General features: G+C 38.8%; 21 protein-coding genes, 2 long non-coding RNA genes, 3 other non-coding genes and 2 pseudogenes across 37 annotated transcripts; 17 read left to right on the top strand and 11 right to left on the bottom strand.

Moving 5' to 3' along the window:
- The first annotated feature begins 13,294 nt into the window (after window positions 1-13,294).
- LOC141352821 (uncharacterized) lies at window positions 13,295-15,359 on the top strand (annotated as a pseudogene).
- A 15,426-nt stretch (window positions 15,360-30,785) lies between these two features.
- On the bottom strand, window positions 30,786-32,523 carry LOC129445808 (uncharacterized; annotated as a pseudogene).
- A 4,459-nt stretch (window positions 32,524-36,982) lies between these two features.
- Window positions 36,983-38,569, top strand: LOC141352819 (uncharacterized). Its single transcript, XM_073858827.1, has 3 exons — window positions 36,983-37,990; window positions 38,123-38,273; window positions 38,392-38,569. Exons 1-3 carry the CDS (start codon window positions 37,636-37,638, stop codon window positions 38,567-38,569), a joined length of 684 nt encoding a protein of 227 aa, XP_073714928.1. The 5' UTR covers window positions 36,983-37,635.
- Window positions 38,515-41,213, top strand: LOC129439566 (uncharacterized). Of its 2 annotated transcripts, none has more exons than XM_073859837.1 (6): window positions 38,515-39,485; window positions 39,567-39,711; window positions 39,807-40,038; window positions 40,149-40,274; window positions 40,373-40,447; window positions 40,524-41,213. In XM_073859837.1, exons 4-6 carry the CDS (start codon window positions 40,188-40,190, stop codon window positions 40,896-40,898), a joined length of 537 nt encoding a protein of 178 aa, XP_073715938.1. In that variant the 5' UTR covers window positions 38,515-39,485; window positions 39,567-39,711; window positions 39,807-40,038; window positions 40,149-40,187; the 3' UTR covers window positions 40,899-41,213. Both variants share the same exon structure in this region; 1 of them encodes a protein (XP_073715938.1).
- A 22,425-nt stretch (window positions 41,214-63,638) lies between these two features.
- On the bottom strand, window positions 63,639-66,580 carry LOC129453106 (zinc finger protein 862-like). The gene is made up of 5 exons (XM_073859641.1): window positions 66,388-66,580; window positions 64,320-64,656; window positions 64,080-64,199; window positions 63,858-64,007; window positions 63,639-63,764 (listed from the first exon to the last, which is right to left on the bottom strand). Exons 1-5 carry the CDS (start codon window positions 66,495-66,497, stop codon window positions 63,723-63,725), a joined length of 759 nt encoding a protein of 252 aa, XP_073715742.1. The 5' UTR covers window positions 66,498-66,580; the 3' UTR covers window positions 63,639-63,722.
- Window positions 66,581-84,480: 17,900 nt separating this feature from the next.
- LOC141353329 (uncharacterized) lies at window positions 84,481-85,996 on the top strand. Of its 2 annotated transcripts, XR_012360375.1 has the most exons (3): window positions 84,513-84,782; window positions 84,851-84,954; window positions 85,023-85,996. It is a non-coding gene; the product is annotated as an uncharacterized lncRNA (long non-coding RNA). The 2 variants fall into 2 exon arrangements; XR_012360374.1 differs by having other exon boundaries at window positions 84,481-84,782; window positions 84,851-85,996.
- Window positions 85,997-89,713: 3,717 nt separating this feature from the next.
- Window positions 89,714-91,459, bottom strand: LOC141353330 (uncharacterized). Its single transcript, XR_012360376.1, has 3 exons — window positions 90,062-91,459; window positions 89,910-89,969; window positions 89,714-89,827 (listed from the first exon to the last, which is right to left on the bottom strand). It is a non-coding gene; the product is annotated as an uncharacterized lncRNA (long non-coding RNA).
- A 34,143-nt stretch (window positions 91,460-125,602) lies between these two features.
- Window positions 125,603-126,106, bottom strand: LOC141352818 (snaclec 7-like). Its single transcript, XM_073858826.1, has one exon. It carries the CDS (start codon window positions 126,104-126,106, stop codon window positions 125,603-125,605), a length of 504 nt encoding a protein of 167 aa, XP_073714927.1.
- A 4,177-nt stretch (window positions 126,107-130,283) lies between these two features.
- LOC129438267 (snaclec 5-like) lies at window positions 130,284-130,655 on the bottom strand. Its single transcript, XM_073858825.1, has one exon. The coding sequence runs from the start codon at window positions 130,653-130,655 to the stop codon at window positions 130,284-130,286; it is 372 nt and encodes a 123-aa protein (XP_073714926.1).
- Window positions 130,656-135,940: 5,285 nt separating this feature from the next.
- Window positions 135,941-137,637, bottom strand: LOC141353283 (lymphocyte antigen 75-like). The gene has a single exon (XM_073859747.1). It carries the CDS (start codon window positions 137,598-137,600, stop codon window positions 136,839-136,841), a length of 762 nt encoding a protein of 253 aa, XP_073715848.1. The 5' UTR covers window positions 137,601-137,637; the 3' UTR covers window positions 135,941-136,838.
- A 24,994-nt stretch (window positions 137,638-162,631) lies between these two features.
- On the bottom strand, window positions 162,632-163,997 carry LOC129438274 (putative C-type lectin domain family 20 member A). The gene has a single exon (XM_055196948.2). It carries the CDS (start codon window positions 163,952-163,954, stop codon window positions 163,202-163,204), a length of 753 nt encoding a protein of 250 aa, XP_055052923.2. The 5' UTR covers window positions 163,955-163,997; the 3' UTR covers window positions 162,632-163,201.
- A 2,475-nt stretch (window positions 163,998-166,472) lies between these two features.
- LOC129438282 (lymphocyte antigen 75-like) lies at window positions 166,473-167,651 on the bottom strand. The gene has a single exon (XM_055196962.2). It carries the CDS (start codon window positions 167,594-167,596, stop codon window positions 166,844-166,846), a length of 753 nt encoding a protein of 250 aa, XP_055052937.2. The 5' UTR covers window positions 167,597-167,651; the 3' UTR covers window positions 166,473-166,843.
- A 12,955-nt stretch (window positions 167,652-180,606) lies between these two features.
- Window positions 180,607-385,679, bottom strand: focad (focadhesin). 2 transcript variants are annotated; one of them, XM_055196326.2, is made up of 45 exons: window positions 385,540-385,679; window positions 382,655-382,723; window positions 250,156-250,227; window positions 249,978-250,052; window positions 246,797-246,951; window positions 243,376-243,474; window positions 239,598-239,699; window positions 239,221-239,446; window positions 236,841-237,047; window positions 233,616-233,703; window positions 231,754-231,944; window positions 231,274-231,534; window positions 230,085-230,189; window positions 222,609-222,710; window positions 219,623-219,753; window positions 218,507-218,633; window positions 216,690-216,824; window positions 216,495-216,545; window positions 215,799-215,882; window positions 215,580-215,721; window positions 213,736-213,924; window positions 213,501-213,622; window positions 213,198-213,290; window positions 211,694-211,782; window positions 207,847-207,888; window positions 207,446-207,554; window positions 207,094-207,210; window positions 206,550-206,788; window positions 205,523-205,612; window positions 201,523-201,670; window positions 201,312-201,431; window positions 201,074-201,196; window positions 200,815-200,892; window positions 195,519-195,590; window positions 195,323-195,425; window positions 195,133-195,213; window positions 194,425-194,553; window positions 193,823-193,938; window positions 193,168-193,428; window positions 189,563-189,652; window positions 189,047-189,224; window positions 188,785-188,882; window positions 188,319-188,570; window positions 181,243-181,318; window positions 180,607-181,057 (listed from the first exon to the last, which is right to left on the bottom strand). In XM_055196326.2, exons 3-45 carry the CDS (start codon window positions 250,210-250,212, stop codon window positions 180,984-180,986), a joined length of 5,427 nt encoding a protein of 1,808 aa, XP_055052301.2. In that variant the 5' UTR covers window positions 250,213-250,227; window positions 382,655-382,723; window positions 385,540-385,679; the 3' UTR covers window positions 180,607-180,983. The 2 variants fall into 2 exon arrangements, with proteins under 2 accessions (XP_055052301.2, XP_055052294.2); XM_055196319.2 differs by lacking the exons at window positions 382,655-382,723; window positions 385,540-385,679 and adding an exon at window positions 252,263-252,401.
- On the top strand, window positions 253,062-319,894 carry mllt3 (MLLT3 super elongation complex subunit). The gene is made up of 13 exons (XM_055196722.2): window positions 253,062-253,265; window positions 253,697-253,877; window positions 287,903-287,985; window positions 288,103-288,246; window positions 289,237-289,275; window positions 291,153-291,281; window positions 294,125-294,697; window positions 307,359-307,419; window positions 310,765-310,903; window positions 311,040-311,136; window positions 311,418-311,480; window positions 313,214-313,285; window positions 318,467-319,894. Exons 1-13 carry the CDS (start codon window positions 253,254-253,256, stop codon window positions 318,596-318,598), a joined length of 1,725 nt encoding a protein of 574 aa, XP_055052697.2. The 5' UTR covers window positions 253,062-253,253; the 3' UTR covers window positions 318,599-319,894.
- Window positions 337,284-347,288, top strand: c21h4orf54 (chromosome 21 C4orf54 homolog). Its single transcript, XM_055196338.2, has 2 exons — window positions 337,284-342,304; window positions 345,329-347,288. Exon 1 carries the CDS (start codon window positions 337,681-337,683, stop codon window positions 342,277-342,279), a length of 4,599 nt encoding a protein of 1,532 aa, XP_055052313.2. The 5' UTR covers window positions 337,284-337,680; the 3' UTR covers window positions 342,280-342,304; window positions 345,329-347,288.
- On the bottom strand, window positions 349,209-349,280 carry trnae-cuc (transfer RNA glutamic acid (anticodon CUC)). The gene has a single exon. It is a non-coding gene; the product is annotated as a tRNA-Glu (tRNA).
- Window positions 349,561-349,632, top strand: trnae-cuc (transfer RNA glutamic acid (anticodon CUC)). Its single transcript has one exon. It is a non-coding gene; the product is annotated as a tRNA-Glu (tRNA).
- Window positions 353,149-359,728, top strand: trmt10a (tRNA methyltransferase 10A). Of its 2 annotated transcripts, none has more exons than XM_055196869.2 (8): window positions 353,149-353,306; window positions 354,676-354,858; window positions 355,572-355,734; window positions 355,921-355,992; window positions 356,082-356,156; window positions 356,492-356,641; window positions 358,792-358,897; window positions 359,014-359,728. In XM_055196869.2, the coding sequence occupies exons 2-8, from the start codon at window positions 354,701-354,703 to the stop codon at window positions 359,277-359,279; spliced, it is 990 nt and encodes a 329-aa protein (XP_055052844.2). In that variant the 5' UTR covers window positions 353,149-353,306; window positions 354,676-354,700; the 3' UTR covers window positions 359,280-359,728. The 2 variants fall into 2 exon arrangements, with proteins under 2 accessions (XP_055052844.2, XP_073715937.1); XM_073859836.1 differs by having other exon boundaries at window positions 353,205-353,306; window positions 354,593-354,858.
- Window positions 363,988-387,003, top strand: nectin4a (nectin cell adhesion molecule 4a). Of its 2 annotated transcripts, none has more exons than XM_073859835.1 (11): window positions 363,988-365,118; window positions 370,942-371,145; window positions 374,441-374,608; window positions 375,294-375,572; window positions 376,469-376,586; window positions 379,426-379,577; window positions 379,971-380,118; window positions 380,226-380,301; window positions 382,485-382,533; window positions 382,655-382,836; window positions 385,553-387,003. In XM_073859835.1, exons 1-11 carry the CDS (start codon window positions 364,896-364,898, stop codon window positions 385,994-385,996), a joined length of 2,043 nt encoding a protein of 680 aa, XP_073715936.1. In that variant the 5' UTR covers window positions 363,988-364,895; the 3' UTR covers window positions 385,997-387,003. The 2 variants fall into 2 exon arrangements, with proteins under 2 accessions (XP_073715936.1, XP_073715935.1); XM_073859834.1 differs by having other exon boundaries at window positions 364,071-365,118; window positions 370,939-371,145.
- Window positions 387,004-387,370: 367 nt separating this feature from the next.
- On the top strand, window positions 387,371-419,454 carry coro1b (coronin, actin binding protein, 1B). The gene is made up of 11 exons (XM_055196748.2): window positions 387,371-387,667; window positions 391,372-391,577; window positions 392,242-392,364; window positions 394,472-394,601; window positions 395,138-395,319; window positions 395,474-395,593; window positions 399,256-399,360; window positions 400,196-400,341; window positions 407,958-408,015; window positions 417,083-417,373; window positions 417,478-419,454. Exons 2-11 carry the CDS (start codon window positions 391,374-391,376, stop codon window positions 417,598-417,600), a joined length of 1,482 nt encoding a protein of 493 aa, XP_055052723.1. The 5' UTR covers window positions 387,371-387,667; window positions 391,372-391,373; the 3' UTR covers window positions 417,601-419,454.
- Window positions 419,455-420,118: 664 nt separating this feature from the next.
- On the top strand, window positions 420,119-423,886 carry LOC129438301 (uncharacterized). The gene is made up of 2 exons (XM_055196996.2): window positions 420,119-420,274; window positions 423,018-423,886. The coding sequence occupies exon 2, from the start codon at window positions 423,020-423,022 to the stop codon at window positions 423,626-423,628; it is 609 nt and encodes a 202-aa protein (XP_055052971.1). The 5' UTR covers window positions 420,119-420,274; window positions 423,018-423,019; the 3' UTR covers window positions 423,629-423,886.
- Window positions 423,887-424,272: 386 nt separating this feature from the next.
- Window positions 424,273-424,344, top strand: trnaa-cgc (transfer RNA alanine (anticodon CGC)). Its single transcript has one exon. It is a non-coding gene; the product is annotated as a tRNA-Ala (tRNA).
- A 252-nt stretch (window positions 424,345-424,596) lies between these two features.
- Window positions 424,597-448,838, top strand: dtx4a (deltex 4, E3 ubiquitin ligase a). 2 transcript variants are annotated; one of them, XM_055196567.2, is made up of 10 exons: window positions 424,597-424,949; window positions 425,423-425,555; window positions 425,595-425,640; window positions 426,925-427,903; window positions 445,029-445,090; window positions 445,181-445,342; window positions 445,430-445,491; window positions 445,591-445,911; window positions 446,041-446,130; window positions 447,011-448,838. In XM_055196567.2, the coding sequence occupies exons 2-10, from the start codon at window positions 425,430-425,432 to the stop codon at window positions 447,236-447,238; spliced, it is 2,076 nt and encodes a 691-aa protein (XP_055052542.1). In that variant the 5' UTR covers window positions 424,597-424,949; window positions 425,423-425,429; the 3' UTR covers window positions 447,239-448,838. The 2 variants fall into 2 exon arrangements, with proteins under 2 accessions (XP_055052542.1, XP_055052533.1); XM_055196558.2 differs by having other exon boundaries at window positions 424,598-424,949; window positions 425,423-425,640.
- Window positions 448,839-450,167: 1,329 nt separating this feature from the next.
- msantd1 (Myb/SANT-like DNA-binding domain containing 1) lies at window positions 450,168-453,023 on the top strand. 3 transcript variants are annotated; one of them, XM_073859833.1, is made up of 3 exons: window positions 450,168-450,800; window positions 451,372-451,640; window positions 451,723-453,023. In XM_073859833.1, exons 1-3 carry the CDS (start codon window positions 450,543-450,545, stop codon window positions 452,015-452,017), a joined length of 822 nt encoding a protein of 273 aa, XP_073715934.1. In that variant the 5' UTR covers window positions 450,168-450,542; the 3' UTR covers window positions 452,018-453,023. The 3 variants fall into 3 exon arrangements, with proteins under 3 accessions (XP_073715934.1, XP_055052895.2, XP_055052904.2); XM_055196920.2 differs by having other exon boundaries at window positions 450,197-450,802; window positions 451,368-451,640; XM_055196929.2 differs by having other exon boundaries at window positions 450,203-450,796; window positions 451,368-451,640.
- Window positions 453,024-453,269: 246 nt separating this feature from the next.
- Window positions 453,270-498,477, top strand: rgs12a (regulator of G protein signaling 12a). 4 transcript variants are annotated; one of them, XM_055196359.2, is made up of 18 exons: window positions 453,274-453,625; window positions 454,972-456,848; window positions 460,112-460,213; window positions 482,998-483,016; window positions 485,757-485,926; window positions 486,096-486,188; window positions 486,940-487,083; window positions 487,215-487,397; window positions 487,626-487,770; window positions 487,902-487,990; window positions 489,495-489,698; window positions 489,810-489,883; window positions 490,135-490,261; window positions 491,973-492,063; window positions 493,045-493,103; window positions 493,358-493,469; window positions 495,504-495,968; window positions 498,104-498,477. In XM_055196359.2, the coding sequence occupies exons 2-18, from the start codon at window positions 455,064-455,066 to the stop codon at window positions 498,382-498,384; spliced, it is 4,143 nt and encodes a 1,380-aa protein (XP_055052334.2). In that variant the 5' UTR covers window positions 453,274-453,625; window positions 454,972-455,063; the 3' UTR covers window positions 498,385-498,477. The 4 variants fall into 4 exon arrangements, with proteins under 4 accessions (XP_055052352.2, XP_055052334.2, XP_055052343.2 ...); XM_055196368.2 differs by having other exon boundaries at window positions 453,275-453,625; window positions 489,492-489,698; window positions 495,504-495,991; window positions 498,104-498,243; XM_055196350.2 differs by having other exon boundaries at window positions 453,276-453,625; window positions 489,492-489,698.
- Window positions 498,478-500,086: 1,609 nt separating this feature from the next.
- Window positions 500,087-502,786, top strand: znf16l (zinc finger protein 16 like). The gene is made up of 3 exons (XM_055196735.2): window positions 500,087-500,902; window positions 501,035-501,226; window positions 501,716-502,786. The coding sequence occupies exons 1-3, from the start codon at window positions 500,206-500,208 to the stop codon at window positions 502,426-502,428; spliced, it is 1,602 nt and encodes a 533-aa protein (XP_055052710.2). The 5' UTR covers window positions 500,087-500,205; the 3' UTR covers window positions 502,429-502,786.
- Window positions 502,787-514,375: 11,589 nt separating this feature from the next.
- Window positions 514,376-523,340, top strand: sstr1b (somatostatin receptor 1b). Its single transcript, XM_055196859.2, has 2 exons — window positions 514,376-514,614; window positions 520,329-523,340. The coding sequence occupies exon 2, from the start codon at window positions 520,998-521,000 to the stop codon at window positions 522,111-522,113; it is 1,116 nt and encodes a 371-aa protein (XP_055052834.2). The 5' UTR covers window positions 514,376-514,614; window positions 520,329-520,997; the 3' UTR covers window positions 522,114-523,340.
- Window positions 523,341-573,127: 49,787 nt separating this feature from the next.
- cd248a (CD248 molecule, endosialin a) lies at window positions 573,128-576,450 on the bottom strand. Its single transcript, XM_055196549.2, has one exon. The coding sequence runs from the start codon at window positions 576,226-576,228 to the stop codon at window positions 574,060-574,062; it is 2,169 nt and encodes a 722-aa protein (XP_055052524.2). The 5' UTR covers window positions 576,229-576,450; the 3' UTR covers window positions 573,128-574,059.
- Window positions 576,451-576,716: the final 266 nt, after the last annotated feature.

Here is a 576,716-nt window from a genome sequence, read left to right as displayed (position 1 = left end):
GCTCCCAATTCGTCGGTCACGACGTGACGTCGTAGTGACCGACTGAAAGGGAACAGGGGATTACTATCAGGATTACAATGGTTTTATTTAAAACTAAACAAATACATTTTTTTTTTGCATAATAACACTTATTTTCAAGCGCTGCTTGACTGTAGTTACTTTTTCTGTTGCCACCCTCATGACTCACGTAAGCCACCTGCTGGTGCATGCGCAAATAACACAGGTTTCTCCTCAGAATTGCAACTGGTTGAGATGACGCTGTCCGCGGGGAAAATCACTTTTATTTAATATAAATATTTCGCAGCTGTTTTGTTTTCAAAGAAGAAAACAAACCACTGGTTGTGCAGTGCAAAGTATGACTTCCAGCTACATAAACAGTTTCTTTATCAAAGTACTCGACAGCCTAAAGAAGCATTTGCAGTATTGCAGGTAATTCTAGCACGAAAATCATGTTAGCTAAAATCGTGTAAAATTGTTAGTGCTTAAAATTTTATGTTTTTTATGATTGCAGTCAGTGCTTTAAGTGGCCCAAAAGAAGTGCCGGTACTCTATTTTTTTTTTTTTTTTTTTGCTGACTGGACTTCTATATTGAAGGGGTTTTATATTCAGCAGTCAACAGACAAGCTTGTAAAAAATAATAAATCCTTATATAAGTTTGTGGATTTGCTTGAGCTAAAAATAGCTATTGAACATACATACATAAAATGTGCAAAAGGTAGATAAGTAACATTATAAGTAACATTTTCAGCATGGTCAAATGCTAAAACTAGTTGTTCAGATAGAAAGAGCTTAAAAACAAAAACTTTAAAATGACACCAAGACCATGTCTATGGGTTCAAGAATAACAAAATACTGGCCATTTAAAACTAGAAAGTCATCATTTTATTTTTTCCCATTGTTTTCCATTTTGCGGGTGGTAAAACTACTGTGCACGTCGTTCAAATTCATTGAATTTTCGTTGGGCAGTGTCCCAAACCAAAAAGGGCACCAAAGGGGGTGGTACTATTAGTTATATTACTAGCATCAACTTAGACAAGTGATTATAATGGGAAATATAATAACAAGAATTAAAGTGTGACAAAAAATATTCAATATGATTTACCTGCTGGCTTGATGGATCTTTGAATCCATGTTTGCAATGTTGAACTGCCTTTAGAAGCAGCCTCCCTTGCCGTTTTCTGTCTTTGTTTTGGGAAGGCATTTGTGTTTTTTTCTATTTTTGCCTACAAAGTGTGCCAACAACAGCAAATTTAGTGTTTATATTTACTTAGATCTGATCGGGAACATTAAATCCATTAGACAAGCGATAATAGTAAGAATGTGGATATTTTGTTGTTGTTTGCTTGCTAAGTTGTTAGCAATTTTACATTTTACAAATACATAAACAAACTTCCAAATGAGTAATTCTGCGGTTTAACAGCTGATATAATGTAATAAATCTACCTGTTAATGCATCGAACTTCAGAAACTGTCGTCCAGGCAGAGAGTGCACACAGAGATGCTGCGGAGCGGGCGGGAAAACACGAAGTGGATTAGCGGAATCAGTGGATCTTTAGCGATCTTTAGGATCTTTTTATAGATCACAACCTTTGCGTGCGAAATTACAGAAGATAAAATACGGGAGATTTAAGGGAAAATACTAATACAGGAGGACGGCGGGAAAGAAGGGTAAAATACGCGACTTTCCCGGCCAAAACGGGATACTTGACGGGTATGAGTCACACCTCTCCACACCACGTTGAGGCTGACGGACAGCAAAGGCGACGCATGCGCTTTTAACTTGTAAACTCAAGGGTGTATGGGTAATGTAGTCTCTGCTCTCGGTGGGACGAATTAGGAAGTGTACATTGTGAAGAGCGCTCTGAAAAGCGGCAGCGCAGCCAAAGGATTAAAACCTCTGATTTAAACAGATGTGCAAATGAGCGTTCCCATACGCTAAAAGCACGTTCTGGGCTCAGGGAGAGGTGGTGGTACGCTCAAGAGCTATTTTTAGAAGTGGCGGTACTGAGTACCGGCGCGTTCCGGCCCACTTAAAGCACTGATTGCAGTTGTAAGTTTAGTGGCTCCAGAAGCTGTACAAATTAGCATCCGAGTAACGTTAGTCTAATCACAATGTCTATTCTCAATTTCTTCTTTTATATTTTTTATAAAATGTTAACTGTTTAACATAAATGACTGTTACCACCGCCAACGTCCCATGTCAAATTAAGAAAGATCACAGCTTCAGTCAACATGTTTATTAAAATAAACTAATGCTACCTGTAGATTGTGTAGACTTTGGTAGTACCTTTTAAATGTTGTGTATAAATTAATCTAAAAGTTACATGCTGAGAGCATTGGTTAATATTATTATCTCATTTTTGACTACGCTCCCTGACGAAAATTAACCATGGTTTACAGTTAAAACCAAAAAACCATGGTTACTGTAGTAAAACCATGGTTACCACATAATAACCATGGTTTTGAAAAACCATAGTTACACTCAGTGACTCAGGGCCGCATTAACACTGCAAGGGGCCCCTGGGCTTTACCTCTTGTGGGGACCTTCATCCACCGGAATTTCAGCATACATTGACAAAATCTTATTATAAAACGGCTGATTCTGGTTCTTCATTCTGATTGGTTGAAACGCGTTCTAAGCCGTGATAAAATACACCGGTAAACCCACGGTTCAGACCACATCACAAGTATCACTGCGGCACTGTTGCTGCGTACTGATTTATGAAAATAAACACCACAGTCTTTAATCATTTTTTTATTTTTCTACCTTTGCACAATTATGGCGATATCCAGATAAATGGCAATAAATATTGTTGAGTCATTTAAAGAGAATAAAGAAAAAACGTTCTCTGAGTTGTTTTTGTCTTATTGATATTTCCGCTATTATCCACTAGATGGCAATCTTACCCAACTTAAACACTGATGCATCCACTCGACACAACAGCGTTGAATCTGATCTCTTACAAAAGTCCTTCACAAACATGGAATTATCTCCGCTTTTAGCTGAAAATTTGAGAGGTGATAAGAGAACAAATGAATGTAGGATGAAACGATTTTTTTGTTGTTGTTGGAAAGCGGATGGACTGTTCTTTCATTTTATATTTTATGTTTATTTAAAGATGATAATTTTTCTGTAAGGCATTAAACTAAAACTGGGTGGCAACTTAAAAAAAAACGCTGATGGGGAAAGTGTTAATGCTTCAAAGCATATTTGATCATCACTTCAACAGCTGCACGATATAAATGTTAATGTATATTTTAGATGAACGTTGATATATATAAATAAACACCACAGTCTTTAATCATATTTTCATTGTGTCTTTGCTGCGTCTGTGTTGGTTGGGAACTGCGCTCTGTTTCAGTCACACTTGATTCTGAGGAACTACTTTGTTTGGCGGAAGAGCAATATTTGTACTAATATAATTACAACTTATTTGTGTTTTATTTTGTGAAACCCTGCTATGTATATGATGTAACCTTTTTTTAAACGCTTAGTGATTATTGCTTTAATAGTGCAAGTTGACAGCCTTTTCTTTTTCTGGAATAAATTCAGTAACAAAATATTAAAACCATAAGTAATCAGAATGCTTGCAATATACACAAATATCATGGTCATAGCTAGGGTGTCAGAATCCTGCCAGATCCTTGTTTGTATTTAGATCTAGTCAGCATGGCAGGGTTTGACAGTACAATGTTTCATGTGGGAGATGCATGGTTTTTTCTATTGATTTATTCTGACCACGCATTTCCCGGGTCTCGTCACTTTTTCCCCGATCCCTTACTTGTAATTAGTTCCAGGTGTATGTCATTTACTTTATCCCTATTTAAGAGTCCTTGTGTGTGTTGTTCAGTACGGGTTCGTCTGTTGTTCCCTGTTGGTCAAGCCAGTCGTTGTCTTCAGTTTGTTCCAGTTCCAGTTAAGTTAAGTTAAGTGTAGTGTGTTTTGGTTAATGTTTAGTATTTTGGTTTATATGTTATGTTTAGTGTTTTTTGTATCCGTGTCTGCGTTTGGGTTCTCTCCGTTCCAAATTCCTGACAGTACGAACCCGTCAGAACTGAACTCGGACCAATATGGATTTTACCCAATATGGATTTTACCCAGTCCATCCAGCGAGCCACCCAGGCCCATTTATTGTTTGGTCTCCAACAGAAGGGGGCCGACATCAAGACGTTCGCGTTTGAATTCCTCCAAGCAGTGGGGGGTTCCGGTTTTAACGAGGCAGAACTAAAGACAGTGTTCAATAGCTGCCTCGACGAACCCCTCAACCTCAGTGAGATGAGGTTGCTGAGACCCCTGAGCTTTCCGGACATGGTCAACTTTTTGATGAATCGACCTGAGCCCAGGGTCTTCTGCGCCTCGCTCGAGGAGAAAAAGGAAGAGGAGGGGACTGATGCCACAGCCGGCGCAGCCACTGCCGCCAGCGCACCCAGAGCCGCCGCCAGAGCCGCCGCCAGAGCAGCCCCCAGAGCAGCCCCCAGAGCCGCCGCCAGAGCCGCCGCCAGAGCCGCCGCCAGAGCCGCCGCCAGAGCCGCCTCCAGAGCCGCCGCCAGAGCAGCCGCCAGAGCAGCCGCCAGCGCACCCAGAGCAGCCGCCAGCGCACCCAGAGCCGCCAGAGCAACCATAGTTACACTCAGTGACTTAGGGCCGCATTAACACTGCAAGAGCAGCCGCCAGAGCCGCCGCCAGAGCAGCCGCCAGAGCAGCCGCCAAAGCAGCCGCCAGCGCACCCAGAGCAGCCGCCAGAGTAGCCGCCAGCGCACCCAGAGCCGCCAGAGTAGCCGCCAGCGCACCCAGAGCCGCCAGAGTGTAACCATAGTTACACTCAGTGACTCAGGGCCGCATTAACACTGCAAGGGGCCCCTGGGCTTTACCTCTTGTGGGGACCTTCATCCACCGGAATTCCGTTTTTAACGAGGCAGAACTAAAGACAGTGTTCAATGGCTGCCTTGACGAACCCCTCAACCTCAGTGAGATGAGGTTGCTGAGACCCCTGGGCTTTCTGGACATGGTCAACTTTTTGATGAATCGACCTGAGCCCAGGGTCTCAGCCAAAGCCGCTGACCCAGCCCCTTTGCCTCCTGTCCCGAGGGGTCCCATCATGGGATCAATAAGGCTGGGGAGGTCCTCGTCTGAGTTTGCTGCTCCCACCACCGTGCTCCCCTCTCCTGAGCAGCCGCCAGAGCAGCCGCCAGCACACCCAGAGCCGCCAGAGCAGCCGCCAGCGCACCCAGAGCCGCCAGAGCAGCCACCCACGCACCCAGAGCCGTCTGCGCAACCCACGCAGCCACAGCCGTCTGCGCAACCCACGCAACCACAGCCGTCTGCGCCACACACGCAGCCACCCAATCCCATCCAGTCTGGACCACCACCTTTTTTGAACTTTGTTGTTCCCCCCACCCCCCCTCCCTTGTTTATTGTTTTTGTTATCCCACCCCAACCCATTTGTTATCTTTTCTTGTCTGCCTATGTTGTTATTTGTTATGTTGTCTTAGTCCTTGTCTGTTTGTCTGTCTCTCGTGTCTCGTGTTTAGTGTTCCCCCTGAAGGCGTCTAGTATCCGCTCCTGAAGGGGAGGGCTACTGTCAGAATCCTGCCAGATCCTTGTTTGTATTTAGATCTAGTCAGCATGACAGGGTTCTGACAGTACAATGTTTCATGTGGGAGATGCGTGGTTTTTGTATTGATTTATTCTGACCACGCATTTCCCGGGTCTCATCACTTTTTCCCCGATCCCTTACTTGTAATTAGTTCTAAGTGCATGTCATTTACTTTCTCCCTATTTAACACTCTGGGGTCGACTGTGGCGCAAACTCTTTATTTTTCAATCACTCCGCAAAGAGACTTAGATAACTTTGCTGATTTTGGACATACAGATATGATTTATACATCATTTAAAATGGTAAAGTGTCTAGTTTTTTTTCTGTCCACTCCCAATAAAAACAGAATGTTGTGCTTTTCGCAAAATTAAGAAAATAAACATGATGCACGTTTTGTTCTCTCTCCCTCAGTGAAGTCATTTCAGAAACGCGTCAGAAAATTAACTGTAACTTCACGAATACATGTCATAGAAACAAAAGATAAATGTCTACATAATGCTTGGAATGTCAGATTATAAATGATGTAAGTGAGATCGAAAACAAATATTGTCATTCGGTGTAAACTGTATGAGAAGTAGGAGAGGGGCCGTCTCTCTAATGTTACCTGATTATCTGTAATGAGATGAGATCGCCTCACCCCCGCGCCATTGAAGTGAATGAGCAGAGACATCCATATGCATAACTCGTGCCTCCTGCAGTCAATGGATACGCAACCCACAACCCAGTCTCTCCATTCCTTGTTGTTTCATCCGATTGCACCAAAACATGACATCTAAATCCTTATTTACTTGCATATGTGTGTCAATATCTCCAGACGCGTTTCTTTGTTCTTCCGTCAAACATTTCACGCGAGGGTTCCGCACATACACAAACACACGAGTCAGGAAACTCGACGTGCTTTTTGGTATTCTTATAAAATACGTGATTGCAAACAGTACAATCCTTATTTGCGTATGTGTGTCACTATCTCCAGACGCAAGTGTTTTCTTTGTCTTCCGTCAAACAGTTCACGCGATGGGAAACGCACATACACAAACACACGAGTCAGGAAATCGACACGGTTTTTGGTATTCTTATAAAATACGCGATTGCAAACAGTACAATCCTTATTTAGTTGTGTCTAAGCGTATATCTCCGCACAGCACATTTATTAAACACAGGATCACTCGCATGTGCACACATACTGCTTTCATGATCAACACATGAGGTAATGGTGGCGGCTGTAAACAAATATTGATAAGTTTATCACGCTTGTCCCTTGTTGTGTTTCTACTATAATGATTACAAAAACACAAATAAGAGTCCAAACAATGATAGGCAGTTGTTCTTTTGAGCTTTTTACTGCACAAAAGTAAATCTCTCGCTAGCCAACCAAACACAAACCCTGTGTTCACTTTACGATGGCCAAACAGTACCTTTACCATGATTAGGCTACTATGGTTTTTAAAAGGTAACTTATACTTGTGAAATTAATATTATATCAATAGAAATATATTATATATTATATATATAATATATAATGTGTGTGTGTGAGCTGTCAATCACTGATTATTCAGGAGCTTTCCCGCCTCCACGCATACAGCCTTTCCCAAGCAAAAGTGTCTTAGAAATTGTAAATCAATATCTTGCATTATGTGAATGAGTAGGCCGAATGATTTTCACATCATTTTGAAGAAAAAACTCTAGACTACTAGATCCTGTTTTGAAAAGTCTTGGGAAAACATGTTTAGAATTAGTTTTGTGGACTTATCTGTCACGGAGCCTCACGGAGCCTCTCCAAAGGTGCGTCCTAGGTTCGAGTCTCTGTAGGGACAGGGCAGTTGGTCACAATTCAAGTGGTCATATATGCCCTTTCATTGTTCTACATTACTTTCATGGTAAGCTTCTTGCTATCAATTTCTCTTTTATCTTAACAAAGCAAGTAGCTTGATCCTTTCATGATATTTTAAAGTTTTCTTTGCAGTTGTTTTGGTCTCCTAGAAGTGTGTGGTCAGCTTTCCATGCATTTTGTGTGACTTAATTCATTTTAATCATCTACAATTTAAAAACTTTTTTTGTTTTGTCCTAATATAAAAGCATGTTTGGTAAGTGTTCTTGTCACAGGGTGACTATTGAAGGGCGGAACCAAAAGTGGCAGGGATTGGTTCCGCCTGAAGATGGTTTCCTGCCAGACCTCCTTTTACAAACACCCTTACTTCCTGGTCTCCCTGACAACCCAAATTAGGGATTCACGAGCAACAGGTGTGGCAAGTTAATTTGGCAGTGTGTAATTAGAAGAGGTAATGAAGATGGCCAATATAAATAGACCTGTGAAACATAAAGAGAGGAGAGTTGATTTTGGAAAAGCTCCGCTCCGCCAAGGGCGGATTAAACGTTGACCCGGGGATTGCTATAGCGAGCGGAAAGAAGACGGCCGAAGGAGCCGAAAAGGAGTGGAGGCCGTTTATGTAAGGAGCACTAAGTTGAGTTTCAGACCGCGGTGGCAGTGTGTAGTGGTGTAGTGTGGCTGTGTGGAGTGTTGATCCAGTCGGATTACTGCTTAAAGAGCAAGAAGTAAGTGTTTTGGATACCAAGACGAAAATAGAGAAGAAACAGTGACTGATACGGAGACGGAAGAATTCGACTCACCTGTCTGTAGATGTGTATACACTCCCGTTGGATGCTAGCGAGTGGGTGTAGGGCTATCCAGGAGGAAAACCAGCTAGCGGGAGAGCTAGAGTGACGGAGAGAGAGAGAGGAAGCGCGATCATCCACTGTGAGTAAACGAACCATCATACGGAGGTACAGATTTATCAATACCTAAATACTTAACGTGCAGTGTGAGCCTTAAAATCTTGGAAAGTAGCGGCCCCATCGCGAAGTCGAGTGGTGGGTGAGCCGGGAGTATAGCATCAGCAGAGAAAGGGTTCATTGAAACAGCTATATTTTCCCACCTTGGGCCATCATCTTGGAAACGCCCTACAGACTTCCCGGCCAACTCCCGACAACTTAACCTGACCTTGTTGTTCACTAAAGTGTGCTGTGGGTGAGTTTGGACTTTTAGAGTGAGTGTATTCACATGATTGTATTGCAGTGGAGTGCTGTGTGTCCGTTGTCAGGAGCCTTTAAAGGTTAAAGTCTGCCATACCAGATCGAGGAAGGAGCCTTGCGGCGGATGAAGCGCCTAGCTAACACAGGCTGTTCTGCGACCCAGTGAGGAGATCAGGAGACGTTGCAGGGTCCCCCAAAGCGACGCAACGTGTAGTCTGGTGGTGACGGTAGAACGGGTGTAAGAAGTCTGGGCCTGACGTGAGTACCATTGGGTGTTGGTATATACATATAGGTGAAGTTACCATATTGTGGAAAGTCTGGTCATTACAAAACTTATCTGTCACGGAGCCTCTCCAAAGGTGCGCCCCTGTCCAAAGCTCCGATTGTCCACATCCAGGAGGGAGAGGGCAGCGTTCGGCTTGGCAGTGACGGCATCGAACCCCCTGGGCATAACCAGCGCCTGGGAAGGGAAGCAACGTACCAACTACCCACCTGAGCACTACGAATCAGTGCCTGTAAAATACCCACCGCAGCTATCGTTGTCAGCCACCTGTAAGAGAAAGATCACAGTAACATTGAAAGTGTGATTTTGTGTCCACAGCCCTGAGCCCTCTAAGAGAGGAGATCACGAGCCAGCTTACCTGTAAAATACCCACCACAGCTATTGTTGTCAGCCACCTGTAAGAAGAGAGAGAGAGAAAGATCACAGTAACATTTAAAGTGTGATCTTGTGTCCATAAACTCGAACCCTCGGAGCGAGGAGGTCACGAGTCAGCTACCAGCCAACTACTCCCCAGGAGCTACTGACGCCAGTCACCTGTAAGAACCAAAGAGAAATTAACCCATTCTGTGTTGCAGTCTCGTGAAGTTCTGCCTCCAGGATACGGAGGGTGCCACGGATAGAGGAGACCCCCCAAAAGGCTATGTCCCCCTCTCCCTCTCTTAACCCTGTTTGGAGGCCAGAAGAGGCCGTTATTTTAAGTTCCCCTTTCCCCTCCCCTATTTACCATTTTAAATAATTTAAAGTTTATTTTAAATTTACTCTTACCTTGTGTGTTTGGTCATTGGGGTGGCTTTGGGAACCTCCTCGAGGTGGAAACTAGGAAGGGGCGTGACCCTTTAGATATCTCGGGTCCGCTCCGACCTGTGACATTCTCATAGTGTTTTCAACAACCTATTTGTTTGACAAGTTAAGCGGAAGCTTCTAGCAGCATAATTTCCAGGAAGCATTGATGGATCACATGGAGACCAATGTCTTGTTCAAGACCAGAGCAGCTAGGTAAATCCCTTGTTCAGTTCAAGGCCAGCTGGGTTGACTTTGTAAATCACGGCTGATGAGGTGTTCAGTTCAGTGCTGATTGTATTGGTCTTGTAAATCACTCCTGTTAAAAAGTACTTAAGTGTTCTTTAAGATGATGGGGCTTATAAAGTAATATAATTATCTGTCCTTCTCTACAGGCTCCTTGCTATTAAAAAGCAGTAATGTTACTTATGCTCTTAACAAGCATCCAGTTTGTTTCTCTTTTAAGTTTATACCTGTCTGTTCAGTTGCTGTGGTCTCCTAATGCATTGGTATAATTCTCTCTTCAGCACAGAGACCACAAAAACAGCACAGTCTGGATTAGCATCCTCCTAACTGAACCAATGACCAGCCTGCTTGTATTGACCATTACCAAGATGCCAGTTTCACACAGGGAGCTTTAACAACCTTGTTACTGAACAAAGTAACAACCAGCTATATCCTTGGTTCAATTCTCAGCTAGTGCAATGTTTCAGTAAAACACAGATTATAGAATGGCTGTGGAAGCTATCTGTGTGATAAACCACATTTGGGCTGATTCTACAAGCATCGACTCTATGTTTGTGCTTTGCCCGCCAGCAAGTCCTCTGTGGCACAGTGGTAGAGTCTTTGACTTCCATTCGGAAGATCCTAGGTTTGAATCTCTGTAGGGACAGGGTGGTTGGTCACAATGCAAGTGGTCATATATGCCCTTTGATTGTTCTACATTACTTTCATGGTAAGCTTCTTGCAATCAATTTCTCTTTTATCTTAACAAAGCAAGTAGCTTGATCCTTTCATGATATTTTAAAGTTTTCTTTGCAGCTGTTTTGGTCTCCTAGAACTGTGTGGTGAGCTTTCCATGCATTTTGTGTGACTTAATTCATTTTAAATCATCTACAATTAAATTTTTTTTTGTTTTGTCCTAATATAAAAGCATGTTTGGTAAGTGTTCTAATAGTGTTTTCAACAACCTATTGGTTTGACAAGTTAAGGGGAAGCTTCTAGCAGCATAATTTCCAGGAAGCATTGATGGATCACATGGAGACCAATGTCTTGATCAAGACCAGATATTACTTTTGGTTTATTCAACACTCACTTGTTAACAAACAAAGGACCTCTAATCTACAATCTCCTGAATGATAACAAGTTTGATTTCCTCTGTTTGACTGAAACATGGTAGCAACCTCATGACTTCTCGCAGTTAAATTAAACGGTTCCTCCGGGTTTTGTTTACACCTGTCAACCCCGTACCTCTGGCCGAGGTGGAGGGCTTGCGATACTTTGTAATGAGAAGTGGAAAGTCTCTCCCATAACTATGCCTCTGTATGAATCATTTGAATCCACTTTTTTAAAAATTAATGGACCCGTTCCCACTATTATAGCTAATGTCTATCGTCCACCCAGGAGCAATTCAAATTTTTTAAACGATTTTTCTGTATTTTTAACACTGCATTGTTCTGCATCTCAACATGTTATTATATTGGGCGATTTTAATATACACATAGATAATGTGAATGACACTCTTACCAGAGATTTCATATCATGCCTTGACAGTTTTGGAATACAACAATTTGTTGATTTTCCGACCCACTGTAAAGGCCACACTCTCGACCTTATCTGCTGTTCTGGTGTAACCCCTTCTAACTGTCTCGCATTGGACTTGCCCATATCAGATCACAAGTTAATATCATTCAGTGTTAACTTAATGGTAGAAAAAAACAATATGGGTCGTTCCATCTCTTTTCGGAACGTCAAGAACATCGACTTAATAGCGCTTTTTAATGAGCTTGACAATTCTATCATGAGAGATGTATTTTGTACTCCAGATGACTTAGTTTCCTACTATAACGAGGGACTACATAATGTGTTTGATAAGCTTGCACCTCTAAAAACTCGGACTGTATATTTCTCTCATTCTGCACCTTGGTTTACACCTGAACTGAGAGAACTAAAAACTAAAGGACGTCGCCTGGAACGTCTATGCATTAAAACTGGTCTTACTGTTCATAAAGAGATGTATGCAGATCACATGCTATCCTACAAGAATGCTCTCTTGACAGCTAAATCTAATTATTATTCTGTTATAATTAGATCAGATGAAGGGAACACTAGATCTCTGTTTACAACAGTAAATAATATCCTACGGCCTCCTGATAGCCTTCCTTCCCACCTATACTCTAATGACTTATGTAATAAATTTATGACTTTTTTATAACTAAAATTGACAATATCCATCAACAATTGGCTCCCCAAAATAGCCTGGTATGCGATCTCCCGTTTCTGCTAAACCATGATTCACCTCTCTCTTTATTTTGTAGCTTTGAACTCCCGACTGTCGAAGAAATATCACGTTTCATGCGACAATCTAAGTCTTCCACTTGTCAGTTAGACCCACTCCCTACTCACTTAGTTAAAGCCTGCTTAGCCACTCTATCTGGTATAGTAACTGATATTATTCATTTTTCTTTGACTTCTGGGGTTGTTCCTTCATCTTTTAAAGTCGTTGTTATAACTCCAAGACTTAAGAAACCGGGTGCTGATCCTAATAATTTTTCAAATTTTTGCCCAATCTCCAATCTACCTTTCCTCTCAAAAGTCTTGGAAAGGGTTGTTGCATCTCAGGTTCACGCCCATCTCTAAAAGAATAGTCTGTTCGAAAAATTCCAGTCTGGTTTTCGACCACTGCATAGTACAGAGACCGCCATGGTAAAAGTCGTTAATGATCTACTGATAGCAGTTGATTCTGGACTGATGCCACATCTTGTTTCAATGAACTTGCAGCATATTGAGGCAGGGACTTTCTTTTAATTTGTACTAACAGATCACAAATTAAATAGTGCGTATTTGCGTACTAACAATGTTGGAAATTTGTTACATAGTTATCTAATTTACTGCAACATAAGGGAGTTCTTGTTCAACATCGGTAAGATAAATAATGTGTGTTGTTAGCAGTGATGAAACACTCAAGATTTCTCAAGGTTTAAGATTTCAATACTTTACTCGCGAATTGTTTGATAAGTTTTGTTTGCGCCCACCCTTAAAGCGCGATTCACATTTTAAGGCTTCAGACAGCTTGTTAGTACACGCAAATGGTAACTTGGTCTTTTTTCTTGCACATGAGTTGACATTAAAAACAAATTTCTCAAAATGCTCTGATGAAAGTTTTTTACACATGAAATTCGATTTTATTGTTTAATACTGTTGTCTGAGGTCTACTTATGATGTTCGCGTGTTTTTTACATTGAAAAACATCAAAAGCAATAAGTAGTAGGCTATTTTGTAACATGGATTAGTGGCTCTTTAAAGAAATGGTTAGTTTGAAGGGGCGGGCCGCATTGAAGACCTGGACATAAACGGCCACTGCTATAATTGGATTATGTTGATTATGGGAACTCAGGCCCTTGGAGGAGAAATTAATGAAAATGGCGAGCTTTTCACAGACTTTTGTGCTTTTAATGACCTAGTTATTGGTGGCAGTGTATTCCAGCATAAAGACATCCACAAAGAACCTGGATCTCACCAGACGGAAACACCAAAAACCAGATAGACTACATCACAATCTCTAGGAAATGGAGAAGAAGCCTACAAGACACAAGATCCCAACGAGGGGCAGATGTAGCCTCAGACCATCACTTGGTGATTGGAACTATCAAAGTCAAGCTACGAGCCTTCAGAGACATAGCCAATCGACCTCACATCAAGTTTAACACCCAGTGGCTGAAAGAGAAAGACTACAGAGACACCTTTTCAGCCTCTCTGAGAAACAGATTTGAAGCCTTGAATTTTGGAAGAACACTGGAGCTCCCTAAGAGACACATTGACAGACACGTGCCAAGAAGTGCTGGGCAAAAGAGAATGGACAAACAAGGAATGGCTCTCTAATGACACATGGCAACTGATAAAGAGCAGAAAAGACATCAAACAACAGATCAACAGCAACAAGAACGAAGAGGAAAAGAAAGTTCTTTGAGATATATTTACCCAAATAAACAAGAAAGTTAAGAATAGTGCCAGAAAAGAGGCTCTTTTATGATGCACTAGCAACGGAGGCAGAACAGGCAGCAGAAAGAGGGACCTCAGTACTCTGTATAAGGTCACTAAGACTCTCTCAACTAAGAAGACAAATGTGGGTAGGAAGAGTATCAGCAGACTGGAAAAAAGGACACATGGTAAAACTTTCCAAAAAGGAGATCTAGGATCCTGCAAGAACTGGCGCGGCATCATGCTACTTTCAGTACCGAGCAAAGTACTGACCCGCATTATTCTTGACCGGCTGAAAGACGCAGTGGAAGAAAAACTTAGGCCAGAACAAGCCGGCTTCAGGAAAGACCAGTCATGTACAGATCAGATAGCAACACTCAGAATCATTATCGAACAATCCTTGTAGTGGCAGTCACCATTGTACCTTAACTTCATTGACTTTTGTCAAGCGTTTGATAGTGTGGACAGGGAAACCATCTGGCAGCTCCTCCACCATTATGGAATCCCTCAAAGTTTCATCACCCTGATCCAGCAACTTTATGAAGGCGCTACATGCCAAATTATCCATAACGGCAAATTGACAGAGGAATTTGAGGAAAAGGAGTCCGGCAAGGATGCATGCTCTCCCCAATGATCTTTCTGTTAGTGGTCGACTGGGTGATGCATCAGACAACTAAAACAGAAAAAACCAGAAATCCAGTGGTCCCAACTCAATTTCTTGAAGACTTGGACTTTGCAGACGACTTGTGCCTAATGTCCCAGAAATGCCAACATATGCAACAGAAAACCGATAATCTAGCTCACAAAGCATCCAAGACTGGACTGCAGATCAATTTAGAGAAGACTGTTATCATGACCCTGTTAAAAAAGCAGCAAAAGCCAATCACCCTTGGAGACAGCGAGCTGAAAGAAGTCACTTATTTCACCTACCTGGGCAGCATCGTATCTGCAAGAGGTGGTTCTGACGAGGACATCAAAGCCAGAATTGGGAAAGCTAGATACGCCTTTATTACCTTGAGACCAGTCTGGAGGTCAACAGCCCTATCTGTCTGTAACAAATTACGAATTTTCAACAGCAATGTTAAATCTGTCCTCCTATATGGCTCAGAGACCTGGAGAGTCACCAACACCCTAACCAACAAACTCCAAGTATTCGTCAACTGCTGCCTTCACAACATACTGAAGATCAGGTGGACAGACAAACTAAAAAAACACTGATTTGTGGCAGCGGACAAACCAAGATCCCATCAAGCAGCAGACTGCCAGGCGTAAATGGCGATGGATAGTGGAATCTTTGCAGGCTTAGGTGGAATCTTGGTCGCCCTAAGACCACCTGGAGATGATCCTGCGAAGAGGAAATGAAGAAGTGCAACCTGTCGTGGGGTGAACTGAAAAAGGCTGTCCAGAATAGACTGCGTTGGAGAGCTGTTGTTGAGGCCCTTTGTTCCACGGGGAATCCAAGGAGATAATGAAAAAAAAATGATGCTATGATTGGATAGCTTCATTCCCCATCATTACATGTGGGGAAATGTTTTAAAAACAGTAATGTGTAAAAATAGCAGCTGAACACATATATGTTTGAGCCACAAAAGGTTCTGGGTGCTAAAGATGATGCACAAAAATGACAATACATATGGTAAAGTAGAAACAAAACTTTAAACTTGATGTGACTAAATTACCGTATACAACACAGTTAGCGCGCATCAGAATCTAAACTGATAAGTCCTTATCACTAACTTTGCCTATTTCTATTGTGCTTGTGAGGTTGCTCTTACATACACATAACGTTACATACTACAGTTATATGATAAAAAGTTGGACCTTTCAAACGCAACTTGCCTAAATTACCGTATACAACACAGTAAGCGGGCATCAGAATCTAAATTGCCGCTGGTAAGTCCTTCGTTTTCACTAACTTTGTATATTTCTATCATTATATTACAGTTGTATTTTTAAGTGTTGTACCTTTATTAATCGTTTAATGTTTTTAGTAAATTAAAACAGTCCTACATGTTACAACAGGACAAACATTTTTACAATAGGACATATCAAGCGATCTCTTCTAACAAAGCAATAGTGAAACGCAGTAACCTAAATAAAGTCAAATGTTTTACTTTTACTGTGTGTACTGCTGTGTCATTTTTGTTAGATCCAATATTAGTGGTGATTTTAATTAAAGTCTCTCTGCAAATCCAGCATTGACTTGTGGCTTCTTTACAAATTAATCTGCGATACACAAAGTAAACACTCCCCACACGAGCTGGGACTTCTTTAAAAACAAACTTTAACCACGGATTCCTAATGTTATGTTCCAAGCCTCAGAGTTAAGGTTATCCAGCGTCTGTGTTCTTCCAAGATGTTCTTCCACAACCGAACACTCCGTTTCCATGGGTACTCATAACAGATCACCGGGTTAAAATAAAACTCTCTCAGGAGAAATGTATTTAAAAATCATTTTGGTTACATTTGGCAATCTTTAAAGACATGTTTACTGATTGTTGAGACACTGCATACAAAAGTGGTCATTGTATTTCATTGTAAGCAACCGTTGCATTTCAAGGTAAGAATGAAACTACAATGATTGCATGTCTTAAAAGAAATAAATCTTAATTTTTTTATGTATTTTAACGAAAATGTGAGAACCTCGATGACGATGTGGTCGAGCAACGCGACTTGAACCGAAAACATGTTCGGGACGTGTCCGGCGGAACTGGCATGAATGGCCACCCTACTCTTGAGGGAAGCATTATAGTTAATTATAATTTATGGGTTGAATACTCCACTAGGGGAAAACTTGAGGAGTAGTATAAAATACCAGATTATTGTCTTTTCTGGTTGTATTTCTGCTATTTTTTCTCTCTGTTTCCACGTTTTTCTGCTGTTATTGCTTCACAAGCACTGGTCTGATTGTTCTCACCTGCTACTAATTTTCATCCTGGCAACTTCAGTGACAGTTGACTAAGGCTACATTTCCACGTACATGGTTATTTTGAAAAACAGAGACATTTACCTTCGTTCACATCCCTCGTTTACACTTAAAGGTATATTTCACCTCTGAAACCGATTCTTTCTCAAAAATCCGGCCACAGTGGATATTTTGAAAACCTTCGTTTGCACGCTTGCATGTATACTGAGACAAACTGATGTTTAGGCGGACAAAGTCACAGTATGCGCCAGAGATCGCACCTACATCAAAAATGCGACCTATGTTTACATGTTACTGCTACTCTGAAACACTTCCATGATCACATTTATGTTCGTGCACACTCATTTCGTGTGTTTGTATTTGCAAATATAGCTGCTCCATTATGTCGAAGTCAGCAGTTTTACGCGTATTCGACTTCATGCGGCGCTGCAAGAACCGACTGGCAGATGATGTCAACGTACAGCGAGAGCAAGTTGAGAAATCACATGTAGAGGTCTAATTTCGAATCGCTTTCGTGGTACTTTGACATCATCGGACACTTACTGCAACAACTCCTCTCTCCAACACGAAGAACCAGTCCGCGTCACCACCAGGGCCGCCGGTGATTGGCTAACGTGGGCTCTTGACGGCAGATATGCACGGGTACGTGAAAATTAACACTTTTCTGAAAACTGACATGTGTGCACGATATTATTTTTGAAACTGGAGAGGTTGAAATGTCCATTTATGAAAATAGCCGCCTATGTGTAGGCCTAATTTTTGGAAAAGGCCAGGGGGAAATGGCTTGCATCTGCATTTTCAGCAAAATACCACGCCATTGCATGGTTTCATTCAGTCTGACATAGCCACAAGACTAGAGGCACGTCCTATAAACAAAGCTTAGTATAGTTCTGGACATCCGAAACTAAAAGAGGGACTGCAGAGGTCAGAGAGAGAAAAATGTGCTGACAATTACAAAATATTTTTTAAAGAAAGGTAACTTAACGTTATATATAATTTATTAACAGAGCTTCCTTTAACGCAATGTTAGCGTCAGTTATAGCCAACTGCTAACAGTACATTATGGTCAATTCAATAGGTTACTTTTATCACTGCTAAAGATGAGAAGGATATAATTTTTGTCCAAGATATAGATCTTGAATTTGTAGTCACTTGCCAGCATTCTCCTGTCAGCACATATTGCTAGTGGACTTATACACATGTGAGACTGTCAAAACCAGACTAAAGTCTCAAATCTAAGTGTGAGATTTGTGAGAAGTGTGAGCATCGCAGTTTGATTTCAAACATCTATATAAGGGGTATAAATATAAAAAACAATGCATGAAGTGAACATCAAACAATATTTTCCATAAAAATCTACCTATTAAAGTTGTGTCCTTTCTATCAACTCCGTCAGATTTTTTTTATAAAGCTATTTAAATCAGGAAATTCAGGTCAGCTATATCCTCGAGGACCCCTTTTCATCTCCCTGCCTGTGGTGAATGCAGCACTACCACACATTCTCTGTTATGTTTACATTTTTTATATATTTTAGACAAACAATGTCAATATTCCTATGGTCACAGCTGCACCATGTCAACACCATCTTTCTGTTAAGATACTTTTTTTAAACCACAGTGGATTGAATTTAAGCATTTTAGTGAGGTTATTGGGACAGCTAGAAACTGAGGAAAAAGTACCTAGCTGCAGTGTACAATAAATGTTTTGGAGGGAAAATACATGCCCTTATGTCAACTCCGTCAGACGTCAAATCCGTCAGGTTCTATGTCTGACGGAGTTGACCTGTAAGCTGATGGAGTTAACAAATCCACCAATAACCTTTTAATGTGCGATTATAATATTATTTGTGAATATAGTGAAGGATTAAACCGTTATTTCAGGGTTTTATTTACACATAAATGCACATATAGCATGCATTACATTGTTTAACCATATGCATCTGACTTGTAAAGAATGGGCAGGCAGTGGTCTGCTTGTTATTGTGTAACATGTAACTTTATAGTTTTGAGTACAGTGAACTCATTGTCATGTTTAAGAAACCAGTCTGAGATGATTTGCGCTTTATGACATGGCACGTTATCCTGCTGGAAGTAGCCATCAGAGGATGGGCACACTGTGGTCATAAAGGGATGAACATGGTCAGAAACAATACACGATGCTCAGTTGGTACTAATGGGCCCAAAGTGTGCCAAGAAAATATCCCCCACACCATTATACCACCACCAGCAGCCTGAACCGTTGATACAAGGCAGGATGGATTCATGCTTTCATGTTGTTGACGCCAAATTCTGACTCTACCATCTGAATGTTGCAGCAGAAATCAAGACTCATCAGACCAGGCAACGTTTTTCCAATCTTCTATTGTCCAATTTTGGTGAGCTTGTGTGAGTTTTAGCCTTAGTTTCCTCTTTTTAGCTGTCAGGAGTGGCACCCGGTGTGGTCTTCTGCTGCTGTAGCCCATCCACCTCAAGGTTCGACGTGTTGTGCATTCAGAGATGCTCACTCTTCTGCATAACTCGGTTGTAGCAAGTGGTTATTTGAGTTACTGTTTCCTTTCTATCAGCTCGAACCAGGCTGGGCATTCTTTTCTGACCTTTGGCATCAACAAAGCATTTGCTCCCACAAAACTGCCACTCACTGGATATTTTCTCTTTTTTGGACCATTCTCTGTAAACCCTTGACATGGTTGTGTGTGAAATTCCCAGTAGATCAGCAGTTTCTGAAATACTCAGACCAGCCCGTCTGGCACCAACAACCATGCCACATTCAAAGTCACTTAAATTACCTTTCTTCCCCATTCTGACGCTCGATTAGAACTGCAGCAGATCGTCTTGACCATGTCTACATGCCTAAATGCATTGCGTTGCTGCCATGTGATTGGTGGCCGGTGATTGTGTATATATATATATATGTATATATATATGATGCAGGGCAATCATACATCCAACACACCCAAACACACATATGTGAAATGAAAACAGAGGCGGAGGAGGGCCCCTGGTTTCCCTTATTGTTCTTTTTTTGATAGTAGGAAACGGTGTATGTGCAATATCTTTATTATAGTTTGCTTTACAGTAAGTTTAATTCTCTAATAACAATGAGTTGTCACGGTAGGAAAATCCATTGTTTTCCTCTGTGTCATGTTTGTGTGGGTGTGTTGTTCACTTACCCCTGCCATGTGCTCGTTAGAGCAATCCCATTCACCTGTGTGTTGATTGTCTCGCTCCAGCTGTTCATCATTACATCATCTCCATATATACTCACCTGACTTTCTGTTCCCTGCCAGATTCTTATGTTTGCTCAGTCCCCGTGTTGCTTGGTTGTTTCGTGTGCTTTGGATTACATGTTTCAGTTGGATGTTTATTGTCGTCGTCGTCTTCGTGTGGATGTTCCGTGTCAGCCTGGATTTCACCAATGCTCACCACTCCACCAACGTCGCACTCAAAACATCAACTTCCACCGTAGTCATCGTCACCATTGCCCACCACAACACCGGACTGGATTACTTCCGCATTGACTCTGAATACTCTCTCTTTGTTTACATTTAATAAACATTGTTTATATTTCACCGGCATTTGCTTCCGCTTCATACGTATCATTACAGAAGAATCTGGCCAACATGGAAGCAGCAGGTGGTCAACCAATCTCCGCGTTGGAGGAGTTTCTCCTGCGATCTCTGGCTCGTATGGATCATCAGGATTTGGTCATCGAAGATATGCGGAAGGCCGTCCAGGCAATGGTGGCGAAAGTTTCCGAGCTCTCTCAGCGATCTCAGGACATCACGCCTCCCACTGCGCCACCCATGCCGCCCGCACCATCTTCACCTCCAGGGGGTAGCTTCATCCCGGAACCGAGACTTCCCATTCCGGAGAAGTACTCTGGTGAGCCCAACTATTGCCGTACTTTTCTCTCTCATTGTTCCTTACATTTCGCCCAACAGCCCCGGTCATTCCTTCTCGAGGAAACGAAGGTGGCATTCACACTCTCACTACTGACAGGCAAGGCTGCCCTCTGGGGGACATCGGTATGGGAGAACAAAGACAGCTGCTGTTCCTCGTTCGCCTCGCTTGCTGAAGAGATGAAGAGGGTGTTCGCTGATTCTCTTCCTCCTCATCGTCCCTATGACTGTGCGATAGATTTACTGCCAGGTTCGTTTCCGCCTAAGGGCAAGTTATACTCTCTGTCCGTTCCGGAGATGGAGGCCATGGAGAAATATATTTCTGATTCTCTGGCAACGGGGTTTATTCGCCCTTCCTCTTCTCCAGCGGGGGCGGGGTTCTTTTTTGTGGGGAAGAAGGACGAATCCTTGCGACCTTGTATTGACTACCGAGGGTTGAACAACATCACGGTAAAGAATACCTATCCTTTACCGTTGATGTCTTCAGCCTTCGAGAGGTTGCAGGGAGCGTCCGTCTTCACTAAATTGGACTTACGTAATGCATATCATTTGGTTCGCATCAGGAAGGGGGATGAATGGAAGACTGCGTTTAACACCCCTCGTGGCCATTTTGAGTATTGCGTGATGCCTTTCAGTCTCACGAACTCGCCGGCAGTCTTCCAAGCACTCGTTAATGACGTGTTGCGAGACATGGTAGATCAGTTCATATATGTTTACCTGGATGACATATTGATTTTTTCTTCGTCTCTCCAGGAACATTTGCAACACGTACGACGAGTGCTTCTGCGGTTGCTAGAGAATGGGCTTTTTGTCAAGGCGGAGAAATGCGTTTTTCATGCACAGTCTGTTTCTTTTTTAGGACACATCATTTCGACTGAAGGTGTTCGCATGGATCCTGAGAAAGTTAAGGCTGTGGTAGATTGGCCATCCCCAGAGTCTCGCAAGGCCCTGCAGAGATTTCTGGGGTTCGCCAATTTTTACCGGCGTTTCATTCGCAATTTCAGCCAACTAGCCACACCTCTGACCGCTTTGACCTCCCCTGGTTTGACGTTCAGGTGGTCAGACGCAGCTGAGGCTGCGTTTGCCAAACTGAAAAGCTGCTTTGTTTCAGCTCCCATTCTCGTTACCCCTGATCGTTCACGTCAATTCATAGTGGAGGTCGACGCGTCAGAGGTGGGGGTAGGAGCAGTGTTGTCCCAGCGCGCATCCTCAGACGGAAAGGTTCATCCTTGCGCGTGTTATTCTCATCGTTTATCTCCTGCGGAAGTTAACTATGACATTGGCAATCGAGAGTTGTTGGCGGTCAAGCTAGCACTGGAAGAATGGCGTCACTGGCTTGAAGGGTCGGGTGTACCTTTCATTGTATGGACGGACCATAAGAATCTCGAATACATTAGAACCGCCAAAAGACTTAACTCCAGGCAGGCTCGATGGGCATTGTTTTTCGGTCGTTTCGATTTTACACTTTCTTACCGGCCGGGTTCCAAAAACATCAAACACGATGCTTTATCCCGTCTTTTTGAGCGTTCCGATCGTACTGCTACTCCCGAGCCCATTTTACCGGAGAAAATCATTATCTCCGCGCTCAGATGGGAGGTCGAATCGAAGGTTTTGACAGCCTTAGAAGGGGTAACGCCCCCGGCTCGCTGCCCACCGAACCGTTTATTTGTGCCGGAAGGGTTACGGTCAGACGTCCTCCAGTGGGGTCATGGTTCCAGTGTTGCTTGTCACCCAGGGGTTAGTAGAACTAGGTTTCTAGTCAAGCAACGATTTTGGTGGCCTGGTATGGCTCGTGACGTCCACGACTTCGTCTTGGCTTGTTCGGTTTGTGCCGTTGGTAAGACTTCCAATCGTCCTCCAGATGGGTTACTTTTACTGCTGTCTGTCCCTTCGAGACCCTGGTCCCACATATCGCTAGATTTCATTACCGCCCTCCCACTCTCTAAGGGTAATACGGTGATTTTGACCGTAGTGGACCGGTTCTCGAAGGCGACTCATTTCATTCTCTTGCCCAAAGTACCATCAGCCAAGGAAACAGCGGTAGCTGTCATTGACCACGTCTTCCGTATACATGGCCTCCCGACAGACGTGGTCTCTGACAGGGGTCCCCAGTTTGTGTCCAAATTTTGGCGAGAGTTCTGCAAATTGCTAGGGGCGACTGTTAGCCTTTCGTCCGGGTTTCATCCACAGAGCAACGGTCAAACCGAGCGAGCCAATCAGGACGTCGAAAGGGTGTTGCGATGTCTGGTTTCCAAGAATCCTTCGTCCTGGTGTCAGCAACTCTCAATTGTGGAGTACGCACACAATTCTCTGCCGGTGTCATCTACGGGCATGTCTCCATTTAAGTGTAGTTTAGGGTACCAACCACCTAATTTTGTCAGTACTGAATCCGAGGTGTCGGTCCCCTCCGCAAACGCACTAGTCCAGAGGTGTCACCGCACCTGGACCAGAGCTCGCAGAGCTCTGCTCCAGGCAAGGTCGCGCACCAAGGCTAAGGCCGATCGCCACCGGTCGAAGCCTCCCCGATACGTCGTCGGTCAAAGAGTGTGGCTTTCAACCCAGAATATTCCGATGCGTTCCGTCTCGAATAAACTTGCTCCCAAATTTATTGGCCCGTTTTCTGTTACCAAGATCATTAATCCGGTAACAGTGCGTCTTAGCCTTCCTCCTGCGTACAGGAGGGTTCACCCCGTCTTTCACGTTTCCAAAATTAAACCGGTGATTTTTTTCCCGTCTTAATCCGCCTGCCCCGGTTCCCCCTCCGCCTCGTATCGTTAATGGGGAGACCACATATTCGGTTAACCGTATTCTGGACTCCAGACGGAGGGGACGCGGATTTCAGTACTTGGTGGATTGGGAAGGTTACGGTCCGGAGGAGAGAAGGTGGGTTCCTGCTCGGGACATACTGGATCACCGCCTTATTGATGATTTCAATCAACAGGTAAAGCAGGCTGGGAACGCCGAGGGGCGTTCCTAGGGGAGGGGGTACTGTCACGGTAGGAAAATCCATTGTTTTCCTCCGTGTCATGTTTGTGTGGGTGTGTTGTTCACTTACCCCTGCCATGTGCTCGTTAGAGCAATCCCATTCACCTGTGTGTTGATTGTCTCGCTCCAGCTGTTCATCATTCCATATATACTCACCTGACTTTCTGTTCCCTGCCAGATTCTTATGTTTGCTCAGTCCCCGTGTTGCTTGGTTGTTTCGTGTGCTTTGGATTACGTGTTTCAGTTGGATGTTTATTGTCGTCGTCGTCTTCGTGTGGATGTTCCGTGTCAGCCTGGATTTCACCACTGCTCACCACTCCACCAACGTCGCACTCAAAACATCAACTTCCACCGTAGTCATCGTCACCGTTGCCCACCACAACACCGGACTGGATTACTTCCGCATTGACTCTGAATACTCTCTCTTTGTTTACATTTAATAAACATTGTTTATATTTCACCGGCATTTGCTTCCGCTTCATACGTATCATTACATGAGTAGTTTTAGTAGTAGTGTTTGAAGAGCACATCTGTTCAATAATCAGCAATGCACACATATTTTTTGTCAACACCATCAGTTTTTTGTCAACACCGTCAGATCTTCCAACAGCGTTGGATGTATTTTTTTGTCAATCTTTTGGGGGAAAATATATTCTTTCTTCAGTTTATGTTGTTTTTGTAATAAAGGACCATCTGATCTACCATCTCTTATGTTTTATTTACTTAAGGAAATTGTTTTTACAATATTGAAGTTAAAATCAATGTTTGAAAATGCTAATATTTAGAAATCTGAGTTTTCAGAATAGTGTGGAATCACAACCTAAGTTTATATATTGTATTTTTTTACATATCAGAGTAACTAAACACTATTACAATATACTTGAGAACATTAGATTCTGGTTGGATTGAAAGAATTTAAATTTTATACTTTTTAGTGTGTCTGATGGAGTTGACACAAATCCAGTTCTGAAGGGAAACATGTTTATTTTTTTAAAATGTGTTTTTATTTAGAACCTGTTCCTTTACATGGTTAAATAAGACCTTTCTCTGCAGAAACATATAACTTTAATTGATAGTGTATTTTAAAAAACAGTTTTTTAAAACCTGTTTTGTCCAGACTCTCAAGAATCAGTGATACAGTATATATATAATAAAATCAGCAAAATGATAAATCGGTCATGTTAGCATTTTACAATCCTAAATGTAATCTTCTGTCACCTTAAGTAACTTTCAGTTGCCATGTATTTTGAGATGTCAGGATCTGTGTGTTTGTCAGTTTGCTCTCAGATTTAATGCGAGATTCATCATGCATAACTGCTGCTAAAGTAAATAAGGCGAAGGGGTGCTGTCCAGCGTTTCAAGAGTTTTAAACTGCTACCTCTACAGCTGAAGGGCTTCACTGTTTTGACAAATGGCAATAAAAACATTTAGTGTGTCTGCTAGTATTGTTATACGGTATGTTCCTGTCTGAATTAGCACAGTGTATAGTAGTGGATTTTTGTTTCTGCATTACCAGTACAGCATTAAATGACTTGATCGGTACTCACTAAATTTGGCAATCTTATGAACCGATCTTTCTGTTTACTTTTGTTTTCATAGGGCTCCTGAATTTGGCTGCAATTAGAGACTTTTTTACGCAGTGCAAGCATTTTTACAACCTGCGTTGCTCATGTGCATTTTCTATGAGGACGTGCTCTGGTCCTAACAGTTAAACGCGTCTTCACATCCCCATCAAACAGCGTATACAACACATATCTCATATCTCAAAGTTTATTATTTGCATAAGTTTTAAAGATTTGACAGTTTAGCTTTCATTTTCCTCACAGCTGCTCTGTCTGCATACACCCAATGCGCACACACACAGCTGCCTGTCATCAGTGCACATGTACAGAGCGATCTCTCCCACGCCTTAAAGCTACAGTAACCTAATTAATCTCTCAATAAAATCCCTCTCTGCTCTTGACTAAGGAACTGTTATACTTCATACGAATGCATGTATATTTAATTCATACTGTAAAGACTGTGAAGTGTTTTATTTTTGTTACTTTTAACAGACATAATCCTTTTTAAAGGCATATTAAATTTCTCTTTGCAGAATAAATATTTGTTGTGCTAATTTATTTGATTCTCTATTAAAACAATAATAAACCTAATTACAGCAAGTAATATAAAGGCAACGTCTGTGCTATCATTTTTTTCAGTGAAGAGCTTGCATATCAGCTTGAAGAATCAGTATTGGCATTGGTATTGGCAGATCAAGAAAACAACAAATCGGTATCGGCTGCAAAAATCCTGATCGGAGCATCCCTAACTGAACTTTTTAAATATGTGACCCCGCCTGTGAAAACCAGGCCAAAGTCCAAAAATCTAATTCTGAGAAAATGAACATCAAAGTTCAGTTTCACACACTGTAAAAAAATCTTTGCGGCCTTAAATTATTTTGTTTAATCAACAAATCACAAGTAATTTTAACCTATATTATTTATCTTGACTAGAGATTAGTTGTTATAACTTATAAAATATAGTTTATAAATTATATTATGTAGGATTATGTTATTTAGAAAACAGTAAATTGCAAAAAAAAGACTTTAGCTAGGTTTCAGGAAGGGTCACATGTGCGACACAATTAAGGAAACTGCAAAGACAACATGTTTGTTTCATGTTAAATTACACTGTAAAACAGAAAAAATGCTAATAAATCAGAGGCAAATCAGAAGATGCAAATAAATATTGTTTAACCTTCAAGTTAACTGAAGGGGAAAAAAAAACATTTTGATTTCCATGGAAATGGAAAAATGGAAAAAGCAGGTTAAGTCCGTTCAAGCATGTAAAAACAGGATTTGGTTATTCCTAAAAACATGTCACTAAGGAGATCCATTTACATGTACGTTTAGGCATTTAGATATAGCTTTTATCCAAAGCATCTTGTATGAGTAAAACATTACTAATTCATCTTAAGAGACATTATATAAGTGCTATTGTTACAACTGTTACAGACATACATATAAAAAGGAAAAGGAGAACAAAGTACAGTGTAAATTAATTTCAGATTCAATTTTAAACCTATAAAAACATTTTATTTTTTAATTGGTAGTTTACTCTTCATTTATTCTGCATGTCATATTAATTACATGTAGCCATGTGGACACCACATTTGCTTATATAGTTCAGGTTATTTTGAACCACAACCCCATAACTGTAGATAAACATTTTGTATATTAGTTATTTCAGCCCTGATTAAACACACCTGAGCAAGCTAATCAAGGTCTTCAGGAATATAAGACATTAATTATTAATCATGGCAGTGTTTAGGAGAACATATAATAGGTACATTTGATCAAATAAGTATGCTAAATATATTTTATTAATTGCGCAAAACTGTCACAGTAAAAAGCTTTAGTGTGCAGATGGTTATTTTGGGAATTATGCCCTTGACCGGGCCTTTTAAGCACATCCCGGGTGCAAAATTGATGCACCTAAATCATCATATAGGCTAAGTTTATGGGCTTCCTGGGTGCAGAATTGATGCACTTGAAGCACCCTCTCCTGGGAATTCTCGCTCCACAATGGAAAGTTCATAACTGTTAAAACACAAAGGGAATAGATGCATCATGTGCTCAACACATAGTGAATTTAATCCATCCAACGGCTCCATCCAATATTTTAAAATGTGCGTTTGTTCCTTCACATGAAACTATCGAGTTTATTAAGAAGACTTTGCATATAGTGCATAAAAAAGTTTATGGTGCTTTTATAATACTTTGTCCTTTTAATAGCTTGTCCATAAAAACCATGGGTAACTCACAAAATCGGAATTGGATCTGTCCTGTTAGTCCGATATCCGATCCAGCCAAAAGCTCGGATCAGCCCGATACCGACAAAATATAATTACTACCCAATCAATCTAAAGTAGGGATGCACCAATCCGATATTCTGGATTGGTGCATCCCTTCTTTGGATTGACTGGGTCCCTACAATGTAGGTAGATAATGTGATAATGTTTTTATCAATTTCCAACTGGCAGAGAGTAGTTCTATATTGTACTACATTCAATTATTGTAACTATATACAGACTAAAGCCCGACCAATTTACCGCAGATATGCAGCCGATATAAAAGTTTCTGACAGAACACATTAAATGCTTTTGAAAGATGTAAGTACTTGTTTGTACAGCAGAGTGCACCCTATTGGTTGCCAATGGTGACCCAGGTCACTCACTGTAGTGACACCAGCCAATCCCCAACCCCTTTCATTTCAGTCAGTGGGTCTCTCAGTTCAAGTGGCGGCAGTCACGCAGTGTCTCTTCACAACATTTTTACAACTGGTATTAAGACGCGCTTTGGTCGATTGTATTATAAGTGGACAAGAGAGACGCATTCCCGTTTACATTTGTTGCTTTTAATCCGTCTCTTTTGTCGACTTGCAAGTTATTTAAACGCAAGAGGGAGAAATGACACGAGATGGAGAAATGACACGTTTAAACTACGCGCAGTTGTGCACTTATATACCAGTATAAGATAACAGCTGCTTGTGTTGTTAGTGAACATGCTCATTTCAGAGCAATTGATTTAATAAGTTCGCGCAACTTTACCCCAAGGGCGTAGGCAGAAATTGTATTTTGGGCGAGCCGGGGCAAAAGTGAGTGGGCCTATAGTTTATCCTAGAATAAAATGACTTAAATAATAATTAAACTTTAGAGTAGAAAAAACTAATAGACAAACTGCAAAAACAGTGACATCTTTACTTTGGAATTTTCGGCGAAGCCAATAATAAAACACTGTCTAAACATGTTCATCCAACACAGAGCTCAATATAGGTTGGACAAACCAGGCCAGCATAGACAATAAACTGTCGTATTCAGGCAAGTCAACAGTGCAAAAACAGTTAACTTGAAATAAAGTAGGCTAAAAGTAACAGGAAATTGAAATAATGAAAACTCTCAGCAGAGCACGGTTTGAAATAAACAACAACGCACTGCCTAATTTATATTAAATCAACCATTTTGATTAAACTTGCCTGGGCGGGCCAGGGAGTTATGTGGACGGGCCAGTGCCGCCCTGGCCCAATACTGGCTACGCCTTTGCTTTACACCCTGGCTAAATAAAAGAAGCGGAGAGAAGACGCTTTCGTTTTATAAAAGTCTTAAGTTTGCGCCGAACACTGTGGCTTTGTGTTATAAAAACGTTGTGCACTACATTAAACATTAGCCTACATCACTATGTTATATATAGTGTATATATTACTTACTCACTTATGCCTTCCACCCCTACTGGGGCATAGGCCATCTACAAGGGATTTCCAAGAGTCTCTGTCCTGTGCTCTCTTCTCCAATTGGTTCCAGGGCTTTTTAAATATCTTAAGTTCTCTTTCCAGTTCTCGGCACCACGTGTTCCTTGGTCTGCATCTTTTCCGCCTGATCTGTGGGTTCCATGCTAGGGCTTGTCTGGTGATGTTGTCTCAATTGTTAGATTTTCTTGAATTTGGCTGCTCAGTCTTTCATGGCTCGCCAACGTATTAGAATGTATCTAATAAGTAAAGTAATAAGCAGGACCAAGTGCATGTGGGGAAAAGAGATTTAATGAAGGTTCTTATGTAGCATAGTTCTTCAGGAGCGATGTTGTCGTGTCAACCTTCTACATTCTTAACCCAAAGATCTGCCTGTGTGAGCAGACCTTTATACATCTTACACAAACAATACAATGGCACCCCATGGAGACTTTGATCTCTGAGGTGACAATCAAACCCACAGAGAACCTACGAGAATGTGACCTAATAATGACCTGAGGGGTAACTGTATGGGCCATTTGGATAGTTGATAACATCAGGTCACAGTTGTAATGTAATCAGGCTAATAATAAAGTTAATAACATCAGGGCACAGTTGCAACGTAACACATCAGACATTGATTACACATAAAGAAATATACACAAAATCCTTCAATCCCCCATTTGATCATATTTGATCACACAAAAAATAAAATAAAAGATTTTGTCAATCATACACATTCAGTATGCAGGTTCTTGCTTGTGATCACTGAAAAAGGTTTCAATGTAAAAATGGATGCATTTCTTTGTGAAAATGCATGAGTCCTTTTTAAACTTTCATTTAAAAGTTGTAATCATGTGGACTTGAAGTTGTAATCATGTGGACTTGACAGATGTGGTTGCGTTTTGGTCCTTGCGGGTTATAGCACGTTGTGGGGATGTGGAAATGGAAAATGTGGATGTGCTCTGTGGATCTTCCCAGGTTTCTGCTTGGTGAAGCTGTCAAGCATAGGAGGTCTTTGCTTATTCTCAGGAACACCGGAACACCTGCAATCACACACACAAGAGAAAAGGGGAACGTATCTTGCCAAAGAAAACAGATTATTCACAAACAACTTCTACCTGAAACTATCCCTATTTAATTTTGGCAGGACACTACAGTGTTTACCAGTGGTGGTATGTGTACCTCTTCATCCTCAGACGACATGCTAGAGCCTAAAAACTCTAGTCCCGCAATGTATGGACTCTAATAAACACTACTGCCATCTATCCCTCATCTCTAGGCAGACTAATCAACTCGCAATGGCACGCATTTAGAACTTGCTCTTCAGGATCCTGTACTGCCAGGCTGAGGTGTTCAGGGTCGTTCAGGACTTGGCTGTCATTCATATGAGCTTTAAGCATGTCTTTTGTTCTGAGTATGGGCCTTCCTGTGACATTTTTTAAAGGGCTTAATCCAGGTTTCTTATGGGCATAATTGCTGTCTTGCTTATCATCCCTCTGTTTTGCTGAACCTATCATCAACAACATTTATTCTCTGGAGACATCATCTTCAACGTGCTTAATGTCTAAAGTCAAGTGCCTTTCTTGTTTGAGATTCCTAAATGCCACTTGTGCACCCCTCTCCTTCACGGCCCGATTAACAGCATCATCTGCTAGGGCATCACCTTCTGTTGTTGAGTTATCACTGTATGCTTCTGCTTCAAAAACTCCATCAGGTCTTGGATGAAATGCCACTAGCTGGTGCTGTAGAGAGGGGTCTTTAGTTTCCTTGCCACTCAACAGCATTTAGTAGAGTCTGTTTTTGTTCTACTGTCAGCTGCTAAAATCTTCTATCCAGGTGTTCCTCATCAACATTTTTGTCTCTTAATTTCAGGCTGCAATCTCGAATCCAGTGTCCTTCCTTGTTGCAATACCTGCATCTTCCATGTTTGGTGTTTGCACTTGTGTGTTTGTGATGTTCCACTCTCTTGTTGCTCTTCACAGATTTTGTTTGTAAGGCTCTCAGCTGGACATCTTGTGTTCTTTCAATCTTTGTTGACCATTCAACCAGCTGATTAAAAGCAACCCCAATGCTGTCCCAGTCATCATAACAAATTTTCAGAACTTTAGAGATCTCTGGTTTCCGTGCATTTACAAATGCAGTTTTTAAAGGCATACCCGTGTCCTTGTTAAAATCCTCACTGTCATACCATTTTGTCACAGTGCGAGTTCGTCTCTCTCCATTCTCCTCATACTCCTCCTCATTGTCAACTTCAATTTCAGTCCTTCTGTTTTTGACAATAACAGGAGCGAGTCTGACCATAGATCTGCTCTTTGGGACATAGGTGTGAATAGTTGATTTAGCCTCTCTATCTAAATCACCGTTTTCACAGTGATCATGTGGTATCTCTCTCAGCAGAGCCATTCGTTGTTGATTTTCAGTAACTTGTTGTTCAGTTACTTGCTTGTTGCAGCTGCTAGTTTCTTTAGTTGATGTCCTTGTTATAAAACAGTTTTTTGATTCAATTTGTCTTGAAATCAAATTTAGCAACATCTCATTCTGGTTTAACAGTTTCTCTTTGTCTTTTTTTCATTTTGCAGTCGTTCAGATAATCCTCGAACCTTAGCCTTCTCAGCTTCAATTTCACATTGTAGTTTGTCCATCTCACACTTCTGCAGGTGCTGTTGAATTTGTATGAGCAAAATCACAGACAATCCATCATTCCTGGTGTTTGTCCTTAACCGCAGTATCTTTCCATAAGCCCTTTTGATGTCTGGCAAAGCCCACTGTCCACTCTCTTAGTGCTTGATACTGTATTTCCTACAGATGTCATCATGGCATGTCCTTATCTCCAGTCTTTTGTCCAAATATGCATTCAGATTTTCCATCATCTGATCAATGGTTACATTTGGAGGTTCTGTTCCATGCCGTTCTGTAGTGGGTCTCAGGTTAGATCCACAACCATTGTTTTTCATAGTAGACTCAGCCATGGCCAGTACAGGAGAAGTGCCCTCAGAGGTGTGAAAACAAAACAAAAGGTGTTAGATCTGTTAAAGGTGCTTATTCAGACTGACCATTTGGAGTATACAGACAAACACAGTCAAACATACATTAAATGTACTCTTAATAACAATAATTAGTTTGTGCTATCTTATTGTTTAGTTCTCAATACTACAATTAAGAAAGCAAGAGAACCATAATAAAATGTGTCTACTGTTTGCACACCAATAAACATTAGACGTCACAGTTTAAAATCTCAAATTCTTTCTGAATCCTACTTCAGAATGCTCAATTACAGTTCTTAGTTTTCTATTTGTCACTCAGAACTTTCCATATCTTTCAATGGAAGGCAAATTGACTTAAAGTTCCATAACTTTGGTTCTAGACCATCTTTTTCTAACCTTGTTAGAATCTAACCAAATAGTGGCTACTGATTAGCACCCAGTCAAGAATCCTAAAATCTTGCAGCAATATCAGTCCCAAACTACTTGTGTGACTTCTACAGTTTCTGGATGAATGGACTAAATTGTTCTTTAACAATTTCTACAGACATTTAGAAAAAGGACCAAGCTTCTACTTCTACAATCTCTAGATGAACGGACTAAATTGTTTCTTAACAATTCTTACAGACATTAAGAGAAAGTACCAAGCTTTTACTTTTACAATCTCTAAATGAACGGACTAAATTGTTACTAAACAATTCCTACAGACATTTAGAGAAAGGACCAAGTCTGAAATGATTAACAATGCTACACTATGAACATTGGTCTGCTTAATTTCTTATGTAGTTCTTTAAGAGAGCTGATAAGTTTCACTCACCAAATGAAGATTTTTTAGACAAAGTCATCAAGAAGGTTGCTTCCAAAAACATAGTCCACAAACATAGACATTTGTCTTCAGTAAACTTCAGAAACTAGAATGTTCGAAATTCTTCAGTTCTCTTCTTGTTGCAGTTATGAGTGCTCTTCTTATCTGTCTCTCCTGGCTGGCTCGCCAAATTGTTAGATTTTCTTAAATTTGGCTCCTCAGTCTTTCATGGCTCGCCAACGTATTAGGATGTATCTAATACGTAAAATAATAAGCAGGACCACGTGCATGTGGGGAAAAGAGATTTAATGAAGGTTCTTATGTAGCATAGTTCTTCAGGAGCGATGTTGTCGTGTCAACCTTCTACATTCTTAACCCAAAGATCTGCCTGTGTGAGCAGACCTTTATACATCTTACACAAACAATACAATGGCACCCCATGGAGACTTTGATCTTTGAGGTGACAATCAAACCCACAGAGAACCTACCAGAATGTGACCTAATAATGACCTGAGGGGTAACTGTATGGGCCATTTGGATAGTTGATAACATCAGGTCACAGTTGTAATGTAATCAGGCTAATAATAAAGTTGATAACATCAGGGCACAGTTGCAACGTAACACATCAGACATTGATTACACATAAAGAAATATACACAAAATCATTCAGTTGGCTTACGTAAGGTGACAAGAAATGATCAACCACCACCAGGGGTTAAATTGGGATTTGTTATGTGGGGGGCTCTGCGGGGAGGGTACTTTGAGGGGTAACATGTTTAATACTGATGACAGCAAAGTCACTGGTGTGTTTCAATGACATTCTGGACCTCTGATAGGATTTGATAAGTTTCAACTTTAAATCTTAGCCAGAGGTTGACCCCAAATATTTTATAAAGAGCATCTGAATTTTAAATGATGCAAATCTATGAGTTTGACACCCTATATCCATTTGTTGCACATGTCATTATGCACAATTGATCAAACTTTAAATGAAGTAAAAAGAATCAACCTCCTTGAATAATTCTATATGCATAAGATAGGCTACCCAAAAAGACTCAATTAACAAGAAAAGGTACAACACACAGTACTGTATCATCAACATGTCTTAGAAATTAGCAATAGAGATTCCCTATGCTGGTCAGCTGCTAAAACAATCATATAGTAAGGTTTGATTTGTGTAATCAAAATACATAAATGTATTAAACTATACAATGAGTTATATGCAGTGTTATCCAGTAAACATACTGTAATTAGATGAGTGACATACATACTTTAGTCCTTAACACGTTTCTAGTCTTCTATAAAGTTTCCTCGACGTGGGCACCATTATTACACACGCAAAAGCGCAGTGGGTACACTGGCAAGAGCAGAGTGAGACCTTCAGCCTATGTGCCGGAGCTTAGCCCCGGACGGCCCCGGCCCAATTTAAACCCTGACCACCACTAAAATAAGGGGAATTACTTCTGGACATCCATTTTGGCGACTTCCATGTAAGGGGACCCTCTGTGTATGTAGATAAAACGTCTCATTCTAAGGCGGGTGTAGGCAAGTTCGGTCCTACAGAGCCGCAGTCCTGCAGAGTTTAGTTCCATCCCTAATCAAACACACCTGAACAAGCTAATCAATGTCTTTAGGATTTAGACATCAGGTTACATTATCAGTGCTTAGGCTAAAATACGCAGGACTGCGGCTCTCTAGGACCGAACTTGCCTACCCCTGTTCTAAGGCAATAAACACGTAACGGTTCATTATGAAAGGTCTTTATACACCACTGATAGTATAGTTTTGAATATTATTTTGCATTTATGTCAAGAGATCCTTCTAAAAATAACACTCTACCTTTAATTTGTAACAAACAGGAGATAAAAAATTTCCAAACGGCTCTCCGCTCGTTTCAGCACTTGGACAGCGTCACAAGTTTTTTTTAAAATTACTTAAAAATGTTTCTCATCTCACCATATCCACAGGAACAGAGTCATCATATACGATAAATCTGTGAGGTAGCATTAAAAAAAACATTTAAAAACAGATGCATTTGTTTAAAGCAAAGCATTTATTTACTTACCAGGCTACAGGTGAAGCAGCTCTGCGCCTTCTAACGTCTCATAATTAGTCCTCATTTATGTTCAAGAGACTCAATAATAATCTTTTACATTCAATCCTTTAATCTTTCATATTTAAAAACTTTTTGTGCTGCTGCGCATTCATGTGTGTGATAAGCAAACCCGCGTTGTCGTCCCGTTTATAGGCGCATATTACTAATGCGCTTTTTAAATAACAAAAAACATATTGCGCCATTGACTTTAGACTTTAGACCAGGTTTTTGTTGGTCAATGGCGTGGTCTATTTTAGTTGCCTCAAAATAGCAACGCGCCAACAAATATCCTCATCTGATGTAGAAATTTCATCCAGAAGAAACTGGCATCTTAAAAATGATCTGCAGCAGACGGACTCCGTTTCTGTGTCCGTAGGCAAAAAGCGAGAGCACAGGCACCACCGCCTCCTGTTCCTCCATCTGCCTCGGCTGCTCTTCCCTGTGTTGTGGCTCATAAACATAGCCACGAACATCCGATTCGAGCATTATGTTTTCGAAATCACCCTCTTCCTTATCATATTGATTACCTTCTGCCATTGTTGTAAAACATCAAGCTTGGTTCCACAGCTTCTGTTAGCTTAGCTTCCAAAAAGATGGCGGCTGTATTGTTTATTTTAGTTTATTTTGGTTAATTTTCGTAAGTCCCACCCACTGACTGTAATAGGTCTGTAGCATTTGTGGGTCCCACCCATAGCTAGGGTTGGGTACCGAAACCCGGTGCCAGTATGGCATCGGTGCCTATATGGGCGGTACCTACCGGACCGAATCAGAACGCAGATTTCGGTGTCTCATTTCAGTGCCTCTGAAATGCCTGAACGGTCAACTGAAATAGTTTGCTCTCCGTGGCGCAGAAATCATAATCACACCAGCACCGCACATGATCGCTAGTTAAATTATGTACTTATTATTAATACTGCCTTCATATTGTGTAAATCAGGGGTCTCAAACTCAAACTGGCTTGGGGCCATTTCTAAGACATAAATTTCATCGGGGGGCCGCAGTGCTATTTTAACGTTCAAAGTACAATATTTCTGTAAATGTCATGTTTAATTTCTATTATTTAATCTATAATAATACTTGAAAATATATAAGCAGTGGTTTTATCTTTTTAATATACATTACTTTATAAAAGTAAGTAAATCTTTTCTTGACCTTATCTTAACTAAGACCTATTATAACCTTGCACTAAACTAACAAATTAAATTTCTGTATACATTTATAAACTATTATAAAAAATTACCACCAGTAAGTGTTTCTGTTTTGATTTATTTTGGATTGTTTTTTCAGTCATAGTATTGACTTCACTATGTTCTTTGTTATTTCAGTTTTAATAAATGTTCTATTATATGTGGAAAAATATGAATAAGTGAAAGTGATCCTAAAACTTTTGAATGGGTAGTCCATGTTATATAAGCTAGTTGGACAGGAAAAAAATAATACTGCTCTATGTGTAATTGAATAGTAAGCTACATAATAACATATTATACTTTATTATATATAGCAGTATACATACTTTTATCTTCTGTACATTTCTCCACATCTTTTCTCTTTTCTTAACCTGGGCACTTTGATGGCTCTTTTCTTATCTGTAGTTTAAAATGTGTTGCATTACATCTACCGCTCTGCCTCTCTATGCGGTGTCTCCATTAGATGTTGTGACTTGTTGATGTGAACTAACCCCACCGCAGCTCGATCTTCTCTGAGTAACAGCTGAGTATCCACCCGGAAGTAACAAATCTTCTCTGGACAAACACTACAAAGTCCCGACCAGATTACCTGATCGCATGGTTACAATGATATGATTGACGCGAGGTTCAGTTGAGGAATTAAAATCCGATCACGCATTCCGTTATCCTCGACATACGGAGCGCGTGGTTCATGGCTGCGTAGCAACGGGTGACGCGACCCGAGCACTTTGGAAAGTAAATGCTTTGACTCGTTTTAACGCGTTGTTAGACGCGACATGTGAACGAACACTAGAACGTTTAAATCAAACGAATATAAAACAAAGTGAATGAAACATTTTCTGCGGGCCAGATTATGTTATATTTCTGAAAGGTGACGCGGGCCGCAGAGAGGGGGAGGGCGGGCCGCAAATGGCCCGCGGGCCGGGAGTTTGAGACCATTGGTGTAAATAATTATAATAAACACAAATTGTTATTATTAGGCTATATTATTGGCTATTGTGAAAATAATTTCCTCACTTATATAAATTCACGCGAAAGTCGGAAAGCTTTGATAGTACAAAGGACGGGGTTAATAATAAAGATTTCATTTGTTTTCCTAATTTAATTTAGATTTTATATTGTTGTAGTTTTATTAAAAATAATAATAAATAGCTGTCAGGGACAGGGTACTGTGTGTTGTCGTGCTGTGACAACCATAAGCCAGTAATTTTGTTTTGAAAAATAAAAAAAATCTTTAGAAGGCGGATACAATGTTATTATCAGTCTATCCATTTTGCTAAACTTTGTGTTTAATATAAGAGTAATAATTTACCTAATTTATTGTTGGTTTGTTTCAATTTTAAAATAATACATTTTTTAAATAATATAAGCATTTATATTTGTGGAAAATTACATCTGATTTTGAACGTCTTTGTCAAATATATTTTCTTTTAAAATGTGCAGTGTGTTTAAGAAGTTTAAAGGGTAAAAAAAATTTTCACCTGCACTGCTGCACATCCCTAATAAATAACACAAATCCAACACATCTTTGTATGAACGTAAGTGTCCATTTTATTATTTTTTTGACTTAAAAGCACAATTCGGAAAATAACATCCGTAAATGCGCTATCACGCTCTGACGCATCCGACAGCATCCGAAAGCAGTTGTTTACCTTATGTACCTAAAATATCTAAAGCAAAGCGTTCCAAAGTGTGGCTTTATTACACAAAAAAGTATTCAGAAACCGCAACGTGCAATAAATGTCTCTCAAAAACCGCTTGTAAAAGAGGAAACACGTCGAACTTAATGAAACATTTAAGAACGCATGGAATAAACCTGAAAGCGGAGGAATGCACCGTTTTTGACTGCCTTCAGACGTCAGCTGACAGTTTGGAAGTCCCTGGCCCCAGTCAGCCCCACCCTAGTAATGTGGGGACAATTGATTGTGACAACGATGACAGTAGCCTTTCTGCAGGTTAGTAGGCTAATGTGACATTGATTTGCAAAATGCTAAGCTAAAGTTTACAAATGATCAAACGATTTGATTTTTAAAATATTTAACATGAATTATATTGTATAATTTCTATAATTATTTATGTCTCTATAGCTAGTACTAGTAGTATGGTGGTGACCCCATTCACCTTGGCAAAAAAGGCTATTTTACCAAAGGAGAAGGTGGAGGAGTTTCACAGGGCTGTGACCAAATTTGTGGTCAAGGGACTGCATTCTTTTTCCACTGTGGAATCTCCATGGTTTAGGTAAACATATATAATTTTTATAAAATATAAATACATAAAATTCATTAAAAATGATGTGGAAAAGATGTCTTAATGTTAAAAACTGTGCTATTAAATTTGTCACCAATTTTTTTTTCAGAGAGATGGTCACTGCCCTTAATCCTCGCTACCGACCCCCATCCAGGGATGAACTGTCCAACACTCTAATTCCTGCATGGTATAATGTTGAGAAACAAAATGTTATTCAGGAGTTAGCACAAGTCAGTAAAGGGCGATTTATAGTCGTGCGTAGGTCCTACGCCGTAGCTACGGCGTAGGCTATCCGTAGCCTGTGCGTAGCTCTGCGTAGCCTGACGCGCACCTCACAAATTTTCTAACAGCGCGTCGGCTCTACGCGGACCGTAAGCGCTGTGATTGGTCCACCAGAACCCCTCCCGTCAGGTAAAAAAACTGCGTCATAGGTATTTCCGTTTGAGACGGTGAAAACAAAGATGAGCCAAGTTGAGGAGTGATTTAACTCAAACTGAAACATAAGTCGCTGTTTATTTACTTCCATCATTGCTGGTCTTCTCAAATTATACACAACAAGTTGCTATTTCTTCTTCGTTTGTGGGTTTACTTGCTTAGCTTCTTCTTCTGTGATGACTTCTGCTGCTACTGTGGTTACACGCGTGATTACTGCCAACAAGCGGTTTCGCGTGTGTTTGCACGTCGACGCGGACGGCGACGCACAAGTATAAATGAAAACCGACGCGGAACCTACGCCGTCGATGCTACGCCGTAGGACCTACGCACGACTATAACGAGCCCTTAAGGCTGCAATAACATGTGATGGTTGGACCAGTGTGGCACAGGATCACTATTTAACAGTTACTGTGCACTACACCAGCAATGGCCAAATTAAGCAGAAAGTGCTAAACACCAAAGCTGTGTATGAGTCACAGACAGGTCTCATTGTGGCAGAAGAAATAAAAAGCATTCTAGAGGAATTCCAGATAAACAACAAAGTTGTAGCTGCCACAGTAGACAACGCCAGCAATATGGATGTTGCACTTAAAAACATGAAGCTTTTAAAGGTGGGGTGCTTTGCCCATACCCTCAACCTGGCAGCACAGAAAGTGTATAGTATCAGCACCATTACAAGGTGGTGTGCGAAACTTCGAGCTGTAGTGGTGTGGCTGAAGAGATCCTCCATGACGAAGACTGTCATGCGGGAGAAACAGCAGCTTCTGAGTAAGCAGCCTTATCATTTTAAGGTGTTTGTTTCAAACATTTACAGTAGATTGTAATTCAAAATGTGCATTGGTCTTTCAGATTTGCCAGAACACAATATGATTCTAGATGTCAGAACACGCTGGAACTCCCTTTTCCTGATGGTGGAGAGATTTCTGGAGCAGTACCCAGCCATCCAGGCAGCATCACTTGATCCACGACTGAGGAAGCCAATGGAGAAAGACAAGTAATACACAAAAAGATCATCTGTGAAAGTGAAACAATAAGGAACAACATTAGTTAATATTTTATTGTTATCTTCATATCTTCTTTTTCCCCCAGACTTGAAAGGCTTACAGATGAAGACTTCCAAAAAGCTGAGGATTTTATTAAAGTAATGAAGCTGTTGTACACCTCAACCCTCTGTGTTTCCAGTGAAAAGTCCCCCACATGTGGCCAGATTCTTCCAATACTTACTAAACTGAAGGCACATTTCACTGTGGCTGAAGAGGACACACTGTTTACCAGTGCTTTGAAAGCAAAGGTCTGGGAAGATTTGGAAAAATGATATCAGGTATTTTTCTTTTCCATTTAGAGCTTATGCTTGAAAAGGAGGCAAACCAGAAACAACATAATTATAACAGTTAAGTTAACACTATAGTTTGTAATGGTTTTTTTTTTCAGGATGAAGACATTCAGAACTTTCTTCAGGAGGCTACTTTGATGGATCCTCGCTTCAAAGGCAAACTTGAATGTGCTGCTGATGCTGCCTGGGGCCGCCTGGAGAAAGCAGCAGTTTGCAATTTAAATGTGAGTTTTATACTAAGCCTTGTTTCCCATGTTACAGTTTCTATGAAAGTACTACTTTTTATATGCAACACTTTTTATGTGCAACATTTTTTCTACAGGTACAAATGGAGAGCCTTCAGAACATTGATGAAGAAGGATCAGATGACCCAGATGAAAAGAAAGCTGAGGAACATGTAAGTTCATAGTCTTGGAATAGCCTTTTTTAAAATAAATGAATTTTTTAACATACCACTTTTATGTTTTTTTCAGTCTCCATCTCACAAGAAGCGGGCCAAGAAGTCAGCCCTAGAAGAGTTGTTTGAGGATGAAGACCAAGAGCTACTTCAGGCAATGACCACTAAAAAAGGTGCCCTCTCCAAAGCTGAACCGGTCCAGAAAGAGATTGAGATCTACAGAGGTCTGTCCTCAAATCCATCTGGACAAGACCCTGTAGCCTGGTGGTGGGGGAAGCGGGACAGCCTCCCCATACTGTCTGCACTATCTAACACATACCTGTGTGTACAGGCCTCATCTACACCATCTGAGAGGGTTTTCTCCTGTGCAGGACATGCAATAAGTCAGGAGAGGTGCCGTATTTTGCCAGAGAAAGCAAATATGGTCATATTTCTTCAAAAGAATTGCTGAATATTGGCGTTACTGTTATTATTAGTTCTACAGCTGTTATTTAGTGTTATGTGGTGTTAGCGTTAAATTATTGCTAAGGCTTTTGGTAAATTTGTTATGTTAAGTTGTTGCGTTTTGTAATTACTTACATTTGTATATTTGTGTGCTTTTAATATATTTTTTAATTTAAAGAAATTGTATTCTTCAATAAAAAGCAGTTCTTTCATCCACAGGTGTTTTGTGACCTTTTTTTCGCTCTTCAAAGTACCGCTTTAGGCACCGTTTAGGCACCGGAACCGTTTTAAAAGTATCGATTTGGCACCGGTACCGCAAAAAAACCAAACAATACCCATCCCTACCCATAGCCCCCACTGGAAAAATGAGGATGGAATGTTTGAAATTCCTAAAATCTCCATCTAAAACCGTCTCTAAACACACTCCATAACCACAATACCTCTCAATTGTTAATTTGCCCATTACCAAGCCAGATCTATTAAGCTTCAAATTTATGTGCTTCACCAAGAAGAGATCTATCTGCTTTTTCTGGAGAATTTGATGGCGGTAAGGTATTACATTGGAATGACAAATGCGTCCATTCCTGTTTTCCTTAGTTACCGGTTTCCAAAAAAATCATTGTTCACAGCTGCAAGGAGCCAGGATCTTCACTTAGCTGGACCTCAACAGTGCCTATTACCTGATTTCGGATATGTGAGGGGAACAAATGGAAAATAGCTTTTGTGAGCCCTACCGGACACTTAAAATATTGCCTTATAGTCTAGTCAACGCCTGCTCCATATTCCAGAATTTCATGCATTATGTCTGAGACTTTCTTTACATTTTGTCCTCATCTACTTAGACGATATCCTACTCTAACAACCTACAAGAACATCAACAGCACATTGTGGAGGTCCTGAAGAAACTAAGAAGTTTCCATCCGTTCCTCCCGGTGGAAAAATTACAATTCCATCAACTAGAGAAAAGTTGTCACTGTTACTGCAGCCCGTCCATCTGGGATCGAACGCCCAGCATCGGGGAGAGTACAGTAGTCAAGTTAAGATCACGCTAACCTGTCTCTTAACTGTGACTGTAGGGGCCTCCAGGACGAGTTGTGAAGACAGTGGGTCTGTGGATGGAGAGACGTCACTACAGCATTCTGTGGAACGAGGGAAACAGAGTAGCAAGTTATTTTCACAACGAAACTAATGGTAATACCTACCTGGCTATACCACTTGTATTCGCAGGGCCTTGGGCCACAAGACATTCACCCCCAGTCCACGGGGAAGGAGATACGGACGTAGTGTCCGGTAGATCGCAGGAGGGACACAAGGACGCCCCACTTGGAACCACGGAGCAAACCCCTTGACAGAGCTCAGGTAGTTGCTTTTTGCCTTCAATCGACTGATTGTGTGTTTCCTTTCTGCCTCCATGTGAAGAGGAGTGCGCCACGCGTTCAACACAAAACAAGGCAGAGGACTGAGACCCCTAGGCGAGTATACATACTGACCATCGGACAAAGGAGCTCTGTCCCCTTTTTCCCCTCTCTGTGGGTGTCCCTACCCCTGGCACTTGGCCCTCTCCTCCCCTGCAAGAAAAGAAAATAAGAAGACATTATTTTAAATTCCCCTTTCCCCTTCCCAACCATATTTTAAATAATTTAAATAAAGTTTGTTTTAATTTTACTTATCTGAGGGGCGTTAGTGGCCCACTCTGGCTGGTAACATAAAACTCTGAACCAAAAACATAATGTTAGCAATTTTAGCAGTGAGCAAGCCAAAGACGACAGTGACAAAGATGGCAACAGTTCCGATGGTGTTTAATTGGAATAAATCATTTGGAGAAATCCAACTCCAATTGATCATCTTGTAACAGGCTTGATCATCAAAGTATATTGTTTGCAAACTTTGTCTTCCTTTAAAAAACAGCCCGTGAGAGAAATCAAAATGATGTGACTAAAATAATTGTAATGTCTTTATTTTTCATGAATGTATGGTGTCTTATGCTGCTGTGACTGTAACATTGTGGGCTTGGTATTGGCTGATTAAGAGGTTGACTATTTTAGGTTGAAATCATTGCAGCATGCAAGTCAACACTTAAGAATGAGTCTTAAACTTTACTGAAACTGGCTTTTATCTTTTTTATAAAAGTCTCCTATTTTCAGACTGGTCCTATTTTTACTAAGAATTTTTTAACACTTAAAGGGCCATTTCATCGATAGGAACATTAATCTTTGTTGAAAGTGGGTCACTTTTAAACATGATGTTATATTGTGTTACACACAATAACACTCTGGCCTGGTGTGTAGCAAAGTCTTATTCAAACAGTAACGTGCGGTTTCAGATCCGCAGTATAAATGTCTTTCCAAGTATTAAAAAAGGGTATGCATATTAAATGTTTATTTAGTTTGACCAATTTTCTTTTTGTCTATTGTTTACTGTTATTACATCTGTGTAATATCAGCCTCATTGCTTTCACATAGACATATAAAACTCCGCTCAGTTATGCTATTGTGTACATAAATGCCACGTTAGTATAACAAAGAAAATAGAAACACTCACTATACAGTCAGACGTCCGTTTATCCCTGCATCTTGCACACAAATGCGTCCCCTGCACAATATCTCCACAGACGCGCTGCCTCAACTCTGTGCTCGTAAACCGAAATACGTCTGTGAAATAAACATGTCCAAACGCGCGCAAAGTTGCTCTCTTGCCTGGAAACATTCACCAAACAAACGTCTATATCCTTATCTGATGCAGAAATGTTATAAAGAAGGCACACAGCGAGAGTAGAGGCACTATAAGTCCGGGCTTCTCTACGCAGCAGAGGCCGATGGTTGCGGCGTCCTTCCCGGCCTCCTCTACTCAGCCGAAGCCCAGGCTCCGGCCTACTCCTCGGGCTTCTGTTCCTCCATCTGCCTGAGCTCTTTGCTGTATTGTGGCTCATAAAGGTGCAATGAACAGCAGATTATAGCATCAAGCTTGCGAAATCACCCTCTTCTATATCATATTGATTAACTTCCGCTGTTATTGTAACACGAAGTCTGGCTCGCTCCACAACGTCTGTTTAGCTTAGCTTAGCATAAAGATGACAGCTGATCTGTTTTTTCGTCTGTGTTCGTATATTTTCGTAAGTCCCACCCACTGATCTGTAATAGGTCGTTAGCGTGAGTGGGTCCCACCCATAGGCCCCACCTTGGAAAAAATTAGTGTCTGTAGTCTTTCACTCCCGACAAAGATACAGGACTTCCTTCTTTCAATGACGCAAAATGACGATTTTTACATCATTGAAAGAAGGAAGTGCCTCACTGAAATAAGTATTTCTCCCGTCTCAGGAGAAACTGAGGGAATGATGCACAACCATTTAACAACATGACTGGGGTTTTAACGAAACAAAGCTTAATGCAAATGGGTGAAGTTTCCCTTTAAGTCATAGCTTAAGACTATTCTTAAGAGCATTTCTGAGAAGGTTTACTGTACATACGGGCCCAGGTCTCTGGTGTGAGGGTTTGCGAAATCCAAGTAAACATCCCCATTTGAATTTTACATAAGTTAAATACAGACAAAAAAATGAGAATTTCTTCGGCAGTTACAAACATTCACTCGTCCAAATATGTCCAGAACATGTGCTAGTGCAACTGTAAACAAATATGTACAGGATTTCTTCGAGTGCAAATGTATGCAAATACTGTATGAACAGAATATGTTTGAGTGCAAATGTTAACAAGTACAGTATGTACAGAATATGAGCAAGAGTACAGGTATACCAAATTTCTTCCAGAGGGTTGCGGAGATATATAAATATACAGTGCATTCAGAAAGTATTCAGACCCCTTCACTTTTTTCAATTTTGCTACGCCGCAACCGGATACTACAATCATTTATATTCTTGCATAATCATCTCACTACAGTGAGATGTAAGCTAAAGATGACCAGATGATTTTTATTATGTCCTGATATGTCAAACCTTTAGTTAAAAAAATAACTGAGAGAATTATTTATGGGTGAACTTTTCCACTATACCTGGAATGACTGCCCGCAAGTGTGTATTTCTTTTGTTGTGGTATTCTTAAGCTACTCAGTCAATTATGTTCCTCAGTCTCTCTTCTAACCAGTGTCTGGTCTCTGATTTCAACTTTGGGGCATTCCATATTTCCAAGAGATATTGGCTGAATCCGAAACCGCATCCTGCCGTACTATATAGTAGGCAAAAAGCAGTATGCGAATGAATAGTATGTCCGAAATCTCAGTATACGTAAAAGGGTAGGCGAGAATTATCGGGATTTTGGACTATTTCTCACGAGATTCAGAGGCACGTGTACTTAAGTATCGTCCGAAACCGCCTACTTACTGAAAATGTAGTAGGGGAAACAACACGTGAACAGAGTAGTAAGTCCGAATCCTCAGTATACATAAAATCAGTAGGCGAGAAATCCCCGGATGCCCTACTGTGTCCACCCAGATTCTGAAGCGTGCATCGGATGGACACTTCTATCCTAGTTTTCCCATGATGCCACAGGAAAGCAAAGCAATCGACTGGAGATCAGCCAATCGGATGATTTCAATACGTTACACAGGGCTGTTCCTCAGCACCCAGACTTCACGCACAGACCCAGGATATACCAGAAAGTGATCAGCTGATTCATGAAAATAAAACTGCAGAATTGTCACAGCTGTGTTGAGATGGCAGTAAATATGTGATGTTTTTTTTTTAGGAAAATACATTTGAATAAAGTTTTGTTTCATATGGTATTCACTTCTATACGTTTTCATTTAATGTGATGGTTTTATTCACTCATTTTTTATTCATGTTTCCTGTTGTTTTAAGTAAATACAAGATATTGCTTCAATAAAATGTATATAATCACATTGCCTGCATTGTCTAGTTTGTATTTAAGCACAGCTGTCATCTGACAATATATATTAAATTACAATCTGCTTGTTTTTCTTATTTTTATCCACTACAAAATTATGTAATATATCTGTAACACTGACAGAGACCGCATTAGAGTTGTCAAGTTACTGATGCAATCAGGTGTTAGTGCACCTGTCCCTCATACAAACGCATATGTTTCATGCCTGTTATTAGGTTTGTTCAAGTTTATGCACTGCTGTAAGAACCAACAGGTGAGTGACATCAAAGTACCGTGAGAGCGATTCCAGAAATCACACGGAGAAGTCTGATTTCGAGTTGCTCTCGCGGTATTGTGATGTCAATGTCCTGTCGATTCTTGTGGTTCCGCATGAACTCGAACAAGTCTAGTACGTCATATGTCACATGATAACGTCAACATGGCGAATGCTGTCCATACTTAATGTGAACATAGGTACTGTCTTAGCGCACGTTAAGTAGTTACCCAGTGATATTCAGTACCTACACAGTAAGTATGCGATTTCGGATTCAGCCATTGAATTTAATGTTGGGAAAGACAGATATCTTTAAAATCATGTTCTAAAATTAAAATTAAACCACATACAATTAAACCCGACATCAAATGTTCCATAAACATTGTTTGCACTACAAAACACCTTAATCAAGGTCGTTTCAGCTACTAGGTTGACAAGTGCCTTATGTGACCCTATATAGAATCCCTCTCCCAGAAAATCATCAGTAGAAAGAATAAAGTGGCGCAGGGATGACTTGTTTTTGTAAGGCAACTCTGAATTTACCAGGGCACTGGTCCCCTAACATAAAAGCCCATTCAATTTTTCTCATAGACTTTGGCATTATTAAAAACAATGTTTTGTCCAACAGGACATAAGCACAGATGAACACAACTTTTATGAATTTTGAAGTCTAAATGCATTTACTAGGAATAAAAGCTAACTTTAGGCTATAAACAAACTCCACCACAGTCGCTCGACTTCGTCATCACCACCAGGCTTCCAACAACCCTTTCAAACTTTATTAAACACATTTAAAAACCTGTTCCCTGATAAGTAAATACTCAGTGTGAGTAAATCTTTATTGGAAATTGTGCCCATGTTGCCTTGTTTTGAGATTTTTTTGACATTTGCGTTGGTCGCCCGCATACGTCATCAAGGTTTAATATTTCAGGTTTAATTTCAGAAAAGCAACCGTTACATTTCAAGGTAAGAATGAAACTACAATGATTGTATGTCTTAAAATAAATAAATCTTAATTTTCTAATGTATTTTAACTGAAATGTGAGAACCTCGATGACGTATGCGGTCAAGCAACGCGACTTCCGGAGAATGAACCCGAAAACATGTTCGGGACGTGTCCGGCGGAACTGGCATGAATGGCCACCCTAATTTAAAATGTTTAGCCCCAGTCAAAAAGGATGTTGACTTCGGGACAATGAAACTGAAGGTTCCCTCGCATTATCCAACATCAGCTTTAAAACATCACAACAGTATATGCCAGTCATCACCTTTTCTTAGGCTGGAAAGAAGTCTGTCTGTCTTTTCCTCACCATCAGGAGGAGCGGTGTAAAGAAACAGCACACATTTTATTATTTGCTGTGTATTTGATCTAATACACAGCATATATCCCTAATGCCTTCACTAATCTCCACTAAAACAGACTATTCCAGCCAAAACAAATTTAAAGAAGACCAGATGTGTTTTGCCTGGCAAATGAGTGAAGAAAGGTTGAAATGACCTCTTGTGTTTCTATTGCATCCTAATTTGTTCAACGCATACTATACCTCCGGTTAAAAGTTCACTTCACACACTCGAAATTCTAAAAAACATACAACCATATAGGTTGTTTGTCACGTCCCTCATATATGTCCCATAGGAGCGTTTACTAAATTAGCACCCAAGCAGGCTATGCTGCAGAAACTTTGGCCGTAATGCTTTGTGGGGTTTAATATGCATAGTTATTGAATATTCCCATAGCTCAGTTGGTAGAGCCTTGTGTTTGCAGCGCAAGGTTTTTACAGGTTTGATCCCAGGAAACACACAGATGTCACAGGTCGAGAAGCGGACCGCCCCTGTCGCGGGTCACGTTCCTCCTATTTCCACCCCAAGGAGGTCCCAAAACACCCCAATGACCAGACAGACAAAGAAATACAATTTAACAAATTTGATTAAATATTAAAAGAACAGATAGGGGGGATGAAATACTTTAAAAAAGTCTAAGTCCTTGGGCCTTCATAGCAAGGGGGGGGCACTAGGTGCTCGGGCTCTTGGCTCCGGGTGTACGGTGAGTATACAGAAGAGCAACTGGGTCTTTATGTGGGCATATAGGTAAGTATACTTACTTTGGGCACACTGGTGAGGGAAAATAAAGGATCAGGAGTCACAAGCGGGCAAGTATATAAAAAAGCGGTCGTCCCACAGCACCAGTACACGTTCTTCCTCCACAGGATTCCTCTCCCGGCCTAGGGGGTGATCACTGACAACCTGACACAGCACAACACTGCAGACTCCAAGTTTACACACAGCAAAGGAAAGGACTCACCCACGGCACTCCACACACTCACAGTGGATAAAGGTCAGTACCAGGTAGGGCCAGGGATTAGCTCCTGGACGTTTGAGGCACAGATGCACCGGACGGCCAGATGAAACGTCACAGCCACGACAAAGGCAACAGACTTCTTCCTCAGCTGTTTCCGGCTCACCCACCAATCTCCTTACGGTGGTGCCTCCTGCACACTGGTCACAACTCACAATAGGTATATGAATATTCCACACTTTCAAAGTCGACTTTTGACACAATGAATATTTCTGTGTACTCACACTCTGGTTAACACTGCATCTTTCCACTTCTTTTCCAGATATCCGACAACAGACACGGCTGGCAGCACAATCTCTTCACTGCAATCCTAGCAAATCTTTGATATGTGTCCGCTTCCCACAACACGATGCATATAAACACAATGCTCCAATAAAGATTATCGGTATACTCAGCCCGTGTGTGTGTCTCTTTTTGCCCAAACTCCACAGTTCACTATACACTCGTCTCTTACAACCATCTCTTCCACTCCGTTGCACCCACAGTAACTACTAGAATAAAACCGCTCTTCCTTTAGTCTCCTTCAGCCCCATACTCTTTCCGCTCGCTTCTGTGCGGTCGCTAGATCAACGGGGCCTTCCGACTCTTCAGAAGGCATGCATTCTGTCCGCCTTTGGCAGAAATAAGTTCGCCCAGAAATCGATCGCCCTCCTGTGTTTCTAATGCTCCATTTATATGTCTCCTCCTCACTGAATGGCCCAATCAACAATCGCCACCCTCAACACTGCACCTGTTTCCAATACACACTGATTTGTTGCTCTGAGTTCCCGGAAGTAGGAGGTGTTTGCGAATCATGGTCCGGGCGGAACTAATCTTCCTCACTTTAGGTTCCGCCCTTTCACAGTCACTCCGTGACACAAGCCGTTTCTCAATATGCGTTCTTGTCTGTACTTGCGTTCTTGTGGACTTGTGAAACGTCATCAGTCGCGGCCCAAGTACTGTTCCAATTCAAAGTTCGCATTAAGCCAAGTTCACATAAAATCCCTGGATGTGTTCTTGATCCACCCATTTTATCGAGGATGCATCAGAGGAGACTTGTGTGGACTTATGACAGCGAAGTTTCCCAGAATGCATTTCGCGTCAGGAGTTCGTTCTTCCGAGTCTGAACTTGCAAGTTCGAACTACAAAGGACACAAGTCCGAGTTTGGCGTACTCGGTATTGAGAAACGGCTACAGATATACAGGATACTTTAAATACATCATTAGTTGCTTATCCGATGCACCTGCTAAATGCATAAATGTAAAAGCAAATTGGGTATTTTTTATCATTTTTCTGTCTTTTAGGCATCTATATGCCAATAAATAGAAAGTGTTGGAGGGATGGTGCAGGAATGATGGATATGATCTAGTCACTGTATTACTTATTTTATCCTCCCTACAGCTAAGTGAAGATGGCAGTGTGCCTTCTATGCTAAAAGTACTTTATTGCAGCACTTAATCTACACTCAGCATGCTTGATGCATTCGGAGCAGTTAAACTAATAACTTCGGTTGTTATTTTATTTACAAGCATATTTTCTAAAACAAACGGGATAAAATAAATAAGGATTATTAAAAAAAAAACATGTTTTTTGTCCCATCTTGTATTTACCCAGTGAGGCTTTTTATGTGAGCTGTGAGGTCCTATGATTGTTCACATTATGTATAACAAAAATAAAATATTTTAGGAACAGTAATTTAAAAGGCAAATAAGACATGCAAAAAGTCTTCCAACCTTTGGTTTAAAACAAACTGAGGGGTGAAACAAATTTCAAATTTGCATAATGGATGAGTAGATTTAAACGTCTCCAAAACAGACCTATTTAATGTAACCTTTTTCTCAACTTTCGTCTCTAATATATCTAAGCTGTCCCATTAAGTATCTGTAAGACTGACAATGTGCTTTATATAATTTCTTTATGAAAAGAACTCTCCAGCAGATATAAATATGAGGGCTAGGAAAAATCTGTCATCAAACAGTATGCCAGTTTTTTTCTTTTATTTAGTTTTGGTATAATTCAGCACTGCTAATAATGTGGGCTCATTTATGCTAAATTGTTTATTTCTTGTAAATTGTGTTGGATTAAATGTCTGCCAAATTTTATGATTTCCCTGAAAGTCAATGTCTAAGCACTAGGTATGCTCCGTTTTTTTTTACAGCTGATAACAAGTGCCAATTTCTTGTAGTCATGATAGGCCGATACATATGCCCGATATTGATCCTTCAAGCTAATAAGCAAGCTCTGTAAATGTTCTAATTTTTTCTAGATAAAGTAATATCACAGACGTTGCCTTTGTTATATAACGTGCAGTAATTAGGTAGCTTATTGTTTCTATAGAGAATCAAATATATAAGCACAACAAATATTCCTTTTACAAAGGGCAATTTAATATGTCCTTTAAAAGTAATTACACTTTTTCATAGTCTTCACTGTATAAATTAAATATACACACATTTGTATAAAGTACAACAGTTATTCGGTCAAGAGCAGAGAGTCATTTTATTGAGAGATGAATTAGGTTACGTAGCGACCCCTGTCTCAACCGGCTCCTTCTGTTGCTTCCTCCCCTGCCACTGTCTCCATGTCCTCCCTTGACTCTCTCCCCTACCCTGTGAGTCCTGGCTCGCCCCCATCTGCTCCCTTGTCTACCCCTACCACGCCCTGGAACCCTACCTTGCCTCCTTTTGCACCCCTTACCCAGTCTGCATCCCCAACCAAGCCTGTTCCCTCCAAGATCCCCACCAAGCCTGCCCGGACTCCTCGTCCCAAGCCCTCCACTATCCCTGAACCCAAGACCCCTTGCCCACCCAGCTCCACCCTACCTGGACTTCCTCACATGAACTCTGTTTTGCCTCCGCCCCCCTCCCTTGTTTGTTGTTTTTATTATGTCATTTATGTTTTCTTGGTGTCTGTCCATCTGTCAGTCTGTCTTGTCCCGTGTCTAGTGTTCCCCTGGGGAGCGTCTGGAAGCCGCTCCTTTAGGGAGGGATTCTGTCATTGTTCTGCCATCTTGTCCTTTGTTTAATCTGGTCTTGTGGCAGAATCATGACAGACCCATGTTTTGTGTGGGTTCACGTGGTCTTAGTATTGGTTTACTGGACCACGTGTTCCCTGTGTCTTGTCTCTTTTACCCCGCTCCCTTGTCATCCTCCTCATTATTGTTTGATTCTTATCACCTGCTCCCCTCTTGATTTGTTACCCTATTTAATCCTCTTGTATTCATTGTCCTGTGCTTGTGCATTGTTCCAAATACCTGTGAGTACGCTGTCTCAGTAAGTCTAGTCTAGTAGTGTTTATTGTCAAGTTCATTGTGTAGTGTTACCCTGTTTAGTGTTAAGTGTAATTATAGTCTAGTCTTGTTTAGTGTTCAATTCCTCTGTTTTAGTATCTTGTTTATATTATTTTGCCCCCTCGTGGGTTTTGTTTTCTGTTTTGTTCATAATAAAAGTCTTTAGTGTTCATCCCTCTGTCTGCACTTGGGTTCCTCATACATCCACATAACATGTAATTCATCACTGCTAATAATGTTGGCCCATTTATGATAAATTGTTTATCTATTGTAAATTGTGCAGGTAGCACATGAGCAACGGGTTGTAAAAATGCCCGCACTGTGTAAAAATGTTTTCCATGCAGCCGCATTCAGGAACACCATGATGTCAAAAGTACAAAAAGATTGGTAAATGTAGCAAGTACCGATTGAGTCATTTAATGCAGTTATCGACCAATTCCGATCTCCGGCCGATTGATCGGGGCATCCCTTTTAAGCACATTTTATGTGGCAGATGTTATAATCAAAATGCATTCAAGTTATATATACAGTATCAATATGTGTGTTGCCTGTGTATTGATTCCATAACCTTTGCACTGCTGATGCAATACTCTAAATAAACTATATTGCCAAACATTTTGGGACTCCTGCCTTTATATGCACATGAACCTGAATGACATCCCATTATTAAATCATATGGTTTAATATGGAGTAAGCTTCATCTCTTCTCGGAAGACTTTCTACACGGTTAGAAATGTGTTTATGAGAATTTTTGAACATTCTTCTAAAGCAGGGGTCCCCAACCTTTTTTACACGGCGGACCGGTTCCAGCTTTAAAAAAAATCCGCGGACCGGGGGGTGAGGTTGAGGGGGGGGGGGTGTTGGTCGCTGAGTTGCTGTTCAAACAAAGTGCTGAAATGTATAACGTTTTAAACGGAAAAAACACAACCTTGCATTAGGAAAATGAATAATTGCTTTATTTATAGTATATTTTCTATAGATGTGTAAAACCATATTTTGGCGGATTGTTTTTTTACTTTCATTGTTTCACTAGTTTACCTGTCCATTTAGTCTTAATAATTAATGGTAAATGAACTTGGCTTGCTGTTCTCGGAGGCAGCTGGAATCTTGGTCGGGCTCGAGCCCCAAGTCCAAGTAACAGAACAAAAAAAATGCAGTGAAGGAGGAGAGATGCCAGAAGAATTGCGGCTGGGCGCAGAGGCTCACGTTTACCATATGATTTTAATGATGATTGACAGTTTAGGTTCCTTTTCAAACCTACGTTAAAAGCACAGCCGTTAAAATATGATTAATAGTTTATTATGATCATGGTGCCACGATCGCTGGATAATTCTGAAGTTGTTTTAAAGAAGAATAAAATAATTACTTTTCAGTCATTTGCGATGCCCATGTCACACAGTTGAACGTCTCCGCGTATTTACATGATTTGCGAGGTACATTTGCAAATTATTCATAAAGTTATAACTCTGCAATTCTTTGATCAATTGTGTTTTAGAAGTACTGTATGCTCAAAACTCTTATGACAGCAATGTGATCGCTGATGCGCTGGTAGAGAGAGAGAGACCAAGAAAAAGAGAGAGCGCGACTCTGTACAACAGTGGAAATGATCGATGTTATTTGAAGTCGGCTCTTAAAGTACAAAATACCCGATTAAGCCATTACGTGGCTATTATAAAAAAAAATTCCGGGACGTTCTTGCGACCCGGTGGCAACTTGTCCACGACCCGGTACTGGGTCGCGACCCGGTGGTTGGGGACCTCTGTTCTAAAGGCACATTTGTAAGATCAGACACTGATGTTGAACTAGATGGCCTCGCTCGTAGTCTCCACTCTAATTCATCCCATAGATGTTCTATTGGGTTGAGGTCAGGACTCTGTGCAGGCCAGTCAAGTTCCTCCACACCATACTCGCTCATCCTTGCTTTGTGCACTGGTCCACAGTTATGTTGGAGCAGGAAGGGGCAATCCCCAAACTGTTTCCAATAAGTTGGGAGAATGAAATTGTCCAAAATGTCTTGGTATGAGAAAGCATTAAGAGTTCCTTTCACTGTGTCACACCTGGAAAGAGAACAGGCAGTCAGATGGTAAGTATAACACAATTTATTGAAACACAGAGATGTGGAGCATATATGGTAAATGGTATTCTATAGTTCTTCAGAGGTAAACTTAGGTTGGTAAGTAAATGAGTCTCTTTGTTTCAGATGGCTGATGAAGATACCATGATTGATCGAGGAAGAGGGGAGATGGACAGATGACAACGGGGAATCACAGGTAAGTTCCAGAGGTAAGTGGTTATGGAGAGTCTGTGTCATAATAGACGAGACCAGATGGAGAATGTTAGGATGAGAGCTGTTTATAAAGGGTAGGGATGATGAGGAACAGTTGGAGGTGATTAGTACTCTGGTGAGTAAGAACGAGTGGGCGGAGTGTGTGAGGTGGATGTTGATGGAGATGCAGTCCTGACAGTGTTAGATTGAGGAAGTACATTTTGGGCATATTCGGCCCAGGGGAGATAGCGGCTCCAGCTGTCTTGGTACTGATGGCAATAGGTACGTAGGTATCTTCCTATTTCTTGGATCTTACGCTCAGCCTGGCTGTTGGTTTGCGGGTGATATCTTGAGGACAGACTCACAGTTACACCAAGAAGTTTGAAGAAGGCTCTCCATACCTTCGATATAAACTGTGGCCCTCGATCTGACACAATGTCCTCAGGAATACCAAAATTACAAAATACATACTGCGGTTTCAAAGGCGGTAGGGAGTTTAGGTAGAGGAATGAGTTTGCATCCTTTGGACAAACGATGCACCACAACTAAAATGCAGGTTTAATTTGGAGATTTGGGTAGGTCAGTGATGAAATCAATGCCTAAATGGGACCAGGGTCGTTGAGGTATGGGAAGTGGTACTAATTTACCTATGTATAGCCTTCTGGGGGTGTTGTTGATGGCGCAGACTGAGCATCCTCTGACGTACAGAGAAACTTCCTGGGTAAGTTTTGGCCACCAGTACTTATTACTGAGGAGCGAGAGGGTCCGCCTGCTACCTGGATGTCCAGAGCCCGGAGCACAGTGAGCAGAACTCAGAAGTTTGGTGAGGAGGTGTTCAGACACGAAGATGAGACCATCCGGGGTCCCCGGCGGAGCAGGATGGATTAAGTTCTCCTGGTTGATCTGCTTGTCGAGATCCCAGATGATGGGGCTGATGAACACGGCTGGAGGGAGAATGGTTTCAGGAAGATGATCTTCAGAGGGTGCTTTATGAATACATGAAAGAGTATCGGCTTTGATCAGAGCCGGATTAAATAAATGGACTACACTAGGCAGGCTGCATTTTTTGGGCCCCCCATCAAGGTTATTTATGAATTGAAATCTGAAACTTACCAAAGTTACTAATAAAAGTTAATTCACATTTTACACAGCCTAGTCTTTGGTTACAAATTGGTTGTTTGTATGCAAAATTAAGTCATGTGTTGTATATTAACCAGTCTATCAGATGTATTATTTATACGTCATTACACATTCATATTTTTACAAATCGATGCTTTTGGTCAGTCCCCACGTGGGTCTGTTACTTTTACAATCTATTAACCAATCTATTAACCACAACAAAATCCTCGTCGAACATCACGTCCACGGAGGTAAATGTCCTCAAAAACACTGGTTATTTATGATTAAGTTATATGAATTATATAATAACAGTTTTTATATTATGTATAACAGTTTTATCTCAAAGTAATAGTGCTAAAGTCTAATGTATCGTTTCTGAGGCTGCTAGATTTTTCTTTACGCTATTCACGTTTGTGAAGTGAATTTAAAGCACAGATTGCTTGCAGTTGACTTAGTTAGCCACTATGCATTGGTTTTGTTATCATGTTTGGTGAGATATCTAACGTGATTTTCGTGGGGCTTAAAGAAAAAAAATCTTGACCCCGCTAGTTCTGCCATTGCAGTCATTAATTATTATGCAAGGAACTGTTTTTTTTGCCTCTGCCTTATTTAACGTAGGGAAATGATCGTTTGTCTTTTATTTATTTATTTTTTGCAGCAACCATGTCTGTGTCCTTAAAGGAACTCTGTCAGGTACAGAGTGTAACGATGAACTTGAAAATCAACCATTCTGATGACAGAAGCCTCGTCTCTTGTCACAAGGCTCAACGTGACCGCAGAATTTGATGAACACTGCTGGCAGCAGCGACGTCTTTGTCAGTACCATTCTTATCAATGAGACCATAAGCTCGTATCTCCCTGCTCCCAAGTCTTAAAGCTCGTATCTCCAATAAAATATGACTTTGGGAAAATGTTGTGTTAATGTTGGTACAAAACAGTATATGATAGCAATATAAGGCATAATAACAACTTCAACGATACAATGTTTAATAACTTAAAAAATACGGCGTTTTTTTAATTTCCTGAAAAATAATGGTTTTTGAGATACGAGGATTCCGCCCGACAGCGACGGAATTGTAGATGGGACATTTGTAAAATTTTTTCCCCCTCTGTCTGGGCCCCATCCCGCCAATTGGGCCCTAGGCACGTGCCTAGTTTGCCTTTGCGTTAATCCGGCTCTGGCTTTGATATTCTTACTGCCAGGCCGGTAGGTATTCAGGAAGTCAAAGCGGGTGAGGAAAAGAGCCCAACGAGCCTGCTTAGTGTTTAATGCATGTTTGAGCTGCTTTGGGGGCTTGCAAAATCGCTAGCCCGACATCCTGGGGCAATTGTGCCTTGCAGTCGGGCTATCTTGACTTAGAAGCTGAATATATTCTGACATAGTGAACATTAAACCCATGGGACTGAACGTCTAGCTGTTTCCTCTGAAGTTGTCTTTACTGTACCATATATGGGGCTCGACGTCGTCTTAATGTCCTTGCTGCTAGTGCCTGCATAAAAAATGCTGCTTTTCTTTTTCTGTTCACAGCATTGAGTTTGGCAATTACAAGCTGCACTGCTAATAAATTAATAACTTGCCCCATCGTGACTACATGCAGTCTGGTCTCCATTTTCCAAGCATGCCTTGTTTTGTTTGCTGTTGGCTACTATAGTTACCAATACCACCGTCATTCACTCGAACAACTTGATGGAAACACACCTAACTCGCATTTGTTTGTTTTTCTTTTTTTGCGAATTTTTAAAAGATTCAAAATTTCCTGCAACGTCGTCCTGTCAGTCATTACTATTTTCATGTAAAAAATGAAATCTTCTGCAGCAAATTTTAAAGTGATATAGATTACATGTGCAGTGAAGAGAATTACGAAAAAGGTTACAGTATGTGACTGCTTGCAGAACTCACTCTTAAAGCGACTGTAGCCCCTTTTTTTCTGTTTGAAAAAATTATCCAATCTGTAACTGGAAAAAACATTGTATGATCCAAACTCTGAGTTTTATGACCCACTAAACCGCTATTAAATGGTGAGTATATTCAGTGTGTAGATGAGCCGAAACAGTTGGCTTGCATGGAAATCCAGATTTTTTGTTTGTGAAAAAAACAACAGCATCAAAAACAACATCAAGAATAGCAGAGCAAACATTGTGGTCAGTTTCCCTAAAGGCTTTGTATTGGCAAAATTTGGGCCGTAGTAAAAACTAATTGAGGAACCCTGTGCTATGTCAACAATGCCAACTAAATGGTTTTAATAATATTATTTAATGAGGACTAATGGGATCTCCCAAAACATTTTAGTCTGTATATTAAGAAATTGTATGTTTATGTAACTTGATGCTTATGTAGATTGTACTTTAAATTAAAATTTCACTTACTTTGATCTTCATTTAGTGTAGGAAATTATAGCACAGAAATTCATGACTTTCACAGAAAAACACACCAAACTGCATTTTTGACATGCATTTTTATTATTGTGGGGAGAAATATGATATGGTGAACAGGGTCATTATGTATTCCAAAACAAATCTAAATGATATTATTTACAACAAAACATCATTAATAATATACAGAGCTCATGCCCCTTTGACAACGTATTAACAACTATTTAAATGTTTCATAATTTCTTATTTTTACACCAAGCATAATTATTCAAAATATCAATGCACAAGAAAACGAATTCCTCTCATGCTGATAATTTTAAGATGTTTAAATAATAATTTACACATGAAATGTTTACATTACATTAGATACAGAAATTTTTATGCAGTGTCCGTACAGTCCTGGAAAACCTGGAAAAATAATGGAATTTTAAAATCAAACTTTCTAGGTCTGAAAAAGAAAGTTATGGAAAGTCATGAAATTTGTCCAAAGAATACATGTAAAATATAAAATATGTTAATTTTAATCAGGCGATCTTGTCATGAATGACGAGGAAATGCTTGCTCAGGGCTCCCAAAGCAAAATGCCTCTCTGCACCCAGAAATACAGACAATCCCAAATTAAGTTACAAATAACTTTCACAACATGTAATAATACATTACAGTTATTCTTTAATTTGTCAATTTTTAGGTTAAAAAGAAAAGTACCACAACTACACAGATAAAAACATGAATTAGAAACACAAGTTTTTATTATGCACTTCTACTAAAATAAGATTTGTTTTGTATTAAATAATTAATATTAAATAATAATAATTTTCTGTAGAAATGTTTAAAGAAGTATTAATTTTTACTTTCCTTTAAAAAGGTTTCATAATGTACTAATAAGCTTTTATTAAAGTAACCTAGTAACTATCTGCTAAATTGTAAGGAAAAGCTAATGTTTTTAACACAAAACAAGCCAGACAGAGGAAATGAAGCATGCTGTTGCAGGTGTAACCAACAAGCAAAAAACAAATATAGACTGTTTTTGATACAACCAAATGACCACATAGATTTGCTGATCACAGGGGTCCACATATTAGACTGCACGTTACTGCTGATCAGTCTACTGTAACAGCCTACTCAAAATTGTATTCATTATAAGGACTTTTATCAGCACATAGAAAGTTGAGTCTTTCCTCACAGTTTTTGGGAGTCCAGAGTTTTGTGTCTTTCTTCACAGTTCCACAGTACTGATTCACAGCAGGGCACACATTATCATCCAGAGACCAGGCTTTATATTTAATATCCTCGCCATTTAGCCAGAACCAGTGGCCAGCTAAAAAGCGCAGACCATGCCACACATCATCTGTCTGAGCTGCTGTATTTGAAAACATTGCCTTTTTCATCATTTTATCAGTGTAGAGACTGGCCAGATCAGCGTAGTTTTCCCTGCAATAATCAAGGCCCTCTTCCCATGTCTTATTTTGCTGGATTAGGACCAGATCATAGACCTCCATGCAATAAAATGTATTCTGCCAGGTGCAGTCTGCATCAAATAATGTAGCTTGATCTTTAAAGACACCGCCACATTTTTGATCAAAACTGTTTGGTTCTCCAGGGCCCCATCGATCAATTACTGCCTCCACTTTGTTTGGCCACCTCCACATGGTTAGGTTTTTATCATCTCTATGAAGTCCAATCCAGTAATATTGACTAACGGATGGATTTTGAGAGAGCGTTTGTATGTCATCATCCGTAAAGATGGACAGGTCGTCATAGTTATCTCTGCAGTACTTCCTTGCATCTTTCCATTGCATATTCTGGTTCACATAATAGTGTTTTCTGAAGAGAGCAGAGTTCAGTTCAAAGAGATTAAAAAATAGGAGCACAGCAACTGAAGTCTTCATTTTGATATTGGTCTCACAAAGCAGCTTTCCTCTAAGCTCAGCAGTAATTCCTCAACTGAATATGGGAATGGTTTTCCACATATATTTGACTTTTTACCACACCCTCTTACAAATGACTGACCAATAAAATCTAGGCAGGAACTGACAGTGTGTTACTGTAGACTCTGTCTGTCTAAATAATGAGATGGCATAAAAAAAGTTCAACAAATGTGGTTAAAACTTCTTAACCCGCACCGGACCGGTGGGCGAGCCCTAGGGGCGTATCTATAGCCTTTTCACACAGACATTCCGGAAAATACACAGAAAATGCATCCTGGATTTTTCCGGGATCGCGGAAGGAGCATCTTTAGAAGAGTAGGAGATCATACGCAAGAACTTCTTCTGAATTTTAGAGATTTTGAGAAAAGTAGCACCCCAGACAATATTGCAAAAATTCATAAATGGGAAAAATCTGCAGCAAAGCGTTAGATGCGCAGATGAGTGGATTGAAGGTAAAACAATTCTTAGTATATTTAACATTTTAGAGGATCTTGTACATACTAGATCAACATGTTTGGACCAATTTAAACCTTTGTCAATCAGAACACCTAGAAATGTTTTTGAAGCCACTTGAGTAATTGGAACTCCATCAATTTCTACACCAGCATGTTCTTTAGGGTATAATTTATTAATGTTGTGAAATATCATAAAATAAATTTTTTTGACATTGAGCTTTAGCTTATTAGTACGAAACCAATTTGATAATATACTAGTCAACATTTGAAGTGGATCAAAATGGTTTATCAAAGTTGTCCTAAGACAAGAATAGGTATTAGTGATTGGTTTTATGTAAACTTTTATTACAGGTTTTGATCCACTTCAAATGTTGACTAGTGTATTTTTAACTCGTCATTAACATGTTGGATCAAAGTGACAAAATCCTCATGTAGTGCAATAAGATTAAAGTCATCTGCAAATAGTATTGGTAGGAAATGATCACAACAAAGAAATAAATAATGAATATAAATTAAAAACAATAAAGGATAGAGCCCTGAGGAACCCCAAGTGAAATTTTAGAAGTTTTAGATAAAAAACCATTGACAGAAACAAATTGTTCTCTGTTAATAAGGTAATTACAGAACCAAACTAAGGCAGTACCCTCCACTCCATATCTATTAAGCTTAGAAATCAAAATATCATGTGAAACAGTGTCAAAAGCCTTACTTAAATCAAGAAAAACTCAGAGAGCAAATTTTTTATTATTAAAGGCATCAGATCTCACAAATTTCCGTGAAATAGTCACGCATTATTTTGCTCAGTTTTGCGTGATATTGTCACGTATTTCCACCATATTATGTGCCCCTGACATGACTTTCTTTTCCGTGACAGTTTCACGTATTGGTTACTCAACTGTTTTTCCTATTTTTAAACAATTGTTGCTTCGGTTTGGGGTTAGATTTGCTGTTTGCGTTAGGATGTCACTTAATGTATTGGTTTATAAAAATCTTATCCTTTTTAAACCATCGTCGCCTGACGTTAGGGTTAGAGTTGCGTTTGGGTAAGGATGTCATTTCATGTAACAGAAAGTTGTTCTAAGAATGGATATGGGACGATAATTGGTAAGCACCTTTGTATCACCTGATTTAAAAATAGGAATAACTTTTGCAATTTTGAGAGCTTGGGGAATAATTCCAGATTAAAATGAGAAATTACATAACTATGAGGTTGAATAATATGATTGATAGTCTCCTTAATGCTGGGTACACACCAGAAGATTTTTTTTACATCTTATAAGATTTTAAAAATGTGATGGACCACAAACTTGAGGATAAAAAATCCTAGATTTATCCGTTTTACTTCTATAGTGTATGATGTGCCATTATGTGTTAAAGACAGCACACCACACACAAACAGATTTTTAATCAGAGTCTCGACTGTGAACACAGGAAATCCCACAAAATCTCGCAAGACTTCAAAACAAGCATGGCGGACGATATGCAGGAAGACATTTCAATGATAGTGCTTGGAATAATTTTTACAAGACACGTTGTATAAACATTCGTGCTGTTGCCACAAATCAACAAGCTGATCCTCCATCTCTACTGTCCACATCAACTTCACTTTGGCCGTTTCTCAATCCGAAGGCTGTAGCCTGCTGAGGTCGCATATGCAGGCTGCATACGTCATGAAACCTGGTTTATTCAAGTTAACTGAGCATTACATTCACAAGTCATAAGTTTATTAAAACAATATACGATGAACAACGAATAATAGCCAATTTTATATATTCTGAAATAAGACAGTCTTGATGACGTATATACAGCCTGGAAATGCGACCTACGGATTGAGAAGCGGCCTTTGTGCTGCACCATGACTGCTTCCGTCTTCCCTCATCTCGCTTTCTGATTGGATATGGTTTCGTTTCACGTGATAATCTCAATAGCGTGCTCGCGTTTGTCCTCGGGATTCCCCACACACATCAAGATTTCTGATCGTAAATATTCAACATGTTGAATATTTACGATTCGCGATCGGCACTGCTCCGACGTTCTTCCGAGCAGGTTCGGACACTCTTAACACACCTCACATGAAGGGACAATCTGATAAGATAATCTATGAAACTTTTGCGATACTCGTGACATAGCTATTATTGTCGGAAGGGGGGAAATCGGCCCAAAATCAGCCCGATTATCTTTTGGTGTGTACCCGGCTTAAGGAGGATACTCTTAATACCATCGTGGCCAGGGGCTGAGTTTTTTCAAAGAAAAAATTATATATCGGACCTCCTGCGTAGTTGGGTGATCAAAATTAGGGAGGGGAGAGTACCGCCCATTTATTAACCTACATGGATCAATATCAGTTTTATGGATATTGTTTGCAAAATCAGAAACAATTTTGGTAAATAAATTATTGAAGCCATCAGTTATATCAATAGGGTCTGATAGACACCTATCATAATCCCTCATCTCTGTGGGTGCAGAAACAGCTTTCCTATTACGACTCAGAATCTGACTTATAATGTTCCAGGTTTAATGTTATTTAAAGACTCGATAAAACTGGTCAGCATAAAACATTTTTTTTAGTCGCCTTAATTAAGCTTGTAAATTGATTTCTCTATCTTTTGTATGTTTCTAGACAGGGAACTACACTAACTTTTTCCACTTGTGGCACTTGCGCTACTAACTTTTTCAGTTACTTGCGCAAAACATGATTAGGTCGCACAAATTAGTTATATTAAGCCGCTCTGGATATTAATGAACAATAATGAAGCTGTATTGCATACATATGTGCTTTTTATTGTCCTTGCCATCTTTTTGTAACCACATGCCTTCTTGTTTTCTTTAACATTGATAGATTTACTGCAATAGAACATACAGTACACAATAACAAGCAAAATTAATTTATTTTAGATTTCAACATGCTATGGTTTGGACAGATGGACAGACTCCTGAACTCTTAAGGAAAAATTAAATAAATAAATCCATAAAATAATATAATAATACATTGTCAGCAGCTATTGACTTTTTAATAAGATGCAAAAAGATACAAAAACCAATCCATGTCCACTTCACAGGACATCCCCCTCACATGCCAAAATCGATTGGCCATTGTGTATAGTTGGGCATCCTTGCCCTTTGCCCCTGTGAGAGCCAGTTCTGCACACTCTCTCTGGCATCAAACTTAATCAGTTCAGGCCCCTCTACACTGATTCTGATAAGGTCTTCTACAGTGTCTGAGTAAAGATTTGCTCTTATGTATGATTACATTTATTTCTGTGTAGAGAAACCTCTCTCACAGGCAGCAGCAGAAATAGGCAGTACCAGCATGATCTGGAACAGGTGTAGACTGTTCTAAAAACACACACAATATATAGATTAAATGTGTTTATGTGTGTGTTTATAAACTGCTAAAAACAAAACCACTTGCCTTATAATCTGAGCAGTATGGCTCAGTAGTTAGCATCACCTCCCAGAGTCCAAGGTCCAAGGTAGCTCTTGTCCTTAAAAGATGTGTATATCATCATCTTCATAGCTTGAAATTCTTCCTTGAAATTCTCATAGCTTGAAATTTTGGCCAGTTCTGGATTGCACCCATTCCTGGGATTTTTAATATACATTTAATATAGTCATATTGTGTTATATTATGTTAACTTGAAAACAGTCTGATGGGGGCGGGTGTGGAACATATACACCTTCTTAGGACTGTGGAGAAGTGCTCCAAGACTCCAAAACTTTATATCCTTCATACCGTGGTCCCAGAGCCTACGTTTGTCATCTGGCCAGGCATGGTGGTTGAAGGCATTAAAGGACTGCACTGCTGTGGTTGTTTGTGTTCTTCTCTATCAGCACAAATGAAAGAAAAATTAGCAATATTACAAACAATGTACCCAGCAGGCTACTGAATCTGTTTCTCAGGTGTTTCACAGTGGACTCACATGTCCTTTCGATTGCCCGCTGCAGTTTGGGGGCAGCTAGGCTGATAGATCAGCCTCCCCTTTTGAAAGGTTGACTTCCTGGATTAAAATAAAATATGAAATAGTAGAACATTCTGTATATTTTACAGTTTATTTCTAATATTAAAATCCAGATAACCTAAATATATTTACTTGAAACTTGAACTCCTGTCTTTCATTGTCCTGATTCTGGTGGTGCTGCTCTTGCATGGCAGCATAGAAGGTGCTTAGTTTTCCACCAGGTTTGGGTTGGGCTGCAAAGGCCTCTATGGTGACTAAAAGATTTTCAATCCCACTGACAGCCTGTGACCCAATCATTTGTTTAGCATATATGTTTATTAATGATTTATAATATGTATTTCACCCAACCCTTACTTGAGGTAGGATGATATCATTTCTCTGCAAAAGTAGGCTGAACTGACTAATATAACAGAAAAGGTCTGCCAGGAAATTGCAGAATGCCACAAAAGTCCCGTCCTCCATAGCAAGTTTTATCTGCAATGTAACATAAACACACAGATCAACCACATTATTAATCATTCCTGCCTATGTAAAAAATAATCATTCTGAAATTATAAAATACTAAAACACTTAACACCATGTTAAAAGTATTACCTTTTTGGCTCTTCCAGCAATTTCCACATTGGCTGTGACACCTGCCAGGTGGTCTATATGCAAATAAACAGCAGTAAACTGTCCTGGGCTTTGGAGACCGTGGTCTTTTCCTTGTTTCTGGAATTTTGCCAGAGACCTGGACACATTGGGCAGCCACCTAGTCCCCTTCACTCCACTTGGAGCATTCACATTCACCCCCATATCCGTTCCCAGCTCCCTGAGTTCCCTCATATATTTGGGGCTTAAATGGTATGTTTTCCAGACCAACTTTAGCAGGTCATACATCTGACCTATCATTGGGATCTCCCACTGTACAGCTAGCAACCCCAGCTCCAATCTGTAGACAGAATATTACATAATATCAGAATACTTTTGAACTTACTTTCGCTATGCCAGTTACAACATCTGTGCATATTACAGTGATATGCTATACTGTAGCGATACAATCTATGATTATGATAATAATAAACGAATGGTAATAATAGAAAAAAAACAAGCAATAATACATGACTAACCTTGATTAAAAAAAGAAAATTTGTAATTACTGTAACAGCACCAAAAATATAAAATTTTAAATTTGGCTCTCCTTAAGATGTCATAAGCAGTGTTGGGAACGTTACTTGAAAAAAGTAATTAGTTATAGTTACTCACTACTTGTTCCAAAAAGTAACTGAGTATAGTAACTGAATTACTCTATAATAAAAGTAACTCGTTACCAGGGAAAGTAACTATTTGCGTTACCGTTAAAAAAAGTTGCTATATGTCAAAGAATTTATATTCTTTTAGCAGTTTTAACAAGTCAGTTGAAATGAGTACAACAGACAGGTGCTCTGTAGTCGTATTCTTAATTAAATAAATCAAACTCCCAATGTCAGACAACTGGTCTGGAGATATCAGTATTTTTGGCCACTAGCTTTGTAGATGCGTGTGTCGTTGTGAGATGCTTCATTAAATTAAAGTTGCTTACAACGGATGTCGACAAAGTCTTCGCTCCCGGACATAATGTCCACATTACATGCACGTTCTTGCCTTTGACCACAATGAATTTGAAGTAGTGCTTATATCTCCACCTTGAAAATGCCAACTTTTCATCGGATTGCTTCTCCTGACTCTCTTCAGCTGCCGCAAATCTCTGTTTAGCTGTTGTGTGTGGGGGTAAATTTCAAATGCAGTTTGTGCGCCCTTGAAGGGCACTTCGTGAGGGTGATGTAAAATCCAAATAAACTCCTTATTATAATAATACCACCCCTTAATCTGCACTTTCCAACCACTGCACTGACATTAAGTGCAGAGAGAAAGAGAGAGAAAAAAAATAACTGTGTTTGCACTTCATCCGCTCATTTGCATTTTAAAGGACACACCCAAAACAGCACTTTTTGCACACACCTACAAAGTGGCAATTTTAACATGCTATAATAAATGATCAACATGATCTCACAAAGTTCCGTGGGATAGTCACGGAATTTTGTGCTCATTTTTCCGTGGCATTCTCACGGATCTCCGCATTTTTCCGTGGCCCTGCTACGGACTGTCTTTTTCCGTGGCATTCTCACGGATTGGTTACTCAACTGCTTTTTCCTATTTTCAAACCATTTTCGCTTCGGTTTAGGGTTAGATTTGGTGTTTGCGTTAGTATGTCACTTTAACTATTGGTTTCTAAACTTTAAACAATTGTCGCCTGGCGTTGGGGTTAGAGTTGGGTTTGGGTAGGGATGTCATTTCATGTAAATCTAACCCTAAACCAAAGTGAAAATGGTAAGAAAATAGGACAGAACAGTTGAGTAACCAATCCGTGAGAATGCCACGGAAAAAGACAGTCCGTAGCAGGGCCACGGAAAAATGCGGAGATCCGTGAGAATGCCACGGAAAAATGAGCACAAAATTCCGTGACTATGCCACGGAAATTCGTGAGATCAGGTTGTAAATTTTCTATATGGTACTTTGAGCTAAAACTTCATATATGTGCTCTGGGGACACCAAAGATTTATTTGATATCTTAAAACTTTTTTGTGACATGTCCCCAGAATTTAATAATCATTTTGTAAAACACAATTGTACAATAGCGTACCTGTGAGGCATACAGTGATACGGTATGATAAATATACCAGCATCTGCTTGTAGGAGGGCTATCACTCCCCCTTTGTGGCCCAGGTTAACAGCAGCACCGTCTGCCCCCATATATACTCTCTTGTCAAGCCAGTCCACACACTGTGGCCCAAGACCAGTAAATGCTGCTTTGGTTGCAGCATAAATACCTAAGATAAAAATGTAGTGTTTTTACTGCTTTTTAGAATTGTAAAGTTCAATTTTTCATTTTTATTTATATAGCATACAAAGTAGGCATACATAAATCAATGTATATGAGTAATGAACATTACCATTACCTTTTGCATGGGCATGTTGAACCTCAATGTGGCCAATGAGGATATTGGAAGGTCTTCCCTTTTCAATGACTCAAGCATAAACAATTTCATACTCTTTAGTGGAGACGTCGGTGTCGCTGTCTATCATGTCACTGTCTATCATGAACGACAAGTACTGGGTCGAAGAAATTTTGGCACAGGTCTTTTGCTTGAGAGTGTCTGAGATTACTTCAATAAATTGTGATTTGTGGTTAGCATATGTTGGATTAACAGCCACTCCGTTCTTCTTTAAAAGAATAATTTGCGATTTAAATTTGGCAAAAGGCTCTTTGGCTATATTATAAGCTACATTGAACTTAATTATCAATTCAGATTCCTCACTTGCTCGGTTTGCTAAATCTTGACGCCGAAATGCAGGGGGGGGTGCTGCTGCGTCACGGGATATGTACCGGTCTCTATATTTTGCGTTCTTCAGACTGTCATTGTGAAGCTTCAATGATTCGTGTTTAAATTGTTTTGACGCAGTTACAAATTTGGACAGTCCTGCAATTGAAGGACCGCAGAATTTACAGTACACACAGTGCATTGCTCCGTCTTGGTACCTTAACCACTGGTATTCTTCGAGCCACTGGTGGCGAAATTTTGGTTGCAGTGTAGTTCCCTGCTAGATTATGAGGAGTACCTGATATCTGCTTCAGTCCAGTTTGCTGACATTTCTTGTCATGAATGTTGTATTGCATGTTAATCCCTTATTTTTTGCCATGACATGCGCGTCCCTTATTACGGCACGCGCGTCATTGTTTATGCGTCTCATTTGTCATTTCCTGATAACTGCTTCAATCTAGTTTGCGACATTTCTCGTCGTGAATGTTGATATGCATCTAAATCTCTCGTTTTAAAGAGCTGAACTATAACTTTTGTTGTGATGACGCGCGAGTCATGTACTTTGTTTTACATCAAATATTCAATCATACACTTGCATTATTTCAAACCCTCAAGATTCATGTTCTATGTATTGGTTCTATGTATTGGTTGTAATGGAATATGTATTGGTTCTAATGGAATATGGCCCAAAACACACTACAGTGTAGTGGTTTTAATGGTAAAAGCTAATGGTTCCTATTGCTATTTTAATGGAAACCATTAGAATTTTCTGTAATGGTTTTATTGTTTTTTCCAGCAGGGAATATGGATGTCAGTACTCACATTTCTTACGGTTCTGATGATTTCTGACAAATCCAAAAATTCTTCAGTGTACATTGCAACGTAATGGTCCACTCTTCAAAATGCATCTCACATTTTAATCCAAAACAACAAAAAATAGCGGAAAATCATGCAAGGTCCTCCATTGTTTACATGGGCGTTACGGTCAGAATGATCGATGATGTTTTTTGCTGTTAAATATCGATTCTTATAATTGAAAATGTATCTTTTCCTGCTTTTAGCTGGTTTTGCTGGTGTAGCAAGCTGGTCTAGCTGTGTTTTGGTCCATTTTTAAGCTGTTCTAGCTGGACTTAGATGGTCAGACTGAAAGACCAGCCGACCCAGCAGCTTGGCCAGCTGTGCCAGGCTGGGAGGACCATCTTAAACCAGCTACTGTCACCTTAAACCAACTAGGCAAGGCAAGGCAAGTTTATTTGTATAGCACATTTCATACACAGAGGTCATTCAAAGTGCTTTACACAGAAATGAGAAAACAATATATAAAAAAGAAAAAGAAAATGTAAAAATAAGATTTACACGATAAGATCACAATAAAGACAAAGATACATGAGAATTTAAAATAACAATGAAAGAAAATAAATGTGATTTTAATAAAACAGTTTAAAATGTTAAAAAGAATAAAACAGGAGTAAACGTGACTTGAGTTAAAAGTGCAGTCAGTGTGAAGCAGCACAGTGCTCATTCAGTAAATGCAGAGTTAAACAGATTTGTTTTTAATCTAGATTTAAAAGTGTTTACTGTTGAAGCACATCTGATCTCTTCTGGAAGTGGATTCCAGCTACAGGTGGCATAAAAGCTAAATGCTGACGCACCTTGTTTTGAGTGAACCCTTGATATTTCTAACTGACCTGATCCTAATGATCTGAGGAATCTGTTAGGTTTATATTCAGTTAGCATATCTGTCATGTATTTGGGTCCTAAGCCATGAAGTGATTTCTAAACGAGTAACAATTCTTTAAAGTCTATTCTAAATGTAACAGGAAGCCAGTGTAAGGACCTGAGGACTGGAGTGATGTGCTCAGATTTTTTGGTTCTGGTCAGAATTCTGGCAGCAGCGTTCTGTATGAGCTGCAGCTGTCTAATGTTCTTTTTGGGGATCCCCGTAAGAAGTCCATTGCAGTAATCCACCCTGCTGGTGATGAAAGCATGAACAAGTTTCTCTAAGTCCTGTCTTGAGACAAAACATCTAATTCTGGCAATATTTCTGAGATGGTAGTAAGCTGATTTGCTTATCGCTTTCACGTGACTACTGAAATTAAGGTCAGACTCTAAAATTACACCAAGATTTCTGACTTTATTTTGTGTCTTTAGACCCCTAGAGTCAAGGTATGTGTTAACTTTGAGAGTTTCATCTTTATTTCCAAATACAATGACTTCAGTTTTGTCTTTGTTTAACTGGAGGAAGTTTTGACGCATCCAACAGTTAATTTCATCAATGCATTTACATAGAGAGTCAATGGGGCTGTAGTCATTGGGTGACAGGGCTAAGTATATCTGGGTGTCATCTGCATAGCTGTGGTAAGCAATTTGGTTCTTTTTCATTATTTGACCAAGTGGGAGCATATACAAATTAAACAGAAGCGGTGCAAGAATTGAACCCTGTGGGACTCCACCTGTCATGGATGTCCACTCAGATTTATTGTTACCTATGTTCACATAGTAACCTCTTCCTTGTAGGTATGTTTTAAACCATTTGAGGACCATCCCAGAGAGCCCTACCCAGTTTTCCAGTCTATGTAGGAGTATGGTGTGATCTACTGTGTCAAAGGCAGCACTAAGATCTAGTAGCACCAGCACTGATATTTTACCTGAATCAGAGTTTAAGCGAATATCATTTATTATCTTTATGAGCACTGTCTCTGTGCTGTGATGCTGACGGAAACCAGATTGAAAGTTGTCCAGATAGCCATTTGAGTTTAAGAATTTGTTCAGCTGATTGAAAACAACCTTTTCAACGATCTTGCTTATAAACGGAAGATTTGAGATAGGTCTGTAGTTGCTAAGTATGGTTTTGTCTAGGTTACTCTTTTTTAGGAGAGGCTTAACAACTGCTGTTCCCTTTCAGTCGGTCACTACGACGTCACGTCGTGACCGACGAATTGGGAACTCGCTTAGAGAGACCAATCTGCTTCGTATACTACTAAAACGCCAATGAACTTGGCATTGAGATATTTGCATAATGCTGGCGCCGCCCCGCCAGGTGCGTATATAAGGCGCACGTGCAAATAGGGAAATCAGCTTTTTCGCTTCGAAAGCCGGCTTTATCTGACTGAGAAGCTACTATCTGCTCTTCTGGGAACGGTTGCTGAAGTTGATTGACAAGCAGTACTAACACAGCGGACGCTCGCAGTATTCCACTGCTCTGCATATTTTTTGTTTTGAGTTTAGTGTGTGCGTTGCCTTTCCCTGTGCGCATCATCAACTGAGCACCAAAAGAGTGATTTCCCTAAAAGAGTGATACGTGAGAGCTCTGTGTCTTTTTAAAGACAGTCACTCTCTCGTATATTCGGAGATCAGCGTCCTTTTCAGGATTGCTTTTCGTCCGTGCGATCTTGGATGTGAGAGGTATAAGGGTTCCAGTTACGGTCACGAGCGCTGTCTTCATGCTTGGGCATCAAGCACTCTGGGGCTGCGCTCGTGGAGAGTTTTTGTTCCCTCTGTGAGAGCATAACCCTCTTGGATTGCGGAGACGACTGACGTTTCTACGGGAATGCTGTCCGCGTCTTTGCAGTGCTGACACCGCCATGGTGCGACTGTCAAGCGCTCGCATGACGCTCTTCGCATCACTACGCTGAGGAGGACGGAGGGTGCGTCCTCCACCTACCGGCCTTTCATCCTCAGCCGGTTGAGGTTCCGGTGGAGACGGCAGAGTCGTGTTCTACGATGTCTGCCGAATCCATTGGACCTCCTTCTGGTCCCGTTCACTTCTGCAGCATCAGAGGGGTGTCCAATTTTCCTCCGAAGTGGAGTCGTTCCGGAGATGGCGGCCGTGCCCGCTCGAGCGGCGGTAACGGTAGAGTTGGAGGGGTTAACCCCTCTCCGCCCGAACCGTACCGCCCACGTGATTGGTATTTCGGAGCTGCTCGGGCCTCTCGGTCCTCTGCTCCTGTGCCTTTCTTCCCGACGGCACGAAGAGCTGACGTGGTTTGCGGCCATCCGGCCGTTCAGCTTCAGCTTTCACCCCTCACCTCCCTCACCAATGGAGCTGCTAAGGGCAGGGACCCTTCAGTGGAGCGGGGGGTTGCGATGCAGCTGCGTTCCTGGAGGGACCACCCAACCCTTCCCTCCCGTGTTTGTAGATAGTCGTCCGGTTACGGGCCCTGTCCGTCAGGCATGCGGAGAGGCGGCTTCAGCCCTGCACGCAATAACGTTGCTACGGGTTCACCAAGGATTTACGAGGGAGGCCGCGACCTTCAGTCGTGCGATGTTCACGACAGTGGTTCAAGATCGCCACCTTTGGCTGTGTCTGGCTGACGGACGCAGGCGAGAACAACGTCTTGAATGCTCCTGTCTCACAGACCGGCCTCTTCGGCGAGGCCGTGGAGTCGTACAGCTCCGCTGCGCAGACTGAGGCGATCTCTGTGGTCATGCCCCGGCGAAGGAGAGCTGCCCTTGGTAAAAACCACCACGCCGGTTCCTCAGTCTGCCTCTCGCCGTCGGCGTCCTGCGGCGACCACCTCCGTTCCCCTCTTCGGACCCCATCTCGGCAGCGCGGGGGAACCGGTCGTCAGCAGCTCGCCCCGCCGCTTCACGTGAGATCGGGAGTTTAAGTGGCCAGTAAGCGGGCGACCTGGATTGGCAGAGGATCACTCTTCAGGAGACGGTGATTCGCTCCTTCCCCCGATAGAGGGTCGGGTGGAAAATTCTTGGTTTGCATATGTTCCACCGGCTGTTTAGCCGGTGCCCACTAACCACACACAGAGTGCATTCCTCTTCCCTCTTCAGGTCTCCAGAGGATCGAGAGAGCCGTGAGCGGGCACACACCAGCTCACCCTACCTCTCCTCTATCGCCAGCGGGTGTTCTGAGGAGTCCGAGCCCTCCACTCAGGAGACCGGACCACCAGCAAACCCGTCGGAGTCTGCGTCCTCAGCTGAGGAGACTGGACGACCGTTTCCCTCAGCGGGCTCAGGTCAGTATCACACACACACATACTGTAGATGCTTATGCTGTCAGGGCAGACGCACCGGCAGTCCCGCCTGTCCCGCCTCGCTGCCCCACCGCGGGTACACCGGTAGTGTCGTTAATTCTCCTCGTACGGTGCCTGGGTGCTTGGCTTCAGTTCCCAGCCCGTTTCGTTGGGTTTTACGCACGATCCGCCTCGGTTACGAAATACAATTACCGGCACAACCCCGAAATTCTCGGGCTTTCGTTTCACTATAGTGAAAGTATCCGATGCACATGTACTGCGTGCATAAGTCGATGTCCTGCTGGCGAAGGATTATCGAGCCGGTCCCTCTTACCGAGATGATGATATGATGATAGGGTTTTCCAGCCTTTATCTCATAGTACCCGAAATACGCGGTGGGTTACGATCGATTTGATTTACGCCCGGCTCTACGGAGGTGGTCTTTTTGGATGATAACGCCGAGGCTCGTATTTCAATATTCAGATCGGTTGCAGCTTTAGACCTGTAAGACGTGTACTTTTGTGTCCATCTCCCCTCGCCTTAGACCGTTTTTTCGCTCTGCGTCGTGGGGTGGGCATATTAATATTAAGTACACCATTCAAGCTGTCTCTTTCTCTCCGTGTCTCCATGAAAGTGTTAGTCACGGCATTAAAATATCAGAGAGAGAGCGTTGTTCGCATTCTGCTTTATTTACGTTGACTTATAATAGCCCGTTCTTGGCAGACGTGCGCGAACACAGAGAGTTAATGCTTCGGCATCTCGCTCGTTTAAGTCATCAGGTCGACTGGGAAAGAGCAACTTTGCCCCGTGCAGAGGATCCTTTTTCTCAGTATGGAATTAGACTCGATCAACTAATTGGCGTGTTTTACAAGAGCGCGCAACTCAGTTTTACAACCCAACGCGCAACTCAGTTCTGACTTGCCTCGGTTTAATTCGAGGGAAGTACGCGGTCCCTCTGATACAATTTCAGAAGCTCCTGGACATATGACAGCATGCTGCAGCCGTGACACTGTTCGAGCTGCGTCATATGAGACCGCTTCAGCGTTGGCTTTACGATCGAGTCTCGAGGAGAGCGTGGCGCACCGGCATACATTGTGTAAACACTACACCTGCGTGTCATTTAAATTTCCCCGTAGTAGACCCAGCATTTCTGATAGCAAGATATGCCTCTGAGGGGTCTCCTGGCATTCTGTAGCATGCGATGCCCTAAGCACGGGATGTTCAGCCACGTATGACGGGCCTGCAGTCTGGGGTGTGCATAGCACCCCAACTGCCGCGAGCGGTGCGCTGTATATCTGGGACTTGTACGCTCCGCTATGGAGATGCGAGGGAAGGATGTATTTGTCGACACCGATAACTTTGCGACTGTTGCGTTATTTACCGTTAAGGCGGTTTTGCGCTCTCGTCACCTGTCGCATCTCGCTCGTCATCTCCTCCTTTGGAGTCAGAAGCATCTGAGGTCCCTTCGTGCCATTTACATCCCGGGATCGCTCAATACAGCGGTACGCGCTTCCGAGCTGCGCCCCCGGCGAATGGCGACTCCACCCCCAGACGGTCCAGCTAATTTGGAAGAAGTTCGGTTGTGCGTAGATAGATCTGTTTGCGTCGCCGGACGATACCCACTGTCGCCTATTGTATTCACTAACCGAGGGCAGCCTCGGCGTGGATGCGTTGGCACACAGCTGACCGCGGGGGGTGCGTAAATACGCATTCCTTCCAGTGAGCTTTATTGCGCAGACACTGTGCAAAGTCAGGCAGGACGAGGAGAGCCTTTTATTAATCGTCCGTACTGGACGACCAAGAATTGGTTTTCATAGTTAATGCTCCTCGCGACAGCCCTCCCTGGCGGATTCCCCTGAGGAAGGACTTTCTTTCTTAGGAAGGGGCACATTTGGCACTCGCGCCCCGACCTGTGGATATCCATGTACGGTCGTTGAGCGCGCGCAAGGTTTAGGTGATTTATCGCAAGCGGTATCTAACACCATCGACGCGGTTCGAGCACCGTCCACAGGACGGGCTTACGCGCTTAATGAAACCTTTTCGTCACCCGGTGCTCTTCGCAACGCGAGGACCCAGAGAATGCCCTTTAACATTATGCTTTTATATCTTTAACATGGGTTAGATGGTAGGCTGTCCCTCCGCCATTAAAATTGATATCGCTGCTATTTCTGCTCATCACTCACTTATCTACGGCAGATCAGTTGGCCAGCATGATTTAATTATTACATTTTAAAGAGGCGCTCGCAGGCTAAACCCCTCGCGCCCTCCCTCTTTTTTCCTGAGACCTGTCCATGGTGTTGAAGCCTTCAGGTCTCCGATTTAGCCTTTGCAGTTTGCGAGTCTGAAGTTTTTATCAATGAAAACTCTGACCCTGCTAGCATTGGCCTCCATGAAGAGAGTAGGATATTTACATGCATTCTCTGTTGACGATTCGTGCCTTTAGTTTGGTCCTGCTGTCTCACTGAAGACCCAGACCAGGCTACGTGCCCAAAGTTCCCACCACTCCCTTCAGAGATAAGGTGGTGAGCTTGCAAGCGTTGCCTTTGGAGCAGGCAAACCCAACCGAGGCTTTGTTGTGCCCCGTACGCGCACTGCGATTCTACGTGGTCCGCACGCAAAGCTTCAGGACCTCAGACCAGCTCTTTGTTTGTTATGGTGGCCAGCAGAAAGGGAAAGCTGTCACTAAGCAGAGGATGTCTCATTGGATAGTTGATACTATCGCCCTGGTTTATAATTTGCAGGGCATTCCTTGCCCCTTAATTTGAGAGCGCACTCCACTCGGAGTGTTGCCTCATCTTGGGCATTAGCTTGTGGTTCCTCGCTAACAGACATCTGTAGAGCTGCTGGTTGGGCGACACCTAATACGTTCATTAGATTCTACAATGTTCGTATCGAGCCTGTATCCTCTCGTGTTCTGTCCTCACCAGGGAGGACACGGAGAGCAGACTCGCAAGTCGGCTTGCAGCCTCCGACTGAGGCTCCAAATTGAGTTTCAGTATGGAAGGCTAACAGAGCAAAAATGCGTAATGGTTTGATTTGCTCTCTCCACTGCCTTGACAGCCTTTGTTGCGGAGCATTGGCTGTCAGCCTTTCACTAGCTGTATTCTTACGAACCTACGTGTTTGGCCAGGGCCCCACATTGTGTCCCAACGGGTTCCTTTGTGAGTATTATTCCGTGGGGTTAATCCTACCAGCCCACGTTTCCCTTAGCAGAGCACTGCTTTGCTTACACAGCCCCGGCTGTCATTTATACCTCAACTACGGTTGACTTTTGCCCACCAATAGCCCTTAACGGGGCGGTGGCTTCCGCAGCGTCCCTATACCGCTCAGATAGGGCGCTTCCCAGTCGCTGGCACTACTGTGGGTTAAAGGAACATCTAGTGCCCGGCCTTCTGCCTTAAAACCTAATTCTCCTTATCCTTAAGTGGAACCGGAGGGCTTTACGCAGACACTGGAAGAGGTCAGCCCCTAGTGGCGTTTTGGTAGGGATTCCCAATTCGTCGGTCACGACGTGACGTCGTAGTGACCGACTGAAAGGGAACGTCTCGGTTACGGATGTAACCCTCGTTCCCTGAAGGAGGGAACGGAGACGTCACGTCCCGTCGCCACAGGTGCTGCCACCTGCTGTTTAGGCCGGTCACCTTCCGGCTTTCTCAGCGAACAGAAGCTGATTTCCCTATTTGCACGTGCGCCTTATATACGCACCTGGCGGGGCGGCGCCAGCATTATGCAAATATCTCAATGCCAAGTTCATTGGCGTTTTAGTAGTATACGAAGCAGATTGGTCTCTCTAAGCGAGTTCCCAATTCGTCGGTCACGACGTGACGTCTCCGTTCCCTCCTTCAGGGAACGAGGGTTACATCCGTAACCGAGACGTTTTTAATGACTCTGGAAAAGTGCCTGTGATCAGAGAGGTGTTTACTATTTTTAAGAGGTCAGTTTCTAAGCAGTTAAGTACCTTTTTGAGAAAAGATGTGGGGAGAGTGTCAAGGCTGCAAGTTGATGCTTTAAGATGTTGTACTGTTTCTTCCAAGGTTTTTATATCAATTATGTCAAATTCTGAGAGAATGGCTAATTTCTGAGGTTGTTGCAATGATATCTGACTGACCACAGTACAATTTGAGGTCGTATTGATTGCCATTCTGATATTACTGATCTTCTCAGAGAAAAAGGTTGCAAACTCATTGCATTTGTTGTCAGAGAGCATTTCACTATGAACTTGATTTGGGGGGGTTGTTAGTCTCTCTACAGTAGCAAAAAGAGTGCGAGTGTGGTTTATGTTGTTATTTATAATATTGGAGAAGAAGGTCTGTCTAGCTGTGCCTAGTTCTACATTGAAAGCACGAAGACTGTCCTTATAGATGCTATAATGTACTTCAAGTTTTGTTTTCCGCCACATACGTTCAGCTTTTCTGCATGTTCTTTTCATGCGCTGTACTGCTGTTGTGTTTCTCCAGGGTGCTTTACGTCTGCCTGTGATCACCCTGACCTTTACTGGAGCTATACCATCAATAGCATCTTTAACTTTTATGTTAAAGTTTTCAAGGAGAACATCAACAGAGTCTGCCGATATGTTTGGCAACATTGATATTGCATTTATAAATACCTCACTGGTGTTCTCATTTATGAACCTTTTTTTGACATTTTGACAGATCTAGCATCAGTGGCAGGACAGATCAATAAATCAAAGTAAACACAGAAATGGTCAGATAGCGCTTCATCCTTGATTACAGTGGATGAAATGTTTAGACCCTTGCTAATGAGCAGATCAAGAGTGTGTCCCCGATTGTGTGTAGGACCTTGCACGTGCTGGGTCAGATCAAAAGTGTTTAAAACATTTAAAAGTTCAATCGCAGTATTGTTTACTGAATTGTCTATATGAAACTTGAAATCTCCGGCAATAACAAAATAATCAAATTCAGAGGAAATTGTTGATAAAAGTTCTGTGAATTCATCAACAAATGCTGAGGTGTATTTGGGAGGTCTATAAATATTTGTAAACAGAATGTGTGGTGTAACTTTTAGAGAAATACACAAATATTCAAAAGACTGGTAATACCCAAGTAACACTTGCTTGCATTGAAAGGCATCTTTGAATAAAGCAGCTATTCCTCCACCCCTTCTAACAGCTCTACAGACATTTATAAGGGTAAAGTTGGGTGGGGCTGATTCATTGAGGACTGTAGCACTGCAGCTGTCATCTAACCAAGTTTCATTTAGAAACATAAAGTCCAGGTTGTTAGTGGTGATAAGATCATTAACTAAAAAGGATTTGTTCTTTAGTGAACGGATGTTCAGAAGTGCTAACTTAACAGTAACTGGTTTTGGAACTGTATCAATCTCAGAATGACGTATAATAGGCAGTAGATTAGATAGAATTGCTGTGCGGCTGGAGACGGCCTTCATCTTTCTATCACATATCAGGACAGAGATAGGGAAAGCTAAAGGGACATCGGGCACCCGCTTCTTGTAAAAACATTTATGATTGTTACTGCTGACGTAGCGGGGACCCAACACATATCAGTTACCAGTGCTGTTTGCAGATGAGGGCTGGTGTGGTCCCTGACGTTGAGGCAGAGGTCGAGTGCTCTCTCAGATGGAGGGTGAGGGCGGGCTGGGCCCGAAGGCTTTGGTGGTTGAGGAGCCCGCCGTTTCTTGGTTGATATTTGGGGACTCGCAGCAATAGAGTGTGAGTGCTTTGTTCCAGCAGATACCAGTTTCTCCATTTTCTCTGAAAAGCCCAGAAGTGGTGATGTTTGAGAGAGGGAGAGAGAGTGTGACGACATCAGCTGTGATTCTGGTGTTCCTGAAGGCTGGGAGGGAGTGTTGTCATTCCTTCTCTGATCGTGGTTATCCACAGAAACACCCTTTGGTGTTGATTCACAATCCAGCTGTAGCGAGGTCTGTGGGCAGGGCTCAGCCTGAGCTGTGTCTGTGAACAGTAGTTGTTGTGACTGCAGAGTTTTATCCTTGTCATCTGAATGTCCATCCAGGTGCTGGTGTAAAATCCTGTGGTCATTTCGGCTGTTCAGTAGTGGACTGGCACACTCAGCTGATGGATGATGCATGGAGAAAAATATATTGTCTTTAAGCAACCTAGCACCTAGTTTGTTTGGGTGGATACCATCTGTGTTAAAAAGTTGCCTTTGACTCCAGAAGATATTGAAATTGTCAATGTAATTCAGTCCTCTCATGGTGCAGGTTTTTTGCAGCCATGAATTTAAGCTTAGTAGACGAGAAAACATATTTGTTCCTCGGGCTGGAAGAGGTCCACTGATGAAAGATTGAACTTTCAGTCTTGTAAGTGTTTCAAAAAGTTCATTGAAATCCCCCTTAAGGAGCTCAGACTGCTCTTTCCGAATATCATTCTTTCCCACATGTATGACAATCCGACTGACAGACTTATGTTTCATCAGAATGTTGCAAAGTTCCTTGTTAACATCAGAAACCGTTGCCCGAGGAAAACAGTATGTACGTGTGGCATGACGAGGGGGTGAAAGTTTAGCTTCGTGGCGAAAGAAAGATTTTGTATAAAATTCCGACTACGCCACCCTGAGACTTACACCCAGGGAAATATTCCTTACACCCAGAAAGGCGGTAAGGCACACAGGTTTGTTCCTCTTAAAAGTGAAGGGAGCAGAAAACGTGGGTATAGTACAAAAAATATAATTTTTATTACCCAATATTCTTTGTTCATGTCAATGAGCTAGGTGTAAAATAGACAGAAGACAACATTATTCAAAACAAATCTGTCTCACTGCAGCAAAATACATAAAACAAATGACATAAAACATCACAATCACAAAGTTACACAAAAATACAAAACAATTTAAGGTTTAATGGTCCTCACTGCTACAATGCAGTGCGTGGAAAGGAAGACAAATAATAAACTAATTAAAACAATACACAAACCTACAGAGCTGAGGTTACCCACCCGAGGGATCACTGGCACAAGTTGTCCAAAAGCACACTTTCGCACACCACACCGTGAACTCAATGTACACACACTTATACACTTCAAATGTGTAACACGGGAACCGTTGAGCGGTACCACCACAAGATCCCTCACCCGTGGGGACCCCAGCTCCTGAAAGGATATTAAGCAAAATAAATATTCAAAACAATAATATACAAATTTTACAATAGAAACAAAAAAACAAAAAAAAGAAAACTGGCAGCTGAAGCTACACGAAAGTCATGGCGCAAACACCAAAGTCCATACGCCGGCTCCAATGCGCTAATCCTCCACTTCAAGATAATACACTCAAGTTCAGAAACCAGACAGTGGACAGTCCGGTTTACAGCGGTGACAATAATGTAATGTTACAGCGGTGCGATAAAGCAGCACGAGACTCAAATATGCAGCAACCAGAGGAAACCACGTAGAAAAAAGGGAGACCCCTAAAATAAACAAACATAATATTAAAAATCTATACATCATACACTAACATTACAGCTACGTGCTGGACACTTACCGCACAGTGGCATCACCCCAGACACATTAACGTCTTTTACAGCACTGTTTAACCTACAACAGGTCAACCACAGCCAACTGAGGGTGCACAGTCATTTAAGCCACCAACAGCACTTGGGCACGAGTACGCTGGACAAACACGCTAAAACCAACACAAACGAAGTTTTAAATAACATACAGATTAAAACTACGAACAGCACATTAACAATTCTCACCTGTCGCTATTGCTGCAGACACCCGGGGGAAACACAGGACATGACGCATTCCGAGCAGCAGCCAATCAGTGCTTAAAAAGGGACTGCCCCTTCCTGATAGGTGACAGTAGCTGTCAATCACAGCTCACCTAATCCTGCTACATACGGGTAGCCTTGCTTTCAAAGTTTCTGATAATATTGTCACCCACTATCAGCGTGTTTGGCTCGGCTGCTGTCTGAGCGGAGCGCCGCTGCCTATATGATGTTGAGCGTCTGTTTGCCTTGTAAGCTACTGGCTGATGTGATCTGTGTCCATTAACATTTGGGGATTCTTCACCCAAACTCATTAGTGCTTCAAATCTATTTTCAAGCCGTACAGGGGGTGGTAGAATACCAATATTGGCTACTCGAGTTGTACCCATATCTGGGGTAGATGATGCTAATGCAGCAATTTGTGACACTCGTGACAGTCTAATGTCTTGAGCACTTTTGGGTCTCGCACCCTGTTTATGCCATCGGTTTGTGTCCTCAATTACTTTAGGTTTCTCTGAGCTCACTATGACCTGTTTAAAAGCATTAGGTTCACCAGCTTTATGTTGAGAAGGACCACGATGAAGCTCCGCTGTATGTTCTGGCAGGGTCGGCAGCGCCACAAGTAACTTTGTTTCGAGAACTGCAATCTTTTGTAAAAGTCTGTGGCAATTTGAGCACCAGGTGGATTTAGATCCAGAAGAAGGCATTCTTTCTTCTTTTCTTATGTTTGATTGTGGGCAGCTGTGTTGTCCTGTTTTAGGATTGTCAACTCCCGGCAATAGCAGACTGGTAGACCGCTATGACAAATTCCCCAAGTTGTTGAATGTTCCAAATATCAATATAGTTCCAGGAATTTGTAGTTTTAGTGTGAGTGCCCAATTGTTTAGTTTGAGCACTGTGCTGAACTGCTGGTAGTTGAATCAAAAGATAAAAGCGAAAAAGCAAAAGCGCAAAGCACAGAGCGCAAGTAAAAGCATCCGAACAGTAGCGAAGCTACCAGTTTATGCTGGTCTTAGCTGGATTTTTCAGTAGGGTATCCTGCCCTATTTTTCTGTTTTGTCCAATCAGATAAGGTTTGAGAACTTAATTAAAATGTCCTGGAAGTGCACATTGGGTAGGCGATGCAGCCAGCCATTGCCTATCCAGCAAAGATTTGATTGATGAGGGTAGTAACCACTCAAAAAACGATTACAAGGATTCAACTTACGCCAATAAAGTGTACTTCTGCGCAAATCTGCAGAAGCACATGCAGAGATATGCGTGCGCCCCTCCAAACGTTTTGTTTTGGTAGCATAGCGGGCCGGCTAGCCTCTCACAGAGCCACTGAGAAACCTCTCCAGAGGTTAGATATAATCTCCATTGTGGATCATCGACTGCAGATTACTTTTTTGTGTTGAGAGTGTTTTGGAGAAGGCTATGCTAATCTTCAGGCTGGACTACTGGAAAGCTCTCCTTGCTGGCCTTCCTGCACAGGGTATCAAACCACTTCTATTGCATTCCTACACCCCATCCAAAACATTACGTTCAGCAAAGGAGCAGCACCTTGTCTTACCTTCACAAAAGGGTTTTTGCAATTTTCCTTCACATGGGTGGATTGGCCATCTGGCAATTCTGGCAAGACAATTTTTTAAATATGGGCCGGTGAAATTTTTATATATATACCCGATCAGAGGTTAAGCGGATATTGGGGTGAAATGGTCATCTGGGGTCCAGTTCGCTGTTATGCACGCAAGTTATAGAGAAATAATAATAACAATTACAATACTGTGTTTTTCCTTTGGACCCACTTGTAACTTGTTGCTGTCACTGCTGCCTCCTTCAAAACACAGTCGCTTATGATGTTTTTCCATTGCATAGTACCCCAGGGTTTAGTTTAGTTTAGTTTGGGTCGGGTCAGCTCACCTCACTTTGGCTTGGTTAGCTTTTCCATCGAGTTTAGTAACACTTTGCCGTGGGAGGGATTATAGGCATGTCGTTATATTTGCGCTGCCTGCTGCTGTGTCATACAAGTGAGAGCTTTGTTGGAATGCTAAACATCCCCATACATTCATTTATGTCTCAGTCCGCCACAAAATCAAAATTGACCACCAATAAGATGTTTGCATATTGTGTTTATCACTAACTCTGTATCACATGTTTCTGTAGAAACACCGGTGGCGTCATCAGTTGACGTGCTCTGCTTGAGCCTCATTTAAGTTGCATACACATATAATGTGCACGTGCGTTGCGAATGTGCCGCTACAAACAAGTCTGCAAGTCTGGAAAAAGTGGTATGGTGTTCCTGGTTCTCAACCTGTGGATGTTTTTCATCGCTAAAAGGGAGTTTGGGAACTTAGCAGAGCACAGAAGACAACATGTTTGCTGGAGACAGCGCAAGCTAGCAGCACTAAGGTAAAGCTAATCTTTACATTATAGCGATGACGCTGTTAGTGACGATTCTCTCAGACCAATCAGTGATCTACGTTGTTTTCACGTCACGTTTAGTATCAGCTCGGATCGCTTGGAACCCCAACCGAGGTGGAACTAAAAAAAGTATCGGGTACTACTGCACCCAATGGAAAAGCTCTCAAGAGTAAGCTGACCCGACCCAAACTAAACCAAACCAAACCGTGGGGTACTATGCAATGGAAAAGCGCCATTTTAGTGCAGCGGCCTAACATCACACATCAGTGTCAAAATGTTTACAAATGAAAATTAAAGAAGGGAGGAGTTTCCTTCACAGAAGCCTCCATGAACGACTCCCAGCCAATCGAATTACACAGCCAAGCAAGAATTTTAATTAAGAATTTTTTGCCGTTTTCGTTTTTTCATTTAAAAATTAAATTTAGATTATTTGCCATGTATGCTATTGTTGCAGTATCTGTTAGTCAAGCAAAAAGAAACAAAATATGTTTATAGCATACAGTATAAGATAAAGTATGAATGTGTGTATCCTGTGGATTAAATTAGAATGGAATAACGAGAGGGCTGAACTGCTATCACAAGTAATGATATAACATTTAGGGCAAAATTTGTGTTAATACGATTTTATAAATTTTAATAAAGCTACTTGAGAAAGAGATTTTGTGAGTTTGTTTTATTTTTTCCCTTTTGTTTAGACTAAATAGTTTTGGTTTTGGACCGTATATTCAAAAACAGTGTTTAGATAAATATACCTGCGTTTCCTTCTCATGTTAACAAAGTCTGTTCACACCTTTGACTTGTCTGGTAAAGTTAGCTTTCAGTAAATTGATTTGTTCTTGATAATGATTTATAAAACTTAAAATGAGAGATATTTACCCTCAGATCTGACAAAAAAAATCAGAGAGTCAAAGCCTCAAGTTTAACCTTGATTTATGTCATGGTTAGTAAGATGTTATTGGCAGATAGTTCCAATGCGTTAATAAATTTGATTTCCTAAAAAGTATAAGTAGGATTTATATTGGGCCACTTTGCTGTGGTGTGTTGCGAGTAGGGTGTGGTGGGCCGGTGTGGGTGAGAAAGTTCAGAGCCACTTTTTGGTTCCAGTCTGCCCCTGCTACTCACTGCTTCCTATCCGATCAGCAATCTCTTGCTTCATTTAAAAAACAACTAAAAACTCACATTTTCAAAAAAAAAAAAAATACTTGACAAAATGTAACAAATACAAATTTATAATGACTGCATACACACCTCTCTTCTTGAAATATCTAGTTAAAATAACTAACTCTCTTTCTTTCTAAACAGGTATTGTTTCGGAATTGTGAAAACTTGGAATAAGCACTTCTTGTATTGTTGACTTCCTATGACAAATCGCTTGATTGTTTCCTTATCTTTGTAAGTCGCTTTGGATAAAAGTGTCTGCTAAATGCCTAAATGTAAATAGCTAATTGTCTCATTTAATCTGAAACAATGTCTTTCATGGCAGTATTGTTAAATTTCACTTAAAAACACAGTTCCAAAAACTCCTGTGGCTGGGTAGTAAGTAGGGTGGCCATTCGTGCCAGTTCCGCCGGACACGTCCCGAACATGTTTTTGGGTTCGTTCTCGGGAAGTCGTGTTGGTCGACCACATACGTCATCAAGGTTTAATATTTCGGGTTTAATTTCAGAAAAGCAACCATTACATTTCAAGGTAAGAATAAAATTACAATGATTGTATGTTTTAAAAGAAATAAATCTTAATTTTCTAATGTATTTTAACTGAAATGTGATGACGTATGCGGTCGAGCAACGCGACTTCCAGAGAACGAACCCGAAAACATGTTCGGGACGTTTCCGGCGGAACTGGCACGAATGGCCACCCTAGTAGTTAGATCCTCCCCTGTAGTGAGTGACATTAGAATATTGTTATCCTATGAGCAGGTAATGGATGTCGGTATAAAGGGCTGCTTTGTGCTGGTCAAATGTGTTTCATTGTCATGTGTTTGCCCTCTTTCCGTTGCTGGCGTTCAATAGAGGTGTTTTGTTGTTAGCGTTGTGGCTAATCTTATCACTGCTCATGTGGGCTTCGCTCCTATTTGGGAGAAAAGAATTTAAGCAGTTAGATCATGTTATGTTATGTTAACATTAGCGTTCTGTGTGATTTGTAGCAGTATGTGAATCAAAAGGGTAATGTGTGCGATCTGTGTTTTGTCAGACTGCCTACTCTCAGGTATGTAAGATATACTACATAGCTATAGATTTTAGTGGTTTGTGGGGGTAAGCTATGTTTATATCTTAGCTACAGTACTTTCTCACATCTGTATCAGCTCTGTTTTGGTGTGGCGTGCAGCTACATTGTTTTGTACGTACTGGCTAGTATCATCCCTTTGTCTTTATAATGTGTGGTCTCTATGCCATCTCTGTTCGTTTGGTCTGGCGAGAGAATTACCTGGAGAATGCTGTGAGTGTTTTTTTATAAGTATTACTGTGGCATGTAGAGATCAGGAGGTCATTATTGGGTATTAGTTTATTCATTGGTTGGGGCCGATAGAGGGGGTTGGATTACGCATATATAAACAGCATACGTGTGTGTGGCCCAGACGAGCGTCATTTCCCGGTATCCCGTTTCGCTTCCGGCATATGGACTGAGGGCTGTTGTTATCTTGGGTATGTGAAACTATTACCGCTATGTGCATCTCTTTAAAACATGGATTATACATTTCGGTTTTCTGCAGCTGTGCAGGACGATTGCTGCAATTGTAAACATCTCCGTGGCTGCAGATATCGTGGCTTTGACTTCACGGCGGCGTGTCTCATCTGTTTATGCGATCATATTCAGGTAACGTTGTGTTCTAATGGCGTGTTGACTGCCTTGCATTTCATTAGTAACTTATGCCTTTATCATAGTCAATACGATGCTGCGTATGGGCGGATGACGACTGTATACGCCAAGTTATTCTCCTCGTGTATCCTGAGCTCCACCAGCTGAGTGATTAAACTGAAACTAAAACTTTGCATTGCCACTATGGAGTATTATCTTCACCTCCACTGATTCCCGGGTCCCTGTGCCTGTTATTCGGTATGTCTCACTCATGTGGGTTTATTACAGAAATGTATTGTGACGACTGATTAACATGATTAGTTTTCCCCATGTTATAGAGTGATAGGGGTATGCAGTGACGTCACCGCTGTCTTGTTCCGGGTTGAATATTCGCGTTCGTGAACGTGAATCCCCTTTTGATACGTTTGTGAATCCGCTAATGCGGTGGGAGTGCTTTTGCACTTATATGGTCCAGTTATGTTTTCAGTTGATTTATTTGTTGTTTTGGGTTAATTTTTGTATTTTTGCCAGCCTACTGGCGTGAACATATGTTTTCTTTCTGTTTGTTTCAGTGACAATTGGTTTTGTTTCTTTATTCTTTAATTCAATTTAATTTGGTTAATTTTGTTATTGTGTGTTTGACAGGCATTAAGTGTCAGCTGTGTTGCCTGCCTGAACTTTGTAAATCCTTCTTGTTTCTGTTTGAGTGTGTGTGTGTGTGGGTGTTTGTGTGTGTGTGCTGTGATATTTTGTTTTACAGGAGCTGCAGACCTTTGATGAAGAGCAGGGCTAAATAAAGTCTTCCTTTAGGTGGTGATGGTGTTTCCTCACGGAGTGCTGTGATTTGCCGTGTGCACTGGGGCTTTTGGAGTGGTGTGAGTTTGCAGTGTACGTAGAGTAAAGGCCTGTACGGCCGGTCATTTAGCCGAGGCTGCAGCTCCTTGTGTCGTCCTTCTGGACCATTTGTGTGATTGTGGTCCCAGTTTATGCATCTTGTGAATGCATTTTAAATTTCTTCTGACTTTGCAAATACAATAAATATTCTATTTTTATACCAGTACCTCTGTCTCCATTGCCTATTTGCCACAGAGTGGGGAACTTGTGCATAATGTTTTCAATCAATTCCTTGGGTGAGATTCCCAGGGTGGCGTAGTCAGGTATTATTAACCCTTTGGGTAATTAACTTATTCAAATTTATTTAATTCATATCTTCCCTCTGCCATTTGGCCACAAACTGGCGTAGTCGGAAGGATTGTCATGGGTTGGGGTGAGTTGGATAATACTTTACTTTGTATGTTGAAAATGTTTAGTATGTATAGAGTAGTGTTTTGTTTCTCCTAAAGGCAAAGCAGCAGTGTGTGTCCAGTTGGATAAATCCCAGCGATGGGCTCCCTCTTACTACGTCAGGTGGTGAGTTGTTAGAGAAATGGTGAAGGGAGTTAATTGTGTGTGTTTGTTTCAGCTGGGGTCCCGTAGTGTTTGGAACCAGCTGAGTACGGTAGAGTCCAGGAGAAGTTCCTGAGGCTGAGGTAAAACGTTAGGGATTATTTTAAGGTGGTGTTAGTGCTTGAGTGATGACGATAGGCTGAAGCTAGGGCATTGCTGAAGCAGTATTTGCTTGGGGTTTCAGTTTATGTGAGGGTAAGAACATATTAGCTATACTCTCCGTGTTACTTTCGGCCGGTGGGATCCCGCAGAGTGTGCGGTGGAACCATTTGGTTGATCTTGGAGCAGTATTTAGCCTACCTGTGATTTTTAATGTCAGGGTAGGAATGTATTAGTTGTACTTCCCTTGTCATCTTTGGCCAATGGGGTCCCGCAGAGTGTGCGGTGGAACCATTTGGTTGATTTTAGCAGTATTTAGCCCACCTGTGATTTTAACAATGGACATGGTGTGAGTCATACTCCCCGTGTCACGTTTTGGCGGATAGGGTCCCACAGAATGTGTGTGTGGTGGAACTGTCTGACCGATTTTAAAGCTGTATGTATTTGTGATTTTTCATATAGGATGTGGTGTGAGTCAAACTCCCCGCATCAAACTGTGGCTGATGGGGTCCCGCGGAGTGTGTGTGGCGGAGCCATCTAGCAGATTTTAAAGTTTACCTGTGATCGTAATATGACGTGGCGCGAGCCATACTCCCCTGCATCGTATCAGCCGATGGGGTCCCACAGTGTGTGTGGTGGAACCAGTCGGTATATTTTAAAAGTGTAGATGTTCTGCAAATAAGTCGTTGTCATGGTAGTGAGTGCTGCAGGTCGGCGCCCTACCTTATATTACCTTTTGGGTAAGTACGGGTTTTGACAAACCTGGCCCTTAAGGTGATCAGTGTGTTGTGAACATTTATTGCGGATGTATGGGCGAGGTTATGAGTCTAGCTTTTCCTGATGTCCTGTGTAATATCTGAGCTCTGATGAGGTAATCGTCGGGGCGACGATTCATAAGCTGGGGGTGAATGTGGTGGTGTGTAGCCTCACCTATTGGTTTGTTTCTGTTAAATCTGTGGACCAATCGGAGCATGTTATGATTTCGTGGTTGCTCATTGGTTGGTGCTACACAAATCTACAAGCCAATCGGAGCCGGGTTTGTAGGATATAAGAATCCTAGTGGTGTAGCGCCTGGAAACGTTGTCATTTACGTCATGCCCTGAATGGAAGCGCTCTTGTGAATGAGCGGAGGGCGGCTGCGCGTCATTCATTACCCTTGGCTTTGCGTGTTGTGAACGAGCGGTAAGTGATTTGGTGGTATGTAAATCATCAGTTAACTTTAAATCACTTATAATGGCATCTATTATCAGCTTTTAGCTGGTTCCCAGATGGCTGTATGTTGCAGTATTCGCAGCAGCTACAGGTGGGTTATTTTGGCGTTGGGGAAACCTAATGCGGTTAAAGGGAGATTAATTGTTTGTGTGTTTAGTTTGCTGCACAGGCAAACTGGTAATACCTCGTTTGATTGACCGGGCATGACGGTTTCATTAACCCCTTGGTATGTATTGTTGTTTTACTTGTTAAAATTATTTTCTTGTATTAAATTGTATTTTTGTTTGGCAGATAAATGTAAGTTTCGTTTCGGATGAGACTACATTGCTGCTTTGCCTGGAGTTTGTTTCTTTTGTGTGTGTGGGGATTCGTCTAGTGGCACATCCTCACCCTTTATTGGACTGCATCCCTTCAGGGGCTCGGGCTGGGAGGCGTATAATCTGGATTCAGCCCTGCCTACAACGTTTATTGGCATGCAGGAGTGGTTGTCGGTGTGACGTAAAAATGGTGCCCATCTGTCTTCTTCATCTGGTTACAGTTTTACAGCTTACAAATTCTGCCATGTAAAAACTTTTTAAGTTCTTATTTACTAAAAAAAGCGCAAATAAAATAACACAGGTACAACAGCTGATTTTCATAATGACCAATGCAATCTACTAAGAGAAGCACAAATTAGTTCATGGTCACAAATTAACAGATCTGATGCTGCTACAGGTGCGGGTGATCTACTAACGCCTGATGCGCTTGAGTTCAGCACCATGGACATCGCAGCTGAAAATTCAGGGTGTTAAATCCCAGCTAACAAAGCCATAGTACACTGAAAAGAACTGGAGGCATTTCAAAATAAACTGTTATGTGTTAAAAAAAATCATCTGCCTTGTACGACATGCTCCTTGACCTCTGCCATGTCTCCTCTTATCAGTAACAGTTGGAGCCATTTCAAGCACAAAATGATTTAAGACATGCTTTTTTCGGCATTAAATTCTGTAAGGAGCAATTACCAGTAATATCACACATGCAAACATAAGTAAATCACGTTGCATGAATCATTTAAATAATCTCCTCCCAGAAATGTTGCGTCTGAAATGGAAACTCCTAGAAATGCATATGCAATAACTTCACTCACAAAAATAACTAGACCACACCATTTTTAAGGTGCTAATTATCCACTGCATGTATTTAATAAATCCTGGCAGTCGTTATTTAACGCCAAAATGATGGTTTGCGCAAGCTATTAGTAAATCTGGCCCTTAATGGGTTTCAATAATGTTGATCCTTTTAATGGCGTAATAAGTGAAAATTTCACTTACTGTGTGACACTTGCATTACACTTGCATTAAGCCACATCACTGTGTGACACTTGCATTACATGTGAACGGTCCCTACGCTAATATGATTTTTTTTTGTCTTTCCCGATTTCGTCCTCGACCCCGAGGACAATGGGACAAACAGACCCAGTTCCGATAGATTTGAAAGTCGGCACACCTCTGATCTACTGGTCGTCCTTTAACGTGATGCCCAGCTGATGCCTGACCAACGATCACCGACAGAACCAGCTTAATCTCCGCTTAATCTCCTTATCCGTTTATATGTGTGTATGTCACAGGGTGACTTTTATAGGGCGGAACCAAAAATGGCGAAACTTGGTTCCGCCCGAAGATGGTTTCCGCCCGGAACAAATTTTAACACGGGCCAATACTTCCTGGTTCTCCATGGAAACAAACAAAGCCAAATTCGCTACAGGTGCAACGAATTAGAGAAACAAAGTGTGATTGGAGGCTGTGGGAGGTGGACGCACTTAAATAGCTCTGTGGGAACACAAAGCAAGAAGGGCGATTGACACGAGAGGCAATCGGCACGGGGAAAGCTCCTTTGCCAAAGGCAGAGAAATGACACGCACCTTTTGAAGAGCCGTGGCTCTGTTGATCCGGGCTGCGCTGGGAAGCGCGCGGAAAGAGGACAGAGCCACAGGAGGTGAAAGAAAGGCACGATGTGGATAAATTAAAGGAGCACCCCAAATGCTGGTTGTTGACGTTGTATTGCAGTGTGGTGTATACTCATCAGGTGCGTTGCTGGTAGCGGTCCGGCTCTCTTTCCCAGGCTGAAGCAGTGTAGTTGGAGAGATGTTGTGAACCTTAAAGGTTGGAAACCGAACGGATGAAATCGGAAGCGCAGCCATAACGTAGGCAGAAAACGGAGTATTTGTGAGTACAGACCTGCAAGTGGTTTCGTGTAAACGCTGGAGAGACGCCCTGCTTGGCAGGATTGATGTTGGCCTGTTGTGTGGATCGGAAACAAAGGACAGTGACATTTATCGTCCCCGGTGCCTGTGAGTATAACATTTGGTGAAGACTTTTTGAACACTAACCTGCATTTTCAGTGAATACCCTCCAGGAGATGGAGGGCGGCCCTAACCCTGAGATAGCGTGGTTGGTGAGCCGAGGAAACATCCGACGGAATCTAAACGCAGCGACAAGACCTTCAGCTAGACCGAATATTTCCATCAACCTTCTGACCTGGGCAGCATGTAAAGAGACGGGCGTCCTTTATGTACACTTGAGCGTGGTGTGTGAGTCTTTGTGTCGTGGAAACTTACACTTTTGACGTGGTGCTGTGTACTGCTGTGTACTGCTGTGTATTGCTGTGTGTCTTGTCAGACAAACCCCCGCCTCCGTACACTCTGTCAAAGGAAGACGAAGAGGTTGCCGGTTTAGCAGAGAATATCTGAATTTATGCTGTGAATACGCTTTAAGTCTACATAGTGAAGCGGTGTTACGGAAACGAGTTCCCGTCCAGACGTGCGGGTATTTTTGGAGAAACGGCGGTGAAGGACCGAATGATCAGTGGATGTGTGAGTACAATTAAAGGTCACTATTGTTGATGCGTTGATCTACCCAATACTTACTGTTGCAGAGAGTGAGGTGTAGGCACTCCGCCGTCCCGGGTCTCTACAAAGGGGCGCCCCTGCTCGGGATACGATCGCCGAGACGGCAGACAGAGAAGGGCAGCGCTCGGCCTGGTGAGACGACGTGACGTGTCCACCCCCCCTGTGACCAACGAGCTCGTCGTGAGGGTTGCCCCCGACGTCGCCAGAAATCTACCTATAGATCTGACCTATTGAGAGGGAAACCACGATTAGTAAGTCCGCCGTACTAACCTTATTGCAACTTAAATAACCCCCAAGTTTGTGACTTACCGAAACAGGAGGGCGACGCACCCAGCTGCTGCCTGTGGAGAGAGAGAGAAAGAGAGTGAATACCAGAGAAACTAACGTTGTGAACCTCATACTTACCGTAGGCTGTAACCAGCGAAGAGGTGAGAAGGTCAAGTGAACTAACTGTGTCTTGTGTCCCAGCTGCTGCCTGTGGAGAGAGAGAGAGAAGAGAGTGAATACCAGAGAAACGAACGTTGTGAACCTCATACTTACCGTAGGCTGTAACCAGCAAAGAGGTGAGAAAGTCAAGTGAACTAACTGTGTCTTGTGTCCCAGCTGCTGCCTGTGGAGAGAGAGAGAAAGAGAGTGCATACCCGAGGAACGAACGTTGTGAACCTCATACTTACCGTAGGCTGTAACCAGCGAGGAGGTAAGAAAGTCAAGTGAACTAACTGTGTCTTGTGTCCCAGCTGCTGCCTGTGGAGAGAGAAAGAGAGTGAATACCAGAGAAACGAACGTTGTGAACCTCATACTTACCGTAGGCTGAACCAGCGAAGAGGTGAGAAGGTCAAGTGAAATAACTGTGCCTTGTGTCCCAGCTGCTGTCTGTGGAGAAAGGCAAGGCAAGGCAAGGCAAGGCAAGTTTATTTGTATACCACATTTCATACACAGAGGTCATTCAAAGTGCTTTACATAGAAATCAGAAAATAATATAAAAGGGAAAAAGAAAATATGTAAAAATAATAGAAACACAATAAAATCACAATAAAAACACTTTAAAATGTTAAAAAGAATAAAACAGAAATAAAAGTGACTTGAGTTAAAAGTGCAGTCAGTGTGAAGCAGCACAGTGCTCATTCAGTAAATGCAAAGTTAAACAGATGTGTTTTTAATCTAGATTTAAAAGTGTTTACTGTTGAAGCACATCTGATCTCTTCTGGAAGCTGATTCCAGCTAGAGGTGGCATAATAACTAAATGCTGACGCACCATGTTTTGAGTGAACCCTTGGTGTTTCTAACTGACCTGATCCTAATGATCTGAGTAATCTTTTAGGTTTATATACAGTTAGCATATCTGTCATGTATTTGGGTCCTAAGCCATGAAGTGATTTATAAATGAGTAACAATACTTTAAAATCTATTCTAAATGTAACAGGAAGCCAGTGTAAGGACCTGAGGACTGGAGTAATGTGCTCAGATTTTTTGGTTCTGGTCAGAATTCTGGCAGCAGTGTTTTGTATGAGCTGCAGCTGTCTAATGGTCTTTTTGGGGATCCCCGTAAGAAGTCCATTGCAGTAATCCACCCTGCTGGTGATGAAAGCATGAACAAGTTTCTCTAAGTCCCGTCTTGATACAAAACATCTAATTCTGGCAATATTTCTGAGATGGTAGTAAGCTGATTTGCTTATCGCTTTCACGTGACTACTGAAATTAAGGTCAGACTCTAAAATTACACCAAGATTTCTGACTTTATTTTGTGTCTTTAGACCCCTAGAGTCAAGGTATGTGTTAACTTTGAGAGTTTCATCTTTATTTCCAAATACAATGACTTCAGTTTTGTCTTTGTTTAACTGGAGGAAGTTTTCACGCATCCAACAGTTAATTTCATCAATGCATTTACATAGAGAGTCAATGGGGCTGTAGTCATTGGGTGACAGGGCTAAGTATATCTGGGTGTCATCTGCATAGCTGTGGTAAGCAATTTGGTTCTTTTTCATTATTTGACCAACTGGGTGCATATACAAATTAAACAGAAGCGGTGCAAGAATTGAACCCTGTGGGACTCCACATGTCATGGATGTCCACTCAGATTTATGGTTACCTATGTTCACATAGTAACCTCTTCCTTCTAGGTATGATTTAAACCATTTGAGGACCATCCCAGAGAGCCCTACCCAGTTTTCCAGTCTATGTAAGAGTATGGTGTGATCTACTGTGTCAAAGGCAGCACTAAGATCTAGTAGCACCAGCACTGATATTTTACCTGAATCAGAGTTTAAGCGAATATCATTTATTATCTTTATGAGCACTGTCTCTGTGCTGTGATGCTGACGGAAACCAGATTGAAAATTGTCCAGATAGCCATTTGAGTTTAAGAATTTGTTCAGCTGATTAAAAACCACCTTTTCAATGATCTTGCCTATAAACGGAAGATTTGAGATTGGTCTGTAGTTGCTAAGTATGGTTTTGTCTAGGTTACTCTTTTTTAGAAGAGGCTTAACAACTGCTGTTTTTAATGACTCTGGAAAGGTGCCTGTGATCAGAGAGGTATTTACTATTTTTAAGAGGTCAGTTTCTAAGCAGTTAAGTACCTTTTTGAGAAAAGATGTGGGGAGTGTGTCAAGGCTGCTAGTTGATGCTTTAAGATGTTGTACTGTTTCTTCCAAGGTTTTTATATCAATTATGTCAAATTCTGAGAGAATGGCTAATTTCTGAGGTTGTTGTAATGATATCTGACTGATCACAGTACAATATGAGGCCGTATTGATCGCCATTCTGATATTACTGATCTTCTCAGAGAAAAAGGTTGCAAACTCATTGCATTTGTTGTCAGAGAGCATTTCACTAGGAACTTGATTTGGGGGGTTTGTTAGTCTCTCTACAGTAGCAAAAAGGGTGCGAGTGTTGTTTATGTTTTTGTTTATAATGTTTGAAAAGAAGGTCTGTCTAGCTGTGCCTAGTCCTACATTGAAAGCACGAAGACTGTCCTTATAGATGCTATAATGTACTTCAAGTTTTGTTTTCCGCCACATACGTTCAGCTTTTCTGCATGTTCTTTTCATGTGCTGTACTGCTGTTGTGTTTCTCCAGGGTGCTTTACGTCTGCCAGTGATCACCTTGACCTTTACTGGAGCTATACCATCAATGGCATCTTTAACTTTTATGTTAAAGTTTTCAAGGAGAACATCAACAGAGTCTGCCGATATGTTTGGCAACATTGATATAGCATTCATAAATACCTCACTGGTGTTCTCATTTATGAACCTTTTTTTGACATAGACAGATCTAGCATCAGTGGCAGGACAGATCAATAAATCAAAGTAAACACAGAAATGGTCAGATAGGGCTTCATCCTTGATTACAGTGGATGAAATGTTTAGACCCTTGCTAATGAGCAGATCAAGAGTGTGTCCCCGATTGTGTGTAGGACCTTGCACGTGCTGGGTCAGATCAAAGGTGTTTAAAACATTTAACAGTTCAATTGCAGCATTGTTTTCTGCATTGTCTATATGAATATTAAAATCTCCAGCAATAACAAAATAATCAAATTCAGAGGAAATTGTTGATAAAAGTTCTGTGAATTCATCAACAAATGCTGAGGTGTATTTGGGATGTCTATAAATAATTGTAAACAGAATGCGTGGTGTACCTTTTAAAGAAATACACAAATATTCAAAAGACTGGTAATCACCAAGTAACACTTGCTTGCATTGAAAGGCATCTTTAAATAAAGCAGCTATTCCTCCACCTCTTCTAATAGCTCTACAGACATTTATAAAGGTAAAGTTGTGTGGGGCTGATTCATTGAGGACTGTAGCACTGCAGCTGTCATCTAACCAAGTTTCATTTAGAAACATAAAGTCCAGGTTGTTAGTGGTGATAAGATCATTAACTAAAAAGGATTTGTTCTTTAGTGAACGGATGTTCAGAAGTGCTAACTTAACAGTAACTGGTTTTGGCACTGTATCAATCTCAGAATGACGTATAATAGGCAGTAGATTAGATAGAATTGCTGTGCGGCTGGAGACGCCTTCATCTTTCTATCACATGTCAGGACAGAGATAGGGAAAGCTAAAGGGACATCGGGCACCCGCTTGTTCTTAAAATATTTATGATTGTTACTGCTGACGTAGCGGGAACCCAACACACATCAGTTACCAGTGCTGTTTGCAGATGAGGGCTGGTGTGATCCCTGACGTTGAGGCAGAGGTCGGAGTGCTCTCTCAGATGGAGGGGGAGGGCAGGCTGGGCCCGAAGGCTTTGGTGGTTGAGGAGCCCGCCGTTTCTTGGTTGATATTTGGGGACTCGCAGCAATAGAGTGGGAGAGCTTTGTTCCAGCAGATACCAGTTTCTCCATTTTCTCTGAAAAGCCCAGAAGTGGTGATGTTGGAGAGAGGGAGAGAGAGTGTGACGACATCAGCTGTGATTCTGGTGTTCCTCAGTGGCGAACCGTGAGTACTTCAGCTGGGCCTTCAAAATATGCAATGAAGTGCAAATGCCTCTCCATGCGCAATTACGCATGGCGCAATAAATGAAAGGCACAATTTTAATGGATAGGTTCTACTTACTACACCGCCTTAATTCTTAAAAACAGGAAAACGGAGACAAGTGAGCATGGGGGAAAAAAACACCAAAATAAATTGAGAGTAGTTTGTTTTTCATAAATTTAAAAATTCAGAATATAATGCTAGGCTATTCGTATTTCGATAAATCATACAGTGAACGTGTACAAATTCTGAGCACGCAAAGTTAAATTACAGAATAGGCATCGTTTGCCTTTAAATGCAGTTTTAAAGTTTAAAATTACTTTAATCTAACTGATAAACACAAATACAGACTCTGCTGCTCTGTAAATTTGCATTTAACAAGCCTAAATTGTGTTCTTTAATTGTTTTTTGTAAATATATATTTAGCTGTAGGATAGCTTGTTAATCTTTTTTTCATAAGGGGAAATATAGCACCCTGCGTTCTCAGTGCTCCTCCTTATGGCTTATAACTGTTATAATATAACCAGGGCTCGCAAAATCCCTAGCCCGAGCCCCGGTGAATGTTTTTGCATTCTCTGAGATTTAGTTAGGTAATTATATTGTATGTAATTCGGCGTCACCTGTCAGTCATTACTATCCTTAAGTGAAACTGTCAGGAAGTGAAAGTATAATTAAACCCATTATTTTTCTCGTGTTCACGTCTGATGTGCGCAGCGCAGCTGCACGCGCTTCTCTCGGCTGTGCTCTTCACTAGTACCCGCTTAAGTAATTTAGTTTTTACCTCAGCCCTATTAAGCTAACCACAACATCAATCACGTTTTCCGCCATTTACCTCAACCACTCTCACCGCAGAGATCCGGGCCATTAGACGGTCTATGATTAGGACGACTTCTTCTTTGGTGTTTTACGGCAGCTCGCATCCAGTTTGTTGCATGATTAGGACTTCATGAAGGCTTACAATGTTTTGTTTTTTACCCGCCCACTTGAAATCAAAGCGTGATTGGTCGATTTGCCCGTCACTCTCCACACCAAAACACATAGCTTGGCCTTCCTTGGGATTCTTGAAGTCCTAACCAATGAATGAGCCAGCTTACCGGGCCTTAATAGAGACAGACGATTCTGATTGGATATGAACCTGACAGTAAGCTTAACGTTAGAACGTAGATGAGAGAAAATATATTACATTTATTGTATTAAATTAAATTAAATAGAAATTAAAAAATGTAAAAACATATTTTTATTGAATACTTTATTATTTATTAGTATTATTACAATTATTAAAAATATTTTTATTAATTTTTTTAGGCCTTCTCTGAAGGCGTAGAAGGCCCGGAAGGTTCCCCACTGGTGTTCCTGAAGGCTGGGAGGGAGTGTTATCATTCCTCTGGTTATTATCAACAGAAACGTCCTTGGGTGTTGATTCACAATCCAGCTGTAGTGAGGTCTGTGGGCAGGGCTCAGCCTGAGCTGTGTCTGTGAACAGTAGTTGTGACTGCAGAGTTTTATCCTTGTCTTCTGAATGTCCATCCAGGTGCTGGTGTAAAATCCTGTGGTCATTTCCGCTGTTCAGTAGTGGACTGGCACACTCAGATGATGGATGATGCATGGAGAAAAAGATATTGTCTTTAAGCAATCTAGCACCCAGTTTGTTTGGGTGGATACCATCTGTGTTAAAAAGTTGCCTTTGGCTCCAGAAGATATTGAAATTGTCAATGTAATTCAGTCCTCTCATGGTGCAGGTTTTTTGCAGCCATGAATTTAAACTTAGTAGCCGAGAAAACATATTTGTTCCCCGGGCTGGGAGAGGTCCACTGATGAAAGATTTAACTTTCAGTCTTGCAAGTGTTTCAAAAAGTTCATTGAAATCCACCTTAAGGAGCTCAGACTGCTCTTTCCGAATATCATTCTTTCCCACATGTATGACAATCCGACTGACAGACTTATGTTAACATAAAATTAGAAAACAATACGTTTACAGATGAACCTCGAATGTTAAAATTCAGCCTTCTTAACATTAGATCGCTTACCAGTAAAGAACCTATTGTCAATGAAATAATTACTGACCAAAACTTAGATGCACTCTCTTTAACAGAAACCTGGCTAAAAGCAGACGATTACATTAGTTTAAACGAATCCACCCCACAAGACTACTATTATAAACATGAACCGCGTTTAAAGGGGAGAGGGGGTGGTGTAGCTACAATATACAAAAATTAATGAATACAATAAATCCAAACTAAAATTTAATTCATTTGAAATAATGCTATTAAATATGGAAATAACTGATCGTAACCATAAACAGCTCTCTTTTGTCCTTGCTACAATCTATAGACCTCCGGGCCATCATGTAGATTTTCTTAAAGAAATATCAAATTTCCTGTCTGACCTCGTAGTCACTGTAGATAAAGCTCTTATCGTTGGTGACTTTAATATACATGTTGATAACCCAACAGATACATTAGGATTAGCATTTATGGATATTCTAAATTCTCTCAATATTAGACAAAACGTGACAGGGCCCACGCATACTCATAGGCACACATTAGACTTAATTCTGTCACTCGGGCTCAATATTAATGAAATCGAGATATTACCTCAGAGCGATGCAGTTTCAGACCATTACCTTGTCTCATACACGGTACTTCTAGATATGATCACTCGATCCACAATACGCTACCGACTAGCCAGAACAATAATTTCCACCACTAAAGATAACTTTATTAGCACTCTTCCAGAACTGTCCCAAATGAAACATGTAGCAGATAACCCTGAAGATCTAGATATTTTAATAGAAACCCTGAACAGTATTTGTTCTAACACATTGGATGCCGTAGCTCCAATTCGAAAAAAGAGAATCAAAGAAAAAACGCCAGCTCCATGGTATGATCATCACACAGCAGCACTCAAAAAGGCAACTAGGAAAATGGAAAGAAATTATAGAAGCACAAAGTTAGAGGTATGGCGTGCAGCATGGAAAGAGAGTGTTAAACACTACAGACAGGCTATAAAAATCGCCAGATCTACGTATCTCAGCAATCTTATTAAAGAAAATCATAATAACCCTCGCTTCCTCTTTAGCACAGTTGCGAAACTGACTAGAAATAAAGAACAAACAGAACCCACTAATAAACTCCCACACAATAGTAACGACTTCATGAACTTCTTTACTAAGAAAATTATGATTATTAGGGAAAACATTGTAGGTACCCAAGCAGCCACCACTCTACCCAGTAATACATTTAACGCTTGCCTACCATACGAACATCTTGAGTCATTTAAACCTACTACAATAGAAGAGCTATCTAAATTAGTAGCGTCATCCAAATCATCGTCCTGTATATTGGACCCTGTTCCCACAAAATTACTCAAAGAGGTATTCCCTATAGTGTCTAACCCAGTATTAAACGTCTTTAACTCATCATTAGAATTAGGCTACGTTCCATCAGCTTTCAAACTAGCAGTTATTAGACCGCTCATTAAAAAACCAAACCTTGACCAGGGAGATCTAAATAACTTTAGACCAATCTCAAATCTCCCTTTTCTTTCCAAAATTTTAGAAAAGGTAGTGGCAAGCCAGCTACGCACATTCTTAGCAAATAATAGTACGTATGAAAAGTTCCAATCAGGATTCAGGCCCCACCATAGCACAGAGACAGCGCTGCTTAGAGTTACAAATGACCTTCTCCTAACATCCGACCGTGGTGAAATATCACTCCTTATATTATTAGACCTTAGTGCAGCCTTTGACACAATAGATCACACAATCTTACTTAATAGGCTAGAAAACTATGTTGGCATCAGTGGTCAGGCGCTAGCTTGGTTCAGATCGTATCTAACCAATCGCTATCACTTTGTTTATGTAAATGAGGAGGAGTCACATCACTCCCTGGTTAAATACGGCGTACCGCAGGGATCAGTTTTAGGTCCTATCCTGTTCTCGTTATATATGTTACCTCTGGGAGATATTATCAGAAATCATAACATACAGTTTCACTGCTATGCAGATGACACACAGCTTTACATCTCCTCACATCCTAGCGAAACACACAATTTTTCTAAGCTATCAGACCGCATCAGTGATATAAGTGACTGGATGGCACATAACTTTCTTATGCTAAACTCCAATAAGACAGAGATACTTGTTATTGAACCGAATCGCTACAAATATAATTTGACAGATTACAAGTTGCCCATAAATGGCTGCACTGTGGTGCCAACCTCCACGGTTAAGAATTTAGGTGTGATGTTCGACAGCAGTTTATCCTTCGACAGCCATATCTCCAATGTCTGCCGCACAGCATTCTTCCACCTTAGAAATATCTCAAAAATACGCCATATGTTGTCTGCATCAGATGCAGAGAAGCTTATCCACGCTTTTATGACCTCTAGAATAGACTATTGTAACTCGTTACTCGGAGGATGCCATGCAAAACAGGTCAACAAGCTTCAGCTAGTTCAAAACGCTTCTGCAAGAGTTCTTACTCGAACTAAGAAGTATGACCGCATAAGCCCAATTCTGGCATCTTTACACTGGCTACCAGTTAAATATCGTATACAATTTAAAATATTACTAATCACCTACAAAGCCTTAAATGGCCTAGCACCCTCATATCTTAGAGAATTATTATCAGAATACAATCCATCACGTGCATTGCGGTCACAAAATTCTGGCCTCTTAATTATCCCTAAAATATCAAAAGTGTCTAAAGGTGGCAGATCCTTTTCCTACTTAGCCCCTAAGCTATGGAATGATTTACCAACCGACGTCCGAAAATCAGAGACAGTAGATAACTTTAAATCTAGACTTAAAACTTTTCTCTTTAACAAGGCTTTCAAATAGTTGTTTTAACAATGGTACTCTTCTCCTAATAGCTAGCTTGTACAACCTAATAAATAAATAAATTAATTAATGAATAAATTAAAACCTTTTTTTTTCGTCAACACTTCAAAGCATGGTAAATCTCATTAATACTCTTTAGTAATATGCTGAAACTTTGAATTGGTTTTCGACTGAGTCTTAACTGCCAAATATGGCCGGCTTGCAATTTTGGCCTTTTCCCACGACCTTAAAATAGTATGTCATACAGAACCGTTTGCCACTGTACGTTAGCATTAACGACGGCAGTGGGGCCTCTGGCCTTAGTCAAATGAGTTCTGTTTCCGTTTCTAAAATCATTAACTATATGTAATACACTTAACCAGCAATAGTTAGCCTGTCCGGAACCGAGCTGACTAAAACCACATTACTGTGTGACACTTGTTTTCTATGTGAACGGCCCCTACGCTAATAAGATTTTGTGTCTCTCTCCCTGTCTCGTCCTTGATCCCGAGGACGAGACAAACAGATCCAGTTCCGGTACATGTGAAAGTCGGCACACAACTGATCTACTAGCTGTTCTTCAACGTGATGTCCAGCTGATGCCTGACCAAAGACCACCGGCAGAACCCGCTTAATCTCCGCTTAATCTCCGCTCAATCTCCTTCCGTTTCAATGTGTATATATTAGGGCTGTCAATAGATTAAAAAAATTAATCTAGATTAATCGCATGATTTCATGAGTTAACTGCGATTAATCGCAAATTAATCGCACATTTTTATCCATTCTAAATTTACCCTAATTTAACACTTTTCAGGTTTTTAATATTCTAATCATATATACATATATAGATGCTTTATGCAAATGTATGTTAACAACAGCCTGTTTACATTTTAACAGAATCACCAGCCATTGTTTTGTATATGAATTTTCCTTTCAGAAGATTTTTCTTTCTCCATTTTTGTTTGCTGCTGCATCATTTGTGACCTGTGCTGGCAAGTTGAGTCGGAATTAGCAAATTTTTAAAAAATAGTTGTTCATATTTTGACATTCTCTATTAAAACATAGAACAATGCATGATTTGTTGAAATACAACAAAATATGACAGAACTACACGTGTTTGAAGTTGAAAGAGTCAAATTACCACAAACATTTTCATATTACCACATCAATACCTTAAAATCACTGGTAAAACTAATAGATTTAGCACACACAAAGCAAAAACATCATCAATGTATGTTCAACTTTTTTTCCTTTTGTTTGATTGACATTGAGACAGACTGCTTAAAATCTAAGTGATCTAATATAATGTTACACATCAGATAGTTTTACCCAACAGTTAACCAAACATTTACTTAAAAACATTACAGATTATAGAGCCTACCTGCGTGAATTCTTATCAAAACAGATATTTGTAAAACTGTAATTTTGTGTAGATGTCTATATATCCGGGTCGCGCACTCGCGCGTCTGTGTGCACGCGCTTCAGATATCAGTCAGTCAGCGTGAGGGGATCGCTTTTGAGTCTTGTCGCTCTTAATAACTCTTTAACATTAATCAGGTACCGAACTTTATCTCTCTTAATGACTCTTTTAACATCAAGCAAGTCCTGCAGTCTATTTTCTAAGTCATGCATAAAAGCGAAACCAAAATGAATTGAGACGCATCTTTGTATTAGATTAAGTATTAGGAGGACGGTAACGTTACACCTCTCAGACGTATAAATAAAGATCATATCAGATGTCCAACGAGCATTTAGAGCATTGGATTTGGTAGACAATTTGCTTAATGTTCTTATTTCTATGAAAACCTTTTACTCATTTAGAGAGAGTCACATTTGTCTGCGTCTCTGTTCATTCAACTATGGGCTGGACCAAGGGTCAAACAGAAATTGCGCGTTGCGTTAATCTCCGTTAATAAAATTAGTGGCGTTAAAATGAATTTGCGTTAACGCGTTATTAACGCGTTAATTTTGACAGCCCTAGTATTTATATATATATATACCTCCCAAGGGTTTTTTCCTCCTATGACTTTTTTTACTTCCCCGGCTAAAATTCCGGGGTTTTTTTCTCCTAGGGGGTTTTTCAACCCGGGGAGGCAGCCTTTTTGGGCTTAACTTCTATACGTTACATTAGTAATACGTTTGTTTATAATGTTGATTTATAGCCGTAGCAAATTTAACTGCTTGTGCTATCGTTTATTATGTTGTGCTATCTGTCGTTTTTCTGTGCTTTTCACTGCATCTATTATGTAAAGCTGCTTTGATACAATTACCAAATTGTGAAAAGCGCTATATAAATAAAATTGAATTGAATTGAATTGAATGTTTCATCAGAATGTTGCCAAGTTCCTTGTTAACATCAGAAACCGTTGCACGAGGAAAACAGTATGTACGGGTAGCCTTGCTTTCAAAGTTTCTGATAATATTGTCACCCACTATCAGTGTGCTTGGCTCGGCTGCTGTCTGAGCGGAGCGCCGCTGCCTGTATGATATTGAGTGTCTGTTAGCTCTGTAAGCTACTGACTGATGTGATCTGTGTCCATTAACATTTGGGGATTCTTCACCCAAACTCATTAGTGCTTCAAATATATTTTCAAGCCATACAGGGGGTGGTAGAATACCAATATTGGCTACTCGAGTTGTACCCATATCTGGGGTAGATGATGCTAATGCAGCAATTTGTGAGACTCGTGACAGTCTAATGTCTTGAGCACTTTTGGGTCTCGCACCCTGTTTATGCCATCGGTTTGTGTCCTCAATTACTTTAGGTTTCTCTGAGCTCACTATGACCTGTTTAAAAGCATTAAGTTCACAGGACTCACCAGCTTTATGTTGAGAAGGACCACGATGAAGCTCCGCTGTATGTTCTGGCAGGGTCGGCAGTGCCACAAGTAACTTTGTTTCGAGAACCGCAATCTTTTGTAAAAGTCTGTGGCAGTTTGAGCAGCAGGTGGATTGAGATCCAAAAGAAGGCATTTTTTCTTCTTTTCTTCTGTTTGAGTGTGGGCAGCTGTGTTGTCCTGTTTTAGGATTGTCAGCTGCCGGCAATAGCAGACTGGTAGACTGCTATGATAGAAACCCCAAGTTGTTGAATATTCCAAATATCAATATAGTTCCAGGAATTTGTAGTTTTAGTTTGAGAGCCCAATTGTTTAGTTTGAGCACTGTGCTGAACTGCTGTTAGCTGAATCAGAAGATAAAAGCGAAAAAGCAAAAGCGCAAAGCACAGAGCGCAAGTAAAAGCGTCCGAACAGTAGCAAAGCAGGAAGTAAGGTCTCAGAGAGAAAGAGAGTGAATATCAGAGGAACGTGAAGGCACGTGGGGCGAAGACCCCCTGCTGAACAGAGAAAGGTACGCAAACAGCGAAAAGTCCATTCAACAATCTCACTAATATTTACTCTGCCTCCAGGAAGGAAGAAGGAGGGCGCCACGGATAGCAGGGACCAGGCGTTGGAGCCTGACGTTCAAACCCCCCCAACCCCCCCCCCCCGTTGCCCCTTGTCCCTGCCTGCCCGTGGCAGCAGTCTCCCTGGAGGGAGGAGTCAGAGACTATTTAGTTTTAATTACCCTTTCCCCATTTCCCCACCCTTTTAAATATTTAATAAATAAAGATTTGTTTTAATATGTACCTGCTCTTGTTGTTGTCTGGTCATTGGGTTGGCTTTGGGGACCTCCTCGAGGTGGAAGTTAAAAAGGGGCGTGGCTTAGCCTACTAACAGCCAGCCCCTTGGGCGTATATCTCCATATATCTCCCAAGGGTTTTTCCCTCCTAGGACTTTTTTTATTTCCTCGGCTAAACAGCCCAGGGTTTTTTTCTCCTAGGGGTTTTTTTACCCTGGGGAGGCAGCCTTCTTGGGCTTAACTTAGCTTCCTCTTCTAGACGTTACATTAGTAATATGCTCGCTTATAATGTTGAGTCATAGCCACAGCAAATTTGACTGCTTATGCTATCGTGTATTATGTTGTGCTATCTGTCGTTTTTCTGTGCTTTTACTGCTTCTATTAATGTAAAGCTGCTTTGAAACAATTAAGTATTGTGAAAAGCGCTATATAAATAATAATTGAATTGAACTTTGGTGTTTATTTAGTGAAGGAAACTATAACACAGAAATTCGTGACTTTCACAGAAATACACACCAAAACTGCAGTTTTTATTATAATTGTGGATCATGCATTATATAATATATTTTACTATTTTACTAAGTCTATAGGTCCAAGCACAACATTTGAGGTATTTGCCTATATTTGCAATATTTGCAGATACAAATTTATAAATGTTATTACATTACAGTATTCATTACATTGTGTTTTCCAATAATGCACTGATTATTTACAAGAACAAAATTAGGTTACATTCTAGCATTAAAGGGACACAACTGGTTACTGACAACATAAGCGTTACAATTATTCAAATGCCTTACTAAACATACACAAGTACATTTTAACTTAAAAAAACTTCATAAACGAAAATGTGTGTTATGATTTGCAAGAGGGAACCCAAGTGCAGACAGAGGGATAAACACTAAAGACTCTTATTTATAATATAAACAGAAAACAAAACCCACGAGGGGGCAAAACAACATAAGAGATATTAAATGAACACTCAACAAGACTATAACTACACTTAACACTAGACCGGGTGACACTAAACAATAAACTTGACTTCACACTAAATATACAAAGACCTAGACTAGACTTGACAAAACAGCTTTACTCACAGGTATGGACAACAATGCACAAGCACAGGACAATGAATACAAGAGGATTAAATAGGGGAACAAATCAAGAGGGGAACAGGTGATATAAATCAAACAATAATGGGATAATTAATGAAGAAACAAGGGGGTGGGGTCAAGAGACGAGACTGAAGCTGTGTCCCAATTCAGGGGCTGCGACCTTATAAGCATGCGACCTTAAATATGAGCACTCGGTCTTTCAAGGTGGCAGCCTCAGAAATCCGCGAAGAGAACTGAAATGAGACGGTCTAACCTTGGGATGACCCATAATTGGCGTCACCTGCTGCGCCTGTTAGCAGGACATAGCGGAAACGTTTCTGACTTATTAAAATAAATATGAAATCAGAAAAATATTAATTTAGTTGATAAAATATGACACGTTGATGTAGATTAAAATATTCAACAGTATATTACATTTAATTAATCAACCTTAGAAATATATGCATCATAAAAATAATAATATTAACACAAAACATAACTTATAATACTAAAACAGTGACAAACTTTTTTTATAAATACACACTTTTATTTAATGAAGGTTTTAATTGTTTATTTTAGAATATCCAGCCGCCGTTGCAGGCGCGCAATGAATCTTGGGATATCCTCGGCTGTTAAGGATCCATTCGTTCTATCCTTAACATCGCGGAGAAATGAGGACGCATTTTGAGGCTTCATTCTAAGCATCCTTCGAATTGGGACGGCCTTACCAGCCTCAAGTCGCGCTGCTGTGACGCAATCGGTCTTAAAATACGTCCTTACAAGGTCGCAGCCCCTGAATTGGGACACAGCTTGAGACTGAGAGCACATGGCTGGGAATAAACAAAGCCAGTGCTCTCACACAAAACATGGGTCTGTCATGGTTCTGCCACAAGACTAGATAAAACAAAGGACAAGATGGCAGAACCATGACAATGTGTACTCTTCCCAAGTAGACTTTTACCCATACACCATGCTTGCACTGTAGCCAAGTGGTGACAGACCAAAAATACAGACAATGCCAGACTCTACAAATAGCTTTCACCACATGTAACATATTACAGTTATTCTTAAAATTGTCAAAGTTTGTGTTCATTAAAAGTACCACAACTACACAGATAAAATGTGAATGAGAAGTCACTAAAAGTTTAAACTTTAAAGTCATTTTTCTCAGTTCTACACTTACCAAATTAAGGTCTTTTGCCTTTGTAGGGCAGAATTGACTGCATAGATTTGCAGATAACAGGGATTATTAGATTGCAGTCTACTGCTGGTCACTCCAGCGTATCAAGCTATTGTAAATGTTATACATCATAAGAACTTTTATCAGCACAGACAAAGTTGAGTCTTTCCTCACAGTTTTTGGGAGTCCAGAGTTTTGTGTCTTTCTTCACAGTTCCACAGTACTGATTCACAGCAGGGCACACATTATCATCCAGAGACCAGGCTTTATATTTAATATCCTCGCCATTTAGCCAGAACCAGTGGCCAGCTAAAAAGCGCAGACCATGCCACACGTCATCTGTCTGAGCTGCTGTATTTGAAAACATTGCCTTGTTCATCATTTTATCAGTGTAGAGACTGGCAAGATCAGCGTAGTTTTCCCTGCAATAATCAAGGCCCTCTTCCCATGTTTTATTTTGCTGGATTAGGACCAGATCATAGACATCCATGCAATAAAATGTAATCTGCCAGTCACATTTTTCATCAAATAATGTGGTTTGATCTTTAAAGACACCACCACATTTTTCATCTAAACTGTTTGGTTCTCCAGGGCCCCATCGATCTATTACTGCCTCCACTTTGTCAGGCCACCTCCACATGGTTAGGTTTTTAGCATCTCTATGAACTCCAATCCAATAATATTGACTAACATCTGGATTTTGAGAGAGCGTTTGTATGTCATCATCCGTAAAGATGGACAGGTCGTCATAGTTATCTCTACAGTACTTCCTTGCATCTTCCCATTTCTTATTCTGGTTCACATAATAGTGTTTTCTAAAGATAGAAGAGTTCAGTTCAAAGAGACTCAAAAATAGGAGCACAGCAACTGAAGTCTTCATTTTGATATTGGTCTCACAAAGCAGCTTTTCTGTATAAGCTCAGCGGTAATTCTTTAACTGAATATGGGAATGGTTTTCCACATATATTAGACTTTTTACCGCACCCTCTTGACTGACCAGTAAAATATAGGCAGGAACTGACAGTGTGTTATTGTAGACTGTTGACTCTAATACACATTTATCATGTTGTGGACAATAGCTCTATTTGTTTGAATAATGAGATGACGTAAACAAGGGTAAAAAAATTTGGTTAAAAAAGGAGTAAAAATTGAAATATAGGAAATGCCTCTAAAAACGTGTAATTGTTCATTTCTTTAGTTTTGTTACACAGATCTAAAAAATATTAAGCATTGTGTACATTTTTTTTTCTGACTATTGCCTTATGTCAGGTGTCACCAATCCTGGTTCTTGAGGGTCAGTCCATGTGTCTCAATCAGCTCCCTTGTTCAGTAGTCAGGGCACTGATCAGGGAGTCAGCCATTTTAAGGGCTGTCTCAATTGCAAAATCCGTTCAGTGCACTGGAACGTTCGTTCCCTAAAAATTCCCACAATGCAATGCAAAAATCAGTGAGCATCGATGGTAAAATGTAATTATATTCCTCCAATTTTCTGTACAGATATGTAAGAGAATAATGACAGCATTTTTCACAGTGTACTGTTTTTAAAATTAAGTCAGAGAGATGTTGGTTATGCCGGTTGTTGATGAGTACAACTGTGAATACCCATACAGAAATGTAATATATGTCAATATATGTAAGTTACATATATAATATCAGTGCCCAATGTATGTCTGCTGCATATATTAAATATGCAAAATTCATATATGTAAAATACATGGACATATATGGAAAATATATTTCAAAATATTGCAAAAATGGCCGTTTTCATATAAGTGCCATATATTTTCACATATATGGACATACATGTGAAATATATGTAAGACACATATATGTATACATGCATATATGTACTTATTTCCATAGTACATACTTTCACTTATATTAGGGATACAAATATGCTTCAAATATGATGACACCATGTACTTTCACTTATATTAGGGATACAAATATGCTTCTTATATGATGCCACCATGTACTTTCACTTATATTAGTGGCACAACTATGTTTTTTTATACAGCCTACACATATATTTGTACTCATTCTACAGAACACACAATTCCAAGTCTTTTCAAATACAAACTTTACTGCATTTTTTCAGCACAGACTTGACAAGTACAAACAAGTACAAACTTTTCAAGTAAAAACTTTAACTTCATTTAACATCAACTTCAGACTTTATTTTCTTTTTAAAGCCTTTTCAAAGCGCTCACTTTTTTCCCTCAGTATTACATTTTCAAACTTCTGGGCACATTTAAAACATTCCCAAACTCACTCGCTGGGGAAAAACACACTCATTTTTAGTTAACATTTTTCCTGGACATTGTCAGTCTTAGCTCTGCCATCTTCCCATTCAGGTCTCTTCCAATCTGGCCAGCCAAAACGAGTACTTTGACATAACTGCATCTGAGAAGGTACATTTTAAAGAAAAAGTTTTAGGTATTAAGCAGACAAAACACTGGTGGATAAACTTATCACAAAGATAAAAAAACTTGATTGCAGTTTCTTCTAGTGCAAGTCAGTAAAATTAAGTGACAAAGTAAGTGAATAGGCAAGTAAGGCCACACTTAGTACAAGCATGGCAGCCAGTTTTGCACCAATTAAATTTGCAGGCGAGATAGGGTCATAGTACCAAACACCACCCTCCTCCACCACCTCTCATCAAAACTATTTTTTTACGCAGAATGTGAATTTGAACACATACATTGAAAATTCTTGAATGCACTAACTGCAGCCCCATGAATGATTGTCCATTTGTTGGCAGATACCTCCACGGGTGTGGTTCGAAAGCAGGCACTAAGCCGAAAGGGGTGGTGGTAGCACAGCAGTTAAGGAACCTGGCTAGTATGCTAGCCCAGAATTTGTGAGTTTGAATCCTGGTCACCACCGTTGTGCCCTTGAGCAAGGCACTTAACCCCAAGTTGAACTTTGTAAGTGTACAAACAGTTTAATAAGAAGTAGGGCTGTCACTTTTTATTCGATATTCAAATATGCATTCAAACATGACGTGAAATATCCACTATAAATAAACCATCCGTTTTTTTAAAAATGCCATGTGTAGCGCATTTTTTACAGTCTAACATCTCGTAATAGGGAGGAAGCTGAGAATGAGACCGACGGCAACTGTGCGCAAGAGAGGGAAGATGTGGCTCCGGCTTCTGCAGACTTTTTTTGCTTTTCCTGTGGAAATTTTTTGGATAATTCTGATTTTGATAATATTTAATGATTTTAAATATTTAAAAAATACATAAGAGAATTTAAGCCGTAAATATTACCAAATTGCATCTAGAATAATTACTTTTTAAAGGCTTACAATGAAAATTAAAACACCAAACCAAACAAGTGCTCTGAATTAAATTGGACCAACACGAACCAGATAGATAGAATTATAGTTTGCATATAAAATTACATATATTATTGTTTATAGTGTTATAGCAGAATAAAAAGCTTGTGTTAAAAGGACATTCCACTTTTTTTGAAAATATGCTAATGTTTCAGCTCCCCTGAGTTAAACATTTGATTCTTACCGAGAAAATATACTCTCAAACTGGCATAATAATCAGTGACTTTGCTGATGTAACATGGCTGCAGCAGGCGTAGTGATATTACACACTGCCCGAAAATGTCCCCTTGGTTACCTTCAATGGCAGGGGACTATTTTCGGGCAGTGCGAATTATCACTACGCCTGCTGCAGCCATGTTACATCAGCAAAGTCACTGATTATTACGCCAGTTTGAGAGTATAGGTCTAACCATATCTGCAAATAAAATAGCAACTTTTAATTTCCGTCGGTCTTAGGACACAATGTAATTACAGAAGAGTCAAGTTTTAAATAGGAAAAATATTGAAACAGATCACGACCCACAGTTCGGCTCGCATGCGATTTGCGGATTAATATGCAAATTTAAATAGGGTGAAAGTTGATCATTTGCACATGTTTCAAAGGCTTGCAAATGTAAACACTTAAGTGATTTTAAACAATTTAACCGCAAAAAGGCGCTAAAATAAAAAAAATTCTGTACACACAGACGCACATGAATTTGAAAGTGTCCGGCCCAACTCCAATCAAACATGATTATCCCTACGCCCTTCAAAGATCAGAACTCTTGATGTATAAAATACATTTGGCGAATAAAGCACTGAAAAAGCACTGAAAAAACATGTGGAGCGACTGTTTATGCAGCATCTTCTTCCCGAAGCGCCGTTTGGAATTCGTCCTCTGTCCTAACCGGTTCAGGAACGTCAACTTTAGGGTTGAACCAAAAACCGGAAACTACCGTTTCTGTTCGGAACGAACCAATTGGGAAAAAATTCAGGTTCAAAGCCATGATGTAAACTTTATATTAAACAACAACAGCATTTGTCTTGTAAACTGATTTAAAATAATCACGTGCTGACTGTCGCATGTCACATAGACGAGTGAAGTAAGATCTGCTTAACTCAGCGGTAAGTTTTATTTCTCAAATATCAATGGTTTGTGTTCTCTATCATTAAAAACGGTCAAGCAAACAGCACGCGCAGGGTTAATGCATATGCACGTGCGCATACATAGGCTACGTATGTGTGCTTGTTGTCAGTGACGATTACTTTTCAGAAACACGCTCAAGCGCGGGATATGTGTGCTTGATTTTTCTCAAAAGTGACAGCCCTAATAAGAAGATCCTTTATAAAGACATTACGCGTATATAGACAGGAGCCATCTTAGAAAACAGTCTCGATAAGTCGAGCAACGAATGTCGTGCTATATACATTTGACACCCCTATAATCCCTCCCACTCTGAAGTGTTGCTGAACTCAATGGAAAAGCTAACCACGCCAAAGTAAAGTGAGCTGACTCGACCTTACCTGTAGGGTACAATGCAATGGAAAAGCGCCAAAACCCCTTTAACCATAAAACAGGGTTAAAATGACGTGCTGTCTCTAACTACAATATAAAAACGTAAGATTTACATTACCTTAACATCTTCACTCTAAAGAGTCGCTCAGCTTCTTCTAACTCAGTCAAGTCTTTTAGAGAGAGTGATAGAGGTAATGTGATTAGTAGCTACTGAATACACTACAGTTTATACATTTAGTACATTACTTAATGACTTGCCATTTACCTTTCATTATGTACCGTGACTGGATAATCCATCCATTCTCTGACCTTTAATAAAAAAATACAAAGATAAACTTAATAATTAACACCTGTCACCGGTATCAACTGGCAGAAATTCACTCTTACCATACAGCATATGCGAAAAAGCTCAGGAAATCACTCTGATGGGCCTACTAGGGCTGGGCGGTGTGACGGTGTATTCCGTTACCTCGGAATAAAATGTCAGACGTAACAGATTTTTCTATTCCGTCTATTCCGCCGAATGCAAATATGTGAACATGGCTAACTCTGCCCTCCCACATGTTAAAACAGACTTCATGATCATCACATCATAGCATCTGTCATATTTATAATATCTAGAGCTTCGTCTCTCATATAGGATAGGTAGGCTATTCATCCTGTCTGTAGGTTTTTGCATATATACCTGTTCATTTTACATATTGCCTATTTTTAATGTAATGTATGCATAAATACAAAATACAATGAAGGCATACTATAGCTTCAATAGTCTACTAAATTAAAAAAAATTATCAAGACTTAATCTGTTGTTATCTTCTGGGCATTTTCACTTTAACATTATTAACTTTAAATTCCTCATAATTTAAAAACTGCGGTGGACATTTAGTTAAAAGCTAGAGTGAGTTGCAAATTTCTGTACATTTTTATAATAAAAAAACAATATAAACTGAAAAATATTTATACCGTGAATATACCGTTCCGTGAAATAAAATGACTCATTCCGTGGAATAGATTTTTGGTCATTCCGCCCACCCCTAGGGCCTACAAAAAGAGAATAAAAGGGAAAAACACTGCGATTAGGCAAGGTTTAAGCCAAACATTAGTTGTAATTTTGGTGAGGTAGTATTGACTCCAGCCATGTCAAGCGATAAGTGCTTGGCCTTGCAATGTCTGCTTAAACACAAACATAACCCTCTCACTAAAATAAAAGTATAACTCTTACATAAATATAAGGAATGTCAAAATGCATTAGATATGAACCTTTTAAATATATGAACTAAAGCACACCACCTGTTGCCAGAAAGCTGTTTTTATCTATCCGTGTGTCTCAATCAGCTCCCTTGTTCAGTAGTCAGGGCACTGATCAGGGAGTCAGCCATTTTAAGGGCTGTCTCAATCTCAAAATCCGTTTAGTGCTCTGGAACGTTCGTTCCCTAAAAATTCCAACAATGAAACGCAAAAACCAGTAAGCATCAATGGTCCCTATGTTCCCTTACCGGAAATCACATGACCTTTTCTGAAGCTCGCCAACCGAACATCACGATCCAACTCAATAAACTTTATGAAATGTTACAGAACTTTTATAAAAGACAAACAGTTGTTTAGTTGTAAATATAAACACACATTGCTACACAGTAAGTGACCACAATCTACTCAATATTTAAAATAATAATATTGATTTAAAATTGTAAATATATTTATTACATTTAAAATGTAATTGCCTCCAATTTTAGGCACAGATATGTAAGAGAATAATGACAGCATTTTTCATAATGTACTGTTTTTAAAATTAAGTCAGAGAGATGTTGGTTTTGCCGGTTGTTGATGAGTAACAGCTGTGAGTGATTACAACGCGCTTAAGCAGCCACGTGACAGAAAAATAAGTGAACAGTGTCCCAATGTGAAGTGAGCTAGGGTCCTTACCAGTGCACACATTATACTGATTCACGACCTCGGGAGCTAGGGAACGAATTGAGACACACGGTATATAATTTACATTCAGATGTAACAGTTACACTACCAATGTCTGTAGGCCTACACGTTATTTTTCTAGAACAGTAATGACTAATTAGGCTTTAAACAAACTAGACAGCAAGAAACGTATGCAAAATATATTAAATATTTTAAACTTACTTCTAAAACCCCGCTGTGCTGTTATCATCTTCTCACTTCTGTCAGATTTTCCCGGTCATTTTTGTTCTTCTGCGCTTTTGGTTTGAGTGGCGGTTGGCAACTGAAGGGTCATTAGCGCCTCCTACTGGACTGGGTGTAGCGCATTCAATAGGCAGTGGATGAAATTTTTATTATATGCTATGTTCTTTTGACTATTTATTATTAATTAAGCAATACATTTAACACGATTTAATAATAATAATAATAATAATAATATGTAAATTCGCTAAACAAACACTATACTAAAAGATATAAAAGCAACATTAAGTTATTTATTTATTTATTAACTTTACAAATCCCTGCACAAATCAAATAAAAAACTAAACTAAATTAAAATAATAAAATAAAAATTAATAATGTAATTGATTTGTGATTATTAATAATAATCAGTATCAACTTATCACTGTTTGTTAATATACACAGACTTAGTTGGCAGTTTTCTGATGATGGTAAACTAGATAAAATAGCCGTTGATTCCCCATAATGATCATACATTTCAAATCTTCTTGAACACTCACTTACATATTTAAAGATTATCTGACCAGATATTTTTACTTGCTGTATAAAAGCAAAAACTTGTCTGATGGTGATCCTGGGGGGGGGGGTCTTTAGGTCACAAAACTAACAGGACTTCATAGTATTTTTAATACAATAATGCAGTGTTTTCTTTGTCATTTTTGACAAATACATCCACAAAGTACCATAACCATATGCCACAGCTTTAAAAATGCATCAGTATCACATGCATGTATGTTTACATACATTTATTAAATATGTGGAAAACAAATATGTATGTCACATATTTATAATTAATGTTGTCCATATATGCGAGAAACCAATACTATACTGTAATATATGCAGATATATGGTATCATATATTGATGACCCCAAATATTTTTTTCACATGTTTGGACATATAAATGTTCATATATGTTGCAGGCATATATTGTGTTCTCAGATAAGTCAAATATATGTATAGATATGTGGAAAACAAATATGTATGTCACATATTTATAATTAATGTTGTCCATATATGTGAGAAACCAATACTATACTGTAATATATGCAGATATATGGTATCATATCTTGATGACCCCAAATATTTTTTTCACATGTTTGGACATATAAATGTTCATATATGTTGCAGGCATATATTGTGTTCTCAGATAAGTCAAATATATGAAGAGATATGTGGAAAACAAATATGTATGTCACATATTTATAATTAATGTTACCCATATATGTGAGAAACCAATACTATACTGTAATATATGCAGATATATGGTATCATATATTGATGAAACCAAATATTTTTTTCACATGTTTGGACATATAAATGTACATATATGTTGCAGGCATATATTGTGTTCTCAGATAAGTCAAATATATGTATAGATATATGTCATACTATGTAAAATATAAGTACATATATGGCCATATATTACATTTTTGTATGGGTAATCACAACGCGCTTAAGCAGCCACGTGACAGAAAAATAAGTGAACATTGTCCCAATGTGAAGTGAGCTAGGGTCCTTACCAGTGCCCGAACCTGTGTACACGATATACTGATTCACGACCTCGGGAGCTAGGGAACGAATTGAGACACATGGAGTGTCTCTGCAGAGTTTAGCTCCAACCCTAATTAAACACACCTGAAGCAGCTAATTAATGTGTTTCAGGTGTGTTTGATTTGGGTTGGAGCTAAATTCTGCAGAGACACTTGCCCTCCAGGACCAGGACTGGTGACTCCTGCCTTATATGTAATTAAAATAAATAATTGTCCTCTGGTATACACTACAATTTAAAAACCTATACCTGATGTTAGCAGTGTCCAGTGGCGGATGCAGAACGTGACATATTGGTGGGCATGTATTAAGTCGAGGTGGGCCTGAATGGGTGTCACTTTTGAATAAGAAACTATAACAAGTCTATAAAATTCGTCAAAACTTCACGAATTACAAGCGTATTGGTGAGAACATTCATTTAAACAGCATACACACACACCCAAACTTGACTACACATCACATTTCCGACATTATTGATACTTTAATTGTAATAAAACATGACATTAATTAAGCCTTTTTAGTAAAAAAGTTATTGAGCTGTCATATAGCATACAAAAAAAGAACCTGCACACAGTGACAAGAAATATAAATGAACACAAAAAAACTATTACTTTTTAAATAGCCTATTAAAGTGTTTATTACAAATAAATTAGACTACTAAATGCTTAAAATGAAGCTTCTAACATCATATTCTCTTCATGAAAATCACAAAAAATTTATTTTCGTTCTCACATATTTAAGTTAACTTACTAAATAAAGAAAGAAAAAAGGAATTGCTAGAATAATGTTAGACTCTGAGGTTAAACGAAATGACAAATAAATAAACATTTAATACACTTTTTATGTTAACAGATCCTACCACTGCATTTTAGTCGCCTATACTACAATCAAAAGCTTTTAACATTCTCCTCATATGTATCAAATCGATCGGAAATCACTCAAATATATATTCCTTCTCTTAATTTACTAAATGAAGAAAGAGAAAAATGACACGCTAAAACAATCTTAGTCCCTGAAAACGAAATTACTGTTATTTCTTTAAATGACTTAAGTTCCCTTTCAATACGGTTCACTTCGCATTGCGTCAGTTAGCTGACGCTATGGGGGAAACTCCTGTTTACTCCGTGACTGAAGCCTATTGGTTAACGTCTGTACAAAGTACAGACCAATGACGTTTGAACCCGCGTGCGGGAAGTACACGTCCTTATATAAGCGCGGTTCAAGCGTCAGGAGCTCATTAATTTCTCCTTCAGCGCGAACCTCTCGCTGCTCCGAAGAAGAAGAAGCCTTACCTCGCCGTCGACAAAAGCCCTGCAGCGGAGTCCAGGCCTAGCGTCTTCCCTGCCCTTTCCGGCTGAGAACCGAAGACAGCAGAATCCAGGTCTAGCGTCTTCCCCTGCCGCTTTCCGGCCGAGAACCGAAGATAGCCTTCGCTTGCCGTGGTACGAGCCCTGTGCAGCGGACACATGCCTGACGAGGTCTCCCCTGCGGCCGCCCGGTAAGATCAATATTTTTAATATAAAGCTGTAAGCTAAAAGAGCAGGCGCTGTTGTAATAGCGTCCAGCACAGCGGCTTGAGTGAGCCTCCCTGCTATGAATTTCCCCGAGCGCGTCACCGGTCTGGCACCTCCCACGCCGGGACCGCGCTTATATGCTTCGGTTGTCTTATCCATGTTTCGTGCTCCCCCTGCTGTTCCTCTCTCCCCGGGATGAACACACGGGAGCCATGAGACTAGATGGATGCATAGACCTGCACACACGGACTAACCCCCCCTGTGTTCTGTCACATCGCAACCGTTCATGCTTACAGAGTCCCTTCGCTCCTCTCACATTCAGTGGCGAGATCTCTGACACATATGAATCCCCCGAGTGCATCGGGTGATACCGTTTATATGACGCATGGCTGTTCTGTCTGTGTTGCTGCTCCCCTCTGCCGTTCCTCTCTTGTTGAGATGAACAAGCGGGGGAACCGTAAAACTAGAAAGATGCATACGACAAGCAAACACGGGCGGATCTGCCCCTGTTTCCTGTCATAGCACAGCCACTCGTGCTCCACGCTCGCGGAGTCCCTCGCTCCTTTCCCCGCAGTGGTGAGGTCTCTTAACGGCGTAGTTAGCAAGCAGTCTTATGGCTCGCTGCCTCTAAATGCAGCTGTCTAGTGTTCAAAGATTACAGAGCTTCATGCCCCTCCCCTCCTGGAGGGGCGCGATCTCATTCGTCTGCTCGATAGGGCGGATTCGCCGCTATTGGAGCATCAAGAACACTCATTATAAGAGCTAACCGGCTCACTATTCGTCTATACAGAGCTTCATGCCCCTCCCCCCTGGAGTGGCGCGATCTCATTCGTCTGCTCGATAAGGCGGACACGCCTCTATCTGAGCGCTAAAACACTTATTATAGAGCTTAACCGGCCTGAGTCTATCTCACTTCGGAAAGCTCACTACTAGTCTGCCCGGTCATTTCTCTCTGGTTTAGACGGAATCAGAGGCAGAACGAATTTGTTTTACATACTGAGGCCCGAATACCTCCCTTTATTCAGTCCCGTCCTATATAGGTGCGCTGAATATTGGTACATTCTTATATACCCGGTTTTTCTGCCCTTTTTAATAAACGGCAAAACCGCAGACTTCCTCTCTGCGATGGGTTCAGTCTGACATTAAACCACCTAGACATACTGCTCTGCTCCGTGAGCCGTTCGGGTCACCGTCACTACTGAGGCTCGTGCACCTGAACGGCCGAGCTCTGGTCTTCGCAGCACAGCTGCGTCGACATAGAACTGTCTGAAGAGGGGTTAAGTCGCGCCTCGGCTGGACTGCCCTGAAATGTTTTCTGTGTGCTGTTTATCCAAAACATACTGTGTAATACTGTTGATTATGCGACCTCACTATAGTGGCGAACGGTATTGAATTCCTCTAAAAAGAGTAATTTCCGTGCTTACTATACTGTGTATTGACACCCCACGGTTGTACGGTGTCTCTAAACACTTTCTCGCCTTACTGACAAGCAATCGGTAATACGCACACACGGCCGCTGTCCATAATTCTATCGACGCTTGCCGAAAAAACCCCGGTTTGGCCATATACTGTGTATTGACACCCCACGGCTGTACGGTGTCTCTAACACTTTTCTGCCAAATTCGCTCGCAGCCCACCTCAGTTTCTCCGCTACGATGCTGACGGCGCAAACGAGCACGGTCTTACGGCTGTCATTCTCTCTTCCTAGAGAGACGCAGCCTCAGACTTTTGCATGGCTCCAAGCATTTGAATCGCGCCCTCTCCGGACGGCTACTCAAAGGCTTACAGCCAAGCGGTTTATGACGTTTTTCGGCCATACAGCTGATTTATATCAGCGGATCCGAAGACGCTCACACCTCCGCTCTGCTCCAATACTCAGAGATATTAAGGGTAATATCAACCTGAAGTGAGCTTGCTACCCGCCACAATAAGTTTCAAAACTCAAAGCGCGCGCACAGACAGACGCGCGGCATCTAGTTTAAGACGGGCTCACGTACCCCTCTAACGAGCCTCAGAAAACTGAATATCGTGGCATTCTGTTCATAAGTCCACTTCAGTTTGACTAAGCAAAGGTCCCGCCCCGAGCTGACGGCCGGGAAGCTCATGCTTAAGTTACACACAGCTGCATGAAGTGCTACCATTACGAGATCGCCAGCATCTGCTGTGGGTTGAACACGCTTTACGACGGCAATCAGCCTTCGGCGCGTGGAACGCCCGTTTGTCTCATATCAATCACCTTGTACTGTACATACGGTCCATTAAGGGGATGATTTTAGCACTGCAGCACTCTCGACCATGTTATTGTGATAATGCGGTCGGGCAAACTACGGTGGTTTCATTATTTACCGAACCAGACTGAGATCTCGCCCCCTGTACAAGCTGGCGAGTCATCTCCTCTATAAACTCATTGCATCGCTTTATAAGCTATGTTCAATCAGAGTGATACGCATCTCGTGCTTAACTACCAAGATGCAGACATATTAACCCGTTACGATGGGCGTGCAGAGATTGCATCCGTGGGACACGACCTACATTACGTGCCTTATAACACGTTGACACGAGCTGCTAGGACCCCTTTCGCGAGGCGTCCTTATGCAAAGTCTGATCTATTCTGTCTAGTGACAGCGAGAGTCTTCCCCCCGCGAATTGTAGGTGGAACAGTTTTCTCCTCACTACAGAGGCTCGTGCACGGCGGCTTTCTCCCCCTGCGTATATATATATGTGGCGGTGATAACAGCGAACCACGCTTTTATGATCGACAATCCACTTTATTCATAAGTCTGTCATTTCTCAGATGCGGACGGTGCCCGAGGCGCAGCGCTCTGGAACTGTCCAAGGTCCTGTATGACAGATACGTCTGACGTACATCAGACGATCAGCTGTTCATCGGCGTCACAGATCACTCACTAGCGCACCTGTCAATACAGGTTATTTATGGATCGTTGACGTTATCACCTCCCGTGACAATGAAGTCTACTCCATGTATGGATTAGATCCTCGGGCATGGTCTTAGAAGTTTCTCATTTGACATTTGTGACACGGCCGGCTGGTCCCCGCCGTCCACGTTGTCAGTTTACAGCTTCGACATCCCTGCTTCGCGCACTAGTGAGGTTTGTTGCATTAAAGGTGCGCCGCGTAAGCTCACCTGTATGCACGATATGGGTTTTAATTATATGCGTCCACCGTGCGCTTAGAGAAGCTCACATATGCACGCTATACCATTTCGGTATACACTAAAGATGCGCTCGGAAAAGCTCATCTGTATACACGGCTGTGACACATACATACATTGTTGTTCATCTGTGTACGTTCACGGTGCGTTGAGTGCCCACCGTACGTTCATCAATCATATCTGTACACATTCACGGCGCGTTCTGTGCATTGATTTATCTATACGCATTCACGGTGCACTGAAGGGTTCACCCGTGTGCGCACAACTTATTATCAGAACACATGACGGTGCGCTTGAGAATCTTGCCGGCCTGTGCATTATAACACTCTGATTCATCTATATGCATTCACGATGTATTCAAGTGTTCACCTGTGCCCGTGCAATTTATAGTCAATACACATTTACGGCGCGCTTGGACAGCTCACCGATCTGTGCACTATAATACTACCTATATGCATCCCGATGGGCTCGAGGGCGCACCTGGGTTCACACTATTGTGGTATCTGTATAATCCCACGCTACGAACCGTTCTGCCGCATATTATAGTCAGATCGGCTGTTCGTGAGCTTCGCAGATCACTCACTATGTATGTCTGTTGCTTACAGTGGTTATTTAGATGGATCGTTGAAACCATCGCACTGGCTCACGCCCCTCTATGAGCTATGTCCTATATAGAGCCCACTCTGTGAGAGTTTGGCTTTTCATGGACTTGGTCTACAGGGGTATCTATTTGATATCTGCTACACGGCCGGCTGGTCTTCGCCGTCTAAGTTGTCAGATTGTACAGCTTAGACGTCCCTGCCCTACGAGCGCAGGTTCTCTCGGCTCAATCATGCACGCTCATGCGTTTTATGTGTACACCACGGTGCGCTCAGCGAGCTCACCAACGTGACTCTGAATTTACTTATCTCGCACACCCGCGGCGCGCTCGGTATCTCGCCGTCTTGTGCTATGTTATGTGCCCCCGGTGCGTTTAAAACCCCACCGTGTGCGCGTCAACATTTTATATGGTGCTTACACATTGCTTAAAGTGAATATGCCGGGTATAGGGCCACACGCAGTGTCTCTCCGGTAAGGCACTTCTGTACGTTGTGTATGCGAAGTGAACCGTATTGAAAGGGAACGCTTAGGTTACTCACGTAACCCCGGTTCCCTGAAATAACGGGAACGAAGCATTGCGTCACTTGCCATGCTACAAACGTCTACGCAGCGAGTGTATTCGGCTGCGCGCTTCAGTCGAATAATAATGAGCTCCGGACGCTTGAACCGCGCTTATATAAGGACGTGTATTTCCCGCGCGCGGGTTCAAACGTCATTGGTCTGTACTTTGTACAGACGTTAACCAATAGGCTTCAGTCACGGAGTAAACAGGAGTTTCCCCCATAGCGTCAGCTAACTGACGCAATGCTTCGTTCCCGTTATTTCAGGGAACCGGGGTTACGTGAGTAACCTAAGCGTTCTCACAAGAGCAAGCGGGTAGCCTACACGTGAAGAGCGGAGCCGAGGAGCGTGCATCAGGGGCGTGTCTAGAGGGGGGGCATGGGATGGCACCCCCCCCCCCCCCCCGGAATATGATTGGCTGCCCCTGATGCCCCCCCTCCAATCTCATTGGGCCAGCTAGATTTACTGTACTAGAGAGCTGTCAATCACTGTTTGATTTGAGACTCGCGCGAAGACGAAACGAGCACAGTAGTTGCGCGTTTTTACAACAGGAGGAAAGAGACACCACGACACCCACTGCACCATTGGACCAGTTGTCAATCACTGTTTGATTTGAGACTCGTGCGAACGCGAAGAAGGATGGCGCCCCACCACAGACTCAACACTGGTACAAGTCAACACAAATCAAATTGATTTTCCATGATTACCATTTACATTTTATTTGACTATTTAAAACGGCTTTGTTTGCTTTTGCAAGCGCTCAGCAGCGCCTCTCTCTCACGTGCACGCTTTCTCACTGCTGCGTGCAGAACCTCGACAGTGCCTCTCTTATGACACTGAGTGAAGGAGTTAAAAGTTGGCGGTGTTTTCCACCTGGGTTCCTCCGTTGTCTTTTCACGTAACAGTTAACAGTCAACAGATGTTACTGACAGAGAAGACGGTTGATCGAGTATCATTGTCACAAGTCGGGGCTGGCCACTAGTGTAACACAAGCCACGCCCCTTCTTAATTTCCACCTCGAGGAGGTCCCCAAAGCCAACCCAATGACCAGACAACACAAGTGCACGTAAGTATAAAAAAATAGAATTTTATTTAATTTATTTAAAATAGAGATGGGAAATGGGGAAGGGGAAAGATTTAAAACTAAAGATTCTTGTTCTGCTCTCCAGGTGGGCCGTGATTGGAAAAGGACAAGGGGGGGAGACGGGGCTAGAGGTCCGGGGTCCAAGGCTCTGTGGGGGTGTGCGGCTCGGGCTCCTCCGCCTTGCTTTATGATCCCGTGGCGCCCTCCTTTTCCTCCTGGAGGCAGAATAAAATAACAAAGATAAGTGCTGGGTCAATTTCTTCTTTCACTAACGTACCCTTGCCTGAACGGCACGGTGGCTCCCCGGTACGTGGTGCTGGGGGTGATCTCGTAAGTGTTTCTCCAATAACGTGTATGGTTCTTCTCTCCGCAGGCTGCTAGCTGAGACCCAGAGGATCGATCTTTGGACCACTGATGACAACTCTCGCCTTTCCAGCTGGGGGCGTCGTACGGTAAGTATGGTTCAGGTAAAGCTTCCTAGTTCTTTTTCTTCTCCTTTACAGGCGGTCGTTTCTCTGGTAAGTGTTCAGGTTTCTCTCTCCACAGACTGCTGGCTGGGACACAGAAGAACGGTTATTCAAACTGCTTATGACTCGCTCACCTCTCCAGCTTGGGACAGCGTACAGTAAGTACGGTACAGGTAAGGTTTTCCTCGTTCACTTTCTCTCTTCACAGGCTGCTGGCTGGGACACAGAACGACAGTTATTCCCACTGCTAAGGACTCGCTCACCTCTCCAGCTTGGGACAGCGTACAGTAAGTACGATACAGGTAAGGTTTCCTTGTTTACTTTCTCTCCTCACAGGCTGCGGGCTGGGACACAGAAAGACAGTGATTCACACTGCTGATGACTCGCTCACCTCGCCAGCTTGGGATAGCGTACAGTAATTACCGTACAGGTAAGGTTTTCCTCCGCCTTCCTTCTCCCTCAGTAGATTTTCTGTACATATACACAAGCAAGCGTTAATTTTAGGTTCTACTCACACAGTCTCGAGCAGTCGAACTCTTCACCACCCTCCACAGAACAACCCAGATCCAAAAGATGGCCGCCGACTATCACCACGGTAAGTATTCACATCCAGGGGCTCGCCCACAGCATATGCCAGATAGTAGGAGAACTGGTACCCGCAGCCTTTCGTTTTCCCACGGCGGGGTTGGGGGAGGCGGGGTTTTTCTGACAAATTACACACACAGCAACACACTGCACCACTCCAAAGTGTATTTCCACAACAAACACAGACTCACCCACAGCACTCAAAGTGAACACTTAGGACGCCCCGTCTTCCTCCACTTCACCAGAGTCCGTTAGGCGATTGTTAACGCGCTATACGCGATCTACAATTAAACTATCATTTAAACACACATTTAAAATTAAAAGCGCTCATAAACACAATCAGATGAGAAGAGCAACCCTGCATGAGACACACTGAAATCACCTCGTATCAGCTCTTCAATGTAAATTGTATCAGACAATGTCGCATTTAAATCAGGATTTTAGCAGTAGTTAAAGTAACAGCTGGTTGGATTAAACACGAGGTATTATTGGGTCGTGTTTAGTCACTATTTTAAACTCTTTCTGTATGTCTGACAGAACAGATAATATGTGAAAAATAGCATTCAGTTGTGGTAAAATACAATATAATAAACAATGAAAGTCAGATCAGACAGAGTAGAAAAACTAATTTTTAAGTAGGCTAATATTTTCCCAAAATCCTGATATGTCAGATCGTTAACTAATACCAGCTACACGCAATGTAGATAGCCTACTTAAAGGAATAGTTCACTTAATTTAAATGGTCTTGTTTCAAACCTGTATGAGTTTCTTTCTTCTGCTGAACACAAAAAAGAAAAGAGTTAAGAATGTCGGTAACCAAAATCAGTTGACGAATCCTATTGACTTTATATGTAGGAACAAAATAACATGCAGTCAATGGGGTTCATCAACTTTCTGGCTACTAAGATTCTTCAAAATATTTGATTTTGTGTTCAGCAGAAGAAAAACTCATACAGGTTTGAAATGACTTTAGGATGAGTACATTATGACAATTCATTTAAAGTGAACTATTCTGGAACAGAACTGTGTTGTCTAATCCATGCAAAATACAAAAAATTAATACCATGTATTTTAGAGCACGTGGCATTGAACAAGATTTTGGAAACCATGCTTAATATTTTCTAAACCAGTATTTATTTTCATTTGAATTTTTGAATGGCCCCCCCTGACTGGTTCTTGGTCCCCCCTGTGCCTTCCCCATTTATAAAATCCTGGAATGGCCCCTGGCGTGCATGACGTGAACACGAAAGGAATAATGTGTTTAATTATGCTTTCACTTAATTTCCTGACAGTTTCACTTGTTAGCGAGGATAGTACTGACAAGATGACGTCGAATTACATACAATATAATTACCTAACTAAATCTGAGAGAATGCAAACACATTACAATATTTTTTCCTCCGCCCGAAGGGCAAGGCGCAGATACATTTTTGGCAGCCCAACAGGAATTCGCAATAGCCCCGGGACGTCAGGCAAGCGATTTTGCGAGCCCTGCATAGGTTTGTTTTGTAGAAAGATCATGGCTGAAAGCTGCTCGGGAATATTTTTCTCATTAGAACTATACTGTAACGCAACATTCAAACTGCTTTATAATAGTTTTTAAATAGTTATCAGGCTTACTTATAATTTTACTGTTTTTAACATAACATGCTATAGATAAAATACACCACATAAAGTAGTATCCATGTTTAACTATACAGAGTAGTATTTTTTTTATTTCTGATTGGGGGCCCATAGCTCCGTGCCTGGCAGTATCACATTGAGCAAGCCAAAGCTGACGTCGGCAAGGAACCACAACTCTAAAGTGGAGTTAAAGTGGGGAAAAAATCTTGGGAGAAACTAGACTTAACCAGCAGTGCCAGTTCTCCTTTAGATCTATCCAGTAGGTGGCAGAAATGCAACATTAAATGGTTGGCCAAGACGATTTAAATGAACATGACAATTTACAAGTAGCTGCAATTAAATTGTAAAAAGATATTTACTATGTGATATGTGGATCTGTAGAAATATATAAATAGTATTATATTAGTGAACAGAGTAAAAATCTTACTTAAAAAATAGTGGCAGACCATCTCCTTTTTGTATTTTTTTTAAGAAAAAAAAGAAAGCAAATCTCTCACCCATTGTTATAAAATATATCTGCTGCTGTTAAATGGGCAGTTCCAAACATTGCTCGGAAGAACTGCATAATTTGATTAAAAAGTTGATTTGAGAGGGTTTTATTTTGAAGTTAAGGATGCACATCTAAAGAAGACGTCTGATTGAAGCTAAGCTGTTTGCCATTGTTAAAAAAAGACGTGTGCAGAATCAGAATGACATCAACCTGCCCAAAGAAAAATTGCATCATATTTTGTGGAGCGAAGAGATCGACAGTACATCAGGCGACCTCCGGGTATCAAATTCAAGCCACAGTACACTGTACAGATCAAGCATGGTGGTGCAAAAATCATGGTATGGGGATATTTTTCAACGGTGTTTGGCCTACTTATCGTTTACAAGGTGAGATAGATCAGTTTGAATACATCAGAATACTTGAACAGATTATGTTGCCCTTTGCCAAAGAAGAAATGCCCCTAAAATGGGTGCTTTAACAAGACAACAACCCCAAGCGCACAAGCAAGAGGGAAAATCTTGGTTTCAGACAAAAAGGATTGAGGTTATGGAGTGGCCAGCTCAGTATCTTGATATAAGATATTAAAACGTGTTTTAATAGAAATACAAAAAGGTATAAAGTGGTTAAAGGAAGTCAAAGGGAAATTTATCCATACATGCATATACAAGTACCAACGTTTGCATGTGTGTGCAAACACCTGCTAAGTGCCCATTTTAGCATGCATGCATTGCTGTTTAGTGGGGCCAGTCAGGACAAATTTACATGAAACACAGTGACATCAGAATATGGTTACAAAATGTGATGAATTGTTATATCATGCTCATTCTTTATTTTGTCAGATTATTTGCAAATTATGTAAATGCACATAGAATAAAGCCCATAGAATAAAGTAAATGGAAAGAAACAGAAATCAATTAAGAATTGATGAATTTACATTAAAAAGCACTTTCACTTCTAAAATAAACTTATACGTATACCATAATAACATGCAAATGGGTTCATAGCAAAGTTTATAGTGCAAAGGAAACCACTGAACAAAAATTGAATTAAAAAGTCATATAAGCTTGCACACTCCACTTAAAATGATGATTAAACTACTCTAAAATAGATAAATTCCTATGAAAGCAGAACAATCAGTTAATGATCATGTTTGCCAGTTTGCAGATTCATTCAACACAAAGAAAGTTGAGTCTCTCCTCACAGTTTTTGAGTTCCCAAACCTTTATGTCTCTTTTCACAGCTCCACAGTGCTGTCCCGTGACAGGGCACTGGAAATCTGCATCCACAGACCAGGCTTTATATTGAAGATCCTCTCCTTTTACCCAGAACCACTGGCCAGCTAGAAAGCGCAGACCGGTCCACACATCATCTGTCTGAGCCGCTGTGGTAATAACCATTGCCTTGTCCATAATTTTATCAGTGTAGAGACTGGCCAGATCAGCGTAGTTTTCCCTGCAGTAATCGAGGGCCTCTTCAAATGTCTTATTTTGCTGGATTAGAACCAGATCATAGACCTCCATACAATAAAATGCAATCTGCCAGTCGCATACTGAGTCAAATAATGTAGATTGATCTTTAAAGACACCACCACATTTTTCATTGGAACTGTTTGGCTCTCCAGTGCCCCATCGATCGATTACTGCCTCCACATTGTCCGGCCACCTCCACATGGTTAGGTTTTTATCATCTCTGTGAAGTCCAATCCAATAATAACGACCAGTAATGTTAGGATTTTTAGAGAGCGTTTGTATGTCATCATCGGTAAAGATAGACAGGTCGTCATAATTATCTCTGCAGTACTTTCTTGCGTCATCCCATTTCATATTTTGGTTCACATAATAGTGTTTTCTGACGAGAGCAGAGTTCAGTTCAAAGAGACTCAAAAATAAGAGAACTGCAGCTGAAGGCTTCATTTTGATATTGTTGATACCACAATGTAGCATTCTGTAATGTCAACAATAATGTCTTAACTGAAATTGGGAAAGGTTTTTTTTACATTTATTTGACTCTTTACCACACCCTTTATTTTCAAAGTCACATGAATAGACCAGTAGGAAACAGGGAGGAACCCACAGTGTATCGGATATGGGCATTACATTAACAAATATTTTCTGGCTAGGAATTCAAATTAAAGTCAAACAAATACTATAGACGTGAATGGGGCTCACAAACGATTACAAACATTCCTCAAAATTAGTGCTGTGTTCAAAATATCCATACGACGATATATTGTCATGAACGCCTGATGATGCCAGCATCGATACAGCACATTCCGTATCGATTCGAATGCACTTTTTAAAGTAGCGTGACGAATCGCTGTTGATTCGTCATCCATATGGAATGGACGCATGTCTCTCTCTCTCTCTCTCTCTCTCTCTCTCTCTCTCTCACACACACACACACACACACACACACACACACACACACACACACACGTGCGTGTGAATTTAAAAACCTAAACTACTGAAAAGAGCTTTATTAGCCACTCTCTTATAAAACAGTACTAACACATTTAAGAAGACACACGACAAAGAGCTGCATGTAAAAAGTCTACGTCTAGAGAAGAGATACAGAGCTACTTCAAACTATAGCTGTCACATTAAAAATCTGATTTCTATTAAGTAGTATTAAGCTTGACTGTATGTTATTCATAGATATTGTAAGTAATAATTGACGACGGGCCATTGAATTATAAGAAAATAATGCACACCAAGCGGAGTGCCGTTACACCGCAGGTGTGCATTATTTTCAAATAATTCAAAGGACCGGAGTCAATTATTCCGCTTATACCACGGTTACCACAAACATTGCTCTGGTGCCTATTTTTAAGACATTTGAAAAATTAGGTGTGCGGTTTACAGAAAAATAATCAACACCCATAGAACATTTCTCAGCCAATCAGAATGCAGCATTCAACAGACCCGTGGTATAAAGAATAATTAAATACAAATATAATGCCTACAGCAAGGCACTATCTTTGTAAAACTGCTTTGAAAAAAACATAAGTTAAGTAGACTACTAACTTTATTTTAAGTATTTCTACGAGTTACCCCAAAAGCTAACAAATGAATGGCAAAAACTGTTACAACACTGCTTATTCAATGTACAATAAACAGAGAATAATTATAACAATGTTACGAAATTCTGAACAAAAATGTAATTCAAAATAGTCTTTTATTGTGATGCGCATCGTATCGTGGCCTTGTATTGGGATACGTATTGTATCAGGAAATTGTTGGCGATACACAGCCCTACTCAAAATATCTTCCTTCGCATTCATCAAAACAAATAAATTTATACAGGTTTGCAATCACATGAGTTCAGTAAATGATGACATTTAAATTTTTAGGTGAATTATGTCTTTATGATTATTATCTCTATACAGTATGATGTAGTGTTGGAAACTTTATTATGCATCTCCTCTTATTATATATAACATAAAATCAATAATTAAAATATTATGTGAATTAAAATTTTGTAACCATATTAACAACAAACAAAAAAGGAGATATGGAGATATCTGAAAACTGTGTACTGTTAAAGCATAGCCAAAAGACCAAATTGTGGTTTAGTTATGCTTTTTTACTACTTTAACCAATAGTTGTAAACTTATGAAAATCATTTTAGCTTGGTTTTATGAAATCAAGTGAAATTGGGAAAGGTTATACAAATATACAAATATACTCTTAACAATAAAAAACTCATTTAAAACCTAACAGCAAATTAAGAAAACAAATAATAGTTATTGTTGCAAGTAGTACACAAAGGAAATCTGCCCTAAATATGAACCTATAAACTTCTGAAACTATATAGCTTTTTTGTTTTTAAATGGTATGCTTTCCCGATGAGATGAAAGAGTTGAATGTTATTTGCTTGGATATTACTGTAGCGATTTGTTGTGATGAAAGACAGATGTTTACAGGTAGGAAAGGATTATGACTTATTTTGACAGAGAAAATTGAGTCTCCTCCCACAGTCTTCAGGTTTCCAGGCCATCTCTTGTCTATGATAAACTCCACAGCGTTGATTCATAGCAGGACATTGGAGCTCTTGCCCCACAGACCAGTGCTTATATTGAAGTTCCTCTCCATTTACCCAAAGCCAATTGCCTGATAAAAAACGCAGACCCATCCACAGTTCGTCTGTCTGGGCATCTGTGCTGTTAATCTCTGCCGCTTCCATTCTAACGTCTGATTTCAGAATAGCCAGATCAAGGTAGTTTTGTCTGCAGTAGTCCAGAGCCTCTTCCCATGTGCTTTCCTGTTTCACCAGGACCAGCTCATAGTCCTCCATACAAAAAAAAGGTATACTCCAGTCGCAATTGTCGTCATACACTCGTAAATACTGTGCTTTGACATAACCACATCTTTCAAAATCAGTTGCTGGTTCTGAATAGTACCAGTCATGAATTGTGGCCCTTCCACCTGCAGACCACTTCCAAATGTGTAGGGTTGTATCTGATTGAAGTCCAATCCAATATCTAAACACATAGTTCGATTTAGAAATATTAGAGAGTTCCTGTAGAGTTGAACCGCTGGCAGTGGACAGGTCATCATAGTTGGTTCTGCAGTACGTCTGTGCATCTTTCCAGGTCTTAATGGTACTTACAAAATAGTGTCTTCTAAAACCAGAGTTCAGTCCAAAGAGACTCAGAAAAAGAAGCACACCAGCTGTAGTCTTCATTTTGATATTGCTGATAGCACAATGCAAAGTTTCTCTTATCTCAGCAGTAATTCCTTATCTGAAGAAAGCTAGTAGTTACCTGTTAACATCGCTGATTCTTTACCACACCTTTTCTAAAACGTCACATGAACAGACCAATAAAAAAACAGGGAAAAACTGACAGTGCATCAGGTTATATAGTCATTACATTAACAAATGTTTACGTGTTTATTTTATGCCAAAGTCAAGTGCGTAAAAACGTTGTCAAAACACATAATGACATATGTAAAAAAAAAAAATTCTATTTATTATTACATTTTCCAAAGTATAATATTTTAGTGTATTCAAAAATAACATTTAAATATTATGTTTTTTAAGTGTCATTTTTGGATGTTTAATAAAGAAACTTTAACATGCACAAAAACTTTCTGTTAAACAAAAAGTTGTCTAAAAGAAGCATTAAAAATTAGAAATTAATAGAAAGTTATATGGCTTAAAATGTTCTTTTGAGAAGCAAAAATGCTTCCTATATAACATTACTGTCAAGAACCGTTAAAGAATCTTAATTTTTAAGAGTGCACAACTTTGCTTTATCTCTACTATAAAAGCTAAATTCAAGTAAATTAGGACACTGTTCGACAATCATTTCAATGTGAGTCTTTATTTTGCATTGATTTTTCTTTAACTTTTATATTTATTATTTGTATGTTTTCCAGTGTCCACACCATTGGACGTCCAGATTATACAATTATGCATGTATATAGTTATTAACTATATTAGTTTAAATCAATTACAAATTTGGTCTCATACCAAATATTTTCATATAAATACATTAGTAGTAGTTTAATTATATGATTCGAGAAATGAATGGTTGATTTTTATTTAAATATTAGAAGCAGAAAAATTGCTTCAGTGCATGACTTAAACATCTAACAATTAATCTGTTAACAATGAACACAGTGCTATATCATTTGAAACTTAACAACAAAAACAATTAAAGTATTGCCGCAAGGAGTAAAGATACAGTACAAGGAAAGTCCCCTAAATTTAAACTACAAACTTCTGACAACTGCTTAAGTTTTATTTTTACTTTTTTGTATGTTACTAAACAGTTCAAAGAGTGGTCATTAATTAGCATTAGTTGGATATATGGCAGTAGTGATTTGTTGTGATGATAGACAGATATTAAGGAAAGGAGTATCCCTTCTTGACACAGAGAAAGTTAAGCTTCTTCACACAGTCTTCAGGTTTCCAGGCCATCTCTTGTCTATGATAAACTCCACAGCGCTGATTCATGGCAGGACACTGGAGCTCTTGCCCCACAGACCAGGCCTTATATTCAAGTTTTTCTCCATTTACCCAAAACCAACGTCCTGATAAAAAACGCAGACCAGTCCACAGTTCGTCTGTCTTTGCATATGTGCTAGCAATCTTTGCCTCTGCCATCACAACATCTACATATAGAATAGCCAGATCAATGTAGTGCAGTCTGCAGTAGTCCAGAGCCTCTTCCCATGTGCTTTCCTGTTTAACCAGGATCAACTCATAGTCCTCCATACAAAAAAATGGTATACTCCAAGAGCAGTTACTTTCATACACTTTAGAATCTATTGTATAGACATAACCACACATTTCATAATAAATTCTTGGTTCACCATAGCCCCAATCATTAATTATTGCCTGTCCACCTGCAGACCACTTCCAAATGTGTAGGGTTGTATCTGATTGAAGTCCAATCCAATAAAAATAGTTGTTGTAGAATTGAGAAATATAGGAGAATATCTGTAGATATGAACCGCTGACAGTGGACAGGTCATCATAGTAGTTTCTGCAGTACGTTTGTGCATCTTTCCAGGTCTTTCTGTCACCCAAATAATAGTGTCTTCTATAACCAGAGTTCATTCTAAAGAGACTCATAAAAAGGAGCACACAAGCTGTAGTCTTCATTTTAAAATTGATAATAATACCACAATGCAAAGTTTCTCTTATCTCGGCAGTAATTCCTTATCTGAAGATGAAAAAGGATTTACACTGTTCGACATCACTGAATTTTTACCACACCCTTTCTCAAACGTCACATGAATAGACAAATAAAAAAACAGGAAAGAACTGACAGTGCATCAGGTTATATGGTCATTACATTAACAAATTTTTCCTAGTTTATGTACTCAAGGCAAAGTCAGAATTCAGTTTTGTAGACATTTTATTGAGGAAAACTTTTCCATGTATAAATATGGTACAAAGAAAATGTGGTTGTTAAATTGTTTCCAAAGTTTTCTTCAATAAAATGTCTACAACACTGAATTCTGACTTTGCCTTGAGTAAACAAACTTTGAGTAAATAAACAAAGAAAGATTTGTTAATATAATGATCTTATAACCTAATACACTGTCAGTATGATCAGTGTAATAGTTACGTAAACCATTTGGGCCCACCCATGGACCTGTCACAGTTAAGGGGTTTTAACCCTTTATCTGTCACCTCCTCGCTTTTTGTGTGGGGGGTGAAAAGGTGATGTGCACCTTCAAATTCAGTATAACTCTGGCCTTCTTTGATCTAGAAGGCTAATTTTGGTCTGTTTTTAAAGGTCATGTTCTTTCTGATCCCATTTTTTAAACTCTAGTTAGTGTGTAATATTGCTATAATAGTATAAATCAGGGGTTCTCAAAGTTTACATTCAAAGGTCCAAATCTGAATTCTCATCATTTTCATTGGTCCGGAAAAACTTTATGTAAATCATTTGTTTATAAAACAAATTAACACAACAGTTTGGGAAAAACATAAGTGTATTTTGCATTTAAAGTAAAAAATTTTTTTTAAACATAAACACAAGAAATATGCCAAAAGTAACCAGGTGCAAAATACAGAGCAACCTAATTAGAGAAATGGCATAGTTTGTTCTCCATCAGATGCATAAACCATGGCAAAAAAAGTGTGGTTGGTAGGCAGAGACACTGACCAAAATTAGGGGTGCACCTATAAATTGGCTGATGATGCTTGCTATGCTTCTCAATGAATTACGGTGAAATGACGCTAAATCCATAAGCCAGGGGGCGCTCTCGTGCAGAAACTCAATATGCGCTGCAGACGAAGAACCAGACACACGCAGCTCCAGGAAATGTCTTAAGGATAAATTAATATTGCTGTTCTTCAAACCTTTTCAGGTATTTTCATGATAATAAAGAACATGTATAGTGATTATGTTTGATGAGTGTTGCTTTTTCAAATGCATGTTTTAAACGACTCAAACCAACAGTGATTTCAGATCGATAAGGATTTACTGATCAAAAACCGTAGTACATGAAGTACCTGTGCATAATATCTGGGTGTGATGGCTACAGCGTCACACAGGAAATTTTTAAATAACTCGTTTTATTTTCGGACCAGGAATACTCTTAAATCTAAAAAGAAAAAATAACTAAACGAATGGTTGACAAGTTTAATATGCATTTGTAAAGTAGCAAATGCACACATTAAATCAATCACATATAAATTAATGCACTTGTAATATGAAGTGGACGCGGGTCCGAATCAAGTAACGGCAAGCTAAGCTGCTATCGAATCACAACACACTAAAAAACTACACAATCAGAATACGTATTTCTGAAAGAGGGACTTCACAGAACAAGGAAGACATCAGCCCGTTTTTAGAATAATAAAAAATAAACAGATTTTAAGATAATTTGCACATAAAAAAGAAACCAGTGTGCCATTAAGACAGACAAACATGTTTGTTAATTATCATCATTAGTTACAGCTGTTTGTCATTATCACTCACCCTTTATAGTTTGCCCTCATGTTCCTGTCCATTGTCTTATCTCGTCTGCATGTATCCTTGTCATCGTGTTTTCCAGTCTATCGTGATTAAAGTCCTGTAAGTTTCTGTAATCCCTGCCTGTTTGTCATCTTTTAAGTTAAGAGAACTGTGACAGAAGATCAGACCCAACGTTTGTGGCGTGTTAGTATTCCCCTCCGTGTTTCAAGTTAGAGTTTTTTGTTTTCCGAAAAATCAGTTTCGTTTTTAGCTTTATTTATGGATTTTTCGTTTAAACAAGCACTCGGTTTGGAGCAGGGAGACCGTCCGATCACTTCGGACGGTCCAACAGACCATCGCCACCCCCAGAGACCTGTAACGTCCATACCGCCACGCCGCCAGAGGGAGCCCTCGCCGGAGTACTGACATGGCGCTGCCCTCTGCTTCTCTGACTGTTTCCTGTTTGTCCCTATTTAAGTTTCAAGCTAGCCTAGGGCTAGCGCGAAGTATTGCCAGTTTACCTGCATACCGAGCGTTTTCTGAGTGTTATTCTGACTGCCTTTTGTTGTGACCATCTGCCTGTTATATCTGTTTATCTGCCTTTGGATTTGCCCTTTGTTTTGTTTGCCTGGATTGGACTGCCTATCTGTGTTTTGATCTGCCTGCCTGAACTCTGACTACTCTTCTGCCTGACGTATTAGTTTGTTTGCCTGATTGGTTTGTTTTAAATAAACACCGCAAAATGGATCCCAGTATTCCTGAGCATTCCTTACAAGACCAGACGGAACTCACCCTACCCGGAACTCCTGCCCACCCCAGCATGGAGAACCCGGCAGTGCGACCTGCGAGCCAGAGCTACCCTCGGAGCCCAGCGTCGCCGAAACCCCGGATGTTCCCCCTGACCAGGTTGCGTGACCAGAGTTTCCGGGGTGCCGCCGCGGGAGCTGCTAATGACGTCAGGGAGGACGTCCATCTCCCCGCCGCTGAGGGTGAGCCAATTATGGTCCCTGGGGTTAATAACATCAGCTCGGATTGTGCTTTGGACATTCCCCACCCCTCATCGTCACCACTGGTTCCGTCCAGCCCGCCCCTCGTAAGTCGCTGTTGGCCAGCGGTCCCGTCTGGTTTCCCTTTCGGCTTTCCCGCACCAACAAATCCGAAGCTACATCAGCGGACACAGCGTCACACCTTTGCTCATCCTCAGCGCGTCACCGCCGCTGGTTCGTCGGAGCCGAGGTGTGCCTCTCTGCCCACTGTCTCAGGGGTTTCTCCAGTTCTCCTTCCCCGCTCCCTGAGACCTAGAGGTCGCCTCGGCTCGTCGGACCTGCGGCCTCGCTTCGGGTCTCTCCTCCCTCCTCTTCGTCAGCTCCCGTCCCCACTACGACGTCTCCAGGCTTCGGTCGCCCCTCTGGTTCCGCCCCTGGTCAGTCGTCGTCCTGCCCTCGCCTCCGGGTTTTCCTCTTCTCCTGTGTGTCTCTCCCTCCACCCTTCCGGCTCGTTGGGCTCCTCCTTCCCGAAGACGTCACCACGGGACTCCTTAGCTCTGGCTCCGCCTCATGGCTCTGGAATCCACCTATGTCTCGGTCGGGAGACCCACCAGCTCCGCCCCGTCCCTCCGGATCCTCGGCTTCCCCCGGGTTCTCCGCTCGCGTGGCCCCGCCCTGGATCCTCCCTCCGTTGTCCACGCTGTCGTCTGTCCCTAGGGTGGGACTATGACTTCCATCACCCTGGCACCCTCAGCCAGCGTCTCCACCCTGGGGCTTCGTCTCGTCTGGTCTTTGGGTCCTGCTCTAGACCTTCCCTCACCTTTTCATCACAGTTTTTTGGACACTTTCTTTTTTGTTTGTTGCTCCCTCCCACTCGCCTCTATTTGTTTATGTTCATCTACGGCGCGAGGTCGCGCCTACCGGGAGGGGGCGTACTGTCAGGGTTTTAGTTCTGTTTAGTTTGTTTTCATTATTGTTCATCATTACTGCTTGTGTTTTGTTACCTTTAATTAGAATCACCTGTGTTTGTTAATTATCATCATTAGTTACAGCGGTTTGTCATTATCACTCACCCTTTATAGTTTGCCCTCATGTTCCTGTCCATTGTCTGATCTCGTCTGCATGTATCCTTGTCATTGTGTTTTCCAGTCTATCGTGATTAAAGCCCTGTAAGTTTCTGTAATCCCTGCCTGTTTGTCATCTTTTAAGTTAAGAGAACTGTGACATATATATATATATATATATATATTTCACACCGCAGTTCATGCTGGGAATCCTGGATGTGATTTGTGATTTGCAGCATGACACCACACTACGGGAGCGCTACCTCCCTAACGCTTTGGAAAGTACACACACACAAACTACACACATTGTTAGACGCAACATGGGAATGGACCCTTTAAAATCAAAAACCAAACGAATATGAAACATTTTTTCTTTTTTTATAAACTGAACATAGTCACATTAATAATGCACTCTATGCGTACACCCCGTGTGGAAACAGTTTGAGTCAGAAACTGAGATGGCAGGCCAGAGTTCGACATTTTTGTGATGAAATACGCAATTTCTGAATGCAGAACTTTTCAGTCATAAAAACACCTGCAAGGCCTGAAAGAGATCAAGCCTCAGCAAAGAAAAAGTAACGTAAAAGTAACAAAAAAGTACCGTAAGCATTACTTTCCATGAACAGTAACTAAGTAACCCAATTAGTTACTTTTTTGAGAGTAACTTAATATTGTAATGCATTACTTTTAAAAGTAACTTTCCCCAACACTGTATATTATGTTCTTTAATTAATTAATTATGAATTAATTAATTTCGCAGCCATATCTACAGCAAATAAACAAAAAACTAAACAACTCAAAAAGCTGTAGCCATTTGCTGATCAAAGTGGTGTAAACGTATAGCCAAAACACATAATAATCTATTTCAAAACTAGTTCCATTTATTATTGCATTTTCCAATATAGAAATAATATTATAGTGTAATCTAAAATAACATTTAAACATTATTTTAAGTGTCTTTACAACATGTAGTTGTTTATTAGTTGTTTCTGATTCACTCAAAACTGATTATTACTGTATCCAATTTGGCCATCATTTTTCATCATCCTAGCCCTAAACCCTAAACATTTTGGGAGATTTGACCGTAGCTGTATCCCTCTTTCCAGAACCTTATAAAACTGCCTTAAGATCAGCTTACACGATAAACATGCTAAACGATGCCAGAACCATTTTTGGCTGCATGTTCACATAAACTTGACCATTCACAGAACCTTTCTTTTGCACAAAAAATGTTAATAGTGGAATAGTGGTTCTTTAAATTATCAAGAAATGTAAACCATTTAGAAATAGTTATTTGGCTTAAATCAATATTTAGAGAACCAAAACCGGTTCCTCTATAATAGAGTTCATGCAGTTATTAACTTTGCTTTATCTCTACTCTAAAAATTGAATTCATTTCAAGTAAATTTGGACATTGTTTGACATTCATTTCAATATTAGTCTTAATTTGTCATTGATTTATATTTTTACATGTATTATTAGTAATTATTTCCACTGTCCACACATGGTAACATCCAGATTATACAATTATGTAAAAAGATGTAAAAGTGAAAATAAATCAAGTGTCATACAAAAATTGTATATGGTAATCTGTAGTCAGATTTTACATATCTAAAATTGAATTGATTTTAATTTATATATTAGAAGCAGAAAAGGGTAAATGACTAAAACATTTCATAATCCGTTAACAATTAACACAGTGTTATATCATTTTAAACCTAACAATGAATACAGTGAGTGAAGATACAGTGAGTAGTACAGATCCAGTATGAGAAAAGTCCCCTAAATTTGAATCTTCAAACTTCTGACAACTAGTTAAAACTTGCGTTTTGTTTCTTTTAGAACTAGTGTGTGTTACCGAAGAGATCAAAAAGGTGTCGATAAAAAGCATTGCTGGTATATTGCTGTAGTGATTTGTTGTAATGATAGACAGATATTAAGGAAGGGAATATGCCTTCTTGACACAGAGAAAGTTAAGCTTCTTTTCACAATCTTCAGTTTTCCAAGCCATCTCTTGTCTATGATAAACTCCACAGCGCTGATTCATTGCAGGACAATGGAGATCTTGCCCCCCAGACCAGTGCGTATATTGAAGTTCTTCTCCATTTACCCAAAGCCAACGGCCTGACAAAAAACGCAGACCAGTCCACAGTTCGTCTGTCTGGGCATTTGTGCTGTTATTCTTTGCCTCTGTCATCACAACATCTGAATATAGAATAGCCAGATCAAGGTAGTTTTGTCTGCAGTAGTCCAGAGCCTCTTCCCATGTGCTTTCCTGTTTAACCAGGACCAGCTCATAGACATTCATACAAAAAAATGGTATGTTCCAAAAGCAATCAGCATCACGCACTTTAGAATCACCTGTATAAACACAACCACATTTTTCATAATAAATTCTTGGTTCTCCACGGGCCCAATCATTAATTTTGGCCTTCCCACCATTAGACCACCTCCAAATGTGTCGGGATGTATCTGATTGAAGTCCAATCCAATAAAAATAGCGGTGAAGATCAGAAACTTTAGAGAGTGTTTTCAGATCTGGACCGCTGGCAGTGGACAGGTCATCGTAGTTGTTTCTGCAGTACGTCTGTGCATTTTCCCAGTACATTTTGTTACTCACGTAATAGTGTCTTCTAAAAAGACCAGAGTTCAGTCCAAAGAGGCTCAGAAAAAGGAGCACACCAGATGTAGTCTTCATTTTGATATTGCTGAAACTACAATGCAGCGTTTCTCTGAGCAGTAAATCCTTATCTAAAGATTTAAATGGTTTTCCACATTATTTAGTGACACCTCTGACTCTTTACCACACCCTTTTACAAAAGTCTGGCATGAACAGACCAATAAGAACCAACTAGGTTCTGACATTGATGGCGACCTTGAGGATGTTGATTTACTCATTACATTAACAAATTCTTTAAGTTCTGGAAAATAGGCATATTTCAGGCAAAACAGATGACTTAAGAAAAAGTCTTTTACACAGCTTATATACAAACAATAAAAAATGATATGAGAGTTAAAAATGGCTGGAGGCTCCCAAGGCATTACATTAACAAACATTTTCACAGTATGTGGATAACAGGCCTATTTTATTCAAACCAGTTGATTTGAAGAAAGATTTTACCTTTAAGCATTGAGACAGTCTTGTGCCTCAATGGCCAAATCACTGCAATGCTGATATAGTCTAACAACATGTAATCATTACAACGTAATACTGCTTTAATTAAATCCCGTGAATCTAGGAATAAAATCTAATTAATAAATATTAAAATAAAACCACTTGCATTCCAGAGTCGTAAAAGCAATTATAAAAAACAAAGGTATATGTAACGTTGGAAGTTGGCAAACAAGACATGGAGGTGGATCCAAATGCAGCTTCATGACGTAACACCACAGTTTTTATAGCATTAGATAACTAACTAAAAACAAACTTTTTTTAAAAACAAACACTTGAATTTAAATACTGTAAGTGTGATAAAAACTACAGTAAATGACAGTAAATAGCTTCGAAAAAAGATAATTGAAGTGTAATTAACTTGTTTAGTTGGTCTCAAGTCCCATTGAATAACATGGGGAGGCCTATACTGGGACCAGTCACTGGGGGGGGGGCGATCAAGACGTTTTGGCTTCACTTTTCAGGGCTTGTGCGGCACGCTTGAATAGGAAGAGGTACTGACCACATTACATCCAAACAATGACTGATAACAAACTGTGATTTATTTATGGGTATTTAAACGTGACACTAACCAATGACAAGACAGAAACAATGAAAGTCTTAATGAGTGTCCAGCTGTTTTCCCAAAACATTTAGCTAATCAAATACATTTGGCATTAATTAATAAGAAAAATATTAAAGTGAATATAAGGTTGTAGTTGGATACTTAATCAGATAATTTGTCATTAAAACTGTCAATACAAATTGAGGTGATCGCATCTCAATTTCGAGACACTCTGGTATACGTTTCTTAGTCTCTGCATCTGAATTGAGGAAGGTATTGTGGGGAAGGTATTGAATTTCAACTATTGTTCTACAAGTAATACTCTTGCTTGAATCATTATGCAAAACAATTCAAATAAAGGACCCCTTCCTGCACTAATTGGTTCCTCTAAGACCCCCCCACAAAATGCTGAAAATGCTATTGAAGCTGAGGTACAATGAACACATTTTTATATAGCACACAACTCACTACCGTATTTTCCGGACTATAAGTTGCTCCAGAGTATAAGTCGCATCAATCAAAAATGCGTCATTAAGACAAAAAAACATAGTGGCAGTGGACTATACGTCTTATTTTTTTAGAAAATTATTTCACAAAATCCAATCCAATAGACTCTCTACCCCAGGGGCAGGTAACGTCGGCCCTAGAGTGCCAATGTCCTGCCGATTTTATCTCCAACCTACCTGTAGTTTTTGGGTGACTCTTTAGACCTTGATTAGCTTGTTTAGCTGTCCTTGATTAGAGCTGGAGCTAAACTCTGCAGGCACTCCAGGACCGACTTTGCCTACCCCTGCTCTAACCAATAGGCCACGATGCTTGAACAACACAAATCTGGGAATATCTGTTACTTTTACCTCCAGTCTATGCAAGCTTTCCATGACAATTATTTATACGCTTCTTAATACTATAACCATGTTGTCTTGACATTTTATATGGTATAGACAGTTTCAGTAGTAACAACATAAACAAGCAGCTTTTGTGGAACACATGTAACTTTTGGAAAACGCCGCTAAGAATCAATAACAACAAATCCTTTTAGAGTAGTTTATTTCTGATACCAAGCAAAATAAACAAGAAGTAAATTACCTTAGTTCATATTTCATAGCTAAAGCGTATAAAAACGACACTGAGCTAATGTATACAATGTTAACTACAAACCTCCCTTTACATAGTGGTGATTCATGATCGCCACCTCCCCCTGTCTTTAGGAAACCAAAAAAAAAAATTTTTTTTGATGAGGTATTTGTTCCAAAGTTCATTTTAGGCACTAGTCAGACCATTAACTCTTTCACCGCCAGCGTTTTAAAAAAAAGTTGCCAGCCAGCGCCAGCGTTTTTCATGATTTTCACAAAAGTTTAATGCCTTCCAGAAAATGTTCTTCTTCAAATATATAAACATACAATATACCAAATGAAAGAACAGACCCTCTGCTTTCAAAAAAAAAAAAAAAAAAACATTTCATCCTACCTTCAGTAGTTTTTTTGTAATCAGCTTTTGAATATGGGTAGGTTTCTGCAAAAACACCACATTTTAGGTAAAAAGCAGAGATAATTCCATTTTTGTGAAGGACTTTTCATAGAGATCCCATTCAGAGCGATCTTTAAAACAGACACGGACATGCAGCAGCTTGCCATAGGGCAATACTTCCGGTTTTAAAAAGTTGCTAAAAACTAGTGGATAATAGCGGTATTGCGGAAAGACGGAAATACTCGTCATTGGCTGGGAAGCGTTTTCTCTTGATTGACGAGATATCTCGTCAATGGCTGGGAAAGAGTTAAACAAACAGAAACTGGAAGTAAGGTTTCGAAAAGACACATAACTGCACCAACGCATGTGCATCTGATGAAAGGTCTATGTACGGTTGTATCAAATGCTGTGTAGAAAGTGTCCTAAATTTGATCTACAATTTCAATGACAAGTAGGAAGAGTGACGTTCTACTCTTAGACCAAATGTTTCCAGGCATATGTGTGCTGTCCTGCTATGACAGGCCATGCCCTTACATTGTGACCATGGAATGGTAAATGGACTGCATTTATATAGCGCTTTTAACAGACCTATGGCCATCCAAAGCACTTTACAAGTTTGCCTCACACTCACCCATTCACGCACACATTCATACACCGACGGCAGTGTCAGCCATGCAAGGCACCATCCAGCTCGTCGGGAGCAGCTGGGGTTAGGTGTCTTGCTCAAGGACACCTCGACACTTGGTCCGGTGGAGCCGGGGATTGAACCACCAACCTTCCGGTTTGTAGACAACCTACATGAACCACTGAGCCACTGTCGCCCCAGCACAAAGTGAGTGTACCTCAAATCGTGACAAATGATATGGCGGTACACTAACTGTGCACTCATACCATGAACATTATGAAATCACAGTGAGCTTGCATATTACTCACAACATGAAAATCTCACAGTATGAGAATGTTTTCACTATGATCATCGCGTGATCTAATGTGTTGACTGGGAGATCTTATATTTAGATATAATCATTGTAAGTAATGTGAATAATTTCTTCTAACTACGCATCTCAAAGTTAAACTCAAGTGTCAAAAGAAAGACAAATCTGCTGTACATTATAGCATTAAAACTCTAAAAGGACATTAGTTAATAAAACAAACTTCTCTAAAACCGGCCTCTTCAAAGGTGTAGTCTACGATGTTGAAAATCGGTCGAGAAAGCTTGAGACGGTTGGGAAGTTTTAAAAAACTCATCCCGCCCCTCTGTGCTACCTGATCCCTCCCACCGGGAAACGACCTGAACAACATCACTCAGTCAAGCTGTGATCACCGGTAGTAAACATCGGAACAGAGATTTACAGAGCAGTAAACTAAATGTCACAAGCCAGGGGCTGGCCGCTAATGGTTAAGCCACGCCCCTTCTAACTTCCACCTCGAGGAGGTCCCCAAAACCAACCCAATGACCAGACAACAACGAGTACAGGTAAGTATAAAAAAATATTCTTTATTTATTTAAATATTTAAAATATATGGGGACTTGGGGAAAGGGGAATTAAAACTAAAAGTCAGGATCTATCCTCCAGGGGGGGGGGGGTTTGCGTCGGGGAACGGGCTCCCGCCTCTGGTTCCCTCTGCCCGTGGCGCGCTCCTCTTCCTTCCTGGAGGCAGAATAAAATCACAATGAGTATTGGCATGTACTATTTCCTGTCCGTGTACCTGCGTGTAGTTCGCGGCGCTCTGCCGTCTTCCCACGCAGCTCCTTGGTTGTCGACTCACTCTCCCTTCCTGTTCTCTCCCTCTCTCCACAGGCTACGGCTGGGACATGAAGGCACAGTGGATCGTTCTCACGAGAGTTTCCTCACCTCTCCACCGACTACAGCTTCTGGGTAAGTATGAATTTTCCTTCTTGACTCGTTACTTTAGCGCTCACACTTGTTCTCTCTCCTCCTCTACAGGCGACAGCTTGGGACACAAAGGCACAGTGAATAAACTCCAATTTGTTCTCTCACCTTGTCGCTGACTACAGCTTCCAGTACGTATGGTTCCCCTTCACAACTGGTCGCCTTAGAGCTCACACTTGTTCTCTCTCTTCCTCCACAGACAACAGCTGGGACACAAGGACACAGTGAATCGTTCTCAATTGGTTCTCTCACCTCTTCGCTGATTACAGCTTCTGGTACGTATGGTTCTCCTTCACAACTGGGCTCCTTAGAGCTCACGCTTGTTCTCTCTCTTCCTCCACAGGCGACAGCTGGGACACAAGGACACAGTGAATCGTTCTCAATTAGTTCTCTCACCTCTTCGCTGACTACAGCTTCTGGTACGTATGGTTCTCCTTCGCAACTGGTCTCCTTAGAGCTCACGCTTGTTCTCTCTCTTCCTCCGCAGACGACAGCTGGGACACAAAAGCACAGTGAATCAACTCCAATTTGTTCTCTCACCTCGTCGCTGATTACAGCTTCTGGTACGTATGGTTTTCCTTCACAACTGGTCTCCTTAGAGCTCACGCTTGTTCTCTCTCTTCCTGTGGATTGACAGACTAAACAGGTTATGCTATACTTCTCGGGGTGGCGGACTTATGATGACTGTTAGGCGCAATGCGTCGACCGGGCAGTGATTTCCAAGATAGCGCCGGGGACCAAAACCCTCTCGGCTAGCTCGTTGGTCCAACAGAGGGGCGAGAGTGTCACGCCGTCGCACCGGGTCGAGCGCTGCCCTTTCCTCGACGCCCGTTGGCGATCGAAAACCGGACCGGGGCGCCCCTTCGTAGAGACCTCGGGGCAGCGGATCTCCTTCGCCTCCAACTCTGTGATGATAAACAGCACACAAACAGGTAAAGTAGCAATATAATTGGTAATACTCACACCGCCGGTCGTACAGATCTTCACCGCCACTCCTAACACAAGCCCGCCAAGCGTTTGGCTACGAAAATACTTCAGGAACTACTCCGTGATTTCTAAGGCTGAAACACACTCACAGCATAATCGTACACAGGGTTATTCTAGAACCGCTTTCCTCTTCAGCGCCCCTGGCGAGTGACTGGAGGCGGGATACGTCCGACACGACACAGCAATCTCACTGCAAATACACACAGCACCACTTCAAAGTGAAATCTATACATCCAAGACTCACCCACCACGCTCAGTGCACACAATAGACGCCCGTCTTCCTTCGCCTCGCTCCGGGCGAGAATGTGGAGGTGGTAACACGGCCTAGCAGTTGTTTTCCGTCACTGTGGTTGTCTCACACAAAGATCTTGTGGCTCACCCACCACGCTGACTCAGGGGCAGGGCCACCCGCTCTCGCTGGGGAGCACTCGAAAGATATCCAGGTCAAGTACATACAAGTTATATTCAATGAATGAATTCTGTTACTCACAGCTGTGGTGCTCTCTTTATCTCACGCTTCCTTAGGTTGACTTCTCCTTACGATAATTCCAGCTACACAGATAACAGTTTCTCCAGTCGTCAATACCACTGTTGCACAAATGGGTACTCACGATGGCTCTTTCCTTCTTCCTTCACTTCGTTCATACAAGGTCAGTCTCCGTTTACTCTCCAACCCATAAGGTCTTCAATATCTCCATCAGCCGAAATCCCACGATGCACAAAGAGAGAGAGAGCAAGTCCAATAATCCGACTGGCGTACCAGGTGAGCTCAATTCAGCGCTACAGCACACACCAACACCGGTGATAACAACAACGCTAAACTGTGGTTTAAACTGTTCTTAAGTACTCGCCTGGTTGTTGCCTTCATCCAATCACCCGGCGATCCTGTTAATAACCCACAGCTGTCCGTAGTTTGGCTGATTACAGCCCTCGCGGTGCTACCGGATGTCCGGTGTTTTCTCTTCCCGGTCCGGGCGGAAACATCCGGGCGGAACCAAACTTTCCCAACCTTTGGTTCCGCCCAAAAGATCGTCACTCCTGTGACATAAACACATAAAGCCTTAAAGGAATGAACACTTACAATTATGACTGATTGACGTCATTTACTTTCACAACAATGTTTGGCACACGTTTCCCCTCTGAGCCTCATTTCCCCTGGTCAAAAGTGCTACCTAGCGCAGGTTAATTGCACAATAGTTATTAGTTAGTATTGCTAAGGTTTTGAGTAATTGTTATAGCAGCATACAGCGCATCTTGTTCAAATTCCGATCGGCTCGAACAGAAACCCGCTAGGCCTATTGAAATTCAAGCACTTCAAGAAATATAATTACTTTGACCCGTGATAGGCGATGCTAAACGGCTAACATTCCAACGCCGACCGGCAGTATGAGCATGTTGTCAGACTGATATAAAGATATTTATGTAACACCTCACACCATAAAAGTATAAATAAATGCGTACCAGCTCAACAAAAAGTCTGCCTTGTCAGCGTCGGTTTTCAGTCCCAAATCTCCCTGAAGCTTCCTCCAATGGTCAATGGCGGACCCTATATTAATTCGACTTTGAGTCCGGCGTTTGAGTCTCCATTTTTATCTCTGCTCTTTCCTCTACAGACTTTCTCTTTCTTCCAACCTTGACTGTAGGGACAAGCAGAGGCCGCTTGGTGTTGTCAGTTTGTTTTTTCTTCATTTGTGAGCTGTTGCTACTTTGTAGCTACCATACACTGTCAGAAATGTCATGTCGCAGTAGGGGGCGGTAGAGGTCTACACAGAAGACCCGAGACCCGAAGACCCGGGACCCGACCCGGGACCCGTACGGGTTCGGGTCTATATTTTAAATGATCGTCCGGGTCGGGTCACAATCTATTACTTCGGGTCCGGGTCTGTTTAACATTGTGGGTAATACCCGAGGTCGATCGGACTCGGAGAACACACACTCACATTTAAATAAAATATTTCTCCAGCAACAAAAACTTAGATGAACTGTCGCATACATTTTTTCTATGACGCTAAAGTTGCGTTAACAAGTTTATATTTGGTTGCTCCAACCAGGCAGCTAACGCGCATGCACTCTTGTAATGTTTATCTGGCTACCAGTCAGGAGCTTCTGCAGTGAGACGCAATGACTTTACCTTTGACAATTGGCTATTTTATTTAGAAGGCGGGACCTATTCCGCCGTACCGCCCATTTTGCACTGACGTGACTTCTATAATTTTAATAATAATATTATAAATTGAACGTCTTGCTGTTATATCTACAGTTTTCGCGACGCTGCTCAAAGAGCACAGAGGTGATAGCAAAGTAAAGCTAACGAAAGCAGCTATGACACTGAACGAGCAATCGTTATTATCCAAATGGGCAAACATTATTAAGCAAGTTGACCCGATACACAACAAAGTGGACTTTTAAAGCTGGAATAAGCAGTAAACATTTCAATCGTCAAGAAAGGAATAACATGGATGGAACTTTCTTGGAAATAAGGATTGTGCATCACACACAGTCAGGTACAAGGAGGGAGAAGACTGACTTCTAACGTTATGGGTAAGACAAAAAGTTTAATTTTCGCTACTTGTTTATTGACTTATTAATAACATTTGGCTAAAGAATATTTGCCGGTCGGGTCTGTGTCTTCCCGGACGGGTTTGGGTCCAGCTTTTAAATAATAGACGGGTCCGCGTCGGATCCGGGTCCAGCTTTTAAATAACAGACGGGTCCGGGTCGGTTCCGGGTCCAGCTTTCAAAACAACAGACGGGTCCGGGTCGGGTCAGTGTAGCACATTTACGGGTCTGATCGGGTTCGGGTAGGAATTTTTGGACCCGTGTAGACCTCTAGGGGGCGGGTTGGGGTGCGATGGGGTGGAGATGCGAGCGCAAGGTTGAGTTTCAAGTGGAGCGGGGATTGGATGAGAGCAGTCGACCAATGTAAGCTGTCCAGCCGGACTGCTTACATTGGCCAACTTCTCTGCCGCTGTACATCCAATAGAGTGAATGGATTTTTTTCATTCTTTTTTCTCTTCAAATTGTTTTACTATAGAACCATAACCAGCATCTAAACGAGGTTATTAATAATGAACAATCTTTGAAATCGTAGACCATAGCTTTAAGTTCGCAAGTTTGGGAAAACTTCAGTTACAGTAGTACAGTCGAGAGAGTGGTGGAAAAGACAAGGACTGTGTGTCGGCATTGTTTAGCAGTTGTTGGGTATGTGATTGAAAATACATCTCATAAGGGCTCTCAAGTGTCACGCATTAACTGTGAGACACACCCATTTCAGTCAGTTCACACGCTCTCATGCCACACCTTATTCCCACTGTTCTTCCCTCATCACAGCATGCCTTAGGGATCTCTCACTCTGGATGAAAGATCATCACCTTGCAAAGACTGAACTGCTTGTCATATCATCTGAACCAAAGATTCATCACAAACTTTCCATTTAGCTAGGTTCCTTGACCATTTGCCTTCCAGGACAGCCAGAAACCTGGGAGTGGTCATTGATGATCAGCTTAGCTTCACGGAGCATGTTGCTAGAACCGCCCGCTCTTGTAGATTCATCCTCTTCAATATTAGGAAAATTAGACCTTTCCTAAATGAGCATGCTACGCAGGTCCTAGTCTAAGCTCTTGTCCTGTCCAGGCTGGACTACTGCAATGCGCTACTGCACAATCAAACCCCTACAGATGATTCAGAATGCAGTGGCAAGAGTGGTCTATAATGAGCCAAAGAGGGCGCACGCCACTCCTCTCTTTGTCAAGTTACACCGGCTTCCTATAGCAACTCGCATCAAATTTAAAGCTCTGCTCCTGGCCTTTAAAACCACCACTGGGTCAGCACCCCCTTACCTTCACATGCTTATACAGCCTTATGTACCCTCTTGATCCCTGCGCTCTGTCACTGATCGTGGTGCCATCTCAAAAAGGGTAAAAAACATTAGCGCGCACCTTCTCTGAAGCTGTTCCACAACTGTGGAATGATTTGCGGGTCGCGACCGGATCTGCCGACTCTGTAGCTGTCTTTAAGAATTAGCTAAAAACCTATCTCTTCTGCCATTATACCTCCGGATCTGCCGACTCTGTTGCTGTCTTTAAGAATTAGCTAAAAACCTATCTCTTCTGCCATTATACCTCCGGATCTGCCGACTCTGTAGCTGTCTTTAAGAATTAGCTAAAAACCTATCTCTTCTGCCATTATACCTCACTTCCTAATATAGGACTTACTATATTTCTCTATTCTCCTGTTTTCTTTATCTCTATCTGATTCACTGTTCTCTATCTATGTACACTGTGTAAGACTTGATGACTATAGCCCTATTTGGACGGGATTAGTTTTACAGGGGGACCTCTGAGAAAATCGTGCTTCTCAGAGGTCCTCTGTGTTTTTAATCCTGTCCGAATCGGCCATGTCTGTGTTTTTCTCTGACGACCTCCGTAAAAATTCCAGAGCAATTTACCTACTGTTTTTCGCCGAACTCAGAGGTCCTCTGAGAAATTTAATCCCGTCCGGATGCAAATGTCTGTGTTTTCCCGCAATATCTTTTGAAAACACGGTCCATTTCGTGTTTTGGCCAACGTGATCTGCCGTAAGGTCTTACTAATGCGCATATATTGTATTTCCTGAGTCTCATTCATTCAGATATGAATGTTTTTTCGCATTCGGCAAAATAAAGTAATTAAATCAAGAAGAGCTGAATATCATACACTGTTAAGACTAAACACTGTAATATCATTAACATTATAAGATACTCCGTTCAAAGTTGTTCAACTCCGGAATGGTCATGTTAATTAATAAAGATATTACATTTTATTAATCATTATTTCTTCATTTCTTTGTGTTTGTTATAAGCAGACAGTTATATAAAACACGTAGGCTAACGTTACTTTAGTAGGATTTGTATATTTTATTTTGATTTGTTAAAATTAAATGTTTAATTTTTAAAAATTACATGTTCTGTCATAATTTTACATTTAAAGTAAAATATTTAACATTACAAACATGCGTATCCAGAGCACGTGCTACTGCAACGCCCAAATGCATGAAACAGACACTCCCATCTCTGGAATAGCCTGAGAATTTTTAATCCCGTCCGAATCGGTACATAAAATCACAGACGTCCTGGAGGACAAGCTAAAGCTAAAACGTCGTTTGGAAAACTAATCCCGTCCGAATAGTGCTTAAGTCTGGTGCACTTATGTATGGCTGTTCTTGTATTGCTATAATTGCTTCTATTGTTTACCTCATTTGTAAGTCACTTTCGACAAAAGCATCTGCTAAATGACTAAATGTAAATGTACATACAGCCTATTTTGCCTTTCCAGACTTTTTTGTATAATTTGTTTTTGGTCGCAAATATGCTTGTCGGAAAATTTTTTCCTTAAACCAGCTGATTTGCCTCCAATATGCCTGTTTGTCACAATTTGACAAGGAATTTGCTAATGTAATGAGTAGACTAACATGCTCAAGATCAATGCCAATGTCAGAGCCTTGTGGGTTCTTTCCGACATGTTCATGCCAGACATATGAAAAAATATAAAAACGTATTTATGTGATACTAGTAGTCCCATTTGACATCATCAACATCAGTCTTGGTGCAAAGCATCTTTTGACAAGTTTTGAATGGGCGTAAATAAGATTTAAGTTCCATGGCTAAAGGAAAAATGTTTAGTTTATTTAACTTTAAATTAATTTGTATTCTAAATTTTACAGTACATTACCAGATGTTGTGTTAGACTTTTTCAAGATGGCGACTGCAGGCACCGCCTATTATTGACTACAAAAAGGATCTTCAGAAACCTATGGGTGACGTCACAGACACTACGTCCATTTTTTTACAGTACATGCTCATTAGGCAGCGAGGCAACTGCCTTGGGTTTTGGACACAGCCTTCCTGGCACAATGCTAACCCATTTACAGTTTTCCCGATTGCTAAAACACTATAACCAGGCTTTTGAACTAACATTTCAAAACCATAACGCCATTTTTCAAGAAGCACAATCATTTTGCTGAACTATAAACACTACTCCCCTGCTTTAACACATGAGTCAGATTTGATGAACAGTTACTTCAAAACTCTACACAAAAATCCCTACATTTCTCAGTGCTTACACCATCTGGTCATATGGAAAGCACTAGCATTCAATACTGTTCACTCAAGTCAGCGCAGCTTAGGCTCAAATAGCAAACAATTACCAAGGTGGAAACACGAAGGGCCCTATTTTAACGATCTGAAACGCAAGTCCGAAGCGCAAAGCGCAAGTGACTTTGTGGGCGGATCTTGGGCGCTGTTGCTATTTTCCCGGCGGGAGAAATAAGTCTTGCGCTGGGCGCAAATCAGTAAGGGGTTGGTCTGAAGTAGGTTTATTATTCATAGGTGTGGTTTGGGCGTAACGTCAAATAAACCAATCAGAACGCTATCCAACATTCCCTTTAAACGCAAGGGCGCAAGTTCAATGGCGGGTTGCTATTATTATGACGGATTTGACAGGCGCACGCCAGGAGCGGTTCACAGCCGAGGAGACCCACGTTCTTGTAAGAGCAGTCAAAGACAGAGAAGTTGTTTTGTATGGGGATAGGAGAAACCCGCCCAAATCAGCGTCGGTTAAACAGGCGTGAGAGGAAATAGCCGCAATTGTCTCATCAGCTGCGCCAAGCACTACCATGATGTCAGGAGACGGGCGGATCCCAAGCTTGCCAGCATAAATCGGGCACGCCGGGCACACAGGATGACATCGCTGCGTCCACCCTCACCGCTGAAAGGGTTTGGGGGCTTTGAAATCGGACACAAGAAACGCAAGCAAGGTTCAACCCCAAAGTACACTTACAAATCAAGTTCACATACATGAAGGTTTCTTATGAAAACATTTTAATTATTATTTAGATAAAATAAACGTAATACAGCCACACAACAAACTTATGAAAATATTTTAATCGTTATTTGCATGAGAATTGTTAAACGCTGCCACACAAAATAAATAAAAACTATCACCACAATGCTCACCACAATGATTTCCCTTATCTCATGTATTAATATTTTTTATTGTAACAATTTATGATTTGCAAAAATAACTGTTGCATCTGTGTAGATTAGATAAGCAATGCGCGTTGTGCACGCTATACAATATGGTAAAGCATGCGCCCTTAAAATAGCATAATGAACCACGCGCAACGCGCCACTGACTTTAGACTAGTTTTTTTTTGTTAGTAGCGCAATTGTTTTTTGAAACTGCAAAATAGCATAAGAGATGGTTTGCGCCGGAGCACGCCTCCTTTTTTGCGCTGAACCGCCCAGGGAGCGCAAGTTCATTCCCTAGTTTGCCGACGTGCGTCTGTGGAGGGAAAAACCCGCTGTGCGCCAGTGCAAAATACGAAATGATACATGCGTCGCTGACAAAGTCAATTGCGCTGGGTGCAAGATAGGGCCCTAAGAGTCAAAATTGAACACACATCAATCAGATCCTTCAATACATAGATAAAAGCAAAACATTCTCACTTCCCAAGGTGTCAAAATCTGAAGCATGTTCAAACGCCTTCAGCGTCAGTATGAAGACGTGAAGGGTGCCCCTATGCGTCACTATATCGATGAAATGGGAACTCCGTTGCTTTCATGCTAATCCCTCAGCGCCGGATATAGATGAAAAGGAATCCCGGAAGGTGATGCCGTCACATTATGCGACGATCGGCAGGATCATGCCGCTTCTGGACGGTAACAACTCAATTTTTTTTCCAATTTTTAAACCATTGTCGCTTGGGGTTGGGGTTAGATTTGGGGTTAGGATGTCAGTTTGTTTATACTTTTTGTCTTCTGATTTTTAAGCCACTGTTGCTTGGGGCTGGGGTTAGAGTTCCGGTTTGGGTTAGGATGTCTGTATTGGTTTATACTTTTTGTCTTCTGATTTTTAAACCATTGTCGCTTGGGGTTAGAGTTGGGTTTGGGTTAGGATGTAATTTTATGTAACAGAAAGTGGTTCTAACCCCTACCCCAAGTGACAATGGTAAAAAATTTTGAACAAAAATTGAGTAGTAGCATCCAGAGGCGGCATGATCCTGCCGATCGTCGCATAACGTGACGGCATCACCTTCCGGGATTCCCTTTCGTCTATATCCGACGCTGAGGGATTAGCATGAAAGCAACGGAGTTCCCATTTCGCCGATATAGTGACGCATAAGGGCACCATTCGCGTCTTCATACTGACGCTGAAGGCGTTTGAACATGCTTCAGATTTTGACGCCTTGGGGAGTGAGAATGGGTTGATAAAAGGGCCCGAATCAGTTCACTGAGCTTTAGAACAATGGATCCACAGAGAAATGAAGGAAAAGGTTGAGGAGGAGGAAGAGGAGGGAGAGGAGGAAGCAGATGAGGGAAAGGAGGAGGATGTGGTGAAGGAGGAGGGAGAGGACTTGGTGAAGGAGTAGGAAGAGGAGGAGGATGTGGTGAAGGAGGAGGAAGTGGACATGGTGAAGAAATAGGTCAAGAAGAAGGAGGACGGAGAGGAAGATGGAGAGTAAGAGGCAGAAGAGGAAGGAAAGGAGGATGACATGGTGAAGGAGAAGAGAGAGGACTTGGTAATGGAGTAGGAAGACAAGGAGGATGTGGTGAAGGAGGAGGAAGAGGACATGGTGAAGGAGGAGGAAGAGGAGTAGGACATGGTGAAAGAGGAGAAGGGAGACGAAGGGCAAGGTGAAAAGCAGTCTCAGATGAAATTTGAGCCACTCTAGCTGAACATGTCCTTGTCCATGGTATGACTATGAGGGAGGCTGAGCAGCGAGTTGAGCCTAATTTGAGTCGCTTCACTTTTGCCTCCATCTTCAGAGCCTTCAGGAGGGAAAATAGATAGTAATACTGCTCTGTACAGTAACTTTAGAGTGCATACACTGTTGGACTATGCTACTGGAATAAAGAAATGCATAAAGTTGCCTTCCATACAGATCAACATATCAGTAGATGAATGCCAGGGGTGGATCATGCAAGAGGAGTTTACCCTCGCTGTTTGGCTAGGACCAATATAGCCTGTGATGTGGATGAGATTCTCTGGCTTGACCCAGAACAAAGACGGGATGTTGAGTAGGAATAATTTGGAATTTTTTTACAGTTGTGCTGTGTAGCAAATGAATGAATAAAAATGTGCTAATGCATACATTGATTGTGTCTTTTTTTGTCATATGAAAAGGTTTTTGAGGGGGAGAACCACAAGCAACTTACCAGTTTTGGATATATTATTTTGAATTGTTTGCACCAGTGTGTAATATGTTGTAGTGTGTGTGTTTTTAAAAGCATGTGTTACAGTTTTTTACAGATGCTAGGACACATTTCTCAATACTTAGGTCACTTTTGCAAAACTCTTCACACAGTGAGCACAACATAAGTCTATGTGGGATAAACCGAGGATCAATTATCAGTGCTTCGGCACAAAATGCATTCAATAACTACATCTCTCAAATTTCATGAATTCTTTTCTCAGACACAACAACTGCCAAAACTCTTTATACATCCAATCCAATTTGCCATACTGTTTTCAAACTCTTAAACGTATGTTGTTCAAAACAATAACATAATACTAGGGCTGTCAATAGATTAAAAAAATTAATCTAGATTAATCGCATGATTTCATGAGTTAACTCGCGATTAATCGCAAATTAATTGCACATTTTATCTGTTCTTAATTTACCCTAATTTAACACTTTTCAGGTTTTTACAGTTTTTTCCAATTGCTAACACACAATTTTGCAAACTAGTCTGGTTTTATAAAAAAACTTAACACAATTTACAAAACCACACACCCAAATAGCAAAATACCACATATATCTTGCAAAATGAAGCACTCCAATCTAAACTACATATAACATTATCAAAATCAAACTTTGACACAAATTGGAACACACTTCATTCATATTACCAGATTTTTGTCTAACCAACTACACACAGTTGGGCATAATGAAAAGTGCACTTTTCTTTAGTATGCTTTGCCATAATACTAAAATATGTATTAGATTGTTCACATGCACAAAAATATTTGCAGATACACACACATGCTGTTGAATTTTTTTAATTTTTCACCAAACAAGTCACAACGCCTCGTCCACATCCCAAGCAATATATTCCCTTGCCAGACATCGGGGGAGAAGCGCCTTGAGCGCCTTATCCATCCCTAAATTGCACCAACATCAATCTCATCACATGTCTCTTCCATAGCCTGCAAAAGAGGCATACGCACAAAGGGCTGCTGGTTATATACCTTCCATATAACTCTTCTATGGGGTTCAAAAATGGCAAGTATGGTGGGAGGTATTGCACGATAAATGTTTGGTAGTCAGCAAACCAGTTTTGGACTGGGGCTGCACGATGAAAGCTCACGTTGTGCCATACTACAACATACCGGTTTCTTTGGTCTGCATCATTCATACACTCTGATGGTATGAGAATGTTGTGGAGTCTTTCTAGAAATGTGAGAATATGGGCTGTGTTGTATGGTCCAAGGTTGGCATGACGGTGGAGGACACCATCCATATTGGAGATGGCAGCACACATTGTGATGTTCCCACCACGTTAGCAAGGATCATCTATAATGGCTCTGTGGCCAATGACATTCCTGTGGTCTTTTCTAGTGCTTACATCCTGATTGAAGTGTTAACAATTAACCATTCAGGTGTTTGGGCAGGTGGCACATACATTGGCCATTTAGCTCGTGTAGTGTCATTTTGAATGGTAGTGTTTTGAAAAGGCAAACATGTGACTTTATGTCAGATTGTTGTGTCTTGTGCAGAGAACCGTGTTCAGTGCATTTAAAAAGTGCCATTGTGAATTGCAAAATGTGTGTAGAGCAGAAAATGTGTTTAGACTTTTGGAGACTTGAGAAGAGTTGTTGCTTTCTGTGTGTCAGTTTAAACAGTTGTGCTGTTCATGTAATTTTAGTGTGTTAACAATTGGAAAAAACTGTAATACTCTAATCATATATACATATATAGATGCTTTATGCAAATTATGTTAACAACAGCCTGTTTACATTTTTAACAGACCCATTAAGCTATTGTTTTGTATATGAATTTTCCTTTCAGAAGAATTTTCTTTCTCCATTTTTTGTTTGCTGCTGCATCATTTGTGACCTGTGCTGGCAAGTTGAGTTGGAATTAGCAAATTTTCAAAAAATAGTTGTTCATATTTTGACATTCTCTATTAAAACATAGAACAATGCATGATTTGTTGAAATATAACAAAATATGACAGAACTATACCTGTTTGAAGTTGAAAGAGTCAGCAAAGTTAAATTACCACAAAAATTACCACATCCATACATTAAACTACCACATCCATACCTTAAAATCACTGGTAAAACTAATAGATTTAGCACACACAAAGCAAAAACATCATCAATATATGTTTTTTCTTTTGTTTGATTGACATTAAGACAGACTGCTTAAAATCCAAGTAATCTAATATAATGTTACACATCAGATATTTTTACCCAACAGTTAACCAAACATTTACTTAAGACATAACATATTATAGATCCTACCTGCCTGAACTCTTATCAAAACAGATATTTTAAAAACTGTAAGTTTGTGTAGATGTCTATATATCCGGGTCGCGCACTCGCGCGTCTGTGTGCACGCGCTTCAGATGTCAGTCAGTCAGCGTGAGGAGATCGCTTTTGAGTCTTGTCGCTCTTAATAACTCTTTAACATTAATCAGGTAGCGAACGTTATCTCTCTTACCCCCCAGTCACATTAGCTACAAGCGACAGAGACAGAGCGATAGGCTACCATTCATTTTCAATGGAAGTGGCCGTTTGCCAGCAACGAGCTCGCCACTGCGCGAGCAAGGCGGGGCCAAAATAGACAAGCAGGCTATTTTATGCAAATGCTGAGCGATGCGACAAAGCGACTGCCAATCAGAGTGAAGGAGCAGCGTGACGTAGGTCTGTGGTCGAGTCTGAGAAAATAATTCAAGATGGCGGAAAATGCGTATTTATGTATATATCTGATAAGTTTGGCATTTTATCTCATATATTTTGTTACTTTTAGAAATAAGTACTTTTAAATCCAAAAACACCGTTCTTGTAACTTAACAAAAACTCTAAAGTGACTTTTGATACCGCTTTGAGAATCTACCCAAGGAACGCCCATCAAGCGAGTGCGTGTCGCTCGGTGTCGTTCACTTTTGTAGCTAATGTGACTGTAGGGTTAATGACTCTTTTAACATCAAGCAAGTCCTGCAGTCTATTTTCTAAGTCATGCATAAAAGCGAAACCAAAATGAATTGAGACGCATCTTTGTAGATTAAGCATTAGGAGGACGTTAACGTTACACCTCTCAGACGTAAAAATAAAGATCATTTCAGATGTCCAACGACCATTAAGAGCATTGGATTTGCTAGACGATTTGCTTAGTGTTCTTATTTTTATGAAAACCTTTGACTCATTTAAACAGGGTCATATTTGTCTGCGTCTCTGTTCATTCAACTATGGGCTGTACCAAGGGTCAAACAGAAATTGCGCGTTGCGTTAATCGCCGTTAATAAAATTAGCGGCGTTAAAATGAATTTGCGTTAACGCGTTATTAACGCGTCAATTTTGACAGCCCTACATAATACAAAACTGAATAAGACAGTAATTTACTACAATTATTTCTACAGTAATATTTTAATTAAATATATTTTAAATCTTAAAAATAAATGCTATAAAAACAATTGGACAAATGGAGAAGACAGAGTAGATTAGCATTACTATTGTATCTGTATGAGTGGATGGTGTGTATACAAATTCTTGTATTTTGGAATTACTACAAAATAAAACTACTTAAAATATTGAAGAATTCTGCATCATGTCTGATTCACTCCAGTAACATATATTGCAGCAATTATAAACAGAGAAAACGTATAATGCTACATGTTGTTAGTGTTTTTTAGGTCATTGTTTTGTGGGTGACAAAGTGTGTTTGTCGGACGTCAACCTTTGCTAGTGTTCTCAGTGTCGGCGCCACGAGCGGGCCCTAGGTGGCATGGCCCGGCCACTTGAGTCACTGTGCCCCCTTACTTCTCAAAATAACAATGAACTTAATAATTAAAAAAATGTGCTGCAAATACATTTGGTTATACAATGAATACTGAATAAAATTCGGAGTATAATTAATAAAAAATAATAATTAAAATACTAACCCACAATGTTTAAGAATGTGGGGCTTGTAATGCAGACCGTGCTGAACTCTGGGTAATGTAGTCGAGGAGCGCTGTGTTTGCATGTGCGTTGTTAATAGTGATACACAGAAGGAACTACGAGCTGTTTTCATGTTTATCTCAAGTTTATTTGCAAGTTTTGCCCTGCCACCCGGGTGTTCAGATGATGTAAACCTGATAAGAAAGCGATGGAGACTGTTTCGTTGGAAATAAAAAAAATGTGCTTCGGAACCACATTGTCTGCTCATCACTGCGTGTAAACAAACCCGAGTGAACTGTTACAATTACCGTCACGATAGCCGAGGCGGATGATAAAAAGGTAACAAATGCTAACATAGTCAGCCAGTTACATACACGCAGCCACTACATTTGAACAACACAAATTCTTAAAGGTATCCCCAGTGTTTTGTCTGCACTGAAAGTTACTGTCACGCTCGGGGGCTCAATCGCCAACTCATTTTCTGTCTAAATAATGTATAATACTTGTAAGTCTTGGCATTTGAGCAAGACGAAGAAATTTCGCGACAAATAAAAGGACCTTTTAAAAAGTTTTAAAAAGTCCTCTCGTCGCCTGCAGCTCTTCTGAAGGTAAACGCATAGTTCATTCTGGTGTTAGATATGTCAGTAACATTGTTTTCTTTTGCTGTTATTTGGTTATGTACTGGTCTTTATGATTTGCGTGAGTTATCCAGTCTTGCACTTTAACGTCATTATAAGTTATGGTTTTACTATAGTGAGGGATTTATTTGCGACAACAACTTGGCTGGCTGTATCAATCCTGCTAATTTCACGGCTAGTTGCTATATGTGTAAATATAGATATATCATTTTGATTTGATGTCTTTTATTAGCTTATTTTTAAGAAATGCAAACCTTCTGGCAAAACGTTTCCAGACGTGTTAAAACAAGTTAAAAGTCAAAAGAGGAACATTCGGTTTAATCATTGTAAATACAATCTCATATAACGTTACGTTATTAATTATGCATATTTATTCTGTATTAATTCGTAGGTATTAGGGATGTGACGAGAGACTTAATCCACGAGACGAGACACGAGATTGGGTTCACGAGAACGAGACGATATTTTTACACTTTTTAAGAAACCCTTGATGATAAAATAAATGAATAAGAAACTGAAATCATGTTATTTTTAAATGTTTTAACTAATCAAGGACTGGCCCTAACAATTATTTTACTAACTGATAATGAAGTAATTTGTTATTTTTGAGCAGTAGCCTTTAAAATGACATAATAACAAAGATGCAATAATAATTGGTTCAAATAAAGTATTAAAACCAAGTTACATTAAACAACATTACATTAACAAACACATTACATTTGTGGTCTATAAATAAAAAGCATTATGTATATATTATAACAAATGCCTGCAGGGGGAGATAGTTGACTCGTCTCGCGGACGCTATCTTCACTTTCACTTTAGACGGAGAGAAACGCTTTTTTAGTCAAACAATGTTTAAATCCACTTAAATATTTAATATACGTCCATTTCTTTACAATAGAAATGAACACGCAGACATTAAATCATGTAAACTCTGTGATGGTTTAATCTGCTGAGACTTCACATCTGACAGTGATCAACAGACAAACACAACACGTCTCACAAGCTCCCAAAGAACATTATTGGAAACCCAAACAAAAAAGCAAATGCAGTAAAAGACAGAATATAATGCATGCACTGTAAGAGGCTAATTACACCAACCACGCTTTAAACGCTTGGAAACGCAAGGAGCGACGCACTGCCTTTTTTAAAAAAGAGCAGTGCGAGTCGACGCGGCTTTTATATTGCTAGGCAACCACCTAGTCAGCTGTCTTGTCAATCAAATATTGAAGCGTGCGCTCTTTTGCTGTTAACTGTCATATTAGCAGAAACTTTAAAAAGATGACGCTTGCTCTGACCTTGTTTGAGGGTGAGAGGTGCACAAACACACAGGAGAGAGTGAGCGAGTGGAGTCCGGTTCTTCAAAGCAACTGTAAACTTCCCTCACCACAATGTAAGGCCCGCATCTCCCCTCATTCGAGTGGACAATGGAAAGAGGCGAATGACGTCGGGTGCTTCTCTGCTCTCAGTGTTCCTTCAAAGGCGCATGCTGCGGCCGCCGGACAAAACCGCAAGGTGCTCAGCGCGCATAAACAGCGCGCAAACGCTCCATGCCCATTGAATATCATTTAAAAAAGGCGCCTGCAACTGCCATAAACGCTTTTGGTGTAACTGGCCCCTAAAAGGGTCAAACAGAAAGCTGCATCCTCCGGAGGTCGCATATGCAGGGTGCATACGTCATTAAGGTTTATTTCAGATCATTAACTGAGCATTACATTCGCAAGTCGTGAGCATATTACAACAATTTGCGATTAACTAAATTATTAGTAAACTTTATAATTGTTAGTAGTCTCTAATAAGACAGTCTTTATGAATTAAATGCAGTTTAAAAATGCGACCTCCGAAGGATGCAGTCTTTTATTTGAGAAATGGCCAGAATTTCACCTACACAAGAAATCTCGCGAGACACACTTAATCTCGCGATACATATTTAATCTCGCGAGATCTCGTCGCACGAGATCTCGTCACACCCCTAGTAGGTATTAAACTGTCCCTGTTAACGTGACTCGCTCGCACTCGCAGTACCCGGGTGAGGCTGTGTTTCAGGCGGTTGTTCAAGGAATAAAATACCGTTGAATGTTGCGACTGGCCAGTGGCCAATCAGTACCAAGCATTTTACAGTGCCATGTAGTAATAATAATAATAAAATAATAAGATGAACCAGGTGCCCCACCAGTAAAATAGGAGGCCCCTCATTCTGTATTCTCTGGCGCCGACACTGAGTGTTCTGGAAGAATGAGTTGATTTGAGACCTAAATAAAGTGTTTTGGTAGTTGTAGTGCATTTTGAATGTGAAATGAACTGCTTTGCCAAGCTGAAAGTTTGTAATGAGAACTCTGTAAAGAGTTTTGCAAAAGTGAACTAAGTATTGAGAAATGTGTCCTAGCGTCTGTAAAAAAAACTGTATGTCTGAGGGAAAAGTTTTTTTTTCAGTAAGAGTGAATGGTTTTGAGTGTAGAGCTTCATTTTGACCTGAAAATAGGATGTTTGAAGAATTGTGTGAGACGTTATGGAATTTTGTTTACTGTTTTGAGAATATGAGGCATAGTTTAAAGAAATGTGTTCAAGCAACTGGGAAAAACTGTAAACATGGTTAGTAACCCAGTTTCTAGTCTTTATAACACAAGTATAACATAAGTATTGTCTCTTGAACTTCAAAAACGATCTTTAGAAACCTATGGGTGATGTCACGGACACTACGTCCATCTTTTTTTACAGTCTATGCTCATTGCCTTGGGTTTTGGAAACAACCTTCCTGGCACAATGCTAACACATTTAAACATGGTTGCAGTTTCTAGTCTTTATAACATACGTTTAACATATGTATTTTCTCTTGAACATTACTTCAATGTAATTCAGTGTAAAATTGGATCCGTTTGGAAGTCCGCTAAGAGTTCCATTCTACGTATAAGAAGTCTAATCCATTTCTCAAGCCATCATAAACTAAAAGCACAATTTACTTTGTAATAATTTAAAAAAATTGTTTCAGTGTTACTGCTGCGAACATTTCATTTCCACTTTAAAAAGCATAAAATAAAATATTTTGTTAATAAAAAAGAGTGCTTACAGGTGCTGCTTTTTAAATATATCTAATGAATGAAAATGCCACATATTTTCCGAACAGCTTTTTCATAATGTAAGATTTTTTACAAAAGTCAATAGGAACTAACAGCTAAATGAAGTCATGGCCAGGTAGAGCAATCATTTTGGCAGGGCAGTCCTCTTCTGTCTAAACATCCTCATCAAAACATGTACATTGTCACAAATGTGTAAATTGACATTCAGAGAAATACAATAACAGACATAAAATGTTTAATAAAAAAATCAATTACCTGTCCTTATAACAACAACTATGTTCACAGTATAAGATGACTATGTTCACAGTATAAGATGACTATGTTCACAGTATAAGATGACTAGGTTGTAGGGGTGTGACGAGATCTCGTGCGACGAGATCTCGCGAGATTAAATATGTATCGCGAGATTAAGTGTGTCTCGCGAGATTTCTTGTGTAGGTGAAATTCTGGCCATTTCTCAAATAAAAGACTGCATCCTTCGGAGGTCGCATTTTTAAACTGCATTTAATTCATAAAGACTGTCTTATTAGAGACTACTAACAATTATAAAGTTTACTAATAATTTAGTTAATCGCAAATTGTTGTAATATGCTCACGACTTGCGAATGTAATGCTCAGTTAATAGTCCCTTTCACACATACAGTCTTTACTGGTAATTTACTGGTAAATTGCAGTTAACATGTCATGTGTGAACAGAACCTTTCCGGTAAATCAGTGCTCCCAATTTACCAGTAAGACAGGTTGTAAGATTAACGGTAATTTGCCGGTAAGTGCTGTGTGTGAACGAAAAATATAGCATTACCGGCATTTAGATGACGTCAGACCGCGCTGACAGATCAGGCGGGCCAATCAGAAAGTTTTTTTATACAGGTGACGCGGTTTCCCCCAGACTGTTTACGGACGTTTCCACACACATGTTGCTTAAAAGTCGAGCACACCTGAAGTTAACATCCACATTTCTTCACCAAAGTTGTTTAAAAAAGCTTACCATCTAATTGACAAATTGCCTACGTCCTTAGCACACCATCTGTGAATCCTAATGTGCAAACGAGCAGGTTCCGTTTGACGCCGCCTAACGCAATGTTGTTTGGTCACGAGCAACTTCGCGACCGCTTGCCACAGATGTGAAAACAACAAAATACGGACCGTGGATATTAAGTCATAACCCGCCGTTTACAAATACGACACGGACGGAGCTCGCCGGCCGCGCGCCACAGGTAACTTCCGCTTTCTCTCCGAGTTTACCGGTATTTTGATACTGATGTGTGAATGATGTCTTACTGGTAAAAAGACGGAACGTCACTGCATGTGTGAACAGCACGTTTTTGTATTTACTGGTAAATTCATTCTGTTAAATTCATGGTAATTTACCAGAATTACTGTGTGAAAGAGGCTAATGATCTGAAATAAACCTTAATGACGTATGCACCCTGCATATGCGACCTCCGGAGGATGCAGCTTTCTGTTTGACCCTTTTAGGGGCCAGTTACACCAAAAGCGTTTATGGCAGTTGCAGGCGCCTTTTTTAAATGATATTCAATGGGCATGGAGCGTTTGCGCGCTGTTTATGCGCGCTGTGCGCCTTGTGGTTTTGTCCGGCGGCCGCAGCACGCGCCTTTGAAGGAACGCTGAGAGCAGAGAAGCGCCCGACGTCATTCGCCTCTTTCCATTGTCCACTCGAATGAGGGGAGATGCGGGCCTTACATTGTGGTGAGGGAAGTTTACAGTTGCTTTGAAGAACCGGACTCCACTCGCTCACTCTCTCCTGTGTGTTTGTGCACCTCTCACCCTCAAACAAGGTCAGAGCAAGCGTCATCTTTTTAAAGTTTCTGCTAATATGACAGTTAACAGCAAAAGAGCGCACGCTTCAATATTTGATTGACAAGACAGCTGACTAGGTGGTTGCCTAGCAATATAAAAGCCGGTCGACTCGCACTGCTCTTTTTTAAAAAAGGCAGTGCGTCGCTCCTTGCGTTTCCAAGCGTTTAAAGCGTGGTTGGTGTAATTAGCCTCTTACAGTGCATGCATTATATTCTGTCTTTTACTGCATTTGCTTTTTTGTTTGGGTTTCCAATAATGTTCTTTGGGAGCTTGTGAGACGTGTTGTGTTTGTCTGTTGATCACTGTCAGATGTGAAGTCTCAGCAGATTAAACCATCACAGAGTTTACATGATTTAATGTCTGCGTGTTCATTTCTATTGTAAAGAAATGGACGTATATTAAATATTTAAGTGGATTTAAACATTGTTTGACTAAAAAAGCGTTTCTCTCCGTCTAAAGTGAAAGCGAAGATAGCGTCCGCGAGACGAGTCAACTATCTCCCCCTGCAGGCATTTGTTATAATATATACATAATGCTTTTTATTTATAGACCACAAATGTAATGTGTTTGTTAACGTAATGTTGTTTAATATAACTTTGTTTTAATACTTTATTTGAACCAATTATTATTGCATCTTCGTTATTATGTAATTTTAAAGGGTACTGCTCACTTGGGTCTATTTTTATTACCCAAAAATAACAAATTACTTCATTATCAGTTAGTAAAATAATTGTTAGGGCCAGTCCTTGATTAGTTAAAACATTTAAAAAGTAACATGATTTCAGTTTCTTATTCATTAATTTTATCATCAAGGGTTTCTTAAAAAGTGTAAAAATATCGTCTTGTCTCGTTCTCGTGAACCCAATCTCGTGTCTCGTCTCGTGGATTAAGTCTCTCGTCACACCCCTACTATGTTATTCACAGTATAAAATGACTATGTTGTTCACAGTATAAAATGACTATGTTCACAGTATAAGATGACTATGTTCACAGTATAAGATGACTATGTTCACAGTATAAGATGGTTCTCAATGAATGGCTTCTTTCCTTATTAGTAAGTAACACTAATAAGTGTTGTATAGAACAATTACATACATTTTAACAATGTTGCATAAAACAGATGTCCATTTTTTTTGTTATTTACAGGCTTTACTGAAGCTCAAGATATTTTTATCTGAATACACAAAGTTATAAGAGAAATTATCGCTATAGTCTGCTCAAATCATTTGTTTCTTTAACACAAAATCCAAAGAGAGTGAAACAAATTAAGCGCAGACATAACAAATGACTTACATTTAACTTTAAAGTATAAATCAGAAATACAGCCAAGTGGATAAAATAGCACCAAACACAAATACCCATGTTACACATAAATATTAAACTACATTCTGCTAATATTTAATCTAAAAATAAATAATAGCATAATTATGATTTTATCATCATGTTCAGCAAGTTTTAGCCTTAATAAAAAACTAAGCTTTTTATCAATTCTTATTATGAGTTATTTTTTCTAAACAGTCACAGTTATCGGCTAACCTTCTAAGATTCTTTCAACATTAATGTTTCCTTTTCACACAGAGAAAGTTAAGCTTCTTCTCACAATCTTGAGGTTTCCAGGCCATCTCTTGTCTATGATAAACTCCACAGCGCTGATTCATGGCAGGACACTGGAGCTCTTGCCCCCCAGACCAGTGCTTATATTGAAGTTCCTCTCCATTTACCCAAAACCAAGGGCCTGATAAAAAACGCAGACCAGTCCACAGTTCGTCTGTCTGGGCATTTGTGCTGTTATTCTTTGCCTCTTCCATCACAACATCTGAATATAGAATAGCCAGATCAAGGTAGTTTTGTCTGCAGTAGTCCAGAGCCTCTTCCCATGTGCTTTCCTGTTTCACCAGGACCAGCTCATAGTCCTCCATACAGAAAAATGGAATATTCCAAGAACAGTCATTATCACGCACTTTAGAATCACTTGTATCAACATAACCACATTTGTCTCTATCAGGGTTTGGTTGTCCACTGTGCCAGTAATTAATAGTTGCCGTCCCGCCGTCAGACCACATCCAGATTTTTTTGGTTTTATCTGCGTAAAGTCCAATTGAATATTTAGTATTTGTAAGGGCAGGATTAGTAGAGAGTGTTTGTAGATCTGGACCGCTGACAGTGGACAGGTCATCGTAGTGATCTCTGCAATACTCCTGTGCATCTTTCCACTTCTTATCGTCACTCACATAGTAGTGTTCTCTAAAAAAACCAGAGTGCAGTACAAAGAGATTCAGAAATAGAAGCAGAATGAATGAAGTCTTCATTATGATATTAGTGATATCACACAATGCAGAGTTTCTGTAAGCACAGCAGTGATTCCTTAACTGAAGATGGAAATGGCATTCCAGAGTTATTTAATGACTTGTACCACACCCTTTTAAAAGGTCTGGCATGAACAGACCAATAAGTAAAACAAGGCTCTGACATTGACTGTGACCTTGAAGCTTGTCAGGATTTACATTAACAAATATTTTCTCAAATTGTGTGGAAAAACAGGGTGCTTAGAAGCAAATCACAAACATAAAGTTCTGACACAAAAGCCTGCACTGTTTAGGGGCGTTTGTCCCCACACACACTGTGCATGTTGCTTAAAGTCAAGCATACCTAAAGAGGCTTGCATACCAGGTGGGAAGATCAGTGTCATTTGTAGGACTACAACTGACAGGTATCGCACGCAATGGAGCACTGCGGACAGATATCACATGTGTGCACATTTGTCACAGGTCGGGGCGGACCCAGATGGTATGGAGTCACGCCCCTTTCTAGTTTCCACCTCGAGGAGGTTCCCAAAGCCACCCCAATGACCAGACACACAAGGTACAAGTAAGTTAAATAAGTTTTATTAAATTATTTAAAAGAAAAACCAGGTAAGGGAAAAGGGGGACTTAAAATAAGGGCCTCTTCTGGCCTCCAGGTGAAACTTCCTTAGGGGAGGGGATGGGACTCTTTGGGGCCTCCTCCTTGATAGGGCTCAGGGCTGTATCACAAGATCACACTTCACCTTCAACTATGGCTTCCTCTTACTTGCAGGTGACTAGCAGCAGTGGATACGGTGAGTACTTTTACAGGTAACTGGCTCGTAGTCTTCCTCCTTAGAGGGCTCGAGGCTCTACAGGTAACTGGTTCGTAGTCTTCCTCCTTTAGAGGGCTCGGGCCTGTTCCCATAGACTTCCATGTTAAAATGGCCTTAAACTGGTTTATAGCCTGATACCAATTTTTTTTTTGTCTGTATAGCTAATTTTGCCCTTCATGACAACTGTGAGGGGAGTGAATTGTTTTAAACTCATCCGTTTAAATTATATTAAGCCTTAAAGTTATGCATAATTAAGGGCGTGGCCACGCGGGCGTGGTTTCAGCAACCAGCCAACTCAGCTTCACCAACCTCCCACCTCTTTACCCATTTTTGGTTATCCGCGAGTGATGCGCTGTGATGCCAAGATGGCGACGGCAGGGATCGCCTACTATTGCCTTCAAAAACGATCTTCAGAAACCTATGGGTGACGTCACAGACACTACGTTCATCTTTTTTTACAGTCCATGCTCATTGGGCAGCGAGGCAACTGCCTTGGGTTTTGGAAACAACCTTCTTGGCACAATGCTAACACATTTAAACATGGTTAGTAACCCAGTTTTTTAGTCTTTATAACATACGTATAACATAAGTATTGTCTCTTGAACATTACTTCAATGTAATTCAGTGTAAATTGGATCCGTTTGGAAGTCCGCTTAGAGTTCCATTCTACGTATAAGAAGTCTAATTCATTTCTCAAGCCATCATAAACTAAATGCACACTTTACTTTGTAATAAATAAATAAAAATATTTTTTCAGTGTTACTGCTGTAAACATTTCATTTCCACTTTAAAAAGCATAAAATAAAATATTTTGCTAATAAAAAAAAGTTCTTACAAGTGCTGCTTTTTAAATATGAATGAATGAAAATGCCACATATTTTCCTAACAGCTTTTTCATAATGTAAGATTTTTTACAAAAGTCAATAGGAACTAACAGCTAAATGAAGTCATGGCCAGGTAGAGCAATTATTTTGGCAGGGCAGTCCTCTTCTGTCTGAACATCTTGAACACAGTTGCTCAGTGGTTCATGTAGGTTGTCTACAAACCGGAAGATTGGTGGATCAATCCCCAGCTCCATCGGACCAAGTGTCGAGGTGTCCTTGAGCAAGACATTTAACCCAAGCTGCTCCCGCTAACTGGATGGTGCCTTGCATGGCTGACGCGGCTGTCGGTGTGTGGGTGAATGTGAGGCAACTTGTAAAGTGCTTTGGATGGGCATAAGTCTGTTAAAAGTGCTATATAAATGCAGTCCATTTACCATTGTCAGTGCTATACATAATGGGACTGGAGTCATGTGTGAGAATTTTTATATTAGCAATTTGCCCCTGTACTGGGAAATTTTAATGTACGGCCTCAGTGTCAAAACCTGTACAGTGTCACAAATGTGTAAATTGACATTCAGAGAAATACAATAACAGACAAAAATGTTTAATAAAAAAATCAATTACATGTCCTTATAACAACAACTATGTTCACAGTATAAGATGACTATGTTCACAGTATAAGATGACTATGTTCACAGTATGACTATGTTCACAGTATAAGATGGTTCTCACTGAATAGCTTCTTTCCTTATTAGTAAGTAACACAAGTGTTGTATAGAACAATTACATAAATTTTAACAATGTTGCATAAAACAGATGTCTATTTTTTGTTATTTACAGGCTTTACTGAAGCTGCTGGCTCAAGAAAATTTTTCTGAATACACAAATATTTGAGGATTAATTGCTATAGTCTGCTCAAATCATTTGTTTCTCTAACACAAAATCCAAAGAGAGTGAAACAAATTAAGCGCAGACATAACAAATGACTTACATTTAACTTTAAAGTATAACATCAGCAATACAGCTAAGTGGATAAAATAGCACCAAACACAAATACCCATGTTACACATAAATATTAAACTACATTCTGCTAATATTTAAACTAAAAATAAATAATAGCATAATTATGATTTTATAATCATGTTCAGCAAGTTTTAGCCTTAATAATAAAAAAACTAAGCTTTTTATTAATTCTTATTATGAGTTTTTTTTAAACGGTCACAATTATTGGCTAACCTTCTAAGATTCTTTCAACATTAATGTTTCCTTTTCACACAGAGAAAGTTAAGCTTCTTCTCACAATCTTCAGGTTTCCAGGCCATCTCTTGCCTATGATAAACTCCACAGCGCTGATTCATGGCAGGACACTGGAGCTCTTGCCCCCCAGACCAGTGCTTATATTGAAGTTCCTCTCCATTTACCCAAAACCAAGGGCCTGATAAAAAACGCAGACCAGTCCACAGTTCGTCTGTCTGGGCATTTGTGCTGTTATTCTTTGCCTCTTCCATCACAACATCTGAATATAGAATAGCCAGATCAAGGTAGTTTTGTCTGCAGTAGTCCAGAGCCTCTTCCCATGTGCTTTCCTGTTTAACCAGGACCAGCTCATAGACCTTCATACAGTAAAATCGATATTTTTTATTGCAATCATCATCATGCGCTTTAGAATCATCTTTATCGACATAACCACATTTGTTATTATCAGGGTTTGGTTGTCCACTGTGCCAGTAATTAATAGTTGCTTTCCCGCCTTCAGACCATTTCCAGATATTATTAGATTGATCTGCATAAAGTCCAATCCAAAATTTATCATCTGTAAGGTCAGGATTAGTAGAGAGTGTTTGTAGATCTGAACTGCTGACCGTGGACAGGTAATCGTAGTGATCTCTGCAGTACTCCTGTGCATCGTTCCAGTTCTTATCATCATTCACATAGTAGTGCTCTCTAAAAAGACCAGAGTGCAGTTCAAAAAGATTCAGAAATAGAAGCAGAATGAATGAAGTCTTCATTATGATATTAGTGATATCCCACAATGCAGAGTTTCTGTAAGCACAGCAGTGATTCCTTAACTGAAGATGGAAGTTTTTTAATGACTTGTACCACACCCTTTTAAAAGGTCTGGCATGAACAGACCAATAAGTAAAACAAGGCTCTGACATTGACCGTGACCTTGAAGAGCTTGTCAGGATTTACATGAACAAATATTTTCTTAAATTGTGTGAAAAACAGGCTGCTTAGAAGCAAATCACAAACATAAAGTTCTGACACAAAAGCCTGCACTGTTCACACACATACCAGGTGGCTTGCATACCAGGTGAGAAGATCAGTGTCATTTCAAGGACAACTGACAGGTATCGCACACAATGGAGCAAGGCGGACAGATGGCACATGTGTATTCATTGAAAATAATGTGTTCTTATTTAAATAACACGATGGGATGCTTTGCCGCCCTTTTCATCTGGTTTGTGAGCCCCAACGTCCACATCTCTTCACCACAGTTGTTTAAAACAGCTTACCATCAATTTGCCAAAACACCCACTTCCTTATTGTACAGCAGGGGTCTCAAACTGGCTTGGGGCCATTTCATCGAGGGGTGCGGAGCAATTTTAATGTTCAAATTCTGAATTATTTAATGTGTAATAATACTTTAAAAAATATAAGCAGTGTGATCTTTTTAAATATTTTTTATTCGTAGTATTGACTTGATTATGTTTGATCTCTGTTATTCCATGATTATAATGAATTTGCTATTATAGTAATATGTAAAAAAAATTAATAATAAGTTGAAGTGATCCTAAACGTATGAATGGATCAATGTTGGACAGAAACATATATTATGTGTATATGCATAGCAAGCTACATAATGATGATATATTATAGATATAGGAGAGAGCGGGGCACAACCTAACGCTTTTAGACTTTGGCTCTGTCATTCAAAAATGTTTAGGTTAGATGAATAATTTTTTAACCCAATCAACGCACACATCTCTGCTACAAATGAAAACTTAAAGTTTGTTTGTGGGACCTACCGTTATCGTACAATTACACCGAAAGTGATGGGAGTGCAAACGTTACAACTTACCCCATAGGTGTAGGGTTTGTTGTAACACCTGCTAGAAAATTTGGTTTATAAACAAATATTTCAATAAAATTCAGGATATTTACTAAAGCTGGATATTGTTTATATATAATATAATAGATAGATGGTAGAATACTACCTATAATAGATAGATATCCACGATCCTTCATCTCACCATCCTTCTATTATGCAGCAATGCATTTAAATAGAGTTTTAAGGGCTGCAAAATTAAGACAAAAATATTAATTGTCACTTATTTCCTCTGATATTGTATAAACAGTTATCATTTTGATGAATGGTATTTACATAGTTTTTTTATTTGTCATTGTATACCTGAGGCTTAGTTGTAACACCGTGTTACAATTAACCCTGCTGTGTAAAAATGTTTTCAATCCCATCATTTGAGTTGCTGACATGTTTCAAAATCGTATGTTTTAGGTAACAAGACAGTGATTCAAATAATATACGGTTGGATTTGGTGACTTAAACACCCAACTCAGAAATCGAAAAAGAAGAAATTTACTTTCATGCACCAAAACACTCTTTGTTCAATATCTTAAGCAAAACTTTTTACAAATTCACAGGAGATCATCTTATGACAGTAAAGACCAAAAGCACAGATTGCTCGGCCCTGTATAAATATGTAAAGTAGCTGCGTTACAATTAACCCCGTGTAAGTTTGTGCCCCGCTCACTCCTACTTCATACAATTATACTCATATTGAGATGAGTGACATAGCAGCATACATACTTTTATCTTTTGCACATTTCTCCTTATCTTTCCTCTTTTCCTAACCTGGGCAACTGATGGCTCCTTTTCTAATCCGTAGTTTAATATGTGTTGCATTACATCTCCCGCTCTCCTCATTAGGTGTCACCACTTGACGTGAACTAACCCTGCAGCAGAGTAACAGATGATCTGGACGAACACTTGAAAGTCCCGACCAGATTACGTAATCGCATGGTCACAATGATATGATTGATTAATCATCTGTTTTGGGACTGTCCTTTAACTAAGTCTTTCTGGAGTGATACTGAATTTCTAATTGTCCAAAATATTCTTCCAAATTTTTCTTTAACTTATAGACACATTCTTTTTGGAATTTATGTTGATGACAAGACAATATTCAATGCAAGCTTTTGTATAAATCTTCTTTTATTTACTAGAAAGTTTCGTATCCATAAATGTAAATGTACAAAAAATAATCCCCACTTCAATGTCTTCAAACAAGAATTGAGATTATATTTGGATACAATTTCGACATCTGTTAATAAGAAAGCTATAAAAACTATTAAAATTCAATTTCAGGTTTCATTTTCTCTTAAAGATCGGAAGGTGACCCTTAGTTACCATATATACCGTCGCAGTGGGCCCCCAATTTGCAAAATCCTCAACTGTGGATAATATAATTATGCCACAATAGTTAGTCTGTCTGAAACTAAGCTGATTAAACCACATCACTGTGTGACACTTGCATTACATGTGAACGGCCCCTACGCTAATATGATTTTGTTTTTCTCTCCCTGTCTTGTCCTCGACCCTGAGGACAATGGGACAAACAGACCCAGTTCCGGTAGATGTGAAAGTCGGCACACCTCTGATCTACTGGTCGTCCCTCAATGTGATGCCCAGCTGATGCCTGACCAACGATCACCGGCAGAACCCGCTTAATCTCCGCTTAATCTCCGCTTAATCTCCTTATCCGCTTATATGTGTGTATATACATGTATATCTCCCAAGGGTTTTTCCCTCCTAGGACTTTTTATTTTTTATTTCCTCGGCTAAACAACCCGGGGTTTTTGTTTTTTTCTCCTAGGGGGTTTTTTTAACCCGGGGAGGTAGCCTGCTTGGGCTTAACTTAGCTTCTTCTTCTAGACGTTACATTAGTAATACGCTCGCTCATAATGTTGAGTCATATCCGCAGCAAATTTGACTGCTTATGCTATTTATTATTATGTTGTGCTATCTGTCGTTTTTCTGTGCTTTTACTGCTTCTATTAATGTAAAGCTGCTTTGAAACAATTAAGTATTGTGAAAAGCGCTATATAAATAAAATTGAATTGAATTGAATTGAATAGTTTTAAAGTTATTCAATCTCTTACTTTAATTTGCTTATACATTTATTTATGCCCTCTCTGTTTTATTTCTTTCTTACCCCCCATGATCTTAAGGGGAATTTCATCTACACTCCATGTACTTATGTTATCTGATGGTTTCCTATGTTTCATTACTTGGAAAAATGATTATTTGTTGCTGTAGCTTATCTTTTATGATTGCAATAAAAAAACAATGATATGATTGACGTGAGGTGCAGATGAGCAATTCAAATCCAATCACGCATTCCGTTATCCTCGCCATCACGGAAGAATAATATAAATATGGGTAGAGGATCAAGTAATAGTACCACATATTAGAATGTTGTGGCCCGTTCGCGGGTGTTTTAAAGACTTACATTTATATGCAAAAGTACACTGAGCACAACTACCACATCTGTAATTACTTGGGGAAAGTTGGAATCTAATCACACCATTAGCATTAACCCAACCAGTTTTTAACCATAGAAAAAGCAAGTAAAAGTACAGTCACAGGTATTTATTGCATAAATTGACACATAACAACAGTGTAAAAGTATTACAAACTATTTATATATTACAAACTGAAGCCATACGATCACTTTATATGAAAAACTGGATCTATACAGTGCTCAGCATAAATCACCCCCCTTTGAAAATGAAGATTTTCATCCATTTCACAGTGAATATGAGATTAACTGGTAGCATCTTCTCACAGTAGGCTACTGTGAATTCATGATGTCATCTATCGCAACTCATGCAACCTCACATAAGAACACTGCTCACACCATGATTTACTGTTGGTACAATGCATTCACTTTTGCTACACCATACAGTTTAAAACCTACCAGAGCCAAAAACATGAATTTTGTCTCATCACTCCAAGGTATCCCAATAGCCTTTGCGTTGTCAACATGAGCAAATTCTAGGCAGGCATTTTTGTGCATGGGCTTCAACAGTGCGATGGCGGCACAGACCAGAGTCCAGGCAGGTGCTTCTGGAATGCCCACAAAAAACTTTGCTAAATCCGTCAAGATCACACTACAAAATGAGTCAAAAAAAGGCTTAAAACGTCGGACTACATTCAATACTTCACAAAGACTGTTTGTTGTGAGCTACGTGCTCCTTGTATTGCTACTTTTAGTACGTTGTTGCTTTGTAAATCAAACGGATCATGTTACCGAGTGTAATACTCAAAGTCTTCATGCAACTTATACAGGTGTGTTAAAAAATGGGCAAGCTACACTACCCATCAGTCGCCCAGTGGGGAGAGTGAAAGCGAACCGACTATATAGAGAGATCTTCTACTTACTTACAACCCTTCTGTTGTCTGGAGATATTTAACCAAACCCGGGGCCTTACCCGAGTGCTGGCGGCGGTGAACACAGTTCCCCTGCGATGAATGTTGAGTTTCACCCGGCCCATTTTGCATCAGCGGGCAAGTCTGGTGACCCGATGGTTTGTAAGAGAAATCGGCGATTGCATGGAATTGAAAGAGAAAGCGTTAGATGGACACCCCTGGAAAATACATCTTACCCGATAAGGGACTGTGGTATGAGATCGGCTCCCTCTGCGTTGGTGGCATCGGGTTGCAGACCCCCTGTTCCTGCGGTTGCAATCGGGGCTCCTTCCCGGGTGGCAGGTGGAGGTCGCCGGTATTCCATTAAAGGCACCGGAGCTGGCTCTCAAACGGGCAGATCGTTGGAAATTAGCCCGATGAGATCCAGGTCAACTCATCTAAATGACAATGAATCCTATGGGCATCGTATGGACGAGGTATTTTGCACTACTGGACTGCATATTTTCCACCTCAATATAAGAAGTCTTATCCATAAATTAGACGAGCTCAGACTACTTTTTAGCACAGGGAAGATTGCGGTAATATGTTTCTCTGAAACATGGCTTGATAGCTCCATAAGTGACACTGTGATAGAGATTGAAATCTATGTTGTTGTTAGGAGAGATAGAAACCGTAAAGGTGGTGGTGTTTGTGTGTACATAAGAGCAGATATAGGGTTTAATGTTAGATCTGGGGCCTCATTTATAAAGCGTTTTTACGCACAGATTTGATCTTAGACCGTGCGTACGCTCAAATCCACTCCAACGCTCAGATTTATAAAACTCGTCTTTGACGTGGAAAAGTACTTACCTCCACGTCAGGTTCCGACTTGACGTACGCACGTTTCCTTGTGGCAATATTGCAGTATTGCAGGTAGGCATATTCAAAAATTTTTGTTCTGTACCTTTTGTGGTCAACATACAGAAAAAAATTCATTTGTTTTGGAGTTGTCCTTATTCAAAAAAATGTTGGTTAGATTTGTGCTCTTTTGTTAGAATTCATATTTTAATTTGTTTTTTTCCTCTTATGATATCTTATTACATAAGGAATATTATTTGATTCATGTGTTACTTTTGTTTTAAACTTTATTATACATAAATGTAAATATGGTGATAATAAACCATTATTTCGTATTTTTCTATTAGAACTTAACCAATAGGCTACCTAAAATCTATTGATAATCTGATAAACAAGGAAGCTGCCCGACCGACACATTACCGACAATGTTTTAATAGTGCGCAGTGATGTTCTCAACTACAATTCAGAGTTGTTTGAACTACAGAAATCTGTGCAGAATTATCGTAATAAACTAATGCAACAAGGACGAAGCATTTAAACTGTGCTGTTTGTTTATGCAGAATTGAAACGTAAAAACCGTGTGCATGCAACAATTTGCACAAAGAAAATGAACAAGAATGAACTGTGGAGAAGGCCTAGGCTACTCCAAAATAATTTAACAAGGGTTTATAATATATTTTAAACAAAATATGTTGGACTATTTTGATATTTTAAAATGTAGGCCTATTCTAATGTAAAAAGATGGCGCCCAAGCTATAGTTCAGAAAACAATTTTCTAGTTCGTCATCTTTTCCAAAAATATTTAAAAATATAGCAAAATTGTTTCACGGTGTAACGCACATGTAAATGTTACAGAACATGTGCTTTATTGAATGAAAATAAAAATGATTGAATTAAATGATATAAATGACGTGAAAGGAACTAAATTGTGAAGCCTTGATGTAGCCTACAATAAGGGACATTTTAGAGTGATGGGTATTTCAAAAATTAATATATATTATTCCCATGCATCGATTTTAATGTTAAACATCTGTAAATCCAAATAATTCCATATGGAATATATTCCGACAGTTTAAGATACAATCTTTGAATTTTAAAGTCGAAAATATCTTATTTTTACACCGCCGCGCAGAAGGCATGGCAAACTGAAACAAAACTATAAAGACACAAATATTAAGTTTAGCCTACGTGTAAAACTATATTTAAACGAAACCTGTGAATTGAAAGATCCACTAATAATCGCCTTAACTTGAGTGATGTCAATAAAGTTTCCATGTTAGAATTTAGAAATATTAAAAACTTAAGCAAACGACAACAAGTATGTTTTCTTATCTTACCACACGCCATTGTAGTAGTCAGAGAATTTGGCCTTTGATAATTTAATATTTATATGCTAATTAATTAAATTAGGGGCGTTTACAAGGTGGAGTTCTAAGAACATTCGGCTGCGCACAATTTTAAGATCATTTGTGATTTATAAACTGCACATCTGGAAAAGAGGTGTACGCACGTTTTTTTGTGCGTACCCTCCTTTTCTTTGAATCACACTTACGATAATTTCAGAAATGGTCTTAGATGAAATGTAGGACAGTTTACGTCACACTTTTATAAATGAGGCCCCTGATTTAGACCATGCTGATATAGAGGCCGTGTGGCTGGATATTCTACTTCCCAAATCTAAACCCATCCTGACTGGAGCATGCTATAGACCACCGACTCAAAACAAGTTTTATGACCTATTGGAAGAGATTTGTGAAAAATCTGTGGACTTTGTTAAAGCTCCCGTTCTGTCTGTGATTTTGAAGCTTGGATTGTGTTTATAGTGGGCAATATAACATGTGATCATGTTTCACGTGTAAAAAAACGCGGTATTTTTCACACAATTTACTTATCTGTATAGCGCTGTTTTCACTATCCTCAAAACAGGCTGATGTCTTCCTTGTTATGTGAAGTCCCTCCTTCAGAAATACGTATCGAGTTCTGATTGTGTAGTTTGTTTAGTGTGCTGTGATTCGATAGCAGCTTAGCTTAGCAGAGCCGTTTGACGTATTTCTGTGGGTGGAGTTTAGTCAATGAACTGTTTTACTGACGTCATTAAAGCAGGAAATAGAGGGCTGTAGTCCAAACCGGCCGTTCGTTGTAGGCTTTTAAAGAGGAATTCTATTGAAGAAAATATATCGCCTGGCAGTGAACTTTGAGCTTTATCATTTTACAGGTATTATTTATGCTATTATAGCAACATTACACACTAAAAAATGGTATCAGGAAGAACATGACCTTTAAATCAGAGGTGATAATCATTGGTGATTCAAACACAAATGTTTCAAAGAAAGACTCCTCTACATACAAAGACTTGAGGAATTTTTGCAATCTTTTTGATTTTCAGCAACTTATTTCACAGTTCACAAGAGTCTCTGCTGATACTCAAACCATTATTGATTTAGTGCTTGTATCTGATCGATCTAAAAAATCAAAATCTGGGGTTCTAGAATATGGCCTAAGTGATCATTCTATAATCTTTTGTACACGTAAAATACAGAAAATTCAGTATAATTGTCATAACTTAATTAAAATTCGATCTCTAAAGAAGTACAGTAGTGAGGCATTGTCTAGATCCTTAAGGAAGGTGGACTGGTCTCCGGTTTTTAATTGTGAAGAGGTGGATAAAGCCTGGCTACATTTTAAATCATTGTTTTTGAAATCAGTTGACAAAGTTGCCCCAGAAAAATCTGTCAGAATTAAAGTTAGAATGGAATCTTGGATGAATTCTGACATATTGAAAGCTATAAAGATAAGAAATTATATTTTTAACAAATTTAGGAAGACTAAAGATGAACGGATGTTTAATGAGTATAAGAAACAAAGAAATGAGGTGAACCAAATGATTAAGAAAGCTAAGACAGGATTTTTTAATGACAAGATAGTGGAAAATAGGAATAACCAGAAAGTTATTGAAGGCACTAAAATTGTTAGGATACAGTAACAGAGGGAAGACAAAATCACTTAACCTGAGTTTGGCACTGTTATATCTGACTAATTAAAGGTAGCAAATATAGTTTAAACAACTATTTTACAACCATAGCCAATACTCTGGTGAATAAGTTGCCCAGTCAATCAGGGCTCTATGTGGAAAGTCATGTGCAGGCTTTTTATCAGCAGAAGGGAGTCCAAGCAGATATGTTTTATTTGATAAAAGTAACAAATGAAAACATTTTAAGCAAGCTAAAAAATCTTAATCCCAATAAAGCAACAGGTCTTGATAATATTCCCACAAGATTCATACGAGATGCGGCAGAAATTATTTCTCCATGCATAACGCATATAACCAACTTGTCCATAGAACTAAGTTAGTTTCCACTTGAGTTTAAAATGGCTAGAGTAATTCCTTTATATAAAAAGGGAAGCAAAGTGGATCATGGAAATTATCGTCCTGTATCCATTTTATGTTGTCTGTCAAAAGTCATAGAGAAGGTTGTTCATGAGCAAATAGATAGCTATTTATCATCACACAACCTTCTGCATGAATTTCAGTCAGGATTTAGAAAATCTCACTCCACAGACACTTGCCTACTTTACTTAACATATTATATTAAGAATCAAGTGGACACAATGGAAATATTGTGGCATGGTTATGCTGGACCTTCAAAAAGCAACCATTGTGTTCTTTTAGATATACTTTAAGCCTTGGGTTTTAATTCTGCAGCTCTACGTTGGATCCAGTCTTATTTGGGGGATAGGGAACAAGTAGATGTGAGTGGGACTATATCAGCTCCTCTTCCACTACATTTGGGGTCCCTCAGGGGAGCATCTTAGGTCCTTTATTCTTTCTGCTGTATATAAATGACATGAAGTCAGCATGTGATTGCAATCTGTATCTTTACGCAGATGATTCAGCTCTTTTAGTGTCTCATAGAAATAAAATCAAAGTAGAGAAATTACTTACACCATATCCCTACATTTGTAAACATTCACACACGCACTATCAAGTGGACACATTTTGAAGGACCACAATGGAAATAAGGCTATGGCTTTATTGTGTCTATCCTTTGACTCATAATTGTACAAAGTCATTTTATGTATTTATTTATTTATTCATTCCTTGTACAATATATATTATGTCAAAAGATTTTCAATCAATCAATCAACAGTGGCTTCCTTTAAGGACAGCCGTAATGCAGTTTGACTTTCTAATCATTAAGCCATTTGTGCTAAACTGGCATGGCGAGTCTCTCATCACAAATAAACCTGAAAAGGTGTTAACTTCCGTGGACGGCCATCAATTTTAGCGAGCTTCCAACAGGTCCATCTTCTTTCATTTTTGGATGACTTTTGTGACAGTATTCAAATCTTTATGCTAATTTTCTTATAACCTTGACCTTGTTTGTGCAAGGACAATTATTTTCTTGTCTTGTGACATTTCCATGTGGTGCCATTTTGTCAGCAGTTGATTTTCTCTCTTAAAAACTGTACGATTCATAATTGTTAATTATCCTGCGGTCATCTGTTTGATGATTTACAATGCTGGTGGTGAATTCCTGCCCTGAAATTAATTTTTTTCTCCTAACATGTTAAAGTTGTTCCAATACTTACCCATCTAATTTAAAAAATCTGCAATTTGCTGTTCTAAGTAAACATTTTTACTGCCAAGTGCATGAGCAGAAGAACTCAAAACTCTTTGTTTAGCTTGCTACCAAAGGCCTATGATATGAGCGAGTAGTATATTTTGTAATGCTGCAAATTTGCTTTAGAAGACTGATGGTATTACTTAAAAACTGAAATGCAAAGCGACTGTTTTCATTACAAACAAATTCAGTGGGAAAACGAAATTAGATTTGTCATCAAGGTTTCCACATTTGTTTTGAAAAAACAATAACATTATATGTTCTATTTGATAACATTACAAATAGTATTTAGCATTTAACATGAATTAACAATTAACAGTACGTCAATGCAAAACAATACTTCTACAGTATTTATTAAACAAAATTTGTGTTATTTTTTAACATTTAGTAATACATTTTTAAAATCAAATATTACATCTGTTAACATTAGTTAACACATAATGAACTGAGATAAATAGTTATAACAATGTAAATGTATTAATTATTAAAAACAAAAAAATAATAAATTCTTTAAAAATGTTAGGATATGTTAGCTAAGTTATTTACTAGAGGTGTGACGACACTAGACGAGGTTCACAAGAACGAGACATGTTTTTACACGTTTTGCGAAATCATCAATGACAAATATATGAATGGGAATAGTCTTTAGAAATTACATAATTTTTAACTAATCTAGGACTGTCTCTAACAATTATTTTGGTAAACAATAATGAAGTAATTTGATATTTTGGAGTAATACATTTAGACCCAAGTAATAACCTTTAAAATAAGGTGTATGATAATGATGCGCCAATAATAATTATGTACCAAAATTATGTATTATAACAAATGCCTGCAAAAATCTAAGAGAACATTTTTGAGATGTGGGATGAAAAGAGATGCATTAATGTCTAATCTACAGAAACTGCATAAAATAATTATGTCAACATAAACCAGAATCTCGTATTGTGAATGTCATGAAAAATGTAGCTAATTTGATCTTTGTAGCTACTATGGTATTTACTCTTTTTTTTGTTATCAGAGATCAGCTGTTGTTACAATATGCTTTGAATGTGTGAAATTACCCCAGAAGAAATACATAAGACATCCACAAGAAGAACCCTTTTGACCTATATTCAGTATTCTGCCAAGCTGATAAAATGATGTAATGGATTACAGAATTTCAGTTTCAGCTCTGGATTTAAGGTCTTAGTGAAAGAAATTTTATGCAAATTGACAGAGGTGATTTAAATACTTGGAACCCAAGCCTAGGATTGTGCTCCCTCTCACCATTACGATTTTACCTGTACACAAATGAATGTACAACCAATGACCCTTCGGTCAAGCTCCTCAAGTTTGCACAATGCTACAGTCATCGAACAATAGTACAAAGAGAATTATTGATGTTTCTCAGCATTCAAGAACTGTACACCTCCAGGATTAAAATAAAGGATTGTACAGTAAATACATTATGTACACCACCAATTTGCTTGGCTCTACAGAGCAGACTAGCACACTAGAAAAAGTTTCTTTTCTCAGGCCATCTACTGCATCTCAAAAACACTTAAAACTCCCTACATGCTCCCAATCTGACAATAATGTCATGTGCATTATGCACATATTTATTTAACACATTTTCCATTATGCACATCATTTTTGTATAGACCAAAGCTTCCCAAACTTCAGAGTGGTAAGCCCCCCCAAAAACATATACAAATGGGGGCAGAAAAAATGACTTTCTTACTTAGTATTTTTGTCTTATTTTCAGTAGAAATATCTAAAAATTCTTAAATCAAGATGTATTTTCTTGATGAGAAAAATGACCTAAGAAAATAATACTAGTTTTTAGACAAAAAATACACAATTTAAGTGAATTTGTGCCCCAAACAAGCAAACACTTTGCCAATGGGGTGAGAAAATTTTACTTGAATTAAGTGTTTTTAAAAAAAGAAATCTTATTTCACCATTTTTTTCTCACCCCATTGGCAGATAATTTTGCTTGTTTTAAGGACAATTTCACTTAAATTGTATATTATTTGTCTTAAAACTAAACTTATTTACTTGGGTAATTTTGCTCACCAAGAAAAAGCATCTTAATTTAAGAATTTTTAGATATTTCTACAGAAAACAAGACAAAAATACTAAGCAAGAAAGTGATCGTCTAAGCAAGAAAAACACGTTATCGTCGGAGACAACTTCGTAAAAAAGGTTTGTCCGTTAAGGGCTTCTGTAAAAAACATGGCGGCACAAAATGCCGACTTCCACGTAAGGGGACCCTCTGTGCATGTAGATAAAAACATCTTATTCTAAGGTAATAAAAACATAACGGTTCATTATGAAAGGTCTTTATACACCCCTGATAATGTAGTTTTGTACATTATTTTGCATTTCTATCAAGAGATTCTTCTAAAAATTACACACTGCACCTTTAATAAAGCAGATTGTCTCTTTTTCACAAAATGATTAACATTTATTAACCAGTTTTTCAGAATCACATGTGAATTGTGAGAACTACCATAAAATGTAATGTTTTTTATATTCTGGTGCAAAATGACGTAAACATTCTTTACAAATAGATTTAAACCCATAACACTACACTACAGTTTTTGCATACTATATTTACAATAATAATGCATCAACAGAAGCTACATAGTTCACAAATCTATTGCAATATATTATATAACTATGTATTTAAAAAACAAGTGTATTGGAAGTTACGTTTGTTCCATGAAAGCCATTTGTTTATGTTGTTACTGCTGAAACCGTTTACACAGCAACATGCAAATCTTTGTTGATTGTGTATTTTTATTTAGATTATTATTTTATTTTGTTTTTAAATTCTGTCCTGTTGTGTGCGTTTTATACTTTAGATCAGGGGTTCCCAAACTTTTCATTCTGTGACCCACTAAGATAATCTAAATTTGTTCTCTTTTACGAAAGAATAGTTTATATTTTCATTGTATGAATTAAATCTAAGTTGCAATCCCAAAATATCCAATATCAAAACCATTGTCAATAATATGACAATTTACTGCAACAGCCAAGTGACTTTGCGTAACTCACTTTTAACCCACAGTTTGAAAAATCTGCTTTAGAAACTAAGAAAAATTCTTATGTGCATAAACATAACTGGCAATGAAAGCTCATTTATTCATTCATTCATGGTACAGAGAGCTTTACAAAATATACTTGGCATAAAACATATAAGTGTATTATTTTATATGCTTGCATGGCTTGTTCAATAAACTGACATGCAGTGCACAAAAAAAATGGAAAACCATATGCCACGATGAAAAAAAAACATTTAAAAATGTTGTTTACTTGAAGGATGACAAACATGCCACACACAATTCTGTAAAAAATACTTTGGAATGAAAACTTTTGATTAACGTAAACATGCCAGCGTTTGTTATGATCAGTCTTTTCAAATTGGCTTTGTCAAGTACACTACACGCAGTATCTATTGTGTGCCAAACCATTTAGTAGGATACCAATGAATCATTAGTTTCACCAGCCATACGCCCTGGTCCACACGCCCTTTTTCTTGAACTCAGGAGTGGTTTTCAGAGCCATTAATGCAGCTAAGACAGAAGAAGCACATCAGTCAAATTACAAATTTTTTTAATAGTCAAATGTGAGATTGGAAATGCAAAGCACTGTACAATCCCCTGCTTCTTGTTGACACTATGAAATGCGTACGTGTTTCTAACCTTTCCTTCTGTTAGCTGTAACCAAAACAGTCAACAACCTTAAGAAAGCGTCTCACCTTTGGCTGTACGGATGGCAGTCTTGGAGAAACCCTGTTCAGAATGTTCAGTGATACTGAAGAGCCAGTCTATGAACTGTCAGGACAGAAGAACAAAACACTTTTCTGAATCTATCATGACACCTCAAACCATAATTGCACACCTAAGCAATTATGATTTCATAAAACCTAAATCCAATGAATTAAGCTAGGCTTTTTATCTTAGGCTACACTTTTAAAGGGATAGTTCACCTAAAAATAAACCGTCATGTTGTTACAAACCCGCATAAATTTCTTTGTTTTGATGAACACGTGTATTTTGAGAAATGTATGCAACCAAACCATTCGTGGACACCATTCACTTCCATATTAGGAAAAAATAATTCTACGGAAGTAAATGTGGTCCATGAACGGTTTGGTTACAAACATTTTATCAAAATATCTCCCTTCGTGTTCATCAGAACAAGAAAATGTATACAGATTTGTAACAACATGAGGGTGAGTAAACGATGACAACATTTTTATTTTTGGGTGAACGATCCCTTTAAAATTCAGAAAAACCCTGGACCCTGTACCACAAAACCAAGTAGCACATGTATATTTTTAGCAAAAGCCAAAAATATACATTGTATATAATCAAAATTATCGATTTTAGGTTGTATTAGGTTCGAATTAGGTTGTATTAGTAAACATTAGTAATTGCATTAATTTGCTATGCATTAGCAAACAATGAACAATATCGTTTTTAATATCAGCATTTATTCATTCTTGTTAAAGGAATAGTCTACTCATTTTCAATATTAAAATATGTTATTACCTTAACTAAGAATTGTTGATACATCCCTCTATCATCTGTGTGCGTGCACGTAAGCGCTGGAGCGCGCTGCGACGCTTCGATAGCATTTAGCTTAGCCCCATTCATTCAATGCTACCATTTAGAGATAAAGTTAGAAGTGACCAAACTGTCACGGTAGGAAAATCCATTGTTTTCCTCCGTGTCATGTTTGTGTGTGTGTGTTGTTCACTTACCCTGCCATGTGCTCGTTAGAGCGATCCCTTTCACCTGTGTGTTGATTGTCTCGCTCCAGCTGTTCATCATTACATCATCTCCATAAAAACTCACCTGACTTTCTGTTCCCTGCCAGATTCTATTGTTTGCTCAGTCTTCGTGTTGCTTGGTTGTTCCCTGTGCTTTGGATTACGTGTTTCAGTTGGATGTGTATTGTCGCCGTCGTCTTCGTGTGGATGTTCCGTGTCAGCCTGGATTTCACCACTGCTCACCACTCCACCAACGTCGCACTCAAAACACCAACTTCCACCGTAGTCATCGTCACCATTGCCAACAACAACACCGGACTGGATTACTTCCGCATTTGACTTTGAATACTCTCTCTTTGTTTATATTTAATAAACATTGTTCATTTTTACACCTGCGTTTGCTTCCGTCTTTTACAAGTCATTACAGAAGAATCTGGCCAACATGGAAGCAGCAGGTGGCCAGCCGATCTCCGGGTTGGAAGAGTTTCTCCAGCGATCTCTGGCTCGTATGGATCATCAGGATCAAACTATCGAGGACATGCGGAAGGCCGTCCAGGCAATGGTGGCGAAGGTTTCCGAGCTCTCTCAGCGATCTCCGAACATCACGCCTCCCACTGCGCCACCCATGCCGCCCGCACCATCTTCACCTCCAGGGGGTAGTTTCATCCAGGAACCGAGACTGCCGATCCCGGAGAAATATGCCGGTGAGCCCAACTACTGTCGTACTTTTCTCTCTCATTGTTCTCTACATTTCGCCCAACAGCCCCGGACATTCTCGCTCGAGGAGACCAAAGTGGCGTTCACGCTCTCGCTGCTCTCGGGCAAGGCTGCCCTCTGGGGGACGGCGGTATGGGAAAACCACGACAGCTGTTGTTCCTCGTTCGCCTCGCTTTCCGATGAAATGAAGAGGGTTTTCGATCGCTCCGTCGCCGGGAGGGAGGCCGCCCGGCTCCTCACGGATCTCCAGCAGGGGGAGCGGTCGGTCTCGGACTATGCCATCGAGTTCCGTACCCTGGCGGCGGAGTGCAGGTGGAACGAGGAAGCGCAGTGGGACCATTTCCTGCATGGGTTGGCGGATCGGATCCATCGAGAGATCATCACGGCGGAATTACCGAAGTCGCTCAACGGTCTGGTGGACTTGGCGATCCGGGTTGACGCACGCCTGTCTACCGTTGCCAGAAGGAAGACTCAAGTTCTGCCCCTACGTCAAGCGGAGTCCACGGATCCTCCCATCGAAGTTTCCGCCGGTGGTCTCTCAGATCCGGAACCCATGCAGGTGGGTCGAGCTCGGTTACCCCGGAAGGAGAGGAATCGGCGGAGATCCTTGGGTCTTTGCCTATACTGTGGTGAGTCGGGTCACCAATGTCAGGGGTGCCCGGTAAAAGACCAAGCCCGATAGTAAAACAGAGGCTACTATCGGGCAGGATCTCCGCACAGAAGACCTCAACTACATCCACTCTCCTTCCGGTGAGACTACGGTGGTCCACTATGTCACACTCGGGGCACGCACTTCTGGATTCGGGGGCGGAGGGCAACTTCATCGACAGCTCACTAGCACGTAAGCTCAAGTTACCTTTCACTGCACTCACCCACCAGATTGCGCCCTTCGCCCTCAATGGACATCAGTTACCCACTATCAAGTACACCACAGCACCTATCACACTCATCACTTCCGGAAACCACACAGAGACTATTTCATTTTTTATTACTGACACTGCTCTCTCTCCCATAGTTCTTGGTCATCCGTGGCTTCAGTCCCATAACCCAAGAATTGACTGGAAACTGGGTTCTGTTACCAGCTGGAGCGAGGAGTGTCATAAGTCCTGTCTTGTCTCTGCTTGTGTTTCTGTGTCTGAGTCTGTGTTTAAGGGGAAAGCAGTGGATTTGTCTACCGTGCCCGCGGAGTACCATGACCTGAAGGAGGTGTTCAGTAAGTCGCGGCCTGATTCTCTTCCTCCTCATCGTCCCTATGACTGTGCGATAGACTTATTGCCAGGTACGTTTCCGCCTAAGGGCAAGTTATACTCTCTGTCTGTTCCGGAGATGGAGGCCATGGAGAAATATATTTCTGATTCTCTGGCAACGGGGTTCATTCGCCCTTCCTCATCTCCAGCGGGGGCGGGGTTCTTTTTTGTGGGGAAGAAGGACGGATCCTTGCGACCTTGTATTGACTACCGAGGGTTGAACAACATCACGGTAAAGAATACTTATCCTTTGCCGTTGATGTCTTCAGCTTTCGAGAGGTTGCAGGGAGCGTCCGTTTTCACTAAATTGGACTTACGTAATGCCTATCATTTGGTTCGCATCAGGAAAGGGGATGAATGGAAGACTGCGTTTAACACCCCTCGTGGCCATTTTGAGTACTGCGTGATGCCTTTCGGTCTCACGAACTCGCCGGCAGTCTTCCAAGCACTCGTTAATGACGTGTTGCGAGACATGGTTGATCAGTTCATATATGTTTACCTGGATGACATATTGATTTTTTCTTCGTCTCTCCAGGAACATTTGCAACACGTACGACGAGTGCTTCTGCGGTTGTTAGAGAATGGGCTTTTTGTCAAGGCGGAAAAATGCGTTTTTCATGCACAGTCTGTTTCTTTTTTAGGACACATCATTTCGACTGAGGGTGTTCGCATGGATCCTGAGAAAGTTAAGGCTGTGGTAGATTGGCCATCCCCAGAGTCTCGCAAGGCCCTGCAGAGATTTCTGGGGTTCGCCAATTTTTACCGGCGTTTCATTCGCAATTTCAGCCAACTAGCCGCACCTCTGACCGCTTTGACTTCCCCTGGTTTGACGTTCAGGTGGTCAGACGCAGCTGAGGCTGCGTTTGCCAAACTGAAAAGCTGCTTTGTTTCAGCTCCCATTCTTGTAACCCCTGATCGTTCACGTCAATTCATAGTGGAGGTCGACGCGTCAGAGGTGGGGGTAGGAGCAGTGTTGTCCCAGCGCGCATCCTCAGACGGAAAGGTTCATCCTTTCGCGTATTTTTCCCATCGTTTATCTCCTGCGGAAGTTAATTATGACATTGGCAATCGAGAGTTGTTGGCGGTTAAGCTAGCACTGGAAGAATGGCGTCACTGGCTTGAGGGGTCGGGTGTACCTTTCATTGTATGGACGGACCATAAGAATCTCGAATACATTAGAACTGCCAAAAGACTTAACTCCAGGCAGGCTCGGTGGGCATTGTTTTTCGGTCGTTTCGATTTTACACTTTCTTACCGGCCGGGTTCCAAAAACATCAAACCCGATGCTTTATCCCGTCTTTTTGAGCGTTCCGATCGTACTGCTACTCCCGAGCCCATTTTACCAGAGAAAATCATTATCTCTGCGCTCAGATGGGAGGTCGAATCGAAGGTTTTGACAGCCTTAGAAGGGGTAACGCCCCCGGCTCGCTGCCCACCGAACCGTTTATTTGTGCCGGAGGGGTTACGGTCAGACGTTCTCCAGTGGGGTCATGGTTCCAGTGTTGCTTGTCACCCAGGGGTTAGTAGAACTAGGTTTCTAGTCAAGCAACGATTCTGGTGGCCTGGTATGGCTCGTGACGTCCACGACTTCGTCTTGGCTTGTTCGGTTTGTGCTGTTGGTAAGACTTCCAATCGTCCTCCAGATGGGTTACTTTTACCGCTGTCTGTCCCTTCGAGACCCTGGTCCCACATTTCGCTAGATTTTATTACCGCCCTCCCACCCTCTAAGGGTAATACGGTGATTTTGACCGTAGTGGACCGGTTCTCGAAGGCGACCCATTTCATTCCCTTGCCCAAATTACCATCAGCCAAGGAAACAGCGGTAGCTGTCATTGACCACGTCTTCCGAATACATGGCCTCCCGACAGACGTGGTCTCTGACAGGGGTCCCCAGTTTGTGTCCAAATTTTGGCGAGAGTTCTGCAAATTGCTAGGGGCGACTGTTAGTCTTTCATCCGGGTTTCATCCCCAGAGCAACGGTCAAACCGAGCGAGCCAATCAGGACGTCGAAAGGTTGTTGCGATGTCTGGTTTCCAAGAATCCTTCGTCCTGGTGTCAGCAACTCTCAATTGTGGAGTACGCACACAATTCTCTGCCGGTGTCATCTAAGGGCATGTCTCCATTTAAGTGTAGTTTAGGGTACCAACCACCTAATTTTGTCAGTACTGAATCCGAGGTGTCGGTTCCCTCCGCAAACGCACTAGTCCAGAGGTGCCACCGCACCTGGATCAGAGCTCGCAGAGCTCTGCTCCAGGCAAGGTCACGCACCAAGGCCAAGGCCGATCGCCACCGGTCGAAGCCTCCCCGATACGTCGTCGGTCAAAGAGTGTGGCTTTCTACCCAGAATATTCCGATGCGTTCCGTCTCGAATAAACTTGCTCCCAAATTTATTGGCCCGTTTTCTGTTACCAAAATCATTAATTCGGTAACAGTGCGTCTTAGCCTTCCTCCTGCGTACAGGAGGGTTCACCCCGTCTTTCATGTCTCCAAAATTAAACCGGTGATTTCATCCCGTCTTAATCCGCATACCCCGGTTCCCCCTCCGCCTCGTATCGTTAATGGGGAGACCACTTATTCGGTTAACCGTATTCTGGACTCCAGACGGAGGGGACGCGGATTTCAGTACTTGGTGGATTGGGAAGGTTACGGTCCGGAGGAGAGAAGGTGGGTTCCTGCTCGGGACATACTGGATCACCGCCTTATTGATGAGTTCAATCAACAGGTAAAGCAGGCTGGGAACGCCGAGGGGCGTTCCTAGGGGGGAGGGTACTGTCACGGTAGGAAAATCCATTGTTTTCCTCCGTGTCATGTTTGTGTGTGTGTGTTGTTCACTTACCCTGCCATGTGCTCGTTAGAGCGATCCCTTTCACCTGTGTGTTGATTGTCTCGCTCCAGCTGTTCATCATTACATCATCTCCATAAAGACTCACCTGACTTTCTGTTCCCTGCCAGATTCTATTGTTTGCTCAGTCTTCGTGTTGCTTGGTTGTTCCCTGTGCTTTGGATTACGTGTTTCAGTTGGATGTGTATTGTCGTCGTCGTCTTCGTGTGGATGTTCCGTGTCAGCCTGGATTTCACCACTGCTCACCACTCCACCAACGTCGCACTCAAAACACCAACTTCCACCGTAGTCATCGTCACCATTGCCAACAACAACACCGGACTGGATTACTTCCGCATTTGACTTTGAATACTCTCTCTTTGTTTATATTTAATAAACATTGTTCATTTTTACACCTGCGTTTGCTTCCGTCTTTTACAAGTCATTACACAAACACATCAACATTTTTCCTATTTAAGACGAGTAGTTATACAAGCAAGTTTGGTGGTACAAAATAAAACGTAGCGCTTTTCTAAGCGGATTTAAAAGAGGAACTATATTTTATGGCGTAATAGCACTTTTGGGAGTACTTCGACTCCCCTGAAAAGTCCGCTCCCCTCTCCCCTCTGCGCCGAGTCCAAGTACTCCCAAAAGTGCTATTACGGCATACAATATAGTTCCTCTTTTAAATCCGCTTAGAAAAGCGCTACGTTTTATTTTGTACCACCAAACTTGCTCGTATAACTACTCGTCTCAAATAGGAAAAACGCCGATGTGCCCGGCCACCTCCAACTCCATCTCCAAATGGCACCATTGAATGAATGGGGCCAAGCCAAACGCCATCGAAGCGTCGCAGCGCGCCCCAGCGCCCACGCGCACGCACACAGACGACAGAGGGATGCACCAACAATTCCCAGTCAAGGCAATAACATATTTTAATATTGAAAATGAGTAGACTATTCCTTTAATGTTATTTAATTTCAATACAGTACAGTTATTCATTTTTTGCACCCTTAAAATCCAGATTTTCAAATAGTTCAAATATAGTCCTTTCCTAACAAACCATACAGCAATTGGAAAGCTTATTTATTTAGCTTTCAAATAATGTACAAATTAAAAAAAAAATTTACCCTTATGTCTGGTTTTGTGGTCCAGGGTCACATTTAACACAGAAGTTCTTATTTTTTTAAGTGGTTGAACAAACATCTACTGTACACTACAAATCTTGACATTGTGAAAAAAAGATAAGTCAATCACATTAGAACAAGCCATACTTTTTGTAACTGTGACTTCCATGGCTCCTTTGCAAGTAGTTCCTTAATGCTGTATGGGATCGCAATTAGGCACGATGCCACAGACAGCTCTGTGGAGGCTGGGTTCACATACAGGTCATGAAATAGGTCCAACTTCTGAGAGGACTGTCGCCACGGAAACCACTGGGCTCTGATGCCAACCAGAACGGGTGCACAATGGTCAGCCCAAGATGCCACTGCTACAGCAAACACATTCAGCAGAAAATCAGTGCCCTGGAAACAAAAAAAGAGACAGGAAGCATTATTGTACGATCAGGAGAAACATTACTCAATGCTGCTACATTAGTAATGTGTTTTACCTTTAGGGCCTACAGTAAAGCAACTTTCCAAATATAGTAAAATGACTGCAGCACAGAGAGCACAAATACGATTGTAAAGCAACCTAAAGTAAACCAAGCAATTTTGTAAATAATTTTTATAAGCACACCTCTGAAACATTGACACATTTAACCGAGGAAGATCCGTATGCAACATTTCTGATATGGCCCATTAGCTCCAAAAGCCACTCCATTCTCTTAGAGACACCTGAAAAATAAACAAAACGTTGAAATTTGCTGCCGAAACCTCTCAGGTTAATCATAGAAGAGACACTTAAACAATTTCCTTAATTGTGAAGTTATATATCTTTATACTTTAAAAACTATATGCACAAAATGATGCATTCCCCTTTACATTATTGTATTCATTACCTGTATTGGCACTAGAGGCGAACCGTGACTGGTGGAGGCCCTGCAGGAGAAGCCAGCTGATTCGTTCCTTATTTCCCATCTGAAGAATGGTACTGATGACATCATTAAGGCCAAGGAGAGGAACTCTGCCTTTAGAAATCAGGTAGGATAGGATGAAAGCTGTTTTTTCCAAATTAGCCTGTAGAGGGCGTCCAAGAACAAGAGAAAATCTGAGCAGATTGTTTTGGTTGTACATGATTCATTGGCAGTAGTCTTTGTCAATCGACCGTACCTTTGAACCTCGACTTTAACTTGCAAATTGCTCTGGGTTGGCGTTGCATTACATTTTACATATCAATACAGAAGAGGCTTTTCTGTGCTATTATTATAAATTGAAATAATCATAAAAAGGAGCAAACTAATCTAATCTATTAACCCTGAAAAGTTAATTAAGCAGAATGGTAGAAAACATTTTTTAAAATCTGATTAATAAATTTTGACATCATTCAAAAATATATATTACTAGAGTACATATACCTCTGTAACTTTGACTATGCGGTCAATCTCAGTGTCACTCAGTTCAGATAGACACAAACATATTCCTTCATACAGCTCCACCTCACCAGCCTACAAACACACACAATAACATTGTCATTAACATGAACAAAAAATTGTATTATGACTATAAAATGAAGAGTTTGGTTCCAAAACACGATAAACGGCATTTTTAACAAAAAAAATTTTACCGCCAAAATCAGTATTGTATCAGATCAGTATTAGAAATTAAATACTTCATTTCACCCTAAATCGGATATCCGCCATATTATTCTGTCATCTTTTCTTCCTTTTCCCCAAAACGCGATAAACCCCAGTCCTCCTTCTCTGCAGAATGCAATAAATCCGCTCAACCAATCACAGCACACGCATTATAAACAATAATGGTGACGCTTTACATACACACAGAATCCTAGTTTTCCTCATCTACTTTCTACTTCGTGATCAACAAACAAACAAAACAAAATAATACTTTTGATGGCATTGATAAACCTGTGATGGTTTTCTGGAGCGATAGAAACGTAAGCCATCAAAATCGATTAATTTACGTGAGAGGCACTCAGGCCAAAGAAAAATGCCGGCTGTTGCTTATTCTCAAACGACAGCACCAAGCTTCTGTCATGCTAACACATTGACCCAAGAGGATCTTATGAAAAACGTTTTTGTGTGAGCATATCAGTGAACACCCCTGACCACTCGGTAAGATTCATGTCTTTGTAAACGAAAGTTTAATGCATTTTAGGAAGGATTGTTCCAGTGCACCTATGCAGCAATTTTAGAGGTGGGAGGTGATACAACAAACACCCGAAAATTCTTGGGCCAGCATCATATGTCCAAATTTCAGTCAAAACTATTCTGTTTCATCATAAACAATCTGAAAACAAGGCTTTAAGTGTAAAATACCAAACTTGTCCTTTAATGTTTATTTTGTTAATCAGTTCTTCCAGAAAAAGTTTTTTTGTGATTGGGCAAAAATCCTTGATCTTGCGGCACGTTTTCTTAAGAAATGCAATGGAATATGTGGGATATTTATGTAATTTATGCAATGAAATTGCGGGAACTTGCAAAAATTGTGGGAGCTTGCAAAAACTGTTTGCAGCTTTTCAATGATGTTCATGTCGCATAATCACGTCACTTCTTAACGTTCCCATGGCAACAGGGTACATGGTTGCGCTTGTGTGAAGTAAATGCAACATTTTTCAACTTTCTGCTAAAATATATGCGATTTTTGCTACGAAAATGCGGAGATTATGAAATCATGCAAGCCTCGCATATTTTGTGCACGGAAATCTGCAATTTATTCTGCAAAAGTGTGGCGTATTTAAAAAAAATGCATCCCTCGCATAAATATGCGGACTTTGGTTGATTATGCGTTAAATCATGCGATCGCATAGAGACAGAGCGCAGTTATGCAAATTTGAAAACCACACCCAACAAACAATCCAACCGTCTCCATTGACTTTGTATTGCAAGAGGCCGCCTCCTTGTCATTTCTGGCTTATAACAAAAAAACAAAATAATGCCAAAAAGCTGCTGTGTGACAAGATGTACAGCTTACAAGGCAAAAAAAACAGAAATAAGTTTTTATAAGCTGTCGAGACGTAAAACCCAGCCTTTAAGGAGAAAAAAGTGGATCGCCGACTACGTTTCCCCCTAGTCGACAGCTTATAAAAACTTATTTACAGATAAAACTTAAAGACAGAATAATGCCTAAAAGCTGCTGTGTGGAGGGGTGTACAGCTAGCAAGCCAAAAACCCAGAAATAAGTTTTTATAATCTGTCGATCCCAAAAAACGAGCGTTAAAAGACACAAAAGTGAAAACAGGCAACTTTTCATAATACTCATATTAGTAGAACTGGGGAAATGTAGTCGGCGATCCACTTTTTTTCTCCTTAAAGGATTAATCCATTTTCATAAAAGAAAAATCCAGATAATTTACTCACCACCATGTCATCCAAAATGTTGATGTCTTTCTTTGTTCAGTCGAGAAGAAATTATGTTTTTTGAGGAAAACATTGCAGGATTTTTCTCATTTTAATGGACTTTAATAGAGCCCAACATTTAATACTTAACTCAACACTTAACAGTTTTTTTCAACGGAGTTTCAAAGGGCTATAAACAATCCCAAACGAGGCATAAGGGTCTTATCTAGCAAAACGATTGTCATTTTTGACAAGAAAAATAAAAAATATGCTCTTTTAAACCTTTCGTCTAGGTCCGGTCCAGCGCGACCTAACGTAAATGCGTAGTGACGTAGGGAGGTCACGTGTTACATATATAAATATATATGTACATATATAAATATATGACCATTGTAAACAATAAACTGACACAAAGACATTAATTAGTATCAGTTGACATACAACAACGTAGGAACGGTCCTCTTTCTCAACACTTGTAAACACTGGGGCGGAGTTTTGCGTTCTTCCTCTGTGACCTCTTGATGTCATGACGTATTGCGTGGGGTCACGCTGGCGCATCACGACCGGATTTAGACGAGAAGCTGTGGTTTGAAAGTGGATATTTTTTGTTTTTGTTTTCAAAGGTGACAGTCGTTTCGCTGGATGGGACCCTTGTGCCTCGTTTGGGGTCGTTTTTAGCTTCTTTGAAATGTTGGGCTCTATTAAAGTCCATTAAAATGGGAAAATCCTGCAATGTTTTCCTCAAATAACATAATTTCTTCTCGACTGAACAAAGAAAGACATCAACATTTTGGATGACATGGTGGTGAGTAAATTATCTGGATTTTTCTTTTAAGAAAATGGAATATTCCTTTAAAAGCTGAGTTTTACGGCATGACTTATAAAAACGTATTACCTGTTTCAGTTATTCCCGTGTTTCTGTTTGTGTTTCATCACAGTCTTTTGTTTATCCTCTGTTTTACCCCCACGTGGGTGTTTTTGTTATTATTTAATAAATTCATAGTTATATTTTCATATATCCTCTGCGTTTGGGTTCTCCTTTTGTTTTTCATTATTCGGTGTAAACACACCGTGACAGCAGCTTTGCGGCATTATTCGTTTTTTTGTTATAAGCCAGAAATGACAAGGAGGCGGCCTTACGTAATACAAAGTCAATGGAGACGGTTGAATTGTTCCCCCCCCATACTCACGTTTTCCTGAGGGAGAAATTAATTAGTGTATACCACTAGCCAACTAAATGAACATGAAAATGGCAAAGATGAATGCCAATTATATATTGAATCAATAGATTTATAGCATTTTGAAAAAAACTTGTCATGGACTTATTGCATTTTGCAGAAAAAAAGAATCAGTTTTTATAATAAATCTTTGAAAATCAAATTATGGATTTGAATTTTTAATGTTATTATAATCTAAAGATGCTCTGTGAAAGTTTGTAACTGAAAATATTGGTTTCATCTTGTCACTTTTTGGTATAGAAAACACGTTTTTACCGAAATTAGTCAAAATGGATTTATTGCGTTTTGAAACCAAACTCTTCAAATATACTGCATCTAACATTAACAGAAAAGGTGCTTCTTGTTAACGCTTTAGGTGACATAATTGTCCTTTTACAGTGACTATAACACATCAGTAATCGTATGTAAGCAGTTGATAAGATAAACCTGTATGTTATCAGGTAGGAGGTTGTAGATCTTTTCCGTGGTGGAGCACAGGTTGCTCCAGCAGCTCTGGGGAGGGTTGGGAACGGCCATGGCTTTGGAAAGGCCACGCAGGATGGAGAGGCAGAGGGGCAGGCGATGGGGACGTGTGTCGGCTTCAAACTGTTGGGCTGCCAGACTGTCCAAATATACCTGCAGTTTGTCTTCAGCAACATGTTTCATCCAGGAGCCCAAACACTCGTACAGGTAAGCCCTAGTGTGGAGCTAGAGTATAGTACAGAGACATTTTAATATAATACGAGATGAGCAGGAAATAAGAATTTACTAATGGAATTTGATAAGAGGTGACATTCATAATAGTAGCTTATTATGGCATTCACATCAGCAATAAGAAAATGCCTATACTAATATTAAATATATATAAAGTAATGCAACTGACATACAGTAGTATAATACATTTTCCAAATATTTGTAACACAATCATTGACAGTTTGATTAACGTGTGCTTGTGCTGTACATTTTGGGGGCCACTGTATCTGATCTAGAGTATTTCTAAAGAGACGTGCATAGTGGCATCATAACTTGAGACACAATCCCACTAAGAAAACCACAAATTTGTCTCCAAGGCCTCTTCAGTATTAAATAAAATGATACATACACTTAGGCTATGAACAAGGGGCGGCGCGATCCAAATGCAGAGGAAAAGTGAGGCACTTTGGGAGGTCTGGACCTGAGTGGTGGCTAACTCTAAACAGTGATGTTGGACCTCTTCACCTAGAGAAGGCAAAGTTTACATTTACACATACAAGTGACAACACATAAACCTTTAAACATCTTAATTTAATACAACAGATTTTCTTCCCCATTCCTGTATTATCCTAATACCCTCTTCACGAGCTGAATAAAGCAGTAAGCCATAAGAAGCTGTGCATAGATTTTATTATAGTTAGGCACTAAAACTCTTAATCATAAAATGTAAAATATAACCATAAAATCACTATAACATAAAACTTTAAAAGGCTTTTACTAAATGGAGGCAGGAGCAATACAATACTGTACAAGGGATATCAATGAAGCAATTCAAATGAAAATTTTCTGCCACAGTTCATTAGCTCAAATGTGTACTGTTTATGGTTGCCAAACAATTTAACGCACAAAGACTTGACGTGTGGTAATGTGTGTAGAACAGATGTGTTACTGCTACAAAAGTGCCTTGCACAATTAAATATCGGAGCTAGACGATTACCAGGAAGGACTTACCAAAATTGAGTCTCATCAGCGGGGAGAGAATTGCGCTCCAGTTTATGGGAGGATACTGGAAACTCGCGCCAACTGTGGCTAACGTTGCCAACACTGTCTTCACAAAATGTGATGAAGTAAATTCAGGCCCTGCACAGAATCATTAGAGCATTAAAACATTTATTACACGGCTCATTGGAATGCTTGATTCTGGTTGGCCAGTCACGACATTAGCAGGTTTGTTATTCCCAGATAACAACCACTTAAAACTACTAACACATGGTAACACGAAGCCGCAAATCATTTTGACAGGTACAGTTTAATATTACACAAAAATTAAATATAAATGTGTCTTTTAATAACATATATGAGATTATATTTACAAATGATTAAACCAAAGCAGGTAACTGCAGGATCTCTTAAACGTAAATAAAATTATATCCTTAAATCTAATTCTAATCGAATGACTTCAGGACTTCAGTCTCCTCAAAAAAGTTCAAGAAAACTGTCAATAGATGGCTATAACGCTGGGCATCCGAGCAACGTATTAGTGTTAATCATGTTTAAATTATATCAGTTAACTTTGGTACCTCAAAAAAAAAAAGCTTGTTTGCATATTATTTAGATATGCCTGATTCTATTCAATTAAATTATAATATTAATGAATAAAAAACAAATTATTAAGCAAAAATCTAAACTACATAAACCCAGGCAATTATACATTGTTACCTTTCCTTCCTGCTTCAGTGATAAAGTCCACACATGCTCGGATGACACTTTTCTCTGGGAGATATCCAAAGTCCTGAGGAACTGTGAGAAACGAATGGAAAGAGTGTTATGTCCGCACTGAATATAAATGATAACATTAATATTAATAATAAAGTAATAAACATCATTTTTAGTTTTACTGTAGTTTCACCTGCGGTTCGACTGTGGCTACTGCACATTTGGGCCAGGTGCAGGTGTCCAAGCAGACAGGCCCCATTCGACTGCAGACCAATTGTTCCCGAGAAGGTAATGATCTAGTACAGAAGATGCTTCATTAGCATACAGCACCATGTTTACATCGATCACACCAGATTAACTGATCTAAGCACAGTGTAAAAAACGCTTACCTGTGTAATAGCTCGGATGACCTCATTCAGTCTGCCCTGCTGTTGTGAGGACTGCTCGGATTCACACTTTAGCTGAATGAAGATATGAAAGCACTTTCTAAAGGTCAAATGCATTTATGCAACTTAGCAGATGCTTTAAACCAATGAAACTGTCAGCCATACATTTTAGGAGTTTTTGTGCATTTCCTGGGAATCAAATGCAGTTCCATGCTGTACCCGTTTGAGCTACAGAAATACTGTGCCCAATAATGTGATATGTAAAATCCTATGAATATACAGTGAGGAAAATAAGCACTTGAACACCCTGCCACTCTGCAAGTTCTCCCACTTAGAAATCATGGAGGGGTCTGAAATTGTCATCGTAGGTGCATGTCCACTGTGAGAGACATAATCTAAAAAAAATCCAGAAATCACAATGTATGATTTTTCAACTATTTATTTGTATGATACAGCTGCAAATAAGTATTTGAACACCTGTCTATCAGCTAGAATTCTGACCCTCAAAGACCTGTTAGTCTGCCTTTAAAATGTCCACCTCCACTCCATTTATTATCCTAAATTAGATGCACCTGTTTGAGGCTGTTAGCTGCATAAAGACACCTGTCCACCCCATACAATCAGTAAGAATCCAACTACTAACATGGCCAAGACCAACGAGCTGTCCAAAGACACTAGAGACAAAATTGTACACCTCCACAAGGCTAGAAAGGGCTGCGGGGAAATTGCCAAGCAGCTTGGTGAAGAAAGGTCCACTGTTGGAGCAATCATTAGAAAATGGAAGAAGCTAAACATGACTGTCAATCTCCCTTGGACTGGGGCTGCATGCAAGATATCACTTCGTGGGTCTCAATGATCCTAAGAAAGGAGAGATATTAGCCCAGAACTACACGGGAGGAGCTGGTCAATGACCTGAAAAGAGCTGGGACCACCGTTTCTAAGGTTACTGGTAATACACTAAGACGTCATGGTTTGAAATCATGCATGGCACGGAAGGTTCCCCTGCTTAAACCAGCACATGTCCAGGCCCGTCTTAAGTTTGCCAATGACCATTTGGATGATCCAGAGGAGTCATGGGAGAAAGTCATGTGGTCAGATAAGACCAAAATAGAACTTTTTGGTCATAATTCCACTAAACGTGTTTGGAGAAGGAAGAATGATGAGTACCATCCCAAGAACACCATCCCTACTTTGAAGCATGGGGGTGGTAGCATCATGCTTTGGGGGTGTTTTTCTGCACATGGGACAGGGTGACTGCACTGTATTAAGGAGAGGATGACCAGGGCCATGTATTGCAAGATTTTGGGGAACAACCTCCTTCCCTCAGTAAGAGAATTGAAGATAGGTCGAGGCTGGGTTTTCCAACATGACAATGACACGTACAGGACACAGCCAGGATAAACAAGGAGTGGCTCTATAAGAAGCATATCAAAGTTCTGGCGTGGCCTAACCAGTCTCCAGACCTAAACCCAATAGAGAATCTTTGGAGGGAGCTCAAACTCTGTGTTTCTCAGCGACAGGCCAGAAACCTGACTGATCTAGAGATGATCTGTGTGAAGGAGTGGGCCAAAATCCCTCCTGCAGTGTGTGCAAACCAAGGTTATAATCGTTAACGAAAACTAACAAAAAAACGAAAACTAGATGGGAAAACACATTGTCGTTAACTGAAATAAAAATAAAAACGAGTCATCACAAAAAAACGATAACTAACTAAAACTGTAATGTGTGTCTGGCAAAACTAACTAAAATAAAATAAAAATATAGATTAAATGTCCTTAGTTTTCGTCTTTGTCTTTTATAGAGCAAATAACGCTTCAAATTCCTTTCCATGCGTCTCTCATTCACGCAGTGTCACATACACACATTCGCGAATTAATGACTCGTTTAAGTTGATTCCTTACAAGGTGTTGCAAATAAATGAGTCTTTTGAGTCGATTCTTTACAAAGCAAACGGGCCAAACGTTTTGAATTGGTTCGTGAATCAGTTTAAATTAATTGTTTAGATCGCTGCAACAACTGAATCGTTTGATGCGATTTTGCTTGTGTCTAGAAACACGCAGAACATAAAGAGTGTTGTATTATGTGAATATGAATTTACTAATCTTTTAGCTAAACACGTGTACCCGCCATTATATACATTTAAACGCGCGCAACCTCCAGAAGCACTGTGAACACGTGACTGAATGAAGAAAGTCCATCGATGATTGACGTCTGATTCGCTGTCTACTGTACTGTAAGTGCTTCTCACAACACACACACGTTACATGAGATTCACAACATAAGAAAACATTAGTTATTTTCTAAAATCAGTTTGTATTTCATGTAAGTGTAAACTGTCGATGACCATCTTAGGATATTCTCTGAGTGAACTTTAATATGCATAACTGAATGCAAAACACTGTCGGTTTACTTGTCTGATATTTCAGCTATAAGCTGTATACATCAACATTACGTTTTCAGACAAACAGGCAAAAATCCTCAGTTTGCTGTGGAGTCAAGAAATGTCTAAACATTAAAAGATAAACAGACAAAAGTACAGAAATGTCACCTGTTTTAACATGCACACTATTCCAACTCAATAACACAACACGTTTGTATTTTAATACTATCTAATGTGGCCACGTTGAGACCATTAACTCGGAAGTGTTCAAGTAATGAACTGTGTCCTAATGCATTAATTGTTACACGTGTAGTATCAGTTTGATCCATTTCTTTTGAGTTTTGCATTTGGGTACAACATACAAGTCAGCATTAAAGGCTGTTTTTCTTTGTTGTTAAAGCATGTATGTGTTGAAACATAATCAAAGGTTGATCAAATGTGACTTCTGTACTTCTGACACTCTGATATTCATCTTACCAATTTTTGGTCTCCACAGCAAACTTTTGTCTTTACTGTCCTGATACTTATATTGTGCACTGTATACTGTGTGTGCATGTATGTGTGTATTTTTTTTCTCAAGAGTAACTACTAACTCGCTACTTGAGTATTTATTTCTTTAGATTACTTCTTTTCACCTCTGGTTATTTGTCATGGTCTGGTCTCAGACTGCGCTCTTTGACAATCTGACAGAAATGTCTTGTTGTGGCTCAAAAATGGGTTGAATACATGCGGTTCATGTATGTCTTCTTTAGTCTGTTGGCTCTTTAACTTTTTTACTGGCACACATCACATTTTGCACTTACTGTGGAGTGTTGAACTTAAGACTGTTTACATATTTGTGCTCATATGTACATTTTATGTACTGGTTTTATTTTTGAATTAATATTTTCCAAAAATGTATGATGTTTTTGTTGAGTTAATATTACACAATTCTTTTTCTGACCTTTTTGAATCTTGCCCCTGACAAATAACCCAAATTATGAAAAAGACTAAAACTAACACTAAAACTAATAAAAACTAAACTAAAACTAAGCATTTTCAAAAAATAAAAACTAAACTAAACTAGCAAACCCACTTCAAAAACTAATTAAAACTAAACTGAATTTGAAAACAAAAAGTCAAAACGAAATAAAAATAAAAACTAATGAAAAATGCAAAACTATAATAACCTTGGTGCAAACCATGTGAAAAACTACAGGAAACGTTTGACCTCTGTAATTGCAAACAAGGCTACTGTACCAAATATTAACAGTGACTTTCTCAGGTGTTCAAATACTTATTTGCAGCTGTATCATACAAATAAATAGTTTAAAAATCGTACATTGTGATTTCTGGAATTTTTTTTAGATTATGTCTCTCACAGTGGACATGCTCCTACCATGAAAATTTCAGACCCCTCCATGATTTCTAAGTGGGAGAACTTGCAAAATGTGTTCAAATACTTATTTTCCTCACTGTATCTATATCTGCATACAAAACAAACTTTTTTTTGGATATGCTTTGAAATATTTGTAATAATGTTTAATAAATGTCTTTATTTACCCATGCTTTAGCAACCAACAATAAAACTCTAGCAACATCTTAATTTCACAGGTAAATTTGTACATTTTATTTGTTTATCTCTTATTGTTAAGTACAAATTCAGATTGAAAATGAGTTGTAAACTAATTTTTTTGCAAATATTTAAAGGGATAATTCACAAAAAACCCATCTGTCATCATTTTTTTTCATGTTGTTACAAACCCGTATAAATTTCTTTGTTCTAATGAACACAAAGAAAAATATTTTGAGAAATGTTTGATAATGAGCCCCATTATCTTCCATAGTAGTCCAAAATAATACTATGGAAGTGAATGGGGCCTCTGATCGGTTTGGTTACAAGCATTCCTCAAAATATCTTCCTTTGTGTTCATCAGAACAAAGAAATTTATACAAGTTTGTAACAACATGAGAGAGAGTAAATGATGACAAAACTTTCATCCATTTTTGGATAAACTATCGCTTTAAGCTTTACAAACTGTGTTATTTAAGTCTAAGACTGCCCCAAAAGATTCACTTTGGTCAAACCTAGATTTATTACAGTGCATTTGATTATTTTGAATTCAGAGTACCATCATGTGGTCAAATCATGTAACTACAACACTAAAGCCTAAATCTATCCCCAGTGGACAACGTTAATTTGGGTCAAACAGAGTGAAAGACAATATTACTTAACAGAGCTTAAATAAATCTTTATGTTTCATTTAGATCTTGTTAATTAGCAGCTTAGAAACAAGTCGGGCTTTGTAAGAAAAACAGGCAGCAGCTAAATGTGCAGCTACATTCAAGATTTTTATCCCAGGCTTCACCTCGAGAATCACTCTAATTGTGTGGGTGTCTGAATGCTCTGAAATGTATTTAAAGTGTTTATTCAGTGACTTTAAGTTGCTTAAAAGCGCATTTACACAAATCTTTTCATCTGAGGGGCGGCAGAGTAATCCGAGACCCTCACAAGGCTCCGATTCACACTGAGAGAAAATCCTTCCAGACTGCCGTTACCATGGCAACACTTCCTGGCCACCTTCCAAGTAGGGTGGCATTTGCATTTAAATAGGCGAGACAGGATTCGGTCTGTGTATGTGTGTGTGTCTGGAAAGTGGGTGGGCACAGAAGAGTGTAATTGCAGCACAAAAACCAGACTGGCACAGGTGTGGGGTAAAATAAGGGCAGCGGTTATATGAGAATGGCATAATTTTGTGATGTTTAACAGAAAGCAGCAATACTATTCTAGCTGTGAAAAGATTTATTTCACTGTTTTGGGCTTGTTGCCAGACTCTATGACACCAATTGAGAATTACTTGCTGACAGATATCTAAAAGAGTGTTTGGTTACTTTTGACCTATGATCAAGAGTTCTTGTTTGTTTTACATATTAAATTACCTGAATGAGAGCAGTCTCGGATCCAACCAAAGCAATCAGTCCATTAAGGGCAGACAGCCTCTGCATTGTGGGACAACCCTGAAAATACAAAAATTGAGATTACAGTCCAATTTGTCACTCAGGTTGAAATCGCCTGAACTTTCTAGACCAAAAGTGCCATTAATGCGTATAGTGAAATATATAAAAAGAAATAACAAATGTTTTAACAATTAATATTTCTTAATAAATTTAATTACACCGTTTACTGTTATTACATCACCTCTGCCAACAGTATCTTGGTCCAGGCCGCTAGCAGACGAGGTTGGATGTCGACAGCTTTACCATGACCACAGGAAGAGAGACCATTAACCATCATCCCTAATGCCAGAGCAAAGCCTGGTGTCTGAAAAGTGCAAAAATACATATATAAATGTCTTTTCAATCCTTAAACCTATGCAATCCTAAATGTAACAAAGTATTATTCTTCTAGTATTTAAAAAAAACATCTCATTGCTGACCTGTTGGCTTTCCTCTGTCAGAGAGCGAAGCATGTTCATGGTTTCTTCTGCCTTACTGGCCTCAATAATGCCCGAGCTAAATGCTGATACTCCAACACATGCCACAGAAAAGGCCAAAACCTGATTTCAGACAGAAGACACAAGAAATCCTTAAATGCATCAAAATAAATTCCTCTCTAAATTTTGAAGGAGCGTTTGGACTGTGACTGACCTCCTGTTGCATACGGCTCATACTGCTGCTGTCCTGAAAGGTCTGCAGAAGTCTGTCCAGTGTGAGAGACACACGGGATCGCTCTCGTTCAGACTGACTACTGCTGAGAGAACTCAAGACTAACCCAACACCCAATATACAACCAGCACTGCGACAGAGAAGGACAACAAATACAATTTTGTCAGTTTAAGATGGTCTTTGTAGCTGCCATTGAAGGGATACTCAAAATTTCCCCAATGATTTACTCACCCTCAAGTAATCTGAGATTTATGTGTCCATCATCTTTCAGAAGAGCACATTTGGAGTTATTTTAGTAAATGTGCTTGCACTTCCACGCTTTACAATGATAGAAAACAGGGATAAGGGGTTGTGCACACCAAAACTTTTAAACGAGGCTGAAACGCCTGGAGGACACCGAATGCTAGCTGTTTTTTTTCAGACGAGCGCTTTTTAGCTGTGATACTTGAACTGTGTGCCTGTTGGTTGTTGTTAGGGATGCACCGAAATGAAAATTCTTGGCCGAAACCGAAAAAGAGGAAACCAAGGCCGAAAAACCGAAACGCCGAAATAAATTATTATGCCAATTATTAGTACAAATGGATTTATGCCTATCACTGTGTACTAACTTTACTATGGGTGTGTGACGGACCACAAAACTCACGGTTCGGATCACATTACAGTTTTTGAGGCACGGATCAGATTATTTTTCAGATCAGCAAAAAGGGGGTGGGGAAAATCTAATAACAAATAAAGAAATTGCAAACATTTATAAAAAAGAACAAAGTTGCACATTAATAAGGGCTAACATTAGCATTAGGTACAGAAATCGAATTAAATGAGTCATAACACTGTCTTTATTGTATAAACTAAATATATTATTATTATTTTAGAGCTACAGAAGTGATTTTTTTCTTTGGCTTGGGTTGTTTGATTAACATTAATGACACAGACTTAAGTAGGTTAATTGAGGTTACTGTCTCTTTAAATAAGCAGAGACTGGTTTCTGACTGTAATCTATAGATACACTTAAGACATAAACAAATGTTTTTTTTTTTATTAGAAAAAGAATACTTCGGAGATAATTTTGTTTATATGTGCCCTGTCAATACCAGAAAGATTTTACGTTCGCTTGTTTGCGTCTCACTTGTGTGTGTGCACTATTGAGGGCACTTAAACGCGCGTGCACACAGAGACCGAGGGCGAATCCCAAACAGCGTAAAAACGTAACGTTGTTTTTCATTGCTTTATTCGGCAAATGTATGTTAATGGACTATACAGTATGAGACACATTTGCGCGACTCTCTCTGAAGTTTACACATCAAGAGTTCTGATCTTTGAAGGGCGTACTCCCTGTGATGATCACGTCTGGACCGGGCACATTCAACCGCATGTATGCCTCTGTGCGTACAGACAACTGCTCACTTTAGCGCCCTTTTGTGGTTAAATACATCCACACCGCATACATGTTGCTTCAGACAAGCACGTGCAGGTCGCGGTTTCTGTTTGCGTCATCCCAACATTTCGGCTGTATTGATTCGGTGATAAAAGTCTTTCGCCCTGAATATTTTCGGTGGCCGAATATTCGGTGCACCCCTAGTTGTTGTGATACTTGTCCATGCCCCTCCTCCACTGTGATTGGACGGCCGTGTGAGAACTAACATTGACGAGCGGAGCTTTTCACCCAAAGTTGAATTTCTTTCAACTCTTAATGCTCAAAAAAAAAAAACGCAGAGCGCCGGCTTATTTAAATAAAGCCAAGTTTCCATTGGAATCAATTGAAAACATGCGCGAGTGTTAAGACTTTTGTGTGCACAACTTCTGACTTTAAACCCTCAAAATGTGCATCCATCCTTCACAGAAATAATCCACATGGCTCCAAGGGATTAATAAAGTTCTTCAATACAATTTTCTAAGAAAAATATCTATTTTATAAAACTTTTCTCATTTTTTATCCGCTTAAAAAAAAAATCACATTTTATTTTGTGCCACCATACTTACTCGTGTAACTAATCATGTAACAGTCTTTAAATAGAGAAAACATGGAAGTGTTTAGTGGCTTCTAAATTCATCTCTGTTTGGATCCTATGGAATGAATGGGGCTAGGCTAAATGCTAACACAGTCACGACATGCTGTACAAAGATTAAGTGCACGGAATGAAAAAAGATAGGTACGTATTAATTCATCTAAGCTGAGGTAAGAACATAAAATATTAAAAATCGATGGTGTTTTCCTTTAAAGGTTGTTCCTTTGTTCCTGTTTCCTACGGTTACAATTCTAAGGAAGAGCAATCAAATTTACCAAAACAAATCCAATATGCTCGTCTGAAATATGTTGAACTTATCTTGGATTGCTTACCGTTGAGTAAATCATGGGGTTATTTTGATATTTGGCTGGGGTATCGTTTTAATAAGGGCACTGCAGAGTTTGTTTGAAGAGACACATCTGCCAGTACCTTTGAAATGTCTACCAGGTCAACAGATTATATTTTTCCAGTGATAAGATTAATATTCTCTCGTCACACTGTACAAGTGACTTTTTGATTCTCTTTACAAATAAAAGTAGTTTTCTACATTAAAAAAGTGTTACATTTATAATTTTCTATTTAAATCTAATTCATTACTGTATCATTACGTATGATTAATAAAAACATACTTGGGCATCATGGGTTCCCTTTATTTTAGCAAAACATACTATGGTGTTCACAGTTTCAAATGGTTATAGTAATGAGATTCTTTCTTTTAACTACATTTTCAAAATTGTGTTAAATTGTCAAAAAAAGCTTAAAAGTTAATACCATTAAACATATTAGACCTTGTTTTTAATTAATAAAAAGGAAGTATTTTTAAAACAATAATGTTTGATATCTTGAAAACAAGATGTTGTGAGAATAACCCTTAGTCTTCTATCACGCTTGATTCAATGGCAGTACTTGGCTGGAATCTTAAAGGGCGTGTTGCAGGTTAACCACCACTGTCGATTAATGGGTACATAAATCACTCAAGATATGTATATCATTTTCAAAATGTCTCAAAAATGGCCTAAAATACCTTTTTTTTTTGGTATTAACGTTTTTTTTACGCAATTCGGCAATGACGTCACGTTGGGGAGAGAAGTGGATGAAAGCCTCAGCCAGAGCCATAGAGATAGATGAGACATTTATTGCTGTTTAATACTTACATATATAATATGGAAATCATATATACATAGTAGGAAATATATAATGTGGTATACTGCAAAGTTACCATGCTAATTATCATTTATGATATATGTGGAGATAAATAAAACTTAATTAAGTTCTTGACTACCATGGAGGCTAGAGATTTTTAAACATCCTTAATCCACAGTTAGTCTATCAAATAAAACCTAAAATATATTGATATATATAAAAGGATGCGTTGTTATATTGTTTATGCGATCATAACGAATCACACAATCATCTTATGCACAGAAGCAGCGGTCAGCAGCTGCAGCGCACTCGGATCCGACCGCATACATACTGCATTAAACAGGTGTTCGGCGGCTTTTTACATAAAGGGACGACAGGCTATGCCATTTGAGGAGGAACCGCTCATTGATCACCGTATTTTTATAAATCCAGTACATGGTTTGACCTGCCGAACGGGTTGAGCACTTTTATATACTTTGTTGAGCAGAGAGGCTGCACAGTTTGACCAGCGGGCTATCTATCTATCTGCGCTATCAGAACTGTACTTTACTCGTCTCTCTAGTAACTCTCAATGCTCTCAAGGCGGCTTTGGTAAATTCTCTCCCCAACGTGACATAATACAGTGCGTTGTGGGGGAAAGGAGAATCATTGCAAACCGCTGTACTTTTTCATATTATATTCCGTTTTCTGATACCAAAAAAACATAAAATACAATGGATAACAGTGTAAATGTTTAATATCAACAAGCAATTTGCACAAATTTGTTGAAAAATGTAACCTGCAACACGCCCTTGGAAACACAATGCCAGCTAAAAAGACTAAACAAGACTTACTTGTACTCCAAATTGGTACTGAAGCAGCAAGTCTCCAACAGCTCCAAATTTTTCATCAGCAGCTCTGTGACAGACTGGCCACAAATATCACTGAAATACGATTAAATAAGAAAATAAATAAGAAATAAGCATCCATTTAGGCAGGTACACAAAAAACATTTGGACAGTAAGCAATAATGAATGCAATACAGTAGTAAATATGTAAAAATGTATGATTTCTGTCAAATGTTTAGATTTATCTCTATATCTCTTGTAATTTTAAATGTCTAACTGCAGGTGAAAAAAGATAAAAAAGCAGGTAATTCACTTTGCAGCACATCAAATGCATCGAGTCACAGATCCTACATTACTTTTAAACAAAACATATTTAGCAAGTTTGAGGGAATAGGTGTGCAAACAGTTAGCAAACCTCTTATTTAATAATTCTATATCTGCAATTTGTTGCTTTATGACTAAACTTGTATACTTAAATGTTCTGATTTTATTGTATGAACTCAATATTTGGTCTGATGGCTACATCTGGTGGAAATTTTGTGTCAATAGCCCACTTAGAAATCCCCTTACTGATAAAAATGCTGATGTGTCAAATATTTATTTCCCTTCTGTATATGGAGTCTTCCAAAACTCAGGTGAAAAATCCTCAGATACTGCCCTGTAAAGTCAATCTTGTTTCTAAAAACATTATAAATGTATTGCTTTCCACAAAGACTGTGAACTATGTGGTTAGATCGTAAAACAGTTTTTTCACCATTTTGGAGTTTGGAATTTTTAGGAATTTTTTAAGTGCTCGATGACGCACTTGAGCCACCATGCATGGCCCCACACCTAAAAAAATCATGAGCATCCATTCAGGTTGTAGCTGTATTTGAAATTTAAGAGAGACGGCAGCTTATTTTGTGGTGTGACAAACTCAGAAGACATTTAATATCTGACTTTACAGGTATCAAATAGAGAAAATCGGCATTCAGCTTTGACTGAAACGCTGCCCAAGTTGGTAAACTCAATTAAATAATATGGTTATGCCCACCTTACTCTCTCATCGTGCAACCATGCTAGAAACATGCCCAAAGCCAGCCCGCTGTGGAACTGAACCGCCTGAGATTCATCTGCAGTTGGAGAGCTGGGGAGCCCTGCCGCCAGTGTGGCCAGTACAGCGGGCACACTCTCCCTGCGTGACGTCACCAACACAGGCACCAGCAATGCCAGACCCAGGGCAGCACAGGAGCGGGCGATCGCACTAGCCGTGTTCTCACCTGAATATGAGCGCTGTTACAGGTAAAAGTGTATGAGATATAAATACATGTTATCACATTAGTACCATAATAAATGAATGAAAATGTTATATAACACAATATAGCAATACTAATAGGCCTACTAGTTTAAAACGTAAGGTGCTGCAATGAGATTTCAACAACTTTAAGTTGTAATCGACTAATAGTTTATTTACATTTTATTTACACTATACCTTTAATCAATATATGTACAATAAGTCGTATGATTAAATTTTATACAAGGCAGCATAACGTATTATATAAGACGAACAGATATCGTTCTGGGGAGTTACAACTCACATGAATGAACCAGGGGAAGATTTGTCCTTTAGGGTTACTGTTACTGCTTACAATGCTTAGCATTGTGTCAATTACCATTGACAGCCAATGAGTTGTAGGAAGGATATCTGGGCCGACCTATGGAAAGACATCACTATTTAAGTAAAATTATAAAAAAGAATGAAGATCAAAGAACACTAAATAAAAAAGATACAGTAATAAATCAAGTGTCACAAACACGGCTTTAAACACACGCCACTAGCATAAGCTGCATGTGTACCAACTGCTAGGGCAAAGCTCTGACAAAAGATAAAAAACTATACATAGATGTTAAGGGAACACCCATTTGACTCCTACTTTAAATACAAATCACCTCAAGGCCATTGTCAGATTGCGTAGGTAGGTTACTCTCATATCTGGTTAAGACAACAGCCAGACCACTCAGTGCCATAATAGAATTACCCTGAACAACAGGACTATCTCTGTCATAATGGAGAGAAAAACAAAACAATAAACATAGTTAGCCTGCCCACATACTGTATTGATTGTTTTTGGTGTTTAACAAAATTACAGGACAGCAATGAAATATATGTTTTCTACAATGAAAGACTACGATGAATACAGGCTGACTGAAGATCAGCCTGAATATAAAGCACTTTGTGTTTATTCATTTTTAATAACAAATTAGTTTAATACAAATCCTACTTATTTAGGCTTTAAACTGTGAGGAAAATAAAATAAATAATAAAGAGTTTAGCGTGTTAGGTAACTCACTTGGTGGCAGATTTGACCACATCAGTCAGCTGGTCTCTGACCCTGAGAAAAGACACAACACCAGAGAGAGATATAGAGAAAATGAATGAGAGAGATGTGATTTATTTTGCTCCACAGACTGACAAGGAGACCTTTCATCTCCTCAGGCTATGATTTAGGAACACAGCTTAAACTCACATTGCTAAATGCAATTCAGTACAGAGGGCTGCAAAAGAGATTGAGACACTGAAAATTTCGTTCAAAATCTAATTTGAAACGGAAATGTAAAATATAAACATTACAACATCAACTAAAGAAAAAAAACACCTTTTAAACAATTTAATACTTGTTTACCAACAATTAACAAAGGTCAGAATTTCCTTTTTTATTTTTTTTTTGAAGTACATGATGCAGGATTTGGATTTTTAAACCGTGTTGAGAATAATAATAATAAAAGCTAGAGTACAGTCTGTTTTTACATTTACGTAAACGTACACGCACGGTCAAACTTTTAAGTGTACAGATTTGACGCATGCGCATAGCGATAAAATGCAATGCATCTCCTGGGCTACAGTACTACATACTACTACAGGCATTTATGTGACCTACGGGTACACTGTATACAAGGTTTCAAAAATCCCTCTTCTGATGATGCAAAACTGCGTCATGCGCACTGTACGTGGACCCTCGCGTACACATAAAAATACTATATTTCTAGCTTAAAGCCAAGAGTAAAGTCTGTTTTTTTTTACATATGTGCACGGTCGAACAAAGTATATTTTTTGACTTGTACACAGACGCTTGACGCATGCACTTTGTGACAAAATGCACTGCATCTCCTGGGCTACATACTACAAATGTGCAAACTATTGAAAATTTTTGAAAATCCTGCGGAACAGTACGTGAGCACTCTTCTGATGATGAAAACTGCATCACACACACTGTATGCAGACGCTTACGTACGCGTAAAAAGTGGTGATACTTTGGCTTCAAGGACACTTCACTTTTTGGAAAATAGTCTCATTTTCCAGCTCCCCCAGAGTTAAACATTTGAGTTTTATCGTTTTGGAATCCATTCAGCCGATCTCCGGGTCTGGCGGTAGCACTTTTAGCATAGCTTAGCACAATTCATTGAATCTGATTAGATCATTAGCATTGGGCTCAAAAATGATTAAAGAGTTTTTTCCTATTTAAAACTTTACCCTTCTGTAGTTACATCGTGTACTAAGACCAAAGGAAAAATAAAGGTTGTGATTTTCTAGGCAGATATGGTTGGGACTATACTCTCATTCCGGCATAATAATCAAGGACTTTGCTACCGTAACATGGCTGAAGTGCAGGGGTAGGGATATAACGCAGTGCCCGAAAATAGTCCCATTGGTAACTTTCAATAGCAGGGGACTATTTTTGAGCACTGCGTTATATCATTGCGCCTGCTGTAGCCATGTTACAGCAGCAATAAAACGTAGCGCTTTTCTAAGCGGATTTAAAAGAGGAACTATATTTTATGGTGTAATAGCACTTTTGGGAGTACTTCGACTCGGCGCAGTAACACCCCCCCTCTCCCATTAAGAGAGGGAGAAGGGGAGCGGACTTTTCAGGCGAGTCGAAGCACTCTCAAAAGTGCCACCACGCCACAAAACATAGTTACTCTTTTAAATCCGCTCAGAAAAGCGCTACGTTTTATTTTGTACCACCAAACTTGCTCGTATAACTACTCGTCTTAAATAGGAAAAACATTGATGTGTTTGGTCACTTCTAACTTTATCTCTAAATGGTAGCATTGAACGAATGGGGCCAAGCCAAATGCCATCGAAGCGTCGCAGCGCGCTCCAGCGCCCACGCGCACGCACACAGACGACAGAGGGATGCATCAACAATTCCCAGCCAAGGCAACAACACATTTCAATACTGAAAATGAGTAGACTATTCCTTTAACTTTCCATTTTAGCTTTCACTCAAATTGTTATGCTAATAATATGACTATCAATAAAATTACAGAGAAGCATTTTCACTAGTGGTCTACACAAAAAAAATTGTGCTCTAAGCCAAAATCCTAGATAAAAACATCTCTTCTGTGCGGGGGCAAACCCCTATACCCTTATAACCTCTAAGCGCTTCTTAAGCAGACCATCCCAACCTGCTCTGGGGCATGTGATCACCCACAGACTGCCCCAAGCTCCCGGGGGGGAATGACTGTATTACACAAAGACAGCGGAACAAACCCATGATGCCATGAGGAACAGAGTTCTGGCTACCATCTGAACATGACTGCCTATCAATCACTCACTGGCTGACAGGCTGTCAAAATGGCGTCTTGGGGTTTGAGTTATGTTATTCTGCCAGACTGCACAGTTATGTGATAGGGTGTATTATGAGGGGAGACCACTTACAATAATAGTCTATACACGCAAGGAGATTTATATTGAAAGATTATATGAATTCGCGTGATGGTGATGTGCACGCATTTGTATGTGACTATGAAATGTCAGTCCCCTTTCAAAAGCTTTTCAAAGCAGCTGAAAAGGCCAGAGCAATCATAATTCAACAGCTCTGGACAGTTTGACAAAAGCAAGATGTATAAAATAATACTTTCACATTCCTCCCTACGGTGTAAGCTCTAATTACACTTCGCTCTTTAGAGGAATTCACTGTAATACAACATACATCTTGACAGTTTCTAAAAATGCTTAAAAATTTGCATTGACGGAGTAAGGTGAAAGATTGAAATCAATGGTGAAACCAATGGGTAAAATCAAACTTTAAATGGATAGTTTACCTATCATTTACTTACCCTAGTGTTGTTAAACCTGTATACATTTCTTGGTTCTCATGAAAACAAAGAAAGATATTTGGAGGAATGGTTGTAGATCCAGGGTAGAACCTTAGTTAACTTGAAATTCAAGGACCTTTCAAGGACTTTCCAGGTCCAATACCCTCAACTTCAAGGACTAAATGTAAGGACACATTTCAAGTGAGAGCAAGGTTACATAGTGTTACCTTTTAAGATACATTGATACAGTTCCCTTTCATGGGAACTCGCACTCCGTCACTGCGGTGACACTTTGGGGACGCTTCCAGGGGTAAGTGCGTCTGAATGTGTATATCAAATTCAACCAATGGTGAGGCTTAACGACAAAGACAGGCTGTTGCGGGAGCCAGGAAGTATATCGCTATCTGAAATATTGCCAAAGATGGCGTTACAGGGATGCAGAAAGTATGGCAAGGGAGACGCAGCCTCTCGTTCCCTTCTCAGGGAACAACAGTTACATACGTAACCCGAGACATTTTCATGTGTCAAACACAACTATGCAAAAACGCATTTTGGTATGAATCTACATTCGCATACAGAAGATATAAGCATTTAAAGCGAACAGTTTAGAACATGTGCTTAAAAGGCTAGAAATGTTATTATATTATCCTACACTACACAGGGAATAATATGGATTTTTTTCCAGAAAACTTCTTACATAAAAAGATTCAAGCACTTTCAATGACCTGTATCTATGAATGTATATTTTCAAAAACTTCCCAGGGCCTTGAATTATTTCCTTTTATTAACTTTATTTAATTATTTAACTTTCAAGGATTTCAAGGACCCGTGGGAACCCTGTAGATCAGAAGCCTATGTAAGTCAATGGGGCCTCTGATCGGTTTGGTTACAAACATTCCTCAAAATTTCTCCCTTTGTGTTTATCAGAACAAAGAAATGTAGACAGGTTTGTAACAATATGAGAGTGAGTAAATGACAAAATGTATATTTTTGGGTGAACTATCCCTTTAATGCTGCAAATCTCATAATTTTATATATATATGTATAATGAGTAAGTTCAAAGTCTGTAGATGTGTCTGTGTGTGTAAATTTTACCAGAGCCAGGCACAATGCTGCTTGTACTGTAGCTCTTCTGGACTCTCTTTACCCTGTTTCTGTAACATCTCCAGCTCTGCCTTTCGACCCTGATAAATAAACACATCACAGTTTAAATGTATACTTGATCATAAAGCGGACATTTTATAAAATTTTTTAAGATGTAAAATAAATTTGGTGTCCCCAGAGTACGTATGTGAACTTTTAGCTCAAATACCAAATTATAGATCAGTGGTTCTCAAACTTTTTCAGCATGCGGCCCCCTTTGTGTACGGTGCATTCCTTCACGGCCCCCCCAAAGAAAATTTATGACAAAAATCATTTCTAAAACTTCACATTTTAATTAAACAAAACATTAAATTATACAATATAAGCAGTGCTGTCTTATTTTTGTAGGTTTAATTTCACAGAATTCATGATAAATTAATGTATTTTTATAAAAATTTCATAAAACTGGGGCCCCCCTAGGGGCCCCGGACCCCAGTTTGAGAAGCACTGTTATAGATAAGTTATTACAACATGTTTAAATTGTCACTTTGTAGGTAGCAGCAAAAATGTGCCGTTTTTGGGTGTTCCTTTAAATGCAAATGAGCTGATGAAATGCAAACACTGATCACCATAATGGTGGTTTGTTGAAATTGAAACTTAATAGGGCTGGGTAAAAATATCGATTCATAAATGCATTGCAATTATTTGTTTCTCAATTCAATATCGATTCATCAAATCCTATGAATCGATTCAGCCCCCCCGGCCAGTGGCGGCGCTGTGGGCAACACTCTAGTGAGAGCGTTCAGCGTTGTACAAGACGTGCTTTATCAAAACAGATAGATCAAAGATGGCAAACAGCAGCACTTCTTTCAAGCCTGCACCATCAACGTGATCAAACATTAGTACTACTACACACATTATTTAAAAATATACTCAGGTACTTAATTGCTTGTGTATTTACTTATATTGAATCGATATCGAAGTAAGCATATCATTATCAAATTGAATCGAACCGAATTGAATCGAACCCTCAAGAATCGAAATCGAATTGTGAAATTCCTAACAATACCCAGCCCTAAAACTTAATTATCTTCCTTCTCTCTCTTTGCACTAAATGGCAGTGTCGTGGTTGGATAGTGCATATTAAGCGGCGGCATCACAAGGGGAGCCAAATTTCAATGACTGAATGAATGATTTACCAAAACTATGTTAATGGGTTTTTCTTTTTCCATATTTTATAGGTTGATAGAAGCACTAGGGTCCCAATTATAGCACATATCATGAATTCAGATTTTCATGATATGTCCCCATTAAGTATAAATTTTATATTCTTAATTTAAATTCACCAGATTAAGGTATGCATGTGTAACATGTGAATGTGTGTACAATGTTAATTGTCAGTGTTGTTACAAAGCAGTATTAGACATTTACGTAAAACCGGTTTCTCTTACAGGTCATCTACTGTCAAACATTAGGGTTTATGACACAACATACTGTATACAGGATAAAAGTTCACCTTGAGAAGTGCATGGAAAGCACGGCTCATGAAGCCGCGCCAGGCCTGAGGCAGGAGCAGAGAGCGGTGCCACTCAGATGGCTGGATGTTCACCTGAGATAAGAAAGATTTATAGACTATTTATGTGACACACAGACAAACTTATTCTCATTACCGCAAAGTAAATAAAATATATCCTGTTCATTTATGGTAGTCTTTGTTGTCCTTTCTTTAAAACATTAAATACAGTGAATCTTCCTGCTCACATTTGGTGGCACTATGACTAATAATAGCCACTTCCATAAGATGCGAGTTGTAAAATACCTCATGAATAAGAGCGGCTAACATCTGCTGATAGCTCCGCCCTCTGCTGACAAGAAAGCGGGTGATTGGTCGTCCATCTTTGTCGTTCTGAACCGGTAGGTCATAACAGAGGAGAAGCCCAGCTACAAAAAATCGGTCAAACATACTTCTATTTACTTATGTTGACTATTGTACACACAGAATAGGTGTATATTTAAACGATTAAGTGATTTAGACTGCACTTTTGTATCTGTACCTGCTAATCCAGGCTTTAAACCTGGCTGTTTATTCTTCTCATATGTTTTCAACATGAAGGAAGGAATTCCAGCTACGGTTTTTCCCTGGTCTGAGCGCAGAGATCCTCCACTCAACGCTGAATGGTAAACTCCTCGAGGCATCTGGCTCATCTCCTGCCTCACCAAAGCTGTTAGGAAGGTCTCGATGGCTGTATAATAGCAAAGATTTCAATTACATGTAGGCGTTTAGCACACAATTTTATCCAAAGCGATTTACAGGAATAAGAAAAAGAATGAGGGAATTCATCTGAAGGTGATAATAATATGAGAAGCTATACAATGGTAAAGTAAAAATGTGACATTTGTGTTCTTTTGGGATCCTGGAGAAGTATGTGAGCTGCTGCATTCTAAAGGGCTCATTATAGTTGTGCGTACGTCCTATGGCGTAGCCACGGCGGGGTAGCCTACACTTCGGTTTCATATATACTTCTGTGTCGTCGTCCAAATCGACTTGCAAGCACACATGCAGACCGCAGGTAGGCAGTATCCACGCATGGAACCACAGTAGCAGCTCAACTGTCAAAGAAGCAGCAGCTTGGCCATTTTAACCCACAAAAGAAGTAGAAGCAGACACTTGTTGTGTATGTTTTGAGTAGACCAGCAGTGATGTAAATAGACAGCAACTTTTGTTGCAGTTACAGTTAATTCACTCCTCAACTTGGCCCATCTTTGTTCTCACCGTCGCAAACATAAAATACCTATGACGGGAGGGGTTCTACTGGACCAATCACAGTGCTTGTGGTCCGTGTAGAACGGCCGCACTATTAAAATTTAAGTGAGGTGCACGTCAGACCAAGCAAAGCTATGCACAGGGTACCGATAACCTACGGCAGAGGTCTTCAACCTTTTTCAGGCCAAGGACCTCTTAATGGATAGAAAGGAGGAGCCGGGAGGGACCCAGCACATGCATCAATTTAAATTATTGATTTTATTGGTTTTATCTCATTTTATATGGGAACTTTTATTTCAGTCAAGTTTTTATCATTTCTATTATTAGCCCAATGCCGATTAGTTGGATGCATAATTTCGTTTATTTAAAAAAACAATATTTGGAGGAACCCGAGTTATATCACCACGGACCCCCAATGGGCCCTGGACCCCCTGTTGAAGATCCATGACCTACGGCATAGATCTTGCGCACGACTATGGCTGTGTCCAAAACCACCTACTTCCATACTATATAGTAGGCAAAAAGCAGTAGGCTAGGCGGATAGTATGTCCGAATTCATAGTATTCCAAAAAGAGTATGCGAAAAGTACCCGGATGACCTACTACTTCCGGCAACATTGCCTCCAAGACTATACTATATAGTAGGCGAAGTAGTGCTTTTGCCTACTATATAGTATGGAATTAAATCAAGAAAAATCTGTGACATTAGCCTTTCGGCGGTTTTGTGAAAGGTAAAACAGTATATAACATTAACATGAAAATGTCATCAAACAGTAAAGGCAGCAAATGTACTTCTAACCATTCTTTGTTGTGGTGTGTTTTCAAGGTAATTACATTGGTGTCTCAAACAAACGACTTGTCCAGGAATCTACTTCAGTTAAACTTTAAAGGTGAATAATAATTAAGCTAGAATTACATAACAGTAAGTGTGAAGAGATCACACATTGGATATATGATTTGTGAAATATTAGTAAGCATTTTTAAGGTGGCAAAATCTGTCCTAATTTTTTTCTAAGGCCACTGTAAAAAAAATGTAGCCAGCTGGCTGGTTATGTAACCAAAATGAATATATCATTTACAAAAAACCCTTTAGAAATGATACGGACCTACAACGTTATAAAAGTATTTGTGTTACCTGGTAAAACTGGTCGTGGGACGAATCGAACTAGCTTAACATATGACCACCCTGGCACTGAAATATCTTCATCTTTCTCTTCTTCGTCATCATTGTCCTTCGCTTCACCCTCATTGTCAGACTGCTTTGGTACAGGTCTGATCTGCAAGATCACCATCACCAAAATCACACATAAATATAAACAAAAATACTATGAGAGTGCTTTGCAAAAGTTCGTACCTGCTCCGGTAGATGTAGGATGGTGTGAGATGTCTCAGGGTACTCAGAAAGAGCTTTAAAACCATGACTTGCGACCTCTGGGTCCTAAATTCAGGCATTTGTGGAAAAAAAACACTGAAATATGACTGGGCACATATCACTTGTAGAAAAGTTTGACTTTCAATTTAAATGTGTTAGTGTAAATAATCTCAAAATGCTTGCATGGTTAACATTAGGGAAAGAACACTGAATATGTGCTATTACTTGTATAAGCAATAAGTGGGGATGCAAAAATCAATTAAAATTTCATTTAAATCAAGTAAAGCAGATATTAATCTTTACAAACTGTGTCAAAACTGTAACAGCACAGAAAATGCAAACACAAAAATGTGAATTTCCAATCATTTAGTAATAAAAACAAGTCTTACATTTACATTTCAATTGTAGAGCTTACATCATACAAAAAATATACTTTTTCAAATTTTGTGTTTTTGTGATAATTTATTTACAGTATTAAGGATTCTTCAATTATTTACTCCAGTCAGATCTAAATGTTCTCATCGGTTTTAAAAACAGCAAAACATACTGGAAAGTATACATGCTAAAAATAATTATGCTGTTAAACACAAATGAATTAAAAATTTTAACAGCCCTAGTAAACATAAAATGGTAAAGTAACTTTTCATTACTGTATCATTTCAAAATGTCACCACTCACCTGACTAAGAGCGTAGCCCCATAAAACACTGACTATATCGCTTCTGAATTTCTGTAAGAATGCAAAACAAATGTAATTTTTTTCCCTTATGAAAAACTGTATATGAAATGTAGATAAAAGCTTTAAATCATGCTTTCAAACACTATGAATCCCAAAAATAATGCATATGTGAAGTAAAATATGGTCGTTGCATACCTCATATTCTTCTGTTTTAACATTCAAAGCAGGTACCAATGCCAGAAGATCAGCCGTGGCCTTTAAGACAAGAGGTCTGGTGTCAAAGCATAATTTAGGGGAGAGCGCCTTCCATGTAGAGCTGATATCAACTACCTGAAGAGAAAAAAGATTGATTCATAATATTATAACATTTTATTGAAAATGTTTATAACTATTGTATGCTGATTAGTCAGTTCAATTCATGCAAAAATACACCATAAAAAACAGTTATGACACAAAACACGTTTGCCTGTCATTCTGCATCACTAAACAGCACCAACAAGTAAATGTCTGATTCTTATGCACAACTTTATCTTCTGCTTTGTATTTTTGTGCAAAATATTTACATCCGGACAGAAACTTTGTATATTTCTAAGTCAGACCAAAGCTGCCACCAACAATTCATTTGATGTAGAGATGCACCGATATATGGACCAATAACCTGTATTGGTAAATAAAAGCAATTTTTCCCACAAGTGGTCGACAAAAAAAAGTTTAAAAACGGTCAATAGTTGTGGCTGAAATATCCTGTCAATCAAAGAAAACAGGAAAATGCAATGAATTTGAGCTTTGTGTATAGAAAATGCCAAGTATTAAAGGGATAGTTCACCCAAAAATGAAAATTATGTCATTAATGACCATTATGTCATTACAAATTCGTAAGACCTCCGTTCGTCTTCGGAACACAGTTTAAGATGTTTTATATTTAGTCCAAGAGCTTTCTGACTCTCCATTGAAAATCTAGTAACAGTATACTGTCCATGTCCAGAAAGGTGTTAAAAAAATCATCAAAGTAGTCCATGTGACATCAGTGAGTCAGTTAGAATGTGTTGAAGCATCGAAAATACATTTTGTTCCAAAAAGAACAAAAATTACGACTTTATTCGGCTTCTCTTCCGCATCAGTTGTGAAGCGTATGCTCAAAACTAAAGTCACGTGACTGCAGTGATGCAGATGACGTACGAAGCGGTTAACATGTTATCTGGTGCGCCCCAGCTGATTTTTGTTTTATTTTTTTGTGTGCCTGGGCTTCCTTTACAGTCCGAGGGAGATGCACGCTGTAAGTTTGAAAAACAAAAAACTTTGCAAACATGTCTGTGGATAACACCGTTATCCCCGTCACTTCAGTCACGTGACTTTAGTCTTGAGCATACGCTTCACAACTGACGCGGAAGAAAAGACAATGCTGAATAAAGTTGTACTTTACTGATCATGGCATGAATGAATAACATTCAGAAAATGTAATCTTCAGAATTTAGTTAATGCAAGTTAATATAACCACCAAACCACTGGTATCAGCATTGTATCGGCAGATATCAGTCTAAATACCGTATTTTTCGGACTATAAGTCGCACTTTTTTCATAGTTTGGTCGGTCCTGCGATTTATAGTCAGGTGCGACTTATATGTCAAAATTAATTCATACTGACCAACATGAACCAAAGGAAAACATTACTGTCTACAGCCATGAGAGGGTGCTATATGTTGCTCCTGTAGCCTACCCCTGAAAAAAACTGTTAACTGAAACATTAACTTAAAGACAACGAAAAAAAACTTAAACAAAATGTCCCTCAAAAGAATAATAATTTTCTAAATAAATGCGACTTATAGTCCAGTGCGACTTACAGTATATATGGTTTTTTCCTATTCATGATGCATTTTTTGACTGATGTGACTTATACTCCGGAGCGACTTATAGTACGGTAACCAACTATCGGTATTGGTAGAAAATTTATATATCGATGCGTCTCCTATTTGATGACTTAGTAGGATAATAACTTCAGATCCATTTTTTACCTCAGTCTTACAGAGCTCATGTAAGCCCTGAACTGCGAGAGCAGCAGGTGTGGCTTGATCCTTCTTGGAGAACTGGGTCAGGGTTTCATCGATGGCAGCTAGCATGTCTCCTCCATGCTGGTATGGCCTGCAACAATGTTTTCAAATTATTTATTTGTATAGCCCTTGCAACAAAGTGCACTCTTATAGAGTAGCTTTACAGAAATGTTAAAAGTATGAGCAAAAATCTATGTGGTCATCTTTGTTGTTTATGATGATGATGTGTCACGTGTGTCTAATGTGGAACTGTGTGCTTAGCAAATGATTTAAAGTCCCCCTGTAGTCTATACTTTTGTCACCTAAAACTCATCTTAGAGCATCTTAATAGCATATGTAAGCATATGCAAGTTTTTCCTGTGACAGTAAATTATTCATGCTTTAAATCAGCTTGAATGTAACTCTACACCCTTGCCTCTTTTAGTTTACGCCGATCTATGAATATGCAAATTAGTCCCACCTCTTCTTTATGGCACAGTTCGGCCCATATGAATATGTGAATTAGTCCCCGCCTCAACTCTTTCGCACCACCTCAGACCATAGATATATAGCAGTAAAAATATGCTAAATTTAGCAGTTTCAGACACATAACTGCTAAGTCCGGTTTTACACAACGCATACGTGAACTGAGTGTGTTCAGCACTATTATTTTGTGCTAATACTAACAGGTTAGAGCTTTCACACTGCACATGAGCACCACAGAAGCAGAGCTGATGGAGCAGTGCTGCAATTGTTTGAGAGCATCTATGCAGATTGCAGCATAGAGTCTATGCAGCATCCATGCATAATATCTATAACTCGAAATACTAATCCATGCATTCAACTCTGTTGATGACATTGGTTACATGTTGATTTCAAACCGCGGTTTTGGAAAACTCCAATTTTATGGAGAAAATACTCAGCAAGGGTGTCGAGTGATAAATATATTTGCACATGGTTTGTCTTAAAGCATATTAGAAACACAACACAGACATATAAACAACAATAAAAACCTGATTTTCCACACAGGGAGACTTTAAATTAAAAACAGTTTCATGGTAAAAGCATTTGTAAAAGACACAGTGTTTGGGTAAAACACACCTCACTCTGCAGATATCTCTGACACAGGCAGCTCGAGCCAATATCTGCTCCCACTGAGTGTCTTTTCCCATGACCACTGAGGATCTTTCTAGTTGTGACATCAGTTTTTGCAGGTCTGGATATACACGATCCTACAAAAAACAGCCAGAGAAACCCATGTTGGATGAGAAAGAGGTTAGCTTTAAGTTTTACAAAATATAATAATATATAGCGGGGAAAGTAAGTATTTGACACATCAGCATTTTTATCAGTAAGGGGATTTCTAAGTGGGCTATTGACAAATTTTACACCAGATGTAGCCATCAAGCCAAATATTGAATTAATACACAGATATCTGAAAATTTAAGTATACAAGTTGAGTTATAATAAAAATTTAAGTATACAAGTTGAGTTATAATAAATAAAGTGAAATGACAAAGGGAATAAGTATTGAACACATGAAGAGAACAAGGTGCAAAATGGAATAGAAAGCCAGGAGATCACCTGAAATCTGTCAGTATTGAGAGAGAAACCCTCAAGTCCAAAGAATAATCAGGAGAGTTCTCCAAGAGCCAAGAACCACTTGGGCAGAACTTCAACTGGCATCAGCAGGTACTGTTGTTTCAATGAAAACTATAAGCAATGCACTGAACCGCCATGGTATTCATGCACGCTCACCACGCAAGACTCCATTGCTGAACAAAAAGCATGTTGAGGCTCAGTTAAAGTTTACGAAAGAGCATTTGGAGAAGGCTGTGGATTAATGGGAGACTATAGACCCTTTCAAAGTTGGTAAACATTGTGACGTATTTGTGCGGCTGGGGCTTAGCTGGAGGCAAAAAGAGCCGCAGAGGAAATGTTGACAAGCTTAAGCTAGCACGTTTTAGCAGGGATTTATTAAACATGGATGCAGAAGAAGTTTTGGAACTGTCCGCAATTTGTACAATCACTAATTCTGCCGGACTGTGACAGCTATTTTTGTAAATTAACTCTCGCGATTTTAACCAGGTTTTGGATATTTCCTAGACAACATATGAATTACTTTTGGGTGGTTTGGGGAATTTTGTCCAGGCTTATTGTCTAATGTAACCTATCGCTGGGCTAGCTATGATTAGCAATGTGGATTATTTTAAGAGACCATTCAAAGGATGGCACACACATATATCGCTGTATATTTTAAGCTAAACATCACGGTTGGCGACTTTTCACCTATAAAATAGAAAGATAAAAATCATACTAGATAAAATCAACAAACCAGTACATATGCATAGATTATTTTACCTGATATGAAGTGTGAACTGGAAACACAAGCATTATTTGTGATCGTCTCCCTCCAGTCTTTACGCCGTATTGCATTCAACTACAATTGTCTTCTTGATTTCTGCGAAGGAATGTCTGGCGGGATCCAGTAAAACTTTATTTTTGAACCAAAAGTGCTGTTCCTTCTATTCTGGCAGCCAAAAACACAACAAGGTGACATTTTTAAGTCCAAATCGCAAACTTTTTTGCCTCCAGCTAGAGCTGTGACATCACAGTGACGTGGGCAATTAAGGGGTCTATAGTATGGTCAGATGAAAGCAAAATATAACTTTTTGGCAGTCATTCTACACACAATGTTTGGAGAAGATATGGCACTGCCCACCACCCTAAGAACACAGTTAAGTTTGGGGGTGGAAGCATTATGGTTTGGGGCTGCTTTTCAGCAAGGGGTACTGGCATACTTCATATTATTGAAGGCAGGATGAATGGAAAAATGTACCAGGACATTCTGGATAAAAATCTACTGCCATCTACCAGAAACCTGAAAATGAAAAGAGGGTGGACATTTCAGCAAGACAATGATCCCAAACAATAGACTGTAAAAAAAAAGATGGACGTAGTGTCCGTGACAACACCCATTGATTTCTGAAGATTGTTTTTGAAGCTTAAAGTAGGCGTTGCCTGCCGTCGCCATCTTGGCCGCGTTTCATCTCGCATTAATCCGAGAATGGGTAAAGAGGTGGGATGTTGGGTTAAGCTGAGGTGTTTGGTTGCTAAAACCACGCCCGCCTAGCTCGATTCTAGTGACCGCAGTGGCTGTTCACCCCGCACTCAAGTGGCCATGGCCTTAATTATGCAGAACTTTAAAGCTTAATATAATTTAAACGGAAGAGTTACAAAAAAAATCATCAGAGAGATCGGAAGCTTGGCCTTCATCCCAAACACAAGGCCAAGGAAACAATGAAGTGGTTTCAAAGTAAGAAAATCAAGTTGTCGAAGAAAATCTATGGAGAGAACTGAAGATCAAAATTCATAAAAGAGGCCCAAGGAACCTTCAAGATTTAAAGACCATTTTTGTGGAAGAATGTGCCAGAATCACTCCTGAGCAATGCAGATGACTGGTCTCTCCATACAAGAGGTGTCTAGAAGCTGTAATCACCATCAAAAGGCTTTTCTACAAAGTATTAAATAAAGTGTGTTCAATACTTATTCCCTGTGTCATTTCACTTTATTTATTATGACTCAACTTGTATACTTAAATGCTCTGATTTCTTTGTATGAACTCAATATTTGGCTTGATGGCTACATCTGGTGGAAATTTTGTGTCAATTTAGAAATCACCACTTAGAAATCCCCTTACTGATAAAAATGCTGATCAAATGCTGTGTCAAGTACTTATTTTCCCCGCTGTATAATAGATTTTATGGTAGGGCTGGGAATCAGCACTTAATTCAGCTAGAAATATTTGAAGGTTAGTAATATTTTGCTAAATATGAAAGAAAATCTCTGTGATGTAATATAAACTATACGGTCACCTCTAACATGATGTATAACTAAAATCTTCACTTTTAAAAGCAGTACCAACACCATGCATTTTATTTAATGCATAAGGCTTGGAATTCTAATTTCTCACAATTGATTTTTTTAAACATAAAAATTCTCTATATAATAAAAAAAAAGATAAGAATCTATGCATCAGGTTTGCAAAGATACAATATAGAAAATAATTGGTTTAGTGTAACCACACCTGTTTCTTCCATAACAGAACCAGGAGCCGCAAAGCCACAGGCCTCAGTTTGGGTGAACCGGCCAGAGTTTGGAGAACATGAAGAACCTGTGGGATACAGAACTGAAAGCAAACAAATTAGTCAGGACAAACTTTTGGAGTAGAAGACAAATATCCATCTAATCCTGAAGAATATAAATGTATGGATATCATGGGCGTCCGAAGCAAAAAAAATGTGCGTGGGTCCAAAACTAATGTATCATTATTAAAAAGTGGGTGAGTCTTGCCCCCCCCACATATAATGTTCTGACGCCCATAATGGATTTAAATATTAGCATTGCAAGTACATTGGTGCTGATAGCCCCTTGGTTAGTGTGCTCACGGTGACCCGAGTTCGAATCTGGTCTCTGAGGTCCTTTGCCAATCCTGCTCACCTATCTCCACCCAACACCCCAAAAAATAACTACATAAACAAAAAACACTGCAAGTACAATTTCAGATGTGTGTTTTGCTTTACCAGTGACATAAGGTATAGGCCATTCTCATGCTCTGCATGGCGTGTACTAACACGTGTACAAACAAAGTGCTTCTCAAACTTTCCGGCATGTGGCCTTCCTTTTGTAGGGTGCATCCCCCTCAAAGAAAATTCATGACATAAAACAATCCCATACTTAGAATTTGAATTAAACAAAACAAATTTTATTATTCAATGTAGGGCTGTTATTTTTCTGAAGTTAAATTACACAGAATTTCTGATACATTTTTGTATTTTATTTTAATGTATTTCGTAAAATGTCCATAGGTGGTCACGGTCTACAGTTTGAGAACCACTGTATTAAAATAACTAAGCAAAAACAATAAATAAATAACTAGCTTTTAAGGTTACAGGCTGAATAGAGCACCTAGCCATTTAAAATAAAGATGAATTCGAGCCAGAACATCTCATTTACCCATTTATTTCACAGTCTGGCAATTTGAACTCATTATATTTTTATCAATGCAGCATTTTTACCAGTAAGCAAACTGTTAAAGCACATACGTGGCATACAAGATTATAAAAATATGTTATTGTTAGCAGAAACAATGAATAACAATGGCACAGACAATGGCCAGGTTAATGGCTGGGGTTGCAAAAAGTGTGGAGGTGAGCTGTTACCATAGCAACAGCTACAGTAAAAACGTTTTGAGTCCAAATCAATGCAAATTGACCACATTTATGGGAGTGGAACTGAGCTGTAATAATAATGTTAATGGTGTTCCTTATTGTGACTGCCCTACATGTTAATGTCTTTCATTTTAATAAAAAAAACTATTTTACATTATGTTCAATCATAACACAATATAACCTATAAATGGTTTTAGCAGTAACAACATAAACAAATTGCTTTGGTGAACAATTGTAACTTCCGGTAAACTCCACAGAGAATCAATAACAACAAAGTCCTTTTAGAGGAGTTTAATTCTGATAACAAGCAAAATAAACAACAAGTAGATTACCTTAGTACAAAGCGTATAAAAAACTACACTGAGCTAACTTTACTGTGTAAAATGTGTACTATATAATCTATACAATCTTAACTACAGATCGGCTGCCAAACCTCCCTTCAACAAAACGCAAATCCATGATCTCCGTCTCCCCTCGTCTTCAGGAAACCAAAACTTGTTATTTCGACAAGGTATTTGTTTCAGAGTTAAGTTTAGCCATTAGTCAGACCATTAACTCATTCCTCATTCCACCCCAGCATTTTTTGTGATTTTCACAAATGTTTTCACAAAATTCCTTCCAGGAAAATTTTCATACAGTACAATACATCAAATGAAAGAACAGACCCTCTGCTTTAAGTAGGTAGGTTTCTTCAAAAATTCCAAATTTTGAGCAAAAGCTGAAATAATTGCATTTTTGTAAAGGACATTAGAGATCAAACTTAGAACTATCAAAACATACACAGAGTTTACAATGTTGTTGAATTAGATCAGGGATGGGCAACTTCAGTCCTGAAGGGCCGGTGTCCTGCAGAGTATAGCTCCACCATAATTAACCCTCAAACGCTCCTCATTTTCTGTTTACACTTCTGGCCATTGGGGTCTATATGACCCCAAAATTGAAAGCATAATTGTAAGAAAAATATAAATTTTCAATAATACAAATAATATATAATTTGAAGTCATTTTTTACCTGTTTACCACTAAAGAGAGCATGTGTTGGTCTGTGTTTGTGTGTGTGTGTACCTGGTAATTATCACGTTGTGGGGACCAATTGTCCCCACAAAGATAGGAATACCAGTATTTTTGTGACCTTGTGGGGACATTTTGATATAAATCAAACAAAATGATGTATCTTAAAAATGTGAAGTAGTAGAAGGGTTTCTGTGATGGTTGGGGTTAGGGAATGGGGTAGGTTAGAGGAATGTAGGATTTATAGACAATTGGAAGCATTTCCGGGGAAGACCTGACCTGCTAAAGAGAGATGGCCTCCATCCGTCTCCGGAAGGAAGTGCTATACTCTCTAGAAATCTGACCAATAGTCTTACTTTTGATATTGTCTGACTATCCAGGGCCCAGGTCAGGAAACAGACAGATCGGCTTACCCATCAGTCTGTTAGCTGCCTTGACATGTCAAGATCACATATATCCCAGCACATAGAGCCTTTTTTAACAGAGTACCAACACATCTCGACTGTGTCTGTTCCTCGAACAAATAAATACAGAGCACCGTTTACCTCGTCTCGTACAAATCTTATTAACATAAAACTAGAACATAATACATTAACAGATGAAACTCAAATGTTAAAATTCGGCCTTCTTAACATTAGATCACTTACCAACAAAGAACCAATTATCAATGAAATAATTACTGACCAAAACTTAGATGCACTCTGTTTAACAGAAACCTGGCTTAAAGCAGACGATTACACCAGTTTAAACGAATCCACCCCACAAGACTATTATTATAAACATGTTCCTCGTCTAATAGGGAGAGGGGGTGGTGTAGCTACAATATACAATAAAATATTCAAAGTAAACCATAAATCCAACCTAAAATTTAATTCGTTTGAAATAATACTGTTAAATATGGAAATAACTGATCGCAACAACAAACGACTTTCGTTCATTTTAGCTACAATATATAGGCCTCCAGGCCACCACACAGATTTTCTTAAAGAAATAGCAGACTTCCTATCTGAGCTTACAGTCACTGTAGATAAAGCCCTTATCGTTGGTGATTTTAATATCCATGTGGATAATCCAAATGATGCATTAGGACGTGCGTTTATGGATGTTCTAAATTCTCTCGGCATTAAACAAAACGTGTCAGGGCCCACGCATACTCGTAATCACACACTAGACTTAATTCTGTCGCTCGGACTCAATATTAATGACATCGAAATATCACCCCAGAGCGATGCCGTTTCAGACCATTGCCTTGTGTCATGCACAATACTTCTAGATAGGACCGCTCAGTCCACAACATGCTACAGATTAGCCAGAACAATAATTTCCACCACTAAAGATCTTTATCAAAAGAGCTTTATTAGCACTCTTCCAGACCTGTCTCAAATGAAACATGTAGCAGATAATCGTGAAGATCTAGATATTATAATAGAAAACCTGAACAACGTCTGCTCTAGCACGTTGGATGCCGTTGCTCCCATTCGAAAAAAGAGAATCAAAGAAAAACCGCCAGCTCCATGGTATGACCATCATACTGCAGCCCTTAAAAAATTAGCTAGAAAAATGGAAAGAAACTACCGAAGCACAAAGTTAGAGGTATGGCGTTCAGCATGGAAAGAGAGTGTTCAACACTACAGACAGGCTATTAAAACTGCCAGATCTACCTATATCAGTACGCTTATTAAAGAAAATCATAACAACCCTCGTTTTCTATTTAGCACAGTTGCGAAACTGACTAGAAACAAAGAACAAACAGAAACCAATAGTAAACTCCAACACAATAGTGATGACTTCATGAACTTCTTTACTAACAAAATTATGTTTATTAGGGAAAACATAGAAACTACGCAAGCAGCCATCACTCTCCCCAATAGCACATTTTCCACTAGATTACCAAATGAACATCTTGAGTCATTTAATCCTACTACAATAGAAGAGCTCTCTAAACTAGTAACGTCATCCAAATCATCGTCCTGTATACTAGACCCCGTTCCCACAAAATTACTAAAAGAGGTATTTCATGTTGTGTCAGACACGGTACTTAATATCTTTAACTCATCTCTAGAATTAGGATACGTTCCAACAGCTTTCAAACTAGCAGTTATTAGACCGCTCATTAAAAAGCAAAACATTGACCAGGGAGATCTTAATAACTTTAGACCAATCTCAAATCTACCTTTTCTTTCTAAAATATTAGAAAAAGTAGTGGCAAGCCAGCTACGCACATTCGTAGAAAATAATAATACATATGAAAAGTTCCAATCAGGATTCAAGCCCCACCATAGCACAGAGACAGCGCTACTTAGAGTTACAAATGACCTCCTATTAACATCCGATCGTGGTGAAATCTCAATCCTTATATTACTAGACCTTAGTGCAGCCTTTGACACAATAGATCACACAATCTTACTCAATAGACTAGAAAACTATGTTGGCATCAGTGGTCAGGCGTTAGCCTGGTTCAGATCGTATCTAACCAATCGATATCACTTTGTTTATGTAAATGAGGAAGAGTCATATCACTCCCCCGTTAAATACGGCATACCTCAGGGATCAGTTCTAGGCCCTATCCTATTCTCGTTATATATGTTACCTCTAGGAGACATTATCAGGAAACATAACATAAGTTTTCACTGCTATGCGGATGATACCCAGCTTTACATCTCGTCGCATCCTAGCGAAACCCACCAGTTTTCTAAGCTAACAGACTGCATTAGTGATATTAGGGACTGGATGGCACAAAACTTTCTTATGCTAAACTCCAATAAAACAGAGATACTTATTATTGAACCGAATCGCTACAAACATAATATGTCAGATTACAAGTTGCCCATAGACGGCTGCACGGTGGTGCCATCTTCCACGGTTAAGAATTTAGGCGTAATGTTCGACAGCAACTTATCCTTCGACAGTCATATCGCCAACGTCTGCCCAATTCTGGCATCTTTACACTGGCTACCAGTTAAATATCGTATACAATTTAAAATATTACTAATCACCTACAAAGCCTTAAATGGCCTAGCGCCTTCGTATATTAAAGAACTACTATCAGAATACAATCCATCACGTAAACTGCGCTCACAAAATTCTGGTCACTTAATTATACCTAGAATATCAAAAGTGTCTAAAGGTGGTAGATCCTTTTCCTACTTAGCCCCTAAGCTCTGGAATGATTTACCAAATAATGTTCGAGTATCAGACACAATCGATCAATTTAAATCTAAACTTAAGACATTCTTCTTTAACAAAGCATTCACATAAAATGTCCAGTAAATGTACATTTCCCGCAGTAGTTAGTTTGTCTAGAACAAAGCACTCACATACCTCATATGGGTAATATACTATTGCCGCAATAGTTAGCCTGTCTGGAACCGAGCCGACTTGAACCACTATAATGTTTGAAACTTGCATTGCATGCGAACGGCCCCTACGCTAATAGAATTCTGTTTTTCTCTCCCTGTCTCGTCCTCAGCCACGAGGACCATGAGACAAACAGACCCAGTTCCGGTTGCTGTGAAGATCATTGCATCACTGATCCACTGGCTGTCCTTCAACGTGATGACCAGCCGATGCCCGACCAATGACCACCGGCTAAACCAGTTTAATTCGCTTACCCGCCTCCTATCCCTACCGTTTTTATATATATATAAATATATATTAATTCCTTCCAAGGGTTTTTGTCCTTCTAGGACTTTTTCCCATTGGGTTTTTTTTCCTAGAGGGTTTTTAATCCCAGGGAGAGTCAGCCAACTTTGGCTTAACTTAGCACTTTACTGTATACGTTACATTATTAATATGCTCGCTTGTACGGTTTAACCGCTATCTCTACTTCTTATATTATCTATTGATCTTCTGTGTTCTCCTCTACATCTTCTCATGTAAAGCTGCTTTGCAACAATTAACACTTGTGAAAAGCGCTATATAAATAAAATTGAATTGAATTGAATTGAATAGAATATACAGTTTGTACAGTATAAAATGCATTACGTCTATGGAATGTCCCCACAAAACATGGAAACCAGAATGTGTGAATGTGTGTGTTTGTATGTGTTTGTGTGAGCATGTGTTTTTTGCATTGCATTTGTGCACAAGAACCAGGCCTTCATTTCTGTGTCAAAATTTTCAGATTTATTGATATTTATTTTTGACAAATGGAAAAAAATGACATTTTTTGCATTTCCCATTCACTTTCAATTGGGGTCATATTAACCCCAAGGGACAGATTAATGAATTTTTTTTTACATACCTTTAGAACAACCGAATCAAGCCCAGTTGTTTTTGTGTATGTAAAGATAGATTATTTAGAAAAAGTCACAAAGTTTTATATCTCTGAGATGAAGGGAACCTTTTTTTTAACTAATGAAATGTCGTTTGGGGTCATATAGACCCCAAGGACCGTTTGAGGGTAAACACACCTGAAACAGCCAATTAAGGTCTTACTAGGCAGACTAGAAACTTTTAGGCAGGTGTGCTGAGGCAAGTTGGAGCTAAACTCTGCAGGACACCGGCCCTCCAGGACCAAAGTTGCCCATCCCTGAATTAGATGATGCTTCAGTTTTTTATAAATTGGGTAAGAGTGCCACCTAGTGGATAATAGCAGAATTATAGATTACTGTAAAAACTCATCAGGAAAGGGTCATTAGCAGTAAAACGTTTTCTCCTAATGGCAGGGAAGGAGATGAACAGAGACCGGAAGTGAAGTTCCGCACAGACACGTAACGGCGACAACGCATGTGTGTAAATAATAAATAACATACAGTACTGTGTAAAAGTCTTAGGCCACCATCCAAAACCATTGGATGTGTTGTTTTTGCAATGATATAGTGATCATATATAATTGTTTTTTAGTCTCTTTCTTAGAATACAACCAGAAAATACAGGAAATTTGTATGTAGTATTAAAAACAGTATAAGGGTATAAGCTGAAGTGTCAAGTATTTAGGGTTAAACTCCTCTTCCACTTGAGCAATAGCAGGCAACTGCAGGATCTCTAAAACCCAAATTAAATTAAATCCTAATTTCCTTTTCCGATCTAATGACTTCAGTCTCCTCAAAAAACCTCAAGATGTGTTTAGTGCCAAGAGAGGTCAAACTAAATACTGACCGATGCCTGAAGAAGACATTTAGCTCTGAAAACTGTTTTGTTTTTAATTTTGTGTACATCTTGCATTTTCTGTTTGTATCTTAATAAAAAGAGTGAAAAATAAATATGGATGGACATTAAAACTTGGTGGCCTAAGGCTTTTGCACAGTACTGCATATATCTTGTATATATTGTAATTTTTTATAAACTATAACACAGTCATGTGGATCTTATTAACTGTACCTTGTGGGTTCCCAGTCTTGGCAGAGTATAGAGAAGAGAGTGAGACAAAGCTGGATCAGATACTCTGCCGAGTTTAAACATCAGGACGGGAAGTAAAGATGGCACCTAGAGGATATGGAGATGGAATGCAAAGAAAAAGAGAGAGAGAGAGCAATGTCATGCCATTCATAAAGTACGACAAATACAAAGGCATATATATATATATATATATATATATATATATATATATATATATATATATATATATATATATATATATATATATATATATATATATATAAGAAATATCCATATCATCACAGCTGTTTAACTCAGTGGTCCATTATGAACCCCTCACTGAAAGTCAGAGAGGGAAGCCCCCCTTCCCATTTGGAATGAGTATAACTTCTGACCCTCAGAGCAAAGCCCAAAAGACATATATTTTATAATAAAAATAATAAAAATGTCAGAACTATGATGCAACAAGTCACTTTTAAAACTGGTAGCATACTAAGATTTAAAGGATAACATTTAACTACATTCTCACATGACAGATGATGAATATTCCTGCATATGTCTTCATAACCTCCATGTGTACCACATCTGTGCATCAAAACTGTCTTGCGGGGCTAGGCATGTTTCCTCGAATCAAGCGCTTTGATGTTCCTGGTTCCCAGTCTTTTCTCATGTCATTGACTTTATGTCTAAGTGAGCCCTAAGGATGTCTCTAATGAACGTAAGTAGGGAGTACAGGTCATAGTAATTGTACCAAGATACACGTTCATTTAGGTAAGGTAATTACTATTCCAGTTTCTAAGGCTGCATAGGTTGCCTAGTAACACTGACATTTGGATGATGGTTTAAAAGGAAGCATGAAATTAGAGGATTTTTCTCTTTAATTCTGTTCAAGGAACAGCATAATGCTGTTAATGTGCAAAAGTCTTTACAATTAAAAAGCTAATACAAATATATAAAAAGCTTGGAAAATACGCTTTTCGGTTCATTTGACTGCTGGAACCCCCCAATGGAGACCAATATATTAAAAGTTCATTTTCAAATCCTTGTGAACATTACAAGGTTCAAACCTGTAACCTTTTGGTTACCAGCCCAAATCTTTAACCGACACGCTACAACACCTCATACTAAATAAAACAGATCTGCAAAATTATAACACAGCAGCACTAAACGACGACTCTGTCTTAAGGTTCACCTTTGCAGGGTCGGTCTCAGCGATGCCAGCAGCTGTGTCCAGCGCCAATCGGCAGAGGTCTCCGTCACTGCTGACGATGAGATGTGAGAGGAGAAGACAAACAGCATTTGGGACACGCTCACAGGCAGAGAGTGATGACTGTAGTGAGTAAAGCCATTCCACAGCACACAGGGTGTCCATGGAAATGCGGTGAAGAACGCTGGTGGCCACCTGAAGCTCACTGTACCAAGTACTGAGAGGCATGCTCAGCTGTGTGGACTTCTGTAGAGGGATATTTGTCAAATAACATGTTTAATATAAATATTTAGCTACACCTTCTATTAGAGGTCTCGAAGACGTCTTTATATTTGTTAAAGCACTTAAAATGTAAAGCATTTACTACTTATGTGTACTTTCTACATACAGTGTATTTATGAATAAACCCAATCTTTCATCCAATTTATGTTAACTGCAGTTGTAAAGATAAATTATGTTTAATACCTTTTTTGAAACGGACGGTTCTCTTTGGATCGTCTGCAACAGTGAATTTGCCAGCTGGAGGTTCTTTGTGTGTGTTTGAGTGTCTGTAAGAGCTTCCATGAGAGTCGAGCAGGAAATAACCTGCAACAAGGGCAATACCAGCACAGAAGAACCCCATGGAGGACAGACCTCAGGTGGGATGATCTTCACAGCTAAAAAGCAAGGAAAGATTTTGTAGTCCACAATGTAAATACAACGAATACCATCGCTTATTTTAAATCGATGTTTATGTCTGTGGTTGTATAAATCATGTCAGTAGGAAAAAATGGCAGACGCCTGTGTTACATCTATTACTTACGATTAAAGGGATAGTTCACCCAAAAATGAAAATTCTGTCATAATTTACTCACTCTCATGTTGTTACAAACCTATTTCTTTTTCCCTACTGTGGAAGTGAATGGGGCTCGTGAACGGTTTGGTTACAAACATTTCTCAAAATGTCTTCATTTGTGTTCATCAGAACAAAGAAATGTATACAGATTTGTAACAACATGAGAGTGAGTAGATGACAGAATAAAAATTTTTTGGTAAACTATCCTGGGCCGGTTTTCCCGATAACGATTGAACTTAGCACTTAAGAGCGGTTTCTTAACGAACATTCGTTGTTCATTTACGTGCGTTTCCCAAAGATGCACGTGAAACGATCGCTCGCAGCTGGGTTTTAAGTGCTACTTACGAGTCGCTATCCGTTTGTCAAGTGCTGAAATGTCACCTATGGAATGACTCGAATTTGTAGCAGAAGCTTGTTTAGACTAATGATCTTTAGCCGATGTGCACTAATATTTTTTATAATATTTTTTATTATTGTTCATGACTTTTTAAATGTTTTAAAATTGTTCATAATGAAATATTCTTTTCCGTATTTATTTAGGACTCGTCCCACTGCGAAATGCCTTCTGCATTTTATAATATAGTTTAGATTATTATTATTTGTTGTTGTTTATTATTATGTTTATTTATTGTTATGGATTATTGCATTGTACCGTAAATATTTATTTAATTTTCTTTAATCAGATGCCATACCCTTCAAAAAAAAATTTTTTACTGTAGCCAGATGAATTATAGCAGAAATTGGTAGGAACAATTATCAATTTGCTAGTACCAACTTTTACCACGTTTTCCTTCTTTGTTCATTTATGTTTAGTCATTTAAATTTTATTTTTCATTTGAATTTTAAATATATTATATTAAAGTAATTTAAACAAATAAGCAAAGAAAACCCCAATAAATAAATATAGCCTACATTTAAAACATTACATTATCGTCATTGCAGGAGTGTAATTTGTTGGTTGTCCTGCAGGTGACCTTGTAACACTGTTACGATGCACTTATGAATTAACGATTACTCCAGACCACTCGTAGATCTACGATGATTTTTAAGCTACGAAGCTTTTGGGAAACGGCCCGTAATTCTAAGATGATTCATACAATCGTTTTTACGATAAACTTAGCCTTACGATGCTTTTGGGAAACCCGGCCCTGTTTTGTAGAAGATAATTTTGATTACACCTGCATTAATAATTGTATTCTACTTATGAAAATAACACATTTGGTCCATTTAGTGGAATGTACAGTGTTTTAAGAATGTAGTCATAGAAGGTACACTACACACACAAAAAAAATAATTTTTAATTTAAATGTTTTTGATGAGACCATACTTTTTTATATAAAATTACACTGCTTTATTAATAATAATTCTTCATTCTTACCATTTTTTATGTATGGTCCAAACAGCATAAATTTAAGCAAGAAGGTTATCAAATTTAGAGGAACGACAACTCTTAAATCATCTGTGAAAGTGTGGTGAGGAAGAGGAGTTTTACCGAGCTCTAGGAGAGCTGTCTGCTGAGAAGTGGAGGCTTTTAGCAAAAGCAGGGAGATACCCATGATCACCTGATCAGCTGGGAGTTCCTACAGTGAGAAAGAGCACAGGTAGACAATGGTTTAACACAGAAACTAGGAATGCTCCAATCTGGATTTTTGCAGCAAATACCAAGTACCGATTTCTTGTTGTCATGATCGGCTGATACCAATACCATTTCTTCAAGCTGATATGCAAGCTTTTTGATGACTGGAACTGTTAACCTTTTTTTAGATAAAATAATACTTTGTTATATTATTTGGTAATTGGGTATATTATTGTTTTAATGGAGAATCAGACAAATAAGCACAACAAATAATTATTCTACAAAGAGCAATTTAATATGCCTTTAAAAAGGATTATGCCTGTTTAAAGTACACGCATTCTTATAAAGTACAAAATTTCTTCAGTCAAGAGTAGAGAGTGATTTTAGCGAGTACCGATCAAGTCATTTAATGCAGCGATCGACTGATACTGATCTACAGCCGATCGATCAGAGCTTCCCCTTACAGAAACAATAGGTTGAATGCAAAATCATTATAATGAGTTCATTATAATCCTGGCCAAATTACAGAGATGCCAGAGTACTTAAATGATCACAAGACCTTTGGTGTTCAACAAAATATGGTAGGTCACTTGCTGGAGAATTTGTACTTTAAAAATTACAGACATGGCCAATTCGCATGGAATTCAGATCACAGACAACCTCTCCAATTATAACAAATGACTAAAGGTCACCAGGTAATGCTAATTCTGTTTGAAAAGAGCATAAACTGTACATGGTAACTAATGTAATACTTTGCATTTATTGTATTAATTATTTAAATCGCTGGGCCGTCCGAGCGCTTAATTTATATTTCAAAGGCTTATTATTATGATTCAATGTGTATCTGTAAAATAAAACAATGTTAGAAATGTCACACAACGTTCTTTCTTATCCCTGAAACCCAAACCATTATCAGATGCCCCCTCCACCATATACAGTGAGGAAAATAAGTATGTGAACACCCTGCTATTTTGCAAGTTCTCCCACTTAGAAATCATGGAGGGGTCTGAAATTGTCATGGTAGGTGCATGTCCACTGTGAGAGCCATTATCTAAAAAAATCCAGAAATCACTATGTATGATTTTTTTAACTATTTATTTGTATGATACAGCTGCAAATAAGTATTTGAACACCTGAGCAAGTCAATGTTAATATTTGGTACAGTAGCCTTTGTTTGCAATTACAGAGGTCAAACGTTTTCTGTAGTTTTTCACCAGGTTTGTACACACTGCAGGAGGGATTTTGGCCCACTCCTCCACACAGATCTTCATTAGATCAGTCAGGTTTCTGGCTTGTCGCTGAGAAACACGGAGTTTGAGCTCCCTTCAAAGATTTTCTATTGGGTTTAGGTCTGGAGACGCCACACCAGAACCTTGATATGCTTCTTACAGAGCCACTCCTTGGTTATCCTGGCTGTGTGCTTCAGGTCATTGTCATGTTGGAAAACCCAGCCTCGACCCATCTTCAATGCTCTAACTGAGGAAAGGAGGTTGTTCCCCAAAATCTCGCAATACATGGCCCTGGTCATCCTCTCCTTAATACAGTGCAGTCGCCCTGTCCCATGTGCAGAACCCCCCAAAGCATGATGCTACCACCCCCATGCTTCACAGTAGGGATGTGTTCTTGGGATGGTACTCATCATTCTTCTTCCTCCAAACACGTATAGTGGAATTATGACCAAAAAGTTATATTTTGGTGTCATCTGACCACATGACTTTCTCCCATGACTCCTCTGGATCATCCAAATGATCATTGGCAAACTTAAGACGGGCCTGGACATGTGCTGGTTTAAGCAGGGGAACCTTCTGTGTCTGCATGATTTCAAACCTTGGAAACGGTGGTCCCAGCTCTTTTCAGGTCATTGACCAGCTCCTCCCATGTAGTTCTGGGCTGATTTCTCACCTTTCTTAAGATCATTGAGACCCCACGAGGTGAGATCTTGCATGGAGCCCCAGTCCGAGGGAGATTGACAGTCATGTTTAGCTTCTTCCATTTTTCAATTTCCCCCGTAGCCCTTTCCAGCCTTGTGGAGTAGCCCTTTCCAGCCTTGTGGAGGTGTACAATTTTGTCTCTAGTGTCTTTGGACAGTTCTTTGGTCTTGGCCATGTTAGTAGTTGGATTCTTAATGATTGTATGGGGTGGACAGGTGTCTTTATGCAGCTTACGACCTCAAACAGGTTAGGATAATAAATGGAGTGGAGGTGGACATTTTAAAGGCAGACTAACATGTCTTTGAGGGTCAAAATTCTAGCTGATAGACAGGTGTTCAAATACTTATTTGCAGCTGTATCGTACAAATAAATAGTTAAAAAAATCATATTTTGTGATTTCTGGATTTTTTTTTTTTTTAGATTATGTCTCTCACAGTAGACATGCACCTACAATGACAATTTCAGACCCCTCCATGATTTCTAAGTGGGAGAACTTGCAAAATAGCAGGGTGTTCAAATACTTATTTTACTCACTGTATATATTTAAATAATAAATTAATATCATAGTTGGAGCCGATGTTGTAGTGGGCAGCGCTCCGACATGTGGTGCTTTCGCACTTTCGCCGACCCGGGTTCGATTCCCGGCTCGTGGTCATTTGCCGATCCTGTGCCCCTCTCCCCTCCCTGTGCTTTCCTGTCCTCTCCTTATACACTGTCAAATAAAGGCAAAATGGCCGAAGAAATGTAACTTGAAAAAAAAAATTATATCATAAACTTGCGACTAGTCGAATAATAGTAAAAATTAACAAATACTAGTCGACTACGACAACTACTAGTTCACAATCTTCGGTCGCGGGCAGCCCTAAAAAACATATCAACCCACGTGGTCTTATGGATACCTTCTGACAGTGAATGGACTTCAAACATGTAGCCACAATTCAGTAGCATTACATGGCTAGAAAGAGCCAGGCTATTATTTAATTAAAGTAAGCATAGTAAGTCATTTACACCCAAGATGACATATGATTAAGGTGAAGAAATGATGGGCTAATTTTTTTTATTTTTGGGTGAACTATTTCTTTAACATCTATGTACACATCTAACAACAGCAGTGCTCTGGATTGTCCCAATCAGCATCTTATCCCTCATTCACTGCACTGTTTAACATAAAATGCATACACGTGCCAGGAAAAAATGTAAGTGTATTTACCTCTGCATAAACAGGTATAAGCTGGTGGAGTATGTGAAGCAGAGACATCAGCTCTCCTCCCAGCTGCACACTGAGCTGACAGGCACACAAGAGTTGAAGAGCCAGTTGGGTCAACTCCTTCCTCCAGAAACTCGGATCAGCGAGCAAAGCAGAGCTCAGAGACTCAGCAAATGATATGAACTCCACCAGTGCTGTTACACTGTCCACCTATGGGTCATGTACAAGTATCATATAAATCATTTTAGCCAGTACACACATTTAGTAATATATATTTCTCAAAAGACAGTAGACTAACTCAACAGGGCAAAGAGTGAGGGTGCATGTATGTTTAATGTAAGCATATTAAACATTATGGAATTCTGTTATTGTCAAAATATTAAGAAAGCATTTTGCTAATCTCAAGCAAGCCTTTGGTGTAGATTGCTGTGCAAGCAGTTTAACTAAATATCCGATGTTTGAAACAACACACTGTGGCATGCTCAAACTAAATAAAAAAAAAGAGTATTAGCAAAATCCCTTTAGGGAAATTGCACCACTATGTGTACATGTTTGCATTGCCTCATGCAAGACTAAAATCCTATCTAGTTGTATAGGAAATACAGATATCTCTAAATTCAAGTGCATCATAACGTTCGTTTCTTAAGCTCAATTTGCGCTGAAGTACAACATTTTTCAAGGTTGTTTCAGCTGTGCATGGGCACAGGTTGGCCAGCACCTCACATGACTTTGAACAGAGACTTTCCCTCAGAGAATCATCAGTCATTGTCAATTGATGATTGGTTCTTTTTTAACTGGAAGGCGGGACTTACATTGCCAGAGTGGCCACTTTGTATTTTGCCCATTCATAGTAACAAGAGTGCTCAATCATGTTATTATATTCAATAGCTTTGCTATTAAACACCTCTTTATATAATCCCAGTAAACCTTTGTAATGCTGATAACCATATGCAAGTATGTCATATGCATTCTGTTTTTATGTTACTGCTGTATAAAATATAATCCAAATCATTTTCATATTTAAAGAGTTCATACTGTAGCATGTTAAAAATAATATTGATCTTTAAAGGACAAGTTCGGTATTTTACACTTAAAGCCCTGTTTTCAGATTGTTTATGATGAAATAGAACGGTTTTGACTGAAATTTCGACATTTGCGGCTGCCCCGAGAATTTTTGGGTGTTTGTGTTTCAGCTCCTACCTTTACAATGGGTTTAATGGTGCACTGAAACAATCCTTTCCTAAATGCATTAAACTTTCGTTTACAAAGACGTGAAACTTATCGAGTGGTCAGGGGTGTTCGGTGATATGCTTACACAAAAATCGCGTTAAGAGATGCTTTCCAACAGCTGTTTTAGCATTCGTTGTTAACTTGTGGATCTATTTTTCCAAACGCCCCACACCCGTACATTCTTCCACTTAGAGCTTGAATAATAGACACTCCAGCCCAGGTGGTGGCGATAATCCACCTTTGCCAATTGCAAGAATAGAAACAAAGTTCCCGGCGCGGAGTAATACCGTACCTCACAGCACAACTAATACAAGTCAATGGAGTTGGCAAAAACTACGATAAAACCTGTTGGAATGCGTATTTTGCAGCGATTTTTGTGTGAGCGTGCCGGTGAGCGCCCCTGACCACTCGGTGGGTGTCGTGTCTTTGTGGACGAGGGTTTAATGCATTTTGGGAGGGATTGTTCCAGTGCACCATTGGACCCATTGTAAAGGTAGGAGCTGAAACAAAAACACCCAAAAATTCTCTGGGCAGCCGTATATGTCGAAATTTTAGTCAAAACCGTTCTATTTCATCATAAACAATCTGAAAACAGGGCTTTAAGTGTAAAATACCGAACTTGTCATTTAAAGTCCCCCTGTAGTCAAGAAAACTCATATTTGAGCATTATAATAGCATATATAAAAGCATATCACAGTAATTTCTTCATGCTTTAAATAAAACAGCTTGAATGTAACTCTACACATTCCTCGCCTCGTTTAGTATACGCAGATCTATGAATATGCAAATGAGTCCCCGCCTCCACTCCTGCACACCACCTCTGACCATAAATATATACACATATCTAAATAAATCCTACATTCTATGATTTCAGACACATAACTCCTAAGTTTGGTTTCACACAACTGCACGTTTGCAGCACAACACTGACCAACATTAGTGCACCTCCAGGGAAAAACAAAAAGATTATATGTCAAAATGCTTTAAAGTGACCCCCGTAAAGATTTGAGTGACTAAGCTTTTAAGGCGCCATGGGAAATTCACAACAAACTATAATTTAAACCTTCTGTTGGAACATTCCTAAGGTTTAAGTCACAGTACTGTAGAGCTACTTCAGTGAAGCGCATTAAGTAGTCATCGTCCTCCAGCTTACCAGCAAGTATGGGAGGAGGTCAAACAGGTTGCGTATCAACTCGCGGACCACCCTTGTGCCAGACATCCCTTTGCCCTCCTGGCAGTCCGACTGAGGATGCCCTCGTGGCTGAAGCAAGACCCTTAGGAGACCGTGTCTCAGCGGCGCATTTTCTGACACTCTTTGTGGCTCGCAATACAGGTAGCGAAGAAACGGAGCCAACATTTCAACATAAACTGGCTCATCTCTAAGGAAAACACACAATGGCATTAGACAAGTTTTAAGGCACTTTTAAAAGCCTTAAATTTGACAGAGAGGTAGATTTACTTCTTGACTAACTAACAAAAAAGTATCTGTGTCTAAAAGATGCAAAAACTTTGTCTATGAGAATCTCATACCTGTCAGCGGCCAGCTGAATGAAATCATCAATCTCTTGGAGCAAAGCGGGCCAGCAGTCGGGACGGTTTTCCAGTATTGTGATGTAGGGGTGAGGAAAGCTTCTACAATCAGGATTCAAATATACAGATGTCAATTTAATAGGACAAAAACTTTAAAACCCTATAGGCTTTTCTGTTTGGTCTATACTGCATCAGCCTCCTAATTCTGTATGCTAGGATGTCTGGTACAAAAGTTGTACCTTTTTGTCAAAAGTTAAAAAGGTCCTTATATGACCCATTGAGGTACAGATATGTAACTATAAGGTACCAGCATGTACCTCTAAGGAACCAGAGTGTCTTTTATGGTGCTATTTCATTGCATAGTACCCCACGGTTTAGGTCGGGTCAGCTTACCTTACTTTGGCTTGGTTAGCTTTTCCATTGAGTTTAGAATCGCTGCCTACCGCTGTGACATCATACAAGTGAGAGCGTCGTTGGAATGCTATACATTCCCAAACCTTCAAACCCAAACCTTTGTGAAATTCATGTACCTTTTTTCTGAGTATGGCCTTCTTTGTTCAACACTGATGATTAAAGTCTAATTTTCATGCTCACTATTTTATATTTAGACTGATTTATCTTATGCCTTACAATGTTACCTGTGTGCACAATTCGAATTTGATCAGGCAGTAAGATATTTTGTACAGCTAGCACGAGGATCTTCCTAACAGTCCTTTAACACTTCAATTTATGGTCAGGGTCACCTCCAGACAGATGTTTAGGCTCTCCATCCCTTCCACAGACATCCTACAGTTCAAACATTTACTCAATCTATCTCTTGTTGTCCCATGGCCAACTGGTGCGGCCATCACATTATCAGGGTCCATCCATCAGGGGCGGTTTTCGGCAGACAGCCACAACATTTCTGCAGGACAATGGCTGACTGACACATTGACCTCTATCTCACTTTAGTTCCACTGAACATTTAGAGGGAGTCAGCTTAACTAGAAAAGACATTTAAAACTTGGCTAGTCAAGGACAACTATATACACATATGACAACTGTATGTTACCAAAATAGTTATGTGTGTTGTTAGGATTAACTATGGGGCCTCTATCGCTGCTACAAACACAAAGTTTAAAACATTTCTGACTTGATTTTGAAAATGAAACCCAAATTCACTTTGGTCTTTTAATCTCAGAGGCAGGAGAAGAAAAGATTTATGCTGTTGCATCCCTAAAACTCCAGTCCTCCCAGTTTCTGTTTGATGTCTATAATAAGTGGCTTTTTGACCTCGGAGCAGATTGCAGAGGAGCACTGAGCAGACGGACACAATGAGCATCGTTGGGCATTTCCCATTAATCCTCAAGCCCTCCCTCGATGCCCGCTCGCCCTAAAGGCCAAGTACCAATCCGAGGGCGGCACAGAGTCCTTCACCCATTCATCTTCTCACCAGGGAAGAGCTCAACATAGCAAGAGAATGATACTGTGCCCAAAGTGGTCAAATACACCAAGCCTAGTTTTCATGAGATATAAGAAAAGAAATAGATGCCATGCTTGATGAATGCAAATTTGAGCTCTATGTAATGTCCACATAGCTCTTCTCCTCAAACATGACCAAAACCCTGATTTCCCTGTTTTCTCATAGGACTTTACTTGGTAAACACTGGTATTAAATGTCAATTTCTATTTCTATTTTATAATAATGGGCAGAGTTGCAATGGAATTTCTGCATCATTAGTAACACAAAACAAAAACCCAATCTGATTGTTTATGCAGCACAACAAAACATTTGCTCAACCAATGGCATACATTTGCGACTTCTTGTTTGTCTGAATTCTGTTTGGTGTCTTTAGTGGCACAGAAAATAGGCTCGCTGCCAAAAATTGCAGTAATGAACACCTATTTCATTGCTAAAAAACGTTATTTCGTGTATTTGGTATAATAGAATGTGTTCACGTGGTTTATGGTTAAAAAAACACATTATGTTCCACAAACCGTACATTTTTGTAGCTCCAGATTTCACTCTCTTCCTGAAACACCAGTGTTTCCCCTAGGTTTACAGCTTTGGGGTGTGTGTGTGTGTATATATATGTATATGTATATATATATAAATATATTGCTCACTCATTGTTTGCCAATGTTAGTTAATACATTTATATAATAAACATATGCATTGTTTGGATTGTTGGATGTAATAATAATAATAAATAAAAAATGTATAAACATATGATCTGTTCTGTTGTCAGACATAAAACGAGTAGACTATAAAGTAGTGAGTAAACACGACCTAGTCACCTTGTGTTTAATCCAACCAGCTGTTAACTTTGCTGAAATACTGATATATAAACGCGATTTATAATCATCTGACAAAATCATCATAAATTTACATTGAAGCCTCATGTCTTATTGTGTTATGAGCTTTTTTATTTCAAATGTGAGTTTTATTGTATATTGCGTAGCCTAATAGTGCAGACAATTCGCTGCAAATTCAGAAATATGACAGCATACACTGTTACTGTTACACAGAGTTACTACAAAACACGTGCGCGTACACGTGATAGAGAGGAAGAGAATGCGCGTGTGTGTGTGTGTGTGTTTGTGGGAAAGACGCTAACCTTTCGTCAAGTCATGATAAACGCGATTAGCCATCTTCTCTGTCAGTAACATCCATGTTGATGTTTACGCAAAAAAGAAAGTATACAGAGGAACAGACTTTGAAAACACTATCACATTTTCAGTTATGTGAGAGAGACGCGCGCTGCACACAACATGAGAGAGAGCGCGCACAGTGAATTAAGCAGAACAGTAAAATATAAATGTGTGCACTCAATTGGATAAATGTAAACGCGCAAACACAGACAGAAAAGACATGCCATCGTAGAAATAATATAAATAACATATTACTTTTTTTTAATTGCTATTTAGTTTGTTTAATAAAATAACAAATTGTTCTCGGACAGTATAAAGAAAATTAAATCAAATTTACTTGACCTTCAAGGGGGGCGGGTCGAGCCGTTAGGAGGGCGGGGCGCCCCCTTATATAATGGTAGGGGAAACACTGAACACACAGTTTCAAAAGCTCCGTGTCCCAGATTGGCCAGCTAATCTGTATGTTGTGATTGGCCTGAATACCTCTGACGTCAGCTGGAAATGTGACGCCCCTTACCATGTTTAAAAGATTCAGTCACAATGCAATGCTAACAGGAGTAAACTTAAAGGCTGCGAGTCTGAAGCGGGAGGAATTATGATAATGTTGGTCTTGTCTACATCACCAATCCCAGGAAGTAAACTGTTGCCTACAATCCGTTTGTTTGTTGTAGTCCAAGAAAAGAGATTTACGTTGAAGACAATAACTCGTCTCATTGTTTACTTTGGGGTTTGTACATTTTACATATCGTTAATGTACTAATACACACCTTCACACCAAAGGAAATGTAAAATCGTGAATTGGACAATATGTGCTCTTTAAGAGAAAGAAGAAACGCCAGTGTGAACAAGCTCAAGCTTTTGTTGCATTTCCATACAGTAAAAAAATACATTTGAACAACAGAGAAGAGAAATCAGGATAGTTTTGTAGTAATGAGCTATGACGTGGATCAGGGGCAACCAATCAGAAGGCGAAAACCAATAAAAGTCCTCCACTTGAAAGGATTCCAAAGAATGCATTCAATCATCAGTGTCCACTAATCATTTACAATATCGTTGTTGGCAGGGTAGCCAGAACGTTTTTTAATGCTCTTGCCGGCAGCGGTGTGAATGTACAGTTACTCTTATTGTTGGAAAGGCACTTACTTACCTAATTGAATACGGACAAGTGAAGTTCGTTCCATTATCTCGCTGACTTGCTTGAATTTGTAACAACCTCCCCACCACTTTTATCAGCCCTTGAACATTCCTATCCAGACAAGAAACAAAGCAGTCAAAATCAGCAGATACTACCCAACAACAAAAGATCTACAATGCATCGTTGTTTAATCTTAGAAATCAAGTTCGCAACTAGATAAAATATAGTGCAAACAGAATATTAAATTAAAAACGGCAACGTGAAAAAACAAACAGCATAACAATGTGTTTATTAAAATATTGTCAGGATTACCAGGATGTTCCTGTTCCATACACATCACTGATCACAATTACATTGATTTAAAAAAATTGCGAATAAAACACTTGGCAATCAAATCAAACAATGGGGCAAGATGAAAAATAAAACTCAGACACTTTGCATACTATACACTACAGAAATAATAAGTATATGACAAGTAATATGGCAGCATGCTATTCTAAACAAAGTCAGTACGATCTTTGGATACAGGAGTGCCAATTCCCTAGCAAGAGTACATGTGGAATATTTTTTATACATTATAAATCACTTCAACACAATATGCTCTCTCTATTCTACATTTCTCTGTACATATTGCTTTCATTACTGTATATCTTACTGTGAGGAAAGACATCTTCTTAGTGAAAGCAAATTTATCTTTGTGGCTTTCATCTTGGCTCTTTCATGAGCCTGGCACGCACTATGCATAATGAAACGTCGTTTTTGATCAGCATACGTATATCGTTTTTGTCAGTCTACTATGTTTTGATCACAAAATCTTAAATCTTAAAATTGTCCAATCGGGTCAGTGCTACATTATGCCATTAATTCAGATAACTTGTGCAATTGTCGAGTGAGCATACTACAACCATGCAAGCTGATATAAAAACGAGTGCGGAGGCATAAACACAAAAGACATTAATGCTAAGTTTGTCAAGTGATTTAAATTTTTTATCTAATTAATTACATGATGTGCCGATTAATTAATCTAATTATTTGCATTTATTTGCACATAAATATTGGCATATAAATGGAGAAATTAACCTCAAATTGAATAAAATTAAGTGCTTTTCATGTTTTTTTCAGGTGGGTCTATGGTTTAAGGTACAGGAATTGAATTAAGTAATCAAATTTAAAATAATACTGCATACACTGTAAAAAATGTGTGATTTGAAGTATCAACATGGTTTTATGCAACTTTAACTTATCATTTAAGCAATTTTAACTACATTTACATAAAAAACTATATTTCACTTTTGCTTTAGGGCCAATAAAAAATTTCAAGAGCAAATAAAAATCTGAACTACGGACTATTCTTATAAGCTGTGATGATAAACAAAAACACATCAATTCTCATGTGCTAAATGTTAAAACTAATCTCTGTGTAATGAAATGGGTACATTGTGTGGCAGCAGCTCTGTGTGACAGTAATGACAGCAGCAGGCGTGTGTGAGTGTTTAAAAAGAAAAGCAGGTTGATATGCAGGAGGTTGCATTTTTTAGATGTTTGTCAGATATCTGAATATGCAGATGTGCATCCTCAGTCAGCTGCCTTTTGTATCAGAGGCTAACCCTTACAGAAATGTGTGGGCATGAATCTAAAGTACCACATCATAGCTTAATCAACCAAGAAAAAAAAAACTTTAAACTTCCTGTTTTATTAGAAACTATGTCAAAGAATTTCATGGGGTCTTTAATACAATATTTATTTTTTGTGGTCATGTGCATCACATCTACAACATAAATGGAGTCAACCATTTTCCCTTCCATGTGACCACCACAATAATGACTGAATTAAATGCTTTTAGAAATCTGGGTAGTGTGGGACTCTTGAGGGACTTTTCAAGCATGAATGTTTAAAAGCTTTCAAACATTGAAATTAGCAGAACTCTTAACTTTTCAGCATACTGACTGTCAGCATATTAGACAGATGGTTTTATTTAATATGATTTATAGTGCAGTCAAAATATTTGTGAACTGAACCTTTGACCGTTTACACATATCTACTTTATAAATGCACCTACCTACAGCATGTGCACATATTTATGATAAATTTGTTCGTTACAGAAAAAATTTAGTTCTCGCACCACAAAACAGAAAGAAAATTAAGGAAAAAAATATAATTTCCTTAACACTACTTACTTTACCCCTTTTGCCAAAATTTGTATTATTCCTTTAAGACTACTTTAAACTCACACCACTGTTCAAGAAAAATGCAGCTATGTCAGACACCTTAACAAAGCAGTGTTTTTAAGGTGCAGTGTATACATTTTTGCGGCATCTAGTGGTGAGGTTGCGAATTGCAACCAACAGCTCAGTCCACTGCTCACCACTCATTTTTGAAACGCATAGAGAAGCTACGGTAGCCGCCATCAGAAAAACATGTGAAACCTAGTAAAAAAAGTTTGTCCTTAAAGGGCTTCTGTAGAAACATGGCGGCACAAAATGGCGACTTCCACATAAGGGACCCTCGGTGTATGTTGATAAAAAAACATAACGGTTCATTATAAAAAGGTCTTTATACACCCCTAATGATATAGTTTTGTATATTATTTTGCATTTCTGTAAAGAGATCCTTCTAAAAATGACACACAGTGCCAAAGTATTTACACCAGTGGTCTCCAAGGTTGCCCACCAAAGCACATTCTTTTAATAGCCTTAATTTTAATGATTTATTCATTACATATTTTTTGTATTAGCTTGGCTTCTTTTATAGTTTAACATTTTAAACAGTGATAAAACATATCAACAAGTAAAATAAAATAAAAATCAACAGTTAAAAAAAATGTTTTGAGTAGACTATATCAAAAAGTAGCCCTCCAGATTGTTTTTCCATTGTGGTAGCCCTTGCTTACAAAAAGGTTGGAGACACATGATCTACACTTTTTACTGAAACATGGTTTACTTAAAGTTGTTTTTGAACATTGAACTGGAATACCCCCCACCCCCACCCCGCCTGAATGTAATGCATGACATTTATGCATTTGGCAGTCACTTCAAAGCAATACACATTTTTATTACAGCTTGTGTGTTCCCTTGGATTCAGACCATACTCATGCTCTACCAGTTGAGCTAAAAGGACCCTAATGTTCTGACCCTTTCATATGTAATAGTTATCTGTGTATAAACACAAAGTTCAGGGAAGGGAGAGGCCAAAGCTTTGAGGATGGTGATAAGATCCAATCAGAAAGGGTGGTTTGAGTGTTACAGCACATGTTTGACACTGCTCTGTATCTCATTTGTCTCTGAAGAGATTATAGTACCTTGGTTTCAGGCTAATACACATATGAACTTCACAAACTGAACGTCCCTTGAAACACTTTCAAAACGAAACGTTTCAAGTTCCAAGACTCTTTAAAATCCAGGTAAGTGCTAAACAGCTGCAAACAGAGGCCTACCTCGCAGAGGGCAGAAGGTTGAGGGTGGTGTTGAGGACATACTGCAGATCGGCATGTCCCTGATCCACAAGCAGCACCAGAGCATTGCAGCAAGCCGAGCGGACGACAGTACTGTCACTGCTGCACTGTTCCCATAGCGTCTCAAGCGCTGGTCCCTGTTCAAGTAACCCACAATGATGATGTGAAATGATTGGCTGATGCAAAAATCAAAGTGAGTAGGGGAGGGCAGGGGCAAAAGTGCAATATTTAAGAAAAACTTAATTTTAAAGGATAATGTTTTAGACAGAGATATATTTTTGCTGTAGTCATTAACTGTAGTGTTGCCCATACCAGGTGGAATTTTGGACAACAACTTCAGTATAATTTCACTTTGAACATAAGTAGCGCATTGTTACTTTCGACCCTGTAAGCTGGGATGAAAGTAACACACAGGTGGCTTAAAAGTAACACAACAGAACAAGATAGATTTTTGTGTTAAACTTGTTTTTAGTAAATATACACGACTATGAACTCGTTAATATGTAACAGCAAACATATTTTGTCGTTTATCTTTCCAAAAAGTAATTAAATTACAGTTTAAATTTTAAATTTCAGCTTCATCTAATGTTTCAAAAGCAAAACAACAGTACAAACCTGAATTGTTAAGAATAAAACCTTTTTTCAACAGTATGAACACTATGAAAATTTTATTAAATCAAGTTAGAATGATATACATTTTCAACATAATGCAACAGGATTGCAGCAGGACAAAAGTAACAAGTGTTACTTTCGTCCCAACAGGAACTCCTAAAACAACACATGAAACAGGAAACAACGCGTTATAAAAAAATACAGATTAAGGAAACAGCTTTCTGGACCTACACGTGTGAAATGATGACAAAGTAACACAATATTTGTCAGCAAGGGTTGTGTGCTAAATATTCTGTCATAGTTTGGAATACAAATGTCGCTTTGAAAGAAAATCGCTTTGTTAATTTCGTCCCACGTTATTTTCGACCCAATTCTCTCTAAATAGCATGCAAAATGGAATAAAGGGGTCAAATCATACTGAAGGGGTCAAACCATACACTTTATATTATTTTATATTTATTACCAGATGTCCATATATAATGTTAGCTGAGGTTTTGGCATCCAAAACAATGGATCTCATTTACTAATAATTGCATACGCTTTTCGTATTTATACGCATGCTTGAACTTCTCACGAAAACTTTTCGCCTAATTCACAACACGTCTGTACGCAGGTGAATTTGTTTTTATACTTGTTCTTACGTAAGTGAATTTGGAGTGTTCTACATGAGCGGCCGCATGCACAAGGTTGGCAATTTGCATAAAAAAATTTTGTCATAGAAGCAAAAGAGCTTGAAAAGAAATCCATGATTATATTTATTATCGGTAAAGTACTGTTTTGTTTTGTATTTTTTATTCAGGAGGTTTTGCTGTCGCAGGAGAAAACCAGTGCTGTCCACCGACCAGAATAACATTAAAGAAGTATTGGATGCGTTAACAATATGACATTTAATTAATATGACAGAGCCGTTAGTGTCCTAAAGCAGAGGTTTCCAAACTGGGACGGGACCTACATACGGTGGGTCGCGCAAAGTCGCTTTGCTGTTGTAGTGATGAATGACACAAAAAACTGTTTAGTCAAATTAATGACTAGCAATGACAATTATTTTAATATGATATGCCATAATTACTTTGATATTTCAATTAAACTTACATTTCATTAAAGGACAAGTTTGGTATTTTACACTTAAAGCCCCGTTTCCAGATTGTTTATGATGAAATAGAACGGTTTTGACTAAAATTTGGACATATGATGCTGGCCCGAGATTTTTCTTGTTTCTGTTGTATCACCCACTACCTCTACAATGGCTGCATAGGTGTACTGGAACAATCCTTCCTATGCATCCTAATGCATTAAACTTTTGTTTACAAAGATGTGAAACTCACCACCTGGTCAGGGGTGTTTACTGATATGCTTACACAAAAATCGCTGCAAAAAATGCTTTCCAACAGGTGTTTTACCATTTGTTGTAAACTTGTGGACCTATTTTTCCAAACGCCTCTCACCGTACATTCATCCGTTGAGAGCTTGAATAATAGACACTCCAGGCCAGTTGGTGGCGATAATCCACCTTTGCAAATTGCAAGAATACAAACAACTCCATTTACGTTTCTGGCGGCGGAGTAATACCTCACAGCACATCTAATACAAGTCAATGGCAAAAAGCATCTTTTGCAGCGATTTTTGTGTGAGCATATCAGTGAACACCCCTGACCACTCTGTGAGTCTCACGTCTTTGTAAACGAAAGTTTAATGCATTTTAAGAAGGATTGTTCCAGTGCACCTATACACCCATTGTAGAAGTGGGGGGTCATACAGCAAACACCCAAAAATTCTCGGGCCAGCAACATATGTCCAAATTTCAGTCAAAACCGATCTATTTCATCATAAACAATCTGAAAACAGGGCTTTAAGTGTAAAATACCGAACTTGTCCTTTAATAAGATGACAAGGAAAAAAAGAAGTTAAATGTGTATTGTTCTCATATTTCTATTGAAAAATATGTTGGTGCGTCCCAGGATAGATAACACCTATTTAAATGGGTTGCAAAATGAAAAGTTTAGGAACCATTTTTCTAAAGTGTAGTTGGTTTTGGGTTGGGTCCAAAATAAATTTTTAACTAAATTGTTCTGCCCCATGCCTCCTGCCAAATAAGAGCCTCTTTAAAAGGCCTGTGGTGCATCGTTATAGTTCCACAAAACAACCCAAAATATGCCACACCAATGGACTGAAATGGCATAACTTATAAAAGTTGAAATTATTTTAAAATTTATTAAGTTTAAGTAAAATAAAAACTTTTCACAGTGTAGATGATGTCTGGAAGTTAAAGGGCACCTATTATGGCCTTTATATAAGTCTCAGGTGTGCCTGTGAAGTTTTAGCTAAAATACCCCACAGATCATTTATAAGAGCATGACCAAAATGCCCTAATTGTGGACTGCTTTGGTTTAATGGAGATTAAAAAACAAGGAGCAGGTGGATTTTATTTTGCATAATAGGTGCCCTTTAAAGAAGTACATTAGGTTTGATTCTATTGTTCATTAAACTCTTATTAAAAACAAAAATCACGATTATACAACCACAATAGTATAATTCATAAGCATGTACTCACTTTAGTGCTGGTCTGACAGATCTTTTCATTTAGACCTTTTTCTTTAAGCACTGCAGTCACCAGTGACCTTACAGCCTAGAATTGAATGCAAAATAAGTTAAAAAATCAGACATTCTTCTTCTTTGCATAAAAATTGCATTTACTGTTTTTTCTTATAAAAAATGCATAACAGTTTTACCTGAGCTTGAATGAGGGTGTTGGGAAATCCAAATCTTGCCTTCAAATTCTCAGTCATCTCCACAATTCATGACTACAAACATACAGTACCCATTTAAATTCCAGTAGCCATTTAACACATTTAAATTCCAATGCAAACATGACATATTTCTGTAAAAAGGTAAAAATGAAAAGCATGTATCCATCAGGAACTTAATAAATCATGGAAGGTATGTTGGAGGAATGTTGTTAAAATGCTAATAATTCAGATATGGCCACATTATTTTGTTTTGGTACAAGGTTTTTTTAACTAACATGCACAGATAAATGAAGCACAACAAGATTAGGAATTAATTTAGGAGGTCATCTCTGACCTTCAAGACATAAAACATTTATAGAAATATAATTTCTTAAAAATGCATTTTCAATTGGAAACAATACCAAGGTCCAAACTTAAATTCACAAATGCATGCGTCAGCCTTTATTTCCTAAATTAAAGAAACTGACACTATTTTTAAACAGAACACAGCTGTGCTATAAGGTTTGGGGGCAATGATACGTCTTATTTGAACCCACTCTCACATTGCAGATGTCAGTGGATCAAACACACCGAACAGGTGTGACACGACAAAAACTGCCTTTGGGCAGACGATCTATTAAAGTGAAATTAGACCAACCCAATACCACTTCAAACTAATGTGATCTAAGGTGAAACAAAATAAAGGCCGAGAGACAGTCTTCTTGCATCTAAAATCAGAGGTTACAACCATGTGACAGATGGCACTTGGCAAACACATCAATGGGATGCATTATTCACAAGTCACTTTTGCCAAAGCATCAATGTCTGTCCAGTTGCGGACCGTCGGCTTTGGCATGTCAGGTTGTCTCATATGGACTCCTGGCGTAAGGTAATGAGATAACCACTATGTGTGTATGACACTGGCTTATGGAAATTCAGGTTTATACAATGGGCATATGGGAGAAAGAGGGAGACTGGGCAAGCCTTTAAATGCAGCCCCACCCCTCCTGGGACTGATATCTGACAAGCCAGCACTGTGTGCATGTGATGAAATACCTCCTGTGTTTCCATACAGCTTGACAGTTTTACTACACTGACACACGGACAGCAAAGAGTGGCTCGTTGACCTCAGGTAGGATTTTGAATTTAGAGACTTCAGGCTGTTTACTTTGCATCTATACAAGTAATATAGTTTAAATACTACAATTTATTTTAATGTGGCTGTGGATTTTAACTTTGCAACACATTAAAATACACTGGAAATTAATTAAATACATTGAACAACCAAGCATAATGCATAAAAACGTTTTAGTCTGAGAGTTATTTAAATACATTATTAACAAATGATGGACAATGTTTATTCTTGTTGGAGTCAATTAACAAATTGTTATTTCATAACATAAACAGTTCTAGTATACAGAAGACTGTGTAACTATATTTACAAACTAGTTGTTTACAGGATAGTTTACAAAACAAGCGGAGTCTTTGTCAGCAATGCATAGAACTGAAAATATTCCAGGGATTTCCAGTCTGTGGTGACTTTTCCACACGCACAAAAGCTTTGGCCCTGGACTGCTTGCTCTGCACTGCTTGTGTGTCCAAAATAATGCATCATTGTTTAAGTACCACTATGTTAGAATGACTAGCTAAACTAAGTTAGCTTGTATAATTGGTATTATATGTCAATTTTTAAAATGGTTCTGTTTTTACATGCATTGTGTGTTAACAATACTATGTTTGAGGTAAAACTATTCTTTTAAGTAGGTTGAAGTGCCATGTATATGTTAACTAGTAAGTTACTGTAACTATGTCAAAATACCGCGATTTAGCTAACATATGATACTGTAACTGCACCACTATCGAAACGGTACCTTTTAATGCTAACTGTTAACGATAGCTACATACGGATTCTCAGCTTTTTAGATGTCGGGTTTTTGTAAAGTGACTAAATAAGTTCACTTTCTAAAAGTATAGTATTACTCTTTACAAGACATACTGGTAACGAGAAACTGTTTAATACAACACTAAACGACAACGTTAAACATATTGTAAATATACAAATTGGAATAATCTTAAGTAACTAAACAACATACATTATATTCAATCTTACCCAAAGAAATCCTATACATTGACGTTTAGATGCAGTTAACTTTCTAACCGAATCCTCCAACCGGCAACATGCATCTACGGTGCGTGCGATGGACCAAAAATGTTGAAAAGCGAAACGTTAATCTAACGTCATATGCGACATCAGGCATTGTTTTATTTGCGTATATTATGTTACTTTTGTGTCATTTACAAAAAATTAAGAATTGTTATAAACATAATGTGCATACTACATACATCTTATACAGGTAGATAAAATATAAAACTAGCAGTTTAAACGTGTTTCTCAAATAAATGTTCTCTACTGAAAAGGGGACTGAATAAAATATTGCAATGCTGTTTTAATTATTAAATATACTTGTTTTAATGTTTTAAATATAATTAGAAAAAATATGACTACATTTAAATAAGTGACCAATTAAATATACTATAAACAACAGCAGGCTATATTATAAGAGTCCTTCATTCAAAGCAAAGACTGTAATTAGACTGGGTATTGCAGATTGTAGCAGCATAAATAGATAAAGTAGACAGTAGAGCAACAAAATACGTTAATTGTATAAAAACATAAAGAAAATGTAGAAACCAATACATGTATATAGAAAAGAAAAATCAATTTTCAAAATGAAAAACAAAATAAGACTACTCAGTAAAAAATATTTTACCGTGTCAAACTGTGCTTTAGTGCACGTAATAAATAACTGTGTTGCTGGGTGCTGAAAACTTGGTTTAACATGGGTTAAAAAAGCGCCCGTGAATGGCTCTCCACATGCTCGCCCTGCCATTGGTTCGTCTCGTGCACCGCACGGACTGCTGCGACTCTAGTGCGAGCGCTGACACTCACGCGCATGCGTCTCACTTTACTCCTCAGCCTTTGAAAACTCGCACAGAGAGCTCAATTAAAAGACCATGTCCGCCATCGGGCGTCTGCAGTCCTCGGTGTCCTTATTTAAACCAAATTCTCCATGAAATAGCATTATCCCGTGGCCTCAACAATGGCCAGTTCGGTGAGTAGGGCTTTACCTGCTAATTCGGGGAAGTGTTTTGGGTCTCCGGTGCCTGTGCTCGTTTTCGCCTGGTTTGGAAAAGCGATTAGACGCATATGAGGGTTTTCCAGCCATATTTCCATCGGTATACTCAAGTACAACAGAACTAACGTTAGTGCGTTTCCAGTGCGTCTGCAAAAGTGATGCGCTTGAAAGATTTTAAACAAAAGCATTGCATATTGTAACACATATTACGGATATGCTCAGAAATGATCTGTTTCCATTAAAGATATAATACGTATTGTTTTAATTTTTTTTATAGAAGGCTATTTATATTTGTTCGGCGACAAAGTGGTTTTTAAGATTGTTACACGCGAGTAAACCGGCAAATTGTTCATTCTATTATAATTGATTGGCGTCGTGATTATGAAGTGAATATTTGGGTGTTTTAGGGTGCAGTTCAGGTGAAACTGGAACTCGGTCATCGCGCTCAGGTCCGAAAGAAACCCACGGTGGAAGGTTTTACGCACGACTGGATGGTGTTTGTCCGTGGACCCGAACAGAGCAACATTCAGCATTTCGTGGAGAAAGTCGTATTTCATCTACACGAAAGTTTTCCGAGACCAAAAAGAGGTAGGTTTGGGTTAAAAAATTTTAAGTGAATTGTTTTATTCGTTGTGCATTATATTATAAAAGAGCTTGAATGATGTGATGTTCTTTGGTTGCACATTGTTTCACAAAAAAGCGGTTGTCATTTCTTGAAAAGTTTAGAGATGGACAATCGGAAGGCTTTTTGTTTTAAATGCTTTTTATTTGTTTAAATATTTGTGAATTGTTATTTTTATATTTCTTGCGTTATTAAGTTGATCACATTTTCCAAACGTGTTACGCATGGAATAATGACGCTTTAATCATTGTGCGGCACACTTAATGTTTTGTACCCAAGTGTGTCATTTGTGCATTTTCTCATCGCTGTCAGTAGGCTTTTATAAGCCTTTGAGATATGTCTGTTGTTTCGCTTCAGCTCTTTTCACAGCTGTTAAGTTGTTAGAATTGAATAAAACTTGATTCGTTTGGACACTGGAAGCACGAAGCGCGTGCGAGTGAGATTTGGTACAGTAGCCTACTACAGTTATCATACTTCGCTGTTAGAAACAACTTCAATGCACCAACAATAGGGCAGAGAGCGGTGAGGATGAAAGAGGTTGTCGGAAAAGAGGAGGTGGGCATTGCGGCTGATGAAAGACTAGGAAGGAATTAATTAAAATATTTGCTGGTTTCTCCCTCTGTGTTTAAGATGAGGTTGCTCTGATGCGAAGTGCAGGGAAAATAAAGAATAAAGACCTCTTACGTGTACTTACTATAGGATTTCAAGCGAGCGTTTGCACTTTATTGAAAACAGCTTAGATCTTGTTGGTTTTCCTTCACTAACTTGTCCTTTGTTTAGCGCGTGCATGTGCGCAAAATGTTAATTCTCGCTACTTTAAACTGTAAGTGCGTGTTTTACATCACAAACCTGTGAATGGAGAGCTTTTTTGGACTGTAACTGTCTAACCAGTTAGCATGCGTTTGATTGCAACAGTATTTGTATTGCTGTGTGATGTAAAATCAGTACAAGGCTTTGAACACCTGGATGAAAAGGAACCATGTTAACGTGCTTCTGTGGGCAGTTACAGTTGCTTAAAAAAAAGCATGCAAATTGTCCTAAATCCTTTGGGAAATGGTACCCTAATGTCCACTCCATAGTTCATCTACCCCACACAAATGCAATGAGTGTATTTCCTAAAGGAGATATGTGCTCCAAAACACTAGCTCACCATTTACATTCATTCATTAGCATTTCATTGCATTTAACATTTTATCTAAACAATTTCGTCTCACCAGCTGTATGTGAAAAGCTCCCCGCTATATTTATTTTCTCAGCGCTGACTGTAAATCATAGGCTGATTTGGAAACCACCCCAAACACACTCTAAAGGTCTTCTACGGCAAGGTGTAGACCAAATGTAGGTTAGCTTGAACCTACAACCTTCCTCATGTTCTTTGTCAAATGTCTGGAAGGGTCTGCTGAAAAAAATGCAAAGACAGCAGGGGGATACTTAACCTTTAATAAATCCTCTAGTATGATAGAAGACTCCTCCAAGCACACCCTTAGAAGTATAAAGTATGCACCCTTAAATATTTTTGTGCTGTGACAAATTTGATGGCTAAGTACTTCCTGTGTGCCTTTTCAATCTGGATTGTTTATAAAAGAATTGACAGAGGGTTTGGTCATGATCTAAGGAAAGAGGGCTTTAACTCCAGTGATTTATGTGCATACCTTTAGATGTGCCCATGGAACAGGATTTACTTTTATATTTGAATTGTTAAATATTTTTAACTTTACAAAATGTTGATGAATAAATGGTTTAAATATTATCTTTATTCAAGCCATGAATACTATAGACATCAGTAAACAGCCCATGAGGGCTTCTGCATACTGGGCAGATAATTGACAACAGGACTCTCAGTTGAAGGGGATGGCTAAACAAAACCTACTTTCTTACACCCGGTCTCAGGCACAATTTATGGTGCTCTTGTTAGATAAACAGTCAGGCTTATTATTTGGGGTCTCTGGAGGATACGTCACCCCCTTCACCCCCCCCCCCTTCCTCAGGGCTTTGATCAGTGTTAGCTGGTGTTGAGACGAGCTCAGGGGAAGTTAGAGGGAAACCTTGCACACAGATAGGCCTGTGTTTGACAATTTAATACCAACAGTCTTACTATACTGCTCCAAAGGAACAGCTGCTCACACACACACTTAAAGTCCTTTTACTCTGGAGAATTTTCTGTTCTGTGGCAGTAAGTCCCTTTCTTTCTCATTTCTTTTTTTTTTGGAGACACAGGGGTAACAAATCCTGTGGAACATAAACGCTCATTTTACCTGCAGTCATCTATGGCAGGTTAAAAAATACACTTAAATTAAAGATTTGTCTGGCCTATAAAAGTATAAAATAATGTGGCATTTCAAGGCTTTCTTTTTAGGCAAGCATGGTTGATAATCCAAAGTCAGTTAGGTATCAGTGTAGTATAGTATAGTAAGCACTCTAAATTCTGCTGGGTTATTTTTTTTAACACAATGCTGGGTAAACTGGACTGGTTAAACTGGTTATTTCAGCTCATGGTTTGGTTTACAAAAACCCAGCATAGGTTAAACCCAGCATGTGTTCCTTCCAATATTTACCCAGCATTTGGGTTAAAAACAACCCAGCAGAATTTATGGAGTAGGGTGGTGTGCGTGTGTGCAGTGCAGAGTCCAATAAATCCAATAAACCTCATTTCACTACTGAAATATGACTGTGTCCTTCAGTTATTTGATCGATCAAAATGAAATTGCTGATCCAAACACCTAAATATTTATAAATGAAAGTCATGGAAATTGTCAGGGGTGCCCAAACTTTTGCTTACAACTGTAGACACATACTGTACTAAGATACCACTACCCACTAGGGCTGTCACAATGATTAAGTAATCGTCTCATCGCGATTGTTTGATCTTATTGCGATGATTTCAGATCACCGCAATGATTGCAGATCTCTTTAAAAAACACAAGGGGGAGCTGCGCAGCGCCTGTATAAACGAGACTATATGGCGCTCCATAAAGGGGCCATGGCACAAAACTTTTTTAAGATGTCAAATAAATCTTTGGTGTCCCCAGAGTACATATATGAAGTTTTAGCTCAAAATTCCATATAGTTAATTTATTATAGCATGTTAAAATTGCCACTTTGTAGGTTTGTGCAAAAATGTGCCGTTTTGGGTGTGTCCTTTAAAATGCAAATGAGCTGATGAAATTCAAACACTGATCACAATGAGTGCTTTTACATGCACAGTCTTACGCCGATTATGCTTAATAAACTGATATCACGTGGGGTCATGTAAACGCGTAAAACGGTTTTCTTTAATCGGGGAAAGCCCATAAACGGCGTAAGCAAAAACCGGTCGGCAGATGTAATTTTTTGCTCATTACCCCGATTTTGCATGGCAAGTAAACACCTTAACCGGCTTTCTCACGGTTTTGTCCATGTGCGTTACTTTGCGCTTACTTCCACGTCTGACGTTTATCTTTCACACGCGGAAGTAAGCAAAAAATAACGCATAAAAGTCTCTGCTCTACTAAAGCAGTTGGCAGAGAAACTGCGAAAATAAAAACTGGTGTTAGATTTACAGGTTCTGGAGACGCGAAAAGAGATAAAAATAATATAGCTTGAGACAGATATACCGTCGGCTTTCTGATCGACTATTATGTACTATAGGCAATGACGTCACTACCTGCGAGAAACCTGACAAATCTTTAAGTCCCATGTAAACGCAGTTGTCTGCATAGCCGGTTTATTGATTTGCATGTAAACGCATGAAAACAGTTTTCTATAATAAGCAGATTTTGCTTATTTTTGTGCATGTAAACGTACTCGATGGTGGTGGTTTGTTGCAATTAAAACTCAATTGTGCTTTTCTCTGCACTAAATGGCAGTGCTGTGATTGGATAGTGCAAATTAAGGGGTGGTATTATTATAATAAGAGCTCCTTATGACATTATAAGGAAAGCCAAATTTCAACAACCTATTTTTATATGTGCTTGTAGAGAATGGTCTACCAAAACTAAGTTACTCGGTTGATCTTTTTCACATTTTCTAGGTTGATAGAAGCACTGGGGACCCAATCATAGCACTTAAACATCTAAAAAGTCAGATTTTCATGCCATGGCAGTGTAACGTGATACATTGCAAAGCCATTTAATACAGTAAAAAAAAACGCATTTTAAAAAATCCTGCAAAACTATAAGCAGTATGAACTGCCAGGAAAAAACATACATTTTCGAACAACAATTCCAAAATTAGGAAAGTGAAGGATGCTATTCTTAAGGATCTGTAAGGAATTGATTTTTTTTTTTTTTGCAGACACTACAAACATGTGGTCCAGTATGAATATGACCTTAGTAGGATTGGCTACTATTTAAGGCCTGTTCTGGTATTGCATTTTTATCTTCAGTTATTTTTCAGACACTTTATGGTGTTCATTTCTTATGAATAATTTTCAGTTTTTGAAAGATGTATTCATTAAATAATTACTTTTAAATATGTGTTGTGTATTAATATTTACTGCCAGGTAAACCTTGCAAAAGATTTAATTAAATAATCACAACGTGTTAAAATGATAAAACACAAAATTTATGAGAATTAAATGTCAAGGCAATAAATCAGACAATTAATCATCATAATCGTCAAAGTCCTAAAGCAGGCGATTAATCATCACAATTAAATTCATCTTTTTGTCTCCTTGATGGTTAAACTCAATTGTTCAACCAAAAAATAAAATGCACAAATGATGAAAAATTATATGTTGGTTTACATATACAATGCTGCTGAAGGAGTCAAAAATGTTGTTCACTCAAAAAGCACATACATCCATCATATGAGTAATCCATACAACTTCATTACTTTTCATATACTTTTATTCAGTACAGTACTATTATTTTACTTTTGTTCCTTGTTGATGCTTGAAAGCTTTATAATTTTTTGTCATTGCATAGAAAAGAGTGGCACAGTCTTCAGAATCCATCTCTTTTTTTCTCCTTTGAGGTTTCATGGTAGAAAATCGTACAGTTTAGGATTCAACATGGGGGAATGGTGACAGATATAAGCTATAATTTTGTTATCTAAATGAAACTTTGTTCTGGGTGGTTGCCATCTGGTTACCAAGGTGTTCCAGGTCATTGCTAGGTGGTTAATTGCTATCCCAAATACATAAAAATACGTTGTATTAAGGTTTCAGGTTTAAATATGTATGCATGATGCTTCATCACTAATAATAAGTTGACATCTCTTCCTGGAAGTACAGGATGAGGTGGTTCCATCAGCACACTGAGATGAGTGCCAAAAGTGGTACTCTGCTCCTCCTTTCTTGTGGTCAGATTGTGGTCCGGTCAGGGTTTATCCAAAGCCATCTTTCCCATAGATGTCTTTAGTAGCCATTTTACTTTGAGTCCAATTTATTGACAGTCTGATCAGACGTTGGGGTTATGTTAGTGTCTTATTCTAAGTTCCCCCTCAGGCAAGGTATGGCTTAGATGTCGGTGGGGGCTGCCTTCCTTCCCGCCCCATTCTTCTGTGTGCTTGCGAGACCTCTTTCCCCTCAACGGGAAGCGATTCATTCTAGGAAGGCAGATGAACGGACTCCCTGCAGAGTGAAATTAAGGAGCGTAGGAATTTTATGTTGACAAAAGTATGATTTATGAAATTGTAGACATGGGGGCGAATTCGGAGGAGTGTCTTTGGCTTTCCAGTGACAGATTACTTTTGTTTCCAAAACCTTTGATTAATTTGTGAAATTGTATACGATGCATAGCTGTGTTCCAAAACCCATTGAGGTGTCACACCGTGTGATGCTGTCTTTAAATTTGGTGTAAATACTGGTGTAATCCACTTTAGATAACCCCCCCAAATGGCATGTTAAAAGAACTAACTGTAGTTACTCACTGTACGTTTCAGTCAGAAGGTCTCTTTTCCTGTCTTAAGCCCAGAGTATAGTGTGTTTTTTTTATGTGTACGCAAACGTACGCATAGTTGAAAGCACAACCTTGCAAACTTGACATTCGACGCAATGGCATTGTGACAAAATCCAATGCATCTCCTGGGCTACATACTGCATTCTCCTGTACGTGCATGGCTGACCTAGGGGTCCAAAGCATGCGCGTTTACATAGATGTGGCCGTGCGGGCGTAATATTCTGATGACGAAATTTGCGTCAAACTCACTGTACACGGACCCTTGCGTATATGCGTAAAAACGGGATTATACTTTTAGCTTTAGTGGGTGGTTCATAGTCCGAAAACGAGTTTGAGGTGAAAGATTAAATCAAATACAGTGGTGACCCGTGACTTCTCTTTTTCCTCTGTCATGCTCCTGTCAACTTTGCCACCGTCTCACTCTCATTGCTTTCTATGAGTATACGCACACTGGTGCTTTCTATGAGTATACGCACACCGGTGCCGACAGGTGGCGCCACAGAGCGACACTCACATAGTTTAACATTAATTAACATCATATTTGTCCCTAATCATTAACGATTAACAGTGGCTGCTAATGTATATTTTGCATTTTGAAGTAGACGCTATCTGACGAAGCTCACGCTATTTAATGTGCACTTCCGGTTTACCTCTGAGTTGTCCTAGACGCGACGCTGAGCTGCGTGGCCGGTGTGCGACCACCTTCATTCATGTGGTCGAATTTAAATGGAACAGTTTTAACAAGTCAAATAGCTATCTGATCAAAGAAGTGACCAGGTGTAAAACTAGCCTGGTCCAACCAGACTCTCATACATTCATTTCATTTGTAAAGAGAGTCTGGCCACGCTCCATTGCAAAGCGTTACTTCCGTTAAGGAGGGTCCTCTGTTGAAGTTTAGAACTATTGGATTTGCCCAGAGTCATTTAGGATCTGCCATAGGTAATCGCTAACGTGTGGTCGTGACGTATATCATGCCCCGAAACCGGCCGGAAACAACAAGTCCGAATGTTCAACAAAACTTAGCAAACATTGCTCTTGCTCCGGCTTTAACTTCTGTATATTCGGCAGTTTTGCAACAATAGCTTTTCTCACGTCTTTCTCCGCTGCAATTACTGAACTACAACTCAAACTTATGCACGACCTCAACGTCATCGTTCTTAGCCACCCCCCTTTGTTCGCTGATTGGACCTGGACATTGTACTGAAGCGAAATGAAAATTAAGCGGAAGCACGTAGGAGGGCAGAGCCAGGCTAGTGTAAAACAGCCCCATAATGAGTGCTGGAATGTTAAAAAAGGTTAAATAATGCCAAATAAATATAGTAAAAAAGATGTAAATGTAACTCGGTGTTCTGCCTTTAGCTGAGTGTTTCTTTATCTTCGGCTTCGGACAACAATTTTCCTTTCGGTGCATCTCTATTTACAAGACACTAAGGGCGCACTCACACTATCCCAGGGGTGTCCAAAGTCGGTCCTGGAGGGCCGGTGTCCTGCAGAGTTTAGCTAAAACTTACCTCAATACACCTGCATCAAAGTATCTAGTTTGCCTAGTAAGACCTTGATTAGCTGGATTAGGTGTGTTTGATTAGGGTTGGAATAAAACTCTGCAGAGACACCGGCCCTCCGGGGGCAGGAATGGACCTGCAAACCCCTGCAAAATCCAAACCGTGCCCGGGCACGTTTGACTCCCAAAACCTGGTTCGTTTGACTAGTGTAATCACTCTGTACCTGTAGTATTTTGACATGACGTGTGTGATGCACAAAGGGTTAACATGACACGGCAAACACACATTTTGAAATGACGAGCCACACACATGACGGGCTAAATACATGTTTTGATGAGCTTCGCATCGTGCGCCCTTGAAAGTCATCGACCGCCACTGATCAAATATCTGATTACTTGAGACTAGTTAACAGTAAACTGAATCATGACCATATTTTTGCAAGAATAAGTACTGCTTTTGGAAGAGGGGGGCCAAATGCCTTTTTATATTTTGAGTTTAATCGTTAAATTTTAATGTGATCTTCTGAGCTGTCTACATCAATTTCTTGGGTTAAGAAAATGACATTTTGGAAGTGCCACTACTGTACACAAATTCCCAATTACAGTATGAGGAATCCATTTCTGAATTTTCTTTATCTTGATTTTCAAAACGTGTTTCCACATCGACCACATCCTTATAATTGTACCTGTTATAGGCAGTCATTAACTGTGATTTCATTTCTGGCATGGTGAGCTGTTGAGCATCTTGCAGTCTTGCCATTTTCTTGTTCACGAGCACACGCACACCCAGCTAAAATAATTGGGTCTGTCTGGCTGTATTACATGATATGTCTCTCCCTACATGTGGAATAAATTCTTCCAATTGGGTGTATAACTGCTGTCACACATTTCCATTTCCCATCATGCCTGTCAAATCTGTACCCTGCGCAAGAATTTGCAGTGGTCTTTTAACCATGCACATATCATTAAACTCTGAAGGCATGACTGCTGTCAGCTCGTCGGTATTGACCTGTTTACTATGTCAAATGTTTGGTGCATGTAAAAACTAAATTTTTTAAATCTTGTTGTGCCATGTGAATCAATACGACATTATTTATCAAGCATATTATCTCCAATAATAAAACGGCTTTCTGAAATGCTTACTTCTGATTGGTTAATCAAAGCATTCTGTCTTCATAGGAATCCAATTTCATACAAACCTGTGGTAGTTTCATGTCACTTCAGTCTCTCACAATTATTGTGGGAATTGTTTACATCAGATACAAGCACTGGGGACCCAATTTTAGCACTTAAACATGGAAAAAGTCAGATTTTCATGATATGTCCCCTTTAAAAAATATATATATTTTTTGCAGTGAATAGTTTTGGATGGAAAACGCTTTGTATCCACTTTGTTAAAGGGTTAGTAAATTTTCTTTAAAAAAAAATCAGATAATTTACTCACCAACATGTCATCCAAAATGTTTCTTATGGAAAACATTTCAGGATTTTTCTCATTTAATGGACTTTATTGGACCCCAACACTTCAACGGAGTTTCAAAATATGCACTTTTAAACCACAACTTCTCGTCTATCTCCGGTCCTGTGATGCGCCAGCGCGACCTCGCGCAATACGTCATCATGTCAAGAGGTGACGGATGATGTATGCGAAACTACGCCCCAGTGTTTACAAGTGTTGAGAAAGAGGACCGTTCCAACGTTGTTGTATGTTGAATGATACTAATTAATGTTTTTGTGTCAGATTATTGTTTAAAATGGTCCGCAAATGTGCGTTTCATATATGTAACATGTGACCTTTCCATGTCACTGCGCAATTACGTGAGGTTGCGCTGGCGCATCACAGGACCGGACCGGAGATAGATGAGAAGTTGTGGTTTAAAAGTGCATATTTTTATGTTTCTTGTCAAAAATGACAATCGTTTCACTAGATAAAACCCTTATGCCTCATTTGGGATCGTTTAGAGTCCTTTGAAAAAACTGTTAAGTGTTGGGGTCCATTAAAGTCCATTAAAATGAGAAAAATCCAGGAATGTTTTCCTCAAAAAAAAGAAACATAATTTCTTCTCGACTGAACAAAGAATGAGATAAACATTTTGGATGACATGGGGTTGAGTAAATTATCTGGATTGTTTTTTTTAAGAAAATGGACTAATCCTTTAATAGTTCAGGTTGTTTTACTGCGGTTATACAAAAATCAAAAAGCCTTTTTACAAACCTCATGTTCTAGTCTAGTGTAGTATGTTTAATATTTAAAAAAAAGTTTGCTGGATACATACATATATAAATATATAATAAACATAATAAATGTAAATAATACAAAAAATTAAATCCACATTGTAAGGCTATCGGCCAAAATTTTGTAGCTTCCAGCACAGTTCTAAAATGTTCTCTGATCTCCTTGATCGTTCAGAAAGACAGCAAGCGCAAAGTAGATGGCAAATAGCAAGGCTTCAGAAACGACCCAGTAATCGGTTACAGCGCAGCAAAAATTATACCACCTTGTACAGATGATGCACAAAGGGCTCTGCAGCCATGAAACTCCAGACTGCCTCTTCCCTGGCATAAAAGGAGCGGAAGAGGAGGGGAAGTAGGGAGAGACAGCATTCACTTGTGAGCAGCAGTCCAAAACAGGAACTCCGCCATAAATGCTAATTTTGAGGGGGGGGGATGAGAGGGAGACTGGGGGAGGAAGTGTTTTATTGAGGTATGGATTGTAAGAAATGTCTGTTGGCAATTCTTTCACTCTTTTCTCTTGTATGTGTGCATGCCATAAAACATTTGTTTCTCTTCTTTACTGCAGTCCTGGACAGTGGAGTTTACCCTCGCATTTGTTCGCAATGAGAATGCAGGTAATTTGGCATAACATTGTGCGCCAATACGAACAATATCTTGTGAAATTTTTTTTGAAGCATCATTAAAAAAGGATAAAATAATACAATTTTGCCCTCTGCTTTGTGTATTTGGGTTAAAAGCATGATGTGTGGCCAACATCATCATGAACATGACACTTTACACCTGTTGCTGAGTAACAACTCTGATGGACTTGCCAAAAACGATTTCTGCTGTGACGGACAGAAATAATCTCCACGTTTATCTTTCCCCCTAATAGTGAGAAGAATGATTGTACGGCCAACGGCCAAATTATTCCTCATCGAAAGTGTTTCACTCCTGTTAAGTAGTTTATATTGCTTTCACACCAACAGTGGAGCATACCATTCACATTAACCATTTAGTCCACGATTATGGGCAGGCTTTGGTGTGGTTTGCAAGTAAGTCACTTTTATTCAAAGTGACCTACAAATGAGGAAATACTTTAGCCTGGCTAACACCAGACCAGTCTCATAGAGAATGAGACGTGGTCTGGGAACCACATGCAAATTTTCTCGTATTTGAGGCGTGGTTTATGAATGCCCAGAGCCATTTATTGGGGGCTACGAATGTCTATCAAATGCGACTGTACGTAGCTCATAGCCAATCGTTTCAATTATACCGGATGACGTATGTAAAGCAACATGAATTCAAGCGTCAACAACTTTTATCGGGTAGGCTACGTGTGCACACAGCTGAATATTGAAAAGCAACACAACTTAATGGCGCTGTGACAACCATAGACTGTAAAAAGGTGGACGACGCCCGTTCGCTCTTATCCATTGGTCAAAAGTAAAGCCGTCAGTGTCCCTATGCGGCGCTGACATCTTGGGTCTTGAGTCTGCGCAGTCGCGATTTCGGGACCAGTCCTGCGCAGTAGTGAGCAGGAAGTAAAGCCGCGAAAGCAAGGCCCTGCCCTCACTCTCGCAGAAAGCGCATATCACAGCTGTCAATCATGACGTGACACCACCGTTTTATAGCATTAAATAACTAACTAAAACCAAATTATTTTAAAAACAAACACTTGAATTTACATCAGCGTGATGATAACTACAGTAAATGTTAGAAACCAGCTTCGGAAAAAAGATAATTGAAGTGTAATTAAATTTAGTTGGTCTCAAGTCCCATTGAATAACATGGGGAGGCGGGGTTTATGACCTATACTGGGACTAGTCACTGGGGGGCGATCGAGACGTTTTGGCTTCACTTTTCAGGGCTTGTGCGGCACACTTAGTGACAACCACAGTAGGTAGGCTACAGGCAAAATGACAATATGATATTAATAAATACCACTTACCATTTATAAGTTAAATGGACTTTGTCGATGGCGATGCCTAGCAGGTTGGTTGGTCCTATAAAACTCCTGTCTTGCCATATCCAAAAATCCTTCTTGGATATAAAAATTGTTTTTTAAATAAACTTGCGTTCAAAACTACACTATCTAAGGCTGCATTGAAATGTAACTTTGTGTCTACGCCGTTTTTGATAAACAAAACTGCTTCGGTGGTCCATAGTTTCCATGCTAGACTTGCAGCGTGAATAAATTTGCATGCATGGCAGCATGGGGAAACCCAGGCTAGGAATACTTAATATTTTGCCTCAAAAGCAAGCAGTATGCACAGTATACCAGTTACTTTTACAAGAATGAACAGTAGGGAAGCAAAAGAGACTGGAAAAGAGAATAGCTTTTATACAAGAGGAGCTCCGATGCAAAACCCTTCATCAAAAATGAGATCATGATATTAACCAAATGCTTTTGGCACGTATCATACGTATTTAAAATATCATACAACATTTTGCTTAAAATTAGCTTAATTCCAGCCTCATACTAGTTTGCTGGCAGAAAACGAAATGCTCATTTTTGAAGGTTGCAGTGGGCTTAGCATTTCGGTTGGAGTAGAGACAAACAGAAGAATGGTGTTCATGTAAACCAAACATCCAAAATACACTCACCTAAAGAATTAATAGGAACACCTGTTCAATTTCTCTTGAATGCAATGGGGAATTGGTGTGGGGAATGTTTTCTTGGCACACTTTAGGCCCCTTAGTGCCAATTGGGCATCGTTTAAATGCCACGGCCTACCTGAGCATTGTTTCTGACCATGTCCATCCCTTTATGACCACCCTGTACCCATTATGATGGCTACTTCCAGCAATAATGCACCATGTCACTAAGCTCGAATCATTTCAAATTGGTTTCTTGAACATGACAATGAGTTCACTGTACTAAAATGGCCCCCACAGTCACCAGATCTCAACCCAATAGAGCATCTTTGGGATGTGGTGGAACAGGAGCTTCGTGCCCTGGATGTGCATCCCACAAATCTCCAACTACAAGATGCTATCCTATCAATATAGGCCAACATTTCTAAAGAATGCTTTCAGCACCTTGTTGAATAAGGCAGTTCTGAAGGTGAAAGGGGGTCAAACACAGTATTAGTATGGTGTTCCTAATAATCCTTTAGGTGAGTGTATGTCTAACGGTCTTTAATCTGCAGAATTGGATGTGTGAATGTGCCCTAATAGATTTTGATCAACACTGAAGCAGATAAGAATGAATTCGATATATGGGTGATTTCAGAAATTATTCAAACGTTGGGGCTAAGATAGTTTTGAATTCTTGACTGTGGTTAAAAGATCACATTGCAAATATGTAGACATGGTTGGGTTAAAAGATTGGTTGCCACATCTATTCTCAGTCATCACTAAATGACAGTGTTGTGTCCCACAATTCTCTGCTCTCATTGAGAGGGAATCCTGCTGCGGCCATTGTCCACTTGGCAGAAAACAAGAAGATTGACCCGAATATTTGGCTGGAAAAACTATACTGGAAATGTCAAAGACAGACAGAGTTTGGCTTAAAACTACAGCTGAGAGTTCTGTATTTCTAAAGAGTAATCAAATAAGCCAATGTATTTAATAAGCAAATGTGAGGATCAGAAAAGAATGGCACTTTGAGAATGACTGATGTTTCAGTTCTGTGGAAATCTGCAGGGCTGTCTGAATTCTTTGAGGCCACAAATTTGTATAGACATTGCTAACTAAAATAACAAAAATGTCCCTGATTTTCATTCAAGTTAAAACACACAGTGTGATAAGGATTTACAGACACAAAGTTTTCCTTTTATTTTCGACTTTATTCATATTTAACATTCTCTAGTTTCATTTGTAATCTAATGGTAAATGGACTGCATTTATATTGCGCTTTCATAGACCAATGGCCATCCAAAGCGCTTTACATATTGCCTCACATTTACCCATTCACTCACACATTCATAGACCGACGGCGTGACATTATTCAATTTTGGGCACTAAGCGCGAAAAACCCTAAGCACTGGCTCTCAGCGTGAATAAAAGTGCATTTTATTGAAAAGCCCATTGCTTCCATTGAAGACAATTAAAAACATACATCAGCCAGTTACGTGAACATCTTGGTGTACACACCTCTTAGAGAAAACGTCAATCTACAGAAGGGGGGCAGTGCACGTGGCGCAAATTTCGTTATCAGAATAACGCACATCGTTATGTTTTTGAACTGCACATACTTTGTTCTCTTTCTCATTCCTTTCGCGTTTACACCCACAATAAACATTGTATTGTTAACATGCTTGTGAGCAGAGTCTTGTTTTTTGGTCTGATGTTTTGCTTGTGGTACTGTACTATAGATTTGCTGTTTACTGTACCTTTTGTATTTCTGAGACATAGTCATTTACTTTTGTCTAAGATCATTTAAATTGTATGCTACCGTGCTTTTCCTACCGTTTCAAGAAGTGATTTTAGACCACAATAGCATTACAATTACGGCAATAAGAAAACATCCCTTTTTAAAAGACCTCAGCTTAGCTGACAAGCTAAATAAAGTCTACCTATATAAAAATCCTTGATAAGCAGTAGAGCTTTCTGTGGTGTGGTGAAAAAAGCATTGTGGAAAAAATAAAATAATGCAATTTGCAGTTGTGGTCATAAATGGCATTTTAATGAGAAAGGTTGTGAAGTTTTACCCTGTCCCCATAATCCTCACCTTAGTATGGTTTCTATTCACGAATGTGAGCACTAGTTTGGTTCTTTAATGTTGCCGAGTTTAAACCTCAGGCTATAGAGTAAAAATTTAGGCACTTGTGTATCCCAACCCTTAATATTCAATTACTGAGCTTAAGACCTTGGTTTTGTCTGAATAGCACAAAGCAGATATGAATGAGCTCTCATTTAGTCAAGTGTAGAAATGAAATGTATAAAATATTTCTGTGCCACAATGTATGTATTGACTCATTATGTTCGTATGGGCAATTTATACAAAAGCATCCTAAATGAAGCTGATGACGTTTGAAATGGCTACTATTTCATTTGGACAGCATAAGAACAAATCAATATTTGTGTATATTTAGTTGTATTCCTGTTTCTTTTCCTTAATGCTAAAAAAGTGTAGCAGTGACTTTATTTTGTGGAATCATTGTAGGAATGTAGATGGCTGTCTTGTCAGTTAACCTGAAATCTTCAACTAAACAAAGACTTCCAAGGCATATAGTATTCACACACTGAGTGGGTGATTCTCACGAAACCATTGAAACACCACGGCACTAATGATTTTAGCTTTAAAATGTGTAATATAGTAACATTAAAAAGCATCAGAATTAACACAATGCTGTGTTCTACCTTGCACAATGTGTGATTTCAACATAAGAATTTATAATTGGAAATTTTATCTCATTTTCTGCTGAAATTCTCATTACCGCAATGTGTCCGGCTGTGTTTGAACATGCGTTATGTTGCAATTTAATCAAATTAACACAAAAATATTAAGAAAAAAAATAAATGGATGTTTTGCTAGACTACTTTAGATGACAGAAAAAATATTTACTGAATATTCATGTATAATAATAATGAAGAACAATTAGGAAAATGATGTGTCCATGCCTGATGTTCTCATCCTCCGCAACACTTTTTGAGAACAGTTTAAGCAGACAGAATTTTAATAAAGTTTGATTTTGAGTGACCAAGCACATGGACCAGTTACTTCAAGATGGCTACCAGGTAAGATCATTTTTTTTACAGTTCATTTGAAATATTGTCTTGTCAGAATGCTTACACGACATTTTGATTATCATTATCGCAACAGATGCTTATTAAATGTTAATTTAATTAATAGAAGCATAATACTTTGATTTTAAATGCATGTGCAGAATCTCCAAATTATGTTCTTTCAAGTTTGTCATGTCATTTTGCAAATATGTCAGTGTTGATATTTTCTGACTGTTGCGGTAATGAGATTTTTTAGGACTAATTTTTTAAATTGTTACAAAAAGTGTTAAATGATAAGTAAAAGTTTTTAAATTAATGTTCCCATTTACTCCAGACTTTGTTTTTCAATGTCTGGTGGGAAAAAAAGTAAATTTATGCAATTTTTACATTTTCATGCTTGACATTTTTAAAACCAAGTTTTTGTGAGAATCACCCGAGTACTATATTATAGATTTGTCTTACCAACACTGTTTTCTCTCGTTAACTTGAATGACTGCTTTTGTTGTTATTTTTTTGTGGCGCTGTAAATATGCTGTTGCAGATGGATTATATACAACCCGTGTGAGTAGGTGCCCTTTGTGAAATCCTTTAAGAATACATTACCAGACTAAAAGCCAAAGTTGGTCCATTTTATTATACGTACACAAGGGTCCACCTACAGTGCACGTGATGCATTTTTGTCTTTAGAAGAGGGCACACATACTGTACTTGCACATGCCAATTTTTGTAACCCCACTGTACTCGTTGGTCACGCATGCGCGCTTACTAGAATGTAGTATGTAGCCCAGGAGATGTTGCATTGCCATGCAATGTTGAACGTCTGCGTACACGTACAAGTTAAGTAAGCTATGCTTTGCAAGGCTTGTGCGTTCAACTGTTACACAGAAAAAAACATATACTCAGAGTTGAACAATTCTGGTATGAGCCATGTAAATGTGTGAAATGTTTTTTTTTATCGGGGAAAGCCCATAAACGGCATTAGCAAAAACTGATCGGCACAGGTCGTTTTTTGCTCATTACCTTCGTTTTGCTTTGCATCTATACACGTTAACCAGCTTTCTCGCAGTTTTGTTGATGTGCGCATGTCTGAAAGTAAGCGCAAAGTAAAGCATAAAAGTCTGCGCTCGACTCAAGCAGTTGGCAGAGAAATTGTAAAAATAAAAGCTCATGTTACATTTACAGGTTACGCAGACATGAGAAGAGATATAACAGTATCGCTTAAAGAGCACCAATGGTCCGATTCACGATTTTATATTTCCTTTGGTGTGTAAGTGTGTATTATAACATATTAACAATATGCGAAAGGTTCATACCCCAAAGTAAACAATGACACGGGTTATTGTCTCCAACGTAAATCATTTTTCTTGGACTACAACAAACACACGGATTGTAGGCCACAATTTACTTCCTAGGCTTGTTGACGTGGACAAGACCGACGTTATAATAATTTCTCCCGCTTAAGTTAACTCCTTTTAGCATTGCACTGTGCACAAATCTTTTAAACATGGTAATAGGTGCTCTTTACGACAATACTGTAGGCGTTGACGTCACTGCCTGCGAGAAACCTGACTTATCTCCAAATCTCAGAAAACTAAGTTTTCTGCATAGCATGTTTATTAATTTGCATGTAAACAGGTTTCAATAAAAAGCAGTATTTTTGATAGTTATACTCTTATTCTTTGCATGTAACTTACTCAATGTTCATCAGTATTTTGTGTTTTCTTGGGAATTAAACCTCGTCCAGTTGAGCTACAGGAGCATGTTGAATACCTGTGGGCTAACTTTGTGTTAGGGGTGGGTGATAAACTGGTGGACATGATTAACCGGTAGAAATTTGTCAACCGAGAGATTTTGGACTATTGTCGAGGTTACGTGCCCACGTCATGCTCCTGCGCGTGGTCACGAAAACGTAACGTTTGTAGACGTATTTAAGCATCGCAGTATTAAAACAAGTTATTTTAAGCCATTGAAACACAAACAACAGATCTATTTTCGTGCACTCTTTCTTTGTGTGAGGACCGCGCAAGTCGCGCAACCGCTGCTCATTAAGCTTGTGGGCATTTTTTCCCACTTTATTGGCCTTAAATACATATATGCCTCAAAATTCCCGTCTTTGCAAGTATCCTTATAAACAAGACCATTTAGGGCTTAAGAGAAGGTGAACAGCTAAAAGAGAAAACTCATCACAGTATATTGAATCTGGTCTTAAAGGGGAAGTTACTGCTCTTAACTAAATCACTTTTCCACCTTAAATTAAAAATACATATACATACATAATTATTTATTATTTTTCATTCCTTTATCATTGACTGTTTATCTTTAGAGAGCTTGAGTTTCGTTTGTTTTTATCTTCTTTTTATGCTTGTATAAGGTTTTTGTGATAATTATGAACATTTCTATGGTAAAGGTTTTTATAACAGAAAAACCTTATTACAACATAAAAAAACACTACCGTGTTACATATCGTTATCGTGATAGAAGATTTTGGTCATATCGCCCATCCCTACTTTGTGTGTATGGACATGTTCATATACAAAAAGATGCTTTCAGTCTGATATTTTTTATCAACCTTGTTTTTAATAGCTCATAAAGCGGTTCAGACATTTCTCTTTGTCTTGTATTCTTTATTCTCTTTTTATATTTTGTCATAACACAAAGTAATTAAGATACATTTGTCACATCATCAAGTTACCTATGGAGCCCGTTGACTAGTTTCATATCATATTTTTCATCACATGACCAGTTATCGTGGTAAATCCTGATCAAACCAGGACAAATGGCACCAGTGTCAGCGCTCGTTGCTGGAGTGAGGCCCTCAAGCAGCTGTAATTGCAAGCAGAGCTCCTCTTGACTGTGCAGCTGAACTGTTTTCACAGAGTGGGACACAGGCTAGTTGGAATTGAACCGTTTGTTGAAAAGCACGCAGCAGAGGGTCATCGTTCCTTGTTTCAAGTTGGCATCTGGAGATTTAAACTAAAGCCCCTTAGCTAGAAGGTTTCCCTGACCCATGGTGCCTTGGCACTGGTGAATTGAATTAGAAAACATGCCTTGAAATGAGCAAAGATCCAGGGTCAGTTTTTCCCCTGTTTTGAATTGAGTGTTTGAGAAAGCACAGCTGGGAAATGGCAGGCTGAAGTGTTGCTCCGTGGGGGCAGGGGACCTGAGAGGCAGATGTTAATGTGCTAGTTTTTGAGGATTCGGGGTCAGAGAAGAGCTTGTTTTTATGATGAATCTTTCGTTTTTGCCAACACTGACAAGCTGAACAGAATTTAAGCATGTATTGTTATAACTGAGGTTACTTTATCAAAAAGTAACCTGAAAACTCGTTGGACTAATTTGGGTTTGTAGTGGTTCCCATGCATCAGGTGTCAATTTGCACCTTTGTGTGTGAACACAGTGGTCCCATTTGGTACCTTGTTTTTACATCTCACACTTTCAATGTCGTACTTGTGCAGTAGCTTAAAAACTCATAAACAAAAACTCAGTTTTACAGTTTATCTTTATCTCCTGTACAGTAGCTCACTTGGAAGAGCATGGTGGGGTAGAGATCCCAAGGTCATCTGTTTAAATCCTAAAAATCTTAAATGCGCTTATTTGTAAGCATATTCAAGTCATTTAAAAGTAAATCAATCAACAAAATGTGCCAATAGATTCTAAGATCTTATCTGTTAAGATCTCTTTATACTTGTTTTGTCATTACTGTATCTAGCCTGAAAGACAAAACTGGCCCTTTGAAAGTTTCGCTATTCTATACAGTTTTGGAATTGCTGTAAAATGGACGTACAATATAGGGGTGAGCAGGGCACAAACTAACGCGGGGTTAATTGTAACACGGCTACTTTACATATTTATACAGGGCCAAGCAATCTGTGCTTTTTTGGGGGGTATTTTCTCTTACTGTCAGAAGATGATTTCCTGTGAATTTGTGAAAGTTTTGATGTGTTTTAGTCCAGAAAAACGCGATTGTGCAATCGCACGATTTATTGCATAATCAGCCAAAGTCCACATATTTATGCGGGGCTGCATTTTTTTCAAATACGACGCACTTTCGCCGCATTAATTACAGATTTCCGTGCACAAAATATGCGGGGCTTGCATGATTTCATAATCCCCGCATTTTCGTAGCAAAAAGTCACATATATATTAGCAGAAAGTTGAAAAAAATAGCATTTACTTCACACAAGCGCAGCCGTGTCCTCTGTTGCCATGGGAATGTTATGAAGTGACGTGATTATGTGACGTGAACATCATTGCAGCTTTTGCAAGTTTACGCAGTTTTTGCAAGTTCCGCAAATTCCAGCAATTCCATCGCATAAATTGCATAAATATCCCGCATATTCCATCGCATTTTCTAAGAAAACGTGCCGCAAAATCGAGGATTTTTGCCCGCAACAATCACAAAAAAACACTTTTCTGGAAGGACTGTTTAGTTAAGATATTAACATTTGGGGCATGAAAATATTAAGATATTGTTTTGGGGCATGAAAGTAAATTTCTTCATCTTGTGGGTTTTTTTTCTGTTGGGTGTGTAAGTCAACAAATTCAACCTTATATTATTTAAATCACTGTCTTGTTACCTAAAGCATAACACCATTTTGAAACAAGTCAGCAAGTACTGATAGCTGGGATTAATTAGATTTTTACACAGTGGGGTTAGTTGTAACACAGTGTTACAATTAATGGGGCCATGAATTTGTCGATTTTATTGTTTTATACTGTTGTCTGAAGTCTACTTATGATGTTCGCGTGGTTTTTACATTCAAAAACATCAAAAGCAATAAGTAATAGGCTATTTTGTAACATGGATTACTGGCTTTTTGGAGAAATGGTTCGTTTGAAGGGGCGGGCCGCATTGAAGACCTGGACGTAAACGCCCACTGCTATGATTGGACAGCTTAATTCATGTCATTACATGTAGGGAAATGTTTTAAAAACATTAATGTGATAAAAATAGCAGCCGAACACATATATGTTTGAGCCACAAAAGATTCTGGGTGCTAAATATGATACACATAAATGACAATATGTATACTAAAGTAGAAACAAAACTTTAAACTCGACATGACTAAATTACCGTATACAACACAGTAAGTGCACATCAGATTATAAACTGCGGCTGTTTAGCTCATATCAATAACTTTGTATATTTCTATTGTGCTTGTGAGTTTGCTCTTACATACACGTAACATTACATACCACAGTTATATGATAAAAAAGCTTTGTTGAGTGTTGGACCTTTCAAACGCAACTTGTCTAAAATACCATATACAACACGGTAAGCGGGCATCAGAACCTTAAATGCGGCTGGTAAGTCCTTCCTTATCACTAGCTTTGTATAGTTCTACCGTTATATTATAGTCATATTGTTAAGTGTTGCACCTTTATTAATCATTTAATGTTTTTAGTAAATTAAAAGAGTCAAACATATGTGTTTAGACATGGATGTTACAATAGGACATTTTACAAAGCAAAAGTGAAACGCAGTATCGTTATCTTAAATAATGTAAAATGTTTCACTTACTGTGTAAACTGCTGTGGCATTTTTGTCAGATCCAATATAAGTTGTGCTTTTAATCAGTCTCTCTGCAAATCCAGCATCGACTTGCTGCTTTACAAATGAATGCGCAGTACACAAAGTAAACAAACACTCCCTACGCGAGCTGGAACTTCTTCAAAAACAAACTTTAACCACGCATTCCTAATGTTATGTTCCGAGCCTCCGAATTAAGGTATACAGCTTCTGTGTTGTTCCCACGTGGTTCTTCCACAACCGAGGACTCCGTTTTCATGGTTACTCTATCATAACAGATCACCGCGTCAAAATAAAAGTCCCTCAGGAAAAAGTAATTCCTTTGCCCCTGGCCCCCACGTGTCACGCGAAACTATGGGCGGGGCTACAAAAGTGATCATTGTATTTGGGTTTGGGGAGGTCCTTCAATTCTACTCTGACGTCATATTTCTCCGAATTCCTCACTCGGCTGTCCTACTGGCTTGGTGCCAAAAATTGTTATATTTCAGTAGCACGGACGTTTTCTGTTCTGAAACTTGCAGGATTTTCATTTGCGTACGATGACCTCTTATATAACAAATTATCAAGTTAAAATTGAGTATTTGATTCACCACTCCTTTTAGCCTCATGTATACAATGTTTTCATTTCATTATCAATGTAAATACTATTCATCAAAATGATAACTGTTACAATATCAGAGGAAATATTAACATTATGATTATGATTTAAATGCATTGATGCCTAATACAAGGATGGTTATATGAAGGATCATGGATGGATGAATGTGTGGATATCTATCTATTATAGGCAGAATTTTATTGAATTATTTGTGTTAAAAAATATTCTAGCAGGTGTTACAACAAACTAGGGGTGGGCGATAAATTGCCTGCGATTCTCATGCATATCTCATCAGTAAAGCCGGTTTCGTGATTGGTAGTAAATCGCCATCACCAGCTTTACTAATAAGATGCGCATGAAATTCGCAGGCGATTTATCGCCTACCCCTACAACAAACCCTCTGTTTGTGACAATTAACCCCACCTATGGGGTAAGTTGTAACATTTGCACTCATGTCACTTTCGGTGGAATTGTATGATAGAAGGCTTTAAGCGAATAATGTGCGACGTCACTTCCTGTTGATGTTTGAACTGTTTTCAAACAAACAGAGCGTAGCTAACGCCTCCCCCTCCCTCTCCCGTCCGTGCTTTCATGAACGCGCCCAACCCCCACCCCCAAATCCTTCTTGTCGTTTATTGGCTGGAACACTTTGTTTTGTTTTGCTGTGCTAGGTTTGGCCACTATGTTGATATTGCCGTTTGTGGAGCCTGAGCTGTCTACAGAGATCGCGTTTTTTTTACAGTTTGATCAGCGGACAGGCAGCAAGCAGATAGTGAGAAGATGTTTGCTGTATGTAACAAAAAATGTTTTATGGTCTAAAACGCGTCAATTCGCTTAGAGCGCCTTTAAGTGTTTATTTGTAGCAGAGGTGTGCGTGTTGATTGTGTAAAATAATTATTAATCTAACTATTTTTTTGAATGATAGAGCCAAAGCCAAAAAGTGTTAGTTTGTGCCCTGCTCTCCCCTACCCCCAGTTGCTTTTTCAATGCAGCAAGCATGCTTTCCTGTTATTTTTACCTAACATTCTTTTAAATAAGCATTGCAATGCTGAAAATGTATTCTGTCCAACGTTGTCATGACAACTACTCAAATTGTATGCATTTTTCTAGAGCATGCATTTTGTTATTAGAAAATGTGATTAAATTTGTAATTTCATGTATTTGTATTCATACAGTAATGAGGTTTTTATTTAAACCCTAGCATTCAATGTGTTTCACTATTTTTAAGAGTGGAAGCAGGGTTTTACCTGGCGTTTGGCTGCCATTCATATGTTGCTCAAGTATGGGACCAATTAAAGACCAACCGATTCTATTTCACAAATGATTCATTATTTCAGGTCAGACGGAGCTCAAATGAAAATGAAAAGAAGGGTTTTATGAGTCTTAAGTCACAGCAAGAGCACTGCAATTTTAGGCTAACATCTCTTCTGTAATGAGGCTCTGACCACCTCAATGGCCCTGGACCTATTTGTGGGGCCAATTTAAAAACATTCTGGAATAACTTCCTGAAACAATTACCTTTGACAACTTAATGCCACATTTTTAGCCCCTGGAAGCTTGATTAGATGTGAAATAAAGACGCTGCATAGTCCAGCGACCCTTAAGGCACAGTGAAGCAGCGGCAGGTGATTATTTTAAACTGAAAGATCACGTCAGCATGCAAAAACATTTCAGCCGTTTAGCACAAATATTGGGTAATGTAGAAAACGGTTCCATCTTTTTTAAATGCACTTCGGGATCAAAACTTTAGAACAAGAAGAACAAATTATCACAATTTTACTGCCTGTCTTTTTAAACAACGTCGTTGCGGGTCTGCAAGATTCTGTAAAGTGATATTTCTATAATGAAAAACATAGTAGATCAAACAGAAGAGACATTAGAAAAAATGTGCATAATTAGGAATAAAGAAATTGTGACTGATGTGAAAATTATAAAATACCTGTTGTTATTATTGCAAATTTACCATAAGATGTACATACACTATCTGCAAAAGTAATTGCCTCTAAATGCCACCCACCACCTTAAATAATGATATAATAATATCAAAGGTCACATAACCCACGGTATGTACCAATCACATGTTAATCTTGGTTAACTATAGAGTAGGATTGCATCCTTCATATGTCTGAAGAGTCTTTAGTTTTATCAGATTTATAGAAGACAGATACAGCTGTAACGCTTCTTTCCAAAAACAGCCCAGTTGCTATTGAGGCGTACCGTGGGCGGAGCGACTTACGAGTATGCAACACACACAATACATCATTGCATTATCCCTGGTTACCTTTTTATTAACTATACTTTCATGTTGTTTATATTATATGCTCTTACGTGCTGCTTGCCAACAAAACGTTGGCATTCAATGGTTTTACTTACTGCCTGCAGTTTGACTCATGACTGGGTCTTCTATCGCTGGGGCCACTCCATCATTCAGTTTTAATCGATCTGCAAAGGCAATGATGAACTGGGCTTAGTTTATAAAACGTTCATCACCGAGAGGCCAGAAACAACACACACACACTTGCAACTCCGTTGCAGCCGCGGTAAAACAAACTGTATCTGCTATTTCCTTAATTTTGGGTATGGGAAGCTGAACAAGCTTATATTTCCCTCACAAACAAAAACACACTTCTTTGGTGATGATGTCCAGATGACCGACCTGCGCGTGACCCAGGAGCAGACTGGCTTGGCTCGTTATGCCCTCGTAGTACTCGCTCCCACAGAATTAAGATAAAAACGGTCGACTGGCCGGTCTGCACGTTCATTACTGTATAACAGAATGCTGCGCATGATGTATTGTTCTTTTGCGCACGCGATGCAGTTCAGGACCATGACCAGTTCACACAGGTGTCTGATTTTAGCCATGTAATGTGAACAGTCAAACAAAAAATTGGATCTGAGCAAAGAATATGAATCAAGCATTAATGCTTGCATTTTCAAACCCCATTCAGATAGCCAGCGACCAGCAGTAGCAGAGCGACACAATTTAATTAATTTCAATGGAAACCTGGCGACTTCCAGCGACAAGTGCGAAAGTGACTGTTAGCGACCGTATGGGCATGTCCATTGACGTGAGAAAGTTAAGAAAAGTTTAACTTTATGCAAATGTTGAGCGCATTTCTGGAGCGACTACCAATGCCTCATTGAAAGAGATGGGGACACACAGCAATAACATCGCTGGCTGTCTGAATGGGGCGTCAGCATAGTCATTTAACCCAAACGCATCACGTTGATGGGCGTGCTCTTGCTCTCGCTCTCTTGCTTTACTTCCCGCCATCATGACGCACTAAAAAATTTCAAATTCGAAACTTATATGAACTCTGACGAAGTGTATTCGGCACAGAATCTCTTTCATACAGTGGGGCAAAAAAGTATTTGGTCGGCCGCCAATTGTGCAGGTTCTCCCACTTGGAAAGATGAGAGAGGCCTGTGGTTTTCGTCATGGGTGCACTTCAACTATGAGAGACAGAATGGGGAAGGGAATCCAGAGAATCACATTGTCTGATTTTTTGGGAATTTGTTTGCGATTTATGGTGGAAAATAAGTATTTGGTCAATAACAAAAAAGCAAGATTTCTTTCTCTCACAGACCTGTAACTTCTTCTTTAAGAGGATCCTCTGTCCTCCACTTGTTACCTGTATTAATGGCACCTGTTTGAACTTGTTAGCAGTATAAAAGACACCTGTCCACAACCTAAAACAGTCAGAATGCAAACTCAACTATGGCCAAGACCAAAGAGCTGTCAAAGGACACCAGAAACAAAATTGTAGACCTGCACCAGGCTGGGAAGACTGAATCTGCAATAGGTAAGCAGCTTGGTGTGAAGAAATCAACTGTGAGAGCAATTATTAGAAAATGAAAGACATACAAGAACACTGATAATGTCCCTCGATCTGGGGCTCCACGCAAGATCTCATCCCGTAGGGTAAAAATTATCACCAGAATGGTGAGCAAAAATCCCAGAACCACATGGGGGAACCTAGTGAATGACCTGCAGAGAGCTGGGACCAAAGTAACAAAGGCTACCATCAGTAACACACTATGCAGCCAGGGACTCAATTCCTGCAGTGCCAGATGTGTCCACCTGCTTAAGCCAGTACATGTTCGGACCCGTCTGAAGTTTGCTAGAGAGCATTTGGATGATCCAGAAGAAGAGTGGGAGAATGTCATATGGTCAGATGAAACCAAAACATAACTTTTAGGTAGAAACTCAACTTCTTGTGTTTGGAGGAGAAAGATGCTGAGTTGCATCCAAAGAACACCATACCTACTGTGAAGCATGGGGGTGGAAACCTCATGATTTGGGGCTGTTTTTCTGCAAAGGGACCAGGACGACTGATCCGAGTTAAGGAAAGAATGAATGGGGCCATGTATCGTGAGATTTTGACTCAAAACCTCCTTTCGTCAGCAAGGGCATTGAAGATGAAACGTGGCTGGATCTTTCAGTATGGCAGTGATCCCAAACATACCGCCCGGGCAAAGAAGGAGTGGTTTCGTAAGAATAATTTCAAGGTCCTGGAGTGGCCTAGCCAGTCTCTAGATGTCAACCCCATAGAAAATCTTTGGAGGGAGTTGAAAATCTGAGTTGCCTAGCGACAGCCCTAAAACATCACTGCTCTAGAGGAGATCTGCATGGAGGAATGGGCCAAACTACCAGCAACAATATGTAAAAACCTTGTGGAGACTTACAGAAAACGTTTGATCTCTGTCATTGCCAACAAAGGGTATATAACAAAGTATTGACATAAACTTTTGTTATTGACCAAATACTTATTTTTCACCATAATTTACAAATAAATTCTTAAAAAATCAGACAATGTGATTTTCTGGAATTTTTTTTCTCATTTTGTCTCTCATAGTTGACGTGTACCTTTGACAAAAATTACAGGCCTCTCTCATCTTTTTAAGTGTGAGAACTTGAACAATTGGTAGCTGACTAAATACTTTTTTGCCCCACTGTACGTCCAACTGTTTTACTGAAACTTTGCCCATATTTAGGATGATGATCCAACTCTATAACAATGTAAATAAGTCAGAATGTATAAAATGGCATTAGATCCCCTTTCATCCGAATGCTTTTGGCACGTAGTATACATTCATCAAATACTTTTTCTTCAAATCCGCTTAATCCCAACCTTAGATCATTTATTAATACCATTGTTGGCAGAATCTATTAAGAGGCAATGCTTATTTACAAGATTACATGTCGGATGCACAATGAGGGGTTTGCATCCTAGCTATTTAATTGTCTGTAGGAGAGCTCAAAAGATCCTGGTGACTTGGCAATTGTATTGGTTAGCTGCTTAATTTATTTTATTTATTAATTGTTACTTTATATTATTGCCTGCCTGATGCTGATGCATAAAAGTGATATCATAGTGATTTACCTTATATTTTCAAATGGTTGTACGCCTAAATAAAACCCTGCATGAAGATGCACTGTTGATAAAGTGTTGATGCAGTACGTGGTTTCCAAATGCAAATGAAATGTTAATATTATTCCACCTGTTATATTAAATAGTATTAGATCAGGTCAGGTAGCTTGTTAACTGTATGATTGTTAAAGTATGATTACAGCAGTGAGGTCCTGACAAGTTGTTCAACTCCCATTCAGAATCTTTGCGAATGCCGATCCCAGTAAATTATTTCTATATTTCAATGTATGTAGATATTAAAATCACCAACAATTAAGACTTAATCCGTGGCCAGTGCTAGAAATTCAGCAAATTCTTTTATGAAGTCTGTGTGGTGGCCTGTAGTCAGTAGACAGTAAAAATTTCAAAAATTATTTGTCATTTAGGGCGCACTCACACTATCCAAACCAAACCGTGACCCAGCGCTACCCATCACAATGTTAAGTCTGTGTTAGGGGTGGGCGATAAATCTGCTATGATTCTCATGCATATATCATCAGTAAAGCCGGTTTCGTGTTAGCAGTAAATTGCCATCACCTGCTTTCAAATGGAGCGGCATTTACTACACAGAGCTGTTTTTCATCGAGAAGCTAGACAAAATCGTTTTCTTAATCGTGGCTAATGTATGCGATTTTGCCTAGGTCCTCAGTGAAATACAGCTTTGTGTAGTAAATGCCACTCCATCTGAAAGCAGGTGATGGCGATTTACTACTAATCACGAAACCGGCTTTACTGATGAAATGCACAGGCGACTTATCGCCCACCCCTAGTCTGTGTTCTTATTCTGAGTCGTTTGGTGCGTGATGACACACAGCCCTCTTACATGCCATCGTATTGCTTAGTTGATCTGTCGCGCGTGCAGTTCAGACATTCACGTAACCCTGTTGCGTGCATCAGAAGGTCTTTATGAAGGCAGATGAAGGTGAGTGGTTGCGCAATTGACACTCTCATTTTGAACCAAACTGCGCGTACAGAACAAAAACACGATAAACATGGTAAGGAGCGTCACATTTCAGCTGACGTCAGGTATTCGGGCCAATCACAACGTACAGATTAGCTGGCCAATCAGGGATACAGAGCTTTTTAAATCGATGAGTTTTGTACATGAATCAGTGCATTTCAGGAAGAGAGGGAAATCTGGATCAATCTAGATCAATGGTTTTCAAATCTAGTCCTGGAGTACCACTGCTCTGCACATTTTAAATGACAGACTCCATGCTTTTGGCCTTGGTTGTTTTAGCCTCAAACTACCTTAAGGAAAGATAATTTCTACTTCATGTTCAACTAACAAACATTATGTGCACATTATGCCCATTTTTACAAGCTGTAATATATGTCTTAGGTGTGACTAGAATGTGTCTGTGAAGTTTCAGCTCAAATTACCCTACAGATCATTTTTGTCCAAAAAGCCCCTATTTGGGTGGGAGCAAAAAAGTGCCATCAATACAAATGAGCTACTCCCCTCCCTTCCTTACCAACAGACAGTGAGCGCTTTTGGTTAAGAATCGATTTGATTTCTGTGAATACAGTCTAGAAGAATAGTACCTTTAGCCGCATTAGATTTACAACGTGCTAACAAACTGTTTGTTTGTGTGACATCACATTAACAAGAGAATCAAAACAGCATGTCTAATAAGACCACTTTAGTTTAATTTAGTTGGATTTTTTTTCTTCATTGCAGGGTTGTTGTGTTTACACACTGCCAACACACGTTTATCTCCAAACACCTTGTAAAAGTGGATTTTGCATAATATGGGCCCTTTAAACCATGTAGTCTCTGGGTCAGATATAAGACTTGCATTCTTGTTTCAAACCTTTAGTGCTAGAATGGCTAGATATTTTTAAATATAAAGTGTTATGGATTCATTAAAGCTTCAACCTGTAACTTTTGCCTCTCTGTTGCCATTTCTATTTTTGATACAAAATTAAAGTTACCTTGCAGGGTTTTTCTATGTAGGTTGTGCTTTGGCACTGTTTGTCTGTGCAGATTTATCTGATGGCATGAGGTAGGGCTGCACGATTCCTGCTCAAATATGAATCACGATTTGTCTCCATGTGAAATCAGATTACGATTCTCTCACACGATTCTCGAAGTAAAAAAATGTGCTACACACGAACTTTCAGTCATAATAAAGTGTTTTAAAAGTCTCTAAAACTAATGTTAATACGTGATAGTAAGAAGTATGTCCTGCAACGCAATCTAAAAAATGTAATCTAAAATAAGTATTATGCACCACTTGTGCTCTGACGAAAACGTTTCGCAAAATCACATTACTGACATTTTATGTGTCGAGCAGAAAAAAATCTACCCTCAAAAGCCCTGCCAATATTTTTCTTGTTTTAGACCTTGTTTTAGACCATTTCTGTCTGGAGACTCTCCACAGATTGAAGTATATTGGTTCTGACAACAGGTGATTTCCCAGATGATTGAAATTTCAAACTTTCCAGATTAAAAGCTGCAATCTAAGTGACAAAATGAAAATTCAAAGCCAGTGCTACAAACGCTCCACCATCAGCTGTTTGACCATGCAAAATAGTTATCAGGTAATCTTCTCTCTATTTACGAATATTTATTTTATAACCACGCAAAGACAAATTATGTCAAACTGTAATTTCCTGCGAAATCAGACCTGACAACTTAAGCAAGATATTATTATTATTATTACTATTATTATTACTATTATTATTATTATTATTATTATTATTATTATTATTATTATTATTATTATTATTATTATTATTATTATTATTATTAATATAATAATAATAAAAATAATATTAATCTTGTTGTTGTTATTATTATTATTATTTTAAATTTTTAAAACCTTACCTATTGGTTATTGGGTCAGGAGTCGAGCTTGGACAGACTTGAACTTGCTTAATAACGCATACAGTTGAGGTCATAAGTTTACACTTTGCAGAATCTGGAAAATGCTGAAGATTTAGGGGGAAAAAAATGATTTTTTTATAATTAGTCCTGCCCTCAAAGTTATTTCACATGATAGATGTTTACAGAAAGTTTGCAACACAGCATATTAACAGTATTTCTGAAAATAACCCAGTTGAATAGTTTACATACATCTGATTCTTAATACTTAATACGGTACCTGGACTATCAATGAGAGTTTCTTTGTTTTATGATAATTTTTAAAAAGTTTCTTGTTTGTTCGAGCCATTAAAAAGTCTTGCAGAATCTTTGCTTTTTAGCATCTTCTGCCTATTTGAACCCTGTTCACTATTGACTATTTGATGTTGACATTCATCTTTTCACATTGAGGACAATCAAGAGACTTATGCAACTATAACAATAGATAAAAACATCCAACGATGGTCCGGAAGTTAATGTCATACATTTACATTTACATTTACCATACATTTAAATTTTCAGCATTTTCAAGATTCTGCAATTTTTTTTCGCAACTATTTATTCATTCAACTAAAGTATTGTAGCTTTAAACAAAAAATATTATTTTAATGTTTTAAATATTACCTAGTTGAGCTGTTTTTCCTTTTTGTTCAAATTTTATTTTTTCCTATTTTTTTTCCTATTTTCTATTTGCTTCAGTGTCTTCCAGCCTTCCTTTGATATATCTCAGTCACAGGGATAGGGGAAATGTATTCTGACTGGCATTGTTCAATAATTGGCATGCCGTGTACATACGTGTGTGTCTGTGTGTGTGTGTTGCAAATACAGGAGTTCATTCCCTGTTCTGGATCTTCTGTAGCTGTTGGCCAAGTTCCTGTTGTAGGTCAATGAGTGCATTGTGCACTTCACTTACATAGTGTCTCTCAACCCCCCCACTCCTTCAGGAAGAAAAGTGACCTTTTCAACTTCAAAAGATCTAGAGCCCAGATAACAAACAGACATACTCCAAGTTCACTTAGTTTTTTCCTTCAGTCCAGGTTTATCTACTCTAATCGCTCTCATCATTCCCATCTTTAACCAAACCTCAAACCCCAATAACCTTTTCAGGTTCCTGTAGCTCAGTTGGTAGAGCGCAAGGATGATTGGTTCGATCCCAGGGAACATGCATACTGAGAAAATATGTACTCTGAATGGACTTTCAAAGCAGTTGATTTTTTTTGCCAAATGACTAAATTTATGTAAAAGTATAGGTTAGTTAGTAGGTAGACGGAGGATGTGTCAGCTGTGGGCTTTCCGTAAGGTTCCTTCGGAGAACTGCAAGGTCGTGTGAAATTTCCTCACCTGTAAAAATTGTTTACTGGCCCTCTAGTCAATATTTTTGGTCATCACATTGTAGTTCATGAGCATGTAGTTTAGTTTATTGGGGAGTTTATGGAGGTTTTACAGGGAAGTGTTACCGTAGCTGGTGTTTGCAGTCAAATTTCACTTGTGGTTCTTTGTTGTTTAGACCATCAAACAACAGCTTGCATAGTTAATAGTGATGCATGATATTATTGCCGCACCGATCTGACGATAATGGCTTATACATAAAAAAATGATGCAGCTATACTTTGCCAGTATAAAGATGTGTTGGGTATGCATGTCGGCACGCACGTTTGTATGGAGTGCTTTAGGGATCATGTCAGCTTTTGGATGTTTTACATGGCTTTTCTAGTGTAGTGGGAGTGTTCGTGCAAATATTTTTTTTATTTTTAGCGGCGGCAGAAGGTGCATAAGTGCTGGTTTGCAGACTCCCTGCTTAGCTTCACTGCTGCTGATGTTTGTGATATTAATGGTAATATATAAAGACTGTGTATACAAAGCTGAATTTTCACTAGGCATGGGCCGGTATAAGATTCTGGCGGTATGATAACCTTTTGCAAACATACCACGGTTTCACAGTGTTGCGGTATTGCCATTGCAACACTAAAATGTGTTATTTTCAAATGCCAGGTAAAAATGAAGCCTTTAAATTATAATATGCTTTCAAAAAATAATTTAAATAAAATATTAATTTAAATGAATAATTTAAATAAAATATTTTTCGTAATGTATATTAAATGTAAACATCAAATCAATCACATGACTTAATGTTTAATGAATTTTGTATAAACACAGCTCATATCTTGGAGATGGTATTACAGAACATTTTAGTGGTTTTAAAACAAAACCTCGGTATACCTTGAAACCGGTAACCGGCCCATACCTAATTTTCACCTTTTAAAAAGTTGACCTGTGAATACCGTATTGTAATTACCACTATACATTGCATCCCGTACTTTTAGTCACCTTATCACCTTTTAGGACTGAGCGATATTGACCAAAATTGATATCTCTGTCATTTTGGTGTGAATGGTGATATTCAACAAATATCTCCTATTTTGTACAAAGTGTAATAAGTGAGATGTCACAATCAACTTTATTAAAACCGAAATTAAGATTCAGGGTTTTTCTCCCTGTTTGGAAAAAACAAGAACCAAAGAAGGTTCTTTTATGGCATTGCTGTGAAGAACCTTTAAGCACCTTTAATTTTAAGGGTAAGGATGCAAGCTGGTCAGAAGACTTACGTCTGACCTCAGTGTACATTTCTGGCAAAGCATAAATAAGTAATATCATACCATACTGATATAGACTGCATAGTCTCATCCCATATCCCGCTGTGGAGAAATGTGGATATATTACCAAAATTCGATATAGCGCCCAGCCTATCACTTTTTCCAAAAGGTCAGATGCAGAGTTACTTTTTATTTTGCTACTTTCCAAAGTAAGTGTCTGTGACTGAACTGTGTCCTATGCCGAAAACAATTGGGTTTGGAAAGTTGTGCTTGTTAAAGTGTTTTGAATGAAAGCTCACGCAGATCTTTGTTTATACTGAAAATCCCATTTGGAGTAGGCAGTTTAAAAGCAGAACATTCCATAATAGTCTCGATCATACCACAGTGCACTACACTAAATAGACCTAAACGTGACCTGGCACAACAATCAATCTCTAATATTTGTATAACCAGTGTTGTTTTGGGATCCGGTGACCTTAGGATCGAGGTCAGTCATCGTCTAGCCATTAGAGTCATTGCGTAGCCTGAAGGGGAAGGGGCTTGGTTGCTATGTAACCTGAGAATACCAAGTGTTGTTGAGCTCTGTCAGTACAAGGGTATTCCCATTTGATAGCATTGCTGAAAAAATAACAAGAGGGTCTTGAGTTTTTCAGTCGGCTCTCTGAACCCCGTGTTTCACAGGCATTGATTATTTAAAATAAAGATTTTCTTGTATAAAGAAATGTTTTTATTATTATTATTATTATTATTATTATTATTATTATTAGCAAATAATTGGTCACTCTAAAGACGCTTTTATTTAAATTGAGGTGTTTTTCATTTCATTTTTAAAAGCACAATAAATTGTTCCTCTTTTTTCCAAGCTATTTGCAGGTGTTCTTGTATCCATAAACACACACAGTACATGTTGACTAATTGGCGATGCTGTTAAGAAGCCCTTTTGGGATTTGGACAGCGAGACAAACAAGTGGTCCCTTGTGGAATCACCTGACCTAAACCACTAGGTGTTTATCCTGAAATGTCTTAATTGGGACCAAGCCTGATGTTTTGTCTTGTACCATCTTTGCGCGTGTAAGAAAGAGGGGCAAACAGGCATAACTGCTAAACAAAAATAATGTCTGAACGGATGTTTTCAATAAGAAGATTAAATGTTTTGGCAGGCAAATGTTTCGTCTATCATAACCTCTAGATCTAGATACTCTCTAAACTCAAATGTCTTACTTTTGTACAGGAGATGTAGGCGATATTGCTTTTAGCGCTTAAGGTTATTTGGCAAATGTTATGTAAACTTATATTAGAATTTTATTATGTTTTTTATAGGTATAGGATAGGTTATACTATATTTCTTGCTATTTTCATGTTTTGTGTGCGTGCGTGTCGATTATTTATTTTATTTATTTATTTATGTATATGTGTGTGTTTTAATGCTGCGCAAAGGATTTGCCAATGAAAACCTATAAATGTATGATTTATTTAGAAAATATGTCCCTTTTGATCTGCAAGTCTGAATGCTAATAAGTTCCCTTGAGAGGCATGAACCTTTTTTAGAAACACATTTTAATGGATATACTGTACAATGGATAGCAAGGTTTGCTATATAGTTTTATTTGCATTTAAAGGTTACATTCATTATACTGTATGTGCTTTAAAAAGGTTTCCACTCTTATACAAACAAATGGTTGCTAAAATTTCTCTTTTTTTTCTTTCTTTCTTTATCTCTCTCAGTGTGTAAGGACCCACCATACAAAGTAGAAGAGTCTGGATACGCTGGCTTTATCTTGCCAATTGAAGTTTACTTTAGAAATAAGGTACTTGGTCCTGGATGTCTGTTTTTTTAAAACCGTAATTTAATGTAATAAAAGAAACAGATTTAAAAAGTGTATTTTGTGCATTGGCTAAATATCATTTCTATCACTTTTCACCAGGAAGAACCAAAAAAAGTGCGATTTGACTACGATTTGTTTCTGCACTTGGAGGGCCACCCACCTGTCAATCACCTGCGTTGTGAAAAGCTCACTTTCAACAACCCTACTGAAGATTTCCGCAGGAAGCTGCTCAAGGCCGGAGGGGTACGTGTAGGCTGAGGATGGGCATGGCTTACCCCAGGGAACAGTAAGGGGGACGTTGTAATTGGTCACGTTGGAGTCACGCGACCTTCATTATTAGTTTTAAATGCGTACTTCTTTGTGAGAACAAAGAGTTGAAGATGATTTAAAACGTATGTTTTTGCCAATTAGTCTCATCATTTTACAGATTGTTTAAGTGATCTCAAAGCTTAATGTAGAAACAAGGACTAGTTAGCCCCTTGTGGGTTTAATTGACAGGTGAGAATGGTGTGATGTAACCTTAACCTGCTTGTCTGTGTAAGTCCCCCACAAACAAATCTCAGGAGAGGAAAGCATTTGTCAGGCAGTCGGTCCTAATGGAATTACTTTTCCCATCAACTAAGACAATAAGTAACTTTACTGGATTTGATTGGGCTAATCCTAACCTGGCCATCTATCACCCACCACACAAAACTAGGATTGACCATGACTCCGTGCCAGAGGAATGCACATTTTTATGACTTGTATTTATGTTTCGTTGATCTTATACGCATGTTAAAGTTTCACCAGTGAGTAAACGAGTGTCCGAGTGGATCAGGCGTTGACTGGGACCCTGATTCTTAATGTGAGGGCCAGCTTTATAGATTTCATTTATTCTCTAATTCCAGTAATTGTAATGTTTTATGGATGAGGTTATGACACCGTTTCCTTTGGTGCTTGACTGGCTTACAGATGAGGGTGGAATCGAAAAAGTTTATTGGCAAAGAGGGGAGTTGTGCGGGAAGTTGTTTTAATTAAGAGAAAACTGTTAGCTAGAGCAATATCAATTTAGCTACGTGGAAACTGAGAGAGGTCCTTTTCAATTTACCTGATTGTTTTGGCCGTTGAAAGGCATTCTGTCATTACGTCAGGCCAAGAGTAAGCAAAGTGCCTTTTACCAAAATGTGTTGTGTGCGCGCGCGTGTGCGTGCATTTTTACTGTACTCAAACTGTAATGGATGTCCTTTTTTACAGCAACGGGATCCTAACAAAAGAACTTCAGAAGACTCGAAGGTAAAAGCAAACTTCATAGAAAATAATCAATTTATATAGAAGATATTCAATGTTTTGTTGAAAAATGCTTGTGTATATACATATAAACATACGTATATTAGTGTTTCCCACTGGATTTTGAGAGACTGTGGCGGTGATGACATCACACGCCGATTAACATATATGTGACGTCATTGTGTCGTGTTTTACTATTTGATGTGTCACATTATATTGCATTTTAACACAACTAAATACTGTTTTTACATATTATCTGTTTTGTTGTCTATAAAATAGTGACTAAACACAACCCAGTAACTCTTTGTTTAATCCAATCAGCTCTTTCTTTAACTGCTGCTAAAACACGACGTCGTCTGACAAAATCACCATACATTTACATTGAGGCTGTACTGATGTTGCTCTTCTCATCAGTGTTGTTGCGTTATGAGTGCTTTTTATTTTAAATACGAGTTGTAGTTTTCTTGTATATTGCGTATAGCGCAGACAATTTGGTGCAAATTTAGAAATATGAGAGAATACACGGTTGCTGTTACACAGAGTTACGACAACAGAACACGTGCATGGCAATACAGCATCATGGGTAGGGAGAGAGCTTGCAGACAGACTCACACCAGAACTGGTATGTGTGGGAAATACTACTGATAACCTTTCGTTAAGTCACGATAAACACGATCAGCTGGCTTCTCTGTCAGTAACATCTGTGACTGTTTACGCGAAAAAGAGAAAGTACACAGAGGAACGCGGAGTTAAAATACTTTTCACTGTAATGTGAGAGCGCTGCGCTGCACGCAACATGAGAGAGGGGAGGGGCCGGGGGCGGGCACTGTTGAGGCGCTGCACGCAACGAGAGAGGGAGGGAGGGAGGCGGTGCGCCACAGATAAATCAATGTATGGGAAACACTGTATATTAACACATATGTATTACATGTGTGACCCTGGATCACAAAACCAGTCATAAGTCACACAGATATATTTGTAGCAATGGCCAAAAATACATTGTATGGGTCATAATTATAATTTTTTCTTTTATGGATATTATTATGTTAACATAAGGTTATGTTCCTACCATAAAACTATCAAAACTTTATTTTTGTGAATGGATGCTGTTTCTAAGGATTTTATTTGGACAACTTTAAAGGCAATTTTCTCAATATTTAGATTTTTTTTCACCCTTAGATTCCAGATTTTTCCAAATATTTATATGCATACATCAATGGAAAGCTTATTTATTCAGCGTTCATATGTATAAATCTCAATTTAAAAGAATGACCCTTATGACTGGTTTTGTGGTCCAGGGTCGCTACAGCCATGGAAATGTTAAGAGACCACTTAAAGATTATTTTCAGTTTATCTAAATTTACTATTTATAGGTATGCGTTTCTGCCAAATTCCTAATAAAAATAATGTTTTTATTTGCATTTTATTATAACAAAACAGGTATAGTGTTTTCTGATCTTGAATACTGCAGAGAAAACAAGTTCAAATTAATTTCTCAATAATAAAATGCTAATGTTTTTACATTTCTAAAATTTTACAAGTATAAATTTTATGGTATAACCCTGATTTTTAATCACATCTTTAATGTGTCTTTGTATCCACTCAGTCTTACATTGCTGTTGGGTGACTTTATGTTGCTCATGATGTTTGCTTTTATTGGAATTCAAAAGACAGTGGACAGAAATGGTCGAAATACATGTAGAAATCTAGAAAAAGGCAAAACTGGAGTGGTCTCTTTTTCCACAGTTGTATATAGCAAGAGTGATGATTTTTAATAAATGATTTTTTTTTGAAAACTTAAAATAATCCTGCAGTTTCCACCTACAGAGCACTAAACCTGAAGTTCATTTTATTTGGTCATCAGTGTTTTCATCACCTCATAGGTAATGGTAATGCAGGAGGGCTCCACTTCCCTGTTCGGACAGCATCTGAAGCTGCCCACGTTAGCCAGCAGCTCATTAACATTGACCTTCTCTGATGTGAAAAAGAGCAAGTCCTTTCCAGGGTCAAAGGTGAGAGTGGATCACACCTTTCCGAGCCTTACTTTTAAGAAACCTGCATGACCATGTTTTGCATTAGGATTTAAATTCCCAGTAATCCTGCATATTTGACAAGTTAAAAGATGTTAGAGGCATTTACTCCAAGGATTTTCAACAGAAGCGTTGGCTTAAGTCAATCAATTTTTGTTTGCTACGAAACCTCATGCTAGCATTCCAGTGACGCAAACTGGGTGTCCCGTTTCGATACCATATAAGGTCCTTATCTTGGTTTACCACATTTACAATGTCCATTTGAGTCAATTTGAAATACATTTTACTTTTAAAGAAACAAGTTAATGCTTGTATTACTCTAGCTTATCCTAGCATGTGTTAGATCACATTACGCTTGTAAATTGTGCGTAACTATTAGCTGCCATGTTTCTTCAATTTAGATTTATTTCTAGTCTCTTGTGTATCATCGCTTAGCTAAATGGCTGGTATTGTATGAGATTGCGGTACACATGGAAACAGTTCCACATCTAAACACGTCCTCGTGTGATTGATGACTGACGGGTCGTTCGCAGTTAGCGTCCCCTGCATAACTACAAGGTTTGCTCTTGTATAGTTCAGTGGTAAAGCATTGCGTTAACAGCGCAAAAGGTCATGGGATCACACATACTGATAAAAAAAGTATACCTTGTAATGCATTGTAAGTCGCTTTAGATAAAAGTGTCCGTCAAATGCATAATTGTAAATGCAGTCGCTTTAGCAAACCAAAAAACAGAGTTTTATCTTTCCCCTTACTCCTCTTAATTTGATGTTACTGTTGAGATATTTGAGGTTCAAGGTTGACTGATTAAACATCATTCGTAAATACTCTTTGACACAGCTCTTCAAATGCAAATTTAAAGTGGCTTTGACAATTTGCAGGATATTTTTGCAGTAATACACTATGATGTAGTGAACAACATCATCATCATGGTACCTCAATTTAATTATTGACCATTAAAGTTTATTTCCCTTTGTTTGCTGCAAAAATATAACATGTTTATATTAAATAAGCTATAAATCTCATTAAACTTATTTATGCAGCACAGGTTTTTTAAATCCTCATTTTATAGTTTTGTTGCCTGTGAAATCACCCTAACCTGCTTTTAGTGTGTTTACTGAAACAAATAAAAGTGTTAGGTTGTTGTAATACTAGTTTATGGTTGTGTTACAGTGATTGTATTTGGATAAAAAACAAAAATGTTTGCATGAAAAAGAATTTGCATTTTCTTTTTGAGAAATATAATAAACACTTCATCTGCTTTTATTACAAAACACTAAGATTTAAAGCTGCTGTAAAATGTTGTCTGGTCAGGTTGTAACACACTGTGTGTCTAGACTGCTCGATGGCTTTACAGCATCAATAAGCTATTGACAGGGGCCAGTTAGCTTGACCTGGAGATTGGATACCGATAACATCTGTCATTACTACCTGCGTGTTTTTGTGCAGTCCTACAGTGGAAGACACTTCTAGATCATTTTTGAAAACTGTTTATGGAAATGTTTTGTTAATTATTTAATTCATCCATTTGAATTCAAGGAGACACTGAGATCTAAGGGGTTGTTTATACCTGCTATTAAAATGCGTTTTGGGCGATCCGATCACAAGAGAGACACGTTTATGTCTTTTTGTCCACTTTCAACTCCTTTTGACCTGATTTAAAGGGGCCATGGCATGAAAATCTGACTTTTTCCATGTTTAAGTGCTTTGATTGGGTCTCCAGTGCTTCTATCAATCTAGAAAATGTGAAAAAGATTCTCTACAAGCACATGAAAAAATAGGTAGTTGAAATTTGGCTCTCCTTATGATGTCATAAGGAGCTCTTATTATAATAACACCACCCCTTAATCTGCACTATCCAACCAGAGCACTGCAATTTAGTGCAGAGAAACCACAATTAAGTTTTAATTGCAACAAACCACCATCATGGTGATCAGCAGTGTTTGAATTTCATCAGCTCATTTGCATTTTAAAGGACACACCCAAAACGGCACATTTTTGCACACACCTACAAAGTGGGAAATTTTAACATGCTATTATAAATTATTTATATGGTATTTTAAAGCTGAAACTTCACACATGTGCTCTGGGAACACCAAATATTTATTTGACATCTTAAAAATGTCTTGTGCCATGGCCCCTTTAAAATTATTTAAAATGACGGGTTTAAAATGATGCAAACTAATATTAGGTCTGAGTCCGCTGCTTGTGTTAGATAAAAATGCTTTACAGAGTTTTGTACATATGTATGTAAGAGCTTTCTCTGATATTTCAGAGCAATTGATGAAATAAGCTTGCACAACTTTCAAACGCTTGAAAATTGAAACAAATGTAAGGGACGGAGAGCAGCTGCTTTAGGTTTATCAATGAAAGCCTGAAGATGGTGCTGTACACTTGTGTTTGCGCTAGAATCCGAATAGTTGTAAAACATTGTGTTTGATACGTCATACATTAGATCAATAGGTGGAGGGTAGGTGGTCTTTTGTGGCTGCTTGAACGCATTCAACCACATGTGCGTCTACACCACAGAAGCAATCCGTTCAAAATTATTTTATATGAACCAAGAGAAACCATTACCATCTACAGCCGTGAGAGTGCGCTTAATGCTGCTCCTGTATTTATGTAATTCAATGGATTCAGTGATGCGGAATGACTTCGGGACCGTTTTGACTGATGCGACTTATACTCCGGAGCGACTTATAGTCCGGAAAATACGGTATACATTATTACTACCCTGGGGCACAATGTAAAAACTACTTTTTGTAATATAATCCAAGATCCAAAGGTACATTGCAATTTGATTTATATTGTGCTCCTTTCTTTATAGGATGGGTCCAAAAGCAGCAGTGCTCTTACTACAGCCAACAATATTAGCAGCAGCTCCCTAAAGCTCCATAAACCGTCCAAGGAACATAAGGACAAGCCTTCCAAAGACTCTAAGGAGTCTAAAAGTGCCTTCAGAGATTTCAGTAAGGACTCTGGAAAACCCTCTAAAGATTCCAAAAAACCCAAAGAGAATCAACCACTTCAGGAAGATCGCGCCATTCCACAAATGGGATTCAAGGAGCCCAAAGCCACGTCGAAGGATCAGCGATCATCGGAGGTTAACTTCTCAAACTTGGGACATAGTAAGCGGCGTCCGATCTTGGACGGCGATGGCCACGTTACCAAAAAACGGAAAAGCAGTTTATCGGAGAGCTCTCAAAAATCGCAAGCTAATTTGCTCCAGCACCACCATTCGGATAAAAAGGTTTTGAAAGACAAGTCGCAGATCCGTCATAATAAGTTACAACATAGCGAACTTTCAGAGAAGAGAAAATCCTCAGCGTTACCTCCTTTCCAGGATGTGTTGAACCCAAATGACTCTGACATGGATGACAATATGTTTACCAGATCAGACGTAAGTAAACTTGTAATCATATTTCTTCTGTTTGGAAGTTTGCTAAAGATAAGTTGCTGGATATACCATTAATGCGTACTGTAGCTAGTTAATAATCAGCACACCAGAAGCTTACCTAATCAAATAACATTACCTTTATGGAAATGCATAAGGACTTCATAATGATTGTTTAGGGCGCATTTACCCTCTATTTTACTGACCAGTCTCCTAAAGAAATTATGGGAAAGGATTATGGAATACAGAGTAAAGTCATTGGTAAATGAGGTCCTTCTGTATATTTCTTAGTTGGCCATTAGTGGAGACTTTTCTTTGGACATGGGGTTCTCTGTAAACATCAAACAAAGAGGTTGAGACAGGCTCTGAGAGGTTTGTGATAATGGATGTCTGGTGTAAGAGGGGACCCAATAAACCTGGTGGGTGTCCAGGAGCCGAGGCCCCATTTGTCTGGATTGGGTGCAGGAAATCAGTCCCATCCATTGCTAGACCTGAAGGACAGGAAATCTGGTATGCGGTCAAAGACTGCTTATTTAGGTTGTTAAGGTTTTCTTCAAAACTGTTTTGGTACCGATGCAATTTTTATGGTATTGTGGATTGTCTAGTCACCCAACATTAGACTGCATATGCCCACCACTTCATGGCTTACGCAGCCCTGAAATATAGTATGGTTTATATAGATTTATATTTAAGTCAATAGGGGCAAGGTTCATTTACCTCCAGTAGAGGAGCTCCGAAAGTAGGGGGTTGTTTTATTAGCTAGAAGGCGAGTGCTGAATGAGATTTATGGTTTTATGACACCCGAGGAAAATGGGGTAAAGGACACCATGAATAGCTAAGGGTTTCCTTTTAATCCCCCTCTTAAAAAAAAGAAAGAAGGAAAGAAACTTTAGTGTTTATGACAAGTGACGAATACCAGGTGCTCCATTCTGTGGGTCAACAGGTCTGCAAGGCCTGATGGTTCTGCTCTGAAGACATGAACACATCGTGTAAATGTTAGTGTTAACAGAGTCTCTGGCAGCAGAGGACTTTTTACCTTTACCGTAACAAGCATTAGTGGATGATGGTTAAAATTTACAAAATATTGAACTGGATTGGTCATATTTGGTGTGTTTTCATTTAAACTTTATACTGTATGTCACTTTAAAGGTAGAATGTAAAAGTGTATTTATCTAGTAGGCATAGATGAATAATAAGAGTTTTGTACATGGTAATGACATATCATGAGCCTCAAACACTGTTGTTTCCTCCTAATATAAACCTTGTGCATGCAACAGCTGCAATCGCTGGAAAAGAGGCCAATCGCAACATAACACCAACTGTGACGTTAGTTGAGATGTATGCCCCAACATTAAACTACACATAAAATTAATTACAATGTTTTTACGATGCTAAAAATAAAGTTGTGACTGGTATGTTAGCTCTATAGTCTAGTTAATGCTATATGCTAGCGTTTAGGCTGAAGTTCTACTATAGAGGGTATGCACGTGACGTCACCTTCGGCGAAAGTGCCTGTGGTTACTCCCACTGAGTGGCAAAATACAGAGTGACAGAATTTGAGTACAGTGTGAAATCAGTGGATACGTGGGGGAAATGGTTGTGCAATAGACTATACCAGGGATTCCCAAAGTGTGGTACGCGCACCCCCAGGGGTACGCGAGCTGCCACCGGGGGGTGCGCGAGTGGAAAAGTCTAATGGCGGTCTGGTTCTTTAAGTGGGATTTTTCCATACAATAAATGAATAAAAAACATGAACAGTAAACATTTCCTTTGTAATCGCTTTTATTTTAAATAAAAAAACTATACTTTTAGTTTTTGATAGAAACGTAGAAGACAGCTGCTGTCTTTTTCTACGCACTGCTCTTCTGTTATGCAATGCAGCCGCTATATGCGCGTCAACTCGTTTCATTCATTCCATATTATAAATATGCTTAACTGGCTGAAATCAGGAAAACTGTCAAGTGGGACGTCTTATGATAAAGTTGTTAGTCACGAAGGAGGAGAGGGACCAAGAGAGAGAGACTTTTTTCTATGGCAAAAATAGAAATAATCAAATGGGACGAGACATGGGTGCGTCTAATGCACAGGCACACGCGAGCAATGTGCTTTCATGCATGGTAGAGAGACCGGCAATTAATTTTTCTAATAAAATACATAAATACTTACAAAGACACTGTAGAGAACTTATTAAAAGCTTTCATTTAATTTTGTTTGAAACTTGAGCTGTTATAATGAATCTGCAAACTATTATACACTTTTTGTGCGAACTGTAAGCTTTTGTGAATGTGTTTGATGGGTCTGCACGTGACGCACGCAGAGGGAGAGCGCACTGGTAAACATGAGGAAAGCTCTCATATGTCATCTATTAGCTGGCGGCAGTAAGTGTACGTTTCTTACCATAGTAAACTCGAATGGCGTCTAAATATTAAACGCATACACGGGGGCGCGCATCATCTACGCTGAGCGTAGCTGCGTCTAGTCGTAGTTTCAGATGGTGCAACAGGCGTAAATATTTTTCACAATGTCAGACGTAGCTAAGCCCGACGTAGGACTTACACCCAACTTCTTTACGTCCGGCTGGTGCAACCGGCCCCTGGTTATTTGCACATGATTAAACATGTGTCTTTATGGCGAGTCTTTTTTTTTTTTTTTGAAGTGGGGTTTGGGGGTGCGCCAACCCGGTCGGGACATAGAAGGGGGTGCGCAGGAAAAAAAGTTTGGGAACCGCTGGACTATACTAACAGATTAACAAGAATTTGGAGCTATCGTTTACAGACTGCCAAAAAACACAGAAAGGAGAAGTAAATAGATTGTTCATGCTAACGTCCACAGACCACAAGTGGGTTGACAAGTTGCTAGGGTCAATATCAAGCAGAGGTTACTTTCTAGTATTTTGTCAAGTTTATGTATTTTATCCGTGTTTTTCTTTGGAAAACATACATTACAAAGCATACTATCATAATTTTTACTCCATTTCATAAATACAAGTTTTTGTTTTACATTTAATATTTAAGTACATTAAGATACTTTTACTCAAGTAAAAGTACACAATTTTAATGTAATTATGTATTAAATAAATTTTTATATGCAATATTAAAGAATACACAGTATGGTTCTATGCTTTATAATGTAGTGAAGTAATTTTTTTCCCAATTCAAACACCCTTATAAAGCACAGATGCTTGTAAAATGTAACTAATGTAACCAAGTATTGTCCACCTCTGCTATCAAGTCTAACTAAATTATATTTAAGCTGGTAATAGATAATGTTTTACTGGCATTTTCGCAGCAGCAGCTATAAAAACCAGCCATTTTGTTGAACGTTTGCCACTCGACGGGGTGAGGTCCGGCGTGGTCACGTGGAAAAGTGACGTCAATACATACCCTCTATTGACGTTACAGTTATGCTTCGCAGGTCCTTACTAAAAAACACAAACTTACCACTCAGAAACGTCCATTTCCAATCTTAGAATAATTGATTATTCCTCCAAATCTGTATCTTTGTCTGATACAGGATTAAACATAAGGTCTGTTTACACACACACACAAAGAGCTATTGAAATGAACTGCTCTGAGAAATAGCCAATCAGAGCAGAGCTCAACATTATTATTCATGACCCTTTCAAATAAGGCAAAAATAGACCATTTAATTATGGGGACAAATCCTAGGGTTGTAAAGGACTGCATGTAAAACCGTCTCTGTGTAATTTTTGCAGTTAATAAAGTCACATACCTTCAATGTAGATATAAGAGAACAATTTAACATATTGTATCAATGCATTCTTTGGCACCTTTAAAAAATGCTTGATTGAAACAACAAGATGCAAGCACAATCTTTAAAGTGTACAGCTTGATAGGAAACATGGTTGGATTACATTGGTATTTGCTAGTGATGCACCGATGTATCGGCCGCTGATATTTGATGAATTTGAAACCATCGGCATATTGGCAATAGCACGAGAAAGGCCGATACCGATTGTTTATTAATTAACTGCATAAAGAAATCCATTATATGACAAAAATTTGTTAATGTTGTTAATAAAATAAATGCTGAATAGCTAAAACCACCTTTGAAGGTTGTCATGCTGTCTTATTATATTTGTTTTAGCTTAATTTGTGCCTCTCTTATTATGTTGGTCAGTTGAATGTTAATTAGATCCAATCCATGTTCAGTAAAAATAATTTGATGCAGAAATAAACTAGCTAATAGACCAACTGTATAGTAATTGTATACAAGTGTTTAATATCGGTATCAGCATCGGTATCAGCCAGAAGTTGTCTGTTTAAATCGGTATCAGTATCGGCCCCAAAAAATCCTATCGGTGCATCCCTAGTATTTGCCTGTAGATGATACCATAGGTTGATGCTATAGTTTTTATATTCTAAGTAACATGGGTTCCATGTTTTTCTACTCAAAAACCTTGAGACAATGTCTCCTATAGTAAACTATAGGTATTTTATGGTATGTTAGTGGACATTTTAGGAGATGTGGAGATTTTACTTAATTTTTCTTACAACTACGAGCCCATAGCATCTTATTTAAAGTATGATACTGTAGCTTGATTTATGGATCTTATATACTTTTTTTGTGTGTGTGCAATTTAGCAAATTCCAAATCTCTTGGTATCCGAAAAGACATTTGTAGTTTTTTTTTTATTGCTTTTCTTTTTAGGCGTTTGAACTCGCATCTGTGCTACACACAGCAATCCTTTCTTCCCTTCGGTGTCAGATTTTTCTAAAGTATACTTAACTTCCTTTAACCTGTGGTTAATTTTATCTGGTGTTAAGCGCCGTAGTCATCGGCCAAATCTGAAGCTTATGTTGCCTTCTAGCAGTTCTAACATGCACACAGTAAAAGATTGTTGGGGGTGGGTGTAACCCAATCCTAAAATCTGTTTATGACGTCCACCATAAGAGCTTCGCTAGCTTGAAGGGATTGGACAATAGGCCCTAAAGGAGGGCAGTTGCCAGTTTGACATCCATTGCCAGATTTATGGCACCGCAGCAGAGGTGATGGTCATAAAGCTACAGACCAGCTGTGTGGTGGTGGAAGTGACCACCTGCTTGTGTGTTTGCCTCTGCTAAACTCGTGAAGCTAGCGTGAAGAGGGTCGTTTCGTTTTGTGATTATTGCACAGCGTTTGCCATAAATATAGACTTCAGTGGTGAGAATTATGAGTCAAGGCATCTTGGTGTGACATGACGTTGACATATTTATTTTCGGCAGATAATCGGTGCAAAAGAGAGGGGCTTGAGTGATCATTGTATGATCGTAATTCATAGACGTGTTAGATGGCAAGCAATCATGATGCAAGTCTGCGTATTTTGTGGAATATAAATGATACAATGCGCTGTTGTGTGTCGATTAACAGTACGGTAGCAATTTAACAATTTCTTGTTTAGTAGTTTTTGTGTTTAGAACCCAAATTGTCTTTTTTCACCACAAACTGCAGACCGTGTTCACGATGATGGAAATTGCTTTTCATTAGCTCAAAAAAAGTAATGCAGCATTTTACTGCAAAGCAGCAGCTCTGTCATTACTCAAGTTTGTGACAGCAAATCTCTCTCACTCACTCACTGTGTTCTTCGTTCCCACTTCATGTTGTCAGGGGTTTAAGTCCAAACACTCCAGATGATCTTCATCTTTAAAGATCTGCCTGGCTCTCCCAATGAGCGATGACATCGGTTTTATTGTCGAAGGGTTGTGGGGCTTCTTCGCATGAGCATTTACAAGCGTCTAGTTTGAGGTGGGGGGTGTTGCCGTTAGAGAAAGGCGGCTTGATTTACAGCAGAGGGCCCTGACCATGCGTTTGATGTCAGCTAGACTTCCAGACAGACAAACAGGCAATAAAATTCCAACTGAAGAAAAGAGAGAAAAACAGCAAAAATGAAGGAAAAGGAACTTCAAAGAAACAACTCCTGCTTTGCCACGGGCTCCGTGAGGGGTCGAAGTTAAGTGTCTTTACCACCCTGCTTGCTGGACTTTTGGCAGCTCCTATTGTCAACTCGCTTTGCGGGAGATTTTTAGCACCGGCCTTCTGCCAGTAACTCACGAGCACCACTGTCATCTCAGGCAAGCAAGTGAGCCGTAACAGTTTTATAGCGCGCCCTCATATTTAGCCATTAGTTTGTCTTAATATTTCTGTAGGTTTTGGACCAAGTGAGAATGTCAACTGTGAGTAGGTGTTTGGAGGGATGTGGGCTTGAGTCGGGTAAAAATGAACCATGGCTTGGGGGGAAATTACCACCAAAATGCCACAGATGCTTACAATTTTTTTTTATGTATGAGCACAAAAGGTGTTTTTTAAAAAAAAAAAAAAATAATTAATACTTCTGTGGACACTGGTAACCTAATGTGTTTGTTAATATATGATGTTTTTCAGATGGAGCAAAACACCTGTAAGCCCTATACATAAACACCCTATAATAACTTTAATAACCACATGTAAATATGGTGATCGTAAACAGTATAGAGCACTTTATCTTGCATAAGGATCGAGCAGTTATTTAAAATGCATTAAGGCATTTATTTTAACTTCATATAGACGATTTCATCGGACGCATGTGATACACGTCTGGAACCGAACCTTACTTCCGGTTTCATTTTTTTTAATGGTCTGACTAGCTAAACTGATCTCTTGAACAAATGCCTCGTCGAAAACAACAAATGTTTTGGTTTCCTAGGTAATCTATGTATGTGTTGGCTTTTTTGCTTGTTATATAAATAAACTACGTTTAAAGAACTTTGTTGTTATTTATTCTTAGCGGCGTTTACCGGAAGTTACGTGCGGACCGCGACAGCCGCTTGTTTATGTTGTTACTGCTGAAACTGTCTGTATAACTCTGCATTAATTATAGTCATGGTATTTTTTTATGTAGTTTTTATATGGTTCGAAAATAAATACTACATGAGGAATAATTGACGACGAGCTGTTGAATTTTTAAAAAATAATGCACACCCAAGGTGGTAATGCGGCACAACGCAAAGCGCATATGTCATAACTAAAGCTAAGAAAGACACTGTTGTGAACGGATTGGACAGATTCTGCTATTTCAGATTGACCAGTTATTGCGTAGTAAGTGTACAATAGAGTCTAGATGATATTAAGCAAAGACTAGGGCTGTGTTAAAGGAATAGTCTACTCATTTTCAATATTAAAATATGTTATTACCTTAACTAAGAATTGTTGATACATCCCTCTATCATCTGTGTGCGTGCCCGTAAGCGCTGGAGCGCGCTGCGACGCTTCGATAGCATTTAGCTTAGCCCCATTCATTCAATGCTACCATTTAGAGATAAAGTTAGAAGTGACCAAACACATCAACGTTTTTCCTATTTAAGACGAGTAGTTATACGAGCAAGTTTGGTGGTACAAAACAAAACGCAGCGCTTTTCCGAGCGGACTCAAAAGAGGAACTATATTTTATGGTGTAATAGCACTTTTGGGAGCACCTCGACTCGGCGCAGTAACACCCTCCCTCTCCCATTATGAGAGGGAGAAGGGGAGCGGACTTTTCAGGCGAGTCGAAGTACTCCCAAAAGTGCCACCACGCCATAAAACATAGCTCCTCCCCAAATCCACCCAGAAAAGCGCTACGTTTTATTTTGTACCACCAAACTTGCTCGTATAACTACTCGTCTTAAATAGGAAAAACGTTGATGTGTTTGGTCACTTCTAACTTTATCTCTAAATGGTACCATTGAATTAATGGGGCTAAGCTAAATGCTATCGAAGCGTCGCAACGCGCTCCAGCGCTTACGTGCACACAGATGATAGAGGGATGTATCAACAATTCTTAGTTAAGGTAATAACATATTTTAATATTGAAAATGAGTAGACTATTCCTTTAATACAATCCTATATGAATAGGGATATTTCTCTATCACTGTTTATTCCTTACAGTATTGCATAATTACTTATTTTTATACCACGGGTCTGTTGAATGCTGTATTCTGATTGGTTGAGAAATGTTCCATGGGTATACATTACTTTCGATAACCGCACACCTAACTTTTCAAATGTCTTAAAAGTAGGCACAGAGCAAAGTTTGTGGTAACCGTGGTATAAGCGGAATAATTGACTCCAGTCCTTTTGAATTATTTCAAAATAATGCACACCCAAGGTGTCTCTGCTTCGCATCGTGCCGCATTACCATCTTGGATGTGCAGTATTTTCTTATAATTCAATGGCCCATGACGATATTATAGGGTATTACGATGAGGTCTTGTCCCAAAAATAGGGTGAACGTGGCTGAAACACTCGAGGACTTTCATGTTTTGAGCTGCTTTGAGGTGTCGTTTAGATTTTGAAACAAGATTGTTTTTACATTTTATGGTGCCGCATCACTAGACTGGTTTAATTCACTGATATTATCAAATTAATTTGTTTGTGAATATGACACTAAATTGATTTGAAAGTATTACCTGAACTTGAAAGCCTTGTAGTTTTGCATTCAAACGTGGTATTTAGAAACTTAAAAAATATAAATTTCCCAAATTCCCTAAAGCAATACAGAAAGCTACCAAAAAACTTAAACTAAAAACTAAAGAGATTGACAGGGAGACAAAAAGTCTGTTGTCTTGTTTAAGACTTGTTGCGATGTTGGTCATTTAATTCTCTCTGGCCATTTTATCTGAATAGACATGTTATCCAATGAGTCACTAGAGCAGTGTTTCTCAAACATTTTCTGCCATTTCCTACTTTGGGGGTAGGGAAGGGTTCCAAGCTCCACCGTCCCAAATTGCCCCAACAAAATGGTAATCAAGTAGGCTTCAAGTTTAAGGGGGCATGCACACAAAAACTTTTACGTGGGCAGCCGGCGTATGTTTTCAGTCGTTTCCGATAGAGGTGCGGCGTTTTCAAAAAAAAAAACAGAAACTGGTGGCAGTGTTTCCCACAGGATTTTGAGAGACTTGTGGCGGTGATGACGTTACGCTAATAAGCATATATGTGACTTCATCCCATGTTTGTGTTTGATCGAGTGTTGGCACCTGAAATATGTTTCACTTCTACTCTTTGATCTGTCATGTTATATTGCATTTTAACACAACTGATTGCTATTATTTACATATTATCAGTTCTGTTGTCAGACATAAAATGAGTAGACTATAACCCTATTCGGATGGGATTAGTTTTAGGGTTGTAGATGCCGTAATGTAATTTTACCACAGGACGTCTGTAATATTTAGAGTTTTTCTCGTCTGTGTCATGTTGATATTAGGAAGCAAGGTAACGTGCACATGACGACGAGAGAGGTGACCTGCTGCGCAATCGAGTTACCCCTCCCACTTCTGAATGTTTTACTGAGATTTCTAATCTGACTTATTATCAACATGACACAGACGAGAAAAACTCGAAACAACTGTGTTTAATTTCAGATTGGGGAGAACGTCAGTTTCAGGAACAGTTCCGTGCCTCTGAGAAGTGAATTTGACTTTTTAAAGTTTGTGTTGTGTTATTCAGGAACTGACTTGCCACTGACTTGTTTTTTTTGCCTAGAATGCAAGTAAATGCTTAAGCACTTTTATATTTGAAAGAAAAAATAACAGGAAATTACGAAATGTACGTGTATATTTACAGCTGGTCTATAAATCACCATACATTTACATTGAAGTCTTACTGCTGTTGCTCTTCTCATCAATGTCTTGTTATGAGCCCTTTTTTATTTAAATGCGAGTTTTATTGTCGCGTATAGCGCAGACAATTGGGTGCAAATTCAGAAATACGAAGTTACTACAAAACACGTGCCCAGGCATATACCGCATCCTAGAGATGGAGAGAACGGGTGTGTGTGTGGTAAACACTAATGCTAACCTTTCGTCAAGTCATCGCCGTCTTCTCTGTCAGTAAAATCTGTGACTGTTGACGTTTACGCGAAAAATATTCAACTTTGGGTGAAAAGCTCCGCTCGTCAAATGTCAGTTCTCACATGGCTGTCCAATCACAGTGGAGGAGGGGCGGGACATTACCACAGCAACCAACCGGCTCACAGTTAAAGTATCACAGCTACCAAAGGGCTCAGCTGAAGCAACAGCTAGCATTCGGCATTGTCCAAGCATTTTCAGCTGCGTTTAAAAGTTTTGGTGTGCTCAACACCTTATGGTTCGATGCGATTCGATTAATTTATCGATATTTTCTATTATGTGCCTGGTTAAGCGGTTACATTTTTATAACTTAAAAATGCAATCAAAATATATAACATGAACATGTTATTAAACTCTTTGAAAATGGCACAATCTCTGTCCCAATTGGAACATTTACAACAACAAACTAACATAAAACACTTTTTTAAATAAAGAAAAATAATTGATGAGAGATAAAGTCACATAAAATCAAGCTTATGATAGCAACCGTTTCAAAGACACTTTGTGCCAAAATGTGCAATAGTAACAACAATCCCTGATGTAGATATTTTATGTGTTGCATCGTATGGTTAGAAATGTAATCAATGTATTAATCCATATCGATGTATTTTTACACTCCTAGTATTAACCATGCTGAGTTGCTGCATTACTTTACTATTGTTATGCATATAATCATTTTCTAGAGTTAACTACATTATTTAGAATAAAAGCTGTTACATATTATTTTGTTACATATAACTGAATAAAGAATATTTAGCTTTGTTTCATTTTTATCCAATTTCTTTCAAAAATGATTTCAATAATTAAATAATGATTTAAATAGGTCTACCGGATAGCCTATCTATTTCGGCCCAGATTTTTTAAATTCAGTGCATCACTACTGAAAACCTTTCTTTCCCATTCTTTCCCCTCTCCAGGCTTATCCCACACCCAATTGTTGAAGTGCTGAATGAACTCCCATTGGACATTTTGTTCAAGAGACCGAATTTAGTTTCAACAAGTGCTCATCAGAGAAGAATGTAAACAAATTAATTCAGATTAACTTTAATAGCTTTTTTAGATTTCCTCTCAGGCTCCCCTCCAAGAGAAATTGGGTTAATAGTTGAGCATTTAACTTGCTTCCTTTTTAAACGTTCTGTGCATTTCTGAACAAAATGTTTCCCAACCTCATACGATTTCTGAAAGCTCATAAAACGCACTGCAAGATACAGCGCAAACAGAAAATGAACAAAAGGGTTAAGCAGAGCATATAGGGGACATTAATGTACTGAAACTTTAAACCTTGAAACGGAGAGTCACTAAGTCTGTTGTAACAAAGCTTACCTTGCTTTCTTCCCCTCTTTTTTTTTCTCTGGTCCCATTTGGCACAATAAGCCTGATTATTATTATACTCCCATAAGATGGGGAAATTTTGTAGATTGTGGTTAATCATTCCAATTTGCTCTACTTACTGTTCACATTTATGTTAAACTGAATGAAAATTTTAAAGGATCATTGTTTCTTTAGAGTGCTGGGTTCACAGGCAGCCCTCTTTGGAGCGGTTTTTATACCAGCAGGCACACTTAATGATATATGAATAATGTACTCCTTTTGTATTTTTGAGTACCTGCAAAAGAGAATGTCTATACTGCATAGAATAAAGCTAAATTGTCCCTGTTTACTTGCTTACTAAACATTTTTGCGCATTACAGTGCAGGATAATGTATAAATGTGTTTTTTTTTGTTATAACGTCTCTTCGGTTTTATCTGAAAATGAGTTGCATTGTTGCAAAATTGGGATGCGATTGCCATTGCATGTTATACCTTTGAACTGCTATATTATGTTCTTTCAGTCTAAAATTTGATGTCTCGTCTTGTTCAAAGTGTGTCTTGGGTACGTTGTTTGTAAAGGGATCCTAGTTGCTTTTAAAAGACGCATGTCTCCTCTTTTACCACCATAGGATACAATCAATCACAGCCCCATTGTTCGGTCTCTAGTGAGATATTGCCCTGGGAGTTCAAAGGTGTATCGTAAATTTTGGTATCCTCAAATAATCTACAGACACGACAGTTCAAAGAAATCTCCACTAAATCTTGTTTAACCTCAGAGTGATGAACTTGCTAACTGAATAAACGCCAGACTCCCTTCACTTCGGTTTTAATTTGCGGCTTGCGTTCTGTTAGCATTTTTGGTGTAGATAAGGTCATCACCCCTTGACAAATGTTGCTGTTTGTGTTTTTGATTTGTCTCTATTGTAGTAAAATTGTTCAGATGGATCGTCAAGGTAAAGAGACATGTGTGAGTAGAAAAGCTTATTGTAAACATTGCTCCAAAGAGCGGTGTGTGTGATCATAAATCAGACTAAGGTGGGCCGAAGGCAGAACCCATTGATTTACAGTAGGGAAATGATACTAAAATCCATTAAAGCCTTTAGAGTCGAGTAGAAGATCATGGGAATGGCCTCGTAAGAAACTACATCTGGTTCATTTTCAGATTCAGTATTACAATGTGCTAAAAAGTGTTGTGACCACACTGCTTTAGATATAAGCCACAGCGCTTTCACATATGACAGAGCTAGTCAATTACTATAAGTTGCACAGATGGATTCAAAATTATAAGCCTGCAAACCCAATTTTGTGTCCTGCAAGCAAAAACAATAATGTGCAAAGCCTTGCAATTTTTGGGGGGATGTTGCAAATGTCACGTGATTGGCAAACAGAGGATACCAGGTGGTAGAATTAGTTAAAAATGTGGATTTTCTTCATCATCTCTGGCTTTGAGCACCCAAACTGCAGACAAATAATATCCTTTCCTTCTTCCGTAGTCGGACCAGCCCAGCCCGGCCAGCTCCAGTTCCAGTAATAGCTCCGGACGTAAGCGGCAAGGTAATTTTTTCAGCAGTGCCTGCGTCCTGTTGCTTAAGGCTGAATTGCTGAAAATCTGGACCATGCTGGTGTGTTAGAGAACCAACTAGAAAAGACTGAAATTAGCTGCGTTTCCATTGCAGATTTGCGGCAAAATTCAGCGTTATTTTTTTAAATGTTGCAAAATGATGGCGTTTCCATTAATCGATGATATGTGACTGAATCATAGTTTTTTCCTCTTGTAATAAGTCATTACCTCGACTGATGTTGGTAGGTTTACTAATATCACATCCACCACACTATGCATTATTTTTAACCGAAGGAGACGGAAGAGTATTATCCAAATATTAATGCCAGCAATGAGCAGCAATGTATAGGTGTTTCTTGGAGGTAATAGTACATTATTTTAAATCAAAAGAGATATAGGAGTGTTATCCAAACATTACACTTGAGAGCAGACATGTATTGAGGCGTTTCTAGGAGGTTTTAGTACATACCGCATCATTTTCCAATAATAATTATGTGATTTACTTGAATCAGTTGACCTGGAAATGTGAATAAACCGTTTCCATTGCAGTTTTGTGAAATACACTTTTTCCGAATTGCCTGAAAACCCCCTTATGCGAGCATAAAAACTTTTTTGCAATATATGGGTGTGCAAAATTGCAAGTTGAAAATACGGCCAATGGAAACACGTCAATGTCAATTTGTGCAATTTAAAGGGTAATGGAAACGCAGCTTCAAGACATTCAATATTTACATTAATTACAGAGCACTTTACAATACTTGATTTTGATTGGTCAATCGCTACATTCTGCGGTCAAATTTTTCATTAACAACTTAAAGCATTTTAAGCTGCATGTTTTGTATATTGTTCTGCAAACCATTATTTCAAAGTCTGGATTTAGGGTGTTTTCAGACCTGAGCCTTTATTTTGGAACCTGGTGCGTTTCCTTCCTTGGTTCGGTTCGTTTAGGCATATGTGAACACTGCAATCGCGCTCGGATCCGCACCGAAACAACAAACTTTGTAGCGGTTCGCTATAAATGTGAAAGCAATCTGACCCAACGGACCAATGAACAGGCCATCTTATTGCGTTGTTAACAATGAATGAACATACCTGATAGCTCTTTGGTGACGAATTCTGGTGAGCACGTCAATGCCATTTCAAAACAAAAGTGCACCTGTTCCCTTTAAATTGACTTCTAATTGTTCTTTTTGCTTCCTGCTAAAATAATGAAGTAATACAACCTCATTTATCAAGAATTCACACATTTATCCTGCAAAGGTGCTGTCTTCTTATCCAAGTTGAAGTGCGTCTGCTTATTTTCCGAAATTCCGCTCAGACCAATTAAAGGATAGTTTACTATTTATTACAAAGTCTTGTCCGTTTGGAAATATTGCCTTGTAAATGCAAACCGCACCAAGATTAAATTGCAACATTGTAACCCCTGTTTTTTTCAACAAAGCAATCGATCTACAGGTCTGAAAACACCCTTAATGTAATAAAAATTGCAATAATTTACTCACCCCCATGTTATCCAGACTGTTGATGTCTTTCTTTGTTCAGTCGGGAGGAAATTGTGTTTTTTGGGGAAGACATTCCAGGATTTTTCTCATTTTGATGGACTTTAGTGGACCCCAACACACGAAACAGTTTTAATGCAGTTTAAAATTGCAGTTTCAACGGAGTTTCAAAGGACTCTACATAAGGAACTTATCTAGCAAAACGATTGCCATTTTTGACAAGAAAAACAAAAATATGCACTTCTAAATCACAACCCCCCGTCCATCTCAGGTCCCGCGATGCGCCAGCGCGACCTCACGCAATAAATCATCACGTCAAGAGGTCACGGATGACATACGCCCCAGTGTTTACAAGTGTGGAGAAAGAGGACCGTTCTGACATTGTTGTATGTCGAATGATACTAATTAATGTCTTTGTATCAGTTTATTATTTAAAATGGTCCGCAAATGTGCGTTTCATATATGTAACACGTGACCTTTCCACGGCATTACGCACTTACGTGTGGTCGCCTTGGTGCATCACAGGACCAGAGATAGACAAGAAGTTGTGGTTTAAAAGTGCTTTTTTGTCAGAAATGCCAATCGTTTCGCTAGATAAGATCCTTATGCCTCGTTTGGGATCATTAAGAGTCCTTTGAAACTCCATTGTAACTGCAATTTTAAACTGCATTAAAACTGTTTAGTGTTGGGGTCCATTAAAGTCCATTAAAATGAGAAAAATCCTGGAATGTTTTCCTCAAAAAACATAATTTCTTCTTCACTGAACAAAGAAAGACATCAACATTTTGGATGACATGGTGGTGAGTAAATTATCTGGATTTTTTTAAGAAAATGGACTAATCCTTTAACAAAGTCTGGTCCTTTTGGAAATATTGCCTTGTAAATGCGAACCGCACCAAGATAAAATTGCAACGTTTTTTTTTTTCAACAAAACAATCGATCTACAGGTCTGAAAACACCCTTAAAGGATTACTCCACTTTCTTAAAAAAATCCCGATAATTTACTTACCCTCATGTCATCTAAAATGTTGATGTCTTTCTTTGTTAAGTCGAGAAGAAATTAAGTTTTTGAGGAAAACATTCCAGGGGTTTTCTCAATTTAATAGACTTTATTGGACCCGACAGCTTACAGTTAAAATGCAGTTTAAAATTGCAGTTTCAATGCAGTTTTAAAGGGCTCTAAACGATCCCAAACAAGGCAAAAGGGTCTTATCTAGCAAAATGGTTGTCATTTTTGGCAAGAAAAAAAAATGCACTTTTAAACCACAACTTCTCAACTTGTTGTGCGACGCAACAGTGCAACCTCACGTAATTGCGCAAGCACGTCTAAAGGTCACACGTTACATATGTAAAATTTGCGGATTATTTTAAACAATAAACTTGACACAAAGACATTAATTTGTATCATTCCACATACAACAACGTCGGAGCGGTCCTCTTTCTCCACACTGGGGCGTTTCTCGGCTAGTGCAAGGGGGGAAGTTGTGGTTTAAAAGTACATATTTTTTATTTTTCTTGACAAAAATGACAATCGTTTTGCTAGATAATACCCTTATGCCTCGTTTGGGATCATTTAGAGCCCTTTGAAACTGCGTTGAATCTGCAATTTTAAACTGCTTTGAAACTGTAAACTGTTGAGACTGTTAATTTAGAAAAATTATGGAATGTTTAAAAACTGAAAATTTCTTCTCAACTGAACAAAGAAAGACATCAACTTTTGGATGACATGGTGGTGAGTAAATTATCTGGATTTTTTTTAAGAAATCGAGTAATTCTTTAATGTACATCATCTAAATCATTCATGCTTTATGGACATTTCTCTTTCTTATTCATATGTAGTGTTGGGTCCTTTACGGACGGTAATCCCAGATTTGCACTCGGATGAAAACGAAGATGAATCTGAAGAGGACGATGATAATGATTTGGACTCGGACGTGGAGCGACCATTGCACACGCAAATGACACATCGTCATCGCAGGTGAACATCAATGAAAACGTGGCTGTGATAAATTGTGATAAGGTGTATTATGTAAACCAAATGCCTGCATAATGTACCGTGCCATGTAGATTAAAAGGTGTTTTTGGTATTTGTACCATCTAAATCTGTGACACAGGGTGAGTTTAAGTGATGGCAGTGACAGTGAAAATAGCTCCGCCTCTTCACCACTCCCCCATAATGAACCCACAAACCTAATGAAGACCAATAACCAGGTGAGATGAAATGGCCTTAATCTCAATCATTAGATTGCTGTAGTTGTGATTTCTCTGTTCTTTACAAATCTTGAGCTAAAAAAAACCCACACAATATAATTAAAAATTACTACACAATTTCTTGAGTGATGTGCACTGTTGATTGTTGCTGTTTTTTGTTATATTTTGTATATTTTTGGCATGTTTTTTGTTATATTTTTTAGTTTAAAATACTGTATGTATATAGACCAGGGTTACTAAAGGATACTAAAGTTGAAAAAATTGAAAATTCAATTTTGCAGTTACTTGAAGTAAAGAGTCCTATGAAGAAGGTGGACAAAAATAAAAACATTGATTGTGACAAGGTAAGCTGATTTTTTATTTTATTTTATGCTTATCTGTAAGATCTTTGGTGAAAGAAGGATAATTTAAAGATAAACAGCATTAATAATATCCAAATACATTTTTAAATCAGTATATGTGTTCTCTGGGATTAGGCGATTTTAAAGCATCAATGTGTTACTTCAGTCATGGATTTCACATTTCAATAATAAAGATATCAAGGTCATTATATAGAATGATTTCATATAGAAAACAGTAAATCACAATAAACGACTTCAGCTGTGTTTTCACAGGCACACATCTTGAAAAGTGTTAATATTTGAAGAATTAAAAATAAATGTAATTGCATTTTTTTACAGACAAGGTTTAAATTTAATTTTAACAAAACAATGGCACTGATATTTGTTAAGATATGTCAGTACAAAGTGTTTTGAAATGAAGGCAGCTTAAAAATTTATTTTAATCTGGGACTAGGATAAACCTTGTCTGGGAAACTGCCCCTTAAAGGATTAGTCCATTTTCTTAAAAGAAAAATCCAGAAAATTTACTCACCACCATGTCATCCAAAATGTTGATGTCTTTCTTTGTTCAGTCGAGACAAAATTATGTTTTTTGAGGAAAACATTGCAGCATTTTTCTCATTTTAATGAACTTTAATAGAGCCCAACATTTGATACTTAGCTCAACACTTGACAGTTTTCTTCAACGGAGTTTCAAAGGACTATAAACGATCCCAAACGAGGCATAAGGGTCTTATCTAGCAAAACAATTGAAAAAAAAATATGCACTTTTGAACCACAACTTCTCGTCTGGGTCCGATCCTGTGATGCGCCGGCGTGACCTAACGTAAATGCGTAGTGACGTAGAAAGGTCACGTGTTACATATATGAAATGCACATTTGCGGACCATTTTAAACAATTAACTGACACAAAGACATTAATTAGTATCATTCCACATATAACAACGTCGGAACGGTCCTCTTTTTCAACACTTGTAAACACTGGGGCGTAGTTTCGCGTTCGTCCTCTGTGACCTCTTGCCGTGATGACGTATTGCGTGAGGTCACGCTGGTGCATCACGACCGGACCTAGACGAGAAGTTGTGGTTAAAAAGTGCATATTTTTTATTTTTCTTGTCAAAAATGACAATCGTTTCGCTAGATAAGGCCCTTATGCCTCATTTGGGATCGTTTATAGTCCTTTGAAACAACGTTGAAAAAAATTGTTAAGTGTTGGGCTCTATTAAAGTCCATTCAAATGAGAAAAATTTGAATGCAATGCTTTCCAAAAAAAAAACATAATTTCTTCTCGACTGAACAAAGAAAGACATTAATTTTTGGATGACATGGTGGTGAGTAAATTATCTGGATTTTTTGTTTAAGAAAATGGACTAATCCTTTAAAGCAGTGGTTCTCAAACTGAGGGCACAGAGATTGTACCAGAGGGGCCTCAGTTTTATGACATTTAATAAAATACATTCATTTATAATGAATTCTGTGTAATTAAACCTCAGAAATAAAGGGCCACTAACCAACAGAACTACATTTGCAAATTTTAAACATTTAGTTTAATTCAAATTTTATGTTTTATGTCAAGGGGGCAAAAAGTTTGGGAACCACTGCCTTAAAGTATTTACATTTTTTTAAAACGTTTCTTTGACACTAAAATATTGTCAGATGTGCAATATTTCATAAAAGCGTGACTGATCAATCTTAGACATTTCTGCTTTTCATTGATTGATTATCTCATACCATAGGCTTATCTGGATGAGCTGGTTGAGCTTCACAGAAGATTAATGGCACTAAGAGAGAGGCACGTATTACAGCAGGTAATAAATGAAGGAACATGTACAGCTCTGTTACACCTTGCTGCCTACTGCTTGCCTTTTATGACAGCATTTTGGACCTACGTGACTGATCTTAAAGGGCACCTATTATGCAAAATCCACTGTTTGGACATCCATGTGTGTTACACAACAACCCTACACTGAGAAAAACCTCTCCTTTTTTTTAAATCCCCATTAAACCAAAGCAGTTTTGATTATCTAAGTAATGTGACCTCACACTGATAAAGCCCCACCCACGAAAGCGCTCACGGTCTGTTGGTAAGGTAGTTAGGGCAGTAGCTCATTTGCATGTAAAGGCACACACATGAAAACGTTTTGCTTTTCTGTTCCCACCCAAATAGGGGCATTTTGGACATGCTATAACAAGTAATCTGTGAGGTATTTTGAGCTGAAACTTCACAGACTCACCTGAGACTTGTATTACATTTTGTAAAAATGGACATAGTATGTGCCTTTTAAATGCTGTCTCAGCTCTCGGCACCATACAAGTTTGCCAGTGCTTAAAATTGAGCCTACTGCATGATATTTTACCCAAAATGTGTGGGGTTTTTTTTGTGTATATTTTTTGTTTTGACAATTTTGTTTACAAGAGATATTTCTCTTGAACCATCCACCATTTTGAATATTTTTTTCTGAGCTTATTGCAATGCATGACCTTGGCCTTCTGCATTATAGCTACAGTACAAGGTTTGTGAAAAGGTAGCATAAATAAGTTGCCTACCTTTTGCAATAGGGTTTGCATAAGGAACGTGCGAATTACATAGAAAGTGCACCACAATATGCTTTTATATGGAGCTCTACTGTCAGGTTTCTTAAATCACAGATTCCTAGCAGCTGCAGACAAGGACCTGTGTACCCTTAACACTTCTATTAGCTAATAGTGACATTTATGAAACGTTTAGGAGACGCGAGAGGGGGACACTTAAAGACTCTAGGGCTTAGTTCACATTGCAGAACTTAATGCTCAGTTTGGATTTTGGAGCAGAAATCAGATTCTTTTGTTCACATTATCATTTAAACGCGACTGCCATCAGTCTCGCGCGTGAACCGTATACGGCCCTAAAGTGCCCCGTGATATCAGATGACGTGATATCAGAATCAACGCCCTGTGTTCGCGGAAATAATCTTGAGTCGGATTAAATGTGACATGTAAGGGATAATGTAGAGGCAGCCGGTAGTTATCGGGAAATAAGCCCTGACAGTGTGATCACACTGAAGGGGCTTATTTCCCGATAACTACCGGCTGCCTCAACATTATCCCGCTTATTACAAGGCTACTTGCCACATAAGAAAAAAAACTGGACATTTTATTGGCATATTTGTTTTAAATTAACATTTTTATCCTTCCGCAAAACTTTGCACAGATGCATAAAATGATCGTAATATCTTATTAAGATCCTCTGCTTCATACTTGTCTGTCTCCGTTTTTTTCTCTTTTAGCCAGTCTTTGAGAAGTTTTAATGCCCATTCTGTATTTTTTTGTGTGTTGGCTTCGTAGCTGTCATGCTCTATTTTGTCAAGTTCAGTGTCAGTAAGCTCTCTGTGTCTTGTCGTTGTTCGTTCTTCTATCCACTGTTTCAATGTTTTGTTTTTTTCGCACATGTTAAAATTAATGTCAAAATTTTCCATTCTTAATTGTGGTTGTCCAGTGTTTGTCACAAGATGGCGCCAAACAGTAATCTTTATTGGCGCGGAGCGATTTTACTCGTACAAGTAGTACCAGCTATGCGTTATTACTTTGGAGCGGTTATTATTTGAAAAGAACGAACCTGCAAATGTCTCAACTGACCAATCAGAATCAAGCATTCCAGAGAGCCGTGTAATAAGGTTGTTTAGACTGAAGTAACTTTGCAATATATCAGATTTCCAGTATCCGATATAACACCACATATGAAAGTGGCCTGGGTCTGATTTGAACACATCTGATTTGTGCTGTTCAGACTGTCATAAGAAAATAGGTCACATTTGGGCAAAAAAGTCACTTGTGTCTGCAGTGTTGTCTGCCTAGGTTATCGTTTACAGAAACTCATGGAGGATTGTACCTGAAAGTGTAGAAGTTTTAAGTTATTACTCACAGCGTTAGCATGTCGATGGTTATCTAACTATAATAAATCAAACCGGTTAGCATAGGTTTTCTCTTTTCCCCCAATGCTTGCCAAGTAAATGCTTCGTGGCCCATAATTATTTTGATTATATTCTCTGAGTCCAAATTTGCTTTGACAATGGAGAGTTACACTTCTCTTATTCCAAGGGTTTGCTATGCCTTCTGTTACAAAGCATGTCATGGTTAAAGTCTGGAAAACATCCTTGATGAGATCCAAGCGGTACAATTGTACATCTTAATCAAGCTAATCCTTTTTGTTTTGCTAAACATTCCAATTTCGTTACCATAAGATATGGCATTGATTTGTTTCCATAATTACACCATTTTCTTAAAAGGAAAAAACTGGATTGGTTTCATTGGCGAGCTAAATTTGTTGATAAGCTGGTTGACAATAGCGTTTTGACTTCCACCTCGGCGTCTGAAAAATAAAACAATGGGAGCACATCCACGTTTTGACCCGGATAGCGTTATAGGCTTTCAAACAGCTGAGTCCTATCTACAATGTCATAACAGGCCTCCAGGTCTCCTTGCGTTTCTGGCCTGTGTTCAGGAGAAATGGAAGAAATTCATTCCATATGCGACTTTTGCTTTGTAGTGTGAAGTGGATCAGGTTTGGGTCCCATTACTGCACTGTTTAATCTGTGTGGCCACTCTGCATCCCCCCTCTCCATAATCACCAACGTAATCCTCTCTGAACTAGCGTGGGCTGGAACCAATAACAAGCTGGTTTAGAAAAGCATCTTCCTCATCAGATACACAGCATCATGCAAAGGGGGGCTCCTCTTCTTCAATGGAGCCTTTTGTAAGATGCAAAGGTTGTGGTGGTAACATTATTCAGGAATGCTGCTTAATTTGTTTTCAGTGTTTGTGCTATACAGAGTCCAGTTTTTTGTATTTATTTAGTGCTGACTGAGCGCAAGTTAGCAGTATTATACATTTCCCTTAGCTTAGAGAGAAAAGATAACAATAAAAACTAAATTTAACGGTTTTCTGAAGAAAATGTTTGTTTGTTCATGCAAAATTACTATGTGGTAAGATGTTCTGCATGTTTCTGTGTTTTAAGATGTGGCTTGGTGGTTACTCACTGACCTAAACTATAAACTAAGTTAAAGGAAAACACCACCGTTTTTCAATCCTTTACTATGTTCTTACCTCAACTTAGACAAATTTATACATACCTATCTTTATTCAATGCGTGCACTTAATCTTTCTACAGCGCGTCATGAATGTGTTAGCATTTTGCCTAGCCCCATTCATTCTTTAGGATCCAAACAGAGATGAATTTAGAAGCCACCAAACACTTTCATGTTTTCCTTATTTAAAGACTGTTACATGAGTAAGTTTGGTGGCACAAAACAAAACGTGGCTCTTTTTTAAAGGATAAAAAATGAGAACTATGTGCTCTTCCGCCATACAATAGAGTTTGCAGCACTTCGACCTCGGGGGCAGTAATACTGATGGAAGTTTGAGCAGGAGGGGGGAGTAGTCAGGAGTGATAATATTACTGCGCGCCAAGGTCGAAGTGTTGCTAAAGGGCTCGTTATAGTTGTGCTTAGGTTTTACGGCGTAGCCGCAACAGCGTAGGTTCCGCGTCGGTTTTCATTTATACTTTTGTGTCGAGGTGCAAACGCATGCAGACCGCTGGTAGGCAGTATTCACGCGTGTAACCACAGTAGCAGCGCGACCATCAAATAAGAAGCAGCTTGGCAAGTTAACCCACAAACGAAGAAGAAACAGCAACTTGTTGTGTATGATTTGAGAAGACCAGTAATGATGGAAGTAAAAAAACAGCGGCTTTTTGCAGTTTGTGTTACTTCACTTTTCAACTTGGCTCATCTTTGTTTTCACCGTCGCAAACAAAAATACCTATGATGCTGTTTTTTTACCTGACGGGGAGGTGTTCTGGTGTACCAATCACAGCGCTTGCGGCCCACGTAGAACTGACACGCTGTTAAAAATTTTGCGAGGTGCACGTCAGGCTACGCAGAGGGTACGGATAATCTACGGCGTAGAGCTTACGCACGACTATAAATCGTGCTTAAGTGCTCTTCCACCATACAATATAGTTCTCATTTTTAATCTGCATAAAAATTGCCAAGTTTAATTTTGTGCCACCATACTTACTCGTGTAACAGTCTTTAAATAGGGGAAACATAGAAGTGTTTGATGGCTTCTAAATTCATCCCTGTTTGGATCCTATGGAATGAATGGGGCTAGGCTAAGCGCTAACACATTCACGACATGCTGTGCCAAAGATTAAGTGCACGCATTGAAAGATAGGTATGTGTTAATTTGTCTAAGTTGAGGTAAGGACATAGCAAAATATTGAAAAAAGGTGTAGTGTGGGTTTTTTAAGCGGCATCTTCGGGTTGAAATGTAAAGAGAAGCTACGGTAGCTGACACAGGAATAACGTGATGTCTGAGACAACGTAGGGATGAAACCCGGGGGCAACCTTCCGATCTCTTTGATGACACCAATAAGGAAGTGACTTAAACTGCAATGAACCATCGACTGGCTGCAAGAGGCTGGCTTTGTAACTCATCTGTTTAAATTATAGTAAGCCTTAAAGTTATGCATAATTAACTAAATAACTGTCGAGTTAGGCAGGCGTGGTTTCGGTCAACCAGCCACCTCAACTTCTCCCACGATCCGACTCTTAACCCATTTTCGGTTATCCGCAAGTTATGCGGCCAAGCTACGCGCGGCCAAGATGGCAACGGCAGGCCCCGCCATCTTATACCAAACCTATTGGTGACGTCACGGACAATACGTCCATTTTTTTTACAGTCTTTGGACGAAACGCTCTGTAGAACAGTTTGTCCATTTAGGGCTACTGTAGAAACATGACGGCGACTTCCATCTCATTCTGAGATAATAAAAACAATACATTTCCTTATGTAAGGTCTTTATAATATCATTACTTATATTATATTCCATTTCTGTCAAGAGATCCTTCTAAAAGTCCCACATTGCACATTTAAAAGAGCCCACAATCAAGTGTTTATTGGTATACTCCTCGATGCCATTAATCTTTATTTTCTATTTGTTCGTCTTGCAGATTGTAAACCTTATTGAAGAAACCGGACACTTTCACATCACGAACACTACCTTTGACTTTGACCTCTGCTCTCTGGACAAAACCACGGTTCGAAAGCTGCAAAGCTACCTGGAAATGTCCGGATCATCTTGAAGACTTGTGCAGCTGGCTGCCATGAGGGGGAAAAAATCTTGTGTTTCTCCAACCTCAATTTTTCCTATTGAACAAGAACTCATAAGGCAATGGAAGGGATCCCATTTCTCATTGTCTCTCTGTATGCTTGAGAATTTGACAACACATACTTAACACGAGTCTGGAGATTCACCAGGATTTCACCCAAAAGCCTTGATAATCCAACATTGCCAAAAAATGTTTTTGCTCCAAAACAAATCACAGTTGTGTATATTGTTACTACAGTATGTATGAATGTTTTTTTTGTGACGAATGCATGTTTCAATACTGCCTTACCATAATGTCTATTTATTGAGTATGAGTTTCAAGTGTGTGAGTGTGTGTCTGTCTGTGTGTGTGTGTGTGCGTGTGTGTGTGTGTGTAAGAGCAAATGATATTAAACTTGTGCAAGCACTTGGGAACAATCATCTCATTGGCGCTGTATGGTAATGAAACTCAGTTTGTCTCAAAACTATTTCATTCACTGTTTTTTATGCCTTTTATCTTGGCGCATTGTTTTTCACCTTTAATGCTGTACGTTGACAAATTAATATTTTGTAGAAAATTGTAGACTGAGTTTGACTTTCTTCCCTATTTAATGAATTGCAGCTTATCAGAATATTATTGCTAAACAGTAAAATATTGACCTGCCAATAATATTATGAGGGTTTACAATGTACCTCATGAAAGAAGGCAAAGCGAAACCCAGTGACCTCTTACCCAAGACAAAAGTGGTTTCAATGAAAATGTGCTGTAAATTCTGATGTTATTTATATTTGTCTAGGGACCTCAGTTCTTAAGGTTGTATATTAAGTTGTCCCCAAGTCAATGAGAGCTATCTTAATTATAGCTTGGAAAAGTAGTAAAAAAGTTTACTTTTCGGGTCTATGTACAACTTTTTGTTTATTAAAGTAATCATCAGTGAGCAGATTATGCAGTTGAGTTATATCCCTCAAGCTCTGAGCAAAAGACAATTTCTTTATTTTTACCTTAAAGTTGAATCAGATGAGCCAGACTTGTCAGAGTTCTAGATATTTTGGGAGATCTGGTGGTGGTGGGGTTCGCAGGGCAGACTAAATCATTGGCACTGTGTAAAGTGTATGAATTTTTCACAGGATACGTTTTTTTTTTTAATATTGTTTGATTGTTTTGCTGAATGGAATTATGCCTTGTACACTTTATTTTCATTTATTTCCCCAGATTCAGTTTCTCAGCCCAAAGAACTTTTCGTTATCATTATATAATGTTTGTGTATATAAACTTTATATGTGATAAAAAGATATTTCGTTTCTTGAAAGGCACTGATCTGCTTGTTGATGTGCTCTTACTAACCAGGTAATAATTTAACCATGCTGGTAAATTGACAGATAATGATTTTGGAAATAGCTGATGAGTATTAAGTGAACCTGAAGTAGATAAGTTTAGGTCCATTAGTATTCTAGCTGGCATTAAAATACACTTTCCTGCATTTATCCTATATAACTAAATCAACAATAGTACATTTTCTTCAGCTATATTTGATGAAGTGCCATTTGCATTAAAATCATAATTTCATTTTTCAGCTAAGTGCTTCGGTTGCTATTAGGGCAAAAAAAGTAGAGCTTTTGATTAATCGTTTTTTTTTTAAATGTGGTCGATTCAAAGTCGATTCTCAAAGGCAACTAATCGATTTTTTACATATTTATTTCTGCAAACATTGAACAAAAGATTAATGTTAATGTAATTAATAGTCTTCTCCACTAGATGTCACCCTCTTTTTTGCCTTGCGTGATGTTACCTAGGAGCGAGAGGCGAGCCTGTCATTAATTTATTCAGTGCTTAAAATGGCGGTTTCAGGTGCTTCATCGACATTGATGTCACCTTCACATAAAAAGTCAGAGATATGAAGCATTTAAGATTACGCAAACAAGACAACGACAATAGTGTTGTGAACAAGAACAAAGCTATATGCGTGATATATAATGCAGAGGTGAAATGCTGTAGTAATATTAAATCTATATTCATTGAGTTGAATCGAGAATCGAATCGAAAATCGAATAGAAATCGAATCGATCTGGAACATCTGAATCGATACCCAACCCTAGTTGCTATGATATTTCTCTTTTGTTAACCAGTCATTGCAATGCGCTGGTTGGTTGTTGTGGTATTTGTTATGCCCCTCCTCCACTCTGATCGGACGGCTGAGCGCGTCATTTTAAAGGTCCCATTTCTCCTGCGTTATCAAAGCTTTGATTGTGTTTATGGTGCGCAATATAACATGTTCATGTTTTGTGTGTAAAAACAACGCAGTATTTTTCAGACAATTTACTTATTATTAATGATGATGATAATAACTATCGTCATGAAGGCGCGCTATCGGCCATATGTCTGACTATCTATAGTATTGTCTATCGGCACAACCCTAGCTGGCGTTTTTTTAAAGCGTGGCACTTCCATTGAAAACAATTGAACACATATGCTTGGTGTACACACCCCCTTAATCCTGTAGAGCCACAGAGTAAAGAGAACATGTATAAGCTACTGCAAATACAGTAAGGGGCGTTATGTTGGCGACCACTGTATGTTTTCAGTTGTTCCCAATGGAAGCACCACCCTTTTCAAAATCGGCAGCACGCGGTGCTTTTTCTGCAAATTTTTTTTACTTCGGGTGATACGCTCGGCTCGTCAATGTCACTTTTTACTCAGCCGTCCAACCACAGTAGAGTAGGGGCGAGACAAATCTCACAACAACCAACCGGCACATCGTACAACGACTGGTAAACAAAGCAGTAGTATCATAGCAACCAATCTCTGAAAAAACGCTAGCAAGTGTCCGCCTGGCGTTTTCAGTCGCATGTAAACACTTTGGTGTATATGCCCCCTCATTTGTTCAGTCCTGCAATGATGCTTTTAGGCTAATATCCAAAGATTAGGAGCAGATATGCTATTAAATGTCTGCATAAGTGGGAAACGTTCATGAATGTAGTTTATTAGTCAGCCTGGGTTCAAATCTGTGATCCCATTTTGAATATATGAGAAGAGTGTTTACATGCTTTTAATGTTTGCCAGTATGGGTGGTCTAACAATGAAAATGGAAGGTTCTCCAAAACACTGCTGTTTCCAAAAGTAGCTTGGTCAACCACAGCACGTAATAGGAAAGTAGATGATCTGTCTTTATTACTTTGGGTTAATGATTATACTGTGGACGTCTGCCCAGCAGTGCTACAAGAATTCTGTTTATAAAGGACTTTAAATGGTGGAATATAGAGCTATGGTTGTCTGTTAAAACTGGGACACACCGTAGATATAGCTTATAAGTTTACTTTTTAACAGCTTAAAAAATATTATTTTGTATTTACTTATTTTCAGGGATTTTTTGAGAGGTGCTAGTCCTTTAGTGCAAGTCCTGTTATTCTCTTCGCTGTCCCATTGCTGGACTTAAGCTTTACAAAGCCTCTCTTGTTCAGTGATTCACAGAGGCTGGGAAGTTTGAGTATATCTCTAACAGGCTTACAGTTAAGCCACTTCACTTAACACCATTCCACAGAGTTCATGGGAGAGCAGCTGGCTCGGCAGTGGGCTCCAACCATACTACAGATGTCAAGAAATCATAATATTCTTCTTATGTGGAAATACATAATGAATGAATGTGAATTTCTGAGACATCTCAATTGTGTGGTTAGTTTTTGTTTCGTGCATGTTTTTTAAATGATGTATTGTGTCTCTCAAAAGACATTCAAGAGGAACATAAGTTCTTATTAAATTAACATGACTCACACCAGTGATGGTGATTTTATAGAGAAAGCAGTGCAAGGAAATATTTTCTGTAAAAAAACACTTTAGATTTGTATTAGGATATGAAATTAGACATTTTTTGTCTTGTTTTTTTTCTGGTCCATTGTTATAAACGTACTATGCTTTATATTTAACCTCCTAAGACATGTGTGGACATCAATATTTTTTGCACCATAATACTTAATTCTGTGTAACTGGAACCTGTTGTACACAAACATTGACAAATACACTGCTTCATGTTCTAAGAAAAATATTTGGTTATATTTATTTGTTCTTCCTAATCCCAAAACAGCTGGTAGAAATCTGAAATAAAAATCTCAAGTCTTAGGAGGTTAAAAGGTACATGAAGTTACAAAATTGTCACTGGGGTGGTACACTGTCAGAAATAAAGGTACAAAACTGTACCTTTTCTGTAACTGGGGCTGTACCCTTTCAAAAAGTACAGTTTTGCACCTTTCATTTTAGTACCTCAGAGGTACATACTGGTACTAAATGTTTACATATCTGTACCTAATGGTCCATACAATAATAGTTTTAAGGGTGCGGCCCCACTGACAGCTAGGGTACATATTTTGACTTTTTTCTAACAATAGGTCCTTAAGGTACAGTAATCTACCCAAAATTGTATTTTGTTTTTTATTCCTGTAAAGGAACCAAAAGGAAACAGCCCCAGTGACAGAAAAGGTACAGGTTTGTACCTTTATTTCTGACAGTGTACATTTTTTTGTACTTTTGTGCATATTGGTACCTCAAAGGTACACATTGGTACCTTAGAGGTACATACATTTTTGGGTTAAAATTATCTAATGTTAGGTTGTTGTTGTTTTGCAACCTTGGGGTATAATAACCCAGCATTGGGTCAATTTTAACCCAGCGGAGTGTTTTGTCCAATATTTACCCATTATGGGTCAAAAATAACCCAGCCATTTTTAAAGACTGTTACCTCAAAGGAACATATCTGAAATGGTACATATTAAAGACCTTTTTGTGTTACTTTATAGTTTTTGTGATAAGTGGTGGTGTACAGTCTAAAAATGCTTTAATGGTTATTTTCAACCACTCATTGAGTCAAAAAAGGACAAACCCAACCCAATGCGGAGTTGTTTTAAAGGTCACGTTCTTTCTGATCCCATTTTTTAAACCCTAGTTAGTGTGTAATGTTGCTATAATAGCATAAATAATAACTGTATGCTCAAAGTTCACTGCCAGACGATATATTTTCTTCAACAGAATTCGCCTTTCAAAGCCTTCAGTGAACGGCCGGTTTGGACTACAGGCCTCTACTTCCTGCTTTAATGACGTCACTACAGTTTTTTGACTAAACTCCGCCCACAGGAATACGTCAGTCGCCAGCTAAGCTAACGACAAGCTAAGCTGCTATCGAATCACAACACACTAAACAAGCTACACAATCAGAACTCGATACGCATTTCTGAAGGAGGAACTTCATAGAACAAGGAAGACAGAGCTATACAGCGCTATACGGATAAGTAAATTATGTGAAAAAATACAGCGTTTTTTACATGTTATATTGCGCACTGTAAACACAATCAAAGCTTCAAAAACACAAAAAGAACGGGCGCTGTAACCTATATAGGTCAAATATAAACATTTTCTGGGTTAATTTAACTTAACGGCTGAGTTTGTCTCTTTTTGACCCAACGCTGTGTTGAAAATATCCCAGCAGGTTTTTCTTTGGACTGTATTAAGCAATAACGGTAAATGTGTATTTTACTTGGCAGATTTCAGTAAACGCTGGTTATTAGTCTTTATAGTGTACAAGAAAATGTTGTGCAACACTTTGATCTTGCTTAAAAATTTTGACTATTTCACAAATATTTATCTTGTATAGAGTGAGAAAATGCCCATGAGAACTACAAGAAGAATTAAAGATGTGTGTCTGAGGGATCGGGTGGGGGTTCTTTATAATCCATGCTATCCTATCCCTCCCAACACCTGTTCATTACTTCATAAATCTGAGCCATGAGCCAATTAAAAGTAACACAGCAAGTTACATACAACAGCTTTGATGGGCTTGGAGACAAAAATGTCCCAAGCAACATTTTTGAGACGGACAGCTTTTCTTTTTGGCACCTGCCATCTGTTTTGCGCACAGCAAAGTTGAATTCACTCATTATAAGCCTTTTGGGACAAATTTATTTTCCGATGGAAGAGAATGGATTCATTTTAATATACACGAATGTATATATTTTTTTGTAACTGCTTTTCCACTATCTAGACCTACAAACACAAGCACTGTTCACGTTCGCAGTCGGAGATAGTCTTGCACCGTGGGCAGTCTGTCTTGTGTCTAAAACACACCGGAAGGAAATTCTCTTCTTCTAAATGATGACGAACAAGGTGGTGAAAAAATTCGGCACTACTTTCAGGACCCTGGATTAACTTAAGCCATTTCACAGCGTTGGGTGGGGGTTCACAGTCAGGGCTAGCAGCGGGACATCCTGTCTGAGACTTCAAATACCATTTCCTTCTATAAAAGAGAAGAGACCTTAGAAATCAGCTCCCACGGAAGACATAGCAGTACATTTGTCATCGTCCTGGCACTGGGCCGACGACAGAGAAAGGGGGTAGTAGAGCATTTGAAGAACAGTTACTATGGCATTAAAAGAGGATGAGGTTTCAGAACGCAAGATTGAAAGTGCACTACATTTCTGTTTAAAATTCAAAAGCCAAACTTGAGTCACGCATATTAAAATTAAGCTTGATTTGGAGCAACTCCTGTACCTTGCTGTGAACCCTCACGATTGCACTGGAACAAAACCAGAGAAAATATTTAATCTGTTTAATCTGTCTGGTCACTCCATGCATGGTCGTCATGTCTGGGAGTAAGCGATTTGGGTGGTAATTTAATCGGAAGAGAAAACCAAAGTGATTTTGTTCAGCGATCCTTCCATTGTATGTGATGTTGAGCACAGTGACAATAACTGAAAGGCTCTTATCATATGTTTTAGCTTTGTCATACCTGGGCCTCTTTCTCAGAGATCTATTTGGGTTTGACCTCTCTGTCGGCGTCTTGTGAAAGTGGCAGCTGTGTCTGTGCAAAAGCGTACAAAACAGCTTATTCAAAAAAAAAAAAAAATCAGATCAGACTTATGTAAAGAACAAAAGTAAGCAGACATCAAAGTGACCGAGAAAAAGGGGAGGGGTAAGAAAATGGGATGTGCCAATATGGGCATGTGAAAGTTGCCACATGACTGGGTTTGTAGACGCTGAGGATCGGACTATTATTTGATTATTTATTTCTTTACGTATTTCAGTCCCCAGTAAGCCCCAGTGTGGGCTGGCACCCTTGGACTTGAGCCCAGCTCCAACCTGCTCTTTCATTGGGCTGGAGAAGGCTTTGTTCTTCTTGATGGAAGTTGGGCGGGCCAGTGACCCGTGACCCTCAGGCAGCCCACCCGGCTGTGAGAGTGCGCAGACGCTCTTCCTCGCATGCTCACAAAGCTTGCTAAATCCTCCTCAAAGTAGGGGACAGGGGCCTGGAAGACTAAAAAAGCAATTGTAGGATATATAGGCACAGTCAAGGATATAAATTGCTTGCGTGCAGCATTTTGATGGTTTATTCAGACTATTTCAGCAAACTTCAGTTTTTTTAAACATTGTGATGTTGCCTGCTGCATTTAATATCTATAATATCTCAGAAAAAGCTTTACATTGCATTCAGATATTAAACGTAAAGAATTGCAACGTGATTTGCATGCTCAGTTTGATGCATAGATCAATAACTGGCTGGTTTTAAACTTGCTTGTTGAACATTCATCCCAGTAATCAAATTAAAAGACAAAGTGGGTCGATTTTATGATGAATCTCATAATTATTTAACAATTAGCTCAAATGTACATTACAGATGTCGCATACGGACGAACATGAGTAGCTAGCCTATGTTAGAGAGAGTTGTACCCTAACCGAATGCAGAAATGTGCTAATTGCTCATAAAAAACAAGGTTCCATTTAGACGTTCAAATGATCCGAAGAGGGAACGATCTCTTCTTCTTGGATCCCATCCAAAGCTGTTCCCAGCAAGCTGACAAACGGCAGATCTCAAGCTTGCTCTCTCTTCTTATCCCCTCATGCGTAGAACAACAGATTTGACAGGAAAAAGCTAACCACCGCCAGTTACTCAGTTGGGCGGGCTTACTTCCTAATGAATTGAGGACATCTGTGCTTCTACCCAGCGATGCATCAGATGAAAGTCTGAGGCTTACCACCAAATGGAAGCAATCATTTCTTCTGGAATCCGCTGGAAGGTACAATAATGTAGATGTGATGCGGTCTGTCTATCGTATAGGAGTCATATTTCCAAAGCATGAAAGGATGGCGAGGGCAAAACTGACGGAGGATGTTTCAGTTAAGCCGGTTTGACACGCGCCATCAATCACTACAAGCTCATCCGTGGCCTTCCGTTTTCTGGCGCGAGCGTCTCATTGAGCCTTATCTTCACCCTGACCACGCTGATATATTTCATTACAAAGTCAAGCAGGAGGAAAGATTAAAAGAGGTGTCCAGTTTGATTTAATCGTGTCAGAGGTTGCAAATTCTCATCTGAAATGAAATCCACACAACTGCTACTGAAATTTTGCCTTTAAATCACTTTAGTTTTAATTCATTATATTATTAATTTATTAAGCAAAAAATCTATTGCATGAATGAAGCATGCATGTCTGCAATAGGACTGTGCAAATAAAAACAGAATAATAAAAATATCTATCATGTCCTGTAAACAGTTGTGCATGTTCTTATATTGCATATTATAGTAATATGTGTTGATATCTTGGCTCTCCTTTGTCAAGTGGTTGATGTTCTCATGGCAACATTATGTTGACCCCGGGACAACATTTCAATCAACCAATCAGATTTCACAAATAAGTTTACAGTTTGTTTCAAGTTTAAGCTTGCAACAAGGATTAGCTGCTTCTAGATCATTGTTTTTTATCATCATTGATTTTAGGGTTCGGTTATGGTTAGGGTTGGTTTTAGGTTTTATTTACAAAAATGTTGTCATTGGGATCAACACAATATGTTGCCCTGAGGATATCTCTCACTTGGAAAAATCAGGTTGAGCTTAAATACCTGTCAAATAATGAGCATCATTGGAATGCTTGATTTAGTCACAACATTTGCAGGTTTGTTATTCCCAAAACTAAAAACACATGATAACCCGGATGTTGCAAATCATTTTTACAGGTACGGTTTAATATTACACAAAAACTAAATATAAATATGTCTTTTAACCCTAATAAGTCCCTTGGGGTCAATCTTACCCCCAAGCCACTTAAAAAACATGGTTCCCTTCATCTCAGTGGAATAAGATTTTGTGACTTTCCAGATTATCTGTCAAGATTCATATATAAAAAAACTGGGCTTGATTCGGTCGTTCTAAAGAGGTGTAAAAAAATCACCAAAAGAGATCCTTTGGGGTAAAAATGACCCCAGTTGAAATGAATGGGCAATGCAAAAAAAATCATTATTTGTCAAAAAAATCTATGCATCCACGAACACACAAAGGTATGACTGCCACAAAATTTGGCAAAAAACAGCCACAGATGCAAAACAAAGATGTAAAATGCCACACAGGTGTGTGCGCGCAAACACACATGCACACAAACACACACACACACACACACATACACACACACACACACACACACACACACACACACGCACAAACACACACACACACACACACAAAGACACAGTAAAACTTAAACATAAAGACACAGACACACACAGAAAAACAAAGTCACAAACACGCGTGTGCACAGTGCACACACACGCACGCACGCACGCACGCACGCACACACACACACACACACACACACACACACTTACATTCAGTAAAATGTTCTGTGGCATTTTGTAAAAACAGACATTTCAAAATGCATCAAAAACTACAAAAAATTCTACTATTTGAAATAATATTTATTTTGAATCTCCTTTCTAATGTTTATATAAACATAAATTCACAAAATGTATCACTAAAGTGGTGATGTTGAGCAGTTGGCCACATACAGTAAAATGAATGGGTCTCTATGGGCATCTACTGGTCGAAATGATTTATTTCCTAAACTGTAATTATTTTGTTTTTTTTTCTAAACATCAAATGGCCGAATTCAACACATAACATCTAGAAAAATATCTAAAAACAATTTAAATCAAATTTAGATAATAATTTATGTGAATTTAAAAAAAAAATGTACAGGCAAGCTAATGGTGTAGTTGAGGAATTGAGTGATAAACGAATATAAAAGTACTTCATATCTCTCAAAACACAGCATTAATAAGTAAACAACAACAAAAAATGATGTATTATTTGTATCATTAAAAATGTATATATTTTTTGAAATCACTCTTTTAATCTCTGGGGTCATTTTTACCCCCAAGAAACTCTAACGTATACAGGAAAATAGGGGCTTTTGAGGGTTAATAACATATATGACATTATGGGCCAGTTTCCCTGACATGGATTAGCTTAAAACAGGACTAGGCCTCAATTTAATTAGGAAAAATAACTAGTTTTAACAAACACGCCGTACTAAAAACATTACTTGTGTGCATTTTGAGACAAAACAAAGGGCACTGATGTATTTTAAAGGAACAGTATGTAGGATTTTGTGGTATTGCAATCACAAAACTTGTGGCTAAAACTGGTACTGCAATTACACAACTGGTGGCCAATACACAACATGACAACATAAACATCAGTTGAGGGCTGCAAATCCACTTTTTAAATGACAATATCCAGTCCGGACCACTGTTGTGAGTGATATAAGTATTTGAAATGAAAATGATTTCTGAATGCCTAGTGACATATCAGGGCCATTTTATGATTAATTGATATAAATTTCTTACATACTGTTCCTTTAAGATATGTCAGTGCAAGTTGTTTTTTAGTTTGGACAGTTCTTACATTTATTCTAGTCTAGGACTAGTCTAATCCCTGTCCGGGAAAACGCCCCTATATAGATTAAACCAAACAGAGCGTTCATGACATTTGAATGTCTTGTCTTATCTTAAAACTGAAAATAAACAGGTTTTCCTCGAGGAAGGTGTACATTCATTAAAAATTAGCTAATGAAATATTTCAAATCAATATTTAATGTTCTTTACCTTACTTATGAGGTAAATAGCCATGTAATAAGTCCTGATCACACTGGCTGGGCTTATTTCTGCGATAACAACTTAATATTACTTAACACCCTTTATAGCAAGAGTTTGCAAGCCTAAATTTGGCATGCATCTTCAAATGTCATCTTTCTGAATGAAAAATGGATTTCAAAAAGTATTTTTTATTACACCACCACTTTCAGTAGTATCAGAAAAAATGTATATGCACCTGAGTTCTGTTGTTGCATCAGATTTGGCATCATCCAAGTTTTCTTTTTGACACCTAACTACTAAAGTGAGGATAAAGAAGAAAATTGGACTAACCACAGCTTCTGTGCTTTGATCTCTAACAAATGTTATGCCCTAATGTGTGCAGTTCACAGTTGGTTATCAGATTAAACAGTTGAAATGGTTTCTACAAAACGAATTAAGAACAAGCCATTTGTCAATTGAAATACTTCATAATTCTGTTGAGAGCATGGGCCAATGACTTGACCGAAATGTTATTTATTTATTAAGTCTGTGGATCTTCTGGAAAAAACTCCCTGCCAGACTTTGACCTTTTCATCATCTTCATCCATCTGTGTCTCTAAAAGGCCATTCACTAATCAAAAAGCATTATTTGAGAATCATTTGCCCAGCCAAGCACCAAAAAGTATCAATCTTCATCTGTTTGGGAAAGCACACATTTGCTTTTGTTTTTGAGATGATGTTAAAGGATATAGAAACTGTAATTTGGTTCACTCAACTTGACTGAAAGTAAAACATGATTTTTTTCATGAGGTGCTGGATAGGGTTTTAATCTCAAGCTGCCATCTGAAACTCTGTGTTCTCTGCATAGAAAAGTGTCACGATGGAGGAAATGTCACTTTACTCTAGCTTAGGTTGGCATTTCAAAGCAGGGGAGTGGATGTTTTGGTTTTCATTCATAAGCTTTGGCACAAACGGCATTAATTAGCTTAGCAACTGAATACGTTGTGTTTCTTTACGTGGTTTTATTCAAAGTAGTACAGAAACCTACTGTAACCTACTGTAATGTTAGTCAATAGCAAAATGAAAAACATCTAGTTCTCTGACCCAGAAATTTTAGACCCTTTAAGGCACAAGTAAAAGCTTTAAAAAGCACTATTAAATATTTTTTGGGTTAAAACTTAATGAAACTTAATGAACTTAATGAAACATGCAATGATCTATTGTGCTTACTCTTTAAGAAGAAACTGGCATCTAGGGAAATATTACTTTAGTATCATAAGCACTTAAAGTTTATTAAATAGAAACACTGTGTTATTAAAGAAAGCTATCAATTGGAAAAACTGTGTTAATAGTCTTTAAGCCACACCCAAACAGCACAATTATACGTCATTTTTCAGATAATCTTGCATGGAATTAAAACATTTTGGTTACCAGCCTCTCAACCCATTATAGCTAATTAGTATTCTAATAAACTTATTTTACAATGTAGTCTAATTTACCCTTATCTTTTACTGTTACACTATTTTCACAGCCACGCAGACAACAACATAATAAAAAGTACCATAGTACAATTTATGTTTTTATGTGAATTGAATGCTATTATACAGTTTTAATGTAAATACCGTGGCATATAAATGTGTTCATTGTGGTATTCAAATTACAACGGTGTCACCATCAGATACCATCACTGTATCATGATATACCTCCAGTACCGTGGTAAAGCAGTAGTTTTTAAAGTTGGCCTAAAGGTCCTATGAAACAGCATGCTATTAAATAAAAGCAACATTTATTTGCCATCTCAGTTCTGGCATAATTAGATGTCGCTAACTGAAAAGTGACTAACTGAATCACATGTTTGTGTAATACCAGCATGTAGAAAACCCCAGAGATCCCGTCAGTATTTACATAGCAGACACTTTGTCCAAAGCGACTTACAAATGAGGTAACAAAGAAGCAATTAGAGCAACCCAAGAACAGCAGAAGTGCACTAGAACTAGTCTTATCAAGTCTAACACATACATAGCCAAGGGTTATTTATTTATTTATTTATTATTATAAGATAAAGATAGGAAAATAGAAAAAGACATTAAGAAGTGATGTGTGGCGGAAGAAATGGGTTTTAAAGACGGCTACAGTGTCAGCAGATCTTGTCGTAACCGGCAGATCATTTCAGAGATGTGGAACAGAACTAGAGAAGGTACGCGATGGTAAAGTACAGCAGTGGTTCTCAAACTGGGGTCCGGGGCCCCCAGGGAGGCCGCGAGATGTGCCAGGGGGGGCCCAGTTTTATGACATTTCAGCCCAGTCTCCTGAGGTTGCGTATAAATAGCACGAAGTGTAAAACTCGTGCAATACATACGCCAAATTCCACTTTGGCGTGCATATGATACGCAAGTCCTTCCCATTCACTTAAACGGGGCATCTTTTTTTGACGTTTTATTTATTGGTTTCTCAATTTTTTTGCAATTTTTTTACCATTTTCGCTTGGGTTTAGGGTTAGAAGAACTTTTTGTTATTTAAAAATGACATCCTAACCCAAACCCCAACTCTAACCCCAACTCCAAGCGACCATGGCTTAAATATGGACAAAAACATAGAGAAACCTGTATATTAAATAACCTTATTAAGCAAATCTGAAATCTAACCCTAAACCCAAGCGAAAATGGTTTAAAAAACAGAAAAAAATTGAGAAACCAATAAATAAAATGACAAAAAAAGATGCCCCGTTTAAGTGAATGGGAAGGACTTGCGTATCATATGCACGCCAAAGTGGAATTTGGCATATGTATTGCACGAGTTTTACACTTCGTGCTATTTATACGCAACCTCAGGAGACTGGGTAGGACATTTTATAAAATACATTCATTTATCATGAATTCTGTGTAATTAAACCTAAATAAGGCTACTAACCATCAGCACTACTTTGTATAACTTAATATGTTTTGTTTAATTAAAATGTTACATTTAAGAACAGTTTTGTCATAAATTTTCTTTGGCGGGGCCGCAAAGGAATGCACCATACACAAGGGGGGGGCGCACGTGGAAAAAGTTTGAGAACCACTGAAGTACAGTGTAGTAAGATTTGTAATTCTCCACTGCCCTCTAGTGGTAAAGTAGAGGAATACTAACACATGTCCAAAGTTGTGTTCAGGTAACAAACTATACCTGTTAAAACTAACAGACAGAATTTCAAAGAATTTACACAATAAAAGTATGTGATTGATTTTTATCATTTCAACCTATCAAGCCCTTTTTTAAATGACAGAAAGCAGAATTTACTGAATTAATATTCTTACAATAAAATACATATCATTTTATTTTCAGGTATTTTTATTTAAGATATGATGGTACACTCTAAAAATACTGGATTATTTTCAATCCAGCATTGGGTCAAAAAGAGAGGAGCACAGCCTTTGAGTTAAATTAAACCAGAAAATGTTTATATTTGACCCAACAATGGGTTAAAACAATGCAGCATTTTGGGTTGAAACAATCCAGCAAAAGTTACATTACAAACCAAGGGGCTGGGCTCATCCCTAATATTAAAATAACCCAGCATTTTAAGAGTGTAGTTATTTTTTACATTTTCAAATCATTAAATCCTTACATTTCAGTCAAAAATCTGGATCCTGTTTTCAAACTCATTTCAAATTCAAAGCAAAATTATAATTAAATTAAAATGCATTTTCAACTGAAATTTATATCTAAATGCTACACAACCCTTTTACAGTACAGTATAAGATTTGATTTTGCCATTAGGTATGAAAGCTTGTAGGGAAGAATGGCACTGTTTAATTTATTAATCACAGCACTAAAAAAATTACTTGTAAAATTAACCTAATAAAATCCTCGTAACAATTTGCATGAACTTTTTAAGTAAAATTTACTGCTTTAATTTCAACTACAACCTACCAAAATCGGGGAAAAAATCTACACTCTAAAAAAGTAGCTGTAATTATGCAGCTGGTTGCCAGTAACTTACTGTAGAAGATAAAGACTGAAAATGTTTCATGTTCATCTAACTTTGAACAAACTGTTGCTAGTAAATAACATAAATGTAAAATTTACAGTAAGTTACTGGCAGCTAGTTGCCAGTAATACCCAGTAATACTGTAATTTCTACAGGAATATTTTACAGTGTACTTAGTAATACATGAAACAATTGTTTAAATAATTAAGTAAATAATTTTTATTTTAGGAATTAGATTTATTTTAATTGTTAAGGTAAAGTCTTACTTTTTGCACTGAAGTATTGCTGTCCTTTAAATAGCAAATAAAACTGTTATATGGTAGATTGTATTTTCTGCTTAATATTTTCTTTAACTTAGTTGAGTGAACTTATTTACTTTTAGTGTTATAAATGGCATTATAACACAAAATTCTTGACTTACTATATAAGTCAATCATTGAATTGATTTTCCACAAAACACAAAACTGCATTTTTGACATGAATTGTCGGTACAGTGGAGACTACAATTTAAACTACAATTAAATGTGCTAAACACTGATCACCTGAATGGCGACTTCACAAAACTATCATTTACAACACAACAACATTCTTATTCTGTGAAAAAGCTTAAATATTCAGGCACAGGGGATTATCAAGCAGACTTGAACGCATTAAATTTTTTGATAAAAATGTAGATCGTTTTTAGGACAATGCAGTGATATATAATAGTTAAATAATACAAAAAAATAATATAATAAGACTTACTATTCCAAAACAGTTCATTTTGTACATTAATTAATTGTTTATTTGTTTATAATTTTAGTTCTTAATAAAAGTTAATATTAATATGTAGAAATTATGAGGGTTAATCTAATATATTTAACTAAACCAAAGATGATTAGACTTTTTTCGGTCTTGATGTAGCCTGAATCAAATGTACCACAGTTAAGTGCAAGGGATCACTATTACACTGACAAGAGCTATAAACATATCAAATAACTCCTTGGATCATTCATCAAAAAAAATCTATTTGCATTTCAATTTCCAATTCCTGTCCTCTCTTTAGGACACAGTGTGCTCAAAATGAGGTCTCACAAAAGAAGCTCTGCTGAAATACATTGTGCAAAACTTTAATGTTTTCATCTTTAACCATTGCACTTTATGTCAGCTATTAACCACAGTTGACCTTTAAATGCAGTAAATTTATTTTAAAGACCTTCAGATACACAGTAGACACTCTGCCTCCCATGCTGCTAAAAAAGTTGTGAAACGTGACACTGAAATCAAGTCCAGTCCATAGACTTTACTCTCACAAACATTCTATGGCAGACAGCATTCACTCGATATGGCCGCTCACAGAATAGGGTTTCTATGCAAACAAAGTCTCGGTTTCGAGCCAGACTTAATATAGTTCTCCAGACAAACCACCACATTCCCTCAGGGAGGCTTAATGTGCTATAAGTTGACTGGTTAAAACCATTTCATAGATATGAAGGGCAGGGTAATAGGGTGGTCAAATTTAAACCTAGTTGTTAGGGTGACTGTTGACCAGTGTCAATATTTAGGTAGGCCTAGTTAATAAAAACCTTTGGGTTTTTTACATAAACTTTTCATTTTTACAATTGTACAGTTGAAACATGCTTATTCACAGCTAGAAAATGAATGAAAATGAATTAATGAAGATACTATTGCATCTTAACTGGAAGAGCATGGAATGCCATGGATTCAATTTCCAGTAAATTAACAAACCAGTCAAATCTACAGCTTTACTAAGATAGTTTGTTAGATGTTTATTAATCATAAACATAATAGTAGCTTTTAAATAACCAAAAAACTGCATCAATACATGTAACAACGTTTCTTACAAAGGCTACAAAAGGGTTGATTCCTGAAAATAATCCATGTTACAGTGCATTGACCTGAGTTTAATAAAACTTCAGGCTGGCCTTACCCTTAAAAACTAATTCTCACCATTATAGAGATTAATTTGCAGGACAAGCTGGAAAGCCCCTGCCTTGGCTTTGAATGATGAATGACTACAGATGGTAGAACGGTCAGATTGAGTCTCAGAGTTATCAGTGAGATACTGTGTCTAAGATCACACAAGAACTGAAGTTCAGATTCACACATCACCAGACAGAGCCCAATACAGCTGCTGTAAACTGAGTGAGGTGTCAACTAGATGTCTTGCCACCATTAAGAGGTGACAGTTTTAAAAGGGTTCTTAAATGCCCAAAAAGTGATGCCCTGACTACATAAGGTTAAAACACTGCAATTCAATACAGGAAGTCTTAGAAGCCAGACTGATCAGTGCTGAAAACCATTACTAAAATAAATCAACATGAATTGGCTGGGAATCTAAATTTTATTGGAGTGTGTTTACCTAATCAACCTTAAACGTGGTGAATTGGTTTATATGATTAATGGATGACATGATTTAACACCTGTTGGATTAATAGGGGGGCTGCTGTAACTGTATCTCAATGCACTTGGATAGACAGGGGCCATTTAAATAGCATACTAAAATTACCCTGTTTGTGAATGCCTTCGATTCGCATGTGTGGGTTTGTGTGTGTCTGTGTTCATCTGTGTGTGAGTATACGGTTTTTAAAAAAGCACAATCGTAAAAACCCTAGAAAGAATGTGTGAACAAAATCAAAACCTTTCTGTTAAATAAATAAATACTGAAGCTTTAATAGCAGCACATTTGATCCATAAACTTAACACGGCAGCTGAAGGAATTAGGTCAGACCCTAGAAGTTGCTGCAGTCATTAAACGTGATATGACAATCGTGTGTGTGTGTGTGTGTGTGTGTGTGTGTGTGTGTGTGTGTGTGTGTGTGTGTGTGTGTGTGTGTGTGTGTGTGTGTGTGTGTGTGTGTGTGTGTGTGCGTGTGTGTGTGCGTGCGTGTGTGTACACTTCATAAACAATATTTCAGATATTTCAGGTGTTAGATAAACGTAATCTGCAAGTAATAAATTATGACCGTACTAAAATATAAAGATAAATAGCTATATTAGTGTACACACCAATGGATGATAACGTTATGTTATTTTAAGCTCTATGAGGTTTTATGTTTGTTATGTTATTCTAAACTCGCGCGCTGCAGTTTTGCATTTTAAGTGCGCGAGCCCTTTAAATTAGAATAGATTTTGATTGGCTGACAATGTTTGATCCTTCGTACGCTGACAAAGTATCAACCCAGTGATGTTGTATAAAGTTATAGTTGTAGTGTGGACTGTGATATTATCTTAAATGTGTAAAGATTTTTAATTCTTCCTTGTTTTGAGCGTGCCTTAATTCGCACCTGCTTCCGAGACAAGAATAAGTGACGTATTGTCTATTGCAAGGGAGCTGTCCACAGCAGTGGTGCTGACCTTGTTCCAAAAACGATTTCTTATACACCAAAATAAAATCTACAACAGGTTAAAATTGTAAATTCTAAAACAACATGAGTCCTCCACTGTTTACCTTTGTAACAAATATTTAACTGTATTCATGATTGCCTCGTGACCCTGCCTCAAAAGAAGCTCACTATAATGCCGTTGACAGAACAAAATCCCTCTCATACATTTGGCATGCTGTAACTGTCCAGTTAGATTGTCAACCTTTCCTTACTAGTACCTCACATGATTAAGAGTGATTATTTGGCTGTGGCATGTTTCTTTTGTTAAGACTGTCTGTGACATCTCGGGTGCGCACATTTGAGGGAGAGGCTTAAGAAGGATTCATTTTAGCACAAATGGTGTGTCGTGGAGTCAGCCTATGTAACAAAACACTTCACATAACATCCTAGTTCAAAAATAGCCGTTTTCTCGTTTCGTCACCTACTCTAAATTTGCAGTCATACGCATTTTAAGTGACAGAGCATAACAACAGGCTATGTCATGGAACGCATGCTCTGTTTGGGTTCGGATAAACCCTCGACCTCGCATTATTACGACAATATCTATGATATTTCCTCGCAGAAAATCGGCGGGGTGGTTTCAGATGATACTGTGAAAGAAAGTATTGGCGAAAGGAGCTCGCGCATGGATGAGTGTGAACTGCGCTGTCACCGCCGGTCCGCTTGTAAAATGACGGTCTCAAGTGCCAAACTAGCAACTGTGAGTGAGGAAGGCAGCGCAGATCGTCAACCCCACTAGATTTGGACATCAGGCAGTGCAGTAGGGATTCCTGGGGACAAGTGTCTCTTCAAAAACCAAAAACTTTTTAACTACAGCTTCGCATCCAACAGAGCCAATGGCGGCATCGGAGAAAACGCTCATTTACCGAGACGACACCGCTTCGTTTAAGAATTTGATTTCAAAGGATTTGCGCCTAATAGCTCCTCAGGAAGAGTCCCATTATGTGGATCTAAACGACTTGCTGGATCTAAAATTAGACAACACAAATGCAGTGAAAGCGACATGTACTGGCGACACAAGTCAACTTGACCGGATTCATTTAAATGCGTCAAGTGAAAAAATACACGAATCCAATAATTATTCCGGATGTCAAATGGACTGCAAGTTAAAAGAGAAAGCGGGAAAGTCTTGCTTTATTGAAACAGACCCTTCGAAAGTACATCAAGTCAATAAAAATGACATGGACTGTACCGAAACACATGCCGAACCGGACCTTAATTCAGAGAACGCGCCCGGCCAGTTGGAGACACAAGGCACAGACAATGACAATGACCAGTACACAGAACTGTATATGAGCAGCAGCAAAAGTGAGTCGGACGACGATGTTACTGTGGTGCTTTCAGATGATGGCACGTCAGAAGTTCACGAAGATGAGTCTCATTATATTACAACCCATGAAATCCAGCTTTTGGAGTTGGACCATGATGTGGATTATGACTATGAAACGGGATCGAGTTGGGACATCGAGCGCGACCACCAGGTCTACTCGTTTGTCGATTATGCTTTTTTCGACAGCGATGAAACGATAGTAACCAAAGAAGCAAGTATGAAAAGCCATCATGCGCAGGCCACGACAAGCGCTGCAGTTATAAGCAATAAGCCGGAGGACAATCTCTGTGATTCCGACAAATGCCCCAGCTCAAGCGAGAGCCTGTCAAAAAAACAGAACAGCGCCGGGCAGATTCAGTTATCCATTAAAGCCACTTCACGCGCTATAAATGAGCCAAGTCAACACAAACAACGTGGAGATATAAGTCGTTATGTTTTGAAAGAGGTGGGTGCAAAAGGCGACAAAGTGCGTGACAACGCAAAGTGTTTTATTGCTGTGCCGGGGCGCTTGCACTTTGGCAGCAAAGTGAAAAGCAAAGATGTGAACGAGTACTCAAGCGGTGAGTCCAGCGCAGTGAGCGAGCTGGATGACGCAGATAAGGAGGTGCGCAACCTCACTGCCAGATCATTTAAAAGTTTGGCATACCCATATTTCGATGCCATTAATTTTAGTACTTCCAGTGAGTCTTCGGCATCGGAGCATGGACTGGGAATCAACAGGTGGTCGACGTTTGTTGACCTAAAGTATGGCAATGTAAACATGCCTAAATCACGAGATCAAAGCTTTCTAGCTAATAAAGGCACCACATCAAACTTACAGTTCGCCAGAAAGAAGGACGGTAAGGGGATAACAGGGTTGACATTAACAAGTATGCGAGCGCCCCCCGTTGAGATATTTGCTATCAATGGCAATTTAGTTGGTCGTAAAAACGCATCGTCAACAACGAAAAAGATTGAACTTATGGGGAAGTTTTCACAAGGTCAAAGTGGGGTCATAAGGCTGACCGAAACATTAAATTTTCGGTGTAATGTTAAATCCGGGCAGCCAGAAAATGAAAGGCGCGTGAAAACTGCACAAAACGCTGGAGGATCACGTTCCACAGATGAAGTTACAAACACCTTGCCAAGCGCTCAGGAGAGTGAGGCCAGCCAGCAACCCTGCAATACATGGGAAACCATGGAAGACACGCACAAGAAAGCAGTATTCGCATCGAGTCTCCTCAAAAATGTCATCTCCAAGAAAATACAGTTTGAGCAAGAGCGCAAAATGGAGAGGGGCGAGATTTGCGAAACCCACCACGCGCCTTCTCCGTGTTTTGCGACGCATGAACACGAAGCGCAGAAGGAGAAAGTGAAAAGGAAAAGTTCCAAAGGGCTGCAGAGGCAAAGCTCGAAATTCTCAGAAGCTGACTCTGACTACACCATCGTCTGCGTGGATGAACTTGGGGACATAGTGGACAGTAATTCAAGCGATGCGAAAGACGACGGTCACACAGAAGAGGCTTTTACCAGTGCACCAGAAACGAATGTGGATTCGGCGAATGAAGCTGCGAATGATACTAAAAAAGGAGCATTCGATGCATCCAAAAGCACCCTGCTTCGAAGCCAAAATAGCGCGTTCAGATCGTGGAAGGACGAGGAGCTAGAGTTTCAAAAGGAACATAAAAACGATAAAAACCCTGAAGGGAAACTACAACCGCCGCACGAGTGCCCGAGGGAAACGAACTTATACGTCGAGTCGCCGACCAGCAAACACACTAAAATGTCACATTTGTTCGTGCCGAGTATCCAGCTTCCGTCCGCGGAGAGGGAATGCAGCAAATCGCCGCCGAATATAATTGATTCCGTGCGCGATCAAGGAGAGAAACTGCGCTCAAACACCCTGCACGTTACAGACGCATCGCGCGGCGCTGTAAAATCCAAGTCACCAGAAATTAAAATTAGTTTACGGAGCGTACGGGATAACAAAAGCCACCCGTTCGATATCGCGAAGCTGTTGACCCCCAATATAAGCTGTAACGCGGCGGGGCCGTTAAAGACAGCTGATGACACCAGATGCCAAGCGCTCCCCGCTGCGTTAAAGGGTGAGTCGTCGGGTGAGAAAATTCCTCACTTCATAGTCAGAGACATTAGAGATAACAAGGGTAAACTACAGCCACCTATACACCAGGTTAGAGACGTGCGTAAATTAGTTAAGAGCTCGTACCACTTTGTGCCTTTGGACAGTCAAGACAAGTCTACCCATTTGACTTCAGAAGGGGAGCACAAAACACCAAAGCAGAGCGCATGCCTAAATTCAGCTTCTCTCTCGCCCATCGTGATTAAATGTCAGTCCGTGAATACAAATAGCAATTTCAAGCAATCTGAAAATTTAATAGACTTATCTAAGCGAAGATTTTCAGATGATGTGCTTGAGCAGGACGCGTCATCCTCACAAGTTCCTACAGAGGGCGCCAAAAATGAGAGCATGCAGATCCAAAAAACAGTTAACACACTGCCTTTAGACAGCCCAAAGCAAGAGGTTCCAGCTGGTTTAAGAATTGAGGCAAGTGGCAATAAACAAGATAAAATGAGTGACATAAGTGAGAAAAAAACTGAACCCAAGATTGCCAACCAGGGTGCCTTGGAGAAATTGCAAGCTGCTGTCAAAACGATGGAGCAGCTGTATGTTTTTGACAAGAAAGAATGGAAGAGAAAATCAGAGCCTCAAAAAATAACGGATAGCCACGTGCTCTCACTTATTGCCAGGGAAGAGCATGGGGGGACGCTGGAGGAACAGGAATGCAATGCTATTGCACCCACAATAAACATAGATAGGCTTGTGAGACGAGATTCAAACACAGAGAAAGCCTCATCTGATGGACCTTTGTTGACCCAGTCTGAGATGCCTGCAAAAAAACAAGACAAGGAGACCCCCAACCCATCAACCACTCCAATCACTCACAAAGAGAAAACTGACCCTAAACCACTCGTGCAGCAAACAGCAACACCCAGTAAGAAAACAGCCCTGAGACACAGTCAAAAGCCTTTAGCCACAGCAACAAGTTGCATAAAAACACAGCAAACAGATGCATCAGCATCTCTCACTTCGAAGGGCCTGGCACCAAAGTCTCCAAAACTACCTGTGTGCTTGAAGACATCTCAACGAAAGCGCATTATAGAGGAGAGAGAAAGGCCAAATGGCAGTGAGACTGAGTTTGCCCCTCTTCAGTTTACTTCCACAGCAGATTCTGAAAACTACCTAACCATACCCGTGAAGCCCCACGCCACCTCCGCCGTTAAAAAAACAAACAGATCTGAACTCGGGAAAACAGCAGTTCCAGCCACGGGAGGTAAAACACGAACTGCCAGTCCACCATCTTATCTCAGTCACAGTGAAGTAAGAGGACACAGAGAGATCCATCCGTCCCCAAAGCGATCATCTATTGCCATGGAGACACGGTCCCCAGATACCCCTACTGCCACTATTTACCATACATCTCTGCCTCTTACGATGCAAGCAGCTCAACCTCAGGTGATTTGTTTCTCTCCTGCAGTTCAACCTTCCCCGGTCCAAACAGAGCACTTTCAGCCCACCCAAAGAAAGATGCTTTTGGATCCCACCACTGGAAACTACTACCTGGTGGACACTCCGGTCCAGCCGGTCACCAGGCGTCTTTTTGACCCAGAAACTGGGCAGTATGTGGACATCCCTATGCCTCAGCAGCCTCCAATGACCCCTGTCCCCTTGCCAATATCCCCTCTCGCCCTCAGTCCGGGGGCTTATGGCCATACCTACATGTTTTACCCAGGATACATGCCAACCACAATGATCCCCACCCATGCTATTCAGTCCCAGCTGTCTATGCAGTCAGAGGCAGAAGAAGGAGATAAATCCCATTTACACATGAGACAGCAGGAGGACACGGCTTACATGGAGAGCGCTTACTATATGCCATCTGGGAATTCGTCACACGCAACGTCTGCAGCCCAACACATTACCACCAGCAGGTTATCCAACAGCAAGCAGCCTATCATCAGCATAAGCTCCCAGCACGGGCCAAGGATCATTGCTCCCCCCTCCTTTGATGGCACAACCATGAGCTTTGTGGTGGAGCATCGGTAAAGGCGTACTCACATTGAATGCAAGTGTAAGTATTATTTTTCAATACATTTACATGCAGTTAGCATTTAGGACAGTAGGTTGTCCAAGAAATGCTGATATTATATATTTTACTTAAACTGAAAAATATTTGTGTATAAGAGAACATCTAATTTAAAATGTATTTTAAAATTTGTCAAACATCAAGAACAATTTTAGTTTTTACAATTTAGAAGTTACTTGCAGATTGTTTAGGCTTATAAAGTATCTGCATTGATCAAAATCATAGCAAGGATGTTTAATGGTAATTAAAGACATTTATTATAACAGAAGTTCTAGAATTGTAAATACCATTTAGGCTGAATTACTAAGCACTTTGCAGTGAAAAGATTTCTTATATATGTAAGAATTGCTCCCTCAATTGCCATTTGAAAATAATTGATGCACATGTGCCTTTTTTTGGGGCCTATGTATATTTTGCATCTGTAAATTATTCTTGTAGGTTTATTCACCCAGAAGTAACAAATATATTATGGCTACTGTTTTTGTTTTGATGGGTTATTTAAAGTTGTTGGATGCTGGAAGTTAATAGACACTATTTTAGAGCATTTGGGTTAGAACCAAGAGGCAACCTTCCGCTCTCTATCGTGAAGCCAACAAGGAAGTGACTTAAAGGGATAGTTTACCCAAAAATACAAATTCTCTCATCATTTACTTACCCTTGTGTTGTTACAAACCTGTACGAATTTCTTAGTTTTGACGAACACGAAGGAAGATATTTTGAGGAATGTTTGTAATTAAACAGGTAATGAGCCCCATTCATCTCCACAGTATTCTTTTTTCCTACTCTGGAAGTGAAAGGGCCTTATAAATGGTTTGGTTACAAAAATTCCTCAAAATTTCTTCCTTTTATGCATTTACACAGGTTTGTTACAACATGAGAGCGAGAAACTGATGACAAAATTTTCACTTTTGGGAGAATTATGCCTTTAAACTGCAATTCATTGACTGACTGCTAGAGACTGGCTCCAAAGGGGGGTCAATCCCATAGATCCCATATGTTAAAATGTAAAAGGATTAGTCCATTTTCTTTAAAAAATCCAGATGGTTTGCTCGCCACCATGTCGTCCAAGGTGTTGATGTCTTTCTTTGTTCGGTCGAGAGGAAATTGTGTTTTTTGAGAAAAGCATTCCAGGATTTTTCTAATTTTAATGGACTTTAATGGACCCCAACACTTAACACTTAACTCAACACTTAACAGTTTTTTTCAACAGAGTTTCAAAGGACTCTAAACAATCCCAAACGAGGCATAAGGGTCTTGTCTAGCGAAACAATTGTCATTTCTGACAAAAAAATGCACTTTTAAACCTGTTCTGTGATGCGCTAGCGCGACCTCACGCAATACGTCATTACGTCAAGAGGTCACGGATAATGTATGCGAAACTACGCCCCAGTGTTTACAAGTGTGGAGAAATCCTGGAATGTTTTCCTCAAAAAACATAATTTCTTTTCGACTGAACAAAGACATCAACATTTTGAATGACATGGTGGTGAGTAAACAATCTGGATTTTTTTTAAGAAAATGGACTAACCCTAAAACTTTTCAGCAGAAATAAATGTGTTTACACGCTGGTACAAAAAGTGTTTTTGGTCTGCATATCTATTTTGCCCTTCGTGACAACTGTGAGGGGGGTGAATGTTTTGTAAACTCATCCATTTAAATTATATTTAGCCTAAAAGTTCTGCATAATTAAGGGTGTGGCCATTTAAGTGACGGGTGACCTGCCACTGCTGTCACTACTTTCGAGCTAGGCTGGCGTGGTTTCAGCAACCAGCAACTTCAGCTTCACCCACGTCCCGCCTCTTTACCCATTTTCAGTTATCCGCAAGTGATGCATGGTGACACGATGCCGAGATGGCGACAGCAAACCCCGCCAACTATTGAATTAAAAAAAGCTCTTCACAAACCTATGGGGATGAAGTCACGGACACTATTTTTTACAGTCTATAACAGACTGTGCCGTGTACTCATTCTTGTGTAGGGTGCACCCCTCCCAAAGAAAATTCATGACATAAAGCAATCTCAAATTTAGAATTTGAATTAAACAAAAAATATTAAATTATACAATGTACTGTTAGTTGGTAGTTATATTTTTCTAAAGTTTGAATTCATAATAAATTTATGTATTTTTTATAAAATGTGCACTGGCACCATCTCGCGCCCCCCAGAACCACTGGGTTAAAGTATAAGATTCACAAATCTTTAGTGTATGGAATTGGGTTAGCTGGTTAAAAGATTGTTAATTTTATGATAAAGATCAATCAGAGACAAAGCATTAGCATTACAACTAAATTGTTTACATTTCCTTTCCCAATAATTTCGTTTATATGTCTATGACCACGTCACAGTTATTCATTGTATGTTTTTCTTACATTTTTTATAAAAAGTTTGTTTTCATATATGACAGTGCGGTTTGAAGGTTAAATAAGATGTATTTTTGTATTTTAGAAATGTGTACTTGTACTTGACATTAAAGATACAGACATTTGCTAGGAAAGATAACAATTTGATTGCCTTCAACAAAATTAAATGTTTATAAATATCTTATAAAATAGCATTCTCACAGATATCCCCAAGTGTCACTACTAGTGTTGGCATAGCAGTGGGAGGAGTGAAAGGGTAGCCAGCTTGTAGCATGTGTTTGTGCTGACATGTTGGACCACCTGCTGCTAGATATCAAGACTCACTGACCTGCAGAAGGGTGAACTTTTTATAGGACAAATTTATCTTAAAGGGAAAGACCCGGAGATGTGCCAGAAGCTTTGGCTGAAGCGTCTCATGTAAACAAATCAGTCAGCGTACTCTGTGGCACCACAGGGAGAAATGTGAGATGATTTTATGACCAATAATCCAGCTATTAACAAATGAAGGAAGGTTTTGGTGACTACAGGATCATACTTGATTTTGGTAACTAATCTGTTAGATGATACTGTGCCCTGCATTACTGACATGTACAATCTTGAAATGTACAACCGTTCAGTTACTAATATATTCTTGTTTTGTTTTACACAGGAGCCACACTACATCACGTTATTGTCCTGAACCTATTCACCATATTTTGGAATCATGATTACCATCACAAACATCATCATAATCATCCTTATCAAAATAACATTGCCCGGTTATTATTGTAGTTCTCTGTTTCAGTAGCGCACTTGTCTAACATTGTGTTGTAAACTGCTTTGTCTCTCAAATCTTTATGAAAGTTGCTGGAAATTGTAGTTGTGCATTATATACACATTTAGTTTATTGTTTAAAAAAAGTTTACTGTTGGCACCTTAAAAAAATATCAACCAAAGTAATCAGTCATATTAAGTAAAGAGTACCCATTTTTAAAAGAAATGACAATTACATGCCCACATATTTTTAATGCACATGTAAATTACATGGTATATCTTCTTTTTAGTGTGCATTTTGATGCACATTAAATAATTAGCTTTATTACATAAAATACATAAAGTTTCTTCGTGTATCACTTATCCTTTAACGGAAGTTCTTTTTGCTGACCTTGCTTCTCAACACTTTTCCTTTAGAGGCGTTCTGCAAAATGATTGGATTACAATTTTATATTGTATATTTTTTGTCGTTTCCTGCTGGTATTAAATAGACCACCACATAAAAACACACAATACTGTGTGGATGGTGGGGTGAATGGAATTTTTTAGGGGATGGTCCTCTATTTTATTATAGTACCAGTAAAGTATGAGTGTGTGAGCGAATGTGTTCACCAGATCACTTTGATTTGGTATTGCAGTTCCTTCTGTTCAGGCAACAGTGATAAAGAATCAAGGTCAAGTGAATTGATTTCTGGTAAAGATATGAGAGGTATGTATGTAAGAGATTTTTTGTATTTAAATGCATACTGCTACTCAGAGTCAAATATCCAGTCACTCTGCCCAAATAATTTTTTGGATAAGGGATTTTAATCTGCAAATACTCAAATTTATGTATCACTGTAATTTATCTGTTGTATGTTATTTTTGCTTGATTTGTCTCTTGGTTTCTAAAGTGAAATCGAATTGTATCTATTATATGATTGTGTTTTGATAGCCCTATATTAATTTATCATATAATTCAATATTTCAATAGAAACAGGGCCAATTACAGTACATTTTAGCTCCAATTGAAATTAATTGAATTGTCTATAATAAAAATGTATTCTTTTTTAACTACAAAGAATAGCCATCTCAGGACCCGTATACAGTGAAAAAATAGTTCTTGATTAGAATTTTTTTGCTTAACCTAATGCACTTTTTAAAACCCTTTATTTCAAGAATGTAATGTAGGTTTACATGAATTGAAATGAATGATTGAAATTAATCATAGCCCAGACTCAGATATTTCTGTTGCACCAAACTAACAAATCAAACTATCTTTAAATTTGCAATTATTTTAAATGTTTGTCAAGCAGAGTCAGTACATTTGGTTACTCTGTTCTTTTGGACAAAGCTTGATTTTTTAATGTTCTAAGTATATCAGTGTTGGAGCTGCTGGTCAGTCCGTTAAGTTGTCTTTGAGAAAGTTTGGTGTGCTGTTTTTTCTTAAGGTTGATCAGAATATCAGAGCATTTCAATGACAATGATTTTTTAAAATAAAACATAATAAATGCAGATCAAATCTGTACAGCACTGTATGTAAAAATGTGTTTAGTGTTTAGTATGCACTGTATGTTGATTATGTGTAGTCTGTACAGAGGATAATGCAAAAGACTTGTAGTGATGTAATCAGGAATCACTTGATGTCATAAAGGCAAACGTGTTTTATAAGTCACATCTTATGAATGGTGTTTGAGTAAGATTCAAATGATGGCAACGTAATGTTTACAAGGGTAAGAGGCATGTGTAAAGAAGGGTATGTGTAAGTAAGAATATACTATTGTGTTTGGAAAGAATTAAGACTGAAAATCAAGGGATTGCAAAGATAGAAATGTTTATTAAGATGTTCTTATAAATAAAACTGTTTGCATAAAGAATTATTGTTTTTGATTCCTTTGCTGACAATAAAGTAATATTGTATACTTTTCCAAAGATTATACTTAAAAAGTCTAGGGGTACTGAGGGTACCCAACATTGTCTGGTATTTAAACTAAAGTTTGAAAATATTAAGAATTAAAGCATTTACTGGGAATTGGTTAGATGTCATTGTAGGGAGAGCTTGTCTGCCAATAATACAGCATCCGTTTAATACTTTTAATGAATATAAAAATTTACATAATCAATAATTTACAAATCAATAATTTGATATTATTGTATCCTGTAAATGTACAGAAATACCAACAACTGGAAATACTGAGGTTCAAATAGTATCTGCCATGCAATATACATAAAGCAGATATAGCTGTGGAGGCTGCATGCCCTCATCACAGTCTTTCTCAAACCCTGCAGCTATAGAACAACGCAGACGCTGAAAAACTTGGCAAACTGTCTAAAGTGAGTGAAACATGCAGACACTCCAAGAAACATTTTAAATGAATTATTTATTAATTTAGAGGATTTTAAAGATTTACTCTGTGATGTCATAGTTGGTTACGGCCACACACACAGCACCTCCAACAAGAAACATCTTTACGTGCCCCTGAGTATCTAATCTCTTGTTTCTATTTTTCTAAATGTTGCAGATGGGCAATGTTTACATGAGACCATATTAGTTGTCTTTACTAAGCATAATGGCATTTAAAGAATGACTCCCACAAGCCTCTCCTATTGTTTGCCAGTATACTGTATGTCTGTCAGTTGGTGATAATTTTAGTTTTATTGTCCAAAATGGAGCTTAGAGAAATAATGTCTCCATATTAAACACATTGACTAAGTCTGAAGTCTATGTAATACATAGGTTGGATCAGAAGAATTAATATATGGGATTGGGAAGTAACAAATCCATATGCTAATATGTGTTGCAAAGTGTCAATGTGAAAGATTGTAGTTAAGAGGCTGTCACATATTTCTGGTAACTCTACCCAGAGAGTTTGCTCTGAATTAAGTGTGAACTGTTCTTGTTTTCACTAAATTTGTAATATACATATTTATTTATGCATATATTAATATATTTTAAATTAAATATTATTATATTAAATTATATTAAGTGAAATTCTTTTTTTTTTCTATTTAAAATAGTAATTCTATAGGATTCTATACATAAGTTAAATAGTTAATAGTTAAATAAGTTACAAAGTCAATTGATTTGTGTTTACCAAGGCATCATTGTAAAGCAGTTCTCTTTTTTTGACCAGGAAATCCAGATTAAATCTTTACAAGATCAAAAATGTTTGTGCATGCAAAGTTTGTTGATCTTATTGTATGGAAGGAATGTGCCAAAAAAAAATGTATTCCAGTTTTTTTTTACTGTTGGTACGTACATTAAAAGCACTGTTACTGTGTGGCTGTTATGATATGAGGTTGGTGGATTATTTCAGTTGCCTGTGCATGAAACATAATATGGTGTGACATTAAATCTTATGTTGAGAGGCTCTTTTGCAACCATGGCATGTGAACAGTCAGCCATATGTATGTATGTATATATACATGCACTTGTTTTTTTTTCACGTTTGGATGGAAACCCAGCTACTGTTTTCTGGTCAGTATCTAATATATTGTTTCAAAACTCTAAAATCATTAAAGTTTTAAAGAATTTCACACTCTTTTGTAGCATTAAATTAATCACAATTGGTCATGCAGTGCAAAACCTGGTTAATTTAGCGAATTATTTTCCTGTAATTTTACAGTAATTAAAAACTTAATTTGAAAAAGCACTTAATAGTGACGCATTTGCCTATGTATGGTAGCCCATACTCGAAATGTGACCTCTGCATTTAACCCATCCAGTGAGTAGTAAACATACGCACCCCAGACTAGAACCCGACTTTCTAACCACCGACTACCCCCAAAAGCGCTCGTTCCCTGACCGGGAATCGAACCCGGGCCGCGGCGGTGAGAGCGCCGAATCCTAACCACTAGACCACCAGGGAGCTGCTTGTTTCCCTGTTCTGAAAGCGTAGTGTACTAAACTTTAATATAGTTAAAAAACAATTTATCAAAAGTAGTTGCTACACTTAAGCTGGACACAACTAGCAGAAACATTCTGGACTCATCACACCCAAAACACTGTATCCATCGACTCATAGTCTTTTTTTATTCCAGAGTTAACGTTACATTTAAATTTTTCTATTTTTATGTTTATGTTGTGTGTGCGTGTGTGCCTGTATGCGTGTGTGCCTGTATGCGTGTGTAAAAGGGGACACAACTAGCTCCCTGGTGGTCTAGTGGTTAGGATTCGGCGCTCTCACCGCCGCGGCCCGGGTTCGATTCCCGGTCAGGGAACAAGCACTTTTGGGGGTAGTCGATGGTTAGAGAGTCGGGTTTCAAACCCGAGAGTTGCCGGTTCGAGTCTAAAGCTGGGTACACACCAGAAGATTTTTTATATCTTATAAGATTTTAAAAATGTGATGGACCACAAACTTGAGGATAAAAAATCCTAGATTAATCCGTTTTGCTCCTATAGTGTGTGGTCTGCCATTATGTGTTAAAGACAGCACACCACACACAAACAGATTTTTAATCAGAGTCTCGACTGTGAACACAGGAAATCCCACAAAATCTCGCAAGACTTCAAAACAAGCATGGCGGACGATATGCAGGAAGACATTTTAATGATAGTGCTTGGAATAATTTTTACAAGACACGTTGTATAAACATTCGTGCTGTTGCCACAAATCAACAAGCTGATCCTCCATCTCTACTGTCGACATCTACTGCTCTTTGGCCGTTTCTCTATCCGAAGGCTGCAGACTGCTGAGGTCGCATATGCAGGCTGCATACGTCATGAAACCTGGTTTTTTCAAGTTAACTGAGCAGTACCTTCACAAGTCATAAGTTTATTAAAACAATATACGATGAACAACGAATAATAGCCAATTTTAAATATTCTGAAATAATCTTGATGACGTATATACAGCCTGGAAATGCTGCACCATGACTGCTTCCGTCTTCCCTCATCTCGCTTTCTGATTGGATATGGTTTCGTTTCACGTGATAATCTCAATAGCGTGCTCGCGTTTGTCCTCGGGATTCCCCACACACATCAGGATTTCTGATCGTAAATATTCAACATGTTGAATATTTACGATTCGCGATCGGCGCGGCTCCGACGTTCTTCCGAGCAGGTTCGGACACTCTTAACACACCTCACATGAAGGGACAATCTGATAAGATAATCTGTGAAACCTTCGCGATACTCGGGACATAGCTAGGATTGTCGGAAGGGGGGAAATCGGCCCAAAATCAGCCCGATTATCTTTTGGTGTGTACCCGGCTTAACGGCAGTGCTCTGCGGGCCTTTCCCAAAAGCATCTTTCAACTTGTTGGCAATGGGAAATTGGTTTTAAGAAACGCACCCCTGGGTGTGCGTGTGTTTACTACTCACTGGATGGGTTAAATGCAGAGGTCACATTTCGAGTATGGGTTACCATACATAGGCAAATGCATTAAGTGCTTTTTCAAATTAAGTTTTTAATTACTGTAAAATTACAGGAAAATAATTCGCTGAATTAACCAGGTTTTGCACTGCATGATCAATTTTGATTAATTTAATGCTACAAAAGAGTGTGAAATTCTTTAAAACTTAAATGATTTTAGAGTTTTGAAAACAATATATTAGATACTGACCAGAAAACAGTAGCTGGGTTTCCACCCAAACGTGAAAAAAACAAACAAGTGCGAATTAGGTGCGTTTCCATCAATTTGTTTGAGGAATGACGGTGGCATTGGTAACCTAGTAACCAACAGTAAACAAGACGCGCGTGGAAAATGGAGACATGACTGCAGGATTAAAAATCCCTTAATTCGCAAAAAAGTTTTTACGCTCGCTTGAGGTGGTTTTTCATATAGCCTATGCGAAAAAGAGTAAATACGAAAAGTGGAAGATGAAAACGCATTTGCCGACTTAGGCTACGTTTACATGGAAACGATCTGAAAAGAAACCGCAAAAGTGGCGTTGCGTTATCACTTTTTATTCCGCGTTTATACGAGCGTTTTAAGGGGAAATCTGCGTGCACATGGTGACGCAAAAGTGTGTGATATTCGATGTAGTATGCACTCCAGGCGGCTAGGTGGCAATGTGAAGCACGGACACACAACAACACCAAGTCCGTGTGCCTGCGTACAACCTTCTTCTTGGTTCTCCCAGGTCTCGTCCAAAGCCGTCTGGTTTGCCTCCGACGAATTGGCGCCTTCTCTGATCAGTAATACTAGCTGTGAATATTTCGTACAACTGCTGGAAAGACTTGTATATTTATCAGAGCTGCTATGGCAACTTGAAGGTCCGACGTATGGAAATAATCCGACATGTTTGTTGTTATTTTCCTGAACTGGCACATGCCTGTGACGTAAATGCGTACGCGACGAGAGCCACCGTGAGCAGACTTTTGCGTTTTTACTCTTTAGGGGCCAGTCACACCAAAAGCGTTTATGGCAGTTGCAGGCGCCTTTTTTGAATGATATTCTATGGGCAGGGCACGTTTGCGTGCTGTTTATGCGCGCCGAGCGCCTCGCGGTTTTTTGGCGCCTGCCGCGCACGCGTTTCTGAAGGAGCGCTGAGAGCGGAGAAGCGCCCGATTCGCGTCTTTCCATTGTTCAATCAAATGAGGGGAGAGGCGGGCCTTACGTTGTGGTGAGGGAAGTTTACAGTTGCTTTGAAGAACCGGACTCCACTCGCTCACTCTCTCCTGCGTGTTTATGCACCTCTCATCCTCAAACAAGGTCAGAGCAAGCGCCCTCTTTTTAAAGTTTCTGCTAATACGACAGTTAACAGCAAAAGAGCGCTCATGCCTCAATATTTGATTGACAAGACAGCTGACTCGGTGGTTGCTTAGCAATATGAAAAGCCGAGTCGCACTGCTCTTTTTTTTTAAAAAAGGCAGTGCGTCGCGCCTTGCGTTTGCAAGCGTTTAAAGCGCTTTTGGTGTGACTGGCCCCTTAGACGAGAACGCGACGGTAGATCGTTTTTAAGATTTCCACTCTGAAGGGTGGTTTCACTTTTTTGCGTTTTTAAGCCCCCAAAACGCCGTCGCCGTGTAAACGAAAGGCACATCCGATAAAATATTTTTACGTTTTCACCCTCGAGCGTTCTCGTGTAAACAGGCCCTTAATGTCCTTGCTGCTAGTGTCTTTATCAAAAATGCTGCATTTCTTCTTCTGCGCACAGCATTCAGTTTGGCAATTACAAGCTGCACTGCTAATAGCTGCATAGACGTAGGCTATGCGGTCGAGCAACGCGACTTCCGGAGAACGAACCCGAAAACATGTTCGGGACGTGTCCGGCGGAACTGGCACGAATGGCCACCTAACTGCTAATAAATAAATAACCTGCCCCATATTGACTACATGCATTCCTGTCTCTATTTTTCAAGCGTGCCTTGTTTACTGTTGGTTACCAGGCTACCGTCATTCTCAAACAACTTGATGGAAACACACAATCGCATTTCTTTTTGCAAATTTTGAAAGAAAATCGCTTCACGTTTATATGGAAACCCAGCTATTGTTTGTTTTAATTCTATGTCTATAATAACTAAAACAATTTTGTGTAATTTGATTATATTTTTACACCAGCCTATTTTTTGTACCATTATTAGGCATTTTGCTTTCACTTTGTTTAACACAACACCATGAATGCTTTTCTTCTGTTTGTTCAAAAATAAATAAACATTTTGTTTTATTAAATATAAGCTACAAAGTTGGGTATATTTATAACGTAACAGATTAAAACGGATTTTTTTATTTATTTATTTACTTACTATATTTCCAAGACTATTCTGTTCTTTAGCGTCTTGAAACATCAAAAGCTGCGGATTTTACAATTTAACTGACCTTACAGTGCCCTTACCCAAATGGCGATCTGTAGAGGCCGTGTCCCCCACGCCGAATGAGTCGCTTTTATATGACGTAACACATGAAAGCACACGAGATGACAGCCTTACCGCAAAGACAGCACTTTAAAGGTAGTTTACTCTTGGGCATTTGATGTATTGTCGTCCTAATGATTATAAAGTGACTGTTATATCATTCATTTATATTATAGGTTTCGTGATTTCCCCAATTATGTTGATAGATTGTAATCTCCGTTAATGCCTGTGAACTGATGAGATGTTGCTTGTGTGTTTTAGTTTTCATCTGAATGAAAAACAGGTTAACATATCGCAGCGTTAGTTATATATACAGGAATTAATAATAATGCAATATTTGTGGGAGGTCATAATAGGCCAATGCAAGAAGAGCACTAATAAATGCTGAGCTGCCCTTCCAAACAGCATCATTATTTGACTGCGGTGCATTTCTGGATATCCTATGCCAGTGGTTCCCAAACTTTTTCAGCGTGCGGCCCCCCTTGTGTACAGTGCATTTTTTTGCGGCCCCCCGAAAGAAAATTTATGACAAAATGTAATATTTTAATTAAACAAAACATATAAAATTATACCTAGTAGTGCGGTTGGTTGGTTAGTTGGCTTATTATTTTTTTAGGTTTAATTACACAGAATTCATGATAAATGAATGTTTTTTATAAAATATCATAAAACTGGGGCCCCCCTGGCACCATCTCGCGGCCCCCAGTTTGAAAACCACTGTCCTATGCGATATGAATGTTTCTTTAATTAATAAAACGGAATAATAGTTATTCAAAACGTTATAATTGGCTTAATAAGATGCTTTTAGCAACCAACTAAATTGTAAGGCAGAAAGTAGTAACGTTATCTGAGTGGAGTAAACATTTAAAACTAAGTCAGCATGTGGTGGAAATGCAGCTTTGTTGCAACAGGTGGCGCTATTACTAAAAAATCCTGAAACTGGAACGTCCGATGTTCTGTAATACAGCAGGAATCAAATATTATAATTTTGGGGCACCCTGTGCAGTTTGAACTGGGCTCAAAAAAATACAGTCTAGTAAAGCAACTCTCTCTGTTTGAGATTTAACTGGTTTTGTTTTGGTTTGGCTTAAGAGCGTTACATGTCCCACAGATTATAAAGCCTCTAAAACTTCAGCTCTTCTAATTAAATCAGGGGTTTTCAAACTTTTTGATGACAGGGACCTCCACATATGATGAACCTTTAGCAAGGGACCCCTTTCCTAAAATATATATATATACATATTTTTTATAAAGAAACATTTAAACTCCATTTTATAAATAATAATTGTGATATTATGAAGATGGCAAATTGGTTAAAAACTTAAATAATTGGCTACACACATAGACTTCTCACAACTTCTGCTTTGTCTTTTTTTCTATAGAAATTTTCTGGGGACCCCAGTTTGAAAACCCCTGAATTAAATGAAAGTAATCTCTCAGTATTATTTCATCTCTCGTTATATAGGACCATTATATTAAAGGACATCAATATGGCAAGTGTACAGGAGAGTAACCCAGAATGTTCAAACAATGAAAGTGAATCTGCAGTACATGCAAACGAGAAGGTACAAACGGAAACATTGTCTAAAAGGCAAAGGAAGAGACTTCTCAAGAATCAACAATGGGAAGAACAGAGAGAACTTCGCAAGTAAGTATTCAAAGTTAAGCAAAATATTTTGGTCAATTATTTTTCACAGTCAAACATGTCACAGTCTAAATTGTGTGAGCGTCAGAAGGACGCCTATACTGTAAGGCTGGGTATCGATTCAGATGTTCCGGATCGATTCGATTCTCGGTTCGATTCTGATTCTCGGGTCGATTTTTATACTCGATTCTCGATTCAACTCAATGAATATAGATTAAATACAAATACTTTATTTATTAAAAAACTGTGAAAATAAGTTGGTAAGTTGGTAAGGTGGGTAATTAATAAAAAGAAATTAAGAGCCACCAACCTGTATATTACACTTTTTTATTTTAGGTACACTTGGGTACATTAAAACAGAACCCATCTCTAATGCATACAAGTATGTTAAATACAATACAATTTTGATGCAAGATGTAAAATGTATGCTGAAAAAAGTAATCAGTCGCATTCCTTGATCAAACGGGATCAGGTTATTTCATAAAAAAAAAATCGATTAGTGGCCTTTGAGAATCGATTTTCATCGACCACATAAAAAAACGATTAATCGACAAATCCACTACTATACTGTATTGATCTGTTTAAAATATAGTGTGTACTAAATTTGGTCTGGTTTTATTGTTTGCATTCCTACTGAAAGCATCAAGAAATATGCTATTTTAATTACTTGTCACAGTGCTGCTGGAGTTTAATGTTTCTATTTCTTGAATGGACAGACAGAAGCGGAAAGAGAGAAAACAGCAGCGTAAGCTTGAGAGACAAGCGCAGACTGAAGATAGTGCCGAGTGCACAGGAAAGAAGCGTATGCGCAGATCTGCAGAGCCCAGCTCTCTTAGACTGGTCATTGACTGCAGCTTTGATAATCTCATGGAGATCAAGGTAAGAAGCCTGGCTACAGAGAAGCTCCACGCCTTTACATCTTAAGAATAGATGATAGTAGAACAATGCCCTTGCAGTTTTAAAGCTGTCTTTTGTCATTAATGCATTCTTAATAGCTGTTGTAAACAGCTGTTAAGTTCAAACACTGAATGAAGCGTGTGTTTTCAATTATTTCATGTTGTTTAGGATGTCAAGAAACTTCACAAGCAGATTCAGAGGTGCTACGCTGAGAACAGACGAACCCAACATCCTGTACAGGTAAGGGTTTACTTTATAAAAATGAAATCTGTAATCATTTTTATATGCATGTGTCCTGTTTAACACAACATTTGCACTTTTTCTTACAGTTTTACCTTACAAGCCATGGAGGTCAGTTAAAGCAAATCATGGATGAAATTAACAAAGGATGGGTGAACTGGAAGGTAACATAAAAAATGACACTGAGAAGATAAAACAGTACTTTCACACGTGGCGTAAGCGTTAATGCTTTTCATTTACTTTGAATGGGTGACGTCATGCGTTGCTGAGCTGAATTGTGGATACGTCGACATCGCGTCACTTCCATTGCTCGTGGCAAAAGTTGAACTTTTCAAGCGCCAACGCACGCATCAGCCAATCAGATCGCATTATGCAAATAACCTAGTGCAGAGCCAGTGGTTGTTTGAGGTGTCAGCTAAATGCATGTATCATTGCTGATCTTTACCACCCACATTTTGTTTTGTAAACCAACAGTCTGTTTTTCTTTAATCTCGTGTAGGATGTCCATATTGAGACTGACCCGTTTCATAAAATCATGAGCAAGGAGGACCTTGTCTACCTCACCTCTGATTCACCCAATGTACTGCAAGAGCTGGATGAATCCAAAGCTTATGTGATTGGCGGCCTTGTGGACCACAACCACCATAAGGTGAGTGGCTCATTAGGGTAAGAACTAAAGAAGGTACTAATAAGGTGTGCAGAAAACATGCAGACTCATAAAGAAATGCACTCTTTCACGGCTACTGGAATTACTGGCATACACGCATTATTTTACATAGGGAGGTGAGCGCGCCGATGACGTATGGTGTCTGCGTGAACAGGCTGCGCGGTGGCATTCAAATTACGCTTACGGATGAGGGACAAAAAAGGCAACGTCCGTTTGGACCGAGATCTGTGATTGGTTGAACATTTTTTGGTCCTACGCCTTTTACAGATGACATAAATTTCTACAAATGCATTTAAACAACTTAACATAGTGATTGCTATCAGGATGTGAGGAGACTTTTAACCAGCATAACAAAAAATGTTTTTGGTTCAAATTAGATGACCTGCCTTTAACACTGTTTAAGAGTTGGATTCCTAATGCTAAACATAGGCAAAGTGTCAAAAAAGCAGTTGGACGTATGACGGAGTATTTCTGTTCTAAATGCACTTCAGTGCTAGCCTGGGTTTCCCCATGCTGCCTTGCGTGCAAATTTATTCCCGCTGCAAGTGTAGCATGGAAACTATGGACCTTTTTTGCTTCTGAAATAAGGAACCAATCACAGAAAGGTGAGGGGGCAGCAAGACGATGATGACGTCTATGCGACACACCGAAGCATTTTTTGTTTATCCAACGCGAGAGCAGACGCAAAGTTACTTCTCAGTGCAGCCTTAGATAGTGTTCTAAGTAGTTTTTTAAACTAAACTATATCCAAGAAGGATGTTTGGATATGGCAAGACATGATAGCCACGGAGTTTTATAGGACCAACCTGCTAGGCATCGTCGTAGACGAAGTGGAATTAACTTATAAATGGTAAGTGGTATTTATTAAAATCATATTGTCATTATGCCTGTACTGTGGTTGTCACAGTGCCACTAAGTTGTGTTGCTTTTCAATATCAATATACAGCTACCAGTTTAGTTGCATAGCTTTCAGCTGTGTGCACAGGTCCCATTAAAAGTTGTTTACATTTGAATTCATGTTGCTCTACATACGTCATCTGGTATAATAGAAACGATTGGCTATGAGCTACGCACAGACGCATTTAATAGACATTCGTAGCGGCCAATAAATGGCTCTGGGCATTCGTAAACCACGCCTCAAATACGAGAATATGAGCATATGGTTCCCAGACCACATCTCATTCTCTATGAGACTGGTCTGGTGTTAGCCAGGCTTCTTCAGTGCAGGAAGTACAGTGGAAGTCCTTATATGGCACTTTAACCAGAATAGCGCACACATACACCAACTAAAAGCTGACACGATATCATCCTCACCAGAGAAGTGTGTTTTTGTTTGTAAGGGAAAATTTAAGTTTGTTCAGCTTTCCAAAGAATCCAGCATGTGGAAACCATAGACATAGTTTGTTTATCCAGGGTAGCAGCGGCGTTGTGCGTGTGTGTTTGTTTAACGTTGGATTTTGTTGAAATGGAGCATTTCCAAGTAAGTAAGGTAAATAAAACTGCATCAAATGTCTGCGTTTTGTTGGCAATTGGCATGTAAGTGCATATAATATAAATGACACAAACATGTAGTGAATCATAAGTTATCCAGAGATAGTGGGACGATGTGTGTGTTGCTTGACTCGTTCCACCCGTGGTACGCCTCCAGGAGCGCTGATAAAACTAAGGACTCTTTGTAAATATAAAGGATCTAATACTACATTATATGTACACAAGATTAACATGAGATAAGCAGAAACAGCGTGTGTTATGAGGAAATCTATTTAGGTCCCCGAATGCTGTTTTTTAGGATAAGTATGTACATTCCCAGGTTTAAAAAAAAAAAACAAATTTCCTCAAACATAGTTTTAAAAAAAAGAGAAAGTAACACATTTTATACTTCATGACATGCACGCAATGGCATTATCATTTTTAGCCCATGACCAAGCCACTTGTGGGAGGATTGGCCTGTAATACGTTAATGATTCTGTTTATGGTTTCATTGTGTGCGAGTCACAGCCTTGGTCACATGGAGGAAAAGATGCTATTCTTTTCATTAGGTGAGCTAAATGGGCGACACTTGTTATAATATTGACTTTTTTAAACCTTTTACAAAGCTCCTGGTTTTAGCTAATATCAATGCTTTATTGCAGGGAATCACATTTGGCCTGGCCAAAGAGCTTGGCATTGCCCATGCTCAGCTTCCATTGGGTAGTTTTGTCAAGATGAATAGCCGCAAGGTGCTGGCAGTAAATCATGGTAAGATGCCCTTTAAATAAATGCATGCCTACATTTCTTTTCTAGCATTCTTTTCAAATTAGTATTATCATTTACGGATAAAAAACCCCTGATAAAAATCTCCTTTTTTGGTGCAGTTTTTGAGATCATCCTAGCATTCCTGGAAAAACGAGACTGGCAGGAAGCGTTCTTTACTGTTCTCCCACAGAGGAAGGGTGCTATACCAGTTGGCCAAAAGAACAAGCCTGGACAGGGCAATGACGAGGAAGAAGATGACTCTGATCAAGATTCGGACACAAGCAATGTTATTTCAGATAAGAAAACTGAGCAACCCAATAGCAAACAAGAAGAAAACAAATCTTCGCTAAAGCTGTCAGATTCCAGCGAGCAAAATGCAGCATAGAGGGACAATACATATTTATGCTGCCTCGTGTTTTTTTTTTTGGCAGTTTCTAATGAGTTCAGTTTTTAAGCTTAATTATATCTTGATTGTTTTTGAAAGCCTTTAAGCAAAGGAAGTGTCTGGATATTTTTGTTGAACAAATTTGATGAAGAATGATTCCTTTATTATCCTCAGCCATTATTCTCTTGACGTTGGTTGTTTAAACTTAGGAGGAGTATGGCCAAATTTCATACCACTGTTTCATTATTATCCATTGTTGTTTTCAGAAATCTGTTCAAATTAAACCGGCTAAAGGTTTTGTTCATGAAAATGCTGTGAAATCTGTATCCCGAGTGTTAGCTGTTAGTTCAGTTGCATAAATTTCTGTCTTAGTTAAAGGAAAACACCAATATTTTACTATGTTCTTACCTCAACGTAGACAAATTAATAAATACCCGTCTTTTTTTTAATGCATGCACTTAATCTTTGTACAGTGCGTCGTGAATGTGTTAGCATTTAGCCTAGCCCCATTTATCCCTTAGGATCCAAACAGGGATTAATTTGGAAGCCACCAAACACTTCCATGTTTTCAATATGGTGGCACAAAACAAAACAGCAATTTTTAAACTTTTTTTAAGCACTTAGTTTGTGGCACTTCGACCTCGGTGCGCAGTAACATCATCACTCCTGACTACTCCCCCTTTCGTCAAACTTTCGTCAATATTACTGCGCACCAAGGTTGAAGTGGTGCAATTTAAGTGCTCTTCCGTCATACAATATAGTTACATTTTTTATCCGGTAAAAATTGCCACGTTTTATTTTGTGCCACCATACTTACTCGGGTATCTGCTAATGTCTTTAAATAGGGAAAACGTGAAAGTGTTTGGTGGCTTCTGGATTCATCCCTGTTTGGATCCACCACGATGTGCTGTACAAAGATTAAAAGAATAGTCTACTCATTTTCAGTGTTGAAATGTGTTGTTGCCTTGACTGAGAGTTGTTGATGCATCCCTCTATCGTCTGTGTGTGTGCGCGTGGGCGCTGGAGCGCGCTGCGGCGCTTCGATGGCATTTGGCTTGGCCCCGTTCATTCAATGGTACCAATCAGAGATAAAGTTAAAAGTGACCAAACTCATCAACGTTTTTCCTATTTAAGACGAGTAGTTATACGAGCAAGTTTGGTGGTACAAAATAAAACGTGGCGCTTTTCTGGGCGGATTTGGAGGAGGAACGATGTTTTATGGCGTGATAGCACTTTTGGGAGTACTTTGACTCGCCTGAAAAGTCCGCTCCCCTTCTCCCTCTCATATTGGGAGAGGGAGGGTGTTACTGCACCGAGTCGAAGTAATCCCAGAAGTGCTATTGCGCCGTAGATTATAGTTCCTCTTTTGAATCCGCTTGGAGGAGCGCTGCGTTTTGTTTTGTACCGCCAAACTTGCTCGTGTGGCTGCTCGTCTTGAATGGGAAGGACATTGATGTGTTTGGTCACTTCTGGCTTTGTCTCTGATTGGTACCGTTGAATGAATGGGGCTAAGCTAAATGCTATCGAAGCGTCGCGGCGCGCTCCGGCGCTTGCGTGCGCGCACGCGGATGGTGGAGGGATGTGTCAGCAATTCTTGGTTGAGATAATGACATGTTTTGATATTGAAAATGAGTAGACTATTCCTTTAAGTACATGCATTGAAAAAAGAAACACAACATATGCTGGTCTTGCTGGTATGACCAGCATGGGATAATGGTGCTGATGCTGGTTTAGCTGGTGCTAATGCTGGTGCTGATGCTGGTTTGGTGCTGGTTTAGCTGGTGTTCACTAACAAACCAGCACCAATACACAACATATGCTGGTCTTGCTGGTATGCTGTTTTTTTTCAGCAGGGAGAAGCTTAAACATCTTAAAACATTTAACTAAAGTAGTCCTGGCTTTGGCCAAGCCATGACAGTGAAACTAGGCCCAAATCTATCACTCCCATTTTAAGTCACCTAGTTTTAAGTTAATGTGCCTACATTGTTTGGTAAAAGTTTCTACATTTTAAGAATTAGGATAACTTTGGGGATATTATACTTCACAGAAAAGCAATAGAAACTTTGAAAACTTTACTGCTCTGCAGCGGAGCAGATTGGTGTCTGTGAACCAGCAGATTCAATTTGGACAAGAGGGCAGTTTCCTGGACAGGGTTTCGATTAATCCAGGCCTTAGTTTATATTAGGGTATTTAGAGGCAGTAAGCCCGGACGGTGATTGGACTAGTCCTAAACTAAAATGGATGTGGGAGCTGTCCAAACTGAAAACAACTTGCACTGACAAGTCTTGAAATATATCACCCTTAGGGGAATATTCCATTTTCTTTGGGGAAAAATCCATATAATTTACTCACCACCATGTCATCCAAAATGTTGCTGTCTTTCTTTGTTTAGTCAAGAAGAAATTATGTTTTTTGAGGAAAACATTGCAGGATTTTTCTCATTTTAATGGACTTTAATAGACACCAACAATTAACACTTAACTCAACACGTAACAGTTTTTTTCAACGGAGTTTCAAAGGACTATAAACAATCCCAAACGATGCATAAGTGTCTTATCTAGCAAAACGATTGTCATTTTTGACAAGAAATATAACAAATATACACTTTTAAAGCACAACTTCTCTAGATCTGGTCGTGATGTGCCAGGTGACCCCACGCAATACGTCATGACGTCAAGAGGTCACAGAAGACGAACGCCCCATGTTTACAAGTGTTGAGAAAGAGGACCGTTCCTACGTTGTTGTATGTCAACTGATATTAATTAATGTCTTTGTGTCAATTTATTGTTTACAATGGTCCGCAAATGTGCGTGTTATATATGTAACACGTGACCTCCCTACGTCACTACGCATTTACGTTAGGTCGCGCTGGACCGGACCTAGACGAAAAGTTGTGGATTAAAAGAGCATATTTTTTTTCTTGTCAAAAATGACAATCGTTTTGCTAGATAAGACCCCTATGTCTCGTTTGGAATTGTTTATAGTCCTTTGAAACTCCATTGAAAAAAACGATTACGTGTTGAATTAAGTATTAATTGTTGGTGTCTATTAAAGTCTATTAAAATGGTGAGTAAATTATCTGGATTTTTCTTTAAAGAAAATGGAATATTCCTTTAAGGGTGGTTTCCCAGACAGGGATTATCTTAAGCCAGAACTAGGCCTTAGTTTAATTAGGAAATATAACTAGTTTTAACAAACATGCATTTTAAGAAAAAACAAAGTGGGCTGATGTATTTAAAGATATGTCTGGAAGTTGTTTTCATTTTGGACTGCTCTTACATTTATTTTAGGACTAGTCCAATCCCTGTCCGGGAAACCACACCATAAGCAGTTTTTACAAACATACCTTAGAAAAAACAATACTGGTATGCATCTTGAGACAAAACAATGGCACTGGTATATGTTAAGATGTGTTTGTGAAAGGTGTTTTTAAATTAAAGCACCTCAACATGCATTTTAGTCTGGGACTAGTTTTTTTGTTTGTATCATAATGTCCTATTATAACTAAGGCCTAGTCCTGGTTTAAACCCTGTTCTGGAAACCGCCCCCAAGTCTAACATACCTAGAAAAAGTGAAGCAAAAAAAGCGAGAAGCCCAAGTAGGACCAAGCAGACTGTTAAAGGGAGGAGCCCAAAACTCTGCTAAACTAGTCAGATTCCAGTGAGTGAAATAAATGAAGAAAAATGTTGATTTCTGTCTTTTTACATTTTTAAAGTATGATGTTAAAAAGTGTTATTTTAAGTTTAATCATAGATCAGGTGTACAGTATTTGAGATGCTTTATGCGAAAGTTTGAACATGGATGATTTATTGATTAAATGAGATTATTTGATTTATTGTTGATATTGTCAACAACATGCAACACAAAAATTCTTTCAAGAACATGAATGCTGTAAAACATCATCATTCTCATAAATGTCCAGTTACAGACATAACTCCTTTATAGACATTTTTATTTTATTCATCTGCTCAGTAATGCTTTACTGGCATTACCCAAACAATTAAGATTACATTTAAAGAATTCCAAAACCTTTCCACGGTAACAAAACTGAAAATGCATTAACTGAATTATTATTGCTACGCTAACCGCCAGGTTTGGAATGTTATTAAAATACTGGAAAATAACTGGTTCAGTTTAAAAGACAAAGCTGTAAAATACCTATATGTCTTTCATTTAAACATATTCCCCTAGATGGCATCATTCACAAAAATGACTGTGAGGTTCCAGGAAAAACATGCTCAAATAGTATAAATAGAAATTAAGGTGTGATGAAATTCAGAAACACTCCTTTCAGTTTTTCATTCAGGTTAACCTTTCATAAAAGGTTAAATTTCATCTTTATAACTTACAATAAATTTTAATACTTTTTATTTTATTTCAAAAGCAAGTCTCATAATATTTGCAAAGCCTCAATGCAAATATCAAAAGCACTTTTTTGGTGTCAAATTATACTATGTTTAAAAGCAGTTGGACATGAATCAAATAAATACACATATGTATGCTAATCACAATGTATTTTATATATACATTCCTTAACATGAAAAACAGTTTATTTCAGCTCAAACCTTCTTTTGGAGCACTATTCCGTTGAATACATCCAAAGTGCCCCAGGCTTTAACTGTTATTCAGGAGGGAAAACAGGTTTAAAGTTTTTTGGTGCTCCTTTACCTTTAGGCAAAGAATGCAACCAGATACATCAAAGTTCATGTTAGTGTCAAAATAAATACAAACATCCAGCAATTTTATGCAAAAACTATGGAGACATTATGTGACCACACTTGTGCAATAAATCAAATTGTATCTTTGTATTATGTTCGGTCTATAAAAAATAAAGGATACTGTTTAAATCTTAGAACCCAGATGTTGAATATCTATAGAGCACCACCTGTACTGTAGTGGATTGATGTATTTCGTCTTGACAGTTACAGCAAATCACAATGAGAGCTGATACGTTTTGATAAATTTCTCAGAAATTTGTATAAACCAAAAAAGATTCTTTAGAATTGCAAATTTAAAGATATTTTAAAAGGAATCCTGTTTTGTGCTACTTTTGGTTTCTTTTGAAGCGGTGCAATAATTGCGCATCTGTTATTGAGATTTTTGACGCTCAATCATATAGCAGTAAAATCAAATACCTACAGTTATTCAGATGAATACAAACATTTAAAGACAACAAACGATTAAGCAATTACAGAATATTAAATCTGTACCATGATTGAATCATCAGATTGGGAAGAAACACCCGGATTAAAAAACTGGAAAGTTGAGTTCTCCAGTGCGCGCAACAACATGTGCGAGACTGCGCAATGGAGAGCTGCCGTTTCCAACAGGTGTCTTTAAGAAATTCCCTCTCTCGCTCTCTTTAAAGATTTTCATGCAATTTCAAAGCAAATGTCAGATGGTTAACGAAACGACTTTTTAGGTGTTAGTGATTAGAGCTTTTGGACGCTTTCCTGAAGATTTACGCATGGAGAGACTTTCACTTCGTAAAATCTGTACATTTGGACACGTTCTTAACGACAACATTTTTTTCTAGATATGTTGATTCTCAAACAACAGCAGGATTTTTTTATTTTGATGCTTTGCAGTTCCTAAAAAAAACCCCGAATTCTTCATATGGGAGTCTCCTCTTTCAACGTCTCGTGTGGGATCAACATCTATGATTGGTTTGATTGGGATTACAATCAGCAATTGACTGCAAGACTGTTTTGGTATTTTAATAATGAATATCACCTTGAGATCTCCAAACTGATAACTTGGACTCGAGTGAAAAAAACACACTGGAGGACGATGAAGACAGTTTCGTATATTCTTGCTGTTTTGATCATCTGGAACTCGGGTGAGAAACATTCTAGAATATAAATACGTTTTTAAACGAGAATGAAGATTTTAAATGTGTAACAGTTTGCTTTAGGAATTAGGGTGAAACCGAACTTCACAACACGTTAAAGTTTGTCTGATATTACTGGAAGAACTGGTTCTCATGACAAACCTGCGGTGTGTGTGTGATTCAGGGTGACAGACAGGCGCTCCCCTGCTCACGCACACACTCGCCGCTTTTGCGCATGCACAACACAAAGGTGTGTTTCATCGACTTGTTAAAATGTGTGAGACTAGAGGTGTGATAAGGATGAAGGTGTGGACTTAACTTATATTTATCAGTGTTATAGGACATATATTTATGTATTCTTTCTCTGTGCGCGTGTGTCAGTGTGCTGAGTCAGGGTTATTCATACGATAAAGCCGTTTTGCTGCTTAAACATAAACTAGGTCCTGGGACTAGATTCCCACAAACACCAATGATCTGATTTTAGGTGTAGAATAAGGGTTGAAAACATATTCAACCAATCATTGTCTTCTGTTTTTGAGGTAGGGTTAGGCAACACATGACAACCACTATTAATGTTGATTCAGAAACACCTTGTTTGGATTAATCATGTTGTGTGACAGTGACAAACAGGACATGTCGTCATGAGTATTCCAGTAACTAGGTTTTTACAGCTCATTGTTCATTCATCATTAGTCATATTTTTGGAGGGGTTTGCCAATTTTGTCATCATGCAATCCTCTAGTGCAAGACAGGTGTATCAATGACCCAATAAGTGTGACACTGTTACTAAAGAGTTACAAAGATTAAAGCTAGGATCACCTTCTAGATCTATGATCATTTAAGCATGGTACTTGACCCCAGGTTGCTGCAGGGGGAAAGTCGCATTTAGTGAACACTTAATAGATTATGACCAGGCCTAAACAGAACTTTTATTAGAGTAAAATCTTTCGGGTTCCTGTGTACAGTGTGTAAAATGGAGTTTAGAGAATTAGCAAACGAGACAAAATATTTAATAAACAAATTCTGTTCACTATGTGAATGACAGACGCTTTTTGCATAGTTTTCTAAAAAATTTGTTTGTGCTATTAATGCAGCGCAGGTATGCCAAAAAACATAATAAATTCATCAAAAAACATGAAGCTAGTGAGCACTGGGTACACTCGAAAAAAAATACTGGGTTATTTTCAACCCAGCATTATATGTCTAAAAGGGACGAACCCAACCAATTGGGTTGTAATTTAACCTATGCTTGGTTGTTTTAACCCATTGTTGGGTCAATAGTAGATACCACGCTGTTAGACTTAACTGTAATTTCTACAGTTACTTACCACAAAATGCCCAGTAAAATACCATCATTTTCTTTTCCAGTTCATTACTGTAATATGCATTGCATTATGGGTATTAACATTTAATTTAGAGTGCTTTACTGTATGTTTTTGAATTTGCGGTAGACTGTTGTAAAACAACAACAGCAGTAGTGCTACTGTAGTTGAATAAAACGGTGTTATAAAAGCATATAAAATGGAAAAATTAAATATATCTATGAAATGAAATACATTTTATTTGTTATGCTTTTAGCAGTGAAGCAAATTTCAAAATGTGAATTGTTTTTCAGCAGTGTAATTAATTTATTGAGAATATTCTGTTGAAATTACAGTGTTACTTGCAGCTGGTTGTTGGTAACTTATCGTAGATTTAAATTTATGTTACACTGTTAAACTTTTTATTGTATATATGCGGTAACTTGCCCATGAGTTACTGTAACTGCCCCATTACAGTACCATAACTGTACATGTTTTTTACAGTATGATGCCCTTATACCGCAGTTCCATTTTACAGTATAATACCCTTACTGTAACCTAGTTTTAAAAAATGTATTGCCTTGAAGGGGAATCAAACCCGGATCACAAGTCCATAACACTGCCACAGTGACACTTAATAAAAGTTACTCGCTACACTCCTCAAGAAGCCTCTTCTGTCACTCTCCCAACACTCCGAGGAGCGAAATCTTGGTGTCACTAGTGTTTTGAAGTCTTGAGATCAAATTCAAATCTGACGGTCAATGATTTATCCTTAATCCCTTTCTTGTGCAGTCCCAAGTAAGGTGGGAGAACGGGCAGATAAATAGTACTTATATGAAAAACAAAATAAAGAACTCTCCAGTTACTGAACATATTCTGAACTGGCGGAAGAGCAGTTTGCAGCACTTCGACCTCTGGTGCAGTAATATTGACGGATGTTTGCGCGAGTAGTGATAAGGTTCCTGCGCGCCAAGGTCGAAGTGCTGCAAACTAAGTGTTCTTCCACCATACAATATAGTTCTCATTTTTATCCGCTTAAAAAATCGTCACATTTTATTTTGTTCCACCATACTTACTCGTGTAACTACTACTGTAACAGTCTTTAAATAGGGAAAACATGGAAGTGGCTTCTAAATTCATCCATGTTTGAATCCTAAGGAATGAATTGGGCTAGGCTGAATGCTAACACAGTCACGACACACTGTACAAAAATTAAGGGCATGCATTGAAAAAATATAGGGTATGTATAAATTTATCTAAGTTGAGGTAAGAACATAGCAAAATATTGAAAAACGGTGGTGTTTTCCTTTTAAGCAAAATTGGAGTACCAGTCACCGGGGTACACAGATAAAAAAAAGAAACTAACTAAATAAAAATCATTCAGTAACTCACACATAAAATCTATATGTCTGCAGTGTTTTACATATTGTGGGTCTTTTTTAACCTTTTGAACCTTCCATGTGTGTACCGTACACTGACTATGAGTGACTGTGTTTGCTTATGCTCATCTGCCACCCAAAAGTAATTAACCATGAGATACACAACAAGTTGAGCAGCTGTCGTCCATTAACTCACTCTCGGACATCTGTACCCATCTCTATCATCCTTCTTTCACCTGTTTTCGTATTCTGTTATCCATATCTCTTCCCATGTCTGCTTCCCACTGTGTTCTCCCAGCCTGTTTAATAAGCTAATGAAATATGAAAGGTTCTGGTTTCCACCATACTGAGGGAAGTTAGGCCTGATTTGCCTTTCACCCACATCCTTTTTTTTTTATGCAGGTACATTTCACTTTAAGATGTTATGAAGTATCACCACTATGAGGTGTAGTGCTTTGCAATTACAAGCAATTTGCTTCAGTAAACATTAACAGTTGCCAACATTAAACACCATACAAGTTTTTGTATGCAGTGTAGTACAGTGATTTCCATGGCTGTTGACGGGTAAATACTTATGTCACGTTTGTTAGTATGCTCACATTTTAGGTTTGGTGATGGTTAAGGGGTACTTGAGTTGATAAGGGTGTATAATAAACCATGTTTAAATCGATAGTTTCAAAGTGTTTGACGTAATATGCACATGTTCCTTGCGCAATGAAATTCTTTCTTTGCTGTCCACACTAGAATGTAAAATAATTATATGAAGAATAAGTCATAAAAATAAACAAGTGATAAAGTAGTATAAACAAGTAAGGGTCATGTTATGCAAAGTTACCGTGCACGATTAGCAGTTTAGCAAATAAATGCCATCTGTTGTTATTTCGGTGGCTCTGAAGTGCTTCTTGGTAAGTGTTTCAGGACTTATCGGACTTAAATACCAGTGTTGGGTCAAAAAGAGACGAAACGCTGTTCTGTAATTAGGACCTACTGGTCAAAAATGTTTCATTATGGGTCAACTAATTAATTTAACATTGCAGCAGGACCCCCTCTTTCTTATTTGAGTATCCCTAATACACATTTGCCAAGTAAATTTAACAAACGGCTGTTTGATATTCTCTCCTTTGACGCTAGGAAAAATATATATTGATGGATAAGTGACAGACCCCCATTTCTGAAAGCATGGCATAAGATCATTAGAGAAATGATCCCATTGGAATTCTTAACATGTGTCTCTCACTCATCAACCGAAGATTTGTGTTGAAATACAGTGTATCATAACCAGTGTTGGGGGTAACGCATTACAAGTAACCCACATTACGTAATAATATTACATTTCTGAAGTAACGAGTAAAGTAACGCATTATTTTATAAATCTACACATTAATATTTGAGTTTTAATATTTACTCTTCAGTTTAATTAATTCAATTTAAAAATAAAATATTGTACTGAATTAAACTGAACATATTAACGTAGAATTAAGGGGGTCACACATCGGACGCGCAGCGCCGCGTTGAGTCATGTCTAGGACAACCAGGAGGTATCGTAGAACCGGAAGTGCACATTAAATAGCGCTAGCTTAGTGATATAGCGTCTACTTCCAAATGAAAAATATACTTTAGCAGCCAATGTTAATCGTTAATGATTTGGGACAAATGTGATGTTATTTAATGTTAAACTATGTAAGTGGCCCTCTGCGGCGCGACAGGGATTTGAGCAACTTCCTGAGTCGTAGCTGGGTGCCGCAGACAGGCGCCACCTGTCGGCACCGGTGTGCGTACACTCATAGAAAACAATGTATTCATTTTTTTTAGAACGGCGCGGCCATGAGCTGCGCGTCCGGTGAGCGACCCCCTTTACACACTTTGTGCGGGAACAGTTTGAGTCAGAAACGGAGATGGCAGGCCAGAGCTTGACATTTTTGCGATCATAAAAAAACACCTGCAAGGCTTGAAAGAGATCAAGCGTCAGCCAAGTAAGAAAAAGTTAATTAAAAGTAACGTAAGCATTACTTTCCTTGAAAAGTAACTAGGTAACGCAATTAGTTACTTTTTTGGGAAGTAACTTAATATTGTAATGCATTACTTTTAAAAGTAACTTTCCCCAACACTGATCATAACCACTCCTGTTACTGGGGGGCTTTACTCTCCCTTTTTTTGTCTGTCTGTCTTATTTTATTTTACTCTAGTTTGTAAATGGTTAATACAAAGATAAATTTGAAAATGGGACGAAACCCAGCCAGTTGGGCTGTAATTTAACATATGCTGGGTTGTTTTAACCACAAATGCTGGGTTGATTTAACCCATTGCTGGGTCAAATATATTTTTTGGGGGGGTTCCATTAACCCAATGGCTGGGCTTGACCTTTTTTGGACCCAACGCTTTTAGAGTGTATAAAATGTGATTACCAAAGTGGGATGGATCATTGAATGTCTTGCTTTTTGCAAATTATTATGTAGAGATCCTGGACAGTCTAGAGTTTAGATTAGAAAAACAGATTCCAAAGACCATAATATTACTTTTCAAAGCTGTTATTTTTATGAGGTATTGAATATGCTCAATAGATAGTTATCCTTGTTTACTTTACACTCACTGAACAGGCACCTATGTTTATTGTTATGGTGCATGTTGCATCAGTCGATTTACGTTGTTTTACTCGAACATTCACAATATTCCCAAGTCCAAAAACATTTTGAAAGGTAATTTTACCTTCGTAACATGAAAAGATGAGTCTATGTTATTATCAGTTTGCTCAATATAATTTTAAGTAAATATTCATATCAACAGGATAATAAATAAGAAGCATTATATTTTTCAGTACAAATGAAAAGATGGCTTTATATTCTGACTGAATTAACCAGCAGGTTTAGTAATGAACTATATTCTTTCACTGTGTGTTTTGTAATTATTATTAGTATTATGATGAATGTAGTTAGCTATTTATTTATTGAGTGTCTTAATTAGTATCAAAATGTTTTAGTCATGGGACTAAAAACAATACTCACTCACTCACTCACTCACTCACTCACTCACTCACTCACTCACTCACTCACTCACTCACACAAAAATTACAGTAATGCATGAACTTTGAGTTACTTTTTGCTTTATCTCATAAAGACCATCTCTCTATCTGTCTCTCTCTCTCTCTTTAGTAGGCTGTGTTAGTGGAAAAGAATTTCTCGAACCATCTAAGTCCCCCTGGACTCTGTACTCTTCGGCAGAGGAGAATACACGCTTACCATGTCGATTCAATGCATCGAACAGCGAGGTTAAGGTTGTGCAGGTGACGTGGATTCGAAAGAATTTAAACGGGGATGAGGAACAGATTATCACCGTCCATTTCAGCGAAGGCCAAACAGGTAAACCATTTTTACAATTAAGCATCATGATTAACAATCAAAATTATATTTGTGAATCTGTCTCATTCTTTTCTTTGTATGCTAAATCATTGTCTTATTTCCTGTAAGTAATAAACACTATTTCCAAATCATTTGACATTTTACATACATGCACTGCTGTACTAATGATGCCATAAAGTGCTTAGAGATTAATGTGTTCGTTCCCGTGTTTGACAATACATATAAAAGCTTACTCTGAGGTGAGCTGTCAGTTGCCTCTACATGACCTGCAAGGGGGTTAGAGTCACGTTTAATACATGTTGATTGTACGAAATAGCATTTCAGTTGTGTTAGTTTGAGGCCTGGTTTCACAGACAATGCTTATATTAAGCCAGGATTAGGCTTTATTTATGTTAGGACATTTATAACGTCTCCCATAAAAACATTACTCTTCGGAAGTTTGAGAGAAAACAATGGCACTGATTTATTTTAAGCATTTTAGTCTGGGGCTAGGCTTAAGCTTTGTCTGTGAAAACAAACCTACTGTATCTGGTTCTTTATTTTTGGAGCTCATTTGTTTAAGCATTGAATTAACAGCACAAAGGTCATGGGTTGATTCCCGTGTATACCTTGCTATACTGTACACTGGCAAAAAAATGGTCCCTAGCTGTGACTGGGGGCAGTGTCCTTTGAAAAAGTCCTGATATGCAGCATTTAGGTACTAATATGCACTATTTTGTACCTGTATGTACCCCTGAGGTACAATATGAACTCTTTAGGTGCAATGGTGTACTTGTTTAAAGTATTGCCCCAGTGACAGCTAGGGACCATTTTTTGAAAAAGTTAGTCTTTCTGTTTCATATTGCGTTCCTGACAAATCGCTTTGCTGTTTTTTCTCTATTTTATAAGTTGCTTTGTTTAAAAGCGTCTGCTAAATGCCTAAATGTAAATGTTAGTATATTCATTTAAAAACGTAAAAACACTCATTTATTATTTGAGCAGTACTGCAATATCAAATTTAATGTGTAAACCAACACTGAAAAAAACGAACTTTTTGTGTAGTAATATATATTAGATTAACTCTAATAATTTCTACATAATAATATTAACATTTATTGAGAACTAGATTTTCCTAAGTAAAATGATGATAAATACACAATTAATTCATGTAGAAAATGAACTGTGTGGGAATAGTAAGTCGTATTAGATATTTTCTTGTATTATTTAAATGTTTTATAGTCACTGCACATAGTCCTAAAATAATTAAGTACACTTTAATCAAAACTTTAGCAGATTCAAGTAAAAACTTAGTTAATTTAACTTAAGAATATTAAATACATTAAACTAAAAAAATTCAAGTAAAATTTACTTACATTTATTTGCACATGTTGTAAGGAATACCCACAATCCTTTGTGCCTGAATATTTTTTATTTTTTAAGCTTTATCACAGAATAAGAACTGATAAGAACTTTAACTACTTAAATATTTGTCAATAAAATGTCATAAAGGTTTAAGCTCTTATAATATTGATGTTGTTTTGTTGTAAATGATAATTTTGTGAAGTCACCGTTCAGGTGATCAGTGTTTCTTTACATGAACCCTGTTTAGAACATTATTTTGTATTTCGCTCCACAGTGCTGAAAATGCATGTCAAAAACGCAGTTTGTGTGCGTTTCTTTGCAGAATCAAGTTTATTCAATGACTATTATAACAATGGCATTATAACACAAAATTCATGAACACTGTAAAAAATAAAAAGTTGACTTAACTTAAATTTTCAAGGCAACTTGCTGCACAGCTTTTTTGAGTTTACTCAACTCTTGGATGATGTAGTTCACCTAACTCAATTTACTGAGTAATGTCAACTTACACCAAAAAGTTGAACCAACTTAAACTGATTAGGTGATAAGCAAATTTCTATGTTTACTCAACTAGTGGCTAAGTTGGGTAAAGAGAAATTTAGTATATCCAAATTTAACTAATCTACTTGTTTTGGACTGTGGGAGTGTACAGAGAAAGGTCTCATAAACAAAGTCTTTGTCTGATTTAAACCTTTTAGACCTTTTTGCTGTGAGGCAACAATGATGCGCGCTAACTCATTGTGCTGCCCTCTATACTGAACACACAATCTCAATCATGGTAACAATGAACAAACATAATTCTTTAAAAATTACTCTAAATACAACATATAACTAACATTAACAACATAACAACATAATTAAATCCAGCAAACATTAAAACAGTCATCTTTTTTAGTAAATATTAACCAAAGAAGTGAACATGCCGCAATGCATGCTGGGAACCATTCCGACCATTGTTTTTTTTTTAATTGCTTTTTCAGATTTCTCAGTTTGGCAAGTTGGGTGAACGAATTGGACAAAAACTTATACAAACTTATACAAGTCCAGTCAACAAAATAATATTTGTTAGCTGAATGATTATGCTCTTTTCATTCAGTGAACACAAAATAATCAATTGACGCCCTTCAACAAAGAAATCTTTGTTCAAGTTACTTAATGTTCTTTGTGAATGAACATTTTAAAGTTGGATTTTTTACAGTGAGTGACTACTCATGAATTTTGTGTTATAATGCCTTTTATTACACTAAAAATAACTAGGTCCAGAACTATGTTAAAGAAAATAACAAACAGTAAATACGATTCATTTAATATTTTTAGGACAGCAATACTTCAATTTTCAAAATAAAAACTTATAGACTTTACCTAAACTATTAAAATAAATCTAACTTCTAAAAAAATGAAGTAACATTTACTTAATTATTTAACACATGTTTTTCATGCATTATTAAGTAGATTTTATTTGATTTTAGTAGTTAAGTTGTACTTAAAAAGCAGTACATTTTACTTAAAAAAAAGTTCATGCAAATTGTTATGAGGATTTTTTTAAAGTAAATTTTACAAGTTGTTTTTTTCAGTGAAAGTAATATGAAAGTAAAACAGAAGTGTAACTGCAAAACATGTTATGAGGCCTTTCTAATGACTTTTATGTACAAACTCCTAACCCCTAACCAAACGTTCTGCATTTTACATGTTCAAATTTTTTTATTAAATTATCTAAATTGTTGCATTAAATTATCATTTAGTGTGCTTTATAAGCAGTTTTTTTCTTATAGGGACCAAAAAATGGGGAAATCTTGCACAATCACACCATATATACAGTAAACATTGCTATAGGCTTTAAAAGCATCTTTATATGCCATCTTATGTACTAAAAAGTTAATGATCTGTAACTCATTTAGATCACGTTTTTGCCTGTCTCTCTCTCTCTCTCTCTCTCTCTCTCTCTCTCTCTCAGAAAATGCTGGATACCTAGGACGTGTGCGGTTTGATAGCAACAACCCAATATTAGATTCTGCTCTGATACTTATAGGTACAAATCCCTCAGATGAGGGCAAATACATCTGCAAAGTCGCCACCTTCCCCACAGGAAACTTTGAGAGTGAGATTTCTCTCACAGTATGGAGTAAGTTCATTCACATCTTCTATATAAGTATATCACTGTAAAATAGGCTGGTAACTGTAAATAGAGATGGTAAAAGTTGTATGAGCTATTGTAGTTTTGGCTCAGACTCTCATACATTATTTTAATAACATCATCATTAAGAACGGGTCAGAAATGTAGCTTGGTTGTCGCGTTACTGTAGTCCGACTGGTTAAGCATTGCATTTTAGTGTAATGCTTGTGGTTTGGATGGATGTTTTCTATAAAAAGAATTGTGGTTCATTTCTATGCAACAGTCCTGCTCTGCAGTTTTTTCACTTTCAATTTTTTTTACCTTTCAATGTACCTTTTTGTAAACTGCGATAGTTTGATAACCACAAAGCTAACACCAATGGGATGTTTACAGTATTTGTTCTCAAAACAGCACCTAGCGTGTCAATGGGAGTAACAATAGACCTTGACAGTGTACATTCGCTTTGAATGAAAATTCAATAGCTGCTGCTTTCTCTTTCAAAAAGGCGGTTAGCGAATGCAACAGTATCATGTTTTGTGACTATAATAACAAAGGTCCTTGCTGTGTCCGCACGTCTGATAGACTTAAGACATACCCACTGCTGCCAAATTTGCTATTTATCTTATTTGCTTTGTAAAGTTTTAACTTATCTTCTTTTTGGTTTACCATTTATCCTATCTTTGCCACATAACAGCCAAGCCTATTACCTCCCTGGAACCCATGATCCTGGTTGAGGGCCAGACATTTCGTCTGGCTGCTACATGTCGTTCTGTGGCTAAGCCAATGGCAGCCCTTTCCTGGGACACAGAGCTTCCGGGTCAGAGCCAGAACCGCACCTTTGATGATGGGGTGGCCTCCATCCAGTTTTCCCTTCACCCACTTCGTAGCATGAATGGTCAGAAGCTGGACTGCCTGGTCTGGCACCCATCTCAAAATGGCCCCAAGAGGATCGTCAACAATCTTGTAGTGCATTGTGAGTCTTTTGTTATGTTTTTTAGATGGATATTTGTTAGTGTAAACATTTAGCAAAATAAAAAAAACTAGAAAGAAATTAATTTAAAAGAAAAAATACAATAAAGACTACCATAGGCCTATAAATGATCGCAGTTTACTTAATAATATCTTTTTATATTACAGTTGTGAGAAATAGATATAATATACTGATATAATGAGATTACAGTAAACTACTAAGTTATATGATATGAAAAATGATAAATAAACACTTTTTAAGAACTACAACAGTCAGATTGTGACCTCATTTAAATAAGACCACTCACTTTTCTCACTTTTGTATGTTTCTGCTTACTGCTCGTTATTCTGGCGATACTATATTCAGCTACACCAGCTTCAAGTTGGTTTTCTTTAATAGTGAACTGCGGACAATAACATAGAAGTGCTGCTGGTGTTTTTTTCTCTGTACTTCCTTTAAAAATTAACCTAATCTCTCTGATCTCTGTGCAGTTTCTACCTGCTAGTGTAAACACTTGCCAAAATATTCACGAAAGCTGCCAAGTGCAATTCATTTTATTGTTGTTTCCGTGCTGTACTGTGATTGAATATTGCATCACATACAAAATTATAGACACGTTAAGCTTTACACTATCTGTATGTGACTCAGAATGCAGTTGCATTGAAATTGCGAAATGTAAATGTGATCTATTGTGATCCACAGATGTGTTATGACCTGTGGGCTCTGCATTCGGGCATCGGTTTATTGTTTTTATCGATACTGTCACTATGTTGTGTGTCTGATTCATCTCCACTTGAACTGCAGCAATAAAATTATCTTATTTGATAAGCTTATTTTGAGTGCATTATCACAAACGTTCCAACATTGTTTTCTGTGTTTGTGTGCATGCTTTCATAAAGACCCTCCAGATGCATTGATTCCTGGCTCTGAGGGCGAATGGTATGTTGGCAAGGAGGGGGCTACGCTACAATGTAAAGGTCAAGGAAACCCAAAACCACACGAGATCAGCTGGACTAGGTAAATTATAAACCACCGTACGTCTGTCTGTTTTCAAATGTGTCTCCTTGTTTTGTTTGTCTTCCTGTCTGCGTATTGTGACCAGCTTTTCCATAATGCTGTTTTGGTTGGCTTCTATGTCAGCATACCAGAGAAATATCTGGGTGTGGAAGTAAAGAAAAGTTCAGTGACCTAAATTTATGACTAAACCGTCAATTTTATTGATTCGATACAAAAATCTCACATTTTATTCACAGACGCTGAGTGGCCACTGAATACACACAGCAGTTATTATTTTTTCATTAGTCAACTGACAAACAAGTCTGAGGTTATTAGTCAGGCTTGCACGCCTATTCTCTTGCATTTTTTAGTATCAGTGACTAAGGGGGTGTAAACGTGAACATTAAGATGATCACACACTTCCAAACTCTGTCTTAAGACAAACATTCTCGCTCTCGAGTTGGGAAACCTGTTCTCTGGCTGCCTGCTGTTAATGCAAAGTAAATGAAGTAACCGTGGCCTGGGTGTCGTGTTGCAACTTGTGCAGAAACAGACGGAGTGACTTTCACACGGAGGTTTAAGAGAAAAGGGGATGAGTTAGAGATGAATGGGTCGCTGACGAAAGAGAGGTCAGGAGATTTTGCCTCTGTGTTTATCTGTGTCCCGGAATAAGTGGTATCGCTGTCTTTATGCAAATTTTGTGATACCGTATGAACTACAGTATGAAAAATATGTTTCATGTAGTTCCTTGTATAAGCTATGCACACACATATGCCTTTGTCTACCAAAAACACTGGGCCTGTTTGTGTTCTACTATATACAGATCAACAAACTTTTGAAAATGTGAATGTTTAAACATTTTTACAAGGACTTACTTTGAATGCTTCAATAATTTCTATTCAGTATTACATAGTATGTCTATTGCATTTGTGACTTAGCTTAAACCTATGGTGTTAATTCTTATAATGCAATGATAGCAGGAAGTATAACGCTATAATGCATAGTATTCTTATCTTAAATGCATAATTTACCCAAAAATGAAAATTCTGTCATCATTTTCTCATCCTCACGTTGTTCTAAACCTGTATGAATTTCTTTTTTTCTGATGAACACAAAGATAGATATTTTGATAAATGATGATAAGCACACAGCTGATTGTAAACACTGACTTTCCTAGTCGGAAAAACAAATACGATGGAATTCAATGGGTACCGTCAACTTTGTGCTTACCATCATTTATCACAATATACCATAATATTTGTTTTCCTTCTATGGGAGTCAATGTTTATAATCAGCTATGTGATTACTATCATTTATCAAAATATCTTCTTTTGTGTTCATCAGAAAAAAGAAACTCATACAGGTTTAGAACAACATGCGAAAACATATAGCCTACTACTAGATTGTATTACCTCTGTTACTGTGATAAACCTTTTCTTATTCTGTTAATACTTTCGGAAAAGTTTTTAATCAAGTTAAGCCAAGCATAGTTTTAAGATTTTTCATGAAATTAATTTTAAACATCTTTTCTAGTCTTATTTTATTTAATTGGATAACATCCCAGGTGAAAAAGTAGTACACTTCCATAGTGTACTTAAAGTTCTTTATTTTCGCACACTAATTTTGTACTTAATATACTAAAAATTCATATTTAGTACTTCTTGAGATAATCATCTAAGTGTACTTCACTGTGCTATATTGAGACACCCTAAATATGAACTGAAATGTGTTAAAAATGTATTCAAAATGTATTTGGGTAGCACTTGTAGTAAACTTGAACCCATCTTTGTATGAAAGTTGAGTTCAAATTTAATACAAGTGTTAACTAAATACATTTTTAATACAGAGATAGTATGTTAAAAGTGCATTTTAGTTCATATTCATCATGGTGTCTCAAAATAGCACAAATAAGTACACTTAGATAATCTTAAGAACATCTTAAGAAGTACTAAAGATGAATTTTTAGTATATTAAGTACAAAATTAGTATGTGAAAATAAAGCACATTTAGTACACTATGGAAGTGTACTACTTGCACTGTAAAAAATACTTTGCTGCCTTAAAAATGTTTGTTGAATCAACTCAGATTTCAAATCAAAGTCCTTTCAACTTACTATTATTTATCTTGACTAGAGATGAGTTGTTATAACTACAGGTGAGTTGTTATAACTTATAAAATATAGTTGAAAAAAGTCAACTTCATTTTATAAGTTTTAACAACTAATCTCTTGTCAAGATAAATAATAGTAAGTTGACATGACTTGTAAATCTAAGTTGATTTAACAAAAAAAGTATTAAGTATTTTTTTACAATGTGAGGATGAGAAAATAATGACAGAATTTTCATTTTTGGCTTCGCAATGTGCATTTACACTGTCAGAAAAAAATGGGTCACTGTAGCTTTTCAAAAAGTACACCTTTGCACCTAAAGAGGTAATATTAGAACTAAAGAGTGCCTATTGGTACTAAATGTATACAAACTGTACCCAAATGGTACATATTGGGACATTTTTAAAGGATACTGCTTGGCCGGGCAGTCATCATCTAATTTAACATTGTGAACATAGTAAAAAGTGCTAGCTGAATAAGTCTTATGTTGCTAAAGGAAAGAGAACATGAAAGCAATGCATAAGATACAAAATAAAATAAATGTTACATTTTTTAACAATGACCAAGAGTGGCATTTCCCACATATTAACTTATGAAGACATTTCCTACTTTAGTGGATATAATTAAACAGTTTGCAAGACTCCATTTATAGATTTTATTGTGTACTAAAAGGTCATTCAAGTATCTGAGAAATCACTCAATTTTTTAATGACCTGATTTTGGAAATTAAGCCTTATTTTCTTGTTTATATAGGAAAGGTTTGGATTTACCAGAGGGTGTGACTGTGGAAGGTGGTATCTTGCGTTTTGATAGGCCCATCCGTTTGACAGATGAAGGAGAATATGTGTGCACAACTACCAATCTGGTGGGATCTGGGAAAGCTGAGACTAAATTAAGTATAATGGGTGCGTATCCCATTGATTCTTTAATTTGCTTTTCACATTTAGTGCTCAGTGCTGGCATCTAGTGAAAATATCATGCAATTGTTTGTATAAGGCCTATAAAATGACAAATAAGGCATAGACTCTCATAGATTACTGACCTTTGTGTTATTCCACTCCTTTTAAATTTTATCATTTGCTTATAACTGTTGAACACCAAAGCAAAAATTTTAACAAAATGAATGGGGTGAAAACTGTGAAAGCACCATGAAATTCAAAAGCAATATTATATTCTGAGGTAAAGATTTAAGTAAAAATGTTTGTTACATTTTTAAAGAATTGCATATTTAGAGTCAAAATGATGTATTTTATAAAGGATAATTCATAATATCTACGTTTGTGTGCATATGTTTTCAGAACCACCTCCGCCACCTTATTTACTGATGATTATTATTGGTAGTGTGGCTGCATTGGTCATTCTCATTCTCATCGTAGTGATCATTTCAGTAAACCGCCACTATAAACGCAAAAATCACCAGCTGGCCATAGAACTGGATGAGAAAAAGTAAGGAGTATTTTATTTTCAGATTTAGAAATTAGAATTAGAGATGAGAATGTCAGTACTGTATACTTGTGTGTCAATCTTTCTATGTCAATCTGTTTTTCATTCAGAGAAGAAATCAGCACGCTTTCAAGACATGCCTCGTTTAGAAGAGTCCAATCCACTCCTTCAGAAAACAGATACTCGGTACAGTTCCACATGTACACTTTTTATTTTGTCCACCAGTTTAGTCATTTAATGACTGTTAGTGTCCCTTGAATTAAATGCTTTTAAAACATAGTGGTCCAATAAAGCCACACCAAACAATGTCTTTATGCCATTGCATTACAAAACTAAATATTAAACTTAAGTTTCCAAATTTCTTTTGACGTCACGTAGGGCTCCCTGATGACATTTTCCTGGGCCTTTTACATTAATGTGGTGTTCCTCAATTCCCATCCTTCCACACCCCCACACTCAAAAAAAATATTCATTAAATTGACTCAATTTTTTAGGGTAAGAGGTTGCAATCAATTTATTTAAGCTACATTTAAACAAAAGTTTTTTGTTTTGTTTTTCTAATTTTTTGTTTAAATGTAGCTTAAATAAACAAATTGAGTAAATTGAATGAATACATTTTTTAGTGCAGAATATTTTTTATATGTCTCCCTATAAAAAACCTGACTCAACATAGCCCTCTGCCATAAAAGGCTTGTTTAACTTCATGCGGCTCTCTGCAGACATGTTTACATGCACAATATTTTGTCAATCTGACTGAATTTAATCCAAATTAAAGGTTACAAAAATACAGTGTGCATGCACCCTAAACATTGCAATCTGATTAAAATGTTCATTTACATGTACATTCTTTATAATCCAAACCGAACGTCTGCGCAAGCGCACAGCCAGGGATGCCAGATTCGCGTATCAAAACTGTCTCACTGGACATTTAAAACTAGCCCAAAAGCAACCCACTGACTATTTACAGCCGAAATACCATAAATTAATAAACAAAATCTTTTCATCTTTAACCTGTAGAAAAAAACCCAAGCGGAGACGGTTTAAACAGTAGCCCAAATCTGAACTCGAAAAAAGTACATGGCACAGCATCTCTCGTCGAGTTCACGTTTTATATTTATAAATGTACAAAGCTAAGTTGGAGAAAGTTGTTCTTAAGAATTTTTCAGATATGGGCAATGAAAACACATTTTTCAAAAGGCATCCCTGCCGAAAAAAACAATAAAACCATTACAGAAAATTCTAATGGTTTTATTGGGACTTTTATTGGTTCTAATGGAATGTGGCCCAAAACACACTACAGTGTATTGGTTGTTGTTGTTGGTCTCTAATGGTATGTATTGGTTCTATGTATTGGTTCTAATGGAATGTGGCCCAAAACACACAGTGTAGTGGTTTTAATGGTAAAAGCTAATGGTTCCTATTGGTATTTTAATGGAAACCATTAGAATTTTCTGTAATGGTTTTATTGTTTTTTCAGCAGGGATAACGCTATTTTATTGCTTTATGTTCTAATGTTATAAAAGACATGAATGCTGCAGAATGTACAGCGCGTGACCCCATTACCTTAATAATGAGTGTTGCCATTGCCTTGCTATTGCATGTTTGTGTGACAAGAATCATGTGATAAAGTTAATATAAGATGTGAATTTGAGATCAAATGTTCTGTGCATGTGCACAATGTATTTTTGCATCTGATTGAGAAAATACTATGATTTACGCGTTAACATGCGCATTTTTCTCCTGATGATCGGACTACACCACCCCTTTCAATACGATCAAAATTCACATCCGATCGACCTCACTCGTATTCATTAAGGTGTTAACACGAAGGGTTTTCAATACGACTGAGCCATCAATACGATTACAAATGGATTATCACATTATGGAGAGAGAGAGAGAGAGAGAGAGAGAGAGAGAGAGAGAGAGAGAGAGAGAGATTTAAAAGCATACAGTTTCCTTTTTGGAAGTTTTGCGATTATTGTATTAACAAGTGTAATCATATTTGGAGTGTGGGGAGGGGGCTCTGCACCCCCCTCTCCCCAGAGCCATTACTGTATGATTTTGTCTGACCATTCTGGGTGGGGGGTTGCTGCATAAATGCAACTAAAATACATTCGTGCCCTTTGTTTTGCCTCCAAATACATGCCAGTAATGTTTTTAGTAAGGCATGTTTGTTAAAACTAATTATATTTCCTAATTAAACTAAGGCCTAGCACTGGCTTAAGCTAATCCCTCTCCAGGAAACCACCCCTTATAGTTGTGCACTTGGCATGTACATTACATTTTTACCCAAAGGGACTTACATTTGCATTTGAATTTGTATGATGTATATTATTTAGCCTAAAACTTTCTTTGTTTCCTTTAAAAAGGACGACACACAGGCTTTAAGAGTCGAGGGGACTTTGCGCACTAGTCTCTCTTCACTGGTTTGTCTCTGCCATTTTTTCTTAGCTTTATAACACTTTTTATCAGCATACATTTACTATGATATATAAATTTAGGTCAAAATTAAACTTTTTTTTTTCTGTGTTACGTTTACCTCCACTGGAACGTCCTCGCTCCAGAGATAGTCGTTCCACTTTGGGAGGAGTGGATTCACTCGGCCGCCCTGCGGTGTATAACAATTCCAGAAGAGGTAGAGAGAAAATGATGGAGAGAGGTGACAGAGAAAGCACTCGATTGATGATGGAGTCTTATGAGCAGGGGAGTAACATGTCACAGGTACATGGAATTTTAGGAGTTTGAATGTCTTGTTGCTGAATGGCATTTTAATGAGTATGATATAATATTCCTTAAAATAAACTTTTTTAAACAAATGCTCAGTGAATCATGCTTAACATTTAGTGAAGTGTTGTTAATCTATGTGTGATGGTTAAAGTCATAAATATGTATAAAGGCTAGATGTCTCGCCCGCACTGCTGGCCAATTGAGTGGAACGTCCGCAATTGGCGGCCATCTTGCCGCGGGGCGATTGCTCACTCGTGGCATTGTGTTTTGATGGTACATGTACTTTTAAATGACCATAACTTGCTTAATTTTCTTGATTAAAATTCATGAAACATGTTAAAGCATCCAGAATTATAGCCACGTTAATAATGTTTGTAAGAAACCAAACCGTTTGAAAATTGGTAGAAAATTAAACAAGTTATAGTCATTTAAAAGTACCTGCACCATTAAAACTTAAAGGACAAGTTCGGTATTTTACACTTAAAGCCCTGTTTTCAGATTGTTTATGATGAAATAGAACAGTTTTGACTGAAATTTCAACATGCCCGTATATTCTTCCGTTGAGAGCTTGAATGGTGACACTCCAGCCCAGGTGGTGGCGATAATACAACTTTGCCAATTGCAAGAATGCAAACAAGGTTCCCGGCGTGGAGTAATACAGTACCAGCAGCACATCTTATACAAGTCAATGGAGTTGGCAAAAACTACGATAAAACCTGTTGGAATGCGCATTTTGCAGCGATTTTTGTGTGAGCATATCAGTGAACACCCCTGACCACTCTTTCACGTCTTTGTAAACGAAAGTTTAATGCATTTTAGGAAGGATTGTTCCAGTGCACCTATACACCCATTGTAGAGATGGGAGGTGAAACGACAAACACCCCAAAATACTCGGGACAGCCGCATATGTCGAAATTTCAGTCAAACTGTTCTATTTTATCATAAACAATATGAAAACAGGGCTTTAAGTGTAAAATACCAAACATGTCCTTTAAAGGGATAGTTCGGCCAAAAACGATATTAAACCCATGATTTACTCACCCCCAAGCTGTCCGAGTTGCATATGTCCATCGTTTTTCAGACAAACACATTTTCGGATATTTTAGAAAATATTTTAGATCTTTCTGTTGATTAAATGTAATGTTACGGGGTCCAGCAATAGTCCACGACCTTCAAGTCCAAAAAAAGTGCGTCCATCCTTCACAAATTAAATCCAAACGGATCCAGGATGATAAACAAAGGTCTTCTGTGGGTAATCCGTGCGGTGTTGTTGTAGAAATATCCATATTTAAAATGTTATTAATGTAACTAACTTCCTTCCGGTAGCGCCGCCATCATGGAGTCATCCGCATTCAGGATGAGAGCTTACGCAGCGTACAGAGTTTCTCTGCTGCTGCACTGTCCCCCCCATAGATATGTATATAAAGGCTAGATGGCTCAAGGCGGAGTCCCTAACGGCATCACCTGGCGGCCATCCCACGACAGGGCGCCCGCTCACTCGTAGCATTGAGTTTAATGGTGCAGGTACTTTTAAATGACCATAACTTGCTCAATTTTCTACTGATTTTCAAACGGATTGGGTTTTTACAAACGTTATTAACGTGGCTATAATTCTGGATGCTTTAACATGTTTCATGAATTTATTTTTTATTTTTAGTATAGGTATGCAGTGTCATAGGTACATCTTTGACGTTTATAACAAACCAAACCGTTAGAAAATCGGTAAAAAATTAAGCAAGTTATGGTCATTTAAAAGTACCTGCATCATTAAAACTCAATGCTACGAGTGAGCGAGCGCCCTGTCGTAAGATGGCCGCCAAAATGCGGACGTTGCACTCAATTGGCCAGCAGCGCGGACGAGCCATCTAGCCTTTATATACATATCTATGGTCCCCCCGCCCTCCGAATTTGTCATACGTCACTAAGAAAAGTGCGTACACTACGCTAATACTCTCTCCTGAGTCTAAGATGGCGGCGCAACCGGAAGGTAGTTAATTAAGTTAATAACATTTTAAATATGGATATTTCTACAACAACACCGCACAGATTACACTCAGAAGACCTTTGTTTATCATTCTGGAGCCGTTTGGATTTAATTTGTGAAGGATGGACGCACTTTTTTTGGACTTGAAGGTCGTGGACTATTGCTGGACCCCGTAACATTACATTAAATCAACAGAAAGATCTAAAATATTTTCTAAAATATCCGAAAATGTGTTTGTCTGAAAAACGATGGACATATGCAACTTGGACAGCTTGGGGGTGAGTAAATCATGGGTTTAATATCGTTTTTGGCCGAACTATCCCTTTAATGCTACGAGTGAGCGATCGCCCTGTGGTAAGATGGCCGCCAGGTGATGACGTTAGAGACTCCGATGTAACACATCTAGCCTTTATACATATCTATGGTTAAACTAGTCTAAACAGTGCATGAAAATTTGATCTTCTTTTCATGCAACCCTGTTACCAAAATGTAGTATGCCTATATATTTCCAATAATTAAAAAGAAATACTTAATTTCTTAAAAACAAATAGTAGTAAGGTAGTAATGTCAATTAAGCATTAATTAAAATGGAATCAAATTATTTACTTACAATAGATTCCTTGCAAATGCTTGTATATAACACTGTATGTGTAACAAAACATCTAGCATCTATGCATAATATTTGACTTTTTATTGAATCATTGCACATTTACCTTTTCTATCCAGGAAACCCAACTCCTCCCTCCTCTCCACCCCTCTTCTTATTTGATGGAACAGACCGCTGAAATTGTCCGATCTCGAAATGGCAGTGCTATTCTCATAGCAGAGGGGAGACCGCAATCAGGAGCAAGCAGCAAAGGAGGCAGCAGAGGGCATCATTCACCCTTAATAAACATGTACCCAGTCGTTACAGATGAAGAGGAAGAGGATTCTCTCAGCCCTACGGAAGAAAATTTAAGAATTCACAGGGGCTTAGAGCCTGACGGTTTTGAAAATGGAGGCAGCGAGACTGCGAGCTCTCAGATATCAGAGGCACTCTCATGTCATTTTGAGCGCACTAATGGCATACTACGGCCCAAGTCAAAACCCAATAACATTCTGCTCCCAGCCACCACAACACTTCTCATTTCTCCCCATAGCCCAACCATTCACAAAGCTCAGATTGTGTAGAGACTCTGCAGCATTCATTCGCATGTCCCTGAATTTATTCAAGGTTTAAACGCAGTGGATATGAAACAGAAGAACTTATCTGAGAACGAAAAAATGGATGTGTACATCATCTTTTAAAATATGGAAACTCTTTTAAGGAGAGTGCATTGTCAATAATGTGGACTGGCTATCATCTAACAGAACTCAGCATTACTTACATGGTACCTGAACTATCCACACAATATATTCTGGAACTGGTCCTTATGAGTATTATTGGGCATACATACAAGTACAGACTGACAACCATCAGAGTTAAGCTCCCTTCTGTGGCCATGGATTGGATTACTTGTATTTTAAAGACTTTATTTGATTTACTGTTACTACATTAAAGAGTCTGGGCAGGTAATTCATCACTGTGACTTGATGTTTGTAAATCTAGACATGTACACTAGATGTTTTTTTTTAAATATATGTGAGTATACTGCGCATTTTGTAAGTCATTGTTGTGTATAACATAAAGCCAATCCATGAATAGTATTGATGAAGTATTACAGATTGCCTTGTATTAAGATTGTTTGTGAATGACCACTGGGTGCACAGAATGTCAGTGTCACTGTATGAGTCATTGTTTACAACATTTATACTTCATGTTAATAGCTCTATAGATGTATTTTAGTTTTACCACACTTTATGTTGTACGTAGTGTTACATATTGCTGATATTACTGCTGAAACCTATTTTTACATAACAAAATACAAACGCTTACATGGGTAATTTTGATGTATTCCGTTTACTTGAGTATATCAACATTGTCACTTGTTAATACAGTGCATGGTGTGGCTTTAATGGCCGGTTATTAAATCAGCCCTAATTACACGGTGTGTATCCAGGTTAATTTTTCAGGCAATATTTAAACAGTCCGGGGTGTGTGTTGATGACTTACCTACAAAATGTTCACGAAAAAGCAAATGTGGTATCGTAGTTTGGCCAAAGTGAAATGACAGGAAAAAATATGATGTTTTAATTTTTAATAAACGAATTTTCATATTAATTTATTACAGTTTTCGCAATAACAGCAATTGCATAAATTACGTTTTAGTGAGCCTTGGTAAAAAGTTTTAAGGACATAAGACTGTCCAACGCCCACAAAAAGCTGTCAAATTATTAAGAATTTTAAAATAGTAGTATCCACCCGGGGGGACTTTTAACTCACCAAACGGCGTCAACGGCCATTTTGTTGACTCTTCACCATGGCGAGCTTCACACATCGCTGGTTTTAATTCTAGGCACACTGGCTTAGGAATTTTAGCATCCGTCATCTTTTATTCTTTACCGTAGTTGACGTTTTTCTGATTTATTCAGAATTCCGGAAATCTTTACTGTAAGATTTTGAACAACAACCGTTTGCGTCTTCAGAAAATACACAGTTGTTTATTTATTTTACGCAATAATCTGTATTAGGTTTTTCGTAAATGGTTAAATGGTCTGGATATTATTGTTCCACCTGACCATGCAAAATATACCGACGATAACAACACAGGATTAGCGTCATTTAAACGGACAATTGTCATTTTGTATCCCGAATCGCTTTTTTTCCTAAGAAGCACATTTTATCAATATATTAAAAGAAATAAAGATAGAACGAAAGAAACAAATACGACGGAATCAGAAGAAAGAAAATCTCCAGCAGAGGTACAGTAACTTAGATTTACTGGATGTAACCTGCTCGTATTATTATGTTATGATCAATGCATTTTTTTGATTACCTTGTAGCATGTTTCGTCATTTGGCTTAATTGCCTTGATTTTTTGCATCAAGATATACATGTATTTATAGAATTGATGTCATAGTGGTTGCAAGTGCTCTTTTTTATGTTTATTATGTATTTTGTTTGACCTATATTGCTTTTTAAGTTGCATTACATTTTACATTCATTTAGCAGATGCTGTTATTTGAAGCGACCAACAAAAGAGGGAGCATTCAATAAGCACAGTGTACAAGTAAGAATAGAGTTAATGCTAGAGAGAGGGTGAGATGAAAAACATAAAAGATGATCCAATTTTTTTTAAACAATTTAAACTATTTAAATATATGTGCATATTGTTTACACGTGTACATTAGTATTAGTATTTCATTTACAAAAATTATTGTGGGTAATGTACAAGACCTCTCATTGAGGGGTTTCGTTCTAAAGTGAAAATGTAGCGCACCCCTACTGTTCACTATTCGTCAGGTTCAGAATGAACAAAATCTATTTATATGAAGTGGTTTAAAGTGTTTGTGTTTTATAGCACAGTCCTGCTGGTCAGTAGTTCTGACTAGACCTTGACTGTTGATGCTATGTGGTGTCTGAATTAAGCGGTGTTGTTCATTCGTGTACACCTGAGACATGTGACAGCTCAGATGCTTCTAGAGTTGCATTGAACAACAGTGGCTCTCACTTTTACCTTAATACTGAAGTCTCAGAGTAGCCAGTAGTACAGGAGAATATCTAAGTAGGCATAATAATTTGACTAGTTATAATAAAAACATTACAGATTCCTGTTATTAACTGACACAATTTTAAAGTTATTTTAATGTTATTGACAGAACATAACAGAAGTGTTATTTTGATGTCTTTAAATATTAGTGTATCAAGACACAAGTCACTTACTCATTCTTCATTATATTTTATTATATTAAGTCATTGTTCTTCATTATATTTTAAGTTTAGAATAATAGGAAACTTTTCAAAACTGTACGATTAACAAATGGAAGTTAGGAATTATGTTATATTTCAGAATTTTCAAAGTAGATGCCGTTTCTCTAAAATGTACAAAATTAATAACATTTTAGCATTTTATCAATCAGATTTTTGCCCAGTAGTTCCCACTTATTCTGGGCTTGTATTCGCTGTGGTTATTCCTTTATGAGTTATTCAGTCTTAGTCAATTTGTTTTTAATTAAATATTTAGGTGTGATGAAAGACATTAAAGGTGCCAAAGAATTCATTGAAATAATCTGTTTAATTGTTCTCTGATATCTGCATAGAAGGTATGTGGCTTTATTAAATACATAATTATCCAGTGACTGTTTCACATTTACCATTATTACACATTACCATTGTCTATTTACAACCCTGGGATTTGCTTTTAGAATGAAAAGGTCTATTATCACCTTATTTGAAAGGGTCATGAGTCATGAATAATAATGTTGAGCTCTGCTATGATTGGCTGTCTTCGGTGCAGTAGCTCTGTGTTTGTGTAAACGAACCTTATGTTCGAGCCTGTATCAGACGAAGATACGGAATTTGAGTAATAATCAATTGTTATGAGATTGTTTATGCATGTTTCTGGGTGGTAAGTTTGTGTTTTTCTTCCAGTGTGGACCTGCAAAAAACATAACTGCAACGTCAATAGTAGAACTTCAGCCTAATCGCTAGCATATAGCATTAACTAGCATATAGCAGTAACTGTAACAACTTTGTTTTAGCATTGTAACAACATTGTACTTAATTTAATGTTGGGGGCGACATGTAACGTCACAGTCTAGCCTTTTTCACACAGACATTCCGGAAAATACACGAAAAATGCATCCTGGATTTTTCCGGGATCATTTGATTTTTTGTTAATTCACACTGCCAATGATTTGCCGGCATCTGCAAGGTCCCGGAAACACACGTGACCTGTAAAGTCCTGCACTATTCTACGCAGCATCTGAAGTTTGCATATCTCCAGAAACCACTCGCATGCATTTTTGTTTATGATAAGACTATAAAGGAGCGCGTGAAGCGCCGTTCTATGCTGGTGAATGATCTCAGCTTCAGAGTGGATATTTGACAAGCTCCCCGATCTTTGCTTTAATCCAGTTTTCAGACATAAGCTCATATGAGCATGTGACGCGATATTCTTTTATGCTGCTGAATGATCTCGGCTTCAGCGCGGTAAGTGACGAGCTAACTTACCTGATATCTGCGTCAGTCCAGTTTGTTGACATTTCTCATCGTAAATGTTGTAAATCCCTCATTTTAAAGAGTTGAACAAACTTAATGTTGCCATAACACGCGCGTCCTCCTCACTACTGCACACGTGTCATTGTTTATGCGTCTCCTGATAACTGCTTCAATCTAGTTTGTGACATTTCTCGTCGTGAATGTTGATATGCATGTAAATCTCTCGTTTTAAAGAGCTGAACCATAACTTTTGTTGTGATGACGCGCGCGTCCTCACTATGACACGGCCATTACGGATTGTTTCGACTTCTTGTTCACACAGAGGGTTTTCCGTGTATCTTACTAGGTCCTCTTTCCGGCAATGATCCCAGAAGATTTACGGGACATGTTTGCGTTCACACAAAAGCTTGTCTGGCAATTTTACGGGTATTTTCTGGGACCAAAGGTCTGTGTGAATGGGGTTTCAGTGTTTTGTTGAAGGAATAGTTTACCCTTTTGCCATATTAAACTATGTTATCACCTCAACTTAGACAAATACATATCTATCTTTTTTCAATGCGTGCACTGTACAGCGTGTCGTGAATGTGTTAGCATTTAGCCTAGACCCATTCATTCCTATGGTACCAAACAGGGAAGCCACCAAACACTTCCGTGTTTTCCCTATTTAAAGACTGTTACATGAGGAGTTATACCAGTAAGTATGGTGCCACAAAATAAAACTCTTTTTTGGTACCATAGGAATGAATGGGGCTAGGCTAAATGCTAACACATTCATAATGCGCTGTACAGTGCACACATTGAAAAAAGATAGGTATGTATTAATTCGTCTAGGTTGAGGTAATAACATAGTTTAATATGGCAAAAGGGTAGACTATTCCTTTGAGCTTGGCCTGTTTTCCAGCAGTCTTTTGCATGCACAAGGTTTACATTAGAAGGAGAAAATAAAAGTGTTTAAGGCTCACAATATGTCATTAACATGTACCGAACCCTTATTATTCATCTATGCCTAGCCCTAGATGAATAGACTATGCCTAGATGTTTTCCATTCTACGGCACCTTTAGTGTATTGAAAAAAAATATTTAGAATCTAGAAAACAAATTTCAAACCATTGCTTCAGATCAAAGATTACATTGTCATGCAAACTTTTTATAAGTGATCCTACACTTTTAATACTAGATTATTCATCAAATATCGCATGTATCTTAATGTTGGTATCAGCAGCAGCCAAAAAAAATCCACATCATTTGACCTTTAATTTTAAATGTGTGACACTAGCTGCAGTATTATTGGTCATTTTGTATGTTAATTGTTTTCATAACAGGTTATTGTCATATGTTAAGCCCATAACTGTCAGGTGGTATGATTCATTAATGCTGCATGTACAATTAACGGTAACATTCTTATTTTCTTTTTAATGAACAAGCTTCCGTGTTTTTTAATTCCCTCCTATTATTTTGTCAACAGTTATGTCCTTCAGGAGGGGTGTTGTCAGGCAGAGTAAGTTTAGGCATGTATTTGCCCAAGCATGGAAGGCTGAGCATTGCCTTGATGATGTCAGAGTATCACGTGTGACATGGGATGGTCCCCTGTGTGCTGTCAATCCGAAGTTCATCGCTGTCGTCATTGAGGCTGGAGGGGGCGGAGCCTTTCTTGTGGTACCACTTGCCAAGGTTTGCATACTTTGCAATACACAATAGTTTTTAATATTAATGATTAATTTGTGCTGTAAGCCTTGTGGGTGGAGTTTAAGATATTTACAGTAGTTTGGTTAATCAAATTAACTCTCTAGGATTAATTCAGACAAAAGATGAATATTTATTTATACTCCTGCAACTGGTTTATTGGGTCAGCTATTTTAATGAATCACTCAGATCAGTTTTTGAATTGGATTATCCAATAAATTGAAAAGATCCAACTCAAACAAATCACTCATGCACTATTCATTATTTCACTTGTTTCATGCTTTTGATCTTAAAACCCAGCAAAGCACAATTAGGGCAGATTCGATTTTAAGTTAATAACCTAAATTTGCTCTGTCTATTACGCAAAATAAAATTATGTTTAAAATGAAAGGATACATTATGACACAATTTTCTTTTTTGTGTGAACTATTTCTTTAAAGTTGTAATGTGAATTTTAAGCAGAACACAACAGTTCATTATGTAAAGCCTTTATACACCACTGATAATATAGTTATGTATATTATATTGCATTTCTGTCAAGAGATCCTTCTAAAATGGGCAAGCCGGTCTGTGTTTGATTCATTATTGTAAAACTGACAACAGGAGGGAGGTGTTTGGATCACCTTACAGTGTTTTTGTCTTTTACCACTAGAGTGGTAGAGTGGACCAGAACATCCCGACAGTGTGCGGTCACGCTGCTCCAGTGTTGGATGTGCAGTGGTGCCCACATGATGACAACGTTATTGCCAGTGCTTCAGAAGACTGTACTGTTAAGGTCTGTATCGATCCATACAACCAACAACTACATCCTCATTTACTGTCATATAAATATCAGTACAAACAATGAGATCTTTGGGGCTTCACCAGTGCTTTGCTGTCCTGTAAATAAAATTCAGTACAGTAATATACACTCACCTAAAGGATTATTAGGAACACCTGTTCAATTTCTCATTAATGCAATAATCTAATCAACCAATCACATGGCAGTTGCTTCAATGCATTTAGGGGTGTTGTACTGATCAAGACAATCTCCTGAACTCAAAACTGAATGTCAGAATGGGAAAGAAAGGTGATTTAAGAAATTTTGAGTGTGGCATGGTTGTTGGTGACAGACGGGCCGGTCTGAGTATTTCACAATCTGCTCAGTTACTGGGATTTTCACGCACAACCATTTCTAGGGTTTACAAAGAATGGTGTGAAAAGGGAAAAACGTCCAGAATGCGGCAGTCCTGTGGGTGAAAATGCTTTGTTGATGCTAGAGGTCAGAGGAGAATGGGCCGACTGATTCAAGCTGATAGAAGAGCAACTTTGACTGAAATAACCACTCGTAACAACCGAGGTATGCAGCAAAGCATTTGTGAAGCCACAACACGCACAACCATGAGGCGGATGGGCTACAGCAGCTGAAGACCCCACCGGGTACCACTCCTCTCCACTACAAATAGGAAAAAGAGGCTACAATTTGCACGAGCTCACCAAAATTGGACAGTTGAAGACTGGAAAAATGTTGCCTGGTCTGATGAGTCTCGATTTCTGTTGAGACATTCAGATGGTATTCAGAGTCAGAATTTGGCGTAAACAGAATGAGAACATGGATCCATCATGCCTTGTTACCACTGTGCAAGGTGTAATGGTGTGGGGGATGTTTTCTTGGCACACTTTAGGCCCCTTAGTGCCAATTGGGCATCGTTTAAATGCCACGGCCTACCTGAGCATTGTTTCTGACCATGTCCATCCCTTTATGACCATGTACCCATGATGGCTACTTCCAGCAGGATAATGCACCATGTCACAAAGCTTGAATCACTTCGAAATTGGTTTCTTGAACATGACAATTAGTTCACTGTACTTAAATGGCCCCCACAGTCACCAGATCTCAACCCAATAGAGCATCTTTGGGATGTGGTGGAACGGGAGCTTCGTGCCCTGGATGTGCATCCCACAAATCTCCATCAACTGCAAGATGCTATCCTATCAATATGAGCCAACATTTCGAAAGAATGCTTTCAGCAACTTGTTGAATCAATACCACGTGGAATTAAGGCAGTTCTGAAGGCGAAAGGGGGTCAAACACAGTATTAGTATGGTGTTCCTAATAATCCTTTAGGTGAGTGTACATTGATAAAACTTTAATTTATAGTAGACTGCTTTAATTTTTTGCATAAGAGAATTGTTCATTGTAACCCGTCAAAACTTGTGTAATTTAAACAATATTTACATTTATTCATTTAGAAGACCCAAAGCGAAATGCAAATGAGGAAGCAGTTTGTCATAAGAGCCAGCATTGTGATGTAGTTAGTGTCCTTTCACCAGGATTACGTAATTGATTCATATTATCAAAGTGAATCTAAATCTAACAAATCAAATTGATGAAATTTAATTAAATTAGTTTTACAATAGGATCCGGCCTTCAGTGGCCTGCATTTTTACAGCCCTGTGAGAAAGTCTATGCATTGTGTTATAATTTCATAAGCAGGGAAAACATCCACCCATGTGAGCAAAGGTCTTAAGCCCCATCAATAAAAAATTCTGTAGGAATCTAAATGACTTGATTGATGTGATTTCATTTTCTGAATTAATGATTTTGTTTATTTATTTGTTTATTGACAGCTGCACTTTTTAGTCATTACTGTAATTACAATATTAAAGCGACTTTAAAATAATATAATAGCTTACAAACAGATACGGTTATGCATTGTACACACTGCAGTTTTTCAATGTTGCTGAATAAAGTCTCAGTGGTTAATAACTTTGGTAATTCAGTTACTATTTTAACCATGTTGTCACAGAGTTGTACACTTTCCTCAAAGAGAAACGTTCTGGATAGGAATCATTGGCTAATATTTAAAAGAGTTGCATTGTATTTTTTTCTACGTTAACAGATTTGGCAGATTCCTGATGGTGGTCTTACAGCACCCATGTCTGAAGCTGTTGTGACTCTTGAGGGTCACAGTAAAAGAGTTGGGATCTTAGCCTGGCACCCCTCTGCTCTTAATATCCTGTTGACTGCAGGTAAGCATATGTAGATGCTTGGATGTGTATATATACTTCACCTGCACCTTATGCTGAACTTGGATTAGTCTGTTCTCTGTCCCACTCTGTTCTGGCACAGTGTTCTAATTCTGGTGTCCTTAACCTGCTTTATATCTTCTATCAAGCCCTAATTTGAGACGTTGGATTTGTTTGACAATCTTGTTTTGCTTAATGATTTGTTGAAGAAAGATTATAACATGTAAACAAAAATTGTATTACTGTAAACCAAGTCCACTGAGTTTGTCAGTCGGTCTGATGTCTGACTCGTGGGCTATTAGCATAGGATGCATTTGTCGATTCTGCCTGCAGTATTCCATTATGCATTTGGCAGATGCTTTGTTTCATTGTTCTCCATTCTATATTTTCAAAAGATTTACTTTACTTTGTGTTTGTCCAGACAAAGAAAGAAACGTTTGAATTTAATTTGCATTGGCATGTAAATATCTGAGATGCAAATTTTGCTCTTAAACTGTCATTTCTTTCTCATCTTTGGTCTTCCTTTGGCTGTGTGCTAGGATGCGATAATGTCCTTTGTGTGTGGGATGTGGGCACCGGTGAACTGGTGTACCAGCTGAGTGATGCCCATCCAGACCTCATATACAGCGTAAGCTGGAACCGTGAGGGCAGTGTCCTGTGCACCACCTGTAAAGACAAAGCCTTACGTGTCATTGACCCCCGTCGTGGAACTGTATTAAAGGTCAGCTTGGTCCCTCTGATGTCTAATTTTTTGTAGTGTTTAATTAATATTTTGAAAAATGAAAATGGCCTGTACAAAAAGGCCTTTAACTCACTGCATCACATCAAATAGGAAGGCCTAAATCATTTTCACGTGGTTGTTTTGTCACACTCAGGTGCGGGAAAAGGTTCACGAGGGCACCAGGCCGATGAGAGCTGTGTTTCTGGCGGACGGCAAAATTCTTACAACTGGCTTTAGTCGTATGAGTGAGAGACAGCTCGCCCTCTGGGATACAGTAAGAGCATTTTGTTGAGAAAAATCTATCAAATTGACTTAATTCTTGTTAAAAGATGCATGTAAATGAACAAATAAATATTACTTAAGTAAATACTAGTGCTGTCAATCGATTCAAATATTTAATCTAAATTAATAGCATAATTAAATTACAAATGTATACCCTTTTTTTTATCTTGTTCTAAATTTACCTTAATTTAACACTTTTCAAGTTTTTAATACTCTAATCAACATGGGTGTGGACAAATATAGATGCTTTATGTAAGTGTATGTTTACATCAGCCTGTTTACCTTTTTGACAGAACCATCAGCCATCGTTTTGTATATGAATTTTACTTTCAGAAGATCCTTTTCTTTTTCAATTTCTGTTTGCTGCTGCATCATTTGTGTACCGTGCTGGCAAATTGAGTTGGAATGAGCAAATGTTCAAAAATTAGTTATTTCTATTTTGACATTCTCTATTAAACTTCAAAACAATGCATGATTTGTTGATATCTGACAAAACATGACAGAGCTACAACTGTTTGAAGTTGACAGAGTCAGCAAAGTTAATTTTAAGAAGAAAAAAAATTACCACAATAATTACCGCATCCATACATTAAAATCACTGGTAAAACTAATAGATTTGGCACACACAAGGTCTAAAACAATATCAGTATATGTTCAACTTTTTTTTCTTTTATTGTTTGATCGACATTGAGACAGCTTTAAGATCTACTGTAATGAAAAAAAGGATCTAATATAATGTTACACATCAAATATTTTTCCTCAACAGTTAATTAAACATTCACTTAAGACATACCAGATTTTCGGCCCTATCTTACACCCAGCGCAATTGACTTTGTAAGTGACGCATGTATCATTCGTATTTTGCACCGGCGCACAGCAGGTTTTTCCCTCCACAGACGCACGTCGGCAAACTAGGGAATTAACTTGCGCACCCTGAGCGGTTCAGCGCAAAAAAATAGGCGTGCTCTGCCGCAAACCATCCCTGATGCTATTTTGCAGTTTCAAAAAACAATTGCGCCACTGACCAAAAAATAATAATCTAAAGTCAGTGGCGCGTTGTTCATTATGCTATTTTAAGGGCGCATGCTTGACCATAATGTACAGCGTGCACAACGCGCACACACTTTGCTTATCTAATCTACACAGATGCAACAGATATTTTTGCAAAGATCAATAAAAAATATTAACACATGAGATAAGGGAAATCATTGTGGTGAGCATTGTAGTGATAGTTTTTATTTATTGTGTGGCTGCGTTAAAAAATTATCATGCAAATAAAGATTACAATTTTTCATTAGTTAGTTTTTGTGCCTGTATTACGTTTATTTTATGTAAATAATAATTAAAATGTTTTCATAAGAAACCTTAATGTATGTGAACTTGATTTGTAAGTGTACTTTGGGGTTGGACTGCTTGCGTTTCTTGGCTTTCAGCGGTGAGGGTGGAAGCAGCGATGTCCTCTGTTGGCGTCAGGTCCTGTGTAGAGGCAGATCCACCTCCCGTTACACGGCGTGCCCGATTTATGCTGGCAAGCTTGGGATTCCCCCGTCTCCTGACATCATTGTAGCGCTTGCGGCGCAACGTCCTTGTAGATGCCAGCTGACGAGACAATTGTGGCTATTTCCTGTCACGCCTGTTTAACCAACGCTGATTTGGGCGGGTTTCTCCCATCCCCATACAAAACAACTTCTCTGTCTTTGACTGCTCTTACGAGAACGTCGGTCTCCTTGGCTGTGAACCGCTCCTGGCGTGCGCCTGGTAAATCCGTCATAATAATAGCAACCCGCCATGGAACTTGCGCAAAAATCATGCACCCCACCTTTAATAATTATTTTAACTGTCAAGTCCTGCACTCTATTTTCTTATTCCTGTATGTTTTAAAACCTAAACCAAAATCTCAGATCCGCAAGTTGATGGACAACCACTCTTTGTGTATTAGTTAAGAATTAGGATGGTACAGCTCTTAGAAATCATACAAAAAAAGATCATTTTAGATGTTCAACAACCATTTAGAGCATTAGCATTGCGTTAACGCGTTATTAAGACGTTAATTTTCACAGCCCTAGTAAATACATTTTTAAATGCTGGTATTTAAAATATTGGTGTTTTTACTTTTATACTTGTCTATAATTGATTTCTTCATTCATACACAACACCATGATAATACCGTATATTGAGATAAACACTTGATGTAAAACAATTATTGTGCGTGCCGCTGGACCAATGTGTTTGTAAGGCACTTCGAAAGCACACCTGCTTTGACTCATGTAGTCTATTGAAACACTTAATTAATAAATAAGAAGTTTAAATAAATGCATGTTTTCAAAGTCACAGAGTTTAGTACTAAAATAATTTTGATTAGGATTTCTTTATGCATTAGTGCATTCAGGGTAATGTTCATATGCCATATAAAGTTTATTTAAAGCTCACATAGCACATGCTGCTTCTGCTAATCTCATGTTAATCTTGAGGACCTAGGCTTTAGTTTTATCAGATTTCTTGAGATACTGGAGGCGTACCGCCGGGCGGAGTGAGTCACGAGCAAGCAACACACAAAAAATATTATTCCACTATCTCTGGATAAATTATGATTCACTATATGTTTGTGTCATTTACATTATATCCACTAACGTGCTAAAAAGCAACAAAAAACAGGCATTTAATGCAGTTTAATTTACCGCCTGCAACTCATGACACGGTTGGGACCGCCCCATTTCAACTAAATCCAGCATTAAACAAACACACACGCACAACTCTGCCACCCCATAAAAACAAACTATATCCATTGTGTCAGCTCTTGGTTGAAGTGTGTGTGTGTGTGTGTGTGTGTGTGTGTGTGTGTGTGTGTGTGTGTGTGTGTGTGCGCGCATGCACAATTCCGGTTAAAGTGCCCATATAAGGACTTCCACTGTACCCCTAGGCTCTGTTATGCAACCAATTCAGAAGTCAAAAAAACTTTACGAAACTCGTAGGAAAGAGGCGGGGAGTGTGTTTGGCCCATAAATACTCTGTCACACGTCCAACTGCTGAACCTTTGCCAATGTTTAGCATGAGGAACCAACTGTTTAAATGTGTCAGAATGCATGAAATACCATTAGACCTGCCCTTTTACTAAGTTCGGGAGGAGCATGGACATGTAATCCAGTTGTTCTCAAACCGGAGGCCGAGATATTGTGCCAGGGTGTCCCAGTTTTATGACATTTTATAAAATGCATTGTTATCATAATTTTTGTGTAATTGAACCTCAAAAAAATTGGGCTAATAATCAAAAGCATTACATTTTATTATTGAGTAAGTTTTGTTTAATTCAAATTTTATGCTTTAGAATGTTTTATGGCATCATTTTTCTTTGGGGGTACAAAGAGTACGGGGGGGGGGGGGGGGTGTTGGCGCTCGCCACACGCCGAAAAAGTTTGCAAACCACTGATGTAATCCAACCAATTAGTGCAAAGAGGTCAACATGCTTTGTCATCATATCTGATTACATGTAAGTGTGAATTGTGAATTGCCTGATGTGTTTAGCAAAACCACAACTGATCAGTAATAACTTTACTTTAAATGATTTGTTTTAAATAGCCTGTCTGGTTGAGATATTAACTGACGTATAGTATTTGCAGTTTATGTTTCTTATATGTGTCTGAATATGTATTTTAGAAAGACCTCTCTGAGCCAATGGTTACTCAGGAGATGGACACAAGTAACGGAGTTCTTCTTCCATTCTATGACCCAGACACCAACATGGTTTACTTGTGTGGCAAGGTAAGATTTACCCAGCTTAAAGGGGTCATATTATGCGATTTAAAAAAAAAAGTTAAAATAAATATTTGGTGTCCCCAGAGTGCACATGTAAAGTTTTAGCTCAAAATAATACACAGATAATTAGTTATAGCATGTTAAAATTGCCACCTTGTAGGCCTGAGCAAAATGATGCCATTTTTGGGTGTGCTTTAAAATGCTTGCAAAGAATAGCTTACCCAAACAAAGTTACTGGGGTATTCTTTTTCACATTTTTTAGATGGATAGTTGCACTGGGGACCCAATTATATCACTTTAACATGGAAAAAGTCAGATTATAAAATGTCTCGTTCTGGTTCTTCATTCTGATTGGTTGAAACGCGTTCTAAGCCGTGATAAAATACCCCGGTAGACCCACGGTTCAGACCGCATCACAAGTATCACTGTTTATTGCTTTATTTTCACGCTATGAGCCCTTTAACAGAATCACAGGGTTCTTTCCGAGCTATAACAGCAATATACATGTACACAGAAGCATGCTGTTTACACTAAACATGTTAACCGACTGGGCTAGTGTTTCTAATGCACACAGCTAATATCATGTCATGTTTGATATGCAATCATACACAATCACACAATACACCACATTTTATGATCAGATGGTTTAACTATCATACTTTGGTTTCATCATGGTACAGTGATATACTATGGTACTTTAGGGTACTTAATACCAATGTGCTTCTTATAAGGGGAGTTCGAAATGTTGTATTAAGAATTCTACAAAGTACAAACATGACACCCATATATACAAACATTAAAAATGCTGCAGTGGTTGAACTGTCTATAATCTCTCTTTTAGGGGGACTGCACCATTCGTTACTTTGAGGTGACAGATGAGTCACCGTATGTTCATTTCCTGAGTCTGTACAGCAGTAAGGAGCCACAAAGAGGGGCTGGTTTCCTCAGCAAACGAGGGGTAGATGTCAACAAGTGTGAAATAGCAAGGTGTGGAATTGAGTTTTACTTTTGGATGATGTAAACACAATGGTCATTTTGCACTTCATCCAGTGATTTGTTTAGTGACCTATTTTACCTAAAATGTTACACAGCACTTTGGTCCCAGAAAATGTCCATAAAACTGGCAGAGCTTTTATGTTAACACAAACACATCTCGCACAGATTCCGGAAAATCATTGACAGTGTGAATAAATCAAAAACCAAACGATCACGAACAAATCCCGGACGGATTTTTTGTGTACTTTCTATAATCTCTGTGAAAAGGGCTTAAGAAATTTAAAACAGGGCAAATAAATATGAATTAAAATTTGTGTATTTCAGCTTTTATATGTGTAAAATTAAATACAGGATATTGTTTTCATTTCTCTCTTAATTGTAGGAAAATGTTTTGTTAAATTCTGTGCTGATATAATTAAAGCTGCAATACGTTACTTTTTCAGTTTAAAACAAACAAAAATCAGTTGGTGAATTAATACACTGAACAAATTTATAAACGTAACACTTTTGTTTTTGCCCCCATTTTTCATGAGCCAAACTCAAAGATCTAAGACTTTTTCTATTATAGTCAGGCTATTCCAGAGATGGGAGTGTCTGTTTCATGCATTTGGGCGTTGAAGAAGATCACATGCTCTGGATACGCGTGTTTGTTATGTTTGATATTTTGCTTTAAATGTAAAATTATTACAGAACTTTTAATTTATTAATTTAACGTTAACAAATTAAAAGAACGTATACAAATCCTACTAAAGTAGCCTATTTATTTAAATAACTGGCTGCTTATAATAAACCCGATCTTTATTAATTAAAGGAATAGTCTACTCATTTTCAATATTAAAATATGTTATTACCTTAAAGGGCCATTTCACCGATAGGAACATTAATCTTTATGGAAAGTGAGTCATATTTGTAGTCAAAATGTAACATAAATGTAGAATTTTGTGCCTATTTGACAGAGAAAAGACAAAATGTGACTTTAGAGCACATTTGTATGAAAAACTACAACTGCCACTATGCACCACAATGCACAGCTCTGCAAGCCACTCCCATTACTCGGAACACGGCTCAGACATGCTATTATGTACATAAATGCCACGTTAGTAAAACAAAGAAAATAGCCACCACCACTGTGTCTGACTGACACCAATCATGATTTACTTTTAAACGTGATGTTACATTGTGGTACACACAATAACACTCTGGCCTGGTGTGTAGCAAAGTCTTATTCAAACAGTAACGTGCGGTTTCAGATGCGCAGTACAAATGTCTTTCCAAGTACTTAAAAAAAAGTGTATGCATTTTAAATGTTTATTTAGTTTTACCAATTTTCTTTTTGTCTCTTGTTTACTGTAATTACATTTGTGTTATTATTTGCCTCACTGCTCTCACAATATAGACATATAAAACACCGCTCAGATATGCTATTGTGTACATAAATGCCACGTTAGTATAACAAAGAAAATATAAACACTCACTTTAGTCAGACGTCCGTTTATCACTCCATCCTCCTCCACACAAACGCGTCCCCTGCACAATATATCCACAGACGCGCTGCCTCAGCTCTTGGAGCTTGTGCTCGTACACCGAAACACGTCTTTGAAATAAGCACGCGACCAGAAACATTCACAAAACAAACGTTCATATCCTTATCTGATCCAGAAATGTTAAACCGAAAGCAAACGGCGCGAGTCCGTCCAAGCTTATATACTCCGCAGCGCGTCTGCTCGTAAACCGAAACATGTCCGTGAAATAAACGTTCCAAACGCGCGCAAAGTTCCTCTCTTGCATAGAAACCTTCATCAAACAAACGTCCATATCCTTATCTGATGCAGAAATGTTATAAAGAAGCCACACAGCGAGAGAACAGGCAAGCTTCTCTACGCAGCAGAGGCCGATGGTTGCTGCTTCTTCACCGGGCTCCTCTACCCAGCCGACGCCCAGGCTCCGGCCTACTCCTCGGGCTTCTGTTCCTACATCTGCCTCAGCTCTTTGCAGTATTGTGGCTCATAAAGGTGCAATGAACAGCGGATTAGAGCATCACGCTTGTAAAATCACCCTCTTCCATGTAATATTGATTAACTTCCACTGTTATTGTAACATGAATTCTGGCTCGCTCCACAACTTCTGTTTAGCTTAGCTTAGCATAAAGATGGCGGCTGGTCGTTTTTTTTCGCTCTGTGTTCGTATATTTTCGTAAGTCCCACCCACTTATCTGTAATTGGTCTGAAGCGTGAGTGGGTCCCACCCATAGCCCCCACCTTGGAAAAATAAGGAATGAGTGTCTGTAGTCTTTCACACTCAATAGAGATACAGGATTTCCTTCTTTCAATGACGCAAAATGACGATTTTTACATCATTGAAAGAAGGAAGTGCCTCACTGAAATCAGTATTTCTCCCCTCTCAGGGGAAACTGAGGGAATGGTGCACGACCATTCAAAAACATGACTGGGGTTCTAACGGTACAAAGCTTAATGCAAATGGGTGAAGTATCCCTTTAACTAAGAACTGTTGATACATCCCTCTATCATCTGTGTGTGTGCACGTAAGCGCTGGAGCGCGCTGCGACGCTTCGATAGCATTTAGCTTAGCCCCAGTCATTCAACTGCACCATCTAGAGACAAAGCCAGAAGTGACCAAACACATCAACGTTTTTCCTATTTAAGACGAGTAGTTATACGAGCAAGTTTGGTGGTACAAAATAAAACGTAGCGCTTTTCTAAGTGGATTTAAAAGAGGAACTATATTTTATGGCGTAATAGCACTTTTGGGAGTACTTCGACTCGGCGCAGTAACACCCTCCCTCTCCCATTATGAGAGTGAGAAGGGGAGCGGACTTTTCAGGCGAGTCGAATTACTCCCAAAAGTGCTATTACGCCATAAAATATAGTTCCTCTTTTAAATTCGCTTAGAAAAGCGCTACGTTTTATTTTGTACTACCAAACTTGCTCGTATAACTACTCGTCTTAAATAGGAAAAACGTTGATGTGTTTGGTCACTTCTAACTTTATCTCTAAATGGTACCATTGAATGAATGGGGCTAAGCTAAATGCTATCGAAGCGTTGCAGCGCGCTCCAGCGCTTACGTGCACGCACACAGATGATAGAGGGATGTATCAACAATTCTTAGTTAAGGTAATAACATATTTTAATATTGAAAATGAGTAGACTATTCCTTTAACATTCCCATTCTGGAGTTAAACAAAATAAGGTTGACTTTACCTTAAACTGATATTACAGTGGCCAGTCTTAACAGTGTTTGATATTCAGATCGTCTTAATTAAATTTTATAAAAAAGTTATTTTATTTCGCCGAATGGAAAAGACATCCATATCTGAATGAATGGGACTCAGAAAGTACAATACACGCGCGTTAGTAAGACCTTACAGCAGATCACGTTGGCCAAAACACGAAAAGAACCGCGTTTTCAAAAGATATTGCGAGCAAACACAGACATTTGCATTCGGACAGGATTAAAGCAACACCAAAGAGTTTTGGCTCTTTGCTCCCCCTACAGGTTAGAAGCGTAATTGTCCATTACCCACTGTCATAAATACTGAGGCATAGCTGGCTCTGATTGGATTGTAGGTCTGCCGTAAAGCAAGTTTTTGTAGTATTCACTCGGACTACAGGACCGCTACCCGACGGTTGGAAACTTCTTTAGTGCGGTTTTGGCCGATAGAGGGCTGCAAAGCGAATGTGAAAGTGCTGTTCACACTGTTTAGAGTGGATGAACGACTGAAACTGTTTTGGAAGCGTTATTTTAAGGAAAAAAAAACTCTTTGGTGTTGCTTTAAGTTTCTCAGAGGACCTCTGAGTGCGGCGAAAAACAGTAGGTAAATTCAGTGGCAGTTCTAGACAAATTTCACTAGGGGGGCCAAGGAGGGGCCAGTGTTTCACCAGAGGGGCACATTAAAAATGGCAAGAAACGATATTTAAAGATTATAGGGGTGGTTACAGGAATTAGTTTAAGACAGGACTAGGACTTTTAGTTTAATTAGGAAATATAACTAGTTTTAACAAACATGCCTTACTAAAAACATTATTTGTTTGCATTTTGAAACAAAACAAAGGGCACTGATGTATTTCAAGATATGTCAGTGCAAGTTGTTTTCAGTTTGGACAGCTCTTACATACATTTTAGTCTAGGACTAGTCTAATCCCTTTCCGGGAAACCACCCCTTTAACTTTAACTTTATTTTACTTTACAATCATATAAATAAGAGTGAGTGCAGGTGCAAAAGAGGGGCTGGGGTCTCATCAGCTCCCTTGTTCAGTCAGGGCACTGTGATTAGGGAGTCTGCCATTACGACAAACGTTAGTTACCAAAAATTCCATGCAATGCAAAAAACAGTGAGCATCGATGGTCCCCATGTTTACCTGACCTTTTCGAAAGCCCTCCAACTGAAAAACATGTGAGCCTACTCAATAAACTTTATGATATGCAAACTCTTATAAAGAAAAATGTTTGTTTTAGTTTACATATAAACACACATTACTAGACAGTTAGGGACTACAATCTACTCAATATTTAAAATAATATTTATTTTAAATTTTAAACAATTTTACAAGTTACATTTAATTATATTCCTCCAATTTTATGCACGTATATGTAAGAGCATAATTACAGCGCTTTTTACAATGTACTGTTTAAAAAGGCAGCGAGATGTTGGTTTTGCCGGTTGTTGATGAGTAACAGCTGTGATTAATCACAACGCGCTTAAGCAGCCACGTCACAGGAGAACAAGTGAACAGTGTCCCAATGTCAAGTGAGCTAGAGTCCTTACCAGTGCCCGAACCTGCATACACATTTACAACATCGGGAGATTGGGAACAAATTGAGACACTCGCCGAGCAGCACCTGCAGCCAGCTACAGTGGTTGTGTGCGCCGCTCTAATTTGCCCGTGTAGAACGTTGCGACGTATTAGTTCCGCTTTTGGCGCTCGCGTGTAAAATCAAAATAAATGTATACTTTTTTATATGGTCAGCACGGGGTGGCCACAGGGGTGGCCAGGGACATGTCTACAGAGGCACGGGCCACCCTTGGCCTCCGTTTAGAACCGCCACTGGGTATTGCTCTGGAATTTTTACGGAGATCTTCAGAGAAAAAACAGACATGGCCGATACGGACGGGATTAAAAACACAGGGGACCTCTGAGAAGCACGATTTTCTTAGTGGTCCCCCTGTAAAACTAATCTCATCCGAACAGGGCTTAAATCTGTGTTAAACACTATTCGGATGGGATTCGTATTCGGGGGAGTTTCAACGTGTCCCCCACGACGTCTGTGATTTTATGTACCGATTCAGACAGGATTCAAATGATTCAGGCTATTCCAGAGATGGGAGTGTATGTTTCATGCATTTGGGCGTTGCAGAAGAGCACGTGCTCTGGATATGCGTGTTTGTAATGTTTAATAATTTGCTTTAAATGTAAAATTATTACAGAACATGTAATTCATTAATTTAATTTTAACAAATCAAAATAAAATATACAAATTCTACTAAAGTAGCGTTAGCCTACGTTTTTTATATAACTGTCTGCTTATAATAAACCCAAAGAAATGAAGAAATAATGATTAATAACAATTTATTATCTTTATTAATTAACATTACCATTCCGAACAACTTTGAACAGAGTGTCTTACCTTATAACGTTACTGATATTACAGTGGGCAGTCTTAACAGTGTTTGATATTCAGCTCATCTTGATTTAATTATTTTATTCCACTTAATGGAAAAAAACATCCATATCTGAATAAATGGGACTCAGAAAATACAATATACGTGCATTAGTAAGAACTTACGGCAGATCACGTTGGCCAAAACATGAATGAACCGCGATTTCAAAAGATATTGCGGGCAAACACAGACATTTGGATCCGGACGGGATTAAATTTCTCAGAGGACCTCTAAGTTCGGCGAAAAACAGTAAGTAAATTGCTCTGGAATTCTTACGGAGGTCATCAGAGAAAAACACAGACATGGCCGATTCGGACGGGATTAAAAACACAGAGGACCTCTGAGAAGCACGATTTTCTCAGAGGTCCCCCTGTAAAACGAATCCCGTCCGAATAGTGCTTTAGTCAGCACTTCTCTTTTGCCAAGATAATCCTTTCAACTCACAGGTGTGGCATATCAAAAGGCTGACCGTATGATTGTTGCACAGGTGTGCCTTGGCCTGGCCATAATAAAAGGCCACTCTAAAATGTGCAGTTTTATTTTATTGGGGGTCTAGGGGGTCCGAAAAAACTGTATCTGGCGTTACCACAATTTGCCTGACGTCTAATCTCCTTTGCATAGAGTTGATCTTGTTTTTTTTTTGTGGTTTGTGGAATGTTGATCCACTCCTCTTCAATGGCTGTGCAAAGTTGCAAGATATCTGCGGGAACATGCTGTTGTATATGCCCATCCAGAGCATCCTAAATATTCTCAATGGGTGACATGTCTGGTGAGTGTGCTGGCCATGCAAGAACTGGGATGTTTTCAGAAACTGTGTACAAATGCTTACAACATGGGGCCGTGCATTATCTTGCTCCAACATGAGGTGATGGTCATGGATGAATGGCACAACAATGGGCCTCAAGATCTCGAGACGGTATCTCTGGGCACCTGTGTTCATTGTCCATAACATACAACAAACTATAACCCCACCAACCCTGCCCATACCATAACCCCACCGCCATACACCCTGTGTGCCATCTGCCTTGTATAGTGAAAACCAGGACGCCTTTGCAAAGTGCCAGACACTATTAAATGTGAGCATTTGTTCACTCAATTTGGTTATGACGACGAACTGCAATCAGGTCGAGACCCCGATGAGGACAACAAGCATGCAGATGAGCTTCCCTGAGACGGTTTCTGGCAGTTTGTGCAGAAATTATTTGGTTATGCAAACCCATTGTTACAGCAGCTCTCCGGGTGGCTGGTCTCAGACGATCTTGAAGGTGAATATGCTGGATGTGGAGGTCCTGGGCTGGTGTGGTTACATGTGGTCTGTGGTTGTGAGGCCGGTAGCATGTACTGAGAAATACTTTGAAATGCCTTTGGAGATGGCTTATGGTAGATAAATGAACATTAAATCCAGGGGCAACAGCTCTTGTGGACATTCCTGTAGTCAGCATGCCAACTGCACAGTCCCTTAAAACTTGTGACTTCTGTGGCATTGTGCTGTGTGATAAAATCGCAGATTTTTAGAGTGGCCTTTTTTGTGGACAGCCTAAGGCACACCTGTGCAATAAACATGCTGTCTAATCAGCATCTTGATATGCCACATCTGTAAGGTGGATGGATTATCTCAGCAAAGGAGAAGTGCTCGCTAACACAGATTTAGACAGATTTATGAACAATATTTAAAGGAAATAGACCTTTTGTGTACATAGAAAAAGTCTTAGATCTTTGAGTTGAGCTCATGAAAAATGGGACCAAAAAGTGTTGAGTTTTTATAATTTTGTTCAGTGTACATAAAAAATCAGTGTAATCAATTGCAATTTTATGTTTCAAACGGGGATGGCGATAGAGAGGCAAAATGCACTTTTAATGCACAAAGTTCTGGTCACCTATAACTGCACTGAACCTGTGTTTTAATCTTTATATTATCTGATCCTTCAGGTTCTATAAGCTGCATGAGCGGAAAGTTGAGCCCATATCCATGACTGTGCCTCGAAAGGTAAATTCGAACTTCACGTCCAAGTTACAGCTTGTTTGCTTTTGTTTGTGTGTACAGTGAGTCAGAAAAGAAAGTTACTGGGTGATTTGGTCTTAATTTTGTACAATAAAGTTTAAATATGTGGTTAAAAATAATTGTGCTACTAAGTAAATTTTATTTTGTCATCCCATGACATTTGTGTAAACTTACCTCGTAATAGTCCTGACCTGCTCACACTGACTAACCTTATGCACATTATTTCATTGAAACCACAATACTATGCTGACTGCCTGAAGTTGGAAACATGTTTTATAAATAGAACCACTTCCGTTTCTGATGAGTCAATAGAAATTTTTTAAATGTAGGGCTAAGCGGGGCACAAACTAGCACAACGTTAATTATAACGCTGCCACTTTACATATTTGTACAGGGCCGATGGTTAGATGAAGGATCATGGATGGATGAATGTGTGGATATTTATCTATTATAGGCAAATATATAAACAATATCCACCTTTAGTATATAGATAGAATTTTATTGAATTATTTGTTTTTAACCCTCTGTTACAATGAACCCCACCTATGGGGTTAGTTGTAACATTTTCACTCCTGTCACTTTCGGTGTAATTGTACTCTAACAGTAGGTCCCAAAAGAACAAACTAAATGTTCATTTCTAGCAGAGATGTGTGTGTTGATTTTGTAAAAAATTATTAATCTAACTTAAATATTTTTTGAACGATAGAGCCAAAGCCAAAAAGTGTTACTTTGTACCACGTTTTCATTACCTTTCTACCAAACCCCTAAGGTGACATTGGAGTAAAAAAATCTAAAGTTTAGTTTCATGTGCTCACGCGAAACATTTATGTGCATAATTTTTTAAAGTTTAGTTTCGCTCGTGAAACTATCGCGCACGCTGGTGAAAGTATGAGCACGCAAAATTAAACCCGGTAGTTTCATGTGCTCGCGCGAAAGTTAAAAATTACATTAGTGATCACTAATTTAATTTTTGCTCGATGTCCCCTTAGGGGCTCCTAACCCTTTAAAATTGAAATGGAAAATTGAAAATCAGCCCAATGGAAACAGATACATTTTACAAAAACGTCAAGCACATGATATCAAAATACCACAAGAGCAATTCGAGCGCCGACTGCTCTGTATTCAAACTGCTCTCCAGTGGCATTTGGGGGGGGGGGCGCAAACACACTCAAAATCAAACTTTTACTCTAGTAATGCAGCAGCCGCGTAGCTATGGGTGGGCCTGGGTGGGCCTGGGTCCACCCACCTGTCAGCTAGGCCCACCCACCTGCCTATCTAGTAAAGCCTATTAGTTATCCTAAAGAGTAAATTATGTTGCATTTATCACTATACTTGACCTATAAAATAAATCTTTTTTTAAAACTCTTGTTTGCTATTATAATAAGGAATAAGTTAATTTTGTAAATAGTAGTGCAATAAATAGCGCATTTCGAACAGCCTCCTGGCCCCTCCTACACCCCACATCATAGAAATTAACATTAACACCCGGTTTAAGGCTGACACGTAAGGAATAATGAAAGCTGCGCTGCTTCATTGTCTTAGAATGAAGGTCACGAAGACCTTCGGTGAGAAGACTTTAGTACAGCTTGATGGTGCACCCTTTAACATTACTGTTGAGGTTTCTGAACCTGAGGTGTTGGTTCAGCAGCTAAAAAAAGAAAAGTTTTTGCATAACATTTGCGCCCATGAGCCTTCTGGTCTGAAAACGAGGTGTTCAGGCGCATTGTTGGTGCTTTGCTATTTTGAGGCAAATAAAATAGACTAGCCTACGCCATGACCAACTAAAACCTGCCAATGGAGAAATATTGCTTTTGTTATTTAATGAGCGCATACGCGCCTATAAACGGCAACGCGCATTTGCGCCTATAAACGGCAACGTTTAAACAAACGTTTAAAATATGAAAAATCAAAGGATTAAAATGATAAAATGTTTTAAAGATTATTATTGAGTGTCTTGGACATAAATAAGGACCGATTATGAGACGTTAGAAGGCGTAAAAACCTGCTTCACTTGTAGCCAGGTAAGTAATTAAATGTTTTGCTTTAAACAAATGCAAATATTGCATTTATTTAGAATTTTTTTAATGCTACCCAAAAATGTATTATATATGATGACTTTGTACCTGTGGATATGATGAGATGAGAACCGTTTTTATGTTATGCTTAAATTTCAAAACACCCACAGCGCTGTTCTAGTGCTGAAATTGCGTTTATAAATTATTTATTGTTACAAATAAACTATTTTTAAAGTACAAACCTTTTCTTGCATATTTGTAAATTATTCTTTGAGATTACTGATCATGTAGGCTATCCATACATTTACAATAATTAAAAGCCTGCTATTTTTACTTCCATGACTGAAAGAAAACGACTTTTAAAGGTTTAAATGAAGAATTTCGTTGCAAAACGAGAGACCCTTCGTTTTTAACATTTTTGTCAAATTATTATTATGTTATCATGTTATTATTTTGTTTTATAGTGCTACTTAGCTGTATTTTTTAAGTTATGAAGGTTTAAATCAAAACAAACCAACCGCATTTGAATTGATATTAATTGGAATGCACAACCAAAAAACGAGATTTCTTTTGCAACAAAACTTTTCAAATACCAACAAATTAAGCTACTATTTTAAGTATTTTTAAAGTAGGCCTAAAGCTTTTCTTGCATATTTGTAAACTATTTTTTGAGATAACACGGATCATCTGGGCTATCAATACATTTACAGCAATTAAAAGCCTGCTATTTTTACTTGAATGATCATGACTGAAAGAAAACGACTTTTAAAGGTTTTAATACCAAAGAATAACAATTTCATTACAAATAAAAACAACGCAATTTTTTAATACCAATCTTAAACTGGTGGTCTTCTTCCTCTGCTCAGTTTTTTAGTTTACAAATTCTGCCAAAATATGGAATCGGGATGGCGCAAGGCAAGCGCAACTGGCTTGAGATGAGACTCTTATTGGTTTATTGCACATTGCGTTTAGATTGTTAAAATATGGCCCATACAGGCTTTTGTTCTTATTAAACGGTGATATATTGAAACTGGTGTAGTTGTGTGTTTGTATATTTTGATAACAGATGCTTTTTTGGTTAAGGCCCACCTGATTTTCTCTGGGCCCACCCACATTGTGAATCCTGGCTACGCTAGTGTAATGCAGTACTCTTAATAGCCATTTATCAGGTGATGAGTATCATTAGGCTACTACTTAGCTAAAATGCTGAAAATGTTACAGTTGAAATCAAACGCACGAAATAAATGTACTATGAATCTGTAATTAACTAATATCAAGGTAATCATTCACACACGCACACACACACACACACACACACACACACACACACACAGAGGTTGCGATATACTTTTTCAATCTCCGTCATCTTTTTGAAAAACAGCGTTGTAAAGACTCCTTCCAGGGTTTCCGCGGGGTTGTAAAAGGTAGTAAATTAAATTATGCCAAATTAAGGCCAGTAAAAAGTAGTAAAAAGTAGTAAGCGTCATCTGACGAGGTAGTAAATTTTCGATTGCCTTTTGTAATGTTATGATGCCTGGAAATTAGTTCAAATCGCCTGCATATCTGGGCAAATAATCAAAGATCTTTCGTCTCTGGGATGTGATCAAAGCCTGGAGTGGAGCCAAATCACGTTCCTCTCTCCGCTGTAAGCGTTCTGTAATCACTACGGACCGGATCCACTCCGTGTTTTCTGACTGTATCACGTTAAGCTGAGGTAAAACTTTTTCAGCTAGCATGGTCAAACTTATAATGCAGGAAGGCTCCGATGTTTTGAAGATCGATAAAGGTGTAAAAGACGATTGACTTGGCTTAGCGAAATAATGAAGATTGGCAAGCCTTTCAGTTCGTGGGATAAGACAACCAAACAGGTAATTGCGTGTCTTTGCACAGTATGACTAACGTAAGGGGTCCTGTATTTTGGAGGTAAATGATTTCTCACGTTACTGATCATCCGCGGCACGCTTTTTAATGCTATGCTGATTTAACCAGTGGCTGATACAACGGGTTTGTTAAACTCGTAGGTAAACTTGTGGTGGCATCCAAATCCCGTAAGAGCGATTGACGAGGAATCATAAGAGGAGCCTGCTTCCGAAATGCTCTCGCGGGACTTTGATGTCATCCACCTGTCGGTTCTTGCAGTTGCATTTGCGTGTGGTCACAAAAACGTAACATTTGTAAATATATTTAAGCACAGCAGTTTATAAACAGGTGATTTTAAGCCATTCAAACACAAACAACAGTGCGTCCGCTGTTTCTGTGTCAGAGGAGCACGCAAGCCGCGCATTCGATTCTCATTGAGCATGTGTTGTACGTATTTTTGCCGCTTAATTGGCCTTAAATAACACACATGCGTCAAAAATCCCGTCTTTGCAAATATCCTCATATAAATGCGACCATTCAGGTCTTCAGGAGAAAGTAAACAGCAGAAACATTGCGCATAAACTAGCACATCAGCGCTGCCTCTATTGTAACATAATATTTTGTTGATAAATGTAACTTACAGTCATTCAATTAACAACTGTCACTATGGTTACAGACATCCTGTGTGAATTCTACACGAGTTTGACTCGAGTTACTCGTTCAGGGTTTATATTCATGCATAACGTTACTGTATTAGAGCTGTGACTGTAAGCTGTTGTGTGAACAGAACAGACCCTGGATTATTTGTTTATGTGTACTGAATAATATGAAAAAGTTGTATTTGTTCACATTAGTAAATGCATTATATAACATAAACAAACAATGAAAAATATAGAGTATATAAGCATTAATGAATTCTTGTTTATGTCATTACAGTAATTGACGGTGGTTCATGGTGCATTCACTACTGTTAACAGTTTCAACTTTGATTAAAAAATTATTAGTAAATGCTAAAATAAATACATTTACAATTAATAAATAATTAATAAAAGATTCATTAAAGGTGGTGATATTCATGTTTTCTTTTTATACAGTATAGTGAGTTATTTAGCTGTTTTGCCTTAATCTGAAATGCCCTGCAAACTACAGCTACCCAATATGCCACATGAGACTCCAATATGGAATTTATGGCAAAAAAATCTCCCCTTAAAATGCTATTGGTCTCGCCTACATAAAGTGTTAGGTAAAGGAATATGACTTGGCCTGACAAATATTTCAGTCAGAAGAATTTTTTCACTTTAATTCTTTTTTGTATGTTATATATGTCAAAATCTGCAAATAATAGAAAGGTCGCTGATTAACACTTGCAATTCAGTGTCGTGATGGTTTTAAAAAATATTCTGAAGGTAGTAAAAAAGGTAGTAAAAAGTAGTAAATTTAACTTAAGGATTTCTGTATAAACCCTGTCCTTCACAGTCAGTTAATATCCGTCATTTCATGTTTTAATTATGTTCATTTTCGTTCACATGTCCATTTCTAATCATAAACTTACAAGACGAGCATACAAGTCAAATGTGTTTATTCATTTGTTTAAAGAACAGATAAACGGAGACCGTGCATAACTTTACCATCACATGAAGCAGATGAATTAATGTTTTTTTCTCACAGTGACAGCGGAGGCAATAAAACACGGAGCTTTATGCTGAACAGGCAAATATGAACAAATCAAATAACAAAATACTACTGCGATTAAAATATCAATAAACATGTAAAAATCTGAATTGAACTAAACTCATCTGAAACCATCTTGTGTAATAAACGCATGAAGGCAGATTAATGCAGACTCTTGTCATTAGATTTTGTGTCTTTACCTTAGACAGGCGTCTTGTTGAAGCGCTCCTGTAGTGTTTAACTTCAGCACCCATGCGCAGACCAATCAGTGTATGACATCAAAATATCGCGAGAATGTTTCGAAACCAGGGTGTCATTTGAGCAACACACTGCCACCAACTGGACATGACTAGGAATTACATTCTCAAGTTGAGTTGTATGGGCAATCTGCCAAAATGGCGTTCAGATTTTCTTTATCATGCTTAAATTTTCTCCGTCAAAGACTTTTCGTTTAACGCGACCGAACACACACAAAAAGAGACACTAAAGTTGCCTAATCACAGGCACGTACGCTTCTTTTTGCACAAGCACATTTTTCCCTCACAACAGACTAAGTACATACAGTCCATCAGCTCAATATGCACGGTTCGTGAAGTTTCCTTAAAAACAGTAGTTTTCTCGTGGGTGCTTTTTTAAACTCTACAACAACAAAACTAACAACAAAGTTGACCAAGCCACGGAATATACCGGATTATATATGCTCTCGCTCTCATAATGTCCACGCAACACAAGCTCAAACGCGCCACAAAAGTTCATGTCGTGCACATCTATCACGCATTCAGACTTTAAAACAACAAACAGGGAAAAAAATAAAACTCAAGACTTGCATGATATCCAGCTAGCCAACTCCGTTTGCCATGAGAAGCGGTGGAGCACACAGACTGCCATCATTCGACTCCGATCTGGTCCAAGCTTCTTAATCCTTTATTTATTCATCAATTAAATACCTTGTATAGGGTGATTTTGTAAAGATAAAAGCATATTTTCCTTCATCTCAAGATATTTTAATTGCTTTCACTGATCTGTACTGTAGCTATCAGTTAACACAGCAATCTCCAACAAGGTTATGAGACTCCGAGAACAATCCAATCACAGGAGGTAAAAAACATTAAAAGCAATATTGATTCGCTTACAACATAAGTGGGAGTGTTTGGGACGCACAGTCCTGCGCCCCAGGGCGGATCCGAAACCAGCCACTTAGAGCTCAGCCTCAGGTCACGTGTTTTACCCTTTTTCCTGACCTACATAGACACTCATTAGGGGTGTGCCCCAGACACACAAACATGACACACACACAACAAACTCAGTTTTGATTTTTAATTGTTTTAAATAAATGATAACATGACTAACAGTGAAATAGTACAACTAAATGGTTTTATTTTGTATTAATTTGCGCTATATAACTTTTTTGGTAACATGTTAAAGTAGCTTTCCTCTCTGGCCAACTTTAAGGGGGCGGCGCCCCAGCGCCCCCTAGTGACCAGCCGCCACTGCTGCTCTCTCTGTATGTTGATGTCTTTCGCAAGTTGGTCTGAATAATTCATATACGTCAAGTCATAAACCATGGATAACATCAAAAAAGTACCGCGAGAGTGATTTGAGAAATCATATGCAGGAGTCTGATTTCAAATCGCTCTTGAGGTACTGTGATGTCATCCGCCTGACGGTTCTTGCGCCGTATGAAGTCGAACAAGCCTAAAGACACCCGTCGCCATGGTTTTGGACTTATCGCGAGAGAACAAAATTATGTTTTAGCTACATAACATCGGTTAATGGAAGCACTGTCATTTTTAGCAACATTTAAAAAAACTGCTAAAGTTTTGCGCAAATCTTTAATGGCAACTAGGTGTGATGCTCTTAATCTGATAATTAGATTCTTATTACAGCATAATTCCAATGAATCTGTGTCGTCTATGTTTACTATTATTCTGAAATGTCAAGCAAAGATTAGAAAAAAAATAGCTAGTGTGTTTAAAGGCGCTCTATGCATTTTCCGTTTTTGTCAAACAGCGACCCCTAGAGTCGCTCGGGAATACTTGCAACTGTCGTAATTTTCCACCCCCACTCTGTACACCTCCGAAGATAATGACCAGGTAATGTTTCACAATTTCATACAAATATTAGGCTACTGCATAGTCTACTGATGATGGTAATAGGATAATAAAGTTTGTTCCAAGTGTAGAGTGCATATAATAATAAAGTAGCCTACCGCCTATGCTGGCTTATAACGTTTTTACATGATTGCAGCTAAATCACAAGTAAACAGTCTATAGTCTATGTCTACTGTATAATTTCATTTGTGTTTTTATTGTAATGTAAACATTACAAAGTGCCATGACAAAGTTAATTGTGTACGTTGCATTATTTCATAACACTGGCCTTTATAATGTCACTATACAGGATTATTGCTATTTATCATAATAGTTTGCAAATTGTGCACATTTATGTCTTATTTATGTCCTGATAATTATTTGAGATATTGACAACTGTTTGACAAAAGATTTACTTACTAGTCCATCAACAAGATCGCCAGATCAGCACCCCTGTTGCATCCAGTGCTATCTTTTATCTCACACCAACGAGTAAAAGCCTGACCGAGTGGGATTTTTGTCCGGTTTCTAACGCGATCAGATTTTCTTTTCCTTCTCTCTTCCGAACGCGCTTTCTTAACTTTTCCATCGTTGACCATCACGTCTCAAATTCCCGTGTACAGTTGTTGTTTATAGGCTTGTTCGACTTCATGCGGCGCTGCAAGAACCGACAGCCGGATGACGTCAAAGTACCGCGAGAATGTCTGTCAGTTCTAGTGGCGCCGCACGAAGTCGAACAAGCCAAACGTGTGTTGTCGTTGCCGTAAAGCAAGTCGTGATTCTCGCAAGATTTGTCAGGGGCGCTCATCTCAAGCTTGCATTGCTGGTTTTTCTAGCGGCGTCCTCCCGAGCTTCAACAGGAGGATGATTCGCCCTACTATGACTTTGTTTACTTTGTTGAAATAACTTTGAAGCTGTTATATTCAGGTAAAATAACTGCATAGTGTGTCTTTAAACTTTTGACCAATAGCTTCTTAAAAGTTGATGCTTGACAAACACAAAGTAGATTAACATAAAACAGACCGCAATAGTTGCTTTTCAAACTGTGCCTATAACACAAATGCACTGCCTTTCGCTATAGACTACCAATGTAAATGCATTACTGTAAATGTACTGTTTTATTGTAAATGTATATTATGTTTTTTGAGGAATACATCAAACTTTTTCTAATGAAAATGATCACATAATATCACAAAAGCTATACCCCCCAAAAATTGCTAAAAATATTATTTTGCTTTTAAATATTTTTGGTTGTGCTTCTCACTACTGTAATTTAACAGGCTTTCTGTTCTTATGAAAGAGGAAGTAGTGAACGGTTTGCCCCTGTAAATGCAATAGTTCAGTGGTATTCTAATCAGTTACACAATTTATCCATCAGATTTAACTAACCTCAATTATTTTTCCCACCTCAATCAGTCTGACCTGTTTCAAGGGGATCTGTACCCAGATACAGCGGGATTAGAACCTGCTCTACTGGCAGAAGATTGGATAGCTGGTCAGGATGCTCCACCCAGCCTTGTCTCTCTTAGCGGTGGTTACACAGCCCCACCATCCAAATGTGGTACCCTTCGGGGTCGACCTAAACTGCTCTCTCAGACTGACACCAGTCCGGGCAGCGCTGCGACGGTTGAGATGGAGAGCGAGGGGTCAAGCTATGGACGAGGAGGGAGGGCCTTAGATGGTGGGATAGAGAGAGTTAAGAAAGAGGTGAGTAGGAATTGAGATATTGTTTTATCAATCAATTTGTATAACTTGTATGTTTAAAATTAAATCTATACATTTTTAATGTTTTTTTTTTCTTCATTGCAAAGGAGGACCAACTTGCAGATATTTTAACAGAGGTGCGGGCTCTGCGCACTCTCGTGCTGGCTCAGGGTCACAGGATTGACGTGCTGGAAAGACAGCTTGGCCGCATTGAGGATGGAGAAGTGTGAATGAAACTCCCTACGCATAGCCTTATTCCGATTCAAAAGCTTTAGTGAAGGATTATGGGAAATGTAGTAACATTACTGTAGCATAGTGATACAAAGAAGTGATTCAAACATTATTGGGAACACATTGTTGTTAAATGCACTGACATTTGAAATTATAAATGCTGCTCCTTTTGTGCTTTTAATATGGCTGTAAGAGTAGGTGAGGTACTGACATTGGTTGTTTTTGGTCGGGTCAGCATTTGCATAACCATGCAAAATAATGAAAAGCAACTTTGCTGCTCTCCTGTAACATGCACTAAGACAGCATTTATGTATGCATCTCCTGATTGAAAATAGATAAATGTATTAATCCAACATGCTGAATTAATTAGCTTTTCAGGTTAAAGTTTTAAAGTTTGAAGGTGCTTATCAACACACGTCGACCACCACTGTTCTTGGATTTAGCTGCCTTAAACGGCTCCTCTCTTCCATTTGATGTCTTAACAAATGTAGCATTGATTTTGGCTGTTGTTAGAGTTTCACGTGTGGACCTGTGTGTAGCATGAGTTGAAATACTTTGTGTTAAGAAGATCAATAATAATAATAATAATAATAGCTCTCTGAGCAACAGAGGAAGCTCTCAATATCTAAAATACTACTTTCACACATTAGATCTTGAAAAATAAGAAATATTAATTTGGATACAGAAAGCAGACACAGCAGTCCTAAAATGATTGTAGTGCATTTTTAATAGTACATTGGAGTGCAAATACTTTAGAGTTTATTTGGACAAACAGTTAGTGCCACCCTAAATTTAAAACATTGGTAGTGCCAGGGTTAGTAAGGATACTAAAACCAACAGCAATTTTTTAAAGTGTTACACATTTAGTTTGGCAAATCAACCTATATGTTTTTTATTTAGTACTAAGTAGCAAATATATTTTACCAGAGACAAAACTTGACACTTCAGCTCTCATAACAATGTCACAATGCAAAATAACGATTGGATGCAATCATTATTGGATGCGATGATTGGCCTTATATTAGTCTAAATCAGTGGTTCTCAAAAATTTTTCACTTTAAGGCCCACAACAATATTGAAGACCCCCATCTCACAATTTCTACCAAGTAAAATATAATGGAGACAGATTACAAAATAACCAAACAATTAGAAACATTATGATATTTGTTTGTTTTAGCTTATTTAATGCCTTTTTGTTTTATTTAGAGTCATTTTAAGTGATCCTAAAAGCCCCCTTGGAAATTTGTTGAGGTGCCACGTGGGCCCCAGCCCCCTGGTTGAGAAACACTTGTCTAAATACTATGTACTTGCATAAGAAAAGAAATACGATGTGTGTATAATATACATGCGTGTTAATAAATTGTACTTGCATTTAAAGTATCTGCATGAAATTTCACTCTTGGCACTAAGCTTACTCAGAACACGTGCACATTAAGTAAAATGCTTTTTCCTATGCAAGTACACAGTAATGGTATATTATACATAATATAATGTGGGACCAAATGCTTTATTTTCTTTATGCAAAATAGTTTTTTAATTTCAGGGTGAAATCATTTTCGAATATGCTCTTGGCAGGTTTCATTTTTTACTCCTTATCTTCATTGATAAACAACTGTGCTTCGTTACTATTGAATGAATAGTTAAATTATGTGTTGTTAATAGGTCTAAATTTTGTATTTGTAATCATGGGCACTACAATCAGGGATGAAAGTTCAGGGACAACTCATCCTCTTGAATGATGAATGATTTTGTTTGTCTAGCTTTTTACTCGCCGTATGTTGTAAATTATTTAATCACTCATATACTTCAAATGTAACTTAATTTGTTCTTTCTAAATAAAGACAATTCATTCATATCGTTTGATGTTTTTTTACAAGCAAATGCATATGAGATCAAAGGCAATTTAAGATACAGTACACCACTATTTTAGCAACTTCAATGAGTGATTTTTACTGTAAGTGAACTCATACACTTCCTTAAACCCAACAAATTGGACTCCCACACTTACTTTCTTAAGTAGTTACAAAGTAAATGTTAGTAAATGTTAATGTTAAAACTAAAAAGATGCAAGATGATCTGGGTGATCAGTTAAGTATTCTTAATGTTAAATCTTTTGCATGCTTTTGTTAAATAAGCCATTGCACTAGCAATGAAGTGTTCTTCTTGTTCACAGCAATAAACCTGACATTCATAACAGGATGTGGTCTAGAAAGCCTTGTGCTTAAGCCTACAATCACTATGCTAAAGGAAGACATTTTTTCCGCCTGTGCGGACTAAAAGTCAGTTTAAGAGTTATTTAAAGTTAATTAGCTTTCTTTAAAATTTTTTGATTTAATGCTTGTTAAATGCTAGTTTTAATTGGAAGCTTGGCCAAAACTCATTTTTCTGAATAACATCTCACTGTATTACTGTATTTGGTTATTTTATTATGTTGGCCATCAAAGCACTTCGTTACATTCGTGCATGATTTCAGCCAAGGTTACAAGTTTTTAATCAAAAATCTTTCGTTGTCAAGGTTTCATAAACACTTTACATCCCTTGAATCACATGCGGTCACGCTCTCTCTCTTTCGCTCTCGATCCGCCCCTCTTTCCTGTCTATATGATCAGAACACATTTGAATTTCTATTTTAATGCTCTCATGGGTTATGGGTGGAAAGACAGTCGAATAGAGGTAAGTTATTACCACTTAACACATATTTGATGTATTCTTATGTCTTATTTTTAACTGTAGCCTAGGCTATTGAAATAATTGTATAAACCCTTACATACATACAACACCTGCTCCTCATGATAACCTCTTATTTATCTTTTATTTACTTTTCTTTGTTCATATGCACATATATGTTCAACTGCATTTTAAAGGCATGTTTTGTGCAGGGTTTTTTTTTTGGAAATGTGTAATTACGTTTGTTTTTTACTTATTTGGTTACTTTTCATTTATCTTATTTGACATACTAATTTAGGCAAAAAATAATAAAAAAATAATCATAGAAGAAAATTGCTGTCTGCACTGGGACTGCATATTAGAGCATACACAGCTGTATTAGCAAAACTTGTGAATTGCATTTAAGAGCTGTTAAGTGCTTGGGAACACATTTTTAGACATAAAAAATAACAGCCAATTTTCTTTAGCACAGTAATAATGTAAGAAAAACACATGGTTTCCTGGCAGTTTTTTTTAACTAACCTAAGCGTGCAGACTTCCTGTGTGCGGCAGAGGTTTTGCTGTCAAACTCTTTATGGCGGGAGTTCAGTGATTGCATGGTCTAACAAACCGCAGTGTTTCACTGTGAGTCTATGGAAGATTTTTACTGAATACCCACAAGTACAGAAAAATATAATATAAAGCAATTCAAGGGGTGACAGTCAGAAGGGCGTATGTGACATTTTGGGTGAAATAGAGATATATTCATAGGGATGCCACACTTCTCAATATAATATTGAACCGTTCGGTTCGACCCCCACGGTCCAATACGCGCATGTGAATTGCGGTTTTTTTTCTTTCGGTTTATCCATCCAAATCTGTCAGTTTTATATTCCCTGCACTTTTGTTAATGTGCGCGCGGCCCGCGTGATCTGCACAGCAAGTTGATATTCAGTCACTGTGCGCTAGGTGCTTTAACTCTGCTCGAACTCTGTTTGCAATGCTGGTGTCAGATTTCATTCGCGCGCACACACACAACAGAAGTACGACAACAAAAAGAAGCAGCACCACTGTCTTTTAAATCTGAGGTGTGGATTAATTATTTGCGCGCGTAGATTACATAAAACATCACTGTAAAGATGCAAATTCGCGTGGGGCAATGCGAATGACGCAGATTGGGCTTGTTATTGACGCAAACGCGCAAGTTGAAAAAGTTCAACTCAAGAAGAGATGCGCATGATGCTAAAATAAATCCCACCAGTAATCTTGATTGAGGAACGCATTTTTGGTTTCTACACAGACAGCATGATGTTGGATTTAACAGTAGTGCAGTAAGGTATAGCATTCATTTACAATGTAAAGTTTAATTTACTGAGTACAGGTATAAAATGGCCAGTTTATGTAATGTAATGAATTCACATGTTCCCCAGTTTGAATAGGATATCATTTGTATATATATTTATTTAATTATATCTTATATTATTGTATCAATACACTAGAAATGTGTAAGATGATTTTTGCATTTACATAAAATAAAGAGAACTGCAATTAAAACCAGTATGTTTGCTCCTTAACATCTCACTGTTCCTGTTACCTAAGCATAGAATAATAAAAAAACACTTTAATAGGCCAAGGCATCAGAACCGAAACCGAAAACCGTGGACAAGAACCGAAAATTGTATTGAACCATGAATGAACTAAGTGCATTGTTGCATCACTAAGCTCTTGGCAAGCTCTTTCTGCTGCAAAAAAGACAAAAGTAAATTCTTAATCAATTTGGAGTTTTTTTTTATAATTTTGTTTTAAAAAAATCAGTGCAGTAGAGCACCAAGTCAGATCAATTTTTTTAAATCAGTACACAAAGTCAGATCAAACCACGGTAATATTTTTTCTGGCCGTGCTGTAAAGTTGGTGAAATGTCACTTACACTCCTCTGATTCTCACCCCTCAAATTACTGTATGCAAATTATGAGCAAAATCTTATTACTGTTATGTGTCTGGACATTTTCCTTTCAAATTGTTTTGCAATTTAAATTATTCTAAGTGGTAAATTTCACTAGACTAATATTGAAGTTATTTTTTAAGCACAGAAGGCAGTAAAATAAATAACATTATTATGTGTTAATATTATGAATTATTTTTTATAAATTATTAAGAATTTGATCTTTTGTCTAACTTGCTGTGTTGTAAATAATCCAATTAAAACAAAAAAGGTACAAAAGTCACTGGGTCGGTACCTTTTCAAAAAGTATACATTTGTACCTAAAAGGTACACATTGGTACTTCAAAGGTACTGTACCAAAATGTTATAAGCATATATACCATCCCAGTGAAAATGTGTGTACCTTTATTGCTGGAAGTGTACTGAAATCCAATAAATAAAATGTTTAATAAATTACATTTAGCTTACAAACACAATATAGATTGGAATATATTTATGCACATCTAAGGGCGGTTTCACAGACAGGGCTTAGACTAGAGCTCTCCAAACTGAAAAAAATTGCACTGACATATCTTAAAATACAGCAGTGCCCTTTGTTTTGCCTCAAAATGCACACAAGTAATGTTTTTAGTATGGCATGTTTGTTAAAACTAATTATATTTCCTAATTAAACTAAGGTCTAGTCCTGGCTTAAGCTAACATCTGTCCGGGAGTCCAAAATCGTACTTTTTTGCACTACAGTCAGAGATGTTTGTCTTAACTTGACATTTTTATAAATGCATCAAATGATTCATATTATGTATTGTTTATCTTTCCTGTTTGCTGTAGTCATGACGTCGGAAACCGCTTCTGGTGACAGCACCCCAACTGTGCTTGCCCTCTTCTTCTTGTTGATCATACTTGTTTTGGTTCTAGTCTTCTTTTATAAAAAACTAAATAAAGAAACAAATGGGCAGTACGAAGTCAATCGCATAATCTTTGCTGAAGGCGGCATTCGTGACCAATTAAGAGAAAGAGTTGAAGCTGTGGAAACCAGATTAGGTGTCCACCTTTGGCCCCAAACCCGTAATGAAGACGAAGAAGGCCTAAAAGCTAACGATGAGGAGGAAGCAGATAAAGACAAAGATAATGAAAGTCAGGCAGACGAGGGAGAAGAAGAGGACAGCCACAACAAGGATGATTCTTCAGATGACTATTCCAGCATTGACCTGAGGGAGAGGGCAAATCAGAAAAAAGAGGAAAAGAATGATGGGAAGACTGAAGTCGAAGAAGACAAGAAGAAACCGATAGAAGAGGCAGCGGGAAAGGCTGATAAACCCAAAGAAGAGCTGAAAAATGAAGAGAATGTGAAATTGCTTGTAGACTTTAAGCCATTTGGAGGAAGCGCTACTTGGTCTGAGCAGAACAAAGATGAAGAAAATGACTTGACTGCCTTATGAGATGAGCAAAGACTTGGCTTTAGAAATGAATAGTTGGGCAATCGGTTGACTTGGCCCAGTGGATGTCACAAAACATGTTTGTTGTTAAGAGTAAGATGGTACATAGTTGGACCTTATTTTTATTTTTTTAAACTTGATATTTACACTTTCTTTCATTTATCTGCTAATGCTGACTGTTATTTTGTAAAATCTTTAATTGAGTAATGTAAATATGAATACAAGATATTTTTCAAATAAATAAAGTGACTATGAATAGTATTTGTCTTGTTTCTCAGTCTGGATAACATTGCTGTAACCAATTATGGCATTGAACCAACAATCATTTTGGGGCTATATCCATGAAACTTTTAATTATGTTATTTTATCCTTGTCTGCCATGTCTATTAAATATTCTAGGTTTATATCAAGATCATGATAATGATTAGTAGGCTAATGAATGAAAGAATGTGTCTGACCAATGCATAAATGTAATCCAGAAATGCAACATCTGTTAAACAAGTTAAACTACAAGTCTAAATCAAACACACCAGCTAGTCAACATATTTAATTAGAAGAACGAATAAAAGTTCAACGATACAAGTTACTGCGTTAAATTTTCTAAATATTTACCAATATATCCTCAATATCTTCCTCTGTTACAGAGAGGGGATGTAGCTCAGTGGTAGAGCGCATGCTTCGCATGTATGAGGTCCCGGGTTCAATCCCCGGCATCTCCACTTACGTTTTGTGTCAAAAATTGTTTTGTAACAATATTCTACACTTCATTTAAATCTCTTTATATTGTCTTATGTGACGGGAAAGCTTGAAAATACGTCAATAAATGTATATAGTGATTACATGAATCATCTTACGCACGTACGCTTGTAACATTTTAGGGAGGAGAGCCTTATGAGTCGGAAGTTGCAGTACTGCGTAGACCATTGGCCAGTTATGCATCAGTGGGCGTTTAGACGCTATCCCATTGGCCAGTTTAGCATAAGTGGGCGTATCCTTTAGCGGACGCACGCAAACAATCGAAGAATCTTGCTAGAATGTTACATTCTTAAGTAGAATAAGAAAAACATTTAAATGTCGTTATATAGCACGAAGCGAATCGAGTCCTGTCGTATAGGTGTTTATTATCAGCGGTCTGCCTCGACTGTGCATCACAGCGAAATAATGCAATAATTCGATTTGCATTATCCACTGAGGGAAAAAAATCTGGGACCATTGTTATATTGCACGGATACTTGTGCTCAACTTAAGATGGATTCGCCCAAGGAATTACCTCTGTCTTCAATGGTTTAAATGCAAACGAGTAAACACGAACGATCTCTTTCTGGTGAGTGCTTGCATGACTTTTTTTCCCCATCGCATTTTGGAGAAAATGGGCCTTTTGCTTCGTAGCGGGTTTGCGTCTCGCACTTTAAACGTCAATACTGTATTATAATAAACACATAAACGTACAATTCAACCACCATTACAAACTGAACCGCTACCATTTTATACATAAAGTGGGTTAATGGACAGTCGGGCTATGACGATGGCTCTAAAAAAAGATACGTCTTGCAGATTTCTGTATATTGTAACGTTACAATTGGTATTTTTAAGGAAATTATGGCAGTAAATGCGTTAGTAAAACGTCTTGTATGTAATGCAACATGCTTTGTGGCATATTAATTTCGTGGTCAAACAAATCGTTTCTCATGAACGCGCACCTGTTCTGTGCATGGGAATTATAGTCGCTGCAATATAACGGAGTTAAGACACCATCAAATGACACAATTGTGGACGTGATTTTTCCCCCTCGCACAGGTATGAGATGTTGCTAGCCTCGGCCGTGGTCGTCTGGGAATGGCTGAACGAGCACGGGCGCTGGCGACCCTACAGCCCGGCTGTGTCTCATCACATCGAGGCGGTGATCCGCAGCGACCCTCGCGGCGCCGGGAGCGTGGTGCTGGGCCAGGTCGACTCCCGTCTATCGCCGTACATCATTGACCTGCAGTCTATGCATCAGTTTCGACAAGACACCGGTAAGACGATTTCATAGACGACATCACGATTTTATGATAATGCTTTTTTAGACATTACGTGCTAATGATACATTTCCTTTCTCGGTTAATAATCCTATGATTTCAATAAAAACAGATGCGTTTGAAAGCCCACCTTGGTAGTATGAAAACGGCAGGGCCCAAACCCTTAGCAGCAACAGTCTCTTTATTTAACGTTATTTATTTGCTAATTCACATTTTAACATCACATCTCAAGACAGTTCAAGCTTCTGGTTTGTTATTGAGTTTTGTTTATGTCTCATGCAATGTGGATTGAAGTTCAAGTAGTTCGGCCATGATCTCACTATAATAGAGAAATGGTCCTGTCAATATACATGGGTGCTTTATTGGTGAGAAGGAAGGAATACATTAAACCCATAAAAAGGGGGTGACGTGAAGGCGAAACAAAGGGGTGGATTGTTGGCTGTCAGAATTTTGGGAGACTGTGTCGCCCACGCCGACAAAAACCATTGTGCAAGGCTGACTACACTTCATGGGAAGATTGAGGAGTGGAGAGAATTGGGGTCGATGAAGGGTAGCGACCATCGCTCCAAAAAAAAAAAAAAAAGAGGGAGGAGGTGATAGAGAAATGAAGCGAGGTCATTAGTGAGCAAGAAGGGGGCTGGATAGATAAATGCCTATGGGCTACAGCTTATGCACGTATGCATTGAGTGGTAGGTCTGTGGATTTGGTTTATTTTCTTTAATTAATTGTTATGGAAGAACAAAAGTTTTCCCACTGGTGTCTGAATAAACCATAGATGTTATTGGCATAGTTTTCGCTCGGACACATTTAAATGAACGTTTTTGCATTTGCATTTTAGAGAAAAAAGATATAGGGGTTTCCCGGACAGGGGTTAGACTAGTCCTAGACTAAAAAAAATTTAAGAGGTGTCCAAACTGAAAACAACTTGCACTGACATATCTTGAAATACATCAGTGCCCTTTGTTTTGCCTTCAAATGCGCACAAGTAATGTTTTTATTAAGGCATGTTTATTTCCTAATTAAACTGAGGCCTAGTCCTGTCTTAAGCTAATCCCGGTCCGGGAAACTACCCCATAGTATGCTATTCATCACACCTTTAAATCGCTTTTTAACGAAACTGTATTTGCTGTGTAAAACAAAGTATTTTTATTTGGTTTGGCACAAGTTTCTCTTTCAATCTGAAATGCATCAACACGCGTATAAAAAAACAAACTTGAAAGTAATTTCATAGGATCTTTAAATTATACAATGCTAGTATGTTTTCTCTGCTCTTCTGTACAGGTACACTTCGGCCCGTGCGGCGAAGTTTCTACGACCCACGGTCAGCACCAGGGCAGGGTTGGGTTTGGGAGTGGGAGAATGACTCGGGCTCGTGGACACCCTATGACACAGAGGTTAGCATTGCCATCCAGGCTGCTCGGGACCGGCAACAGCCCTGGCTGGACTTGACACCGCTGGGCTTCTGCTACCTCATAGACCTGCAGAGTATGACACAGATCAATGGACAGACGCAGCGGCGCAGACGAATCCAGAGGCGCTCAGACCTGGCCTATCCGCTCGTGTCTGGCCCTTTGCCTAAACCTCACGCTTGGTCATCTGCTGGGAGTGGTGGACTCCTGGGGGTGGGGGTGTCTGGAGTAAGCGGAGGAAATGGCAGCGCCTATCCCAGTGGAGCTCTCCCAGCATCTGCGATTACTTCACTAGGTCAACCATGTTCCTGCCAACAGTGTATGCTAGTCCTGGGTGTCAAGACCCCTAGCATGGCACAAACTCTGGGGCGTAAACCGCCACCGGTACCCAAGCCACCAAGCCCTAAAGCACCCACAAGGGGACACTCGTACTCCCTTACCCTGCCTCACCCTCCTTCCCTTTCCCGAGTACTTTCCCCACATAGAAACTCCACGTCGGGTGCCAGCGGAGGCTTCGGACATTCCCTTTCTCTCCTGGGCTCGGCCACTGCTGCCCTGTCAATATCCTCCAACCGTCCTCCTCCACCTGCTGTACCGCCACCCCCACCTCCATCTACCATACCCCACACTACTTCCTCCGCCAACCCTACTTTGCCTACACCCTCCAATGCCCTTATATCTACAGTGACCACCTGTGCTCCCACGCCCTCCGCTCGCGTTTTGGGTCCTGTTTCAACAGCATCAGCGGCTTGTGCTGCCCCAGTGCCACCTCGCAGCAGTCTGGCTGGCCTTAGCCGCCCCGCCCTGCAAAGGATTGCCATGGCACAGTCACGGGCCCTTATTGCATCAGGGTGAGTTTCTGCTACTATCTGAACATAAGTTTGTCTGTTTCACGCATTAGTGTCTAGATGATAATCAGCGTGCTGCATTCAGTTTTGCAACATTTGCACGAAAGTGCGAATACACGTTTTATTTCGAGTTTTGCAGAAACCCTACCCCGATCTTAAAATCTCGCAAAGGGCTTCACAGGATGAGGTTTACCATCTAGCTATCATTGTATATTGTCAACATATTTCTGTAATTGATGTTATTGATAGCCGAGAATCAAGTTGGTTGCTGGTATGAGTTATCTAAGATTTAGCACGCTTAAATATCATGCATTTGCTCAGTCCAAATTTTGTGAATTGCTTTCAGTGGATGTGAATTCTGAGATATTTCAGTTTGCTTTAAACCTTTACTACTTCAAATGTCAAAGCCTTGACTATTTACAGAAAGCGTGTCACTCTGGCATGTGTACACAAAGATAGTTGGCTCAGATTTATTGCTCTTTTTAGACAGGGTTGTACCTTTGGGAACAGAGTAGGACTGCAGTAACATGAATGTGACAATGGAGAGTGGAATGTTTCATTTTGTGGTTAAAGAGCGGTTAAGTTATAGGTTTATTTTATTAAAACTCTGCCGTAATGTAAAACTGTTACATTTAACTTGACATTTAACTTTTGTAATTCATTTTAAATAAATATAACAAAAATATCAGAAAAGACACATCTCAGTCCTGTTAAAGTTATTTGGGTATGTTTCAGACATCTTTAGATACACACTTAATAGCAGCTGGAAGTAATTGCATCATCTGCGTTTGTTGGTACATCAGTCAAAATGTTATCAGTCATAATTAAGGAGATTCAGAATTAAAATTTCCAGAATTAAATTTTTGTCATTAATTACTCACCCCCATGTCATTCCACACACATTCATTTTTGGAACACAAATTAAGATATTTTTGATGGAATTTCAAACCCCTCCCCAATGGACAGCAACACATCGCCCACGTTGAAGGCTCCGAAAGGCAGTAAAGACATTGTTAAAATAGTTGATGTGTTGATGGTTCAATCGTCATTTCAATTACACAAAGTAACAAGAACACAACAAAAGAATGACTTTATTCTGTGTGTGGTGCTGCACTAAAAGTATTCTTGTCACTTCGTGAAATGAATATTGAACCACTGCAGGCAAATTACTGTTTTAACAATTCTGTGCTGTCTTTTTTGGGCCTTGAATGTGGGAGTTTCATTGTCCTTTCGCTAAGCCCGCCTTCCTTAGTTACTGTTGCTACGCCTGACAAGCTTTCGCGTCTGGCAAGTCTATACATGAATATCAGCTATTTTGAGTACCTGAAGTGGTCGCAAAAGAACTAGAAGCTATGCTTTCAATATGTTGTGAGCATCAAAATCGCTATTTTTGCAACACTAAGAAGGCTCGACACAACATGATACTTTGCTCGAAGTGATTTGGCGTCTGCTCGCCGCCATCTTCCCAGTCAAGGTATATCAATCTCCGAATCCGACGTAAGGAGGGATGAGAGTAAAGATGGATAGCAGCTAAAGCATAGTTCCATATAAATGCACGGATTATTCGTTGTTTTGTCGCAAGTGAAAAACAATATTGACCTTCTAGTTGGAAAAGTAGCCTCATATGAGATTGATTCATTCATTCGCATTCGGAAATCGATTATTTACGTCTGGCAAAGATGACGAGTGGACACCATAACAGCTAAAGTCAGTTGTTCAAAACCTTTCTTTTTAGTAAACTCTGTGTACACAAACAATGTTCTCAATGCTCGCGTTCATGTGTAGAGATGCAGGTGATACTTCGAGCAAAGTTTCATGTTGTGTCGTGCCTTCTTAGTGTTGTAAAGATAGTGGTAGTTCGGTAGCAGCGGACAGTGGCTGGAAGAACCCGTCAGGGATCGAGTAGGCAGCACACCCTAACCAAGATATTTATTTTAAAGTAGCGTTTCCTTTTATGACAGTCGAGGTGCAAAATGTTGTCTTTCGTAGCCCTTTACTGTATCCATAAGAATCATAGACAGTAAAAGATAAAAAATCCGTAAATCGTAGTAAGCTAGCCCATGCTTGTCAGTAGCCTACTGGTACTCTGTAGGTACTCAAGATGGTGGCATGACATAAAAGGTCACATGACTGATTTTCATCTATAACGGTATGTTTGCATTGGTGTCAGACATTCCCAAGGACATAATTTGGCAAACAGGTGAAATATCTGAGAGCGCAAGACAAAAGGGACTGCAGTATGCATTCAAGGGATCTATCCACGACATATGCAACCGATTAGAAAATAATTTCATCAAAATTAAAGCTAACGCCTATAGGTCCCAGCGCAACCAGCATTTGCCTCATAAGCTGACCATCCAAATGGGAAACACAGAAATTGAGAATCAGCTTTGTTCATGCACAGCAGGGTAAGTGAAATTTATGAAAATAATCTAATAATTATAAATCAAACATCTTATCTTGTGAAACAAAACAAACATAAGATATTAGCCTGACCACTTTGCAATGATAACATTCTCCCACTTATAGAACTAAGTTTACCCTGGGAGAGCTGCGACCGTATTGGGGTACTCAGGGGTAGGCCATCCATTAACAAAATGGTAAAATATTTTTTAAAAGTATGTCAGTCAGCCTCCATCTTGCATTTAATCATTATTATTTTATGCTCAAATATGTGCATTATTTCCAAGCAATGATGGGTTGAGTTAGCTCTTACATTGGTGCAGACGTAGGTGTTTTTGTTGAACCTGTCGATATTTAGTTTTGAATGAGACCTTCCACACTGCTTGATCAACGTCCCTTGTGTTTTACGTCTTCGGGAAGGGAAAAAAATTCCACCACCCTGTCCAAACTTTTAAGACTGGGTATCAGATTTACACAATCCATGCTCACAATGCTTCGGCATGTTTCGCTTGCTCGAAAGCTTGTCAGACTTCCCGTGCCTAGATACGGTTGCTAAACCACAACTGGCCTGTGGCAGTCCTCAGGCGTGGCTTAACAAAGGGTCAAATGGGTGGGAATCAGAAACCTTTTGGATTTCATCAAAAATATCTTAATGTGTCTTCCGAAGATGATCAAAGGTCTTGAGCCCAGACTATAGTCTCTTTTTTTACGTGTACGCGCATGGTCGAATGCATGGCCTTGCAAATTATAATTTATTTGGCTCATACTTGTACACAGATGTTTGACACATGCGCATTGTGACTAAATGCAATGCATCTTCTGGGCTACATACTACATTATCCGGTACATGCATGTGTGACCTATGCTTACAATGTAAGCATGGTTTCAAAAATCTGTGCGCACACTCTTCTGGTGATGAAAATTGCGTCAGGCGTATGCACACAAAATTGACAATATTTCTGCCTTTTGGGGTTTGGAATGACATGCACGATGCAATAAGATTCTCGCAACAAGCAATTTGACTGCTTTCACCAGACACGATGCGTCTGCATGTATGCGTCAAAATGAATGATAAACTACAGCCAATCAAATGAGCGTTTGTGCTGGGTTCTCTGTAAGTACTTTACTAGCAGCAAAATGGATGAGTACCTAATCATGATTCATGATTAAAAAATATTAAGTTACTAAAACAATCTTCTGAAACGAAAAAATACTTGTTTGTTCACATAACGTTGACAGTTTAAACGTTCTTGTTTCTATTTATTTGTTTCCAAGATCTGAGGTGAATGAGGTGTGTGTTTTCAGTAAAGAGGGGCGCACACTGGCTGCGCAGCTCAGCGTCGTGCAGCGCCGCGCCGTTCTAAAAAACTCGCACACCGGCGCCTGTCCGTGCCGCCCAGCTATGACTCAGGAAGTTGCTTAAGTCCCTTTCGCGCCACAGAGCGCCAATTAAATAGTTTAACATGAAATAAATAACATCATATTTGTCCCAAATCATTAACGATTAACATTGGCTGCTAACGTATATTTTGCATTTTGAAGTTGACGCTATCTGACGAGGCTTGCGCTATTTAATGTGCACTTCCGGTTTACGATACCTCCGAGTTGTCCTAGACGCGACTCGAAGTGGCGCGGCCGGTGTGCGACCCCCTTATGACTACAAAGCTGGGAACCCAAAATATTTATTATATAAACTCAGATTAGACATTTTAACATAAAACTAACAAAGCAACAGTGGCATATTGTATGTAATATAATGCACATCCAGTCAGTTGTTATTATTATCATGAGAGAGTGCGGGGAAATTGGAGCAGTGCTGCACTGTTTTATATCCCTCCACCACAGTAACTGTTAAATACAACAAAAAAAGTTACCGATTACCCCAGTGGACGTGTCTCAGCAGAGAAACCAACGTAATGTTTTTGAATTCAACAACCCAGAATTGAAGGCTTTATTTTGAAGTAATAACAACAGATCCTGAATCCTAATGTGTTTGGGACATTCAGAGCTGAAATGTTTATGCTGTTATTGCTGCATGCTGCAAAAAACTCATATGTTTGGGGCGGCAGTGGCTCAGTGGTTCATGGAGGTTGTCTACAAATCGGAAGGTTGGTGGTTCAATCCCCGGCTCCACCGGACCAAGTGTCGAGTTGACCTTGAGCAAGACACCTAACCCCACCTGCTCCCGACGAGCTGGATGGCGCCTTGCATGGCTGACACCGCCGTCGGTGTATGGATGTGTGAGTGAATGGGTGAATGTAAGGCAACTTGTAAAGCGCTTTGGATGGCCATTGGTCTATAAAAGCGCTATATAAATGCAGTCCATTTACCATTTACCATATGTGCCAAATCATATGATATGTACATGCAATCTTTTTTTTTTAAAGGCACCAGCTGTTGTGTTTTAGAAATCTCAAAACCACATAAAACCACTAAAGTTGGTTGGCCATGTATTCTTTGCGAAGGAGAGAGCATAGTTATGAAGGAAAGGAAATTAAAGGAAGCTTTCAGATGGGAGTCCACCATGAGTGTCAACAGGTCAGTCTCGTTCATTAGAGACCCCCCCTTCTGTCTTGTTCTGCCTGTTCCCAGGCTCCGTTCATTCCTGGGGGCCCCTTTGGCCTCATTGTGCGACTGCTTTAGAGAGCGTGTGTGCGCGTTAGGAGCGTATCCAAGGCAACCTTTGTTGGCAGTCGGCAGCTTGGGTTTTGTATTTGCAACACAATACAGCAAAAGGGGGGATGCCAGTGGAAAGATGGGGGAGACTTGGTAGTCTGTGTGAATGAGGTTTGGGAATAGTTGCTTGATTGAGCAAGTGTTTGTTTTGAGACTGTGTGTGAGACAGAGTTTCAGTCTTGTCCCAGACATTGAAGCGTCTTTAGGTTTATGCATATAACTGAGATGACAGTGCCGGCAGACAGACACATGATTTAGGCATGGTCACTGTGAGGCAAACTTTGGGTTAAACTTTTAGTTAATGTGCAGTGTTGCTGTTTGAGCAAAAAACTTACAAAGATCAAAGTCCACTTCAAAGATATTCTCGCTAATGGGGGCTTCTTCTGTATGTTGTGACATCACAATTGTGCTCATTGAAATCATTTACATGGAAGGCATTTTTATAAAAGGGGCGCAAGGCCTTTTTCAGCTGCCTGGGTAGTTTGTCGTCGTACTTTTCTTCACCCGATTCTATGGTGCATTTTATTCAGTAGTGATCAACTCTACACTAAAAAATGCTGGGTTATTTTTTTACCCAGCATTGGATCAGAAAGGGACAAACCACACCCGTTGGTTTGTAAATTTAACCCAAATGCTGGGTTGTTTTAACCCATTATTGGGTCAAATGTAAACATTTTCTGGGTTAATTTAACTCAATGGCTAGATTCGTCCCGTTTTGACCCAATGTTGGGTTGAAAATAACCCAGCACTTTTTAGAGTGTATGCCCTAACTCAGTTCTCAACTCCAGTTCTCAGGCCCCACCTCCCATTTTAGTCTCCATATATAAAACACCTGATTCAGTTCATCAGCTGGTTGGTGTGTTAATTAAGGGTGTACTCACACTATCCAAACCAATCGCGCCCGAGCGCGTTTGACTAGTGTGATCGCTCTGTACCGTGCCTGGGCGTGGTTTGGTAAATTGATGAGTGGAATCAGGTGTCTCATAAGGAGACATCTTAAACATTTTGCAGGGGGCACGAGGACTGGAGTCTATTTTTACGTGTATGAGGGTCCATGTACAGTGTGCATGATGCAATTTTCACCATCAGAAGAGTCTGGCAGATTTTTGAAACATACATTTTTTTCGCAATGCACATGGGTCAAACATTAGCGCACATCTATGAGTTAAATTACCTATGCTGTGCAAGGCTTGTGCATTAGATTGTGTGCGTACACTCGAGTATACCTTTAAAAAAACGACTATACCCAGGGCTTTAGTAAATATGCACATTAGGAGGCCGCTTATTAAATGCTCAATTTTAAGGATGCTCGGATAGCAATACTGGCCCTGAGCTTATAAAATTATAAAATTGCTCTAACGCTTAAAACCTATACCACTCGTGACAAAAATTAGGAAGAACTTTCAGTTCAAAAGGACACCGGTGCATAGGCCACAAGCATCTACAAAAATGGCCAACTACCTGTGACAATGTGCGAGATTTGTCAGTGTTTTTCTCCTTGCGAGAGTCTGTGCGTTGCATGTGTCCTCACTCTCCATGATGACTTTAGGGTGCGCATGTAACAGTTACAGTCTAATTCAACAAAAAACAGCACAGATTTCAAGACATTTCAAATAATTTATTTATAGCGATTTAGTATTGACATGTTGAGCTCCAACTTAATCCAACGCATCTGTCTCGTATAATCCTGACAAGTTTTATTAACTAGTTTAGGTTTGTTTGATTAAGGTTAAAGCTAAACTCTCACTCTAAAGGGATTGCTTATTTTCCAGTTTGTGAGTAAAATGATCTGGTATCATTGAAATCAGTAAGCATTAAGCAAGTATTTGTCGATCAGTTTCCCAATGTGATTTCTAAGCAGTTTGAATGCTGATGCGGATGATTAGTTGTTATTGTAGTTTTGGTTTGTTTATTCTATTTTATTTGCATTTCTTTCATCACTGTAACATGTTGTTTTGTAGTTCTGGTCGTAAGAATAATCTTTTTTAGTAGTACTTTACTTTTACAGTCATGCTTTTGTGTTTTGAGTTTCTGAGGGGCTGTAGTGGGTGTCAGGTGAACAGAAACTTCCCAGATGGTGCCTCTAGTTGGACAGTAATTGAGTCTGATGTCACAGATTAGAAATCTCGGTAACACTTTACACCCGGGTTGTATTTGTTAACAATTCATGCATTGGCTAACATAAACTTGCAATGAACAATACTCCTATAGCATTTAATAATGTTAGGTCATGTTAATTTTGGCATTGACAAGAATGAATACATGCTGAAAAACTATATTGTTTATTGTTTGTTTATTTTAGGTAAGGCATTTACTAATGCAACCTTATTGTAAAGTTTTACCGAAATCATCTTCTCTTTTTCAAAATGTAAAGCTCTTTTTCAACCCATTAACTAGTGCTGTCCCATGAGCAGGACACCGAAGTTTACTTCAATATTTTTAATTTAAATGTTAATCTGTCACGGCAAACTATATATTGTTGGAAAGGTTTAAGAATGTAGTTTTCATATTTCAAAACCTTTTAGCAGTAATAATAATGCAATAACTGTAATTTATTCATTTGTGACAAGAGTATGCAGCAAACCTCACAGCAAACCAACACAAACCTCAGTTTTTTGATAATTTTATGTATTAAAAATAATACTATTTTGCATTTTGTATTTATTACAAATTAATGTAAACTGCTGTACAATTTATTAATTATGAATTATATTTTCACCTCCAGACACTTCCGTAAAAAAGTGTCGCCTTTAAAACAAGACCACAGTTAGGCTTCTAGACTAAAAAAGATAAAATATACCAGAGTTTTATTAATTTGAAGGTGTACATCACCTTTTCACCCCCCCCTCCACTCAAAAAGGGCTGCGCCAGTTAAAAGGTTAAACTTTCTTGATCTTTCCTTCCAGACATATGTGAGCAGGGCAGTGTTAGCGTTTATTTAACTTAAATTTCAATATTTCAATATTTGTTGGTTCAACAATAAAAAATATGTTGGAGTTAATCCAACCTAAGGAATTTAGTTAACATAAAAATTGGGTGTTAAAGGCGGAGTCCACGATGTTTGAAATACGCTTTGGAAAAGGAGACGAGCCTACTACCAAAACACACTTATAGCCAATCAGGAGTAAGGAGCGTTTCTACTAACCGACATCCTTGCCGGGTTGCGTATGTGTGGGGCGGGTCTATCAACAGAAGGTCCAGATTCTATTGGGGTAGGGGCGTGTTTGTTTAGGTGATTTCAAATATCAACATTGGCTTTCAAACATCGTGGACTCCGCCTTTAACTAATATTTTTAAGTTAATTAACTCAAAATTGTAAGACAATCAGGTAACTTATTATTTTTTTTTTAAGTTGAACCAACTTTTTTACAATGTTGTAAAAAAAAGCCATGCACTTTCTTTGTGCCAGGGTTCCAAATTTGATTGTTATATAATGTTTTACAACTTCAAAATTAGATTCATAATATTAGCGGTCATATCGGATAATAGTCGTCACATTCAACTATTACATTCGTCAAAATTCTGTATCAGTGCATCCTATCAGAATATTAGTATAGTTCTTAGCTAACATTCAAATGTGTTCTGTAACAGTGGTTAAGGTCAACACATACAGGATGCAGTGCAGTAAACTGAAGTGAACGCTGAAAAACTGTGCTTTACAGTTTCATTCTTGCACACAGCGCAGCTAGCTGATCAGCCCTCCACTTTCACCACAACAAAACGAGTTCAAATCATGAACAGTAGCAGCGTTTAAATGTTCAATCCGAATAAAAATGCTCTATGTAAACACCTCAATCGGAATAAAAAGTGCCAAACCGGATAAAAAAATCGAGTCGGTTTGAGAGGAGTGGTTTATACCTTTTTGTAATCCGCTCAAAAGGACATTTAAACACTTGATCGGATGGAAAACTGAAACTGGGACACTCTGCACAAGTGCAATATTATTTTCTTTTTTAATGGCGGTTGGCAAACCAACTAGACTGAAGTGTCGCGCATGTGCACTGACGTTGAATTGCCGTAATGACGTATGACACAAAGAAGGCAAGCTTGTGTTGTGGAAGGATCAAGGTCCTGTCATTCTTAAATCTCCTTCTAATCAACTGTGAAGTTATACGAGACAGCATTGTCCGGTCAGTCATGATTTATACTCTGATCTATAAATGTGTGTGTGTTCTACTTGCACAGCGCTGCTGGAGCGATACAATACTTTAGACTTGCTCTTCCTTACGGCACCGCGTGAAGTAGTGCTGTGACGGCTCGCATGCGATTTGCAGAAAAATATGCAATTTAAATAGGGAAAGTTTATAATTTGCACGTGTTGCTAAGACTTGCAAATGTTAACATTCAAGTGATTTAAAACAATTTAATCACAAAAGGCGCTGGAGTGAGCAGATTTCTGTACGCATATGTGGTTAAATGTGTCCGGCCCAGCTTCAGTCAGGCGTAATCCTCCCTTCAAAGATCAGAACTCTTCACACATAAACTATAGAGAGAGTTGCGTTAATGTGTCTCATTCTGCAGTCCAATAATACATTTGCTGAATAGAGCAATGAAAAAAACAACGTTTTTATGTGAAGCGACTGTTTATGCTGCATCTTCTTCCTGAAGTGCCGTTTGGAATTCGCCCTCCGCCTGTGTGTGCACGCGTTTAAGTGCCCTCAGTAGTGCATATACGGAGAGACGTGTTTCAAAAAGTAAGCCAACATAAAATCTTTCTGTTCTTGACAGGGCACGTACACACAAAATGATCTCACAGTATTTTTTTTCCTAATAAAAACATTTGTTTATGTTTTAAGTGAATTATAGAGTCAGAAACCAGTCTGTGCTTATTTGATCTTAAAGAGACAGTAACCTCAATTAGCCTACTTAACTCTTTCCCCGCCATTGACGAGATATCTCGTCAATCAAGAGAAAACGCTTCCCCGCCAATGACGAGTATTTCCGTCTTTCCGCAATACCGCTATTATCCACTAGGTGCTAGGTTCCGCAGCTTTTTAAAACCGGAAGTATTGCCCTATGGCACGCTGTTGCATGTCCGTGTCTGTTTTAAAGATCGCTCTGAATGGGATCTCTATGAAAAGTCTGTCACCAAAATGGAATTATCTCTGCTTTTTGCTCAAAATGTGGTGTTTTTGCAGAAACCTACCCATATTCAAAAGCTGATTACAAAAGAACTGCTGAAGGTAGGATGAAACGTTTTTTTTTTGTTTGAAAGCAGAGGGTCTGTTCTTTCATTTGGTATATTGTATGTTTATATATTTGAAGAAAAACATTTTCTGGAATGCATTAAACTTTTGTGAAAATCATGAAAAACGCTGGCGCTGGCTGGCAACTTTTTTTAAAAACGCTGGCGGTGAAAGAGTTAAGTCTGTGTAATTAATGTTAATCAAACAACCCAAGACAAAGAGAAAATCACTTCTGTGGCTCTAAAAAATAATAATATTTAATTTGTACAATAAAGACAGTGTAATGATTAATTTAATTCAATTTCTTTACCTAATGCTAATTTTAGACCTTACTTAATGTGCAACTTTGTTCTTTTTTTATAAATGTTTGTAATTTCTTTATTTGTAATTCGATTTAATTCGATTTTTCCCACCCTTTTTCTGCAGATCTGAATAATGATTCGATCCGTGCCTCAAAAAAACTTAATTTAATCCGAATCGTGAGTTTTTTGATCCGTCACAGCCCTAGCGTGAAGTCAAACACACTTTTTGGGAACACATAAAAGCTCATTGTTTATTAATTATGACCTGAAACAAATGGACAGCGATTTTAGGAGGATGGGTTATACGTATCTTGTAACAGTGTAAATTTGTGATTATCATCTGATTTGAAGCCTTTGTCATACTGTATAAACACGCACATCAATCCGATCACATTATTATGTAAACGCTATGATAGGATTTATCAATCAGAATGATTTCATCTTGATTGAGGCAAAAGGTGATCTATTGAATTGTGATTTTACTTCTGAGTTTGTAGTATCTGTAGGAAACGAGCATTATCACAATATGCGTAATTCTCTTTAATGACATGTATCTAAAATGGGTGTGCATAGAAAATTGGTTGCTGGTCAGTGTGAAAGGGCTTTTATAAAACGGGCAGTTCTGGTTCTTCATTCTGATTGGTTGAAACGCGTTCTAAGCCGTGATAAAATACACCGGTAACCTCACGGTTCAGACCACATTACATAAGTATCACTGCGCCACTGTTGCTGCGTACTGATTTATGAGAATAAACACAACAGTCTTTAATCATATTTTTAATTTGTCTACAATTGCACAATTAATGGCGATATCCAAATAAATGTCAATAAATACTGTTGAGTCATCTCGTCAATAAAGAGAAAACGTTGTCTGAGGAGTTTATAACTGAAGTTCATACGCCCGCTATTATCCACTGGGTGGCGATCTTTCCCAACTTAAACACTGACGCATTCACTGAAAACACCGTGTAGTACTGTTCATGTCTGAATCTGATGATTTCTTACTAAAGTTCTTCACAAAAATGGAATTATCTCCGCTTTTAGCTGAAAATTTGAGAGGTGATAACTGATAAGAGAACAAATTAAGGTAGGATGAAACTTTTTGTTGTTGTTGTTGTTTGAAAGCGGATGGTCTGTTCTTTCATTTTATATTTATGTTTATTTAAAGAAGATTTTTTTTCTGTAAGGCATTAAACTAAAACCGGGTGGCAACTTAAAAAAAAACGCTGACGGGGAAAGAGTTCAGCATGCTTACAAGCATATTTGACCATCACTTCAACAGCACAATATAAATGTTAATGTATAAATTAGATGAATGGTGATTTATAAAATAAACCCCACCGTCTTTAATCATATTTTCATTGTATCTTTGCTGCGTCTGTGTTGTTTGTGAACTGCGCTCTGTTTCAGTCACACTTGATTCTGAGGAACTACTTTGTTTGGCGGATGAGTAATATTTATACTAATATAATTACAACTTATTTGTGTTTTATTTTATAAAATCCCGCTAACTTTATGCATATGAAGTAACCGTTTTATAAACGCAATAAACCCCTCGAAGCGTTGGGTTACCAGTGGATTTTATAACAGCTAAGGGGGTTTAGGCACTCCGCTTCGCGTCGTGCCTAACAACGCCCCTTAGCTGTTATAAAATGCACTGGTAACCCACTGCTTCTTGGGGTTTATTGCTTTATTAGACTACAACAGACAGAGCAGTTCCAGCAAATAGGATCAGTCGACAAGCAGTGGCTCTTTCAAATGAGTTCAAAAGAAAAAAGGATTGTGACAAGATCAAGGTTGAGGGTCTAGTGAGTTTTTCATCAAGCAAACCATTCACGTTAGAGATTCTCTGCTTACTGTACCCGTTTCATGTTCCCCTTTCTCTTTCTTAATGGTGCTCCTATGTTCTTTAGTAAGTGGCTACATTTGGGCTAGTTTTGTTTACATATGTAGCCATATGGGTTTGTGCTAATACCGCTGGATTAGCCAGCAACAAACGTGACTGCAGATTTGCTGGTTGCCTCCTTTCACCCCTGCCTAACATAGTTACACATTGACCCTGCTTTTTCCATAGGAAAGAAAAAACTGCTTTTTAGTTCGCTGTCGTTCTCTGTCATAGACAGCAATGTGATCAACTAAAGAGCAAATTGAGACTTTTGCTGAAACTCTTTCATTGCAAGATGTTTTCTGTTAGAGAAATATCACAGTAATCACATCTCCTGTAGAAGAGAGCTCATCAATTTGTGCCATCCACATTAATTGTTCACCTCTGTATTCTTACTGTATTGCAACTTCTGTTCCATTTGTTTAGCCTACCTTTTTATTTTTTTTATATAAGAACTTTACATTCCAAGCCTGAGCTTGATGCCTAAATAAACGTAACTAAGAACTATTAAAATAAAAAGAGAAACATTTGGACCTCTGCTGCTCATCCAGTTCCACTAATTGTTTTATTTTAACTTGATAGTCAATCAAAAATGAAAATTCTGTCATCATTTACTCTCGTGCTGTTTTAAACTTGTTTGGTTACAAACATTGCTCAAAATATCTTCCTTTGTTTATCAGAACAGCGGACACATTGACTTCCATAGTATTCTTTATTCCTACTTTGGGAGTCAATGGGGCCTCTGATCAGTATAACGGAGTATTTTTGTGCCAAATGCACTTCACCAGGGTTCATACAGGTTTCGGAAAGTTTTTTCCAAACATGAGAGATTCACATGTAACAATCTTGCTTTATTTCTTTTATGGGCAATTACAGTGCTGGAAGTACAGTGGAAGTCCTTATATGGGCACTTCACTCGAAATAGTGCACGCATGCGTGTGTGTATGTGTGCACACGTGTTTGAAGCTAGTTTTTGTTGAAATGGGGTTGTCCCAATCTAAATAAAAATGTCTGTGTTTTGTTGTCAGTTGTTGTGTAAGTGCATATAGCTGAGGGCACACTCACATTATCCAAACCAAACCAAACCATGCCCCAGCGCGATTGTCACCCCTCCCTACTCCCCCAGCTGCACGCACTCACACTGTACTTTTATCGATCCGAGTCCGGGCGCGCTTTCGTCATTAAAATGCGATTGTTTTGAAAAAAGCAGGAAGTAAAGCTCTCTCTTAACACTGGAACCCACCGTAATAATAAGTCTGCGTTTTTTATTCGGAGTCGTTTGGTGCACGATTACAGACAGCCCTCTCACATGTCATCATATTGCTTAGTTGATCTGTCACGTGTGCAGCTCGGACATTCACGTAACCCCGCTGCGCGTATAAAAAGGTTTTTACGGCGGCAGATGAAGGTGAGTGGTCGCGCAGCTGACGTCTTCACCTTTTGAATCGCGCTCAGACGCGAATGCGCTCACACCACAGCCTTTCGCGCCTGAGCCCAAGTGAACCGCGCTCCGGCCCACCTCTGCAACCCGGCCGTGGCGCGATTAACCAATCCGCGCCCGGGCGCGGAACAGAGCGATCACACTTGTCAAACAAACCAGGCTTTGGGGGTCAAACGCGCCCGAGCGCGGTTTGGTTTGGATAGTGTGAGTGCGCCCTTAAACGGCATAAACATAGTGAATTAGAGGTCGACTGGTTGTGGATTTTATTCCGATAACAAAAGATGTATTGCAGTGATGATAAAAAAGAAACTTAAATCAGATTTGGATTTGTTGGATATTTTAACATTAGGGGTGCACCGATAAATGCCGATATACACTAATAATACATAAGGGTGTCACGATTTGATTTTACATCGAAATCGATTGAAATTAAGTCACAACTTCGAACTTCGAATTAAAAAATGGAATCGTCGATGCTGCCACACCCCCATGTCACATCCGGTCAGCTTGCCAAGCGGAAAAAACACACGTGTTGAGTGCTGCGAGGTCAACTTCTTCCAACTTCGCTGGCTACAGCCAGTTAAAAGATAGCATGGCAGATGCAGGAGACACCACGCGAGCTGCTCTTTGCATCAGAAACAAAAAAACATGCGTGCACAGCAGAACGGCGTCTGTGCCAGGACCGGTCGTTTTTTTGAACTGAGATCTGTTACAACTTCTTTCAGTTGCTTAAGAGTTATGAAAACCGCATTTAAACATGACTTATTGGGGTCTCGCAATCTCATCTGACGGTAATAAAAGCGCTTTTTTAAGGTGCAAAGTACTGACAGATGTTCATCTGACAGGAAGTTTCGTTTTCAGGTATGTGCCTGTACCATATTTTTCCACTGGCAGCACGACTAACATGGCAGGGCATCTCCGGGTTCAAGGTCAGATATTACATTTCATAAAAGTCTAGTTTAAAAATAACATAGCAACCTGTTCTTTAAAAAAATCAGTAAAGATTGAAGATTAAATCGAACCGTGACCTTAAAATCACAAATGTAATCAAATCAAGGATTTGGCGAACCTTGTACCTGGCCGATATTTATTCTGAATCGCACAGCCGATATTATTCACAGCTATTTCATGTACTATGGCTTTTGATCAGTAAGTCCTTATCAATCCAAAATCTTAGTTAGACTTAGTTTGAGTCGTTTAAAACCATGCATTTGAAAAAGCAACACTCGTCAAACATAATCATTATACATATTCTTTAGTATCATGAAAATATCTCAAAAGGTTTGAAGAACAGCAATATAAATATTTTCTTAAGCAATTTTCTGGAGCTGCATGTGTATGATTCTTCGTCTACAGTGCATATTGAGATTCTGCACGAGAGAGCACACTGACTTTTGGATTTCACTGTATTTCCTTGAGAAGCATAGCAAACATCATCGGCCGATATATCGGTTCACCCCTAGTTAACATAGCCGACAACTGCATATAGTTACCTTAAAATATGGATAAAAGTAACCACCTGCAAATCAATAGTAATAATTATGACATTTATGTGACATGATTTATCTGTGTGTATTTTTGTGTAACTGTTTGATATTATTGTCCTGTAAGCCTTGACTACAAACTTAGGTTCCTGCTGTTGTTTTTCTGCTAATTCAGCATCTATTTATCAAATTAATTACTTCTTAACGATGTGAAGCAATGGACACACTTGGAAAAACTATCGGCACGGATTATTTGCAGATAGCCGATTGTTCCACCAATGAACTATTGGTGCCGATTAATCTGCAAACCCGATTAATTGGTCTACCTATTAAAAGTTATCCAGAGATAGTGGGATAATGTGTGTGTGTTCTCGCTTCACCTGCGGTATGCCTCCAAGAGCTTGGGTTTATTCGTAATGAATTGTTACAGCTGATCCGTCTTTTATAAATCTGATAAAACTAAAGACTCTTCAGTGATATAAAGGATGCAATATTACTCTATAGGTAATTAAGATTAACATGAGATTAGCAGAAACACTCATAATAATCTTATGTTTGTTTTTGTGTTATTGTGTGTGTGTGTGTGTGTGTGTGTGTGTTTAAGCACAATCTTGCTCTATGTGCTGGTGTGATGGAACCTAATGGCGGTCTGTCAGCATATGACGTTGAGAGGTAATCCAGGTATCTGTGACGTGGATCACCTCTTTTCCTAGCTCAACAGATGGAAACTTAAGGATTAGCACTATAAGAGACACGGATGACGGAGCCAAACAAGACAGTCTCATCCAGCAAGACGACAGGACGCAGACACTTGAACTATTTGTGACACAAATCTATTGATTTATTGAGGGGAAATAACAATCGATTTGAAACGCTAAACTTTGCGAGTCAAAATCTAAACTTTGCATTCACCTTTTCTATTTTTTTTGTTTGTTTGTTTGTTTTGGAACTTGTCGAAATAGTTTTTATAATTGAGGCATGACGGTTATCAAGATCAAAGAGTGAGTATCCTTGAACATGTTTTTATTTGTGGTTTGTTTATGATTTTGTCAGCGTATATTGTTCTTTTCTTTTACCGTTTTTGTCACCCACCCCTGAGGGAGTAAAATCTATTGTTGTCAGCTGTGAAATGTTTGATACTACAAAGACAGTCAGTTGGTTTGGCTTTTTAATTTCAGATAGAAAAGTCTTAGTTACCTTTTACTGGTTGTTACATACTGGTTGCTGGACATTTTTGACTGTATTTGAGTTTTAGGTTGCCCAAAAAACCACTGTTGGTTAAGGTGTTGACTGTTGAGTTATAACTGTGATGTGGGCTGCTGTAGAGTTGTTTGAGAAAGCCCACACCTGCAATCTAAATATTCCAACATATGGGTAATCTGGTCATATGAGGTTTTGATAAGATGCACACTGCTGTTGTCTGCTGACTCACTGCCAGTTGGAGGTTTTGTTAGCGGCAGCGGGTTTGACAGAAGGTGTGACCTGGCTTACATACTGCAACGTGACTCTACGTGTCATCGGGTCAGCATGGCTTGGGGAGGGTTGATGATGCGCAAGCAGTAGTAGCCGTGATGACAACATGGTTATTTTTGTTTGGATCCAGATTATGATTATAGATAAGATCATTGAGGTGTGTGTATGTTGTTGTTTTTGCATTATCTGATTGGTTACTTGGTTACTTTTATATTAGCAGCATGTGTTTTTTTGGGTTGTCCAATGTCTTATTGGGGTGTGTTGTTATTTTTGTACAGAGTCCCCACCGTTCCAGTCAAGAACCTAAATGGATCCAGTCCTGTTCATCCCGCTTTGGCAGGTGAGAAACAACTTACAAATAAATTATGAACAGTGACTGATGATTAGATATAGCTTGGAAAACATGGAATACTCAATTGTCATTGGTTAGGTATCACTGGTATTCTTATGAGCGCCGCTGGACTCCCAGTCTGCTTGACCCGCCCACCCAAACTTGTGCTCCACCCCCCACCCGTCAGCAAGAGTGACATCAAACCTGTGCCAGGTCTTGGGCACTGTTGCCGCAAGACCACAAAAAAGCAGGCCCGCAAAGGTTAGGAGTACCTCTGAAGCTTTTATGCAAATAAATGTTTAAAAGTTATTTTGTACATCATGTCGTCTTTTTTTTTCATTCGAGCAGGTAGAACTTCAGAGGAAGTTGTTAGAAGATATCTGCAGAAGGTCCGCAACCCACCTGAAGAGGTAAATGTGCTATTTAATTATTTGATTAAATAAGTTTAACCTTAATTAGTCTAATTTAATTAATGTCCACATTTTTTAAAAATTGTCTTCTTTTCCTAGGATTGTACTATCTGTATGGAGTCTCTTTGTGGTCCCTCTGGTTACAAAGGCCCAGGTGTCGGTGGCATTTCTCGGGCAGAGTCAGTTGGCCGCCTCTCGCAGTGTGGACATCAGTATCACCTGCAGTGCCTGGTGGCCATGTATAACAACGGCAACAAAGATGGAAGTCTCCAGTGTCCTACCTGTAAGACCATCTATGGTGTTAAAACAGGAAACCAGCCACCTGGCAAGATGGAATACCACGTCATTCCTCATTCCCTGCCTGGACACCCTGATTGCAAAACCATCCGGATTATCTACAACATACCCCCTGGCATTCAGGTAAAACCTATTTACATTCTATAGACACTTACTTTGTATAAATATATATACAAACATCATATATTAGGCTGCTTTGTTGTTATATATCTACATACATACCTTAAAATTACCTCCTTGTATTTGTTTCAGGGTCCTGAGCATCCAAATCCTGGAAAGCCCTTCACAGCACGTGGATTTCCAAGACACTGCTACCTTCCTGACAGTGAAAAAGGCCGCCTTGTGAGTATTTCTGCATTTGTAAACACATTTATATTTACTCATTCAGCAGGTGACTCACAAATGAGGGAGAATTCAACAGTTTGCTTTAAAGGGACACCACTTTTTTTGAAAATATTCTAACCTTTCAGCTCCCCCAGAGTCAAACATTTGATCTTCACCGTTCTGGAATTCACCCAGTCGATATCCGGGTCTGGCGCTAACACTTTTAGCATAGCTAAGCATAGTTTATTGAATCTGATTAGACCATAAGCATCGCGCCAAAAAACAACCAAAGAGTTCCGGTATTCTTCCTATATAAAACTTGAATCTTCTATAGTTACATCATGTACGAAAAATTAAAAGTTGCAATTTTCTAGGCAGATATGGCTAGGAACTATACACTCGTTCTGGCGTAATAATCAAGGACTCTTCTGCCGTAACATGACTGCAGCAGGCACAACAATATTACGCAGCACAAAATATTCCCCTGCTATTGAAAGTTACCAAGGGGAAAATAGGAAAATTTTAATAGGAAAAATATCGAAACTCTTTGGTTATTTTTTAGCGTGATGCTAATGGCCTAATCAGATTCAAGGGATTGTGCTAAACTATGCTAAAAGTGGAACTGCCAGACCCGGAGATCGGCTGAATGGATTCCCGAACGGTAAAAATAAAAAATTTTAACTCTACGGGAGCATATTATCAAAAAAGTGGAGTGTCCCTTTAAAGAAAGTGCACAAAGCAGTCATCTTAATCTTATACTGCCACCTAGTGGTGGAAACTCCATCATGCCAGAAATGTTTTTATCAGGCTATCAGTGTACTTTTCATTTGCTTACTTCCAAATTGTCTAAAAAAAACATATAAATATATATAATTCTCTCCTTATTTTGTTCCAATAGGTGTTAAAGCTGTTGCTGGTTGCATGGGACCGCCGGCTGATCTTCTCTGTGGGCACATCCAGCACTACAGGTGAGACGGATACCGTCATATGGAACGAGGTGCATCACAAGACCGAGTTCGGCTCCAACCTGACAGGCCACGGCTATCCCGACTCCGGTCACCTCGACAACGTCCTGGAGGAACTAAGGGCGCAAGGCATCACCGAGGACGAGTGTATGAGAGACTGAAAATACAGGTCCAACCACAAAGACTGAATGTTTCGTGTTAGTGTTGCCAAATCCGAATTCAATTCCCAGCTCTTGTTTCTCAGCATCCTGAGAGACTTTTCAAATTTCAAACGGTGACGTTGAAGGACTCTGAAAGACGTTCATCGCTCAGATTCTTTTTTTTATAAAAATACTGCTCAAAAACATTGTTTAAGCATCTCATAAGTGGGACGGACAGATATGAGAACTGTAATTAATAAACATTCTTGCACTGTGTGTGCTATTGTGGTGGAGCTGTTACTTTGAAGACATTTCAAGTTCCTGTGAAGACCCCCCTCCCCACAAATGCTATATTTACAGTGCAGTTTTGTTGCTAGTTCAAGTGCAGACATAGATGAGAACTGAACTGCTGGTCTGTCTGTTTAACCATTTAATGTATTGCAGTTCTGTGAAGGATACACAAAACAAAGGTACTTCTGTGCATGTAGTTGTTATTTTTCGGTGCAGAGAGGATTACGTCCTCGGTCTAATCGAGGCCAACACTTGTTGCTAACTCGAAAGCTCCAGTTGCGGTTTTAGAACGTGAATGTTTACTGCCTCATAGTGGCACTTGTTAACATATACATTCCAGTAATAACCATGGTATTTATTTGACAACATAGTTTTCAAAATGTGTGCAGTATTTACATTAACCACTTATATTTGTACTTATTTTATCGTGTTTTCCTTTATATTGTTGAAAAGAGAAAACTGTATCGTAATTTTGGAAGCTCGTCCTGGATTATTCATTCGGTTTAGAGATATTCAACTCCAACGGTTCATCAGTATTAAAGAAGTGCAGAGACTGTCGGTTGACACACAAACAATGCACACAACTTCTTTTTATTTCCAGCTTCTTGCAGAAATAAACCAATTTCTTTGTAATTAGATTTGCTGTCAGAGACAGAATAATTAAGGCCTGTGCAGAACTGAGCCAAGCTCATCATAGGCCTCTATGGTAATGCCATATTTGTGATATCATCAGTTTAGGACAGAATAAGTGTTGGGTTTTTAATGCTTATGAAAAGAATTTTAGATCTGTCTACCCTGTGGACAAATTATCTCCTGTTGCCTTTCTGGTTGGTCTTTGGTAGGTCTATAACGGACCCGTTTACAAAGCTGTTGACGAAACGTCTGCATGTATGTACATGCAAATGTGTAAGCTTACATTTATAGTCGATGTGCTGTATGTATGTGTTTTATGTACACAATTCTTTTTTCCCCTGCATCCAGAAGCATGTTGTGGAAGTAAATTAGGTTTTTTTTATCATTTTTATAATATACTTTTAATTGATTTAACTTTTTCTTATAAGCTATTAGTTTTTTCCACTGTGAAGTTTTTCCTCTCATTTATTGCACTTGATTGTATGATTTGATTTATTGTTCAGCCAAGTTCCTCATGATAGTTGCTAAGTAAACTACAGTGAAAATGGCGTCTCTGCCAGGAGGAAAACTGTGAAGACAGAGAACGGAGCTAAGAGAATTAATGTTGCTGTATAATATAAAATGTACAAAACAACTCTTGCATATTAAATAGCTGCTGGAATACTGAATAAATATTAAAGGTACTCAAAAAAGAGGACGTTTTGGTCCGACTGCAGTTTTTTATTTTTCATTAACACCCACACCCAACATGTGGAACTTTTTGCATAGCTTATCACTAATATCTAGAGTGGTGTTTCCCAATCCCGGTCCTCGAGTACCCCCCTTCCAGAAAGTTTTAGATGTCTCCTAATTTAAAACACCTGATTCAACTGATCAGTCTCCTTTCAGAATGGATAACATGTCTCCCTAACAAGTTGTTGAGTAAAATCAGGTTTGTTAGATAAGGAGACATCTATAACTTTCTGGAAGAGGGTACTCGAGGACCAGGATTGGGAAACAATGATCTAGAGTCACTAAATATTCAGCAGGGGGCGCTGTTTGGCTACAATAAAGTCCCATGGCCTACAGTAGGGGTACCTAGAACAACTGGGGGCAACATGGTGACTTTTTATAAAAAACATGAATTTATCATAAATTCTGTTTAATTAAAGCTTGAAAAATAAGACTACTAACCAACACCAAATTGTATAATTTACTGTTTTTATTCAGATTTTAAGTTTTGGAATGTTTTGTGTCATAAATTTTCTTTGGGGAAAGGGACACGAAGGGATACACTGTACACAGGAGGCCGCACGCCGAAAAAAATTGAGATAGTATCACAACAATGTAAACTCTCAAGGATTGTTTGCATGTGATTTATCTCTTTAGTGAGTTTTATTTATAGTTTATAGTTTACTGGGGCAATACGATACTGACATGCAACTAGAGAAGCTCACATGATCATGAATCCGACTGCTACCCAAATGTCACAAAAACCTAACTAATTGAAGTTTAATGTTAAGGTTTGGGTCGTAACAATCTGGCCACGGTATGTCCGGACAGATGGGCCGAAGGACATAATGCGGTTTACAGTGAGTTAGCCATTAAGGCACACAACCAGCTTGTGTTATCTTGCTAATCCGTTAAATTACCCTGCCCCCCAAGCACAACCCCCCAATGTCCTCCAAGTCCCCATATCGAGTAAAATCTATCCTTTAAAAAATGAGGGTTGGTTCGTAGAGGACAGTAGTAAAAAGCGACTTACTAGGGTAAAGTATAACAGGGTTATTACACTTATCTTATGCAGCAACAAGCATCTAAAAACATTGAACACATTTCCGACAACCTTTTACAGCCTGATTGCTTTTTTACCTGATATCAAAACCACATTATTTTTGTATCAATATATAAGTGGCTTTAAAAGCCTTTTGTTGTATAAATGCACTTTCATTGAAACATCAGTCCAGTCCATTTCTATTAAAAGCTTTTAAGCTCATAAATGTTCAGACCAAGCGGCCAGGGGTGAAATCCGTTACCTTGGCAACAGCACACTCAGTTCCCAGAGGTGTTGTATTTCACATGCAGATTTCCCCCCTGTCCGACCCACTTTGTAGGCTTTCAGCTAAAAGCTTTTTGCTACAGAGTGGCACAGACAAAAGAGTAAAGGGGGAGGGGTTTGGCTTGTAGAGGAGGGTCTTAGCGGGCTGTTGCCAGGGTAACTTGACATCATGGTGACGAACTTCCCTCTTTAAAAGCTTTTAAAGCCATTCCTCCAGCCCTCCAGGTTCCATTTTGAGGCCTCTTAACCAAGCAATGGGGGAAGGGGAGCAGAGGCCTCTCTCTCACACACACAAGCACATGCTTTAAGCAACTAGCTTAAATCCTATATCTGAACGGATTTATACATGATTTGTTTTATAAAATGGCCTCTGAAGACTGTTTTAGTTACACTGTGCCCGGCTCAAGCGAGAAGCACAGGAGGGCTCGTAACTGGACGGATTCGGAGATGAAAGCCCTTGTGTACATTTGGGAAGAGTATGTGACCGAGCTCAAGAAGGCTAAACGCAATGCAAAGATCTACGAGACGATGGCTAAGCAACTTTACGAATTAACTGGAGAACAGCGACACAGAGAGGAAATCAAGATGAAGATCACCAACATGACTTTTCAATTCAGGCAAGTGTATGTACATTATTTAACTACCTATCTTCCTGTTTGTATCAAGTCACTTTTGAAGAATTATACTTTAAAATAACCTAAATCACATCAGCAGTTTCTGGACAGGGTTTAGGTTTTTTTAATACAGGGTTTAAGCAAGGAATTATTTTGAGTTATTTTAGATTTAAATAGTGTTATATATATATATAGTGATATTTTAAGATGTTATTGCAAGCTGTTTGTAGTCTGGGACTATGCTTAAGCCCTGTCCTAAGTGTCTACCTTTTGGTAAACATAACTACAAAACACTGAGAAAATGACATGTTTGAGCAAGATTTATCAGAATTGTGAAAGACAGTAACTGTATATATGGACTACTGAACTATGGTTATACATTAAAACCATTCTAAATGGGTAAAGGTTAACCAGGAGCCTAGAACATCTATGTTAAGAAGCAGCCTAGTGAGTGCAGATTTGTTTACCAATAAATTCCACCATTTCTGATCTGTTTTTTAAGCCAATGCAATATTACAAGAAATACTTTGTTCAGTACTAGAAATCCTTTAAAAGCATCTTGTCATTGTAACAGGAAGCTGAAGTATACTGCAAATGGTGGTACACCTGATTGGCCATACTACAAATCTATTGAGCGGATCTTGTCAAAGGTACCAGACCATTCACATATGAGCCCACCAAACCTCCCGACGTCTGGCCCCTCAACCTCCCAACTTGATTCTTCTGTGCCCCAGTCAGCTCCACCAAGTGGGTTTCTACCCGAGTACACGGGTTCCTCGGACGAAAAAGACATCAACAAGGAAGATGATGGTCTAACAGAAAACTCTGAAAGTTCTTTTGAGACCAGGTAACACATTTGATCAAATTCCAATCACAGATTTTAGTATCATATATCTTGGAGCAGTAACATCATGGTTTACCATTTGCAGGTCACAGCCACGAAAGAGACGGAGACTGACGCACACTTCGCTGCGACGAAAGAAGCTGCAAGTCCTGGATGCAATGCTGAAGGAACAACGCAGGATAAGCCATGCAGTAGAGGACGCATGTCACGAAGTTCGCCGTGTTATGCATCAGCAGAACTTCCTGCAGGTGCAGAGCCTTCAGCTTCAAGAACGAATGATGAATCTTTTGGAAAAGATGATTCCTGCTGTTACACAGCCTACCCAATCTTGCCCCAACCTACCAGCCTCAAAGGGTTTAGGAACACCCACACTTGAGTGATAGAACTAAAGATCACGGATAAGGACTTTTTGTCTTTTGCAGAGGACGTGTTACTATCCAAATATCAAAGCTTTCATTCATTAACTAGATTAGTTTGACCCACATTGAAATTTGGGTAACACTACAATAAGGTTCTATTCATTTACATTAAAGTATTAATTAACATGAGATAACAATCTGCAATATTGTTTGTTTGTTTATGTTTGGAAATACTGTTTGATTTGTTAAAATGTAGTAGTGAAATTAACCTCAAGTAAGATTAATAAATAAAAATATGTTATTGTTAAAGTATTGTTCATTGTTAGTTAATGTTACCTAATGTTGCTTACTTTGTTAACAAATAGAAGCTTATTGTAAAGTGTTACCAAAATAGATCTGACAATATAAGAAATGTATGCCCATCCATCCATATATCATGTGATGTGATTTATAAACCAGAAGTTAGAAGGATATCTTACATGACAGCTGTAAATTGTCGTAATGTTTTGTTTATTAAGAACAATTTGATTGATGCAATGTATTTGTTGTTGCCTATGTAGTTGCCTAGTATCTGATCTCCAGTTTAAAAGACACATGTAATGTAATATCAAGTCATCTTAAAAAATTCAGATCTTTTTGCCATCATATTACCAAACTTAGTGAATGTAAAACACCAGAAGGACAGTTCAACTGAAACAGGATAATACCAAGTGCTTTTGATAATGACACGGCACAGTTCCCAAAACTGGATTAAACTGACAAGGATTTGAAATGTTACAGTTAAGTACACTTTCGTAACATGTTAATAAATGTTACAAAATGCATGTTTTGGTATTTGCTTATATTGCTATATTTTCCCAAAAGTGCTCGTAACCTGACTGGCACCCGAATATAACGTTTAATGCGTCACATGCTCTTTAATTCTTCTTAAATGAGGAGATAAGATACGTAATCCTCCCTGCTGTGCGTGTGACTATTTATAGCTTCTTAACAGTAAGTTAATATCAATAAATAAACGATCAACAAATCCCGTTTGCGTAACGTTATTCTTTGATGAACTGACCTGTCAAACGTTCAAAAGGCCCCCGTGATAGGAAGAAAAGGCGTTCAATGACCGGGGTGTGGTTTCTCATGAATATCAACTGGCATTTTTTAAACAATGCACTGCAGGTGTAACCTACGGTAAACAGGCTATCTTTAATGGCTGGTTATACTGCCTGTTATCAATCGCTGACATCACAGTTTGTGATTTAAAATGTAAACGTTAAGCAATATATATAAATAAACAACATATAACGCACCTACATACATGTATATTCCTAGTATAGTCGTGTGCGTATTCGCGTAGTAGCAGCACTAGCGTAAACTGTGAAAATGAATATACTGAATGAACTATGGTTTCTCCAACCGCCAATGATAACGTCGTATTTTTTAAATATTGGACATGATTGACAAGCCGGTTAGCCAATCAGAGGCTTGATATCAGTTTGCAAACGTTACGGTGCCATAGTGACAAGAGAATGACGCTTTGTATTCGCAACAATAGTGAATGGAAGTGGTTTAAGACCGCCGCGAGAAGTGAAGTCCGAAATACAGTAAAGAAAACTTTGGAATGAATAAAAGTTACAGGTAAGCGCCCGTGCCTGCTTTTGTTATTCTCAAAAAAAAGACGTGTTAATGGAAAGCGACGCTTTTGGTGCTAGTTTGTTTACTCTTATCACTATTTTAAAAAAACAGCTGTTTGGTAGTGTTTGGTGACGTGAAACACAACGAAACACTATTTGAAACATACCTAGCACTTTTAGATAGTACAAAGTAACATGAAACTATGTTTCTATTATTATTGGACTATTCTCGCTTTAATCATACACTTTAATAACACTGCAGTGATTAAAACACGCACATGCCGTAATGTCATAGCAGTTTTATAAATATTAATAATAGTACAAACGTTAACTGCTTAAAACAGCACACATATCGTAAAGCACAGTTCTGTCGTGCGATGAATCACAAATAAATATGTAATACTTTACTTTACAATAAGGTTGCATTTTTTAACAGTTAGTTAATAGATTAGTTAACAACAAACAATACATCTACAGCATTTATTAATCCTAACTCATGTTAATTTCGGCATTTACTAATATATTTATAAAATCGAGTGTAACTTTTAACATTAGTTAAAACACTAACATGAATAACTGTATTGACATTAAGTAACATTAAAATGCGGTTCATTGTTTGTTCATGTTAATAAATTGATTTACTATTAATGCAACCTTATTGTAAAGTGTTACCAAAAAATGTTTAAAGAATAGTATATTTAAAAGTCATTCATTTTAACGTCATAATAATTATAAAGTAATTGTATAAATACAAAATGTTGTTTTCAATGGTATTTCAAAGTGTATTATACAATTCAAAATGAATATTTTGAAATGATAAGTTTTACATTACTTAAGATTAACTTACTAGCACCATTATGTTAAAATTGTCTCCGAGTAGATCACCTTAAAGGAATAGTTCGCCCAAAAATGAAAATTCTGTCATCATTTACCCATCCTCATGTTGCTACAAACCCGCACAAATTTCGCTGTTTTGATGAACACAAGGAGGATATTTTGAGAAATGTTTGTATTCACTTTTATAGTAGGACAAAATAATACTATGGAAGTGAATGGGGTCCACGAACGGTTTGGTTAAAAACATTTCTCGGGGTGTCTTCCTTTGTGTTCATCGGAGCGGCGGGGTTTGTGCAGGTTTGTTTCAGCGTAGGGCTGGGTGAATGATGACAGGGTTTTCATTTTTGGGTGAACTATCCCTTTAACAATATCTCCTGTGTGTTTTATATGCTCCTTTGAGTCTGTTGGTGTATTTTCCTATTAGGTTTGTTTGCCCTCTATATTTCATGTAATCAAATAACAGATGTCTCATGTTTGAACTTAAGTCACTCTGCCCTGTTCTTTCCTTAACAGTACATTAAGATGACTGCACATAATTTGTGCTGGGTCTGAACAGGAAAACTGCACCTGTTTCTTGTACTGGTGTTGTGAATTTCAGCTACAAGATGAGAGTTTTGAGATTAGATGATTCTGCGATGAGACAATTGGAACGTCCTTCCAGCCCAGCAGTCCGCAGGGTTGAGATGGAGCGCGGCAAAGCTGGCTACGGATTCACCATAGCCGGCCAAGCACCTTGCGTCCTGCGTGGAATAATAAAAGGCAGTCCGGCATACAGCGTCGGACTACGTCCTGATGACCGCATCCTGCGAGTGAATGATACGGATGTTTCTGAGGAATCACATGACGTTGTGGCAAAGCTGATTGGCACATCATCACGATCACTCTGTTTGCTGGTAACATCAGGTGACTTGCAGACTACAGGCTCTTGCTCCACTGTCAAGGAGCACGTTTCTCAAAGTAACGGTAAATTGCCATGGCTCAGTCCTGGAAAAAACTCTTTCTCTGAAGATCCTAGTGCTATAAATATGAGGGAGCCGATGCTTCAGTCAGTTGGAAGTTTTGACACAGTCTTTGAGATCTCAGATCACGGCACCATGACCACACAACAAGAGCGGCACAAAAAACAACGCCCCGTGTCCGAACCAGATATGTCCTATTGGGTACAGCAATCCAGGCCCAGAGGCCACCCTATTAGTCTTCTACAGATGGAGACATCTCGAGTTACCAGTGAGGACTCTGTGTTCTCCGACCTCCAAAGTCAGAATGATTTTGTGTCAGACTCCAACCTCCTGAATGTAGCAATGGTTGTGGGATACATCAACTCTATGGAACTGGAGTTAGTGATGTCACAATCTGAGGAGAAGGCTTTGCAAGCAATCCGTGAATGTATCAGCCAGATTGGAATTAAACAGAAGACCCATTCCCTGGTCATGATGAAAATCAAATGCAACTGTGTACAGCTTTGTGATGAGAAAGATGCTGTTCTTGCATCTTACCCTGCGGAGAGCCTGGCACTTTGCGTCGTTTGTACGGAAGACAGCAGGTTTTTCGGTCTTGTCTCTATTGATTCGACAAAAAATGGGGATGATGTAACAAAGACGGGCAGCTTGAAAACATCGTGTCATGTCTTTTTTGTAGATCCAGAGCTTTATGACCACAAGGAGCACCAAAGCATCGTGGGACACTTTGGAATTCCGTGCACTCCAGATCCAGACACTAAAGGCTGTTTGGAGTTTCCTCAGACTCCCCACTCTATTTCACAATTTGTGTCTGTCCTTTATTCTGACATTGGAGACTATATTGAAAAACTGAGACTTAAACTCGACAGCGAGAATCCAGATGAAGGACAGCAAAATATGCGCAACAGCGGCAGCGACAGTGGAATTGGAAATGCATCACCAGATGATCACGAGAGCATCATTGCCCAGTGGAGCTTCACATGTCCAAACATTCCAAACCCACCACCAGATTATTCCCAGCACAGGAATACCGAACTTCTCAAACCTGAGCTCAGGTGCCTCCTGTCAGAACCACTAACAGTTACTGCTCAACCTGTGACTCAAGTAGGTGCCTCTGCTGGGGCAGATGCTTCAGCTTTTACCTCTTTTCCTCTGTGTAAGCACAGAAGCAGTCAACACCGACCTTCTGGCTTAAAGGCCCGCTGGCAGAAATCTCGTCCCAATAGCACCGAGTGCTTGGTGGAGAGAGACAGTGACGAATCCAGATCTAAAAGTAGCCTCCTTCCACCTGCCATGGAACAAATTCCAACTCTCAGATACAAACCACTAGAAGATCTCAAACACCCTCAGAAAATGAACTTCACCCCACAGCTTGAGTTCACATGCAGGCTCCCCAGCAATGTGTCCAAACAAAAGGAAGTGGAAAATAAGGTAAGAAAGATTATCTGTAATAACTTGATCTCTGATTTTTAGGTGTTGTTATATTTCATGAAGTTTAAAACGTTGCTTCATCCTCACTAAAATAAGTAGATTTTGACATTTTTCCGACAACACACATCTCTGCTACAAATGAACATTTAAAGTTTGTGTGGGGGACCTACCATTCTCATACAATAACACAGAAAGTGACAAAAGTGAAAATGTTACAATGTACCCCATATGTGGGGTTAATTGTAACAGTCAAAGGGGTTGTTAGAAACACAAGTAATTTAATATTTTTCTATCTATATACAGTTATGTTCAAAATAATAGCATTGTACTAATAAAAGTGAATAAAGTGCAAAAAATTCCATATTTCAAATGTACTGAAAACATTGCACATTCAATTACAAATCAAATCATTAACATAATTTACAAGTCTGTCCTGTTCTTTTAAAGGGAAGAAAAAAAAAGAATATTAAGCTGTTAAAAAAATAGCAGTGTCAACATTTTTCTCTGTAGACACTTAAAACTAAAGACATTTCTTAAGATTTAACTTCACTTTAAACTATTGAATCTGTGTCAAATCAAGTCAACCAACTTCTGGCACCTAGAAACGGGTATTTCAACCCAGGATCCACAGTTCCTGTCAATTTTTAGGGTTTGCATCAGAAAAATGTCACCCCACAAGTTTTCAATGGATCAGGGGATTGAGCTGGCCACTCCATAACCTCAATCCTTTTTGTCTGGAACCAAGATTTTGCCATCTTGCTTGTGTGTTTGGGGTTGTTGTCTTGTTGAAACACCCATTTTAGGGGGCATTTCCTCTTCAGCAAATAGCAACATAATCTCTTCATGTATTTTGATGTATTTAAACTGATCCATGTTCCCTTGTATAAGATACATGAATAGGCCCAACATGGTAGTATGAAAAACATCCCGATACCATGATTTTTGCACCACCATGTCTTTACAGTGTACTGTGCCTGTCGCCTGAGGTTCTGTCGAAAACCACTTGACCCGAAAAGAACAATTTTACTCTCATCAGGCCACAAAATTTTACGCCATTTTTCTTTGGGACAGTTAATGTGTTGATGTTGATGGTGCTCATGCCTTTTTTTCAACAATGGTGCTTTTCGGGTGCTTCTTGCAAACAACTTAGCTTCAATAAGATGTCTTCTGACTGTCACAGTATTTACAGATCATTTTAGATCATCTTTGATCTTTCTAGAGGTGATGAAAGGCTGAATCTTTTTTTGCATTCCTGACCATTCTTCAATCTGTATTAACCGTAGTTGCTTGTTTTCTTCCGTGTGCTTTGGGTTTTTGTTGCCATTTTAAAGCACTTGAGAACAAGTAGTGTGGATATCATTACAAATGGCTCTATTACACTATTACATCTGTAAGTAAATCATTTCCAATGCAAAAATATTACTAGTACTAATAATAATAATAATAGTGGTTTATCAGGTTACTGATGTTGCACTGCTATTATTTTGAACATAACTGTACTAGATGTAAATATTGTTTGTATATCTGTCTGTAATAGATAGATATCCAGTCATTTATCCATCCATGATCCTTAATCTAACCATAATTGTATTATCATCCATACCTATATTATACATATACATCATATATGCATATGGGTAGTTTTTTTTTGAGAGGGTAAAAATCACGCCTAGCCTACCATGTATATAATACCAAAGTAGGCAAGAAAATCTTAGTCATGTCTGGCCAGTAGTCAGTCTTACAGCATTTTATTGCCAGCATGCTAAATTAAAGGATTTATTACAATAAGCCATGGAACAGATGGTGTGGCAAGTATCAGGCACAGCAGATGGAGCTATTGGGTTGATTAGTGCAGTTCAATATGATTATGCTGAATAGATCAGACTTAGCTCTATTTACAATGTTGAAAGTCACCTAGCAACCATTTGTCAGCCATGTGATGAAACAGGGAAAGATTATTTCCTTCATTTGACTGATATAATTTATTGCTGGGTCATTTGTCTCTTTTTGGCATGTTTAACATGTAGATTTGATTTATAAAGCTAACATTGTAATTATTTAAATTTCTATGTATTAATTATAAGATTTTAGATAATCAGATTATGTAGAATATAGTAGGAAATAACCTCATTTAAATGCATTCAGTGTACTTAAAAGTTTTTTATGTTATGATGGTCTTTGAAGAATATATATATATATATATATATATATATTTATATATATAAAACATACTTGGAGGGTTTATTATCAAACAACAAATAAGTACGCAGTAAAAAGTATTTTGCTGTCTTAATTTTTTAATCAAACTTGCAAACAAGTCATTTCAACTTACTATTTTACATTTTGACCAGCAGTGAGTTGTTAACTTACCAAAAATAAGTAAAAATTGTTTAACTCATTTTGATGAGTTGAAGTGATGTCAAAACATTTGAAAATGTTAAAATGTATGTTAAATTGACTAATAAGTTTGATTGTACTTTTACAAGTTCGCATTAACATGTAATTGATAGGAAAGGCTCAGAGCTTGAAATTTTACCCCGAACCAAGAGTACTTCCCCCTCTTTAACTGGAATACATAAAACTAGCTGAGAGTGAGGTAATGGGGTGGAGGCGGGATGCTGCAAAAACTGTCATGGGACAAAGGTGAAGAACGGCTATTTATAGGCACCTCTTCGCGCTGATGGGTTGGATCACATGACCATGTTCCTCCCGAACTTAGTTAAAGGAACTCACCACAGTTTTTCAATATTTTACTATGTTCTTACCTCAACTTAGACTAATTAATACTTACCTATCTTTTTTCAACGCGTGCACTTTTAATCTTTGTACAGCGCCTCATGAATGTATTAGCATTTAGCCTTGCCCTATTCATTCCTATGGCTCCAAACAGGGATGAATTTAGAAGCCACCAAACACGTCCATGTTTTCCCTATTTAAAGACTGTTACATGAGTAGTTACACAAGTAAGTATGGTGGAACAAAATAATATTTTTGTTTGGAGCCATAGGATTGAATGGGGCTAGGCTAAATGATAAAACATTCAAGTAGTGCTGTACAAAGATTAAAAATGCACACCACGGGGTACCACGGTTACCACAGACATTGCTCTGGTGGTTAATTTAAGACATTTGACATGTCAGAATGTCAGTTTATCGAAAAATAATGCATTTCTCAACCAATCAGAATAAAGCATTTAACAGCCACATTGTATAAAATTGTATATCAACTGCAATCTGATCTTAGGTTAATGTTTCTCTTTTCAGGGATCTAAATTTTGGGCACTTACTAAAGGACGCTCCTCTATTCGAAGAACCGCAGCTCCCGCTAAACGGCTGAGTCTGGCTCATTCACTTAATGACCTTGAGGTAAGATTAACACATTTTTGAATTGCAATTAAAATGCATTTATTGTCTACTTATTGACTGCTGTTTATTATAGTTTCTATAAACAACTGACCTACCATATGACCTATTCATATGACCATCATATGACCTACGAAATGGAGATACAAGCCTTCTCAGTTTACTCCAAATTGTCTCATTTTATTTACTAAATCACAAGTGTGTCTGCCATTCTGCATTTTGTTTAGTCCTGATTGTCTGGCTATTTAAAATCTTTGTTTCATTTCTCTCTAAATACACAGAGCGGCCTTTGTAAGCACAACGGCTTTGTTTCAGTAAACTCATGGTACTCTGCATGTGTGTGATTGTACCATTAGTATCCTCTCTGAAATGTAAAATTGCCAGTCCACTATTGTCGATCCAAATCATATAGTATATTTGATGCCTTAAAATTATATTTTGTAGACCAATATACTGTAGTCTCATGGAATTGAACTTGCAAGTAGGTTTGAGGCTGGAAAAGGTTTGTCACCTCTCCAAGTGTGGAATCTGAGAGGAGTAGGATTTCCCTTTGGCTTTTCCTGGAACTTGAAGCAGCCTTTTTCATGGACCTAATGCCCCTCTAGTGGTCAGGCATTCTGGAAAGTGTGGTTATAAGAACATCAGTCACACTTGATGCTCACCCGAAGAGTTTTCAACAACACACGACAGAGAGAGGGAGGGTGTGTGAAATTGAGATGCTTGTTTGGTTGGAAAATGCTTGGTCTGAGCATGTTTTTTTTCTTTGCCAAATAGCATGAACGGCCATACAGCTCTGTTTAAGCTCTTTAACGCTATACTTTTGTGCTAAACTTAAAGCAAGTCTATAACTTTTTCTGGTTACAGAATAAACAAAAATCAATAAATGTGCTACTAATGGTTGCTCACAACGATGCCATAAACAAAAAATTTTAAGTTCCCCAAAGAGTTTAAAGAATAATAGAACAATTTCTTCTTTATTTTTATGGACTAAATAACTTTTTTCCAGTGCCATCAAACAAAAAGGCACATCACACTGCTTTTTACTTGACTTTTAGAAAAGAGCAGTATGCTTTTCATTTTTTGAAGAATTAATCTTTAAATAGCTGCAATAAACACCAACTCTGCAGTATTTCGGATTGATTATTTGCAAGTATGGTTAAAATTCCATAATAAAATAAAAACATAATAGAATCTTGACAGTTAAAAAACAGATGGATTGTTTTAATCCCTAATATAATAAAATTACTAATAGAATGCACATACAGTGTTTTACAATTTGGGAGTGTATGTCCTGATATCTGTAAAGGGGAAATTGCACTATGGCCAAAGACAAAATAAAGTTGCAAATTGCTTCGCACAGAATTAGCAGTTTCATGGGCAGGAGTGTTTGGAGAGAACCCACTTGTCAGCCATCACATGTACAGCTCTATAGGACTGAGCCAGGGTTTTAGATTAAACTGTAGAGTAGTTTGGCAGCCTTATGAACTCCCAGCACATAACTGCACTGAAGTTAGCTAGTAGCTGCTACTGACTGATAAAGTGTATAGTTGAATCCTGCACTGTATAGAGCTAGAATATACAGTTTTTAGTAGGCCTACTATTTTTACAACTTGTGCTTCAGAACCCTGTACTGCAACAATTTGAGAACATCATGGATTTACAATAGTCACAGATTTTTACACAACAGCACAACCTCACAGTACATATAACCCAGCCTCCACCTACCCATAATTCACTTTGAATGTTCCCATAGCTGGTACCAAGGTCATGGGTTTGAAAAACTAAAATGTATTGGGTTTTCCAGACAGATTCCTTCATATTACGGTAAATAACAGTTGCAAAAAATTACTTAAAAATAGGGCAGATTTTACTGTCAAAATGAATTCAATTATTAGTGCTCGTCTGCCTACATGAACCTATTATTAAAATATACACTGAACAAAATTATGCACGTAACACTTTTGTTTTTGCCCCCATTTTTCATTAGCTGAACTTAAAGATCTAAGACTTTATAATGTACACAAAAGGTCTTTTTCTCTAAAATATTATTTACAAATCTGTCTAAATCTGTGTTAGTAAGCACTTCTCCTTTGCTGAGATAATCCATCCACCTCAAAGGTGTGGCATATCAAATGTTGATTAGACAGCATGATAATTGCACAGGTGTGCCTTAGGCCAACCACGATAAAAGGCCACTCTAAAATGTTACACAACTCTGTACACAATTCCTGGAAGCTAAAAACATTCTAGTTCTTGCATGGCCAGTATACTCACCAGACATGTCACCCATTGAGCATGTTTGGAAAGCTCTGGAATGACGTATACGGCAGCGTGTTCTAGTTCCTGCCAATATCCAGCAATTTTGCACTGCCACTAAAGAGGAGTGGACTCACATTCCACAGGCCACAACCAATAACCTGATCAACTCTATTGTATGCAAAGGAGTTGTGTTGCACTGCGTGAAGCAAATGGTTTCGGAACCCCCGGACCCCCAATACAGTAAAACTGCACATTTTAGAGTGGCCTTTTATTGTGGCCAGCCTAAGGCACACCTGTGCAATAATCATTAGGGGTGGGACAAAAACTTTATTTTTCGATGCATCGCGATGTGGACGTGTCTGATTCTGAATCTATTCTACAAATGTAAAGAATCGATTCTTAAATGTTTACAAAATAATAATGTGACGTTATCAGAACCAAAAGGCAGAACTTAACTGGGGGAAAGGTGCTGCACACGGACAGCTTGAGAGTGCACCTATAGCTTACACGAGCAGTGGAGAAAGAAATAATCAAATGCATCTAGGACAGCCCTGTCTGACTAATTTTAAACGGCAAGAAAACAAAGAGAAAGAACACTTTGGGATGATCTTCCTCTGCCTTTTCTCTGTTCAGTAAGTGGCAGGGAGAAACAGCGCATTTAATTTACTGACTTATCTGATTGACTGTTTAGATATAAGAACATGAATATACTTCTGTAAAAATATGCACATAGTTTGTTATCCAGATGCTGGGTGCGCTGCATTAGATAAATACAGTAATAATGTCAAAATCATTGTGTGTAACGATGATGCTAGACGCTTAACGTTAGTCAGTTCATGGAAGTTACTGCCGGTTAACATATAGAATTAATATGTCACGTTTAATTACAATTTTTTTACTGGTTTTAATGTCTTACAGAAACAGAACATATGTGTATATAAGACTGACATTATTGATCACTTAGTTGCATTAAAGTACAGTATATGACAGTTTAGAGACTAGTAGCAAAAGTGCAAACTTTGAGAGCAAATGTTACGTAATGACGTCACAGATATGCTAATTAGTATGTCAAGAATTGATTCTGAATCGAATAGGGAGCCTAAGAATCGATTCTGAAACAATTCATGAGGGTTCAAGGGATTCCCACCCTTAATAATCATGCGGCCTAATCAGCATCTTAAAGAGCACCAATGGTCCGATTCATGATTTTACATTTTCTTTGGTGCGTAAGTGTGTATTAGTACATGTTAACGATATGCAAAAGGTACATACCCCAAAGTAAATGATGACATGAGTTAACGTTTCCAACGTAAATCTCTTTTCTTGGACTATAACAAACACACGGATTGTAGGCAACAGTTTACTTCCTGTGCCTGTTGATGTGGACAAGACTGACATTATCATAATTCCTCCCACCTGGACTCACAGCCTATAAGTTAACTCATGTCAGCATTGCATTGTAAGTGCATCTTTCAAACATGGTAAAGAGTATCACATTTCCAGCTAATGTCAAAGGTATTCAGGCCAATCACAATGTACAGATTAGCTGGCCAATCAGGAACACAGCGCTTTTCAGATTGTTGAGCTTTGTACAAAATCAGATCATTTGAGGAAAGCAGTATATCCAAAGCAAAAAAATTGTTATGTGGAAAATATGGTTTTTTTTAACCATAAACGACCATAAACTAACACATCGTACTATACCAAATACACAAAATAACGTTATTTTTAGCAAAGAAATAGGTGCACTTTAACTCTTTCCCCGCCAGAGTTTTTAAAAAAAGTTGCCATTTTTTATGAATTTCACAAAAGTTTAATGCCTTCCAGGAAAATGTTCTTCTTTAAATATGTAAACATACAATATATAAAATTAAAGAACAGATCCTCTTTTTTAAACAAAAAAAGCTTTATTTGTTCTCTTTTTATCACCTCTTTATCACATAATTTTTAAGAATTATGATAGAAATCAGATTCAGAGTGATCATCAAAACATACACAGAATTTGAACTGTTTGCCCTAAGTCACTACTTCCGGGTTTTATAAGTTGGGTAAGAGTGCAACCTGGTGGATAATAGCGTAAATACGGATTGCCAGAAAAACTCATCATTGTCAGAGAAGTGTTTTCTCTTAATCGAAGAGTTAACTCCTCAATGGCAGGGAAAGAGTTAATATGCGACACCTGTGAAGTGGATGGATTATCTCGACAAGGAGAAGTGCTCACTAAAGGGCTCGTTATAGTTGTGCGTAGGTCCTAAGCCGTAGCCGCGACGGCGTAGGTTCCGCGTAGGTTTTCATTTATACTTTTGCGACGTCGTCCGTGTCGACGTGCAAACACACGCGCAGACCACTGGTAGGCAGTATCCACGCGTGTAACCAGTAGCAGCGTGACCGTCAAAGAAGAAGAAGCTTGACAAGTTATCCCACAAACGAAGAAGAAACTGCAACTTGTTGTGTATGATTTGAGAAGACCAGCAATGATGGAAGTAAATAAACAGCGACTTCTGTTGAAGTTTATGTTAAATTACTCCTCAACTTGGCTCATCTTTGTTTTCGCAAACGGAAATAGCTATGACGCAGTTTTTTTTACCTGACGGGAGGGGTTCTGCTGGACCAATCCCATCGCTTGCGGTCCACGTAGAACTGACACACTGTTAAAAATTTTGCGAGGTGCACGTCAGGCTACGCAGTAGTGATGGGTTGTTCGCGAACGAGACGCTCTAAGAGCTGATTCTTTGTAGCGAACGAGCAGAGCCGAATCTTCAGACGCATGCAGGGGTGGCACCGTAAGAGCCGGCTCTTCTAAGGAAGCCGAGCCAGAAGAGCCGAATCTATGAAAAGAGCCGGACTGCCATCACTAAAATGTAGAGCCGGCGCTTGAGCCGAAAGAGACGAATCTATGGAAAGAGCCGGACTGCCCATCACTACTACGCAGAGCTACGCACAGGCTATGGATAACCTACGGCGTAGCTGTGGCGTAGAGCTTACGCACGACTTTAAATCGGGCTTAAGACAAATTTAGACAGATTTGTGAAGAAAATTTGAGAGGAAATAGGCCTTTTGTGTACATAGAAAAAGTATTTGAGGTCAGCTCATAAAAAATTGTAACGGACCTTCAATGCACAGGAAAGTCTGTAAATGTGTGCTGACAAATAATAATTTTAGTAAATTGCAAACAAGTATTTATTGTTGAAAATGTTTATCTGTCGTTGGAAATACATGCTAGTATGCCAGATTAAAAAGTGTTTAACCTCGGAAATATTGTTTTTATATTAAAAAGTCTTCAAGTAAAACAATACTTACCATCCAGGTATTTCTACTTCTTCTTAAATACTATGGATTTGAAAGTGTTACTCATTTCGCATACTGATTTTCACATACTACATGATGGGGAGTTGATTTTGGACAGTGCTGCTAACCATTTTATCGTCCTTCTTGTCACTTATATCAATACAGAAAACAATCTCAGAATCACTTGAGATTCACCTGATTCTTTGGTGAAATATTTTTGCCTTTGATGAAAATGAAAATTGTTGGAAACAAAGTCTCCTTTTTTGGCATGCTTATAAATTCTGTATAAATGCTAAATTTAGCTTGATCCCTATTTAGGGAAGAGCAGCAGGGAATCCCTTTCAGCATTAGACATTCTAATGTTTAAAGCCTAAAAAAGTTTGGGTAGACACGTATTCTTTTCTTTCTTCAAAGAACAAGTATAATGCCTTTGTTGAGCAGTATTGTTTTAAAAGAATCTTATTTAGGAAGTTGCCTTTAAGTAAACATTATTCAAATTAGAAAGTCGATGCCTCAATTAATAAACTCTGCGTACCAAACCAGTCCCAATTTGCCAGTTTCCATCTAAATCAATGTGACATTACGGATTTCTTCTGCAGCTCTGAGGCAATGAGGCTTTATTGTCAGTAAATTTTAGTGGGAGGAGAAAGGCAGAGAGTGAAATGAGAAGGGGAAAGGAACAGAGCGAGTGAGGGAACAAGACAGTGAGTGAAGGCAGAGACGTGGCTGCAAACTAAGACTCTCTCACTTCAGCTTCACCCTGTGAACTCACAGAGCGTGCGGCTGAATGGACATGTTTATTTACGTTGGGTGTCTAAAGGAGCGCTGAGGACTAATACTTACGAATGGAGTCGACTTTACCTCTACAGTCAGCTACAGTAAGTTTCCTTCTGGTGTCACTGCATCTGTTTTGGATAAAGCGCTGTGCATGGAGGGATTGGTTGTTATAGGTATATGTGTGACATCTACATTATGCTTTGTAGAAAGTGTAGTCAGACATTATCGAGAACATGTGTGGTCTTGCATCGGAATGTTTTGATCGGTGTGGAGAAACTTCTCAAACAGTCGTGGAGCAATTTTATACTTAAACTGTGAGTAAACGTAACAAAAGCAGATGAAAATTTCTCAATTGGACTCGGTTTCCTTTTGTTCCTCTGCGTTTTGCTCAGAGTTTTGTTCAATTTGGCCTTAGGCTGTCTTTACTTTCACACACCCTGCTGTCATTGTCAAACATATACGTAGTATATAATAATCCTTTACAAATAACTAAATTTGTGTTGTTTTTTTGTTTTTGTTTTATTTAATAACATAGCTCTGTTTGGATTGTGATGATTATCTCTGAGGTCACCATTGTGACTCAGTTTATTGTTGCATTCAAATATCCAACCTAGTAACACATCCTCATTGCACATCTTTCCTTGCTCATCTGACAAAATAAGCGACTTGACCATTGCATTTTCTACACTTTGAGCAGTGACCACCTGCTAAGGGGCAATGTTTTCTTTCTTTAGATACGTGACCTCGCTGTGTTCTCAGGTCTGGTAACCCAAAACCACAAGCTATATGACAACTTTACAGCAAATGCTCCCTCTGACCTAAATTTGGTCCTGATTTTGTTTTAAAAATGTATTTATCTCTTTAAATGCGACAGCTACTGGATAGAAGAAGAATGCATGTGCAATGCACTCTGTGAAATGAATAATAACAGGGTAAGGGCATATCTTTGTGCGTGCATGGAAACAATTAGTCTCGTCCCTGATCAGGGCGAAATTAGCTCCAAGGCCAACTCCCTGCTCAGTGCTCACCATTGCCTCCATCTGCATTCAACGTTTCCACCTGCCTGTCCACACCCCTCTCCCTCATCAAAGAGCTAGTGCATCTCATAATAACACAATGCATAATCCAATGAAAGCTTTTGAGGAGTGTCCGGCTCAAGTGTACCATGGGTGACCATTGTTGCCTATGTACAGAGGTCTGGTTTTGTTTGATGTGGGCTAAATGCTAATATTTAAAAGATTTTTATTATTGATAATATTCGTTTTTATTTGAGTTTGGACACAGACGGGGGTCATTTTGTTACTCTTTTTTTTGCCTGTTTATGCAAAACCACATGGGATACATGTTGTTAGTAGTCATTTTCAGCCATTTATTACCTCGATTAAAAGCCAATTCACATTAGCACCAGTGCATCAGTAATTTGGGAATTTACGGAAATGCATTCAGGATTTTATTTGATTTTGCTTCACTCACACTGCCAATAGAATCTGTGCGTGCATTCACACACCTGGCGTAAAAATCCCGTAAAGACATGTGTTTAAAGTCCTGCACTTGGTCGTTTTTCCGCAGTGTCTGAAGTTTGCTTATTATCAGTGATTTCTGTCTAGAGAAACCACGCACGTGCATTTTTGTTTATAAGATAAGATCATTAAGCGCGCTGTTTTCCTTTAGCTGAACCATAACTTCTTGTTGGGATGGCACAGCAACTTACGGCATTGTTTCTGCCTTTTGTTCACATAGGACGTGTTCAGTAAATGTTACAGCAATGTTAAAAGGTCCCCTTTAGAGGAGTAATACCAGAATATTTACGGGATGTGTTTGCGTTCACACACAAGACTCTACCAATTTTATGCAGGGTTCCCACGGGTCCTTGAAATCCTTGAAAGTTTGTGAATCTGGGGGAAAAAATTCAAGGCTCTGGGAAGTTTTGAAAATATACATACATAGATACAGATACATTGAAAGTGCTTGAATCTATTTTATGCAAGACGTTTTCTGGAAAGAAGCCATATTATTCCTGTGTATTGTATATAATATCAATAAGCACACTTGCTAAACTGTTTGCTTTAAATGCTTATATCTTCTGTATGCGAATGTTGATTTTTTGCATAGTTGTGTTTGACACATGAAAATGTCTCGGGTTACGTATGTAACGCCCTTGCCATAATTCCTGTGTCCCTGTAACACCGTCTTTAGCAATATTTCAGATAACGATATACTTCCTGTCTCCTGCGTCACCCTGTCTTTGTAGTTAAGCCTCACCATTGGTTGAATTTGATTTAGACATTCAGACGCACTTACCCCTGTAGGCGTACTCAAAGTGTCACCGCAGTGACGCAGCGCGAGTTCCCTTGAAAGGGAACTGTAACAATGTATCTTAAAAGGTAACATGATGTAACCTTGCTCTCACTTGAAATGAGTCCCCACATTTAGTCCTTGAATTTGAGGGAATTGGACCTGGAAAGTCCTTGAAAGGTACTTGAATTTGAAGTTAACTAAGGTTTGGGAACCCTGTTTATGAACATTTTCTGTGATCAAAGTGGTGTTTATATGGGGTATAATTGTCCTGTAGGTTGCCTTCACTGCCCGGTGTACATGCAAAGATTGTATCATGCAAAGAACGCATCATTTAAAGAATATTTTCACCCTGTGTGAGTTGCAATCCTAGTATTAAACCCTTAAACACTCTTAAAATAAGATTCCAATCCAAAACAACCTTTCAAGGTTCCACAAAGAGACTTTCCATGTGCTGGTGCTTTAAAAAATTTGAAACCAATTTATTTTTTCTGACCTATTATGTAATAAATGGAATATGCTATATTTTTAAGAGTAACTGAAGAACCGTGTGTAGTGTAATCGTTACTTTATAAGCACGATGATGCTCCCTCTGTTTTATGGTTAGCTCTTTCCTGCATTACTCATTATGCCTCTTTTGATAAGTTGTCTAAAACAAACTTTAAAGCCTGTAACTCATTGGTTTGGTATACGCTTGTTGATCACAGGGAACTATTTTTGTTATAGGAAAGAGATCTGCTCACATGTAATTATGAGTGTTGGGTTTCAGTTTGAAAGACCATTGGTTGGGTACAAAGAGTGGGAGGAAAGAGAGACCATTTGAAAGTGTGTTTGGGTGGGGTCATGGGTTAAGCTTAGATGATGATAGATGCTTTTCTTTCAGGAGTCACCCAAAAAACAGTGGAGCAATGTTTGTCCCTTGTACAGATGCTAATGTGGCACTGTTTAAATGCTTGCAGATTTGTATCTGGGCATTCTTTACATTACAAATTTGCTAATGCGTATTAGTTAAAATGTTGTGAATCATATTGATTTGTATTGCAGTAGTTCTGACAAAAAATGTTTAACAACAGCTCTAGACTTAAAATAACAAACTACTTTTAGGTCCTGCAACCACTATTATTAGTGGTTTTGGCTAAGACAAGTATACATGTTGACTTACTAAAGTATTAAACTTTGTTTTGTAACTTGCCCTGGATGAAATTTGTGTGGGTTGTTAAGGACAGTTTTTAAAAACTAAAAGACATGACAGTTTTTGTTTGGCAAAAAATAAAACAAATGACAAAATCCCATATAGCCACACTGTAAAAATGAAAAGTTGGTTATAACTAATTTTTTTCACCTAATAAATTTTAAGTTGAAAAAAACACATTTATAGGTGTTGCCAATTAAAGTATTTTTTTAAGTTATCCAACTTTTCACTTTTACGGTGTACTTGAATTGAAAAAGGGGCCTGCCCTGAGCCTCTTTTTTCTGAGAGTATAGATATACTCTCAGAAAAAAGAGGTACAAAAGTTGTCACTGGGATGTACCTTTTAAAAAGCTGCTAATATTTTGGTACAGATTTGGCACAGATATATACATTTGAGGTACCAATATGCACTTTTTAGGTACCAATATGCACTTTTTAGGTACAAAAATGTACTTTTTGAAAAGGTACTGCCCCAGTGACAACTTTTGTACCTTCTTCTACTTTTTTTTCGGAGAGTGTACAGACTAGAATACAATACCGGTGGATGACTTTTTTGACTTGGTCTATTATGCACCCACCCCAAACATCCTAGCAAACACATGAAAATGCCCCAATAACCACACAAAACACCAAACAATGTAACAACACCTTGGTGACCACAAAGCATTTTGCATTTGGTAATTGTTTTCTTTAAATCTGGGCAGTGTTTATATAAGTTGCCTTTAACACTGAGTAAACTAACATTGCTTGTTTTGTCATACTGTAGCCACATATTCTTAAGTGCATAGCTGCATAGACATACTGAATATATATATAACATGATACATAAGATTGACTTTCACTGATTCCCAATAGCATTTTCAACAGATACTCTAACCTCCGTTTACACAGGACATGACATGTAGCAACAAATAGCATGCTTTGGTATGCACTTACACAACGTAGGTGACGTGTGAAAACATCTGTAAAATTTAAAAGGATGTTGTAACTATATCTTAGGTTAGATACTACATTGTATTGTAGTGTATTGTGTTGTAGGATGTTGTGTCCAGGGGCCAAACATCCTCTCACTATACATTGTTTGTGATCTCATAAGTGAATGTGATATATTTTCAACTGGAAAGCATCCAGTGATTGTCTTGCATAAAAACCAGGTCAGTGAAATGAAAATTTTGTCCCAATCATAACAAGGACAGTCCTTCGCAGTCAATGTATTTAAAAACAATGGTTAAAATATTGCTGTGGTTCATTTCATGGTTGGGCAAAGATTACGTGGCCTTGCTAAATGACATTTTGTGGTTGCCATATTGCATCTGGTTTTGTTTTTGTCCCTGACTGCATGGTCATGTGGTTAGATGTTACTGTGTCTGATGAGTTGAACAGCAAGCCAGAACGTGTATATGATTTCAATTTTTTACATTTATCAGTGTTTATTGGCCATCAGGATCATGAACATTTGATATATACAGTTGAGGTTGACAAATTTTGCAAAACCCTCTTATCAGGCTCTGCCCTTCCTCTGTCGGGCTCAAAGGAAGTCTCCTTCAAGGTCTCTGATGTTATTTTCAGGCGGGTTTGTTGTCTGCCAGAGATAAGAGAAGGAGATTTTTTGGCCTGCTTGAAAATGACTCTGGAATCATATTGGCTTTGCTTCATCTCTGGACTAACACTTAAAGAGAGGCTGTACCCACAAACTTCCATCATGTTTTATATTTTAAGGCATCATTAGCTAATAAAGGAGTATAAAAAAATAGTTCAACTTAAAAAAGTAAGTTACCTGGTTGCCTTAAAATTTAAAAGGGCACTTTTTGCCCGATTCACGTTTTAACATTTCCCTTGGTGTGTAAGTGTGTATTAGTACATGTTAATGATATGCAAAAGGTATATACCTCGAAGTAAACAATGACACAAGTTAGCATCTCCAACGTAAATCTCTTTTCTTGGACTACAACAAACACACGGATTGTAGGCAACAACAGTTTACTTCCTGGGATTGGTGATGTAGACAAGACCGACATTATCATAATTCCTCCCGCTTCAGACTCACAGCCTGTAAGTTAACTCCTGTTAGCATTGCATTGTGACCGAATCTTTCAAGCATGGTAAAGAGCGTCACATTTCCGGCTGATGTCAGAGGTATTCAGGCCAATCACAAGTACAGATTCACTGGCCAATCAGGGACACAGAGCTTTTCAAATCCGTGCATTTTAGGAAGAGAGTGAGGTACAAAAATGTACAGTATACTGTGGAAAATAATGTTTTTTTAACCATAAACCACGCAAACACATTATATTATACCAAATACACAAAATAATGTTGTTTTTTAGCAATGAAATAGGTGCACTTTAACACAATTGGTAAACTTTTTAAGTCAACTCATATTTTTAAGTTCAATTAACTCAAATTTTTTTTTAGAGCAACTATAGTCCGATTAACGATTTAACGATTTCCTTTGGTGAGTAAGTATGTAACTATATGCAAAAGGTACAAACCCCAAGGTAGATGATGACACGAGTTATCGTTTCCAGCGTAAATCTCTTATCTTGGACTACAACAAACACACAGATTGTAGGCAACAGTTTACAGACCAACATTATCATAATTCCTCCCGCTTTAACTCACAGACTGTAAATGAACTCCTGTCAGCATTGCATTGTAAACGAATCTTTCAGACATGGTAAGGAGCGTCATATTTCCAGCTGACGTCAGAGGCATTCAAGCCAATCACAACGTGCAGACTAGCTTGCCAATCAGGGACACAATGCTTTTCAGATTAATGAGTTTTGTACAAAATGCTACAAAAAAGTACGGTTAGTGGAAAATAATGTGTTTTTAACCTTAAACCACGCAAACACATTGTATTATACCAAATACACAAAATAAAGTTTTTTGCAATGAAATAGGTAACCAGGTAACTTACCTTTTTATGTTAACAAATAATTTTTTACAGTGTTAAACAGTGTATTTAGTCATTTTATGCATGCTCCCCCAACAGAACGGATGCTTCCTTTATCTGAAGCCCTTCGCAGAGAATAAACGGAAACGAATATTGCATAGCTACAGCCCATTTTATCTCTCTTTCTTATACACACACACACCCACCCAACCCGCATAGACACATTCATAAGCTCACAATGTATTCTGACTCAGAACAAACCCCATATGTAGGGCTGACAAACGTTATTTTTCCCACCGCAAAAGCCCCAAATACAGCTGAAAACCAAAATGAAGTAAAAACACTGTAATGTATAATCACACTTCGCTGGTAGCTTTAGTCTGGGAAAGGCCCACCCAGAATGTCCAGTACTAGACAAATTCAGATGGATCCAGATTTATCCATAGACAGTCACATCTCTAAATAATCACAAATGGAAAGTAGGCAGATGTTAGTCAGAAGTTGTGTCATAAGTTACAGAATTGCAGAATACAGTTTGTTAGTTTGTAATATAATGTCATATGTCAGGGGCCAAATAAACATGTACTGACAAGACTTTCCGTGTCGCTGTCTTTTCCTGGGAGGAGAATCTTCAGGTATTCACACATACAACACCATGCATATGCAGACATTGCGGTTGCAGTTATGAACCCAAATTCCCAGACAAAGACAAAAAACATGCTGACAATGAGACTCCTAAAGAGACTTTCCTTCAGGAATAAACGTCCTCCAAGAATGGTAAGTTTGCATCACAATCGCATCCTTTCTCAGGTTTTCTTTGTGTTTTGTTATACTGCCAACTGAACTGGTTAGATCAGCTGTTTTAGTCATTAGCTGTTTTATTTAATTCCTGTACTCCCACACCGAGCAGCTGCAGCAAGGAGTCTCGGCATCAGCTGGACTTGAGACACAGTCATTTTCACACTTTGCTGTTTCCACAGTTGTGTGTTCGGATGTCTGTCCTCACTTGCGGTCGTAGCACCCTGTGATTCGTCTTCATCCGCAAACACACTGTTGTAACTTCAGTTTCAGCATGCTATGACATGCCAGGTTATTTTGTTTGGACACTGCGCTTGTCTTTTGTCATGTTGTTTTAAACTGTAGCCAGGAGATAGTGTGTTTTGGTTATGGGTTTTGTCTTCTGTTGACATTTGTTAATAAAAGATGTAATTTTGTTTAAGTTCACCACACATCTTAAACAACAAATGAAATAACTTATGTGTCAGAGAATAAGCACGAATGGTACGCACTAAGCGAAAGAGATGACTATGTGTGTCACACAAATAAACCCTCATCAAAGCCTCGCACGGAGAGATATTCCAGTTTACTTTGAGGGTAAAGGGGCAATTTGTCACCTTACATAACACAGAAGGTGCAAATATAGACAAAGCCAGCAACTTTTGCCACACATGCAGTTGGTGGCAATAGAGGTGTGAAGATTTACAAGAAGAGGGTATGCCAGGTGTCTATAGACTTCAAAGGAAAGTAGTTTGTTATCGGCTGGAAATGCTCATTTCCAGGATCGCCTGTGTCCGATCACTTCAGTAGGTGAAAATCAGTATGCAAAGAGAGTAGTACGTCTGAATTCATAGTATTTGAAAAACAGTATCCAAAATGTAGGATGACCTGCTTCTTTCAGCAAGATTCATTCAATGGACACTTTACTATCCCATGAGCCCACGTCATTCCATTTAACAACTACTTTGCTGTTATGATGACATATGTCACAAATGTAGTATGTCCAAATTTCATTCACACTACCCATATTCATACTATAGAACATACTGCTTTCATGGCCGATGAATAGGTACTTCATCTTATTTAGCAAGTAATGTCACAGTATGTGATTTTGGACGCAGGGATAGACTTCGGGTGTGCACTCTCGGGTCAGTAAACAATCACCCATAATACCATAGCAACAGCTTAACAACTTCCCATAACACTCTAGCAACCACATAAAAATGTGCTAACACCATATGGCAACCAAAACCACACAATATAGCACAAAACTGTACCTTTTAAAAAGTACCAACTGGGTTTCAACTTTTTTGGGTACGTAATTGTACCCTAAGGACCTTTCTGTTCCTTTAAAGGTACAGTTAAATGTTTTGTTGTTCTAGAAACAAAATTGTACCTCCACAGTAGGCCTTCCTTTCTTGTGACAATACAGGGTTCACACGGGTCCTTGAAATCCTTGAAAGTTTGTGAATCCCTGCAAAGTTTTTGATAATATACATACATAGATACAGGTCATTGAAAGTGCTTGAATCTATTTTCTGAAAAAAAAAATCATATTATTCCCTGTGTAGTGTAGGATAATATCTTAAAAATTCTAGACTTTTTAAGCACACGTGCTAAACTGTTCGCTTTAAATGCTTATATATTATGTATGCGAATGTTGATTCATATCAAAATGCTTTTTTGCATAGTTGTGTTTGACACGTGAAAACGTCTCGCGTTACGTATGTAATTCTTGTTCCCTGAGAAGGGGACGAGATGCTGCGTCTCCCTTGTTTTACTTCCTGCGTCACTGTAACGCCGTCTTTGGCAATATTTCAGATAGCGGTATACTTCCTGGCTCTTGAGGCACCCTGTCTTTGTTGTTATGCCTCACCATTGGTTGAATTTGATATATACATTCAGAAGCACTTACCCTTGGACGGGTCCCCAAAGTATCATCGTAGTGACACGACCCGGGTTCACTCGAACTGTAACAATGTATCTTAAAAGGTAACACAATGTAACCTTGCTCTCACTTGAAATGTGTCCCCACATTTAGTCCTTGAATTTGAGGGTATTGGACCTGGAAAGTCTTTGAAACATCCTTGAATTTAAAGTTAACTAAGGTGTGGGAACCCTGTAGTAGCGATGTGGGACATTTTACTGTGGCAACTTATATTTTGTATTTTTAAGAATATCACTTCTTTTATTGAGAATTTTGAATAAACTAAGTCTGCGTCTTTCATTATGTTTTAATGGCATGCAATGTATTTTTCCCTGTGATATTACAGACTGAAACATGTTTTTCCTAAACACATATTACCTCATTACATCATTTCCTCTTTACATCCATAAATACACTCTTGGTTTGCTTTTTTGGTTTTGCTTCTTTGATTGGTCCTGAACCTTGCCATGCTGTATGCATTTGAGATCTTGCTGCTGTGAAACCTCTGTGTAATAACACGTTTGCTTATGGAACTGTGTGATATATTTAGAGTGCCCTCGCCTGAAGCGCATATGTCATTGGTGGCCCACTGTCTAAGATGAATTTTTGCAGTCATTCTCTGGCTAAATATACCAGGGTGGCGGTCCTTAGTACCATGTCGTAGCTTCTCATTTACTCTGTTCTTGCCTTCGTCTGTTTTCCATTACTGACTTCATGCTTCACTTCAGTTGTAACCATTGAAGGAGCTGCTTTTAGTCTTAAAAGGACTTAAAGGGTTAGTTCACCTAAAAAATTGCTCTTTACTCACCCTCAGGGCGTCCGAGATGTAGATAACATTGGGTCTTAATTATACAACATGAGCAGAATAATTTTGTGTGTAAATATTCGGATTTCACCTGCTCCCTACCTGTACATGGTGTGTAATTCAAACATTCTGTATTTTTTATTCTTCAAAATAAGATAGTAGTAACATGTAACTTTCATGGATATTCCAAATAACAGCAACAAATGCGTCTCCGGAATAACGGGCAGTGCTTCCAAAGCACTGTCAAGCGTCACCATGCTTGTCGTTTTAAGAAGAGCACCAGTTATTATTTTAGTTTGCTTAAAATGCTTTGGTGGACACTTTTTATTTAATTAATCTTTGGTAAGCATTAAGGGTGTCACGATTTCGATTTTAAATATAAATCCATCGAAATTAAGTCACAACCTCGAACTTCGAATTGAAAATGGAATCGTCGATGCTGCCACGCCCCCATGTCACAACCGGTCGGCTTGCCAAGCAGAAAAAAACACACGTGTTGAGTGCTGGGAGTCAATCTGCGAGTTAAATTGGAAACAAAAAAACAGCAGAGTGGCGTCTGTGACAGGACCGGTCGTTTCTCTGATCTGAGATCTGTTTAAGTTTCAGAACAACTTATTTCAGTTGCTTAAAGGAATAGTCTACTAATTTTCAATATTAAAATATGTTATTACCTTAACTAAGAATTGGTGACACATCCCTCCATCATCTGCGTGCGTGCACGCAAGCGCTGGAGCGCGCCGCGACACCCCGACAGCATCCAGCCTAGCCCCACCCATTCAACGGCACCAATCAGAGATAAAGTTAGAAGCGACCAAACACATCAACGTTTTTCCTATTTAAGATGAGTAGTTATATGAGCAAGTTTGGTGGTACAAAATAAAACGTAGCGCTTTTCTAAGCGGATTTAAAAGAGGAACTATATTTTATGCGTAATAGCACTTTTGGGAGTACTTCGACTCGCCTGAAAAGTCCGCTCCCCTTCTCCCTCTCATAACAGGAGAGGGAGGGTGTTACTGCGCCGGGTCGGGGTGCTCCCAAAGGTGCTATTACACCATAAAATATAGTTCCTCTTTTAAATCCGCTTAGAAAAGCGCTACGTTTTATTTTGTACCACCAAACTTGCTCGTATAACTACTCGTCTTAAATAGGAAAAACATTGATGTGTTTGGTCACTTCTAACTTTATCTCTAAATGGTACCATTGAATGAATGGGGCTAAGCTAAATTCTATCGAAGCGTCGCAGCGCGCTCCAGCGCTTACGTGCACGCACACAGATGATAGAGGGATGTATCAACAATTCTTAGTTAAGGTAATAACATATTTTAATATTGAAAATGAGTAGACTATTCCTTTAAGAGTTATGAAAACAGCATTTAAACATGACTTTTTGGGGTCTCACAATCTCGTCTGACCGTAATAAAGGAGCTTTTTTTAAGCTGCAAAGACCTGACAGGAATGTTTATCTGACAGGAAGTTCAGTTTTATCAGGTATGTGCGTGTACCATATTTTTCCACTGGCAGCACGTGGCAGGGCATCTCCAGGGGTAAAGGTCAGATATTATATTTCATAAAAGTCTACCGTCCGTGACCTTAGAATCAAATGTAATTGAATCGAAGATTTGGAGAATTGTTACACCCCTAGTAAGCATATAGCCTATTAGTCTCTTATGCATTTATTCAACATAATGTAGCCAAACCACAGAGGATTACAGCATTCCTAGATACGTAATTTACTTAGCTGTGGTGCATAGTCGGGGATTATGCAAATTGTAAGCGTGAATGCGCATCCTGTTTACGAATGATTGGAATTTATTAACATACACACATTTCACTTTCAAATCTGACGATAACAATGTATTTGTGAATCCAGAGGAAAGGTTTCGGGAAGGTCCAACTTACTCAGAATTTTCTCAAATATTTATGAAGGTTTCATGAATGAGGTCCATTGTTTTTTCAGTAGAACAGTAAAGAAGACTTTTGGACCTTGGTGATTCAGGAACTCCAAGTCCTCAAGTGCCAGCAGTACTATGAGTTCAAAAAGCAGGCACAGGCATCAAAATGCTGTTTTTTATTACTCCCTTTCCCACGGGTGATCCAAATGGCCATGCAGTTTATTATGGAATACAATTGGCCATCTCCCTCCAGAGTTTCCTCTTCAAGGTCTCTGACTTTTAAAGGCTTAAGTACAGTATTGTCAATTTTTATGTGGATTTTTTAAAACCTTGTATGCATAAGTCGTGCACATGCGCATACAGGAGTATGTAGGCCACGAGAGGTATTGGAATTTGTCGCAATGCTCATGTGTCGAACGTCAACGCACATTTATGAGTCAAACAAACTGCTTTGCAAGGCTATGTGTTTGACTGTGTGCTTATACTCGCATATGCATAAAAAACAGACTATAACCAAGGCTTAAGAGAGTAGGGACATGGATGCAGTTTAAACTCGCCCAAAGTTTCAGATGCACTAAAGACGATTCTGTAGATAATAATGTTGTAAATAACATTGAGTTTCTTACACAGACTGATTCAGTTAATAAGACATCACATAAGTTCTAGTCATTTTTGGCAGCATGATTCAGAGCAGAATAGAAGCTATCTTGTGCAACTCAGCATTTTAATACATGTTTATGCTTTGAAGCGGCTTTGTAGAGTTTGTGGTTTGTGAAGGCCATCCTTCTTCCGTTGTGCTCAGAGAATTCTTGGACTGATATGGTGGAAAAAGACCTACACTGTAATTGAGTCGTTTGCAGGGTTTATCTGTGTGTCTGAGAGATGTTACAATATTTGTATGTTATTACATGTGGTAATGTATTTGGTTCTTTCTATTTTGTAAATAGTCATTTCATTTGTTGTTATGTTTCTGCAAGCACTTTACATTTACATTGAGCAGATGGTAGTTAGCAGACGCTTTTATCCAAAGCGAATTAAAAAAGTAACGAAAAAAATGAGTGTTATACAAATTACTTTTAGCTTAAAAAGTTTTAGCATTGCTTGGAGACACAACCTGTTTTCACAGAGAGATAATTTTTTTTCCACAGAATTAGTTTTTTCACACATTGTTTATACTTTCTTCCTCCTAGATCATCACAAATGTACTCGTAAATGACTTCATTGATCAATGCCATCAAAAAGATAACTTAAATGTGACTGGACCACATAACCAGTCAAAAGTCGCAAGGATTTGTAGTAGGGGTGCACCGAAATTTCGGTCGCCGAAAATTTCGGCCGAAAATGGCATTATCGGTTTCGGGCCGAAATAAAAAATCCAGCCGAAAATGTCAACCGAAAATGAATGTCAACCGCGCCCCTCCCATCTGTGCGCTAGCGCTTGGGTTTCACTCACGGTGATCAGTTGTCTCCCACCCCTCCCCTCCGTGCTCAAGCAGGTTTTCACTCACGGTCGAGCCGTTTGCACGCGTCTGCAAAGATAAAGCATGTCTTGATGTGTAAACTTTAGAGAGAGTCGCGCTAATGTGTCTCATACTGTAGGCTAATGCATTAACGTACATTTGGCGAATAAAGCAATTTAACACAATGTAACGTTTTTATGTGGAACGACTGTTGCGCTGTTTGAGATTCACCCTCCTTCTCTATGTGTGCACGCGCGTTTAAGTGCCCTTAATAGTGCACATATGAGAGAAACGCGTTTAAAAAAAAAAACAAGCAAACATAAAATCTCTCTGTTATTGATAGGGCACATATAAACAAAATTATCTCCACAGTATTCTTTTTCTAATAAAAACATTTGTTTAAGTCTTAAGTGTATGTATAGATTACAGTCAGATTAACCTACTTAAGTCTGTGTCATTAATGTTAATCAAACAACCCATGACAAAGAGACAAATAGCTCTAAAAATAATAATATATTTATACAATAAAGATTCATTTAATTTGATTTCTGTAATGCTAATTTCAGACCTTATTAATGTACAACTTTGTTCTTTTTTATAAATGTTTGCAATTTCTTTATTGTTTATTAGATTTTTCCCACCTGCTTTTTGCTGATCGGAAAAATAATCTGATCTGTGCCCCAAAAACTGTAATGTGATCCGAACTGTGAGTTTTTTGATCTGTCACACACCCCTAGTTAGTACACAGTGATAGCCATAAATGCAATTGTACTAATAATTGGCATAATAATTTCTTTCGGTGTTTTGGTTTCGGTTTTTCGGCCTTGGTTTGCTTTTTTCGGTTTTGGCCAAGAATTTTCATTTCGGTGCATCACTAATTTGTAGCAATAGCCAACAATGCGTGAGTTGCTAAGAACTTCATTTGAACTGGTGATTTTCTCGATATTTCGATTTTTGCACCCTCGTATTCCAGATTTCAAAAATATTTCCTTATAACTGGTTTTGTGGTCCAGAGATACAAATTTAAAAATGAATAAAATGCTTCTGCCATTGGCTGTTCTCCATTCTTCCACACTTCATATTAACATATAAATAGCATCATTAGCTGTCTTGATAGTGCTGGACAAGCTCACATTAGATAATGGTGACATGCTGCTGGGATTAGAATGTACTGTTTAGCTAATAAGCTAATGGTTTTGCTCATTGCTTGCTTCTAATACAAACACATAATTTTGTGATTTTAACTATGAAAATTGGCATACTGACTATGATACCTTTACACCATTACTGTGGGTTCACACCAGATGCGAGTTCAACGATTTGCACGAGTAGTTTACATACAAAGTCAATGCAAAGACGCGATCAGACGTGTCCTCGTGTGGGGCGATGCGAATGACGCAATATGGGCGGCGCGGTTGCCGCGAAAACACATGCTATTCACCTCAAATGCGTCTTTAGCATGACACAAAGTTAAATTCCACGAGTAACGTGATGCCCCGTGTTTGGTGTGTACGTAGCATTAGACACTAATGCTGCGTTTACACCAGCCGCAGTAGAGGCGTCAAGCGCAAGTGATTTCAATGTTAAGTCAATGTAAAGAAAGACGCGTTGATGCGTGTCTGGAGGTCTCGCAGCGCGAATGGTGCGAATTGAGCGTTGCCGTAGCAAACGCGCAAGTTGAAATATTTAAACTTTGGTGGAAAAACGTGCCGCGTTAACCAATCAGGAGCTTGCTTTAGTATTGACGTGATTACAGAAAGTAAGCGGAGTCGCAGAAGCCCCACAATGACGCAAATTTCTGCGTGAATGTCTCGATGACTAGAATTTCATGCGAGGCTTTCACGCGCGAGTGAAGTGAGTACACTCATGCTACGTACACACCAAACGCGGGATATCGCGTTACTCCCTCTAGATTACTCGCGGGATTTAACTTCGTGTCATGCGAATTTTTCGCTCGAGTTGACGAATAGCGCGTGTTTTCGTGGCGAATAGCACGTGTTTTCGTGGCAAATGCGCCGCCCATATCGCCCCACGCGAGGATGCGTCTGATCGCGTCTTTGCATTGACTTTGTATGTAACCAACTCACGCAAATCGTTGAACTCGCGTGTGGTGTGAACCCACAGTCAAACTGTTCAAGCGGCAAGCTAGGCGCGGTAGACGCGATTTTGACGCCTCAAACGCGGCTGGTGTAAACCCACGGTTATGCCACACTTTAAAATGAGTAAATGTTATAGCACTACATAACTAAATATTAAACCAAGAGCCTGAGTGCTGAGTTTGGCGTACAGTAGGCCTACACGTTTGGAGTTCGATGTCCTCAATTTTTGAGAGTGTACCAGTTTTTTATTTCAATAATTATTATTTCTATTATAAATCATTTGTCATTTAAAAGCAGTTGTATGGTTATATTTGGGTTATTGACAAATGTGTGTCTAAATACTTTTTGGGGCTACTCATCCTGCAAAAGTTCTGAGAAAAGTTTTATATTACTCATTGTTTTGATCTCCTTCATTCATTTGCATTCACACACCACATAAATCTCTATTCATCTGTGTGTCTGCTGTTCTAATATCTGGCCTCATTCCCTCAGACTTCCTCCCACTGAACAAATAAAGTGTGTGTTTGTACAAGTGCTTTGCTCCCAGCTAATACACACACCTTTGATTGTCATGATGTAAATTCAAATATCTGAGATTAGATGTTCCATATGTGGGATTTGGATATTTATTTGCATAGACAGTATCTAAAACCTGGGTCAGTTTATTGTCTGTATGGACAGTTTTGGCTACAATTGTGAAGGCCAAATTTTTGAAATCCTATCCTTACAGATTAATAAAAACTATGACATAAGAGGTTCTCACTACTTACCAATGCTTATAATGTTAACAGGTTTCTGTGAGGGATAATGCATATCTTTACTAATGTAACTTGTGTGTGTCAGCCTGTGTGTTTATGGGTGGTAACCGTGAGGTGTGAACAGCTGTGTGTTACTACACACAGCTACAACAACAACCATATGTAAAGGCCTTCCCCTCACAACAAACACACGTTCAGTGAGAATGAGACAGAATGCTGAGATGTCTGCAGACATTTTCTCCAGCTCAGTAACTTTACCGCTCTCCTCTTTTCCATCTCATCATTCCTCGCTTTCCTCTCCTCTTCCTCACCAAAGTCAGAATGGAAGTTGCTCATTCATGTCTTTTTTTCTTCTCTTTCAGTCGGCTGCTTCAGACAGGGGTGAGTACTTTTCTGTTTTTAAGCATGTTTACCACACTGAGTCATAAGTTTTAAGAAGCTCTTCAAAGAATGCAGCTGAAAGTGGGCCTGCTATAGACTGTGCTCTGTTGTTGTTTTTCTAGGCTGATTATTTCATTGGAAAAGTCTGCTTTTAAAGTGTTGCATTATCTGTAAAAATATATAAAATTGCCAGTTAAGCATTACACATGAGAACAATAATTCACACTTTTTACATTTAAATAGTTGGATAGATACAGTATGTTACCTTGTCCGTGAAATCCAGGCTCAAGTTACTTACTCAATCAGTATTAAATATATCAAGGTTATATTTCACAGAATGTTCTTTACATTATATAGGATGATTTTATGTAGAAAACACACAAAAAATCACAAAACATTGGCAGATTAAAATATTTTTTGCTGTTGTATAAGGCTTTGAACCGTTTCATGGAACGAAACCAGAAACTTTTAAAAAATATATGTTCCGGACCAGAATCGTTTATTTAAAATAATGGTAACCGGTTAATACCGTTATTTTTTCCGTTCTTCAACCAGATTTCTGTGCAATACTCAGAGTAGCTCATTTCGGTTGTCGTTGACTCGTCGGAGAAATGAGAAGCTTGCCACCAGCAAGTAGCCCACTCAAGCCCAAGTCTCTAATGCTCAATCATATATGGGAAAATATTGTAGGCTACCAAGTATCTCAAGATGTTTTTTTAAACTAATTAGTGGTGTAACGGATCGCAGCTGATCCGTGATCCGTAGAGATCACGACCCACGGTTCGGCTCGCGTGCGATTCACGGATTAATACGCAAATTTAAATAGGGTGAAAGTTGATCATTTGCATGTGTTTCAAAGGCTTGCAAATGTTAACACTAAAGTGATTTTAAACAATTTAACCTTAAAAAGGTGCTAAAGTGAGCAATTTATGTACGCACATGTGGTTGAATGTGTCTGGTCCAACTCCAATCAAACGTGATTATCCCTATGCCCTTCAAAGATCAGAACTCTTGATGTATAAACTTGAGAGAGAGTTGAGCTATTGTGTCTCATACTGTAGTCTTTTAAAATACATTTGCCGAATAAAGCACTGAAAAACAGCGTAATTTTCACTTTATGTGGAGCGACTGTTTATGCTGCATCTTCTTCCCGAAGCTCCATTTGTAATTCGTCCTCCATCTGTGTGTGTGTGTGCGCGTGTTTAAGTGAACTCAACAAATGTAGCATGTCAGAATTACAGTTTTGTCGCTTACATAATGTAGCCATTTTTAAAGATAGAGACTTAAGGAAAACTTATGTAGACTAATAATTTAAGTGTAATGTCCTAATGATCAGTCTACTTATTTGTATGTCTCACAGCTGACATGGAATGTTATTAACCGGTTCGGGAACTTAATTTTTTTGTTCTAACCGGTTCAGGAACGTCAATTTTAGGGTTGACGTTCCTCTGGTTCAAAGCCCTGATTTTGTATATATATATATATATATATATATATATATATATATATATATATATATATATATATATATATATATATATATATATATATATATATATATATATATATATATATATATATATATATATGAATTGTATATATTAACTTGTTGTTGTGGCTTTAATGAATAGCTTCATTTTTGATTTGGGATTTAGTGAGACATTTTATGGATAACCTAAAGCAGTCATAAAACAAACTATGAGTGAAAGAATGAGGTAGTTATTTTGGATTTGTCTAAAAGGGATTATCACAGCAGTTTCCAGTTTGAGAGAGTTTAAGGTTTGTCTAGACTTGCTTCTAAGGAAAGCAAATGTTACAACTATGCATGGCCATAGGAACCATTATATGTGGGTGGGACAAGACCCACTCACTTTTTCTCTAAATTAGAGCATATGTCTGTTCACTTGTCAGAGCGCCTTCGGTCAAATCCATTCCACTAGAGCAGGGATCTCCAACCCTGCTCCTGGTGAGCTACCATCCTGCAGATTTTAGCTCCTACCCACAGCTGAAGCAACTAATCAAGGTGTTCAGGGTTGCTTGATATTTACACATAAGTGGGTTGTAGCTGAAGTCTGCTGGACAGTAGCTCACCAGGAGCAGGGTTGGAGAGACCTGCACTAGAGGAATGCCCTTATCAATTAAACTCTATGACACGTTTTAGCTACAGCCTTGACTTCCATGCTGCTGCTTCCTCAAATCCATTACACTTGATTCATTTAATTAAACTCCATTTCGTGTTTTTATTACTTTCGTCTGTTGCACTCCCACAACACAACAAGGTAAAAAAGCTTTCAGGCTATAAAGCAATTGTTTAATGCACCATGACATCAAGTCCAGTAATTGTTTTGGATCCACCCACGTTTTGCTTTCAGTGACATTCCTAATAAAATTTTGTATTTAATCCTTTTTTTAGGGGTGGTTTCTCGGACAGGGATTAGCTTAAGCCAGGACTTGGCCTTAGTTTAATTATGAAATATAAAAATTTTTAACAAACACGCCTTACTAAAAACATTATTTATGTTCATTTTGAGGCAAAACAAAGGGCACTGATGTATTTTAAGATATGGCAGTGCAAGTTGTGTTGAGTTTGGACAGCTCTTACATTTATTTTAGTCTAGGACTAGTCTAATCCCTGTCAAGGAAACCACCCCGTTAATGTATAAAAGACAAAGATTTTCATTGTTTCAGTTAAAATTACAAGTGTTCAAGTCTGATATCAGATAATGTCTACTCTTTGCAGAGCGTGGTGGTGTTGAGTGTCATAATAGCGGCAGTGTTAGCAGTTTGGAGAGTAATGGTAGTCTGCCCAGTGTCACCAACCATCGACGCATTTCAGAACGTCGTGTTGCATTATGGGCCGTCAGCTTCGAGCGTCTGCTCCAGGATCCTGTGGGTGTCCGCTATTTTTCTGTAAGTATTGCTGTTATCTTAGACATTTAAATTTGAACATGAGCTCTACTATTGGTTCACTAACCACAATTCCTGACTATAAATATTCTTAAGCTTAGATACAATTTGTTACGGGATGTTACAGAATAGTTTATTCTTTTCTTTTAAAAACTGTTCTATGTTCCCACAGGAGTTTCTAAAAAAGGAGTTTAGTGAGGAGAACATCTTATTCTGGGAGGCCTGTGAATCTTTTAGCAAAATTCCAGACCATGACAAAAAGCAGGTAATAATCTACGAAAGTTTTCTGTGTGATATAGATGCTATGTAATTGTCCTGTTGCTTCTGCTTTTAAATGGGTTGTGTACACCAAAGCGTTTAAACACGGCTAAAAACGCCAGGCAGATGCCAACTGTGGGCACTTGCAAGCGTTTTTTCAGTTGGGTGCTTGGGTTGCTATGATACTTCTGTTCTGTTCTGTTTATCAGTCGTTATGTGATGCGCTGGTTGGTTGTTGCGGTATTTGCCCTGCCCCTAGTCCACTGTGATTGGATGGTGAAGTGAAAAGTTCAACAGTGGAACAACTTCCAACTTACACAAGTATAAACGCTTTGGCGTACACGCTCCTTAAGAGTACAGAGATATGTCAGGGCTGTTGAGCAGTAAACTATGTAGTAGCTGATAGCATATAAGGGGCTGTTTACACGACAACATGTGCGCAGGCAAGTACTGTTTCTTTACAAGGTAACATTGCCATTTACTGGTCTGGCATGTGTAATAAAGCGTATTTAGTCGTCTTCTTGGATCCGTGTAAAAGTGGATCTTTTCAACAGCGTTGTTATGTGTATGTAAAATTTTTCGAAAATACAAAGGAAAACCTACGAGCAGATTTGAGTCTGTGTCATTTTCCAATGCGCACCTCTTTTATCCATAGCTTCTTGTGTCTAACCTACTTTCCTACAAAAACAGTCACCCCCAAAAAAGAGAATTAGTAGAAAATGTTTTTGATGATTTACTAAAAAGAAACTTTTTTTTAGCTTTCCCACAAAGCTAAGGAGATCTATAACCGGTTTCTCTCAAGCAAAGCTTCCATGCCGGTAAACATCGATAGTCAAGCTCAACTTGCTGACGATGTCCTGACAGCTCCACAGCCTCACATGTTTAAACAGCCACAACTGCAGGTCTGCACATCTACGCATATACATGCAAATACACATACCTGTACTCAAGCATGCATGTAATCTCGCTCATTTACATGACGATTGGCAGTGTTCGATTGAGCAATTCATGAAACTTTCAACTTCCTTAACAGATCTTCAACTTGATGAAGATGGACAGTTATGCTCGGTTCTTGAAGTCCACTCTCTACCAGGAATGCATGCTGGCTGAGGTAGAAGGGCGACATCTCCCTGACCCCTGCCCGATCCCATGTAGCCCTGCCCCCTCCAAGCACAGCTTCACCTCTGACCGTTCCACATTCTCCACGCCTAAAAAGGTACTAATGTTGCCACACTAGCACTTTGTGGTGGATACGATTTTTTTGAACTGAACTGCGTAAGCATAAATTTCTATATATGTACCAATGTGTGTGATCCTGTATGATCCATTCAGCTGTTTAAGTGAGATTATTAGTTTCGTGATAACACAGTTTGTAATCTCGTCATAATGTGACTCTAACGTGTTCTTTGGCATTGGACTTTCTTTGCCACATCATATGTTACAGGAAAACAGGAGGCCCAAAACAGGGAGGTCAAGCGATGACCTCAGAGATAAAAATTCCGATAAGAAAAATGGCTTTTTCTCATGGTACAGATATCCAAGTATTGGGAAAGGACAAAAGAAAAGAGATCCCCCTGATTTACCTTACAGTGAGTATCAAAGAATATCTTACCAGCAGTGATTTTGCATTGTTGAGATGTTCATTTCCAACAAGCTATTTTTGTAGTTATCAGGGTGTTGTGGTACATGTAAATGCACTCATTAACATGTATATGTTACAATTGTAATGGCCGGAGAGAGTCTCAGGGTTCCTTGTCCTCCGGGACGAGTCAAGAACTAAACACCTCCTGTCCCGGAAGCAAGAATGAGGTAAGAAGATCTTGGTCAGTTTTCAAAACTTTTCAGCTGAAACACTGTAAAGTTAACATTGGGAGCTACAAAAACACTTACATTTATGAATTTAAAATACAATTTTTTTAAAGTTCTCCTTGCAAAAAAAATATTTTTTTTGTATTTTTGGCTTGTTTTCAGTACAAATATCTAAACATTCTTAAATTAAGATGAGCAAAATGACCTAAGGAAATAAGTTTAGTCGATTTTTTTAAGCACAAATTCAATTAAATTGTATATTTTTTGTCTACAAACTAGACTTAAGGGCCGTTCACATTATAACGATAACTATAACGATAAAAAATATAGTTTTGACAACCGTTTTATATTAAAGAGAAAAGCGGAGTTCACACAACAACTATAACGATAAAGATACAATGAACGATATCGTTGGGATCGCTTTCTGTGCGATTTTTACCCACCTGATGAACGATAAACCATTGACAGCCAATCAAATCTATTTGAACTTCAATGACAGTGGAGAAGCTCATTGCTGTCAGTGACATGTAAACAATTGCAAAAGTTTTCATTACAAGAAATATCCAATATTAGTTAATGTCATTAAAGGCAAGTGATTTGCGCGATTGCCGTGCACATGAGTGAATTAGCATATAGTTATCGTTATAATGTGAACGGCCCTTAAAGGGACTGTAAGTAGGATTTTAAGTGTTTTATTAATCAAAATCAATGTCTTTATTCATAAATATGTCCTCGTTGGTGTCAAATGACCTCTGCCAGTGATCTGACTTTTCTTTGCAAGCTCAGAATTTCTCCTCTTTACTTACATTGAATGGGTAAGTCCAAGGAGACATCCATACTGTTCCGCCGTATTTATAAACTATAATAGCAGAGAGGGACAAAAAGAACTAGCTTACTAACGTGTTTCTACAACGCGTTTTCATTTCAACACGTGAACCAGCTGCAACGGACAAGGAGATCAGCGATTACATAACGGCTACCATAGTTGCAACATTAAATCTGTCTGTCATAAACAAATTAGTACCGTCCACTCCAGTAACTGACGTGAACTCCACTGCTTCGTTCTCATTGGTAGTCGATCCCGAAAGTCACACATCATTTGCATAAACTTTTCTCAACTTTGTCGCGCAACTGGACACACCCCATCCAGTCGCCAATGGTCACTGTTGCTCGTGTCGCCGGAAGTCGCCAAGCTTACATTGAAATCAATGAGATTGCGTCGCTCTGCTACTGCTAATCGCTGCTAGTCTGAATGCAGCTTTACTTTCCTAGGGCATTTTGCTCATTAAGAAAATACATTTGATTTAAGAAGTTTTGGATATTTGTACTGAAAACAAGACAAAAATATTAAGTAAGAAAGTCATTTTTTGATGACAGTGCTCAGTCTGGGGGGCGTGAGATGGTGCCAGGGGGTGGGGGGTATATTAACTGTATAGTAGCTGTTGGCTTGGCACAGTAAAAAAATTATTCATATTTTTGTTTTTTAATTGTATGTTTAAAGCAGTGTGAGCTGAGGAGCTCATGTTTGGTTTTGGACAAGGATAAAGAGAGGTGCAGCAAGACGTGTACCGTGACACTGCCGGACGGCTCCAGCTGCTGTGTCCCTTTACGGCAGGGTGCTTCCATCAGGCAGGTCCTGCTGGAGCTCTGTCAAAAACAGCACATTAATCTGGCTGCTGTCGACCTCTTCCTCACAGGAGGAGAAAAGGTAGAGGGACACCTTCGGCTTTTACTTGTATTAAATATACAGTGTTACTCCTTTATCTATGTTTGAACTTTGCTGCGTATTTATTCTTCTACCCCGTTATTTCTTGTTTAGCCTTTGGTGTTGGACCAAGAAAGCGTTACTCTCAGTTCCAGAGAAGTTCGACTCGAAAAACGCACTTTGTTCAGGTAAATTATGATGTCTCTTTTGCGCAGACATGAGTCGTATCATGCTTAATGACCCAATAGTTACTCCAAACAGGGTATCCGTTTTTCGACTTTTATCTCAATAGGAAATACACACTGACTCTTTACGCTCATACCAGCATGATCTGTTTCCCTCAAGAGGACCGTATTTCGTATTGCATAAAGAACACAAATCAAACAAATGTGTCCCTTGGTTGGCAGTGGCTTAGTTTTATCCTTCTTGCTATTTTCAGACTGGATCTGGTACCCATTAACAGATCGGTTGGGTTGAAAGCAAAACCAACAAAACCTGTGACAGAGGTTCTGCGTCCTGTGGTTGCAAAGTATGGACTCCACCTTGGCGACTTGGTGGCCAGAATAGTAAGTTATTGCTGGTAACACTGGTTACATATAGTTTTCATCTACTGTATATCATATACTCATATACATATAATATACCCATTTATTGTGCTTGTGTCTGAATTTAGTTTTTAAAATCTAAATAGGTAAGTCATCTAATAATTGAAGTTCATCTTGAATAAGTCTGTATGCTAAAGAATTTCCTGATGTGAACTCTACATGCAGCTGGTTTAGTGTCACAGGGTGTGGAGTTATGTGGTATATTAGGCACACTGATACTCCACTGCAGTTTTTCCCCTTTTAAATGTTAGACAGTGGTCAAAGGCAGTCGTTTGAGCTAGCCTTCAGAAGTTAATGGAATACAGCGCTAAGCAGAATTTAGAGACGGATGGCTTGACACAAAGCCAAAACCACTCAGTTCTGCATGACAGCTAGTTTATTTTTAGCCAGCGGTCTACCAGATCTACTCAGAGCAAAGACCCTTATCAAAACCATAATAAGAATGTGCACCTAATGGCTTGGACTAGATATGACTTTTGGTGATTTGCAGAAATGAGGCTAGGCTAAAAAGCAGATGCTAATGTAGAACAAATAGGCTAATGCTAAGCTTGCATCCTATTTACAATGTATTATCATGATCTTACTGAGCACAGAGTAAAAAAATGCACTTGCATTTTTACGTATAATCAATTTGTATTTCATTTCAACTTTAATTTTTTAACCTTGACTAGTGATGAGTTGCTGTAACTTAAAATAAAGTTAAAGTAACTTAAGCTAATTCAACTTTATTTTATAAGTTACAGCAACTCATCACTAGTCAACATAAAAAAATCAATGTTGAAATGACTTGTAAATCCATATTTATTATACTTCAAAATTTAAGTGGAAACATTTTTTTACAGTGCATGATTTATCAGGGCACATTATTCCACATCCTGGTTGTGATGGTAGAGCCAAGTTTAGCTTAATTCCTGGGATTTTTGTACCCACCACATAGTCGTGATCCGTGGGTCTCGTTTTAATGAAATGATTTGGTCTGCCCCGCACCACTGTATCTATTTTTACAACTCACCCGCGACCATTAAATAGACATTCTAGGCATTTTAATGTTAGTAAAAACAGGTTTTATTTCAGCCTAAAAGTGCTAGAAACAATTAGATTACATCACCATGTAAACTGGCAACAACATACGCTTATGAGGCATAGAAACAAGAATGGTCATATTAATAACAAGATATGATAATGATAAACATTTTCAACATTTACAAAGCAGCGTTTGAATTATCTATTCACAAATTCCCGACCTTAATTTCTCCCGAACCATGTCTTTTATTTTTTCGTTGCGAGCTGCATGCTGTTTTTGTGACGTGAGCCAAAGTTTTGAGGACATCAAGTTACGTTGCACAAGTTACTAGTTACGTTCCTATGTAGGCCTACGTATTTTAACCTTATCAAAGAACCTAATAAAATATGAAAATATATATTCCCAAATATTTAATATAGGCTATAGGGAATAGCACGCAACATAATTGTTTTTTATTTTGTTTTTAATAACCAAATAAAAACAAAGTGACAATTTATTACCCGCCCCAACTCGACCCGTGGGTTACCCACGGTTTATGAGACGACCTGCACATAACCATTTCATACACATTTTGGCCCTATTCTTATGTGAAATTTGTAGTGGTAAAATGCTTTGTTATGCTGAATGTAAAATTGTTCTTTTGTTTAGAGTGGAGAGACAGAGATTCTTGATCTTGGAGTGCCCATATCAAACCTTGACGGTCTACGAGTTGTATTAGAGAGGGCTGATCCAGCCAAAGGTACATGACATAAACAAATTGTATATTACATCCCCTAACCCAGGGATGGGCAACTTTGGTCCTGGAGGGCCGGTGTCCTGCAGAGTTTAGCTCCAACTTGCCTCAGCACACCTGCCTAAAAGTTTCTAGTATGCCTAGTAAGACCTTAATTGGCTTCATGTGTGTTTAATTATGGTTGGAGCTAAACTCTGCAGGACACAGGCCCTCCAGGACCGAAGTTGCCCATCCCTGCCCTAACCCAACCTTTAGACCTGAGCCTCAAATGAAACTTTGCATTTTACATTTTTAAATAAATTGAGTTTATTTAAGGGCTCATTGTAGTTCTGCGTAGGTCCTACGGCATAGACTCGACGCCGTAGGCCATGCGTCACATTTCATTTATATTCCTGCGTCATTGTCAGTGTCCACGTGCAATTACACATATACCTACCGCTAGTAGGCAGTATCCACGCGTATAACCCACAGCGCAACAGCCAAAGAAGAAGCAGCTTGGCCAGTAAGCCCAAGAAGAAGAAGCTCGCTGTGTATGATTTGAGAAGACTAGCAGGATAAATAGACAGCGACTTTTTTTTGCAGTTTGAGTTAAATCACTCCTCAACTTGGCCCATCTTTGTTCTTACTGTCGCAAGCGGAAATGCCTATGAAGAAATATGACACAGATTTTTTTGACCTTATGGGAGGGGTTTTAGAGGACCAATCACAGCGCTTGCGGTCTGTGTAGAACGAACGCATTGTTACATTTCTGGTGAGGTGCACATCAGGCTACGCACATACTGTTTTCCTCGTGTTGGTCCCCACACTGTAGAGTCTACTAGGTAGACACACACACACACACACACACACACACACACACACACACACACACACACACACACACACACACACACACACACACACACACACACACACACACACACACATAATACAATCAAGGTCACCTCAACATTCCTTTGTGTAATTATTGTTGTACTCCTCCAACAGACAAGTCTAAAACACTCAATTCTAAAACATCAGCAGACAAGAAAGATCTATCAAAAGAGGTGAGATGTCTTTAGTCAATGCAGTTGTAAGGTGTCCTGCCTGCATGTGTTCATTCATCCAACAATTGTTTGCTTCTGTCGGATGTTTGGCAAAGAGTGTGCATCGAATGATCTTTTTCGATATCAGTAATTATTACGCAATCCATTTTGTCTTGTTTGTCCGCTGAATAGATCAAACTTAAACCTAATGAAAATAATTGTAAAAGACAGCCCAGGATTCACTCATCATACATGCGTCTTTGCTGCATTGCTAGAGAGACAACGGCTCAGGGACGAAACTGACGAAAGGAGTTGAAGACAAACATCCTCAGCCAGCAGCATCAGAGAGAAAGAAGGGCAAAAGGAATCACATTGATGAAACTGAAGGTAAATATTTTTTGGAATACTTGTATAATTTTGTAAAAGTGTACGGTTCCAACCTTTTCTTCTGTACTAAACTTAAAGGGATAGTTTACCCAAAAATAAATAATCTTTCATAATTTACTCACATAATTTACGCTAAAGAAAATATTTTGTGAAATGTTTGAAACTAAACTGATCATGAGCCCCATTGACTTCCATAGTGGGAAAAGTGAATGGGGCTTATTATCCGTTAGGTTTTAAACATTCCTCAAAATATCTTCCTTTGTGGTCATCAGAACAAAGAATTTTTGGGTGATCTATCCCTTTAAATTGGTACTTAATGACTATTCATTTTGTTATTAATTTAGTGTATGATCACCCTGTTAATTTTGCAACAATAACATCTTACTGTAGGGGAGAACCGGGGCAAAACTAACGTGGGACGAAAGTAACAAAGCGATTTTCTCGGAGCCCTGATAACATTTGCATCCCAAACTATGACAGCATTTTTAGCACACAACCCTTGACAGAGCTGACAAATACTCACCGTTATTTACTCACCGTTTTTCGTGTGTAGATCCAGAAAGGTGTTTTTAACCCTGATAAGTAAATTCCAAAAGCGGTCATTTTTTCGTATAATGCGTTGTATTTTTCATTTCAATCTACAAGTTATTTAGTGCTATAGCACATGCTGAAGTTTGACTTCTCAGAGTTTTTCAAAATAAAAATAAATCGAGTTTAAAGGTGAGGAGATCCTGTCGGGGTACCGCTGCTAATACTTTTGTATATGTTGAAAAATTATCTTATTCTAATTTTATTTAATTTCATTTTCATAGTGTTCAAACTGTTGAAATGGTTTTTATTCTCAACAATTTAAGTTTGTACTGTTGGTTGCTTTTGAAACATTTGATAAAACTGAAATAAAAAACATGTATTTTTTACAAAGTTAAATGACAAAATAAGTTTGCAGTTTCATATTAACGAGGTCACAGTACTGTATATTTACTAAAAACAAGTCTAACACAAAAATCTATCTTGGTTTGTTACTTTTGACCCACCTGTGTGTTACTTTCGTCCCTACAGACAGGGTCAAAAGTAACAATTCACTACTTCAAAGAGAAATTATACTGAAGTCGTTTTACATTTGTTCAAACGTCCACCTGGTATTGATAGACGACACTTGTGAGTTATTGACCACAGCAAAATATATCTCTGTCTAAAACATTATCTTTTAAAATTATGTTTTTCTGAAAAATTGTATTTTCACCCCTGCTCTCCCCTATATCAGTGGTTCTCAAACTGTGGGATTTATGACATTTTATAAAAATACATGATCATAAATTTTGTTTAATTAAACATCAGGCTACTAACCATTGGCACTGCATTGTATCATTTAATATGTTTTGTTTAATTCAAATTTAAGTCTAAGAATATGAATTTCCTTTGGGGGGCCACAAAGAGGTGCACCCTACACATGAGGGCGTGCACGCGAAAAAGTTTGAGAACCACCACTGTATATTATCCTTTACATAATTTATGTCTTAAAATTATTCCGATTTTTTAGCCGCTTCCTTGCAATAGGCTGTATGCCCAGCTGCACTACTTCCTGAACTTCAGCCAGCTCCTTGTTTCCTGTCTGCCATTATTGGACAAACTGATTAATCCAGGTGTGCCTGACCTCAGTAGTCACAACAACAATAATCAGACACACCTGGATAAATCAGTTTGTCCAATAATGGCAGACAGGAAATAAGGAGCTGGCTGAAGTTCAGGAAGTAGTGCAGCTGGGCATAAAGCATATTGACAAAACAAATCAAAGTATATATTGAGGTATATTGGTACTGGCCTTTTAAATGACAAGTATGCAAGATTACTTTATTTTTGGTTCGACAAATTTTTTTTTGTCCAAGGCAAATTTCCTTCGTGACCAATAAAGTAATCTTAAATCTTCTTGAAGTACTGGGCTGCTATTGGGTTTGCTTTTCACTGTACATTACATGTAGTTTGGGCTTCTTGTCATAATTTGTTTTCAATGTTTAAATCTCTCTCATTTCCTAGAATTTTTCGAATTGCTCAGTCGTGCCCAGAGCAGTCGTGTCGATGACCAAAGAGGCTTGCTGAGAAAAGAAGACCTGGTGCTTCCTGACTTTCTTCGCGTGGACCCTGATCCTGAACCCCAGCCTCCCAGCTGTTCCACTCCCACTTCCCACAAACCCGGCCATACCACCACCATTACCATCTCCCATTTCCCCAAACCCAGCTCTTCTAACGGACATCCCCGCGCACCCAGCCCCGAATCGGCCCCCTTCACTGCCCCGCTCTCCCCCATCTTACGCTCCTCTGGTCCTCAGAGTCATGACGAGGACGGGCTGGGTGATCTAACTCTGGTTGGGGAGGGGGATATCAACAGCCCAAACTCCACCCTGCTTCCACCTCCACCGAGCTCTCCGGCCCCTTTTGAGGGCAGCCTACTCGTGGCCAACTTCACTCCACCACCTTCTGTAGACAGACAAACCAGCCCAGGTATATCTACCACCTGACTAGCCGTGAGTATGGGTGTATGTGTGTTCGTATGGTGGTTGGTGTATTCGAATAGACTAGTGTTATGATAAAAACATCTTGAATTCACCTGTTGCATTTTAAACACTATATACACTGACAAGCATTTTTATGCTAAAAACTGTTCTTTTGCATGTCAAAGTACATGACATGGTACAATCAATTTATGTCAAAACAAATTCTCATAATAGTTCATAATAGTTCATCTCCTTTTGCCTAGAGGAGAACTTAAGTATGTATACTGTATGTAAATAACATGTTACATATGTAATACTCAAGTTTTAATACAAAATAACAGAGCATAACTTTGTTGTTTTTTTCTGTCAGAAGACAACATTTGTAAATAAATTAGGATTGCAGATTATGTTATAATGTATATGAATTACTGCAGTATTTTACAGTGTTAACATGGGTGTATTAAAGATGTGTTGTTTATAGTGCTGTGTGAGGGTGTTGTACATAATTAGTGGGGTTAAAGATCATTTCTCATATTTTTTGTTTGTTTTGATAAATCAATCTGTGAATGTGTGTCCCTTCCCATCTATACCCCTATGGCAGTGCTTCTCACACTTTTTGGTGAGTGCCCCCCCAAAACATATTAAAAGGTGCAAAATGCTTTATTTTTCCAAGGTTTAATTGAACAGAATTTATGATGAATTGATAAACGGGCCCCCATGGCACCATGCCCCCAGTTTGAGAACAACTGCCCTATAGCCATCATTGAATACAATGCTCTTCAACAATGCTGAATCTTTAAACTTTAACCAGAGATATTAACATGCTAATATTTGAGCTTAATTTATCACATTGTTGAATTGCTTTCCATCCTGTCTTCTTTGTAGTTGATCATGTCTGTGTGATTCTAATTAGATTCAATAAATGCCAATAAAATCAGACGAGGCTTGCCTGTGATCGTGTGTGACATCCCTGTACTCATTCTGTTTTCCTACTTGATTTTATCATGTCATCTTATGCACCTTTCTTTCCTTCCTATTATTTTATATCCATGCTACCTTTAATTGCATTTCAATATAAATATATATACACCTCACTGATGAAGCTGTAGATGCAATGATAATATCTGATGTACTAATAATCAAATGCCTGATATGGTGTACTGCATGTTTTTGTATAATAACAATCATTCTAACTGCCCAAAACGACTAAAATATAACTGCATGATCAACATGCTTCTGTTTGACCCATTTAAACCCTATACTAAACGTGTGCTTTTCTAAAAACTTATACATAATCAACAAACCATAAGAACACTTTCTTAGATGACTCATGTAAAGGCACCATTTTAAAGGAGGGCTTAGTTTTATTACAAATAGGGCAATACTGCCACCTTCTGGTTGGATGGTCAATCTTATTGGGATAGTTTACTTAAAAATAAAAATTCTGTCATCATTTACTCATCATCATGTTGAGTTTTTTATATTTTTATCAACACAAAAGAAAATATTTTGATAAATGATGTAAGCACACAGCTTATTGTTACCATTGACTTAGGAAAACAAATATTATGATAGTATTTTAATAAATGAGAAATAAGATATTTTGATAAATGATAGTAAGCACACAGTTGACTGTACCCATCCTATTTTCCTATTATTACCATCATTTATTAAAATATCTTCTTATTTGTGTTCATCAGAAAAAATAAACTCATGCAGGTTTACAACATGAGGATGAGATAATAATGACAGAATATTACTTTTTGGGTAAACTATAGCTTTAAGATCTTAATGAGTGTAAGTAATATAATAGTAAAAGTGAGTTTAAGAAGTTGTGGTGCAAATAATTAATTTAACTTATTTCACCTACATGCTGTCTGTGGTAGTAATGTCTTAAAACATACTGGACGAGTAGTAGTAACTATCAGCTGTTTTCAAGAACATATGCTCGGAACATAATCACAATGTGACAATCAAGGTGTATATAATTTATTCTTTTTTCTTGTAATGTTGAAAATTAGGTATTTACTAACTTGAATTATCAGTAGCCTATAACTCTTCTGGTTCCCCACTGCCACATTCTCTCTGTACAGTTATGTATGTATGTGCTCGACTGACTTCTGTACAAACTCCTTTTTCAAGGTACAAAGGAAAGAAACGTGTGCACTTCAGCTGCCAACCATCAGGGGGAACAGTGTCCCACCTCAGCAGCCCAAGAGAACTCGTCTGTGCTGGACAAGGGAGTCAGTGTGAAGGGGGTAACTATGGAGGACAGTTTTGAAGGCTATGCAGCTGAGCTTCGGCAGTGCCAAAGCAAAATGAGAAATGGCATTTACCCCTCCACAGAACCATCCCGGCCCCTTAGTGGTGTGCTGGAAGTCAATGAAAGCGATACAGTCCAATATAAAGCCACATTTGTTTAAAGGAAGCCAAAATGCATGTGTACATATTGTGTGTCATTATGTAACTTTAGACTGTTTTTTATTAAAAATAAATAATGAAATAATGATAATGTATTTAATTGCATATTTATTGTGTATTTCATATTGCACATCAAGTTAAATCTTTGGGAGATTTATGGGAGTAAATGCAAATTGTCTCTGTAGTTATACTGGAATTTATTTTACCAGTTAAATTTTTTTTATGCATTTGTTCTCTCTTTGACCTGTGTGTTTGGAAGTCCAGACAAATAAACTACAAAAATGATTATTAAAATAGCATAAAAAATAATTTTACATTACCTATACTGTATTTGTGTATGTTTGTTTGTTGACAACACGTAACTAATATTTTGTAACTAGTATCCCTTTATTACATGTTTGACAGGGCATAAACACAGCTGTCTTTGTTTTGGAGTTATTGTTAACTGTTGTTTAACCTTTTTCAGGCCAAGGCCCCTTTAATCGATAGACAGGAGGAAGGACCCCCAGTATCAAATTAAGACTTTGTTATGATGACTACGTTGAAAGATATTAAAATAATAATTTTGGAATGCAGAATCACATAGGCCTACACTGTAAAAAAAAATCCGTAGAAATTACAATGTTATTGCAGCTGGGTTGCCGGTAATTTACTGTAGATTTAAATGTATGTTATTTACTGGCAAGAGTTTGTTCAAAGTTAAATAAATTTTAAACATTAACAAGTCTTTATCTTTACAGAATAAAATTATACAATAACATGCAAAAGCATTCTGGGAACAGGAAAATCATCATCCTTATTCTATTTTTTGCTTCAGATTTTGTTTCACAGAATGTTTTGCTTGATGCTGTTTTTTTAGTTTTACTCTATAAAGACAAAGACTTGTAAATGTTTAATGTTCATTTAACTTTGAACAAAATGTTGCCAGTAAAAACATAAATTTAAATCTACGATAAGTTACCGGCAACCCAGCTACAGTTTCTATGGAGTTTTTTTTTACAGTGTACTGTAAACTTACTGTACTACATTACAATGTTAATTTACTGAATAGATTTAATGTGAGAATCTTTATTGAATATTTTTTTTAATTTCTATTATTTGCCTATTAATGTATTTATAGTTTGATGCCTAAATTTCATTTCCCCCCAAAAATTGGATGCATCAGACCCTCTTTGAAAAGGCGTGCTATAGTATACATTTTTACAGTATTATTAAAATAAAATTCCATTTGAATACTAATATCACTTACTACACTTAATTTATACAACATATAGGAGCAGTTTCCGGCACAAGGTTTAGATTAATCCAGTACTAGGCCTTATATTATTACATTTAGGTCGTTTTTACAAACATACCTTATAAAAACCAATACTGGTGTGCATCTTGCGACAAAACAATGGCACTAATATTTTAAAACATGCCAGCTGTGTTTTCAGTTAAAACAGAGATCAAACATCTTAATCTGGCACTATACTTAAACCCTGTTTGGTAAACTGACCAATAGATAATCTGAAAAGAACAAACTCAGTATATTTGCAACACTGGTTTATTCTGTGTTAACATGCTGCACTGAACCTTACAGAGAGGCACAAACTATTACACAATGCCACTGAAAATAGAACAATGGGTGCTATTATCGAAGGGATCTGCTGCATTGTTTCTAAAACCGCACTGCAACTAAAGGGTGGCACTGTAGAGGGCGCTGTTTAGATCCTCAACTTCCGAAGTGGGAGGAAGTTCGCTTGGCGTTCTGTGGTGTCTGCAGCCTCAGTGCCCATCACGATCAAAACACTGTACGGAGGTGAGTGTCTGAACCGTTTAACATGAACCGTAAAAGAAACCATTGCTATATCGAAACAGGACAGTCATCGGAGCCCCAGAGCGCGTTTATGGACATTACAGCATCCTTCAATCGAGAGGATGAAAATTTCTCTGAGCTCGAACCAGACGAGCAGCTGGTATGCTCGGTGACCGAGATCACGGAACATCTCGGCAGGAACATCACGGTGGTGCTGGAGTCCGCGCTGTCCGAGATACGAAAGCTGGTCAGCGTCCGGATCAGAGTCCTTAAAATGGAGCTCCGCGAGAAGAGCGACGAGATCGAGCTGCTCAAGGCCAAACTGGAGTCGACGGAGAAAGACGGAAGAGTTTCGAACTCCAGCAGTTTGGAGGGCAGGAAAACGGACCAGAAATACAGCGCAGACATGAAGAAGACCAAACCCGGGATGCCAGTGGTCAAGAAGGAGAACATAAACGCGATCTGTGACTATCTGATGAAGGATAAGAACCAGCGGGGTGGTGCTGAAGTGGATAGCGACCAAAGCGACCAGGCGTTTGGGTCAGAGCGGGATGCGCGAGCTGAACCGCAGCCGCACGCGTCTCTGAGCCTGTGGACGGATAGCGGTGCCGGGGATACGGACGCGGAAACGGACATCTTTAACATGTTACCGTCTGCCAGCAAACGCATGTATGACTATGAGTGGATGACTGGAGTGGAGCTCAACTCAACCGAGTTCAAAGGTAGTAATGGCTAGTCTAAAAAGTGCATGTGATCATTGCATATAGAATATCCATGTAGTTAGATGCAGTCAAAATGCGCATGCGTATGTGTTTTACTTGAGTGTTGCTATTAATCTCTTCTTACTTCATCAGGTGATGCTGAAATGAAATGTGAAAATGTTCCTGCTGAGGAAGGCGATGACACTGAAGATTCAGACGGAGATAGAGGACGTTTGCGGTCAGTTTCTGACTCAAACCCCTCTCAGTTTTCTTTAGACACACCGGGCTCCCCCCGAGAAGACAGAAGCAGCCCAGCAGAGGACAATGTGGACAAAATAGAGCCAGGTCAGTGTTTTGAAAAAAGAGAAATTTGCTAGAAGGCTGTACTACTGACATTCACTTTAAATGTCTTATCGTCAATCACAGCTTATTCACACATTCTGCATTATGGTTCACAATATCTACTGAACCCTGTGTACATGTTTGTTTACCATAGCTCTCCTGCAAACTCTACTGAGTTGCCATCATTGGATAAATAATTGTCAGCTGAGTTATATCGAGTTTATTACATTGTATTAGGACTGGGTTAGCTGGGAAAGCCAGTGTGGTTCTTTTAAATGTGTCTCTGAATACCATTCTGAAAGATCCCAGTTTAGAAAAAGTCATTTTAGTTTTATCTAAACCACCTACCTATACAGCACATTATAGCCACTAGATAAAGTATTTTTTTTCTCATTAATCCTAATCTATATTGTTTATCGTAAAATGTGGAAAAGTCATGTCTTACTCTGTATCTTGAAACTTGAAATAAACTCTTACATTTACTTTCTCTAGGTCAGCAATTCTCCTCTCATACGTTTATTTGCCCCTTCTGTGGGACTCTCTGCCCTGACTCCTCTTTCCTGGAGGAACACATAAAGCTTATGCACCACGATGAAAGAACCCAGGCTCTGCAGTCCCCTCCGGGAGGTTCTTCCTCTCGCGTGGATGGTGATTCGGGGGAAGCAGGCCGAGCTCTGGGAGGCCCAGAAGGACATGTAAGGGGGGCACCTGTGAAGAAAGTGGAGGGTGGCTACGAGTGTGGAGACTGCGGCCGGCATTTCAACTATTTGGGCAACCTGCGACAGCACCAGCGCATCCACACTGGCGAGAAGCCGTTTGTCTGCTCCGAGTGCGGGGAACGTTTCCGCCATGCCGCACGTCTCAAGAGTCACCGGCTTAGCCACAGTGGGGCCCAGAGCCCCTTTCCTTGCCCTCAGTGTGGTAAAGGCTTCCCGGTGCTGTCTGGACTCAAGCGCCATCAACGTGTACATACTGGAGAGAGTCCTTATGCTTGTCCCCAGTGCGGGCGCAGATTTAAGGAGCTGGGCAATTTATATACACACATGCGCATTCACAGTGGGGCCACCCCCTATTCTTGCTACCAGTGTGGGCGGAGTTTCAGACATCTAGGCACATATAAGAGTCATCGCTGTATGCCTGCTACTCAGCTGCCCAGTGGGCATAGTCCAGCATGGGCACAGGAAGACAAGGTGCAAACTGGCTAATATCATGTCATCAAAGTTAAATAAAGTCAAATATGTGGTGGGAAATTGGCGACGTCAGCTGCTGGTTCAGGAACAGTTTTATTCTGAAGACAGTAAACAACGAATGACGTGTGGTCAAATGGACAGAATCAGTCTGTAGAAGAAAGGAAATCTCAGTACCTGTTGTATCATCATGACAAGAAAATCATGAAGGTGTGTGGATTAACACATCTTTCATTTATTTTAGACAACATTATCTTGTTAGATGCAGTTTTTTAAACATTTTGCAATAATGTGATCTCATTTCAGACACGAAAGGTTTTGGATGTCCATACACCGTATTTCAAGATTTCACTAAATAAATAACATTTTGTTTAAATTGTGTTTACATTTTTTTAAATACATGTATTAACTTTTGTCCTGGTGAGGTTCAGAATTTTTTTTACTGGAAATGGATTTTGGTTAATGCAAACTGAACATGACTAGCTCAGCTGTCATCTCTCACGCCGTAGAAAAACTTACTGTGGCGATACCATAGTAAAATGATGTATCAGATGGATATTCCATGTTACCTTGGTAACATAATAATTGGTTGATAAGGTTGTATTAGTAAACATTATTAAATTCATTATTTTTATGCTTTTAACATGAACAAACAATGAACAATCTAGTTTTCAATATGTATAAATTCTTGTTAATGTTAGTTAATGTCAATACAGTTATTCGTATTAGTTCATGGAGCATTAAATGTAAAAACAGTTACAACACTTGATTTTAATAAATGTATTCGTAAATGCTGAAATTAACAAGATCAGAGTAATAAATGCTATAGAAGTATTGTACATTGTTAGTTTATGTTAACAAATACAACCTTATTGTAAAGTGTTACCAGTACCTTAATATGGATTATATTGGACTGTGTTTTTACATGGTATTTCATGGATTTAAGGTATTATCATGCATGGCAGATTTAAGTACAAAAGATTGGTAAAATGTTTCTTATCAGTATACAGCCTCTTATGATGCCAAAAACTGATCTACAGTTGTGGCCAAATGTGATGTCAGGGGGTATATACAATGTTTGCTATATTATCCCCTCAGTTTAGATGAAACCATTGTTCAAAAAGGCAAAAACCACAGTGTTATAGGGAATCTGTTTTTTATTTGAATAAAAAAAATGCACACAGGTAAATAGGCATACACTCACTACAATTGTATTTGTTATTAATATTTTGTGGTAATTTTGTATTTATTTGCCTGAGCGGTCTTCATGATTTTTTTGCATCCTTAATAAAATATTCAAATAAAGAGTGAAGATGTCAGTTGTTCAAGGTTGGACATCATTTTTGGTCATAGCTGTAAAATATAGATGTGTTTAAAAATGTCCAAAAAGCAAAACATCTAATTCTTACTTCGTTTTCAGTTCAAATACCATAATTCAGATTTAGTGTCTCTTTCTTTGTTATTTTATATTTCATACAATTGACAAATGGTGAACTTAAAATGCGAAGCTTGTTTTACCTCAGTATTGCATTTATTTGCATGAGCCCATTCTAAATAAGAGGGAGGCCATCATGTGGCTCTTTTGTGTTAATGCATCAACATTTTAGTCGCATTTGTTCACATTTTGTTACAGTAAATTTAAACATTTTCTATTGTATATATATATGTGATTTTTTTTTTTACATATGTCAGTCTATTTTGAAAACGTAAAGCTGAAATTAAAAAGCTAATTTCAGATCTTAGGACTGTTATAATATAGCATTCAGCATTCATGAACACAAGCATGGCTTAAATCAAATTTAGATTTGTATTGTTTTTAATGAGGCCGGTCTAATACAGTATAACTTCTTTAACAATACAATGAATAGCACAAGAAGACACAATTTAGAATTGTAAATGAATAGTTGTATGCATTTGTAAGCAGTTCTAAACATTATTAAATAAACATTAAAAATAATAATGCTTGTGATTAAGTAATTTAAAGAAAAGTTTTATCTTGCCTGAAATGAAAGCTGATTATGGACACATGTTGATGAAATGTTTTGTGAATCTCTCTTGGGTGTTTGAGAGGATAAAGTACCCATGAGTGTTCTGTGAGGGGAATGTGTACCTCACCTAAAGGATTACTAGGAACATCTGTTTAACTTCTCATTAATACAATGAAGTAATAGTGTTGGGGATGTTTTCTTGGCAGACTTTAGGCCCCTTAGTGTCAATTGGGCATTGTTTAAATGCCACGGCCTACTTGAGCATTGTTTCTGACCATGTTTATCTCTTAATGACCACCATCCTCTGATGGCTACTTCCAGCAGGATAATGCACCATGTCACAAAGCTCGAATCATTTCAAATTGGTTTCTTGGACATGACAATGAGTTCACTGTACTAAAATGGCCCCCACAGTCACCAGATCTTAACCCAATAGAGCATCTTTGGGATGTGGTGGATTGGAAGATTCGTGCCCTGGATGTGCATCACACAAAACTCCATCAACTGCAAGATGCTATCCTATCAATATAGGCCACATTTCTAAAGAATGCTTTCAGCACCTTGTTGAATCAAGTTCACATAGAGTTAAGGCAGTTCTGAAGCGAAAGGGGGTCAAACACAGTATTAGTATGGTGTTCCTAATAATCCTTAGGTGAGTGTATGTCAGTAGAAATGAAAGACTCCAAAAAACATCTTTCAAATTGACAACAGAGCTATTTTTCTTTATGAAAGGTTGACACATCTTTGCCACATCACTTTCCTGCCTTAATGACAGTGCCGGCAGCCTACTTGTCCTTCCTCCAGGAGATTACAGAGGCGTGTAGGAGACTATGAGACTGACAGTATTTTCTAGGAAAAAAAAAACAATTTAGGAAGCAGCAACATTTTCACACAATTAATCTACAGTAGGCTACAGACTTCTTAATAGACCTACAGCTCAGTTTAATATTAGTGGATAAACCTTAAAAGACACTCATCTAAAGCTTTGTATTTATGTAGTTTCGTATGAGCTTGAAATTACTTTATATTTAATATTTATTTAATATATCATAAATGTGAGGATATAACAAGAAAATGAACCCAAATGCAGACGTAAAAAATGAAATAATTTATTATAAAACAGGGAATAACAAAAACCCACGAGGGGGCAAAACAAGACAAGATGAACACAACACTAAACTAACATTAAATTAAACATAAACCAACAATAAACTCTTCACTACATACAACAGACCAGATTAAATATTCTAAATACTCACAGATGCAAGACACCAGAACACAACAAGGATAGTAACAAGACTCACAAGCACAGAACAGCAAACACAAGGACAATAAATAGGGAGAACTAATGAGGGACACAGCTGAAATCAAATGACAAGTAAAGGAGCGGGTAAAAAGTGACGAGACCCGGGAAATGCGTGGTCAGAATAATTCAATACTAAAACCACACATTTCCCACATAAAACATGGTACTGCCAGGACCCCGAACACAAAGACTAGATATAAAAAAAACACATGATTCTGATGGATCCTGACAATATTAACTTTATATTTATACAGTAAATACAAAAATGAAATGTCATCTTAAATGTAGCATTAATATACCGAATAGTGCTTAGACATTATAGTATATTATATATATATATATATATATATATATGTAAAATGTCTAAGCACTATTCGGACGGGATTAGTTTTCCAAACAACTTTGAGTTTCAACGTGTCCCCCAGGACGTCTGTGATTTTATGTACCAATTCGGACGGGATTAAAATAATGCAGGCTAATTCAGAGATGGGAGTGTCTGTTTCATGCATTTGGACGTTGCAAAAGAGCACGTGCTCTGGATACGCGTGTTTGTAATGTTTAATATTTTGCTTTAAATGTAAAATTAAGACACAACATGTAATTTATTAATTGAATTTTAACAAATCAAAATAAAATATACAAATTCTACTAAAGTAAGGTTAGCCTACGTGTTTTAACTGTCTGCTTATAATAAACCCAAAGAAATTAAAGGGGACATATTATGAAAATCTGACTTTTAAACTTCTGACTTCCATGTTTAAGTGCTATAATTGTGTCCCCAGTGCTTCTATCAACCTAGAAAATGTTAAAAAGATCAACCCAATAACTTAGTTTTGGTAAACCATTTTCTGCAAGCATGTGAAAAAATAGGTCATTGTAATTTGGCTCTTATTGTGATGTCAGAATAAGGTAATACCGCCCCCTTTATCTGCACTATCCAACCACAGCACAACCATTTAGTACGGAGAGAAAGGCTGAATCCCAAACCGCCTACTTCCATACTATATAGTATGTAAAAAGTGCTACTTTGCGTACTATATAGTATGGAAGTAGGCGGTTTGGGATTCAGCCAAAGAGAGAGATAAAATATTTCACAGCACAATTGAGTTTCAATTGCAACAAACCACCATCATTGTGATCAGTGGTTGCACTTCATCCGCTCATTTGCATTTTAAATGACACACCCAAAACGGCACACGTTTGCTCAGACCTATTTTAGACTTAGTTTACATCTAAAAAAAAATCTCATAATATGTCCCCTTTAAGAAATAATGATTAATAACAATTTATAATCTTTATTAATTAACATTACCATTCCGGAGTTGAACAACTTTGAACGGAGTTTCTTATAACGTTAATGATATTACAGTAGGCAGTCTTAACAGTGTTCATATTCAGCTCGTCTTGATTTAATTATTTTATTTTGCCGAATGCGAAAAAACATCCGTATGAATGGGTAGGCATTAGTAAGACCTTAGGGCAGATCACGTTGGCCAAAACACGGAATGAACCGCGTTTTCAAAAGACATTGTGGGCCAACACAGACATTTGCATCCGGACGGGATTAATTTTCTCAGAGGACCTCTGAACTCGGCGAAAAGCAGTAGGTAAATTGCTCTAGAATTTTTACGGAGGTCGTCAGAGAAAAACACAGACATGGTCGATTCGGACGGGATTAAAAACACAGAGGACTCTGAGAAGCACGATTTTCTCAGAGGTCCCCCTGTAAAACCAATCCCATCCGAATAAGACTTATTTCAGTCCAGAGAAGAAAGTTACTATTCACACGTCCAGTTTAAGCTGAAATCTGAAATATATATATATATATATATATATATATATATATATATATATATATATATATATATATATATATATATATCATTTTACAGCATAGTTGTTGTTTCCTATGAATTTTAAAACATCTACAAGCTAGATGAATAAAGCAGCACTTTTTTATTTCCTATTGGAAGGGCTTTAGCACACGCTAGCTGCTTTCATGTAGTCTGAGCGGTCGAGGAAAAATGATCTTGGTTTTCAAACATGTGGAGCTTTATACTACGAGTGCTTGGCTTTTTATTTTTGTCAATTTCTCCGTTATTATACATTCAGAGACTTTGCCAGTAGGTTTCAGTAAATTTCTGTCTTTGAACAGCGCTCGCAAGTGTTTTCGTCTACTCTACATGCAGCGCAACGCAGAGTTAGGTAGGCTGTTGGCAGGGCGAGAGGACCGCTTTCGAATTGTTCTCGCAGTTATCTGACGTCATACACCGGTCAATCTGCGCATGATGTCAGCCCAACTTTTTGTAATAACTTGATTCTGATTGGCCGGTGTGACATGCCACGTCATGCCACAGCCCAGCTGTTTGTGATAACTTGATTCTGATTGGCCGGTGTGACATGCCCACTTCATGCGATAAACACGCACCTGTCGGTATGGCAGCATGCATTATCTTCTTTTGTCCGGTGAGAGACGCGAAGGTATAACGTTTAACTGATACAACAATATAATTAGCCTACGTTTAAAGACTTTTAACATTTCCATCGGCCCTCGAAGCAAGCGGTGGACCGATTTTCAGTACGTGCCTGGGCTCAGCTAACGTGCATTCTTTAAAAGGCGGCAGTTCGCGACCACCTCCGCTCGAGGCCAAACCACCATGAGCACCCCTGAGGTCGCCGGCCTTTGGAAGCTAAGCAGGCTCGGGCCTGGTTTCTTCCTGGATGAGTGACCAGAACTACACCTTTTTTAATCGGGATGGTGGATATATAATTTATATAATATATTGTTTGGGTATGCAGCATTTACTAGATGACATTGAAAGTCCATGTGCAGCTGCAAAGGAGCTTTCTTTACAGGAATAAATACAGAGAGCCAGACATTCAACTGGTGGTAGTTAAGTGATTCCCAGTGGGTCTTCTCAAAAGCGCAAGAGGCCAGATGAGTCCACTGTATCCTCATATGACATTCCTCAGGATAAAAGGGTGGCAACTCAAGAGCCCAAAGATGACACACAATTACATATTTTGGCAGCATTACGTGACTTAGCTAGTAAGCTTGAAACGTGTAGTTCTCCAGTAAGCACACAAAAATCTGCATTAACTGTTGCACCTTCTTTCAGAGATGATAGAGAGAGAGGATTCTATGGATGCTGTATCACTCCACGCTAATAATTCTCTGTATGGTATTGAGGGTAATGCTGAAGAAAATGAGGAAGAGGAATCTGACGTTTCAATAGGGAATCCTCAGTCTGATATCCTTTCACATATCTTAAGCGCAGCAAGGATACTGGGCCTTGACACTTAGGAAGAAGCTGCTGTAGCCCCAACCCCCACACAAGAGGTATGGACAGGCATTTCTCGTACACAGCCTCCTGTGTCTATTCTTGTGGATGATGATTATTCCCAGATGCTAAGGAAAGCCTGGAATAATCTAATAGCTGCACCCCAGTTTAACGCAGGCTGTAGATGATTTGCTAAATTAAATTACCCCGCTAAGAGTGGTATGGGAAACATGCCTCCAGTGGAGCGAGAGATTGCAACCTTAAGAACTCTGGGACCGGACAAAGTTACAGACAATCCCCGTTGTCCTGGTAAGGAATGTCAAAAGACTGATCGATTAATGAGCCAAGTGTATAATGCAGCTGCCCGATCAGGGAATGCTTTGGCAATAGTGTTGGCTGCTTTGAGGAAAGTTGTCAATACAGAAGAGCGTGATGTCATGAACCTAATTGACTCAGCACTCATCACACATTTGCAGCCTACCAGGGATATTGGAGTATCTATGTCTTTAGCAATTTTAGCCAGAAGACAGATTTGGTTAGCTCAAACAGATTTGCCTAAGACTATTAGGAGAGATTTGACTAGTATGCCAGTGGTTCCAGGACGGGTATTTCACATTGATTCCCAGTCCTTACTGGATTCTGCTGACCAGGCAAGACGCAGAAGAGAATCGGTTCAGCAAACAATTGGTGGACCTACTAGATATGGCCATAGAGCTGCTCATTCCTTTCAGTCCTCACGCTTTCCTCATTCAGAGCCTTGGGGGCATGACAGAAGACAGACTAGGGGTTACCAATCCCATGACAGGGGCACTAGACTATTTTACCAAACTCCCCAAATGGACCAGTCCCATACTCCAGGTAGAGGAGGACCTCTTAAAAGGTGACCTACCCCAGGGGTTTCAAACCCAGTGGAGACCATGAATAGCAGTCTTGGAGTTACCAGAGAATGCTCCCAACTATGCCTGTACAGTTAGGAGAAAGTAACATCAGATCCTTGGGTTCTAGATACCATCAGGAAAGGATACAGTATACAATTCTGGCGACGTCCTCCTACTTTTTCAGGGGTTCATATAACTATAGTCAGAGACCCAGCCCAGTCACAAATTCTGACCAACGAGATCATGGTCTTACTACAGAAAAAAAGCGATTGTACAGATAAACACCAACAAACAGCTAACTGGGTTCTATTCAAAATATTTCATAGTACCCAAGAAAGATGGCGGGCTTCAACCCATTCTGGACTTACGACAACTGAACAGATTGATAAAGGTATTACTGTTCAAAATGCTGACTACAGTGCAAATTCTGGAATCCATAGAACTGGGAGAATTGCTCACTTCCATAGATTTAATGGATGCATATTTCCAGATACCCATCTGCCAGGATCATCACCCGTTTCTTCGCTTTGCATTTCAAGATTGGGTTTATCAGTTAAGGGTCCTCCCATTTGGCCTGTCTCTGTCTCCAAGGATCTTCACCAGGGTGGTCTCAACAGCCCTTCGTCCTCTTCAGTGTGCAGGTTTAAAAATTTTGTTATATCTAGACGACTGGCTAATTTGGGCTCCTTCCCACAGTCAAGTCATGAAGGACACAGAAATAGTTCTTCAACATGTCCAATCTCTCAATTTCAAAGTGAACTGGAAAAAGAGCAATCTAATTCCTAGAAAACAGACAGTGTTTGTGAGAATTTTGCTAGATTCCAGACTGATGACTGCATCGTTATCATCCCAGAGGGTGGTACAATTGCTACATCTAGCCCAGTCATTTTGCCTGAAAAATAAAATAAAGTTAATTCAATTTCAGCGATTGTTGGGTATGATTCATCAGCAGTGGTTGTGATTCCACTCGGCCTCCTCAAAGCACATCCTCTATGGCGGTGGCTGAACATTTTTCAATTACACCCCAAATTACACAGACACATATGGATAAAGGTTAGACGAAAGTGTATTCAAATGTTACGCCCTAGGAACAGCAAGAGATTGCTGTCACAAGGGGTTCCCTTAGGCAACATCCCCGCGAGGCGGTCTGTGATAACAACAGATGCCTCTCTATCGGGTTGGGGAGCAGTGTGGGAAGGCTTGTCCATCAGCAGTCTCTGGGAATCTCCTTGGACCTTAGAGCACATTAATGTGTTGGAACTCAGGGCAGTGCATCTCTCCCTGAGAGCTTTTCTCCCATTATTACAGAGCAATCATGTCTTGATAAGAACAGACAACATGTCTGCAGTGTACCACATCAATCACCAAGGCAGCACAAGATCAGCACGATGCCTCCAGGTGGCAGAGGAACTACTTTCCTGGGCATTTCTGAAACTCCAGTCACTCAGGGCAGTATATATTCCGTAGCAAACAAAGCTGCAGACTTGTTTTCTCGAACCGGACCTCTCCTGGGGGAATGGCATCTCCATTCCAAAGTGGAGAGGCTCATATAGGGTCAGTTCGGTGTGCCAAAGATCGACCTATTCGCGACTGCCAAGACAACCCATTGCAATCTATGGTACTCCTCGAACAACCAGGGGGATCCCTTGGGGATAGATGCACTCTCAAGAATGGCCGGAAGGGTTGTTGTACGCTTTTCCTCCCCTACCTTTGATTTAGCTGGTGCTCGGGAGGATAGCATTGGGCCATAACAAAGTTTTACTTCTAGCCCCGAGGTGGCCAAAAAAAGCATTGGTTTCCAGCCCTTGTACATTTCATCCAAGGTCACCCTTGGCAGTTACCGAAGAGAGACGATCTCCTCTCCCAAGTGGAAGGCCAGATTTGGCACCCCAGATCAGAGACGTCCCTCTCTAAAGACTTAGATGAAGCTGTGTTAAGGACAATAAATAGTTCTAAAGCACCCTCTACATGGAGTAATTACTCTAGCTAGTAGCGAATATTCTCAGCACGGTGTCAAGACCATCAACTAAATTCAGCTGATTGTGACACCAGTATGGTTCTTCGGTTTCTTCAAACATTACTGGGCTCTGGAAAATCAGTCAATACCATAAAGGTCTACATTGCAGCTATTTCCCACTTCCACGTGTTAATAGATTATGTAAGTGTTGGTAAACACCCCTTGGTATCTTAATTCCTTAAGGGGGCACATCGTTTAAATCCAGGGAGATTTATGAGATCTTCTACTTGGGACCTTACCATTGTTTTACACTCTCTGACCAAAGCACCTTTTGAACCTTTGGAAGAAACTGATCTTAAGTTGTTGACATGGAAGAGAGTTGGTGAATTGCATTGCTTATCAGTCAGTGAAGACTGCTTGAGATGGAAGGCAGAAAGAACAGGGGTTTTTCTTTGGCCAAACCCATCATTCCTACCCAAGATTCTTAAGCGTAGTACAATAAATCAGGTAATTCAACTTGATGCTTTCCAGCCTAACCCTCTTTGTTCAGGTACAGGGTTAGATAATTATACCCTATGTCCTGTTAGAGCGTTGCACACATACATTGAGCGCACTCGACCATTGTGGCATGCCCCCGCCGCAACTATTTGTATGCTTTGACAAGAAGTGTACAGGTAAGCCTGTGTCTAAGCAACGTTTGTCTCATTGGATTGTTGATACAATTTCACAAGTATATTTAGCCAAGGTCTACCCATTCCTGGTGAGCTGGTTGCTCATTCTACCAGGAGCATGGCTACTTCCTGGGCAGCACTCAAAGGAGGGGCACGCTCAGACATTTGTGCTGCAGCCTCTTGGAGTACTCCATGTACGTTCACAAAGTTTTAAAGGATTAATGTGGCAAATCCTAACTCTTTTGGGTCTACTGTTTTATCTGTAGCTAAACTACAAGGAAAGGGGAAAGATACTAATCCCTCGTGACCCGGATGTTATAAGTCATCCAGGATAAAACCGTGGTGACGGTCTGTGTGAGGTCGAAATAGATTGTAAGTTATGTTAATAACTTGATTCTGATTGGCCGGTGTGACATGCCCACGTCATGCGGCAGCCCAGCTGTTTGTAATAACTTGATTCTGATTGGCCGGTGTGACATGCCAACCTCATGCAATCAACACACACCTGTCGGTATGGCAGTATGCATTATCTTCTTTTGGTGAGAGACGTGAAGGTTTAACTGATACAACAATATAATTACATTTAATGACTTTTAACATTCCCATCGGCCCTCGAAGCAAGCGGTGGACCGATTTTCAGTACGTGCCTGGACTCAGCTTACGTGCATTCTTCTTCGTCCGACCTCGGAAGCTAAGCATGGTCAGGCCTGGTTCCTGGATGGGTGACCGTCAGCATGTGCAGTTCCGGAACTACAACTTATTTAATTGGGTGGCCATGGCTACTTCAGGGGGTCCATGAAAGAAAACTACGTTTAACCATGTATCAAAAAAGAATGAACCTTATGACCCCACATTAGGTATTCCTAACTGCTCTCATTACTAGATGTCATCACAATGTAAGGGTCCATTTTGAACTTCCTCACATCTGATTTTCTGTCTGTTAATGAATCAAAATATCTAATGCAGTATCCAGGGACGTGCACAGGAATTCTGAGGGGCAGTTGCTCTGACCTGAAAACGCCCCCCCCCCCTGCCCTGCCAACAAAAACCCAACTAAATATAAGTTTAAGATATAAGACATTTTTTAAACATTTCCTCAACTTAAAACAAGTTGTGCAGCCACTTGCCTTACTTTTTATAAGAACTTTTTACAGTGATAACGCATGATGCTATGGGCAATGACAAGGAAAGATGATGCTTGTTTAAGATATTGCCATAATTACTTCTTGAATATTATCAAATTTGACTGAATACAACATATATAACCTCTCATCTTAGCATTTGAAATAATAATAATTTCTCTCACTACAGACACAAATACTACACATTTCAAAGACATTTTCATATCAGCATACTAGAGGTATAATTTTAGAAGACTTCCAAAGATTTATATTGACACATCGTATCGGATGACAAATGTATCCTTTCAGAATGTTCATTCTGGGTTTCATTACTTGTTCCTTAAAAACATGAAATCCATCCTCCATACATCCTATCTCTATTGGGGTCTGGACATCTGTGATATGACAAATTTATAATTCTCACAGTTCAATATAATATTGTGCAGAGCCATCCACAGTGTCATTATTTTGATCTGTCGTTGTACATTTTTGTGACTCTATAGCAAAGTGACACAATAAAATTCAGGTAGAATCAATCAATCAATCATTTTGAACATCAAACCAATATTGTACAACCAAAATACCTGCTGCTCTGGAATCTGGGCACACAGTGAAGAGAGAGTTAGCTTTGTTTGTCCTAAGAATAGAATAAATGTGTATGTAATGAGACAGAAAGATCATAGGCGAGAAAGAGACAGATGGGTGCACATGCACATCTATTGTAATCAAGGGGAATATGTGAAGGCAGCACTTGAAGGAGATAGAGAGAGAGGTTAGACAGTGAGATAGAAGGAGACCGAATCAGAGACAGGGACATCGTGAGGGAGACAGAAAAGCAATAAAGGGGTGGCAAGTGATTGGATGACAGCATTAGAGAAGAGATGCTTCAGCATCGCCAGTGCTCTCGCATCATGAGGAAGATTCAGACAAACCCTCTTCCCAAACAGACTGAGATAAAAGCAACATTTTCCTGAATGACAACAAGCACCTGGATGATTAAAGGTAAAATATTTACAATATCTCATCTATCTCTATAACAGAAAGGCTTCCAACTGTATGTGTCTGCATGCGTCTTTGTATTTTCATAGACTTTAGTCATTCAAATAAATATGAAGACTTTTAACCTGCTATTAAAGTACAGCATAAACTGAAACTAAATAATCAATTAACCCAATCTATTTTATTAAAAAACAAAACAAAAAATGATTTGTTTCCTGCTACAGTATTTAATGTCAATATTTAGAGATTGATATAAAAAACGTCAATCTCTAAATATGTTGACATTTAGATATTGAGTTTACTGATATATATATACAATTCTTACATCTTGTAATGCAGTTAGAAACATGTATACAACTAAGACAATTTCCTAGACAGCTTTAGAGTAAATATCATAAAACAAGTATACTGAGAAAAGGGGTTGCTATAAACTTTGTAAATTAACATTGACTTTTTGATGTTGTGTTCAGCTAGCAAACGCAATTTAAAACAAGCTGACATTTTTTTTTATAAAAAATTAATACTGTATAAAAAGTGGATATCATGCTGTGTCTGTAAAAATCAATAGACAGATCGAATCTGACTCAGAAATCTATATAGAAACAAAAAAAAAAGAAAAACCAGAGATAATTACCTGCTATATTTAACTAAGAAAAAGTCTCTTGTCACTATGAGTCATATTAATGCTCCGAGACCTATGAGTTATTTTAAATTTAATATAATAGCACAACGCTGTTTGTGGGAAGAACAGTTATACAGTAAAAATTTCTTAAAAACTACATTGCAAATTATGTTATGTATTTATAGTACCACATTTGCCCCCTCATATGGAGAATGGACGGTCCATGCAAACCTATCAAGGAGCTGCATGTTATACAATACTGTTAGATCAATTTTGTAGGGCCTACAGTGAAGATACCCCATGCTGCCACAAGGTGGAGTATGTGTGCTTTACTCAACAAATCTCTACTTTGAATGCACATTGAAAGGTGGTGTTATTGATCAGATGCACATTTTTTGTAGCTATTTGTAAATAACATACACTCCTTTCTGCAGCAAGTACAGGAGAAATGTGGTTTCATTTGAGCAATAATCACTGTACACAGACCTAAAAGGAATAAGAATGCATACACAGCCTCGGTTAATAATCTTCACAGCAGCTCATATTGTCATGTGTTTTATTGATGGTCAAGTCGTGCAGTACTAAAGACACAATTATATGACAACCAGTGGTCTCTCTCTCTCTCTATCTCTCTCTCTCTCTCTCTCTCTTTCTCCTATTGTTAATTATTTTTTATTGGCCTATCCACATATTTGACCAATAAAATGCACTCATGAATGATCATTGGATATTTAATTTATTTATTTATGCATTCATTCTTAATGCTATTCCAGCACCTATGGATATATGGTAAGAACTGGATAATCTACACTCAAGTTAATCCACACAAGTTGATCAATACATGCTGGGTGAGGGGCAATTTGACATATCCATTTTACCTAACCTGCATGTTTTTGGCCTGTGGGAGAAAACCAGAGTACCCTGAGTAAACATGCTGAAACAAGGAGAACATGCAAACTCCACACAGAAAGGCCTCCTGATCCATGCCAGGACTCGAAACAGAGACTTCTTGCTGTGTGCTGACCACATTAGATATTTTAAAAAACAAACAAACAGCCCAACTTTTTGTTCCAAAATAAATTTAATAAAATAAAAATGTAGCTCTTAATAAAGGAGCATGTAAAATCATTTACTAAACTTTTACATGACATCTTTAAGTTACGTTACCCCCCCCCAAAAAAAAATGACTTGGCCAAAAATATGCTAAATATATTTTGTAGAAAGTAAAGCTTAATTGAATATATTTTGGAATTTATAAATATAGTTAGTTTTAACCTTCATATATTATTTCAAAATGTATTTCAGGGGCAACAAATACATTTCTAATATGTCTCCTGGCTAAAATATAAAAGTTTGTATAAAATGTAAAATTATAAGTATATATTTCCAGCTGAAAATATATTTAATTGTAATATTTTCAAACCATTTTTGTTTACAGATTTGTAACATACAGGTACAAGTTTTTCTTCCATTGCAATGTGAATATAAATGCTTTTTAAATGTATTTATTTTAAAAATATATTTCAAAATATACAAAAAAATCAATTTTTGTAAACAGATTTCAAAATGGTTTTCAGTACATATATTTTATGGCCATTTTTTAAAAATATATTTTAAATTATATTTTTGCCATATGCCCAGTATGAGACATTACTGTGACTCAAAAAGGTCCAGGAGTGTGGAAAAGTGACAGAGAACCCTAATGGAGTTTTACTCTTCACTGTAAAGCCATTTTCACTTATTCTATTTCTCGCTCTATTGATGTCCCCTACTGTCTTTCATCATGAGCTTCTTCGGCATGAGCTTCTTAACTCACTTTTGGCTTTATGTGTGAGACTCTCCACCTGTGACCCGCTCCTCTTTCACAGTCTTTCACAGTCCTGCTCTGCCTGCTGCTTCTCACTTTTTATGTATCTGTTCAAGGTCCATCTTCTTTCTTGTCACAGTCCCTTGCCCAGATCTATACTATAGTCTCTTTTTTAAAACCTTATACTGTAGCACTGTTCACATGCACAGGACCAGGGTAACACAATCATACAAAGAAAATACTCTTTTATGTCAGCTGTTGCTGTTGGCAATAACAAAAATAAAAAATTTTGTTTCTATAGGCATTATGGCCTCTTCAAATTGATATAGCCTACCAAGGTTAAACACGTTTTATGTTTCACATAAAAATGTGTTATAAACTAACATATAACTCTGCAAATGACTCAAGAGCTTTTTCTGTGCTACATTATTATAAGTTATTTCACGGCTCGTTGTAATGCTTGATTCTGATTGTCGCAATTTTTGCAAGTTTGTCATTTCCAGATAACAACCACTTAAAACTAACACACTGTAACCCGGATGCTACAAATCATTTTGACAGGTACAGTTTAATAGAACACAAAAAATCTAAATATGTATTTTAATAACACTACAACATTATATTTAGAAATTATTAAACCAAATAGTGTGTTCGTGACATTTGATCGTATTATCTTAAATCTGAAAGCAGAAGTTCTGCATTTGTATAAAATGAGCAAATAAAATATTTCAAATAAATATTTAATGTTCCTTACCTTACTTATGAGGTAAATAGCATGTGACAAGCACCATATTGTAGAGAAACTAAAAATACTACTTAATTCATAATGCAATTAAAACTCTGAGGCACTTTTTCTTATGACCTTAAATTTGACTATTTTTTAATACCATTCCAGCATCTGTGGCTTTAGTCATCATGACGAGAATCTACACACAAGCTAAACTAAACACAAGTTGGGCTGGGACAGTTTGTCCTTGCCTGCATGTTTTGGACTGCGGTAGCAGGTAACCTGAGTATCCGGAGTAATCCAACACTAACACAGGGAGAGTATGCAAAATCCACACAGTAAGACCTCCATACCCAGCCGAGGCTGAAATCACGGACTATCTTGCCGCGAGGCAACAACGCTAACCACTGAGCCATTGTGCTGCCCTGAAATATGTTCTTTACAAAAATGCAATTTGAGTAATTTTATTGGAAATCATAGTAAAAGAGCCACAATGAAAACCACTGCTCATAGAAACAAAAAAGGTATTTATTTAACACAAATAGAATATGGACCTGTTTTCACTTTCATACATGTCCTCAGGAACTCTAAATCCCACAGATATGAAAAACATTCCATGGCCGTTATTATTATCAATAATACAACTGGCTGCTTGGACTCCGCTAGTCTTCACAAATGGAGATCTTTATCAGACTCAGATTGAAACAATAAATGTGAATGGCAGGGTTAAGGACAAGCTTAATTAGACCAGCTGTGTGTTATTCTGTATTCTGCCCATACCTCTTCTTCAAAATCAGCTGTTTTCCACACATCACCATACAAACACAATTCAATGTGTATTCCAACCAAGAGTCTTTTTAGCAATACATTTATATAATCAAGAGAAAAGCCTGACAATCACGGATAGATGTGGAGTGGCTGGAATTTTCTGTTCTCGCCTTTCATTTATTACCTTTTCATTTAGTTGGCATCACCATGGTCCAATTCCACAGCAGAAGGTGGGCTCCTTGTAAGCAAACAGATTGATGTCAGCGGTGTCTTGGTTTCTTGATGTTTTCTAATTAAATGAGGCTGGGAGCTTGCTGGTAGGGTTGACAGGAGGACAGAAATCTCCAAATGAATGTATTATTCACAAAAGTGAAAGTACATATATTGGCACACACAGCCAGACACGATTTAAGCTAGAGATGACCATCTGGGTTTGTAAAGCTTGTAAATTCGGCTACATCCGAAATCGCATACTGTAACAGTAGTTACTTAATTAAATGAAGTGACGACTCATTGACAGATAAAACAGTACGTTCTATATTAGTATGAATATGGATAGTATGAATGAATTCGTAGTACATTCACCATGTTGATATATCATGTGACATAGATCATCTGAACACGAAGTTAGTCATTAATGGAAAGATGTTAAACTAGCGCAATTTAAACAAAAGGGACAACTGTTTAATATATGTATTTGCATTTGAATAGAGCTGCGTTACCGCTTTTGAATATTTTTTCATGTTAAATTGTTAGAATGGTCATATATTTTAATATAACGACCTACGCATTTAATTACAAATTTTTAATTGTACATTTAGATGAATTTGTATATAAATAAAGAAAGCAGAAAACACAGTAGGCTACTGTATAAAATAATATATTTTATATATTCTACACTATTCGTAAGTATTAATCATGTTGGTACAATAACGCTGATATTTGTAAATGAAAAAAAATTTATAGGCCTAATCATGTAATATAGACATAGGCCTGTCATAGACGTCCAAATGACCTCCAAAGAATTACCCAGTTCAAACGTCAAATGTTGCCCATAAATATGACGTCCAAATGACGTCCAAAAAATTACCCAGTTCAAACGTCAAATGTTGCCCGTAAATATGACGTCCACATGACGTCCAAAAAATTACCCAGTTTAAACGTCAAATGTTGCCCATAAATAGGACGTCCAAGTAGGGTCATAGTTGGACGTCCAAATAGTGGACCTAGTTTGGACGTCGAATAGATGTCCAGAATTGGTCATGGACCAACGGACCCAATATAGACACGATCTGCACGTCTATTCGACGTCCTGTGTTTAGTGGGGGTCATCCGGGTGCTTAATCCCATACTGTTTTTGAAATACTAAGAATTTGGACATACTACTCGCCTCGCCTACTGCTTTTCGTCTACTATATAGTGTGGAAGTAGGCGGTTTTGGATGCAGTGTTGGTCTTTTTATTTGCAATATTAAATGTTCATTATACTTAAAGGGATGATTTCCCACACAGGGCTTAAGTCTGGTCACAGACTAAAATGCATGATTGAGCCGTCTTTGCATATTTTAAAAACATCAATGCCATTTTTATGTCTCAGGAGGCATACCAGTGTGTACTATACCCTGTCTGGGAAACCACCCTGAAATCTATTAACTGTGTTCCAAGGCTAAAATAACATGATCTAAAATTGCACGAATTCCCAAACTGCTTAGAGATTTAACATATTCTTTGTGTGTGTAATCTTAAGATTTGACATCAGTGCCTTGCTAACACAGTCTTCAATTATTTTTGTAGGTTGAACAGACACCTGGGAGCAAGACAAAGAAAACTAAATGTGATAGCTGTCTAAAATTCCTCATTTTCCTAAAGTTTTTCCTAAAATATCCCATTATAATGAGGGAATGACTGAGTAACTTCAACTCAAGATGAACTGGTCCTAGAACAAAGTGCTGTGGATCACACTATCTACTGGGAAATCTTGACTGCAGAGCACATGGAGACTAATGTCGTAATACGTCGAGTCACAGACTCAATTTCATTTTAATGTGCTGGAATGTTTTCTTCCCTGCCAAAAATGAGAAGGTAAATGAAGCTCGATGAGCCATTCCCTGCACACCTGCACCTTCATTTTGGAATCAGAAGAATGTTCATACTTAATATTTTGCAGATGTTGCAATCTAGCCTTTGCATCCTAATTTTCACTTTTGATGACTTCACAAGTTTTGACTTTTGAACCTTTATGTCTTATAAGATCTTACTTGAGGTCAATCACAAAGACCTACAGTACCTATTGGTTTGGCTGAAACAGGCTAATGATTGATCATTGATAGTGAGACAATGGGTTGGTTTCTGGACAATTTATGTCTGATTTTAGTTCAGCATTAATGTATTGACTGATAACAATAAAGCTTAAGTGATTAAAGACAAACAAGGTTATAAAATACCCATAAGATCCCACACAAAATGGCCGAACTTGCTGGATATAATGGCAGCGAGGGTTTCCTGTTTACAACTGGTCTGCCCTTCAACTCCACTGGTGACTATGAGTATTATGAATCTGAGCCAGATCCCAGCAAGATCATTATTCCCTCCATATATGCACTGGTTTGCTGTGTTGGTGTCACAGGAAATGCCATGGTCATCTATGTCATTCTCAAGTACGCCAAAATGAAAACAGCCACCAATATTTACATTCTTAATCTGGCCATTGCGGATGAACTGTTCATGCTAAGCGTCCCTTTCCTGGCTGCCTCAGCCGCGGTGCATAACTGGCCCTTCGGGTCACTGATGTGTCGAGTGGTTCTCAGTGTGGATGGCATTAATATGTTTACAAGCATCTTCTGCCTAACTGTGCTGAGTGTGGACCGCTACATTGCCGTGGTACACCCGATCAAAGCTGCTCGCTATCGTCGCCCAACTGTTGCCAAAGTGGTCAATGTCTGTGTGTGGGGACTTTCGTTGCTTGTTATTCTTCCAATCATCATCTTCGCTGACACGGTTCCAGCTCAGGATGGTGGAGTGGACTGCAACTTTCTATGGCCTGAAACATCATGGTCAGAGGCATTTGTGGTTTACACCTTCCTACTGGGTTTTTTACTTCCTGTGGCAGCCATCTGCATGTGCTACTGTTTGATTGTGACACGCATGCGAGCTGTAGGACTTAAAGCAGGCTGGCTGCAGCGCAGGGGCTCTGAGAAGAAGATCACGCGCATGGTGCTGCTTGTGGTCGCTGTTTTTGTCCTCTGTTGGATGCCATTTTACATCGTACAGATGATCAGCGTTTTCCGGAAGCCGCCAGACCCCATGGTGACTCAACTGTTTGTCATTCTCAGCTATGCTAACAGTGGCGCTAATCCGATTCTCTATGGATTTGTGTCAGATAACTTCCGTCGCTCCTTTCAACGTATCATTTGCTTCCGTTGGCTGGAAAACGGACTAGACGCAGAGCAGGTGGACTACTGCGCTGTGGCACTAAAGCGTCATACAACCTGTGGATCGCGAAACTTGCCAAAAGAGTGCTTACCCTCTGACATGGTATTTCGAAACGGAACCTGCACCTCCCGTACCACCACTCTATGAAAGAGTTCAACAGCAGTTAATGTATGCACCCATGGAGTGTCGCAAGCACAGAGACAAAAAATGTAGCTGACTGTACTAACTGGTAAATGATTGGTCACATTGACTGGGAGCTCACAACATATTTTTAATCAGATTTAATACAATGGGAGGCTTGATGCCAAAGATGGATCATTCCAAAGTATTCATTGTGTCTTTAACTCAGCATTTACAGTACTTGGTTTGAAATAATAACATTTGTCACAGTACTGTAAACTGTTTCAGAGAACTGCTGGAAATACTGATGCAGCCTCACAAAAATATTTTTATATTTTAGAATCGTATACAGTTTAAGTAAAGCAGTGTATTCATTTCAAAACATCTTTAGTGAAAATAACTAAAATAACTAAAAAAATGGTTGGCTATTAAAATTATTTCAGATTAAATTTTACACGCAGGATGAAGCCATGCAAGAACGCATGTGGTAATTGGTAACTAATTAAACCTAATGCTAATGGATTTTCAAATCTTAAATGAATAATGAATCTTGAATGTATTGTTAAATTTGTGATCTTTATGTAGTAATGTTAATTGTAATGTAACTGACAGATTGTTTGTAGATGACTGTAGATTTATGCACTGTTAACTCTGATGCTCAATGTAAGTGTTGTAACTTAATTTAATCAACTTGAAATATTTCTGGTTAAGTAAGCACTTAAGTTACACAAGTTACTATAATTCAACACATTTTTAAGTCACCACAATTTGATTTTATGTTCAATCAACTAACTTGATTCATTTGACTTGGACTACATGAATGATTCTCGTTGTGTTAAGGCAGCATTGATGAAACTGGGCAAAGCATTTCTAGTTCCCAGCAGCATGCTTTGCATGTTGTGTTAGTTTATGTATTTTTAGTAAATGAAAGACTTGTTAGTGTTTAAAGTAAAATTGGCAGACAGACTTCTGTGTTAACGCAATGTCCCGTAAATGTTCTGGGATTGTTCCCGGAAAGAGGACCTAGTAACATTGCCGTAAGATTCCCGGAAGTCCTCTGTGTGAATGAGATGCAGAAACAATGCCGTAAGGGAAGTGTCGTAGTGAGGACGTGCATGTCATGGCAACATAAAGTTATGGTTCAACTCTTTAAAACAAGGGATGTATATGCACATTAACATTCACAACAAAAAATGTCGGTAAACTAGACTGAAGCAGAGATCAGGAAGCTCGTCACTATCCACGTTGAAGCTGAGACCAGCATACTAGAACGGAGCATCACTCGCTCCTTTAGGCTTATCATAAACAAAAATGCATGCAAATGGTTTCTGGAGAGAGATTTAACCAACAATAAGCAAAATTCAGACGCTGTGGATAAAGCCTACCAAGTGCAGGACTTTAAACAAGTCACGTGTCTTTACTGGATCTTGTATCCGTGTGAAAGGACAAACAGATGCCAGAAAATCATTGGCCGTGTGAATAAACCAAAAATCAAGCAATCCCGGACAAATACTGGATGCTTTTTCCGTAATGTCTGGAAAAGGGCTTAACTAGGGCCTAGTCCTGGGTTAATATTAATCCTGTCTGGGAAACCAACCCGAAGAGTTAAGTCAACATAAAAAAATACATTTTTTGTTAACTTAATGCAGTGGGGAAAGTTTCAACACTTTTTTAAGTAAAGTCAACTAATCAGTTTTGAAATTGATATCTGAGACATACTGTATGGTAAAATATAGTAATTCTCGATTTTTATCCTATACAGAGTACTTTAAATGCATAAATGGTTTAATTATTTAAAAAAATATTATGTTTGTGATTTTTCAATGTTAATCTCCAAATTTAACTCATCTGATATTTGCTTTAAAATTGTGCTGTGGGTGTAAGCTGTTGATATTTTACAGCAAACTAAACAAACAAAAATAAATAAATAAAATAAAACAAGTGATTCTTGTCAGACTTCTGGTTTATTTAGAAAAGCACAAAAATATGACATAAATTACTGTAGGTAAAATAAAATTATTTATATATAAATATATAAGTATCACGGAAAAAAGATGTTCGCTGGAATTATTCTATCTAATCTCTAAGTGAAACACAATTTTACAAATCAACATATATTTTTTATGCTACTTTAATTAAAATATTAAGAGGCAGTCTCCCGGACCGGGTTTAGATTAATCTAGGACTAGGCCTTAAATATATTAGGACATGTAAGTATTTTTTACAAGCAAAACTTACAAAAAACAAACAAAGACAAAACAAAAGCACTGATATATGTTGAGATATGTCAATGCAAAGTGTTTTTGAATTAAGCAGCTCAAACATGCATTTTAATCTGGGACTAGGATAAACCACCGGTTTCCCCAGATTAGATTAAGATAGGACTAGGCCTTAGTTTAATTAGAAAATATAACTTGTTGTAACAAACATGCCTTACTAAAAACATTACTTGTGTGCATTTTGAGGCAAAACAAAGGGCACTCGTGTATTTAAGATATGTCAGTGCAAGTTGTTTTCAGTTTGGACATGCTCTTAGATTTATTTTAGTCTAGCACTAGTCTAATTCCTGTCTGGGAAACTGCACCTTAGTTGAACAACTTCAACTAGCTTTTATAAGTAATGTCAACTATTCACACGTCAAAACTTAAAATAGATTGTTTAATTGACTTGCAAAATCAAGTTGTTTAATTGACTTGCAAAACCAAGTTGTTTTAACTTGATGTTGCATTTTATTTGTGTACAGATATGTTCCAGAGTGCCAGAAATATATTAGTCATTCAACCAGCATTCAAACTACTGAGACTAAGGACATCTGTATATGTTATTAAATTTGTCCTACCTCTGCTCAACAAATGAATCACCCCATAAATAAGAATTTCATTTATTACTCAACAATTTTTTTACATATTTATTTAACAGACTGTTTTATCCAAAGCAAATGAGAGAGCATTTAACATTTTGTTTACCTATACAAGCACAGTTTATTTATTTATTTGAGCAGTAGGGATACCCAAGCCTGCTTGAACGAAGTGTGAATATTTGGACAGCAAAAGATGCATTATGGGAAGTGTGTATGTGTGTGGGGGGCAGAGAAAAGAGGAGAAGGTTTAGAATAGTTGGCAGGTGTTACAGTTGGAAAAGTGCAAAAACAAAATAAATTCAAAATAAACAGCTGGTTTTGTTTAGGAATGTGATTTATTTTGTCTCCTGATAGGCTGAATCATGGCTGAAGCATTTCTATTCTTCTGTTCTTTATGTTCTGTTTTTGTAGTGCAAAATCATTAGCCTTTGATTGATTATTATGACATGCATCAACGTGCAATTAATTCCCTTTAGGATGGAGTCTTAGGGCCAGACTTAACACCTTGCGCCAGCGCAAACCATCATTTTGGCAGTTAAAGGCCCTTTAAGTGAATCTGTGTGACGTCACTTTTTGTTGACGTTTGAACTGTTTTCAAACAAACAGAGCGTGAATATGGGGAGTTTATGCGCATATTGTGTGGTTTAATTATGCTTTGGTAATGCTATGAATTTCTAAATAGTTCCATGCAGACAACACAGAACTCTTCCTCTTCTGAAGAGGAGTTATCAGCTTTCACCCTTTTCCCAGCAGTTTTTTACCTTCTTGTTTTGAATTTTCACACCATGTGAAAAGGCATTTTGTGTTAAATCACAAAAATGTTCTTATTTCTATGTATGTTTCCAAACACGTGTTACAACCTACCCCATCACTGTCACCCATTGTTTAGCTAGCTGTATTAGCATGGTGCTTTAAAATTAGCTGGAGGTTGATACACCATTCTTTACTAGAGAAACTGAAGTTTGACTTGATATAACTCGTACAACATTATCTACAACAGTAAAAGTACTAAACAAAATATCATCTTGTTTTTTTTTATTTTAGATTTTCTGCTGTAGCTTTAGGAGAGATGGCAACAGAGACGGCAACACCTCCATGTAGGATCATAAAGAAAGTCTGAGAAAACTGAAACTGTCACATGGCTCCTATCTTATCCCCAATTCATTGAATTGTGTTACAACTCTCCCCGTGTTACAACCATACCCGGTCTCCCCAATTGACAGATATTGGATATTTCACCATTGTCCTTTGACAATAAATCAAGCTGGCAAAACAAATACATCACAGATAAATAGAAAACACAAAAGAGGAAAGCGTCAAAATGCAGCAGCATTCATCCTTGAAGGCAAATAAAAGATAGGGAATGAATTTGCAATTATGCATAGATTTATATATATATATATATATATATATATATATATATATATATACAACAGTTCTTTCTGGTTCTCGAATCTGATTGGCTAAGACCTATGCGATATTGTGCTGATATCGGCACTGTAACCACTTCACCTTTCGTATCATTCCGCCACCTAGTGAATGGAGGTCCTAAGCAGGCTCATCTCTGAATGGAAAAACACAGACGCCCTGTTTTGAATCACTCTCCGTTTGTCTCATTAGTTTACTAGCTCATAAATCAGTCTGTGAATCCCCAATCGGAAGTTATTCCGTCAAAGATCAGCGCTCTTGGATTTTACGTTACAGTTAATGGGAGAAATGTCTTGTCACATCGTGTGGACGATTAACACTTGGAAAGAGGAATATAAACACTCGTTTTTTTCTGGAGCTATATTTCTTATCAGAACGCGAAAACACCGTGGAACTGCAGGTAAGCACCGCAGCTTTTAAATGTGGACATTGATCATTTACTTTATCGTGACCTGACTATTAAAACATGTTATGAGATATCGCCACTGGTATATTTATAAGCAGCATGCAAAAACATATCTCTGACACTTATAAAAAACCGTTTTATATAGTACTGACAAGAACAAAGTTTCATAATAATAATCGAGTGCTCGTATCGCGTTAAGAATAAATGAGAAAGCAATAGTAACGTTATACAAGTATAGTTTTATTAACTTTTACCTCGCGCCAAAACAATAACAACACAAAAGACACTAAATATGAATAAAAAACAAGTAATAGTTTGATCATGACACCAAATACTGCTGATTTGATCTCATTTTGACGATCATAAACAAACAAGGCCAACATGAGAGCCAGGGTATCTCTCTCAGAGATGTAGCCCAGAGAGGTCGGTGGTCAGCGGGGCGAGTGAACACTGAAGTCCGCTCATGCTTTGGTTCTCATTCGTACCGAATCTCACTAAGCAAACGTTCAAACAGGCGCTATCTTTACTAATCGACTGGAGATTTAAATATAATACATATACATTCTCGACTGAACTAATCTTAAAACTACACTTTGTGACCAAGAAACGGTAATATAAAGTAACGGCTTTTCCGTCCATTGAGTTGTTATGAGCTTCAAAGCAGCCGAAAGTTTTACCTGTCATTCTGGCCACCCTCAAATCCGTGGCGGAAGAAGTAGTTCTCAAACAAAGAGGCTTTTAAAATAACTCTGTTGTTGTTTTCTAGTTTTCGTTTTTCAAACGTGTGCCGTCGAACTGTTGTATAAAAGCAATATCGCTCTCGGAGTCGTGCGACACAGCTCTATATCATCACGGCCGCGACCGCCTCCGGCACTCGGCCTGCGGCCTCGTGCCTCTGGCCTAATCACAGCCGTGATGATATAGAGCTATATCACACTCCTACTCGAGCGATATTGCTTAAATATATATATATATATATGAAGAGTTTTGTTGCAAAACGAGATAAATCCATTTTTTTAACATTTTTGTCAAAACATGTTTATTATTATGTTATCATGTTATTATTTTGTTTTATGGTGCTACTTAGCTGTATTTTTTAAGTTATGAATGTTTAAATCAAAACAAACCAACTGCAGTTGCATTGAAATTAATTGGAATGCACAACCAAAAAACGAGATTTCTGAGCAATTAAAAAAACTGTGGTTATCTCGTTTTGCAACGAAACTCTTCACATATATATATATATATATATATATATATATATATATATATATATATATATATATATATATATATATATATATATATATATATATATATATATATATATATATATGCATAATTGCAAATTCAATATATATATTGAAATGAATTTGCAACATCAATTTGGTGTTACGTCAAGTTAGATTAAGTGAGTCATACAGTATACAGTGTTTCATTTTTTTCCAGTTTGCATAGACGGGTTGCAAGTTTTCAAACATTGCAGGATGCACGTGCAGCCAGGAGGCAGAAAGCCGGATTGGTGAGCTGATCCGCTACTGGAACAACCTTAATTATTGAAGCGTTCTTTATTGTTTGTATATAAATAAAACTTGATTTTAGTTGGATCTGTTTTTCTTTATTTATTTTTGCAGTGTTACTGTGATACATGTATGAATTATAATGTTAGTAACGTAATAGTCGCATCTACTGATATGTTAACATCAGACACCCAGCACTGACTCTGTTGGTACTATTTTCCACGCAACAACTCCTTGGCATTTTGACTTACAGACACCGCTACTGGCCTACAACACAATGCCCGTCTCTTCTTTCTGCCTCTCGGTTGCGCGCGCAACCAGTTAATGACGTCGCCGTGCAACCCGTCTATAGTAAGACACCCATACAGAAGTACTGTCTAACAAGTTTAAATGCGTTCAAATGTTATATACTGGATAATGTTAAACAATAAGTAGAATTTACCTAGTTTTTATTTTGCAAGTTTTTTTTTTTATACATATTACATTGTACAATTATCAGATATCTACTTTTTAAGGCTTACCTCTTTAATGGAATCTTCTTAATTTAATCATGCAACATTAAATTTGTTCTTTACATATTTATTATTATATACACCACATAATGAGCAAGTAAGAAAAGACTGATCTCAGTTCTGGCATTAGCACAACTATTGCTCATTGAATGAATTAATACAAATCATGATTTTCATAGTGTCATACAAGCACCACTATTTTAAACAATGGTAACTACAAAATTCAAAGAGGAAACAGAAACTCTTCTAAATCTCAAATATAAATAAACATTGAACACAAACAAGTCCTTTTTTTGGGTTTAATTTCAAATTTTACTTTGGAGTCCCATGCAAAGCATGCTGGAAACTACAAGTCCACTGCCTAGTTAGTTATACCAAAAATAAAATGTGTTCATTTAGAATTACTCAAATTACTCACTTTTTATGTTATTGGAACTCAAATTTTGGTTAAAACAATAATTCGATTTTTTAATATAGTTTACTCTGTTTGTTTTGTTAAATTTACTAAGGCACATGATATGTTTTACAGTGTATGTGCATGTGAATCATTACACTAGCATTCGCTGAGCTTTCCTAAAACTATGGTAACACTTTACAATAAGGTTGTATAATGAAACATTAGTAAATGCATTAATTAGCATTAACAAACAATAAACAATATAATTTTTCAGCATTTATTAATTCTTGTTAATGTTAGTTAATGGCAATACAGTTAGTCATGTTAGTTCATGTTGCATTAATGTTAAAAGCTACAATGATTGATTTTTTTTAAAAATGTAAATCATTGTAATGTAATTTTTTTTATAAACCAATACTTAAAGTGCTATCCTAACGCAAACACCAAATCTAACCCTAAACCGAAGCGACAATGATTTGAAAATAGGAAAAAGGTGTTGAGCAACCACGTGACACTGACACGTAAACAGAAATGTGTAATACGATCATGAAAAAACACGGAAATTCGTGACAATATCACGAAGAAAGAATCAAAAAGTTACGTGACTATGTCACAAAATTTCGTGAGACTGGGTAGCAGCCGCTAAGACAGTGGTCACAACCCTGTTCCTGGAGATCTACCTCCTGCATAGTTTAAATCCAATCCTGCTTCAGCAGTGCTCTCTCTAATTTTTAGGTAACAGTGAAAAGCTTGATTAGGTTCAGGTGTGTTTGATTGGGGTTGGAGGTGAACTTGATCGTGGTAGCTAATGCATTAAAGGGGACATATCATGAAAATCTGACTTTTCCCATGTTTACAGTTTTTCTCAGTCGCTTTGGTACATTTCTCGAATCATACTCGACATTTGCAAAACAGTAAGTGCATTTCTCAAAACAATTCGTACAAATAGCAAAACACCATGGATAACCTGCAAAAGCCACTCTCTTACTCAAAATACTTAGTTCATCTCTCAAAAGTAAATATCTGTGTCAATGAACATGTCAGAGTCATCAGAATGACAAGTTCTGGTGTCATTGTGTACGGATAAGACAGTCAAATTGCTTAGTCATGTTGTCAATATAACAGTTCCCTTTCAGTCGGTCTACGATGTCACGTCGTGACCGCCGAATTGGGAACTCGCTTAGAGAGACCAATCTGCTTCGTACTCTACTAAAACGCCAATGAACTTGGCATTGAGATATTTGCATAATGCTGGCGCCGCCCCGCCAGGTGCGCATATAAGCCACAGGTGCAAATATGGAAATTAGCTTTTTTGCTTCGAAAGCCGGCATTATTTGCTACTGAGAAGCTACTCTCTGCTCTTCTGGGAACGGTTGCTGAAGTTGATTGACAAGCAGTACTGACACAGCGGACGCTCACAGTATTCCACTGCTCTGCATATTTTTTGTTTTGAGTTTAGTGTGTGCGTTGCCTCTCCCTGTGCGCATCACAGCTGAGCACCTAAAGAGTGATTTCCCTAAAGACTGATACATGAGAGCTCTGTGTCTTTTTAAAGACAGCCACTCTCTCGTATATTCAGAGATCAGCGTCCTTTTCAGGATAGATTTTCCTCCGTGCGATCTTGGATGCGAGAAGTACAGGGATTCCAGTGACGGTCACGAGCGCTGTCTTCGTGCTTGGGCATCGAGCACTCCGAGGCTGCGTTCGTGGAGAGCTTTTGTTCTCTCTGTGAGAGCATAACCCTCTTGGATTGCGGAGACGACTGTCGTTTCTACGGGAATGACGTCCGCGCCTTTGCAGTGCTGAACGCCGTCATGGTGCGGCTGTCAAGCGCTCGCAGGACGCTCTTCGCATCACTACGCTGAGGAGGACGGAGGATGCGTCCTACACCTACCAGCCTTCTCATCCTCAGCCGGTTGAGGCTCCGGTGGAGACTGCAGAGTCGTGTTCTGCGATTTCTGCCGAATCTATTGGACCTCCTTCTGGTCCCGTCACTTCTGCAGCATCAGAGGGGTGCCCATTTTTTCCCTCCGAGGCGGAGTCGTCCCGGAGATGGCGGCCGTGCCCGCTCAAGCGGCGGAAACGGTAGAGTTGGAGGGGTTAACCCCATCTCCGCCCGAACCGTCCCGCCCACATGATTGGTACTTCGGAGCTGCCCGGGCCTCTACGGTCCTCACCTCTGTACCTGCCTTTCCCGACGGCACGAAGAGCTGACGTGATTTGCGACCGTCTCGGCCGTTCAGCTTTCACCCCTCACCTCCCTCACCAACGGAGCCGCTATAGGGGGATCCCTTCAGTGGAGCGGGGGGTTGCGATGCAGCTGCGTTCCTGGAGGGACCACCCAACCCTTCCCTCCCGTGTTTGTATAGACAGTCGTCCGGTTACGGGCGCTGCCCATCAGGCATGCGGAGACGCGGCTTCAGCCCTGCACGCAATAACGTTACTGCAGGTTCACCAAGCGAAGGCTTTAGAGGTTTACGAGGGAAGCCGCGACCTGTTCAAGATCGCCACCTTTGGCTATGTCTAGCTTACATGACGGACGCAGACGAGAACAACTTCTTGAATGCTCCTGTCTCACAGACCGGCCTCTTCGGCGAGCCTGTGGAGTCGTACAGCTCTGCTGCACAGACTGAGGCGATCTCCTAGGTCATGCCCCGGCGAAAGAGAGCTGCCCTTGGTCCACCATGCCGGCTCCTCAGTCTGCCTCTCACCGTCGGCGTCCTGCGGCGGCCACCTCTGTTCCCCTCCTCGGACCCCATCTCGGCAGCGCAGGGGAACCGGTCCTCAGCAGCTCGCCCCGCCTGTTTAGCCGCTTCTCGTGAAATCGGGAGTTTGTGGTCAGAGACAGGCGACCCGGAGTGGCAGAGGATCACTCTTCAGGAGACGGTGATTCGCTCCTTCCCCCGGTAGAGGGTTGGGTGGAAAATCCTTGGTTTGCATCTGTTCCACCGGCTGTCCAGCCGGTACCCACTTAACCACACATAAGAGTGCATTCCTCTTCCCTCTCCAGGTCTCCGGAGGATCGAGAGAGCCGTGAGCGGGCACACCAGCTCACCCTACCTCTCCTCTATCGCCAGCGGGTGTTTTTCCGGAGTCTGCGCTCTCCGCGCAGGAGACCAGACGACCGTCACCCTCAGCGGGCTCAGGTCAGTGTCACACACACATACTGTAGATGTTTATGCTGTCACAGCAGACGCACCGGCAGTCCTACCTGTCTCGCTTCGCTGCCCCACCGCGGGTACTTCGGTAGTGTCGTTAATTCTCCTTGTACGGTCCCTGGATGCTTCGCTTCAGTTCCCAGCCCGTCTCGTTGGGTTTTACGCACTATCCACCTCAGTTACGAAATACAATTACCGGCACTCCCCCAAATTCTCTGGCATTCGTTTCACTATAGTGAAAGCGTCCGATGCACATGTACTGCATGCAAAAGTCGATGTCCTGCTGGCGAAGGACATTTCGAGCCGGTCCCTCTTACCGAGAATGATGATAAGGTTTTTCCAGCCTTTATCTCATATTACCCAAAATACGCAGTGGGTTACGACCGATTTATTTACGCACCGGCTCTACAAATGTGATCCTTTAGGATGATACGCCGAGGCTCGTATTTCAATATTCGGATCAGTTTGCAGCCTTAGACCTGTAGACGTGTACTTTATGTGTCCATCTCCCCTCGCCTTAGACCGTTTTTCGCTCTGCGTTCGTGGGGTGGGCATATTAATACTAAGTACACCATTCGAGCTGTCTCTCTCTCCCCGTGTCTCCATGAAAGGGCATTAAAATCTCAGAGAGAGAGAGAGCGTTGTTCGCATTCTGCTTATATTTACGCCAACTATAATGGCTCGTTCTTGGCAGACGTGCGCGAACACAGAGATTTAATGCTTCAGCATCTCGCTCGTTTAAGTCATCAGGTCAGCTGGGAAAAGAGCAACTTTGCCCCGTGCAGAGGATCCTTTTCTCAGTATGGAAAAGACTCGATCGATTTATTGGCGTGTTTTACAAGAGCGCGCAACCAGTCAGTTCTGACTTGCCTCGGTTTAATTCAAGGGAAGTACGCGGTCCCTCTGAAACAATTTCAGAAGCTCCTGGACATATGACAGCATGCTGCGGCTGTGACACTGCTCGAGCTGCTTCATATGAGACCGCTTCAGCATTGGTTTTACGATCGAGTCTCGAGGAGGGCGTGGCGCAACGGCATGCACTGTGTAACCATTACACCTGCGTGTCATTTCAATTTTACCCCGTGGCAGACCCAGCATTTCTGATAGCAAGATATGCCCCTGAGTCGGGTCTCCTGGCATTCTGTAGCACATACGATGCCCCCAGCACGGGATGAGCAGCCACGTATGACGGGCTTGCAGTCTCAGGGGTGTGCATAGCACCCCAACTGCTGCGAGCGGTGCGCTGTATATCTGGGACTTGTACGCTCCGCTATGGAGATGCGAGGGAAGGATGTATTAGCCGACACCGACAACATTGCGACTGTTGCGTTATTTACCGTTAAGGCGGTTTTTGCGCTCTCGTCACCTGTCGCATCTCGCTCGTCATCTCCTCCTTTGGAGTCAGAAGCATCTGAGGTCCCTTCGTGCCATTTACGTCCCGGGTACGCTCAATACAGCGGCAGACGCGCTTTCCCGAGCTGCGCGCACCGGCGAATGGCGACTCCACCCCCAGACGGTTCAGCTAATTTGGAAGAAGTTCGGTCGTGCGCAGATATATCTATTTGCGTCACCGGACGATACCCACTGTCACCTGTTTTATTCACTAACCGAGGGTAGCCTCGGCGTGGATGCGTTGGCACACAGCTGGCCGCGGGGGACGCGCAAATACGCATTCACTCCAGTGAGCTTAATTGCACAGACACTGTGCAAAGTCAGGCAGGACGAGGAGAGCCTTTTATTAGCCACCCCGTACTGGACGACCAGGAATTGGTTTTCAGAGTTGATGCTCCTCGCGACAGCCCCTCCCTGGCGAATTCCCCGGAGGAAGGACTTTCTTTCTCAAGGAAAGGGCACATTATGGCACCCGTGCCCCGACCTGTGGGATTTCCATGTATGGTTGTTGAGTGCGCGCAAGGTTTAGGTGATTTATCGCAAGCGGTATCTAACACCATCGACGCGGTACGAGCACCGTCCACAAGACGGGCTTACGCGCTTAAATGAAACCCTTTTCGTCACCTGGTGCTCTTCGCAACGCGAGGACCCCAGAGAATGCTTAACATTGTGCTTTTATATATCTTCAACATAGGTTAGATGGTAGGCTGTCACCCTCCACCATTAAAGTTGATATCGCCTCTATTTCTGCTCATCACTCACTTATTAACGGCAGATCAGTTGGCCAGCATGATTTGGTTATTAGATTTTAAGAGGCGCTAGCAGGCTAAACCCCTCGCGCCCTCCCTCTATTCCTCCGAGACATGTCCATGGTGCATGGCCTCCGTGAAGAGAGTAAGGGATTTATATGCATTCTCTGTTGATGATTCGTGCCTTCAGTTTGGTCCTGCTGTCTCACTGAGACCCAGACCAGGCTACGTGCCCAAAGTTCCCACCACTCCCTTCAGAGATCAGGTGGTGAGCTTGCAAGCGTTGCCTCCGGAGGAGGCAGACCCAACCATGGCTTTATTATGCCCCGTACGAGCGTTACGCTTCTACGTGGATCGCACACAAAGCCTCAGGACTTCAGATCAGCTCTTTGTTTGTTACGGTGGTCAGCAGAGAGGGAAAGCTGTCACTAAGCAGAGGATGTCTCATTGGATAGTTGATACTATCGCCCTTGCTTATAATCTGCAGGGCATTCCTTGTCCATTTAATTTGAGCGCTCACTCTACTAGAAGTGTTGCCTCATTTTGGGCATTCACTCGTGGTTCCTCGCTAACAGACATCTGCAGAGCTGCTGGTTGGGCGACACCTAATACGTTCATTAGATTTTACAGTGTTCGTGTCGAGCCTGTCTACTCTCGTGTTCTTTCCTCGTTAGGGGAAGCACAGAGGACAGGCTCGCAGGTCGGCTTGCAGCCTCCGACTGCTGCTCCAAACTGAGCTCAGTATGGAAGGCCATCGAGGCAAAAACGCGTAATAATATGTTTTGCCTTCCTCCGCTGCCTTGGCAGCCTGATGTTGCGGAGCATCCGCTGCCAGCCTCTCACTAGCTGCATCATCGCGAACCTGTGTTTGGCTCGGGCATCCGCATTGCGTCCCATCGGGTTCCTTTGTGAGTATTTTTCCGTGGGGATAATCCTACTAGCCCACGTTTCCCTCAGCAGAGCACTGCTTTGCTTACACAGCCACGGCTGTCATTTTTACCTCAACTACGGTTGACTTTCGCCCACCAATAGCCCTTAACGGGGTGGTGGCTTCCGCAGCGTTCCTATACCGCTCAGATAGGGCGCTTCCCAGTCGCTGGCACTACTGTGGGGTTAAAGGAACATCTAGTGCCCGGCCTTCTGCCTTAAAACCTAATTCTCCTTATCCTTAAGTGGAACCGGAGGGCTTTATGCAGACACTGGAAGAGGTGAGCCCTCAGTGGCGTTTTGGTAGAGATTCCCAATTCGTCGGTCATGACGTGACGTCGTAGTGACCGACTGAAAGGGAACGTCTCGGTTACGTATGTAACCCTCGTTCCCTGAAGGAAGGGAACGGAGACGTCACGTCCCGTCGCCACAGGGCTGCTCCCTGCTGTTTATCGGCCGGTCACACTTTCCGGCTTTCTCAGCGAAACGAAGCTAATTTCCATATTTGCACCTGTGGCTTATATGCGCACCTGGCGGGGCGGCGCCAGCATTATGCAAATATCTCAAGCGTTTGAGTAGTTCATTGGCGTTTTAGTAGAGTACGAAGCAGATTGGTCTCTCTAAGCGAGTTACCAATTCGTCGGCCACGACGTGACGTCTCCGTTCCCTTCCTTCAGGGAACGAGGGTTACATACGTAACCGAGACGTTTACTCTGGAGGGATGTTCTGATGTAAACTATGGCTAAAGTTTTCATGACAGTTATTGTAAAATGTAGGTTACACCGTAGGGTAAGTTATGTGGGAGTTTTGATTCCATGAGATCGGACAAAATTTACATTTACGCTTTACTGTTTGTACTGTAATTTGTTGACAGACCATGTCATTGCCATACAGAAAGGAAAAGACAGCACTGCATAGCACAAAGAAAGAGAACAAAAGTAGAAATGTGAACATAGGACAATATCCTTAGGGAAAACTGTACATGGAGTGCTTTGGGCTGCCATTGAAGACGTCTAACCATAGCTCAAAAATAGATGATGCATATACTTTTAGAACATATAAAAGAAATGAAAGCAAACACCTTGAACACCTGTTGGAATATCATACATCTTCAAATCATTTTGGCAAAAATGTCATGTAACCAAATTCAAGGTTATTTACTGTAGGGTAGAAGTGGGTTACTCATTGGACTATATTGGGTCTATAGTTAGCCGTCATTTCAACTTCTCAGTTTTTGCTTGCTGGGGACGTTTCTGTCTGTTAGAGAAAGTCAAGACTCACCTGGGACCAATTTACCAATTCACGACAGATTTAGAAAAAACATCTAATGGAAATGTATAGAAATATGTTTGAACATATCCTGTATTATGACAACTTGTTCAATCATTTTGCATGTAAAGACTTATACTATTAACTAATGCCTAAATGTTGTGGGGGGTGAGACTATTCAACAGAGACCCATTATAATACATTTTGATCAACATGACATAAGCAACTGATAATGTTGGATACAACAGAGAATTGTACACAATCATTTACATGGATGTACCAAAGCATTTGCAACTTGTTCAAAGAAATGAAAAACTGCTTTTTTGATGTGCACAAGTGACACAATGATGTGAAAATTGAACACTAAGTTTTGTGAATTTCAATTCTGATCTGAGAATTGTACTAAAGCGACTGAGAAAACTGTAAGTGCTATAATTGGGTCCCAAGAGCTTCTATCAACTTTTTGATAAACCGTTCTCTGCAAGCATGTGAAAAAAATAGGTAATTGAAATTTGGCTCCCCTTGTGATGTGAGAAGGGGATATTACCGCCACTTACAGTTTTTCTCGATTGCTAAGACACATTTCTTGAATGCTGCTCTCCTTTTCTCTAAACTGTGAACACAAAACCCAATTTTCAAGCTACATTCACAAAACCTCAGACTGTTCTTGCAAAACCAAACTTTCACCTCAAAACAGTTCAATCTGTGCTCAAAACTGAACTATGTTGTCAAATCGTGCCCCGGGTCAATCAAAATTAAAAACACTACGGAACAGTCACTAGACACTACATAGAAAAATAGAAAACACAATGCTCAGGACATGAAAGGGATAGTTCACCCAAAAATGAAAATTCTGTCATCATTTGTTCACCCTTATTTTGTTACAACCCAACATACATTTCTTTGTTCTGATGAACACAAAGGAAAATATATTGAGAAATGTTTATAACCAAACCATTCGTGGACCCCATTCACTTCCATAGTAGGAAAAAAGTATACTATGTAAGTAAATGGGGTCCATGAATGGTTTTCTTACAAACATTTCTCAAAATATCTTCCTTTGTGTTTATCAGAACAAAGACATTTATACAGGTTTGTAACAACATGAAAGTGAGTAAATGATGACAGAATTTTCATTTTTGGGTGAACTATCCCTTGAAGCTGGAGAAATAAAAATGTTTATTGGGCTAAATGCATGTTGCAAAACAAAAACAAACATTATGCATTTAGCACTTGTACAAAAAGACAAAAAACAGAAATCTTATGCCGAACATGGTCAATCACAGTAGCTCTGATTTCATCAGATATTACTGTTCTTTGTCTTCGCTGACCACCTAGACCTCCTCTCACACAAACTCTTCCACACAGATCTATCCAGTGTAGGGCCTCACAAACCAGTGCTCTCTGAACTGGCTTACTGTATACTGTATGTTCCCTCATATCATTAGCCAAAAGTGTGATCAATTTTGAGTTGTTGTGTTCAAGTAGTGACACTTGTGCTTTAATTGTGTTTGACTTTTGTCACCTGCGTTCACCATTTTGCAGCACGGGTGCATCACAATGAAAATGTGTTGGCAAGTTGTGTCTAAACAGGTGAAAAGTGCTTATGGTTTTGCCAAAAGAGTGACTGATTCAATCAGTGGGTTCAGGCAATTGAGCATTTGGTTCAGACAATAGGGTTTATTGTTTTAGCAATTGAGAAAAACTGTATAAGCAGCATGCAAAAACATCTCTCTGACACTTATAAAAAACCGTTTTATATAGTACTGACAAGAACAAAGTTTAATAATAATAATCGAGTGCTCATATCACGTTAAGAATAAATGAGAAAGCAATAGTAACGTTATACAAGTATAGTTTTATTAACTTTTACCTCGCGCCAAAACAATAACAACACAAAAGACACTAAATATGAATAAAAAAACAAGTAATAGTTTGATCATGACACCAAATACTGCAGATTTAATCTCATTTTGACCATCATAAACAAACAAGGCCAACATGAGCGCCAGGGAATCCCTCAGAGATGTAGCCTAGAGAGGGCGGTGGTCAGCGGGGCGAGTGAACACTGACGTCCGCTCATGCTTTGGTTCTCATTCGTACCGAATCTCACTAAGCAAACGTTCAAACAGGCGCTATCTTTACTAATCGACTGCAGATTTAAATATAATACATATACATTCTCGACTGAACTAATCTTAAAACTACACTTTGACACCAAGAAAGGGTAATATAAAGTAACGGCTTTTCCGTCCATTGAGTTGTTATGAGCTTCAAAGCAGCCGAAAGTTTTACCTGTTATTCTGGCCGCCCTCAAATCCGTGGCGGAAGAAGTAGTTCTCAAACAAAGAGGCTTTTAAAATAACTCCGTTGTTGTTTTCTAGTTTTCGTTTTTCAAACGTGTGCCGTCGAACTGTTGTATAAAAGCAATATCGCTCTCGGAGTCGTGTGATATAGCTCTATATCATCACGGCTGTGATTGCCTCCGGCACTCGGCCTACGGCCTTGTGCTTCCTGGTTTCTGGGGCAACACAATCGGGGCTTTATGAGCAGCAGGTGAGAGGAATTAAGTTGGCGACTTGCGATTGGAGGATGGGCTGAAGAGGAGACAGATAAATAGAGCAGTAGAAGCACCAGAGAGAGAGTTGATTTCCGGGGCGAGCTCCGCTCCGCCAAGGGCGGACCACAACTTACACTTCCTGTGAAGCGCCTAGAGCGCCGTTGATCCGGGGATCGCTTTGGAAGCGAACGGAAAGAGTGCGGGCCCAAGAGAGGCGAAAGGAAGGAGTTGTGGCTATATAATATAGCAGAGCATCACGGAAAAGAAGGCGTTGTTTTTGTTGCTGTAGCGTTGGTGGCTGTAGTGCGGTGTTGTCGTTGCCACGGAGGCCTGGCGGAACTGGTAAACAGAGGGATCGGAGTTTGGATTAACTGGGTGAAGAAAGCATCGCTAAAGCGAGTTACTGGGTCGAGTAAGTGAAAGACAGTCGCTGTTATGATGTGGATCTACTGACACGATATGCCTTTGTGGAGTTTGGGAGAGCACTTACCATAGCGGACGACGAAGACCATTAACAGCGGAACTCCAGCTGTGAACAGGACCAGGAATAGCAGAGAAGCCTCAAGGAGTGTGAGTAGACGAACTAAATTTTTGGGAAGAATTAAACAAAGTGTATTACCTGATATTGTGTTGTGAGTTTACCACGTAGCGTTGCGGCCCCACTGGAAAGGGAAGCGTGGGCGAGCCGGGGAACAACACTGGAAGTATAAAACGCATATGAGTGGCATTAAAGTCTGTGTTACGTATTGTGAATCTAAGGTGTATTACCTGATCTCGTGTTGTGAGTTTGCCACGTAGCGTAGTGGCCCCACTGAGGAGTGAAGCGTGGGTGAGCCGAGGAGCACCAGTAATAACCCCAGGGGGTCCTGTGTCCATCTCCTATGCACTTCCACCAAGAAAATCACCCAACCAACCGCACGGTGGGTCCGGGTCGAGTTCTGGCTCAGTCCGTAGTTCACTAAGTGTGTGTGTAGTGCCGTGGGTGAGTCTGTGTCTTCATTGTGTGTGTACACCTAAGCTTGCAGTGTCATGCTGTGCTCATGTTAACAGAAGCCACTTCGAGGCCAGAGGAGTCGTGAGGAGATCCCAGCCGTTGAGGTCAGTGGAGTGTGGGTTGGAGAAATTTGCAATTAGGATTTCCCTGAGGATAAAGTGACGGATCTTTGCTGTACCGACAAACGGGCAGTGATGAAGTATTTATCTTTTGGAGTGAGTAAATCATCTACGAACTGTGCTGTTGACAAAGGGTTGTTGGACTGAAGTCTGTATTCAATAACTGTTCTTTCATGGAGCCTCCTCAAGGGTTCGCCCCTGTGCAGTAATCTCTGGGACCGTGAGTAGAGGAGGAGCAAGGGAAGCGTTCGGCTCCACATACGTCCATTCGACATCTCTCCATCACCCAGAGCGCCGCAGGTCAGCCGTGGGTCCCCTTTGTTCTTCTTGGAGGCCGTAAGTCGGAGCACATTGTGTTTAACCCTCACCCTGTTAAGTCCACTGCCGCTGAGTCAAGGTTGTACGGAGTGACCGTTGTGTTGAGTGAACCTGAGAAGGAAAGTAAAGTCCCAGTCTTGTGTGTTACTTACCTCTGCTTACAGCACGAACCTGAAAAAGGAAAGTAAAGTCCCAGTCTTGTGTATTACTTAACTCTGCTTACAGCACGAACCTGAGGAAGGAAGTAAAGTCCCAGTCTTGTGTTACTTACCTCTGCTTAGAGCACGAACCTGAGAAAGGAAGTAAAGTCCCAGTATTGTGTCACACTTACCTCGGTTTGCAGCACGAACCTGAGGAGGGAAGCCAAGCCCCAGTTCTAATATCGATAGACAGCACACTAACCACCTTTCTCTTGTGATCTTGCCTCCAGGAGAAGAGGAGCGCGCCATGGGTTCAAGGAAACAAACCCAAAGGAGCCTGTCCCCGTGGAAGCTCCACCTGGAGGCGTGAAGGAATTATTGTTTTAATTGCCCCCTTTCCCTTCCCCACATCATTTTAAGTAATTAATAAAGATTCATTTTAATTATATTTATTCCTTGTGTGTCTGGTCATTGGGGTGGCTTTGGGACCTCCTTGAGGTGGAAACTAGGAAGGGGCGTGGCTTGTTACATTCTGTGGTCCGTCCCGACCTGTGACATATCCAATTTTAAAACTTTATGAACGAAAATAACTACCTTCCGGTAGCGCCGCCATCTTAGACTCCTATGTATTCAGGAGAGTATTAGCGTGGTGTACGCACTTATCTTAGTGACGTATGACAAATTTGGAGGGCGGGGGCACATATCAGCAGCAGAGTACCCTCCGTACGCTGTGTAAAGCTTTGATCTTGAATGCGGACGCGACTAAGATGGCGGAATTACCGGATGCAAGTTATTTTCGTTTATAAAGTTTTAAATGTGGATATTTCTACAACGAAACTGTGCGAATTACCCTCAGAAGGCCTTCGTTTATCATCGTGGAGCCGTTTGAATTTATTTTGTGAAGGATGGGTGCACATTTTTTGGGCTTGAAGGTCGTGGACCCCATAACTTCACATTTGACTAACTGAAAGATCTAAAACATTTTCTAAAATAACTGAAAATGTCATTGTCTGAAAAATGATGGACATATGCATCTCAGATGGCTTCGGGGTGAGTAAATCATGGGTTTAATATCATTTTTGGCCGAACTATTCCTTTAATCTGCAGTATCCAATCAAGGCACTGCCATTTAGTGCAGAGATCAACTAATTTGTTTTAGGACATGTCATATTTTTGCTCAAACCTAAAAAGTGGCAATTTTTATATGCTATAATAAATTATCTAAATGTTATTTTGAGCTAGAACTTTACATACGTTATCTGGAGACATTAAAGATTTATTTGACATCTTAAAAAAGTTTTTTGTGAAATGTCCCCAGCATAGGAAAAGGAATAGGTAAATGGGCATAAAGCAAACACATACAACACATCTGTTTCAGAATGGGGGGGGGGTTGTCAAACCCGAGACAGTGTATAAACCTAACCTGGTCAGGGCAGGTTTTATTCTGTAAACTCTGAAATTCTGGCAGTCTCCTCCCCTTTTTTGAATGAGTAGTGGTGTTTAACTCTAATCTCGTTAGTTCATTTAGTGCATTCATTCATTGCTCACATTTGTATTTACGTACACTGTAAAATATTTTTTAGCAAACTTTAAGTTATAATCAAATTGCCAGTGAAAGTCATTTTAACTTACAACTTCATATATTTTATATATTACCCTAAAATCTAATCAAAAAAATGCACTGGTAGGATTTTGCGATTGAGACAGCCCTTAAAATGGCAGACTCCCCAATCAGTGCCCTGACTACTAAACAAGGGAGCTGATTGAGACACAGCCAGAGAGAACAGACAGGATGACAGACAGGGATTGTGACGAAAGTGTTACCACTATTCATGTCTTTGTCTAGCTAACAGTGACTTCTGACTACATAATAATTTCAATGCAGTCCATATGGCACTTAAAGGGATAGTTCGGCCAAAAACGATATTAAACCCATGATTTACTCACCCCCAAGCTGTCCGAGTTGCATATGTCCATCGTTTTTCAGACAAACACATTTTCGATATTTTAGAAAATATTTTAGATCTTTCTGTTCATTAAATGTTATGTTGCGGGGTCGAGCAATAGTCCACGACCCCCAAGTCCAAAAAAGTGCGTCCATCCCTCACAAATCAAATCCAAACGGCTCCAGGACGACAAACAAAGGTCCCCCGTGGGCAATCCGTGCGGTGCCGCTGCAGAAACATCCATATTCAAAACGTCACCAACGCCACAAACCACCTTCCGGTAGCGCCGCCATTTTGGAGTGATGCGCATTCAGGATGAGAGCTTACGCAGCGTACAGAGTTTCTCTGCTGCTGCTCTGTGCCCCCGCTCTCCGAATTTGTCATACGTCACTAAGAAAAGTGCGTACACTACGCTCATACTCTCTCCTGAGTCTAAGATGGCGGCGCTACCGGAAGGTAGTTTATAACGTTTTCGATTCATTTTTTTTTTAATATTGCAGCACAAGCCAAAAAAAATTTTAAAAGCTCAAATAATTGCAAATTATTAATCTACAGTAGCAGATTCAGATCAAACTATTATTTTAATGTTAGTATCTGCAAAACCAGTAACAGGACGTGGCTGCATAAATCACTGGAGACATCTGGAAGAGAGTAGATAGACAACTGGAAAAGTTTTCAAACTGTAGCAGTAATAAAGTGCATAATATGGCAAATGATAAAATGCATATATTTATATAATGTATGCATATATAATATAATAAACCTATGCTGGGTTGTTTTAACTCATAGTTAAGTTAACAACAACCCAGCATATGTTTAAATACAGTTTCACTATACCATCATTGAAAAATTTTATATTTCATCAAAATAGGCTAAAGTAATCACTCTGAATCCTCTAAAAGTCAGCAGCTGGATTATAAAACTCGTGCATACCAGCACTGAATATATATTTTGACCAATATCTTTCTGCCCTCAGTCAAAAGAGAGCGCATGTCAGATAAGCATTTTCACTACAGACCAATTACAGAAAGCTTCCAAAACTCACAGAATACAAATGTGAAAAGCAACGCACCTTTGAAAAGCTGTGGAGGTAAAAATGATCTTCACAGTGCCTGACTGAATTTATGAAACAGTGCCAAAGCCCATTAACAAGCCAGTCGGAATACCTAAACCTAAAGGCTGCATCAGTCTGTGAATTTATCTGGCAGCGTAAACATGCCTAGCAGCCCTATGCAAAATACACAAAGTCTCTAAAGCTTAACCTCTGTAACTGGACAAATACAGATTTTATGGAGTCAAATGAGGCATCACCCTTCTTTTTAACACTTCCTTTACAACCTCTCAGCTTTGAGTCTGCTTTACGTCTGCTTTGTTAGCTTTGAGTCTGCCTCCACTTAACTGCAAGGTTAATGGACAACCATGATTCCCTTAAGTCATTTTACATGCCAAAAAGTCATTGATCTGAAAATTTAATGAAGCTCTTTAAGTCTCCAAGTATTACAAAACTCATGCCTTTATACAATCCTTATCTCAGCATAATCTTCTGGGAAAATTATCCCTTGTATTCGAAATTACTAACACCACCAAACAGCTTTGAAACAGCACTCTAGTTCCCTCCTGAAACTGAGTCTATAGTCATATTGACATGACATCACTTCCATTTTAATCTCACCCTATTTCACAAGCAAGCTACTACATTTGCAAAGAAGACCTTATCAATGTATAACTATTACAGTTTTTTTCGATTGCTAAACGACAGTGGGCACAACTGGAGTCACATGTGCAGAACTCTAAATACAGTCTTCACAGCAGCAGTTCATGTGGACCAAACTCTAGTTCGTTTTTCATTGCTTGAACATAGTTTTCAAAACTCTATACACTTATCCCTAGCCTGGCACCCAGGCTAACTTATCCCATGACTTTAACCACAACCTGCACAACACTGTGGATTGACAGCACTTTGTTCAAATGCTAACACACTGTTGTCAAAACTGTGAACCACACATTCAAAACAGAATTGATTTCAGCCTTGTGCCTTTCAAACACTGCTGAGCCCCTCAATTATTTGTTTTTCAATTACAGTATGTACTTTTATTTTCAACCTTTTTTTCTCATTACTGTAATTCCGTAAATTACTACAGACTACAGAAGCAAAATGCTTATTTTCATTTACCTTAAAGAATTATGATGTTCTAAAAAATTAATAAATCACGTGATAAATCAATAAATAAATCATTCTTTGAAGAAAACATTACTTTGTATGAAGTCACTGAAATTGTTGAAACTGTAAAGATAATGGGCCCTATTTTAACGATCTGAAACGCAAGTCCGAAGCGCAAAGAGCAAGTGACTTTGTAGGCGGATCTTGGGCGCTGTTGCTATTTACCCGGCGGGAGAAATAAGTCTTGCGCCGGGCGCAAATCAATAAGGGGTTGTTCTGAAATAGGTTCATTATTCATAGGTGTGGTTTGGGCGTAACGTCAAATAAACCAATCAGAACGCTATCCAACATTCCCTTTAAACGCAAGGGCGCAAGTTCCATGGCGGGTTGCTATTATTATGACGGATTTGACAGGCGCATGCCAGGAGCGGTTCACAGCCGAGGAGACCCACATTCTTGTAAGAGCAGTCAAAGACAGAGAAGTTGTTTTGTATGGGGATGGGAGAAACCCGCCCAAATCAGCGTCGGTTAAACAGGCGTGAGAGGAAATAGACGCAATTGTCTCATCAGCAGCTGCGCCAAGCACTACAATGATGTCAGGAGACGGGGGGATCCCAAGCTTGCCAGCATAAATCGGGCACGCCGGGCACACAGGAGGACATCGCTGCGTCCACCCTCACCGCTGAAAGGGTTTGGGGGCTTTGAAATCGGACACAAGCAAGGTCCAACCCCAAAGTACACTTACAAATCAAGTTCACATACATGAAGGTTCCTTATGAAAACATTTTAATTATTATTTACATAAAATAAATGTAATACAGCCACACAACAAACTTATGAAAATATTTTAATCGTTATTTGCATGATAATTGTTTAACGCTGCCACACAAAATAAATAAAAACTATTGTCACAAGCCAGGGGCTGGCCGCTAAGGGTTAAGCCACGCCCCTTCTAACTTCCACCTCGAGGAGGTCCCCAAAACCAACCCAATGACCAGACAACAACGATTACAGGTAAGTATAAAAATATTCTTTATTTATTTAAATATTTAAAATATACGGGGACTTGGGGAAAGGGGATTTAAAACTAAGATCAGGATCTGTCCTCCAGGGGGGGGGGGGTTTACGTCGGGGAACGGGCTCCCGCCTCTGGTTCCCTCTGCCCGTGGCGCGCTCCTCTTCCTTCCTGGAGGCAGACTAAAATCACAATGAATATGGGCCTGTACTGTTTCCTGTCCGTGTACCTGCGTGTAGTTCGCGGCACTCCGCCGTCTTCCCACGCAGCTCCTTGGTTGTCAACCCACTCTCCCTTCCTGTTTTCCCTTTCTCTCCACAGGCTACAGCTGGGGCATGAAGACACAGTGGATCGTTCTCGCGAGAGTCTCCTCACCTCTCCACCGACTACAGCTGCTGGGTAAGTATGAATTTTCCTCCTCGACTCGTTACTTTAGTGCTCACACTTGTTCTCTCTCTTCTCCCACAGACAACAGCTGGGACACAAAAGCACAGTGAATCAACTCCAATTTGTTCTCTCACCTCGTCGCTGACTACAACTCCTGGCACGTATGGTTCTCTTTCACAACTGGTCTCCTTAGAGCTCACGCTTGTTCTCTCTCTTTTCCTCCACAGACAACAGCTGGGACATAGAGGCACAGTGAATCGTTCTCAGCTAGTTCTCTCACCTCGTCGCTGATTACAGCTTCTGGTACGTATGGTTCTCCTTCACAACGGGTCTCCTTAGAGCTCACACTGGTTCTCTCTCTCTTCCTCCACAGACGACAGCTGGGACACAAAGGCACAGTGAATCGTTCTCGGTTAGTTCTCTCACCTCGTCGCTGATTACAGCTTCTGGTACGTATGGTTCTCCTTCACAACGGGTCTCCTTAGAGCTCACGCTGGTTCTCTCTCTCTTCCTCCACAGACAACAGCTGGGACACAAAGGCACAGTGAATCGTTCTCAGTTAGTTCTCTCACCTCGTCGCTGATTACAGCTTCTGGTACGTATGGTTCTCCTTCACAACGGGTCTCCTTAGAGCTCACACTGTTTCTCTCTCTCTTCCTCCACAGACGACAGCTGGGACCCAAAGGCACAGTGGATCGTTCTCAGTTAGGTTTCTCACCTCGTCGCTGATTACAGCTTCTGGTACGTATGGTTCGCCTTCACAACGGGTCTCCTTAGAGCTCACACTGTTTCTCTCTCTCTTCCTCCACAGACGACAGCTGGGACACCAAGGCACAGTGAATCGTTCTCAGTTAGTTCTCTCACCTCGTCGCTGATTACAGCTTCTGGTACGTATGGTTCTCCTTCACAACGGGTCTCCTTAGAGCTCACACTGGTTCTCTCTCTCTTTCTCCGCAGACGACGGCTTTCTTCCCTGTTGATGGACAGACTGAACAGGTTATGTTATATTCTCTCAGGGTAGCGGACTCACGATAACGGCTAGGCGTACTGCATCGACCGGCAGTGGTTTCCAAGATAGCGCCGGGGACCAAACCCTCTCGGCTGACTCGTTGATTCAACAGAGGGGCGGAAGTGTCACGCCGTCACACCCGGGTCGAGCGCTGCCCTTTCCTCGACGCCCGTTGGCAATCGACAACCGGACCGGGGCGCCCCTTTGTAGAGACCTCGGGGCAGCGGATCTCCTTCGCCTCTGACTCTGTGATGATAGACAGCACACAGGTAAAGTAGCAATGTAACTGGTAATACTCACACCGCCAGTCGTACAGATCTTCACCGCCACTCCTAACACAAGTCCGCCAAGCGTCTGGCTACGAAAATACTTCAGGAACTACTCCGCAATTTCCAATGCTGAAACACACTCACAGCATAATCATACACAGGGTTATTCTAGAATCCGTTTTCCTCTTCAGCGCCCCTAGCGAGTGACTGGAGGCGGGGTACGTCTGACACGACACAGCAATCTCACTGCAATATACACAGCACCACTTCAAGTGAAATTTCTACATCCAAGACTCACCCACCACGCTCAGTGCACACAATAGACGCCCGTCTTCCTTCGCCTCGCTCTGGACAAGAATGTGGAGATGGTAACACGGCCTAGCAGCTGTTTTCCGTCACTGTGGCTGTCTCACACGAAGATCCTGCGGCTCACCCACCACGCTGACTCAGGGGCAGGGCCACTCACTCTCGCTGGAAAGCACTTAAACGATGTCCAGGTCAAAATACATGCAAGGTACATTCAATAAATGAGTTCGTTTACTCACAACTGCGGTGCTTCTGTTATCTCACGCTTCCTTAGGTTAACTCCTCCTTACGATAATCCCAGCTACACAGATGGGTACTCACGATAGCACGTTCCTTCTTCCTTCACTTCCTTTATACAAGGTCGATCTCCGCTCACTTTCCAACCCATAAGGTCTTCAATATCTGCATCAGCCAAAATCCCACGATGCACAAAGAGAGAGAGAGCAAGTCCAATAATCCGACTGGCGTACCCGGTGAGTTTAACTCAGCGCTACAGCACACACCAACACTGGTCATAACAACAACACAAACTGTGATTTAAGCTGCTCTTAAGTATTCGCCCGGGTGTTGCCTTCGTCCAATCACCCGGCGTTCTTGTTAATTACCCGCAGCTGTCCGTAGTTTGGCTGATTACCGTCCTCGCGGTGCTACCGGATGTCCGGTGTTTTCTCTTCCCGGTCCGGGCGGAAACATCCGGGCGGAACCAAACTTTCCCAACTTTTGGTTCCGCCCAAAAGATCGTCACTCCTGTGACACTATCACCACAATGCTCACCACAATGATTTCCCTTATCTCATGTATTACAGTTTTTTTCTATTGCTAAACGACAGTGGGCACAACTGGAGTCACATGTGCAAAACTCTAGCTATAGTCTGCACAGCAGCAGTTCATGTGGACCAAACTCTAGTTTGTTTTTCATTGCTTGAACACAGTTTTCAAAACTCTACACAATTACCCCATGACTTTAACTACAACCTGCACAACACTGTGGATTTACAGCACTTTGTTCAAATGCTAACACACTGCTGTCAAAACTGTGAACCACACATTCAAAACAGAATTGATTTCAGCCTTGTGCCTTTCAAACACTGCTGATTGCAATGTCATATAAATATAAATTCCAATTTCATATATATGTCCAATGTCGTATATATATTTCATATATATATATAAAGTATTACTTTTTATATTACAGTTTTTTTCGATTGCTAGACGCCAGTGGGCGCAACTTTAGTCGCATGTGCAGAACTCTAACTACAGTCTGCACAGCAGCAGTTCATGTGGACCAAACTCTAGTTCGTTTTTCATTGTTTGAACACAGTTTTCAAAACTTTACACACTTATCCCATGACTTTAAACACAACCTGCACAACACCGTGGATTTACAGCACTTTGTTCAAATGCTAACACACTGCTGTCAAAACTGTGAACCACACATTCAAAACACAATTGATTTCAGCCTTGTGCCTTTCAAACACTGCTAACTGCAATTTCATATAAATATAAATTCCAATTTCATAATATTATTTCATATATATATAATATTACTTTTTATATAAGTATGATATGTAGAGCTCAGAAAAACTAATTTTGGAAATGGAACAAGGAAGACGGGTTTGTGGAGGGAGAAGGGTGGCATGTAGTGGCCTGATGCTAGAGAGAGGCACGATTAGCTCCTCAATTATTTGTTTGAATTACAGTATGAACTTTCAGTTTCTACCTTTTTTCCTCATTACTATAATTCCATAAATTACTACAGACTATTGAAGCAAACTGCAAATTTTCATTTACCTTAAATAATTGTTCTGTTCTAAACATTTCAAGAAATCGTGTGATAAATCAATCAATAAATAAATAATTATTTGAAGAAAACATTACTTTGTATGAAGTCACTGAAATTGTTCAATCTGTAAAGATAAAAAGTTAGTATTTTGTGTATTGGTGTTTGATGTTAGTGTTTTTCCTCTCAGTGTGTTGTGAGTGACAGTGTGCGTTATCTCTTTGAGAATTGTGTTTAGTGTTTGGCTGCACTGAGCTGTTTTGAGTCATGTGTTTAGAGTTGTGTTGCTTGAAGTGAGTTTTGCAGGTGATATGTACAGTTTAGCTCAGGTGACTTTTGGTAGTGCAGACTGTAGTTAGAGTTTTGCACATGTAGCTCCACTTGTGCTCACTGTCGTTTAGCAATCGAAAAAAACTGTAAAATGATAGGTAGAGCTCAGAAAGACAAATTTTGGAAATGGAACAAGGAAGACGGGTTCGTGGAGGGAGAAGGGTGGCATGTAGTGGCCTGATGCTAGAGAGAGGCAGGATTAGCCCCTTATTTATTTGTTTGAATTACAGTATGTACTTTTAGTTTCTACCTTTTTTTCTCATTACTGTAATTCCATAAATTACTACAAACTATTGAAGCAAACTGCTAATTTTCATTTACCTTAAAGAATTATGATGCTCTAAAAAATGTGATAAATCAATCAATAAATAAATAATTATTTGAAGAAAACATTACTTTATGAAGTCACTGAAATTGTTCAATCTGTAAAGAAAAAAAGTTAGTATTTTGTGTTTTGGTGTTTGATGTTAGTGTTTTTCCTCTCAGTGTGTTGTGAGTGACAGTGTGTGTTATCTCATTGAGGGTTGTGTATTGTGTTTGGCTGCACTGAGCTGTTTTGAGTCATGTGTTTAGAGTTGTGTTGCTTGAAGTGAGTTTTGCAGGTGATATGTACAGTTTAGCTCAGGTGACTTTTGGTAGTGCAGACTGTAGTTAGAGTTTTGCACATGTAGCTCCACTTGTGCTCACTGTCGTTTAGCAATCGAAAAAAACTGTAAAATGATAGGTAGAGCTCAGAAAGACAAATTTTGGAAATGGAACAAGGAAGACGGGTTCGTGGAGGGAGAAGGGTGGCATGTAGTGGCCTGATGCTAGAGAGAGGCAGGATTAGCCCCTTATTTATTTGTTTGAATTACAGTATGTACTTTTAGTTTCTACCTTTTTTTCTCATTACTGTAATTCCATAAATTACTACAAACTATTGAAGCAAACTGCTAATTTTCATTTACCTTAAAGAATTATGATGCTCTAAAAAATGTGATAAATCAATCAATAAATAAATAATTATTTGAAGAAAACATTACTTTATGAAGTCACTGAAATTGTTCAATCTGTAAAGAAAAAAAGTTAGTATTTTGTGTTTTGGTGTTTGATGTTAGTGTTTTTCCTCTCAGTGTGTTGTGAGTGACAGTGTGTGTTATCTCATTGAGGGTTGTGTATTGTGTTTGGCTGCACTGAGCTGTTTTGAGTCATGTGTTTAGAGTTGTGTTGCTTGAAGTGAGTTTTGCATGTGATATGTACAGTTTAGCTCACGTGACTTTTGGTATTGCAGGTAGTAGTTAGAGTTTTGCACATGTAGCTCCAGTTGTGCCCACTGTCGTTTAGCAATCGAAAAAAACTGTAATATTTTTTATTGTAACAATTTATGATTTAATGATTTCCCTTATCTTATATTTTTTATTGTAACAATTTATGATTTGCAAAAATAACTGTTGCATCTGTGTAGATTAGATAAGCAATGCGCGTTGTGCACGCTATACATTATGGTCAAGCATGCGCCCTTAAAATAGCATAATGAACCACGCGCAACTGACTTTAGACTAGTTTTTTTTGGTTAGTAGCGCAATTGTTTTTTGAAACTGCAAAATAGCATAAGAGATGGTTTGCGCCGGAGCACGCCTCCTTTTTTGCGCTGAACCGCCCAGGGAGCGCAAGTTCATTCCCTAGTTTGCCGACGTGCGTCTGTGGAGGGAAAAACCCGCTGTGCGCCAGTGCAAAATACGAAATGATACATGCGTCACTGACAAAGTCAATTGCGCTGGGTGCAAGATAGGGCCCAATAAGTTTGTATTTTTTGTATTGGTGTTTGATGCTAGTGTTTTTCCTCTCAGTGTGTTCTGAGTGACAGTGTGTGTTATCTCAGTGAGGGTTGTGTTTAGTGTTTGGCTGCGCTGAGCTGTTTTGAGCCATGTGTTAAGAGTTGTGCTCACGTGACTTTTGGTAGTGCAGACTGTAGTTAGAATTTTGCACATGTAGCTCCAGTTGTGCTCACTGTCGTTTAGCAAAAAAAATTATATATGATTATAAATTGACACTTTTAAGATTTATTTAATGCATTGAAATAATAGACGGGTTGCACGTCATTAACTGGCTGTGCGCGCACCCTGTAATGTTTGTAAACTTGCAACCCGTCTATATGATATCTACATAGAAGGTATGTGGCTTTATTAAAGGAATAGTCTACTCATTTTCAATGTTAAAATATGTTATTACCTTAAATAAGAATTGTTGATACATCCCTCTATCATCTGTGTGCGTGCACGTAAGCGCTGGAGCGCGCTGCGACGCTTCGATAGCATTTAACTTAGCCCCATTCATTCAATGGTACCATTTAGAGATAAAGTTAGAAGTGACCAAACACATCAACGTTTTTCCTATTTAAAACGAGTAGTTATACGAGCAAGTCTGGTGGTACAAAATAAAACGTAGCGCTTTTCTAAGCGGATTTAAAAGAGTAACTATATTGTATGGCGTAATAGCACTTTTGGGAGTACTTCGACTCGGCGCAGTAACACCCTCCCTCTCCCATTATGAGTGTGAGAAGGGGAGCGGACTTTTCAGGCGAGTCGAAGTACTCCCAAAAGTGCTATTACGCCACAAAATATAGTTCCTCTTTCAAATCCGCTTAGAAAGCGATACGTTTTATTTTGTACCACCAAACCCGCTCGCACAACTACTCGTCCCAAACAGGAAAAACGTTGATGTGTTTGGTCACTTCTAACTTTATCTCTAAATGGTACCATTGAATGAATGGGGCTAAGCTAAATGCTATCGAAGCGTCGCAGCGCGCTCCAGCACTTACGTGAACGCACACAGATGATAGAGGGATGTAACAACAATTCTTAGTTAAGGTAATAACATATTTTAATATTGAAAATGAGTAGACTATTCCTTTAAGTGCAAAAATTATCCAGAGATGGTTTTACATGTCAATTTACAACCAAAGGATTTGCCCTTTGAATGAAACGGCCTATTACCGTAAAACTTAAAATAATAGCCCCGGCTTTTATTTTTCCAAACCTATCGTCACACCAGGCGTCTAAAAGAGACAGGCGTCTATAAGAGACAGGCTTTTAATTTAATTGTTCAAGCATGACAGCAGGAGGTTACCACATATTACTCGGCTATTATTTTAAGTTTTACGGTATTACCTTATTTAAAAGGCTCATGAATAATAATGTTGAGCTCTGCTCTGATTGTTTGTCAGAGCAACTCTTTTGAATATGTGTGTGTGTGTGTGTGTGTGTGTGTGTGTACCTGGTAATTATCATGTTGTGGGGACCAATTGTCCCCATAGGAATACCAGTGTTTTTGTGACCTTGTGGGGACATTTTGATGTCCCCATGAGGAAACAAGCTTATAAATCAAACGGAATGATGTTTCTTGAAAATGTGAAGTAGTAGAAGGGTTTCTGTGATGGTTAGGGAATGGGGTAGGTTAGGGGAATAGAATATACAGTTTGTACGGTATAAAATGCATTACGTCTATGGAATGTTCCCACAAAACATGGAAACCAGAATGTGTGTGTGTGTGTGTGTGTGTGTGTGTACCTGGTAATTATCACGTTGTGGGGACCAAATGTCTTTATCTCCTGTTTGTTACAAATAAACAAATTTTAGGGTACAATCCTTTTCTTGCATTTGTTAATAATTTTTTGAGATTACACAATCATGTAGGCTTTCCATCCATTTACAGCAATTAAAAGCCATGACTGAAAGAAAACGACTTTTAAAGTTTAAAAAAAAATCAATACAAATAATAAAATATATATTTTTAACATCAATCTTAAACTGGGGGTATTTTTTTCTGTTAAGTTTTTCAGTTTACAAATTCTGTCATCTAAATTAGGAATCAGCATGACGCGAGCGCAACTGGCTTTTAAAGGGGATGAGAGCTGAGACTCTCAATAGATAATTGCACGTTACGCCCTAAACACCCGTAATGTGCAATTATCTATTGAGAGACCCATTACGAGAACAGGAACAACGCTTTTAGACACAAGCACAAACCCTTTCTCCCGTCGTTAAATTAGCAAAATAGATTCGGACACGCCCTTATAGACTGTGCTCTGTGCACTTTAGACAGTGTACATAGATCATTAAAATAGGGCCCAAAATGTTTTGTGAAAGCCAAGAATATTTCAAAGTCAGGTCAAACTTTTATATAAACCAAATTTAAAAACAACAGGAGGTGAATGAACATGCTTTTAATTTATAGGTAAATAGAGTTATTCAAATAACAAAACTAAAGAATCAACCAAACAGAAACAGAAAACTGTGCCAATGTAGGACAAGGTTATGACAGAACACGAGGCAGGACTGTACATGCTATAGTTTATTACAAATACAGTTATTCATTGCAAAAGCTCTGTTTTCATTTACAGTTTTTCTCAGTCGCTTTGGTTCATTTCTCAGATCAGAAATGAAATTCTCAAAACTATGTGTTTAATCGTCACTTGTGTCACTTGTGTCACTTGTGCACATAAAAAAACAGTTTCTCATTTATTTGAAGAAGTTGCAAAAGATCCATGCAATGATTATGTACAATTCTCTGTTATTTCATAAATTATCAATTGCTTATTTCATGTTGATCAAAATGTATTATAATGGGTCTCTGTTGAATAGTCTCACCCCCAACAACATTTAGGGATTATTCATAGTAAAAGTCTTTACATGCAAAATGGATGAACAAGTTGTCATAATATGTCAAGCATATTTCTATACATTAGTCACTTTTTCTAAATCTACTCAGGTAAATCTTGACTTGTGAATAATGAATGCATCTCATGAACCATCAACTGTCTGGCAAGTATATATATATATATATATCTCATCTCAACTCAACTCAACTTTATTTATATAGCACCACAAAAAACAATGATTGTTGACCAAGGTGATGTACATTAATCCATAGTATTAACAATAAAATAAAACTAAAAGCAACAATTACACCAGAAAGACATGACAAATACATAAAAACACTCCAGACACGCAATATCAACTACACTTATACGCCAAGGAAAACAATAGGTTTTGACCTTAAACTCATGTAGTGTGGTGGCAGTTGTAATAACAGCAGGTAGACTGTTTCACAGTTTTGGTGCAACCACAGAAAATGCTCGATCTCCTCTAGTTTTTAATTTAACCCGCGGAACACTTACCATTCTCTGATTGGATGACCTAAGTGATCTTCCAGGATTATGGATGGAGATTAAGTCAGAAATGTATTCTGGAGCCAGCCCATTCAAAGATTTAAAAACCAGCATCAAAACTTTAAAATCAATTCTAAAATGTATTGGGAGCCAGTGCAGAGACTTAAGCACAGAGGTAATATGCTCTCGTTTGCGCACACCAGTAAGGAGCCTAGCAGCTGCATTCTGCACCATTTGCAGACGATTAAGATTTGCTTGGTTGATGCCTAAATACATGGAATTGCAATAGTCAAGCCTTGTCAAAATAAAAGCATAATTCACCCTTTCAAAATCCTTAAGAGAAAGAAAAGATTTAACTTTGGCTACTAGTCTGAGATGAAAAAAACTGGTTTTGACTACCATGTTAATCTGCTTGTCAAATTTAAGAGTGTTATCGAAAACCACGCCTAGGTTCTTCACAAATGGTTTAACACATGGAAGTAGAGCCCCAAAATTTACGCAAGGGCCGTTCACCGCTTCTGATGATTCAAAAACAATAATCTGGAATTTGGAAGAATATGGAAGAATACAATTATATTCAGATGATTGGGCCATACAATACAGAACATTTGTAACCTTTTTCAACCCTTTTTAGACACTCTCTACAGGGATCTCATCCCTGAACACAAGAGGGGGCAGATTGGAAATGACCTGCTAAAGTATGTGATAGTACCAACATCATTAGTCAATGGTTTGTGGCCCACAACAGGATGCTGATGGAGTTCCTCTCACCCCACTCTCTATTCCTTACCCCCATTGAGGAATTTTTTAAGCATGGAGATGGAAAGTACTGCATATGATCGGCAGCCACATACACAGATGACCCTTCTGGCTGGCATGGATGCACTGTGTGATGACATCACAGCAGATGTTGTTAAAGACACTTGAAAAGATTCTTTCCACGCTGCATCATCGCAAGAGAAGATATTCATTGTGATGTGGATGAGAATTTGTGGCCCACAGACAGGAACGTCAGGAGGTGTAGGAAGACTGCACTGTAATTCCTACAGCACTGCATATACTGAATCGCTTCCCTAATAAGACTTTTTTTGAGATTTACACTTTTACTGTTTGTACTGTAATTTTTTGACAGACAATGTCATTGCAATACAGAAAGGAAAAGACAGCACTGCATAGCATAAAGAAAAAAAACTAAAGTAGAAATTTAAAGGACAATCTCCCAGGGGAAAACTGTACATGCAGTACTGTAGGAATTACAGTGCAGTTTTAAATACACCTCATCATGACAATCCTGTCTGTTAAAGAAGGTCAAGATTTACTTAGAAGAAATGTACCAATTCAAGACAGATTTAGAAAAAAAGTCTAATGGAAATGTATGGACTTATTATGACAACTTGTTCAACCATTTTGCATGTAAAGACTTATGCTATGAACTAATGCCTAAATGTTGTGGGGGTGAGACTATTCAACAGAGACCCATTATATACAATTTGATCAACATGACATAAGCAATTGATAATGTAGGAAACCACAGAGAATTATACATAATCATTTGCATGGATGTACCAAAGCATTTGCAACTTCTTTAAAGAAATGAGAAACTGCTGTGAAGATTGAACAGATAGTTTTGAGAATTTCAATTCTGATCTGAGAAATGAAGATTAAATCCGCCTTGTATCAAAAACAACACAAAATGTTTTGTGAATGCCAAGAATGTGTCAAAGTCGGGTCAAACTTTTATATAAACCACATTTAAAAACAAAAGGAGGTGAACGAACATGCTTTGAATTTAAAGGTAAATAGAGTTCTTTAAATAATACAACTAAAGAATCAACCAAACAGAAACATAAAACTGTGCCAATGTAGCACAAGGTTATGATAGAACATGACTGTACATGCTATAGTTTTTTACAAGTACAGTTATTAATTACAAAAACTCTGTTTTCATTTAAATACACAAAATAAACTAAAATGCATTCATAAAAAGATTTTGGAGGTATGGCTAGAAGTATTGTTGTTCCTTGTAGATGAGTCCTTGGCGTGACAAGTGCTCTGAAAACCTTTTTGTCTGCTATCATACAAAATTGATAGAATAAAATTATCTTTCTGCTATTTTTTGAGAAGCTTGTACATGCATCTTATCACATCATATGTACATTATTGTATAAAATCTACCCGTGTACTAAAGAGACAGAGTTTTATTTAAATGTAAATTTTGTCTCCTTTGTCCTTTTTCATATACTGGGGGCTTGTATGGTACACCTTATTCAAAACCCTTTTAAACTATGATAATAAAGTGAACATTGAAAGGCTACACTGCATGAAAGTTATTCTTGAATTATTGTTTTTGTTCCCTTCCTTGTTGCACTAGTTATTAAAGTTTTGATTGTCGTCATTTTTTCCATCCACCACTGAACATAAAAACTGCAGTCAAATGTATACTTGGCGCGGATGTTTTTAAGATCTTAGTTTTCAATGGACAATAATGCTATCTCAGTGTGAACAGAAGGACAAACGTAAAAAAAATCTGTTTTCAAATTTATTTGTATCCTGTTTTTTTAAAAGGCAAACAAACGCCTTGGGATACAAAAGAATAAGGCCTTTTGTAAAAATGCATTTATTTATTTTTTCTTTCCTTCACATTCAGTCTTAATGACCCAACAATAATTGCCCCATTATGCTAAGGGTGGCATTTTAATTATTGTCTTTATTATGTAGATGTTGTTTAAATGTGAAGCCATATTGTTTCTTTGATAGTAATGCTGTTTAATGTAAGGCCAGTTTGAATCTTTTTCTTTTAGTTTGACCTGCTTTTGTTTATGCCTGTGGCCATAAACATAACATGAATATAAAAGAACGACAGACAAATATTGTTTGATGTTTCCTCAATATTCTTCACCATTAGTATAATATTTCTATAAACAAGTTGACATGTTGATGTTATGAGGAGCACTGCTTTTTAGACTTGCTTGTGGCAAGGAAAAATCTTTAGTATTCATTCATTCTGACCCTTCCACCGATGTATCGACATGACACCAGCTAACACAGAGAAGCAAAGTATCTTTTCCACTAATATTATTAGAATAAAGGTCAAGTAGGAGCTCTAGTTAATACATCCTTATCATTTTGTTAGAGGTATTCGGACCACGTGTGAATTGTGAATAAACCCAGAGCAGGCTACTGTCAACAGACCAATTCTGCATTACAGATCTGGCAGAGACCCGAATGAATAGGTGCTCGAGAAACGGATCATAGGGTTCTATGTGTTTAGTTAGCTATCGTGCAGTTTAAACATGACAAAGATTACAGGGCAGTTCCCATTAATATTTCAACAATTTATAAACATTTCCAACTAATATATTGTGGCTGGACCTCCCAGTTAAAGCATTTTCTTAGCAAAGGGGAATTGAGGTCAAGAGTAACACGTGACATGACGCTAGGAGAAGAATTTTGATTTTATGACCATCTCACATCTGGTTTCAACTTAAAACATTAAGTTTCAATGGAACCATTTATCAGCAATAAGAATGAGAAACTGGGAACTCCTAAAAATCCAAATGCCCGCCATACAGTATATGTAAAGGGGGTAATTTATTCTTTATTAGTAGACACAGTGATTATGTATTGGGATAAATGCTTGGATGTATGAATTGGAAGGATTATATAATTGAAACATAGTCAAGTAATTTAGCAATTGCAAATTTAATATAGACACTACATTCTAAGTGCAGAAAAGAAGATGATTTCAGTTGCTTCATATATACTTAGAATATTTGTCAACAGCAAGCTGAGAAATGTGGAAATATGTGGCCTTTGACACTCTGTTGGCTGCAGCTATAAATGGCTTTAGAGAGATTATGTGCCTTAAAAAACATCAGATGGGTTGTGGCAATTAGTACTCATTACTAGTCTACTACTAAATCTACTGCTAACAAAAATGAATGCCTCCATGTACTCCATCCTAGACCATATTCATAATATAGCCTGGGATTATTTAATAAGAAATGACTCAAAGGATGTAACTTCAAATACTCCATCCTATATTTAAAATGCAATGCTTTGTTGTTCTTTGCTCTTCTAAATACATTGAATGAATATTACTAATTGACTTTTTCACCTTTTTTATGGGGCTGCTCTTTTATAGAACAGTAGACAGGAAAACAAAAGTCCAAATGATCCAGACCAGACTTAAATCCATGGAAACACATATGCACAGCCCTTTTACTTAAAAAAGCTGTTAGGTAGTGTGAGAATTCTTTGGCCCTGTCCCAAATGGCACACTCCGGAATTGTGGGCCTCCTCATAGTCCACACTTTGATGACATCATGTAGTGCAGACCTTAGGGACCCCTGACATGAGTCCAAGAGGGCGCACCGGAGTCATATTTTGGGACAGACTCGAGCGTCACACTGGAAATAGGAAGAGAAGTTACCTATCAGTGTGAACTCCTCCCTTCCGTCATCTGATTGGTTTGATTGCTCTTTCGCAAGGACTTCTGGGTTGGTAAAGTGCGTGAAGCCTACTACAGTGCGGGCTTTGCCGAAGACTGCATCAAGGGAGCAAAGGGGGCGCTGATGAGCACACTTCAGAGTGTAAAAATGACAGATGGGACACCCTACGGACTCGTAGACTAAGCGAGCATGAGCAATTTAAGGCCACGAGACCCAAAGTCCACATGAAGTGCGCCATTTGGGACAGGGCCTTTGAGGTAGCAGGGTGGGAGAAGCTATGTCTCCACAGCTCCATTAAAAATTGTTAATTAGTGGCTCTTTGTTTAGTGTGGCATCCAACAGCTCATGGGGAGATTCAGAGTTGGTGAGTGGTTGAATTTGTAAGTTTATGTTGCAATACTTCTGTATTTCTTTAAATATATCAAAGTTATTTAATGTTTAGTATTATTGTTTGGTTTTATATTTGTAATCTTTGTGATTGATTTATTATGTGTTAAAATTCCAAAATTTGTTTGTTTAGATACCATACAACTCTGGTCTCGTGATTTCTTGAGAATAAAATGTTAAGGAACTGGATTATTTGGAGCTTCTGTGTTTTAATGGGCACACCATCCTGGTAGCACTTTGCCTGAACTAGCTTCTATCCTTATTAAAAAATATACAAGTAGTCCATGGGTGAGAGGGTTTCAAGAATCAGCTTAAGAAGATGCCTTACCTGACCTGTGACAATTACTGTGACATGCATGCTCTCTCATAAGTTATTGCTTTGATACTGTGTTTAGAAAAGTATACCATTGTTGAAAGTATAACAGAAGTTACTTAAGAAAATGCATTATTTACATTTGTTTCAAGGCAATTTCTTTTTTTTTTGCAATCAGGCATTCATCATAAATTAAGGCTAATTGTAAGTGTTTGATTCATAGCAGGCACTTCAAGAGAGAAATTCTATATAAGCATCAACATTTTTAAGTAGAAATGTAACTTTATTTAAAATATTACCATAACGTTGGATTTTGACTTCTTTCTTATTCATTAGGATATAAATATTTTATTTCCAAAATGCTACAGACTAAACACATCTAGCTTTATCACTAATAAATAGACATAAACTCCCTATAGGATTCACTTCATACTATATTTATGTCTAGACGAGAACTGGGAGGAAAATTCCACTCAAGAAATATTAGATTGCATCATGTTACTTCACTATAACTGTGTAATAAATGCTTTATAAGTGAGACACAAATTGATGTATAAATCAGCATAGCCTTGACTGGTGTGTGATCAGTTTATTGACAAAGTAATTACAATTAATTGTTCACTTCAGATTAGGGAAGGTTAAGTGTTCCCTTGGGTCCCTTTCATAATGAGACAATTAAAGAATTAGAATAGACTATATTCACACAATGTGCCCCTAAATATCCCAATGATTTTTAGATGCATTGCATTTAGATTTACAAACAACATATAGAGGCTATAAGAAAGAAGAATGGAGACCCAAAAACAGAGTTTCAGTAAATTTCAATGTCGAATTTCTTGTCAGTTTCTAATATCATCTGATCACTATTTGTAACTGCATTTAAGAGTTTCAAGATCTACTAAGTTCTCAAAGCAGTTCGATCTAAAACCCGCTGACAACAACAATGGCCTGATGTGCAACATCTACAGAAGAGCATATTACATTTGTAATCAATGCACAATTTTGAATAAAATAAAGATGAGAAAACAGAAAACACTCATTATATGATAACTGCGGGCACCCTGGATAATTTGTTGTCTTTATAGTCATCTTAAAATGTTCATATGCTGAAATGAAATTTTAAGAAATATGAAAGCTCACTGTGTGAAGTGATTTTCTTAAAAATCATTATATTGTAACAGTGAACAAACAGAAAGAAAAGAATACTGCACTTGGACATTTATGGAACTTAATGATGTGAAGAGCGTCACAGGCATTTTAATGAAATGGAGATGGGCACAGAGAGACACACAAACACACCCATGCAATGTCAAAAAAAAAAGGTACAAAACTGTACCTTTTAAGTGGTAACCTTAAAGTTTTATTTGTGGGTATACAACACATAAACCTTTTTTCTCACAGTGCATTAAAATATAAACACCTTTTCCGCCATTTATGTCAAACCTACACCATGTTCATTATTTACATTATAAAACCCTTTAATGTAATAAAACTTCTTATTTTTAAACAATCATGCATTGTTCCCTTAATTTCATTACGTAGCTCTTCAGATGTTTTGTTTGAGGCATTACTTTAAATGGTTCATATTATAAATTTCCCCCTCTTACCTCAAAAGATAAAGGAAAATGGGATTTCTCAAGAACGTGTATGCGCGCGTGTGTGCACGTGCATGCAAACCCACTCAGCTTTTATGATATTTTATTGAGTTCCTTTTAACAGACTCCATTGATTATACTGCAGTATACAGAAGAAAGGTTACTGCAGAACACACCTAAGCGATGTAATATTTGACAACACACAGCTGGAGCACTGAGCTGCCAACACACCTGCGGGCATTTCAAAGCACTTACTGAACATTTTCCCTGCACCCAAAATATCTCAGTATCTCTATACAACCCTGTATCATGAAATTATGTACCTATAGTCACGTAATTTTGTGAGTCTTTTCGGTCACACTGACACCTTTTCCACCTTTTTCCACCTTTTTGCGTGAACATGTCATGTATTTCCATAGACTGTAAAAAAAGATGGACGACGCCTGTTCGCTCTCTTCCATTGGTGAAAAGTGAAAGCCGCCAGTGTCCTGATACGCTCTGACATCTTGGGTCTTGAGTTTGCGTAGTAGCGATTTCGGGAGCAGTCCTGCGCAGTAGTGAGCAGGAAGTAAAGCCTCGAAATCAAGACCCCGCCCTCGCTCTTGCAGAATGCGCATATCACACGATTTCACAGCTGTCAATCATTACGTGACACCACCGTTTTAATATCATTAAATAACTAATTAAAAACAAACTTATTTTAAAAACAAACATTTGAATTTACATCAGCGTGATAAAAATTACAGTAAATGAGAGAAACCAGCTTCGGGAAAAAGATAATTGAAGTGTAATTAAATTGTTTAGTTGGTCTCAAGTGCCATTGAATAACATGGGGAGGCGGGGTTTATGACCTATACTGGGACCAGTCACTGGGGAGCGATCGAGACGTTTTGGCTTCACCTTTCAGGTCTTGCGTATTTCTGTTTACATTTCACTGTCACATATTTGTTACTGTTTTGCCCTATTTTCAAACCATTGACGCTTCGTTTTAGGGTTAGATTTGGTGTTTGCGTTAGGATGTTACTTTAAGTATTGGTTTCAACATTTTTTCATGATTAATTTTTTTATATTTTATGATTTTTAAACTATTGTTGTCTGGCATTAGGGTTAGTGTTGGGTTTGGATAAGAATGTAATTTTATGTAAATCTAAACCTAAACCGAAGCGATAATGGTAAGAAAATAGGACAAAACAGTTGAGTAACAAATACGTGACAGTGAAACGTAAACAGAAATACGTGACATGTTCACCCAAAAAGGCGGGAAAACGTGTCAGTGTCACGGAAAACACTCACGAAATTACGTGACTATAGGTAAGTAATTTCGTGATACTGGGTTGCTCTATAGCAGAAGGTGTTTCACAATAAAAACAATTTAAGGGAATAAATCCTGAAAAGGTTTGCAGGAGGTAATCTATGCAAATTTTGCATGTAGTACTCAAGTCAAGTCATGACTATAACATGATATTAAGTTTCATGTCAATACATGAGATTCTGCTGGCATGCTTGCCATTGAATGCATTGATGTGTTATACAAATGGATTGGTCTTACAGATTCTTATTTCCAGATGTTCCTCATACCCCTCATAACCCCCAGCCCTCACTTGACAGAGCCAAATAGAGAGGCATCTGGAAAGAATAAGAAGACATACATTATATATATACTGTGTCAAAATAGTTCAAAGAATAGCAACATTTTAATCATCTTTCTCTTTTAAAATGTGCTCTCGGACCACACTTGTTTACATTTTTCAAGGTATGTACAGAGGCTGACAAGTACACCAACAATATTGATTTTAAAATGAACTGACAGATCTAAGAAGAATGCCTGGGGCTTCACAGTGATCTGTCCATCTCCACAGAGAAAACAGATATATATTGGATGTGAACTTCATCTTCAAAGCATAAAGAAAAAAACTCTAGAGATCTTTTCATCTTTATTCCTTCTGTCCCACAATCACAAGATATCACAAGGTGTTATTATTAGTGCTGTAGGCGCACAGAACTATTCCTGAAAACAAAAGACTTTAAAACGAGACGGTTTTCACAAGAGTCATTTGGAATGAATATGTGATGCTTATGTGGGATCAAAGCAATAGACTGAGGAATTTCATGATCTTTGCAGGCAATCCCAGTGTTTTAGAATAAAGGCATGCCTATTCTCTCAGAATTAAAGGATAGTTTGAAAGGAAACTCTGCAACTTTGCAGATTCCTACTGTACAGATTGCTGAAAGTAATTTTATGCATGACATTTCACAGTGCTTAAACTCCATATGAAATTTGTTTACTACTGGAGTACTAGAATACAGAATTTCCTTTCTTGAGATTTACTGGATTTACCATGATGCAATTCTCCTACTAATGAAAGCCAGGGATGGATGCACACATTCAGTTACTTTCCAGGGGGCTTAAACAAGTCTTTGCAGATAGACTTTCAATACACACCCAGCCATGAAGCATGTTAATGCTTGTTAATACAAATAGCTGAATTAAAAATAATTTGGCTAATTCAATATGTAAGTTATTTATAGAGACAAGGAAAGAATTGTTAATCTAAACATTGTCAGGATCCCGTCAGAATCTTGTTTTGAATTATATCTAGTCTTTGTGACAGGGTTCTGACAGTACCATGTTTTATGTGGGAGATGCATGGTTTTAGTATTGGTTTATTCTGACCAAGCATTTCCCAGGTCTCGTCACTTACCCCCGATCCCTTACTTGTGATTCTTTTCAGGTGTGTGTCATTAAATTATCCCTATTTAATATCCTTGGCTGCATCCGAAACCCCATACTGTACAGTAGGTACTGAATAAGATGAAGTACCTACTTACTTGCTGTTAAAACAGTAGGTACTGTATAGTATGAATCTTGGTAGTATGAATGAGATTCGGACGTACTACATCCGCCATGTTGCTACAAAATCTAACCGGAAGTAGTAGGTCATCCGGGTACTTTTCGCATACTTTTCGCATACTGTTTTTCGAAAACTATGTATTCGACATACTACTCACCTCGCCTACTGCGTTTCGCGTACTATATAGTATAAAGTAGGCGGTTTCGGATGCAGCACTTGTGTTTGATGTTCTGTACACGTGCGTTTTGTTTGCCTCCTGGTTCCTGTCTGTTTCATGTGAGTTTATATCTAGAGAGTATTTATGCTAAGTGTTATCTTTGTCTTGTTTTAAGTGTAGTTTAGTGTATGTATACCTTGTCAAGTTTAGTGTCAGTTTAGTGTTGTGTTCATCCTGTCCTGTTTTGCCCCCTCGTGGGTTTTGTTTTTTCTGTTTTTGTTTAATAAAGTTTCAGTATTGTTCATCTGTTGTCTGCGCTTGGGTTCATCTGTACCAAACCCTCACAAACATGGCATCTTTTTTACATACTGGTTCTAACATTGATGTTGTATTGTGAATGGTTACTTATAAAACTGCCTATTATTTTCCAATAAAAATGCTGACATAATGCAGAACATTATGAAACCAATTTATAGATTTTATTGAAGATTAACAGCAAGATAAGTAAGATATAAAAAACTTTTTGTAGTGCAAGTAATTTCAGGCGACAAAGAAAAGGAGCAGTAATCGGCCAGTAAATTTCTCTATTACTTATATATGATGTTTGTAATAAAAAGACACTCAGTGTCACTCAATGTAAAGCCAAAGTCTGACAGACAGTAAAATAACCAATCATTATTCACTTTTTAACATTTTTATTTTACAGTGAACTATCACTTTAAACCCATAAAGTCATTTTATTACATGTGATAACAGTTCTGGCTTCTCGTAAATTCTTCCATTCTTATTTAATCCACAATATACACACATTTATACTTTATCTTATCCTGTATGCTTTAAACATCTGTTGTTTCTATTTGCTTGACTGAAAGTCACTGTAGCAATAGCGTTACATGGCAAATAATCTAAATTTCATTTTTAAATAAAAATGGCAAAATTCATTTAAAGTTAAGTACTTTGCATCTCTGGGTTTGCTAATTATCTGTAAAATAGATTGGAAACAATATGCATTGATGTGTAAAGCACTATACAATCATATATTATATATACAATAATACAATAATATAAAATTCTTGCTCGGTCGTGTAATTCAGTGGTTCTCAAACTGGGGTCCGGGGCCCCCAGGGGGGCCGCGAGATGGTGCCAGGGGGGCCCCAGTTTTATGGCATTTCACAAAATAAATAAATGTATCATGAATTCTGTGTAATTAAACCTAATACAAATAAGCCAACAGCAGTATTTTGTATAACTTAATATGTTTTATTTAATTAAAAAAATTAATTTTAGAAAAGTTTTTGTTCTAAATTTTCTTGGGGGGGGGGCGAAGGAATGCACCGTACACAAGGGGGGCCGCACGCGGAAAAAGTTTGGAACCACTGGTGTAATTCGATTGGCTGGGAGTCATTCACTGCGGATTCTGTGAACAGAAACTTTAATTTTGATTTGTCAAAATGTTGATACTGATGTGCGCTGTTAGATTGCTGCACTAAGTGACTGTGTATTTTGAAGAAGGCAGCAATGACAGCAGCGAGTTACAAGTGGGTCCAAATAAAAAACACAGTGTTGTAATCATTATTGTCATTACTCTTTAACTTAAGTGCATTAAAGCAAACCGGCCCACATTGCCATGCGGCCCACTGGAAAAACTTTCGGTGCTCCAGATAATCGGTTCGCTACTGTGTCAGCGTAAACTCATTATGTAGAAAAAATCTCACAGGCCCACATAAAAAATGACCGGGCCCCTCAGGCATTTGCCAGAATTGCCAGATGATCAATCCGCCCATGTTCTTCGGACAGCAACGGTGGACCACGTCTCTTTCTTTCTCTCATTTCGGTCGTGTGGCGCGCGTGCCCACTGGCGGTGTAAAGCATGTCCACACTATTCTCCAAGATGAACTTGACGGCCTTTTGTTCAGCGTTTTTTTCAGCCGGTTCCCCAGCTTCCCCAAACTGCAAAGTGCTGTGGGAAACCCTGAGAAGCGGCTAAAGTGGACAAAAGAGACAGATTAAAACACCAGGTGTGAACGGGGATGTTTCTTTCTCATCCACTTGTGATCTGACTGACCAAAACTCATCTTAATATCAGGTAAAAACAGGCCTTAACACTCTTGGGAAAAGACTCAACAGACTAAAGCAAGACTAGACAGGTGTGTGTGATTGTGGTGACTGGTGGCTGTGATTAGCAATCTAGGGAAGGTAAGTGGTTAGTTTGTGGTGATGAAGAACCAGAGACAGGGATGGCAGAGAAAAGCACTATTCGGACAGGATTAGTTTTCCAAACAACGTTTGAGTTTCAACGTCTCCCCCAGGACGTCTGTGATTTTATGTACCGATTCGGAAAGGATTAAAATAATGCAGGCTAATTCAGAGATGGCAGTGTCTGTTTCATGCATTTGGCCGTTGCAGAAGAGCACCTGCTCTGGATACGCGTGTTTGCAATGTTTAATATTTTGCATTAAATGTAAAATTATGACAGAACATGTAATTTATTAATTTAATTTTAACAATTCAAAATAAAATATACAAATCCTACTAAAGTAACGTTAGCCTACGTGTTTTATATAACTGTCTGATTATAATAAACACATAAAAATGAAGAAATAATGATTAATAACAATTTATTATCTTTATTAATTAACATGACCATTCCGGAGTTGAACAACTTTGAACAGAGTTTCTTATAACATTAATGATATTACAGAGGCCAGTCTTAACAGTGTTTGATATTCAGCTCGTCTTGATTTAATTATTTTATTTTGCCGAATGCGAAAAAAACATTCATATCTGAATTAATGGGACTCAGGAAATACAATATACGCGCATTAGTAAGACCTTACGGCAGATCACGTTGGCCAAAACACGAAATGAACCGCGTTTTCAAAAGATATTGCAGGCAAACACAGACATTTCCATTCGGACAGGATTAACTTTCTCGGAGGACCTCTGAGTTCGGCGAAAAACAGTAGGTAAATTGCTCTGGAATTCTTACGGAGGTCGTCAGAGAAAAACACAGACATAAGCACTATTCGGACGGGATTAAAAACACAGAGGACCTCTGAGAAGCACGATTTTCTCGGAGGTCCCCCTGTAATACTAATCCCGTCCGAATAGGGCTTAAGGGACAGTGAGGAGGAGATGTGACAGCATTATTTAAACATTACCTGTTGTAGTTGCATATCAGTTGGACTTTTATCAGTTGGAGACTTTCTTCTAAGGAGCTGATCTGCACGTCCGGTGTGCGACCCTCTTCAGTGTGAAACCCCTGTTGGCAGTTGTTGGATCAAAGTAAAGAGACTTTAGAATGTGAGTGTTGGTTTCTGTTGGTATCGGTTGGTGTCTGTTGGAGTTAGGGTGACCAGACGTCCCGAAAAATTCGGGTCAGTCCCGAAATCTAAGCTCTAATTGTCTTGAAAATTATACTCAAGCTAAATCTTAATCCCGAATCCTGCTTTAATTGCCCCGAAAATTATACGAAAGCAAAATCTTGAGTAGTTATTGTCTGAGAAAAACTGAGCAATGAGGTTGAGTCATCCTGCAGCCACCCCCCGCCGGCTGCTCAATGCCCCGAATTTCAGCCTCTTCTGGTCACCCTAGTTGGAGTTGGTAGTTGTCTGACCAGTGTGAATGGGCCTTAATGGTTAAAGAGTCGAGTTTGAACCCGAGAGTTGCTAGTTTAAGCAGATTACGACTGAGGTGCCCTTGCCTTGGGCAAGGCATCTGTCCCCCATTGCACCCACTGCCCTGTGGTGGGACTGCCCACTGTTGTGGGTGTGTTTGTGTTTACATCTTGCTGTGCGTGTGTTTATTACCCACTGGACTAGGTTACAGATGTCAAATTTTAAGTATGAGTGGCCACCCTGCTGAAAAAACCAGCATACCAGCAAGACCAGCATATGGTGTGTTTTGGTGCTGGTTTGCTAGTGAACACCAGCTAAACCAGCATCAGCACCAGCATTAGCACCAGCATCCCATGCTGGTTATACCAGCATATGTTGTGTTTTGGTGCTGGTATGCTGTGACCACCAGCTAAACCAGCATAGACCAGCATAATTCCCATGCTGGTCCATGCTGGTTTTATGCAGTTTTTTCAGCAGGGCATACACTGAAAAATACGTCACTTTCACTAATTTACATTAACACGGTGGTTCTCAAACTGGGTACTGCTAGTTTTATGACAATGTATGATTCAATTTAATTTGCATTAATTCGCAAAGCAGATTTACATAAGGACACAATGTAGAATACACATGAAACACATGAAAATGTAAAATATAGATCAGTTTATAGTCCAGCACAAGGGCATGTGTCATCTATCCATACGTGTTGGGTCATCTGATGGAGGCAGGATCCAAACTGGACCTGGTGTAATTGCTAGTTACCTTGGATGAACATAGAAAACCATATTGAATTTAATTGAATTGTATATTTTTTCATTCTCTTTATACTCTAGCTGCATTTACACGGATACAAAATTGATGATCTTAAAATACCTTTGACGGATATTGTGTCTGCCACAAAATAATATCTTTTATTTTGATTTAAGGAATAATAATTTTTAATAGGTATAGAGGAAGAAAATTCACAATCCCCCAATATTCCTTCTCTGCATCTCATTTAAAAAACCCTGACTATCTGATCCACTGTTTCTTTTTACAATTATCCTTCTAACATTTCTGCAAGATTGACACTTTCACATACATAACTAATCAAAGATAGACAATTACAGCAGACAGCCCTGGAAATCCATAAAGACACATGCTAAGGTTTATTTTGGACACATAGAGCATAGCTGTATACACATACGCATACAGCATAGCTGTAGACTCACCTGTAGGCAATTATTTTAGATTGCCGTATACAGCACCAGCTGTATTGTATATATAAATCTATAAGATTTGATATTTAAAAAAAATTAACTGAACCCATGCCAATTTAAACACTTGTTAATACCACATTTTTCTACATCAGTGATATTAATGTTGAAATGTTAAAACAAAGGAATGGCATGCAATTCCAGAATTAACAGTGATGTGAGAACCGAGAAACATTGAGATTTCATCTTGTCTTCATCTGGTCTTAAAATTAGTAAAATACAACCTCAGGTGAACATCAACACATATTACACCATGTTATTATTTATTTAACAAAAACTAGGCCAAATGGAAAAATGCGCAAACACAATGTCCAATTATCGCTTGTAATAGGCAGTATCAGCCTCTATTGGAGCAAGTACCAAGGCAAATAATTACTTTCTATCGTAATCTTTCCAATGTGTGGAATGTGGGAATTCAATAATACGCTATCTAAAAATAATCTTTAATTAACAACTGACAGGTTGTTCATCGTGAGTGTCAGGAAAGCTTGACACCGGTCATGTGTGCATCCTCAGACATACACACCACTCAACCAGCAGCTGAAGTTGAAACACTCTGGAATAGATTACATACATTGCTTCACTCGCACCACTGAATTTAAAAGAGATGTCTGTGGAATGTGGAATGAGGTAAAGCCATGATACAACATTTCCAATTTCCCTTTAAAGAGTTTGCTCCTTTAACCTTCTCCCAGCTGTGTATCACTGGGCTAAATACCTGGAGGGCACAAAGTAAAAAAAAACAAGGCTTTGAAATACTTATCACTGCAAGAATTTCCTGAAATTACATCAGTTATAAAGATGAACGTTTTTTTTAAAAAGTCGACATTTTTTACATTTATTAATTTAGCAGGTGGGTTTATCTAACGCATTGGAGAATCCTGGTCCTGGAAGACACCTGTCCTGCAGAGTTTAGTTCCAACCCTAATTAAACACACATGAAAAATTGAATCAAAGATTAATTTGTTATTTGTAGTGAGGCCCTTTTCCAGATTTCAGTTTAGCCACTAGCCAGACCATTAAATGTGTGTGCTTCTGATGAAACCGTCTATACAACACATTGAAATTTTATACCCTAACATTAAGGAACAATTTTGTACCAGTTAAGGTACAGTAATGTACCCAAAAATGTCCAACATTGTATTATGTTTAATATACCTTTAAAGGTACAAAACGGAACCTTAGAGTACCACCCCACCATGTTGTTTCTGACTGTGAACCACTGGTGTGTTATGTCCAATATTGCCCAGCCATGGGTTAAAAACAACCCAGCATTTGTGATGCCATAGAAAACCATTTCAAATGTCTGCATAAAGAACCATTAACCCCCAAGAATCTTTTTGTTTTAAAAGGTTCTTTTGTGGTTAAAAGTTAGTAAGACCCTTTGACTGAATGGTGCTTTGGGGAACCAAAATTGGTTCTTCCATGGCATCAAAAACCTTTACATGGCTGTAAAGAACCTTTTAAAGATATTTATTTTATAAGAGTGTAGTGATTAAAATGTATACCTTGAAAACATTGTAAGCCGCTTTGGAAAATCTGCCCAATTCATACATTTACTGTAAGTGTACTGTATATGAAATGTAACTGGATATATTATACAGACAGTTATAAAAAAAAGAATTGCCTTATTCTCATCAACTATATGTTTTACATTTGTTTCATTGTCATTTAGTGTCCGTTTAATCGTTTTAATTATTTTTTGAGAAAATTTATGTTTTTTAACCAATATTTTTACTGTAATTTTCTTGATGAGATTAACTCTGGCAAACATTTACTTTAAAAACCCATGTAAGACAGCTCTTTTTATCTGTCCAGAAAATGAATAGGCTACTTTGACATAAAAGGGTAGCTCACACAGAATATTACAACAAAACATTTACACCAGAATGTTGTCCTTTGATGATGTGAAGGCCAAACACGGTGATTATCCACAACACTGCCAGCGTTAAGAAGCTCTCAGAGGTGTCAGTGACATGCCTGTCCAAATATATCTGATGGGTTAATTAACTGCTATAGAGTAGAGCATGTGTTCTGTACTTTTATCATACCGCTGTCAATTACTGATGATAACCCTGCCCTGTTCTTGTGGAACGAGGGAGCGAACAACAGAAATGCTGGATATGTCAAGAATCAGGTGGCCACTTGGTCAATTTTATATCTTGTATTTATAAAGGATTTTGTACACATAATATTTTCATACATTTATTACAGGTCTCTTGCTTCTTAGGTTGGTTTTAAAGAGCACCAATTTCATTGCTAAAAACAACATTATTTTGTGTATTTGGTATAATACAATGTGTTCGCCTGCATGGTTTCTATATTACATTTTCCACATACCGTACATTTTGTAGCTCCAGATATCACTCTCTTGCTGAAATGCACAGAGTTGAAAAGCTCTGTGTCCCTGATTGGATATGCTTATCTGTAATCTTTCTGTCAGCCAGAAATGTGACGCTCCATACCATGTTTGAAAGATGCGGTCACAATGCAATGCTAACTTACAGACTGTGAGTTCAAGCGGGAGGAATTATGATAATGTCGGTCTTTTCTACATCACCAATCCCAGAAAGTAAACTGTTGCCTATTCGTGTGTTTGTTGTAGTCAAAGAAAAAGATTACGCTGGAGACGATAACCCACGTCATTATTTACTTTGGAGTATGTACCTTTTGCCTATCGTTAACATATACTTGCACACACTTACACACAAAAGGAAATTTAAAAAAAGGGTAATCGGACCATTGGGGCTCTTTAATTTATATTTATAGAAAAATTGGATTACTGTGTAGAGAAGATTTAGGGTCAGACTCATACTGACAGCAAACCCTCACAGTGTAAAGTCCTCAAGTATTTTTTATTTTTATAAAGTACAATGTTTAAGTATCTGTACCTTATTAGAGGGTTTATCTTTTACTTAATCACATTCTAAAGCATAATATCACACATTTTACTCCACTACATTTCATATTAAGTTTCATATAATATTTAATTCCATTAAAAATCTAGTACCCAATTACTTTTACTCAAGTAAAAGTATTAAAAGTTTTATTTGAGCATTAATAAGTACTACATATTTAATGTGCTTAAATATTAAAAAGGAAAACCAATTGTATTTATGAAATGTGCCTGTAGTGGAGTGAAAAGTATAATATTATGCATCAGTATAAAGTAAAAAATTGTCAGAGAAAAATACTCGGATAAAGTACAGATATTTTACACCTATAGTATATATATATAACATAAATGCATTGATCAGCAACAGTGTAAGCTGTACTACAACATCAAAACACACAGTGCAAGTCAACAATAAAAACATTCACTATTAAACCTTTAATGAACAAGTAAAAAAAGGAAGACGTAGTTAATGTTGAACATTTTGTTTCAAAAGTAGATTCAGCTGCTAAAGGTAGTTTGAAACAATCAATCTTTCAATTACAAGTTCAACAGCACCTTGTTCCCTTAGCCTCAAGTATAATAAAACATAATAATACAAACTGATCGAAAAGAAGTATTTGATTGACTGTGTTTCTTGACATTTCAAAATGCAGCCTGTTTATACTGTTTTACAGTATGAACACCAGGTCACATCACTCTTACAGTGTTGTATCATGGCTAAAATGTCAATTTCGTAGGAACCCAACAATACTGTCGAACATGCGTATCACTGCAGGTCTGACTTCAGGCACAAATTGGTGGCAATACGTTTTACACGTATGATCACAGTGAATAAAAAACATTTTTCTCGGTCTATATCAGATTGAGAACACAACAGTAAAAAATTGCTTCTTGCACAGCAAATCTTGTAAGACATGATTCTATTGTAAGCAACAAACACAGTTATTTTAAAAGATTGTTTCTTCAAATAAAAAAGAAATAAATATGACCTGCATTACTCAACCAGGCTAAAGTGTCTTTATCTATTAAGTATGCACTTTTGCACTGTTGGGCATCTGTTTCACAAACTAAAAGAACAGTGTAAGCAACAGTAGATACATTTGTTTTGCCTCTCGGAGGACAGCAAAAAACAAAGCTCATGGGTTTTTTAAAAGTCATTCCTCTTTGATCCCTTTCCGCTTAACAGATAAATCAGATAAACATCCAAAATTAATTTTGGATGAAAAATGTCATAGGGAAAAGTTGGGACGCAAACCCACTATCTGAAACTATCTGTTTCCTGTTTGAAAAATGTGAAGTTTTTAAACAAATTCCATTTATGTTTTGACTCCAATCACAATCTTCTAGTTTAAACGTGGGACTTAGTTCCACTGCCAGATATTTCAGCAGCTGCTTTATCACCAGCACCAGCAATCCAGTGGTAGCAATCACTGTTGTTTCTGTTTTTCTGTTCTGGCTTTACAGTGAAACGGGTACAATATATAATGCCCAGTATTATCATCACAACAGTAAATATGCAAAATGGCACTAGCAATCCGATCAATAACCAGTTGCTTCCTTGACTCTGTTTATTGTTGTTGGTGTCATCATTATTACTTCTGCCCTTCTCTGTTCCTTGCACTGACGTTTGATAATCTGGGGTAAATCTGGTTAATTCATCATCGTATCTCATTGTATATTCATGGCTTTGCTCATATGAGTCATACTCCCATTGGGGGTCAGAAGGGTTCTTTGCTGTTTCTTGTGTCACAGGCTCTGTTTGGGTTAAGCTGAACCAGAGCCAATTTAAAGCTCCGCCTGCAGCTGTGGAGAAGGGGAGGACTGTGGGAACTGGGGTGCTCTCATCCTCATAATAGTCTGGTGTGGGTGTTGTAATTGTGGGTGGAAATGTATTAGGCTCCGGGTCTTCTGGATAGAGGTCACTGCCACCAGCAACATTGACCTCAAGGGAGCTTTCAGTAGGTGTGGTCATTTCTAGTTCATCAGTTGTACTTGTGAACCAAATAAGGTCTGTTGGAATTGCCTCTACATGGGGTGTTTCTGTCTGCCATTCTCCCCTAAAAGGCGTTGCAGGATTCCATGGGTGACCAAGGTCCTGTGGTTCCCCAATAGGGGTGGGTGTAATCCATGGGTCAGACATGATGGTGGGATTATCTAAATGCTCCCTGGGTCTGCAGGAATATTGGTCAGGTTGAAGATTATAGCCTTCTTTACAGAAGCAGTCAAAACCTCCTCTATAATTGATGCACATCTGCTCACAGGTTTCTTCAAATTGGCATTCGTCAATGTCATAACAACGATTCTGATCCTCCTGCAGTGGGGCATAACCAAGGAGGCAGTGGCAAATATAGGAGCCTTCTGTGTTCTCACAGACATGTTCACACGGGTTACTCCTACACTCATCTATATCTTCGCAGACACCTTCCTTGTTCAGTTGGAAGCCCTCTCTGCAGCGACACTCAAAGGTTCCGATTTCATTTACACAAATTTGCTCACAGGGGCTCTGTAGGCATTCATTTACATCAAGACAAAAATGTTCATCAGGTGCCAGCATGTATCCATCAGGACAAGCACAGCGGTAGCTGTCCATCACTGGCAGGCAATCAAACTCACATGTAGACTCCTTGCAGGGATCAGAAAGAAAGCAGCTTACCCCATCCTCAGCCAGAATGAAGCCATTATTGCAGTCACAGTAGTAATGTGTCTCTTGCTCAAGACATAAGTGATGACAACCTCCGTTGTCCTTATCACACCAACTTGTCTTGGGAGGATCAGAGCATACAGGTGGATCCCTGTCCCAACCGATACGTCCATCTTCCTTTTGCATGCACATTACTGACTGGTCTTCCTTAACAGGGCATGGTACAGTTGCAATTGTTCCAGATGGGACATGCGTTAAGAGGGTACTCAGTATCTTAAAAGGAGTATTATAAAGTATATTACCACCCTCTTCACTAGAAAGAGCTGTACACATGCTATTGTAGGTAAACTGACAGAGGTACCCATCCACTGAAATTGAACAAGGTTTATCCTTCCATTTTAAATTACTCTCTTGCTCATAGGCTGAGGTGCTGTAACCTGTCACCACACAGTGTGGGGATGAGCAACTATTTGGAGAATCCTCTCGTAGCCAGTTGGTGTACTGAGTGTCCTGATCTCCGGTGATCCACGAGAAGCCACGGAGGGGCCGGGTGGGTGCACACTGTCGGGGTTGCCTCTGAAGGCCAATCCAAATTTCTACCTTGCCTCTATGGTGTGGTCTCAGTTCCACATTGGAAAAAAGCCTCTCCACTACTTTTGCTTCCTTTGAGTGCTTGATTGTAGCTAGGTTACCGTTTAATGCTTTGCAGCTCCTCCAAGCCTCCAGGAAGATCTTGCGCTTAAAGTAGAGCACATAACATCCATCCTTGTTGCAGAAGGCATCTCGTTCTTTCGAGTCCTGGGACCACACCCCAGAGAAGCACAGTAGTGAGGACAGCAGAACCACACATTGAAACCAACAGCCCATAACTTTCATAGCTCAGCTGAATTCCCTCGTTTTTTCTTTCCCTTCTTTATGTGGTTTTAAGTATAATCGTTTTTAACTTTAATGTCCTAGATACTCATTTTCCAGCTACATTAACTTGCACTTTTTCTCTTTCTGCGTTCTTCTTTCTGTCCTGCCTATTTAAAATCTGTGCCTAAACTGAGTTCTTGCAATCTCTCTGACTTTCCAGCAAGAGTGAATGAGAGAGAGACAAAAAGAGGGAGAGAGAGAGGGTGGGTGGGATGGATGGAAGGAGGGTAGGAGTGAAAGAAAAAAAGGGGGAGCTGGCAAAAAGAATTTTTGTATGTTTTTACTAAAGGGAAGACCAGTGTAAGTGTGTGTATTTTTGGGGGAAAAAGAGGTGGGGGCGCAGGAGTCTCTGATTCAACAGAGTGTGCCGTATGTTTCTCATAAGAGTATATATGGAAATGATTTGGGACTCTGACCCTACCCCCCACCTTCACTCACAATCCCATGCA

Source organism: Misgurnus anguillicaudatus, chromosome 21 (genome assembly GCF_027580225.2).
Source record: "Misgurnus anguillicaudatus chromosome 21, ASM2758022v2, whole genome shotgun sequence".
Classification (NCBI taxonomy): domain Eukaryota; kingdom Metazoa; phylum Chordata; class Actinopteri; order Cypriniformes; family Cobitidae; genus Misgurnus; species Misgurnus anguillicaudatus.
The sequence above is the reverse complement of the archived record's forward strand: the minus strand, read 5'-3'. Positions and strand labels throughout refer to the sequence as shown.

Coding starts and splice junctions, on each gene's coding strand:
- focad (XM_055196326.2), bottom strand. CDS start 250,212: ATGACTGAGAATTTGAAGGCAAGATTTGGATTTCCCAACACCCTCATT. Junction 239,700..243,375: donor ACTTGTCCGTATTCAATTAG/GTAAGTAAGTGC, acceptor TCCTGATTGTAG/AAGCTTTCCTCACCCCTACA. Junction 195,591..200,814: donor CCGAGACTGCTCTCATTCAG/GTAATTTAATAT, acceptor ATCTTCATTCAG/CTAAAGTGTGAATCCGAGCA.
- LOC129438301 (XM_055196996.2), top strand. CDS start 423,020: ATGACGTCGGAAACCGCTTCTGGTGACAGCACCCCAACTGTGCTTGCC.
- LOC129438282 (XM_055196962.2), bottom strand. CDS start 167,596: ATGAAGACTTCATTCATTCTGCTTCTATTTCTGAATCTTTTTGAACTG.
- mllt3 (XM_055196722.2), top strand. Junction 291,282..294,124: donor AGTCCTTTCCAGGGTCAAAG/GTGAGAGTGGAT, acceptor CTTTCTTTATAG/GATGGGTCCAAAAGCAGCAG. Junction 311,137..311,417: donor TAATGAAGACCAATAACCAG/GTGAGATGAAAT, acceptor TCAATTTTGCAG/TTACTTGAAGTAAAGAGTCC.
- LOC129439566 (XM_073859837.1), top strand. CDS start 40,188: ATGGATCCTCGCTTCAAAGGCAAACTTGAATGTGCTGCTGATGCTGCC. Junction 40,275..40,372: donor CAGCAGTTTGCAATTTAAAT/GTGAGTTTTATA, acceptor TTTTTTCTACAG/GTACAAATGGAGAGCCTTCA. Junction 40,448..40,523: donor AAAAGAAAGCTGAGGAACAT/GTAAGTTCATAG, acceptor TGTTTTTTTCAG/TCTCCATCTCACAAGAAGCG.
- LOC141353283 (XM_073859747.1), bottom strand. CDS start 137,600: ATGAAGACTACATCTGGTGTGCTCCTTTTTCTGAGCCTCTTTGGACTG.
- LOC129438274 (XM_055196948.2), bottom strand. CDS start 163,954: ATGAAGACTTCATTCATTCTGCTTCTATTTCTGAATCTCTTTGTACTG.
- cd248a (XM_055196549.2), bottom strand. CDS start 576,228: ATGAAAGTTATGGGCTGTTGGTTTCAATGTGTGGTTCTGCTGTCCTCA.
- LOC141352818 (XM_073858826.1), bottom strand. CDS start 126,106: ATGTGGAGGTGGCCGGACAATGTGGAGGCAGTAATCGATCGATGGGGC.
- LOC129438267 (XM_073858825.1), bottom strand. CDS start 130,655: ATGGAGGACTATGAGTTGATCCTGGTTAAACAGGAAAGCACATGGGAA.
- znf16l (XM_055196735.2), top strand. CDS start 500,206: ATGAACCGTAAAAGAAACCATTGCTATATCGAAACAGGACAGTCATCG. Junction 500,903..501,034: donor CAACTCAACCGAGTTCAAAG/GTAGTAATGGCT, acceptor TTACTTCATCAG/GTGATGCTGAAATGAAATGT. Junction 501,227..501,715: donor TGTGGACAAAATAGAGCCAG/GTCAGTGTTTTG, acceptor TACTTTCTCTAG/GTCAGCAATTCTCCTCTCAT.
- sstr1b (XM_055196859.2), top strand. CDS start 520,998: ATGGCCGAACTTGCTGGATATAATGGCAGCGAGGGTTTCCTGTTTACA.
- rgs12a (XM_055196350.2), top strand. CDS start 455,064: ATGAGAGTTTTGAGATTAGATGATTCTGCGATGAGACAATTGGAACGT. Junction 486,189..486,939: donor CAGACCATGACAAAAAGCAG/GTAATAATCTAC, acceptor ACTTTTTTTTAG/CTTTCCCACAAAGCTAAGGA. Junction 487,398..487,625: donor CATTCTCCACGCCTAAAAAG/GTACTAATGTTG, acceptor CATATGTTACAG/GAAAACAGGAGGCCCAAAAC.
- c21h4orf54 (XM_055196338.2), top strand. CDS start 337,681: ATGGCGGCATCGGAGAAAACGCTCATTTACCGAGACGACACCGCTTCG.
- dtx4a (XM_055196558.2), top strand. CDS start 425,430: ATGTTGCTAGCCTCGGCCGTGGTCGTCTGGGAATGGCTGAACGAGCAC. Junction 445,492..445,590: donor TCCGCAACCCACCTGAAGAG/GTAAATGTGCTA, acceptor TTCTTTTCCTAG/GATTGTACTATCTGTATGGA. Junction 446,131..447,010: donor ACAGTGAAAAAGGCCGCCTT/GTGAGTATTTCT, acceptor TTGTTCCAATAG/GTGTTAAAGCTGTTGCTGGT.
- msantd1 (XM_055196920.2), top strand. CDS start 450,543: ATGGCCTCTGAAGACTGTTTTAGTTACACTGTGCCCGGCTCAAGCGAG. Junction 450,803..451,367: donor ACTTTTCAATTCAGGCAAGT/GTATGTACATTA, acceptor TCATTGTAACAG/GAAGCTGAAGTATACTGCAA. Junction 451,641..451,722: donor GAAAGTTCTTTTGAGACCAG/GTAACACATTTG, acceptor TACCATTTGCAG/GTCACAGCCACGAAAGAGAC.
- coro1b (XM_055196748.2), top strand. CDS start 391,374: ATGTCCTTCAGGAGGGGTGTTGTCAGGCAGAGTAAGTTTAGGCATGTA. Junction 392,365..394,471: donor CAGAAGACTGTACTGTTAAG/GTCTGTATCGAT, acceptor CTACGTTAACAG/ATTTGGCAGATTCCTGATGG. Junction 417,374..417,477: donor TAGAGAGAGTTAAGAAAGAG/GTGAGTAGGAAT, acceptor TTCATTGCAAAG/GAGGACCAACTTGCAGATAT.
- LOC141352819 (XM_073858827.1), top strand. CDS start 37,636: ATGCGCTATCACGCTCTGACGCATCCGACAGCATCCGAAAGCAGTTGT. Junction 37,991..38,122: donor TGACAGTAGCCTTTCTGCAG/GTTAGTAGGCTA, acceptor ATGTCTCTATAG/CTAGTACTAGTAGTATGGTG. Junction 38,274..38,391: donor GTGGAATCTCCATGGTTTAG/GTAAACATATAT, acceptor TTTTTTTTTCAG/AGAGATGGTCACTGCCCTTA.
- LOC129453106 (XM_073859641.1), bottom strand. CDS start 66,497: ATGGGGGCAGACGGTGCTGCTGTTAACCTGGGCCACAAAGGGGGAGTG. Junction 64,657..66,387: donor TATCACTGTATGCCTCACAG/GTACGCTATTGT, acceptor TTCTGTCTACAG/ATTGGAGCTGGGGTTGCTAG. Junction 64,008..64,079: donor ATGATATCATCCTACCTCAA/GTAAGGGTTGGG, acceptor ATTGGGTCACAG/GCTGTCAGTGGGATTGAAAA.
- nectin4a (XM_073859834.1), top strand. CDS start 364,896: ATGGGAGTCTCCTCTTTCAACGTCTCGTGTGGGATCAACATCTATGAT. Junction 371,146..374,440: donor TTTCAGCGAAGGCCAAACAG/GTAAACCATTTT, acceptor TCTCTCTCTCAG/AAAATGCTGGATACCTAGGA. Junction 380,302..382,484: donor CTTCAGAAAACAGATACTCG/GTACAGTTCCAC, acceptor TCCTTTAAAAAG/GACGACACACAGGCTTTAAG.
- trmt10a (XM_055196869.2), top strand. CDS start 354,701: ATGGCAAGTGTACAGGAGAGTAACCCAGAATGTTCAAACAATGAAAGT. Junction 356,157..356,491: donor AAGGATGGGTGAACTGGAAG/GTAACATAAAAA, acceptor AATCTCGTGTAG/GATGTCCATATTGAGACTGA. Junction 358,898..359,013: donor GGTGCTGGCAGTAAATCATG/GTAAGATGCCCT, acceptor TTTTTGGTGCAG/TTTTTGAGATCATCCTAGCA.